Here is a 519998-nt window from a genome sequence, read left to right on the forward strand (position 1 = left end):
CTTCTGAAGCGGCAGCCAACTCCGTGCCGCCGGTCGCTGCCTGGGAAGGGAAACTAACGCGGGTGGTGTTTGCGAGGTCCGCGCTTAACGCGGTTTGTGCTCTCGTGTGCTTTTAGAAAGCTACGTGCAAGAGCTGTGAGTGTTATTTCTGGTGGGTTGCATCTAACAGTTTCCTCGAAATCCTTATATAAATACATCGTTGACACACCAGATTTAGAAATGGGTTTTTAAAAATATCTGCTGCCTTTACAGAAGTATACTTGGTAAAAGAAATGATTAGGGTAAATATCCGAGTCACAGAGGAAATATCTGTTACATGATTTAGAAGCATCCGCTCCCTGAGAAGTCCTCTCTTAACATTAACTATTAAAGACGAATACTATATCCCCAGTGTCTTGTAAAGCTTGTTTGGGTGAAGCCATTCCTCTCTTATGTGAAAGGTTTGTAATCCTTCAGCTGGATGTATACACATGTATTTTGCCATTTTCCCACAAAGCTTTGCCAATGACCATCAGTCATGACCTGAAACAGCTGCTGATCACTTCTGGAAACCATACTGAGTGCAGAGGTTTATGATCTGAGTTCAGAAATGAAAGCCTGTACTTACAGTGCTGAAGATACCTGATGAAGATCTCAGCATGTGAATTTAAAATTAATGACAAATGTTAACATGCTAATTCTTTCTGAGTTCTCAACAGACAAAAAGCCTGAACCTCATATGGAAAGAGAAGTTCATATTGCTGCAGTTTTCTTATATTCAGAAATTTATTTTCTTACTGTAATTTGAATTAACTAGTCAAGGAAACAATAGTTGAAATTTTTAGCTTATACAGCAGGATGTTTCAAGTGTACTGAATTCCTTGATTTTGGAAAAGGAGATGGTACATCCATTAACTCTTTGATCAACCCTTAACTTACATATAACCATAAAAGTTAGTGAATTTAATAAATCAGCCTTGAAATAGCTTGGCAACATAACTAGGTGGTGACTCGCAGACCAGGAAAACAATACAATATTCATTTGAGTGAAATCAAATACTTATTATATGGAGTATTGATGTATACCTTGCCTCTTAGGATTATTTTCCTTCCTCAGCATCTAGTATTTTCTTCTGTTAAGTTTTTTTTTTTTTTTTTTTTTTTTTTTTTTTTTTTAATAATGCTATTTTGGTAGGAAATCTTTTTAATCTGTTTATTGACTTTTAGCCAACTGAGTATAACTTTTTTTTTTTTTTTTTTTTTCCCTCCCCCAGTCTAAGCTTTCAGGCAAAGGTATGTAGGCCAAAATAATAACAAGTAATTCTCTCAACGTTGCTGTGTAAGAAAGGCAGGAGATGTTATACAAGACAGGTGTACCTTTTTAAGACTTCTAGATTAACATTGAGCTAAAAAATGCTTAAAGCCCATCGTGTTCTAGTCCTATCATTTCACAGAAAGAGTTATTAGAAACAGACAGGATCCAGGTTTATACAACAGAAGCAGGAAAGTATTCTGTGTGAGAGGAATTTAGGTGGGAAGAGAGAAAATAATATCTTAAAGAAAGAGATGAAGTGGTGAGAATGTGATAACCATGTATAAACAATCATGTAAAAAAATGGACGTCCTTATTTGCTTTGCAGAACAGGAGATGTAGAGGCTAACATCACTGCTCTATGTCTTCTGTCAAACAAATGAGTCCTCCCCACCATATGACTGTGTCCTGTGTGCTGTTCCTGTATCCGAGGATGCTAGGTGGGGATCTTTTATTTTTTATTTTTTGGTAGTTTTGGAAAAAGTGTTCCAGAGCAGTGGGAGAAAAGGCATTTTAGCTACTTCCCACTCCTCCAAATTGCAGTCTTTTCCAGGCAAGGTGGGCATACTCATTTTCCTTTTCCCTTTTGTATCCTGTAAAAATGATATTTACAGTGATTACTTAGTAGCAGTCACTTTATAAACACTTAAAGAAAAAAACAACAACTGTGGTAACTGTTAGTAAATGTAGGATTTCTAAACAAGCCACTATTATCTAAAAATAAGTAGTGGTGGTGAAGAGACCACTGACAGGTGGATGTACTTAATCAAAATAAAACCACCCAAGGAAAGCTGAGCAAAACTACCACAGCACCAATGTGAGGTGGACCTGAATCAGCTTCTCTGTGGAGAACAAAGCCAGCTGTTTTGCTACAGAATCTGAGAGGGACTCTGATAAATATTGTCCATCCCCCCTGCCCAAAGCAGAGGTAAGTACTATGGCAGGTTGCACAGGAATAGGTCCTGTCAGGCTTTCATTGTCTCCAAGGATGAAGACTTCACAGCTTCTCTGGGCAACCTGTTCCACTGTTAAACCACCATTAGTGGACTTTCTTGTTTTTTCAATCCCTTAACTAACTTTGTAACCCCTCACTAGACCCTCTGCTACATTCATGTCTTTCTTAGACAGGGAGCCTAGCTCTAGTACACAGTACTCCAGATGTGGTGTTGCCAGTGATGATGTGATAATGGTGTTTCTTTTCTTCTCTGACACCAGTCCAGAATACTGCTGTCGCTCTTATTTACCCAGATGTTTATTTTACTGTGAAACCCTTCAGTAGACAAGGTACACCATTGCATCTATCAAATGTTGCTTTCCTCTGTTGCTGATGTCCTTCATAGCAGCACCCTACCAAATATCTCCCATGAAGTACTTGGAGTCACTTCCCAGCTCCAACCAGTATATCAATTTCCACTTGTTAGCCAGACTCTCAGACTAGTATTTTTCTGCTCTTGTCTTTTTGGAAGGAAATTCTTATATAAGATCTCCATTAGCCTCCTTCAGATCCTGCCCATGGACTTATAGTTGCTTCAAAATGTGGCAATGCTTTGCTGCTATGGTCAGTGGTAAACTTGCCTTAATTTAAGGTGTTAATGGTGTGAGTTGTTTTAGCTTCTTTGTATAGTCAATGAAAAGAGAGAAACAAGAATTTCAGGTGTGCAATTTGTGTTCTACTTTGGTTAACCACACTAAGTAGAGAGAAATAACCTTAAACGTGCATGTTTCTCCCTTTTGACTGCTAACAGGGACCAAGATCTCTGGCAGAAAGCGAGAGCATGGACAAGAGAAGTTTGCTCTATATTTTTGTGTTTCTATGGATTACTTCTTAATGTGAACGATATGAAGAAAGTACGCATCTTCTGCTTATCTGGAAATATTTTACATTAGTGAAACTTGTATTCAGTATTCGAAGGTAAATACAAATGCTGTTACCTCTATAGATTTTTCTTTTATCTGTAAAAGCAAACAACGTTAGGTTATTATGAATAATTTTGACTCCACAGTGCATTTTCTAAAGTGGTGTGTAAGCACATAGTCTCCTGGTGGTCTGTGATAATGTGTATAAGATGTGAAAGACTCCAAAAAGTTAACAAAAGCAGAGGTTCCCAATTAGTTCTGATGACCACACCTGCAAACAACAAGTTGCAGCAGGGCAGAGGCAGATGCTTTGCACCTGGAGCCCCTTTCCAGTATTGGTGAGAACTGTAATGTGACCAACTCTGAACAGCTGGCTCAGCAGTAGGTCATCTGTGTTGAGGAAAAACTTGGGATCCATAAGGTCAGCCTCTGTGAAAGTCTCTCCACTATATGTAGTCTGTTTTGGTGAACTGTCAGGGGGTTTTATGTTTTTATTTTCTATCCCCTCTCCAATTTTGTCCCTCCTCACCAAAATACTTTCCACCTAGTTGTTTGTGAAGACCTCCTCCAATGCCTTGCTGTCAAATGTTTATGATCTCACAGAACAGTCTTTGTTACAAAGTGGGAACAAGAATATTTTATGGAAATAAGAAGCAGAAAGATCTTCAGAGGCTGAGCTCTGCTTGTCACAGGGAAAGTCTATATGGCATGAAGGGGGAAAAAAAATCACCCATACATCATTCATGTCTCTCTCTAAGACAAATTCTGAGATACCAGAATAAACATTCCCAGTGCAGATATGTGAATGGGGAAAGTTTGGTTTAAGCTCGTGCTCCTGACTCTTGGGGCAGACCATCTGGAGAACCTATGACAGTCTACTTTTGTTCTTGCGATGTTATCCATGACAACAAGTTGGCGAAGAAAGCATTCATCACAGGCTGTCCCTGAAGCAACCTTCTCAAGGAGCAGACTGGAGCTCATGACGCAAGAAACACTTCTGGCCAACTCCTCCCGTGAAATGCACACCAATAACTCAATGGAAGCAGGAAGAAGAGCAGATGGAAGGGCTACCGTTGCCCCACACGAGCAAATGCAATTTATATCTGTTTCCTTTCCTCATTTTAACACCCTCCCCGGTAGGCTGTTGCTTGGCAACCCTGCCTCCTTGCTCCACAGCTGCTCTGCATTTCTTCTCCCCCCCTCAGCCCTCACGGCTGCACTGGGGTTGGGAAGAGGCATGACCGCATGTGCTCCCAGCAGTCTGCAGGCAGAGATATTGCCTCTTCGTCAGCACTCTAAAACAGGTAGGAGCTGCACAAGGAGGAAGATGAGAGGCCAGAGGACACTGCATTTTCTGAGGCATGGCGAGCTCTGCTCTTCCTGTTTCCTTCTGCATACTGACTGTGGCCAGGGGGGGTATTGGCTCCCAATAATTCAATTCTTCTTTTGTTTATGTGGTTGCCATTCTGTGCAAGCCACTGGCATCCTGGGCAGGTAACAGAGAGAAAGCAGTATTTGGCTCAGGACCAGGTGCAACCTTCTTCTCATATAATTACAGTGCTTAATGAATTGCACTGTAAGAATTATTAAAAAAAAATAAATCTGCAGAGCTCTGAAACAAACTAATTTATTCTTTAAAAAAAAAAAAGCCTTGTAGAAGCTGCAATACTTCTTTGTATTTCCTTCCCCCCCATTCTTTTTTAATAAGAGGCAGCTCTGTATACATACATGCCCATATTCAAACCCAGAGTAGTCCTATGACACTTTAAAAAAAAAAAAAAAAAAAAGAAAGAAAAAAAAAAGACTCAGACTCTTATCCAAATAATCAAAAACCAGATTTGAAGGTGAAATAGCACTCTTGACTCTGCCATTTCATGCTACAATATTATGATATATACTGTATGGCATAGCTATGCCTATGATTTCGGTATATGTAGTTCACTCCATCGTATCTTGGTATTAAAATCATTTTGTGCTGTGGTCTTTAATGTCTTGTCTTTATACATACATCAAACACACAAAGGGTTTAGTTCATCTGTATTTGGAGACTTTTAAATGGATAGCTGCAGTGCCACAATGCTTGTATGTCGTGTTATACTACTTTCCCTTATGAGAACCAATTAGTACCAAGAGAAACCTTTATGCCCTTCTGCAAGCCCAGTTTTTCACCCAATTGTCTTCTGTTATCTTATATGCTGTGTCCCAGCTTTTATCTGGGAGGGATTATGTGCCCATAATCCCTCCTCCTCCTCTCCCTCCCCCCCCCACCTTTTCTATCCTAGGAACAAACTTGTCTGTATGAAGATATGAAAATAATATACTATTTTTCCTGGCCTTTTCCTTCTGAAAGAGAATATTTTTCTTGTAGTTGACTGCTAATCCTGTAAGTAGGCAAGAATCTTACCTTTTTGTTTGTTTGCAAGGTGTAATGCAAAAGAAGTCTTCAGGCACACGTGCAAATGATAATAATAGCCCTATATTTTGATGATCTTGTTTTAAAGAGGAAAATCTGGTATTTTCCTCAAGAAAACATCAGTCACATAATTCTAAAATTCTACCCACAGACTGGATTGGATTTTTCCATGCCTTACTCTACCATGTTTTTCTAAGAAAAGCCTCTATCATAGGGAAGGAGAAGTTGACAATGTTTGGACATACTGGCCAGTTTCAGTTTGGTTGATGAGTGTAAGAAAAACATAGTTAATTCATTGCGTTTATGTGTGTATAAGTAACATTCACCTGGGCAGAGAAGAGAAAGGAATCACACTCTAAGTTCTTGAACACATTGGAAAATAATAGTTATTTGAGAATCTACTTAGGTATTCAGTCATCTGACCAAACACCAAGATGAAATTCTTGGTGTTGAAAATTCTTGAATTCTTGAAATTCTCTTCTCACTGATTCTGTGCTCACAGAACCACCTCAGAAAATAGGCTGTCTTGTTTTTGTCTTCCAGATGTTTATGGAACGAGAGCTGCAGCAGTAAAGAGGGAAGGGAAAAAATATTAATTTTCTGTTTTAAGCTTGGTAGGCAGAAACAGTCTAATAAGTCATCTACGCTGTTTTGCAAGCTGCTGCATATCAAGACTGGTTGATTGTATGCATATTGTAAAGACAGATCAGGTGAGAAAGTGCTTTTTTTTTTTTTTTGCCAGATAACAATATTTTTGCACATTATCAATTTAGAATAGTTAATGGCTTCTCACAAAGCTTAGGAAGCAAATTGTACTTATTGCCTTATTCTGGGAGGTGAACAAGATAGATGTCAGTAGTATAGATGCTCTTAAAAATAATTATATGCAACTGTTTAGATTTCTTTGTCCATCTTGAGTATTCCCAGTATTCAGACTAATGAACAGCATTTCAACTAGTATCTTCATAATAGGACCAACAGAACTTGAAATTGCTTTTAAATTCTTAAGTCTCATGGAAAATATTTAATTTTTGCAGCTTGTTCTGATAAAAATGGCTGACTGTGAGCTTATAGATACAAGCATTAAGCTTAGTAGCCAGTGAATATCAGAAGGTTTAGCGATTGGTTTTGACAAGCATTCAACATTTATCTGAATCTTCCCAGTATCAAATCGGGCATGAAGTCTTGTGAGGAAAACCTGTTTTCATGAGGCTTTTGATTCTTCCATTTCTAGACCAATAGAAACTACTGAAAAGCTTTCCCACTTCTGCTTCTCTTCTATTCTTAACCATTGGCCCCTTCATGCATCTTGCTTCATTATGGCTACAGTGATAAAGTTCTGGACTTCCACAAAATTTGGTGAAGACTTGTTCAAATGTGTTATATTCAGCTTTAAAATAGATTTTATTTAGAAAGAAGTCTCGGATCTGAAAACTTTGGATTAGTATTTACTTTATCCAGATATTCACAAGTTCTTTACATGACTCCTCTTTACGTGTTTTTATTAGAAGGGGAAAAATATAATTACTGAAATGATCCGGGCTTTGTTTCTTTACTGGTGCTCTCTTGGGGTGATATGCTTCTGCTTTTTTTTTTTTTTTTTGGTTTATTTGTTTGTTTGTCTTGTTTTTAAGCTAACTGGGACTACAACTCCCTCAGTAGAAGTAAAACCAGATCTTACTAAAATGAAAATTGTAACTAAATTTATAGCTATAGTTGGTTTACTTGGATGATAACCCCCATCAATTATCTTCATCTAGTCTACAAACTAGGTGACTGACATTTTTGTTTCTATTAACTGTGCTGAAAGAACATACTCAAGAAGACTACAGTCAGGGAAAGGGCTCTTTATTAAAGAGACCCAGAATGACTTAGAAACTGAGGGAGGAGTGAGCCTAGGTATCTTTTCTTCCAGAAACTGGACTGATCAGTCATCTAGATTCTTGTTTCACCTATGCTCAATTTTATCCACTAGCCCCTCCCCCCAGGTCTTCTGGCTGTTGAGAACTATCTCTGACACCATGCTTTCTCTTCACTTTTTGGACCACAGGGGTCATTTCTTGTGTCTTCTCACAAAATGGGAGCATGATGTACACACGTTGCATTTACATATCTTGCCATTTAGCCCTTTCCAGGTTTACTGAACTGAAAGGTAGAAGGCTGGGCTGATCATTGTCAGTCTGATTGTGCTAGTGGTATTTCTCTTTGTACTTTATGTTGGTGGCTCAGGACACAGCATATCTTGAATGTGTACATCCAGGACTGTCAGAAAGTATGCTGATGTTCTCAATGCTCCATTGAATTGGATGGCTCAAATGTTTTGGGGTTTTGTTGAGGTCCTAATACAGGATTTTTTTGCTTGTGTTTTCTGCAGTATATTGTAATCTGGACTGTTCATTTTTTGAGCTACACTTAGGATGATTGTCAACTGGTGTATGCTGTTGCCATTTCAAGAGGTCTTACTCAGAGTCTGCGTGGTAGCTGCAGAAAGCTACAGAGTAAGGATGATCAGCTTGTTACAGTCAACCAGTACAAGATCTAAACCCTGTTTAAGAACTTAATTTAAGACCAGTGTAAGCTTTCAGATCATTAATCACAGCTACAGGAATAGTTGTACGGGATTTATTATTATTATTTTCCAGAAAAGATGCGTAATTATCACATAATCACTTTATCACATAATTTGAAATTATGTGCAATTTCAAATTGAGCTCTCTTGCTGGAAAATGCTTGAGTTTGTTTTAGGGAGAATTCTATAGTTTCTATCCACCTGATCTAGAACACTTTTGTTGGCTTTAATCAAATGGAAAACCACAAAACAGGATTCTCCTTGGTTGATGACCTTAAGTAGCCTTGTTTGCTATTGAAGCCTGGTCATGCTTGATTTTTCAGACTTGAAAGATAGCATTCTGACCAATTTCTTGTACTCTGAAATGTACAAGTTATCATATAGTCTTGTTTCTCCACTTTGACAGATTGTTTAATTTTGGTTTCAGTCAAGTTATTCCCTGAGCAGCAGAGCCAGTGAACCCTGCTTTCATGCCAGTGTGTCCTGTCTTCTCCTCTCTCCCTTAAACCCAGCTCGGAGCTATGTCTGAATATACCGAGTAGCTGGCTGGCTGATGGTTAAAAAGAAGTTATATATCCATTGAAAGTTGGTCCCTTGCCTTTAACAGTCACAGAAGAACAAATTAGACTCTTCTAGTTTGATGCTGTTGTTGCTTGAAATGCACTGAAACTTACAGAGAATCGCTTGAGATTTCTTTACATGAAACTGAAATTTGTCAAGGGCTTCCAGAGTTATGTAGATGAGTAAAGGAGGTAGAAAGCTAAAAAGATGGTATGTTTGTTCTGTGTGGTACAGCATTGTTTCTCTTAAGCCCAAAGTATATTGGGCTTCAAAATGGAAAATAAAGCAGTTCTGAAAGAGCTGCATGAACTTCTCCAAAATACTCTCAGATGAACAATTATGCATTTCTGCTAGTCACTATCTCTCCTCTAAACAAAAAGATAAAATAATAGTCATTTTTAACAGAACTTCCCTCCCAGTAAAAACAAACTTCCTCTTTCTTCCCTGCAGATATTTATATTTCTTTTATTCATTTTAATAGCATCAGATATTTCTTTGCACCAAGTGACTTGTCTGGATACATTGTAGCCTTAAGGGCAACCATGAGCAACTTGTCCTTGCCCAGTGTTAGTTTCATCTCTCCTACTTTCACTTCAGGACTTTGGTGTCTTCTGGCTGATATCCCAGCCGAAATGTGATGCAGGGCATGTCCGTGATGGAATTCACTGTGTTTCAGTTATGACTTTGGTTTTCTCAAGAATTAGAGTGCAAGGCTTTATACAAGGCTTTGCAAGTGCATTTTGGTCAGTTCTTTATGTCTCTAGAAACATCTCCAGACAGATTCTCCTTCCTGTCTGGCTGTCTTGCTGAGTTTTTTGTTTATGTTCATCCCACTGTTTTTAGAGAGGGGTCATCCTTTCTTGCGTTTCATTGTGGTGAAACAAGGCTGAGGCCATCTCTGCCTTTATACAACTCTTTTTTTTTTTTTTTAAATTAATGATGTCGTATGAAGACCCCCAAATGTGAAGTGATCCTGCTTGGTACCACATGGGGATTTTGCAGGTTGAGAGTCTGTATAGCTTTATTGTGTTTGCTTTTCATTTTATAGCTTAAACTCAGAGCATCCCTAATGCTGTTATGTATTTCACAGTATTGATTTTTTTTTTTAGCTGTCTTCCTTTAATATTTTTTCACTTCTTTTTTTTCCTTTTTAGACCAACCTTCACATTATGAAAGAAAGAAAAGATGCAGAAATCGCTTTTAGTTACAGAGACTGTAATTTATTCTTTCTTTATTGGGGGGGGGGGGGGGAGTGAATTTGTTACCACAGGAAAAAAAAGAACCACATGAAAGGCCAAGCTATATCTGGGGCTGTGGAAGTACTGGGAAAGGCAGAAGTTTCTTCCCCCTCTTTCAGCTGTGCAAAGACTCCTAGTCAGTTCTTGGACGTGCTCGCCTGCCTGGGCTGTGACCTTCCAGCAGGGCCCCCTCCTCCGGTCCCCCCCCACGACTTGTCAACACATTAGTCATATACAACTCAGCTGATGCCAAACGGCCGCAGTTCAGCCAACTATTGAAAGGCAGGCTATTCCTCTGCGTCCTTCTATTGGTCTTGGGTTTTTTTTTTTCCACCGCGGAGACTCGGTGCTGCTTTAAGACTGCGGGAGGCAGGGGGCCGAGCAGCGGGACCGGCGCGATCCGACAGGCGAGGGGAGAGGAGAGGAGAGAAGGGGAGTGGAGGAGAGAGGAGGGGAGAAAAGAGGAGAGGAGGGGAGAGGCGAGGAGAGGAGATGTGCCCGCCTGCCGCCGGGCCGCCGGGCGCTGCGTGAGGAGCCGGCTGGCCGGGGCTGGGGTCTCGGCGCTGGGGGCTGCGGGCTGCGGGCCGGCCGCCTGGGCCGGGGATGCTCGGGTGCCGGCGCCGGAGGCCCCGCTCCTCACCTGTGGCCCTGCCGGCGCGGCCCCGCGGGCGTCTCCCCGCGCCGAGGACGCACCTGGGCGCCGCGCCCCCGCCGCCCGCCCCCGCCGCCGGCCGCCTCTTCCCCCGCCCGAGAGCCGGCAGGCGAGCGTCGGCGGAGCCGCGGGGCTGCAGGCGGGGCTGAGCGCTCGCTGCGCGGACCGGCGGCCCCGCAGGCTGCCAGCAGCCCCCGGCCCAGGCGGCCGGACCCGGTGCGCGCTGCCTGGCGGCTCCGGCCCGGCCGTGGGCGCGGCGGGCGAGGGGCAGCGGCGGGGGCATGTGGATGTTGGCCGTCGCCTTGCTCCACAGCATCTCGCACGGTGAGCGCGGCGCGGGGGGGTCCCCTCGGCTTGCCGGGAGAGGGGCGAGGGTCGCCGCGGCGCCCTTTGTGCCGGACGCGGCCGCCGGGAGAAGGGCGAAGGCGCCCCGGGAGCCGCCGGTCCCCGCCGGGCGGGGGAAGACGGGGCTGGCAGGGCTGGGGATGGAGGCGCTTTCCCTCGCCTCCCGAACCGCCCGAGTGCGGAATTTTTGCTAAGTGCCGGCTGAGTGCGCGGAGGCTGTCTGAAGGGCTTTCATCCCCAGCTTTCGCGCTGAGACCTTTCCTGCTTTTACCTTTGCTTCTTAATCGCCCCGCGCTTTCACCTAACAATTTCATTTTTTCTTCTTTTCTTATTTTTTTTCCTTTCCTTAGTATTTTTTTTCAAATACTTTCAGATTATTTCCTCTCCGTTATTTCACTAAAAATCTACCTGCTCCCCGGTAGTTTGCTTTTTTATCCCCCCCTCAGTCACTTATGTAAAAATATGCACGGATAAGCATTACATCATCTGAAAATGTTCGAGACAGTCGATTATAAAGTTAGGAAGGAGAAATTAGAGTGGAGATGTAATGAGGATAAACCTATTCTGTTTTATTTTCTCTTCATTCTGCAAACTCTCTGACCTTTTTTTTTTTTTTTGTAGCTTCTCGAATATTATTATTTTAAGTAGTGGATGGGGGTATTTAGGAGCACTTGGTATATGTGATTGAAAAGAGTCACATAAAACATGTTTAAACTGCATAACTTTTATTAAGATGTGTGTTATCAGTGCGGTTTTAAGGATGGAAAACAAATTCTGCTGTAGTGTGTGATTCTAGCTATTCCACTACATCACCTGCTTCTCGGATTTGAGAACATAGCATTGCCTGTAATACATTACACCCTGACAGTTAAAACAGAAAGATTAAACACACAATTTCCAATATAGGCAAAGCAGGTAGAGTGGGAAAATGATTCTTGCATTGAATGAATGGGAGAGAAGCAGAGGGCAGAGCGTAAGGCTTTCCTGGAAGATACAAATAATTGAACCTCTACCAGAGGGTGAGGGATGAATGCTGGATGAGGGTGTCTTCACATCTGCTTAAGTATACACTGGATGAGAAAATGCATTGACAGGCATGGCCAGTCCAGTGCAACTAGCTGGATAGGTCATAAATCAGGAGGTGAATCTTAAGCATGTGTTTAGGGCTATCTTGAGATTTTTTCATGTTCCAAGTACTGCAGAATGCAAAATGACTGAAAATCTTCAAACCTTAAACTTTACATTTTTTCATTTTGTCTAGCAGTAAGACAACTGCAACAAGTTTTAACATTAAGAGGTTGCTTGCTTATTTATTTATTTATTTGTGTCAGGCAGCACTGTGCCTTTCTCTGTTCTATTCAGGCAGATCTCTTGGAAGGAGATACTCGCTATCAATGAGACAGAATCAGTCTGAAAGTATATCTATTTTTTTTACCAGTGCCGTTCAGTTAATCCTAGATTTGCACAGAAAGGAACACTCTTTCTATACAGAAATCTTATGTTTTTTAAAAAGAACATATATACTTTCGTCTGCTGTACTGATTATATATATATATATATCATATGCTCCAAGTTAGGTAGTTCCCTTCTCCCCCAAAGGATTTTGAAGGAACCGAATAATTTTACTTTACGAGGTTGAAATAATATAGAAATTGCTTTAATTTACTCCTTTATCTATGAAGTAAGTAGTAATTTCACTTTCAGTATCCATGTGTTTTTGGACCACAGTCAAACAGGAAATTGGATTCCAAATGTTTTTGTTTTTAATAGTGTAAAATGTAAGTGGTACATGCATCTGCATAGATTCTATACTGTCATGCAGTGATGTTTATGCACTTGTGCCTCCAGGTTACTAAAATAAAATATTTTATGTATGCTGGTATTGTAAGATAAAAGCATTGTAGAAACACTTAATGGATGGTTCAATGATTCTTTGCAAACTTAAGTGTTTTTATTTCTGACATCATACCTGATGTCTATATAGGTATGCATTTTGAACCTTTTTAAAGGAAAATTTTGGAACTGACACCTATCTTCATATTCAGTAGTACTAATAATAAAACCCAAGTTGTTCAGTTTTATTTCTGACTATTGTATCAGAGCCAAGAGTCAGAGAATAATATTTTTAAAGGACTTCAGGTTTTAATGCACTGTCATATCAGATATGTATCTCTTTGAAGGAAATGACTGCATATATAAATAGAAATGTCACATATACATTTGTTTTCATTATTCTATCTATAACTATATCTAATTCCATTGTGTGAGAGGTAGTGTTCTTCTATGACTATATCTTTGAGGAGGGGGGAGATGCTGAAGCTACCGAAGCTTATTTAGCTTCTTATTTAACTCCTTATGGAACCATACTGAATTAACTTCAAAAACAAGTACATGTATGAGTGGTTTTCAACTGTGTTACATCTCATTCTAATTTTAACCTTAAAATGTGTAAGATTGTTCATGTTTATAATCTGTGACATTGTGTGTTTTTTTTTTCTTTTTTGGGGGGAAGGGAGGAATAGGTAGCTTGAACCCATAAAGTGTTAATTCATTTTTTAACCCTGTAGTTGTTGTCTCGGGCTAAATTTCTACTGAAGATAATGGAAATTATCAGAATAACAATAGCAAGATTGGCCCCCATATTTCCCTGCAGTCACTCAACACAAATACATTTTGTCAAATTAGATATGAGTGGTGCCACTGGGTAGGCTTTGTGTTTGTAAAACAGCTTCCTTCTGGGGACAATAAAATACTGACATGCTGTTACATCCAATTAGTATTTCTGAAACCTGAAACAAAACCTTCCCAAATACCCTGTTAAAGTTCTTTGATTTATAAAGGCTTTAAACTCTCCATGCTGAGAGTTTCTTAAAAATACAGGTAACAGGTACTGTTAACCACAAACGTACTGCAGCCCTAGTAAATGCATTTCAACCTTAATAAGTGCACGGGACTGTACAGACATCAGTGGGAGCTATGCAGCTGCATTCACCACTGTGAAAACCTGAGTCATGCTCAGTTACAATCCTGAGCAATACTTGAAATTATCTTCAAGATTACTGTACCTGTACTGCCTTCTATGTTACTATACTGAAGTATTCCATAAGCAAACATGTACATTCAACGGTGCTGATGAAGAAAGTCCGTTATAGCCTGGTCATAACCAGTAAGGGGGTATTTTGCTGATAGCAGGGAGGGGAGACCATGAAAAGAGAACACCCTCCTTCAAAATCCTGGTTATAATTTTGTGTGATAAAGTTAGTTCAGAATTAAGGGTGCTCTTTTCAGAAATTAATATCATCCAATAGCATTTAATCTGTGGTATAGGTATGCTGAACCAATTTGCAGTCTGCTTTCTGGCTGCATTTCTTATGTGCCTGGTGTCCAGAGTTCTGCTGAAATGAACGGAGCATCAGGAGACACACGATGCAGTACAGTTGACACTAAAAATAAATTCCCATTAAAATGACTTCCCATTTGAACCTGCAAGTCTAGAGTACACACACATCTCTTTCCCTCTCCCTGTGTCTACAACTATGGGTTTTAGTAGTGCACTAGAATACTGAGAAGAGCAGCACACTGAGCTGAGAGCAGGGGTTAGGCTGGAGGAGGAGCAGCATCGATAGTGCTGGTGGTGCCAGTGATGCACTCCAAAGAAAATGGTGACTGTGCTAGGCACGAAACATTTAAGGAAGAGAAATCATCTCTAAAATCTTTGTAGAAACATTGTAGTATGTGTATAGCTTATGTGGAACTGCATAACCAAATCTTTTCCTTAGAAGTGTCACTGCATGTGCAGGAAGCATTGAGGTGACTGTATGTTTGTGGAAAGCACAACACAGCTGATGGTGTTTCTGATCTTGTGTTACCCATCAGCTACAAATAGCTATTAATTCATTACCCGATGTCTAATAGAGAAATCTGTAATAGCTAAGAAGTCCAAGCACACTGGAGATCTCTAATCCCATTTCAAAAGAAAGCCTTCACCCTGGGCTGTGCTCAGGAGGGATGACCCCAGGCCCTAGCGTGGCTTGATGCAGGATGCTGCCGGCACGGCTGAGCTGGTGCCACACGACACTAGTGGGCAGCAAACCACACGAGTCTGGCGGCATTTCTGACACGCAGTGAAAATGCACGGTACCCAAAGGAGGCGTTTTGTCTTTTTTTTTTTTTTCTTTTTTTTTTTTCTTTAAATAAGTGGTCACTAAACTTTTTGACTAGTGGACACTGCATTTTCTTTCCACAAGGGCTGAATAACAGATGTGTGTGACAATGAAGGTCGTTTTGGGAACAGTTTAAAGTTAGGTTGATTTCTGCAAATGATAAAAACAAAACCATAAACCCTGCGAAGTAGCTTGCAGCTATGTGCTGGTTTTCTTGCTGATTTCAGGGGCGTCTCCTCAATGATGCTGCATCCAGAGAAGCTTTGAGTTGGTTTCAATTTTGTTTGTTTTTGAGTAAATTTTGTCATGTAATATACCATTAAATTAGATTATTTGGGAAAATCTTGTGGGTTTTAATGAGCAGCTCATCTGTAAAGTTCCTGTAGCACATGAGCTGTGCAAGGCTCTGATTACAGCACCAGCTGTGCTCAGGATGGACCTCAACTTTTTGTCTCTCTGCCTGGATAAGTGTCCTCATGAATATGTCATTTTCTCAGGGGCAGTGGTGATTGGAGAGTGAAAATAATCTCCTTTACCTATTCAATAAACATTGAAAAGATAACAAGAAAAAGATATGAAACTGAACGTCTTGGGGGGGGTAGGGGGGGTGGAGGGAGATTGCGGGTAATGAACTGAGGAGTAAAACATATGGATAGCACTCTTTTCCCTTAAAGTTTACTCTAGTTAACGTGTCAAATGAAGGCCTCTTCAAATGTACTACTCATTTAGACTTTGATTTTAATTGAAACATGCTATGTCTTGGTCTGTCAGTCTAGAGATCTTTCAGATTTCCATTGGGGAATGCACTAATTCCAGCTTTCACTTTAAGAACTGGAGAAGGAAGAAAAAACATGTTACATTCAACTTAATTATGCTAAGGTACAATTATTTGATTTTTTTTTTTTTTTTTTTGGAAATTATTTCTTTTGAGTTGCTGAAACTAAAAGTAGTAAAAAAAAAAATCAGTTTAAGCAATACAGGTCTGTAGATCAGAATACTCAATTATTTCAAGGTGAATGTGTAGGTGTATGCCATTAAAACACTTGTTTCACAATATAGCTTGAGATATTTCACAATCCATTTTAAACAGCACTTCCTTTCTTTTAACCTGTTTTGAAATCAATGAAATTAAAATTTCAAACAACTTTATTATACAAAAGAAACTCCATCTTCTCAATCTTTGTCTTTCTTTTAAATGCACTTCATCAAACAACTGATATTTTCAAAAATGAAATCTCATAAAATGAGAGAGATTTTATAAGAGCCTATCACAGCACAATGTTTTGGAGCACTGAAGAGAACCTCTTTAAGAACAAGCCACAGATTCCTCATGTACTGTGGGCTTCAATTATCATTGCTTTTCTTTTTATATCACCATTCACATTTTTATTATCTCAAGTATTTTTTTTGTTAGAGTATTGGATTACTCATCAGAAAGAGGTTCATCAATGGGCATTTATCATAGTGAAGTGGGCAACAGATATTATGATGCACCCAGATGAAAGAAAGAAAGGCAAATGGATGGACAGAGAGGGTGACAGAGATTAACAAGTCTTCCCAGCATCCCTGTTTAAGCTATTTTTACTTAGAAAGCAGGGAGTAAGGTTTAAGAGTGAACCGGCAATCCTATTTATAGAAAGACATTTTTAAATGCAAAGACTCGAAGAAAGAGAGTCACCTCCAGCCTCCCTGGAGCTCCCTGGTAACTGAGGGAGGGAGCAGCCCGGCGACCCAAGCTGCATTGCTGATGTGCCTCTGCTGAAGCTTCCAGAAGGACAGAGCCTACACAAGCACAGGGGCATGGGCCACAGCATGGCCTGAGAACTGATCTGAAAATAGCCCACGGGTGCATGTCAGTGTGGCAGATGCACAAGGACACATGCAAGGAAATGGATTTGCACCACCTGAGAAACCGTTGGACTGATTAATATTCAAAGCCTTAACATGCAGGCCGCTGTAGAGCTGAAGACAACTGTTCTGCTTGTGTATCTCTAAATCTCGTGTGCTGGGAATATAGTTCCTTCTGATATCAATATCTATATTTATACATAGTTTGTAATTGCTTAAAAGCTACTGTGTATGGAATATCTGGCACTTGTTCTGCTGTCCAAGTGTACTGATGCTATTTTCTTCTAATTAATCACATGGTAATCCCATGCAGAAGATTTATGGCTTTAGATTTCTGTTTGTATTAGGCTAAAATGTATCCTTGGTAACCTCCTGTCATCTAAAGTAATTTTTGAAGAAAGTTTTGAGGAGCCCTCCAATATCTTAAGAATATCAGAAGCATGATTCCTGAAAGGACCAAGAATCTTTCAATGCAACTGGAATATAATTACGTTGCACTGTGGCTTCAAATAGTCATTTATCTATGTAATCTACTCGCAGTGATTCTGTAGATAAGATCATAGTGCTGCTCTGTCCATATAAATATCTGTTGGCATGAAATCTTTACATGTTGTTTTGCCAAGAAGTGGCTTATGCTAAACCTGCACATTAAGGGTGTTTGTCTCCATCATTTTTGAATGGCAGCCCTTCGCTGTCCCACTTTATTGGTGCTACAGAATTAAAGAATTTGCTGAAAGTTGTCATGAAAGAAAGGGTTTAAAACTGCTTGTGTATTTTCAGCTCTGTTCTTTAGAGGCATCTCCATTATAACATGTAGTTCAGTCTCCTGGAGGTTTAATAATATGAAGTTAAAATACCAAATGTAAGTCTTTTGACACACAGATTTTGTTTAACCTGACAGAGAAGACTAGGTGGGGTATTGAAATGTACAGCCTTGGAGGAACCCAGGTGCTGTTGCTGCCATGTGTGCTGGACTGGATGAATTGCATGGTAGGATTTGAATGCACTGAAATGCTGGTTGATCATTTGATTTTTTTCCAGACCACAGGAATGAGATGCATAAAATTAAAGCTCTGTTTTTTGCTTGCATGATTGCTTTGTCCATCAGAAATCCTTATTTATTATTTTTATAAGCTGTATTATATTCTAAAACTGAAAGCATAAAGGAATTCCCTGGGATTTTCTCTGAGGCTGTTACTTGGGATTTTGGCCCTGACCTGGGAATCACACCTTGAATGCATAAAGTCAGTCTCTTGAAAATGAAGAGGTGAGTGCATGACATGCTGTTAGACCACTTCTGCCTTGATCTAAGGATAGGGGCAGTCCTTGACAAAATCCTTTTTGTTAAGAAAAGCTGATTCTGATGTCCCTTGAGGAGGAGCTTAGTGAAAAAAGTGTCATTCAAGCAGACCAGACTGAGGTGGCACTCAATTTAAACAGGAAAGCCTAGTGTGGTTCACTCTCCAGAACGTCCTACATCTCCAGCTGGCTCTACACTTCTCTTCCCATTAAGTAGTTTGCTGTGGGTAGTATCAAAATATACTGGTGTTCATGTATTCCAGGGAAGAGAGGTGGACCGTAGTTTGTGTTGCAACTGCAGTTGAAAGACATGAAGCTAGGCCTCACTATGTCATGATAGGTAGTTAATTTAGGAGATTCTCACTGAAGTCTCTGTTGCCTCAGTATGTCTGTAGAGCTTATTGGCATAATAAAGCGAATCCTGGTAGTCTAGAGTAATGATCTGCTTCATACTAGTTCATGCTTTCAGCTGTACATATTTGGGAAGCTTCCTTTTGTACCTTTCCTTTCTTCCTAGGTCTGTTGTACGACTCAAAGGTTTCTCTTTCATCTTGGCAATGTGTGTGTGTGTGGTGTTTTTTTTTTTTCTTTTTTTTTTTCAACCTTATTGCATAGGGGGTTCTAGAAAGCAGCTTTTTATCATTACAAGGGTGAATGGAAAGCACAGAGAGTAAGGCTCAACAAGTGATGGGAGATGCTTGCCCTGTTTGGTTGTGATATCAGATGAGGATGGCGCTTTTTGTTCTTGGCTTTTTGTGTGTGTTAAAAAGTACATAAATTGATGCTTGGGGGGAGAAGGGAAGGGAGGGGATATGAACAGTTGGATAAGGTGGATAAGGTGAGGGAGGGAGAAGGGAGAGCTTCAAACTGTGTAGAGATCTAGACAGCATTGCAAGTTGTATGATGAGAAGAGGCAAGGCAAAGAGCCTGAAGCCCTGTGGGGCAGCAGGAGGATGGTGTCCAGAGGCCAAGTCTGAGCGCATATACATTATGGCAGGAGGCTCTGAAGTCTTTGTGCTTCACAGTTTGCAGTGGGGAAGGCAAGGCTGAACCAGCTCCTTTGCTAACAGGAACTAACAGGAACCATGAGTAGGGAACCCAACAAGCTGTGGCTTTGGGACTCCCCATTGCTGTTTCCTATATCCACATTGCTGCTGGTCTGTACCAGGGAGCAAGCTGATATTCCACGTGGGTCCTCTGCGCTTTGTGAAGGGAGAGGTCAAACTCCTGTTTTTATCCTTTACCTACCTGTATTCAGCCTTTTCTGTCATTTATGTCTGCTCATGTTGTTTCAACTGTGATACAGGCTTAATTTGAGGCCTTAAGCACTTTTATCTCCGCCTTATTCTTACAGTTGTTTGTATTTATTTGGGTAGCAAAAGTATTTCTTGTCCCTAGAAGTTTGTCCACTGAAACAACAAATGTATTTGTGCGAGTGAAGGGGGATCAAGGACAGAAAGCAGACCTGTGAATGTCAGTGCGGCTGTAAGGTAGGATGTGTGAGTCCCCTGTCTGAGCAAAGGACAAAGAAACTGAACTCCTTTATTGGGCAGAAGGGAGATAATTAATCCTCAGAAAAAGAGGCTGAGCTGTCAGGCTTTCACAGAAACACACTGGCAGCTGTGATTTGTTGTTCTGCTTTTGGGAGCCACAACTGGCAGGTTTGGTGCAAGGGGGGCTGCTTGGAGCATGCGCCCGAACACCCGGCCCTGCTCCTCAGGCCCTCCCTGGGTGTTGGGTCCTGCAAGCTCTGTGTGATGACAGAGGTAAAGGCTTTTGTCTGAAGGTCTAAAGGCGAGTGTAAAGGTGATGCAGAGGAAAAGAAATACCCATCTGAAGAAACTGTAGCTATAGCAGTTCAGTGCATATTTATTATGTTCAAAAGTTAGTCCCTAGTGGATAAAAACAATTATAATATTCCTACCACATCTCAGAATATGTTTCTATAGAAGAGAAGAATGCTGATTTTTTTTTTTTTGGTGATTACAAAAGGGAGTTAATGAGTTTAAAAATATATATTTTCCTCAGCTCCATAATAGCGGTCTGACTGCTCCTTAATTTTGAGAAGTTTTGAGATTATTTTTGATCAGTAAAATGTGTTTTTGTCTCAGCTGTGTTCAAAGGAAAAAAAAAAAAAAGCTTGACCACTATATAATGCAAATGCAGTTACTCTTGTACCTTACATCATCTCTACCAATCTTGGTCCCTAGTGTGGACATTCATTAGAGGAGGGGATTATGGCTGGCTGAGTACCTTAGCTCTGGCATTTCCAAAGACCAGTGAATTGGGCCTTGTGCTCAGAAAGTTCTGTTTAAAATAAGGAGTATGTATTAAATAGCTAGCTCATAAAAAATGAAAGAATTAGGACATGGCACAATGTTGGTGGTCTCATGACATCAGAAAGTGGATGAAACAGGGAGCTATACTACTGATACCATCAGGGGATGCTATCGTTTGGCTCAGGCCTGTTGCACTCTTAGAGGGCAGTAAGAAAAGAGAGATTTAGGGAGATCATAGAATTGTTTAGGTTGGAAAAGACCTTTAAGATCAAGTTCAGCCATCCACCAAACACTGCAAATCCACCTCTAAACCATGTCCCCAAAATGAATGGTGGTGGTTTTCTTGTGTTCCATATTATTTCTGACCATGGTGCAGTCTTAAGTAGCATTACCAGCTCTATGTCGCTCCCCCATCACTTCACTGTACTGCTTTTTTTGTGTGTGTGAAGTGATGTGGAATCTCCTGTCTTTGAAGACAGGGCTTAGAATGAAACAAGCTAGATAGTAAAAACAACTTAAAGTTATGTGATTTTAAAATATCTTACTTCTTAATAAACTTACTTTTGCTTTTTAATTAAATGGACTCCATATGTGCTGGTATATGACCTCCCTCTTTGATCAGGGAAAGTTTGCAGGATGGTGGTTCTACCTTAATGCTAGTGAGAAACTAATTTATATCCTTTTATTAATTCATCTATCAGTCACGTTTCTTATTAAAAGTGTGACAGTGCCTTAAAGTGATATACTGTTGACACAGCTCTTTGCTGCTGGGCTGCTTTTTGGAAATGTCAGCTGCAGTGGAAAGCTGCACATTATGCTCTTGAGAGTCTCCAGGCTGCTTGCACCAATTGCATATAGTGCCCAGTATGCAGAAAACCTAGGGCATACTGGCCTTATGTGGTAATTGGTTACCTTATTTTATTAATGTGCAGTCATTCTTAGAAGGCTAAAGGATTATTAGTATAGCTCTGTAAGAGGGATATAATCAATTTAAATTAGCTCACCGTTGAGCCTATATGATCTGGCATCTTTAAAATGTAGGTAAGCAGCTCATCATTTTGATTTCTTATATAATATTGTAGGAAACTTTTTTCCAAGTCCAATCTTATCTATGAATGGTGCAGTTCATCACTTAAATATTTTTAGTGTCCAGAATAATAATCAATTTGAAAAGATAGTTATTTTTAAGAATAAATTACTTTTTTTTTTTTTTTTTACATAAACAAAAGATGATTCCTATGATCCTCTCCACCCAGCATTCTGCTTCTCCCCTTCCACCTTCCCACACAATCTTCCAGGCTTCCTTCTGTCCATACATATCTTTTCCTGCCCACTCTCCAGACACAAGTGTTGTTTGATTGTTTGGGTATGCATTGGGATGATTTTCTCATCTACCCAGGTTTCTGTTTTAGAAAAGTGATGTGATTTTACCAGGAAATCTAGACAATGTTAGGCAGAATAACTCTCTTAATATGTCTTCCTTTCAATTCTCACCTTCAGCTCTAAGCCGAAAAACCCAGTAGTGCTGATTTAGACTAATTACTTTAAATGCAGTTTGTAAAAGGATGCTAATACTTTGCTATATCCCTGAAGGTCGTCTAAGTGATCTATAGTTAAACATTCATGTGGGAGACTCTTGGGGGAGACAGCAAGGAATGATTATAATGGAAACACTGTGGGCTAAAGTGTGTGCTCATGCTCAAGTCTTCATCTGGCAAAGTAGGGTAGTGGATTGTTTCTGGGGTTTTAGAGCTATTCCTTGTATCTGAATAAGATATAATTTGTAGACTCAGCTTCAACATCTCCCATGCTGGAGAACTGTGTGTGGTACAGGACCAGAGTATTTAAACTGCTTTTTCAGCACTGTGAACCTCCATCTCTGTTGTGTTTCATTATGGAAAAAAATAAAAATCTGTGCATGATCTTGCGTCATTAAAATGTGCTGGGTGCCCAAGGTGTTTCTTCATCTGTTCCTCTAGCAGCTTTTCCCCTCAAGTGATTATGCTAATTAGTGTTTGATCAGATGATTAAATTATAATTCGATTAATCCTGTGCGCTAAACGCTCTGAATGCATTTCCATCGCCTGAATGCCTTGTGCTTAAGCATTCCTGTTTGCAGCTTGATATGAAGCTCTTGCCTTTTCCTGTACCTAATGGCTTTTTCTATTTTAAAAACACTATAGTTCCCTTTGACGTTAGGAAGCAGAGGAATGGGCTTTTGTTTCCTACTGTACTGAACAGAACCAGAAATATGTATGTTCCCTTTATATGAACCAATTATTTCTAGGGATTATATATATATAAAAAAAAAAAAAAAAAGATCAAATATGTTTTTCTTTTAATACATACCCCTCATGTTCCATTCATAATATACTGAGGCAAAGCAGTGATATAGCTAAGTCTTCTATCCATTCCCATTATGAGTTGTGCTTTCCCCTAATAATTCTCCCCTTTTCAAAGCTAATTTTTTTTTTTTTTTGGTCAAGAAGGCTCTTCTCTGCAGAACGTATTGGTATGTGTGTGACTTGGTGGGGAGGGGGGGGGAAGCAGAAGGATGCTTTTCCTCCTTTAACTTACTTTCCTATCCCTTTTCATCCAGGCTTATTTCTGCATGTCACCTGTATGAGATAATCTCCGGCCGGAGTGTAGAAAACAGGACACAGAATTTATAACCTTGGTGCCACTGTGAGATGAATGTTTAGCTGCAGCATTGCTTTCTTTGTCTTTGGGGTCCTGCATTTTTAGGTTATTTAATGTGACTAAGATACACGGATTGGAGAGTAAAAAAAAAAAAAATCATAAAAAGGAGGTACTTAGGGTTTAAATATTAGATGTAAATAGTTATTACATAATTGGATGTGTTAAGTCATTTCTCCATTTTTGCAGACGTAGGGTACTCTCTCTGAACATCCATTGCTTCCTCTGTCAGAGACTGCTGGATAGTAATGAGTGGCCTGAGTTCAGAAAAGAATGCTAAATTTAAATCATTTGGTTTGTTTCCATTCTACAGTGCAAAAAATAAATAACCCCAGCATATAGCAACCTTCCGCCCTCTCTTTCTCCCTCCATTTCTCTCCTCAATTTTCCTCAGGAGACATGTGAGACAGATTGAAAATAAGGTTGCCAAGACCTTGTCTAGGGGGATTTGGCTTTGCTGTACCCCAGGTGTGGGAAGGTAGAGCAAGGAAATAGGAATATAAAGGATGTTTTCTCTTCTCTCTCCCTCTCTTTGTTTACCTTAAAAGCTGTCAGAGACTCATAGAACTCCCGTAACATCTTATTTCCCTTCTTTCAGACTGTCTAGGAAGCAATTTTACCTGTGAGGTGACTGGCATGTTACAATCTATTACCAGCCATAAAACAACATGGGGTAAATAAGTCTCCATAATTAAGGTCACAGAGGCCAAAAGCACCTTCATACTTTAAAGCACAGCCATGTAGCAGTAATTGAATATTGAGATCTCATCAAGCTTATAGTCTATGTCTTGTCGATGAATTCAGCCTCATCTTTCGCCGGGGCCCTAGCCTGTGAGTCTCTCACCCTTGGCTCACTGATGTATGGTTTTACCTTGGGTGGTCAGGTGTGCATCCTGGGCAATTGTCTCACTTACTTACACTCTCCAACAAGGTTGTAGGCAGATGTTCATTGTGTAAACATCTGTGCAGATTTAAGGAGCTGCAACCTTTGGATGCCTACTTCTGCCTGGCAAGGAGGGGTTATAGTTCCTGCAGGTTACCCTTTGAATAGTGGTGCTTTTTTTTTTTTTTTTTTTTTTTTTTTTTTGAGTGCTCTCTGATCTCTTTTAATAACAGGCTAAGATTAATGCAAACCTCCTGTTTTAAATTGCAGCTGATATAGTTGTCTGTAAGCAGGACCACTCACATGAATCACTCTGCTGTCATAGCTGTGTGGGGTAGAAACCTCCATCTGGAAAGCAGTGATGAGTAGCTGGAGGCAGTAATGCCTTCAACTGATTCAGATAAATAGGTCTGGAAGCAGGCTTGTGTCAATGTCCCCATTTTTAGAACTGAAAGAATTAGGCTAAGCTGAATTAAGGCTCTAATTCTAAATGAAAGTGCTAGCTTAGGGTGGTGCTTAGCTCGTTCTTTTTTAAAGTTTAATTTCAGATTCATTTCCTGAGTCTCCCTATGTGGACAGGTCCTCAGACTCTGCCTAGCCTTGGGTAAGCTACTTAAGCTTGTGACCTGAGGATGTTACTGCAAAATAAGCTAAGCTGTGTGGGAAGTGCTCTAGATATTCCATGTAAACTAACCGTATGCCTGCTCTTTTTTCTTAATGGAAATCATCTTTTGTGTGGTCTTCCACAGCAGGCAGATGGTGATCTTCATCATGGTGATCTTAGAGTAGGGTAAGTAGGAGTATCCAAGTAGGAAACTAGCAATATGTCTGTGGAGGATGAGGTTCCCAACGATTTCTTCTTAACTGTGGATCTCACTTCCTTATCTGTGTGGTGGGAACAACTTTTATACCCACCTGGTAAGCAGTCTTTTGGCTGAATATAAATATCGTTAGCTCTTCTGACTTCTAGATGTTGAGAAAATCGTGTCGTGCAGTATGCATGTGCTTTTGAAAATGCCATCTCTGTGTTATTTAGCAGTCCTTTCCCTGGTAAATACACATGCTGATAATCTAGCAGTAGAGGTCAGTACTGATTTGCATTGGAGAAGCAAACCTAAAATAAGGAGGAAGAGGCAACTTCTCTAACCTACAGTATACAAAAATACGACCCATTTTTTTGTTAATGTTATCCACTGCTTAAGTTGTGTTGTTCTGTGATACCTTCATATAAAAAACTAACAGTGGATAGGATGACACCACCAAGGTCCTTAGGTTTAGCTGTTGCTATTTTAAGCATACAATCTCTTCCTAAGTGTGTTAAACTCTGCTTCAAAAGTATCTGGACTGTAGTTAGTCTGGCTTCCTACCTTCAAATAGTTACAAATAAAGAGGGATTGTGAAGATGGTCTGTCCTGGGGGACAAGTAGTTCTGAGCTCAGTGGTCCTCAGTCTTGCACAGAAACTTGATAAATTTTCTTTTCATTTTAAAACATGGCACTGAATGCATCTGTTCTTTGTGGCAGGGATAGATCCTCTGAAACAACCCATAGTATTAGCAGATTTGTAAGAAAGTTGCTGTTGACTGACACACATGTTGTCCTTTATGGGAAATAGTCGCACTTCCTCAACCACTTTTAATGGATGTAAACCTTCCTCTTTCACTCTCCCAGATACTCTCCCTTACCTTCTCACTTTCTCAATGTATTTGTGGTCAGCTGGTTTGATTAAAGTTGAGTGTGGTGATTTAAAGCTTATATCAGCTTGGTGTCTTCAGATTAGGTTGCTCTTCATAGTTGCCAGTGTTGTGGTCTGGTGATCAGGGCTGTGCACAGTTTCACCTGGAAGGGTAAAGGAGAAAAAGAGCAAGCCTGCAAGAGGGAGCAGCTCCCTCCCTGTCACGGTACTTGAAGCCTGTGCTAGTGCTGGGGAGAGAGACCATCACCCTTGGTACCCTTGTCCCAGTTTCTAGCCCACCTGTGTATATTGTTTGCACTATTGACTACTCAGAACTTATAATGTCTTTTCAGAAATTGCTGCTCCTGTGTTGCACGCTGAAGTACGTAGTATGCTTAAGGAAAATGTAATCAATTCTCCTTTTCTTGTTTTTATTTGCAAGTATGTGCAAGGTGCAACTTCAGGCTGGCTTAGTGATTGTTGGCATGTCCAGTGTTTAAATGGGCCATTTGTAGGCCTGAGAACAGCATGATGTGGGCTGCTGCCTTTTGGATTCCACCCCACAGCAAGCTGTTTTGAGGACCCAATGTAGAAGAAAAAGTAACTTTCACTCTCTTCATCCCTAAAACAGTTTACAATTAGGATTTCTCACATTACAGGCATCACTGGTCCACACTGGAATTGTATGGCTGACCACCTCTCTTGCAGAGGGAAAGAAGTGGGTCAGAAACTTATCAGAACCTAGCAAAGCCTACAGCTACTTTCTCATACAGTTTTGGCCCTAACTTTTAAAACTTAGTCCTGGGGTGTTTACTTTTTTAAAAGCTCCATTGATTTATTCCAAGTATTTTTTATTTATTTTTTCTGCCAGAGAAAATATCTTCTGTGTACTGCTTAAGACTTCACAGGCTTTTTGCTTTTCCATTTTCCTCTAGCCTTCAACTCCTGCAGATATCTAGTCTGCAAGAAGCATGTGCATTTAGAGTCCTGTCCTGTCCAACTGTCTTGAAAATTCACTTGCCATGTATGTGGCTCTGTTTTCTTGTTTGCAACAACTATTCTGTGCATATTGAGAAAAAGAGAGGGACAGGAAGGTACTAAAATGAGAAAATGGTTCCATGGCACAAAACTGATTTTTTTTTTCCTTTAAGAAAAAAAAAAGTCTACTGAAAATTCTGAGTTGGGTCCATGAGTCCCTAATAAGACTGTCTGGGGAGTGGGGTGTGTGTCAGGGAACATACAGCACGTGGGTTATCCAGTGTGTTGTATTTTCAAGGAGGAATTAGTTCTACTTAACTACTTTATAAACTTAATTTCTGTGTACTGTACATACTTAAACACTATACAGTTCATATGGGGAAGATTTTCTTTGCTGTAGGGCGCAGAAATTTTAATTTTAATTTTCTTGCTTTTTGTCTTTACCTCTGACATTAGCAATAAATAGTACTGTAATGGCTTGCACCTCAGTCTACTTCCTCCTGGTGGCTTCACCTCTCCTGCCCTGGATTTTCTCTGGCACCATCTCATAGCACTTGTTAGTTGCCACATATTGATTTGAAAGTAAGGAGAGCAATTCACTTACGTTTTATTTTCCTTAAGTCATTCCCTTTTCTGTCCTCCACCAGTCACACCAGAAAAGTAAATATTCAAAGATAATCCAACCTCAGAGCTGATTAAAATTGAATAAGAACTTTTACTTTAGCCTGCCAGACAGAAGCTTGGATTCAAACACCTGGAGTGACTTACTTTTATTCCCTCTTGGAAAAACTAACTTAATCAAAATAAATGTGATTCCACAAAGTCAATATTTCTTTCATGTTGTGCCTGTGCTTTCATCAGGTTGGTGTGTGTATATGTGGGGAGAATGGTTAGAAAGAATATTCAGAAAAATGCTTTCTGGCAAAGAAAGAGATCACAGTTCAGATCAATGAAATTTCCACAGAAAAGAGAATTGGAGTGATTTAACTTTATCAGCCAGAAATCTTACATCTGGGACCAGTTATATCTTACTGGCAACTCTAGTGAATAAACTTATTTGAAAAAAATATCATAGGAAAAAATAATTTTGTTAAACCTCAAAAACAAAACCTGGCATGCAATTTCAAAATGAACACATGTATTTTTACAAATCCATTTTGACTTTTGATCATGATAGGTCATAAAAAATGTGAAGGTCCTAGCGAAGTGGTGTTTAATTTGTTGTGCTGTGGTACTTGATTGCAACGTGCAAATGTATGAGAAAATGTGTCCTTTCGCAATTGAAGCTCTCAAGGGACACGTGTCAGCAGTGATGCATTAGCAAAATACTGAAAATATGCATCTACCTGAGTTCTGTTTCCTCACCAGTGTACCCAAACCATTTTAATCCTCTTATTTGTGAGACCCTAGCCAATTTATTAGGTCTGACTAAAAGTCACAGTATTAGCCCTTAAGCCCTACCCAGTTTGATCTGAACTATGAGGAATCTGTTCCTAGACGGGTCTCTTTGGCCTGTTCTCCTCCATGCTATCCATTCAGGAATGACACAGTTGCTTTGTATGTGCTGGATATGAGGAGTTGGTCATGATACTTATGTGTCTATTTGATCTTTTGGGGTTTATTCCAGGATAAGATTGTTATAGCCACAATTAATGATCTCGAAGTACTGGGGCAAAATCAAGACTCATTTCTGGATGATGCTATAGCTAATATTAACATCTGAAGGACATGCATTAGTGCTTGCGTGAGGAAACCTCTGTGTGCTTTATTATTATTATTAAGCAATCAGGGCAGCAAGAAATGCTTTCTAGATCCTCTTTGTGTGTGTATTTTCACTGCTTAGCTCTCCTAAACCAAAGTTCCTCTGTCTAGACTGGGAAAGACATTGTTTATTTCATATCATAAAGAGGTATGGTGCTCCAGGACATAGGAAACAAGATTGAGCAACATTATATAGCTTTGTGATATGTGCTGAAGTACTAAACATTATTAGAGGTATTTGATATTACAAAACATCCTGTATTTTCTAGTACATGTAGCAAGTAATTGCTTGTTCTTGACTGTATTCCATTGTTTTTGGATCTAGTTAACAGTTGCATTTGTTAGGACACAGTTGCCCAATTAATTAAGATATTGATTGGAATATGAAACACTGCATGAGGTATTACTGACAAAGAGCTTCTATTGCCAGCCTGCCCTTCTCTTCATTCAGAAAGAAAAAGAAAAGTGAGCTTTGAGTTACCCTATGTAGTCATTTTTTTTTTTTTTTTTTTAAGGCATGGTATGAACATTTTATAAAAATTATTAAAAAGAAATTAAAGAAAAATTCCAATTTTATGTTCATGGTCTGTGGTCTAACTTATGTGACTGAAGAAATATACATAGTCCGTGTATACGTGTATATGTAGTCTATAAACTTCATAGACTACTGATATACTTTTAGACATACTGATTGACAAGTCATAAGTAGTGCTCCCAGCAACATTTTAGTTCTGTGGATTTACAGCTCATTATCACTTATGCTATCTAGTAAAGATTTAAAAGTGGTACATTTTTGAACCTGAAATAGGAAAAAATGTGACTAAAATAATTACCTCCGAAATGTGTATTACTAGTGTTATCGAATCCTTATTTTAGCAGAGGTGCGCATTAGTGTTTTAAAACTGAGTAGCAATTGACATAGTTTCAGTGGAAATATTTCTGCATTGAATTTGAAAGTGTATTTGATCTTAATGGCTCCATAGTAGGCAGATGAACAGTGTTATGGTGTCTAGGCATTAGACCTTAGAAGACCTAAGCTCAAATCCCCTGCTTTGCTGCGTATTTTCAGATATGATGTCAAAGAATTTGCTTGGTTTCTGTAGGTGCTGCTACCTCACTAGTTAATAAAGGTGTTCTGTGTCTAAAGATTTTAGCTTGAACGTGGTCAGGAATGGCCACGATATGGGTACACCATGCTGGTGGTTAGTAAATAGAAATTTGAAAGAAAAAAGAGTTTTTATTGGGGGGTGAATCATTACTGAAGAGAACAACCCACAGAAAGTCTTATTCTAAGCAATATAGCATTGTTCTGCAGGCACTGCAAACCTTGGAGATGAAGGAAGTACATGTCATAAGGATGAAAGTAAATAAATTACCCCTGTGTACCTTAGTCTGAAAAACCTAGAATGCTCCAGCTATATGCACATCCGATTGCACTATAGTTCATGGTTAAGAAGGAAATGTGTTATTCAGGTGAGAAATAAGTTCCCAGGTATCAATTTTATTTTTTCTTCTCTGGATCAAGGGAGCTCTTTCAAGATAATCTGATTTCAGCATTAACTGTGAATTCCTCTGGCTGCCTCTGGAAAGCTGTGCTCTCTGCGCCAGGCAGTAATTGCGTTAATCATCCATTTTTAAATAACCGCATTTGAAGTTAAGTTGAGAATTGCTTTTCAGATCTTTAATTTGCTTTGGAAAAGTGAAATAATTCCCACAAGGGTTGTGCTAATCAATATTCCAAAGGCAAGTAACCTTTGCTAATACTTGAACATGGGATACTTGATATTGTTCTGCTTAAAGAATTCTAAAGAAAAAAAATACTCCAATTCCATCTGTGATTTGGCAGGTTAATAACTTTTCTGTCTGCCAGGCATAAGGATTTTTAGTAAACAGGAGATTCATCAAGTGCAGAATTGCATTGTATTATCATCTTTTCATTGTTGTTGTTTTTATTTTAAGCCTTCTTTCTAATATAAATGATGACAAATTGCGTAGTTGTAAATTTGAAAGTCCCTAAATGGTGTTTTTGTCAAAGCCTTTATGCTGAAATGCTTACTTGGAAAGATTTTAAACCTCAAGAGCCGGGGGAGGGGTTTTAATTATTATGCATCATGACACAATGCATTATGCATCATGGTTGTTTTTCTGCTTTTTAAACACTTGTTATGGATGATGAGACTAATATAAATGGACATACAGTGAGAGCTGCTGCAAAACCTTCTTATGATGTCATATTCTGTTTCCAAGGAATTTCAGCACTGCTGTACTATGAAACCAAAGGATAAGTAAACTTAAAAAGGCACTCAAAGCGTGCTAGTAATTAGCTGCCAGGTAGTCATCAAGGCAAGGTTTTTCCAATGGTCCTTTCCTGGTAAACTGGATAACAAACCCATTAGTTGAAAACTAAAAATGATGGAGTGTGGGTGCTGTTGTCTTGAAATTTGACCATACTTCCATTGAAACCACCTGAAAATTACTACTGAGGCTCAGAATTTGCTTTCTTTAACTTGCTTTTCCCCCCACCCAGGCATGCACACTACTGAAAATATAGTGGTGGTGAGACTGATTAAAGAGCTGATTGGATACAATAGATTCAGTGTTAGAGCTGCTCTTTCTTCTTTCCTGCTCCCCATTCACACCCTGCCCCAAATAAATGGTGACTTTTCCCTTGAAAACAATCTGATATTTAGGTGTTGCAGAGATAGAGGAGGAAAAAAAGGGAGAACTGTGTATTCTTTTCTTTAATAAAACCTATTTTTTAATAGTCACAGAGATTGCCTGGGCTGCATCCTGTAGAGATTGAGGGAGAGAGAGGAAGGCTGGTTTGTCTGAATAGATATTTAAGGAGTCACAGCAGGCAGTGGATTTGTGAGAGGAAAAAAAAAAAAAAAAAGACTCTACTTCCCCAGAAGGCAAATAGAATACAATATTTCATATTTGAGGGTTGGGGAAATGAAATTTCAGTGTCATCATGGACATTACAGAAGATATCGCTCAGTGACCCACAGACAGTTGGCAACTGCATTTGTCTCTGAGATGCTTATCAGGAAAATCTCAAATCCACCCTCCTCTGGCCCCCTGTATAAGAAGAATTAATTGGCTGGCAGTTGTTGATTTTTTTTCTCCAAAAAGGGAATAAAAAAGTCCTCTTCTCCCTCTATGTATGTATGCTATGTATGCTGTTTCATAAAGGCTGCTTTGGTGCTGCATAGACTGCTGCTGAGGAATACATTACATTTGCAGGAGGATGGTGTCACCTTCACTGCCCAAGCCTGAACTGTGAAGTCACATACTGGTATGTGAGGAAGGGCTGCAGCTCTGCCTGTGGCAGTGGTGCCACACACTCCACAGCTGGGAATAGATATCTGCCTCCGGGCTGAAGCTGGGGGTGCAATCTGGGGCTCTGCCATGAGACATGAAAGCAAATTTGGGTTATTCCTTTTTTACTTTATTTTTATTATTATATTCAGTATTCCTAGAATTTTTTATATTTGTTGTTACAGAAAGATAACTACTGCCTCCCCCCAAATTTAATAAGACAGTAAAAATATCTTTGCTGTGTTTCAGTGTTGTTACTCTGCAGTAGATGTTGGAGATAAAATCTTACCTCTTGCTTTCTCCCGGTAGCTCTGGCTAACCTTCTGTAATGATGTAGAAAGAAATGTTAATCATGTAGTCCCTCCTTTTCATTGCCAGGGAGGGCACTGAGTGGAAGCCCATGTTCAAGAGCAGGACCTGCATGTCTTTGTATCTTGTTTTACCTATGCTGGGATAGCAAGAAAAAGCCAACTCTAAGATCCTATTATCTTATATATCTTATAATGCATCTTATAGATGTATTTTCAACCAGTGAGAGTTCTGTTCAGTGTCTGGGATGTTTAGAAGAGCCTCTGTCATGTCAGCTTATGTGTTGAGTTCTTGGAAACTTCCACTTTACTCTTGGGCCATGAGGTGCTTTCTTTCCATCTCCATTTATTTTGCCCAATGCAAGCCTTTGAACAATTCATCCACATAACTTCTCTATGCTCTTCACACAGGATTTCTTCTTTGTTGTCCTATTGAAGTTCCCTACAGTGTCTTCCATGTGCAGCTACTTGTTCAGTCCTAACTTTTCTTTGTCTTGAAATGTCCTGGGACTTGCAAAAGATCCTTGTTTAAACTGTGATTATAGTCTTCTCTTTGCAACTCCTACATACTCAGAGAGGTGAAAAGAAAATAGGAATGAAGATTATACAGTAAGCAACAAGATGAATAAATCTGTTTTTGTTTTGTTTTCTTTGACTCTTTTGCTCTGCTTCCCTTTCTGTCTGCATCTTCCCATCCCTTAATGTTATGCCATAGTTTATCAGAGAGATTTTCAAAGAGGATATAGGAACATAGCTGAAGAAAAAAGAAAACAGCAACAAAATTTGAATGGCTATGTTTCTTCTAGACCCTCTTGCGCCATTTCCTTGATGTTAAAAACCAGTGTCCTGCCAAAAGACACATTGTAGTTCAGGTTATTCTAAAAATCCACATTTCTTAGGATGGGCTGTTACTGCTGCCATGGTAACCTGTCTCCTGGTCAAGTTGGATGGGCATGCTGTGTTTAGCTAAGATGGATGTGACTTGACCAAGCCTGGTGGCTGTACCCACACAGGTAACCTTCCTTTACTGTGGAAGAGCACAAACAGAGAAGGAGGAAAGAAAACTTTTTTTTTTTTTTTTTTTTACAAAGGATGTTTTCTGATATCCAAAAAGAGAGCACAAAGCCTGAATTACTTGTAAGATGCCAAGCAGAACCTGCTCTGCTAAAGTGGGAGTTCATCCTTCATTCCTGCAGGTGAGAAAATGGATCCTGTGACCGATGATCTTCACAATAGTGAAGTATGTGGGAAAAAAAAAATGGAATGAAGAGAAAAGTACGGAGCTAGGAAGGCTAGACCAATAATACAGCTGTGAAATCTAGCCAACTACATTTTCTCTTTAATTCTGAAAGGCATCAGTTCTCCTGGACAAGTCTTGCAGTCCCTCAGCTCTTGAGGGAGAAGCGATTGAATGGTACTAGCTTGACCCAAGAAAAGAGAAAACTGGGCTGCCCATGTTTTCCTTTTCTTTGTAGAAGTTTCTGAAGAGAATTATTCTTATTTCTCCTCCTTTTCCCTTTCGAGTCTCCCCATCTGCAATATGTCCTGTTGTTTTTTCTTCTCCCCGACACACCCTTCCCTTCAACCCCCTATAACAAAAGAACACATTTAAATGCATTCACACTTCGTCTTGAGGTTTATTAGTAGACAGCATGGTCAAGCATATCTGTTCTTTCTTCTCAAAACCTTCATTTGAATGCAAATACAGCAATATGGATGTGAAGTTTCTGGCTAATAATATAACCTACATTGCGTGCAGTCACGGAAAGGGGTTCCTTGCCACCTTTCTTTCTAACAGTGGTGGTGGTTGTTACCTTTGAACATCTTCTGATGTACTTTCCTTAGCCTGAGGTTTTTGAATGTGTCCTGTGCAAAACTGAAATCCCTATTGTTGTTAGGTACTACTGGGTGAACCAAAGGAAATGCCAAGACTGTGAAAAAGTTGTGCCAATTTACAGGAGGATTGTTCCCACTTCACTGTGCCCCTGCTGTTTCAATGTGTTTTATTAGGCTGTAAGGAGATCTGAGAAGAAAGGACAACTAGGATGTGTTGCTGTGCTGCTTACTCAAATTTGAGCATGTTCAGCACACGTGCATTGTTGGTTTGCTTTCGGTCCCATTAAATTTAGTCTTCTTTCAGTCAGCTTCTGTGGGTGTATTGAAGTTGTAGTAAATTGCTTTACAGAGAGCTATACTGTCTTTACAGAGAGCTAGACTTTTTGTCTTTTAGAAATAGTTTATGGTATCATGGCTGTGTAAAAATGCCATAGTTTTGTATAATGAACCTAAATAAGAGTAAGCCTACACAAGATATTTTTCTTCTATGTGTATATAAAAAAAAAAAGTTAAAATTCATAATGAGGCACAAGACATTTCTAGAGTACTGGTTGATCTCTTTTTTGTTGCTATAAGGCTTAGTAGAAATGTATGCTAGAATAAAATCCATACTGTTTAGACTGAATACTGGCAGGGAACATTGCAGCTGAAGCTATTGCTTATGTGTGATGCTCAGCTTAGCAAAGGAGAGGGCTGCACCTAGTAGCCAAAGATTAAATGACCTATCAAAACTCATTCCCCCCTGCCCCCCCCCCCCCCCTTTTTTTTAAAGCATTATGGTGAAATGATTTTTTTCATATTTTTCTGTATTTTTTATTTGTTTTATTTTTCATCCAGTTAAGTTCTTGTTCCAGTGAGTCCTTTTACCTTGTTTCATTTATGATAAATGCCTCTGTTTCAGAATCTTCCTGTGCTGAACGCAACGTAGAAGCATGTGACTAGACATGAGGATGAAAGAAAAGCTATCCATTTTCTATTCATTTTGTGAACAAAAATGTTCACAGAACTTGCCCTAAGATATAGAAAGAGAGAAAGGAAACTCATTTGGAGAATTTTTGGCACTTTTTTTGATTTTAATTAGAAAATTTGACATCTGCAAAATAAAGTTTCCAGTTGTTATTAGCTCTCAAATTAGTATTCTCCATTTTAAGAATGCTTCCTAAAAATTTTCATCAGATGAAAATGGTATACTGAGCATAAGCATTAAATAGGTTTTTACATAATTAAGAAATGAGCAGCAGGCTGTGACTTTGAATATTTGCAGCACAGAATGATGATTCTCTCATTGCTGAGATTCTATTAAATTTGACAATGAGAGAATTCATGGTTGACTTGTGCTTGGTGGTCTGTCAAGTCTGAAGCCAGTGCCATTTATTGAGGTTTATAAACTCTTTACAGAAGCTAGATTTTCCTTTGTACGCTTTTTTAGTACTAAGGTTAACCCCCTTTGTGACTTAACACCTATGCAGTTAATGTGTGTGTAGGGAGAAATGTCATTAATCAAGTAGCAACAGCTTCCGAGCCCAGTGAATTCTGATGAATAAACTGTGGAGCTATGTTAAGATATAAATTTAAAAAAAACAGAAGACTTTGGGGGATGGAAAACAAGTACCTTTGCCAAACATATCTGATCGCGTCCAGTTTGCCAAGTTAAGCAAAGAATTTTAACATGAGGAAATAAAGGGGAGAAAGCTGTTTTTTGGAGTATAAAATGTCTGGATGCACCACTTATGCAGATGAATGTGACAAAGTAGAGGAGAAATCAATATTTAGAGATTTCTGGATCTTTCTTGCTGGAATGCTTTCTCCACAAACAGAGAACAAAAGGCTAATATTCATTTGTTATTTGCTTGCATGGAAATCTTGAGGTGTTCTGAATTGTATGCAGTGTCTGGGAAATTTTTATCTATTGCTGATGAATTTTACTAGTTTGTCAGCTGTTGCAAATGTAATTATATTTGAGTTGACAGTTGTTATTTAAAGCTTTAGTTTCAGGTGCATACATGCTTCCCATAAATCTAGCTTTTTATTCGTTAAAATATGGTTCCTATTGTCCTTCCAAGAGCAAATTTTAATCTGTCTGGGATTAAAACGGATGCATCAAAATAATTTTGTGCATTTTGGAAATGTTTAAGTTTAGACCAGTAAAAATACTTTGCATCTTCTTAATCTCAAAATGTGACAATGTTTTATGTAGGTGGCTGCAGAAAGAAGAGGAAGAAAGGGTAAAACTAAACTGTACCATTGAAACAGAAGTTTTCTTAAGAAGTTTTCTTCTGTTGGCTAAAGCAAATTATGTATGTTCTATAATTATGTTTTCTGGAGCTCCTGTTAGTGTTGATGAGCTAAATACATTTATCAGTGAAAGAATAGGCCTTGTTTTATATGTCTATGTAGTTTAACATATTAAATGTACATTATATGGTTTGTAAAGGCACTATCATGTCAAAATGGCAGGATGGATGAGGGATGGAAGGTTCTTCTGGAGCCTATAGTATGTTATTTAGTTACTTTCAAAGACCGACTCTTATTAAACTGAAGTTATTTTTATACAATGGAATCTTGTTATTCTACCCCCTTAGTTGTGATCTTCACCCAGCCTTTGTTTGTTGTATATTTCTGTGGCAGCATATTAAATAGTGGGACAAATGCAACATTGCCTCTAGTGCTTTAAACAACAACAACAAAAAAAAACAAAAGCAGCAAAAACCTCTTTTTACCAGGTAACTTTTTCTATTTTTTTTTTTTTTTTTTTTTTTAAGGCAATTTAGGAAGCCTAAGTGGTTGCATTATATGTACTTGCAAAGATACCTTCTCTCCAAAGGAAACTTCATCAATATCATTTAATGCAAACCAGTGGTCTTTAAGGCAATGAAGATATGAGCTTTGAAGAAGACAAAATACTGATTGTAGTGTTTGTGATATTTTGCATGTGAATTTCTTGGGGTAGGATTTTAAGAGAAACTGAATTATGGTGGGACATTCCCTTCCTGTGTTCCCCCCAACACTTTCCTTTTCCGTGTAACAGCAGTAGCTGAGCTAGTATGAATGATATCTTTTTTGCAGCACTTAAAAATCAGTGAAAAGACTTAAAAACTGACAATTGTGGGCCTATCTGTGTGTACTTGGACTGCTTGTCAAGTGTACAATGTAATTATTAAAAAAAAAATAAATTCCTCTAAACTTCTTTACTGAAAGTATCTGGATGAAGGGGGAGCTGTGCCTTCCTTTCTGCAGGTGCTTTCATAGCTTAATAGTTCTGGATTGTGTTCTGCAGATTTTCTTCCATAAACAAAATTTTTCATCACGATGTCTTTCTCTTCTGACAAAATGAACATTGACTTCCATCCCTGCCTCTGTTCTCCTTACTGAAGGGAAGATCTCTCTCTCTTAATTTCTGAATGAGAGATCTGTCTCTGTAAGAGTCTGAGGTGGTATTTCAGACACAGTGACTGAATTCCAGAACGTCATATTCAAGCCTTTTTTTTTTTTTTTTTTAAAAAAAAAAAAGACAAATCTACAGATGAAATAATTTTTTAGCTCTGTTATGAAAGATTTAAATTCCTCTTTCTGATATGATTTACACTGTTCTATTAATTATTGCTATTATCTATTTCATCATTCTTCATAAAATTCACCAGGAGTGCAACAGCAATTTGGCTAGCGTTAGTGTTGGGCACTTCGTTATCTTGTTTCAGCTGTTAGTACATGTTTTGCTTGGGTGTTTTCTGGGTGTGGTGGTTTCAAAAATACCTCTGCTTATTTGGACACTGAAGGGTGGGTGTTGTACAAGAGATAATCAAGTATTTTATAGCTGTTCAGCTGTGTGGTATTAGTTTTGTCCATTTCTGTTTGAAAATGTCTTTTAAAAGATGAGAAGTGTAATGTGGTATAAAGTAAAGTTAGGTACCAATATCACAAGATTATATCTGCTTTTCATTTCTCTAAATCCTGCCCTCCATTTCTTTTTAAATTATTTTTTTATGCAGTCCAGCCACGAGTGGCTGATCACATTGAGTTGTTCTCTGTAACTGACAAGATTAAAAGTATCGTGTACAAGTCAATATGAAACCTTAACCTCCTCTATAGGGCTACTTGCCAGGGAGCTACTGAAAGAGTGAAGCATAATTATAACACCTCCCCCCAAATGGGGTGCTTTTTAACATTTTGGGAGGGCTTCTGCAGGTGGTGAATGAAAGTTGGTTCAGAACCAAACCTCTAAATCTGTAACAATAAAAAAAACCTGCAAATGATAGGAGAGCACATGAAATCTCTCCAGCACTGTACACCCTCACCAGGCATGCTGCCAAAACCACAGCTTTTTAACTAAACAAACAAGCGAAAGAAACCCTTAGGCTATGGAACAAGAAAGTTTTTGCTTCTAACAAAGAAAAACAAAATTTGTTTTTGAAAACGTAGGATTTGTGTAACCAACTGAATTAAAACATTATAGTACCTGGGGTCATGGGAATCCCTATGGGCTGTTTGCTTCACGCCTTATTTAAAGGAGAATCTGTAAAACTATTTTTGACCTAAATAAAGCAACAACCATAACAAGCTTTTTTTTTTTTTTTTTTTTTTTTTTTTTTTTTAAGATGATGATTCAATAGGAGATTGTCTGCTTTGAAAACATTTCTAATATGGTGAGGGAAACATCAAATGAGATTACATCAAAAGGTGAAATAGAGCCCCCCTAAGGGGAATAGCTGCACATAATTCTGTACAACTTCCACATTAGAAATAAACAGTGTATTATAACAGCTTTGCATAGAAAGGCTGAAAAATCGTATTTATTTTCTAAAAAGAATTGAGTCATTCCTGCAATTCAGATATGACAGTATGGTAAATCATTCATCTTGAATTCAGATTTGCTCCTGTCCCATGGAGAGCTCATGTTTTTGTGGTTACCAAAAATTATGAGCTAGTGGACCATAAAACACCCTACAGAGAAAAGAGAAGGCCCCAAATCAGAAGTGACCTATTGTCATTGTCTATCGTATTTTACTTGGCTTGGCTGTTATCCTTTAGCATCTCAATACTTGATTGATTCACTCTGCTCATAGGATTTGTTTGGGAGCTACTCTGGTGGTAGCTGGTGGTAATAGGTATATGATTAGACTTTTTCTCTGTGTTTTGTGGAGGGGTGAGGTTTGTGTTTTCTCTGTGTATGAGATAACAGTGCAGCAAATCTTTGTGGGTAGTGACAGTAAGGGCTTCAAACCCCATGGGGACCCAGTGACTCCTGGTGCTTGGGAGCCATGAAGCCCCACGGAGAACACTTGTACAAGCTCCAGTATGTTGGTGAGCTGCAACCATGGTGGGGAGATGGCAGACAGTGAGAGAGGAAGCTGCAGGAGGTTTGCTGTGAAATACTCCCTATTAGCTCAGCTCCTGGAGCCACAGAGGTCTTGCAAGATGGGTGTGTGGTCTCATGGAGTAAATGCAGAAGCAGTATGTGTGTGTGGCTAGAGCTAGAATCCAGCAGGTGAAAAAAGAATGACTTGCTCACATGAGAGAGTAATATGAGGGAATTGCAGGGATGGTGTAGAGAGTGTTCAGGTTAGTGCAAATCCAGCAAACAGGTGCAGTGCCAGAGTCCTCTGAGGCTGACTGCCAGCAGGGTGAATGTGGAGCTGAGCCCACTGGGCTGAACCCTGCGTTTCATGCTTCCTAGGCAAAGCACTGTCCTCCAGAGCTAAGTGTGCTGTTGGGAGCCACGGGACAGATCTCCCTGCAGCTCTGGGGTATGGGAAGTGCACAGGTGTGCTGCATTTTCCTCTCTGCTGGGCTGATGAAGGAGCTCAATCCCTCTCCCTCCTTCCTCTTAGTGGCACAACCATCCTTCTGTGCGCCAGTCGTGTTTCCTGCTGGGGCCATACAGACAGTACACCCTCAACTATGTACTTGCAGCAGAGGGCATTGCACTTTCCATCGCACCTCATGCATTAATTTTGCATTAGTTCTCCATGGCAGGTGGGTTTATTTCCTCAGAGCAGTAGCGTGTGTAGTTTGCTTCCTGGTGTAGAGGGGAAATAGCAGGAGCCAGTGTGGTAAGCTCTTTGGGACCTGTGGTTTCCCTACCCTATACCACTTCACCCCTGTTCACTCACCATGAGAAGGGGACTTTTAAGACCTCAAAGCAAATGAGTATCACAAATCATTTGGAAAAGTTGGCATTTCCTAAGATTTACAGTTCTCTAGCTTCTGTAAAATATAGATTTGTGTCTTTTTAACTCTTATTATAAAACTCTGAATTTTTCTCCCCTGTTCATTCATTTCTGAATGAATTTTTAGAAATTCATTGAATTTCTGAAATTCAGTAGTGCAGATTTTAACACTCATTTGTATTATTATTCACATTAAAATCTTTCTGGTTCAAGCATGGTATAAATGTTGGGAAATCTTAAAATATTTCTATATGAAAACTAGGGTTCTGCTGCCTGCCAAGATCTTACCTTGTTTGCACTGTTTGCCATTTTTCTGAAGCTTCACATCCTGAGCTTAGTGATTTGTACAGAACTGTAGCCTTTGTTGTACTGTTACTAGATGCGTTGGGATAAATTGAAGCTTAATAATTTCTGAGCTGTTCTTTAAAGCTTTTTTTTTTTTTTTTTTTTTTTTAAATATATATATGTTTGTGAAAATTATCTAGTCCAAAGATTTTGTTTGCTTGTTTTTCAGTTTGTTGAAGTGTTTGTCTTGTTCCACAAATGCAAGACCTTTTATTTGTTGCTTACAAAAAAACTTTTTAACCTGTCTTGGATGTTATTGCACATCTTTATACTTTTCCCTTTTCTTGAAAAAGTCAATGTGTTACAATCTTCAATTTTTTGACGATACCCCCCACAAGGGGGCTGATTCTGACCCCTGAGACCAGGTCACAAAGCTTAAGTCTCATGTTTTTAAATGTAAAAATATTCAGTATTTTTGAACTTAGGATTTTAAAGCTAATATTCATAACTGGGGAAAAAAGTAAAACCAGAATCCTTTTGAAAAGGTTTTTTAGAAATGGCCTTGTTGAGATAAAGATCTTATTTTATTCATTTCTACTACTTATACTCTGAATCCTACCATGTTAAAAAATAAATAAATAAATAAATAAAATCTTCTCCCTATTTCCTTGCAGTTTGGACAAATGCTAGGACAGTACAAGACACATGGTGCTCAGGCTGTGCTGAGACATTGGTGCAGCCTTGTCCAAGCACCTGTGAGGGGTGTCCACACCCCTGCCTGAGGCCCTTTTGTGCCATGCAGGGAGGTTTTGCTGCTTCTCAGAGTGTCTGGAGCCACCCTTGAGCACTGTCTGGAGAGGAGAGCAGTCTAGAAGTTATTTTTCCAATTTTCTTCAAAAGTTCCTGTTTTCCAAACTACTTTAGGCAGTTCCTCCTCTTTTCTTTATTCTTGTTCTTCATGTGAAGAAATTGCTCACCTTGGTCAAATCCAGAAGTGACTGTGGGACTGTACATTGGGCATAATTTTCTTCTCTTGTCCTGCTGCAGCAGAGATGAGGGGGAAAGACTTGTGCTCAACCAGGGTTGATCCCAATTTTGCTCTCCTCACCTCTACATGTAGATCAGCATGTGCATTCATAGCCATGCCAAATGTCTCTCTCCCTCTCTTTCACACACAATTCTAGCTGTTGTTTGTGCCTTGAGTGGGTTAATACATTAAAATCGACCGAGTTGTGAATGGGAATTGTCTGAATCTCTAGAGCAAACTAAAACAAGAGTGACATGAGAAAAGCAGTCATCAATTGTTGTTGATGATAGAGAAGGTTTTAAAAATCAAACATTCCACTATAGCCTGACTGTGCACAGAGAAAAACCTAATTAATTATAAATAAGATGAATAAATAATTTAAATGTATCACTTATTTCTCTTTTATAGTTTAACTCAAGAAAAATCATTTCAATTAGAAATTTCAACTCAATCTGAAATGCAGAGAGGCATGATGGTTCAAGATGGATGTGAAGTCCTTTACAATTCTCCTTCAAAAATCTGTGACTTCTTTTTACAACTAGGGTGATAAAGGGGGGGAAAAAAAAAAAGATTCCTGAGAGACAAAAACAAGCAAAATTTCCTTTGATAGGGTAACAGAATGTATGTTTAATTTATGAATTAATAAGCATGTTATGTGTGATGTCCAATTTGTCAAAAATGTCTTATTTCCCTTAGCATTCATGTTATATGTATGAAATAGATGCAGTTTTTTTCTATTAATTATAGTATCCCATTTCCTCAAGAGTAATGAAAGATAATTCATTCCTGTGCTCTGACCCTAACTGGCTCCTTGGTATTACTGATGAGTTTTTTCCCCATTCATTTCTGACCTTGTGAAAGTATTTATGTTGGACTCAGTGATGATGAATGCAGAATGAACAAGGCAGATTAAGGATGAGAGAGTAGATCTAGAGGGTTCGTGTCCCATCTCCTTGGTGACATCAGCTTGTGTACACTCCTTAATACTCAAACCTGAGGTCACTTGGCTCTTCTGGAAGATCTTTGGGCCTTGAAAAACATCTGTTGGCTATAGCTGTAAAAAACGTTTATGATACTGATATCTCCAATGCTGACTTTCCCCCCCTCTACTTTTATGGCTTTTAATAATTTTAAGGATTATAGCTAGGACTATGTTTATTTCCGTGTAGATCTTTGTTTTTGTCTTACTGTTTATTTTTCTCAAGTTTAAACAGGTATGTCTGTATCTGTTTGGTGATGACTCTATTCTAAAGCACAAAATATGGTCTAATTGCTTCAAATTACTGCTTTTCCTTTCAGTAGTTTCTTGTTTTGTATTTTTTTTTTTTTTGAGCTACTGCTATGTAATTTCCCTGTTTGCTTGGATCTATCACTACACATTCTCCTCAAGAAACAGGCTGCTCACAAGTTATACTGGTGTGTGCTTTGTTAGGTTAAAAACTGTCTGGATAGCTGGGCCCAAAGCGTTCTTGTGAATGGAGTCAAATCCAGGTGGAGGCCAACTGGTGTCCCCCGGTGACTAGTGGTGTCCACCAGGGCTCAGTACTGGGGCCAGTCCTCTTTAGTATCTTCATCAATGATCTGGATGAGGGCATTGAGTGCACCCTCAGTAAGTTTGCAGATGACGCTAAGCTAGGTGTGTGTGTCGATCTGCTCGAGGGTGGGAAGGCTCTGCAGGAGGATCTGGATAGGCTGCACCGATGGGCTGAGGTCAACTGCATGAAGTTCAACAAGGCCAAGTGCTGGGTCCTGCACCTGGGGCGCAACAACCCCAAGCAGAGCTACAGGCTGGGAGATCAGTGGTTGGAGAGCAGCCTGGCAGAGAAGGACCTGGGAGTATTGGTTGATAGTCAGCTGAATATGAGGCAGCAGTGTGCTCAGGTGGCCAAGAAGGTCAACAGGATCCTGGCTTGTATAAGAAGCAGCGTGGCCAGCAGGGCTAGGGGTTGTCCCCCTGTACTCAGCTCTGGTGAGGCCACACCTCGAGTACTGTGTTCAGTTTTGGGCCCCTCGCTACAAGAAGGACATCGAGGTGCTTGAGCGGGTCCAGAGAAGGGCGACGAAGCTGGTGAGGGGCCTGGAGAACAAGTCCTACGAGGAGCGGCTGAGGGAGCTGGGCTTGTTCAGCCTGGAGAAAAGGAGGCTCAGGGGCGACCATATTGCTCTCTACAGATACCTTAAAGGAGGCTGTAGCGAGGTGGGGGTTGGTCTGTTCTCCCACGTGCCTGGTGACAGGACGAGGGGGAATGGGCTTAAGTTGCGCCAGGGGAGTTTTAGGTTGGATGTTAGGAAGAACTTCTTTACTGAAAGGGTTGTGAGGCATTGGAACAGGCTGCCCAGGGAAGTGGTGGAGTCACCATCCCTGGAGATCTTTAAAAGATGTTTAGATGTAGAGCTTAGGGATATGGTTTAGTAGTGGTTATATAGTTTAGTTAGGTTAGTGTTAGGTCAGAGGTTGGACTAGGTCATCTTGGAGGTCTCTTCCAACCCAGATGATTCTGTGACTATACAAAAAATACATATGCTTCATCTGTGGACAGTTGCAGGTGAGAAATATTGAATGTGGTGAGAAGAAAAAGTTTTATTAGAACTTGTTTGGAAAAATGCCAAACCTAAGTTCAGTGTGGATGTTTTATTTAGGCTAACATCAACCTGCTGAGAAGTACTCACAGAAGTTTGATACCCTGCCATATCCCACTTCTGATGCATTTAAAATTCTAGGGATATTGGGCTAATGTACAAAGTGTTCAGCAGATCTCCCCCCTTTCACATGTACTCTAAACCACCATTAGCACTTTTTTTTTTTTTTTTTTTTTTTTGAAGGTATTGGCACAGCCTAGACAATTTCTAGAAGAAAGAAAATGTTTATAGATTATACTAAAAATAGATGACTGGCAAATTAGATTGAGAGATTTGCAGATTTTAAAGGTTACACAGAAGAAAGATTTAATGTGCAGCACAAATACTGTTCTGTGGCTGGGCAGAAGCTGAAAAACAAAAATAGGACTAGGAAATTATATGAATCAGGACGGAATCAGATCATCAGAAATCTTAAGAAGGTGCTGTGTGAGGTAGCATATACTAATTACGGGAATAATTATCAGGAAAAAGAAGGGAACAGGAAGGGTGAAATCAAAGAGGAGAGAGCAAAGCTGGCAGAAATCGAAACAGAGCAGCAGCATCTTATGACCGTGACTGAAAAGGAAGGCATGTATACTTATGATATCTAGCAAAGCAAGATGGCGTTATTTATACAACTGTCTTAAAGGGAGTGAGTAATTAACATAAGTCCATATTCTTCAGGTGAATTTTGTAGCACCAATGAAATAGCCATAATTTTTTGTTTCTTTCTACAGGGTTTGAGCATTTCTTTCTATGGAGTTTTCTATCGAGTGGCTGACAGATGTTTTTCTGTCCTCACCCATAACTTTAAGATCATATATTTTAAAAGTTAGGTAAAATGTTCTGCGTGCCATTTGGTGATACAGTGGCTTGATTAAACAAAGCCTGCAGTAAGGAAGGGGTGAGAGTTAATTTGAGATCAAGGTAAGACATTTAGGTGACTATATATAAATGACTATCTGCTTGCTAATTAGGTAGGTGGCAAGCTCTGATTTAATCGGTTGAATGCTAGCTATTATAACCAATGGGGAGCAGGGAGCTACTCAGCACATCCTGAAGTTGACCTCAAGTTGGAGACTTAGTTGCCCAAGTCTAGTTGGTTAGTATCCCTTTTGAGTTCTGTGTCATATTCCACAATCAGCTGTCTTGGGAGGGTTGGGTCCTCCTGCAGGTCCAGCTCTGCGTTGGTGTTTTGTAGAACAGAACACTAGATGTTGATCTTTAGTCAACTAGCTCTTTCCCCGTTTCTATTTCTTCTCCACCTTGAAGTGGTCGTGGTCAGCTACATCTCTTCCTACATGCTTTGGAGAGATAATTTGGATAGTTGATAGGCTATGATGGGATATGGACTCTTGGATTTTGGTGTCTTAACATTAATTTAACTGAAACCTACAAAGAACAATATAGCTATTCATGTAATAAGTCTTTTTGGTACTATCTCACCCAAATCATGTTAGAAAGATCTGGGTTGTTTCCATCCTGCTCTCAGGTGTGGAAATCAATCAGAGGTTGCAAAATTTTCCTTATTTCTAGAGATCTTTAACTACAGTCATTGATGTTGCAAGTAAACCTTTTAACTTCACATCCAATGCTTCTGCAGATGTTTCACCAGACCAGTTACTCATTGTTTTCTGGGCATGGTTGCTTAGCAAGGAAAAATGAAAACCTCAACAATTGTTTCAGTCCTGTATGACCTTACAAAATGCTGAGATTGTATTATGTGTATTAAAGAATTCCAGTATTCTTTAAAATTATTTTGTGATCAAATTCTTATAACCCTTAGATACAAAAGCTTCATATTTTTTAAATATTCCAGTTTCCATTTGAATTAAGTGTAGTGCTGTCTCTTGGTACATGGAAGTCCTGATGTTCAACAGGCCAGATGTGCCCATCTATGTTTAATGATTTGGTAAGGCTCTTCTACCTTTCTCTGTTCTGAATTTCCTGAGAAGAGCTCATGAGTATGCATTTCTGATGAAGCATTTGATGGAAAAACATTGTAAAATTTGTTCCCCTTCCTTATTCAAAGAACATTTTTGTGCGGATGTGGAAAGCCTATATTTCAGCTTAAAGAAGAATCAGACAGCTAATGGGGGTGGGGAGTAAGGTTTTAGAATTAAATTGAGGCTAAAGGTGTACTGGAGGAGAAGTCTTAAAGAATAAATGCTCTTTGCTCTTAGGCTTTCTTCAGCTCTTTTCTGATCTACTGAGGCTTTTAATTCCAAGGGCTTATTTTGTTACTTGGAGGTCTGAGATTTCAGCATTTTCTCAAGGCTATATTATAGACTCATATGATAAACATATTAATGCTACAAATATTTTGTTTTATGGGTAATAAAACAAATGTCACTTGTGGTAAGTTATCCTGTATGTTTATCTAGTTCAACAGATGTTTTAATGCCCTTTAGCAATCATATTAGCCCCTATTAGTAGCTAGTGCATGAGAAGTTGCAAAAGCATCTCTGGAGAGGCAGTGCCACTTCAGGTTGACTTATCAAGGGCCTGTGTATCAACAGGCTGCACCATGTTGCTGTTTTTATTATGTGATAAACTGGCTGGGGAATAGTTTCCTCCTCATACGATAATTCTTTTGATTGCATGATGGAAAGGGGTTTTATTTTATTTTAGTGAGTAAAAATAAAAGAGAAAAGTCTTTATTGAAGAATAACCAATATAGGATACAAAATCATTTTTTTTATCGAAGGAAAAAAGTTGCTCTGAGTAGAGTGTACGAGCTGAGTAGTATAAGTCAAAATCCTTTTCTGTAGGAAACATTCTATTTAGTGTATGAAATAAGAATGGATGAAGATTTGACCAAACTAAAACAATTAGGAGAGCTGGGAATAGGTATAAGAATATGTTGAATGATGTAAAGTATTCAGATGTCTAGGAAAAAAAAAAAAATTACCTTATTTTCTCACCTTACCTGTTTAGTGTGGGTCAAGCATTATGTAAAGAAAACCCTGAATGCCTGAGGGTATTGGAGACATTTGTTAAAGTTTATAACAGAGCTCTTACTTCGTGCTGTAGCTTCCATCTCCATGACGTGTTGGTTTAAAACAGTGATTTGTTTATGGAGAGATAAGATGACCTCAGAGTACTATGGTAAAGTTGTACCACAGTGGACTTTTTCCCAAAAGAGTGACAGGTGTATGTTCTCTGTGGTGGTTGTGTCCACAAGGGCTGCTGGAACAAATGGAGAATTTGACTGCTACTAGGAAGGCAAACAGTATTATTGCATGGGGAAGGGGGGGTATGGACGGATGGACACATTTCTAATTGTGGCCAAGACTCTTGCTCCATGCTCCACTGAAAAATAGATGCTTATCTGTTAATATTACCTAAGGTCGGTAAGTTAGTCCTTCTGTACTTGATCCCAGGCTCTACAGCCCCATAAATGCTTTGAGAGGCCATTTTTGCTCTCCTGGCTTGTGGCTCTTCCATAGGTGGTGAACTGAGTGCCTAATGTCTCTTGAGTAGTTTTGTTCACAGCTTTGATGTGAAGTTGTTTTATGTCAGGTGCATTTACAGAAAGTAGTTGTGTAGGTTCTAGCTGCAGCCTAGGAGATCATAGCATATAGCTTGCGTGCTAATGCATATTGAGAAAAAAAGGTCACCATAGGCCAGACCCTAAGTACCTTTTGGGATCTTGTAGCTGAGATATATTCATTGTCTGTTTCCTTTTGCTTTTTAATTTGTTTTCCTTCAGAGAAGTATGTTGGCATACTTATGTTTTCGTGTTTCTTGTAGTGAAATATTTGTCTGAATCCAGCTTATTTAGTACACAGTTATATAGACTATGTTCCTACCTCCAAATGTTTCCTCCTTGGGCTCAGTGAATTTTAATAAGGTCCCATTAGTTTGAATTAAGTATAGAAGTAAATTGGCTATTATCTATGTGGTTGTTTTGCTTGTAACTTGTATATTTTTGTGTCATATTCTTGTGTAATATTACTGAGGACATGAAACTGGAGAACATTTCTGTTTTTTCAGCTCCAGCCCCCTGTGACAGCAGGCAATCATAACATCATTGTGTAATCTACCTATAAAATGTATTTGTTGGGTTGTTTGTCCCTCTTAGTTGTATTGGGATAATTTGCTTTATTTTGGCTTTAAAACATTTTAATTTTCTTACCAAATACCTTCACAGTTAACTTTGTTTCTTTACTTATATTGTACTTGAGCTTAAGCATCCCTCCTACTTTTTCAGTGTGCATCTCTCTGATGTAAATACACTTGGAGGAGGACAGTATTTAAAACTCCCTAATGCATTATGAATTCTGTGCATTATGAATCAAATACCAGCATAGCTGATCAAAATTAGATTTATTTTCTTCCAAAAAATATAATAAAGAGTGAACCATTGAGCATTTTATTTTAATTCTGTAGGATTTACCCAGCACCTTTCGATAATTAATGTTTTTGTTTTTACATGTGATATTGAAATATACATGAAAATTCATTGATTAAAGAAAGCAGAGAAAATTGTTTTAATCCCACCTTTTAAAATAAATCTTTTGCTTCTGTTTATAACAATATCTCGTTTAAAATCATTGTTTCAAAATGCAAGGTAAAGGGCTTATTTCATTTAGTGGTATGTAAATATGCAACTTGTGTTTACAAAGGTATCTGTCAGTGCCCTTACAATGATTTCAACCCTTAACCTGGATTTTGGCTCACCTTTTTAGTGCAGGAATGAAAATATAACCTCAGGAAATAGGGTGGAAAATCTGTCTATATTACTGTGTCATCTGACATTCTAATCACATACAGAGTTCATCAGTGTGCATTAAGGTAGTAGTTGACTTTTAGCCTAAAATATTCCCAGTTTTACAGCTGCTTTATTTCCCTTATCAGCCCTCTACCATTTTGTAGTTGTACAATCTCTGATATGACCGTTTGTTGTGCACTGGGAGAACCTATGACAACCTCTGTCTGCCTGCATCCTGTAAAGGGCACAGATGCTGTAGAAGTCTGTGGAAATGTTCATGAAGACATAAAACTATGTCTTAAAACTATGTCATAAAATTATCACTCAAAGCTGTCCTGTTAAGATCATTTTACATCTTGGAAACATGCCCCCATCTTTTGCCATTCTCCTGTGTCTCAACTTTGGTTTTAAAATAGCATTAAATGTTATGTTAATGTCTCCCTTAAAATCTATCCTTAATACATGTATTAATCAGGGTAAAATACAGTATCCCAAAACATCGCTAGCACTAAGCATTAACATCAAGAAAATATGTGTAGGTTCTGCTTAAATGAATATCTAAACCTTTTGTATTCTTAAGACAAGTCACCTGTGTATATTTTTTTCAGGTGTTTTGTAGCTTAGGCAATTTATATGCACTTCCTGCATTAAAATAAAGGTAATTTTGATAAATTTTGCTGTTAATTCTATTATTCAAAGATTAGTGAAACTGTGCCATTCAAAGCAATGGGCATGCTTAAGATTCTCTACTAGGTTGTTAAGCATAACATATACTCATTTCTTAACATGGATCTCACTTTCATAATGCAACATTACAGTAATATTTTTATAAATAATAGTAATGTATCTATCACTTCTAACTGCATATAATCTGAATAATGACTAGACACCTCTTCTGTCTCTGTGAATATTTCTGATGGTATCTGAGATTGTATGTGACCTATATATGTGTCCTTCTCCATTGTAATCAACGTTTCTTTCACTGTACATCTGTCCTGTTCATCCATTGGCCTTTACTTTGCTAGGATTGCCTGTGGAGTTTGAAGGCACAAATCAAGCGTATAGTATTAAGGCTGCCCATTTTTCTCTTTTAGATAGGCACATAGCATTCCAGTCCTGAGTCCCTCCCAGTGGCAGGAATTCATGTGGAATAAAAGATTTGGAATGAAAGCTTTGAAAATGAACATCTTTTAGTAGTTTTATACTCCTAAATCTTTGTCTCTGCACTTGGAGTAACCTAAAAGCATTTATTAATATTTGATGGGATTGTGAAAGCCCTAGCTATGTAGATTTATGGAAGGTACAAATGGCTCATCTGAGCTTAAACATTCTTGGTCCCTATCTTTTTGCGAAAGGCATGTATGCCCCTTAGAAGGGGAGTGCCCGTAAGAGGACTCAGCTTGATGAAAATATACGCCATTGCATACTTATTCCAATAATTTGTAGGTGATGCTAGTATGAGATGAAAGCTTTCACATTTTACTTAGTGAACTGGATAAAAAAAAATCTTTTGTCTCGTTTTTTAAAATAGCTTGGCCAAACTTTGCAGTAATCTACAGATGTTAGATCATTGCCTGAATCTCCATTCTGAAAAGGGGTTTGCTAGATTTTTAACAGCTAACAGCAAGATCTGTTAGTATTTTTGATGGGAATGAACTTTGATTTGTTAAGCTAATGATTTGTAAGAAATTAGATTTGGGATCTGGAAAATTTGGGTTAAGGAAAGGTCAAGGAATTAAAAGATTATTATAGGCAATAAAAACCAGATGGAACACAACATTATGCAGTGAGGATGAGTTCCTGTCAGGGCAGGGCACATGAAAGGCAAAACACCCAGGGGAAGAATGAATGTGAATTTGCCAGGACCAGCAAAGCAACTGATGTCACACAACGTGAGAATGAGGTACCTTCATTTTGTTTCTGCCGTGTAGGTGCAATAACAGAGCTCGGGCTGACATTTCTAGTATGTTACTGTTATTCTCTAGCCCCAGATGTGCTGCTGTCCTCCACTAATATCTTTCCATCTGGGTGAACAGTTCAATTTATATATGTAAAAATAACTCTACTAATCCATGTGACACTGTCCCACAGCATCCTGCTCTCACTTGTCTAGTGCATTGGCTGACAGCTATCTGGGCTATCTGAAGGGTGCCTTTCAACCCTTCTTTTCTCTCATAATCTCTGCTTTGTGAGGCTATGAGTTCAGGTGATATAGTTCTGCTGCACAGGGCATGTGTGTTCAAGAAAAGTTAGCGGCTGGCTAGTAAGTGGTAGAGCTGAGCTGCGAGTTTTTTGTGCACAGCACCAAATGTCCCTGGTTCAAGCCTTGCACCAATGTCAGCCACACAGCAATGTCATACACCACCATGGGAGAGGTGAGCAAAGCAGGCAACACCAGTGATCAGGCCACCCACAGATGGACCCATTAATCTGTTCAGTCTTGCTGCCCATCAAAAGTGAAAGTCAAACTTGCTGTGGGAGCCTTGCCAGATTTGAGTCGTCATTGTGCCTGTGGGACTTGCACTGGAGAAGATTGCTGCTTGTCCTGGGAAAATTAGGCAAGAGTGACACAATAATATTTTTGTTCTGTGTGTAACACACAAAATATTGCCATTACACATTTGTCCTGTTATTTAATTTGTGCTGGTAATGTGTATTGCTCATTCTTAATGGCTGTGTTTCCTTGGTGCTTCTGCAGGAAATTATTAGGCCAGTATTATGTAATGAAGGTTACTTAAGCCTACGCATGTGGTGTTGTCTATAATAAAACCAGGGATTAGAAGGAGCATGTGTTCCAAGATAAATAGAAAGCTTTGGAATGACCCAGAAATAGTTTATCGTGACCTTATTTAGTGATGGGACAACTGAGGTAAAGGTGATCTATGGCTGGTGCTAACTTGTCTCTACTGACTTCTAACTTGCAAAAAGATCCTCCTTCCATGAAGAGGATAAGTTCTCTAAAGCAAAATCTCTTTTAAAAACAGAAAGTCGGTAGGCTGAAAAATGTATGTTACCAATTTGTATCCCTGTTCAGTTTAGAGGTGGCAATGCAAGCTATAACAATGAGTGTAGCATGTATTCTTGGACATAGTTGCAATTAAATAACGTATTCATTAAAGTTGCATTGTAGTATTTATATAATTTATTTTAGAAGTGCAACAAAAATGAGTGCGTATGAACTCATGACTACAGAATTTAGTTAGAAGGTTCCATTGTGCCATCTTTAACAGAAAAACAAACAAAAACAGGAATCAAAATGTTCTGTATGACTTTTTACTCACAAGCAATAACTAAAAAAGTAAATAAAAATATGTATTTTTCTTTATACCCTCATTTGAGGAGAGGAAAGGATTGTCTTTAAATTATTTCACTTTCCATTATTTAATAACACTGAAGATTTCTTTCCTGAGCTGTTCCATGTCTCCTAAATTTTTTAAAATATTATTTTCCTCAATACTCTTTTTCCTCCTCCATACTGCTAAGACTTATTTGTTTAGTGGCTGAACTCACATAAACAACCAGCCTTGATTTAAGGAATCCAGATGATTAGCAGTTTAGTAACCTGTTTGGTGCACTATCCCAATGGTAATGATTCTGTTTTGTTTGTTTGTTTTGTGTGTGTGTGTGTGTGTTTGCTTTGCAAATGCATGTTTATTACTTGAATTTTGCTGACCTCTGCTTTCAGTATAAAGGCTGAAAAAAAATAGTGCCTCTTTTTCTTGAAATTCTACAGCTAGAAAATGCACAGTGAAGCAGCTTTGTCTCCATCACAACTTAGTGCTGAATGTCTGCATGTTAACTGTTTGAACAGTCTCTTCTTTGGTAAAATCTTAAAGCACAAAAGTGAGATTAGAATATATTTGTCCTTCATTTTCACAGCAAAGCTGCAAGGTTGTACTTGGCAGAGGTCTTGTTTTTCAGAAGGTGTCTTTCTGAGGACTCTAAGGTCCGTGCTTGAGAAAGTATAACATGAAGTTTTTGGATTAAGTTCAACTGGCCTAAGTCTGGAATTCTGACATCTTTTATAATTACAGTCTGGTAGAAATGTTTTACAGACTTTTGTGATGGTTATTCCCTAGTCCTTTTTTTGTTGTCATTTATTTTCCCTCTACACACACTAATTTTTCATCCTCTTCTTTTCCTGCCTCCCTTCCTCCTTCCAATTTCTTACACCTTTTTTGTATCTTCTCTTGCTAGCACCCCTCCTGCTTGTGTCCATTTCTGATGAAGAAATAATAGAATAAAACTGGGTGAATTATGAGTTCTTTATATCAGTCAATTAAATTTTTGAAATGGGGAAGAAAAGTTTGTTTTTGTAGTTGAACTGAAATAAGAAAGATGAAGTGAAACTAATTTAGAGATGAAACAAAAATGTCATTTAATTTGAATGCCGTCTTGAACTTGGGGTCTAACAGCCTAAACATATGAGGGACAGGGAGAGGAGTGAAAAGTTGTATTTAATTTCTCAGGTTAAAATAATAATATTATCTTAAATAGCGAATAATATTGCTATGAAATGGCCACTGTTTTGTTTAGGAAATATTGAAATAAGTCTTTCAGCAATTTAGATAAAGCACTGAAATAATGTTATGTTTTAAAATATTTTCCTATCTTCATCCCTTTTTTCCCAGTCAAAACTCTTTGCAATACTTGACCTGAAATAGTGAATCCTTTCACCACTCTCTGCTTCCCCCAAAATGGTTTTGGCACTTTGTAAAGGCTATTAATAGCTTAGACAGCAATATCCATTGCTTGATCTATCATCTACGAAGCTAGCCACTCCTTTGTAGAAGGCTATCAAGTTGGTCAGCCATGACTTCCCCTTGGTCAATCCATGCAGACTATCTATGATGATTTCCATGCTCTTCATGTAGAAATGGTCTCTGAGATTAGCTACTTCATTATCTTCCCAGTAATGGAGGCGAGGCTGACCAGTCTGTAGTTTGCTGGATCACTGTTCTTGGCCTTTTTGAAGATAAGAATGACATTCGCTTTCCTCTAGTCCTTAGTCACCTCTCCCAGTTACAATGACCCTTCAGAGATTATCAAGTATGGCCTTACAGCATGAGGTCAGCCACCTCGAACAGCACTCATATAAGCATCCCATCAGGGTCCATGGATTTATGTATGCTTTGCTTAGGTATTCCCTGACCCAGTCCTCTTCCAGCAAGTGTACGCCTTTCTTTCTCTAGACTTTCCCCTGATCTCTGGGACCTGAGATTCCTCAAGGCTGGTTTTGCTAGAAAAGATGGATGTAAAGATGACATTCAGTACCTCAGACTTTTCCAGTGAAGCTGCCTAGAGATTTGACATCATACCTTTTCCTGTAGGCATTAAACTTTCTTTTAAAACTAAGTATTTTCAGACAAATTACTTTCTCTGGAGAGACATCTGTATTTAGAGATTCTGATGAGAAGAGGACACAGCAAGTGGTGCTACTGATAGCAAATGATTGCAGTTCTTCCTCTTCCAAAATATAAACATCTGCTCTGCTATATGTTCATTTTGGGGTTTGGGCTGTTTTCTTTTTTTCTTCTTTTCCTTCAGTTCCCTCCTGCAGGGTTTTGTACTTTACTGGGATACTACTCCGTGTAGTACAGCTCAGACTTGATACCTTTATGCCTCTTTTGTTCTTTTTTCTCTTCCAAGTTGAAAGCGGTGCCATCCTCACACTGGAAAAATAAATATAATGAAAACAAATCAGTCTGCTCACAGATACTGGCTTTTTCTTTCCACCAATAGTAATACGAGGATGCATATACTAAGGGTCAGTTTTGTCCAAATGAGAAGTATAGATCTAATAATGTAGCAGTATCATTTTACTTTTTTTTGTAGAAATTTCTTTTTGTCTCTTTACCATAAACCTATTTTCCATGTAAAATCTTTTACAGCTTTTCTCTATTATCAAATGCACAAAAATTTGATTTTCTGCAGCATTTGGCCTCTAAATCAGTTCCTCTGTACTTTATATTCATAATGAAAGGAGTTGCTAGCTTACACCTGTGAGGTAGAGGGCTGTAAATATGATCAATAGCTATTTGTATTCTATTACTTTTATCCTAGTTATATTCTTATGGGCAGGATGTCAAATTCATTGTAATATTATTGATTAGTCAACATACTATAATAATGACAATTCAGCTTTTTGTCTTGATGGCAGGTTCATGGAGAAATTTGGAAACCATTTGTTATGTGAACAGTGATATAAAACCTTGACATTAACACCAACCATGCTGCATGTTCCCTTCAAGTTTTTAGCGCATTGAACATCACCTTCCATTAAGTTTAAGCATGTCATGCAGCTGTACTTTAAAGAGCTTTACTTGTTCGTACATTAAAAAAGATGAGGCAGATGAATATGTTTTGGATTTCCCATGCTGCCAATGGATTGCAGGAAGAATTCAGCTTTCCTTGGAGTTGTGGTCTAATTGATACTTATTAAAAATAATGAACTATCTTACTAGTTGTACTTTTCTGCTGCAGATTTAATTAGTGTTCACCTCCCCTCCTTCCCCCTCCCCAAGTCCTTTGCTAGGCTGACAGAGCTAAGAGGAGGGAAACTGAAGCAATTTGAAACCTTGTTAGAAATTTATGAAGTGCTAAAATGTTTTATTCCCAGAGGCTGGTTTGCCAGCTGTCACTGGTGAGCCATTTGCTGCCTGCCTTAGAGTGAGGATGCCTGTGATAGCAGGGGGAGGCAGCAGGCCACAGCCAACATGAGTGTGTACATCGTTTGGCAGATTATACACTCCGTAATTAGCAGGAAGTAGAGTGAAACTAATTATTTTTCTCCTCAATTGGGCCAATGACATTTGAGAGTAGGACGGATGTTGTGCTAGATGGGGAAAGAATGGAGGTGGTCCTCTATCTCCACATCCACTGCATTGGCACCCTCTGTGCTGGTGGGGATCCCACTCCTGGATGTTCTACTGAGCAAGGAAAAGTACCTGTACCTCTCCCATGTGCAAAGTCTGTGGCCAGCAGTAGGAAAGCTGTGTATTTGCTCTGCAAACTTCCCCCCCCCCCCTCTATTATTAGTGGTATGTGAACATGATCCCTTTTGGCCACAGAAAAGTTAGGGAAAGACACTGTTCCAGGTCACTTCTTGAGCAATGCTGTATAGGATGGTGTGCAGGCCTTAGGAAAGAAGGTGCATTTGTCACTTAGTAAGTCCCCAGCAGCTCTGCATGTGAGTTTAGAATGACTGATTTGGCTGAGAAGTAAACTTCCAGTAGGCTGTCTAGGCAAGTCAGTTTTGGCAAAGGGATAAAGAGTCTATTAGTGTTTTAGCTTTAGTGTTGAATTTTAATTTGTTTCATTAACGAGAATGAAAATCACCCTGCTTCCATGTTATAGTTCTCTATTACAAGGAACAGTCACCCCTTGCCTGCACATATAAGCTGCAGTTTGGAGAACAGATATCTTTTCTCCCCTATAAGCTTGACCTTTAAAGTTCATTTCTGTCTGTGCATTTCTAAAGGAAGACTTTTACAAGGTCAGTTTGAAGACCTTATTATTTAAGTGGAGTTACTTGAAGCACAGTGCACGAAAAGCATACTTCTAGAAGATGAACAACTAGAAAATATATTAAGGGGGTTAAAAAAAAAAAAGTAGCTGCTGATTTCTGCCTTCAACACTGGGTGAGCTTTAGTGTTTTAAAAAGCAGTCACTGTTTTTTGGCTTTGCATTTTTTTGACTAGCTAAAATCATTGCTTTATATTTTCAGATTTTAGGCCTAGGTTCTGTTCTCCATCACCTGGGTCATTTGGTCTGTCCTTTAATTAGAGTAAGAAGTGCGCTTTTTGTGTGTCTGTATGGGGGTTTCTTTTTTTCTTTTGTTTTCCCCCACCCCATCTTATATTGTTCCCTCAAGTATTGTATTGATCATATTCTTAACACCTCTAATGACATTCCCTCAACTCCCTCCCTAGGCAGATCATTTCTTTAGTTAATTGCTGTTAAAGTTAGTAAAAACATAATGTGTGTAGCCTTATTATTTTCTTCCCCTCATTTGGTTTCAAGGCATTTTCTCCTCATTATGCCAAATAGGCCTGAGGAATTCACATCCATGAAATACAAAGACCAGGAAAAAATGTGTTTGTGTATACTTAGAAAGAGAAGCCAACAATAACAAGGCATTTAAGTATTGGCTATGTACAAACTGAGCTGCATGCTCCATGTAGACAGTACACATCCTTAAAGAATGACCCATTTGTAAAAAAGCTTTAAAAAATAAAAACAAAACACCACCTGCAAAATGAAAACAAAACTCTTTTTCTGAAGAAATACCTGAAGAGTTTTTCTGAAGAATTTAAAAGTAACTATTCTTTTGTATGTTTTAGTTTGTGTTGACTCTTGATCTTAAAAACATAAAAGAATCTGAGCTTCTGAGGCTTGAGTCTTGAATGCATCAAGCAGACAATACTGCATTTACATTATATTGATGTTTAAAGTGTATTTAAAGACACTTGACTTTCACTTCTTTACCTACTTCCTCTTATATGTGCAGACAATGCACTTTTATGGAGTGCTCTTGCCTAGTTTTCAGCTACCAGTGTTTGTGTCGCAGCATCTCACATGGTCCATAGAGGAACCTTGAGAATCTTTGGAAGTGTAGGTGAAACTCAAATGTTTAAAGTCCTTCATCTTCAGGCATTCGAATTCACTTTTACATCACTGTCTCTCTGACATCCCGAAGTGGCTTATATTGCACTGCCTGGGTGACCTCCCTGCCCTCTGATGGGTAGCTGTGATGTACTTCTTGTCAGAGCTCACCGCAATCTACCTTGCTAATGTAAGGTAAAGTCCAAATGAGAGTAGAGCTAACCTCAGTTCTTCTTTTACACTTTCTCCTCTTTCCCTGTTAGCACATCCCACTACCAGTGTTCTCTCTCTTGCCAGCCATAGGTGGGTTGGAGCTGTGACAGCCAAGTACAGGTGGGTGAGTGATGTATGGGGGCTCACCTGGCCCTATTGTGAGCTCAATAAGGGCAGTGCAAGAGCAGGCTAGCTGGTAAGGCTGGGTAAATTGGTGGGCAAGGGAGCCCTGCCACAAAACAGAGCATGTGTCTCTGTCTCCCACTTAGTGCTATATGTTTGCTCTCCCTGTCATTTTGGGAAACTGGCAGATGTGCTTATGCCTGAAGCTTGCCTGGAGTATATAGGGTGTTGGAACACACAGGGATTCATTGTTTTCCTAATACTGGGAAGTTAGTGCAGCTTAGGGGATAATGGAACAATGAAAGATGAGTCAAACTGTTCTTCTGGGGATTGTGTCCTCCTGGTAGCTCTTGGAGAAGGCAGTGCTCTCTACAAGAACTAGGTGGGATTGCTGGCCATATTTATTGTGTTTCGTACAAGAGTGCTTGCCTATTCTCCTTTGCCTGGGGACCCTTCAAGCAGTTTACAGGTGTTGTGAGGACAGAAATGGAGAAAAAATAAGGAGTTGTGTGGGGGGAGGAAATAATTTCCACTTTAGGATCATGAACTAGCATCCAAGTAGAGAAATGTGAGGTGTGGACAAGGAAGGAATAGTGCTGCAAGCAAAAGGGACCAAATGGAGGTTGACAGCAGAAGGAAGGCTTGCTGTTGGATGCTGTCAGAAGAGCAAATAGCATGCTAACGTGTATTCAGAAAGGTGTGGAAACTAAATGGCAAGAAGAAGTGAGACTGTAAATACTGAATGATATCCTAGCACTAGTGAAATAAATTGCCGAACTCTCACTTGACTTCACTGAGCCCTGGATTTATCTAACAATGAGTTTTTTTTTTCACCCCATCTCTAAAAGAAGTCCAGAGACGCTACACAAATGATTGAAAATGAAAGGGGACTTCCAAGTGGTGGGGAGAGACAATAATATGATTACAGTTCTTAGTTGAAGAGGTGTCATGGCTGAGATGAAAGATGTAAGAAACATATAGCACAAAGAAGATGAAGTGGATTGTCTTAGGAGTTAAGAACAATAGAACATTGAAAGAAATGAAAAAGAAACAAAACAAAACTATTTTTCCACAGTATATAGCCTGCTTATTTCATAACCATAAAATATTAAAATATTGGGGATCGAGAATTTGGCAGGTACAGGACAAAAAGATTGATTTTCATAAGATGAAAGGCTGGCTGAAAAAAATGTCCTAAATAAAAAATAGGGTGAAAATACAAAATTTATCTTTGTTTCTGACGGGATGAAGGACAAACCTCCTAATAATCCTTGTTTTTAATTCGTGACATTTTGGGTGGACACCAATCCAGGCTCTTTCAAAATTAAGGAAATTTGTTTTGGAAGGTATCTAATTGCATGTCTGTTTGTTACAGGCCTTACTTGTTAGATTTACTAGTTGTTGTCTGAGATGGCCTAACTGACGAGGAAGATCCCCTAAACAGAAAAGAACATTGAGAAAAGAAACTAAGCCTAGATATGAATCTTTGTTTTTACTTTTCTTCACCTGTTTTTGAGCTTTCTCTGTACTTAGTACTGCACTGTTACCTGCATTTGCATAATAAATTTGTTAAAAATACCTAATTATTTTACAGTGAAAATCTTAGTCTAGCTTTTAAGATTAAATACTGTTTAAAAAAAAAAAAATCTTAGTGATCAGAATTTGTGAGAAGTTTCTGTATTACTTAACCTTCAGCACCTCAGCTGTGCATATAGGCAAAATGTTTTTCTTTGTGTGGAATAAGAATCAGTGTTTCCTTTCACCTAAGCAAGACAGATCTTTTGTGAGTTGCTGCCAGAAGAGTGGCCACCAGTGGCTGAGCTCTTTGAAGCAATGGTACCTCCAAAGTAAGCTGTTGCAAAGTAATCTTTATAATTGCTTACTTGGGAGCAGGGTGGCTCAGTGGTAGCAGAGCAGCCACATCAGTGTGGAGCTCCAAGTAGCCAAGCCTACTTAAGCATCAAAGTGTGCTGCAGGTATGGTTGCACTGCAGCAAAACTTCATCTGTTGCTGTTTTCTTAAAGCAAGTTTTGTGGGGGCTTGTGTAGAGCTGTGGTTGAAGCAGTGTGACTACAGCTAGGTAAAAACAGCTACTCCTGTGCTTTGCAAAGACTGGTGTAGCCTTGATCTAGGGAGAGGCGGGGTTACACTTCTTTAACCTTCTGCATGACTAGTGCTGCATGTTTGTCAGACTCGGCAGTGCCCATAGTGAGGTTGGCAGGTACCTCAGCTTTTTCTGTGAATCTTCAAGCAATTATTATATTTCTTGCACATCTGCCTTCATTCCCCTCCTTTACACCAATTATAGAATCTTAACGTAGACCTGAAAAGAAGGTTGCTTGTCAGTTTATTTTTCCCACTTAGATGGTTGCTGTCAGACTGCTTCTTGCCTAGGAACTTCCTCATGTCTGTTGTAGAAAGACACAATATCTGAGCCACGTCTTATATGATTAAAACATGAAGCTGCAATTTTAATAAATATAATGCTGTAATAAATTGTTCCGTAAAGATATGTTTTCTTTAATAATGAGGTCTATAGCAAACCACCTGAGTCTCCAGATGAAACTTTCATATATTCCTCTTCTTTTGCACTCAGTTTAACATCAAATATATTCTTGTCCATTACATGGTTAATGAGTCATCCTACCATTCTGTTGAAAGTTAACATATACAGGCTTTGCAGAAAGCCTGTGTAAAATTTTAGTATTGGCAGAGTGAATTTGCACAATCTGCTGATTTATTAATATTCTGAAATCCATGTGAGCCACTTATGTATACCCTTCATTTCTTTCATGAATGTTACCTGTGCTTGTTATCAGGATAAACCCAAGTTTCATCCATATCAACCATACGATTGATAATTTCTACATAGTGCAAAACTGTGCTTCAGATCATCAAAATATGGATCAGTTAGAGGGCTTTTCCTGTTTACTCAGGTCTCCCAGGATAAGCCAGGTTATTGTTTTTCTGACCACATTTAGTTTCTTACACCTGGGATCCATTCTGCAGGATAATGTTTTGGATGAAGACACTCATGACAACATCTGAGGAGAGGTTGCTGGAAACTGCAAAGTGGGGCTCGCATATTGTCCCCAAAGTAGCTCACCTGATATTTTGTGCGTGTGTGTATTTAAGAGAAAGCAATTATATTCTTAACATCATTTACTTAAGATGCTCAGTTTGATGTAGCACTTGTGATCAGTGTAGCATGATATGCTTGCCTTTTTCCCACTAGATCAATCACATTTGTTTATTAGTGAGATATATACGTAGAGAATAAAGATCCCAAGGGCTGGAATCTGGAAGAAACAAATTAAAACAAATTATTTCCAATCTTTCTAAGGATAAGAAATACAGAATTTAAGATCCTGTTGAAATCCCTGTGGAAACTGTCATATTATCCTCTGAATCATGAAAGCATCAGGTTTCTACGTACATCTGTGGTATGATACATTTTATTGTTTTGTTGTTGCTTTACACAATCTGAAAAACTGTTCCTGTATTTGTGCATGTGTTTGGTCTTGTCAAGGATGGGGCTGTTGCTGTGTGGATAAATCACTGATTAGAGACACAAGAAATGCCTGCTTGCTGCCATTGTTCTGCCCTTCCATAGTTGCCTATATTCTCAAATATTTGTTCAATTTTATATTAGGTAAGAGAATTCTAAAGAAAATCACATGCGAAAGTAAGACTGTTCCCAAGGGTGACATTTTATTTGATCCAAATGTAGAGTTGCTTTATTTCCCCACTCTCAGGGCTAATGTTCTGGGAGGCTAAAAAGGACACCTAAGCTCATGAAAACTGATACAAAGGTCAATGTCTTCCCTTCCTTGCAGCCGAGTCCTTCATGTAATTAAACGTGCAGTACTTGAAGCTTACCTAGTGCTTTTTTTGTGTGTCATCTTGACTAAAGATGACAACAGATCAATGGGAGAACAAAAACAAGCCATTAAATATAGGTACAAGCTTAAGCCAAGTATTCATTTCACTATGGAACAATAAAACAAACCAGCACATTCAGAATTTTGCTGAAAAGGTTGTTAAAATACCTGATTATACACGATAGTGTTTGGCAGATATCTAGGAATGTTTAGTTGAGTGTTTTTAATTGGAAAAAAATTGACGTGAAGTATATTGGGAGTGGGATAGGTGTTGTGATTGGGTGGTTTTTATTTATTATTTTCAGTTATTTTTTACAAGTCTGGGAACCAGAGAACCAACAACTAAAGACAGTGCAATTCTCTATAGGCAGCCACAGTATTCCAAGTTGTGGCTAATGCAAGCAAATGAAGGGAATAGAAAGTTTTAGTTGTGCTGTAGCCTAACTACAGTGTAGAAAATAGGGTGGTAGCCTTTGCAGGGGAGTAATTATAATGTACCGGTGTGTCTGTGGGTTCTTGCACTGTCATTTCCAGCCATGAAGCACTGCAGGTGGGCCATTAGTTTGATCTAGCAAAATAATGATTATAGTACCAAGCACGGTACATTTGGCCATTAATTTGCCTGTTTTAGTGTACCAGCTGTTTGGTGTGTACACCTTTAAAGGTGATATAGCAAAGTGGAAAAATTCCAGAGAAAGTTTAAAATTCCAGAGCAAGTTTAACTATTTGTGTGTGTATATCAATATATGTGTGTGTGTGTGTATACTCTTTCCTTAACAACTCTTTCACTAAGGGAGAATATTATTATTTCTTCCTTTTGTAATTTACCAGTCAGGTGATCTGATTAACGTTTTCAATTTATAGAAAGGAATGGTTTAAGATGATCATAACCATCCATGCCAGATACTACATTCCCACATTTCACGTTACCATTCCCAAAGTGGTGGAATAAAGATACTGTCTTCCCATTCTGGGAGGCATATTTTTTAGTGGAAGAAAAGGAAATTCCCATCTCTCCTTCCCCTCCACCTACAGACACTTGAGAAAAGAAATTTTTGAAAATCCTGGATGAAAAAAGAAGAGAAGGAGAAAGATGAAATAAGATTCTCTGATTTGACCCTCAAAGTTGAAGTAACTGACCTGTGTGCTCTTTGAACATTATTTGCTCTGTATTTGTGCATGCAAACAGTCTCTAGGGATAACTGTGGTATTTTCCTCTATGCGAACTTTGATATGACAAAACAGTGATAAAGTTTCAAATAATAGTTGGTGGATTAAAAAAAAAAAAAAAAAAAAAAAAGAAAAAAGAGCTTTCTATCTGAATGTTCTACCCTTGGTGTTTCTCTGTCTCCATATGAGAAGCAATATAGGAGTGATGAATTTAAACTCCATTAACACCGCTGTACATAGTTACAGTGTTTTTTGTTGTTGTTGTTGTTGATATTTCTTTTGTGTTCTATCTGTATGAAAAGCTTCCCCTTCACACAGTATTTTGGGTGAAATGATGGCTAGGAAGCCAGTATTTTTAGTCATTGGGGTTCCTGGTCTTCTCTTTTACTTACCTTTTTCCTCTCATGCTGGTTTCTCAATGCTGTACTGATTAGTTATGTGCTGGTATTAGTAATGCCACTTCCAGGACTTGATCCCATGGGAAATGCTAGTCATGGCTGATTATCCAGAAGCCCGTTCTACTCAATGAATTTACTGACCGCTGCAAACCTACTGCCAGCTTAAACCATTATGCTGCACAAAACTATTTCCTTTTGTAATAATGCTTTGAACTGGGCATAAAATAAAAGTATTTACAAATACACAGGAAGTTCAAAAGCAGCTAAAATTTCTTTCTTCTGTTCTGCTATGATTTGCTTTTCCTCTGTGTGTAACATAACCTTCATACACCTACAGCTGAACACACTTTCAGAAGTTGCTGTTTTCTGGCAAGCATGTCCACTTATCAAGTCTATGGGAGCAAAGAACTCTTGTTATTCCATAAAATAATTCCCATTATCTCCAAATAGTGTTTGTGTGTACTCTGTTACATCTACCTGTGGTTACACATATATATTAGATGTGGATTCATTTGTGTGATGGGAAAGCAGACTACTATCTTTCTATCTTAATCTTGTTATTTACAGATACAGCAACTTTAAAGAGATAAATATAAGTTGGGATGAATATAAGTTTAAATAAATAAATAAAGTAAATTAGACGATTTAATTCCTGTTCATATTCCTGTTCCAGCACAAAGTGTCATTAAATTGTGATAGTGATTACACATAATGACTACTTGATGCTTTGATTTTGCTCAAAAGATCCTTTTTATCTCATCATTATTTACACTTTAAGCTCTGCTTCAGATTCTACGTTGCTGTCAATTTATAAGATGCAGATACTTAATTAGCACTGATTAGAAACAGGAGTGTGTGTGGGAGAAGCTATTTTGCCAAATACAGTCATTTTATTAAGCCTTAAATATTATGATTTAATGTGGTTGATGAATGAAAAGGTGTATTTGCAGCTTGTTAAGGTTAGTGTGGTCACACTGATTTGAATGCAGACAATGAAGCTGATGGGAGAAAAGTACATTGTTATGGTTGGGAGCTTCCAGAGAAAGTGCTTTTGCCCTGGCCTGGCATAAAATGTAGGAACTGGAGCTATAATGATTTAACAACTACCAGCAACACAGGAAACAATAAGAAAAGACTTGCTTAGAAGTAGACTTTTAATAAAGAGCTAGATAGTAGGACATCTCTACTAGCCTTTTCTTGAAAGATGTTGTATCGTTTACCCAGACTCAGTATAATGCTGAAAAATAATACTGGAAGGAAGGAGCAAGATTTATGAGAGGAAAGGGAAATCCATCAAGGTAAGTTGGGAAGGTGACAAACCAGAACAAGATAAGGAAACTGAGATGATTTGAAAATTAAGGATGGAGGAAGTCAATGAGTGTGGAAGAACATATCATTAGTGAAGACGTATCTTGCAGGGCTGAAATTCCGAAGGATGTCCATGTTCTGTCCTTCAGTCTTCAGCAAATAGTGGTAAAGTCAAGGTGAAAAACATTGAAGAACAACCTAGAAAATTACCAAATAAAGCAAATATTTAAAAATGTTCAACTGTGCCAAAGCAATTCAATCCTTAAGAAATCAGTATTAGGAACTTGATTTTAAATTATTTTAAAACTTCTGCAAGGGCTCTCATTAAGTGTATTCTTTCATGCATACTGCACTGGACTGAATGTGGTTAAGCAGAAGAGTACATTAAAAGCAATCTTCAAAATGTGTGTTGTGTCCCAAGATGGAAACAAACAACAAAAAATATTAAACCTTACCTCATGAAATGCCTGTTCATGATAAAACCAGATTTTGAGAAGCAGCTTGCTTAAGACATGAAAGATCTGGTGAGAATGATGAAGAAGCAAATGAAACATCAGGGAGATAATGTTTTTGCAGAAAAGCCACATGAATTCTCTGTGGTGACCTCTTTGACTTTTCCATTTGTGACGCTCCCGGCAGCAGAGATTTTTTAAAGTTGGGTCATTGGTCTCTGGTCCCATATAAAGTGTGCAGAAGGTACAAAACTGGACATGAATTCCACGATTTGTCTGCACTGGCAATTCTCAAGACCTAAACTGCCTGCACAGAGAGGTTTCACAAGAGCAGCTTTTCAGTCCATTGTCAGGACAATTGTACTTGATATTGCTGCACAGCTGAACTAGAAAATCCCTAATAATTCTGTGCACTTTACTTCACTCCCCCGCTTTGAGGCATAAAGTCTTTGCCATCCTCATTTTCTTTGAAAGGTAATTCTCAGGAATGATCCAAAACTGCAGTGCAAGTGGAAGAAATTTTAGAAGAAACTCAGCCATGGATGGGAATCCTTCAAGAGTTGTAAATAAAAATAGATATGCAATTACATATAGAAAGTGATTTCTGTTAACCTTTTGCTTATATTGACTTAGATTTTCTATTTTTATTTGGGTATTTAATGTCAGGGATTTTTGTTGATTTAAAGGACTATGGTGGAGAATTATAGGCTGGCAGGTCTTTGTCTACTTGAGAAAGAACAAAGTTATTAGAGCACATAGGTAAATGCAATATACTGGGGAAAGAAGTTTGATAGAGTTTTTAGGGAATCAAAGTGGATAGACAAGGAGAATGCAAGAAAAAAGGATGCAAAAATGCGGTCAGTATAACATAATTAGATCTTTAAGAAGGGTTCATCAAAGTGTCATGTGAAATAGTATGGAAGAAAGATGCCACAGGATAAGAGAGATCCTTATGAAGATAAATGATAGCCTAGAAAACAAACAGGAAACAAACATGATTTTCATGCTGTAGAGAAATCACTGTCAGGAAACATCTGGATTATGGATTTTTCAACATACGCATAAATGAACTGAAGAAGGTCATAAATCATAAAGTGAAAAGGTCTTCTGATAAAATAGTATTTAGGATAGCACAACACTATACAAGTGTAATTCCCCATGAGAGACATCACTGGGGAGTATAATGGAGAGTAAAGTGAGTGTTGAACACTGCAAACAGAAAAAGTAGTAGTGTTATAATGGACTTCAAATTAGCTGTTACCACTAGGAAAGTATGAGAGACTGTTCCCTAAGTATTCTGTATTAGCCACTGTTGGAGGTTGGATGATGGGTAGACAGAAGGTTGGGATGTAACCAAGAGACAGACAAGCCTTGCACAGCCCAAGGACTATTATCTGTTTATCTGCTGCTGCTGTTTTACGTTGACACCAATGACACAGCCAGGAGCAGTCTGAGGAGTATCAAGAGATTACAGAACCCTGGGAGTGGCAGTAAACAACTCGGGCACTTTTTTTTTTTTTTTTTTTTTTTTTTTAATGAGTCTTGCCAGTCACAGGAAAGGGGATTGAAAGGGCCAGTCAAATCTGGCAAATCAACAGATGGTTTTAGAACTGGTGCCATAACCAGGGGTTTAGCTGATTAGACTATGGGATTTGCTTTGAGAACACTGGTCTGCTGGGAGCTGATGGATCCACTTGTCAGAGAAAGGGAAGAAGATCTTTGGTCATAGGCATCAACAAGGGCTTTCAACTAGAATTTCCAAGGGAGGGGAACCTCTACTCCGCTTCTTCCAGTTCAACACTGATGTCAGTGATAAATGCCCCGAGCCTGTAGAAAGGGCCATGGATTGGCAGCAGAGCACCTGAAGAGCAACAAAGGAATTTCAGCCACTCGAGACAGTAAGCCACGTTCACCACAGGCCCAAATTCCATCTCTCTATGTCAATACATGGAGAATAAATATGTGTGCCTATAAGGTTATGATGTCATTGGCATTATGGAGTTGAGCTGGGATGGCTACCATGACTGGAGTGTTGGAATGAAAGGATACAGGCTCTTTAGTAAGGACAGGCATGGGAGACAAAGAGGGAGCATCAATTGACCTCTATGCCAGTGAGCAGCTGGAGTGCATGGAGCTCTGCCTGGGGTTGGGTGAGGAGTAGACAGAGAGCTTGAGGGTCAGGATTAAAGGAAGGGCAGGGACAAGAGACATTATAGTAGGGGGTCTACTACAGGACACTTTACCAGGAAGACCAAACAGATGAAGTCTTCTACAGACAGAAGCAACTTTGTGTTCACAAGCCCTGGTCTTTGTGGGGAACTTCAACCATCCTGGTATCAATTGGAGAGAAAAGACAGCAAAGCATAAGCAATTCAGCGTGTTCCTGATGATAACTTCTTTCTCCAAGTGATAGAGGAGCCAATCAGGAGAGGTGCTGTGCTGGACCTTGTTCTCACCAGCAAGGAGGGTCTGGTGGTGATTGTGAAGCTTAAAGACAGCCCTGGCTGCACTGACCATGAAATGGTGCAGTTTAGGATCCTGAGGGCAGGGAGGAGGGACTAGTCCAGTCTGCCCTGGACTTTGGGAGAGAAGACTTTAGCCTCTTCAGGGATCTGCTTGGTAGAGTACCATAGGACATGGTCTTGGAGGGAAGAGGGGCCCAACAAAGCTGGTTAATATTTGAGATACTGGGAGAATGATGAACCGACCATCTGTAGGAAACCATATCTGAGACCAGCTACGGAACTTGAAGCTGTGCAGGACCTGATGAGGTACATTAATAGGTCCTGAAGGTACTGGCAGATGTAGTTGCTAAGCCAATATCCATCATATTTGAGAAGTTGTGTCAGTCTGGTGGAGTTCCAACTCGAATGGAAGAGCAGAAAGATAATCCCCCCCCCCCCCCAAAAAAAAAAAAAAAAAAAGGAAAAAGGTAGACCTGGGGAACTACTGGCCATTTGGTCTCACTTGCATAGCAAGATCGTGGAGCAGATCCTTCTGGAAAGAGTAAGATGTGGAAATTAAGAGATTGGTTATAGTGAACATGGTTTCACTAAGGGCAAATCATGGCTGACAAATCTATTGGCCTTCTGCAATGGGGTTACAGCATTGATGGATAGAGGAAGAGCAACTGATGTCATCTACCTGTACCCATGCAAAGTATTTGACACTGTTCCACATGGGATCCTTGTCTATAAATTGGAGAATCATAGATTTGAAAGATGGACCACTCAGTGGGTAAGGAATTGGTTGGATGGTCACACAAAGAGTTGCAGTCAATGACTCAATGTCCAGGTGGAGATCAGTAATGAGTGGTGTTCCTCAGGGGTCAGTACTGGGACCAGTGCTGTTTAACATCTTTGTTGGTGAAATGGACACTGGGATTGAGTGCACCCTTAGCAGGTTTGCCAATGACACCAAGATATGTGGTGTGGTCAATGTGCTGGAGAGAAGGGATGCTCTCCAGAGGGACCTGGACAGGCTCAAGAGTGGGCCTGTGCTAACTTCATGAGGTTCTACAAGGCCAAGTGCAAGATCCTGTATCTGGGCTGTGGCAATCCCAAGCACAAACACAGGCTGGGTGGAGAATGGATTGAGAGCAGCCCTGAGGAGAAAGATCTGGGGATGATGGTTGATGAGAAGCCGAACACGAGCCAGCAATGTGCACTTGCATCCCAGAAAGCCCACTGTATCCTGGACTGCATCAAAAGAAGCATGCCCGGTGGGTTGAAGGAGGTGATTCTTCTTCTCTAGTCTCCTCTTGTGAGACTCTAGCTAGAGTACTGAATTCAGCTCTGAGGCCCCAGCATATGGATGTATTAGAATGAGTCCAGAGGAAGGCCACTAAGATGATCAAGGGGCTGGAGCACCTCTCCTACAAAGACAGGGAGTTGTTCAGCCTGGAGAAGAGAAGGCCACAGGGAGAAGGCCATAGTGAACTTCCAGTATCTATTGGGGGCCTACAAGAAAGCAGGAGAGAGACTCTGTCAGGGAGTGTAGTGATAGGATGAGGAGTAGTGGTTTAAAATGAAGAAAGGGTAGATTTAGATTAAATATTCATTAAAAAATGTTTACTATGAGAGCAGTGAGGCACTGGACCAGGTTGCCTAGAGAAGCTGAGGATGCCCCATCCCTGGAAGTGTTCAAGGCCAGGATGGATGGGGCTTTGGACAACCTGGTCCAAACCTTCCAACCTGGTGGAAAGTGTCCCTGCCTATGGCAGGGGGTGGAACTGGATGGTCTTTAAGGTCCCTTCTAACCCAAATTATTTTGTGATTCTATGATAACGTTTTGTTTTACAGTTATACATTTTTATTTTTTTTTATAAAGATTTAAGGATTAAAGAAAGATTTAAGGATCTAATAATTTGTTTCCCTCTCCTTTATGTAGGACATTGTCATCCTATTGCCAAAACTAATTTAATACAATTATTTTTTGCAGGTATTCTTAAGGCATGATCTTTATAAATAATTTTTCTAGGGACGCTGGAAAGGAACAGATTTGTTTGGACTCAAGTTACAACAGCGTAAGAAAAGTACATAGTGCTGTTAATTGAATTGTGTAAGTCTTAAAAAAAAAAAAAAATCATGTAGGCCAGTCCCACTGAAGGCCACTGATGCTATTTACTATCCTTTTGGATACATTTATCAAAACGCTTCTTTAGACTAACTCTTTTAAAGTGTACAGTTGGAGAAGAGAATGCCACAATTCAAAGATGATACCATTGCATAGTGGACTGAATATATATGTATATTCAGCTATGGTGCATATTACTTTGTCTAATGCCAAAAAAAACCAACCAACCAACCAAACAAACAAAAACAAACAAACAACAAACAAAGCATACACACACACACACACAAAAAAAAAAAAAAAAAAAAAACAAACACTAAGAGATTTGCTGCCATGAGGATGTAGGACCTTTTTTCCCTCATTGCCCTTGCGTCAGAAAGTGATACTTTGTTATTTGTATAAATAACATTAAATAAATGATGTAATAAATAATTAACATTTGAATGGCTAGAAAGCACAGACACAAATTGTCACTGGTATTTAAATGCTCAAACCACTGGAATTCAGTAAAGCTAGGTTTTGCAGTTGCTGAGACTTTGAAGCTTGTGACTACCTTGTAGTGACACTGAAAATCTGATGGGGGACTGAAATAGAGATTGCTGAGTTGCAGCCCAGTGTTTCGTGTATTCTGTTTTTGTTTTCCAGGTAAGCAAAGAAGCTTTTAAGGCAAAATATTCTTGAATTTTGTCAAGAGTATCTAAAATGTCCATATACTGCCTGTTCAGTGTTTTCATATACATTTCTTCTTTTTCTCAACTAATTAGCACGCTAAACTTGCCACCTCCAAACTCTGAATGTTATCTTGGGATCATTCATAATGCTAAACTACTCTTCGAGAAGTTATTTTTATTTTGGTAGTATCTCTCCTCAGTTTTAGGTTTTATGGAAAAAATGTGAGGTGTTGTCATTTTATTTTAGATATGTTTATTTTTTTCATCTTAAAACCTTTCCTTTTGCAGCAAAACCAGACCTCTGAAACTTTTAACTGTCATCAAGAAAAATAAATGTACTGATGTCCTTGGAAATAGATTGTGTGTATTTTGAAATACTAATATTTTCTGTATGTTTTTTTTTGGTATGAATTATATATTAAGCCCATGGAAAAGAAAGCAATAGCCTGCAGCTGTTCAGATAGAGAACATTGCAGAAGTTATAGTTTGTTTGTTTTTGTTAAGAAGCCAAATTAAATGCTGAATATTTGTTTCAGATCTGCCTTTTTTTTTTCCTCTCAAGTGATAGGTACAGTGAATGTCTAATTTCGTTTTTGATGTTTTTGTTATTAAGATTTGAGTAATTTGTCACAACCCTAATCTTCCATAGCAGTAGTCATGAAAACCAGTACATTATGCTTTCTTTTTATTTAGTGAGATCTAAACAAAAATTAGTACATCGTGATGATCTCAGAAGCAGTATAGGAAAAATGTGAGCAATAACTAAATGCTAATGAGACTTCTTTTCTTCATTATGCCTAGTTGTGTTGTAGTGTTTGAGCTACTTAATGCCTACATAATTACTGGTTTTGTTTTGATGCTTACTAGAGCCAAATCACTTCAGGCACCTTTCAGCAGTTTGATTATTAAAATATTCAGTATTGTATACAACTTGAGTTCTCTTTGCAGAAGTGGGGCTGTCTGCTTACACTTATTGTTACTGGCTGCTTATGGTGACCAGAAGTAATTGTTATGTGGTGGAATCATTTTGTTTTGTTTTACTATTTTTCCCCTCCCCTTTATTTGAACTCTGCATTACTTGAGAGCCATCCCTCAAGCAAGACAGGCAGCTGTGCCCCCTTTGCTCCAAGTTCCTCTGCCAGTGCTGCACATGGTGTGTGGGAAAGGCTGCTCTTGTTCTTCAGATGGGATGTTGCTGTGACTCAGCCCAAGCCAGCACTGTCTGATATGACGGGCAAACTGTCAGAAAAAATACAGTCAAATTGAGCTCTTGTCCCCGTGGGTGAAAAAATCTAGCACAGTTGTGAAGTAGCATTAGTGTAGCAAATCGTTTAAGATGTGCTGCATGTTCTACAGTGGTTTGAAAATGCACAGCAGCCCAGAAAATCCAAATGGCAAGTGGCTGTGCTCTTAGAGGAGTTTCTAGACCAAGCAAAGGTTTGCTTAAGACAGCCTTTTCTAGAACCAGGGTTTTGATCCCTCCAGAGTCATCCATAATGATATTGACTGTCTTGCCTCTGACCCAGGAACTTCTTCCATTGCTGCATTTTCAGGAATGAAGCTTGACGTGTTCTGCTTCTGCAGACTTTTGGAATAAGAACTAGTGGAAAGGGGAAGAATCACAGAGAAGGGGTGGGAAGCAGTAAACTCATGCTTCCTGAATAGAAATTCCCTTAAGCCACAATACTATATGATGTGTGATGCAAAGAATTCACCACACTGATATTATATTTTGTCTGATATGCTAGTAGGTGATGATGGTGACTTGGGACCATCAAGACTACAGGTTTTGTTCAATATTTCCTGACTAGGAAATAGAGAAAAACACAGTACTACTGTTTAAAGGTGTCTGGAACAACTCTGTTTGTCAGGCAGTACAGCAGGGGTAGCTCTAGCTATCCTCACGCTTTGCTTATCCCCATGACCTGGTGGGTAGATTTTGTGTTTTCTTATAGGGAACAAACTGTTGTTCTGAGCAGAACAGTGTTTATGTTGGAAATGGTGTGCTACCAAAGCTTTGACCTGATTCTTTCTGCATTTTATTTTAATGCTGAAGGATTTAACAATGTTTCTGTGTGACTTCTTGTGGTAAAATCTTGTACTTCATATGCTGATACCTGTCAGCATGTGTTTCAGATGCCTGTGCTTGTAGTTACTATATGAGCTCGCTGAAGGTGTCTGAGTGAAGAGCTGTGCAGACCCAACATAACTCTAGACCTCCATTCTTATCTTTCATTTGGGACAATATTTTTTTCCCAAATGTTCAGTTCCTCCAAGGAGAACATACTTTCCCTTCAAGTGTCTGAATAAGGAGGAATAATGTGCATCAGGATCTTTCCCTCAGCTTTCATCCTCTACTTTGTGTCCTCTGATAGTTGAATAATACTTTTGCTGATCAAAACTTTAAGCTTATTATCCTATTGTAACAACGGGGTAGACCTTTGAGTGGTACATGCTCAACCCTGCTATAAATGTACGGAAAATTTTACTAGAGTCGGTGTCCTGGAGTGATGACAAAGATCAGTTTTAATCTGTAGATGGCAGGGCTCTGCTGAACTTGTGGTAATCATTGCTGGTGAGGGCTTCTGAAGACTTCTTGAGGGCAGGGGAGGATGGAAAGCTTTCAGGGTCTGGTGGGAGACTAAGGCCCACCCTTGTTGTGGACCTTACCCACATGAAGTGAAGGTCACATACATGAAAAATCAGAGAAGAGACCATCCCAGAAAAGCATTCCAACTGTTTTCTGAATCCAGATGTTAAACCTTGCAGGCTCTTGCATAGTGTTAGAACATTCATATGAGATGTGATGGAAATGACAGAAAAATTAATAGGCTGTGGGACTCATACTGTAGTTGACTGCTCTGGTCTAAAATACACTCATATCTATCTGTGGGAGATCTTCTACATCATTTGCTTCCCCTGCAAATTTTTTATTTTACTTCCATCTTTGTGTGGAAGATGGAAGTAAAATTATATATATATATATATATATATATATATATATATATATATATATATATATATAAAAATTGATTATTTCTTACACAGATCCAGTGAGAAATATGCTAGTCTTTGCTGTTTTTTAGTTGTAAAACCCTCTTATCCTATTAGGATGTGATGCAGGTGGCTAGCAGTGTACTATAAAAGAAGTATTAGGTCTGCTGCAGTGTTTTCAGACAAGCCCCAGACTGAAAACTGATAGATCTCAGCCAAAGGATCCTTGTAAGAAATGACTCTGTTTATGGAAAATATGGTAATTTTGTAAGTCAGTCAAAATAAAAGCTATACAAATATTGATTAAATATTTTTTTCAGAACTCCATGACAAAGCTAAGTAACTGTATTCCTACTGCTCAAATACATATATATGTATATAATATATATATATATATTTATTTTTTTGACAGAGGGAGAAAAGGTAAATATGAGGCTCTTATTTCTGTATTGTTGCTTTTGATGATCTCACAATGTGTCCTTTATGAGAAAATAAGTGGACTTAAGGTTATGAATGGACTTTTCAAGAGCATGTTTTTTGTCCCTAAACTGACAACTATTTATTTGTCTTTTCCTTAATTTCTCTCTCTCTCTTTTTTTTCCTCTCTCTCTTAGATAAAGGAAAATAATCTTACCTACACATCTTATTCTAGTAAGCACTGGAACACCTATCCCAGATAGGCTGAATAGGTAGATATTCATTATTGAACACACAATTAAAAGTAAGCATTTAACGACAAGTAGGTTATTCGTTTTTAGCTGGTTAAAGGCTCTCATGACTTGTTTCCATTGCATTTGAGCATTAGCCTGTATGCTCAGGTCTCTACAGTACACTCTGCTAAAACCCACACTTCTCCCCCTTCCAGAGATATATCTCGTTTATGAGTTCTACTTCTTTTTATGGTTTGACCTGAAGACCTTTTCTTTTAATTGTGGAAGATTGCTTTGATTTAATGGAGGCTGCTGTCCTGTGAGAATGATAATGTAACGCTTTGTGATTTTTCCTGTAGTGATTTTTTTTTTTGGTACGCAAAAACAATTGCATACTTAATTATCCTCATTAGTGGTTCTGATTTTGAAACTGATTCAAATGAATACCCTTTTGGAATAAAAGGTTGAGTGCTAGCATATTGAATCAGAGTAGCAATTTGAAAAAGCATAGTCAATTTTTTGTTCCTTTTGGACATGTAATTTTGTAGTGTTTAGCCCTAAAAAATACTGGCTGCAATTACACAACACACTACATAGGAAGCAGTTCTTCATTTAGAGATTACATACTGTGGAAAGAATTTTGGCTTTCTGAATGATACCAATTACATAATCATATACATTTAAGCAGCAGAAAAACCAACCAGCTCATCTGTACTTGCTTCAGACTATATCCTTTTCATTTTATTTCCATTGCATCATACTGCAGTAACAATTGTAACAATTTACATGATCAGATGAACAGCAAAAAGTCAAACACCCATGATATGCTTTCATATGCTTTTTTTTTTCTTTTTTTTTTTTTTTTTTTTTTTTTTAAACCATGGTAAGCTAAGTCTTTGTAATAACTACTGAAACTGACTGAGTGAAGTTAGTGAATAACTCAAAGTTTGTTTACAAACATAGCCCATCTTCTGGGACACCCTCTGCCACTATGCTCTGAATATCAAGTCTGGGATAAAAGTCCAGAAGGAGTGATCAGGATTGATTTTGTCATCTTGCTTCATCAGTCTTTGATAGGCACCACAAAGAGAAAGCAAGGAATATTTTAGTCAAATTCAGAGGTTTCAGGTTTCAAAGCACTGGTCTGAGGTGCACTGTCTCTCTCCCTTTGCCTTGTTCTGATCAAGGCTCCTGCAGGTGCTAGGGCTCATTTCAAGCCTAGCAGGGTGGTCTGTTGTGGACTGCTAGCAGGTCACCCATGCACAGCTCTCGTTTTGGACAAATTAGCATTTTCTAATTGAAAAGTTGGTGAACAAGGTTCTTCTTGGTTCTGCTTGTTCACAGTTTAGAAGACCTCAATAAGAAGTATTGGAAAAATTTGTTTTGCTCAAGCAATGGATTCTTAAGCAGTTGTTAGCAGAAGATTATTATTTTTTTTTTGGGGGGGGGGGGGGGGGAGGAGGTGGAGGAAAGGAAGCGGGGAAGAAAAGTTTTTTTCCTGCCAATTTTTCTCATGAACACCTGTGATCTGACCAGTGCGAAGCACAAAAGTTATATTCCTTTCTGTAGGAGATGACAACTACAGACAATAAATATATAAATAAATTCAGGCTTTCTCAGCAGTTTGCAAGAAAGTGGCATTGATCAAAGAAGTCAAACTGGCTGATAGCAGATAAATAGACTTTTCATTTGATTCCATTGTTGACTTGATTTACAACTGTTGTATGTGGTGTTTAACTGGTGCTTTTGTATCCACTTATAATAGTGTAGTAATGTAATAGTCATCTCTGTTAATTATACTTGTAATCTCAAATCTCAAAGTTTGTACATTTGACTTGATTTTGTTTTCCATATTCAGGCCATTTTGTGTTGATCTAATCTTTTTTCTCATCTTTTCATCATTCTTTAATCATTCTTTCTCATCTTTATTATTGTTGTCTTCTTTGTTCTTTTAGTTTATTTTAGTAACACATATTTCATAGCCTGGTCAGAGTTTTATCTAGTGCTGTTTTGCTATTCCCTGGTCTGGAAGGTAGCTATCTTGCCTTCACCTGTATCTCATTCCCTGCATGAGCTCTGTTTTACCTCTCTGTCCTCAAATTGTCAGGAATATCCAATCCTTCCTGATTTAGAGAGGTATATGAAATTCCTGCTAGGAGTAAAAATCTAAGCCAAAATTGGAAAAAGGTCACTCATTTTACTCTTGCTGTAATAAAAATTATAATATTTAGCAACCTTATACTTTAGTCATTAGATAAAACCCCTAGAGGGAGACATGATCACAGATGGATTGTTGCAATTCCCCATCACTCTGATCTTTTCACAATAGCTGAAGTAATTTCTCTAGGTTACTTTGCATAGCCTGTTACTTGATAATTGTGCACTCTAAGCAATGCTATTGTTTGTAGATGTCCATTTTTTTTAATTTTAATTTTTTATTTTATATTAGTCTTTCTCTCTCTCTCTCTCTGTCTCTCTCTCTCTCTCAAAAAGTGTCAGCAATGGTGACATAGTAAGGCACCTTGAAAAAAATTCATCCTGAATAAAGATGTAGTCTACCTAGACTTCAGCATGGCCTTTGACATGGTCTCCCATAGTATTCTCCTGAAGAAACTGGCAGCCCATGGCTTGTATAGGTACACTCTTTGCTGGGTTAAAAGCTGGCTGGATGGCCGAGTCCAGAGAGTAGTGATGGACAGACTGAAATCCAGCTGGCAACTGGTCACCAATGGTGACCGGTTAGTATCTTTAATATCTTTATTGACAATTTGGATGGGGGAATTGAGTGCACCCTCAGTAAGTTTGCAGATGACACCAAATTGTGGGGAAGTGTTGATCTGCCGGAGCGTAGGAAGGTCCTGCAGCGGGACCTGGTCAGGATGGGTCAATGGGCAGAGGCCAAGGGGATAAGGTTCAACACGGCTAAGTGCCACATCCTGCACTTTGGCCACAACAACCCCATGCGGTACTACAGGCTTGGGGCAGAGTGGCTCGAAAGCTGTACAAAAGAAAAGGACCTGGGGGTGCTGATTGATGTCCACCTGAATGTGAGCCAGCAGTATGCCCAGGTGGCCAAGAAGGCCAACAGCATCCTGGCTTGTATCAGGAGTAGTGTAGCCAGCAGGACCAGGGAGGTGATCATCTCCCCGTGCTCTGCTCTGGTGAGGCTGCACCTTGAGTACTGTGTCCAGCTTTGGACCCCATCACTACAAGAAGGACATTGAGGCCCTGGAGTGTGTCCAGAGAACAGCTACAAAGCTGTTGAAGGACCTGGAGCACAAGTCCTGTGAGGAACGGCTGACAGAACTGGTGTTGATTACTCTGGAGAGGAGGAGGCTCAGGGGAGACCTCATTGCTCTCTACAACTACCTGAAAGAATGCTGTGGGGAGCTGGGTGTTGGCCTCTTCTGACAGGTAACTAGTGATAGGACTAGAAGGAATGGCCTCAAGTTGTGCCAGGGGAGATTTAGATTTGGAAATTAGGAGACATTTATTCTCAGAAAGAGTAGTCAGGCATAGGAATGGGTTGCCCAGGCAAGTGGTGGAGTCACCATCCCTGGGGATGTTCAAGGAAAGGTTGGACATGGTGCTTAGGCACATAGTTTAGTGGGTGACATTGGTTATGGTTGGTCCAGATGATCTTAGAGGTCTTTTCTAACCCTTATGATTCTGTGATTTTAATGACATAGCTCACCAACACGGCACCCTGCCACTCATCCAGACTGTCTGTGGCTCTTCTCTGCATGAAATAATTTTCATATTTGTGATTGTATTTGTAATACTTCTTCTACTAGTTTGAAAGGCACACCAATGCACTCTGCAATGTTTCATTTATTATTTGTGTGTGTGTTTATGTGAAAAAGATTATTTAGTACACTGTATTGTTTGGATGTTGAGAGGGTAATTAACCTACATGTATGATATGATCCTATAATTCAGTATCTTCATACATAATTTATTGTTTAGAGGTATCCAGACATTTTATTACAAATGTTTTGTGCTTTTCTGGTTGCTTTTTCTTACATTAATTTATTTAAACTGTCTTAAAGAATATTTGCCTTTAACAGTGAAGTATCAAATTTTTATTTTCCTCTGATGAGGAGGATTTTAATATGGTGCTTAAGTTCTGTTCTTTAAATTTCTCAATTTTTTTGTTGTATTTGGGTCCCAAAATTTCCCAGATAAGTTTAAATACTAAAAGTCAAATGCATATTTTACTAATAACAGTGGCACTTTTTTTTTTTGTTGTTTAAACTAATGACACTAATGACAGGTAGAATATTGTTCTTCAGATATGTACACTTTTTCCTTAGCTTTAAAGAAAACTAGATGTGAAGGTATTCAGAACTAAGTTAAACTCTGCCTAATAGCCATATGTTTTTGAAAGATTATGCTCTTAATCTCTCTTTAAATGGTGGAGATGAAGGACCAGATCAAGTGCATGATTTGCCCCACCAAAGTGGGGTCTGGAGTGTTCTTAGACTGTGTTTGTCATTCTATGTTAGCTGTGAAGGAGGCTCAGGATGGCTACTCTCCTAACCTAGGCATGATGCCTGAGGTATCTCAGGAAATAGCATATTCCAGAAGGCACACTGGCTCCTGTTCAATTTTACTTTTTATTTATTTCCTTAAATTTTGATTGAAGATTGATGTGTTGTTGAGACTACCTGTGTTCCTGGTCACCTATTAAGTCTGTATCTCATCCTGTTTTGTACCTGCCATACGTGTGTGACAGTATGCCAGCAGCAGAACTCCAAACTGTCAATTTTTACTGGAGTATGTTGTCCCATGATGGTACTAAATAGTTCCAGGCACCTACTGTTCCATCTGCAGACTACAAGTGTCAGTGCTGGGAAGAAGCTTACTGAAAAAGGGATGTTCTAATTTGCAACAGAGGTGAAGTTTAGACTTTATTCTATACTGTCCATTTTTATGTTTATACTTTTATTATATTTTGGGGGGGTTGCCTCCAAATTTCCCGCATTTACTTTGCTGGTATTTAGCAGTGAGATTTTTTTAAATTCTAAGGTGAGACTTTCTATGACCTACTAGATCTAAAGAAAATAATTAATTGTTTCCCAATCCATCAGTCCCATCACTGTGGAGAAAAGGAAAGGAAATAAGGGAAGTGATTGTCCTGCTCCACTCTGCACTGGTGCGGCCTCACCTCGAGTACTGTGTGCAGTTCTGGGCACCACAGTACAAAAAGGACATTAAACTGTTGGAGAGGGTCCAGAGGAGCGCGACAAAGATGGTGAAGGGCCTAGAGGGGAAGCCGTATGAGGAGTGGCTGAGGTCACTGGGCCTATTCAGCCTGGAGAAGAGGAGGCTGTGGGGGAACCTCATCGCGGTCTACAACTTCCTCACAAGGGGTAGTGGAGAGGCAGGTGACCTTTCTCTGTAATCACCAGTGATAGGACCCACGGGAATGGTGTTAAGCTGAGGCAGGGGAAGTTTAGGCTTGACATCAGGAAGAGGTTCTTCACCAAGAGACACTGGAACAGGCTCCCCAGGGACATAGTCACTGCACCAAGCCTGTCTGAATTTAAAAAGTGGACTGTGCACTTAGTCACATGGTCTAAGCTTTTGGGTAGGCCTTTGTGGTGCCAGGTGTTGGACTTGATGATCCTTATGGGTCCCTTTCAACTTGGGATATTCTATGATTCTATGAAATATTAATGTCCAGGGCTGTGGCAAACTTGATACTGTGCTGTAAGACTGGTAAGGCTGTTGCTATAAACCTGCTGTAGTGCAGAAGAGGAGTCATCTGCTTAATTATATAATTTATATTTTCTACTTTTATTTTTATTTTTTTTAAATAATCTCAGTGCTCTCTTTGCTTCAGACTTTCACTTTGATTCAAATCTTTTATCTATATTTCATGCTGAATTTGATTAATCAAAAGGATAAGGAGAGATTTTTTCCTTTGTTTTTCAGTTGCTATTCGTTCAGAACCAAACTTTCCCCTTGAATAAGCATTGTGGGAATAGTACTCAGTTTATGAGTAGGACAGGAAAAATAATATAAGTATCAAATAATTGTTAAGATTTGTTTTCCAAATATTTTTAAGACTATGTTGAGTTGTCTGTCACCCAGAGGTACCTCAGTTCTTTCATGTAAAGATAACTGTGGCTTTAAGAGGTTAATATAGCATATAGAAAGAAGGGTGTGGAAGAATTTGAAAAACAAAGAGCTAGCTGTAAAAATCAAAAATATTATCTGAACTTACTAAAACTGGAGAAAGAAAACTAGAGAAAAATAATATGATGAAAAGGAAATATGCAACACTAAGCTGCTCTAGTACGTTCTGGTCATCTTTCATCTGTGTTGTAGCTGGTGCTGATCCCTCCAGGATGTGAGGTCCTACACAGACCAAGCCCAAGCCTGACTCAGTGTGGTAGTTTATGCAGCGTCTTCTCTCTGGTGTCTTGGTGACATTTCTTTCAATCCACTAAAAAGGATTATGAAGAAACATTTTCAGCCTATTTTGTCTTGTGCAACATATAATGAAGCCCAGGCAAATGACACCCTTGTAGGCAGAAATACCAGAGGTGTTATTTGCTAGGCTCTTATGTAAGACTTTTGCATCGACAGCATATGTATATGTAGGATCATAGTGTCCTGGAGACCTAAGCAAGGAGTGACATTACCAGATAAGAGTAAAGTTAACCTCCGTACAAACTAAAAAAGCTAGTCCAGTCTCTATGTCTGTCCAGTCTGTTTATGTCTACCCAGACTAACTGGCTGCACAATACTCAGTCTTATTTTCTGTTGCTGAGTGTGATCGACTTACAGCCCCACCGACCAGCTTGTCTTGAAATAAGCCAGCTTACTTGACAGGAGACTTCTCAAGTGCTAAAAGAGAATTTGTATCCGGTTGACATGTTCAGCACTTTGCTAAGCAGAACACGGCAGCGCTGTCTCTCCTGAAAAGGAAGAGAAATTTCCTTGGCTATTATACTTTGTCAGTTCTCTTTATCACTTCAAGTAGTTGAGTCTAAGAAATTTTGACTGAACTTGCAAAAAATACATCTTTCCTTCCTATTCTTGTTGTATGAATAAGATTATGGTATCTATTTAGCCTAAGATTCAAGAAATGTCTCTTGTCCTGTGTCTATCGATCTGATAAAATCTTTATGTGCTCCTCTAACCATATGGATAAGGAAAAAGACCTTCACTTCGTTGCCCTGAAAAAAAATGCATACAGGTGTAGATTGTGTTTGTCATTTCGGGGTTGGGGTACCCAATGAGTTCTGAGATGCAGGCTTCCTCCTGTTTCCCTCAAGTATTATTGGTTTCAGTAATAAATAAATAAATAAATAAATATTTTTTCCAGAAGAATCTTTGACTTTCTTTCCCTTGGACTGCTAACTGATACTGATGTCATCTATTCCAAAGTGCTGATATTTTTTTTTTGTCCAGGCCAAGTGTAATCAGACGCCACTGCTGCTCATTTGAAGTCCAGCTTAGAGGTTTCATGGGGCCTATTGTTGCAGAACTAGCTTTTGGGGAAGGCCTATGCCTGTTGCTTGGGCAACATTTTAGCCATTAGTCATTTAGTCATTTTAGCCATTGTTCTGGAGATAAAACATTTTAAAAACCTTGTTTTCAGAGCAGTATTTAGGTAGTATGAGTCTAATATTTTTTTCCTCCTTCTGTTCTTACCTTTGTTTTGGTTCATCACTATTTCTATTCACTGTTTTATAGCTCTAACTTTTATCAGATTTCCCTACGTCTCTCCCTTGTAACTTTTAGTCTGAGTTTGCTGCTGTTTACTGTAAAATACAGTGTTTAATTGGATTGCATTTTACCATTAAGTAACATATAATTCATATAATTACATATCGTCTTTTACTTGCCTCAGTTTCAATTAGGTTTTGATGTATCACTTGTTCTGTTACTTAGCTAATCTCTTTCTTTCTATGGAAAATTGCAGAGAAATATCTTTTTAATAAAAGACCCTGAAATCTCATTTTTGTTGTTGATTGTATCCAAGTAGCTTATGCATTGTTTTCCACTACAAAATGCATCTGGATTGTCAGCATTGTGTATATGTGTGTATATTACAGCACCATAGTTATTTTCCTTGTATCTTTGTGTGTTTGTCTGCCATTAAGATGAATGTGTACCAGATGCTTCTTTAAAACGAAGCACTATTGTGCTGGCTGATGGATGGAAAGTTTGTCAAAAGTAGTGAAAGCTTCTACAGGGGATACAAAGCAGCTGGAAAAATTCATTGTTATGTGCTGCTAGTATGAATCCCTAGTTTGGCTGTGCTGCATTTCGATTAGAAAGTTAGATTCTGTAGAAGTGTCAAACATAGTTCCCGATATTATCTATTTTTATGGCATTTGCAATTTGGTATTCACCTTTCTTTGCCAGCAAGTCTGCCATTTTATATGAATGTTGAGAAGCAGTTTAACATAAAATTTGGCCAGTGTGAACTGTATTTATTACCTCTATGTGAACACCTTCTTGGCCAATGAAAATTAAAATGCCCTATTGATTATTTCCCTTGTATTTGTAGAGAATAGCTTGTAGAGCAGATGAACAATGCCAAATCTTATTTTTTTTAGTTCTCTATTATGTTACCAACAATACCGTTCTCTGCTTCAAAGTACAACTATAATTAGAAACGTATTATGTAAAAGTGGCACCATCTTATTCAGCTGTGCTTCTTCTTGTGTTTAGTCCTATTATGTGTCTTTTTGCTTTTCTGAAACACAAGTTTCTGCTAGAGCTGAGCCAACTTCTTGCAAAAGACTTATTCTGAACTAGCACCTATCTCATCTGTATGCACGGAATTGTTGGCTCCAGTGCTTGAAATGTGTTCTTTCTAAATCTCCAAGTGCCTTTCATCTTGTTATGCGATGTCGTTTTATTTGGCTGTCTTCTGCATGTGAGATATCTTTCCCTATTGCTTTAGGAGAGTCTTTCCTACTTCTCTCTCTCTAGGGACTTCCAGAGCCAATCCCAACATCTTTTAAAGTGGACTCTGCTGACAGTCAACACCAAGATGACATTTAGAAAAGAATCTCTTCCCACCTTATGCCTCCTTCCCTCAAATTGCCTGGAGAGAGAAAGAGAAAATAGTCCATTTTTTGTTCCAAGCTATTACAAAACTAAGTAACAGAGGTAGACAAAGTGCTTCATGGCTTCATCTTGGGATTGCTAGTTATTTCTGGAGGACAATAGCACCCATCTTGTGTAAATAAAGGTTAGACCTGAAATCAGTCTTGTTGATGCTTACTTGGGCCTGATGAATTATAATCACATTTTCAAAAACATACTTCTTACTTGACCTGCACAGGAAAATCACGTCAGAATCTTCTGTACTCAACACATTTTGAAATATGCATCTTTTTTAGTAAAATTGGTAGATTTTTGTGGTGAGCTGTATACACAAATGTACTATAGGGTGGTATTATTGATAACATCTCTTTTTACTGAAAAATAAAAATCTTGTCTTATGCTGATTTTCTCTCAAGCAGAAGAGCAGTAGAAAAGTATTTCAGATGAAATGTCAGGCCATCTTCAAGCTGTCTGAAGCTTTCAAACCATCTGGGTAATAGCTGAATATCCTATGGAGGAAATGTGCAAAAGAAAGAGGGTTAATCCTGTATTCTGACCAATACTGACATGTTTCAGTGTGACAGAAACTGTTGTTCATGGTTGGGCAGGGGACTACAGTCACACAGATGGCAGAACCACCATTACAATAAATGTGCTTTGTACTTAAGTTTTTAAGTCTTTGTTAGAAAGACCTGGGCAATTATGTAATGTATCTATTAAGTTGTATCTGTATTAAAAATAGGCATGTATTGCTATTTAGGATTTACAGGGATTTTTCATTGTTTGCTTAGTCCTCCTTATTACTTTATAAATCATTCTGCCATGGAAGGACTGTAAAAATAAATTTGTAAGTGCTAACAGAAACAGCCCATGCTTCAGGCAGGAATTTGATATTAGAAATTTCATGGAATCAGATAACTACTAGATTTTTACTGGTGTTACAAAAAATGCTACATCAGCAAATGCAAAAATGATCAGATTTATTTCAGTTCACAGTACAAAGTAGGAGTTTCTCCATTTCATCGTTGTATCCAAACCGTTTATTGGGTTTAATTCAGTGTTATTTTCTCCTAAAATGAGAAAGGTTTTATTACAGTTTGCATTAGGATCCAAATATTTTGTTTAACCTCCCTAACATCATAAAAGTTTACATTTGATGTTGTGACAAATAACAGTCAAGTTGTTTTGTGTAGCTGAAATTTACTAGATTTTCAAAGTCTTTTTTTTTTTTTTTTTCCCCTTTCTTTTGTCTTGCAGTTTTCAGTGAAGATCTACACGCCAGTCTATATTTTGTCAATGCATCTCTGCAAGAGGTAGTGTTTGCTAGCACCACAGGGACATTGGTACCCTGTCCAGCAGCAGGGATCCCCCCTGTGACGCTCAGATGGTATCTAGCAACGGGCGAGGAGATCTACGATGTCCCAGGGATCCGCCACGTCCACCCCAATGGCACTCTCCAAATTTTCCCCTTCCCTCCTTCAAGCTTTAATAACTTAATCCATGATAACACTTACTATTGCACAGCTGAAAATCCTTCAGGGAAAATCAGAAGTCAGGATGTTCACATTAAGGCCGGTAAGTACAGTCTTTTATGTGGCTCAAATGGGATCAAGGTGGGAGGAAATTTGGGTGTTTCAGGCAGTGAGTAGCCAGTAGTCTTGCATCAAAGGAGATGGGCCAAAATGGTAACCTTTGAAACTCTCAGAATATTAAGTGAGATAGTGTATTCTTCTATCTTCAAGATTTGATTTTATTTTGATGGTGAAAAGTTAGTTTTCCAAAGATAATAATCAGTTGAGCTTCTGGACAAGTATATGGAAAAATGAACCAATAATGAAGTAATTAATCAGACCATGCTTACTCATTAAAAAGCTGTGAGAGAGAAGGAATTGGTATTGGTAGGATTTTGTATAATATTTGGAAAAAAAGTGAAATGCTTGCCTAATCACATCCCTTCTTGGTGTGTGCAGACTGGGTCAAACAGTAGAGAATTAAAGAGGGATCAAAATCAGACTTTTTGTTACAATGCATAAATAGATGCATACTTTTTGAAGGTTTTGTGTACCCACTTCAGCTAATTAAAATATTCAAAGAAACAAAAAAAAAAAGCTAGTCTGGAAGCTGACCTTTGCCTAATGCAAATTTTCATAGAATTTTTGTTGGTGGTGGTGGTGGAGCTGTGATAGTCTTTTCTTAGAAAAGAAGTATCTTTTATTTGGAAATATGCCTTCACAGGATTTATGTAGGGAAAACCGCGAACAGTTACCAAGTAGACTTTGACTTCTTGTTTGTAAGTAAGAGATTTTTTTCTGCTCTTCTTAAAAATAAACTACTATTCAGAGATTAGTAGTTTATAGTCAATTAGAAGGCGAGCTTGGTTCTGGTTTTTTGTTTGTTTGTTTTTGTTTGTTTGTTTGTTTTTGAATTTCTGTATTTTGTTTAATGAATTTTTGGACATGATATCTGTCAGACTTATATTTAGGAAGAACATAATGTTGGTTGTCCTTTGTGGATTTGTTAATACATCCCAGTTTTGTACTTTTGGGGCATTGTTTCCAATTTTTCTATTTTTTCAGATAAACTAATGAGATGTTATAAAGAATGCTAAAACTCACAACTTTGTTAGGTAAGGCTCCGAACTAATACTTATTTAGTTATGAAAGCATAGGATTTAGATGACAGAATGTGGCTGTGTCCATTGCTCAGCATTGACCCATTTATCCATGGAATTCCAAAAGAAGTCTCCCTGTCCTGCTTTAGAGGAAAAACCTCCCAAATGGAAGCAGGGTATGAAAAAAGACTTTGCAATAGGTACAATAAACTAACAACTGTTTTTAGGCCAAGTCAGAAATGCCTTTTTTTTTTTTTTTTTAACACCCTTTCCTCTCCTTTTTAGCCTCTTACCTCTTGGTCCATTATTTATATAGATAATCTGAAGCTTGGATAGTAAGTTATACAAGTCTCCTTTCTTCCTATGGACCACTGTTGTGTGCCAGAGCTGTTGTTGCGCCTGACAGGAGACAGTATCTATTGTCTTGGAGACTTTAATAATCTCCAGAGAAAGGAATATACAGTTTTGAGAAAGTCTCCTATGTGTAACAGTAAATGTATTTTATGTTCAGATGGTAAACCCTGTGGAGCTCAAAGATGAAATGATAAACTTCATTTGTTTTTGTATTACTTTCAGTCACATTTCTGTTCAAATGGTAGTAGAGATAAACATTCTTACTTCCTGATGATTATGGTGTTTTTGCATATGATGCACCCCACTCCTTCCCCTCTCCCCAAACCAAATGAAACAGAAAATCAAAAAAAAACACTCTAAAGAGATAAACCCATAGCTAAAAAAAGACAGACTTAGCTCTCTTCCAGACCAGTCTGACAACGGAATAAAGGCGTTTACCTCCCTTTCACCTTCAAGCTTTTCCGTGCAATAATGGCAGGGACCTATTTATTTATTTATTTATTTTAGAAAAGACTGAAGTTTTCGTATATATTCATGTCTCTGGGAATTGGGATTTTCAAAACAATCAGCAAAACATCCATGGGAACTGGCAAACTATTATCTGGAAATAACTGAGGAGCCTCTGAAATCCCAGTAATGTAAATTTCTCAAACAAAGAAGTGAATAATAAACCTCTTTCCAGTTTTTGTGCCCTACAGGTGGTTTCTGTGTTTGCTTATGGAAATATCAACTGGTCAGTCAGCTTTAAAATAATACGGGAGATTTTCAAAATGGCCAGAAGTTTTGGGAAACAAACAAACAAAAAAAAAACAAAAACAAAACAAAACACATCTTTAGCAGTGTGTTAGGATATTGCTGTTAAAAATAATAATAATAAAAAAATAAAAATAAATAAAAAAGCAACACTTGCCTGTAAATGATGGAGTGTGAGCATTAGTCAAAAGTCAGCCTCATATATATGACCTATGTTCTCTGGAACACTCCCTCCAGTGTAGAAAAAGACTGGGGGGACTGCTTCATTACAGGGCAACCACCGTTGTAAATTCATTGCATTAAAGGTACTTATAATATTATCAGTTCAGCAACTGTGTCTTTATCAAAGGTGTGTTTATAATAGGGTTAATAAAAATATCTTTTTGATTAAAAAGAAATTGTTGACTTTTTTTTGAGTAGTCTATCTTATCACAGAAGATGGATTTATCTTGATTTTTTTTTTAAAAAAAAAAACAAACAATATTTAATTTATCATTAAATTTATTCACTTTTGGCTACAGTTCCTAACTGCTATATTGCTACAGTCTTGTTTAGGGTTGAGGTAGGGATGGAGAATTCTGGTCTTCCTTCTCACAGTGGTGGCACTAAACCTAAAAACTTGCTACTGTTTGCATTTGTGAAAAATACAGTTACACTTCAGTACACTGTTTGTTTGTTTTCTTTAAAGACACTGAGTAGAAGTGACCTTTAAAAATTCCTATGCTCCTGATGTATTGAAATACATGCACAAAAGCACTTACTGGCTCTTAAGTCTAGATTGTAATTGGTAGAGCTCAGTGTATGTTTGCAGGCAGGGTATATGGGCAAGAAGGGCCACTGGTCAGCATTGCTGACTTAGTTACATTGCTGCACTGGGATTGTTCTTGGCAATAACTTTTACCTTCAGACACGTACATGCCTCAGACACATCGTTTTACAATGCATTCACCCCTATTTTCATTGAAACTCTCACTTCACCACTACCTCAAGATACATAATTACATGTATGTTGGCTGCAGTGATTTATTTTCTTGCACCTTCACCTTATGATACTGTGGAGGTGCTACAGTACTGCTTGTCCTTCTTGTCTTACCCACTCACTACTACTTGCAGTATATAACATGTTTCTTCTCTGCTCTATCTTCTCCTCTGTTAACTGTTACTTGAAGGCTTTTTACCCCTCCTTCTTCATTGCATTGTTTCAGTGTCAGTTTTCCTTCTTTCCATTCTTTTACTCAGTGAAACTTCATCTCATCCCAGCAATACTAGTTTGGTGTTAAGAATTTGTCATGTTCTTTTTTTTCTCTTTGGCTAATTATTTAATTCTTCCATTTTCCAGTCAAATCACATCCTGGATCTCAGTGCTCTCAACTTTGCTATTTGAAACAACTCCCTAACACAGTTTCTGTTTTCTTATCACTGGCTTATTTCTTTCACTGCTGGTCAACTGAATGCATTTCTTACCTTACCCGCTATCATTTCTCCGTGTCTCAGAAACACTTTGCTTTTTCTCTGGCTGTCATTTTGTGGTAGTTTTACTCAAGGGGGAAGCTGAGCTCCACCACAACCACACTCTCACTCCCCTTCCTTGAAGGGAAAGGGGGAGAAAATATGATGCAAAGAGCTCAACATTTGAGATAAGGACAGGGAGATCACTCAACAATTATTGTGACAGGCAAAACAGACTCAGCATAGGGAGATACAGTAAGATTTATTGCCTATTAATAACGACCAACAGAAGTGAGAAACAAAGGGAAGAAACCAAAAACACCTTCCCCCCATCCACTCTCTTCCACCTCCTCCCTCTGAGTGACACAGGAGAATAGGGGCTGCAATCAGTTTTACAGCACTTTATCTCCACTGCTCCTTCTCAGCCACTCTTTTCCCCTGCTACAATGATGGGGTCCCTCCCACGGGATGCTGTCCTTCCCCAACTGAGCCTGTGGGGACTGCCCACGGGCAGCAGCTCTTCAAGCACTGTTTCCACACGGCTCCATCCCACGGGGTCCATCCATCCCCCAGGAGCAAACTGCCCCAGCACGGGTCCCCCATGGGCAGCAGCTCCCCCCAGGCCCCCTGCTCCTGCGTGGGCTCCTCTCCATGGGCTGCAGCTCCAGCCCAGGGCCTGCTCCTGTGGGGGCTCTCCATGGGCCGCAGCCTCCTCCAGGCCACATCCACCTGCTCCACGGGGGGCTCCTCCACAGGCTGCAGCGTGGAGATCTGTTCATGTGGGACCCATGGGCTGCAGGGGGACAGCCTGCTCCACCAGGGGCCTCTCCGCAGGCTGCAGGGGAAATGCTGCTCTAGCATCTGAAGTGCTTCCTGTCACTGACCTTGGGGTCTGCAGGGCTGCTTCTCACTCCTCACTCTCCCAGCTGCTGTTGTGCCAATTTTTTTTTTTTTTTTTAATCTCCCCCTTCCAATCCCCCCCCCGCACACGCACACTTAAATATGCTCTCACAGAGGCGCAAACAACAATGCTTATATGCTTGGCTCTGGCCAGTGGCAGGCCCATTACCTGACATGGGGCAGCTTCTGGGTTGTTCTCACAGAAAGCACCCCTGCCGCCCCCTGCTACCAAAACCTTGTCACATAAACCCACTACATGCTTGCATCGATTTTCTCTTTCAGTTTTTCAAAATCCTCGATGACACTGTCCTTCTCTTCTACACATTGGATGCCTTATTCACCCACAGTAGTTGTATGTAATTTATACCTTTTGATAGAGCAGAAAAAAATTTGTGATGGAAAAGGTGGCATGAGAAACAAGACAAGCAGCTGAAGACTTAACTGCCTATATAAATATGCAGTTCTTGCAAAATTCTTTCTCTTTGCTCCCAGGATGACATAGGGAAGGAACACAAAAACATGGTGAAGTGCAAATTTGGAGTAAATGCAAAGATCTGGCCTCTTTTTTTTTTTTTTTTTTTTTTAATTATTTTGCAGTCAGCCTCGCAATGTAATTTAATCAGATTAAAAAAAAAAAAAGTCACACCTGAATAACATTCCTGGGGGAACTTTGTGATTCTAACCTAAGAATTAGGAGGTATGTGTGATTATGATTTCTTTAACGAAACATGTACTTCTGTTTTCAGTTTTACGGGAACCCTATACAGTCCGTGTGGAGGACCAGAAAGCCATGAGAGGCAATGTAGCAGTGTTCAAGTGCATTATCCCCTCCTCTGTGGAGGCATACATCACTGTTGTCTCATGGGAGAAAGACACAGTCTCGCTTGTCTCAGGTAGGCTTTTATGGCTTTCTTTGCCACTTGGCAATGGCAGCTGTGGTTGCTGTTTTTTTTTTTTGTTTTGTTTTGTTTTGTTTTGTTTGTTTGTTTGTTTTTCCAAAAATGCCTAATGTTTGCTTTGAATCAATTATAGCTGAATGGTGTGTCATCTTTGCAGTAACATATTTCACATTAGCGCTGCTGCATCCTTATGACTGTGTGTGACATGAAGGTTTTAGACAGCCCTACTTGTTCTAGCATGCTTGAGGGGGAAATAACATGTTTTTTGTTTTATGCCAGACATAAAATTAGCTTCCTGGTACTGTAGCAATAGGTTTATGTTTTAACTTTGATAAGGAACCCCCACTACATGCCAAATAAATTTGAGTGTCATAAAATGTGTTTAGTTGTAATTGTTTTTCAGTAGTAATGTTGATTAAAGAAATTCTGAGTTTAAGTTTATGTTTAAATGTGGTATGTAATTGGTAGTCATACTTTCATAATATTTTTATCTAAAGTATTTTCATAGGTAACACTGGAGTCTTAGGCACATTGCAAACTGGGCTGTAAGCCAAACACATTGAAGTGAAAAAAACTATTCTAAAAGTTATATGTATTAATCTATTTACTGCCAATTTGTGGTATTGCTTAGGAAGTACAGGGACTTCAAGCAGGGAATATCCAGCATTTTAAAGCATAAACATTTTAAGAAATTCATAAGAGACTATATATATACATTAAACATATTTTTAGTATGGTACGTATCTAAATTATATATTACACACAGTGCTTCTGTAGGTATACATACAAATGATTTACATGTACAGGCATTTGAAATATATTGTTCCAGGGTAGTGCAGAACAGGAAAAATAGTTTAAGTTAAATGTTGCTACAGAGGATGTTTAAGAGTGTGTTTGTGTTTATGATCGTATAATGTGGGGAAATGTTTTTTCACTTCTCAGCAAATTAATAATCTTTCATTTCTGACAAATGTGACATTGATGGAAATATTTATGTTTTTATATGACTCATGTTGTAGATTTTATTTCTCTCGGTAGTTTATTGATTTCTTACATAAGCATTTTTTGGTTGTTTTTTAATATTCTAAATAGCTCTCTAAAGATTTGATAGCTATTTAAGTGCAAGATAATTCATGATCAGTTATCCTATATTACTGCCATGTTGTTTAAGCTTGGTAAATCTACATTGTTACGTTCCTGGATTTTGGTCTGGCATATTATTTTTGTCACTGGGCAGCAGACACAAACGTGTCTCCACAGACAGGTTTTTAAAATCTGAACTGTAGAACTCACTAGTGGAACAACTCAACCAATGTAGTAAGGTTGTAGTGAACGTAATAATGAGCTTTCTATTATTCTGCTTATAAAAATACAGAACTATGGTTAAGGTTATCTAATCCAACAGTGGGTGGATGCGTCTCCTTGGCTTCATCTTAAAATAGGCTAATAGATGGTTCATATACATCTGTCCATAAGAGAATTGGTTGACAGAAAGAATATGTATACCTACATAGTTAACTACTTTAAGATTTTTTAAAATTCATTCATTTTATATTACAAAAAAACATTAATATTTTTTCTTCAGGAATAAGGACTAGGACATACAGGTCTCTGTAACCCCTTCTTTAGGGAAGAAAGTGTGACATTTCTGCAGACCATCATGACTGCTTTGTTAAGATAATTTCATCCTAGTTAGTCTATCTTGATTTTATCCTTCAGACTTCTGGGGGATAAAAGTGCATAACAACGTTTAACCACAGAGACTGCCATGGTTCTTGTTGACTAGGGTACAATCACTAAGAAACTATTACGGTTTTCAATACTTAAAAACAGTTTCTAATTATCTCACTATCCCTTACTTTGACAGTTAGAAACCTAAAATATCTGTTTAATATATTGGATCATATCACATAAAAGATTTAGCTTCAGAGATGAAATCCCAGGTTAGATTACAGGTTGATGCTATCTGTTGTGCAAGGGCAAAAGTGAGACAGGAAAATGTTGCTCCAGTTTAACCAAAATGATTGTAAGATTTGTTTGTTTACCACTTACAGTCTTTAAATGCAACTTAATAGTGACAGCATTTAAAAACCAGAGCCCATGTGTTTTATATATAAAATATATATATATATATATATATATATATATATATATATATATATATTTAAATTGCATTGAGTTTTGCTCGTAATCAATTTTGCAATAATCTGGCCATGAACTCAAATGGTGGATATTGATCAAGCATGTCTTCTTGGAATGTCAGTGCTGATGAATAAGATGCAAGATGTAACACAGCTATTGAGCCATTTTCCACTAATGATCAGTATTCTGAGGAAATTTATATGCTTACTTATACAATTATTATCAACATGTTTTTTGTTTGTTTTTGATTGTTGGTTTTTTGTTTCCCAAGACAACAACAACAAAAAAAAGTGGTGAGGCTTCTTATGTGAGTGGTTTAACAGACAAACTTTTCTTCTGGAAGGTCTTAGTCCCAGTACAATTCTTCCCAGTATAATTTAGAATAAAATTATATTTTATTTTTATAGAATTATATATAATGATAAAATTATATTTTATTATTATATCATATTTGTATAAAATATTTCATATACCTGAATATCTGTAGCACCATTCTGACTGCTAGGGTAGAAAAATTTGTGGGAAAGATACTTTTGAACCAGAATTTTTTCTTTCAGCTGTTATTTACTGTTTTAGATATCATTCCTCTTCCTATGCAAATTGAGTATTTTAAAGGAAAAAAATGAAAGTGATCTTTACTGTTAAAAAGATCTAACTTTTGCAAAGAACATTTTTAGATGAATATTCTTTGATTAAGACTTTTTTTTTCTTTCTTCCCGTCCTGTTGCAGAACTGGACATATGGGTATATCTGCTTTTGTTCTGTAATTCTTAGTTATCAGAAGAGAGCACAGTGAAGTCCACAGTAGTCAAAATATGTAATAAATATCTGGGTAAAAGCATCTTCTGTTTCCTGGTAGTCATGCCTCCAGGTTACTGTAAAGTAATTGGGCGTTGAAACTTACTAAGACGTATTGCTACAGCATTTCCAAGGAGTGATCGGATAGGTCAGGCTCCTTGTTCAATAAAAGGTGCCTACTTCTGAAGCTAGTAATAGTGAATTCCATGAATTTTCTGTGCAAAAGAACAGCTGTGGACTAAAAAGTTTTGCATCTGCCAGAGAAATGGCTAGATAGTTGAGGTTTTGATCCTACCTTTTGTCTTTCAATATGACAGTAAATCTGAGGCTAAAAAGCTTTTTCAGATGAATCTATTCTGGGAAAAAAAAATGCTAAACCTCAACTCCCAACAATACACAGAAATATTTTCATACAAGAAAGATACATTTTGAATAATATTTGTTAGATGAAATATTTAGCCATTTCTGCTAAACACAGCTGTATTGCATGCTCTCACGATAGACACAGATAAGAACAGCAACAGGCCTTTGCAGTTATAAGTCCACTACAAATGCATGAAATATATCTAATTTTCCCATCTGTGTCTCCTAGAAAAAGGAATCAAACATTCCAGTGGTGTGTGTAGTGCCCAGCAATCTCTAAAATGCTGGCAAAATAGAAGGACCAACAGCAATTTTGAGAAGTCTTTGTGAACGTGCAAAGTGCATGTTGTCACTGTACAAAGCTCTGCAGCTGTATCTTCAGGATCTTTTTTCAGGAAGATGCTTCTTGTCTGAAGAGTTGTATATTGTCAGTTGAGTTGAAACTGAGTCTGAAATTCACATGAATTATAAATAGTGTAATGATGTGCAGTTTTCTGCCTTGTGTTTGCATCAGTCACCAGCTCTTATGCATTTTCATTAGATGACACTAAACATAAAAGCTTAAATAATCCTCTAATGTTGTATGACTGATAACTGCATACAGCTTGCTTAAAGGTCATGTTTCCTTTCCTTCTCATTGCTCTCCTTCACAAACCATTCCCACAGAAAGAGACTTTTGGAACCTGTTTTGTGTTGACCTTGTAACCATTGAAAACAGCATAGGCCCTGCAGGACCAAAGAATGCAATGAAGTACATTTTTGCAGGCTACAGCTGTAAAAAAGAGGAATGATAGCGTAGAAATGTGTCATGGGTGCAGACTGTGCTCCTGCTGCTGTTGAGCAACTGCGAGGCAGTTGGGAGACTATGGCTTGGCTTGTATTTGTTCTTCACACACAAAATAGTGAAGCTGGACTAGAGAGGAAGGCAAAGACATAGTAACTGCTGATTCTGCTCTGTCTGGGTGAAAACAAAGAGCAGAGTCCGTTCATGTGTTAATTAGCCCTGGAGAGAGCAAAGGATGGGTGTGGTTGTAGGGGAAAGAAGGCAGAAAAGGATTATTAAAAATAAAGGTCAGTAGAAAGGATCAACAAAGAGACAGAAAAGAGAAGAATGAAGAACAGATGGAAACGAAGAGAAAGGCTGAAGATTAAATTTTGGTCAGTGACTACATACTGTATTTTCTTTATGAATGCTATCCTGGTGCTGATAACTATGAGGCATTTTCCAAGTATCTGAATACCTTAGTGCCATGAGCAGGATCATGAATAGGTTCATGCCCTGACCTTTCTGAATTCCTATTTTCCTGTCTAATGACATACCTTGCAAGAATCTGTCCAATATACATAGAATGCAACTGCTTTAAAAAGGCAGAAGAGAGACAGATAATAACAACTGTGCACAATGACATATTTAAATTTGTCCAGAAAGAATAGCAGCTCGAACGAAAGGTGTGTAAGCATGAATGGAACACAGCTCCCCGAAGGACTTTGACTGACATGCAGATGACAGCCGATGAGCCTTTCAGACAGCACACTTTACTTGGGCCAGAAATTAGACACAGTGGACCACAGTTTGAGAAGTGTCACTGATGTACAATGACCTACATTTGATGTAATGAATTGCATTATTTATTTACATGCCATTCCTCAAGTCTTGTCTTTAAAAGGCTCAGAGGCTGTTGGATCTCTTTCTGCACAGAGGGCTTTTCTGAACTGCTGCGGTTGACAGCAAGCAGTCAATGTTTGCCAGTAGTTATCACGTGGCGGCATCTGAAATGCAGCACTGCAGTTTTTGTTTGTGCTGGGGTTTGGAGATTACAACACTGATTCTGTTTACATAGAGTGATCACTTTTTTTTTTTTTTTTTTTTTTTTTTCCCCAGACATGAGGTTTGTACGTAGAGGGGAAAAAGAAATCTCTTTTTATAAAGAGTGGTCCTGTGTGCAGAGACCCGTGCTCAGAATTAGATTATTGCTGATGATCACACTGGTTAAGTCCAGCCATTTGATTGAGGCTGTGTCTAGTAGAGATGAGATGTGATCTTTCTTGTTTTGGTTTGATGTCAGGGCTTAAACATGGTTGCCAAACAACAAGCACTCAGCAGACACTCAGTGTATGCCACAGACTGCTCTTAGATGCAAGCTTTTTTCTCGGTCCAGGTGCAGTTGGCTGAAGTGTGATATTTTACACTTTGGCAATGTATATAAAACAAAAAAAGTTATGAGTGTAAACTACCTTCTATCAGAAAGATGGGATTTAAACCTGCTATTCAAAATTGTGATAGGGCAGAAAATAAAGCAGTCAGACTCCTATATCTACTGAACTTCCTTGACTCCCTGGAAAGATAATGTGTGTAGTTTTCAGCAATGCTCAGGTCAGACTGTAGTTTTGCTTTTGCAGTACTGTGTTTTTTAAGCTTCTTGAAGAGGTGTAAAGTGCACATGCCCATCCCTAAAGACAGTATGCAGCTTCCTCACTTTCTCTTTCAACAAAGCTGTTTTCCTATGGGACTTTGGAAAAAGTCATTTGCTACATTATTTAAGAAATGTCTCGTTACCTTCATTTTTTCCTAAGAGCACCATTCTTTTAAGATTAGACTATTTCAGAATCCTAGAAAGTGGAGACAGTAAAAACTTAGCACTTCCTGGTTGTACAAACATTTTAATGCTTTGCTTTGACTCACTGTAAACCAGGATTGTAACAGAACAAGGCAATGTACCTCAGCTCTTCATTGGAGGACCTTTCTTCTGGCTACTCTGCAGCATACGGTCCATTGTTTCCTGAGACATTACACTGGAGTATTTTGATTAGATTAGTCATTCTAAAATTAGAGCAGAGGGATAAATAAGATTGGATGCAAGGGGTTTCATGGCTTTGTAGATGTTCAGAGTGGCTTGGAGGGTTGAAGACGGACAGCATCTGGCTCGCATGTCATAGGCTTGTATTTTGATAGCACAGAAGATAGGTGATAAGACTGTAGGCAAAGGAGTTTGCATTTAACTGGCACAGGAAGCATACATGTGAAATTGAATTGTTAATATCACAGACACTATTGTTGTCCTCAGAGAAGGAACTTGCGGATCTTCTTTGGCATGACTGGATATTGTGGCTGCTCTGAGGGTGGGTATTTGTGAGAGACAGGGGAGAAAACAGTACCTCAGTGTGGTATCTTATTGCCTAAAGTGCTGAAAGCTGAAATTTGTTTTGTCTCACTCCAGCCAGCATATTTAATACTAGTAGGCTTTGCAATTAGTAATAATACTACTGGCGTTTCAGTAACAAAATGTGTCTAGGGGACAAGTATGTTGTAATCTTTTTTTTCCTCTGTTTTGGATGGCCCTCTACTTCCATCAGTTGGAGGTATCCTTTCCTTCTATTCACTTTAAAAACAAATAAAAAAATAAAATACATCCAACACCCCCTCAATCCTCTTTCTTTATTTTTTCTCAACCATCTATTTTTTTTTCTGTGCTTACTCAATTAAGAAGCATGAAATCTTGATTGGATTCAGGCCCCCTTCAGAATTACATCTTGTGCTCTTGTGAATTAATTGAAAAGAGAGGGAGAGAGGGAGGTTGTAACTCTGCTTTCTTTGTTAGGGCTTCAAATATTTGATATGGTTTATTGATACATATTTCTCTCTCTCTTTCCATCTCCATGAGTGTGTGTAAGTGTATACACCCACATATATAGATACCTATCATGGATCTCTACAGGCCTAAGAGTCTGTTGGACCACACAAAACATTATTTCATGTGATGCCTCAACTGTTCTGTTTTACCACCTTGTTATTGATGTTGCAGGTCATGAAGAGGTTTCTTTCAGCATGGTTGAATTCAGTGGCACAGTTAGTTTCTCACTGGAAATATCTGTCTTATGATCTTCCCTCCAAATGTTCTTGAAGTTTCATTCATTTTCATGGGGTGAATCCCATTTTATCATCTGGCCAGACCTTTCTGGCCTCAGTTCCTGAAATATTAATTCTCTTTGGGGTTTTTCTAAAACCTCTAAATAAATATGGGCTGCACTTTAATTAATGTGGTGTTTACCAAATCTTTATTAAAGGTGAAATCAGAGCAGACCGACTGCTAATCTTCATAGGGGTTCACTCAATTTTCCATTTTGCCTTTGTTCTTTGTTCACAACTCTTAAAGCAGGTTTTGGTTTATACAATTTTCCTGAATATTTGAACCAATATATGTATCGACTTGTTATGATATACAGGATATTTTTTTTTTGGTGATATTTAGACAACAAGACCTAGTACTATCAAACTGCACACCAATGGGCAAGGAACAGTAATATATGTGGATGATATATATGCTTATATATATGCTTTTTATTTTATTTAGTAGTGGTCATAGCATTGTTTTCTTCTTTATAATCTGCTTTGCTAGTAGCTTGTGATCTTGTCACCTTGAATGGTAACAGATGAATAGACGACCAAATTAAGTGCTGTACGCTGGGGTTTCCCAACAAAATCCTATCTAACCTGAGCAAACAGCCAATGAGCTCTGACAGTTTTGCTGTGAGGGGACAAAATCGATGCATGAGATTCATTTTAATGAGTGCATGCCTTACTGCCCAGGACGCATTGTACCATACAGCTTTCACCTACGTATGTGGTTTAGTTGCACTCTGAGAGGGGTAAAATGTCAAAACCACCACCAGCCATGATATTGATCTGTATTATTGTTGTTTTTAATGCATCAAGGAGACTCCTAACAAGTGACATCTGTAAGAAACAAAAAGACACGCTTGTACTAGCTAACTGATTTCCAGCAAAATATCGTTGTACAGCACAATGTTTTCACTGTGGATAAGCCTGCGAATTTTTAGAACTATAGATAGTCATACAGATGCTCATTTGGTTTGTCTTCCCCAATGAGAGCAAATTTATATCTGAAAGGTTCATTAGAAGAATGAATCATTAGAAAAAAATGAAGTGCCTGTGGGGTAGATCTTTGACATCAGCATCCCATCTCTGCTGTTTCACCTGGGTTGCTAAATTGTAGAGGCATATTTTAATACCAGTATGTATGTTTTCTCTTCAGACAAAGTTTATGATGAGGACCAGGAAATACTTTAGTTAGAATCCAAGTGAATTTTTACTGTCTGTGATCTGATGGGTGAGCTCAGGCTGTGTGACTGCACTGTGGTGGAGCATGCTGTGCTCTGATGCAGCAAGGTTGTGGATCCAAAGGCTAAATACTTTTTGATGTAAACAGTGGCTGTACCAAATTTCTTTGGTTTTGTAGAAAACTTAAAGCTAGTGAATTTCTCACAAAAGTCAGAATGCAGAAGAAGAGAGATTGAAGTACTTAGATGTTTTTTTTTTTCCTCAATAAAATTGCACTGAAATTGATATTAGATATTGTTTTTCATGGAAAAAAAAAAAAAAGTCTCTCAGTTTGCTAGTTCATGTTTTTTTTTTTGTTTGAAATAAACTCTCCATGTTTTTACCATGCACTCAGATACTGTTTATGTTGAATGAGTCAAAATGTTTACTGCAGGCCACGGAGCCCAACGTGATGCCATGCTTTCAGCTGGTGAAGGAGTGTGATCTGCACAGACCTGTCGACAAAAGCAGGTCAGCAGGATTGAGCAAGAAAAAAAAAATCAATAAATCTTTGAATTAATCATGTAGCTGCCAGAGAGAATTATGGGTGCATGGAATGAAGGAAGTAGGTATATATCTACGGCAACTATTCTCTCCTGCCTTATCGTATCCTTTTCTTTTTTTTTACACCTGCAAGTTTTCTCCTCTCTACCTCCATCTGAGTGGTCCTGTCTTTATTCTGATACCATCATGGAATACTCACCACTCATTTTAAAGTGACTAATTCAATATGGATTACAAAAAGCCCTTACTGTTCTCTCTCTTCACTGCTACTTTTCTCTCTGACTTTTGTGTGCACTCAATATGAATTAATACAGGAATTTCACCTCCACGTAAAACTAAGATTGCACATCTTGTGCAGTGAAGTAGAGCAAAAGCAACTGCTGCTTCAGTGAACAGAGGAGTTAAAAATTCATGCCCATGCTTCTGATGTCTCAGGTGAGTGGCCATCCTCCTTGAGCCCTTCTGCAGCAGCATGGTGGGGGATGAGCCCTAACCAAGATGGGGCTAAACCCATGGGCCAGGTTCCTCATCCTAGGGCTAGGCACCTCTGTCTCACAGGGAGCCATGGCCAATAGACATCATTACCAAAACAGAACATTTCAAACCCTGATCTCTGAAGTTGGGCCACAGTTGGATGCAGTCATGAAGAATTAAAAGCAGCTCAGGAGGGAGCAACCCGACACCAGGGATGTGCTGGAGAGGACTGTAAGGTATTATGAATTAGGAGATGCATCCTCTTGGTATATCTTTGTGGCTTCAGCTCTAAGCTTGGGTTTCATTCTCTCTTTCTGTGAAGGATTTATTCTTCACTGTGGTGCCCTGGAGGGACTCTTCTAATATAGCTTCCCCATGCAAAACTTTGTTTTAGCCTGGAGAAAAGAAGGCTGAAGGGCAACCTTATCACACTCTACAGGTACCTCAAAGGAGGCTGTAGCGAGGTGGGGGTTGGTCTGTTCTCCCACGTGCCTGGTGACAGGACGAGGGGGAATGGGCTTAAGTTGCGCCAGGGGAGTTTTAGGTTGGATCTTAGAAAGAACTTCTTTACCGAAAGGGTTGTTAGACATTGGAACAGGCTGCCCAGGGAAGTGGTGGAGTCACCATCCCTGGAAGTCTTTAAAAGACGTTTAGATGTAGAGCTTAGGGATATGGTTTAGTGGGGACTCTTAGTGTTAGGTCAGAGGTTGGACTCGATGATCTTGAGGTCTCTTCCAACCTAGAAATTCTGTGATTCTGTGATTTACTGCTGCCCTGCTTCTGAGTCTGGTAGTGAGGAAGGCTGGTGAAATTAATGCTCCAGTGTCTTTAAATCCTCACCTGCTCTGAAGACAATGCTCTCCTGTCCCTCCTCTGTGCCCAACAAAACTCTCCAGCTGCAGAACTTGGTCGTGCTCCACCACAAGGATATCTTCTTGGCTCTCTGCCCAGGGATCAAGTCTGTCTCTCTTTCATCTGGGGAATAACCTAGTACTGGATGCTCACTTTCACTGCAAATTCAAATTCATTTTCCTCTTTTTTTCCATACCTTTCTTTTCAAATAGATTGTGATATTCATAAAATCCTCAAGAACAATTACCCTGCTACTTGTGGAAGGTCAGGGCAGCTCTGTGCAGGGATTATATATTCCTGCAGGGAAAACAGAGCTGACATACAGCGTTCTTTTTTTTTTTTTTCCCTTCCAATTTCATGCCTAGTTTTTTTTTTTTTTTTTTTTTTTTTCTAAATGTTTTTCCAATTTCTCCATTAAAAGAGAGAACTGAATTCCTGACACACTCAGAAAATGCATTTGAGTACAGCTGTGGATCTGATTTTTTAATGTTTGAACTAAGAAAGAGACAGATTATAATTTTTTAGGGGCAGAGAATATTTTTAATGCCCTTCCTTTGTAAAATGTCCTCCCCAACTGCATCTAGTTAAATATTGTCTAATAAACACACATTTTACTTTACAGAGGCATAACCCATAGAAAAGTAATGTATTTTTTGCTGATATATATATATATACACACATATATATATTTTTCTGCAAGTGATCAAGTGCTAACTCGAGTGCTAATGATGGAAAAAATATTTCTCTCTGCTTTTTGGAGTTGCATTTGTTTTGAGCATGTAAGCATGTCTGTACTGAGGACTGAGAGTACTCCATTTTCTCTTCTGATCTATTGCAGTTTTTTACACAACATGGATGAGAAAAACATTTATTTAAAATTAGAGAATGTTTGTAACATGTAAAAGAAGAAAAAAGGCATGAACTGAAATGCTGAAATTAACTTCTGGAAAAAATATAGCTATATTGTCAGTAAAACAGATCCCTTTAATGTATTAAATAAGATGCAGGTTTTTTTTGTTTGTTTGTTTTTGTTTTTAAGGATACAACTAAACAGAAATATTCCATATGAAGAAATACTGATTATAGTTACTGTGTTCTGAAAGCAAATCACTTCTGTAGGTTATTTGTTTCAGTGAAATTTCAGTGCAGTTGTCCAGCGAATATAACAATCTTTGTATTTATGCACAATATAATTTAAAATATTTTGAGATCTTATTGTATTTTTCTGAAATATTTTGCAATTTTTTCTAAATTATAACAAAATAACTGAGCAACTGCTGACGTGAGTGGAAAGGTCAGGAAAAAAAAAAAAAGAAAGAATTGGGAAAAAACAACCCCTCTCATAAATTCTATTGTATTTAAATGCATATACCTTGTGGAAGAATCCAGTGAAATAAGGGGATTAATGTAATTCTTTTTACTCACATAGGTGTTTTTTGAATGTATAAATATACTGAATATCTTGAAATCTTTTTTTTTTTTTTTTTCTGAAAACAAAACATGGATTTTCTTGGAAAAACAGCAAGAGAATCAAAGCTGTTCTTTTCAAAGTGGATGTTTGTTACTTGCAAAAAAAAAAAAGCAAAAAGCAAAAAAAAAAAAAAAAAAAAAAGCAATTGTAGGGATGGAAAGCAAAAGTGTACCTATAAATAGGAAGTGTTTGGATATTGTATGCTGTGCCACAGCACTTTTATAGAATGAGTGAGAAAAAGAGAATCTCTCTAAGCCCCTCTAAATGTCAATTCCCAAAAAAAGACTTTGTGAGTTGCTGTATGCATTTTCAGAAGGGATTTAAGAAGTTATTTACTAGATTTTGGTTTCTTTCTCTTTCACATGTAGTCTTTGTTTCTTTGTTGCATGAGCTTTGTTTGTTGATAGTACTTTGCGTCTATTTTATTTTTCTTTTTTAAAGTGCTAAAAAAAAATTAGATATCACAAGGCCTGTAGAAAATCAGAAAAGCTTGTATTTCTGCCTGCTTTGGAGTCTGTTCCCTTATGAGAAATTCAAAATCCCTCTAAGTTAATTCAATTTCTAAGCCTCATTTTACATAGATGGAAACAAACAAACAAAAAAAAATCCACCAAGCTTCAAGATTTCCATCTACAAGAAGGGCCGGCGGGCAGACCCGGGAAACTACAGGCCTGTCAGTTTGACCTCAGTGCCAGGAAAGCTCATGGAGCAGATCCTCCTGAGAGTCATCATGCAGCACTTGCAGGGGAAGCAGGCGATCAGGCCCAGTCAGCATGGCTTTATGAAAGGCAGGTCATGCCTGATGAACCTGATTTCCTTCTATGACAAAGTGACGCGCTGGGTGGATGAGGGAAAGGCTGTGGATGTGGTCTACCTTGACTTCAGCAAGGCTTTTGACACCGTCTCCCACAGCATTCTCCTCAAGAAACTGGCTGCTCTTGGCTTGGACTGGCGCACGCTTCGTTGGGTTAGAAACTGGCTGGATAGCCGGGCCCAAAGAGTCGTGGTGAATGGAGCCAAGTCCAGTTGGAGGCCGGTCACTAGTGGCGTTCCCCAGGGCTCGGTGCTGGGGCCGGTCCTCTTTAATATCTTCATCGATGATCTGGACGAGGGCATCGAGTGCACCCTCAGTAAGTTCGCAGATGACACCAAGCTAGGTGCGTGTGTCGATCTGCTTGAGGGTAGGAAAGCTCTGCAGGAGGATCTGGATAGGCTGCACCAATGGGCTGAGGTCAACTGCATGAAGTTCAACAAGGCCAAGTGCCGGGTCCTGCACCTGGGGCGCAATAACCCCAAGCAGAGCTACAGGCTGGGAGATGAGTGGTTGGAGAGCTGTCAGGCAGAGAAGGACCTGGGAGTGATGGTGGATAGTCAGCTGAATATGAGCCAGCAGTGTGCTCAGGTGGCCAAGAAGGCCAACGGCATCCTGGCTTGTATCAGGAACAGCGTGACCAGCAGGGCTAGGGAGGTGATCGTCCCCCTGTACTCAGCTCTGGTGAGGCCGCACCTCGAGTACTGTGTTCAGTTTTGGGCCCCTCGCTACAAGAAGGACATCGAGGTGCTTGAGCGGGTGCAGAGAAGGGCGACGAAGCTGGTGAGGGGCCTGGAGAACAAGTGCTACGAGGAGCGGCTGAGGGAGCTGGGCTTGTTCAGCCTGGAGAAGAGGAGGCTCAGGGGCGACCTTATCACTCTCTATGGGTACCTCAAGGGAGGCTGTAGCGAGGTGGGGGTTGGCCTGTTCTCCCACGTGCCTGGTGACAGGACGAGGGGGAATGGGCTTAAGTTGAGCCAGGGGAGTTTTAGGTTAGATGTTAGGAAAAACTTCTTCACTGAAAGGGTTGTGAGGCACTGGAACAGGCTGCCCAGGGAAGTGGTGGAGTCACCATCCCTGGAAGTCTTCAAAAGACGTTTAGATGTAGAGCTTAGGGAAATGGTTTAGTGGGGACTGTTAACGTTAGGTCAGAGGTTGGACTCGATGATCTTGAGGTCTCTTCCAACCTAGAAAATTCTGTGATTCTGTGATTTCCTGTTACTCATGGAGGCTGTTGTGAAAGCTTGGGCAGGCTCTCCTAAACAAAGTTCTTTACTTGGGCCCATGCTTTCTGCCTCTTCCCAAGTGCTAACAGCAAAAGGTGCAGATTAAGTGTGAGGGAGTTTTTTAGGAACATGTGGTACTTTGGTGGCAATATTTTATATTCCCATGAATAAACCCAGTACCACATGTCCTCAGTGCTTCAGATTTATGGAGCACTTATTACCTTGGACTGGAGCAGCCTGTGTGAGGACCTGGAAGATGAAGCTCAGTGGGAGAGGTGGGTTTGGAAAGCATTGCTTAGAAAAGTAGTCAGTTGAAAGAAGATGAATTTCCTTTTGCTGTGGCATTTTCATTTAGATTTATGTTCTTATTACATTCGATACCTAAGGGTAAATTGTTGTAAGGAAACCACAGGAACATTGGACCATAAATGTAAATGTCCTAAATTTGTCAAATGTATATATATTTAAAATCAGTGCAGTTTTAATCAATGATAATTATTTGCTTTTAGAATCAGAAACATCTTCCTCTTTCCTGTCTTAAGGAAGATTTATTTTTTTTCTTTCTTTCTTGTGATTGATATCCGTTGCAGGAGACTTGTGGGATTTCAGGTCTTTCTGAGTTAGCTGTACATTTTTTCTGTCAATTACTATGTTAGGAAAAATATGTACTTGTATGGCTGAAAACACTGCCTTCCTGTAGGAAAAGTCATGTTGAACCAAAACAAAGAAATAAAAGACTGCAAGGGTTGCAGGAAAAATGCTACAGTATTTTATTTAAAATATTTTCAAAATGAAGTATTTTCCTTTTCCTATTGAAAAGTTAAAACTGTCTCATAACTCCTCACATAATTTTTATAGAGGAAAAAAAATTGTAGGACAAAATTTCCATGATTTTTGGTTGATTGCTTCGTTTTGTTATCAATTATAGCAGTGTTACTTTTTTTTTTTTTATCATTTTGTTTGTTTGTTTTTGATGTGCTGCTTATTTTTCACTCTTTTATGAATTTCTGCTTTGGAAAAGGAGTACTGAACATTTTGGGTTAATTTAAGTAAAATGTGGATGCTAACATTCACGTAGGTTACTTTCTTTGACATAAAATTGCCAGAACTCAGAAAAATTTTGTGTGTAACCACTAAACTGCACCATTTATCTGAGCTGCTTTTCTTAAATAAAATCAATGCTATTTTTGCATTTCCCTAATGGGAACCTATTAAGCTAAGTACACAGGCATTTTTAACCTCAGACACATTGCAGGGGCAAGTCAGTATGGGATTCAATCCAGCATATTAATGAGGAGCATCGCAATACATGATCCTGTGTTTGGGCAGCTTGGCTACTGGATTTAGAAGCAGTTTGTTGATGTGCTGTGTCATGTCAAGATGCCAGTCTAGAGGATAGTTTAAATGTCAAGATGCCAGGCTAGAGCATAGTTTAAACCCATCCATCTCTAATACTCCAACAGGTATTTCTTTGCCTGCTTGACTGTTATTCGGAATACTTTTAATGCTTCTGTTCAGAATTCTCATCTTTTGGAGTTCACAGATGGCCATAAAAAATAAATTCTGGTTTGAAGCTTGGCTCCATATGATTTCAGTTTGAACTATGAATGATCTATTAGGCCACTGTATATTTATGGCCTTTAAAGTCAATAGGGATGGGAACTGCAAAACAGTTTAGGAAAGACTGGCTGTATGAGTGTATACTATGTGAATTGAAATGAGGGGGAAACTAGAAGAGCAGGGAAAGGAAAAGTGGTTTATATTTATTCTGATTTGGGAAGTGTATTTTTGCTTGCTCGTTTTTAAGAACAAGGAATAGACAGAGTTTCGAATAGAACAGCAGTAAAATGTATACGAGAGATCAAAGCCAACAGACTGCAAGCAAAAATAAGGCTCCTTTCCTTCTTATACTGCAACAGGTATCTTCTTAGCTTTATATAATGTTGACCTAGAAAGACTAGGAAGAGAGAGAGGAGAAAGCAATTAGGCCAGGTCTCAGCATAACCAGCTGCCTCTCACACTTAGTCCAAATGTATCCATCTGTTCCCAGGAGAGAATGTTTCTTTCTATTTCTAAAACAACAGGGAGAGGTCAAAACGTGACTTCTGGGGGTTTGGAGAATCTTAGAATTGAGGTAAACTAGGGTTATTTTTTTATTTTTTTTTTTTGGTTAAAAAACTTTCTTTGAGAAACTTTTATGATTAACATATCATGTTTTCCTATATATGTGAATATATACATATATATACATATATATATAAAAATGCCCACTTCCTTTTTCTCTCCTCTTCCACAAGGCCTTACACTTTCTTTGCTAGCATAAAAGTGTGAATTTAAACAAAGACATTTTTGTGGCATCCCCCCTCTTCCTTACCACTCCAGACTAAGGACATTTTAAGAAATTGCATGATGTCTGCAAATAGGAAGTGAGGATGTTTAAAGGAAGAAGGATGAGGAGAAAAAACATTACACATATTCTGTTGCATTCAGTAACTGAAAGTTGCAGGGAGAAGTTGGGACAAAATAAATAGTTCTCTCTCTATCTGGTGGTGTTGTGACTGGGAGATAGACAACTACATTGGGGAACAACACTGGATAGGGGCTGAGCAGAGCTTTATGTGAGTTATTTCCTTTACTGATCTCTGGCAGCCTTACTCTTATGTGTCACTTTGTGCTTTTGAGGTTTAATTATTTGGGAAATCTTTGACTTCTACATCTATTTTACAAATCTTAGGCAAAGTGATTAGGGTGTAATCTCCAACCAAGTATGTGAAGGAAAAGAAGGAACTAAACATGAGTTTCTGTTCTATTTCTTTTGTGCAACTTTTCATCCAAAGTGACCAGCATGCTTCTATTTAAACACTTCTAAAATAATAAAATTCATTAAAAAAAAAAAATGCTGAAACTAGTACATCCTCTAAAATACTTAAACAGAATAGACTCAAGCAGTCGAATAATGAACTGTACTATGCACTTAAAAAAAAAAAAAAAAAAGCTGATTCAAAGCTTTATTTCTTGTTGTTCTGTTGAATCATCAAGTTTCATCAATAGGGCTTAAATTGATAAAGTATTTTGATTTGAACTTCCTTTAGTCATTATGACCCCTATCACTTGGAGATAGCTGATAACACAATTACTGCTATTCATTGGCAGGCATTGAAAATCATCATTTGCACTTATGGGGAAAGGGGTTCAATGTAATTAAGAAATATGCCAGACACTCATGTGAAGCCCTATCTGTTGATCACTGTAAACCAATAACCATCACGGTGGCCTATAAAGCAGTTTCCAATTATTGCTCCTCTGTGCACTTCTTCAAGCATAGCACTCCCAAATCCATCAGAGAAGACACAGGAGGTTTTTCCATTTCCATTTTTTCTCCAAAAGGTGTCTTCAATTGCCTCCTGGCAGCTGGAGGATTGGCCCTTGGAAATGTCAGGCTCCAAAGAAGAAACTGAATAGTCTTACATAGACACAAGGAGTACCTAGGAATTGGGCCTTGTGGTAGATTATTTTCTGGTTTATGATCATTTAGTTAGGCAAATTTTGGTTCTTGGGGGTAGGGAGCTGAGGTGACAGCAAAGAGCATGCCTTCAAGATGTTTAGGCTCTGCTGTCTTTGTAGGCTTAGAACATGACAAATTATAGGATTTGTATTCAAATTTGTCACCTTGGATGGTGGTTATCTGAGGGATGTTAAACTTGAATATGGGGATAATTTGTGGATGGTAACATAGCATTTATACTGTGGCCTTCAGAAGGGTGAACCAACCTTGGAGGAGCGTTCAGCTGTGTCACAACCTTTCCAGAGCTCCTACAACAACCGCAGGCAGGGGTGGAAAAGGGGAGCAGAGTTGTACATGGTTCAGCGTCTGTTGCAGTTGGCTGCTTCCTTCCCACTATCCTGTCTTATAACTTTTTCTTATTCCAGTGTTAGATGGAGTCATATCTGTAGATATCAAGTAAATCATTTTGAAGAATCCTTTTCATTGCTTCCTTGATGATGAGTTCAGCTGAAATTTGCATTTCTGAACATTTGGCTAAACTTCAGGAAATGCCTTTATAATATGGAGAGCAAAGCAGTGGAGTAAATTTCAGTTATTTGACGATATATTAAGATAGTTGACGATAGAAGGGCCCATTGTCTGAAGAGTCCTGAAATTCAGCAGCTGTAGCTCAAAATAAGCAGCAGCTATCATGTCCCTCAAGTGGCCTGTGTTAGCCAAAATGTAGATGTTCTTGTACCTGGTGGTAGGGTAGATCAGCCTTGTTAGATATATTCACCAAGTGAGTTTCCATGTCTGTTTTTCTTGAGCCATTGTCAAGATCCAGTATAACTATGGGTCCACAAACTCTCATGCTGCTTTCATGTTGCATGAGCAGTCTCAGATGTCTTTGAATTGGAGCCCTTATGTAATAGCAGTGGGCATGACTCAGTTTTTTCTAATAATAAGCAAACCTTTTTGCTTTATTTTCTGTAATTAAAAGGGTGACTGTAAAGTTACTTTAGAACACTTAAAAAAGACAAAAAGCAGTTAGCCCCTTTCCCCCTCTCTCTTGGAAAACAGTGCAGAATAGTCCTTGGATGTATAAACTGTTGAATTGGCAGAAACATGGAAATGCTGTTATGATAAATCACAAGCACCCTTCAGTGGCTCAGAGGATATTAAAATGTCACAGTGAAGCAAATCAGCATTCTCATTCTTTACTCCTGTCTTTGAGGATACACTTTGCAAACTATGGGAAAAACAGATAATTACATCTAGGAATTAGGGGGACCTAAATATTGCTGTACAGCAGTGAACGATTAACAATATTTCTCACATAAGGCTTTACACTTTTCATATATAAATCTCTTCCTATGCAGTAAGTAGTAATTCAGTAAGTGCTATCTCTATTCTGCATATACAAAAACAGACATTACATGAGCATGGGATAAATATCTAATCTGTCTCAAAGTTTTGGCTAGATTTAAGGTTCTGTGTTTCAACATCTTCTTGGCCCTACATTGGGCAAACTTCAGGCCACATTTTCATAATGTTTCTCATGGTAAGTTGGTGTTTTCTGTTTGACTCCTTTGATTTTGACTATTTGAGACTTTGCTCTGAATAGAATCATTGAATCATTAAGGTTGGAAAAGACTTTCAAGATCACCTAGTCCAAACATCACCCTACTACAAATGTCACACACTAAACCATATTCCTAAGCACCAAATCCAACCTTTCCTTAAACACCCCCAGAGACGGTGACTCCACCACCTCCCTGTGCAACCCGTCCCAATGTGTGCCTGCTCTTTCTGAGAAGAAATGCCTTCTAATTTCCAACCTGAAACTAAACCTAAAAGGCAGGCAAATTAAGGAAGACCTGTGAAAGACCACAGTTACAGATGATTTAAAGGATCTAAATGATTTGGATTTATAAAAGTAAATACTTTACAATACCAGTTGAGAGAACTTGTATAATTTCAGCAGTTATAATTTCAGCTTGTTGCAGTATGGTAAACAGTCAAGGCTGATGTCTTTTCTTTGTACATTCTGTTACTTTTTATTTTATTTTATTTTATTTTATTTTATTTTATTTTATTTTATTTTATTTTATTTTATTTTATTTTATTTTATTTTTATTTTTATTTTTATTTTTTATTTTGACATTGTAGAAGGCATGAAAAATGGCACTAAATTTAGATGAAATTATCAGACTATGGCTGTTCATGCTCCTGGGAGAACCTTAACCTATAAACAGAGGCAATGAATCAGACTTTTTGATTAGCCTTCACTTATTAAACATCCTGTTTAAGGGCTGTTCTGACTACAGGTTGGAGATCTATCAATCTAGACCAATAAATGGCAATTTTGACAGCTTTAGTTGTTTGGCTTTGGCCCTCCTATTCTAAGTGGATAACACAACTTCTTGCTTTAGGTTGTGTAGCTCCCTTTTCTATCTGAGGAAAACCATCATGTTTTTTCAGCCTGTGGTGATTTTACCTAGCTGGGCACCTGAACACCACAACAACCTCTCTCTCGCTCTCCCTCCTTAGAAGAAGAGGGGCACAAGAAAGTATGCTGGAAAGAAAAAACAAAACCCAAAAATCTCATGGGTCGAGGTAAGGATAATTTAATTAAAGGGAAAAGGAAGTTTAAAAACAAACAAAAACCCAACAAGCAAGCAAAGGCTGTGTGGAAGCACAGAAAGAGAGAAAAGAAATTACTCTCTACTTCCCATCAACAAGGTATGTTCAGCTGCATCCCAGGAATCAGGGCCTCTTTACATGAGGAGTTTCTTTGGGAGGACAGACATCTTCATAATGAGAGTCCCCTCCTCCCCCCTCACCCTCCTTCCGCTTTCCCACCTTTTATTGCAGAGTGTGACACCACATGGTATGGAATATCCCTTTAGTTGGTTTAGATCAGCTGTCCTGGTGATGTCCCCTCCTCACCTCTTGCCCACCCCGGTCTGCTGTCTCTTGGTGGGGGTTGGAGGGAGTCTGATGCTATGCCAGTATTGCTCAGCAATTAACAAAACACTGGTGTGGTAACAGTGCTGCAAGTGCAGAGCACAGCACTGTATAGGCCACTGCAGGGAAAGTTAACTCCACCCCAGCCAGACCCAGTACAAAGCCCTTGGGAGATATTTGTGTAACTGAGGTCAAAACACATCCCTGTAGACAAACATAAGTCTCTCTCTTCCTCAAAAATTCCTGGATGATGGATGAACCTAACTTCTATGAAGTGAAATTCTGAAACCTATCTTATGTCTTTCAAACAGAAAGCACCTACGTAAGAAAGCTATCACCAAGAAAATCGCCTGGTTGAGTTGGTTTTTCCTCTTTATGTGTCTTGTTCTAAGTTCCCTGTTCGTCTGACATTCCAAAACAATGTTGCTGCTCTCTGAGGAAAGAATATTATTGCCTTACAAATACAAAAATGGAATGGAATGGAATGGAATGGAATGGAATGGAATGGAATGGAATGGAATGGAATGGAATGGAATGGAATGGAATAGAATAGAATAGAATAGAATAGAATAGAATAGAATAGAATAGAATAGAATAGAATAGAATAGAATAGAATGGTTCAGTTGGAAGGGACTTACTAAGATTATCTAGTTCAACTGCCTTGACCACTTCAGGTCTAACTAAAAGGTAAAACATTATTGAGGGCACTTTCCCAATGTCTTTTGGACACTGCCAGGCACAGGAAATGAACCACTTTGCTAGGAAGCCTCTTTCAGTGTTCAACCACCCTCACAGGAAAAAAATTTTTCCTGACATCTAACCTGAACCTCCCCTGGCACAGCTTTGTGCTGTTCCCGTGTGTTCTGTCATTGGTGACCAGGGAGGAGAGGCTAATACCTCCCTCTCCACTTTCCCTCCTCAAAAAGTTGCAGAGAGCAATGAGGTCACTTCTTGATCTCTTCTTCTCCAGACTGGACAGCTCAAGTGTTGCCAAGTGTCAGCCTTTCCTCACGTGACATGCCTTCCAGCCCTTTTACCAGATGAGTTGCCCTTCTCTGGACACATTCAAGGACCTTAACGACCTTGAAGTCACACCAATGCTAAACACAGTGGGAGAAAGGGGCCTCTTTTTGCTGGCTGGCTAGCTATGCTGTCTTAAATACATCAAAATGTGGTTTGTCCTCTTGTTGACAGGCCACAGTACTGGCTCACATTGATCCTGCTTTCAAGCAGCACCCCCAGATCCCTTTCTGCTGAGCTGCTCTCTAAGATGTGGAGTAGGAAAAAGAGAAAGACAAGTTCAGCAATGTGGGCCTGAACTGAATGGTAGGCAGGCTATTCCTCAAGTAATGATGCCAGTGCTTGCACACGGAAAGTCACAAATGACACTGTAGTTGCTTTAACTGTAGGTTTCATATTACCATTGTTTGGTAAAGCTTTTAAAGAAACTTTGCTGATGTCAATTAGGGAACTTGACATTTTTATTTAAGTGTTTCTAATCTAAAAGATTTAGTTGCCTTGACTTCACACCTATTTTCCAAAAATGTAGTGACTAGACAAGATCATAAAAAGCACTATAACACCTGTTGACAGAGCTGATTATGACTGAAAACAATAGAAAGTAAATACCTTAGTATGTGTCAGAGGTCACTGAAAAAGCATATTCAAGGCTCCTGATGTAAAGCAGATAGATATTCTGTTATCTGTGGATGTTTTGAAGAGCAAGTTGCTCTTTAATGGGATCCTCTTTTCATTGGACTGTCACCACTGACTGCTCTATTATCTGTTCAATTATTATACATTTCAAAAAATATGACTTGTTCTGAAAAATTATAGTTAAAAAAAATGAAATTAAAGTTTGGAAAAATGTTGTAGCTGTTACACAATATGCTAGCTGATGTTCCTATTAAGAACCAAAGCAGCTTTTGTAGAGGGCCTATTTTATGCAAAGGCATACATAGTTCTTTTCTTTTGCCTCAAAGGATGGATGATTTGTATTTTAAAAGGAAAGGATACACTTGACCTCCATAATAGTTTTGTGTTGGAAAGGCTGAGTCACCCAGGTTTAGAACTGCTACTACCACTTCCTCTTCCACAAATGTGTGCGTGCCTTTTTACAGAATATGCTGTATTGTAGTTTGTGCACAACCAGACTTCATGGTGACAGGAAAATTTGCATTAGTTTCATACAAGGGGGAAAAAGAGGGCAGACAAGAACAATAGATTATGTATACTGAACATTGCAGTGACACATGGACAGTACCTGAAGTGGTACTGAACAATTATTAGTTCAATTATTAGTGGACAATTATTAGTGAACAAAAATACTGAACAATAATCATAAAAATGATTAGCAATGTCATGCTAATATAACCTTGATGAACCCTGTGTAGTCTCCTTCTTCATGAAAATATCATGTATTTCTTCCTGAATAAAAGAATAAAAGTCAGGATAGCTTTTTTTTTTTTTAATTATTATTATTTAATTTCATCAAAAAAATGCATTATAAAACTTCTATTTGTTTTAAAACTGTGGCTATTGATCAGTGTGGAAATGAATAGTGACCTCATTTTGCAAAGTTTCTCAATCTTGTTGTGTAATGAAAATATTTCCAGCAGTATTTTTTTTCCTGTAGCTAAGCACAGGGTCTTGTATTATTGTTCACCACAGAATACTGATGTAGACAAGTCAGTCTCTAAGCTTCAGCAAATGAGACAGTTGCCTAGGGCAGAGACTGCCAAAAGGGGCTAAATGTCCTTGGCCACTCTCTCCATTTTCCCACTGCATGGGAGAGTCTTGGGGGGTGTTCACAACAGCCTGCAGTTCACCAGTATGTCTAGCACCAGGTATCTGCAATGCAAATTTTTGCATTTTGTAATGTAACATAAAAGTGACCACTCCAGGTGCTGTTGTATGACAGGATGGTCTGGATCATGACCACAAAAGAAAATGCTATGGACATTTTATTCTCTCCGAAGTCTCATAAGTATAATCTTCTGCAGTTCCTCTGGCAATCCAGTATTTCTTTGTCCTGCCTTTAAGGAGCAAACGCAGCATGCTGCTGCATCTCTGAGCTAAGCAACGGTCTGTCCTTCGGGAAGGGAGCTGTTGTTTTGCTCTATGCTGATCAGGCCTTGAGAAAAATTACCTAGCGTTCCTTACTAAAAATTGAGTGCCATGGGACTGTGACCTATGCTTGTGTGTGTGTGTATACATATATAGGTAAAGGGAAGGCAGAGGAGAGAAAGATGAATAGCGTTCCTATTAATTGCTCCTGCTCCTACTTGCTGAAAAATGTCTTCTTGGAGAGATGGTTCAGCAGTAGGTGACTGCAGCAGAATATGAATGGGGACTATATGGTCTTTATGCTACCCTTTGTAAATGGATTATTGCCTTCTGGCTGTGGTTTACAGTCACTAGCATGATCAGCTTGTAAGCAGAAGGTTGTGCCTTCCAAGCAGTTTCCTAAAAATGGAAAATCTCTCTTGTGTATGCATATTTAAAAGAGAGATACTGCCTTTATTATGCAGACAGAACACATATAAAGGTAGACGAGGGCTTCATATAGCATGGTTATCTTTGACTTTTCTTTCAAATAAAGCAAGCAAGATTGGGAGCATATTTCTGTGTGGAGGTTAGAGAAATGTGTGTCTCATCTAATGATAAGCAAAGGACATCTGGTTATACCATCCATCAGTCTATTGCCTAGAGCAACAGATATTCATGTTTGACATCTCTGTCTTTTGGGAGGGGGAGGAAGGAAAGGAAAGACTGTTTTATCAAAATGCAGGAGCTGAAGTTGTTGGCTTCTTGTGCTGTTTTCCCCAAAATTCTTTCTAGTTGCAGTTGCTTTGTTCACTGCTTGTGGACAACACTACTTAAATAGATGATCATGTAATACATCCCAAAAGATTATATTAAAATAATTTGAACATTAAGAAGGTTAGAACATTAGCTTTAAATATTTTTCTTGCTTTAAGTTACAGAGGATTCTTTACTTGAGAAAATCTTTTTTTTTTTTTTTTTTTTTTTTTGGTTAATGTTCCAAAAACATCCTAAAAGATAAAAACATTTTATTTAGTCTTAAATATATTGGCAGTGCTCCTCTAAATTTTGACATGGGTCAGTGGATACTGATTGACAGTACTAAAATCAAGAAGAAACTCTTTTCCTACATGGTGATGTACAGCTGGAGCTAGTATCAAGTATGTGGTATTTGTAAGTCACTGCCTTGAACGTAGCTCCTCTCTGGGCCGTTAGTAATGAGAAAAGGGTATGGCAATGTATAAAATTGGTTGTATTCAGTTTTATGGAAGGTTGAATTAGAAATGGATATCATTAGTTTTAAGAGATTTTCTTATGAATTTTTAGTGTAAAAGCATGTCTGCACACATTGAAGAAAATTTTCAGTTGAATCTAAAACCTTCAATGTGAAGCCAGTTATGTTCATGACAGAAGATTTCTGCAAGTCTCCTTGTTGAGAGATAACTCATTTATTTCAGGTAAAATTTGTTTTCTGTCTGTCTATATCTTGGTGGAAATGGCAAATACAAGTTTGTACTTGTGCATTTAATAGAACTGAATATGGCAATGACTGATATGATACTTTAGTAATAGATAAAAAGAATCTGTAACTAGGGTTTTTTTTGCAACTGCATGAATAATTGAATTTCTGTTCTGTTTGGCTATAAAACTAAATAACATACTTTTTTTGAAAACAAATCCAAAACAAGATATGAATCAAAAATACATTTTTCCCCATTTTTTCCTCTGTGTATGGGACAGAAAAGATAGAATGCTTCCTGTGAATAACACAAAATATTTCATTCACGTTGAAGCAAAGCCTTTGTTTGTGTATTTTTAGCTAAAGCAATAAACTACAAAGGAAAAAATTTGAAAAAATTGTTTGATTTTGTTATTTAAGACAGAGAACACCTAACTGTATATTACATTCTCCAGAATTCAACTTTTTTCTTCTGTTCTTCCCAAAACTGCTATCAGCAAATGTCTTCCACAAACAGACCAATTTCAAACCTAATTCTATTTTGAACCATGCATCTCAGGTTTCCGTGCACTAGAGGGCAAGTTCTTCAGATAGACATCTGCCTGCCTCTATTTTTATTTTTATTTTTTTTTCCTATTTGTATAGCACTGATGGAATCATTCATAATTTTCATTTGTACTGTATTGAGCACCTAGCACTTTCTGCTATGGGAACAGTTTTATAATCATATTGTGCTGTCCTATTTTGCAGATGCAAAAATTATAATAAGCAAATATGAGAGCAAGTCAGTTTTGTTTTTATTCAGTACTTATTTGCTGTGGTGGCAGGGATTTATAAAATCCCCGAAGAAGATAAGTAACTTAATTTCTGGCCCTTCAGAGCTTAATTGCTGCAGTTTAAATGCAAATGTTATTATTTCTTTTATATTTAAATAAAGATTAACATTTCAATAATAGGTGTTGCTTGAGAAGCTGGGCTTTCTTTTTTCCAGTGTCTAAAGTTACAGAAATAAGATCTTGAAGGTGAGAAAATAGGTATTTGAAGCATGCAAAATCATTACTGTTCCATGCAAATTATGAAGTCATGGTTTTTCTGACTCATATTTTGTGAAAGAAACATGGTTTTCATTTATTTTATTTTCAGTTTGATGTGTTTTGAAATATATGTAGTTCACATTTTTTGTTTCACTTACGTGTTTAAGCTGCTGAAAGTACTTTTTTTGTATTGCCTGAGATCCTATTGAACTATAAAAAGCTGGTGCAGAATTAAATAGAGGAATACAGTGGAATACAGTGGAATATAAGTTGTTAGTATGTGGTGTTGGAGGACTTTTTAAAACCTTGATGTGTTTATAAAAAAAAAAAAAAAAGAAAGAAAGAAAAGAAAAAAAAGGTAAAACCTCCTCCAGCTAGAAAAAAAAAAGGAAAACACAAAGATAAAGGTATGCCTTTAGAAGGGTCACACAAAGTATATAAAGCTTAGGCCTAAGTAATAGATCAAGAATTAAATTAAATGACTTACAAACAAAATTCCACTTATAGCTTAGAAACTTGCAAGCTCCAGGTCAGTTTAGGAAAGTCACTGTGTTGGATGTTAGAAATTGGAGAGCTTCTGAATAAACTAAAAATATCTAATTTCTAAGGGCAAATATTTTTTTTCAGGCTTGTGTTTTCTTATTTAATCAAAATCTAGCTGCTCTTCTATGAACTTGAAGATAGCAGTATCAAATGTGCTTAAAGTAAATATAAGTAATATAAGCTTAGAGGTACTTCATATTTACGTAGTACTGTTATATTGTTGCAAATGCACAGCTATAATGGAAGTAAAAAGCTGGAACCTCCAGGACCCCAAAAGATCCCTAACCCTTAGAAGTCTCCTGTCTGTGCAGGCTTATGCTTAGTATGCCAATGCCTATTCCTGCTGAGGGCAGTACTCTGTGACAATGGCACGCATGGACAGATATTGGGTAGGAAGGATGGCCTCAAAGCAAGGATTAGCTTTTTTGTGTAAACCCATGATGAACCAATCAACATGATCATGAGAGAGGGCAACAAATCACTTCCCAGCCAAAACAGGTTAGCTCTCAGTGTGCTCCAGCACAGGATGATCATAAAATCATAAAGGTTGGAAAAGACCTCCAAGATCATCTGGTCCAGCCATCCCCCTACCACCAAGTCGGGACATGTAAACCATGTCCCTAAGTGCCACATCCAACCTTTCCATAAACGTGATGTTAACTTTTGAAGTTGAGCATGGCTTTTTTATCATTTATTTTACTTTTAAACACAGTTCAGCATCTGATGGGCAGGTTGTCTGTTGGCACACTGCCAGTAGCACAACTTTAGGCTCACTCTGTGGAGATAAAGCACATTAGGAAACTCATAGCATGCATGTACGAAAAGAAAGTAAGCGATGAAGAACTGAGACTATTTATATGTTTTCTTGTTTATTTGTTGTATAGAAAGTAGATTAAGACAATAAATGGTATAAACCATTCAAGTTTTTTAAACCATCATATTGTGCAGCCTCTTGCTCTGCATTACAAAGTAACTCTGTCTTATGAAGAATGATAACCTGCTTCTAAGGCCCATTCTAATTATACACCAACCTTGAACTCTTAAATAATCTTTGTTGCATGATTAGAAATTAGATTCTTGTTTGACATACCCTTATACTTTACAATATATTTTTTCTATAGCTTTGCAGAAATATCAGGAACAGGAATGAAAGAAAGGTACATTTTAAAATGGACTAAGAAGGGGAAAGGAGGAATTAAAAGAAGGAAGTAACAGAAATACAGACGAAGGTGTATTAGTAGCAGTGTTTCTTCTGTGGTATCTTCTGTCCCAGAGGATCTTAAAAAGCTTTACAAAAATGTTCAAAGGAAAAATGCAAACGTCTCTGCTAACCTCTGTGTGGGTAGGTGCAAAGAACTTCTACTTAAAAGCCCTACAAACCATTCTAATTCCACACTGAGTGATAGATGTCCACAAAGATTTGACCTTATCTTTTTCATCCGCAAAAATAGCCTGTATTATCCAGATTTGTTTTTCCAAAGGCATGGTACTATCACTTGGTTAGTTTGGATACACAGACCATAGTTGTATCATCCTGGTGTTTCTTGGTGTAATTTTCTGAGTTCTGTGCAAAATATTCACATAGAGATGAAATCAAAATGAGTGACCTTATAAGTAATATCTTAGAAAACTTTGCTAATTTTGAAACTTCAGGAGAGTCTCTTCCAAAAAGATCCCACTTGTTAGTGAAATTTATAGGGTGTCTTTCACTACTGATTAGTGTGGTGCTCTGGTCAAAAAAACAGTATCTATTTGGCTTGGGTACCATGCAAACAGCAAACAAAGTACTATAATCCCTGTCTCTATGGTGTGGTCTCTATGAGTGTATTAGCTATGTCTGATTGCAGATTGCAGCGTGTTGCATCTGATGCCTCTTGCATTAAATGAGCAGTTCAAACATCGTTTACAGTTTAAGTTTCACGAAGAAGAGCGAACGATCACCAACTTTTGGGTGAACCTCTGTGTTCTTCGGTCTGAGGAGAAATCTCTGAAGGATGCATGGAAGCAGGGCAAAAAGGAATTGCAGAGCCCAAAGGAGGACAATGCTCCTGCAAGACGATCATGGTGTTTGACTTGAAGGTATCTAGTAAGGAGAAAAAGCAGGAGTACTAGCCCTCAGCTTTGCATGAGGGGTGTTGCAGGATGCTGATCAGAGCAGGATGAGTTTAATGCAACGGGAGAAGGCAGTAGAGAAAGTATCTGCTGTGAGACAGTAAGACGTAAATTCTCATTACTGCAAACAACGCATTTGATCAGCTTTGGAATGAAAAGGTCTCCAGATGGAGAGAGCACTGACTTTGTAGTTTGTTAAAATGGCAGGTGACATGTAGTCACAAGTAATTAGCTGTAATTTTAAAGGCTGTGCTCCCACACAGAGTGGATGGACAGAGGGTGGGTATTTTAGTGCATTCAACGTTTAAAAAAATAATTGTCTTCACAAAATTCAATATTTTCTTTGCTTTATAAAATCTCCTGCTTCACTGCTGTAATTCTAGCCAGTTAGTTGATCTCTCATTTTTGACTTAAGAAATTCTTATCTTTATGCTTAAAATTATATCAATGTGACTTAAGTAGACTACTGTGGTATGATCACCACTGTGTAATAGATATGCAAATGTTAATAATACAGATGGCCTTAAGACATCTTGAAAATCTCTTTTTAAAATGAAATGTGGATGCCAGATGAAGTGAGGATGTCAAATTTTATCAATTTTGTTTGCTTTGATACAGTGACAACGGTATACAGGTACAGACACTAAGGAATGTGCTTACAGACTTAAATTTGACAGGCTTCTCTGAGCATTTTTCCTGCACTGAAATGCGTATCTTCAGAAATATTCATGAAAAGATGAAAGATCGTGAATTCATTCAAACAACTATCACTCCAGCCTTATGTTTACTACTAAGTGCAAATATAAACTAAGAAATACAGGAACACGTTTGAGTTTCTAAATCTCTGAAATTTTAATGAAGGCAGTTCTTAGGTAGTTGTGCAACAAAATCTGTCTTCATCTAGGAGGTTATTTTGTTTGTTTGTTTGTTTGGTATGTGTGTAGGAAGGCTAAAAGGAGTTATGTTTCATTAGGAAAAAAGTCATTGCTCACAGTAGAAAGCAAGGTTTACTAAACAGGTCAATGCTGAGATCAAGTTCCCTCTTTTTGACTGTAGAACAATTCTTCTGCTAGAACTCTAAGATGACACATATTATTTTCTCCCATGTATCACTTTTGTAATATTTAAAGAATTACTGGTAACATGGTATATGTTTTTTATTTTAAACTAGAGAAGAAAATTATCCTCAGGGAAAGATCTGCTTTCTTCTGCCCCCCCCCCCCCTTTTTTTTTTTCCCAGCACTAACCTTCCACTTTCTTGTTCCTATTGATGTTGAAATGGGAGACCATAAAGACCAACAGCAAAATCTTACTGGACAGAATGCCAGTCGCTTCTGAAATTATAGGATTTATAGCTAATTCTTGCAAGTTGTTCCTCTGATGTGTTGGCCTTGTTTTTTTTTTTTTTTTTTCTTTTTCTTTTTTTTTCTCATTGAAAGATACGATCTAATATGTAATTCTTTTCTGAAATTGGCTAATCTATAATAATGTAAAGAATAGAGTATTAGATACATTCTAAATAAGAAGGCTTGAGTGGTATTCATAGGAATAGAAAACTACCTCTAAATATATCTTAGTTTTGGGGCAGACGATTACTTTTATGTTAATCTGCCTGAAGGATTTGCATGGGAAGATGGGTGAAGAGCTGCAAAGTTCAAAACAAGTAAGGTGGAAGTAGTTCCATAGGGGAACACCGAATTCAATTTGTTAACAACAGTCTAATGCAGTGCAGATTCAAATCTTGCAGTCCCTGTCCCTTTCTAGGATCAGAAGAACCTTGAAAAGATTATTTAGAAATTTACTACTGAAAAACATTTACTGTCAGGTAAGGTATGATTCATGCAGTTAGAATTAGATAAGACTTTTTTTTTTTTTTTTTTTTTTTTCTGGTTACTGTGGAGAAATTCAGCCTGAACCTTTTGGATCAGTAGCCAACCCTTGCACATAACTTTACATCCTCACCAAGTGACATTTGTGACATTCCCTTGAAATCACTTGTATAGTGATAATGTTCTGGTCCACCTGAAAGAGAGAGGGTGCTACAGGGTAATATTATTTGTTATCATCCTCCAAGGATGTTGTCCAGCTTTGGGTCAAAGGAAGAGGTATCATGTCTGTCTTCCCACAATTCTTCCTGCAACTGCTCTTCAGGATATTTTGTTATCATCTGTCTTTATCCATTGAAGTTTTCATGGGTTAAATGTACTCTATATTCAAGTACTCTTCAATACCATGAGTATTTGGCCACCTTTAGTTGAAAGGTTTGGCTCATGTTGACATTTATCTCTCAACTTTCTGTTTCACTATGTTATTTACATAGATCCAGTGCCTAGATCTTGGACTAAACTTCCTGCCCTTCCCAATCACAGTGCAAACTGAATATGGCTTTGTGTTACTCCTTCCCCAGGCAAGTCTCCAACCTACACCTTGTCACCTCTATTTCCAAGGTCTTCAGAGGCAAATGAGAGGAATACTCTTTCTGCTCCCACCCTTCTGTACTCTATATACTGGCAAAGAGCTACGCACCTGGTTTAATCATTCTGTCCTCAGGCTGAGATGATGCAGCCAACCCAGGACTTTCATACAATTCCCTTTCACATTAATTCCTGTCTCATGTCTTAACATTGGCAGCCTCTGAAGCAATAGCAGAAAGTGATGAATCTCCAGGAATGACATAATGTGCCCTGCTTGACCACCATTTTAGTAAATTTCACTTGTGAGAACCTTGGGCACATTTACTATTATTCTTGGCAAAGAAACACGTGTTCTTTGACCCCTAATGCTTTTGCAATCCTTCTGTTTTGTGCTTGACATTGTTTTTGGCTGGGACAGTATTACTTTTCTTCATAAAGGCTCATGTAGTCCTATGTTGTAGATTTTTGATGGAAATAGCAGTGATAATACACCAATGTTTTTAGCTGTTGCAAAGCAGTGCTTACACTGAGCCAAAGACTTTTCTGCTTCTTATGCTGCTCTGCCAACAAGGAGGCCGGGGGTGCACCAGAAGCTGGAGGGGACACAGCCAGAGCAGCTGACCCAGACTGACAAGATGTCACATAACATGTGGCATCATCCTCAGCAATAAAAGCTGGGGTAAAGAAGAAGGAAAGGGGTGTGTTTTTGTGTGTGCGTTCAAAGTGATGGTGTTTGTCTTACCACGGAGCCGTTACATGTGATGAGCCTACCTACCGATGCAAAATAGTGAATTAATTCCTTGTTTTGCTTTGCTTGTATGCACAGCTTTTGCTTTACCTAGTAAACCATCTTTATATCAATCCATGAGTTTTCATACTTTTAACTCTCTCGTACCCTTATCCCACCTGGGCAGAGTAATCAAGCAGCTGTCTGGTGCTGAGCTGCCTGCTGGGTCTAAAGCACAACAGTGCTTTACCTTTTTTATTTGTTTGTTTTGATAGCCAGATAACATACCTTACAGTTTTTGTAGACCTCTGCTACCATATTTTTTCTTTAAAAACTCTCTTAATTCCCAAAGGTATGTTAATTTTTTCCTTGGCTTCTGCTCTATTTATTCCATATATAGTATCTGTTGATGTCTTTTTTTTTTTTTTTTTTTTGATTTTTTTTGACTTTTTGCTTACATTCATGCCTCTGCACATCTCTTAGTGGCATCTCTTGGGAAACATTTTCTCTTTCTTCATGTTTTAGTCTTGAAATCAGTACTTGAATATAGCTGTATTTTACAGATTGGCTATTTTGCTATAATTAAGCTTCATGAATATGAAGATTCATGTAGTATTCCCATGGTGTCCTACAGTTAGGTTTAGCAGTAAGATTTTATCTCATCTCACTGTAACCCATTATCATGTCACTTTCACTAAATTGCAACACTATAAAGATTCTCAAGAAATGCAGAGTACGTACTTGCTAATTTTTGTTTTTTATTTTTTAAGCCTATATAGACTGCAATGGTTGTTTAGCAGACAGCGGAGTCGGAAAAGGGATGAAAGGGTTGACCAATATCTGAAAATCATTTTACTTACAACTCTAGAAAGAGTTTGGAATTTAATAAAGCCTATAAAAATAGATAGTGTCATCTACTGAACAAAGCCATGGACTGGACGTTTTGAGCCCTGATTGAATTTATAGGGCTATTTCTGACTTTCTATGTGATTGACTTGGACTGTGGCCCTTTATATCTTTTTGCTTTTGAGCAAGTTTCACCTCATGTTCTTTCTCTATTTACTTATTTATTTACTTATTTATTTATGTATTTGTAAAAGAGTGTCAGATTTTCACAGCAGGTACTGTCTTTAATTACATCACACAGTGCAAGCAACTCCAATCTCAGCTATCTTTTAGGCAGCGGTATCATGCAAATTGGGATTATATTGGAATACTCAAAATATACTTCCCAGGACATTTCTGAATATGTGGAGCACAAATTTATCCTTTGCACAGGAGTGAATTAAACCTCAAGTAAAAACATGCATGGTATCAAGTTGTCATAGGAAAAACAAAACAAAGCAACAACAACAAAATACAAACAGATATTTTCTTTCTACAAAAATTTAAAAACTTTACAGGAAAATATAACAATAAAGAAGAAAAGGGTTGAGAAATAAGCTGAAAATACTGTATAACATTAAAAAAAGTAACAGTTACATTTTTAATCAGTGTATGTACTTACACACAACTTTTTTAAAGGATATTGTATATATTAGAATAGAATTGTAGATTTTTTTTATTCTGTTTTTCAATATAGAATTAGTGACTTCAAAACATGACCTTCAGAATTTGTCTTTAACCTTCTAGAGTTAACTAGCATAGGAAATAAGGAATCTTTCCCACCCTCTTGCCTCCTTTTTATTTTTTTTTCTCCAATAATATTTCTGACTCAAAGTATTGATATAACTTGCTAAGAGATAATTATATATGTTTCAGAATAACTTGCTGATCAGTTTTATAACTTTCATCTGGTTTATATTCCACATAGTTTTAGCTTTCAGCAATATGCAATTTTGGTGTATGATAGGGAGGTCTCATGCTAATCAGATTTACTTATTCCCTCAAAATATAGTACAGAACATTAATTTCATGCTATTTCAAAATGTATTATCCAAGCACCAATTCCATTCAGAGTCACAGAAAGGCTGATTTAGGATTTGGAGGAAAAAAAAAATCCCTGAAAGATGGCGACATAATTTTCAGTTCTATGAAACTAGGTTTTGTCAGAATATCTGATCTCACTCTTTCTTTTAAAATTGTTTTAAGATTCAAAAATATGCTAGACGAGAAGTACTGTGATAATGGACTGTAACATTAAGTAATTAACTTACTGTCACAAAAGTAATTAAAACATTTATCAGCAGACAGAAACTACATAGAACTTTCTAAAATAGTTTGCAAAAACCACCCCAGGCCACATAATATGCTTCAAAAGTAACAAGTACTGTGAGTCTCTTCTTGGCTCAGTGTCTGTCAATATATTTATCACCTGGAAGGAAACATGAAATAATTCTTGCTAAAAAGTATCTCAGCCTGAGAGCCTACATGCTAGGCAGTGAAGATGGGAAATCTTGTTCAGACAGGGTGGCACTTGATAACATAGGACATGTTGTGCACAAGAGTGACGTAGAAGAAAGTCAACACTGGCTCCAAACTAGGGTTGGAGCATAGCAATGTTTCTCCATCATTTGGTTGTTTTAAGATAACTGAACACGAGGTTATGAAAACAACTGTAAGAGTCAAGAAGGGAGTGGAAGAGTTTAGATGTCTGTTTCCTACTCTGTGTCTTAGGATAGCTCAATGAATGGAAGCTGGTGAAGACTTGCCAGTGCTACTAGCCACCTAACTAACATTTATAGGCAGAATTGAGTGCAGTGATCCAAATTATGCTTAACAACTACGTTTGTCTCAATAAAATAGGCTTCTTTGAACACTTTGGCTCTTTTAACATAACAGAACACAAGTCATGTTGTTGAAGCAAAAGAATGTGTGTCAAACATATAGGCTGGAATGGGGTCTTACTTGAGGAAGGTGCTTTGGGATGGTGTGTGTTGTGTAATTTGGCTTGCACTAGTGTGGTGAAACAATTAAGCTGCCATGAGAGCAAGTAAATACTAAGTAGAGAGAAGATTATAATACATGTATTTTGTATTTAGATTCAGTGACAAATGCAGCTGAATTTCATATTCTGGATGGTGAACTCTTTGAGAGAGTTTAGTAAATGATTAATAAACTGTCCCAAAAGGAGAAACTGAAGGAGTTTGCTCTTCAGCTTCTTATTGACTATCTAGATAGAAATTATTTATTCAGAGATGTTGAGTAAGACCAATAGCTAGAAGGTCTGTGAGGATAAAATGCAAAGGCTGAAGCTAGTTAACAGTGGGAGTGAGAATAAACTCTCACTTTTTTCATTGTTTTAACAATGAAAACAGTCCTTTAAAATTTGGCATTTATATCAAGGTGTAATGACTTGCAGAAAGATGTGCTCTAGCACGACAAGAAATTATGAGCTTGGATCACCAGGATAAAGATATGATCTATGCTGAGATTTGTGATTATTTCAGATCAATTAAAAAAGAAGTCTCTCTTAAAAAAGAATAAATAAATAATAGTGTGTTTTCCAGGGTACTGAACATGAAAACCATTTTGTCATACAATAGGAAAGATCTTGTTAAGAAACTTAAAATGCAGTGTCAGTTTAATATAGAAGTGTACACTGAAGAAAAAAACATAGTTGAGTCACTCTCCCATCAATTAGTATATTCACTTCTGCGCATATAGTTTTCTGTAAGACGTTGCTTTTTCCCCTCCCCCTCTTTCTCTCCAGTCTTCCCACCTTCCTCCATGAGTGAGAATATTTGCTTCATTTGTCTGTTCATTGGCCAAGCATGGCAAGAAGCATAAATTGTGCGAAGACGTATTTTCAAAATAATAGCCTTATTTCTGTCCTAGAATGAACAACTTCTCAAGGACTGATTTTGATATATTATCCATTTCAGCTGTAAAAAAAAAAAAAAAAAAAAAAAAAAAAATCTCTGTAGAGAAGAGATTGTCCAATATGTCACACTAAATTAAAAACAGTATTTTTTGTGATATGAACTGGTGTTCTGGAGGGGTGGAGCTGTGACTGTTCAGCTTAAGCTCCTCTCAAGGTAAATTCCAAACTAGATTTCAGAAGTGCTGCTTATTTCTGAAAATACCCTTTTCAGACAATAATTTCTACATGTAAGTCAGAACACAGAATGAACTGTGCAGAATGTTACAGAATACAATGTTCTACAGACCTGCATTTAATTTACTATGTCTTCTCGGGAAAGTAGTAATTTTGTTCTCTTCAGAAAACACAGAAACAAAAGTAAGAAAATGTTCCTTTTCTCACTTGGGGCCATATATCAAGCATGCCTCTTAAATGTTTATATTTGCCTCTTAACTTTGCCCTCTCTCCTTGTTTTGGGAAGCCGCAATATCAGAGAGCTCAGAGAAGGTCATGCTTTGTACATGTGTCAGGCTTGATTGTAATGCCATGCTTCATCCCTAACTTTTATTTTCCCCTGAGGACAGACAGGCAAAAAGATTACGTTTAATATCACAATTAGCTTTCCTGAAGCCATTGTGCCAGATGAAAGGTACAGCCAATTGATGGTAGAGATATAAAAATAAACTGTCCTATTCCCTGAAAAAATGTGTATAGGAAACTGTAGGAATTGTTCAGGCCATCTTTTTGCACTGAAATACATAATAATGCAATTTAGTTCAATCTTGCCAGCTTCAGGAGGTATTTAAAATAAAATAAAATAAAATGCAACTCCAGCTTGTTTGACAGCCCTATGACTGATAGGGTAAGTGACAATAGCTTTTTGCTCAATGCACACCAGGGAGTGTCTAGAAATCTTGTGAAAAAAGATGGAAATGCAGTGGTGTCAAGTTGGTTGGGGAGCTGAAAAGACTGGTGGTGTTGCTAAGAGATAAATGGGATGCATGGACTTCAGCCTGTGAAACAGTGAAAACAAAAGTAATTAAAATAAAATGAGGAAACATTAAGACTTCCAGTCTCTTGTTTGGGTATGATCAAGTGATTTTCTGGGGTTTATAAGGTGGCAAGGTTTCCAGTTAGAATTATTCAGCCATATGGAATGAGTGATACATACTCTGTTCATACGTAAATACATAAAGTGTTGGTTTTTTTGCAGTTGACCAATAGCATGAGAATATGATGTAGTGGCATGTGTTTGATCTAAGTAGCTTAGGCGGTTAATAGTTGTGTATAAAGTTCAGAATAGCAGTAAAAATAAAAATAAAAAATATTGGTCTGACAGTCTGACCTCATGCCTGCTGAATTAGTTTATCAATCTGCAGTTTAGTGAAGATATTTTCCATATGTTGCTGGTACTGCTTTTTTTTTTTGCGTGTGTGAAAGCCTAAAGAAAGCAGACATTTCACCCCAAAAAGAATAGGCAAGTGAGCTTGCCCAAAAGAATAGGCAAGTGATTGCTACAAATTTTACAGTATGCAAATTCTGATATATATTGCAAAGGATTTTGTTGTTCATGCTAAAATTCTAGGCCACCCAGGTAGCTTAGGTCTAGAATGTTTCTGATTTCCTGATACTTATTAAATTCAGCATGTAAATGTGCAGAGTTCTATTACGAGACTTGATATGTGAATGAGACACCTTGGGTTCATGAATGATGTTGGTTTCCTTCTTCCTTGGACGGAAGGGGTCAAGGTTTAATATCACATAGACTTAAGTATATTGATCAGAATGGAAGAGTTTGAATGAGCAGGTTTGAAATAGCTTAGAGACAGCTTAGCTTTTCAAAACTAAGGCTTAGACTGGTAAAGAGTAACTCCCAGGCTAAAAGGAGAAGTTCTGGTGGAGTTTTCCAAATGTATTTGAAATCTATGTGGACAGGACTATGTAGCTTTCATAGATGGTTTGCAGTAACTCTGATCAGGCAACAAGTAGTTTTACTTTCAGTTTATTCATGACAGTACTTCCTCTCTGCCATGTTCTCAATACATTCCAATGGAATTTGATATTGAGTAACTCCTATAGTCTGGTTACAACCCTAAAAAATCTCTGAAGTGCTTTAAACTTTTTTTTTTTTTCCCTGAATTGCTTGCAGATATAATATAATAACTTAAATATAACAGCTTAAATATAAATATAAAGTCTAAGCTGTAAGTTCACATATGCCAGTGGGGGTTCAGTAACATTTAATTGATGGGCTTAAATGACAACGTCTTCTGCTCTTCAGATGGCCACCACTAGAACCACAACTGCATCTGATGTTTTATGATGTTCTTGATAAGATATATTAATAGAAAAGGTCTGACAAAGGTCTTGAAAAAACGTGTCTAAAAGCAACTGCCTGAACAAAATGCAGTTTCCTGAAGATGTACCATTGGCCAGAGATACATTTTTTTTTTTTTTTTTTTATTTATAGTTGCTTTGATTACACCACTGTTTTCTTGGACTTTATGATGAAAAAAATGGCTACCACCTTCTAGAGAAAACTGATGTTTGCCAAGTTGTTAATACAAACAGCTTCATAAGGCTGCCTATTTTTCATTCAAGACAGTGAAGAAGATTGTCATTGGTGTCAGAAAGAATGGTATTATGCCAAACACAAAGGGCGGGGGGCAATTGCTCACAGGCCACTTAATTGTGGACTAATGATCAACATTAGTCCAAATGTGCCTTCCCTCCTCTTCTGCCATTGTGGTACTGGTGTTGAAACAATTTGATGATGGCAAGGGATGATACCAAGGAAACTGGGTGGGAGGGAGTCTTTTCTCTGAGAAATGTAAGGAGGATGTGGGAAGGATGGTCCTGGAGCTGGGGGCCTTCTTTGGAGTGATGCAGTGTCAGCGTGCAGTAAGAAGAGAATAAAGTGCAATGGCTGAAGGACTCTTGGGAAGATATATCATGAGAGTGCATAAGGGGTTGCTTTTGTCACATAAAATTTTGGAACATGCCTTGTTGGGGGAAGGGGCTTGGCTCTCCCTGTATGTGGTACTTGGTCCTTTCTGTTTTTCCTTTTGCAGTGCCTAGGATAATGGTATCACAAATAATCATCCCTGATGAGATATTAATGTTAGCAGAATAGTTTAACAGATCATCTATTTGTACTTTGGTATTTCTGGGAAGTCAACCAGATTCACTCTCACTGACAAATATTCATATAAATTCACCCATAAATCCACAACACTCTTATTTTCTACCATCAATTCAGTCAGTATACATTATTTACCTGATAGTTGGCCCTTTTTTTCCCACAGTTAACCTTGTCTGTCTTACTCAACTCTTTCAACACGAAGTATATTTGAAAGCTGATTTATTCTGTACTGAATAGGGAGTACATGGAGGCTCCAATTCTATGCATCATCCAGATACTTTTTATTAAATCAGCCATGTACATCAATAATCAAAAGAAAGACAATTTTTCCAAATCTATGGACTACTCAGCTGAGTCCCCAGCTATGTAATCTAGTCTCTGTTCAATTTACCAGCAACCCATTGCCTTTGAAGCAAAGAATACTTTCTCAGTTCAACATCTTTAATACTACCCTTTCTACTTATCCACAGTACTGTGTAAAATATAAAATACACTTTGCCCTTTAAAATGGATTTTCTTTAGCTTGGCTATCATTATGTTTCTTCGTGAACCTATTTGTATTTATTTGTACTAATTAATGTGGCAGTAGCTTTTGCCCAGACATACCATGCTTACCAGGTAAGACGTTAATGTACCCATGTAAGACAGAGAACAATGTAAGTAATTCAGTGATATCAAATAAACAACTTCTGTGTAGCTTTGCTGTTTTAAGAATACCACCTTGCTTTCATTTTTTTCCTGTTATGGCCTATAAAAGGTATGATACCTCACTTCCTTAATCTGCTTTAAATCTCATCTGAGATTTAAACCAAATTTTATTGTCATTTATATATGTTTTCATTACAGCCTTCCAATATTAATTGCAAGCAACATAACCATGTAGAAGAATTTTCCTCCTTCTCCTTCCCCCACAAACAAGCTCTTCTGTGGCAATTAGTCAATGGTTAGGTGCTTGTATGGATGACTTTTGGTAACAAGCCTTTGGAACCCTATGGCTGTGAACATTTCTAATACACTCTAACTTAGAAGAGGGTGCTGTAAAGTGAAAGATTAAATCTTAATTTGAGCATAACTCAGACTTTGTCTTCCAAACCTTTTGCACAGAAAGTGTAACTGAAATTCTGTTTGTACTTGCCAGAGAAGTTATATCTTTACCCACAATTATTCTGTTTTAACCTTGAAGAGCAAACGAGCCAAATATATAAATATATATCTTCATGAAAAATCTCCATGAAAGAACATCTGATGATAATAATTATTGTTTTTCTGAGACAAGGCTCATAATTGAGTCTTGATAGGCAGCAAGTGAGTCAGCAGAAACCTTATTCATCTTTTCCTGGAATAGGTGCCTCTCCTTTTACAGAGGACAACCTTAATTTATTTTATCCTGCTGGAAAGCTCTCTGCACAGGTTGCTTTTTGTTCTCCAGGGCAAAAGTAAGTAGTTGTTTTTCTTTATCTAAGCACACTTCTGCTTATAATCCCTCCCTCCCTCCCCCCTCAAAAAAAAAAAAACAACAAAACAAACAAACAAACAAAAAAAAAAACACTAAAAGCAACAACAATGGCAACAATAACAACAAAAAAGCAACCTTTAATATGCAATATTTTATAGCAGTGAATAGTGTGAAATGCTGATCATGGGGGAAGTGTTATCATCTGGTTCAGAGCAACTAAGAAGATCTGAGCTCAGTTCCCATATTTCCCACTAGTCTTCTCTATGACCTTTAGCTAGGTAGTTAAATAAATTGGACACAAGTAGCTAACACCCCTTCAGCTATTTTGGATATCTTGCTGGGTGCCAGCTTGTATCACTAGGTGCAAAATAAGATAATGTTCCTGGAAGTGTTGTCCACCATTATGTCTGATCTCTCTGGTGGTTCCTGTCATGCAAATGGTAGCCACTAACAAGTGGAATGAAAAACGACTCTGTTCTACATTTCCTATATCTAATTATTTCATTTTCTTTTCTAAAAAACAGACAGGGGGATGAAAAGCTTCTTGGTGTGACAGTGGACTAGTTTATAATGAAGCAAGTTTTTCAAAATACCTTTGATTTTGACATTTTTTTTTTCCAGAGAATGGCATGTTAAAATGCTACTAGATGGCTGGGAAATGTAAGTACTGTATTTTTCAGAAATTTCTTCAGGAACCTGACAGAACAATGGTACTATATATGACAAAGTACAATTGGTAACATCAATAACTTTATATTAGCTGTTATACTGGTGTCTGTTTTAGAACAGTTATTACAAGAGTGAGTTGGCAAGGCAGCAGCTCTTCAATTTAACTTTCACCTTTATCCAGTCATCTTGCTGGTCTCTCTGTTTCAAGTAATGTTTTCTCCTCCCTGTTCCTCTTGTGTGATGCATATTAGTACTACCTGTACCTGTTGCAAAATTTACCTATGTGCTAATTTTTGCAAGCCATAAAAGAAAACATACTAATTTCTTTGGACATATTTAGAACCTCTGTGTTATTCATCATTACCAAAGCTCTAGGTGGAAGATAAAAATGGGAGAAAATATTAAAAGACAAGGGAAGCAAGCAGACTAATTCTTTATAAAAGAGAGGCAATTAAATGGTTATACTTGAAGAACATGTTTTACATTTGTCAACTCTACCACTCTCTTTTGATATTCAAAAAATATTGTAGTTAGAAAGACAGCTTTCCTTTGCTACCCATCCCCCTTGATAGTCACTGTAAAACTTGTTCTTTTGGTCCATTTTTCTTCTCCCTTCACTTTTTTTCTCTGTGCATTTCTAAATATGCATCTTCTAAAGAAGCTGTATTACAGGCTGGCAAGGAACATTTGATTCCTCTTAATAATGTTTGAAGCCAGCTGATGGGGCTGTGCTAATTACCTTGGACTCAGTGTGAGGACTCAGACAGCAAGGAGGTGTAAGGAGTTAGAATCATCCCCTCCTGCTCTTCCTTCAACTGGAATAAAGGTCTGCAGTAGTCAGTGCTGAAGGGAAAGGTCCAAGGGAACAGCAAACCCTGAGGTTTCTCTGTGTAGTGTAAGAGAAAAAATACATGGGGAGGTATGAGGTGGAAAAAAATAAAATAAAATAAAGATGCATCAGCTCACTAGGGCTGGTGAGTGCCTTTTATTTCTGAAGGTGGGGTTGGTGGCTAGTTGTAAATGTCCTTTGACTTCCGGGGAGATGTAATACCATCCTATTTTTCTTGTTTAAACACTAGTTGGTTTGCAAGGAGGGCACTTACTCTTGAGTGCTGGAAACTCTCTGCTAAAAGTGACCCTCATTCCCATACACACTTTGGCTGAAATAAGTTGGTTTCTTTAAAAAAAAAAAAAATAATAATAAAAAAAAATGATATATCCATCTATAGTGCCAAGCAAGATTGGGATCAACTGTCTTTCCACTTCAGCTTCCGGAAAAAACCCACTCCTTTTACATACGATAGTCCAGTGCAGAGATGTGCAACACAGTCTGAGCTCAAAACTATTGAAATCCTTTACAAACCATCTTCTTACCACATATTGAAATATATCAGTTACAGCTTTTATTTGGAATGATCATCAGAGTTAGAAAGTTAAGACTAGCAGTAGCTAACACTTAGTCATAAGGCAAAACCAAATAGCTCATTGTAGCACTCCTTGCAACCATGTACATATTCCAAGAGGGAAGATCTTTGTTTCCTGCAATCCCTTAGTATAAAACAATATAACAGAATGACAATCTCTTCAACCAGTAAGTCATACCAGGGCGTCAGTCAGAGCTTTGAGAAGAAGAACTTATTTAAGAAGGATTTCTACTTGTTTTGGTTGTTAGTAATTTAAAAACAAAGAACAACAACAAAAACTGTTTCTCATTCCTTTGCCTTAATTTGCTGGGGGTGTTAAAAATGGTGTAGCTAAGAAAAAAACAAACAAAAAACTGGTCTCTGACTGCTCTGCATATTCCCCCCTGCTGCCTCCTGCACATGTCAGCAATGCATCTTGGTAAGGTAGCTCATTTTATCTGACTGGTGTCCCCCAAATACCTGAATATGTAACAAACCAACCAACCTCTATGTCTTTTTCTCAGACTACTCATATGCTTAAATGGGGTCAGCACACAGCAGCAGAAGCATTTATGCAGGTTATAATGCGGAGCAGGGACAGTAGTGGTGGGTAGAGCCAAGAGACCAGTGCAGGTCTGAGACCAAGGAATTGGGTCTAAGGGTAGGAAACCCCGCTGTGAAAAGTGGAGAAAACAATAGCTTGGCTGCATGCATGGGAATCCCAGCAGCCAGAGGTATCTTGGCACACAGGAAAGCCATGAGGGAGTGTTGAATTTGAACTTTCTGGATTTCCCACAATTTTTAATAACTGCCTTCATATAGTGTATGTGTAAGTAACTAAGGAATGTTTTTCCTCTCATTCACTTCATTTTAATTTTAAGAGGAAAACAAATACCCTTTATCTTGAATACCCTCAGGACAGTCTTCACGGATAGTGTTTAATAAGGAAAGTTGACACAGAACATTAATAAAATAAAGCTTTAATAGCGTTACCTTGAATCAGTCTTTGAAAAAAGAGAAGTTGGCAGTGAAATTACATTGGTCATCTATCTTTTCAGTCACTGGAAAAAATATTTCCCTCACAGCTGAGTCAGAACCAGGGAAGGGGAATATATGCTTTAATATTGGAGGAACAATATGTTTAGTTTGCTCAGCAAAGAAGTTAGTGTTCTGGCTTAGTCAGCAAAAAAACAGTTCATAAATACTTGCGGTGAGTCCATGTGAGTTTTGCTTAGAAGAGTAAAAGAAGATTTAAGTGTGCTCTGCATCCCTGGAAATAACAATTATTTGTACGTATTACTTGGTTGGTGATCTGTTTTCTCTGGTCCTGTTATTTTGTTCCATAACAAACTGAAATTCATTCATATTTTCATGTCATTTAAACATTTTTTACATATTTGGAATTGAGATGGCCAGTCACATTTTACCATTTGCATTAGGTTGGCTCAATTTAGGCTTTATAGATGCTGTATCTTTATAAATGGTCCAATCAGAAAAGGTAAAGAAAATTAATCTAAAGTGGTCTCTAAACAAGTTTTCATTAGATATCTAGCAAAGAATTTTATTGTACTGTAAACAAAGTTTATAATTGTATATTTCCATTCATACTTTATCAATGCATTAGCTTTGGTTTTAGCATTCAAGCACTTAAAACAAACAAACAAACAAAAAACCCTTTGCATAACAATCTGAAAGTTCAATTTGTGCACCATAACTTTCAGTCCATTTGCCACAGAATCATTTTGTTTTCTCAACAGTTGTTTGACTTGTAGCACAGCTTGTAGTGGTGAGACTGTAAAATGTGTGTGTATAACTTCTGTAGTAAAAGTGAGTTTTATTCATTTTTGTAAGCTGAGACACATTGTTGAAATTCTTGTAAAGGAACCAGACGGTGGCTGCTTATTTCCCAGATGGTTTATTCATCAAACAGATTATGCTGCCTTTTTCTTTTTTCTTTCTTTTTTTTTTTTTTTTTTTTTCCCTAGCCAGTGGGATTCCCTGTCTTCTGCTGCATGCATTACATGGGATAGATTAAAAAAAAAAAAAAAAAGTTTTAGCTACCCTTTTACTTCAAAACATACATAAAGTTATCTTTATAAAAACATAGCATGTTATTTGGTGAACCAAATATAGAATATAAATTACATTTTATCTCATGCAACTCAGATGCAGGATTTGAGCAGAACAAGTCTCATGCAACTTGAATGAGATTCATACTCTAAAAGCAAACTTTAACTTCCTTTTACATGGCATATTGCTGTTACTGTATAAGCTTTTTCTAAGATGGTCTTATGCCTTTGCATGATATACTGCCAGTTCTACCTTTAAAACACCACCATCACCACCACCACCAAATCTCTGTTTTTGCCTTACTTAAAATTTATCCTCTTGGACAGAAGTGGAATATTCTTAAAGTTGTTCTGAAAGCCATTCAAGAATACTATTCAGGTGTTGTTTAGCATGTAATTAATAATGCAGACTTCTGTGGAAGCAATGATGGAACAATTCTGATCCTCTGAGCATCGTCCTTTGAAAAACTAAAACATACAAGAGCAGAATAGAAAGAGAGTGTTATTATCAATAATGCACACAGGAGAGATGCTTTTGGGTTATCCCATCTAACAAGTTTGTCGTACTTACTTGAGGTTTATTGAGTGTTATTCTGATTAGAACAGAACAGAACAATTCATTTGGAAGTGACCTTCATAAATTATCTAGTCCAACTGCCTGACCACTTCATGGATAACCAAAGGTTAAAGTATATTACTGAGGGCATTATCCAAACATCTCTAGAACACTAACAGGCATGAGACATCAAACACCTGCATAGATAACCTCTCCCACTATTATACCACTGTCACAGTAAAGAAATTTTTCTTAATGTCCAGTCTGAAATTCCCCTGAACCTCCCCTGGCACTGTTTTGTGACATTTCCATGTATCTTGTTTCCTCGTCTCCTTAGGGAGTTACAGAAAGCAATGAGGTCACACCTCAGCTTCCTTTTCTGCAGACTAAACAACCCAAGTGTCCCCCTCTACCCTCGTAAGACATGCCTTCCAGCTCTTACAGCAGTTTTGTTGCCCTCTTCTGGATGCTTTCAAATACCGTAACATCTTTTCTATATTGTGGAGCCGAGATATTAAGCTATTCCTGTGTAGATCTAATGATCAGCATCTCAAATCTGTGCTTCAACTTGAAGACCTTGTCTAAAACCTTAATTAGTGAAACAAAATAAACAAACAACAACAAAACAAAGCAAATGTCAAAGGACACAAAAGTAATCAGAGATCTTTTTACCACTTTGTTAGTATATATTGAGTTATCAGCAAGCAGTTGTACTAATACAGTGATACAGTATAAAAAAAAAATGAAGTCCGGGTATAGATGTACAGATGCTTCAAATTGCTATACATTAGTACCAAGGTTAAGTAATTCTCAAAACCCTAGCTTTGAAATTTTCCATCCTTTTATGCACATTATTCATTTGACTAGGAAAATCCTTAGGAGCCAAAGATGGAGAGTGCCAGGTGTAGTTAAGAGTGTGTAATTAAATATCATTAAGAGTATGATTTTACAACTAGACAGAAATTCATTTTCTTCTGTGACAATAAGGAAAACGCTTTTTTTTCCCCCCCCCGCAGTTTTTTGTTGAAAATGAGAAAAGGGAAACTACTAGCATATTTATTTCATTCCATCTAAAGCATGGCTGAAGTGAAATACATCTTGCAGTTATTATGTATATAGTATAAAAAATACAGCTCTGACCTTGGTGCTATCCCTTGTGGCTGGCTGAAGGGTGCTCCCAAATGTTCAGGTAGTGAATAATATTGCAAGGACAAATTCCTGTTGCCCTTTGCTGGGCAGAAACTTGATTTGATTTAGTGTCTCAGCTCCACAGGTACAGATGTTCCAACTTAAGAAACAGGGGACAGTTAGATTTCAGTTCACCACCTGATTAAAATAGCTTTCTTTTCTATTAATAAATATAACCTTGATTCTACACCCATCTTCTGTTTGTTTAGAAATTTCCTTAATAGCCATATACACAGACCTAAATATGCGAAGGTGCCAGCACCTTGCAGTTATGAACTTGCTAAACTCTTGCAGTCCTATATTACTGCACAGGCTTTGCATCTTCAGCCACTTTTAATGCTTTCTGTTTGTTTGTTTGTTTATTTATTTATTTATTTATTATTATTACTTTTGTTATTTTCTCTAGCTGCAGCAAACTATAGCTCTGCCTGCCTGCGATAGTAGCAGCTCTGCTTGCCCGTTGCCGCATGGCTGCACAGGGTGCACTTCTAGAGTTGTTCTCCTTCCCTGTCAGGAGAAGCTGGAAGATATACCCGACAACCTGACACATTCCATTTACCCACAGCTCCTCTAAAATAAATGCATTCATAACCTTGGTTTTCAAGCCTAGTTTGAAAGTAGCTGTAAGGATCCTTGTCTGTGACTTTCACAGCTACTGTTCTTTTCCTTATGTCTACTTCATACATATTAACTTGTGATACTGCAGCCTACCAGAAACTTTTGGAACTCTTCCATCAAGACCATTCATGGCTGTTTCAAGCCTCCTAATATGCATAGCCTCATAATTTCATCCAAATCTTGTGATGTTGATTTTTTTTTCCCTCTACCATCTCTTGTAGGGTTTTTAGAGGCTCCGATCTTTCAGAGGTCAGTATGGAAGAAGGAAATACTAAGAAGTACCTAGTACATATTGCTCTGGGAAAAGACTAGAGGATGTAACTAATAGATACTTGGAAGAGAAAAGATTAAAATATCACATACAGTCAAAGCTAATATCACTTTTTCAGGGGAAGCCTGTCTCATGGTTACCATATATTTCAGGCCTTGTAAAAGCTGCTTCATGCAATGCAAGTGATGTTACGTGCTCTTGAGTTTATTCATGTTCTCTTTACTTCTATGGCATGATAGAAAAACCTTCCCCTTTTCAGGTGCTGTGAAAACCACTGTCTATGAACCATGAAAGGGAGCAATAGAAACAGTGCCTAACAGCTTTGTATCAGACAAAATGGCTGGCAGTAGGAGAACCTTCCAACTACAATGCTGTCCATGGCACCTGGTTAATACTCAATTTACTAGTAATACTGAGAATTTGTTACTTTAAAGATGCTGCCATAAAGAGAGGAAGTTTTTTCTGAGACATTATACTTCTAAAAGAAATGGGAGATTATCCGCTGCTGCTTCTTTTAAGGTTAGCAGCCATGTTTTATGATGGGACTAGTTCAGATTCTCTTAGGGCTTTGATAGTGTCATAAGTTCTTTCAGCTGCTGTAGGGTTATATGTGTCATTACCTGTAAACTTAAATCGGTTACTGATACATCTTAACCCCAACATTCAAATCTTATATTAACTGCTGGGAAATTCATCAGTCTGTTTTTCAGGTTTGTTGCTTTGACTCATTATTTGGGAAAAAATAGTTAAAAAAAAGAAGTTGGAAGATGGGAGGGATGGCTAGGGGGTTGATGAAAGAAATTGTGCTGGAAAGAGTTGAAGGAAAACAGAGGATATCTTCACATAAATAGTTGTTTGGACCTTGGCCTTCGGACACATTAAATCACTGATTGCATTCCTCGGGCAAAGCAGGCTTGATCTATCTCATGCTGCCTAGCACCTTGTTACAAGATGTGTTAATTCTGTAATGTCAGAAGGATATATTGATATAAACACTTATATTTATTTATTTTTCTCTATCCACAACTTTATTGAATATATATATATTAGAAATATCTGGGAGACTGGTACAGGTCAGTCTCAGTGATGCAATGTAGCCCTGCTCTGCAGCTGAGACTTTGGAAAAATGAGCAAACTGTGACTTGAATACTTCAGTCTGTTTTTCTATTTTTGTTAAGGTCCTAGAAAATTTTTTTTTTTTTTTGGTGTGTGTGTGAATGCAATTAAAATAGGAGGTTAATAATTGGCAACAGAGGGATAACTATACGTATAAATCTCTCAAACTGCCTAGTTTTCATTCTGGATACTTTGCTCTACAACTCAGTCCACCCACAGTGGACCCTTACCCATCCCACTTCCTAATGGTATCCCCAAAGATTGGGAGTAAAGGAAGATTTGTGCAACATAAAGACTAAAATATCCAGGTTTAGGTGGGAGGGGATTGGGAAGAAAACTCCAGCATCTTTGCATAAAGAAGGTCTTGCCTCCAGCCTGTTCTGTTTTCCATGCCTGCTTAACTGGGCTAACAGCACTGATGGTTCTCTGTAGCTCCCACCCTGTAGGCTCTGATCCGGCTCAGATGCTGCTTTTGACTAAAGCCTAGTAGCTGCAATAAATATAAACCAATTTGTGCAATAGCTTAGCAATATGGAGCAGTGCCCACAAGGGAAGCTGCCTGTGAACCGAACAGCATTTGAGACAGACTTTCTAGAGAAGGGTGGCCTTTCTTGTGGCATCTCACCCCTCTTTCTCACCAAGCTCTGTAAGATGCAGCCTGATTTTAAAAGAAGGGATGTTCATCTTGGAGAAGCTGGGGGAAGAAATTGCTGTATTCCTTTAAAAGCATAAAAATAAAAAAGGCTGTTCATTTCTTTCATATTTTTCCTAGCCTGTAATTATTCCTAATCAAACTACAACAAACAGTAAACACTAAAAATGAAATAAACGCACTGACAGTTTGCCAATAACGAGCAGAAAATGTTCCATCTGTCTAGCAGTGAGTAAAATGTGTGTAATTACTGCTCATTTTTCTTCTAATTGCTGAGTTATTAGTTTAAAGCTTACGCACAACTGGTGAACAGTGCCGACTACCCATTCTCTAATTACAGCCCCTGCTTTGCTATGCTTGAAATCAAGAAAAGCAAAAAGCAGAAAATTTGCATTTTAAAAGAGTTGTCTGATTTAACCCCTGTGGTAGAAGCATCTTTTCAATATTGGCCTTGCAGGTCAGATCCTTGGCTGACAGAAATCAGCATCTAGGTATATCAGCTGACAATTTGTCTCTCAGTGGAATTATCACCACGCCTTTCTTTCCTATTTTTTCAAGTCTACATCTTAATTTCTAGTTTAAAGAAGATTAAATGCTCTGAAATTTATGGTAGGTCAAGGGAAGTAATTTCAATGAGCAAGCAAAATCGTGATAGCCACAAGTTAGTAGTACTTACATTACTTTGTACTTCTTTTTCTTTATCTGATTATCTCAAAGTGGGTCAGATGACGGTATGTCTATGCTTCAGTCTGCTCTTTAGCCCTAAGATAGCTGAGCTGTCTTTATTTGCCCTGGGAAGGCTAACTCATTTAGAGCCAGGGTGTGCCTGAGGTGGCAGATCTGTGGTCACACAGTCTTGGCCACCTTTTGTCCATCAGGTTTTCAGATGGCATCTCGCCACAGGGGCTCTGAAGTCTATGAGGGTTAACTTACTTCAAGTTAACTTTGAGTGTGGTTCAGTATAGCAGTATAGCTTCATGACTTGTATCTGAAGCAGGATGAAGCCACAGATGCAAGTCATGAAATGAGATGCTAGAAAAATCAAAAAAAAAACAACAGGACAGAATTCATTTTTCTGGGTGAGCACTGTGTTGGTATGGTTTAGATGGTAAAATCTCCCTCTCCAAAATCACAGCACCTAGTCCTATCAGCAGTACCTCTGTGTGGATTACCCATATCTACAGAGTAGTTGAGATGCCCCTAGGATATAATGGTGGTTATATCCTAGTAGCAAAAACCCTCCCAGAAACTTAGTAGGCATGAAGGCTTCCTGTTGTCTTGGCCTGATTTTTGGCTGCATGTGAACCACTCAGTTTAAAACCTTCTGTTTTAATTTGCCCATAAAATAAAATAAAAACTCACTTTTCTCTAGCTAGTGTTATTTCTGGTGAACAAGATGTGAGGAAATTCTGTGGGAATCCAAACGATATAAACTATGAAGAAAATCCATACAAGGTTTGTTTCATAGTTTTTAGTCCTGATCTTCCAATACAGGCCATCTGTTTCTAAAGAGAATAAGGGATGTACCACCCACGTTCACATTCATGGAAGAATAAGGTCAATTAAAAAAATATTGAAGAGAAACTATGCATCAAAAAAGTTAGAATTTAGGCACTATATTTAAGGGGTTATCTTAGCTTTAAAAATAGTGATGAACTGTGTGAAGTACTAATTGCCTGGGATAAGCAGTCAACAAAAAAATAAATACATTGTTTTTGCTTTAGCTGTAGCTTCAGACTTCAGAAAGCGTTTGCACATTTGCTTGCCCAGGAAGATGTCTGAGGAGAAAAACAGTTGTCTTTGATAATGGCAGATGTGAATGCACAGCAGCCTTGCCTTGATGTGCCTGTGTAACTCTTGCAAATGTCAGTGACAAATGCTTAACTAAAGAGGAGGAGAGGAAAGATTCTGTACATTCATCTGGTTTTAAGAAACAAAAGCATACAGGAATCACACCAAGACAAAACAAAACAAAAACAAAAACACCCCAAACCAACCAACCAACAACAACAAAAAAACAAACCCAACCCTTTTTAGGATGCGCTGCTTTGGCAGAGAGCAGGGTGGTTCTGGTGATGGTTTAACCTTGTCGTGGGACCAGAACTGCACATAGTGAGAGGTTGGGATTTGAGGAAAATGATGGAAGAACAATAAAAAATTATTTAAGCATTTTTGCTCTGTGGCTAGAGAACTGAAGCTTTCCTCCTGCTTTTCAGTTCTGAATAAATGTATTTGCTTCATGGTCTCACATGCATATTATGCATAATCCTTTAGATATGCTTGCCAGCTGTGTAGTAGAGATAGGGGCTGCTGGGACTTTGCTACTTTAAAAATGGTGGAGATACTTCACCAAAAAAGAGCAGAAATAAAATAATTATTTGCATAATCTTTCTAGAGTCACCTAGATTTCTTGAAAGCAGCTTAACATGTTTGGAATAATCTATTAGGGAAATATTTAGGGAAAAATACTTTTCCTTCTGACCATATGCATTTGATTTTTCTCTCTTGGTCTAACAGATTTAAACTGCTTTATATTCATTTTAAGCATTTTATTTCAGAATAATAAATCCTATTTTAAACACTGTAAGTTCATTCTCCTCATGCAGAACAACAGGGAAAGATTTTTTTTTTTTTTCCCTGCAAGATTAGCTCACTGCAATTTATTTTAGCATAGGTACTGTACTTCTGAATGTTCTTTTCAACTCAATATATATGAGCTTTTTCTGTTTGTTGCACTGTTTGTTATGTTTTGCAAAGAAGAGAATACCCCTTTCTCTGCAGAATTTCAGGGAAGAGGGGACAATGTGAGCATTATACAGATAGGTAATCTTCACTATAGTTAAACTGCTTTCATACAATAAGGACTGCATGTGTAAAGGTCTTTATTTTTGTCAACTATCTCAAAAATATTTTTTTCTTTATTTTTCCCCTCCCTCCTCCTAGAAATTAAGATGAAAATTAAGTCCAGAGGAAAGGTAGATATTTTTCTCTGAAATAATAAGATCCTTGTGTAGTTTTGGGTCAGAGCTACCAGTGAACGAAAACTGGCACTCAAAAGACTGTTGTTCTACCAGAAAAAGAAAAAAAATCCAATTTTAGATTGCATTTTTGTGCTTGCAATGTAAACATCTGATATTTACAGTATAATTGCTCAGTATAGCAGTGTAAATATCCAATAAAAAATCAAAACTTATGTAACATAGTTGTTTTTTTAATAGAAAGGAGTTCAAACATATTTTCTGGTGCGCTAAGAAGACTGCATAATGGATAAGTGGAGAAAATATTCTGAACAGCTTTGTGCAGAACACTTCTGCGTTAAAACAGTGCATTTGTATATTATGTTGTGGCATTGTACATGTATATTTCCTTGAATATAAGGATAAAGGTTTCTATTAGAGATTTCTAATCATCTCTGTTGCAAATACAGCAGCTCTTTATTCATTGCTTTAAGGACTGCTACAAGTGGTTAAAGCTGATTTAGCTATTCATAAAATATCATTTGCCATCAGAATAGAGCTACTTTTGAACCACCCTACTTTCACAAATTAAATGAATTTCATATCTCATGACTCTGCAGCATCTATGCTGAGGCTTTGGACAGCTAAAGGGAGAGCTAGAGCTGAATGCACAGACCTGGCATAAATGGCACTGTGTGTTTATGCACAAAGGAACAGGTCAGGCAGTGCAAAGAAAGTACTTGGAAGCATGAAATAATTATCTGATTCATCTCCATTGGAGGAGTATGCCTTGCTTTCAGGATCTACGATGTAGGCTTTCTTTCACCAACTTGATATGCCAAGGTTAATCTGTTCATAGGCTCTAGTTTTGTCTGCCTAAGTTGCATTTATGAAGCATTTTTGCGACAGTTGGCTTGTCTGGTGCTTAAGACCATTTTAAATGTGTTTATTTTTGTTTTAACTTGAAGTGATTCACTGGTATGAAAAAAAAAATATTAGATGATATCATCACCTGTGAGGGAAACCTTGAACATATCTAGAAAAGTGTTTTCAGCAGTATTGAACATTGAGGAAGAGTGAGAAATTTAAAGAAAATGGATATTTCTTGGCCAACATTTTTTTAAAAGAAAAACAAATTTACAAATAAAAAGTTAACTTCAGGTTTTTGAAAAGGTGTCACAAACCATACAGCATTGAAAATGGTAGTAAAAGCTATAAAAATAGCCTTGCATCTACATGAAATTTTAAGAAAAATAATTTTGAGGGATTGTTAACACCCTTTATAATAGAAGATAACTATCAGTTTTATTGTAACTGTAACATATGTGAGGATATTTGTTTAATTCTCCAGTTGTCAGGCATGAGGTTGAAAGTTTTTAATAGCCTCTGGCTATCAAATCTACAGCCTAAGGCTCCTGTTTATAATTTAATATGAGTAATTTATTATGAATAGAGGAAAAACAAGAATTGCCCAGTAGCTATGAAAGCACATTTACATTATAATTATTAGGCACATAACAGCTAGAAAATAGATAAAAGGAATTTTAGAGTAGCATTGGCAGGAGAATAGTATCATCTGCTAAGATAAAGCAGAAAAATATGGCTCTGGAGAAATTATGTGTGAGGGAAGCTGTGGTTATAGTCAAAAGGTCATCCTCATCTCAGCTGCTGACTTGGTTGTAATGTAAACCACTTTCAGAGAGTTTTGTGTGACTTAGGAACATCATTTTTCTCTGCTGTCTGAGCTTGTGCACAATAGTTACAGAGGCATCAGTACGAGTGGTTTTCAGGGCATATGACTTTGGCATCAGTAGATGTGTAGGTGACTTTTAATTTTGCTTTTCTTTTGAATGTTTCCGCTTTCAGAAAACTCAGTTCCACAAAGCAGCTAAAATATGTAGTACTCCTCCCTAGAAAACAAAACCCTCTAGACTAGATTTCCCAGAGATCTTGGCACTGAAGAACACCTACATGGACCTCAAGCAACTGGTCATATTTTCTCCAAAGTGTCAGTGTTCACTGCTCTCAAGTGGGAGAACAGCTGAAAATCTTGTCCATGTTATAGAGCAACTGAATCTCTGTTCTGACTGTTTAATTGCAGAGAGTTATGTTGGAATTTCCATATATCTTCAACATATTTTAATGTCTCATTTACTTAAATAAGATCACACACTAACCATTTAGATATTCAAGTAGATGCCAAGGGTTTGCTTTCTGAAGGTTATGCAGACCTACCTCTACCTCTGATGCAGACTCACTGTTCATCTGTGGCAATTTAAATACCCACAGACATATAATTGCAGCCTGAGAGATTCTGGGATTGTTCCCCATGACAATTTCTCTTCCCACCCACCCTCTTTTTCTTTCCACCTCTCTCCTTTACCCCCTCTTTCTTGTTGTTTCTTCTGCTAAGGACTGCCATTCATGCCTCAGATTCCTGGGCATGGCCACTAGTATGTGTCCTCATGACCCTGAACACTTGCTTGAGGTCCTCATGTATGACACCTTGTTGGATGAATTATTTGCCATTGTCCAGAAGTCTCACAGTGTGTTTTGACCAGATGATGTGAGTTGACATGTGTCCTCCTTCTTCCCCACCCAAGTCACTACAGCAGGTCACGGGTGTGAATCATTGCCATGGGTCCTGCCTTCTGCAGCTAATGTTTATATGTGAGATGCCAACAAAATTCAAAGATAGGAATAAGGATTTATTTTGTAATTGTGAAGTAGGATTCAGGAGTGGGGATATTTTGCCAATAATTTGGAAATAAATCTCTGTTCACCCTCCCCCCCCCGCCTTTTCTTAAGGTGAGAAAAATTCCATGAAAAGGGGTAGTTGTGATAACATATGATCCTGTCCAAATGTGAGACAGTTATCCTATTCCTGGTGCACTTTGTGGGAAAAGCTTCACTGTGATTTAACTCATCAAGCAGCGAAGCACCACACAGCCACGTCCCTTTCCAGGACACAAGGTTCCTACAGAGGCTCCACTGACAACGTTACTAAAATAAACTTTGTGCCAAAAACTCTGTGTTTTCAGTCACTATGAGCATTACAATCTGCATATGTCTACTCTTGTCAGGATGTTTCAAAGGCAAGCTCATAAGCTCTCAAGGTCTTGTGTGATTTCACAATTCCTCAGGAGCGTGGTACACAATGATATGTGGCTATGCATTACCTCATTCCAACAGCAGCAGAGACTACTCCCTAGCAAGGGGGTTTAAGAAAGCAGGATCAAACCTATCCTTAGAGACTATGAATAGAAATATACCTCTTAATTTAATGTTATTTTTGCATTTGGCTGTAGACAACAGACCACTTTTTTTTATTATTATTTTTTTTTCCTTTTTAACAAATTCTGGAAGAGTTAGAATGTGCCCATTTTATTCCTGCAGTGAATCTGTCCTTATGCAACAATGACCTAGGAAAAAGCATATCCAACAAGGCAGTGAAATCAGAAAGTACACATCTGGGGATAGCAAGGGGACAATAACATTCAAAATTACTTGAATAAAGTAGAAGGCTCTGGCAGAAAGATGATGCATGCAATTGAATTCAGAATAAGTGAGAGCAATGAAGCTACAAAGGAAAAACCAGAAGGAAATAAGATTTTTAAAAGATGCTTATCACAGAACCCTAATCAAGATAATGGAAGTACTAAGCAAACCCTGAAAATCTTACATTCTTACAGATATTACACACCACTTGTCACATCATTAAATGCAATTTGTAAATGGCAAAGAAAGCTGTCAGATATGCAGTGTTCTCTCTGTCTGCAAAGAATACTCACAGGTTTTCAGTAGAAAAAAAAAAAGCACTGTCTATTGAAGTCATGGAATTTGATTAAGGTATTCAGTCCTAGCCACTGCAGACCACTATGTACATGTTTAAATGTCTTTCTGCATTGGAGCCTTCATTTTTTAATTCAACTTCACTTTTATGAATGGTAGTAAATATTTTCATTTTTCCTGCATCTTTAACAATAAATTATATTTTAAAAAAGCATCAGTTTTTAGTCAAGAATTAAAACATGTTTGATTCAGCTTCTGCTGGTTTAATATTGCCCATGTGGTGAAAATGAACATGGAAACATCTTCCTTCAAGTCTCTTGTTTTCTCCAAGTCTCCAAGACATGCCATTTTAAGAATTGTGTCATTATAGCGTAATGTTAAACAACTGTTCTCTGCTTTTGCTAATAGTGACATGAACATACCTTGATTAAGACTTGGAAGCAAATCATCTCTGTGTTGACTAGGTGCTTCAATTTCTTAATTCACAAAGCAGAAAAAAGATATAATTCATACCATGATGCAATGATTTGCTGAACATCAAACACACCATATACCTTTCTAAGCAAGACAAAAATGATAGAAGAGAATAACCATTGCTGCCTTTCAAGGATTCCTGTGGTGGTAGAACTGATTTACATTTTTAGTGGGCTGATTAGCAGAGATTTTGATGTTTAGATGCACCCTTGAAGTGATTTTCATGTATGTTGCACTTATCTGAAACTCATCTGGAGTGAATTTGAGTTGTCTGCAGATGTGTGACAGCTTCATCCCTCCATTTTATAATGGAAAGAACATCAAGAACAAGGTGGCCAGACTTTACATTTACTTTAAGGTATTAGGTTGTGTTCTGAAAAGTTAGCCTAATGATTTACTTGTACTGGGCTCACCGTGGTTGCTCACCTTTGCTTTACTCAAGCCTGACAAAGTTGATGGCCTCTGAACATCAAAGGGGCTGCATGGTGCCCATGTTGTCTTGTGGGGGACCATAATTCCCCATAATTCCTCCAATTCCTCATACCCTGCAGATACTTACTGTCCTTACACAGTGAGTTTGCTGTGCTTATTCCCTGTATTCAAGGAATACTAATTGCTACGGGCTTACCTCACAGGAAAAGTTTAAGAGAGTGGGTATATTTTGAACAACACCTGTCAGGTGCAGCACTGTGTGGTGGAAAAAGCCTCTTACTTTGTTTTATTGTCACTGATTTTTGAGGGTTGGTGCACTGGAAAGCCTCCTACCCTCAGTGCAGTGCTGGTGCTGTTTTTTGAGCATGGAGGTGGCTCCTTGTACAAGCTGAGATCTGGTGATGGGAAAATCATTGACTGCCATGGGGATCTGAAACCTCTCCTATGAATGGTGATGCTACAGTACCCTCTAGCACCCCAGCAGTCCCAGGCACCCCTGCCTTGGGGCTGAGTTGATCATTTGCGAAGTGTGGAGTTTCAAAAACAGAATAAAATATATATTTTAGAGTTTCAGTAGGAAATCCCAGGGGAGGTAGAACCCTGTGCCTGTATCATATGTGGAGAAAGCTCTTGTGTCAGTGGGTTTCATTAGTATTTGTTTGAATTAAGTTGCAGGTCCAGGAGCATTTACTTACTATATAGAGGAGATCACTCTATAGTTCTAATTAGACCCTGCCATGCAATTTGCTACAAATTATTAGAAATACTGATGTAAAATCTCCTATTTATCTTGTCTGTAATGTGAAACTTGTGAATGTTAAATTAATTGTGTCCAGAAGAAGCTTTACAATGGTAACCTCCATAACACTAGTCTGAGAGTGCTTGAGACTATTCTGGGAAAAGCAAATATACTTAATTACGAAAAGATTTAAAAAGGACTAATATTCATAAGAGCAACTTCAGACAGAAGTTGACTGAGGTAATGCCACAGAATTGCCATTATAGGACGATTGCTATTAAGTTTTTGATTATCCAATAACAGAACAAGCAGTACTGTGATTAACTGCTCATAGAAAAATAGGGAGCAGTTAAACTGAAGGAGTGCTGTCATAAAATCCAGAAAAACTCTGAGCTGGATTGCTGCAGATAAGTAGCTGCTGCATATGCTATGTAAAGCACATAAACTAAGTAGTAGCTTCCAGCAGAATTAATGTAGGCCCAGCAGGGACTCAGAGCAAAAGAATAAAACAAATAGCACTGGGCCATTATGCTGTACTGTTGTGTCAGAGGTTTTAAAACAGTTGTGTAATAAGCATCTTTTTACTGTCTTCTGTGCCTACTGTTTTACTTTTTTTTTTTTTTTTTTTTTTTATTGCAGAACAGAATCCTTCTGAAAGTCTGCCTCTTGGGCTTGCTTTCTTTCTTTCTTTCTTTCTTTCTTTCTTTCTTTCTTTTTTTCTTTCTTTCTTTCTTTCTTTTTTGGATAATGATCAATAGCACTATGATAAAATCAGTAATTTCTATCTGACTGTATATTGATAAGCAAGTTGGAGAGAGGAAAGGGAATGAGTGCTTAGGCTTACTTTTGCTTTATTTTAATCAAAGGACATAATTTGTATTAGGTAAATGTTTTGAATATAAGGTAAATATTTGGCCTTCTTCCACCATAGTACATTGCTGCTTGTGTTTGAAATCAACATCCATAGGTAGGCCATTTGAACATAGTTGAGAAAATAATAGATCTCTCATATGGTAGATGTGAACCATTCTTCTGATAATAAAATATTATTTGTGTCTGTTGGTCCAGCCCAACTGGTGGTGAGAATCACCTGAAAATATAACCCCGCCTGATCTGTGTACCTGATGCAATTATTCTGTCGTAGGCACAGGATGTTGCCACATTTCTCCTCCTCCTCGTAGGAAGAGCTCTGACAAATGTTCTTCCCCTTGCTATGTGATGAGGTGGTAAATTATTCTTCTCAAAAGTTCTACAAATAATGGATCCTCATTTAAAACCATCTAATACTTTCATCTAAAGAAGCAGAGCTATGGGGATATAGCAGGAATACGGGCTGGTAGTTGCATGATCGCTATGAAATTATGGAAGGTAATTGTCAGCGTCTGAATTCCAACCAGCTAACTGCAATAAACCTGTAGTACCTAAAAGGTACCAGAGGCTTCCAATGTTTGGCAAAAACCAGCAAAGATATAGCTGACACTTCAGGTGCCTTACTTACTCTACTCCATTGCAGAGGTCTTGCTCTAACAGTTGCACATCTGAGGGGAAAGGATACTGTTAGATGAACCTCATATTGCAAAAGAGCAATGATGACTGCAGCTTTAAGCATCATCAGCTTCAGAGGTGTGTTACATTGGTTGTTTAAGTAAATAATTAATATTAATGAAAGAAGTGAAAAAATGGTCTCTTTGTATACACAAGATTGAACTTTCTCATGCTTGTGCATCCATTTAAGAAGTGCCAATATATCTATGCTGAGGAGATGGAGTTTACTTGTACAAACTCACTTAGAAATTGTGTGGGCCATGTATTCACCTTCTGTAACTCATGTGCCTTGATATTTACATGCATATGTGAGAAGGGGATGAGCAGGTGTCGGTGGAAACAACCCCACTGAAGCACAAATGAAAGCTTAGTTTGGAACAGCTTGGAAACATTTTAACATTCATATTTTTGATGATATTCACTTTTCACAGTGTTATATGAGAATGAGACTAAGTAGCTTTGATTCTGGGAACATTATTTTTATAGTTGGCTTCTGAAGGTATCCTTCTAAATTTTAACATTTCATGAAAAAAAAAAAAAAAAGATTCGTTTGCTGTAGATGAAGCCTCTATTAATATTTTCTCTGTTCAAATCATACTTGCACAAAATTGGATCATTCATTTTATTTCAGAGCAATGCAAAGAATTATGAAATATATACAGTACGTAAGCATTAACCTTTATTAACTGCTTTAACTAGTAAGTAAAGGGAGAAGAAAATGTTATCTTCTAGCAAACTCTTTACAATATCTGTAACTTGCAATATTTCTTGCTTATAATCTTTCTCTAAATCTCTAGACATTTATTGTTGAAAATACAGTCATTCATTATTTATTCTGATCAACTGTGGGTTGTAGCTAGAAACACCTTTAGTACCTCTTTTTTAAAAAAAAATAAAATAAAAATTTGCTAGGTAAAATAGCAAATTATTATAGTGAAAGGCAAATTATGTATGTTAAGACAAAAAAGCTATTTTGAGGTACCATTTCCCATCCTAGCATTACATATTACATCCTTTAAAAAATAAAATAAAATATTATTTTAATGGAAAACACCTAAAATAGGAAGGGATTATATGAAGACAGAAGTGCCTTATCTTTCTGAGTTGCAAACTTGGAACTGAGAATACATGAAAGAGAGTGTTCTTATACTTCAGAATCTGTATTCATTTTAATGTTGGTCTGAGGTTCTGCCAACACTGCAAAATAAAGAAACTATCTCAGTGTACATTTCCATATATTAGGGTTTTTTTGTTGTTGTTTTATGTTTTTTTTTTTTAATTTTTTATTTTATTTACCCCAAGTACAAATAGCAGTGGAAGAAGCTTTCCTTTGGTTTGCCATACCTGAGAAACATGCTTAGAGTGGTGCAATTTCCCTGGGGTAGTTTCACTGATACCCCTCAAGAAAGAAAGAAAACCATCATATGCAATATTCTGTTCATAGAATCATAATATCATAGAATTGCCTGGCTTGGAAGAGACCTCATAGATCATCTAGTTCCAACACCCCTGCCATAGGCAGGGTGGCCGTCCACTAGATCGGGTTGCTCAGGGCCTCATCTAACCTGAACACCACCAGAGATGGGGCATCCACAACCTCTCTGGGTAACCTGTTCCAGTGCCTCACCACCCTCTGTTATATAAATCTTTTTAGGCCAAGAGGCCTGCGTTCCCAGCAGGTCACCCATAGTTTCCTCTAGTATCACCAGGTGAACCTTGCTTGAGGGGACTAGACATCTTTCCGTTCTGAGCTGAGAGCCACCCAGGAAAGAACTCGACATCCTTGGAGGAGCTGCTGACTGACACTCACTGAGCTCCCCAGGGTTCAGGCTTCTTTCTGAATTTCTCTGTGAAGGAATCAAAGTCAAGATATGCCCCAAAACTGGGCTGTATTTGTTTCCTTCTGGTGTTCACCTTTGATAAGGGCTTGTGCCAGAGCTCTGCTGTGAGTCCCTTAATGTATCAGAAAGGCTGAAACATACTTGTGAGCATATCCTGAAAACAGAGAATTTGACCATTTCCCTCTTCTCCTCTGCACCCTCTAACTGAAGTGATTTTGATCATATATTGATCAGTATGTTGTACCATTAAGCAGTAGATGTAATGAATTTGTCCCCCCAGCTGCCAGTGCCAACCACATATGGGATAATAAAATACAGATCACAAAGAGGGTATATGCAAGCCGTATGTGAATAAACACTTTTAAAGTGCATTTTAAATAGCATTATTTATATTTATATAAATTTAGAATTTTATTACAATAATAAATGGAAAAGAATTATAGGGTGAAAATGCCAGATAGCACAGAAAACTTGATAGCCTGGCAAGTTTATATTGACTTGACACAAAGAGGTTACAGAAAGTGTTCAACGTGCAGTTCATATTGAACAAATTTGAGGGTCTTTATTTTACAGCTGGTGGAGAAGGTGTACTTTCCACTGTGCTGATAAAATGTCACCTGTTGAGCTCTGTGTAAACTGACCTTTTCTGGATGGTCACATAGCAGCTGGGATGCCATCTGCATAAAGTGAGATGGCAGGTGATAGTGAGGGAAGAGCAAATACTCTTAGCAGCAGTGGCAGCAGCAACAGCAGCTAGGACCTTTCAGTTGTGTTTGTTTTACTTGCCCCAGTGTTTGTCAACAGCAGATGTGCTCAGGAAGTTTTGGTCTTGAAACTGGACTGAAAGGGAAGAAGCCAGACTCACTGTGTGTATACTGATTTATACCATCAAATAAATAATAACAAAATAAGTCCAAGTTGCAAAAAACATTATAACAGGAGAAAAGCCAGGCTGAGAACACAGTGTTCTTTATTAATGATTCATTTCTTTCATACTTCTCTTATATTTTTATTTAGAAGCAAGTCAGTGTTTATCACTGGCTTGTCTTACCCTTCAAATCATGCAGCTTAATCTGTATATTGAGAATTTCTTTACTATCATAAGAGTTATTACTGTACATTGAAATTTTAACACATTCATAAATTTTAGGTTTCTAAAAGCACAGAAAGCACTATTGGAATCTAAACAAAATATATTAAAGTAGACTTCTTATGGTTTCAATCCTTGCTAAAATTGTATTAGCAATATTTTCACCTCAGAGAATCTTTCAGGGAAACTTGATATTTTCCCATCTCCTTTTAATTATCATATAAATTAGTTATACTTTTGGGAAGAGTGGATTTAGGGAGTCAAATAAAGATTTTGGTCATTTCACTCTGTTATTAAAATTTTATTATTAGCTACAATCTACAGCAGAAAATGAAAGAGCAAATATTCCAGTTGAAGTGTATTCAAATGCACTAATGACAGGTTAAGAATAAAAATCCAACAGATATTTAGCTGTTTCAAGACCATGCTATAAATTATAAAACATTAAAAGGTACAGTGCTATTTGTAGAGTAATATGAATGCAACAATTAAGAGTATGAAATGTGACAATGAAAAAAAAAAACAAAAACCTTCAACTTCATATTGCAAGCAAGAAGAATAGTTTAAATGCCATCAGCTTTATGGAAAGTTTACAAGCTATGCAGGCTATAGCAGTTAAATCCCAATTTTCAGTAGTGATACATAACTGCATTTAGAATAATCTGAACTGGGGTTTGGGAAAGAGGATGTATTACTCTATCAACAACTTCAAAAAAGAAATGAAGCCTGGGAAGAATATGCAGAAATAAAATAGGGAAGGAAACTGCACCACTTTAATGATAGCTGCTTTGCCTGTGAATATTAAAAGTAAAAGCTTTTTGCCTTGTGACGATATAAGGAATGCTTCTATTTTACAAACAAACAAACCACACACAAAACAAACAATCAAAGAAACAAACACCATCCAGTGGCCAATGAATCTTCCTCTATTCATTGTCATGCACAACAAATTTAACGCACAATTTATGTCCCCCAAATCAGTTTTCTGTTATGAATGGGAGAAAACTTCCAACTATTCACTTGGTCCCTTTGTTTTACTTTTAGAGTATTCAGGTGGTTAAAACAGCAGAAATGCTCCAGACATCTAGGAGAAATACCTTCTTGTTCTTTAGGGACAGCAACAGCATAAAATTGTCACTTTGTTCTCCTTCCTATGTCTTTCTCTATGTTTTTACACTGGGTTACTGCTTTCTTCCTCTAGTATACTCTGAAAACCCTTTAAGGCAACTGAAGGCTGATAGAATAGGTAACAATATTAAAAAGGAAAAGGAGTGTGTAAGAAGGATTTAATAGGACTGATGAGAAAAAGAAATAAGCCCATATTTTTGCCATGTCAACAGAAACACGAAAGTCATAGAATCATTAAGGTTGGAAAAATACCTTCAAGATCATCTGGTCCAACCATCACCCTACTGCATATGTCACCCACTAAGCCATGTCCCTAAGCAACAGGACCAACCTTTCCTTGAACACCTCCAGGGACTGTGATGCCACCACTTCCCTGGGCAACCCGTTCCAATGCCTGACTGCTCTTTTCTGAGAAGAATGGTATCCAATTCCTGCTAGAGGTTGATAGGAAGTTTGGTAGAGATGTGTCCATCTGTGCAAACCCACACACATGCCACATGAAGCAAAATCAATTTGCAGAGAGGCAAGGGAGATAAAATTTATTAATTCCATAAGAAGGGTGCTATTTTCTTTCTTCTTCTTGAAGTTGTTGGGTTGCATAGAGAATTGCAGGAGCTAGTTTGCAGATGTTGTCACCAGAAAAACAACAATCTGCAAAGAAGAACTTCTTTGAACTGTCAGGGTGAATTTAGCTCATCACATATAAACATCTATGATGTAAATGCTACCTTGGAGTAAGTCATCTTATATTATTATTAAGAGACAAGAGTAACAGATGTTTCTAGGGAGTGATTCATCTTTTCTTGAGGAACACATTTATGTCTGGTCAGAGAAATTGTGTCCTAAAAGCATCTGTTTTTATCCATTTGCTAAAAAGAAAGCCTGGACTTAAGAGTTTCAGACATAGACATTAACAGTGAAGCTGTAACATTAGAGGAGATGAATCCTACATTAGTGTTTAGTTCTGAAGGGTTGAGATTACTGCATGAAGAAGAGATTGCCTGATTCTCCTTGAAACACTGTGAGAGCAGATAATGGGACAAGAATTTCTGATTCTCTTTCTGGTCCCTGTGGGAACCCTCTTGTGTGCTAGTGCCAACAAGATTTATATGGCAAACCACATTACTCCAGACAAGCCAGGCACTGAGGAAAACAGAGGAGTCTCAGCTTCAGCCTGCCTGGCCTTACATCAATAACTTGCTTTATCAGTTTTCCCTTAATGAAAGCTGTGGAAGAAATATTTTTTCTCCCATACTGCACTCTTGCTTCAAGATGCACACGGTCATCCTTATTACATAGATTTAGGAAGCGCCTATAGGTGATTTTAACTGATGGGGATAGAGACAGTGATAATTTTTGAGCCAGCACTTTCCTTCTATTTGTTTGTGTAATCCAAAGACATTTTGAGGATATTGAATTTCCTTGCTACTTCAGAATGATCTATGATAAGATAGTGGCACCCTAAGCCACTATCTTTTACTTAAAATAAAAAAAAAAATAAAATCAAATTCATAGAAAATATGTAGTGCATTTTGGTTATTCGTAGCAACTGCTTGTTTCCTTGGCAGTAATTTTTAGAACACAGTTTTATTTGTAAGAGAATTATTTGATAAGGTAAGGGAGAAAAAAGATGGTGTGTGTCCTGTGTCCTAATCTATCATTGCTGTCGGTTATTTCTGGGTCAAGCAACTAAATTCCTGCTACAGAAATAACCACTTCTGCTTCTCACTTTCCTACCAGTTATTCTAGATGAAGCAGCACACAAACAAAAAAAGACCCACTTGTACAGTTAGGGCCAATACATCAGTTTCTGTAATCTGTGGCTTGGCAGACCTTTGGCAATTTATGCTGTTTGAGGATGTGATCTGCATCTTTTATTTGTTTCTGAAAATCTAAAAAACGTCTTTTATTTTTTATTTAACTTCTTCATTTGCAAAATGCATTCAGCTTTGCTATCATTAGTGAGGGATTCATTCCTCCAATGGTGAGACCTGTGAAAAACGTCAGAGAACTTTTCCAGGGCCAGCTCAGATCCTATTCTGCCTTCAGCATATATTTGAATCTACTAATGCCAGACAGAATACGTTCAACCCCCAGCCTCTTACCTGTCCCTCGGAGGCAACCACTGAAGAGCTACATTTTTCCTATCTTAATGAAAAAGTCCTACATTAGAGGCCCCCTTCTCTTTATGTTTCCTTGCTTTTAACTGGATTCCAATTCAAAGCAAGAGCCCTTACATGCAGAAGAACATTTGTTTGCAGAGAATAATTCCTCCCTGGTGTTTGTCACATATTTATTTTGTCTCAGCATTATAAAAAAGGGTCTTGTTGCTGACTCAGAAGGAGCTCATTATGGAAAGACTTCACCTTTCAGTTGCAAAAGATGTTTCCTTGAAATGATAATGTAATGAGTGTTAGATCAGCCGTATGTAGCCGTTAGGCTATTCTTTTGATCGGTTGGAAATGCATTTGTTAAAAAGCTGCTTTATTGATTTCCTGGCTGGTTTTTATACTGTTTGGATCATCTATACACACACACACACACATCACATTTTTACCACTTCAAAGTGGTTAATAAATTCACACTGCTCAGGAGATTGAACACGAAATGGAGTGAACCCTTTCTATAGAGAACTCTGTTGTTCAACCTTTGATAGAAAGAGTCTTAACTGCATGCTGTCTCCTTTACAATATTTTTAAAACAATCTGCCACAAAGGGAACAGCATACACTAAAGCAAAATAATGTCACTCCCAGGCATATAAACTGAATAAGGGGCTGTAATTAAAATTTCAGTAAGTACGTGTAACAAAATATTACTGAGTTTATAGCAGGCTCAATGCAGATATTGTTTCCTGCCAACCTATCCACGTTTACCATTTTCACTTTGTTGTTTTTATGATATATTAGCACTATAAGTTCAATACATGGTGAATGTCAAAGATGAAACCTTTGCCTCTTCATATAAATTGCTAGAACTATGCAAAATATCTCTAGTTGGATTTCATGAACTTTATTGGCTATGGATGATATCTCTTGGATCACAGAGCTTAACACCACTGTCTGAACTCCTCCTTGTTTATAGGTCCCTAGTTTAGACAGTAAGCAAGCAGGTTATTGCACTGAACCATAGAGTGAAGTGTGGACCAAAATTTGTACTTGATGACGTTTTACAATATAGTCTCTGGTTGTTGTTTTTTTGATGTTTCTTTTTCTTCTTCCTTTATTTTATTTTTTATTTCCTTTTGTTTTTTTATTGGTTTGGTTTACTAAACAACCTACTAATATTCTTTTGGATCACAAAGATGAAGAGCCATCCTTGAATTACATGTATATAGGTGAGCCTTGTGAATGTAAATCTTAAGGAATTGTGTTAATTACTCTGTTGCAATTCACCTTTGAATCCCCAGATGACACTCGTTACAGAGCTTGTCTCTTCCTCTTCTCTACTTGAGTAGAGCTGCAAACCTGTGTCTCATAACAATGTGTTGATAACGTTAGCACCCAGCTCTTTTACCATGTGAGTTCTATTAAATATTATCTAAACATTGACTGGGTATTTAACACAGGCCAAATGGCCATGCTACTTATTTGAGTGGCTGGCTTTTGCAGTGTTGAGGGTAGGATATCAAGTCAGAATCTGTTGTCTTAGTATGAGTTTGAAGAGTGTTCAAGTGGTTAAATTAAAATGTGAACATTGGATCTTTCTGTTGTGAAATTATTGAAGTTATCAGATCTGAAAGTACATAAATGACATTATCTAGAAGGACTTAAGGCTGTTTTTATTATTTAATGTATAATATTAATAATATAATATCCACACATATGCAGTATTAAAGGAACCTTGAGCAAGCAGAATAGAATAAAAATATTTAACTGAAACCATTTACATTAGAGTCCTTTATCCATAAAACAGATAATAGACTTTCCTACCTCTCAAAAATATTGTGAGAATAAATACTTTAAATACTGTATAGAACTGGAGTATTATGGTAATTGATGCCATATGTCCAGCTATGATAGCTAGGGACAATTTCTGAAGAGACAGGAATTTTATTTGGAGAATCACAGAATTGTTAAGGTTGTAAGGGACCTTAGGAGGTCTTATCCAACTTTCCACTGGAAGCATAGCCAGCAAATCTTTCCACTATCCAGTTGTATTCTATGAATTATAGGTATCTGACCGTGGAAGAGATGAATAGTCATCCTAAAAAAGCACCATTTAATGAGCTTTCATTTAAGTTCATTGGCAAAATTGAAATGAAGCCAATTGGAAAATAAAATATTTTTTTCAATTCTTGAAAAGATACACCAGGCAATACAGGATTGGGTTGTTTTGTTTCTTTAATTTTTTAAATCTTAATTATTATTTTTTTTTAGATTAATAACTATATATATTTTTTCCAATGGTAAAACTGGGTATTTGCTTTTTGGCCTTTCATTTCAGGAAGATACAGCCTAATAAATGCAATCCCGGCGCATTTTGGTGTTATCAAGTTAGTATTGTTCACTAAAGCAGAAAAATATTTCTAGTTTCTGTCCCCTTTTTTATTCCTTTTCTTCTAAAATAATTAAGATTTATTTTCTTCTAGGCTGCTTCTTTTCTTAACTAGATTCAGATGTATAGACAGAATGAAGAAAATCACTATAGTTTTTAAGGGAGGATTTTTTATTTCTAGACTTGTGGCAGCTTTTTAAGTGGTAGTGTTTTTCTTCATCTGATAGGATATAACTTACTGATCTCAGGAATTGTATTTCAAAACATTTACAAATACTTAAGATTTATCTTTTGGGCTAGTGAATATATATATATATTTTTTTTCACCTAGCCCAAGTGAGAAATCAATCCCTCTCTTATAACATGCATCTACAGAAAGATGTTCTGATGTGCCTGCTTAGCAAAGTGACAGGAATACATGCCATAATTTACCGCATTTTGGTCAGTGATTAACAGGAAATGATCTTGACATACGTGGAGAAGGCAACTATTCAACAAATGGACTAATCTATCCTAGTATATTAGTAGTCATCTTTGATGAAGATAGTTTCTAGGTTAGTACTCACACACACACACACACACACACACAAAAGACAAAATAATAAACCAAATGCAAAAAGACAAAATACAAAAATAATAAACCAATAACAACAGCAAAAATTCAATATTCAGTTTTAAGAACTATTTGCATGGCTGTTTATATTAAACTGGGATAGTATATTAAAAATCTACATGTATATATCTGATAAATGTACTTTTAAAAAGTGCACAATATACCTATCAATTTTTGAGCAGTAGATCTTTTTGTAATTTTTCACCTTTCAAGCACTGAAACATCACTTTTATAAATTACGTTTTTACCCTTTGATCATCTCTCAGTCTCATTTACTTGCATTTTCTTTTAGATCATTGAGTCCTTTGAAAGCTTAGTGGTCTGTACAGCACTTTGGACCCACGTTGCAAGCTCTGCTCTAGATGCTATGCCTCATTAAGCATATGAAAATATATTAATATATTTCTAAATAAGTGTAATATTCCCAGCGTTACTTTTCCATATAAACAGTTGCTCTTCTTGCTAGAGGTGTGCCAGGAGTGTAAGGGGAAATTTCTGACCCTGAGGTCAAAGTAATGACCCAAGAGACAAGCTGTCTCTCTCTGTTGCATGCACTGTGTGATATCCACACAGGGAAGAAGTTTTTGAACTAGTACTTCAAAGCAGAGGGATCCATTAGCTTTAGAAACCAACTCAACCAATGTATAATGAATGGCCAAACAGTGCTCATGATCTAGTTCTTTATTATTATTTATTTTTAGATTTTACATTACTGCTACTTCATCATCTTGTTTATTCTCCTTGCTGTTTGAACTATGCAGGAAATACTGTTCATTTCCCATTGGAATTTGAGATGGGATAAGGTCACGTTATCTTGTTCTTGATAAAGCTACTGTAATTTTTATTCTGACAACTGAACATTGTAATATGTCTGAGCAGTTAACAAACACCAAGGAATGATTATGAATGTGTGCTGTGGCTTGGAAATACAATGGGAATGCTAAACAGAGTTTCAAGTGTATATGCTAACCAACAAATAGAAGGAGGGAGGGAGGAAAAAGTTTAGCTCTTCTGACTGATGTGTGATGACTATCAGGAAGCAGGAATCAGCAGTATGCCGGAGCCCTAAAAGTCAAGCAGCAGTATGCCAGAGCCCTAAAAGGGCCTGGACCATAAAGGTTACAAAGCTCTGAGTGCTCAGGAGGAGATGGGGAATCAACTGACACCAAATGCACAGTGGTAGTTTAACTGGAGACTTTGCTGTCATTCTCAGAATTTGTAAGTCTCTCTACTGATTTCTTCTGAAAGTAGAATGTTTTTTGGATCTCTATTGAGAGTGCTTTCCTACTTCAAACCTGTGACAGAAGGAATTGTTGTTCTTGAATTGTTCCTAGGGTATGTCAAACAGCAGTAGTCTGCAGGCAGCACTGGTGAGATCATGGCTGAATTGAACCTCACTCAATCTCTATGCTAAAAAGGATATAGAAAATTAGAGCCCAGAAAAAAGCTCAGAAATAATCTGACATGCTGAAAATGCACCTTGCTGTGAGTAAGTTAAAGAGCAAGATCTATTTTCCTTTTCAAATGTAATGTTTACTTTTCAAGAATGGTTTTACTGTGATATAAGTATATACTCAGGGAAAAAACTTTTCTAATTTAATGAAACTACCATCAAATCTGTAAACTACAGGCTTGTTACAACATTCTCATTTGTTATTTTTTTTTAGGGTAGTTCTTTTGTAGATTTAGCCGATATAACCATGGGAACATGCTGCAAAGTGTTGTGGTCATTTATTCATCCTTTCATCTTTCAGTCCACTCCTTGGGTAGCCTTCTAAAATATGTTTAGGACAGCTGCAGGGTGCTGAAGAGAAAGCAGAAATCACTGAGGCAAAATGTCTGTCATGTGTGATAGGAAGAATGAGGTGTTGATAATGTTGCTGCAAAATGCTCTTACATGGATTAATCTCTTTCTTAAAACAAGGGTGACAATATTCCTTACTCCACCTGGCCTTTTTCCAGTTTGTTAAAGTAAAGTGAACAGAATGATTTGCAACTAACATAAATGGTTGTTAGATAAGGCTTACTGGCCACATCTGTACTGCTAAATAAAGCAGGACTAGGGAGTGAGCTGGAGTACCAGACTGTCCAGTGCTGATTGTACAAAGCCTGCCAACTTGTTAGTGCACTCTTGGGCATAATTTTCACCAGCTAGCCAGATACTGTGGCCCATAGTCCTGAGGAGACCATGTACTAGATCCCCTTGCCAACTGAGCAGTAGGGGTAAGACAGCAGCAGTCATAATCCTGCCATTTTACACTGTTCTACTTTTCTATTGTAGAAAGCTTTGCAATCTCGGACTCCGGAAAGTTGAATACTGCGAGGCTCTTCCCCAAAGTTTTAAAAATACTGCTGTGATGAGCAGCAGACAGGCTTCACATTATGTCATGTTCATTTGAAATGGGAAAAGAGGATGGTGGAAAATGAAAGTTCGGCCATACAAAAGTCCTGCTACAAGGACTGGAGGACAGCAAGTTTTATGTAGAATGGATTCAATAATGAATTTGACTGAGAGGCTACAAGCATGAGTCCTTGCCCTGTCGTATTTATGAGTATAGATGTAATAAACTCTTTGTGTCCAAATGGTAGTTGATTTTCCTAATGAAAGTGGTGAGATTGTATTGTTGAAGGGAATGTGTGACTTGCTTTTCTAAAGACAACTTTGCCACATGCAACTGGACTCTCCTTTCCTCTAGTATATAATATTGGATGCAAACCTTACATTTGAATCTTGCAGGAGCATAGTGTGCTCAGCTGCTCATGCTACCTGAAAGAGGGCTATTTGTTCCCCTTGTCTGAAGCACCTCAGTGATGAAGATCTGTAGGTATATCAGTCTGGTGCTGTAAAATTTACAGTGGTATTTTGACAGAGATGCCTATACTAGTTCACAGACAGGCAAATAAAATATTTGTGTTTGTTCAGTATTGGTCTAGGTTTATTTCTTCATGGAGCCTTTCCTTGCCAAATAAGAACATGAGAAACAATGGAAGTCTTAACAAATATGTCTTAGGGTCAGGAGAACAACCTGATGACTCAGAGGAATTACTTACAGACAGTTTAGAATGTTCTTTCATTGCAAAGTACAGTTAATATCTGTCTTATACCAGCTCAAATAGTTTTTCTCTCTGCGATTTTTTTCCATCTGAAGCAGGTCTTCTTGAAATCAACACTAAAGCAAAAAGGTAAAATGTACCTTTTCTGTAAAGTGCAGAATTGAATAGCTAATAGAGCAGTGAGGTCATTCTTTTTTAATTGTAAAAAGGAACTTAATAAAAGGCTTCAATTATACTTCTGATTACTGTTTTAAGGCATATGAGGTCTTGTCTAAATTCCTGGCTTTTGGCAAATGGTGAAGCTGAAATACCTCACTTCACATGTTAAAAAAGTCCCCAAAGACATACTAAAAGAACCAAACAAAAATCTAACTCAGAGAGTCTGATAAAATTTCATTATCCCATAGAGACTTTTACTGTTGGGGAGGACATTGAATTGATGAATACGTAAAATTCTAGAACAATAGTATTTTAAAATCAATTTTTACATTTTTTTTCATCCATAAATGCACTGCATAATTAGTACTCTTCTGCCTTTAAACTCATAGGAAACATTTGCTGAAAATGAGCAACAGAGCTCAAGGTCAGAAACCTGTTGGTATTATATCGAGATGTTCTGTACTTCCTAAACATTTACATCTTTAAAGGAATTTTTTCTCAATCAAGGTGATATTTTGGAAGTTGAGCACATGTTCATGTGTACGCACACATGGGAATGATAAAGCCTTTGTACTGAATTCTGCTTTATTATTATTATTATTATTTTCCAAGCTGAAGTGCACTGGTTTAATAGCCAATGCTTTGCTACAGTTAACACTTGTCTGGAAAATAGCCACACATAAGAATTCACTGACTCAGAAATGAGAGAAATAAACTCAATCAGCAAGCCAGTGAAAACAAATCTGATGAACCTCTGAGCACTGCTAGCATGGATGATATTCTCAGCTTGCAGGTTCAGCTTTAATGAAAGCACCAGCAGGGAGACAAAATTGGAAAGGACACGTTGTATTGTTGCCAGTTTTCTTCCCATATTCTGCAATCAGTGGAAACATATCTGGGTAAACAAAATTCTCAGTGTTGGTTTATCTGTCAGAACAGTCTCAGAAGTTTTGTAGAAGGAGGACAGTAGTCCCTGTGCTTAGTACCTTGAAGGATCAGTGAAGATGGAACAGTAGCATCCTCAACATATTATTCTTCTCCAATTTAATTGGGCTTCCCTTCCCTTCCCTTCCCTTCCCTTCCCTTCCCTTCCCTTCCCTTCCCTTCCCTTCCCTTCCCTTCCCTTCCCTTCCCTTCCCTTCCCTTCCCTTCCCTTCCCTTCCCTTCCCTTCCCTTCCCTTCCCTTCCCTTCCCTTCCCTTCCCTTCCCTCCCCTCCCCTCCCCTCCCCTCCCCTCCCCTCCCCTCCCCTCCCCTCCCCTCCCCTCCCCTCCCCTCCCCTCCCCTCCCCTCCCCTCCCCTCCCCTCCCCTCCCCTCCCCTTCCCCTTCCCCTTCCCCTTCCCCTTCCCCTTCCCCTTCCCCTTCCCCTTCCCCTTCCCCTTCCCCTTCCCCTTCCCCTTCCCCTTCCCCTTCCCCTTCCCCTTCCCCTTCCCCTTCCCCTTCCCCTTCCCCTTCCCCTTCCCCTTCCCCTTCCCCTTCCCCTTCCCCTTCCCCTTCCCCTTCCCCTTCCCCTTCCCCTTCCCCTTCCCCTTCCCCTTCCCCTTCCCCTTCCCCTTCCCTTCCCTCTTTTTTCTTTCTCTCTCTTTCTTTTCTTTTCCCCCACACAAATTGACATGGGAGAGCATATAGTACATGCATATATATGCATAGTAATGGTTATATTACATTGCCCAGAGAAGCTGTGGATGCCCCATCCCTGGAAGTGTTCAAGGCTAGGCAGGACGGTCTGCTGGGATGTGTCCCTGCCCATGGCAGGGGGTTTGGAACCAGATGATCTTTAAGGGCCCTTCTGATCCAAACCATTCTATGGTTCTATGATTATATGATAAAACACATATACTTACTTAGAATTGCAAAGTGCAAAAACTCCTACATCATATCCATAGGCATCTTTTTGAAAAGGTATCCATTGCAAGTAGCCTTTAAATGAAAAGTAATGTAATTTATTGCACCTTTATATTAAAGCATGGCTAGTGCCAAGAGATCATCAGATAGTAGTGAGGAGATTGAAGAACTGCAAATAGTTAAATGAGAAACTTTGACAGTACTGTAAAAACAGCATGTAAATAATAACCAGCAAACACATAAAGTACTTTAAGAGAGAGAGAAGAAAATGGTGTTTGCAAATTAACCTGTTAAATGTTACTAATATGAAAACATAACTCTGTAAAAAGTCAAATCATTTTATGTATGTAATTTTCCTTTTTTCTTTCATAAGGAAAGTAATGGCAGTGGCTTGTTGGCTATGAGACTGGACTATATGGCATATAAACATCATGCACTTACACATAATTCCTTCTGGCTCTGTTTTCTGATTGTTATCTATGAAGAGAGAATACAGGTTTCCTGCCTTGCTATATGACCTATGTACTCCTCAAATCTTTTCATATCTTTCTCTTGGTCAGAGTCTATGGTAAATTTTGAGGAGCTATGTGCTTTTCCTTATATTGAGTAGATGTTAACACAAGATAAATAAAGAAATGACCAGTTAACTTTGCAACTTCAGTGTAAAATTAGCTGACTTAAGTATCAAAGAAATGGAATAATTCTTCGATTCCCTTTTCCATAACTTGAAGTTCTTGAATTCTTGTTTTCTGCAACTTGAAAATGTTGATTCTTTTGAAGAGGTGAATACATCTCCATTTATTTATTTTGTTTTTTAACTTTGAGGAAAAAATTAATTGAATTGATGTTAGCATAAATATTTTCATATGAAGCAGTCATTGTGTATGCTGGAAAATGCATTAAGGACAGTAGGTGGCTGAATGCATCAAACAAAATCAGGTTTGATGTATGATGAATTTTAGCAATCTGTTGAGTTCTTATATTATGACTGGAAGGGGAAGAGATCTATCAGTATGCAAATTAACTTCATGCTAAAGCAAGTATCTTCTAGTAGGCAAAATTAAGGTGTGTGTGAGGGCTGTACTCGTATTCAGGTTCAAAGGGTTCATTCGAAGCACTGTGTATTCTATGAACAGACATTGAAATGGCTGACTAAATGACAAACATCAGCTGATGCTGAGTTGCAGGGAACGTAGGCTTTGTTGGTGTATTTTTTTAAGAAATAAATAAAAGTAACTTCTGATTAGATGACCAGATGCTGATAAAAATGTTCTGCTATGTCTGTGGAGTAACTACATCAAGAATGTTGATAGTTAGGGAGAAGTAGCAAAAGGAGTAGAATTGGGATGAGCAGTATCTTCCCATGCACTTATTTTGCATGGGAAGAGGAGCTGTCTATAAAGAAAGTGTTGCATAAGCTTGCCTTGATCATTCAGGTACATGGGGCATCCTAAACATTCTGGAGCTCCGTGAGCAGGGAACAAGGAGATGAAGTTAGCAATGGTATGGAACAAATTGTATGTCAAAGGAAACTGCAGCAGAAATGAATAAAGGCAACTTGTGCAGTTCTCTGCCCACCTCTTACAAAGAAGACACAAAAGTCAGAAAGCTCTTTGGAGCTTTTCTGGACTCACTGATGCAGAAAGACAGAGGTGGTATAGCCTGCTAGAGTCTGAATGTTTCTGTTTTAAGGGAGTAAGGGAAGTATTTCCTGTCAGTTTAACCTTCAGGAAAGCTGGGAAATCTTATCAGACTGGCAGTTAGCTGGCCACATGAAATGCAGTCCACAGTCAGAGACCATAACTCTGTTTAACTTAGTGAGCTTATTTTTGGATCTGTCATGGTATCTAACTCTTCTTATGCTTTAATCTGCCTAATGACAGAAGAATGACTACATAGTGCCCTGTATTCATTTCAGTATGTCAGTAAAACCTTCTCTGTGCCACGCCTGACTCTGTGCCTGTGCAGGAGTTCTATACTCTGGTGTTTTATTTTGAAACGGTAGGTGAGGGAGAAGCACAATGTGGGTGGCATCAATTTAATACTGTGTTTTGCTTCTTCAGCTGACCTAAAATACTCTTAAGAGATCATTTTGCTTGAAGAAAGTAGGACAGACTTGTCCAGCTGTGATTTTTAGAAGCTGCTTTTTACAATGCACAGGATGCTGTGGGGAGCAAACTTTCTGCAGTATTAGGTCTAACACAGAACAGAGAGTCACTGTCCCATTTAACTACCTGTTCTAACAGGCAGGCCCACCTGTCTCTTCTGGTAGTAACAATTTGTTTTCATGGCACATGCTTTGGGGGTTTGCCAGGCTACTTTCCCATTGCAAACTGTAACCTCTACATTAGTGTATGTCACATCCAGGTATGAGATTTTATTTTTGGAAAAAGCATTCTGAGATAATAATTGATTTGCAAGCAACAAAGTTTTTAGTGCCTAGTGAAGCGCACCATCTTCTAGTTATTTGTGATGTGTATCTAGATTTATTAAAAGCTGTTGCAACTCTGCTAAGAGTGATAAGCCCCTTCCCTGCTTTTCTTTCTTTATTTTTAGAAATAGCTGTATGCCTGTATGTTATGAAGATCTGAGTACCTGGATTTGTGCCTCTAATAATTCCACTGACCAAGCACTCAGAGTTAGTGAATTTAGTGGTGGCATAGCAAGTTAAATACAGCTGCTACTGGATGGGTTAATCATTTTTCATATTGCTTTTTCATGCATTTTAAACAGCACTGGCAATGCAGAATTGAATTGCATCAAATATTTCATGTTTGATGGATAGTATGGCCTGAATTATATTTCATGATCCAAGTCATAGTGACAAGAACATAAACAAGTACAAACAGAAAATAAACCTTCAGTGACCATGAAGTGAATGTGTGTTGTATACAACGTTATGATGGAAGTCTTCTCTTCCAAGGCATCGAGGCTGCTAGAGTTCAAGAAACATTTGGACAACGCTCTCAGACACATGATCTGTTTTTTTTGTGTGTCTGTGTGTGTGGGGGGAGGGAGGGGGGAGGTCCTTTGGAGTCTCAGGATATGGACTTGATGACCCTTGTGGGTCTCTTCTAACTCATATATTCCATGATATTTTCTGTTGTTATAAATGTTTTGCACATTTCAAATTTTTTCTTTTGCCAATGAAAAAAATGCCTTCTCACACATGCTTTAGGTCTAAGATCAGTGTTCATTTAAGTGATAATTAACTTAACGGGGTTTGGAAGTGAACATAATGCACACTGGAATTTTCTTTCTGGCACAATTTAATATAGTTGGCCTAAATATTATGCAATTGGCAAGTACCAGGAAGGTGCTTTGCTCTTTTCATGCTGTAAATGAATCTTAAGTATGCTGAGGGCCTTTGCTGACTTAATCGACCTTTTTTTTTTCTAGACATCCCTAGAACTTGGATATGTCCAAAATTAGAAAGGATCCAGCTGTGAAATGAGTCTAAGTAAGAAGAAAATAGGTTACTCAGTTAAAAGCCAAGTTTGGGGAAACAAGAGAGGGATGAAATGCTGTATCTGTGTGATAATTGTTGAGGAATCAGTAGAAAATCAAGAGCACATAGTCTAAGCATTCAAACTATATCTCTTTGCTAAGGGTCAAATGGTGCATTATGATTTACTCTTGCAATAGATGCTTTTTTATTGTCTTTGAACCCTTCAATAGACACGGTGCTGAAAAAAAATGAACAACGGATGCCTGAAATTTCAGACAATTCTCTTTCCAGTATTTGCCATGTTCTACTATTTTTTCCCACGTTTTTCTAGTTCTGTGCAAAGACCAAACAGGAACATGACAGAAAAATAACAGGGGCACAGCATTTGATATTCGCTGTGCTTCTGGGAGATCTGAGGAAGGCTCTGAAGACCTGTGCTATCTAAGGAAGCAGTGCACATGTGCAGCTGGGCCCCCAAGATGGGACCAACCCTGGGTGTTGGCAAAACATGGTCCAAGTCACCTTCTGTATGTGATTTGCATCAGGGATGCCCAGCTCAACAGAGCAAGTGGCCAAAGAGAATTCGTGTTGTCGGGATGGGGCCATATTTCCACGTCCTACCAAAGTCTGCCTCCTTGTTTCCCTCCTGCACTGATGACCTTACAGCAAGGTCCTGCCCCATGACCCACTATGGAATCTGTCTTCTCTTATCCATAGCATTATTGACTCAATTTTCTTCTGGAGCTTTCTGCTTTAGAACTGACTTTTGTCTACAAGGTACGTGTGTATGCATGTTCCATTGGACTGTGCATGTAAATATGCTTAAGCTTTTGGCTGGCTGAGAGCAATTTAAAGCTGCTTTCCTAGAATATAGGGATGTAAAGTTTAAAAGTGAACAAACAGCTACTTGTGCAGAAATGTTATTTGTGTGCATGATATCCTCTGTATTTTGCTGTTTATTGCTTTGTGTTCCTCCTTATTCTCTTTATTTCTGTTTTCTTTGTGTTTACAGTCTCCCTGGCTTATTAACTCTGCAGTGCCATCTTACTTTGCTGGTGGTGACAGGCTGTCATACCGCTGTAGATTTCCCCATTACAGAACCCTGATAGTGACAAACACTGACTCATCACACGGCACAGGTCCAAAATCACAATTGGAAAAATTAGAAATGCAACCTCTGAAGCTTCCCTCTAAGGACTACCCTAAACTCCCGCAGTTTTTGCCCTCCCTTCCTCCTGTCTCTTCTGCTCACTGCCACCACCATGACTACAGTTCCCAACGTGACTGGTTCAGAGTCTCTAGGCTGCAGCAAGTGTCTGTGTGTGCTCCACTGCTGTGTTAAGCCAGAGAAACATGACAAGCTGCTGTGGGCAGGCAGAGCAGTCACGAACAGGTGTTCACTTTACCTGTCTTTTGCTTTTTCCTAGTTCTTAGTGCTTCTCTCCATGAAGATGGGGCTCCATAATACCTTCATTCCCAACATGTTAATTGTAAGCCTGGAGGGTTTGCCTTGGAGAAGGCAAGAAGAGAGATGTAGCTTTGTATTGGAGCACTCCTAGGAAGGATTGGCTTGGTAGGGTGTGAAACTGGCATTGATACAGAGAGCAATGCAGTTTACAGCAGACAAAAAAAAAAAAAGAAAATTTTACTGCATTCTGTGTCTGAAAAAGAAAAAAAAAAAGCAAACACAAAACAAAATAACAACAATGACAACAAAAACCAGTTGTGTTATTATTTCTTTCTATCATGAAAGTCATGGATGATGGTCATACCATTGCAGAAAACAGTATATCAAGTTGATGGCAAGAACCTAGAGGAGGTGAACAATGTCAATTGCCAGGGGAACCAATTTTATTTTCCAAAGAGGGAGGTGAAAGGGAAGGTCATCCAATACAAAGGTGGGAAGAGACAGAAATTACATTTTGCCAATTAATTAACAACCAGCCAATCTATAGCCTGTAGCTTTACTGCAGACCCATAATTGGGAGCAAAACCCATGCATTCAACCTTCACACCTTCCAACACGTGATGTAAGGTATCAGTGTGTGACAAATCATCAACAGAGGACACCTGTGCTGTCATGCATGATACACCTAACTGATCAATTTAATTCCTTAATTAATTATTGATGGATTTTGATGCCTCCACTGCTTTTATTTTTAAGATTTAATTTTAATTTATTATCAGTGGAATGCAGTAGTTTATTTGAAAAAAGAGGGGTAAAATGAGAGCTTTTCTTAATTAAGGCTGCTGTTCAGAATCTTTACTGAGAAACATTTGAATGAATATTTCACAGAACTTCATAAAAAAAAAAAAAAAACACAACACATTAGACTTATTTTAAAAATAGAGGAAATCATGATGAAGAGCACTAAGAAAGAGAGAGAGATGAACATGAGGCGAAAAGCATTTTACCAAAAGGATCTCTGTTCTCCACAGAAGGCCTGCTTCCTAACCTGCATCTGCAGGCAGTACTGACTGGAGAAATTAGTTGACATTTTTTCCCTTTCCCCACTGTCTCTATCCCTGAGGACTCAAAGATGTTTAATTTGATATGCTTTTGAGTTCTTCCTCTCGCTCTCTGACATCTCCAGAGATATTTTATCATGCGAGACTTAAAATTTAGATGTTGTTAACCTATTACCTTAGCCGAGCTGGTATTTCACTGCTTTCTTCATCAAAAGATAAAACAAGTAAGAGATTCAAAATGTATGCAAACATAGTTTTTTAGAGGCAAGCTATAAGCAAATACAGGTTTCAGTAAGCAAACACTACTGCAAGCTCCTGATTCTGCTTTTCCATGGATCAGTGGGTTAACTATGCCTATGAGAAGGCTTTCAGTTGTGTGATGGTTGTGATAGGTATTAGATTGGAAGGAAAAAGAGACAAAAAGGACTATCACTCAAAATGGCACAAGGCTGGTGCTTAATGAAATACAAGAAAAGAATTGAGCATAGGCAGAAAAGTTTACCAACATTTTACCAACTCTTTACCAACATTTTAGAGCATTAGTGGGCCCTAATAAATGAGTTGGATGCTCAGCCTTGTCTCCTCAAACTTATTCATTAATGCCTTTTTTTAAACCTTTTTAAATTTATTTATTTTACCTTTTTTTTTTTTTTTTTTTTTTAACCTTACCCGCCTGAAGAAAAAGAAAGAACTAAAAACTAAAGTGAACAAGAAAGCCTCTTTGAAGGATCACAAAGACCTCCTGATGTTTAGAACTTTTCAGAACAATCTGCAATACTGTGAGATTCAGCATACAGATACCCTTAATGTTCTGTGATGAGCCAATATTCTGGTGGATATTTCATTACAGGAGAAGATGATGGTAAGCAGGGGAATGGTGCACTGTAAAAAAGAAGCCTAATGAAGTTGGCAGAAAAAGCCCTGGTTTTGAAGAGCTGGCAGAAACTGCCCTTGCCGCAATGAAGACCTGCTTGGATGGCAGTGGAGTATCAGCCCCATTAGCCATTGTTTTTAATGCCTTTGCATCCTGACAGGAGACAAAGCAATTTCTCTGGCACATGGTAATCTTGGGAGTGAGCTGGACCTAAGGCTTGCATAAAAATGTCAGTATTGTGTGGTTTCTAGCTGTGGAATTTTGTCAGCAGTTTATTTTACCTTGAATTAAATGGATGGTGCATGGGAATAGTGCAGGAAAGTGAACAGCAGCATCTTGCACGTAGTCCCATGAGGTGCTCTGTATGTTCGGTTCCAATCTTTGCATTATGATTTCATGATTTCAAGTCTCAACACTCTAATGATTTTTGTCTGTTGAGGATGCAGAGCTGACTCCTATTAAACCATGAAAGAAATCTGGAGATAGGGAATTTAGGGCTTTGGATAATGGAGAAGACCTGCTTTTATGAAAACAGGCTATCATGCTTTTAACAAAGCTTGCACTTCACCATCATCTTTGCGGCTTAAATCCAGCACCTCACTGAAATGAATGAATACTCATATGGCTACTCATATTAATGAGAGACAAACCTGTGATACAAAGAATAAGATACATGTTAACACATGGATTTTGTAATTTCATTATTATTTATTTGTATTATCTGTAATGTTGCAGCTTTTCTTTTTAAATACTGCTGCAGGCTTAGAAATGGTGCTGCCTGAGTTTATATTCAGGTTTCATTTTTAAAGCTGTGTTCATAGGCTAGAAAAGTATTAAATAATGAAGCCATAGAAGCAGGACTGCTGTAGAGGAACGATTCGGCTGCAAATTCTGCAAGTGGGGAGTCAGAATATACATTTTTTCGTTTATGCCTGATTTTTAGAAAGCATAGTGGAGGAGGCACAGATGCCTAGTTCAGAGACTTAAAAGAACTCCTTTATTTATCTTCCTTACTTCTATTAGGGGTTGAACTTAAGTGGATTGTGTTTTGTGTGTGTGTGTGTTTATTATTACTATTATTATTTTTTTTCAATGCTCAGATGTTTGGAGTGTTTGATTGAATCAGAAGATGGTTTTGGAAATGAATGGTGTGCACATGGCAAGCAGTGATTGATCCATAAGGGATACAGAGAAAGAAAAAACTCTGCATTTGAATTATTCTGTCTATAGAGACCATTCAACATGAGGTTTTAGGCTTTTATTTTTTTATTTTTTTCTCCCCTGGAACATTTCAATAAAGAACTTTTGTTTTGTTTTGTTTTTGTTTTTGTTTTTTTTTTTTTTTTTTTTTTTTTTTTTTTTGCGGGTGTTGATTGACTTGCAAATGGATTAGTTTGAAGAACTAGAAATAAATGAAAATTGCAAAGGTTTCTCTTTCCTCTTAGGGTTAATTCTCTTCCCTTCTTTCATTTTCATGCTGTAATATGAACAAAAACTCTATTACACTAAAATCAAAATAGCTGGGGGGAGGGGGACGAATAGAGAAGGACAAATAGAAGGTCAGTAGACGTATTTATTCCTGCACACATTTGCTTTCCCTCTCCTTATACTTCATATGTTTTTTAGCAGTTTCCATCAGGTAGTATATTATCTGATGCAGTGTCATTACATTGTAGGAATTGCAGCAGTTCTCCAGTTTTCTAGATGTCATCCTGCCAGATATGTGAGCCTACAGCAGTTTGCATTTGTTACCCTTTCTGGTGTGCTCAAAATATCTTCTAGTATTCATGTACAGCTATAAAAGATTGCTTCACAGACAGATGAATTGAACCAGCTTGTCATACCTATAAAAATCAATGTATTTTTGGAAAGGGTAGATATATGAGGAATAAACCAGAATCTGGGGATTCTCAGCTTCTTATAGTTCTGTCAGAAGTCTGAATTATTATAACAAAAGTCATAGGTCTTAAAACAAGCATATACCATATATTTTCCATTTTGGTAGAAGGGGGATCTCCAATTAGGAAAGGTGGGAATTGTGATCCCACTGACAATGTCTACCTTTCACATACCCATTGTTCTGTGTGCCTCATTCTGTGACACCTGGCTATGATTAATAACTACCTTTCTTATGGCTTGGAGAAAAAAACAACACACACACACAAAAAACACACACAACCGACAAATAAAATGCCTGAAAAATAAAACAAGTTTTCCTCTACTCTCCCAGTTTCTTTTTAAATCGTGGCAGAACATACAAGTCTGCATATTTTTGTCAGTACTGTGCTTTCTGATACTTCATACAGGTGCTATTTTATAGTGATATTGAGTGCAACAACTCTGCAGAGCACCTAGGGAAAAAAAAAATAAAAAAAATATCACCTGTACTATGCTCTGTTAGTGCTCCTTGCCTAGCATAAAACTAGAGGCAAGCTGAGAAACGGAAAATAAAGAAAATAATGTATTTTATGGAAGAAAACATTTAGTTCCAACAGATATATCCCATTAGTGTTGTGATGACATTAGATGCCAGGATATTCCATTTTAACTAGACCATAAATTTGACTTTGCCTAAAGGATTTATCATCAGTGATATCTGTGACCCAGTACCTCCTTTATGGTTTGCAATCTCAACTTTGGCCTCTCTTCTAAGACATCTTTTATCAAGAAATTGGAACTTGGTACTCTTGTAAATTAGGATTGCAGTGCAAAGCTGGATTTTTGCTGCCTCCCTCCTGTTGACGAATGTTCTTTCTTTTAATCTAGCTAGAAGTCATGAAAATGAATTAAACATTAGCTGAATTGGTGAGCTAAATGTCAAAATCCTTTCTGTATGAAGGGATAAAGCATTTTACCTCGCAGGTGTCTAAACAGCCACTTGGTTAGTTAAGATTAAAGATGAACAGCATTATTTTGTTTTATCAGAAATGAAATAAACCTGTTTTTTTTTTTCTTTGTTTGTTTGTTTTTGTTTTCCTTAGCAAACGTTTCATCTATAAAAACCTTATTCTTCATCTGCAGCAATTACTAATGTCTTTTTATACCTTTGGGGAAAAAAGCAGATAGACAGAGAGACAAGAATAACTACTCCAAACTTAGTAATTAATCAATTTAAAGAGAAGTGATATGGCAAAATGATGGATACTTACAGATATAAGTACAGACCTACAGATAAAGGACTCGAGTATTTATCAGAATTTCAATTTATTTTAATCCCTGGCTAACACCACTGGTTTAAATGCACTCTTGCTTTTAGAGATGCCTACCGGGGTGGAAATGTCATTTATGATGGGGGCATTCCTCTCAATTAGGACTTCAGTGTTTCTATAAGTCAGATGTTGCAAACAAGAATAACTTCTGTTGACTGATATTACATGGTGACCAGTTCTTAAGTTAGATAATCAGAGACCTGGACAGAGGTAGAAAAATATCTAAATCAATATCTAAATATGGCTTCTTTTCCCCTTACACCTGGCTAATTTTCAGTTAACATTTCCTATACAGATGAGCTCAGCTAGTGCTGTAAAAAATCTGTTAGTAAATTTATTAGTGTCTTCATAGAATAGAGTGCAAAAAAAGCAAAGTTGAAATGCTGGGGTAAAAGAATAAGTTGAAGAAACCAAGTTTAGAGTTAGGCCAAATTTTGCCATAAAGAGGGTTGGATCATTTTATGAACATAAATAGAACATAAATAAACAAACAAGGAAGCTGCAGTTACCACTTTCACAGTAGATGAGTACAGGACTCTGTCTTTTTTGCACGGGAAGCTTTACTAGGGAGTTATTAGAAGTGCTTACCTGCTCACAGTTCAGTGAGATTCTTTTTGGTTTGATTTATTCTCTCAGTGCTTTGTCAGGTTTGACTCCTTCAGCTTTTGCAAGTCCTTCTGCTCTGGGAAATCCTCAGGGATGGAAATTGCACTGTACTTCCCTTGGAGCAGGGGCTAATTTTCACACCATAACAATCCAGGACTGCATAAAGGGAATTGTTTGAAGCACAGCCCACCAGTGCATGAGGCTGTGTACATTACTGCTGTGGCACCCCCTTCCAGACAATATCAGCTCTCCTAGGGCCTATGGCAGTGTTTCTTCTTGCAAGAAAGTGAATCAGTGCCTCACTTCTCCATGGGCATATGTGAAAGGTAGCCTCCAATTAAGATATCAGACAATATCTCAGAGAAAACAGTGATGTCTATACATAAGGGAGAGAGCTCTTGGCAGCTGAATAACAATAGCTCCTCACTCCATTGCCTTTTGAAAGAGAAGCACAACTTTCCTTCTTATCCTTATCTGAACTGTGCTTATGAGACAAGAAACATCCTTTCTGCTTTTATTTTTCTCATGTACTCAGCATAATCTGATAAAAGTGAAAGAATCAAAATCCATCACCTGATGTGGAGAAGTATCATTTACTGCCTTATTGAGCTCTCAGTTTTGCAGCTGCCTAGACAGTCTTTTCCATAGGATTTTGCTGCTTGAGTCCAGCTGGTCTTTCCCCTCTGGGCAAGAAATGTCCCATGCTGTTTGATGAGGTGACAGTGATCCTCTACGTATTGTTACCCTTACATACATGTGCTGTTGTAAAAACATAAACAAGAACTGTGTATTACCTTTCTAGCATTTTTCCTGGAATGGGATTCATTTTAAAAACCTATTTGGCTGTGATCTCATTCACCCTTGTTAGTGCATATATCACACTTAGTCTTTATAGCTGTTGGCTCCCAAACTCTCTGGTGGGGTAAGGACAGTGAAGACAGGTAAGGACAGTGAGGACCAGGCAAGTGCTATATCTGTGTCCCTGAACATGTGGCTTGAAACGACAAGTTTATCCTTTTGGATGTCAAAGGCTGACATACGGTCATCCATAGGGAACAGGCCTGCTAGGAATGTGACTGGCCTGCGGTCAGTTAGTCATGTGTGATCAGTGCACTCATGATCTTTACACATACAGTTATTTCACTGAATGTTTTCCCATTTTATTGATAGATTTGTTTTGATTATCCAGGCAACAAACTCAGTGCAGTATTCTTTTGCCTACTCTAAGTGCTTCATCATCCAGGGGTCCCAGTAGGTAGGATGTACACTATGGATGTCATCTATGGATGTCTATGCTGCATGCCATCTGTTATTGCTCAAGGTTTGTGTAATCCTACAATCAACATAGTTTGGAACGGATCTTGACAGATCACCTGGCCCATCTCCGTGCCTGAGGGTAGGAGACACCTTAAAGTCTATGCCATTTCTGAGAGATGCTGAGCCAATTTTTTGCTAAACTGAAGGTCAGACCTTCATGTCACCTGTTCTTTCCCACATGCACCCTGCTCTTGCTCAAAATGTTCTCCTGAACAGAACCTAAGTCAACTTTGTCAAGCTTATGGTGGATGAAACAAAATATTTCTTCTTTCTACCTGCCCTTTACACATTTACTGTGTTTGAAGACTGCCTTTTACTCTTTCAAAGTATTTTCTTATTTAGACTGAACAACATCCTTTCCTTCAGTCTTTCATCCTGCATTTTGTTTTCTAGACCTTCCAATGTTTTCATTAGTCTCATCCAGAATATCCTGCTTAATGTATTAGATACTTGTTGTTCCAGATCAGTACTCGTAGCATTTCATTAATAAATTTTTCAGGAGATGTGCCCAAATTTAGGTATGTCTTCAGGATGAGGTGAAGGAGACCAATGTGTTTGTTGATGTCTGCATCTCTGGTGGGGTTTCCAAACGCTGGTATGAAAATTTGGCATGCTGATGCCTGTGCTTAATGTGTACCTCAGCACAGAAATGATGCTGTTATGCTGCTATAAAACCATTTTCTTTCCAGGACATTGAAAAGCAAGCAAAACTTCATATGATACTTACTGCTTTAATCAACCTTTGAATAGTGGCATTTCAGTCTCTTGACATGTGCTGTAGACTACATCTTCAGTACAAAATGATGACCTTCATGTAACTTTCCCAGTACTCTGTGAAGTATGTCAAAATGTTGCCTGTCCTCTTTCCCTTATTGCTGTTGGTCCAGCACCACATACAAAAAATTTTTTACTGTGCCTCTATGAAATCACCAATATTTTCATATGAGAACTTTCAAAATAATGGGCAGAAATATATTTTGTTCTAAACTTTCACAGTTGATCATATTATTGAAGATTTTCATTATATAAGATACCCCTGGTAGGTTTGCACTCTCTCTTCACCAGTCTTTCCTGGTGAATGACTCAGATTCACATCGGGGTCCAAGAGGTTAATGCACAACTGCACTGTGAATAACTGTGTCTGCCAGTTAAGCAGAGGAAGCTAAAAAGGAAACAATGAAAAAGCATTTACTGGAGCCTGCTGGGTGATTAGGTGGACCGTAGACACAAATTAGATTTAAACTCATATTTTTAGAGCCTTGGATGTTTGAATCAAGCCTGCCACAGAGATAAAACACTCTGTATCTCCAGCAAGACAGATGCTTGCTGTCGAGAAGGGGATCATGGCAGTTCAGCAGGGAGTTCTTTGCCAGCCTCTTAGGAGCAGTCAACATTAAATTCAATGACCTGTGATCTAGCTGATAATCAGAAATAAGCAGGACAGGAAAAAGGAAAAAAAAAGCTTTTTAGTGAGACTGAGTTTTTAGCTGATATGCACTTAAATTTGATGGGGTTTTGTTTAGTTTCCAGAGTATCTCCACTGAAAAGAACAAAAATGCTTCAGTTTGGCTGCTGCATTGGCTGAAGAATTTCTTTCCCCATATATTTTTACACTAACATTTTATTTAATCATCTGCAGAACATAATACAGCTCTGGAAAATAAATGACAGATGACATTTTGGCTTTTCTCAGCTACAGTGCTTGCATCTAAAAAAGATGGTAATACTGGAACAAAAAGTGTTTGTTTTTGCTATTGCTGTGCTATTGATAAATGTTCTGTCTTTTCATCTTGCTTCAGGAAGAAAGCATGAATTAAACATTAATTGAACTGTATTGACTGCCAACATGTAGAAATCTTATTGTAGATGTTAGAGAGTGCAGAAGGCTGCAGGGCAGATTGCTGTTTCTTCATTGATTATTTCAGTGGTAAAAAAGACTTGTTGACAGAGTGCTGTTCTTATGTGAGTAATATTTACTTCCCATAATATTGCAACAGAGGTGAAAAGTATACAAAAGACACAATGTGCAATATATGTTCTATATGACACTGTGGGGTAGGAAATGCTGCTGATCTCTGTTTCAGTTTTTCTTTACTTCTAACTGCATAAAGATTTTCAGCTTCTCTCAAGAGAAAGATATCATACAAAATTATATCCTACTAGTGGCTGTGAATTTTCTTCCCCTTTGCTATGTTTTTTTTTGTTGTTGATGGTGGTGCTACAAATCTATGTGCCTTTTCTTTCTTGTGGCTCTTCTCTGTGTACAGTAATAGGCTTTCCAGTACCCATAGTAACGCATATTGAAGGTGACGGGCAAAGAATCCCAAAGCTGAGATTCTTGGCCTAGATGACTGCACTAGAATTTAAACGAAACATACAGTAGTGTCTGCATGAGAGACCCCTTAAGCACTGAATCATTGGATGAACGGAGGATTTTAAAATATGCTGTGACTTGAAGACTTCTATAATGTATACGTAGAAGGGAATCTGACTGAAGTGATGCTTTTGCTTTTGGGGTTGGACAGCCAACATTTGCAAATAGCCTAAAAATAAACACAGCTCTGAAAAACTGCTAGTGCTCAGAGCAGGTGGTCATATACTGCATATAAAAATACAATGTGACTCTCACAAAAACTGCACAAAAAGGGCTTTCTGGATGAGAGTTTTGCTTATCTGTGAGGGCTGTTATTATTAACCCTGTATGATACAGTAGCATTTTCACACTGTAAAACATAATTTTCAGTGTTTCCCTATGGAATGCAAACCACTAAATATTTTTTTAAATCTTCTTAAGTCTTCCTTCCTTCCTTCCTTCCTTCCTTCCTTCCTTCCTTCCTTCCTTCCTTCCTTCCTTCCTTCCTTCCTTCCTTCCTTCCTTCCTTCCTTCCTTCCTTCCTTCCTTCCTTCCAATATAAAACTGAAAGTTTGAAAGTCTTAAGGAATTTTGATTCTGGTGGTACTAAATATTTAACAACTTTTTATGTTGACAGATTCTTTGGAATCACAATAAGAACAAATGTTATTTTCTTTTTCCATTCCAGTCATGCCTATCAATATCTTGCTTGAGTTATAGCAATAACTAATAAGTGAATAATGCACCTTGTATATCTGTATTCATTTTTCATATTACTGAGTCTGGATTTTGGGGTTTTTGTTTTCTCTCTGTCCTCCCCTCCATTTTATGATAAAATTAATTTCTTGCTGGGTTGCTGGAACACTAACTGCAGGCACTTGCAGTCTAAGGCTAAGGACAATGCAAAAAGCAGAGGACTTAAATCTCCCTGCATGTCTCATGAAATCAACCCTAAGTATAAGCAAACACCTGCAGGCATGAAAAAGAAAGATCACTTTCTACTCTCCACATCTACATTTAAAGAAGTCCATCTTCCAAGGCTGTCAGTAAGGACGATCATTGGTGAATTGATAATGTAGAAATTCAATAGTTTAATTCATCTAAACTGCACTTGGTATATCTCTAATATACCTATATTTTATCCAAACTACATGTGCAATAACATTTACTGATACGAATGTATTTCCACTGAGTTGCCATTGCCAGCACATACCCATCTCAAATTTGCTGTGGTACACGATGGAAATAAGTTTTCAGATATTGTATATGAAGATGAACTTTTCTTCAAATATGGTTTCCTTTCCTTCTTTTGTTCCTGATCTCCTCTCCCCTCAGAGATTTGAGGATTGAGGCTTTGATAAGAAACAGCAAGAAGAACCTGATACAGACAACAGATTAACATGTCTATATCCAGTTCTGCCTAAATCTTTGCAGTCTCCTGCCTCAAAACATAAAGCTTTTATTAAGGTTAGGTGATATAAAAGATTAAAATTGAATGCATTCCAATATCAGAAGTTTGAGGGATCTAGAGCAAATCTGATCATTTACTTACTCCATCTGTCTTAGAAAAATGGAAACATTAGTGAATGTAACATCTGTTATTTATGAGTTGTTCCCTAATTCCTTTCATTCTGTAAGAGATCAGGCACAGCTGAGCCAGACTCGGAGCAACTCAAAGGTCTGCAGGTGTTCAGTGATACTTACTGCGAGGATCCTAGAGAAACGGTTAGAGTGGGGGAAGCTTAACTCAAAGGGCGCGTGGTCCAACTTCTTACTCTCACTACAGTGAAGCACATCCTGGTCTCGTGTGTTGTGTGTACCACATTCTCTTGGTCACATCATCCAAGTAACTGGGTACAATTACCTCTATCTGGGGTTTGAACATGGACCTTCAAGGACCATGTAAAATCTTCATGTGGACCTAGTAATTCCATCACCCACTCCCTACCTGAGAGATGCAGGTCAAGCCAGAAGAGAAGTTATTTTTCTGTTTTAATTAGCATGCCCCAAAAAGTCTGTGACAAAAGTTTTTTTCTTCTTGAGGTAGTTTGATACAAAGTAGGCTTTTGCCATCGCAGCTACATGTTTGTGATGTTTAGCTCCTGCAGGTCTAACTGCATTCAGAAATGACATCTGCAAGTTTCCCTTTGAAGAGCACAAACTTGTTATGCTTCAGTCACTACATTAAATGTTCAGCTTTTATTTTTAAGTTTCATCTTTTAGCATCTTGTTTTCAATGTGTCTAGTTGAAAGATTTCAGTTCTCAGAAGTGGCACTTCAGAGTCGTGATCTAGACCTTGAGGTCCCTGTTCTAAATCGTTGCCAGCTTGTCAGATTTTATATTTGAGGCGTGCTTGTGAAATACAAGTTGAAACCTTACATGCCAGTATCCTAGATTATGCCACACACTACTTTGAGCTAAAGAATTTTGAGGCCAGGTAATAATTTAGGCATCCTGCTAACTGGCAGTACCAAGAGTTTGGTATTGTAGCAGATCAGTTTCAGCAATGCTATGTTACTTTTTGGACTACTTTGTCTGAAGAAGTAGAATGAATTGTTTTCAGCTCATGTTATCTCTCAGTTTTTGTTGTTGTTTTTGTTTGTTTGTTTTTATTATTATTATTACTATATCTTGTACCTGATTTTCTATTCACTTCCATGAATTCTGTGGTGTGGTAAACACAAAGATATGAACCTAGGATTAGCAGCTGGAGCCTACAGCCTAGTAGATCTGTGAGCCCAGCTTTGCTTTAGTCTTTAAGCTTATCTCAGGTTTGCCGGAGGGAGCATGGGCCATGTCTCTACAGCTGCAAAGCCTTCACCTGCCTGTTGGACCAGAGCTGTGCCTGCTGGGGACCAGGCTGCACATTGCTCTGTACCATTGTCTCTTCTGTCTGCTACCATCTACTATGTGTGGCACAGAAAAATTCTCTGTGAACACGTCATCCTCTGCTTCAAATTGCATACCTTTTGTACTCATGTCCTTGTCATTATTTTAATTAATATTTGTCTGATAACTCTAAGTACTTTGCTTGCTCTAACTTGTAAAATGTGTGAGTTCATTCAATCAAACATTAATTCAGTCCTTGAAAGATATTTGCATTACAGATTGATCATATAGTTTGCACTAAACCATCATATCAGTGTAACCGTAACTGCCAGAAGCAGCTGCTTTTAATTGTCTCCAATGGTGACCTGTCAAAAATTGATCCTCTTTGTATTCTGAAACCACGGTGAGTACTTTCTAAGGTAATTACCTAGGTGACTCTCAGAAAGGAAGATAAATGCATGATAATAACTTCTAACATAAAGAATCTGGTAATTATCAGTGCGAAACTTAACTACCTGAACTGTGACTTTTGTGTGTGTGTGTGTGTGTGTGTGTCTGTACATGTTTATGGTACAATAGTGAATTGGATTTCAAGTTCTACATTAAAGATTTTGTTTTTCTATGTGAATGAACGAGCAGTAACATGTTGTATAAGTTGAAATCTGCAATGTTATATAAATAATGTTGTTGAAATGAAAGTATTTCAGATTTTGAAAACTGATTTTGTAACATTAGAACTGTTACTAAGGAGAGAAGTTGGATGTAGTTTTCCTTGTCCAGGGATAAATTCACCTCTATGCAAGTGTTTTGTTTTGTTTTGTTTTTTTTTTACTAATTAATTTAATAAGCCTCGAATAGCAGTTTGTCAGCATAATATATCATTATGTCATTATACAATTTATATTCATTATCATTATTTATATCATTATATATATATTATATGATATATATATCATTATATTCATATTGTATATATTATAGCATAATATATCATTAAATATGAAAGAACAGGGACAGATGTGCCTTTGAAACTCCTGCTGGGTAGAAATTAAATTAGTGCTCTTACCTTATGTTTTCTGTATAGTCTGCACTCTGTATGTGTATAATTGCCATTAATGTTTTTCATGTGTTGTTACAAAAGTATAAACAGGTCCCTTCCTGCAAACCCAACATGAACAGACTATATAACACACTGGAAAACATTCACTTTTGGTGTTGAGATTTTGTTTTCTTAGTCTTACTAATCCTTAACCTAGCTACAAGTTAGAACATAGCACATTTCAGAAAGCCATACTATATTAGGAAAATGTCCTTGTACAAAGTAAAGTACTGCTTCTTATCACTACTTTTTTTTTCTTTTTTCTTTTTTCTTTAAAAATATAGAACTGCATCTCTATTTCTTCCTTTCTTTGTGATTCAGGTTTTCTCTTACTTTTTCATTTACTACATATTCATTGCAGTACTTCTGTTTCACTGAAATGTTTCTACAGTTTCTTATCTTATCTCTCCACTTATTTGAAAATAAAATACGTGATCTAAAACTGTAGCATTCTTAATTGGTTAAATACATTCAGTTCTTCTGTCCTGAAATGCTATTCTTTGCTCTCTAGATCAGATTCATTGCAGTTATCTGCTTCTGCCAGTGACAGTTGAAGATTCTTGATGGTTTTGTGTTTTTTTTTTTTTTTTTTTTTTTTTTTCTCCTTCTTCTCAGCTAGCTAGTGGTATTAAACCTGTGTATTTTTTCAGGGAGCTTCAATTTGCAAAGGCTGAGCAGGTCAATCTATTGTCCTTGCTGGCGGCCCAAGATGATGCTGGCCTGATGCACAATAGGCAGCCTTTGAGGGTCAGAGCCTGCATGTGGCTGATAACAGTGCTATTCTTGGCTGGAAAACACCATGATTAGTGAGCTTCAGTTTGTCTCAGCATGGGACTGGAGCTCAATGGCAAATCCTAAAGATGCCACATTTAGGGATCTCGTCTGTCCTGGCTTTTTCTTTAAGAATGGAAGCTTCAAACTCAAAAATCAACACACTGCTTCTTTGCTTTTTGATAATTTGTTTGTGCATTATTTTTTGTTTGTTTGTTTTTGATTGAAACCTATAGTAAATAAGGGTGGGAGAGTGTGGAGAGTGCAAACGTCAGATTTGCTGCTTCATCTGTATGCACAAGGTATGTACAATTCTACTAACCTCTGACAAACAGGAGTTGTGCTTTCTGATTTCCATCCTCATGAGACCACTTTCCTTCCCCTGCCCCTGGGATGGAGCAATCCCCTGGCAGGGCGTAGGCTGGGGCCTGCCTGGCTGGGGAGCAACTTTGTGGGAAAGGCCTTGGGAGAGAATTGGTTGGCAAGCTGGACAGGAGACCACAATAGTAGGAGAGACCTAGGAGCCACTCTTAGGTGCATGGCAGGAGGATGAGGGAGAACAAGAAATAAAATCTTCAGGATGATTGTGAGGAAGACCTATGAGGACAGCTGGGCAGGTTGCCATCTCTGTCCTTGGAAGTTTTCAAGACCTGACTGGAGCAACATGGTATTTGTTTCAGAGCTGACCCTGCTTTGAGTATGGAGATGGATTACAGACTTTGTGAGGTCCCCTCCTGTCTGAGGTATCCTGTGCTACTGTCATCTTTTTTCTTTAAATGCCTTTTGGAAAAAAAAAAAAAATCACCTCAAGCCTAACTAGTGAAAGGAAAAAAAAAAAAAAAAAAAGGAAAGAGATATGAGTCAAAATGTTGGGAAAGGTTAAATATTTGGATTTTTTTTTTTTTTTTTTACAGAAAAGGTTATATAACATTAGAATAGGCTGCCCAGGGAAATGGTTGAGTCACCATCCCTGGAGGTCTTCAAGAAGTGTGTAGATTCAAAACTTAGTAGCATGGTTTAGTGGTAGATTTTATTATCAGGGTAAAGGTTTGACTAGATGATCTTTGAGGTCTTTTCCAGCCTGAAAGATTCTTTTATACGTTAATATTAAAAAGTCATTATTTCTACAGATTTAAAAGTAAAGTCAATTTTAAAGTGCTCAGATTAGGTATACATAGGTGGGAACCATAGGGAACCTTATAAATGGGATTTACAGTGTATGGATCCATGCAGGACGCGTTAAATGTAGGAAACCAGACACTTCTTTCTTTAGGCTTAGAAAAGAGTTACAATCATAAACCAAACATCAGAGACAGTAACCATCTTGGATATGCAATTTATTAATGCAAGATCTATTTAGGAATGTAAAATTTTAATTACAATAGTCCTAAATTTACAAAATGCAGTGTTCTAAGATAGACTGCATACAGTATCAGAGAAGCATAGTACAAGATTTCAAGAACTTGAATAGGAAGAAATGAATGAGTATAGGGAGCATTATGTGATTTAGTGGAAAGAAAGAAAATGTTACAGCTACCTTGGGCATTCTACAGTTTAATCATTGGAATTACTACAAAAGAAAAATTTACAGAATGGGGAGCAATAAACTAACTTTAAAAAGTGTTGTGAAATCAAAGGATAATGCAGACAAGAAAGAAATAAATGTGGTAAAAACAAAACAGAAATGGATGGCTTTAAAGTCCTATGTGGGAAAAAGCAGGGTGAAGAGGAACAATTTATCATGGTAGGAAAAAGCTCAAAAGGAAAAAAAAAAAAAAGAAAAATAGAGACTAAACTGTAAATAGTTTCACTAATAAATGAAGAGGTAAAATGGTAATGCTTTAGACACTTAAGCTATTAAGACTCTTCAGGAAGTATCTTCACCTGTAATATGGAAAACATACAAGAATGAATGAAGCATAGCAAACATTTTGGTCTAAGGTTATGAAAAACTAAAGAAGACAATATCTCTGCTTAATGGTATTGACACATTGTTATTCTCTTCTCCACTTGCTAGCAAAGGTTAGATAATCAAATGTCTTTCAGGAATGCATTCCTAAATCCTTGCTTTGACATAATCTACAGCATTACCAGTACACCATAAAGTGAGAGAATCAAAACTGTGCCCCAGTAGTCAAATAAGTAGGAGGAAAAAATCATGTTTGCAGCATTGTTATTACCAGCTGCATAGTAACTTTATGGTTTTCTTTGTGTTATATATTCTATAAAGCTTCCCATTATAAATTAGACAAATAACGTAGGGTTATTGCATACTACTCAAGTTGAGTAGAGGTAGATTGAGCAATGCTTATAAAATGTTAGAAATGCTGGGAGCTATTTAACGATAAATACAACTATAAATATAGAATTAAAGCATGTATGCTTCACAGAACTCCTGTTTTATTAATACTTTTGATACACTCATTGAACAAATTAATATTAAGGGATTTAAATAAGAATTTGGCATCTCATATTCTCACAGGAGTAATGTACATATTCATACCTGGACCTCTTAGATTTTTTTTTTTTTTTTTGGTGATTCTTTTCTATTTTGACTTTGTATGATGTTTTGTTTTCAGAAATACTGATGAGATGCAGTTTGGCATGATCTGAAGTTAATAAAAAAAATGAGTAAATTAGTTTAGTTACTTTCATGCTTTTGTTGGTTTTGTTTGTTTTTGGTTTTGTTTTTATATTTTTAATGTGGGAAAGCAGGTAGGTACTTCAGCACGTGGTTACTATTCTTGAAAAGTAAATCCTGAATATTATTCTTGTTAAGACTTGTGTTTCTATGTATGTGTCAACTGGAAATAAGCTGCATAAATTATTTTTGCTAGCAAACTTTCAAGATTTTCCAGGTAACAAGAGCCCTAATGTGAGGTATAAACAGCATGAACAATAAACAGGAAAGATGCAAAGGCAACAAACAGAAAACTATGTTTTCTGTTTGTTTCATACAAACAGAAAACTATGGGAGAAGTTATAGGATTAGTAACTGAATAGTTTTTAGGGAATTGTGCAACTTTAGTTTAAAAAAAAAAAAAATCTTAATGGAATTTTTTGAAAAGTCATTGAATTGTCATGGATTTAAATAAATTTATTACAAAAAAAAAATAAAAAATCCAGTAATTAGAGAGAAAGGTTAATAATCCTTTTTTATCATCTGAATGGACTTAAGTGAAGTTGTTGACCTTTTTTTTCTAATGCATAGTTCTGTTCTTACTGATTTAGTGTAATGCCTTTAACACTTGGTAGTGACCAAAACTGAACTTGTGCTTAAATGGCCTCTCAACATACCTTATGCTAATGTACCAGCTTGAACTTGATCTAAATCAGTAGATTTAGATCACAGTGAGTGAGTGGGTTATTTTCTGTCTTGAATAGCAAATCCATTAGTTTAACTGAAATTTTGCACCTCTGATGAGTTCTAGTACAGTGTTAGCTTCCTGGTCAGATTTGATCAGTTTCCTTTGTGCTGCCTGCCAAGAATCAATGCTGCATATAAATCCAGTGTTATACATATTCTCACCATATGCCATTTTACTGTGCTCTCCTGTGTGTTTCCAAAGTAAAATATCTGCTGTACGGAGGAAAATGAAGATGTGCAGGAGCGTCAGAAATCCTATCAAATGGTTTCTTCAGAACTTTCAAGAAAAGTTTTACTGTAAGTCTACAGAAAGTTGCTTGTCTAAACCATTTAGTGTGAGGTAATATTGATTGGGGGAAGGATGAAAATGTATAATAATTCCTCTAAAGCCTCATTTAATCAGACAGAAATAACAGTACTGGGTTAAGGGACAAGCAGTTAAACAATATCTAAATTTCTGGGAAATAAAGACTAGGAGGAAAACAGCAGTAGCAAGGAAACAAAAACACTCCTACTCTAGAACAGAGGTACCAAATTATCTATGATGAGGAATCTTACTATACTAAAATAAATTTATGGCAAAAAATGGAGGAAAATAAATTGTGGTCTTTTTTTTTTTTTTTTCTTCTTCTTTTTTTTTTTTCATTAGAGCTGGAAAAAAGGCAATCAAATGTTCTTGACTATGTCTAAATAGAATCAGCAGAAAATCTGTTCAAAGAGTACTGCTAAATAATTATCATATGAATTTTTGGTTTTGGGAAATAACTACTACTTAGTAATAAACATCACTACTGTAGGTCTAATAGGAGAATAACATAAGGCAAAGACCAGCTGGCATAATTTTCTTCTCACTTGCACATTTCTTTTTACACTGGACTAATTCTATCTCTTTCATTGGATCTATTCACGATTTAAAGAGCTACAGTGAGAAGACAAGGAAGTCCTCCATATGCTTAAAAAATGCCATCAGATACTTCTTGGTCATATCATGACCTTTGGGTTTACCCTAAAACACAAAGTATATACTCTTGTAACAGGAGGATTGTGCAATTCATATAGACAGTGTTCTCAAGTGTAGCCTTAGCACCACTGAGACTGTCAGAGTGATTTGTGGAGGTGAGTAGGTGCCTTGAGCATAGTGATATTTTCATAAATACCTAACTTTGTCTTACTTTGCTGTATATTTGATATCTTAATACCTCTAGAAATATGGCATTTTGTTTTTCTTCCTGATGCTCCTAGTTCTTTCTTAAGCACAGAATGTTATTTTTCAGATGGATAATTTGAGCAAAAAATAGTGATTTTTCTTGTGCAGAAAATTTCCTTTTATATGGTTCTTCAGCTGTTTAGATAAGGGTGAAAAAAAATATGTGGAAAGAAAGCGCTCATGTTAGGATTATGAAACAATTGCAGCCAATCTAAATTTCGCATAATACATCTCTGCTTTATTATTCTTGTCCTCAGTAAATATTTAGTTTTAAGCTCCACTTCAAGTTTGCCCTGAGTCAGATTCCACCTGACACAAATTATTTCTTCTGAATAGGGAGGTACTTTATGAAAAGGAGATTATGAGCTACATGGTGAAAGGCTGCTCAGACAAAGCTGGTAATAAAGCAGGACCAGAGAAGCTCCAGACGACTTTAGCTAATCAAATGCTAATCTTGCCATCATGTCTGCTAAACAAAACACAGCAGGTAAAGTTGAAGTTGAGGGCCCTGGCTCTAGATGTTCTAGCTAGAAGTTCTAGCTCTAGATGTCTACTTTGGTCTCTGTGTTTCCTGCCCCACTGCAGCATTGTCTCAGCTGGTTTATTTCAGTGCACAAGGCTGTACATTGTAGCAGACTGCAGTAGAACCACTCTGCAGTGAGATGTAGGGGTTGAGTGCTGATGGTCCTAACTTCTGAAGTAAACCATCTCTGCTCAACACAGTCCTTATTCTCCATTTACATGTAGTTACTAATTCTTTAAATCCGGTATAGGAATTTCCAAGTCATCCTTCTCCCCACTCTTCCCAAGTGATCTGTTGCTTGTCCCCTCCACAGGAGATCACACAGTGCTTTCTTGTGATCTTGTTTCTTGTGTGATTGTTAAGATCTGAGTAGTAAATTGACCTGTTGAAATATCTACAGCTGCACTTCTAGGTTAGTATACTTCACTCAGCTGATCACTCCTCTCACTTTGCAGGAGGACATTGACAGCTCTGTTGTGTGATATGCTTTGTATGATGAGACTGACTATGAAAAGTTTTAATTTTAAACAATAATAAAGACTTGTTAGGATTTTACTTTACTTTAGGACATGATGGTCAGTAGAACTCATCATGGATATGGTAGGGAGAATATAAATCCTTCTGATAAGAAAGATCTCCTAAATTTGATCTATCAACAGAGGAACTGTAATGAGGAAGTGGAGTTTGATGTGTGTGGGAGGGAGGCAATGTCAACATTTACTGCTTCCAAGTCATCTTCTGTTTCTACTGTACTTCTGGGCAAGTTTTTTGTTTTCTTGAAAATCTCCCCGGATTCCTTCTCTTTGCAAAAGATATTTTGTGACATGAACTTTAAGAAAATATTTTCCTCTCTATTCTTCACTATATTATTATAAAATACTTACAGGAAAAACTCTGAAACTAAAGTTGTTCATAAAGAAATATAAAAATTTAAAGAGTTAAAAATAGCAGGATATTTTTGGATTGATACATCAGGTTCTGATGTCTCAAGCAATACTCTTAAGGCACAACAAGGTCCATTAATTGCTAGAGGCAGCATAAGCTTCAGTAGAAAAAATCAGCTACCTTTATTAAAGTCTGTAATAACAAGACCTTTGAGACCACATTGATTAGTCTCAGAAATGTGATTGAAGAAAGTTGTCAAGAAAACTTCCCTGGCTCATGTCTCTTTAGAGTAGTTTTAAAGTCTTTTCTTCGGTATCTTAGTAGGTTTCAGAGTTTATTTTAGAGAAAATATTTTCTGTCAAATTTGCCCTTTTATGAAACATAAAAACTAAACACCCATTGTGTATCTGTTAGTCCTTACATTCTTGGGAAAATAAAAGAGAAAATCTCCATAAAAGCCACTAAAAGCAAACACCAAACTGCAGGCATTATTCTCTTGTCTAAGGTGTTGGATTCGTTGTCATCTTGAGAAATGTAGTTGTCCTTTAATCCAAACACCATTTTATGCACATAATAAAAATGATTTCTAACCAGTAGTCACATCTAGCCATTGGCTCATAAATTCTTACCAACCCCATCTTGTTGTCCCTGATGAAGGACGTTTCTTTACCTGAAGCCAAGAACACTTCCAGCAGGCACTCACGTGTTGAGTTATGAAACAAACAACTGTAGGCATCAGAACTAACAGAGAAGAACTGCCTAGAACAGTTAAACTAAAGCAGAATTAGCTTACATGAGTCTTGTCCTCTTCTCTGAAGTCTTCTGAAATAAAACATAAAATTGTGTTAGCATATGTACATAAATAAATGCATGTATGCATGAAAATGCAATGCTTCTGGAGTTGTAAAAAATATTTAAAAGAAAAGAAAGAAAGAAAAATAAAAGTCTTCTGCCAATTTTGTTCATTTGTCAACTATTACATAATGGAGAGTAAAGTCAGGTGATAGCAAATAATAATAAACATACTGCAAACTGATTACTAGACAACTACTCAATAAACCTGGTTTATTGCAACAGAGAAACTACTTTCCTGGAGCAGTTATGACCACCTCTAAATCAGTTTTCTAAGTAATGTGTCAGTTCAGATTCCATAAAGCTGCATTGCTCTGACTGAGAACACGATGTTTTTTGAGGATGCAGTTAAAACACAGACAGATAAGATTGAGTCTCCCTATAAGTTCATTGTCTTACAGGATTCTCTACAGCTTAAGTTGAGCCTAGGAATGTCCTCATTGTCCTTGTCTGAAGTTTTATTGCATCTAAACAGCATATTAGTGTTTTTAATGCATTTTGCCATATATTTTTCTACCCTAGTTAACTACTTTTTGCTTCACTTGGAAATTCTGGAAGGTAGGGCTGCTTGATATACAGGAGTTGTGTTACAAAGAAGGAACTTATTCCAAGCAGGAAGAACTTGTCATGGCAAGGGTCCATCTTCTCCATTGATCCAAGCCAAACAAGCCATCTTGGTCTCCTCTTTCTAAGGAACTATAGAAGTTGGTAGAAGTTGGTGAGTTATTTCACCTCAGTCTAAGGCACCTGTCTTGGAACAAATCCCTTTGGAATGAATGCTCTTGCTGTCTCTATTGATTAGAGGGTGCCTACCTAATCATCTCAGACTGCCTGGTTGGATAAGGTGAATCTCACTCTAGATTTGTATGTTTATCAGGTGGTTCTCTCATGTGATTTCATACAGGAAGAATGTGGTTGGGAAACTTTGGTCTGTCTTTAAAAAACTTGCCTGGTGTTTTTCAAGTCTGTGCTGCGATCCTAGACTGGTCATGATAGAGCAATCTTTCCCAGGAATTTCAGCCAGCTGGTCTTCTCTCTTCCTATTCAGTTAGCCTAGGTCCTGTAATCATCATTTTGCTGCCCTTGAATTGTTGTCACAGTAAGCAAATTGAACTTTCCATCATTCTGTGTGTGCCCTGCCACACCACGGTGCTGATTAGGCCAGTTAAGCAGGTTGTCTCTTCTTTCATTTTGGCCAGAAAAATTAACTATCCCTTTGTTCACATGCTTTCTGCAGTGGATCGATAGCAAGAAATGCGAAAGAACAAATATCCCTCTGTATCACCTCAGTAGCAAGCACCCACTGAGAATAGTTCAGCACTGGTACTCTGCTCACAGAATAGGTATATTCAGAGAATATGATATAATTTGATTGACAGCTATGACAGGGTCAGGGAGAACAATCTACAGAGAAAGAGTTACTGGGAGCAGAACTGTGAGTGTGTTTGTATGGGGGGAAGGAATTTAGTGTTGTCAAAGAAAATGCAGGAATATGGGGGAAAATGAGTGGTGGTAGATTAGTTATGTTTGGGGAAAAACAGAAAAGAGAGAGAAGAAGATCTGAAGTAAGACCAGAACGGGCAGCCAAGGAAAGCAACAGAGTTTTAAGGAAGACTAACACTTTGGGCAAATAAGTATTGATGGACAGTGGTATCAGTCACTAAATTAAGGAGAAAGTAACCTAAGCATAAAATATTCCTTAAAAATGGAGGGAGGAGTCATCAAAATAGGTACTAATGGAGAAAATGAATGAAATTAAAAATTGCCTTTCTCATTTGATAGAGCGGTTAATGCCAACATTTTACAATAACTTGAAATCTTTATTAACATTGTGTGCACCACAGCTTTTGAGTGTCTGACAAAATGCTAGTAAAACTTCACTTGACAAGAGTATGCATGCCTCTGATTCTCCTTAGTGCCAGGATTTCAGAGTAGTCAAAGGCAGTCCTCAAGTTTTTGGCAGTCTTTTAGGTATCCCAGCTGCCAATCATTAAGCAGCTTGAAATTCAGACTGAACTCTTCTACCTGACATGATATCCAGTAGGGAGCCAATTTTGAGAGCAGAGGACAGGTGTGTTATGTCCAGGCTCTAGCTTCCTCCAGGCTGATGGTTTTATGCCTAAATTGATTGTGCTGTTTTAAGCCAGTCAGGCAATAATTATGACTTGTATAAATCTGAAACCTTTTATTTTTTTTTCCTGTGGGGGCAGAAGTGGTAATAGAAAATGAGTCAGGACTAATCAAATAATCCCAGCTAGTATTTAGGGACTGTTATCTCCGATTAGGAGCTAATCTCGTCTGCTGGATGGTGGGTGGTGTTTATATTGAAATAGTGATACAACCAAGTAATCAGAATTGTTATTAATACTTGTTAAAAAGACGGGCTGTGTTTCTGATGTGCATGTGTTTTTGTTTTTGTTGTTGTTTTGCTTTTTGTTTTTCTTTCTTTTTGGGGTGCTATTCCAGGATAGCTTCTGATAGCTTCTGATTTCTAGCCATTGAAAGACATTACTCGTCCTTTATTTTTTTTAAAGATCAATTTAATTGCTTCATTGCATTGATTTCCAGAACCTTAGCAGTAGGGTTAGAAAGAATGTAATATAAGAATACTAATTATTAAATAAATATCCTTGTTATTACACCATTCTTAAGCAATATCTGCAAAACCTTCATTGTTAGTTAATATTTTTAACTATCATAAAAAATTCTGCGCTGTTTGTCTCATTCTTTACAGTCTTATGAGATTTTGCTGTTTCTGTTCTGTTGGCTTTCCATGCTTAAATAGTGTTTTTATCTACTTAGATCTGCAAGATCAGTCATTTTGTGACCTTGAATGTCTGTGTGTCTTTGTATAGCAGTAAACAGAACAGAATCCCACTGGCATACTGAGTAATTATGAAGATTATAAGATTATGACAATATTTAGTTATTATAAGATTTAACTGTAATAGGTTAACCCTTTCAAAGTTCCCCGTTAGCAGCCTCGTGCCATCTTTGTGGATCAGCTTTCCTTTCTGGACAGTGTCTTTTATAGGACAGGAGAAAAATCTATAGACATGAGTTAGTGTGGCTCATCCTGTGAGATGCATCCTGACCGTAGGTGCTGCTTGGAAGGGAAACAAGAGTCATGGAAAGCCCAGAACTGTTTCTCTCACAGAGACTTCTAGCCATGCAGCTCAAATGCACAGTGAGCAAAGAAGACTTTGCTCACTGTGCATTTGACAAGTCATGCTTTGACAAGTCTTAATATTTCAGTTAGGTTAGTTGTTTTTTCTTCTGATGGAAAATTTGAGCTTGGATTCAAACTCTTTCATTTTGAGTACCTTCAATGAATATAAAATATTTTGGTCTTTTTTTTTTTTTTTTTTGGAAAGATTTCTATTTTCCAGTCTGTTTTATTCCTTGGTGTTTAATGATAAGCAAATAGTTATCTTAATTTTTAAAGATCTATAGAAGACCTGCAGTAATTGCCATAGAAAATATTCACATAAATAAAAACAGTCACTAGTAGCTAGTATTTACACTGAATCCTAGAGAAATTTTAGAAGCTGTAAGTTATCAGTTATTCTTGGAGTTCATGACTAGACAAGATCCCTCTTTAGGTAATCAAGAAAAACTGAAACTTACTTGATATTCACAGAAAATCATATTTTTCATTTTGAGTAAAATGAGTACAGGAATTCATGCAGGATCCACATTTACTCATATTTACTGATATTTTAATTGCTCTTCCTCAGGGGCTGAGAAACAAGGCCAAGTGAATCTCAGCAGTAAGGAGCTGGAAGCCAAGCTTTCTATGGCATTATGGCTGTCACCTTTTTTTCTTTTCTTTCTGCATTTTTTTCCCTTAAGTGTTGCAACAGTTTCATTGATGGAAGTGTGGTATGCATGTACATGTATGGTAACTATAACATTGGCTGGTATGATTGATGTAGAACATGTCTTAACCTATGGACAAGAGTGAAGTTGCTGAAATTATTTGGGTTTATATCAGCTATAAATATGTTTGTTAGTTGTGTTTTATTAAACAGACATATAACTTTTTAAAAACTTAAATCATATAAGCAGTCTTTCTCATAATTCCAAGTGAAAATGAAATGAAAGAAAGTAATTAAATAATTATACTAAAAAATAGGTGAAACTGTCATTCATTTTGACAAGACCTTCCTTGTCTAACTAAAATACATCACTGAAGGTCAGTTCGTTAGAGGTATACAGTGGAACTAGAAATTAGCACTGAAGAAATACTGAATAAAAATTACTTTTTAGTACTCGCTGTTTCCTTCTGTAATAATGTATAACAGGCATGAAATGAACTACTGTGAGAAATGTCCTACAGAGCATTAGAAGGTGGTTTCTTTTCTTTTTTTTTTTTTCTTTCTTTCTGATGTTTCTTGAAAATACTTATAAGCATGTAATTTTCATCTTCTATATTTATTGCAGAACAACATCTCGTTGAAAGTATGGAATTAGAAATTCAGGATTGCAGTCATTTTAAAAACTGCTGTGATTCTACTGAACTGTCCCATTCACAAAACTCTGTCTTTCCTAGAATGTATGGACATAGTGCACTTTTTAAATAGATTTATTAAAAAATTGCCTTAAAAATGTGACTTCTCAGAACAGTTTGGCATGTGTATATATATAAATGAGCACAAAATGTTTAAACTAAACAACCTCCTTGGAGACAAAGAGGTTAAGAGGCCAAAGACATTCTACCTGGATAATGTGCTGCTTTGTATATTTTCACAATGATTCTTTCGCTTTTAAAATGTGGTCTAAAATTTTAGTTTGGTCTATATGTTGAGTAAGCTGATAAGGCAATATGCTTAAGCAGAGTGCTGAATCAGGTCCCTCATTCAGATATGATCTTCATTTCAGTATGCAGAAAAGTTTTGCTACTATAAATGAAACTGGATCACTTTAAATCTTTTTTTTGTGACCTTTTCAAACTAGAAGTATTTTTATACAAGTTTAATGAATATCAGTTTGTTGAGTTTTTTTAAAGCATTTGCTTTAAAAACAGCTCTTTTTGCTTTTTTTTTCCTATATTTTTGAAACTGTTTCTAGTTTATTGAAAGGCACATACCTAAAGTAATACAAATGTTAACAGCAGCTGGCAATGAAAATCCTTGAAGATGGAGGGGGGGGGAGGGGGGAAGCCTTTTGTTTGCAGGCTTCCTGCAAAAAAAAAACCAAAAACATTGTCTACCATTTGTGTGAATCTCAAACCAAGGAGTCTTAAACATAGATCTTAACTGATGAGAAAATTTAGAGATGTTGTTGTTCACTTTCCCTCTTATATGATATTTGACATTTTGGGGTTAAAAGTAACAACGCACAAAATAAAGTATTTTGAAAACAAACTTGTAATTTGAACTCAGACAAAAGTATACAGGCTTGGTAAGATTTGAAAAGTGTTTAGAGTAGTCTGTATGCCAAGCAAACAATTATTTACCATTATACTTTTTTAAAGTGCATCTTTATTTTAAGTAGTACAGTATTTAGATGTAATATCTTATTTATCTTTAAATATTTTACGAGTTATATTTAAAGAAAATTCATTTCATTTACTGTGTAAGAGATCCCAGGAGGCATGTCACTCATGTCACTTAAAGCTTTATCTGAGTTTTTGGTGTGTTTTATAGAATGCTTGAATTTTCTTTATATATATATATATATACACACACACACATATATATATGTATATATATATATATTTTTTTTTTTCCAAAATAATGTTCTGTTTGAAACAACTCTGGAAGATTCTGTAAAGGTCATGATTGCTGCAATGCATTTCCTGCACTCTTTTTCATTTTTTTTTCAGCATTTACAGAATGCTTTTACAGCATTTCCATTTTGTGAAAAACTTTACACAAAATATTCAAGAATGGATGGAGAGAAAATAAGCAGCAACAGGGATGATATATACTGTGGGCAGTTGGATAGCTGAATCTGAAACAGAAAAGGGCAGAGCTTGCAGAGAGAAAAACAGAGAGAATAAAAGAATTAAAAGAGGGAGGAGCTTAAAGATATGAGGAAAGAGCCCCCAAAGGAATTTATTGTTGGCAGTAGTGCAAATTTTTCTCCTCTGCAGAAATAGATTTACTTGGAAGATATACCAAGTGATGTTTTAATGATGAGTACTGTAGTTAGCAAGTAGGCAAACTGCTGACTTTGACTGGTAGTTATTAGTTATTCATCTCATGTGAATTGTTATTTAATTGCATAATATTACTTCCTATCCAGTGGTTGAAACAAAGCATGCCTAGCAAATAGAATAAATTAAAAAGAATGCAAGTATAGCTGAATAGGCATGACACGTGAAAAATCTTTGGAGCTGCTCAGTATATTGCAGGTATTCATCAGGAGGAAATCAACATAACACATGCCAAAGAATCTGTACTCGGGTAGTGCATTTGGTGACAAATGTCTGCTTTTCTCCCCTTCCATCCAGCTATAACCAAATCTCCGTACCTCATAAATGAAATTATTGTTTTTGCTGAACATGAAGCATAGTATGCAGAATGCCTCCCATCCTCCATTACTGTCCCGGTTTCTTCAGTTCTGTGAGTCAGTGGAGCACTGGAGGTCAGCAGTCGGTCTTGCCCAGCATGAACTTTAGGAGTAAATGTCAGCAAGCTCCTAAGCTAGCAGTGGATTTCTCATCAAAGTTTAAGACCCTGGTAAAGCTCTTACTGATGCTGTGGTGATGATCAACATGTTGTATGTATTTCCATTTCAAAAGAAGATAAACCTAGGGACTTGACTGAAATAAAACAACTGTGCAAGAAATACTGTGATCTTACCAGTCTTTAAGTTTCTCTAATATAAACCATCCATAAGAAGCTTTGTCCTCTTAATCCTCGCTGGTTTTTAGACAATTTGTTGTCTAACAATTAAGTACAGATGGTTTGGAGCTGTAATGCTGATAAACAAAGATGCTTAGGATTGCTTCAATTTCCGGGTTGGATTTTAACAGTAATCTACGTCTGAAACATATGAAATCTGTTTTTACCTGAACTCTAATGCCCGTTTACAGATAGTTGACATATTTCAGTGATTACAGTATGTATATAAAATACCATGATTATGTTTAGAATCCTAGAATGACTTGGGTTGGAAGGGACCTTAAAGATCATCTAGTTTAGTGGATGAATAAATCTGTAAACAGTCTGTGTAACAGTGTCCAGCTCTTCAGCCTGTGGCACATTGTGACACGACTTTCTGCTTCTTGTAGCTGTGCAAGAAGGGTCTTCTACCGTCAAGGGAGGTTTGATTTTGCAGATGCAATACCACAGTGAAGAAACTGAGATGCATGAGAAACTCTTCAGAACAATTATTTAATGTGGAGGAAATAGATGAAGACTCCCAGAATGATTCACTTCATAACATCTTTTTAGGAAATTCTGCCTTTCTCTTCTTAAAACATAGACATGGGCAAAAGTAAAAGTTTTAAGACTGTGCAAGATTTTCATTGATTCAGAATTTTATGGGGACACCTGATCAGTTTCGAGGTTTCAAATAACACCATTGCCACGATTCTATAAGATAGACATTTTAAGTTGATAAAAGATCATGTCATATAATTTTAAATTCTATATAAGCAATCGCCTCTGTGTGATTTCTGACTGATGGGTCTCTATTTTACAGCAGCTGTACAGCGTCAGTCGCAACTTCAGTGTTGACCCCTAAGTTTTCTGCAGCTTTTGACAAGATGAGAGCTTTTATGTCAGCAGGAAGCGTGTCAATAAGACATCACACACATTACACACATGTTCAATACAACTTTCTTCAAGTGGTATTTTGCTTGGGCCTTTTAGGTAACATGTGAGGAGGGATAAAATATCTGATAAAATATCTGATAGCTGATACTGAATTTGTTCTCATGCTTCAAACATAGTTTTGTTGAACGCATATGCTTGCCTTTTGCTGGAGAAGTTAAGGGCCATCTTCTGTAATAGTGAAAATTAATGTGGGTGTTCGAGCTAAAGAAAGCAATGTTGGTTCATATTAATTGAAGATCTGTCTCCTTAATGTTTGGATATCAAAATTTAAGGTACTATTTAGTGTGAATTGACTCCTTTTAATTAACTTCTAGCATTAGAATACAAGGAATTTTGTTGAGGCCATTCTAAATGCTTTAAAATTAGTGATTTAATAACATATGAGACCAAATTAGCTCTTTGACTGCTTCTGGATGAGGGAACAGGGAGCTGCTTAAGGAAGGAGTCAGCACGGGATAGTCTACAGGGAGACAACAACCCAGCCAGGACCATTTTGGACAAGCTGTGCTGGAAAACTGCTCCCTGGCCTCTTCTGGAAGCTTTCCATAGTGGCAGGTGCTTCAAGTCCAGAAAATATGGAAGTTTTCACTGCTGTTCCACAGTAGCAATCATGTGTTGTGGCAGACTCTTTCTTCTTCATTTTCCTTCCAGGTTGGCTGGCTCAAAGTCTCTTGCTGGCTTCCACTCTGTTTTGGGTGTTGCTGCTAGCTGCAGGGTTCCTGCCCTTACCTTCAGGGACAAGTACATGCACAGCGAAGAAAGTCACCTTTCCCTTCATAATCGTTGCAGCAGTCCTCTCTCTCACTTCTGTCCCTGTAAGCAGATCCTGAGCATTTATTTACTCCTCACTTCCAGCGTTGTTTCAGCCTTTCACTCTCACCTTGCTCCCTTGCAGTAGTGGCACTGCAGGCATTTTTTTTTTTTTTTCTTTTGGGATTCAGTATCTAAAGGCTGCATGCTATGGAGGACAGAAGCAGTGGCTGACCTGTATACCTAGCTATTTTTGTCAGTATTAACTATCCTGTTCAAAAAAAGTGTACTGGCAGCAGAATACCCATCATTATACAATTCTCCAAAAGTGTTTGAGCCAGTGAAGTATCTTCTCAAATAAATGGGCAGAATGTGTGTATGGACCTTATTCCTGTATATTTCTATTTTTTGTTTGTTTGTTTGTTTTGAGAATAGTGAATCAGAGTTAAACCTGCATGTAGGTAGCCATGTTCTTGCAGTGAAATTGTCATCACTGGTTTTGTCTCAAGAAAAAAAAATAAAATCCTGTCTGGCTTCATTTTGCCACCATGACTAAACAAACCCTGCAATGTGCACAGGAGTTGGTAGGTGAAGATATGTGTGCTTAGTTTTCATAGGAGTTAATGTTTTAAAAGAATGGAATGGTCATGTTTGTAAAGCATTCAGGTGCTCTGATGAAGAGCACAATATAAAAATAAAAGCTTAAAGATGAAGAAGAACCCATTTCATTCAGCTGCAGTTTACATCTTCAGAGAGCCAGTAACTATTTTAAGGATATTCCTGTGTTTTGATTCTCAGTAGCTTTCCTTATAAATATAAATAATAGAAAATCAAAAAGAGGAAAATTAGCTTTATAGCAAAATGTTGCCAGAGGCCTGCTACTATAATAACCACACATCCATAATTTATAGGGAGCTTGCAAGAAACTGCAGCTTTCTAGTTTCTTCTGAAAAAGGTGAATCTTTTGTGAACTCCTTTTGCTTGGAAGTTTGGCTGCTTTTCCAACCTGAAGCACAAACAAAACAGTATTTCCCCTTCTCTATGTTAAATGGAAGATGTTTAGTTTCATCTAGAATATTACGATTAGAGATTTTATATCCTGTAACACAGCAAAAGAAAATGCATTCTTGCAACTGTTATAAAAAGGCTCATTTTGTTTTTATATAATTATGTGCTGAAAAGTTTCATTTTAAGTTCAGAGTGATTCTTCTTTAAATCCGCTCTGAACTTTGAGCCTGAGTTTTCTTTCTGAAGCCAAGCACAAATACTATAGAGGCATTCACAGTATCTTCTGCAAAATTTGCTGAACAGTACAGTAGATACCACAGCCAATGGCTAGGCCTTATGAAATAATGAAGTGCTGCAATTGCTATTCACTTAGGATGTGCCAAAAGTCTGTTATGTTCCTATTAGAACAGAAGAAAGGTGAAACAGATCCCATGGCGTGTTCCTTTCCTGCTTAGCTACATCTGTGTATGCTGCTTTGAAGTATAGATGGTGAAAGGAGTGCATTCCTTATGACTCCTTCACAGCTCTTTGCTGTTTTACAGTGTTATATATCCTTCCTGGTTCTTTGCTGAGTGACTAGCACTTGCAAGGCTAACTGTTGGGTCCTAAGTTATGGTTCATTAATCTTTTTTTTTATTTTTATTTCTTTATTTTTTTATTATTTATTTATTTATTTATTTATTTATTGGTAAAGCAGTCCAAGAACTAGCAAAGCTGATCATCTTTTCTGTCTATAGCTGCTTCACCATACAGGAATAACTGATTGTGCCAATTTTTATTTCTTTCCTCAAAAGAAAAGCCAGTTTAACTTTCTGTTTCTATGGTCACAACTGAGTCTGTTAGCCTTTGTGTCTTGCCCAGTAGCTAGACTTTTTACAAAATTAAGGGTCTCTAGCCTGACTTCTGTTTTCAGTCTTGAGTATTTATTTCAAGGGAATGATTTTTTCTGTAATACTATGCTATTACAGATGGATGTGGTGGAAAAAATATGCGAAGGTATTTTGGAGGAGCATTGCCACCAATGCAGGCTGACTAGAGTGCTGTAGCTGTACAAGACATAAACAGCATAAATGGGTACAAGAAGCTCTTGTTTCAGTAGTTTGTGTTTGCCTATAGGTAATGGTGTAGGATAATTGAACACAAGAAACAACAAAGGAAAAAAAGTTTTTCTTCTTTTAAATCCCCTTTCTAGTTCACATCAGAGATGAGATCTATAACAGAGATCTCTACATTCAACATGGCTTGCTGCCAGTGAAATGCAAATTAGAGCCTGGCTTCTGCAAGCTTCAAAGCCAGGCAGAAAACAAGACACTGCATCTTTAAGAAGTGCTTATTTGGCATTTACTTATTTAGTTAAAGATCATTGCCAAGCAGAACTCCCGTGGGAGGAGTGGATGGCTCATTGGGCCTCATGGGGAGGGCGGTAATTAAACTCTGAAGGCAAGCAATGATGTTAAGCTAAAAGCTCATCTTTAAATAGTAATACACTTGCAATGTAAAGTGGAAGGCCCTCGGGTGCCTGTTGACATAGCGTTAGGAGCTGGCACTTTTTTATATAAAAGCTAAATTGAAGAAACTGTTATGAGCTCATCTGCATAAAGCAATATGATTCTGCCTGAGGGTGTGGGCAACAGGGAGTGATTAGCAAAACGTCTTTTTCCCTGCTACTCTGTTGCTCTGCTAACACGCCACTTGTCACTGAGAAATTTGAGATACCATATGCCAACCTGTGTCTACGGAGACCCCCTTGCTGATTGCACATTGAAAAATTCCTCTTCAACACATGAGGTGCTGTCAAAAGACATTTCTGAGACTGCACAAAACATGCTGGAAAGAAAAATCTCGTGTTGCCTTCCTATTCCTTCCTCTAGTGTTGTATCTGACCCTTCCGATTCCAAACTTTAGACCTGAAGCAAAACACAGCTAGAGAAGAAGAACTGGACATTCTATGCTGACCTTTATGTCCTCCTCATCCCATGTGGGTTGGACTTTTTTATGCAGAATAACCTTCAGCATGATGATGCTCCAGTTCCTATAGAGGAATCACTGCCAGCTTGATTTCTGTGGAGATCTGGATGGGGGCATTCACTTTGCTTAGCAGCAGTTTCAATTCCTCATAGCTTTGTCTCCTGGGGCAGAGAGGGGGCACCAGATAGAATGATATTAATAATGAAAAGAAAATGAATAACAAGCAATAATACAATTTCCTGTCATACCAGTTGCAGAACTCAATTACTTAAAATAAATGAAATAAAGAATCCTGTAAAACGTAGTTCAAGTGGCAATTTGTGTGTGTGTGTGTGTTTTGAGACAGAAATTGCTTTTTCTGTCTTAACAAAATATCCCTAATTTTCCGTCTTAGCATTTTGATTTTCATATCTGATGTTGAGTGGAAGATGTAATTAGTATGTATAATATGTGCATACAAGTACACACTGAGCTCTTCAGAAACATATTTTAATGTGACATTTCAATATCCTGGATAAGTGTTCTACCTACATTTCAGAACTGAAAAATATGCAGGGATGTCTTCACTTTTAGGTTGTTTTATTTTTCTGTGAAACTGGATGTACTGCTGTAGTAAAATGAAAGGCTGTCTTCACAGAATCATTGAATGGTTTGGGTTGGAAGGGACCTCAAAGATCATCTAGTTACAACACCCTTGCTATAGGCAGGGATGCCACACACTAGATCAGGTTGCTCAGGACCTCATCTAACCTGGCCTGGAACACCTCCAGGGATGGGGCTTCCACAACCTCTCTGGGAAACCTGTTCCAGTGTCCTACCCTATGAGTGAAGAATTTCCTTCTAACCTCTAATCTAAATCTCCCCTCTTTTAGTTTAAAACCACTCCTCCTTGTCCCCTCTTAAGTCTTCATTTTGCAGAAGATATGCTGGTGGATATTCTAAAAAATAACTTTTGAAGGCATAGAGATATTTATAGATGATTGTCAGATATTCTGAATTGTGCCCTTTGAAATGACATCAAAAACATCTGATGTTTTACATAATATAGACATAATCTATCCAAATGGTGGCCTGCTAGATGACTCAGCCTAGACCCTAAATGATCTTGGATTCATTCTAGCAAACTTGTGCCTGTTGACATGCTGTGCATCAAGAGCAATCACTGAGGTTCTCTGCTGTGGAAATGCTGAAGTTGGTTGCTTCTAGTTTTTGTTGCATGGAAAGAGATTGGCTTTATTGCATCACGTGAACTGAAGGTCATTCCTTAAAAACAGTCCCTTGGACATTTTGGAGATTATATTTCAGAATCCAAGCAAAAGTATGTTTCTTTGTGTGAACATCCATGCACTTAAAATACCAAACAAAGTATATTCAGTAGTTTAACAGTGGTATATGGGACATTCACCATTAACTCACTGATTCTCCTACAAGACTGATAGTGAATAAAATAATTTCTGTCATCTTTCATCAATGTAAATCTGTTCAGTGTTAGGTGAGCTGTCTAAATGATCACTTATCTAGAGGTCCCGTTGATTAGGACAGCATGTCTGAACCTCAGATACACTGCATGGGTCATACTATCGATGACTGTTCACGTAACAAATCCAAATACTGCCAAGAAGCTGAGGACAAACTAAGCATTCATCTTTGGGAAGTCTGATTCAAGCATTTAGCAACAATTCGGAGAACTTGGGACACAGTCAGTCTGAAAGGAATATGAAAGAGGATCCTCTCGTAAATGGGACTGAAATATAACGACAGTTTAAATTTGGAAAGCTGGTGTAACTATTATGCCAGTGCTGTTTCTAGCCTATGTGTAGAGGGTTTCAATGCCCCAGGCTGCCTGTTTGCTGAGCGTGAGTGGGGAAGCTTGTTTATTCTTCCTTCCCTGTCATGCCACTTATGACAAGAAGAGACATGAAAAGCTCAAGGGGCTAATCAGTTTTTAGGCTCTGACCCACATTTTGAGTTAGCAGTAATTATGAAATATAGGAATTCTCATGTCTTATTATATCCTGAGAAAGGCAATGATTCCACAATTGCTCCAGAATTAACTCTGTGTGAATGAGAAGTTAATCAGGCTCCATATCTGTTTGAAAGAAACTAAACAGTGGAAGGGAATGAAAACAAAATGCAGGTGATGATGATGTGAGTGAAAATGTTTCTTTCTTTCTTTCTTTTTTTTTTTTTTTTTTTCTTTTCTCTGTTTTGTTTTGTTTAAGCTGTGCCAGGTACATTAGAGGAAGCACAGAAAGGAAGACAAGTGCATAATCTGGTCACCAGGTCACCAGCTCTTCCAAAAGATAAATTAGAATCACAGAGTCATAAAATCATAGAATATCCTGAGTTAAAAGGGACCAATGAGCATCATTGAGTCCAACTCCTGAATCTGCACAGGACCACCCAGAAATCAGACCAATATCTGAAGGCATTGTCCAAATGCTGCTTGAACTCTGGCAGGCACGGTGTCATGATCCCTGCCCTGGGGAGCCTGTTCCAGTGCCCAAATACCCACTTAATATATCCCATAATATCAAGTTTATTTTAGCAACATTGTAGAACAGACCTGACAGACAGCTTTCCACAACAAAACATCAGAAACACACACATCTCTCAACCTATGATGCTTTATTTTATTAACATGGGTCTGTTTTGCACAGTCTAATGTGGAGTAAGCAAAGAAACAAAAGTACATCCACTATAATTCCCAATAAATGGGATTGCTGCAAGAGTAAGATTCCCTGCTTAGTGAATCTCTAAAATTCATGTGAATGTCAAAAAGGTGAAGAAGAAAGCCACACCGTAGTATGCAGTTTTATTTGAAGGATCTCTAATTGTACTTTAATCTTTTCCCTATTATCTGGGGCATTTGCTGAATATTCTTGAATTAAGAACCAAAGGTGTTTTCAAATGTGCCAAGGAGGTTTCTGCTTCATTTTACCATATAAAATTACTAATTTCTTGTCTGGGAAAACTCTAGGAAGAGGTAGTTTCTGCATGTGTTTTTTCTTTGCATACTATTAGACTTGATTTTAGAACAGATTGAGAAGGGCATATGCTCATAGTACTTGTAAGTTTAGGATTTCATATTAAAAGAAAAATATTCTTTAATGTATCATGAGACAAATCTTAAAAAATCCTGTTAGTGTCAGTGATGGTACTTATTTCTCTTGTCCTCCCTCTCTCTGTTCTTTTTTTGCTCTAGCGGCTTTGACCATTGATGCTAATTAGTACTGAAAAGGACATTTTTGGCAAGGCTTTTAAATACAGCTTTTATCTACTCTAGCAACAGACAAAGTTGTACTTAATGGTATTTGACATCTAAGAGTGACTGCAAGGTTTTTTTTTTTTTTTTTTTGTTTTTTTTTTGTTTTTGTTGTTCTCCTGAAGGTTCTCGTTATTCTTCTAATTTGTTAGGAAATCAGATGTACTTTTATTTTATTTTCAACATGCTTCTATGCTTGACTGAGAACATGCTGTGTTTACATGACTATATGATATTAGAAAGCAAATATGAATGGTATCAGTGTGGTGCTGAGTGTTTAGCATCAGATTTCCTTTTATCAGGCTTACACTGAGCATTCTGTTATGCTACTGCTTTTGTTATACACATTTTTTAAAATCTTGAAATAATGTATTATCTTTTTTTTTTTTTTTGAGTGTTTTAAGACAATTCCTCTTAACATCTTCTGGTTATTGGCCTGAATAGTAGAGTTGGTATACATTTGCAAAGGGACTCATGAGAAATAATTGATCCAAATATTGCTGTAGGTATTTCCTACCTTCTAATCTGCAGTGGTGTTTTTGAATCACTGTAACTATTTTCTTTAGAGGGATATTTGGGTTTTCTTTGTGGATGTTGATTTTGGCCAGTTAGCATCGCCAGATGTGACTGTGCTGGTGTTAGATTACAAGTGTAGCCATTGAATTTAAATGCCTGGAAACTGAAGCACTAAAATTACTACAGCCTTCAGAATTGATTGACTAGGCATTTAACATGAATCCTACTCACAGAGACCTTTCTGGTGACTGTTTCTGTTTCACTACAGATATGTTCCAAATCTAGTTAGTCTACTTCTGCTACCTCAAACCATTATTTTTTTCTGTTTTTAATTTGTATTGAAAACTGCTAGAATTAAGCTGAACAGGATGTAGAACACATACACACTTCAAAAACAAAACAAAGCAAAACAACAACAACAAAAACTCTTAGTAAAACTCTTAGTAAGATATCAGACAGACTTATTTTAGGTTCAGTTGTAGGTCTGGACTTGGCTACAGGATGGCAATTATTAATCTATAGAAATACATGAATTCATGCATCCTCCTTTGGCCTTCTTCCTCTTTCATTGTTTTCTGTAATTATTCTAAACTAGTAGAGCTCATTTCAAGACCAGATTCTGAGAGACAGAGAGAATTTGCATTTCTATTAGAGAGGGCAGCTCTACAACCTGGAATTGTTCCAAGCTACTTTCCAATTCTTTCACCCTTCATCCCTCTCCAGAATTTAACTGCCCAAACCAAAAAACTGATAGAACATTATCAGTGCAAACCCTCATGTGGACTTTCATGAACTTTTGGTTAGGGTTCTTGGCCCCCCAGGGGTTATAGCCATCTGTCATCAGAGAACAATCTAACTTACACTGGCAAGCTGGCCCAAGGAAAGGAAATATAAAGATGAGCTTTCTCTCATTTTTGCATTTCTCAGTTGCATGGCATGCTCTGCCACAGCCTAGAGCTATGGTTATGGCCCTAACTGTTGGACTGAATCATGGATAGTTTGTCAGTAAATCTCAGGGTTTTTCCCCCCTCAGTTTTCTCTATGCAGATTTCCTTCTGAGGCTGGTTCCACTGACATAATTTCCAGTTAAATTGTATTATTTTCCCAGAAATATTCTTTTTCAAACCAGGTAAGCAAAACCCAGAAGCACGTTCCCTTGCTCTGTACTGCCATATTGAAGTTGCAGTTTGGATGCCTCCCCATAGGCCAGACTTGTTGAAAAAAAACATGTTTCTCAGAAGACAGCAGAGATTTATTTTGGTCAGCTGTTTGGTGTAGTGAATTGACTGATACTGTACGGTTTACAGCAGATACAGCTGTATGAGAAAGCTCTGTACAGGAAATAACAATGCCATTCAGCTCTCAAATTTCAGTTCTCACAAGGCAACCTGTGGGTCCTGCTAGAAGAAAAGCTACATTACCCCCGGGAAGTGTAAATCTTCAAGGAGCTGACCTGTAGGTGAGAACGGTGATACAAATCTCAAGTGCCATATAACCTATAGTTCTTTTTTTTTTTTTTTTTCTGATTGAAAACAAGAGTTTAGTGACATTCCAAAAAACAAACAAACAAACAAACAAACAAAACCAACAGTTTGGGAAATGGGGATTTTTTTTTCATTTTGATTGTGATTCTAAAGATACATATTTCAGAATCTGAATCCCTTTTCAATGAACACCTTGAACACCTGTTCAATGAATAGCATTGGTGTACCATCTTTTAGCCGCTATACAACATTTACAAATGCAATTTCTGACAAGCTGGAAATGCTGTATTTTGCTCACTGTCAAAACTATATTAATTTTTGATAGATTTCACCTTTTTCATATTAAATATGTATACGTCAGCTGTGTGATACGCTGGGAGGTGGGTGTCTAATTCTAATTGAAATTGATACCCTAAAGGGCTGTGCTGCGATTCATGACTTCAACAGGCTGGAGGGCTGGGCCAAGAGAAAGCTCATGATGTTCAACAAGGGCAAGTGCAGGGTCCTGCACCTAGGGAGGAATAACCCCAAGCACCAGTACAGGCTGGGGTCCTGCTGGAGAACAGCTCTTCAGAGAGGGACCTGGGAGTCCTGGTGGACAGCAGGCTAGCCATGAGTCAGTAGTGTGCCTTTGTGGCCAAGAAGGCCAATGGTATCCTGGGGTGAATTTGGAAGAGTGTTGCCAGCAGGTCAAGGGAGGTGATCCTCCCCCTCTACTCAGCCCTGGTGAGGCCACACCTGGAGTACTGTGTCCAGTTCTGGGCTCCCCAGCACCAGAGGGACATGGAGCTACTGGAGCGAGTCCAAAGGTGGATTACAAAGATTATTAGGGGCCTGGAGCACCTGTTATACAAGGACAAGCTGAGAGTGCTGGGCCTGCTTAGCCTGGAAAAGAGAAGACTGACTGGAGACCTCATTCATTTGTATAAGTATCTGAGGGGAGAGTGTCGAGAGGATGAAACCAGTCTTCTTTCAGTTGTGCCCAGCGACAGGACGAGAGGCAATGGTCACAAACTGAAGCACAGGAGGTTCTGGCTGAATATGAGAGGACACTTCTTCACTGTGAGGGTGACAGTGCACTGGCACAGGTTGCCCAGAGATGCTGTGAAGTCTCCTTCTCTGGAGATATTCAAAACCCACCTGGATGCCATCCTGCACAATGTGGTCTAGGTTATCCTGCTTGGCAAGGAGGGTAGGATTAGATGATCTTCGGAGATCTCTTCCGTCATCCTGTGATTCTGTGATTGTGTGCATAACTGTTCACATATTGAATTATATATAAAATATTTCCCACATGAAACGTACTCACTGTGACTCAATAATCTGTGTAAAAGAACTTTTTTGCCTTTCTATATATAGACCTTTTAGTTGTGGATGAGGACAACATAATAATCAGTATTTGTCAGGTGGGACAATATATTCTGGAGTTGAAATTTGTAGCAGTTAACTGAGATGCTTAAATGAAGATTGGTTTGTGGCTTTAGGGAGCAGCAAAATTTGGGATAGTGCTGTCACTGGAGTGAAATTCTGTCATGAAAGCCCTTTAAATCAGGCCTTTTGAGCCCAATCCAAAAATCTAATGAAGTCATTCAAAAGTCTCCCATTGAGCTGAATAGGCTTTGGACCATTACCTTTCAGAGCAGCAGCTTTGCATCAGAGCATATTAGGGATGTAGTAACTAAAAAACAATCCCTACTGTCAGATTGCAGTGCCAGCTTTTCACCTAGCTCTTAGTTGAGATCTTATTTTCAAATAGGTGTCTGAAGTTTTCCTGTCAAATCAAAGTGTGAAAACATTTTATATACCCAGTGTAGGCACATGCATTTGAAAATATGGTTCTCAGGGGCATTATATGATTTGTAATACCTTATATATACCAAGCAATTCATTTTTTTCATTTTTTTCTATTTTTTTTAATTTTTTTTTTCTTTTGGGGGGGGAAGAGGGCTGGGGATTCTGTGCAATCAGAACTATGATATCCAGCAATGAAAAGTCAAAGAAACAAAAAGGACAACTATCTGAATGTCTTTTAACTTCCTAGTTCTGTTCACACTTGATGAAAAGGTAGTAAATAATGAGAACCTTGAAACTTTAGGAAGTAAAGAGACTTCTTCATCTTCTAAGTATCAGACATCAGCAACATCAGCATTTTTTTTTGTAGATTTTACTTGGTTTCTTTTTTTTTTTTTTTTTTTTTTTTTGCATACAGCAAATACAACTTCCTTCCAACATTTCTGACTTCCCAACTTGTTTAAAACCCTGCTATACTAAACACACAAGCCTGTTTAGTCCTGGGAGGGTATTTTTTCAGCTATCTTTTTGCGTTGATGGATTTTTTTTGTTTGTTTCATTTTGTTTTGTTTTCTTCTGATTGTATTCCTCACATTTGCAGCTCTTCCAAGATTTACAGATCTTACGTCAAGCCCTGATCTGGAAAAAAAAAAAGATCACATATGAACAACCCCAATATTGTTATACTCTAATTATAGTAGCCTCGTGGACCACCTAAGCTTGAGAGAGATGAAGTTTTGACCTTGTCCCTAAATAGTGTCAATTTTATATACAGTTTGCTTCTTGACATTTCTACAGATTACATGGTAATGGAGTTTCAGTATCTGCAGCAGTAATGTAGAATAAATGTTCACTGGCAAAATGGTCTTCAGTATTCAAAAGGCCTGTTGAAGTATTGCATTAATCGGATTAGTTTTCAGCTACATTTTTGAGTGGGATAAAGAATATTCCCGTCAAGTTTTCATAGCTTCTTTTTCAGAATCACTGCTCTGCCTCATTCAGAATCAAGTGTTTGACATTCAGAGCATTTGCCTATACGGTCAGCTGGAATGCACAGATATCTTTTGGTCTTCAAAAAGATTGAATAAATTGTAAATATTGATTATTTAAAAGGATGGAAATAAGTATTTCAGAATCCTCTTCGAATCACCTCAAGATAAAATGAAATGCCAACAAATATAGAGCACTTAAGCAGCAGACTTAACTAATAAAGGGTATGAGTGGATAGGAATAAAAAAATATACATGTCTTTTGACCTAGCTAAAGGTTATGAGAGGAGAGGAATAAAAAAAAAATAAAATAATTAAGGACATTAAAGATTCTGTTGCAATAACAAAATGTTATATATAATCTCAGATAAGTATATTTATCAATTCCTGATTTTCTAGAACTTTGCCAGGAATCACCTGAGTTTTCACTGAAATCAAATAAAAGTTCTAGATAGTTACAGTATGCATATACCTAAATTCTTATATAAAATAAAAGAAAATGAGATATGTTTCTGGAAAAAAAATCAAATTTGTTTATTTCTTATAATTGAAAATACCTATTATTATTCTTAATAATAACAAAGTTATTGGCTTTATCTAATATTCAGGACTTCTTCATAAAGATATGAGTTAACCTATTCTATGTTTCACATTAACAAGAAGCAGAATATATAAGAATAGCTATTACTATCAACAATGACTGTAATAGATTGAAAAACAGTTGCACTGAAATAAAAAACAAACAAACAAACAAACAAAAAAAACCAACAAAAAATAAAAACCTCCCACCAACCTTTTCCTCAAGCTAGGATATTACTTACAGATTTTTCATTTTTTTACAATGGTACTGTGTGCTTATCTCAGGGCTTTTTAAAATGGATTTCCACTACTTACAATGGAATCAAGCACAAAGTGTGGAGACCACTATCATGTCAATCAGTACAATTAATATTAAAGAAAGAAAACATAGATTTTTATTTTTTTTTTAACATGGAAATGAGGCATACATTCCCTAGATCCACAAGCCAGCTTCTTCCAAGTGCACAATAACATGTTACATAAAATACGGGGTGATGGAAGGAAACGTATAATACTGAGTAGTGCAGAGCATTTATTTCTCTGTGAAATCTGATACCCAGTGATTTCCTGGAAGTGCAACCACGTATGCAGTTCATTTACTTGCTTGTTTAGTAGTATTGCTGGAATTTGTGATCTGAACTGATAACGGTCTGTTGGAGTGGGTAGCAAGGTGACCTAACTTCTGTCATGTACACAAAGATCTAAGTGTGTTTAGAATATTTGGAATTTCTTCATGTTTGTAGCACAGACAGAGAGATAATCCTGAAATCAGAGAGGATCCTTCTGATGTCTTAATGAAAGTCTGTTGAGAATTGGCTCAGCTGTAATCTGCAAAGCTCGCCCTTTGCAGTAGATGTTATGCTCCACAAAGCTTGTTAGATTCTTGCTGTTAAGAAAAGAATTGAGAACCTTCTATTTACACTGAATAAGATTCAACCACACTAAGCCTCTGCAATGACACACCCTACAGACAGCACTCTCTGGTGTTTCCCTACAGCTTGTTAGACATGTCAGATAAAACCACTGATAAGGTCATAAGGCATTACTCCAAATTTGTTACAGATTTCCCCAGGCTTTTGTTTTTTTGGTTGTGTTTGGCCTGCCTACAACTTTGGCAGTCATCCTTCCAAGAGATACATGCCCTGTTCTTTTTCATCTATTGCATCCTAGAACCAGTCATATCTGTCTGCACTCTTGCCTAGAGCTGCAGGTGCCATTTCTGCTGTGCAATGAGAAAGGAGATTGCTTAAGGCAAAGACAGCATATAAGTGCAGCAGCATTCAATGGTGATGGAGAACCTAGGGACATGAGAAAAAGGGAAAGCACCAGACCATGCCAGCTACTTAATCTCTGGCATTGCCCAACTTCTGGTAGCCTGCTTCCTTTTATAACACAAATAAAATATCAAAATACATTTTTACATGCATCTTCCTACAGGAGAATAAATAAATAAAAATTAAGTGACATCTTTATCATATTCACCGCTTTCAGTCTCATGAGTTATCAGCTGGGTTTTGGACACCATCTAGCTGCACAACAACGTTCTGCTTCAAGAACTCGTGGGAATTGGTGGCAGCAAAAATGTTTTGTTTTGTTTTGTTTTGTTTTGTTTTCTTTATAAGGGTTCAGCAAACATGAATATTAAAAAAAAAAATCTTTGTGCCAACGATTTCAGGGAGGAAACCCAAGATACCTTCAAGTTCCAAGAAAGACCTTTCTGGAGTAGTTATAGACTTTTTCCACCCGTTTCCTTTCTGATTTTGCTGCATTTTGACCTTTTTCTTTTTGCCCATGCCCTTTACATGATCCACCTGCTAGGCATAGTTCTCTTTTTCATGTATCCATGTCAGCTGTTTTTGCTTTCACTTCCCTATTGTCAGGATGGAAGCAGGGAGGAAAATCAAGAAGATGCAGTCTCTCTACCTGACCTACTGACACTGTGCTCCCAAGGAGGAGCAGTCATAGGAACAGCTCTGTTTGCCCTCAGATTACAGAACACTCACTACAGGTTGAATACTGGAGGCCTTTGCCATTGAGTTCTATTGACTGCAGATATCTATATTTTGGTTCAACTATAGAATATCAAATGTTTATTCTATGTGACAAAAATGACAGGTAATTGTAAGTGGCAATCCAGAAATGAGTAACTTTATAGTGAAATATGTTTGTTTGTTTGTTTTTCTCCCTACAATGAATTTTTCATATCTATAGAGAACTTATTGCTGTGTTTCAACATCCTAAAACTATCTTTTTCTTTATTTTTGGTACTGCTAGCATTTTATTATTATTATTATTATTATTTTTATTTTTATTTTTTTTTTGTATATTAGTAAGGACATGTAGAAAGCACAGAAAAGAAAAGAAAAAAAAAAAAGACTTTTCTTGCTTTCCTGATTAAGATACACAAACGTTTTTCTTGGGATTACCTACTACTTCGGAGTTTATGAAAAGAATATGTGAAAAACATGTATTATGGTGAAGAAAAAAGGGAGGCGTTGTTGATGTCACAATGTTCTCATTTTCTTTAGTTGTCAGAGTAACCATTTTGGGCCATTCAGTCGTATTATATAAATAAGGATTTCAAGCTAAGAACAGCCAAAGAAACAAGACAGGAGGGAACATTAAAAATGCAAATGATTGGTATCAGTAAATATATTGTGTGAACTTTGATAATTAATTTGCACCAAAATTAAGTTCTGTGCCTAGATCTTTAAGATGCTTTTTACTAGAGGATTCTAAATGGAGTCCTCATGCACCCAGTTTATCTCTGATTTCTGTTTTACGTGTTATCTTTTAATGGGAGCCCAAAACAATGGTTTTTGCCATAGATCCTTATATAAAACCTTCAGTTTATTGAGAGTCATATTAAATCTCTTGGGTGAAACCCTGACAGAATCAAAGAAAATTGAGAACAGTTAAATATAAGAAACAAAACATATTCTCCTTCTAGTGGTTTCATCCTGATGGACAGCTGAACTCCACCACAACCTCTCTCTCACTCCCCCTCCTCAAAGGGAGACTGTCAGGGAGAAACTATGATGGGAAAGAAAAAGGCTTATGGCTTGAGATAAGGATAATTTAATTAAAGGGAAAAAAAAAAAAAGTTGTACAGAAGCAAAGAAAGGGAGAAAACAATTATTCTTTACTTTGCATCAACAAGTAATGTTTGGCCACATCTTGGGAACCAGAGCCTTAATATGCATAGTGATTTTTCAGGAGGACAGGCACTTTCATAACGAAAGCCTCCCTTTCTCCTTCCCTTTTCCCAGCTTTTATTGCTGAGTGTGACATTGTACAGTGTTAAATATCACTTTGGCTTAGGTCAGTTGCCCTGGTGATGTCCTCTCCACACCTTTTGGCCACTCTTAGCCTTGAGATGAGGAGAGAATGGGGGTGGGCAGGGTTTGGAGAGAGGCTTGATGCCATGCTAGCATTGCTCAACAATAAACAAAACATTGGTGAAATATCACTGTTGCTCAATCTACAAGTGCAGAGCACAGCACTGTAAGGGTTGCTGTGAGGAAAGTTATCTCCATCCCAGGCAGACCCAGCACATCCTTCTGCCTAGTATGAACATAGATCACAATCTCCAAAGGTGATAATAATTATTCACAGTTTGGTTGTCAACATTTATTTCTTTCACTCACGAATGCATATGGTTTCAGAATGTCAAGCTTGCTCCTAAGTGACTTCCAGATGTGATATCATTTTAGGAAAAAAATTAGTTTATTCCAAAGAAGGGGAACATTTCTCTTAGATCTGGTATGAGTAGACATGACTGAGGAGAGGGGAAAAATCCAGCTTAGTAAATTATTTATCTATTCCCTGTCTTCCTATTCAGATTTTATTTAAATTTGTGTTCATATATTTTAAGCCCTCAAACTAGATTTTTTTTTTTTCAATCCCTACTGGGAAAGCTCGTGTTCACAACAGCTTTAAAGCTTTAAACTTTAAACCAGAGGTCTTGTTGTATGATTGTTTTATTTTATTTTATTTTATTTTATTTTATTTTATTTTATTTTATTTTATTTTATTTTATTTTATTTTATTTTATTTTATTTTATTTTATTTTATTTTATTTTATTTATTATTTTGTTTTCCCCAGTGCATATATTTTGAATGGGCAATATTTTATATTGGTTTGGAAATTAGGTTAGAGATGTGAAGTATTCTCCTCCGTATCATGTCTTATACCACCATAATTTTTATATTGAAAGAGTCCTCCAGAAGTTAATCCAACCCAATGACCTGCTCAAAATGGGTTTAATCAGATCATATTTCTCAGGATCATGACTAGTCAAATCTTGGATAGCTCCGAGAACTGAGGTCCCATAAACGCTAAACAAATAAACAAACAAACAAAGAAAATAATCCCTGATTTCTAATAAGAATTTCTAGTGTTCCAACTCACATTCTTTGCCCCTTGTCCTATCTCTGTATACCTCCAAAGAAGTCTAGTTTGAGCTTCTGTGTATTCTGTGATCAGGGAGGTCCATACAGCAGTAAGATATCCCCTTCACCCTCTCTTCTCTGAACTGCATGTGCCTATTTCTCTTAGCTTCTCCTTATGTGTGATGTTTTCTAGCACCATTACCTCCACAGGGATCCTTCCAGTATGTCAGTATCATTCATGTACTGTACACATCTCTAAGAACTATATGTAGCTTTTTTATCCCTAAGTTCCTAGTTTGGAATCTTTCTGTCTTATTCCCTAACATTTTGGACACCTTTGTTGACCTTTATTTGTCTGCCAAGCTACAAGGTCAGCAGAGAAGAAGAAACTTAAGATAAATTTCATCACAGCCCATGGCTGGGATTAATAGCAGTTGCCACAGAGCAATATGCTGTGTGGGGGTGGAGTAAGATTTCTACCTGCTGTGAAAATTTCCATTAAAAGCTGCCAAGCATATGAAATTTTGCTGCTTTATTGCCATAAACAAATAACATCTCCTCAGCAATACTAATATCAGAAGTTTGCTCATTAAGTGTAAAGAGTTAGGTAAAAACTTTACTGCAGTTCAATTTTGAAGAAGCTGATGGCAAACCATGCTTTTCAGCTTTCAAGAGAACTGCCTTTGCCTCCCACTTCTCTTTGTTTTTCTACTCAGCCAGAACTGTAGGTGAGTGGCTCAGAGTTTTGCTGACACACCAATACCTATAAAATAGTATGTTGTACTGATGCGTGAAAAGCACTCAGCATTAAGTTTGTGAAATAATCAATTATTTAGTACTTCATCACATTTACTGTCCACTGAAGGATCTTTATGGCAATAATGAGGTCACTGCAATCAGCTTCTCTGCTTTTGGCATTTCATCTACAAAACCTACACACAGACACACACACACACACAAAAAAAATAAAAAATTACGAACACCTTAAAAGAGTATGGTTGAGAGTCTGGTCTAGTATCAGCAGCATGATTGCTCTTTAATTTTCTATATTGGGATTCCTTCTTGGACAGTAAAATGCACTGATATGCAAAAGAGAGGAGACTGTTTATTACAGCAGTGGCTTTTTATTGACTTTTCTGGCTTTGAATCATGTCTGCGGAATGGTATTAGATGTTTGGTTTGAGATTTTTTTAAGCAGCTTTCCTAAATTAAAATAGGATAACCATTTCAGTGCTGCATGGTACATCCCCTCTAAAGGAAGAGATGCTATGGGGAGAACAGCAGTCAAGAAATCAATCTGCAGCATTGACATTTCCAAATTTTCTGAAAATTTCAGGAATTTAACTTATTTATTTATTTATTTATTAAGCAAAAGGGACTGATTTGCAAGATGTTATAATTCAACATTGTTTATTTTGCTAGACTGCATTTACTTAACAGTGAAACAATAGTGGAAATACTATATGGTACTGAAGAGTCATCCCCATGAGAGTAGGCAAGGGATTAGTTGGTATTAATTATTAGATGAAGGATATGAAAACGAGTTACATTTGTGGAGGGTCCTTGAAATGACGAGGTTGTTTGCTGTACTGCTGTGTCTTTGGGCTTCTCAAGGGAGGTTTGTGCATGCTGCAGTTGCATTTGCAGAACATGCAGGTGCTTGCATGTGCCCAGAGCTGTAGGAGCAACTGTTCTTCATTATAGTTACAGCGTGCTTCTGTAGACCTACCTTCATATGTAACTGGTCAAAACACGACAGTAATTTTTAAAGGTATTTTAAGGAGATAAAAAATGGAGTCTTGTGTTCTTTTTATTTCCCTTCTCCCCATTTTCTCCATGATGTATGAGGAAGATCTGAAACTTGGTTTGCTGTAATCTGAGATAATTCTTGTTCTTTTCACAAGACTTCAAGCATTTGATGTAACCTGATTGCTGACTGCAGGACAATTGAGAGTGCTGTGGGAGAAGGAGAAGGGAAGTTGTTAACCTGAGAACAAACCTTAAAAGGCTTAAATGGAGCCTGTTTAATTTGTATTTATTAAATATCAGTGGTTAATGGATACTTTAGAGACAAAAAGAAAAAAAAAAGAAAATAAAAATTAAGAAAATTTTCAGGAAGATCCAGAGATTTCCATCAGAATAAGCGAAGTCCAAACTAGACTTTTCTAAGTTTAAAAATGCAAGCAGAAGCAGATGTATTAGCTTGTAGTCAGACAGACTGATAGGCTGACAAAAAATGTGTTGACGTATGGATGTAGCAAGAATTCTGCATTGCATGTCAACAGAGAAATATTTATTGGCACTACATTATATTTATAGATGCAAGACCACAGCCTAAATATAGTACTATTTTAAAATACAGTGCTAGAACTCATTAAATATGAGTAGGAAATTTGAAATACAGTTTTCTTTTAGAGATATCTTGCTATTTGCTACTCTTTCATGTTAAAGTCATATTAAATCCAGTAGGTTGTATTCAAGTCCATCACCATGGAAATCCACTGACAGTGATTAATTTACTATGAGAATATTTTAGCCTTGAATCAGTTGAAAGCAATATGGAGTATTGGTGAATGTCAGCTCAAATTTACAAGTCACAATTCAGAGCAAAAACAAAAACATTATATGAGGAATCTTGTCAACAAATAAACCTGAGATCCTATGGCTGCTGTGAAGACCTGAAAGAATCTGAATATTACATAGCTCTGATAAATGCAATATTTTGTTATACATAGCGTGCTGAAATGGCCCAGGATTCTGGGGAGTCTGACCAGCAGCGAGTTACAAATATATCCCCTGGCCTCTTCAGAAAGCAAAACCTCTTATTTATGTTATTAAATAAAAAATAATAAAGTAAAATAATAATAATAACAATAACAATAACAATAATAATAATAATAATAATAATAATAAAACACTGGTGGCTTTAGAATCATTGCTTTCAACTAGTAAGATATTCAGAGAACTTGAATAGATTTGAAAATAAAACTGAGGTTGATAATAGCTCTTTCATGTACCTGTGTATATCTTCCAGGCAGACATATCTTCAGCTCAATAAATAAACCAAATTTCTTTTAAATTAGAGATATAAATCAGAGATAATACTAGAACTGATTTCAGTCTGTCTTACTCAAGTAACAGGTGACTAAGTTTAGAGCTTCATTCATAAGGATAGCAGATCTCAGGTAGGGTCAAAATGTTCTCCCAGATATTCATGGATACCAGAACCCAAGCTAGAGAGGTTAAAGACACATCAGCTATGCCTAGGCACACTGCAGTCATGCATTTGTGTCTAGAGTCCATGTGGGTATAGCACTTTCTTTGTACTTGATGTGTCTGATAGAGAATTTAAGCCTCATATTTGACTATGATTTCATCCTTTGCAACAAAGATATAAAAGAAAATTATGGAAGTCAGAAAGAATGTTCATTTATGGGTTAAATAAATAAGAAATAGATAAAACAAAACTAAAACAGGAATGAAACTCGGATCCTGCTGGAGATGGCAGTACTTTTGCTGTTGATGCCAATGGTGACAATCAAAATCATAAATGACACAATAAAAAGTTTTCACAAAGAAATATTCTTTCCATATATTCCATGTGTTTCTTTTAATATTTTTAATATAGCTCTTAGGCTAATACACAGTTGTGAAATCTTCTTCTATTAAGTGAATCAGGTAAACATTGTTGTGTCTGAATGCACATATGAACAAAATTATTTTTCCTTGTTTTTAAGCTTTTTCTTCAGATATCTACATTAATCGTTAAGCTAAGGAGAGAGTAAATGGGAAGTGCTGGTGCACATAGTTAAATATTTATTAAAGTAGATGTAGAACTAAATGAGGAAAAGTGAAAAAAATGTGAAGACCTGGAGGGGCAACAGTGTATGAATTTATCTTTCTAAACCCTGAAAGAATATTTCAGCAACACAAAAAAGCTTCATTTTCCTTCCTTGATCAGCTTGTAGCTGTTAAAGTGCTGACAGCCAGCATATCGAAAGATCTTGCCTCCCCTCTGAGATTGGAGTGGGAGATAAAATATCCACAATAGGAGAAACAGTGGGATCTCAACTGCATTCAGAAAAACAAACAACTGCATTCAGAACAACAAATAAATAAATAATAATTATTTACTTTGCCACAAAATGCTTATCAGTTTTTCAGTTTTATATGAAGGGTACAAGACCTACTGGCTTCTGGTGAGATGTGCATCTAATCTGTTTAGATGAAAATTCCAACCTGTTGTGGATTTGTCTCCTACCACTACTTCCTGTCTCCACACAACTGTGCATGGACCATTTTCCTTTTATTGCATAAGTCACTTGTACTTAATCCATGCATTTTTTTATCTTCTCATTGTAATCTATAGTATCCTGAAGACATGGTGGGCTCTTGACTTTTTGTCAAACTGAGGTAAAATCTTAGGTTTATAGCACCTTTGCTTTTTGCTGAACTCTTTAGACTGTTACAGAAAATAAAAAATAGTGACAATGTCAATAATACATCCTCTTTCTGAAATCCTCCCCCAGCAGAAACATGATTTGCAACACTTTAAGTGACTTCATATTTAGATGATTTGAAGAGTCCAAGGTTAGCATGTTGTCTGATGAAATGATGATAATTTTATGACTGTAAGGAAAAGTCTCTTAGACTTTTTTTAAAGATGGAGCCAGTCTGGGGTGGGGAGGTCTCCCATAGAACTGCGTAATCTTGAGGCACATAAATTTTCCTTCTCAGGCTACTGTTCTCATGCAGCTGGATGTTCTGTCTTTTGCATGGTCTTGTGGATTGCAAAAGTGTAAATTCCTTTAATTTGTAAAACTTATGTCCGTTTATTATATTTCTTAAAACACAGTTTGCACTAAAGGAAACAGAGTTGTCCCTGGTGTCTTTTGAAAGAGGCACATTTTTATGCAAAATTTGGTCTGTATGTAATGGAAAATATATAGAAAATATGTTTTTGTCAACAACGGGAAAACAAAAAAAAAAAAAAAAAGAAGAAGAAGGATAAAATGTGGATTTTTATTTTTCATCTTCTTCCAATTTAAGTAGAGAAGCTCAGGTGGTTTGCTCACAAGTGACCATTATCTGAGACTGACTGCTAATGCATATAATTTTGGATTTCTCTCAGAAAGGGCTTCTTCTCTTTCATTTAGTTCATGAAGATTCTTCCTTATCTGACTTCTGTAGTAGAGCAAATCCAAATATGCAAAGACAGAACAGAGAAAGTTACTTTATTTCCATGGCAACATCAATTCACATTCTGCAGGTACAACAGCTGCCAGTTAGTCCAGTCAGTGAATGAAAGCTCCTGAAGGCTCTTTATACTGCAACATTTGGCCAAAAATAACTTGGCATGCCACAATTTTTCCACAAACCCACAGAGAGAGTGAGATTAAACTGACTGGCAAGCAGAATGTCAACTCGTTTAGTGTCTTCTTGCTAAGAGGAAGAAAACAGCCTCTCAAAATATTTGAGAGGAAAAAGGAATGTTTATGGTTGGCACATTATTTTCATGGCCTGAAAAGTAAAATATTTATGCTGTTGAAAGGAATATGAAATATCTTCTGTCTAGTTCACCCCAAGGGCACCAGGTAATTTGTTTTCCAGCAGAAAACTATTATAATTACATACATTCTGATGCAGAATTAATTAGCATTTTTGAAGTTACAGTGATGAAACTAGGCAGTTATTTAAAATGAATTCTGATGGAAGTAAATCAGTTTTTCTTAGTCAGACTTAGGCTTTCTAGTGGCATTTTCTGAGAGACAGAATTATTACTTTCATAACCATTTCATGATAAAGTACTATCAGTAATTAGATATTACCATAAAATACTAAAATTGGTATCACTGTTACCTATCTTGAGCAGATTTTAATGGGAAACAGGTGTTGCATGAGTGCTTCATAAGAGTATTCAGTATGAGGCAGTAAGAAAAAAAAGGCTTTACAATCCTGAGCTGATTTGTTGAAAACTGTGCAAATAGGCCATCCTCAAGAAGGACATGGGGTGATGTTCTTGTAATGGTAGTTTTGGGAAAGTGAATGCACTTAGCTCTTGCAAAAGAAAAAATGGTCATTTCACCACTTAAACTTAGGCAGAGATAAAAGGATTCCTTAAGGTTGGTTGTTAAAATCTTTCTAATTTAAACTTGTGTAGAAAAAAAAATAAATAAATAATAAATAATTATAGTATTTTCTTGAAAGATTTTGCCTTCATTTAGCTCCAAGGTTCTGCAGACCTGCCTATATATTGAGTTTACTGGAGGGTTACTGCTTTGGGAGGTAAATGGTCAGCCAGTCAAATGAGTTAGATTTGGATATAAGTTAGTTTTAGGTCCACATAGGAAGTTATTTGGGATATTAGCATTTTAAAACCTCTCTGTACGTGATAGCAGATTTATACATCACTCCAAAATGCCATTGTAAAGCATGTAAAGCACGTAAAAAGCATGCCAAATATGAACAAGTTCAAGTAGTTAAAAGGCTAATTCAAGCTCTGTTTTTGTTTTGTTTTGTTTTGTTTTTTGTTTTTTTCCAGCTATAGAAGAAAGATTGCTTACACAGATGCATAATAATTATATCCTGTTATTGTTATGTATTCACCATTGCTGATATGGTGTATATACAACATTGTACAGTGTATTTAAATCACTACAAGTAGCTTTTAGTATAGTAATGTATTCACTATTGTGCTTTTCACCTTATCTGTTGAAGTGCTTAGTAATTTTTGATAATGTTTGATGCTTATATGATGTCATATTTCATAAGTAATTGTTTCTTTCACTTATGGCCTATTTGTTTATTTTAAAACTTTTTTTTTTTTTTTCTATAACAATCAATAGTAAGAATCCTACTTTGATATTTTTAAGATGCAATGTGGTAATATTGCTATCTAAACATTCTCTGGGAAGATCTTTAAGTTAATGTATTCCTTTGGGAATACTGCTTCTGAAACCTTTCTCACATATCGGTTGGTAATGCATCCAGGAATGTTACTGTGCTTATTTTATTTTAAAAGCTGATGTATACAAGGACCTTTTATTATTATTATGTTATATTTTTGTATTTATGACCTGTCCTATGGAGGGTGTATGATATACATGTTTTATCTTTTACGTGTTTTACCTGAACACAAGCTGACTCACAAGGGTGCATTAAGCACAGGCCTTCTAGTATGACACCTAGTGGGCAATCCACACAGATATTCCTGGAGACTTCACATTAGGCAAGGATGATTAGCTTTTATCAAATCTACAAACATGGCATGTGAGAATAATATGTGAAGAAGGCATAAACATTTCCAGGGCATTCTTATTGATGGCGGTGTGCGTTATCTATGACCTGTAATGCACTGCTTTCCTGTCATTTAAAGGAATATCAGGTATTTTCCATCTTGTTCACACCATTAGAAGTTACCACAGGCCATTAGAAGGCACATCAGTGCAAGATTGCTGCTTTTAATGGTACCTGTAAATACAGAAGAAAGTCGGACAAAGCAGTTCACATTTTGGTAATACACCACTAAAACACAAAAGAAAAAATTAATAGCAAAAACAGTAGGGCTATTCACTCATCCCATTTTCATTAGGAAAGAAAATTTGCTACATCTCTTGTCATTCAGACTGAAAACATCCTTGTCAAGTAAAGTGTTGGTATCTCATTCATTAAGCAAATATAACTTGAATTCTTCAGGAGGTTCCAACCTCCATTTATAGTTTCTGCAAAATCAGAATCTTCGTATTTTCTAGCCTGTGTCTTTGCTGTTCGACATAGGTACCTTTAAGATTCTACTTATTCAATAGCATTTGAAAAACCTTACTTTTTTTTTTTTTTTTCTTTTCTTTTTTTTTTTTCTATTGAGTATTTAGCCATCCATTGCTCTGAGAACTAGAAGGAGAGTTGTCATACTCTCTGACAGATGTGGAACTGAGGCATAGAGAGAGGAAAGGTAAAAGAGTGACCTTAGAGAGTCAGAAACTGAGCTCTTGATTCTCACTTCAACGTACTAATGCCTGGAAATTCCCCTGTATGTCTTCTTAGCTGACACTCCTGTGTTTTATCCACCTCTTCTATTGCATCTAGCAAATGAGAGATGTTGTTAGTACTTCATCACACAGAGTCACTTATCAATGTTACAATCCTCAATGCAGCGTAAAGGTACCACCTTTGGAAGCTGTCTTTTAAACTATTTTTGATAGAGCTAGGAGCAATCTAGCAGAGTGAAGCTCCATGTTGACTCATTTGAAACTACCTCAGATATACTCTCCAGCTGTCTTTAGCAGTGATAGGTCAATAACCAGCAAATCCTGCTTGTAGTGAGGTCTAACTAATTAAGCAGAATTATTAATTAATTTAATCTGCGACAACTTAATTGTGATAGCATTCTGTCAGAATATGTATCTCAAAAGAAAAACATTGATGCTATGTTGTGCACTGTTCAGATAAGTATATTTTGAAAAGTCCAGGTGTCCTCTAGAGAGAAGGCTGTGCCAAAAGGTGAGGTTGAGCAAAGCAGACCCAACACCATGGAGCTGTGGGGTAAGGACTGACGGCTATGGAATTACGAAAGAAGTCATGTAACAAGTTATCCTATCTCACCAAGAGAGATCAGGATGCCAACTTCTTAAATCTTTTATAGGACTTACATGTATTTTGGTACAGATGAAGGCTGGCTTTTTGTGCTAAGGCCAGTGTTCCCAGATTCCCTTTACTGATTTTGAGAGGTAGAATTCATTGTCTCAAAGACATCTGGCAGAGAAACATATTTCTCACCATGGACTGAACCTTTACAGTTCTCCTGTTTCCTCTCATTCTTGAGAGTTTACATGGAGATTTGAAGACTGGTGCAACTGGAGATGACTGGCGGTATAATAGGAGGAGAGAAGCTTGATAAATTAATGGCATTGAGTGAAACTGTATGGTAAATAAAGGTATTAAAAGCAAAGAGCAGAAATCTGTTGATGATGCAGTGAAAAGGCAAAGACACAGATGGGTGCAAATAGAAAACAGGCCACATTTTATACACTCTGGAAAAGAAAGAGATCCTTGCTGCACACAAAAACAGGGGACGTCTATGGATCATTCTGGAAATGATTAATTTTCTCTATAAATATTTAAGCGATTCAAAATAGTAGACAACTGCAGACATTAAAATGCATAAAAATTATATTTACCAGTAATGGGAAATAAATGAAACCAATTGGAGGGAGTTCACATCTCGATTGCCTGGAATTGGGGACCCTAACAGAGATTTAGCCCCTACAGCTACCCTGACACCTATCCTGTTTTCTCCCAACACCGACTCTTATCTGGTGCTGTCCTTGGGGTCAAGTGAGGATCTTCTCCTGTCTCTCTCTCACATAAGTACCAAATATAGATTGCCACTACTACTGAACATTTTGCAGTCTTTAGTGAGAGACTGACCTAGATTTTCTTGTGGATCTTCCTACACACCATGGCTTAAAGGCTATAACCTCATCCACCCTCCCCAGGCTACAGATTCCATCTTCTTTGAGGCAGAATATCTATCTGATTTTCTCTAACCCTTAAAACTCAAATTTACAAAACCATTTTTTCTCTCCTTGTTTCCCTGCCATTATGCTGTTCCATCTCCTCCAAATAAAGACAAGCAAATAAATATCTCAAATCATGGTAATTTTAAACATATAAAAATATTCATGGAATACAAATGAGACTTAATGGCTAGGTAATGAGGTATATTTAGCAATACATGAAAATATAATTTTATGCCAGGTAATGAGAAACTAAACACAGAATAGATAGATGGACGAATACAAACATAGGATCCTGTTCCACGAAGAAGAATTGCCTATAGATTGCTTATGCTACTCCTAAATAAATGGAGCTTCTGCTCCATTAGCAAAGGTGCTATTAACTTAGGAAATAAACTGAAACTGCAAATTTAAGTATGTTAGCCTTAAAAAACCCTAATGGCAAAAAACCCTAATAGCAAAAATGGTCTTAGGATCACCAAATACCTGTTGTTTGTTCTTTTAGCCATTCTCTACCAACCCTCTCATTTCCTCTCAGAAAACATTTAATTTTGACTATTACTTATCCAAAATTGAATATTTTTTCCAGGGATAGCCTAATTTTTGTCAAATTTATATGCCGCATTTATCATGTGAAGTCTTATAAATAATTGTAGCAAACTCATGATAATGACACACATTCCCCCCTAAAAAATAAGGGCATAATTTAAGTTAAACATAGAAAACTGGTCATATGAAAGATGAGGCAGAACACATTGGACTAGAGCATTCACCATTACCAGAAAGCAGACATTTTTGTAAGTGTTGAAAAAGTAATTGCAGAGATATTTTGTCTTTATAGGAATAATTTTTACTTTTTACTTTTTCATTATTGATTAAATGTTGTTTGTATTTAATGCATTTCTGAATATAGTCAATATTTTCACAACAGAATGAAATCATAATTCTTTGGAAATTATATTTTTCTGTTCTTTTTGTTTTGTTTTGTTTGTTTGTTTTTTACCACAGCGAAAGTGAAAAAGTCACTTTCTATTATAAAATACATATCTCATTAATCCATGATTTGCTAAAAGAAAATAGTCTGCCTTTCTTGGACCTAGTTCCACAAATCTCCTGAGTTCTTAGGTATCAAGATGGGTCACCAAGTTCATGTGATGTGGTCACATATGTCACATTAAAATTGGTGCTATTAGATAACAATCTACAAGAGTATGCTGACTTTGCACAGTGAAAAGCAATGTTGGAGTTGGAAACTTTCTGTTTACTGAAGCTTTCAGTTCCCTGAAGCCCCAATGTGCTAGAAGAAAGAGCTTGGGGATCTAAGTGAGTGTGCTTTCCAAGTAGCTCATTTTGGTGTTTGCCCGTTCCATCCTGAACTATGACATAGACACTAAACCAGACAAGTGCAAGTAGGTATCAAGAAGGTTTCAAAAATTCAAGCAGAGTCTGCAAGACTTTCCTTTTTTCTTTTTTGCTGTTTTGCAAAGCCATCACTTTAGGTGCATATTAACCTGATCTGACTAGGCATCAAGCTGAAGAAAAAAAAAAGTCCAAGAATATGAGCATGACCATTAAGCTAAGTTCTCTACAGAACAATTTAAAAATTAATTACAGCTGAATCTTTCTTAACCTTTGACCTTTTAATCTCTTGCCTTAAAGAAAATGATAAAAAGCCCCCAGTCGCATAGTATCATTAATCTGTTTTTCTGCAGGTTGAGAACTTACAGGTTAGTGCTGGTGTTTGGTACTTACATTGACTCATTAGTGAAACCTACATTACCATCTCCTGGAAAATGAGATCAGCTGCCTAAATTGAGCATCTTTAATTACTTGTAATATTCATATATTTTTTTAACCTTTACTCAAAACCAAATACAGCATTGCTATTATTGTCTCAGTACACAAGTGCTGGGCATAGAGATAAGTCTGGAACAAAGCTCTGACAGTAGTCATTAGTCTTTAAGATTAACAGAGCAATTCTATACATTGGTTACATATTAATGAACCATGAGTTTAGTACACCGTAATGAATGTTTCTCCAGTAGTCTGTAAAGATGCTTTGCAGCAGCACAAGTCTGTTGAATGTATTTGTTTCCATGTGCTGTGAGAGACCACTCATCACTACTCACGTGATCTTATGTCACTGTGCACATGAATGAAATTGAGGCCAAAAGATTTTTATTTGTCCATGCTCATTAATTGCAAAAATATATTTATTTCATAATCATCAGTAAAGTGTGAGAAAATGTGTTTCTTGTTGGCCACTGAGAAACAGCAAACTGCACTTACAGTGATTTTTTTTTATTATTATTATTCTTTTTTAAATTAGAAACATTTTTTGTCACTGTTCCGGGGCAGACTTCAAATGATATTGTTTTGCAAGTGGAAGTCCCATGGAATAGAATAGTTTAATTGGAGTATTAAAAACTGAATGTTACTCTCTGACCACCATGTCTAGTCTGTTTGCTTATCAGCATAGGCTACTGTGATTAATATAAGTGGGTATGAAATGGAGGAAATTCAACCAGGAGAATGCCATTATAGTTAGATTTTTTAGTTGTGAATTAAAGTGCCATTAAAAAAAATAAATAAATAAAAGTAGATTTCACAATCAGAAAGACTACCACATTTTCAAAATGATGGGAAAACAATTAAGGTTAAGTCTCTTGTTTCTAAAGATTGCAAAGAATTTAGTGTGAAATTCCTTAAAAGACCTTGGAAACAGATACCACTTCTTTCAGCCCAAAGGGTTTATATAAAGTGCTGTAACATTAATCAACTTTCAAAAATCTAACTTTTGTCCCTATATTGCTTTATGCCAGAAATGAAATCTCCACAATGCAATGCGAGAATGTTAATTGAAATTTAACATTTTCAAAGATTCCTAGGGTATTTGAATCACTGATTCTACCCAAAGCCTAGTTTTAAATATAAGAAATATAGTGCCAGGGAAGTAATAATTCTTTATTCAAAGATTATATATTTCTTCTTTTGAGAAGAAGATCATGTCAAAGAGAATACCAAGTGATTCAATCACTGGTGGTATGTACTCAAATCTGCATTTATTGATTATCACTCTAAAAGTGTGTTTTTGCAATAATGAGAACAGGAAAACTGTGGCTTCTTTCCAAATGTTTTCCTGGAGCAGGCAGATGATATAAAAATATTCAGCCAGGGTTATCACCATATCAGCTCTACCACTAGTAACAATATTTGGAGGGCTCCTGTGCATACAGATAGATCTCGTTGCATGTTCCATTCATTGTAGTCATGACAGAGAAAAGGTTCTCCTGTAATATAAAAATCCATTTAGTTTGTAGCTCGATGAAAGAGACACCTTTTGGAAATTAAAATACAGGAGGTTTGAAAGTCAATAAAAGGCAGACAGACTATCCCTAGGTAGACACTAGGTACACTAGACACTATTTACTATTCCTTTTATACTCTGCTATACTATTAGTACCTTCTCTTCTCTAGGTTGTTCAGCAGTCCTTATAGCAGACTTCCAGTAACTTAATGGGGGACTGTAGGAAAGCTGGAGAGGGACTCTGTCAGGGACTGTAGTGATAAGACAAGGAGTAATGGTCTTAAACTAAAAGAGGGTAGATTTAGATTAGATATATGGAAGAAGTTCTTTACTCTGAGGGTGGTGAGGCACTAGAACAGGTTGCCCAGAGAAGCTGTGGATGCCCCATCCCTGGAAGTGTTCAAGGCCAGGTTCGATGGGGCTCTGAGCAACCTGGTCTAGTGGGAGGTGTCCCTGCCCATGGCAGGGGGGTTGGAACTAGATGATCTTTAATGTCCTGTCCAACCCAAACCATTCTGTGATTCTGTGATATGTAAACATAGGCAGATATGGAGGTACTGTGCTCTATCTGGACAAAAGTCACTAGGGAACATTGCTGATATTGTTTTTATTTGAATTCCGATGTGTCAAGTTTTGAATTGTTTCAGACATTACAGTGGTAAGTAAAGGAGAAGAGATTCAACTAGATTTGGTTCTTCATCCTACAGCTTTCACATATTAGCCTCCAAATGCCATTTGTGAAAGAACAGAACATCACAGGGTTATAAATTGAATTGGTACTTGATTTTGAAAAGTTTTCTAATTTTAATGACATAGTTCCTGTAGGTATGTGACACGCTAGGTATCAAGACCTGGGTGGGTAAGACTGAAGACGTGGCAACTCAGTGAGAAAATACACACTTGCTTATTTGCTTATTCTCATTATCGAATAGTGGTGACGAGACTGTATTTTCATATCATGAATTTGTTAATAGCTTTACTTTGGTAATTTAGAATGTTTGATGACTAAAGTAATTGGAATTTACCTGTCAAAGTTATAGTCCCAGCCAAGGCTGGTGTGCTTGCAGTAAAGCAGAGGTAGATTGAGTCAAAATAACTTGCTGTAGTGTTTCACTTACTGATGTTCTGATGTAAGACGTCAGGGAAAAAAATGAAAGAAAAATAAAAACAAATCAGATATTATGATATGTCAGGTGACTATATTTTCAGAAATACTAAAGGCAGAAGAAATAAGTGATAATCTTGTTTGCCCTTATGGATAGCATACGCCAAATAATCTAATGCAGATCTTGATAACAACACACTTTAACTCAAGTATTGAAATATGTTGCCTTGAAACTATTAATATTGAGATAATTATATTTCTTATCATAATATAATAATATTTATTCTCATATTTCAGTGTAATTAACTTTTAATTTATATTTTCTAAACTGTTAAATGCAGATATGCAAATATATTGAAATTTAACTTACATCGATAAATAGTGGTCAACTGGAAAAATACTGAAACAAGGAAAATTTTTAGCATTTCTTCTGTGAAAACTGTTGAAATTAGGTCTGGGTAATAATTGTCTTTTTGCTTGTCTGCAAACTTGAAAACAGAACAGTAAAAAAAATCAATGATGTAGCTCTAATATATATTTTTTTAAATCTCCATCCACTCCCCATTGAAATGAAACTCAGAAAATGATCTGTTGGGCCAATACCAATGTACCAGACAGATGAAAGCTAGACATTTCCTTTCCTCTTCCCTTTGAAGCATGGTATTACAAAATAAATCATGTTAGTATGTATGTTAAAAAGCTTAGAGTTAATTCATGTCACAAAAGCAAGTGAAACAACAGGTGCCACATATTGAAATCTCAGGCCTGGACACAAACAGCAAGGCTTCCTTGCTGACTACGTTCCCACAAACAACTAACTAATTCATGTAAGGAAACACAGAAGGTATGCCAGCCTTACTTTGGGCCTGAAGAGTACACAAACACTGTTCAAAATTCTGTCAACACTTAATCACTTCTCTCTCAAGATGAACTGTGTGGCCCTTTGTTATGCCCATAGTATCATTCTTGCAGGAGTGATAGATGCCAATGTTCACTTTCTATGTGTAAGCAAAAAAGAAACCCTAAGAAAAATGAGGAAGAGCCTTAAAAAAAGTAAACTAAAAAGGACAGCTTAAATCTTTACAGGTGTCATGACAGCTGCTGAAAGATAAATTATTGGAGACAATATCATCTATTAAAAAGGTTTTAGAAGGACTATCAGAAGATTCCATTTTTAAACAAGGGAGTAGAGGAGGATTAAATAAGTCAACCTTTAGAATTCTACTCTTATGTACAAAACAGAAGAATAGGAAATTACCAGCTGAACTTATTGTGTAGAAACATAACATGTCAGGCTAAAAAGTTTTAAGAGCAACTTGAAAATCTACTTTCAGACACAAGAGAAACAGGAATTCTGCCAGAGTATGCAGAGGTCCAATAGATTCCGAATGTGTGAAAGAGAAGATAAGACTAACAAAAGGGAAAAAATAAATAAATAAATAAATAAAAAATCAGTTGCCAAAGAGGTCTATGGAATGAATAGAGAAAATGAATGGTAGTGAATTACTAGCACCAGATATTCACAGGCACCTAGAAAACCAGATCAAACCACCACCACACTGTCAGTATAAAAACCTGCTTAAAAGACAGAACACTTCTTCAGAAAGTCACCAGGAAGTTTGAAGGTGTGTGAAGAATGAGCTGAAGTTTTTCTGGCTAAGAGATGGTGAGGACCGATTCTTAAAAGTTAAGTTATTGTGTGACAAAGCAAAAGGCAAAGCTCAGTAATATAAATATGTGTATGTATGTGTAGCCGTGTAGCCATTAATATTCAGTCATAAGACCTTGAGGTAGCTGAGTTGTCAGAACCTTAGTAGTTCTCAGCTCAGCATTCTTTCAGGTCAAAGACAGACTGTATTTTAGAAATTGAGAAAAGACAAGACTTCAAAACAACCATTACTATATTATTGTGTAAATTCACGGTGTATGTGCACATCAACCCATGCTGTATCTAAATGCAAGGAGCAACTTGATTCTCTTCCACCTCAAGAAGTACAATCAGAACAGATTCAGATGAAGGTAGCAGAGTAGGTTTGTATGAATCCACTTGTGCACATAGAGTGATCTTATAGAGGAAGACTTCAGTCTGGGAAAAGATTGCTGGAGAGCGTATGACAGAAGACCGTAAAATCCCAGATGTCATGAAAGATGAAGTAGTAAATCTTGTCCTATTTCTGTGTACTCCTTCCTGCTCCAAAAACAAGGCTTCAGATTACATTATCTGGTGGTAGATTTGAATGAGCAGTGGGATGTACTTCCTCACACCTCACATAATTAAGCCAAGAAACTTATTGCACCCGAAGTCAAAGATACTACAAATTCACATGGATTTGAAAAGTGGTTGGATAATTTCATGGCAGGAAACATTTCATCAGGGACTATTAAATATAAAGATGACATCAGAAGCACAGAAGTTCCCCATATTACAGGCTGCTAGAAAATGGGAAAATATTCTGCTGAAAGATTGGTATGATTACCCTGTTCTTAGTCTTTATTAGGCTATCTACTGTTACTTGCTATCTAAGACTGGATGATCTGACCTTTTTTTTTTTTTTTTTTTTTTTTTTTTTTTAATAAAAATGATCTCTTTTTTAATGAAAAGTAAAAATTTTTGCAAAACTGCTGAAAATGGTGCCCCTTAAGCAGTTGGATAAAAAGATGTAGGAGACATAGGTCCATATGCTTTCCAGTCAGAAGGTAATCCAACCCTTATTGTATACCCATTCATGAGGAACAACACAGTCAGATAGCTGTAGGATATTTATGTTCAGATCAAGCTAAAGCACAGTCTCACTCACTTTCACTTTGGGCAAATAAGTTAATACTTAGTAGTGCAAATTCTGGAATCCTGAAATCCTCCTAAATTGCTTTTGAAACTATCAGACCAGGGAATCTTTCCCTCTCTTTCTTCCTCTCTGCCTCAGTGACTACCTTAATATTTCAAGATTAGTCTGAAGAAAGATCAACCTTAAGGAAAAAAAAGTAATGATGCTTTTGCAGATATGAAAGAATTTAATCAGTTAACCTTCATATAATCCGTTATGCAAACTAAAAAGCAAACAAACAAACAAAAAAGTGCTTACAGGCTGCTAGTCAGTATAGTCTCCAAGGAGGGGATATGTATTTCAAGCTTCTTCAGTCAGAGAACAAATTGATCATCTGTGTATTGAAGTGCTTAAACGACTAAACAGTTTTGTGAAAATCACTCAGATCTTTTTTTTTTTACTTAGTTGAAAATATTTGGCGAATTTCAACCAAATTCACAAAGAACTTCAGTCTGAATAAATTGCAATTTTTGGTAATTATATCAAGTTCAGAAAATGTTCTTATTGTTCTTCCTTGAACCACTTTTCAAGGAAGAAAGAGTCTTGTTTATGTTATTAAGATTGGAGAACATCTAAGTTAGAAAAACTTTGGATTGGAAAAATCTAAGTTTTCCCCATTTCTGTGAGAAATTCTAATTAAAAGTGTCAAGTCTAGTATAGCTGTAATAACAACATAGAAAATTTCCCTAACATCTAAAATTTTCAAACCTTAAATAAAGGGAGTGAGTAATCCTCAGAATTATATGTTACCTACTGTAATACTGATTCTATGGTTTGAATTTTGTCATCAGGTTTTTAAGGGTTTCTTGTTTGCTTGGTCATGATCAATGCAAGGTTTCAGAACTTCATTTTTGTCAGATTGTGCCTTAGCTTATGAAAATATAAATGAAAGCAGAATTTGTCTTCATTTGAAAGATAAAATAAATGTAATTTTTGAAGAACAAACCTCAACATAATCCAGGACATTTGCTGTAGCTTTGTTGACTCTCCAAGGTTAACCAGAACAAAATCCATCACAACTACAGTTTTTTCCTGCCAAATTAAGTTTGATATGACTGGAATCATACGCAAGGATATGCTGAGGAAAAAAAAAAATATATATATATATATTTTTATATATATATATATATCACTTATCTATTATTTTCTATGTAGCAAGCCATAATATTTGAATTTATTTGAATTTTAACATATTTTGTATGCTCCTTAGTAACCATTGGACTAAGTGAACACTTATATATAGACCTGCATGCTGAAGGGCAAATGTGAGACCATCATGTCACAGAAATTTCCGAGGGTGGCTCTCAAGCCTTCTTAGAAGGTGATTGCTAGTGACAACCCATTTCTACAATATAGCAGTTGTGATCTTTCTGCACCATTTAAGGACTTGCACCATTACTTCCATACAGACCTCAGAAGTCAACTAAATCCTTATTTAGAACTGAGACTAACCTCTTTGCCAGTTTCTAAAACTATGAGTTTCTAGTACATAGGCTGAGCATTCTCAGATTTTTCTTAGATCCTGTTTGTCCCTACATAGTAGAACAAGGTATTTTGTGCCTCTCTGTTCTGAAGACTCTGGGAGAAAGGATGTTTCATGACTCTATGTGTTAATGCTCCCTAGTAAGACAGGGTCCTGGTGTTGATGGAACCTTAATAATAATGTAATATTTCCCCAATGTAACTGACAATTTGTGAGTCAAGTCACTTGTAGCTACTGTGTAATTTATGGTTGCATCTTTTATATCAGTCCACCTTGACAGAGAAGTAAGAGCATGACCTTTTTCATGCTAAGAGATATGTAGGTGAGGAAAGTGCAGGTTGGGAAGACTATTAGCATGGAGGGAGTGGAGAAAGTGAAGACATAAAGGCTCTACCAAGGGGGAAGAAAATTTTTACTCTCTGCTTCCAAAATGTAAACACACTGCTTTTGAAATATGAAGAAAGTTCCATGAAAGATTCACAAGCATTAATTTGTTAAATAATCTCACATTACCACAATGCTTGAAGCCTTTTTAGTAAAGGAAGTCAATAAAAGGGAAAAGCAGAGCTTTATTTGCACACATGAACAGGCACAAAGCAGGATTTTCAACTGGCACTGAAGTGATGAGAGCAATCCCCAAAGAACGCTTCCTCTGGACCAGTCCTTGAATATTTAATAATGGTGAATTACCAGAACCCTTCAACCATAATGAAGGAATAAGCAGGCAATTAGAGCAAACTCCAAATCCCTCACCCTAAAAACCCTCCAGCCTTTTAACTCCCTCACTGCAAGTACCATTCCCTTCTGATTTCTCCCACTTACTTAGAACTCACAATGACAAAACACTTTTTTTTGTCTCATAGAAACCCTCATCCATCCCAATTCTTCTCAGAAAGAAACTATATTAGTATGTTCTGTAGCAAAATTCAAAGCCACTACTGCTTACTGAAGTTTTACTGTAGCATACTGAAGTGCTATCACAGCCATTCTTATATGAAATGTATAATATACTTTAGAAACAAGTGTAGGAAATGAAATGTTTAAGACTTGCAGTATATGAGTGAAGCAACTCGTGCTGTCAGGAGTGCCTTAGGACATAAGCAGTCACTTGCATGTTGGCCTTCTTTCTAATAGTTAGTTAGTCTTAGACAAACCTGGTAAAACTGAGAAGCAAAGGGTTTATGGTTGCAATGATAGCTTCAAACTCCTTCAAAATCACTGAAATCCTTAGAAGTGAGGAATACAATACGCTGGAGATATAAATGAATATTTGGACCTGAATTGAAAACAAGCTAGATGATTCATATATATTGGCTGGTATCAGCTTTCACGTAATTTGAAGAAATAATTGTCCAATGCATCTAATTCAGAATTTTCTTCTGTGGATCTTACCTCTAGATTGGTTGTGGGATTTTCAGTCTTAAGATCTACTAATAAATGGATGTAGAATAGAAAATAAGCCCTCATGGCTTATGGCTTTTACTGAAACGGAACTTAAAGCAAATAATGAGAAACTGCAACCAGACTGAAGAGGATTTGGATCATTTAGGTAGTTGGGTCAACATATGGCAAATGCAGTGTGTTATAGGAATATGTAAAATAATTAATCTAGGCAAAAGAAAAAAAATTATCCACTACACTGGAAAGGAAAGAAGTTTTGGTTATTATTAAAAAGTAACTGAAATAATCAAGACAGTACACAGCAGAAGGGAGCTGTGCAAACCAGTCATTAGGCTGATTGAGCAAGAGGCTAAAGAGAAAACGGGTGATCTTATTCCTGTTTGGAAGATCTACTTTTTACATATGATCATAGAATTAAGAAAAATCAATATTTCCTTATAAGTGATGCTTAAGACCTTAAAAAATATACTGCAGTAAGTATTCAGTACTGTGAAAATGACACATAATTGTGTAAGAAATTTTTGGCCACCATCTAGTATTTTGTACGTGGCATTGCTCTGTAGGAGCAATGAAGTAGGAATGATATTATGGCATTGGAATGACCACTTAATGAAACAGGGTAGCACAAATGATCCCATACACAAAAGTTACTGTGGTTAACCTTATTCTGTGTGGCTCTAAATAAAGTTTGTGATATTCAGAATCATGGTTGTTGTTGTTGAAAGCACCTATTTTTCAAATTAACAAGTGACAAACCTCTCCACATTCAAAGAAATAGAAATTAGGAGTAACAGTTACTGCATACCCAACAGTAACTGCATACCCAACATGGTGTATCTTAATAATTATGGAATAAGGTCTGCTGTGAGGGAGGGCAATTTTTTTGAGCATGATTCTCCACTTTATGTGCATAAACATTCTCCAAACTATACCTGTTTTTCGTATGGCCTGATGAAAACATGATGCGCAGATGGGCTTGGACCTACTCACACCCATCTGAAGTCATGTCCTCTGAGAGACAGGAAGATGGCAAATGTTGGTGACAAAGGGAAAATGAAGGAGAGTAAACGAAGACATGCAGTTTTCTCATGCAGTGGACTTAAACAATAGGAGCTATGGGATGTATGGTTCCTTTGTCAGGCATGTTTTAGGGGTGTCAGCAAGAAAGTAATGACCAGCCATATAAAGTATAAGGGCCAATGAATGAAGAGTGTCCTAGTCCATGGTTCCTAAGGGGAGAATAACCACCTAAACTCAACACACGATATTTCCTGTGTTATGGTGAAAGAGTAAGTGTCAAAATATACATTATTTTTGTCAGGAGGCACATAAGACTGTCAGCTCTGTCTTATTAATTGCTGGCCTTGATTTTTATTCACATATGCTCTGCATAATGTCTTTAGAACTGCTTTTCATTAGTAATATTACAACACTTTACTCAATATGTTATTGAAATGGTTAGCTCTACATCTGCATTGCACTCTCAGGGTACTCAGATTTCTTCATTTAGGACTGCTGTTCTCCCAGTGAAAAAGAACATATCTTTAGAAAATAACTACTATAGCTTCTGGGTAAGCTATGATTTACAACTGTAACTTTTAATATGAAAGCATACTTTTGAGTTCTAATTCCTTCTGAAAATCATGTACAACAGTTGGCCTAAACTGAACTTTCAGAAGCCTAAAGAAATGCAAGTAATTATGAACATAGATTCTTTCATTCCTCTTCTAAAGTGATTTATGCAGAAAAGATGTGGTAGACTTTAAGTCAGATAGAGAGATGGGAGAGTTGTAGCTGAAACATCAGAAACTGAAATTTCATAATATTCATGATTTGGTTATTCCAAAGCTTATACAACATTTATTGGAAATGAATTGTATCAGACAGGCTACTCCTTTTATTAAGAGCTTGGATTCATCGTCTTAAATCAGCACATGCACATGAGTCTTTTCTACTACCTTGCACAAAATGAAAGGTTTTCCCTCCCTGCTCATTCTTTTGATCTGCAACAGAGAAGTCTATACTTAAAGCTATTGTTGCTGTTATAAACATAAATTTTTATGCTTGCAGTATTTTTTTCTGGACAGCAGATAAAATTATCTTCCAGTTTCTCAATCTGTTAGTTCTTCTCATGTGTGTATTGCATGGTGTTATCTAAAATCACCAAGCTGACAATGGAGTTTCCTGTTACTTATATAGATTTTAAGGAACAAATTATGTTTTATAAGCCACACTTCCATCTTCCTCCTTAGATAAATAGTAGAATATGTTACAAGTAATTATTCTGAAGTGACTTTTTTATCGCTGTAGCAAAGGATTTCTTGCTCTTCTCTTCTGTTTAATTGTCCTTAATTTTGTATCATATTATTGTGGTTATTTCAACCTGGTTTTGCAATAGTATTTTGCCAGAAATTATATTCCCTCTGCAACTGGTTTGTTCGGGGCTCTGAATTGCTCCTTTGATGATTACAATGATAGAACAATAAAACCATTTTACACTTTGCTGCAGCTTGCTTTCATGTTGCAATTGCTATCAGCTTCCTTGCAGTATAGTGAAATGTTTTGTGTTTTGTTTTTCTGACCATTAACTATTTGAGGTAGATGTACTCCTAATATTTCTCCTTTATTTTTGCCCTTTTCATTTTTTTTCACCATTCTTCAGAGCTGTTGTGAATGGAGGTGTAATGAGAAAAGAGAAGACCATTAATGAGACTTTATTAATGTTGGCAACAACTCCAAGAGACTCTTCTTTCTGTGTGAAAGAAATTCACTTGTAAATATGAATACTGAGAAGGTTAATACTGTTGTTCAATATTTTAATATTGAGCTGCTCACTGTTTTTCCTGTTTGTTTGGTAACTTGCCAGACTGGAGTAATAATACTTAAAGTGCAGGTACCTTCCTGACTACCTTATTTCAATGATTAACCCTATGTTGCTAATTTCAATGAATTTCATGGTCCCATGAATAGAGATGTATGCCAAGCTTTAGAAAATACGGAAACTTTTGGTAGTGTTGCCAGTAATGGCTTTGTTGTGTCAACAAAGTGATTAGACAGCTGTACTATGACCTTGGACAAGTTGTCTTCCTTGTAACTCAGTTTTGTCTTTTCCCTCTCTGTCTTTCCCCTTTAAATTGTAAATTCTCTGAAGAAGATTCTGTAACAGGCTATGTATATAGTTTTACAACATGAATGATAATGGTTATTGTAGATGATAATGGGTATCTGCTAGGAATATTTCCTATGGGGTATGTTGCTCTTTTCTTATATTTTTAAAATTTACAAATGTAAATGTGAGCTTTTTTTTTTTTTTTTTGCTTTTTTTTTTTTTTTTTGTTTGTCTTTTGTGCTGGGCATAGTCAAAAAAGAAATGTTACTGGTGTCTAAAGGCAGTGGGTAAGAAAGAATGACACATGGAGACTTAAAGGGCATAGCTCTTTTGTTACTTGGTGCATCTGCAGGTATATGAAAACCTAGGGGCATAAAGTCTCCTGGCACCCTGTGTGGCTTGAAGTTCTGCAGCCTTTTGTATTCTTTTAATTTTTCTTCAGGTTATAATTTAACTGTATTTTTAAATGATGAAATCCTGGTTCACTTGGCACAGGTAGCAATGCTCCCTTGTTTAAGTTTCGCTCAAATTAAAATTGTCCAACAGTTTTGTCCTTAAAGGGTATTTGGAAGAGATAGGTAAGTCAAATGGTTTAATCAGTGACAAAAATGTGTTATGTGTATATAGAAGGGGTTCTTTCTTTCCTTTTACAACTAGGAAAAAAAACATTGTTTTAGGTAGTGTGGTAGTTTTACTCGGGTGGGCAGCTGAGCTCCACCACAACTGCTCTCTCACTCCCCCTCGTCAAAGGGAAAGGGAAAGCAAACACGATGCAAAGGGCTCAAGGGTTGAAATAAGGATGGGGAGATCACTCAACAATTATCGTGACAGGCAAGACAGACAGGCAGATAGTAAGATTTATTTTCTATTACTAACAAACTAGAGAAGTGAGAAACAAAGAAACCAAAAATGCCTTCCCCCCATCCACCCTTCTGCCCTCTTCCACCTCCTTCCTTCAAGCAGTGCAGGGGAATGGGGGAACGGGGGTTATGGTCATTCTATAGTACTTCTTTTCTGCCATGTAGTACTTCTTCTCCGCCACTCCTTCTTGGTCACTCTCATCCCCTGTGCTGTGGGGTCCCTCCCATGGGATGCAGTCCTTGCTGAACTGATCCAGCATGGGCTTCCCATAGACAGCAGCCCTTCAAGAACTGCTCCCATACAGGTCTGTTCCACAGGGTCCATCCCTCAGGAGCAAACTGCTCCAACCTAGGTCCCCCACGGGTAGCAGCTCCCCCCAGGCCCCCTGCTCCTGTGTGGGCTCCTCTCCACGGGCTACAGGTCTGACCTGGAATCTGCTGCAGCGGGAGTTCTCCACAGGTTGCAGCCTCTGTTGGTGCAGGTCCACCTGCTCCACCGTGGTACTCCATGGACTGCAGGGGGACAGGCTGCTTCACCACCCTGTGGTCCTCACCACAGAGGACTGCCACAGGAGACTTCTGCTCTGGCGCCTGGAGCACCTCTTCCCCTCTTTCTTCACTGACCTTGGTGCCTGTGAGGCCGTTCCTCACTCCTCTCCTTCTCCCAGCTGCTGTGTGGCACAGTGTTTTTTTTTCCCGTCTTAAATATGCTCTCAGAGAGGCGCAAAACAACGTCACTTATTGGTCAGCAGTGGGTCCCTTACCTAACATGAGGCAGCTTCTATATCCATCTCACAGAAGCCACCTCTATGGCCCCCTGCTAGCAAAACCTTCACACTACACTGCTGGAAAACAAAGCCTCTTGTTTGAATGGAAGGGCTCATGGTAGGGGTGCTCAGAGCACGTGAGCACCGAGCACCATCCCATCAGCTTCTCCTGATCATGGATCCTACCTTCAAAGGGATCACCTGGAGTCACAAAGACACCTGCCTGCTCCTAGGAAATAAAACAGGAGGTGTTCTGGATGAGGTCTCAGACCCAGGTAGCTCAGTCAGTGCTGCAGGTAATGGCATGTGCTGCTGCACTGTGGGGCAGAGGGCGTCTGCTCCTGGCAGCAGAACAGCCAGTGCTTTACCCAAAGAAGGTGCAAAATTTCCTGTGCTAAAAAACACTTTCTCTGGTATTCAGAGTAGCTTGGACTGCAGAAGTGGTTCTTAAATATGCTCTCACAGAGGTGCAAACAACATCACGTATTGGCTCAGCTTTGGTCAGCAGCAGAGCCCTTACCTAACATGGGGCAGCTTCTAGATTTTTCTCACAGAAACCACCCCTATGGCCACCTGCTACCAAAACCTTGCCATGTAAACCCACATGTATAACCCCAAAGGTAGGATATTTAAGTCTCTCTAACATCTGTTAGAAACAGATGTAAATAATAACACCTGTAAATATGATCATTTATATGATAATTTTTTTGAAATCTGTTTTAGAAACCATTTGTAGTGTTTGTCCAAACGAAAGTTCTTGTTAAATTGTTGTACATGAACGTGAGAGAGTCTTCCTTTAAAGGATTATTGCCAGAATATCCTTTTTCTTTATCTTTAAAGAATATCTTTTTTCTTTATCTTTTTCTTTATCCTTTTTTCTTTATTTTTTTTATCCTTTATCTAAGGAAGGGGATAGGAGTTGTTCAGCTTCTGTTGTCACTTAAGGAAGGGATAAAACAACATTTCAGGATTCCTACTTCAGGAATAACTGTGAGATAAGCTGCTATACTAATGATTAACTTTATAACACTGAATAAACAAAGTGTTGTAGAGTTGGTCTAGTGCTCTATTTCAATCTAAATAATTAAGTGATGTTTATTCACATTAATGATGAGAACACTCCTGCTCAGTGATTGATCAACAAAGCAGCCACTGAAAAGTCTTACCTTGATATGTAAACCTGCAAACTTCAAAACCAAGAGTAAGTTCAAATACCATTTCTTGTGAGTTCTGCAGTGTTGTACTCTGTGTTGTCCTATTCCACACGAACACTACTGTAAATCAGTAATGACTTCCCTGCAGTCAATGTAGTAGTAGCAGTACAAATTACTAGAGAACTGGTACTGTAAATGTTGGTTTGATTATCTAAAAGCAAACATTTATGCTAAAGCTGATAGTACAGAGTCTAAGTGCATAAATTACAGAAAAGAATGCTTATTTTCTTTTTAGGTGAACAGAACTTTCAAAATGGTGAGATGAAGTTAGGAATGGAACACTAATAATAATACAATACAAAATAAATTTAAAATCCAGCAGTACAAAATGTTACATTAACTTTATCATGCTGCAGGCTGCAATATTTATAAAATAACACTGCTTCATATTTTTGACAAGTTTGTTGAACCAAAAAAGAAAAATCCTAATGGAGCAACAAAATATTTTGAGGAAAAAAATGAACAAGACATGAACAGAGTAATTGTTAGCAACAGGTCATACGTAACAACTACCTCAATATAAAATTTTATGCTATAATTACTTTTTGCCTTGATTCTAGAGGCTACAATTATTTTTTGTGAATGTAAGTGTTCATGTGATATATTTGATTTCTCTTCATTTGGGAAAGGAAAAAGTTGAAGACAGACAGAAACAACTGTGAAATATACTTCTCTTCATGTGGCTTACTTCTCATACATTGAGGAATCAAGATTATCAGAATACTTCTCAAGATTATCAGAATACTTATGTTAGAAATCTTCTTTTACCATCCTGGCCATTTTCCCTCTTGCAGCAGGAATTCTGTGTTCACAAAGAATTTTTCAGTTGGCTTTTTATTAAACCAAGCTTACTTAAATTGACTAGTGAAAGACCATATTTTACATACGAGGGATAATGTCTTTTCTGAATCCTGATCATTCATAACAAGGAAGGAAATTTATAGCTTATTCTGTTCTATTTGTCTTCCCAAGCGCAATCTTGTACGGCAATATGGGGATGAATTGTAGTTGCAAATTACTTTTCTGAAAAGTGATTCTTAAATGTTGACTCTCTATGCCATAAATGGGAATCTTACAGACTTACAGAAAACTGAAATTATTTTTATTGTCCTTCACATAAATAAACCTAAGGATTTATTTTTTTTTTTTCCCCAAATGAATAAATCTGTAAAGTGCTTACAATTGAATTTTGGGTTTTCATAACCTTCTTGGGCACCCTTGTCCACTGCTGCACTACTCTGTTATTGGAAACTTTCATAAAAAGTAACCTCACTGAAATCAGTGGAGTCTTAGTGGTATGAATGACCAGTGAATTGGTATTATGAACTTTGCATCTAAGAGGAAAGAATATCTAAGAGGAAAGAGCTTATGTTAAAGATAATGTTATACGGTATAATTTAATTAAATGATTAAAAATCAGAGAATCCTCTTAGAATGTGTACCTGGGCACAAGGAGAAGTTGATTGAGAATGGCCAGCATAGATTGACCAGGTGTGTATATTTCCTGGACAGCTTTATTGCCTTCTGTGATAAAACGGCTGGCTTTGCGAGTAAGGGTAGTGGTGGATGTCATTTACCTTCAACTTTAGGAAAGTTTTCAACAATGTCTGAAAAAAAAAAATCTTGTATCCAAGTCAGGATTTTGTAGTATGGATGCATGCACAACTGCATGGATTGCAACAAGTTGGATGACTGAGCTCAGAGGATCTTAATTAATTGTTTGTATTTAACTGAATTCTGATAAAAAGTGGAGTATCAGAGGAGTCTGTGTTGGGACCTGTACTGATTAAAATCTTTATTAATGACCTAGAAGAAGCAATGAAATGCACTCTCATCCTGTCTGCAAATGACACCGAACTGGGGTCAATATATGCAAGAGCTGGGTTGCCAGACTTCAGGGCAGGCTTCAGGGATGGGACATCAGGAACCTTGTTAAAGTCAACAAGGAGAAATGCAAAGTCATGTCCCTAGGATGGACCAAAGTCCTGGCAGCACACAGTCTATGGACTGCCAAGCCAAGTACCAGCTCTGTTGGAAAGGTCCTGAGGGTGGTAGTTGGCATCGATCTGGACATGAGGCCACAGCATGCCCTGGCAACAAAGAGGGCCAACTGTACCCTGGGAAGTATGGACAGGGGCAGCCAACAGATTGTGGGAAGTGGCTATTCCCCTCTATTCAGTTCATTAAATCTCATCTGGATAAATGTCAGAACTTAAGGGGTGAGCTAACCTATTGTTTGAAAGGCAGGCACAAAGATAACAGAGAAAAACTCCCCCCTCAGAGAAAAGGGTCACAAGTTGCACACTGGGACATTCATGTAGGACATTATGAAAAAGAAAGAAAAAGTTAATAGCATGGAAGTGCAACACAACTGTTTTATATATAGCAACAAATACCAAATGACTAGGTTGCTAAGTTAATTTTCCAGATGTAGAAATTACTGCAGTTTTTTATGGTTTCACATTTGCTGTACCATTTCCAAAATCATTTAGAATGAAAGATTAATACTATGGAGCAGAATCCTGAAGTTTGAGCAAATTCTTTTCTGGAGACTCTTTTTTGATAAATGTTTGGACAGGGTCTGTTGTAGCACCATGGTACACAATGGTGGCTCTGTGGCAGAGTGGCACTACTATTATCAATGATTATGTATCTAAATCATCTCCAATAACAAATGATAATAATAATAATAAAACTTACAAATATGAATAGGACATTAGAAAAGGTTTTCTACTACATAACTTTTTAACCGTGGAATACTTTCTAAAATGGACATCATGATACACATTCTTTCCTAACAGAAACACCTTGAACCCCAATCTCATCTTCCACTGTAAATAAAGAAAACCAAATACTGTGATATATTGTGAAAATCATGGACAACAGAATGAGCAAAGTTATACTCTGGTAGTGAGGACACAGCTGGAATACAGCTGTGGAGAATCTGGAAGGCCTTCAGTGGAAGCAACGAGGATAGTCATGAGTCTAGGACATAGGACTCTTTAAAAATGAGTCTTTAAAAATGAGTCATGAGTCTAGGACATAGGACAATTTAAAAAATAATTTCACCTCTTAAAGATAGACTTTAAATTTCTTGAATTCTAAGAGCAGGTGTTACTTGGCAATAAATTATTTTTCTTGCATTAATCAGATTTAATTCACTAGAGTATAATGTTGTTATAAATATATACATATAAATGTTGGAAGAATATTAGACCTTGGATAAACCCTTTAATGTCTCTGATATCTCTAGAAATACTTATTTTTAAATTTGGATTCTCTGTCATGACCATAGACCTTATATTACATAGGTGATCTTTCTCTTTAGGTATTGTATGGAAATGATTACTTCCTTTCTTTTCCTTGATAAGTTAAAACACAACTAATTATATTTGGAACAGGGAGATAAAGTGGTAGGAACTGAACTTTTTTTTTTCCCCCCTGTGTTCTGGAACAGAAAGTTATGTTTTCATTCTGATTTCTTCCTGAAATATTAAATTGCATTGTTATTTTACCTGGAACGAGAGTGCAAGAGAAGTACACCCAGAGGTTTTCTAATAGTTCCCTCTTTTCCTTTCTCTTAATTGAGTTATGACTGACTGTCCTCCTCAACTCTTAAGGGATTAAAAAGCATATACCTCTCATTTTGTTAAAACTGCAGAGTATATTTTTTCATCAGCACACCTATAGACCAGGCAAGGCAAACGGTTACTTTTATTTTTTTTGGCCTCTAATACTTCACCTGTGTCAAATATCCTAGGGCAGTTGATAGAGCAAGTATTTGGTACCCCACTTCATACCATTGGCAGAACAGCCAGGAACTGTCCTCAGCCCAAGTCATTTAGCCTTTCAGAATTTCAAAACATGGAAATTCTGGCTGGCACTCAACAGTTTTCAGTCCTGTTTGAATTAGGACATAACAAGCTAATTTCTTACAGGAAGTCCTTTGCCACTCTCAGCTTATAATCTTTTGCTCATTTCACAAACTAGAAAACATGATCAATTGCGGTGGCATTTAACATGGCACAGTAGGAGTAGAACAAGTATGGACATCACTAGAGATTAAAGGCTGTAACAAAAAATGTTTTTTGTTTGTTTGTTTGTTTATTTCATGACTTGTTAGGAACGAACAAGTGCAGGAACAAGTTAGGAATAACTGAAAGGAGTTTTGAAATAAGTGGATGTACTGAGAGTAAAGCCTCTCAGTTCTGTTTTTAGAAGTAAGAACAAGTGAGCAAGAAAGGAGGAAAGCAAAGGTTAAGAAAGATTTGGGGGAAGAATAGATTGATACTTCATTCAACTTTAGAATGTACATGTTCAAAATGTGATGAGCAGTGCAAAAGCAAAGTTCTTGTAAAATGAGCATTTATGGACATCTTTTTGTGATTTTTATTTAATTCATCTGCTGAAGACTAATTCTGTAAATAATAAAGTGTCGTGGTTTAACCCGGCCGGCAGCTAAATACCACGCAGCCGTTTGCTCACCCTCCCCCCTCCCTCTCTGGGACGGGGGAGAGAAATGGAAAGTGAAGCCCGTGAGTTGAGATAAAGACAGTTTAATAAGACAGGAAAACAATAATAACAAAATAATAATAACAATAATAATAATAATAATACAGTGGTGATAATAGGAAAGTAATAATAATATGTACAAACAACTGATGTACAATGCAATTGCTCACCACCCGCTGACCGATGCCCCGCCTAACCCCGAGCAGTCCGGCCCCCTTCCCCCAGCTAGCCACCCCTATATATTGTTTAGCATGACGTCAGATGGTATGGAATACCCCTTTGGCTAGTTTGGGTCACCTGTCCTGGGTCTGTCCCCTCCCAGCTCTTACTGCACCCCCAGCCTGCCTGTTGGCGGGACAGAGCAAAAGGCTGAGATGTCCTTGGCTTGGTATAAGCACTGCTCTGCAACAATTAAAACATCGGGGTGTTATCAGCACTCTTCTTATCCTAAGCCAAAACACAGCATTCCACCAGCTACTAGGAAGAAAATTAATTCTGTTCTAACTGAAACCAGGACATAAAGAAAAATACATTATTTGTATGAAACTCATGAGCTTAATTTGTGCAACATTTTTATGCTAAAGATCAGCCTTTAAATCGTGATCTACTTGAAACTGTCATTACTGATGTTGATGCTGAAAACAAGATGTCTTAGCATAACACAGTGCTAAAATAAATTTGGGTGTACAGACCCCTTGTAAAGTGTTGAAGGGGTGAGGAGAGTATGTCTGCAAAACAGTGTGTGAAGGCAGAACAATGTTTGACAAGCTGAAAATAGAGGAAACCTTAGACGGATGTTCTTTCTAATTTGTTAGATCAATTAATATAAACCAGAGCAAACAGAATTCATCAAAGTAGCTTGATGGGGTGGCAAGTCTGGCGGTTAGGAGGTATGAATCCCATTGCCTGCAGACTGCCACCTCAAGCCTATAACCACTTCTAGCTGATTTCTTTGTCCATGTAAAATGTCATTTTTGTCCATTTCCCTCCTTGGATACATATATGATGGTATTCACAGGGTTAAATTTGAACCAAACCTTCTTTAAGGACTACAGTTGTATGTTCATTTCTGTCTTTTAGCTGAAATAGCTAGGAAAGATATTTTTTTCCCAGTAGATATATCTGTGACTGGAAGGAAAAGGAATGAAAATCACATATGCAAAGATTAAAAAATTTTGAATGACTATCCAAATGCCTTATAGATAACGCACCATCTGCTGTTAATTTTTCTTATTGCTCTGTACAGAGACAAGGGAAAAGAAGCTTTCTCTCCACTGGGAAATTCTGCTTAATTTAAATTAAACAATAATAGAATTTATATTACCTCTTAAGTAGTTGCAGTTGGGATATTTTAAATCAGTCTATCTGAGATGCTTTTATAAAGCCACACTTTGTCCTTAAGGATTTTGGGCCACTACTAGGCAATATGACAAAGCAGATGGAGCAGATACTCCTGTGATATAAGTGAGTGGTAGACTGGAGTGTGGGTCTTAATTCTGCTTTCTGCCCAAATTGTTGGATGCCAGTCCAACTGTAGAGCAACCATAAGGTGGACTAATTTTTAAGATTAGTATACAGAGAAAACTATGTGTTCAGCTGAGCTGTAGTATTCTTGCTTTTCTACCACTAATCTGTTGAGATGCCAAGAGATTTTTGGACCTCTAGGTCTGTAACAGGTAGACTTGGGCTCTCCTACTGCAGAGGCATGCAGAACTCACACTGTCTGCATCATTGCTGTATAACTGGTGAGTCTGTTTTTAAGAAAAATCTTGAACCTACATATAATTGGCAGTCAAAATCCCCCACAGTATTAGGTATTGATATGGTTAGACAGGATGCAAAAATTTCCTCCATATGAATAAGGAATCAGTGGAAGGAAAGGAAGGGGTCATTGAAGAACTTGGATCATGTTACTGCAAGTAGATCTTGTACATTTTAACACTTTCTAAAGACAGATGCTGACTGAGTTGCTTGACCATCACAGTTATTAAAGTGGAGACCAAGGCAATAAATGGATATTGAAATGAGAATCATAAAATAATAGAATCACAAAATCACAGAATGGCTTGGGTTGGAAGCGACCTTAAAGATTGTCTAGTTCCAACCCCTCTGCCATGGGCAGGGACGCCACCCACTAGATCAGGTTGCCCAGGGCCCTATCCAGCCTGGCCTTGAACACCTCCAGGAATGGGGCATCCACAACTTCTCTGGGCAACCTGTTCCAGGGCCTCACCACCTTCTGAGTGAAGAACTTCCTCGTAACATCTAATCCAAATCTGCCTTCTTTTAGTTCCCATTCCCCCTTGTCCTATCACTATCTGCCTGTGTGAAAAGTCACTCTCCATCTTTTTTATAAGTCCCCTCTAAGTGCTGAAAGATCACAATAAGGTCTTCCTGAAGCCTTCTCTTATCCAGGCTGAACATCCCTAGCTCTGTCAGCCTGTGTTCATAGGAGAGGTGCTCTTATCATCTTTGTGGCCCTCCTCTGGACCTAGCATCCTGACTTGTATCAAAAACAGTGTGGCCAGCAGGACTAGGTTGTCCCTCTGTACTCAGCTGTGGTGAGGCGGCACCTTGAGTACTGTGTTCAGTTTGGTGCCTCTCACTACAAGAACGAAATCAAGGTGCTCAAGCATGTCCTAAGAAGGGCAATGAAGCTGGTGGAGGGTTTAGAGAACAATTCTTGTGAGGAGCTGCTGAGGGAATGCTTCTTCCAAGCACCAAGACAAGAGAAAATGGCCTTAAGTTGTGACAGTGGAGGTTTAGCTTGGATATTAAGAAACATTTACTCACTGAAATTGTTGTGAGGCATTGGAACAGGCTGCTCAGGGAAGTGGAGTCACCTTCCCTGGAAGTCTTCAAAAATGTGTAGATGTAGAGCTTAGTGACATGGTTAAATGGTGGACTTGGCATTACTAGGTTAACAGTTGGACTAGATGCTCTTAGAGGTCTTCTCCAACATAAATGGTTCTGTGAATTCTTACCAGCTCCTTCAGTATCTAGATCAGACAAGCTGGACACCTGCTCTGAATTACTAACCTAAGGTAGTATGCAGCTTTTCTGTGATGGTGCAAATGCTTAATACATATTTGCTAATGCCAAATATCATCTGGTGCTATTTGCAAATGGTGCTGTTGCAAATATGATTCAGTATGAAAGAGCTCAGAGCACTTTTAGAGCTGTCTGTCACAAGCCACCCAAGCTTATACTAAGATGTTGTATGTTTTGCAGTTTATCCTTCATCCAGCATTTTTATCATTTATACATTTTTTATATAATTTACTATACTATATAATGTACTTCTGATGCATCTCAGAAATCAATTTTTTGACCTACTCTGTTGATATACTTTCAAATCAAAATAATTAAATAGATTAAAATACTTTTATGATTTGTTCGGATCTAGACATTTTTAAAGATCTAGATTACATGATATTGAAATAGCTGCTTGATCTGACACAAAGCAAGATATTCTTTTAATAATTACATCAGCATCACAGCAGCTCTGCTTTAATTAAATCTTCACAATTAGACAGGCTTGTTATTGTATGTCATTAGTCTTCTTAATACCATTTTACCTATTATCACCTCATTTTCAAGAACACATCTGTCAGAGGGAAGCTACTTTTCCACCTCACTTCATTGCTTACTGATTTACACCTAAAAGGCTTTAGGCAGTTATGTTAACAATTATGATTTGACTTGGTGAAAGTCTAAGGAATTAAAAAAAATGCACCAGTACATTGAGCTGAATATAAACATGAAGAAGAGATTTTGGAATTCAGCAAGCTTTTTCCTTTTGGGGTTTGCATAGCCATTTGCCTTAATTCTTTCAGCCCCATACTAGGAGATACCTCAATACAATTTTTTTGCTAAGCTTGCTTTCTGAACACAAAGATGCAATGAAATCACTATATAAAGTTGTTAAAATGGTAGCTGAGCATCACTATTTTTCTTAGTTTTAAATCTCTGGAAAAAAATATTAAAAAAAAAAAAACACAAACATAATTAAAAAAAAATGTACTTTGATTTTGAGCATGTCAAATATTATACTACTTTCACTCACCCTTATATCTGATATTCAGCTTTTGCACAGCTTTACGATTTGTTTGTGGCATGAAAGCTGGACAGAATTATTGCTCAGCCTGACCCTGCATCCTTTGGGGTTTTATGAGCTTCTAGTAAAGTTCATGGCCAAATTAAAATGCCAGTTATGCAAGTGTGATGTTATTTTATTGCCAGTGCCTGTCTTCAAAGAATGGAATAAAATAGCAATTCAGAACCTACTATGCAAAGTGTTAGAAACAGCTTTCCTGCTTGATAATCTGTGCTTTTATTTCCCCTTGTGTAGGAAGAACTTTTGGTTTCTCTCTCCTCTTGCATGCCATCTGTGGGTATACTTAAGAAGCACTTTTTTTTTCCAGTGGGGGAAAAATGACAATAGTAATATAAAGTAACAAAGTGTTAATTTATGGTTCTGAAACGACACATCTTGTAGGTAGTAAATAAGGAAGACTGGCATAGGCTCCATTGGGATACTGAGAAATGGTTGGCATTATGAGAAAAATTAAAAATATAAAAGGTATTTTTCATTTTGTATAGTAACTGTCTAGCAATTGCATATTCTGACTGACTTCCAAGGAGCAAGTAGCGAGCCATGACTACAATATTAATTCCGGTTATCTACTGATGTCTTCTAAGCTCTTTGATCCCCTTATCTCCATTTGATAACTCACACATCTCCTAAAATAGTACATTTAGCATGTCACTGTGAACTGATCCTTGGATGTAAAAATATTTTGCTGGCAACTCCTTGACTTTGAAGGAAATTCCACTGCAGTCACTAGTCCTGTCCCATGCTCAAATCTTTACTTGGATCAGCAGTAATGTGAAGCCTAAGATGTGAACACCAAAACTGCTGAAAGTACCCTGACCCCCTTTGTGGATAAACTATTACCATAGTGTCCTATTGCAGGGTTCAAGTTTAACCTATCTAATAATATTAATTTTATTCAGAAACTGAAGGTAGTGTGTGACTGACATCATGGGTGATATGGGGCGTAGGCTGGCTGGCCGCAGGTGACCCCTCCAACAGACCTTTGTCCACATCACTGTTTGCTTGTTCATCAGGTTCCAAAGCCTTATACCTATTGTAATGGGCACCTGGAAATGTGAGGTAGGCGGGGGGGAATTCGCCTCCTACCCTCAGTGGAAATCTGCTTCCACTCTCTTCTGTATGACACTGAACTGGGGGAAGCTATTGAATGCTTTGAGGGATTCGAGAGATCTTGCTAAGAGATCTTGACAAGTTAGAGGGCTGGGCAATCACCCACCACATGAAATTTAACAAGAGAATGTTCTGGATTCTGCACCTGAGATGGGGCAATGCTGTTTATACATATGGACTGGGAGATGAGAGCAGTCCCACAGAAAGTGGGGCTGATGGCAAATTGAACATGAGCCAGCAGAGTGCCCTGGCAGCCAGGAGGGCCAGACAGGCCTGCAGTGCATCAGGCACAGCACTGCCAGCTGGTTGAAGGAAGGGACTGTCCTGCTGTGCTCTGCATTGGTGCAGCCTCACCTTGAGTACTATGTGCAATTCGGGGCACCACGGTATAAGAAGGACATAAAACTAGCAGGGAGCATCTAAAAGAGGACTATGAAGATGGCAAAGGGTCTAGAAGGCAAGATGTATGATAAGTGGTCTGATATTTGGGTGGTCCTATGTGGGTCCAGGAGTTGGATTCAATTGTCCTTCAGGGTTCCTTCCAACCCAGGATATTCTATGATTTGATAAATAGAATCTATAGATAACAACGTATAAAAATAGCCATTAATTTATTAAACTCTTACCTCCAAGCTACTTTTTCCTCAGAAGCAAGTTCACTATTTTTTCCAGACATGAACACTTATTTTTGTTGGCTGTGTGGAATTTGCAACCTAAAGGAATATTCATTCGCTCTATACTCCTATACAGTTATGATGGTGGTGTTTCATCTGTCTGTCTTTAAGGGTATAAGAGAGGTAATATTTGTAAAGAGAAATATTGGTAGTGTTCTTTAGATCAAAAAAAAAGACAGAAAAAAAAAGACTCAAAGAAGTACCAAAATGTTTGTGTGTTTCTTCCATTTGTTTCAGTTGATCTAATGAAAGGTATTACCTCTCCTTAAAATCTTACTTCTCTGAAACTCAGTACAAACAAAAAGAAGATGGTTTCAGATAAATGGGGGAAACAATGAAGCAGTGAGATTGTCAACATGGTAGGTGCAGTGAGCAGCAGAAGCTGTTAAGTTTCCATGGGCAACTTCTTCCAGAGAAGAAGAGTCTTAGGAGAATGTCAGAAGGAAGTCGGTGTTTGGAGATGGTTGAGGACTGCTTTCCAGGTGCAGGGAGGTGCAGGGAGTTGACATCTCATGGCAAGTGGATTCCAAAATCACCCGTCCATGGTGATGAAGAGCATATGGTAAGAAATCAAGCACCTTGTTGGAAATGACAAATATCTTTTGATTGATATGACTGAGAAAGGGGAAGACAGTGGTGAGAAAAGAGAAAGGTGATATGGACAAAGCAGCAGACAAGGAAAAGATTTCTCCCAGCAGCACTCTTGTTAGTTATAAGAAAGATAAATTATGTTTGTCAAGACCGAAGAAATATAAATTCCAAAAATGAATGTATGAAATGATGTAATGAAAATGATTCAAATCCCGGTTGCATGACATACAAACAACATCAAAGCAACCCTCATCCATTCTCTTTTACTACAAAAGATTTACTGTTCCATATCATTTTTTGAAAATTCCTCCCCCTGAAGTTTTAAATCATGTGAGGTTAGAAAATATAGTATTATGCCTCTGCTAAAAGTTAGATTTTTTTTTTTCTCTGTGTGTAAAAAACATTTACCTAAAGCTTTAGAGGCATAAGTTTTAACTATTGTAAAGTGTGGTATCTTCCAAGAAATCTATACAATTTAAGCAGACAAATTGGAGCAAGATCAACCAAGCTCTTGTGAAAAGTTCCAATAGGTCAACACCTGGAATCCCACATCATTAATGAACTCAGTAAACCGACACAATCTATATATCAGTACTTCAGATTGGTAAACTCTGCCTAGTTTAGTGATCCATCATGTTTACACAACGCTTGTGATATTTTCCACAGATTAGCTAAAAAAAAGAAAAAAGAAAGAAAAAAAAAAAACACACAGGGAAAAAGGAGGAAATTAAGTTGATTATTCATTTTTCATTTTCATTTTTGAAGTATTGATGGAAATGAGTCCCTCATTAAATTACAAACTCTCATTTCACCAAATTCAGTCTTGTTTTGTGTTCCCCCCCCGTTATCTTTTAAATATGCACTTGGAAGACTGTAACCATTTCAAAACCCCAGCAACCCAACAGGGTGAATTGTAATAGAACAGACGAGTAATATACCCATGAGAACAATGCTTAAATTTAAAAAAGCTGACAGAACATACTGCAGTGAGCCAAATAGCTGTCATGATAAGTATGAGGAAAATCAAGAGAAATAGAGTTTATTTTTGGTCCCCAGCTAAGCTTCATCAGGTTTATTCCCTGCCCCACCTATGCCATGGGTTTTAGATGTAGGTTAGGAACAGTCACATCAGCCTTTAAGAATGATGTTCTTTTTTAACAACTAAAACTTTAATACAGGGGGAGTTGTCTGCTGTGTTATCAATTAGAGCTTCTGTTATTTCAGATTCAGTGATGCTGGAGGTTCCCAGCTGATCTATAAAAATGCTGATCAATCTTCAAAGGAAAGATTTGGGGCTGTTTGACATCTCTCATGGACTCCTTCCTATTTTGAATTTGAAACAGTACTAAAAATGCCATTCTGCTCCTTTTTCTATCTGATGTAGTAAGAAGGAATAATGTAATCATTCACACATTAAATAAAACCTTTAAAAATAAACAAAACAAACCTCATTGCAACTAAGAAAATTCTACAAGAAAGAAATGACAAAAGTGGAGAGAATGGAGAAGCTCCATAATGTTATAAAGCTCTATAAAGTCATAAATCTCCATAAAGTAGAAAAAGAAGAAAATATTTTTATTGTTAGTTGTAGACATCATATAATTTGCCATTCATTTGCCAGCAGTAGTGAGAAAATATGCTGGCATTCTAGTAGTCAGGTTGTCAAAGTGACCTTTTTTAATGTCACACGTCACAGAATTTCATGTCACACTAAGACAATATGACAGGACAGAGCCAAGCTTTTCTAATATTTCCCCTTCACCTGCTCAAAAGTGCTTTCATCCTAAAGAAGAAGAAGGTATAGTATATTCATTGTTTGATGATTCAGTAGCCACTATAACAAGAAAGGTCATATAGCAGAGCAACTTGTGTTATATATATATAAATATATATATATAAAGAAAAAAAAATAAAATGGAAATAAAATGGGAAAGCAGTATGGTGCTTTAATATTAGGTGACAAGAAAAAACTTGAAATGTCAGAGCTGGTTTGGAATGTCAGGCAGATTCTTTATGCAGACATTGTTGTAAAACTAACAAATGCAACCTAAATGACAATGTCCAATTCTAGCTCCAGTTTACAGCTGGTGACTGAGAACACAGAAAGACAAGGACTGTGCAAATAACAGATCCATTTACGGAGGTAGACATACAGGTAGTATGTCTAATTTTATCATAAATTTTAGAAATCATCTTCGAATAGATTACAGGCACACAGATTAGTAGAATTTCATTTTTTTCCAGGTTTTTCTGATCTTTTTGTTGTTTAATTTAAAACAGTGGGAGCAAAATTATGGCATGAAGAAGATTCTTAATTGGGTACTTGAGTATTTCATATTATTCAACTCATTGCAAATATGCAGTGGAACACAGTTAAAATGAATAAAGTTATCACATAGTTTTCCAGTTCTAATTGTAACAGGCAGATGGTCATTTTTATCAATGATTATTATAGCACATTTATGACCAATTCTTTAATTAGTGTAAGTGTAAATAATTCATGCACAGGTGCATATTTTACTCATGTTGTCACATGCCTGGGTATAAACAGGTACAACAGAGGCTGCATATTTAATACAATTTGTTACTGTTTTCTAAACTTGGACTGTGAAGTTAATTTCTCTTATCAAGGTGAAAACTCAGCACAGCTCATGTCCAAAACTAAAGAGTACTTTTAAAGATAGGTTTCTGAAAAAAAGATGACTTACCCGATATTGTTTCTATTTCCGCTTGTGCCCATATCCTCCTAGCTCTCCCTTCCAGCCCCAGAAGCTTTTGAACCTGCTGACCAATAGGTTCTGTTTGAATGAACACATATGACTACAGAGATGGTATACAGCCCTGCAAGTTCTGTTGAAGTACAAACAGAGGCAGAAGACATGACCTGTGTTCTTACTGAGTGGGACTCAGGGTTCAACTTTTATAAGGTTCACAAGGATCTGAATAGCTTCTGATAGCTTCTGTGAATACTCTAATGGTGGGAAGAGCTTTAGTCTTCATACTCTATCACACAACAGAGAATCCAGCTCTGCCATATGAGTAAGAAACTTGGTTTTGTTGCCTTTGCTGCTCATGTAAGAAATTGTCAACTATAACATACTTTTCTTCTTTTACTCCCTTAAAATGAAATGCCAGATTCTCAGGTTACCTAGATTAGCTGCAGGAACTCCATATTGAAAATCTGGATCTTGACCCTTTTTTTTTTTTTTTTTTTTCTGGAAGAGTTCAAATTAGTGTTTCTTAAATGCCTTAAATGATTATGTAGTTGTAGAAACCCTTCCTTGAGTCTGTGTATTATGTTCTCTTAAGGTGGAGACAGAGCAAACTCATTCCTCTGTGACTGAGTAAAGCAGTAAAATGAATCTCATCCCAACTGTTATTACATAATCAGGCAGGACAAGCTGATTTTCCCTTTCTGTAGGCATGGATCACCCAGAGGAAACAGAGGAGAAACACAGAAAGCAGGAAATACCTGGGTGGTGACTACTGCTTAACCAGGCTGTCAGAGGAGGTAGACATGGTATTTGTATCTGTGTGGTCATTGGTGATCCAGTCGTGAGGAAAATAAATAAATAAATAAAAGCTAGCATGCCATTTATTTTTCCCCTTACTCTACTTGTTTTGTGTTCTTTTTGTTTGGAAAACTTTCTGGTGATTTATACATTAATTAAATCCCTTGGAAGTCAGGCTCATATCATCTTGATGCTAGAGAACAATAATCGGAGCCTAGCAGTTGTTAATATGAATAGGGTGTACAATTAGGAAAAAAAAAATAGAATTATGAAGTTAAATATTAGCTTAATATATTAATAGTACACAGTATTCGTTTATGTTCAAAATAGTATTGGGAAATTTATTTTATTATTACTTTTATCTTTTTTTTTCTTTTGAGAAGGGAGGAAAAGGGTATATGTTTTTTCATTTGCCAAGTTATAATGACTAAGCAATAGCCATAGCTGAGAGTGGATAACATAAAAAATTTCCAAGGATCTCTCCTAAGTTTGCAGTCATGCCATTTTCTTTTCACTAGTTCTTTGATTGAAATTGTCACTCTCTGTTCCTTGTATCTGCTATCACTTCCCTTACCACATAACATTTTAGGATGATTACAAATGCTTAAACATTGCCAGAGCAGAAGCATGGAAATTTTTTTTTTTTTTTTTTTAATCATAACAACTGGCTTCCAGCTGATTTGCAAGGAGGGGTGCCTTCCTACATGTTTATCCTTATTCATCCTGTAATTATAGCAAACTGACTGTAGGAGCTTTAAAAAACACCAAAAAGAACCCTTCACATGTGTGGCAAATAATTTCCAGGCTTTAAAAGGAAAAACTGTAATGATCTTGATTGGAATTTGAACTTTGATATGGTAACTTACAATGAAAATTCAAAAATATGTTGAATTTGAGTAGTTTTATGAGTTTATCATTTGGTCTTATTTGAATTAAATTCTGCTAGATACAGTTTTTAAAACATACACCTTATTTTGTGTGTGTGTGTGTTTTTCCTTTAATATCTGTGTTTTGGAATAGATTCTGTCTTGTTTTGAAATCAGTGGTACACTCTGGGGAGACAGAAAAGCCATCATGTTTTTGAAACTTTACACCAAATTGGAATTATTTGACAGTACATGGTTCAGCAAGAAGTCCCACAAGATGGTTAGACCTACTTTTAAAAAATTAATTTCAAGAATAGATGTGCTGAAATCGAGAAGACCGATCTCCATGGGCTGACTTAACTCAGTCCATTAGACACAGAAGTCTTAGCTGCAGATGAGAAAAGGCTGGTAATAGTGACTGCCAGGAACATCTAGATCTTATTTCATTTTTTTTTTTTCTTTCTTTGCTGGCAACAGTGAAGAGAAAAACTAATAGAATTTAATAGTTTGAGTGTGCACAGGTATGTTTTCAATGGTTTATTATGGAATTTCATGCCTGTCAGGACCATCAAGAAACCGTTCCAGGAATTTTTTATCACACCCTTTGCAGATGGTCATGCTCTGAAAATGGATATCTGTAGGACAGATTACAGAAATAATATATTTTTAGGCATATTTACATTAGTGCCTGTAATAAGTTCACATGTTCAAAAAATGCCTCTCCTGATTTATTGTCATTAGGTCCTCACAGCAGGTACTAAATAAATCTTACGTTTCTATCAATGTTAATTAAGTAAAAATTTGCCACGCTTGGGAATCAACAACATGTTATTGTTGTGATATCTAAGGGAGGGTGATGCTGAAGATGACCAAACAAAGTAGTACATCAGACAACCTTGTCATCTTAAGCTGAAGAAAACAAGGAAACCATGAAGAAGGGAGACTCTTAGCCTTGAACTAGCAGAAGCAAGGGATGAAAACTAGAAAACAAGGAGGAAAACAGCTGAAGGAAGATTCCAGACTGATCAATGGCAACCTTTTCCTTATTAAGGGTGGTTAACATATTAAAAAACACACCCATCAAAATGCAAAAGTGTGGAAATTTGGTGTCCTCCATCCTCTGTAATGCATATGCATTACAGATAAGTTAGAAGAGCTAAGAGATAAGTTAGAAGAGCTAAAACAACCAATCGGTTAGTAGCTAGAGGGAGAGTTTTATAAGTTAGCTGTGTGTAAACAACGATTCAAATCAGATGGGTGCTTCTTTTGTGAAAGATTGCCAAGTACCTGATATTGCAGAATTATGTAACTGAATTATTTTATTAAAAGACATTTGTGTGGGTTCCTACTCTGTGTGCTTGCTGGCTGGATGTACTGGGCACAAACCTACAGATGACAACCGCAACAGCCATGGCAACCAGAAGCAATATATGAAAAGGTATTTACACCCTTTCATGCAGAAGCAAGATAGCACTGTAAGTTACGTTTGTAACCTCAGGGTTCAATTGTAGCCTGGGCTGCTCTTAGGACCAGTTGCAGATGTAGCCTTAATGGTGTCCTCACATCAGTGCCTGGTGCGAAGTGTCTTAGTTTGCTTTCCAGTTCAGTTTTAATGTGGTCATCTAAGCTTCAGCTGCTTCAGGACGCTGTACTTTACAACTCCAGATGTGGTTATGGGCAATCTGCTCTAGGTGGCCCTGCTTGAGTAGAGGCTGCACCAGAAAACCTCCAGAGGTCTCTGGCAAGCCAAAACATTCTGTGGTTTACTTGTGTGGGGCTGCTGAATGTACAGCGTGTATTCTCATGTGGCTGCTGGAGGTGTCGAGCATCTTTCTTGTAGGTGATCTGGGTGGGAAAAATGTGATGCCAGCTCTCCGAATTTTGATAGCTGTAATCTTTTTCTGGATTGTGCTGTATCTCATGTCAAATCTAAACTGCTCATTTCTTGGTGATTTGAGGGGTTGTTGCACTCTCCCAGTGGGGATACCACCTTAGCTGCAATTCACAGAAATGTGAAAGGCTTCTAAATACAAAGAGGTGTAAACTGCTGCTAGGATGTTATCAGTGACTACTCCCCAGCTTCCCTCATAGTCTGAAAATTACACTGTTGTATTAGCATTGCAATCTGTAAAGCTCAGATTTTTCCCTGGCAGATTTCTGAGTTTGGGCAAGGAGAACCTAGAAAATGAAGGTCGTCTCAGATAGTGTCTTATAGTATATCTGAGACTCTTACTAGGACAGTATGTGCACTTGTAAAACCTGTGATAGATATCAAAATAAAGCAATATAGTATGTCTTTGCTTTATGAGTCCTGTAAAATCTTGTTTGGGTCAAAAATAACTTTACCATGTTCTGGGGATGTCTCCATAGAACTATTTTCCTTTAGCCACAAGTGATAGGATATTTTGACTACTACCTGACAACACTTTCTTTCAAGTGTTAAAACTTCAGACATGAAAGCAACCTTTTCAGTACTGTATGAGCAAAGTTTCATGAGATACATGTGTTCTCTTCCATTTCTCTGTAAGAAAAACATTTTCCAAATAACAGTGATGTGCAAAGAAGCAGTGCACTGCTTTCTGCCCTGTTGTTTTGAGTAATGATATCCAGCAATTCCTTGGTGGGTGAGGCTTTGCTGCAGTCTTTTGTAAGGGAGTTTTATGCTTCACATTTGAGAATGACAACAAGGTTGCTAGACTCCCAGGAAAAAAAGAGCTCAAAGCAGTACCTCCTTTGTGTATTGGCTTAGCTTGGAGGAAGCTTTAGGCATCTCGGTAAAGCAGACACAACTGAATTATGCTGCCCTAAAGATGAGGGACCTGAATCATAAGAAGTGACTAGTGGTAGAAGGAAGGGGAAGACGACCTTAGAGAGGCCTTGCTGCAGCAGGGGAGGAAGCAGCAGGAGTAGGTGCAGTTCCTCTGCAAGAGGTCTCCCTGCCTGACTTATCATGATGCTTGGCAACACTCAGTAGTTACTCTTCACTATAGATTAAGAATGGCCACTCTTTTGCACTGAGACTAAATGAGACCCAAAATATATGAATATTATGATCCTGGTCCCAAAGACCTGAAAATCTAAACAGGGCTCGCTACATAGTTGCTGCCTTACGCAACTGTGGAACATAGTTGCGTATAAGAATTATAATTTTTTATGAAACAAACTCAGATTGCTGGGAACAAACTTATGCTTTTTCACTTCAGTATTTTAATTCAGCAAGTGGCATGAAAAAAGTTCTCATTATAACATAATGTGCTGTAAACAAATAGGCTTTTTTTTTTAATGTAATGTTGCAAAAAACATGGTGATGAAATTGCACTGCAGATTTTGAGCATTATTGTGATCTTGATTTCCTTCCAAAGGTATTTGGATCCATCTTCTTGTTCTGGCTTATTGCTACTTTACTGAAGTAAATAGAATTAAAAACCACTCATTTCTGCCAGTCCCAAATCTTACAAGTGTTTTGGCTAATGGAAAGGGAAGTAACTCAGGTTTAAAAAAAAAAAAAAAAAGTTTTACCCGTCATTTCTGGAATATACATATGTATAAATTAGGTGTTTTTTTTTTTTCGTTTGGTTGGTTGGTTGGTTTTGTTTTGTTTTGTTTTGTTTTTTACAACTGAAATGCTGTACAGTATTGTGCCCTTCCTCTTTCTTAAGCTCTTAGACTTGCTGCGGTCCATGAAAGGCAGCATGATGTCATTATAATCACAGAACAATTTTCTCCCTACTGGAAAGAAATTCATTGTTCCCCCTCAATGAAAGAAAATTGAAGCTTTCAATGTTGCAAATAAAACAAAATACATTTAAGTTGCCGTTTTCTTTAACTACTGTATGCTTCTGAGGAGCAAGCAAGAAGTGTTGCATTTTGATAGCAAATATCTTTCCTCAATCCTTGTTATGTTAAAAGCTGTGGTCTTGGTTTTGTTCCTCCCCACCACCTGCACAAGGGTTGTGTTTGTGTGCACGTGTGTAGTTTTTTTTATGATCCAGGCAGCACCAACAAAGCAGCTGCACTGCTTCAGGTAACAGGATTGACTGGTCCCTGAATGTTTATGGATTAGTCCCTAAGAGAATCTGAAGTACTTGAGTTAACTACTTAGGGTGACACACATTGTCTCATCAGCATTCAGAGCTAGTGCTGAAGTGGGAAAGGGAAGGGAGCATGTACCTGGTAAGCTGTCAGCCTTGTGATCAGAACAGTCATAGGTGTCTTGTTGCAAAGGAGGATGGTAGTAATTTTTTAACCACCTGCAACATTTGCTATGCAAGTGCCTGTGCTCAGTAAGAGATTTACACATAAGCTATGAACTCTGTCTGAGAAGCTTAGTTCCTTCATCAAACTGGGCCAGTTTTTGCATAACGTGTATAGTCAGTATATTAGATGTGAGGGCTTTGATCTCTCCTCCTCATGGAGGACTTAGCTGTTGACACGGTGATGTTATTTTGACTGTAATTTCCATACTCTGAGGCTAATCCTGTGGTTGCCTTATGGCTGCTTGAACTAGAGGCCCAAATGGGGGTGAACGAGATACGAGTGAAGCACAGTGGTCCCCTTGGTCCCTGCTAGAGCAAGTACTTTTCCATCTAGTGTAGGTGCATGGGAGGCTGACACTTTTCCTTGCTGAAGCACAGCTTTATCACTTCGAATTTATGATATTGTAACTGTATTGTATTTTTATGATATGCTCTCCTTGGGTATAAATTTCTTGTCAATCACTGAAGAGGCTTTCTGCTGATCTGGCATGCCTCCTGCATGAGGCAAGCTGTTATGGCTACAAGCTGCATCTCCAAGAAAAGGTTTGATTTCACTTGTTTTTATGTGGCACTAAAGGAGTTAACCAAGATGGCTAGATGGATGAATGACCCAGAACCTACTTATTTAGCTTGCTGCTCTCCCTTCATTTTAAGAAGAGATTAGAGAGCTGTGCGTAACCTCTTCATTACTGAACTAGTAACTATTCTTTCTCTGTGAACCTCTTGTTTTCTGGCTGTAAAGAGAGATCACCAAACTGAGAATACTTTTCTTCATTTCTGAAATTCATTTCAGTTCCATGTATAGTAGCAGCATCCTTATTCCTACGTTATCTCAGTTCTGGCTTTTCTAGGCTGCAGAGGGTCTGGAGCAGATGAAGATTAAGAACTTGCTGCTTGTCCAGCATAATCACAGAATGGTTAGAGTTGGAAGGAAGCTAACGGCCATCTGTTTCCAGCCCTGGAACACCTTCCACCAGACCAGGTTGCCCAAAGCCCCATCCAACCTGGCCTTAAACACTTCCAGGGACTGGGCACACATAGACTCTCTGGGCAACCTGTTCTAGTGCCTCTACACCCTTATAGAGAGTTTTTTCCTTATATCTAACAAAAATATACTCTCTTTCAGCTGAAAGCCATTAGCCCTTACCTTATAACTATACTCCCTGATGAAGTCTGTCTCACCATTTTACTTGTAGGCCCCTTTAAGTACTGGAAGGCTGCTATAAGGTTTCCCTGGAGCCTTCTCTTGTCTGGACTAAAAATCCCCAATAAAAAGAGAGGGCTTTAAACCTGAAAGATAGTGGGCATAAAAGCAGACTGACTAAAAAGTTATTTCAAAGGAGGAAATTAGTCATATTGTCTGCAGAAACAAAAACCTACTTGTAGTAAAGCCCCAGCAGTGCTGAACTTACTCAGAAATGCAAAACCTACAGGAAATACTGAGTAGGGTGTGGAATCAAGACCATAGTGGAAACAGCTTTCAATCTCTATTTTGAGAGAGGCTATGTTAATTAAATCCATAATATGTGTTTTTTTTTGTTTGTTTGTTTGTTTGTTTTTTGTTGTTTTTTTTTTTTTCTTTTTTTTCTTTCTTTTTTTTTAATATAAAAAAAAAAAAAAAGAGAGAGAGAAACATGTTGTATCTTAGCCAGGACAACAGAGTGACTAGTTTTACGTTGCTGACATAAGTGTCAAATTAGCTTTAGTGTGTCTGAATTTTACCTCTGGGGAAAATATGCTGCATTTACAAAGTAGCAGGGCACAGGTCACATTGTGTGTATTCATAACTATGCAGGGCTGTTATTCTGACAATCTTATGCAATGTGTTCATATTTTTAACCTGTTGGTGAGATACTAAGCTTACCTAATGTACTAGGACCTCACTTCTAGTAAAACAGATGTCTTAGCTTGTCAAAAAAAATTGTGTTGTATAGGTGTATAGGATGTGGTAGTTGAGATAACAGAATTGAGACTTATAATGAAGAGCGAGAAGCATCGAATGCTAGAACATGTAATCTCTTGGACCATTCAAATAAAAAGCATATGTGATACTGTTCTGTTTCAAAGCAGAAAACGAAGTATGACTTGATGATTGTGTAGCACTGATATATTTTCACTGCATTGTATTCAAACTCTACAAGATTTCTGTGGAATTTAAGGGTCATTCTTTTATTTTTATAAGAGATTTTGTGTAGTTAAATGTTTTTCAAAAGAATCGATGAAGAGGTTTGTATTAGTTCATCACGGTATGTTTAATATTTCTGTGTGAGGGGAAATAATAGTGTCTACGAGACAACATTATAGAATTAGCTGTTTAAATCAGACTCATGTTGTAATACTTTAGAACAGGTAAGAATATAAGACACAATCAGCCAAGCCACAGAAACAACATGACTGAATTTTCAATTTAAAAAGATGTGAACAGCTTTGGGTTGTACTTTAATGGGTCTTTGGAAAAGCACTATGATGTAGTTACAAGCTCAAAATAGTCATGGCATTTTCTTTTTTTCCTTCCTTTAATTTTTTTGTTCTCCTTTCTTCTATCTTCATCTTTTCTCCTCGACTTATAGCTACAGACCTTTTCCTGAACTTAGCTCTTGAAACATGGATAAAACATAGGAGCTCCACAGTCACCCTCACCACACAGAAGCTACCACTTTTAACTCCTGCTTTCAGCCTGGTGTAGCTGCAGCTGCAGCATCACCCTTGGGTCTGGGGGTGATGGTGGTGGTGGAGTGTTGTTTTATATTATTTTTTGGTGGGAGTGAGAAGAAGAAAGAATAAACACTGTTTTATTGTTGTCTCTAAAGCAATTGCAGACCAGGCTTCATTAGGAAGCAAGGAGGTTGAAAAGAGCTGGCTGCAGCAGGTTACTTGTTGCCTAGTGACACCATCAGACCTATAAACTCAGGCTTAACTCCAGTTCTCTTAACCCTCTACAGTCCAGAGACTGCAATTATACTAGGAAATTCCTGTTCTGACCAGTAAAGAACCTGTATTTCCAACAACAACAACAACAAAAATCTGTACCACCAGATGCCAGTAAGAATCAGAGAGAGATGGACAGCTTGCAAATGAAACTTAGAAAAGGTTATTTTTTTTTTTTTTAATGTAAGGCAGAGATAATTGGTTATGTCATCTTCCAGCACAACTGAACCTGGTAATGTCATACAAATATAACATGTCAATACAAGTGTGAGGCTTTGTTTTGCAAACAACATCCTGTCAGTGAAAGACGAAGGGAACATCCTCTCCTCTTGTGCGGCTTAACTCCTTATAACCATTTCCCTCTTAGTTGTATATGTAACAAATTGATTTCTGTGGTATTGTTGTTTTGTCTTACTGTATCCGTTGCTGGTAAGGGTTAAATTCCTATTTCTTCTGTAGAAGATAGAAAACTTGCACGCAAACCCCACCTAATTAGTGAGATGTCCATTTGCTGACAATTGTCAGGGAAAGGTTACAAGGCAAAGGTGCTCTATCTGTGCTTCTTAAAGCCATTATTTAAGAATAACTAACTACAGTTGCTAGTTAGCCTGTAGGAGCTGATGGTTTTAGACAACAGTATGTTATAGAACGTGCTTTTATATCAAGATAACTTAAATTTTAGAATTTTTCCTTTTGACTTATTTTCAGTTTTTCTATGATGCTGTATTGCAAAACACCGAAACAAAGCAAAAAGTTCATAGCTCAACTGCTGTCTTTCCACAGTCTAATATAGATGAAAGTGATTTTTAGCACTATTAAGCACTGCACCAGTTAGAACTGAGAATTGTTTAACTTTGAAATCATAGTGTTAGTGGGAATGAGGTCTTTCAATCAATATTGACAAAAGCTGTGGGCCTTAGAAAATGTCTCTCCTGTTGTAAGAAACCATATTAGAAGCATACAAAATATATATATATATGCAAAATTAGGGATTTAAAAGGAGACCCATCAACCCATCAACACTAAGGTAGAGAAATGTGTTGATTGGGATTCCCTCTTACCAAGCCGTTCCTGTTTGGATTACTGGGTTGGCTTTTGTTTTGCTTTGTTTTCCTGAGAACTTCTTAGGAATCTGTAGGATTACCTGGGCAGGTTTGTCAGGTTTTCCAAAACACAGAGTACTGAGTTTCTGGTCCCTATCTTACCACCTGGTAATTACATGGCTGCATTACCCTCGTACTTTGCCATGGTTTAAAAGCCTCTGCTTCACCATGCTGACAGATCTGGAAGGTAAGTATGGGCATTAAGTTCGCAGGATAATTGAAATATCAAGCACAGGTTGGACACAGACGACTTTGGGTGGCTTAAGCTGAGAGCAGTAGGGGTAACAAGTTTTTGAACACACCCCAAACCTGATTGATGGCATGAAAATCTACAGTTTCATTCTAGACTCACTGGAAAGTGAAATATTTCTCAGACTGATTTTTGTGGAATTACCTGACCCAAGGGCTCTGAGCCCTCAAGCATAATGTTTTATTTCACACAGATGCTGGTCAGATAGTAACTAACAGAAATTAAATGTGAAAGAAGTGATAAACTGAAACTTCTGCCCCATCAATTTTATTTTCTGCTTTTGTAGCCTGTTCTTTTTTGGTAGCAACTGGTTGGCAATTAAAATGTGATTAGCATGTAATGGTAACTGTTAATGTGGAAGCACTGAAATTTCTTGTCCTGGTGATTGCTTTCTCATTAGCAGCAAGAATTATTGTGAGTGTTTAACTGCTAGTCAAATCTATGGAGACAGTGAATGCTGAAGTTTCCTTTGAAATCATGGACAGTGGTGATTTCTGTAACAGGCTTTGGCCCTACAGAAGGTATAAGACATGCTCTTCAGTGAATACCAAGCAGTTATTAGAGTGGAGGAGTGAAGACAATTTCTAGGCTTCTGATGAAACAAGGCCATAAGGGATAATCTTCAAGTAACAATATATTTTTCTTAACTCCAGAAATCTTTGTTCTAGCCTTTTATTCCTGCTCTCTTAATTCAGCTATTGTATATTTCGGTGTATAATTTTTTTCTCCTGTAATTTGGCTCTGGTATGTTCCTTACAAAATTAGTTTTGCTTATACAGACAACTATTGCCTGAAAAAAAAATTTAGTTACTTGCTCATAATATAAAGTTAGGAGGCATTATTCATACTGATATGGATACAGGAAAAATAGGATGAAGATGAGGCAGTAGCTTACAGAGAAAAGAGATGGATGAAATGTGGTAGGAAAAAAAAAAAAAAAAAAAAAAAAAAAAAAGAGAGAGAAAAATCATTTACATGAGAATTTTATCCTATCTTTATTTTCTTATTGGCTGAAAATATGAGGAACTTACTAATACAGTGTCAATGTACAAGCAGATTGCAAAGTAACTATAAGCAACCAGTTTTGGTGAGACTATGAAAAAGGCAGATATTATCCTTGTTGAACAAAAAGAGGTAATGTCCAGTTCATTGTGCCTAGTTTTCATATCTTGGGCAGCTGATTTGCTTCTGCCTTCTGCAACTGTTGTGCTGATGTGCCTCAAGGGTACCCCAGATTTATCATGAACCTCCAGATTAGCTTTGTATCATAGAGCCATTTGCTTGCATAAGAAACAGTGTGACCAGCAGGGCTAGGGAGGTGATCGTCCCCCTGTACTCGGCTCTGGTGAGGCCACACCTCGAGTACTGTGTTCAGTTTTGGGCCCCTCGCTACAAGAAGGACATCAAGGTGCTTGAGCGGGTGCAGAGAAGGGCGACGAAGCTGGTGAGGGGCCTGGAGAACAAGTCCTACGAGGAGCGGCTGAGGGAGCTGGGCTTGTTCAGCCTGGAGAAGAGGAGGCTCAGGGGTGACCTTATTGCTCTCTACAGATACCTTAAAGGAGGCTGTAGAGAGGGGGGGGTTGGTCTGTTCTCCCACGTGCCTGGTGACAGGACGAGGGGGAATGGGCTTAAGTTGTGCCAGGGGAGTTTTAGGTTGGATGTTAGGAAGAACTTATTTACTGAAAGGGTTGTGAGGCATTGGAACGGGCTGCCCAGGGAAATGGTGGAGTCTTCATCCCTGGAGGTCTTTAAAAGACGTTTAGATGTAGACATTAGGGATATGGTTTAGTGGGGACTGTTAGTGTTAGGTCAGAGGTTGGACTCAATGATCTTGAGGTCTCTTCCAACCTAGAAATTCTGTGATTCTGTGATTCTGTGACAATTTATTAGGATGTGTCCTGTTGACTATAGAGATAGGCTGGGTTGTCCTGCTTGTGTACAGGGTTTGTTTATCTGTGACAGATAGCCTAGTCTGCTAGACATTCAGAAAGTCAGTAGATCACCATCCAAAGCACAGAGAGTACTTGGTAGAGATTGTATTTCCAAAAGAGAGATGGAAGCTTTAGTATTATGTGAATCAATGTACAATTTAGTTTGGAAGTTTTGCTCAATCAGTAGAGGTCAATTCAAATTGGAATAAGTGTAGAGAAGGCCCACTGACATGACATAGGGACAAAAACCATTTATTAGGACATAAGGTTAAGAGAGGGGATGGTTTAATTTATTACTATAAATATGGCAGGGAAGAGGGAAATGTTATTGCCTTCTCTAAACAGAGCAATGTGATAGTGTCAGGGAGGTGTTAAGCTAAAGGAAAACATTAATATTAATTGATACCAAATACATCTAGCCTGGGAATGGGAAGAAAGCTACCAGGCATCAGCAGATGCAAAGTTCTGAAAAAGCTTTTCAAGAAAAATCAGTGTGGATAAAAAAAGATGTCTGTGTGGTACTTCCTTGGCCTATGAAAGAGATTGATGGGTTTGCTAGAGTAGAAGCCAGAGTGGGTTACAAGACAAAGTTCCTTCAACTTCCGTCTTCTTCTGAATAATCTCTAAAGAACTGTTGCATGAACTGAATGAAAATAAACTATAATAAACAAAAGACATTTTAGGTTAAACGAGACTTTTTCTTCATTTAACTGCAAGAAAATATGATAAATATACAAAAGAAATTACTAATGAAGTTAATAGAAATAGTTGGAAATAGGGTAAATTGAGAAACAGAGATTATATAATTATTAAATATGTAAACTCTACAGCTATCTTGAATTAAGCTGTTATTTAAATGTTTCAATCTCAAGGAGATCTACTAAATGATTTATGGGCATGGACTATAGTTCTGTATGCCAAAAAAAAATAAAATATCGCCTACAATTATTGATCAGATAACTTGAATATTTAGCTATGGTTTTCCAAATAGATCTGTGTTGTTCTTCATGATTGTTTTTCCCTTTCCACTAAATATCATTTGGAATAGATCTTGGTAAGAAACATTCTTATGTCCTAGAAAAACTACAAGTTAAAGTTTTTTCTCTCATCCTGTAATAAGATATATTGAATATGTATCTGGGTCTACATTTGGTACATTAATCCATATCAAGCTTTCAACATTTATTTTACAAAATGGTCTATTCCAGTAAAATACTATTTTTCACTGCACAGTTCCTAACTGTCTCTATCTGCATCAGTGAGCAATTCACGTTCCTCAAATAATTCTGTCTTTTTTATTGTCTGGACCATCTGCTGTGCTGTGAGCAGCTACTATTTTGAGCTTTTTCCCTTTAAGTACAAGTTTCAGATTAAATTAAGCCTTTGTAAAAGCTGAAATTATCACCAAAGCATGCTCATAATTGTTGATGTCCTTTTGTGGTTCTTTTTTTTTTTTTTTAAGTCTTTTTCAGAAATTTTGGGCTCTAATGGTAGCAGCATGAAGGAAGGGATGATGTAATCATTCCTGAACTGTCTCAAAGTGCATTTTTAATAGATTGCTTACAAATAATTGGTTAAAGAATGTTACCTGAAGATTACTTTAAAAAAAAATAAGTGTTGAAAAAGTGTTGTGGTGAAAATTCATCCAGGAGTACAGTAATTCATTGACATCATTGCCATAACAAATAGGAAGGAGAAAAATTGAGGTTGAGGTAGCAACTGTCATACTATATCTGATGGTACCCAGGTATCAGGAGGCCTGTTTGCCTTCCTACATAGCTAGTAAATCATCTTCTTTTAAAAATTTTTACAGATGTTGTGATTGACACGTGAAGAATACAGGCACTCCAGCACCAGTTCCGTAGGTGATCTGCCACTAGTAATGTTGCTAATAGCATAGCTTGTAAAGCTACGTCTACATTATCTAATTCAGTAATATAAGGGGTTGAGTGAGCTAGTTCATGTACTGGAAATGGTATAGCCTTCTGAGCTTGGCACTTGGACTGGCATAATTTTTCATACTTCTTTTTGCTTCATTCCAACGACTGCATGAGTTCACTTACAGGGTAGAATACAGAGCAGTGTAGACACATTCATAGTAACCAGAAGGTCATTTTACCAGGTGTAGAGACCAGATAAAGATGTGTTTTGTAGGCACAGTATCAGCTTGACCACAGAAGGTCTATATAAGCAGAAGATGGAATAAGATAAAGTCCCTTGTACCCTCATTTTAGTCTGCAAGTTAGCGTGGCATAAAACATGAACTTTAAATTACAGATTTTTTCCCCAGAATTTAAGTTTTGATTCCCCTTCTGCTAGTTTTGTAGTCTCTGTGAGGTGCTTCAGATGGAGAATAACAACTCTTCCCCCTCCTTTTGCACTCTCAGATTGCACCTAGAGGCAAAATGGGAAAATCTGTACATCTGTTCCAATAAATGACTGATACGGATCTGATAGAGTATATGAAATAGTGTGGAGATTTTGCTGTAACTGTTGTAAATTATTATTATCTCACAGGATATACTTGAATATGAATTTGAAAGTCAGATTAATATTTGTTTTTCATTTTTTAAATATTCCCTGTTAAAGGTGCTGTAGGATGAGCAGTTGTTCCTAGCTTGAAAGAGAGGAAAATGTACTACTTGGCTTGCTTACCCATAGAAATGTGTACTAGCGTAGCTATGAAGTGCTTGTAACCAGAAGAAATGCTCATTGTAAATCACACTTATGGTTAATGCCCATACCAGGGGAGAAATGGTACCAGCAGAATTGTTTTAATAAAAAGGACTTTTTTTTTTTTTTTTTCCTGCAAGGGTTTTATTTTACTGCAGGTTCCCTTCAGATTTCTTCAGTACATATATATGTTGATTGTCTTCTATTTGATGTATTAATCTAAAGCTCAGAGACATACTGTGTGTATGTGACTATATCCAGCAAATTTTTTCTTACTTGAAAACTCAAGATTAAAACTGTGAATTATCTAAACAATATCAACTACTGTTTCTTTTAGCTCTCTGTCAGTAGTGAAACATGGTGTTAATTTATCCCTCACTACTTGAAAACTTAATACATCATGTCTTGGTTTATTTGCCCCAGTTGTGAAGTTGTCGTTGAATATTTTGTAAATGAAATGCTCTGTCATTATGATTTCAATGACAGTGATGCACAAAAATACAATGTAAAGGCATTTTTTCAATTTTCTTGATAACTAAGCAAGAAACAAACAAAATCCCAGGTGGGCAAAGTATGCTACCTAATATGCTACTCAGTAAGCCTATTTTTAGTATAAATATGTGCTACACTACTTCAGCATTTGTCAGCAATGCAGGAGAGATTAGTGTATTAAATCCAGAAGCACCAGCATACTTTTTTCTAGGAGCTCAGCTCCACCGATGTTGTCTTTCTACTCATACCTAGTACTACTGTTGACACTGTTGTTCCACCTATATCTAGCAATACACACTTGTTGCTTACAGAAGCCTGTATCTCTTAGCACTTCATATGCGTCAAAACTTAAGCAGCCTTGGTGCATATCAGTACTTGAGCAGGTACATGTAGAAGCAAATCAACATTTCTGCTGGAAATGGAACAGTTGGTTTTATAGACAACACTTAAATACTTACAGTTTTAGACCTATGCTTCTCCTGAATGATGAAACGTCTAAGCAAACAGTGCCTTCTAAGAGCACAGCTACTACCTTCCTCCATTTGACTGATGCTATGGGGTTCGAATTTGAGGGATTAACCAGTCATCCAGTAAATTTGGATTTTGTGATAGTCACTTATTTTTCAATTTTTGCATTAGTTCCAGCTACTACAATTTATTCAGATGCTTCAATATTTAATTGTAAAAGTATCCTGACAGAAGAAGTAGTTCTTCCAAATGACAGCTTGAAAATCATGATAGAATTCATTGGCATCGTTAATATTATATATAGTGCAAGACACCCATAATTATTACTTGGTTCTGGCAAGTTATGTTTGATCTTATCTTAATGCATCAAACCGTAGCAAGCATTTAACTTATTCAAAGCCAGGTTATTAGGTATTTTCTGTGCATAATTTTGACTGTGAGACAAATAGGATGGATACAAATTTGGAATGAGCAGAATGAGGGAGCTCTTCATATTCTTCATTCCTCAGATGACCTGTTAGTCTCCACATTTTCCTTCTGCTTGCTTGTTGTTTTTGAGAAATAATAAGCAGATGATATCTAAGTAAATTGTTAAGAGTGGCCCTTGACAGTTTTATTATTGCTATTATGTTATGGCACATTAAGTTTTTAATGAAATAAAAATATGGCAGATTGCCAAATTAGGTGATGATAATTTCAGGAAGCTGTAAACAGGTTACTCAGTAGTTTGTAATTGCTGCAGGTAATTTCACATCCAAGAAACTTCCACCTACTGATAGCAATTAAGATCGCGTTTTGTCTACTTGCATTGATAATGAGTATCTGATCAAGGGAATTTCTTTTTCTGTCATGCAGTATTTTACACTGAATATTTTACTCTGTTAGGAGCAGCTCTTTCCTTTTTATTTCATGTCCTGGAAGGTGCCAGTGGAAGTTGTTGTAACAATATGTAACTTAAATATGAATAATCTCACTACATGGAACCAGAATTTCTCTGTTGGAGAGATATGTGCCTGTGTTGAAGATGAAAGTTCCCTTTGCAGGGCTGCCTGTTGGAAAGTGGTCTTCTAGAAAGAACCAGTACTGGTTCCAGTCACATGAAAGGCGCTTATGCCAACAAATGCCAGAGATATCATTGTCCCGAGGGTGAATCCCTGAGGATGCAGCCTTGAGATGGCTGATAGCCAGGAATACCAGCACTGGTAGCATTAGATGATCCTGAGTGACCCATCCTGGGAAAGAGCACAACTTTGGTGGTAAGGCACTGGAATGTGTTGCCTGGAGAGGCTGTGGATGCCCCAACCCTGGGAGTGTTCAAGACCACTTGAGGCCCTGGGCAACCTGATTTAGTGGGTGACATCTCTACCTATATCAGGGGAGCTGGAACTAGATGGTTTTTGAGGTCCCTTCGACCCAAGCCATTCTACGACTCCATTCTATGATTCTGTGAATTGGGCGACTGCAGTGACTCCTTGAGTTCAGCAACTTCCTGGAGTTTCAACCCAGATCAGGAGATACAGCGCTGCAGCGTTACCGTGACAACGGCAGGGGCCTGTCAACACCTCTCTGGCTAATAGTGACAAATGGCACTTATTACATCAGCACTAATTTCATCCGATCCCTTTCAGATGAAGATACTTAGTCCTCACTGATCAAATTCTGTCGCTGTAATTACTGAGAACAGACCTTATTAAATGACAGCACTCCTTACTCACGGTTTTGTCTCATGCTGAAGCTCAGAGCTTCCTCAGGTTTCCTACTTTGGGTAGTAGTGGTGGGACACACTCCCTGTCCAGAAGTAGTGGCAGGTGGCAGTGCACTTAGGCCATGGAAAGTACAGGTAACTGGTTACAGCCTGCATCTGACTTTCATATTTTAATACGTATGAAAAAAAAGAAGTCAGACCTTCAGAACAGATGAAGCAGAACTGTTAAATGCATATGAAACTGCTCAGTCCTTGCTATGAAAAGAAAAAGTACTTGTTTACAAGTTCGTGGAAAATAGACTAATTTTATGTTAACTGCATTTAGTGGAGAGCACATGCTGTGGTTAAACTCTCACTGCACTACTTCATTTTCCAGGTTTAACAAGAGACTTAATACAAGAGGAGTGAAATAAGTACAGAAAATAAACTTTGGGGGGGGGGGGGGGGGGATTTAGACTGGTAATCCAGTGGATGCATGCTAGTCTCTGCCACAGTGGAAAGTCTTAAGCAGTGAAGACAAAATCTGTAGGACATCAAGAAGCTCCACTCACAGATAGGACCCTCTTGTCACACACACACGTTTTTCTCCACGTACTTTTCAATTTAAATTACCAGTTTAAAGGAGCATCCATGTTAGCACTCAAATTCAGGTGCATTTTGAAAAAGATGAACGTGAACAAAGTGCACTGAGTTACATGGATACTCACAAAGCAAAGAATTATAAAAAAGACTGTCCTTCATTTCTGTTATTGTTTCTGCAAGGAGTAGTACTTCTCTTTTATAGATCTCCTATGAAAATGTATGTGCGGCTATTATTTTTCACAACGTTATGATAATATATGTGATATTTTAATTAAATGTCAAGGTTACTATTACTATTATTGTTTAGTCTTCTCATTAAATGACAAAATCATGCAAGATTTCTTTTTCTGTGCTCTTCAAGGTTATATACTTCTAAATATGTTTAAGTGATAACAGTAATTCTATTGTTATATAATAGTAACATAAGAAAAACAGGAAATCATAAATATAATGAAGGTAAATATAAAATCGTGATTAGTAGGTCAGGTTACAGCTAGTAAGAAAAGTGAGATGATGAAACAACTCCTCGATATAGGTAAATACATTGTTACACATTTCAGCATTTTTCAGATTCTTTTAGTAAAGTTACAGTTTGGAACAATTGCAAAGTTGGTCTAAGGATGATAAATTTCTGCATCTGTTTGCCATTTAGAGGCTAAAGTGAAACTAAAATCAACTTATCATTTACAAATTTATATTGGGCTTTAATCAATAGCTTTCTTCAAGTCTTCTTAGCTAGACTGAATTCTAATTAGTTATATAGTATATATTTTTGAAAACTTAAATTGTAAAAAGATTTTGGAATTAGATTTACAAACTTACATTCAGTCTTTGAATGTGTGAATAATTCAGAGATTGCTTCAAAACTAAAAAGAAAAAAAAAAACTCAAAACAAACACAATTAATATGCTAAGTTCCTTAAATATGAATAATAAAAAAGAATAAATAATGCAAAAAATGTAATCCTACCAATGTCATCTCTCTGCTTTCCTACCAAATAAGTCCAAATATGAGGTACATTTTAAAAGTTCAGATATTGGGAGAAAATATGGATTGTTTTTAATCGAGTAAAATAAAAAATTTCTGGAAAAACACAGAAAATGTCTCCTAGTATGGTGTAGTTAATTATAACTGAATGAAATTTTAAAGGTTTACACTTGCTATTATAATGTGATTTGTGTTTAATTTTGAAAATCTTCTATGTGTATAGAACCATAATCTGTCCTTATTAAAGGAGATCTATTCACAGTTCTTATTAATTTTAATGTTGTGATTTTTTTATTTATTTTTTTTAATCTAGGTAATTAGATCAGTGTTGAAATGTGAAATTATTTAAAATATTGGCTTTATTGTCTAAGTTCTTTTTGGACTACTAACAGAATTACCTGAGTTATATGAAGCTGCAGTGTAACCAGCTGATGGGATTCTGTGGAGCTCCATTTAGTGCAGTATGAAGCGCATGTATACATACACTATGCAAATTTCACAAGGGAAGCAAGAAAATTTCTCCTTTCAACTCAACTTCTATTTGTGTTAGCCAGTGAGCTCCAGAAATGAAATACAAAAGTATTGTAGAAGCTGAACCTTGTCTTCTATATATCAGTTGTATATTTTTAGTTACTCTTTTATTTTGTTGTAGCTCTTTAGCAAGATTCATATAGATTTTCTAGCAATATATTATAATCAATTCACAAGTAAGAGACTATTGTGTATGCTCTTGCATTAGAATTTTCTCATTTCCTCTAAAAACTTCATCCTCCAGTGTCAGTTCTTTTTCATCTGCCTTTGAGCTTTATCATTTCCAAAAAATAAACACTTTTAAAATTTCGTCATTTCTCTTATTACTTTTCTCTATCACTTTAATACTCACAAAACAAGTAGCTTAAGATATGCCATGAGTTAAGTTTTGAATTCAAGACTTTTTTTTTAATTACAAATTAGTTGTGTGATGTCATAGGATTATCTATTTGCCATATTTAAAGCTCATTGAAGTCAGGAACCAGAATCCCTGTGGTTTCAGTGCATTCAGTATTAGGCTGATGTAAATGCAGTAAAGGAGTGAACTTAAGATATTGTCAAATGTCTGGAAAACTGGAGCAGCTGTATTTTGTATTAGGGTAGCAGTTGCAGAATTTTTGTCACTCACTTTCTTTCATGTTAAGGAAATTCTCTTGTAAGTGTACAATGATTTCAGATTCCTGACTATCATGCACATATTCCATGCCTGACATGCATTTTTTTAATCTTCATTTAATTACTGGAACATAACAGTGGTATTTCAAGGCAATGACATTTGGTTGGTCCTCTGGGAAAATACAGCCACAAATCATCTCAACACAAGAGTAGGTCAAATGGTAATAATCAAGTCATATTCATAACTCATTGGAAGTAGACTATTCTGAAATTGCTACCTGATACAGAACAAATGCCTCATTAATCAGAAATGCATCAACTTAAGAACACTAGTTATGTCAGATAGAGTTATGAAAGATTACAGGGAATGCAGTGTGTACAATGTTACATTGAAGTGGATGCAATTTTGTGTAGGCTTGTCCTCCAAGCATGTACATGTTTTCATCATGGGAATATGGTCTGAACCTATGCAAAAACATTGTGTGAAAAAGGAAGCTCTGCAGCTTTAGACACTGAAATAATATAAATAGTTTAATAAAGGAACCCTCTTTAGAGGTTAGAGGTTACTCACAATGTATTGAGTAACTTAATTTTAAATGCACAAATCCCAAAGTCCTCCCTATGATAGAATTCAGACTGAAGAAAAGAAGGAGCTTAGCTAGGGCAGAAAAGATGTCAGGGCTGGAGAATGAGCTTATGTATACTCTATATATGGAGAGCGTAGGCTTGTAATTTACCTGTATATATATACACACACACACCAGATTAGGCAAATATGCTGTTTATATACATATATATATCTGCCTTAGCTTTAGGAGATATACATACATATATACCTAAACTTTAAAATGACGTGGATGTAGCCCAGAGTTCACTTTTTCTGTGCTTTGAGCTGCATGCAATAGAGCTCGTATGTATATAAGCTAACTACCTGCTGTGTTCACATAGTGTTAAGTCTGATCTAAAATCCTTAGTCATTCAGCAAAACTTCATACCCAGATTTAGCAAAATTACAGAACTACTGGTTCAAAGGGAGTGGAAGTTCAGCTATCTTAGAGTATAGATAATACTTTTTTTAATAAGCAATTTACCATGGACTGTGGGAATGGTAGCCTGAGATTTAGTTGGTTGATGTTTCAGAACCAGCTCTGAAATACAACTCTGATGTCCCTGAAATACAGTATATGCAATTTATACGCATATATTTGAAGTCACAAAATTGCATTTTTGTCAAGGCCTTAAACAAATAAAAACAAAATCCAACAAAACTGTGGTACAACTTTCCACAGGCATTTTGATGACTAAAATAAAAATAGAAAAATGTTCTCAAATGATTCTGTATTTACATTATGTGTGCACAATCCCTATCTTTTCACCCATGTAGCTCCACAAACATTCACATTACTTTATGTACATGTCCCGAAATGCCTTCCTTTTAACAGTACTGACCAGCTGGTCCCTTGTATTGCATTTGAGCCTTTCAGGATCTTCAGTTGAAATCTGAGATCTTATGCTTACTTTGGTTGTTTAAGACCTTTCCCAAAACATAACAGCCAGAGCCGCTTTTAACAGAGCTGTAGAAAGAGGTCTTACTCTTGTCCTGAGGTAATTCCTAGGCTCCTTGCGTTTTCACTTTAGAGGACCATACACATACACAGTAAAATGCTTTCCCATTTCTGCATCTGTGCTGCTGGAAGGTTCATGAAACTTGTTTCCTAGTCATTTCACTTTTTAGGTAACTATGTGCTGAATAGTACTGTCTCCATGCATTGGTGGACCCCACTATAGGACTTTTTCACTTAGATTTTATGTACCTTAAACATCTCAAATTCTTCTGTCTTTCAGTGGTAGTGTTGAAGTTGGGCTTAGACATTTTTTAAGATGTCAAAAATTTTTGAAAGGTAAATGATTGATTAAGATTATGTAGAATTGAAATGTTTAAGTAGTGTTTTGATACAGACATCTCAACTGAATGGCACAAAGACCTCGCAGGTGTGCACAGGCATACATGTAAGGTTGCTTTTCCTGTTTGTGACTCACACAGGGGCTATTTTATTGTAGCTTATTTCTGGAATTCAGCTATCTGTATTGTGTTGGCTTTTGAAAAATAAAAAGTTAATTTGTCTCTGATTACGTTTACACTGTGATGAGAGTGTTTCTGAGCTCAGATACATGACCTGGTTGTATTGACTCCAAATCAAGGTGATAGTCAAGTGCCTGTGCTCTTCCCCTCACCCCCAGTGGTCTTTGAAAAGAAGTTTGTTTAGGACCTTGAAGTGTAAAGTAGCATCACATACTGCATATTCTCAGCATAGTTTAAGGTGCCTGTGTTAAAAATCCATCTGCATAAAAGAAAATTTAGTTCTAATGACATTTCAGAACTATACTAGTAGTTTGAAGACTCACCATTGAGGAAAAATATCAGCCAACATCAGATGGCAGAAAGGATGTAAAGTTTAGAACTATTGTAAGCTAAGTGCTATAGCTTTTGGTTTTAAAAACCACAGGAAGATCATTCTGGTTGTTAAGTACTGAAATAGCAAATTCTTTCATTTCCTTATACATTCTTACATGGATGGAAATATAGCACTACTGTTAAAACAGTATAAATACTACCTTGAGCCTTTTGCAAAATGTAGTAATTAACTCATTTGTTTTCCTATTGATAGTGAAATTGAGTGTCTAGTTGTGCCATGTTCAATACTTCTGTCTTCCTACCAGTAAAATTACTCCAAGAATATTTGCAAACAAACAACAAAAAACAAACAAACAAACAAACAAACAAAAAACAACATAACTTTCTCTAATTAAAATACTAAGCATCTGAAATTCTCATAGTTCCACGTTTCTAATATTTTTCTACTTAACTATTTGCAGTACTAAGACTCAGTATTTCTTCTTAAATGTTTAGTCTCTGGAAATAATTTATTACTTGGCATACAAAAGTATTTTTGGTAAAAGTAGGTAAAACCAAGAAGGCTGAGTCATTCTATACTTCTTTGATTCTGGTTTTCAGGATCTTTAAATCAATTGTTACCTGACTGTCTTCTGATAACAGAAATAAGTGGTTTTGGGCACCAGCTCCAAAAATGTGGACCTTGTGTACTTTGAACACTGTAGCAATGGTTAGTTTATTTATAAACCTGTATAATTTTGTTACCTGATAACCAACAAAGCTATGGAGAACTGCAAAAATTCAGAAGACCTGTGGTTTTCCCTATTCAGTTTCCCTTTGGTCACGTGTTGATTTTAGTATCTGCTTTGTGCCCATTCTCATTATGAGCAGCATTTCTGAGGAAAATACATTATGTTTGGTAAATATGTGTTTTGTAAAATATTGAGGAACTGCATAAGAAAACGTTTTGAATATGCTGTTGTTTGTATTTACAAGGTGACTGATATGTATGGTTTTATGTCCTTTATATATACTGCGATACGTTATGAGTTCTACATGTTTTTTAATATATATTTTAATACTGAAAGAAAGTCAAAATGTTAAGTATATTATTTTGTGTTACAGGCATAATGAATAATATTACATTGTTTGGGAACTAGAATTATTAATATTGCAACTACTTTTAACACTGCTTCAGAACTATTTGTTAATTGCTTACAAAAGTTCCTCATCCCTTGTCATTTTTTTGTTGTGTAGCCCTCAGAATAGTCTTTGAGAGTTCTATTCATTTGTTTCAGGCTCTGCATTGCTTATTTTGTGCTCGGTGCCACTGTCTAGCTGTGATAACTGCTCACACAAAGGGATGTGCTTAAATAAGTGAGCTCTTAAATACTTTAAGTCTGGATTTGATATTCGTATTGCCTTATGCTAGTGCTTAATTCAGGTGTTGTAGCTACTAACATGTATGTTAGGTAGTAACGCTAAGCAGCTGAAGAAAGTTGCCAATGCATGGCTGGTGAAACATGACTCTCTGCAGCCAGCAGCAGTGAAATAGGTCTTCTGCTTGATTCAGACACATGGGATGCACAGCTCAAACATAACACTACGCCCCAAAGTCAGAATAGCAAAGCTGAAGTGCATTCTCCATGGTTAATGCCCACTGTCCTTTCAAATAATACCCAAAAGTATTCATGCTTGTTATTCATGCTTTGCATTTTAGGAAAATATTTGTGCTATAGACCTGAATGCAAGGTACCTTACTACTGGATTTATTGGAGGCATTCCTTTGTGCAAGGAACAGTTTACATGTGGAAGCAGTTGCTATTCTCAGTTGAATAGAAATTTGGTAAAGAAGATAAATTTCTGGTCAAAATGGATTCAAAAGGCCTCAGTAACGAGGAAAATTGTATCTCTGACTTTCAGTTTTGCATTTGAGTGAGATTACTTCCGTCTGTGTTGTTAAAAGCTGTGGGTGCATCTCGCATCTCTGTCCATGCTGGAAGAATGTTCTGCTTGTGGCCCCCAAGCTAGAGCTCAGGAAGCCCAAGGGAAGCCTTGACAGGACAAGGGAGAGTGGTTTTGAATTAAAAGAGGGAAGAATTGGATTATAGGTTAGGAGGAAATTCCTCACTCAGAGGATGATGAGGTACTGGAACAAGTTGCCCAGAGAGGTTGTGGATGCCCAATTCCTGGAGATGTTTAAGACCACCAGGTTAGATGAGGCCCTGAGCAACCTGATTTAGCAGGTGGTGTCCTTGCTTATGGCAGGGGTGTTGGAAGCAGATGATCTTTGAGGTCCCTTCCAACCCAAGCCACTCTGTGATTCTATGCCTTGACATGAATGCAAAGAGTTTGCTCATTGTTTCTCTGTAAGTGACCTATTGTTTCATTGTTTCTCTGTAGTTGACCCATTCTGCACACAAGTACATAGGATGTGGTCTGTGACAAAGTTCAGACTACTGAAATGAGAGAAGGACAATGAAGAAAAAAATCTAAATTGAAAGACAAATATAGAAGATACCCACGGATCAGTATTTTTAGCATGCCTTAAAGATATGTTATTTAGATGTTTGACTTGCTTAAACTCACAGTGAAATAAATGTTAAATACTTATTTAAGACTACTGAAGTATATTGCTTGGAGAAGCATCCTTTAAAGAAAATTGCAGTTAAGAATAATTACACCGTAAAATTAAGATCTAGATAAGTTTTCAGCACTCTAAAGTTGTCTAGACAAATGAAGTTTTCCAGGTTAAATCTAACTCTACATCATTTTCAAACCTGATAATTTTTTTTTTTTTTTTAAAGGAAAGGAGGAGAGAAACCTTTTTATCTTTAAAGGGAAAAATCATGAATAATTTCAAGTGAAAAGTAAATTCTAGGACTGTGGCATCTTGCTAACACATTGTGAGCAGGGAAAAAAACAAAAACAAAAAACAAACAAACAAACAAAAAAAAACAACAGTGAAATTGGATAAATAAATGATTTGTTATAAATTATTTGTGGGGAATGGTACATCTTCTAGTTACCCATCTATCTTGCTGTCTTGCATTTATAATGATTTTTACTGCTGTCGTTGCTACAAGACCTCTTCATTTTTTGAGGATTTGTTCTGGTTTCTCAATCAGGTGAACATAAACAAACTTGGCATATTATGTTCCAATTATAGAATGGAAAACTACATGAAAGACATTTCCCACACAAATGATAAGTTGGTCATTTGTTCAATTGTACAATAGGAGGAGACGGTAACTGGACTGAGAGATGAATTTATATAAGAATATTCATTTCCTGTTCCTAGTTCTGTTTTCTACATTTTCAGTCAAGACAAAAGTAAGCAGCTGGGGGTTGTTTGTCTTGTTCCTCTTCCCTCCAACATCTTCCACTTTGTAAATGGGTCTCAATGCATACAGGAGAGTCCTCCAGTGGCATTTGCATGTCTGGGTAGCCAAGTAAGGCACCTAAATCCATGCTTTAGAAGTAAAGGGCTTAATCATTTTCCATGATAATTATAACACTCTGCTATTCAAATTCATGTATTCAGACATTGGTATCTAGACAACATATCAAAGTATCCCAAGGATCATCTTTTTGAGTCTGGACCATGAGTATATTATCTTCATCAGTCATATTTACTACATGGTGATGAAGAAATATGAACTCTATAAAGGTGACAAATGTGTGTACATGTGAAAAAGTATGATTTTTATGATTAGATCGATTAGGTGTGATTAGATGCAATATATATTTTTGAAGAATAGAGTTCACTGATCTGCCCTGCAAAGGAACCGTGAGAAGGGAGGAGCATAGATATAGTAATTCACTACTTGTCTTGAAGCAGGAGAACCATGTAAAACCAACGTTTTATTTATTTATTTTTTACCTAGCAAAGACTCGGAATTGCTTGAGCAGAGATATCTGTCAGCACATAAACCAGAAAACATGTTTTAGGTTTGGTGGCTAGTCCTGACTGCCTCAGTTCAGTTCCTCGCAGTGTTCCTGTGTGAACTGTTTATGTTTGTAATTTTGTGTGTGCTTGAAGTGAAGACTACAATGGAAGGAGATTCAACTTTCAGGTTCAGTTTTAACTCTGTGCAGAAAATTATGCACATGCAGAGTTTGATTTCCCAGAATAAATATATGATAAATAAAAAGCATTTACTGCTTCTCTACAAAATATTTCATCTTGCTCTAGGTGAATGTTGTTTGAGATCTCATCCATGCCTGGTCAGACAAAAGTGTAAAAGCAGTCACAATATACTATACAACAACAGGTTATTTGATAGATACTGGTAGCAGTTTGGTTCCTATCTAACTGAACTTTTCTAAGCAACTGCCAGATAATCTCTTTTGGACATGCTAGCAGAAAATGGACATTTGAAATACATATTTAATAGATGTGCATAGAAGAGAAATGTACATGTGAGCATATCTTTAAAAATGTTTCCTTAAGGGTGATTTTTGAAAAGTTAACATATTCTGTCTTGTCTTGGAGATTTAACACCATAAATGCTATTCAGCAGTGTAATGACTCACCACATAAACACAAAAGCACTGGTATGGTGGATTTACATGCACTTGGGAAAAAAAGACACAGCTTCTCGATCAGACTAATGGCTTGGAAGTGGCTTCAGGATGAGTGCTGGTAATCGCATTTGACGGTCTGAATTGATGGCTGATGGCTTGTAAAGGGCAATGCACTGGAGTGATTTCAGGGAGCTTTTAATAATGCTTAGCAAATGATCAGGCTGCACAGTCAATCATTTTGTAGATGCCAATATCTTTCCCCACCTCTCAGTAACTTAGAACCAAAGAGAAAAACAAAACTAAAGGAAGTACAGAACTGTAGACTTAGTCAAGATAATCAGTGTCTATAAGGAATAATAATAATAATAATAATAATAATAATAATAATAATAATAAAGGACAGAAAGGAGATGAAAGGAATAAGCTTTATACAGACAAGTAATAAATGTAATTTTCCCTTGAGATTTGTATGCTACTTATGAATTCTTTGAGGATTCATTTTCTGTTTATTAGTGTAATATTAAGAAAGACACAATTAAAGCAATGTTACACTACAAGAGGATGCTGAGAAGCATCCTGTCTTAATATAGATGTTCTTTCCAAAATTTTTCATGTCCTCTTCTGTTGGCACGTAGTAGACCTAATGGATGGCCATAGTCCCTTAGAAGTGGGATCCACACCCTCTCTATTCCATAATGGGACCTGGGAAGAGCTTTTTCTCTCTTCTCATTCACTTAGATTCTGAGCAAAATTTATTGGAATATCTGAAAACCTAATACTAACTAGGTCAGTGACTTCTCTATTAGAATTCAAGTATATTTAAAATAGTAATGATTTTTGAATTCCTCCATTTCATGATTACTTATAATACTCAAAAGAAGATTTTTAGAAGGCATAATGATTAACAGGAGATCAACTTAATTGTATGTATTATGACTATTTCCTAACATTCTCTTACAGTCTTATTTTTAGCTTTCTGAATTCCCTGTTGCCTAGAGCATCATTAGAGATACTTGTGGATATTACCTGTAGGAAATGGTATGGGAAATAGTACTGTAATGCTATCACCACAAAGAAACTACGGTACTACATACGGTGTGTAATAATTTCATTTCTGATATAGAGTAGGTAAAGAATTTTCCAAGTAGCAGTGGTAAGCAAGTTGGAGCGTTGCCATTTAACAAGGTAGATGACTCACTCCACTGTGAACTGTTGAGTCCATTTCCTTTAAGAATCCATAGGAGACAGTCTAGATTTGTCAGTTTTATGTCCCCAGCTTATTTAGATTATTGACTGCTGAGACATTAATTAATAATTTTGACTAACACCTCATAGGATTTAAATCTTTCTATGATCATTCATTTTGCATGGTGTTTTGTCATTAGTGAGACCGGAAGAATCATAGAATATCCCAGGTTGGAAGGGATCCACAAGAATCATCGAGTCCAACTCCTGGCACCACACAGATCTACCCAAAAATTCAGACCATATGACTCAGAGCACAGTCGAAACACTTCTTAAACTCCAACAGGCTTGGTGCCATGACTACATCCCTGGGGAGCCTATTCCAGTGCATGATAACCCTCTCAGTGTAGAACCTCTTCCTGATATCCAGCCTGAACCCCGCCCTGTCGCAAATTGACGCTATTCCCTCAGGTCCTATTGCTGGTCACTAAAGAGAACAGATCGGCGCCTGCCCCTTCAATCCCCCTCTCAAGGAAGCTGTAGACCATGATGAGGCCTCCCCTCAGCCTCCACTTTTCCAGGCTGAACAGGCCAAGTAATCTCAGCCACTCCTCATACATCTTCCCCTCTAGGCCCTTCACAATCTTTAGTAGCCCTTCTCTGGATGCTTTTCAATAGTTTCACATCCTTTTTGTGTTGTGATGCCCAGAACTGCACACAGTATTTGAGGTGAGGCTGCATCAGTGTGGAGTAGACTGGGACAATCCCTTCCCTCAACTGACTAGTTTGATGTGCTTGATGACTAGCTTGGTGATTGTACTTGATGCACCCAAGGATACATTTGGCCCTCCTGGCTACCAGGGCACACTGCTGGCTCATATTCAGCTTGCTACCAACCAAAACCCCCAGATCCCTCTCTGCAGGGTGCTCTCCAGCATCTTGTCTCCCAGTCTGTATGTATAGCCAGGGTTGCCTCTTCCCAGGTGTGGGAATGTAAAATCTCACAATTGATTGCCTGTTTCTCAAAAGCTGAACTGTAAAGCTCAGTTCCACCATAGATTTCGGTTTTAGGGGAACTGATTGCGAATATTTTTGGGTGAAAGACAAAAACTACCGGTGTTGTCCAAGAACCCCTTAGGAAACTTCAAATTTACCCACGACAACACTTTGTGTTATTGGTTTAATTGAATATATATGACATTTTACTTTATTTTTCTACACATGCTCTATGTCTCTGCAGCTCTGCAAGAAGACTGGAATAAGACTATTTTTTTTTTCTGTTTATACTCGTATTTTCCTTAGGCTCATGTTTATGTGTTGTTGATAGGATGTATACACTGTGACTTTTTTTCATTAGTGATCTCAAATTGCACAAAGGGATGTTTAGACTGGATATTAGGAAGAGTCTCTCCATGGAGAGGGCTGTCAAGCAATTGAACAAGTTGCCAAGGTAGAGTCCCCAACCCTGGAAGTATTTAAGAGAAACGTGGATCTTAAAGAGATAGTATGGGTCATGGTTTATTGATGGGATTCAGTAGGTCAAGTTGATGGTTTGACTTAATGATCTTGTCTAGTTCATAACAGAATGGTGGTGAATAGTCTGGAAATGTGTGATAACTTTCTCTGGTGGCAAAAACGGTTGTTTTAAATAATGTTGGGTTTGTTTTTTATTATTATTTTGTTTCTTAATAACCTGAAGCCCGAGTTTTACGGTCATAAGCATGTGACCATTGATATCAGTCAGTAGTTTGGGTACTGTTTCCTGGCAAGATACTTTACAGAGAGAGTGCATTAATGAAAATCAGAGAAGGAAGAACACTCAGAGTGTTCTTGTGGATCAAACTTGCACAAATAACTGTTCACCACATTACTCCTTGTTACCCTACAGGCAGATGTTCAACTACTATAAGTAGCTCTTCCACCATTCTACCACAAAATACTTTAACTGGCTTACACCTTATTATTAACATCTCCTGCGAATCTATCTGCTTCCCTACTTGTCCGCTCTACTATTATTTCCCATCCACCCCGCAATACAAAATAAATAGTAAATTATTTTCTTTAATTTTCTATGCTTCTTCGTAGTCCCTTACAACAGCAGACCCATCAAATTGGTGTATATTCATTTTATGTGACTTAGATTTTCAAAGTCCAAAATCTAATGTTAGCTTTTTTTTTTTTTTTAAATGCAGTTATTGGTAGATATACAAGTAGCAATATTATACTCCAGAATTCAATCTTTAGAAGAGTTTGGAGGCCAAACTGTTATATTTATCTATTTGTTACAACTTTTCAAGGACAGACCTGCCTCTTAGTCTCCTTTACACACGTGTAAGTTAGTAATTCTTTATTCAAACTGTTCCTTAAAGCTGTCTCTAAATCAAGACAACTGCGGTAAGAACAGTAAGCAGAATACTTGTCCATCTGAAACCTTCTAGTGGCTACAGTGACACTCTGGCAAACCTATCCATGTAATCCGAATAGTAAATTTGAAGAGAAAACAAAGGTTTTCACTGTACATTCGGTGGCTTTAATAAATGCTGTAGTTTTGTGAAGTATGATGTAGTGCATGGATAACGATACTCATTGTAATCTTCTGTCTCCTTGTACATACATTTCAAAACATAACAATCATTTAAAGGTCTTTTACATATTTACAGGCAATACTAGATGGATTGATTTTCTGTTTTCTGTCTTCTTCACTGTTAACTTACTGCAAATAAATGCAAGAATTGTGTCAAGTTAGACATTGAGACATTTTCTATTAGAAAGTGAAGATTCTCAAAGTTCCATCAGTCCAAAATGGTTTTGTCCTTGTAACCCCTTGTGCAGAACTGGAAAGAAACAAAAAGGGGAAAAAAAGAAAATGAAAATTGATCTTTTCCTTTATTCCCAGCTGTGAAACCATCCATGGTCAGAAATTCAATTGAAGTGGGGACATAAAAGAAAACAATAACTGTCTCTGCCATTAGAATTTAGGAAAAGAATGACTTGGGTCATCAAGTTCAGTTCCACAAGCATAAATACATCATACTGAAGAGTTCACAGAATATCTATTCTTAATCTCTCCTCCCTCTACTCCCCTCCCCCCCCCCCCCAAAAAAAAAAGACAAAAAAGCACTCCCTAAAATGGTCTTAACAGTTGGCACACAGAATCTAAAATTATATATATGTTAAAAAAAAAAAAGTATGAAAGTATGATACAAGAGAAAGGATGAAAGAATGATGTCCTATAACCCTCCCATGGCAGAATAGTTCTCTTATATAAAAAACAAGCAAACAAACAAACAAACAAACAAAAAAACCTTTTAAGTGATGTAGAGAAAACAACAAAAACACAACAGTAGACCTTGACAGTCTAGTTGGTATCATAAGTCTTTATTGATCCCAAATTAGGAGACTATCTGTAATCCTGAGCATTCAGACAACAGATGCCAACTAAGCACTTTGTATTTTTCTAAGCCTTTGCACTTCAAATATTATTTTCTGCCAAGTATCCCTTCATTGTGCTGCAAGGGACCCACTTTGTGTTCAGAAAACAATAGATACATCACAGAACAGTCTAGAGGAACAAATCTTCCTGAATCCTAATGCTGATAATGAACAGCAGATCTGAATTACAGGATTAAAAAAAAAAAAAACAACAACAAAACAAACAAAAAAAAAAACATGCTGAGAAATATTTAAAAGTGCCAATTTTCTTGAATTGAAAGCCCAAAACTTTTCTTCACGAGCATTCATTTCTGAACTTTCAGATCATGTTAGATAATCACTTCCATCTCCTCCTCAGGCTCCATCATGAAACAAGTAAGTTTTCCCTACTTTGTTTGGAAGACTTTCTTTTCATCTCTAGATCTTTATCTAATCTGCAAATGTCTAGACTTAAGTTTTATTCATGGCTAGTTCAAAGCCATTAAATCTCATTCCAGTAATGCTCTTTAAATTCAATAATTCTTTTGTCTCTTTCCCTGGTGTGTATACCCTCAGTGATATTTATTTTATTATTTTACTGTAACACTATTGACACATTTATTACTGACTTTTATTTAGTGGTGTATATAAACCAGATTATTAAAATTCCTTCTAAAATAATAGGTTCTCTTTTTGCTTAAGCACTATGTAATTGTTTTTGTTATTCTTGTTTGAGATGTTCTTTGTGAAGGTAATCCACCTGAATTACAGATGATATTGTACATGAGCTCTTACCTACACCTACCACAACGGTATTACTGCTTCTCATTGTCTGCAAAGCCTCCTTACCTGTTTAATCTTAAAATTAGGAACCAATGTGAATCATATCAGTTTGGCTTCTGAGCAAGATATGGCTTTTATTTTAACATGAAAATCATTTTTAAATTGGAAAAAAAAAAAAAAAAAAAAAAAAAAAGAAAAGAAAATTCATGCTTTCGTAATTCTGAAAGGATGATTAGTGGGAAACCCCAAGTATCTCTGCTAATTTCATAGCAGAGATACTGTCCTAATCCAGTCTGTAACCAGGAACTACAGAAGTTAGAAGGAAGATTATGAAGAAGATCCGGATCTAAAATTAACAAAACTTTCTCACCTCTGACCCTCTGAGTCTCAGAAGATATATCTTTTATAGTTGGCCCACATTATGCTTGGATAAATCTATCAGTAACCAGTGAGACCAATTCTTGTTCTGTGTGAGTGAAGTTCCCACTGTATACATTTTTAATATTTTCTCTGTTCATTTCTGGAAAGGTATTGCTTCTTTCAAGCCCCTGCCTCATTATTTTAGTATAGGATATTCTGATTTTCTTCTGTGAATACAATACATTTGCTCTGGTCAGAAACTCAGAAGTAATGATAAAGTTAGAGAAGTGGTTGCTCGTGTCCTGGGAGTTTCTTTACTCAGAAGCTTTTTAGTGCAGAAGGGGACAGACATGTATGGCAATGTGCAGAGGTAATTTCATTATGAAATTTTGATTAAGTCCCATGAAAAACCAAAAGCATGTGTCCTTGAATTATTAGCTGGAACCACTTGCAGAAGTGTTCTACTGAAGGAAATCCCTGCAAAGCTGTGGGCCCCGCTTGCCTTTTAGGAACACAAATGAAAGGATGTGGCTGCTCAGAGGAAGGTAATGGGAGCAGTTTCAATGGTAGTGGACTTCAGTTCTGCCACAGTGAAATGCCTAATTCCTACACATCTGCAAATTCTCATGGGAAAGACAGACATTCTGCTTTCTTCTCGACAACCTTTCAAACTATTTTCACCTTCCACATTTATGCCTGGAATTTATCCTAGAATTCCTTTATCACCTATCACTTTGTAATTAATTGTGGAATTTGTTATGACTGTCCCGATACTTTAATTTTACATTTTCTATCTATTCTGAATTAGTTTCCACTCTTTGACAGTGTATGCGGTTACATCTTGACCCATTAAAATAAAAGAACTTTTTACAATATCAAGTCTCTTAAGTCTCCTAACTTACCATCTTAAAGATACCACTTTAAAGTTGGGGTTCCAGTTTTGATTCACTGTTTTAGCTCTTCTCTGAATCCTGCCAAATTTTCAGTGTTATTTCAGTGAAGTGAGATTTAATTTTTCACATTTTTCAAGTTGTTTTCGTAGTAAATGCTTCCATAAGTGGAGCAAAGGTGCACAATTATGAAATCTTCAGATATATTTTTTTGAACTTAACATTTTATTTGAATGCCATCTCTCTCCAGCAGACACTGGGACTTCACTGAGTTTTTCCCCACAGATTCGTGTGTGCCAATGACTTTTCACGTTGTTAACTCTAGGTCATGTATTATACATCTCATCTATAATTTACCATAAAGAGGGACCTTCTATTATTTATCACCTGTGTGAAGACATTCATGTGCACACATGCATATATGTGATACTTTCTTAAATACATACTCTTTTTAATGTATAAATATTTAACAGAGGTTATAGTCTACAGAAATATTATTCTTTAAAATTTCGGATTTTTTTTTCCCCAAATATATTTAATATGTACCATAGGGCACACTATTGAAAGAAATAGGTAATGTATGTCAATAGGATATTATTTTAAATGTGAGGAAGAATTAAGATCATTTAAAATTTTATCATCCTAACAAAGGTACGTCCTATTTCACGGTATTCCAATTTCTTGTTCAGAACTCACTGTCTTTTTAAGATTTAGTATTGACCATAAGTATAAGTTATATATTAAAAAGAGACAAGGGTTTTTTTTTTTTGTTTTTAAAGTATTAAACACTGGACACTACTTCAATTCTGTTCTGTATGCACAATACAACATTAAGTTGGGACTACAGTGCAGTTAGATGATCAGGATGGTCCTGAAAAAAAAAATCACACTGTATTTCATGTAAGCACTGTCTGTTGTTCAGAAGACAAGCTATAAAACAAGCTTTATAATATGCAATCTTCTATCAGTCAGCCTTCTTGTACACAATAAAATTCAGTGCAATTTTTGTCTGAATGAGAGAGAGAAGCCTGGGTTTTAAGAAAGCATCATCTGAGTTAAAGACTTTACTATGTTGAAGGCTTCTACTTTAATATATTATGTCCCTAAAAAAAAATAAGTGCAGATGATGTTTGAAATTGTGTTAATCACACAACTTGCCTATGAACGTTCAGGTATTTGCATTTTCTATTTAAATTGAAAGAGACTCTTGGAAATCTTAGCTAAAAAGTATCTCAGAAATTAAATGAGAAAGAGTAGCCTTTTATTGAGTGGTTTTTCAAAGCAGGAAGATATTTATTAGTGAATAGCTGTTACTTCTGGTAAAGGTCTCTCCCTGACCTTGTTTTTAGATATCTGCATTTGCATACTAGAATTTAAAAGTCGTTTTTATAGAGACTAGGTAGGCCTGCAGAACAGAATCCAAGTCACCCAAGTAAAATTGTGTCTCCTTCAGTACTTATTATTTCATGGGGATAGTCTGCAGGTATGCCTCAGAAGAAGAGCTAGACAGGTAATAGGAAGAGTGTAGAACAGTTTCAGCTTTAATACCTCATTTTGAAAGATTAGGTCAAAGGAAGTCAATGTAACAGGTAGGTCACAATCAGATCCCATCAAACTGCTTACAATTAATTATTCAAGCCTTTCTTTGTGCTCTTGTCAATTTGAACAGAAAAGCTGACAGCTGTTGAGTCTCTATTGAAGACCAGCCTTAAATCATTATTATTGAACTGCTACTTACTAGGCTCTCGGGCCAGCGCTCCTGTCAGAAAGAAAGAAGAAATGAAGCACAGAATATTGACTTTTGGATCTTTCGGATATTTTATTTATTTAATTTTTCTCCTATCGTCTGTTGCATTCTTTATTCTTCAAGGTGCTGTACTTTTTGCAGTGGCCCCTTTGCTCCAGAAAGAATGTAAGTCAATAAGGCTCAATTTACAGGGATTGCATATATGTTACACCTTCTTAATGATAATGCTCTAGGGAGGGGATACTATGCCTCGGCTGTGGATGTGGTGTAGAATGCAAATTCTAGGGTCAGTGATACAAACTCTTGGGGTTCTGCCTAGGAGAATTTGAGTGAAGAAAAATTGACTTTCTCCTGGGAGATAAAGACTGTGAACTATGAAAGTAATAATGCTGACCCAAATAGCGGTTGCTCGTAAGATTGAACCAATGCAGAATTTGCTTAGAATAAATGCCATGCAGCTGTCAGATTTTGCTACATTAATTTTCTTTTTATAAGATTCATTTATGGCTGCTCACATCCCTAAGCCACTGGCTGCATGAAAGACTATACCCAGATTACAGTTGAATATCAAGAAAAAAGAAGAAAAATAATTTTAGTTCAGAGCTTTTTCATCATTACGATTTTGCTGTCTGGGTTTGAAAAACAGGGATAATTATTTTAAAATGTTCTTATCTCAGGGACACTAACATTTTTCAAATGATCATTTAAAATGTCAAGTCCCCAAAACTGCAGTGTGTTTTCTCAATAAAAAGAAGTGCATTGACGCAAATCAAACATCCCTACATTATATGCCTTTGTCCAAAAGAATACTTTTAGACCTTATGTGTTTAAATCACTGTGCACAAGTAAGAACAAATCACAGATGCAACACTTTAAATCCTTTTTAAGCTCTGTTCTGATGTCTTAAATGACACATATGTACTTCACAGGTTTCATAATGTACCTATGTGAATGCACCTATGTAAAGATGCATTTTATCCACATGAACTAATCTTTTAAAAACAGATTACATGGGTGCGTTTGGCCTTTGTTGTTATAGACAGAGTCTTCTGCAGCTGGTCATTGATGCATATGCCTTATTATGTGTGTGCTCCCCCAGTTGTGCTACACTGACCATGAGTACAAAAGATGCAATTTAGATATAGCACATCTTGGACTCACTGAACATGTACTTTTTCAGGCATTTCTGTCAAGTCAGTCTTGTTTAGGCAACTTTTCTGATGCTCACAGGTTCTGGGAATGTGAGAAATGTCAATCATATAAATCTTCATGGATAAATGTTATTAACATGGTCAAGGCCATCTGTACTAATATAAGATGCTGATAAGCAAGGCCAGTCTGACTCAACATGTTCTTTAAAGGCATATGAAGTTAAAGAAAGAGAATGACTGCTCAAGAAGACTGCTTAGGATCCAGACAATACTTGTTTATCTGCTTTGATATTTATTTATTAATTTATTTATAATGCAATGCTCTTCTTCAAAAATCAGTTTCATAAAAACAAATGTTTTGGAAGCTCAGGAAAATCAGAAGGTTTAAGAGAGGCTTGCCTGAAACAGTAGTCTGGCAAAAGGCTGTATTTTCAAATTAATGTATTTTCAGGTCTTTATGCAGAATGAAAAACAATGCAAACAAAAAATGGTACAGTGGGCTTGTAAATTCTCTTACAATTAAAATAGTAGAATAGTAGTAATATTTAGCTCAAGCATAGAGTTTTACATATTCAAGCTGTGTCCTTATTATGTACGTACACAAAGGGTTGAATAGTATCTGGCAAGTCTTCAGGCACTGCATGTAAAATGAGAAGTAAGAAAGGATGCTTTTATGCTCAAAGCCCAGGACCAGGATACAGGATTTCCAAATCTGCCTCAAACACACAAGATAGCATTGGGCATACCAAGTAGTTTTACTGTGCTTCAATTTCCCAATCAATTAAAAAATATGCAAATGATGAAAATTACCTGAGAAATGTGTATGAGCATATTTGCATAATGTTTCTGATACCCGGAAAGGCTTCCAAGTCCTGATTTCCTGAACAGTTCATAAATAAATATAAAGGTTAAAAAAAAAAAAAAAAAGTATTTACATTAATTCTAAAGGAATGATGCTTATAATCGTTTTCTTTATGCTGCCAATCTAAGGAAAATATAAGTACAGAATCAAAGTAATCTATTTAGGGTCTGGATCTACACATCTTTTGTACTTTTATCTTAAGTATATCTTTGAAATTAAGTTGAACTGAAATAGCACATAAGTCTTGAGTTGATGCTCAGCGTAAATCACGCTATGAATTTAATCCTGGCTGAAAAGTTATGCTTATTGAACACTGTTTATCATTAAAAAGTTAGTTTGCCAAAGATGTCTGTAAAGAGCCTAACTTGACAAAGCACAGAAAATAAACAGCATGATAACCTCATTTACTTGCATTATAATATAATTCACATTTAAAATATTTCTGTTTATAAAAATATTCTAAGAATTCATAAAAATTTGTAATCCACAAGAATGAGGTCTGCAAGCAAGCTAAATCCCCATATGTTGATTCAATGCAACCTGGAATCAAATTCTGCAGGAATTATTTGCATTTATTTTGATATAAAATTGGTGGTGTTGTTTTGTTTGTTTGTTTGTTTGTTTTTGTTTTTTCTTTTTCAAAGTTGATTATATGTGTGGCTTATCTTGTATAATACTTAGTTGTTAATTTTCTAATATTTATTTACATGGTAATTTTGTTGGATTACAGTCAGCATAAGTCCTTTTGTTTCAGAATACAATATGGAATAGATTTTACATGTTGCTGCTCCTATTACTGTGATCCTGATGCTGTATCGCTTCTGTTTAAAACACTGTTTCAACAGGGACCCAATGACTATTCTCATTCATTCTATACGGAGGAAAATGTATGGCAAGTCCTAAAAGATGGGACTAGCCTGACAGGAGGCTATTTTAAAAATGCAAGCATGTTAAGTGTACTATGAGTTGAAAGAAGTTAAAAATATATATGAAATGGATATCTGTACCTTGCCTATGTTGTTTGAAAGGGTAAGCCTGTAACAGAATCAGGTTCCTATCATATGCCGTTGCTCAGTATGTTTAGAGTCCAAAACAGTGGGCATGAGAGAGGACAAGTTCCAAGAGGAAAAGTAGCATGCAGCTATTGGTAGGGGATTTAAAAATGATAATAATTAATTTTTCATAGAGCTGTTGAAAAGCAGCTCTATAGACAACATTATCATCACGTTTAGAAAGACAGAAATGTATATCATTGTTTTTTTTCTACCCTTTAAAAATTATTCACTGACTACTGGACTGCTGTCCCCAAGGAACTGGCCAGGAGTCTCCAGAGGGAATTCCACTGAGGGTCTCCTATAGTGTATATTTTGATTATTTTTTATCTGAAAGACACCATAAGTTTCCTTTATCAAATTGAGCAAGAAAGAAAATAACTCCTTCACAAGTCATGACCCTAAAACCAAATTAACCTGTATAAGTTTCCCTAATTTAACACTTTCAAAATAAGACATTAGATGAAAAAAATATTCTAGAATGTACCATATAAGGCTTTGTCTGTTAGTGATTGTATTCACCTTAAATAAATATTCTCAGTGCTCATATGTCTTGTGAATTTCTGAACAGATTTTTTCATGAATGGAAGTTGGTACTGTTTCTCATTAAACTGTTTCTTATGAAAGTGTTCCTTCAGGTTGAGATCCTTCATTACCTTCATAGTTACTTGCAGAATAAATGTGGTTAAACATGTGGGGCCACAGAGCTGCAGCAGCTCTAATTAATGTAGCGTAATATTGATTATTAGCAGTTTGTTAAAATAATTCTGCTGCTGGTGGCACTTTTAATTCTGTGTATGCAAGGCTGTGATTTATTCTGATCATATTGCCTATAACAGTACATATTCTGCATATGCAATGATTTTGAAGCTGTAAACTATTAAGGTGCACACTTGGTGATGGTGACATAAACCAACTGCTGTTCATGCTGAAGGAGGTGGAGCATGTTACTTAACAAGCAGGGTCTTGCTTGTGTTTAAATATACATGCGGCTAGAAGGAGAGATGGGTTATGTTTCTGGATGTTGCAGAGAGTAAAGTGCAAGTTTATCTGTGCTAAGCTACTGGTCAACTGTAGGCCATTTATTTATCAAGGATGCACCAGCAAAAGCCTGAAGAGAGAGAAGAAGAGAAGAAATTTTAATCCTCCAGACAACTCTATATATCATGGACAAAGATGAATCCTCTTTAATCAGAGCCCTTAAAGCTAGCTAGTGATTTAAAATTATCTGCTTTCTTTCTAGCTGAAATAAGGAAAGCAGCTTCTACAGCAATATGTGCAAGGACCCAAATCACCTAAACTGTGTTGTTAAAAATTATGGCAGTTTTATTTAAAGTCCTGGAGGACTGACAGTTAACAACAGTGGGTAGAGAACTGTAGCTGCTCATGCCTAATATATTCATAAAAGATTAAGATGGTGAACAATTAAACACAAACATTATGTGATCAGTCACGTTTATGCCATTTAATCATAAAGTAGCAACAATTAACATAACATTGTGTACACAAATATACAGCTCCTGCAACCGTTTATGCTTAAAAGAAAAGATTATGTTTATTTCTCCTTTACAAAACTTGAATACTGTATACATAATATAAGTGGAAATGATACTGTCAATTGGCATGAAATATATTTTTGCAGTCTCAGAAACATGGAGAGAGCAATAAAATGATCCTCTTTATGGTCTGAAGTGTGTAATCTGTCCAACAATCTGGTTTTTAGAATAGCCATTATCATAGTATCAAAACGTATTCAGAAAATAATAGAGCTGTGCATTATAATAGCACTAATGCTCGTATTTCTTTCCTTTTTCTGTGGTTACAGAAACACAAATGTACTCATATTACTGTTAAATTTTAAGGGGCTAAAACAGGAATAGAGATACCAATGGCTTTCAGAACCTGTTTAATTTTTGAGCATTGTGTTCAGGCCTCATCTTGTCTGAATTTGAATCCAGCATGGTACCACAACGCTTGTTCTTATGGCAATACTGTAACTGAATCAGCAGATTATCTATATCAGCTGTTTATAAATTCAAAACTGGAGCTTTATTTCCCTGTTTTCCTCTCCTCCCTCCCTCCCTCTTTTTGTTTCTTGCTTACTTGATTTCTTTGCTTTCTTTTTACTTTCTCTGTCTCTCTCTCATTTTAATTTTATGCACCTTATGGTTCTGTATGCAAGAACTAGGCAGGTTTGTTGTCTTAGTGTAGTAATGTTGTATGCAAAATTTTAAGGGAAATGTGGAAACTATAGCTATTGTACAAACTAAAGTACAAGAGACAGTAAACCATCTTGGAACAGAGAAGTAAACACCACAGTATCTAGATTTGACTAAATCTATTTTCTTTGTAGAGATACAGAGAGAATGTTGGTCCCTAATATTATTGAGAATTATAGGTGCCAAAATAATAATAATTCTTGTATGTTAAATATATACCTTTTAGTTTTTATGCCTTCGATGATTCGATAGAAAATATTTCATGACCTTGCTCCTTTTGTCTCAGGCTGATTTAGAAGGATGGTGATGATGGTGGACAGCCTAGACTTTGAGCAGCTCTGACCTCTGCTGGCTGAGGGGCAAGGTGACTGATCAGTAACTGATTTATTTGCATCCCCAATGTAGACTGAGCTGCCAACACAACAGAAGTTTCCCGAGGGGAGACCTGACTCTGGTAGAGGAGGTGAGGAGGGTAAAAGGAGTTAAAGAGTGATGGTGTGAGAAAAAAAAATATCGATATTATTTTTTAAGTTATGAGTTCTATACAAATTTTGGAAAGTTAAGAATCTGTCTACGTTACAATTAGAACCATGTCAGCAATAGTGTTGAAAACATTCATGAACGTCCTCAACTTTTTGTGGAGAGATAACCTCAGTTACTTTTTATTGAACTCAGGACAGATTATGTGTCCAGATAAAAGAGAAAAAGCACCTCATGTGAGGCTGCTGGCTTCTCTTATAAATTCTCAGGTTTTATTCTGGGGAAAAAAAAAAAAAAAAAAAAAGGTTGCTTATAGCTGTGGAACTGAAGAACTCTTCAGACCTACAAGCTCAGTCTAGCAGTACAGATGTATTTCAGAGAACTCTGAGGAGTTTGGAACAACAGCTCACATGTACCATCAGCCTCTTTTGCCACTTCTCATGGCTTTTATGCCTATTTCTTTCCTTGTCTTGGGGAAAAAAAAATGGGAAGATCAAAGACCTTAATTCCTCAGGAGTGACATCTCCCTCTGGTAGTACTTGAGAAACTTTGTCACTGAATTTTTCACCCAGAAAGTGAGTCATGCCTCTCCATTTACTTAAATTAAAATCTGTGAGAGTCAAGAACCAGGCCATGTAGTGCAAATAGGTATTCAATTCAGCAGGTATACCTGAAGGGTGGAGGTGGTAACACAAGGGAGGGCTAATTTCAGTGTAATTGATTAAGGAAGATATTTGTCCCTGGGCTGCAGGGCAATACTATAATTTCCCTTTCCTGTTCTCCTGGAAGTAAGCTGTGGGTTGTGTCCCTGACAGGGAGAGAAGCAGTGGTCAGTGCACTCCAAAGGGGCAATATATAGACCCCAGTGCTGAAGGAAAACAAGGAACCAGAAAAAATCACTTTATCCTCTGTAAGATCTGCTAGTGGGACCTGTAAGCTTGGCTACATCCACAGAGGGGAAGGCTGTGCTGAGCAGAGTGTAGCTATGTTTTGACCATCTGCACCACCTACTGTGAGCAACATCCCAGGCATCTCTTGCAGGTTGAGAACGGTGCTTGGAAAAGTGAAATCCATACCTCTCTCCTTCCCTACATTCCTCTCTTTCCTCATCTAATCATTGGTTTGTGTATCAAATGCACTGGCAGGACTGTGACTTCAGGGTACAGTTTCAGCATGGCTGCTTCTAGCACATTTTCCGTGCCCAAAGCAGCAGATTGTTTTGCTTTGAGAATGATGTTGTAGCAGTACTATAAAACTGAGTTATAGGTTACACTCTGCTTTGGCTCTGCAGGGAGGTTTCTCCCCTTGCGTGCACAGGTCATGCTAGAAACTTGCTAGCAGAAGCAGTTCTATCCAGCAGAGGTGACAAGTACAGCTGATAAAAGTTTATTTGTTCTATATTATCATTTGGCACACGATTAGAACAGCCATCTGTTCCCTTAATTTCTATCAACCCAATTTAGACTGCAATAACATAATGCCATAAGATGTGTTTCCAACAAAGTGAAAATCAAATATGATTTTTAAAAACATCTTGAGGATAACATGGCTCCTATTTAAAGACTAACAGCATGCATATGGGGAAAGAAGGTATTATAAAAGAATAATTAATGTTACAGTTTTAAAATATTCTCATTTTAATACAAGCATATTTTACAGTAATTCTACAGGAAAGTGTTCACATTTTCTTATGAATTATACATGAGAACAATTTCACATAGGAAACCTAAACAGAATTATTTTAACTTATTACTAAGACCTGTAAAATTTTATTTTAATCTCTGATATCATACAGTTTAATGGAAGGCATTAAAACCTTACATAAGAGCAATTTCATAATTGTTAATGTGACCTCTTCTCACTTAAAGAAATGAATACATGATTTACCAATGCAGCTAAACTTTAATGAAGTCACTAGGTTATACAGAATACTAGTCAGCAGATAGTAAATTTAGGGGTATGCTTCTAAAATGTCGTGGGATTTGGCCCCTTGGTTGAGGTTGGTCAAGGCTAGATATGACCCAGTTTCCTTCTGTTTTTCCCTTTTTCTTCACTTCAGGGTCTTACTAGTTCAAAATATGTACTTTCAAAACAGATTTTGATAAGAGCTCAAATAAAAACATAAAGTTTCAGTTAAGGAATGAAGTTTAGTTAAGGAAACACATGTTGATAAAGTATACAAATGGACCACGTGTTTGTATGATGGCAAATAATCTTATGGTTCAGTGAGTTATGTAGGGAGATTGGATTGTGTGATAAAGATGTCATGTATGAATATGTAGCTTTTCATACAGACAGTGCTCATGTGAAGAAAGACGATAGGTTTAATCTATAGAATGGGGGAAATCTGTCCTATAAGTCTGAAAAGGATACCAGAATTTTTTATCAATAACCAAAGCAAGTCATCATTGTGCAATTTCTGGATGCATAAACATATGGAATATTTCTATAAAAGAGAGTGGTGACATTTTGCATTCACTATTACCAGAACTGTTAATCTGCATGATCCAAACTTTAAAAAGAATTTCAAAAACTTGTTAAGGTGTTGGGCAAAAACTGCAGGAATATTTCAAGATATGAATTATTCACAGTAAATGAGTTAGGAAGTTCAATCTATATAACTAATTAAGGAGATACATGGTTTAAGAGGTAATTTCTTCACATTCTGTAAGTACTTAAATAGAAGATTTCTGACTGCAGAGGAAATCTTTAATGAAGGCACAGTAAGATTTGATATCTGGGGTCAAAGCCAGGTAGACCACAAACAATACTCTAACTTTCAAAAGTGAGAATAATTAACCACTGGAATAATTTACCCAGGGGTACCAAATGCTCTCTACTACAAGAAGTCTTTAATCATGACTAATGTCTTTTTAAAAAGCTGTAGCTTAACTTCCAGATATAGACTTGATGCAGGAATTAATGGGTGAAGCATGAAAGGTGAGAATAAATGACTCTAATAGTTTTTTCTAGTCCTTGGATCTATATATTTTTTCAGTCTCTGCAAGACAAAGTTATGTATCAGTGACAGATGAGGCCCTGAAGAAAGAATGATGGGTTCCGTTTACATGTTTTTCCACTGACTTGTTTACATCAATCTACATATCTCAACAAGCTTATTTGTAAAACATTTAAATTTTAAATAATATGTTACTATGCTTGCCTACTTCACCAGGGTAGTAAGGGTTGTTAATGTCCTTTGAATTCTTTAAATGAAAGACATACTGAAGATATTGGGCCAGGTCTTCAAAGCCTCCAAGCATTGAAAATGAAAAAAGACGTAAGCTTTCAACATCTCTGAAAATCAGATTATGAAATTATTATAATCAAGTTTTCAAGGCATTAATACAAACATTTCAGAATAATAAATGGGAATTATGAGATATATTTTGACACTCTTCTTTTTAATTGTTGTGAAGGAGGCTTCTCTGTCTTCCTCCCTTGAAGACTGCTAACAGCCAAACAAACAGAAAGCTTCAGCTTATCTGAAAGGATGTTCCTCCCCCCCCCCCCAAAAAAAAAAAAAAAGGCTTATTTGCTATATTAAGTAGATGAGTCAAAAAAATTAGACTTTGTTACAGGAAAGTGAGAGCAATTAAATTAAATGTGCCACAAGAACAGAACACTCCCCTAGATCAACAGGGTAATAAAAGCTTGTCGATCCCTATCCCATTGCATTTCTAAACACTTTTTGAAGTACAGAACACAGAGAGCTCAACACTTCAGGTTTGTCACCATTGACAGCCTGTCGGTTTTAATGAAAATGCTCTCCGTTTAGAAGATGACAGAAATTACATGCATTTTCACTCTTATTTTTCTGTCATCTTTTCTGTCTTGCATTTTTACAGTAGAAGGTGGAATTGGTTATTAAAGCATTACATAAGTATGCAAAATATATTAAGAAGAAGAAAGAAAAGAAAAAGCTTTAGCCCTGCAATTATATATAATGTGTTGGTGAGAAATGTGTATTGTGGGATAACATCTAATGTGTGGCAATAACTATTTATTTTTAGTTATTTTTGAAGAGGAAGAGGCAAATTCTCTAGATAATACATTAAATGAAGGTTTTATTATACGATTGCCTGAGTAATTTCGAACAGGAAGATGATCTAAGCAGTGTTAGATAGCTCAAGTACATTCATAACTTCTCTAGAAAACATAGCAAGATAACACTGAACAATTTCTTGGCTCTGCATAGCTTTCACAAGCCCATTTTAATAAGTGGCTGGCTTTTAATAAGTGTACCAGCTCTGCTTGACAGAGATGTAAAACTGCACCTGAGGAAACTTGCTGCCAGGACTGAAGAAGGAAGGCTTCACCTGAAAGTATGAGGCAGTACTACGGGATCTGGAAACAGCCCACAAATCTGTGCAGAGTCTTCAGCCTGGCAGTAGCCACTCCTTATGTTTCCCCAGTTTTGATTCCAGTGTAAGTATTAGTGAGAATAATGGGCACAGTGTTGAGACAGTGAGGAGGTGGGCTTTTGGTAGGTTTAAGGAAAGCTATGAATTTCATCCTCTGTGACAGTTACTTCAAGCTTATCCTAAGCAGAGAAACAAATTTAATTATTAGTGGTGGCCTGTATAGAACATATCTCATATTTTTGCAAGCTTTAGGAAAACAGAGAATGCAATTAATTTCTAAGCTTTGCACACACATTTGTACAGTCTTGTACTTGTGCCTACTAATGGTATTCGACAGTGCAAAGTTTTGTAGAACTAGAATTACGTATATTTAGCAAAGCTAAAATTGGAGCCCAGGAAAAAAAAACCTACATGAAGCCATTGTACAATGAGCACATTTCTGCCCATCAACTGTTTAGTTTCCAGTTGCTTGACTTTTGAAGGTTTACTGGAGGGGGCAGATGGGTCACAGCCATCCTGTTAGCCCCTTCTTATCTCACTTGTGGTCCTTGTCCTCTGATGTTACAGCAGCTGAGCAGCTTCTCCACTGACATGCACCCCTGTACTGTTTGATAATCGAGTTGCATCCTAGCTTGGAAAACCTGATCTGATTCTTGATCGGGCTCCAGAGGATAGGTCTGCATGGTGTGTACAGCCCCTAGTCAGCAGCCCATCATCCCTGCCAGCCAAGTTGCATTGCTGTGGGCAAACACACGTCTGAAGTGGCTGTGCTACCTGAAATACAGAGCTGCATAATGCTCACACAGCTGGAAACAGAAGCAAGAGATTGCTTTTGCCACATACCCATCATTAACCCCAAGTAAAGTCCTTAAATTGGATTCCTTTCTCCTGAAGCTATCATTTCATGCTCCCTAAAGACTAAGGGAGACAACCATGCCTTAATTACCTTTAGCCCTTGTAACATATTTATTAGTAAAGGTAGATTTGCTTTATGAATATTTCAGTTGTGCAAAATCTGCATGACGCGGGAGTCAAACAGCCCAGGGTTTTCACACCAAAATTCTAAACATCCTTTCTCACCTAGAATTATGGATGAATGTAAACCTGGTTTAAGGGTACAGATGTTGAGCACCTATGTTATGAGGAGATAGGATGGAATGGGCTGAGTGATTGTATCTGCATAATTGGGGACTGTGAAGAGGAAAGGAGGAAATACAGGACACTGTATCTAGGAGTTGTAGTGTGAGAATCAAGCAAAAAAAATTGAAATTATCCTCTGGCCATCAGAAAGTACAAGCTCTTTGTGAATTGACATGAATCTGCCTCCCTAAAAGGAGGAAGAATTCTCAGCTGTGGCTTTCAAAAAGCTGTGGCTTTTCCTGTATGTCTGACAGGAGGTAAAGAACAGCTCTGTGATTGTTAAGAGATGCACTAGCACGTTGCCAGAATGCTTGCAGATTGAATGTTTTCTGGTTGCTCATAGCTGTTAGTTGCCAGATATTTGTAGAAAATGCACTCAGGTTGTTTGCTCAAGCCAAGCTATTTTGCAGACTAGCAAATAAATAACTTGTAATAACTAGTAATTGAGAAGCTAGGTAAAACATATTTTATGAATTTAACGTATTTTTATTAACTGTGTATATTGTTTCATCCAAACATTACAACTAAACATATTGAAATATAAGATGCACAATACCTTTGCTTTTCTCATGTAGCCTTTACAATGCCATACATCAGATACCTGGCTGTGAAACTGTGAAATATTACCTACTCAGGTGCTCTTCCTACTCTGCTCAACTGTACTTAAAGCAGAAGTTTTCCATATGTAAGCACTTAGGTTTTCAGGGGCATATGACATCAATATGGCCTTTGTATCAGGGGGAACCCCCTACTAGGTTGGAATATAGTGTTGTGTAGTGTCACTGATAGCTCGTGGCTGAGGAAAGCACACTTGCCTCCCAGTCATTCCTCTTCCCCTTGGGTCTTCCCTTGCCCAGCTCTCCCTCTTGACAGCTGGGAGTAGCCCAGCATCTTCTGTGTCTCCATGCTGTGGATTCATTTTGTTAATATATTTTTAATTAATGGCACATACTGTTAGAATAAAGCAGGTAATTTAGAAGATTATGAACAATATGGCTCATAAGCTTTTCCGAAAGTGCTACCTGACTGCTTCCATCTTTATGCCTTGACTTTCAGGAGAACAGGGCTGCCAAGACAAGTAGCATGGTTATTTTATGGAATGGTTGGAGAATGGTTAAGGAATGGTTGGAGAGCTGCCAGGCAGAGAAGGACCTGGGAGTGATGGTGGATAGTCGGCTGAATATGAGCCAGCAGTGTGCTCAGGTGGCCAAGAAGGCCAACGGCATCCTGGCTTGTATCAGGAACAGCGTGACCAGCAGGGCGAGGGAGGTGATCGTCCCCCTGTACTCAGCTCTGGTGAGGCCGCACCTCGAGTACTGTGTTCAGTTTTGGGCCCCTCGCTACAAGAAGGACATCGAGGTGCTTGAGCGGGTGCAGAGAAGGGCGACGAAGCTGGTGAGGGGCCTGGAGAACAAGTCCTACGAGGAGCGGCTGAGGGAGCTGGGCTTGTTCAGCCTGGAGAAGAGGAGGCTCAGGGGTGACCTTATCGCTCTCTATAGGTACCTCAAGGGAGGCTGTAGCGAGGTGGGGGTTGGCCTGTTCTCCCACGTGCCTGGTGACAGGACGAGGGGGAATGGGCTTAAGTTGAGCCAGGGGAGTTTTAGGTTAGATGTTAGGAAGAATTTCTTCACTGAAAGGGTTGTTAGACATTGGAACAGGCTGCCCAGGGAAGTGGTGGAGTCACCATCCCTGGAAGTCTTCAAAAGACGTTTAGATGTAGAGCTTAGGGATATGGTTTAGTGGAGGGCTGTTAGCGTTAGGTTGGAGGTTGGACTCGATGACCTTGAGGTCTCTTCCAACCTAGAAATTCTGTGATTCTGTGATTCTGTGATTTATAATTCAGTATACATACAAGGATGAGAGAGGTGAGCTGAGGTTGTGTTATTCAATATTATCTGTCCTAAGGGTCAGTCATGGTTGTATTTTTTTTTTTCACTTCTTTTAGATTGTGATTTAAAGGAGATTGCCCTCTGTAATAATACCATTTCCTTTCTGTCTTTTCTCTGCTGGATTTCTTTCCCACTGATTCATTTTTGAGCAAGCACCTTGACTACACTTAATTATTAAAAAGTCATTGCTCAAATAGAGTTCTGAAGAAAAGGAAATATTTCTTACTGCACATTACTGAATATTAGATCATAATGTGTTTCATCTTTGTGTATTCTCTCCCTTAATTTGGGAGACACATTTTTTATAATACATGGATAGAGGTATGCATGTTTTAAAAGCTTCCAAATGCCTAGCAGAAAATAGCAAAGACAATGAGACAATGTTTCTATCTTCCCCCCCCCCCTTTTTCTCCATTGTGAAATCTTTAGAAAGGCATACATAGCTCAGACTGCAGTATTTTTTAAAAGAAAAAAGTGGTCAGTCTTATGAGACCTAAGTGTGCAATGCATTCTAACCACAATACTTTCCATTTATTCCAATATGGGGAAATCCTTAGAGTAAACATGTACAGTGTAGGTGTTAGCTTTTTAGTGTCCTTGACCTTAGAACATGCATTTTTAACAGAACAGACGTACCTGTGCAGCTGTCAAATTATCAAAACTGCAAGAGTGTATATATGTGCCATGACATGTTCTGCACATTCTGTAGTTAATAATAATAAATATATTTTTGAAGAGAATTTCAGATTTTTTTTTCTCAGTTTTCTAGTGTACCTGGCCAACAAATGTCATTTCAGCTAATATTGTTCAATTATTTTCAATACGAATGAAATCTGGGACAAATGATGAACCTATACATATCAGTCTTGTTCAGTTTTAAGGAGACGTTGTTTTTTTAAGGGGACTTTGCTGGGCTTTTTCTTCCTGAAATAAACTTTTCTGTTTAGATTTTAAAAAATAAATAAATAAATAAAATTGAATACTTAGATATGAGTTATAACACATCCCGTGCTTTTATGGTTTATTAAACTTCTTTTAGACACAGAATCTGTGTACCTGCTTACATTTTGGTTTTCTAATCACAGATTGCAATGCTATTATAAAAAAATAATAATAAAAAAAGGCCTGCAGCAGATCAGATACTATATTAACTCATCTCATGCTGCCTAGCTTGCAACTGGCACTGGTATAAGCAGTGTGGACATATAACTGGGTATATGTGGGTATAACTGCACTGGGACAAGCAGTGTGGACATATCTGCAAGGCTGGTGTTGCTGTCCTTGTGTTCTCTTTTCCCACCACACCTGAAGAAGGCTGTGAAGCAGGGCTGTGCAGTACGTGGTTCTTTTGGCTGGACAAATATTTGACCTTTAGCAAATACATGTATGTCCTGTATTCTTGGGGTAAAGACTTCCTCTTTTGTGAGTTTCTCTTGTCTTCCTTGACTCCTTTATTTTTACTTTTTGATCCTTTTTTTTATTTTTTTCCCCCCTCAGTTTTCTGGTGTATCTGGCCAACAAATGTCATTTCAGCTAATATGGTTTAATTTTTCATGTCATCTCATAAAGTCCTTCTAATGTGCACAACTCTGCTAGTGAATTACCGTATCACTCTATGATGTTAAGTTATACCAGATTAAATTCTTTACCTTATATTTTATTTCAGATACCTCTTGGATATTTTTTTGTGATTGTGATATAGACCTTTCTTTCTTTCATTCCTCACATTTGCCTTACAGATCCTTACAGTTTCAATAAGAAATACATGTGTTAATATCTTTATATGCATTTGCAGAGAGCACTTAGTAGACTTATAATTTGCAGCCTCTAGACTCTGGCAACAAAACCTTCAGGACCCTTCAGCCTGCAACCTCCATTCCCCAGTGTGAGCAAGCAGAACACACTAACAACCTGCAGATATTTTAAACACTGCAAATGCTTGTGTCTTTCAGGACCTAGATTTCTCATCACATCCACGGGAGCCTTGTATATTTTAGATGTACAGAATGAAGATGGACTGTACAACTACCGATGTATCACAAGGCACAGATACACTGGAGAAACACGACAAAGCAACAGTGCAAGACTTTTTGTATCAGGTGCTCCCTTATATATATATGTTACATATATATATATATATATATATATATATATATAGCATTGAAATAAATACTGTATGTGCCTCTCTCTAGTATGCTGAACTGATATGGCAGGATCTTGATCTTGTATTAATATGCACCAACAACCAAGTTGTCTATTAAATAGAAGGTAGAAGTGAGCTTATTGCAGCTCCCTACTTTAAAATCCACTTTTTTTTTTTTTATATGGTTATTTAATTTTACTACTACTAGTAGATATTTCCAGAGATTCAGTAGGGTACACAGCGTGTCATTGACATTTAGTACAGTGATTTTTAGTAGGTTTAGCATGCTTTGTAAGAGGACTGTGGATGGGAAAGTAGACATTCACAGTGGAAGTATCTATCTACCCTAGCTTCCCCTTTGAAATCAAAGGGGAGCCATAGACACTTTACAGAGTAGTGTATCTAGCCTATTTCAGCTGCTTCTGTTGGGATGGGATGAATTGCCATATGGTGCCTATTTTTCTTTAATCACAGCAGGAGCTCATGGTATTTAGCTCAGCTGTAGGTATTTCCACTGCAGGAGCTTCAGGTCAGCTGAGGTGCATTTCAACTTTCCCCTTTCATTTCAAATGCTCCTTTCCCAGGGTAAGTGGTGTTTTCCCCTAATTCCAGAAGGGATCTCTAGCCAGTAAGGGTATGTGATCTGGCTGAGGCCACTAAGGGTGCTGCAGGTAGACTGGGGGGTTAAAAGGTGGCTGTCCATCAACAAAGCTTAGATCCTGGGCAAATGATCTTGTGCAGAAGGTAGAAAAATTAGAAGGTAGGTAGGGTATTGTCATTTTTCCTTCAAATTGCCAATCATCTAATGATTGTTGTGTGTGTGAAGGATTGCCAGTGTTCCCTCACCTGACCAAACACATGGGGTGGTCAATATGTTATTGCTCCAATTCCCCCATTTTATCTCAGTGAGAGATGCCAGTTGTGGGTAAGGTGAGGTGAGAAGGAGGAGTGAACCCTAGGCCTGTGTCTGAAGCTCTCTCCCAAGTACATCTGTATAAGAATAGCCATTGCCCATCTCCCCTTACTCTCCCTGCTGGGTGTCTGTAACTGCACTGTATGTTTGCATGTGTGCAAATCTACAGTTGTATTCCTGAATCCATAGTTAGCTGACAATAGGCTTTCTCCTATCTCTCCCTGTGTCCTTGCCTTACAGAAGACGTACACCATCCCACTGAATGCCCACACAGCTTTTTCATTTTCACTGTTATTAAGTTGCCAAATAACCTTACAGATCCATCAGGGTATGGTGACCTTCATAATCTGAGAGTGTGGACGTTCTCCTTTTAACCTTGTCGTCTTGTGTTTTGCTCTTTTTATCGGGAAAACAAAAACAAACAAACAAACACAGCACCTAGTGATTAAGTCTCAACTCTCTATCCTCTATTTGAGAGCAATAAAGGAGACAGAAGTGGACACAAGGTCTTGCATTAGTAGTACTTGTCCTACTCTCCTCCAATATGATAATTGCTGAAAGATTTGGAAGCCCTTTGAACACACAAATCAATACTTAAATAAGCTAATGCTAAAAATAGTGTCATTGTTCAAGTTAGAATAACTTACCAGTCAGATCCAGGAGTTTCTTCCTTTGATGCGTTTCTCCTGTGGGTAAAACTCCTGCCTCTGATTTTTCCAGCCAGATGAAGAAATATTTTTCCTGCACAATAATCTATCTGCTTTGGTCTTATGAGGATAGACATGATCCTATCCTTCTATCTGGCTCCATAATATGGTCTGCTTCCGTATGAAATCATGCTAAGGCTGAGCCAGTGGTAACATAAATAAAATCAAGCTTGTATCTTGGTTACCACAGGAAAATTTGTAGTTATTTCACTGAACAAAGGGGTAAAACTGGAAGCTCTGTCTTGTTCATCTTTCATAACATGCACTCTAAAAAATGTGCCCTGTCCAGACTTCTATTCTTCTCTTCTCTTCTTCTTCCACAGACCAAATCAAAATAGGAAATTTACCTGTGTATTATAGTTGGCTTTTTTGAATTCTGTGGGATTAATTTTTCTCTTTTAGATCTATACAGGGCTCTGATTTCCAGTCCTGTTAATCTACTGAACAAGTGCAGCAATTATGTGCAGTTTGTCTCTTAATACTTCTCTAGCTACCTTTCTTCTTTCATTATTTTTTAGAGAAATATACTATGTTTTAAAATAGTTAGTCCTTCCAGAGCTGAGATCAGAGAATCCATGAACATAGTCATGAAAGGTCTACTTGCATGAGACCTACATTTTTGCCTGACTTTTACAGCCATAAATATTTTTAGCTTAATTGAAGATGAAAAAAATTGTTATGGATATTGATTATGTTCTCTTGGTCATCTTTTAAATAAGAATTAAATTTTTGTTTGTTTGAAAGAGTGAGGAAGGCAATGTGTATATGAGAGAAAATACAAAGGTGAATAATTAGTATGCCTGTAATTGAAGCAGAGTTCTAAATTTCATTTGCAGTAGAAACATTTCTTTGAAATCATGTGACTTTTCAAAATAAAACAATTCCCAAGACCAATAATGTGGTAAAGAATATTTCTATGATGCCCATTATAGTGTACATTTCAACAAATAATTCTGTCAAGCCATGAGTTCCAGCTCCTAAAATCTTAAACTCTTTTCACCCCCTGACCATCAAGAAAAATAAATAAATAAATAAAAAGACCATATGATATTGAAAGCGTAATGAATTTCTTGCTCTGACCTTCCAAGAAAATCCAAAGGTGAATGTTTTAGTATGTACAACAGTATTTTGCCTCATTTTTTCCCTGTTGTCCTTGCCAGAAGTCATTTGCTGATGACTGCTAAAGCACAGTAAGATAATAACTCAAAATACTCCATATTACATATTCTAATTGGGGTGTTTTACTTTATTGTTTGCCTCATTGGAGGTGATTGCATATGAACCCTGGGATTTCTTTTGTGTTTTTTTTCTTTTTATTTAGTTGGTTAGATGTACTGTATGTTCAGACTAGAAGGATGCCCAGGGACATTCCAAAGAGATGCTTTTACCATCCATTTCAATATATAAGAACAGAAAACAATAAATTTGAAATATCTCCTTTATAAGAACCAGTTCAAGGTTTCTCAAGTACATAAGCAAATCTCAGTTCAGCTGTTCTGTAGATGGGGATTCAGGTAGGGTTATTCCTGCTCAGGTTCAGTCCAAGAAGAGAAAAGGGGAAGTGGCTTTGACCTGGGACAGATGACCTGGAAACAGGTGGGCTTTTCTTGAAGGGTGAGAAACAGCAGTTACAGAGAGGGGTCATGCTTCCCATCATGGCTCAGTAGCCACCTCCTGGGGGCATCATACCTACCTCCTGGGGGCAGCCTGCCTGCCTTCCCACTCCCTGACTTCTGCTGAGGCAATGGCTGCTTTGTTTTCACCATCAATTTGTTATCTGAGGTGGTTTCACAGTATCCCTGAGCCTAGCATTGAAGCATGTGTGGTTCTCTACAGCAAAATAGGGGTCTGTCAACACATGGTATTTTTAAGTCACATCTTTTCCTTACCTTAGTTCTTTCCCTGGTATCCCCCGTCTTGTTTGAACTCCACATAGTACTTTGTATTTTTGTACTTAAAGGATTGTAAATGGGACCACATATATTCTCCACAAAGCCTTTTGAAGTTAAAAGCATATGGAGACAATACGATATTACCGGGAGCTTTTGAGTAGGATGTCACAGGCAATAATTCTAAAAGTCACTTCTACTTTTTCATTATTTAATTGCTATTTTCAACTGAAGAAACTGTTTTCATGTGGACGTAATATTTCTAACAGCCAGAGCTGTAATCCCTCGCATGCTTACATTTTTATGGAGTTAATTCCTCAGGCTAAACAGAGGAATCTGTGCACAGAAAACATAGATGTCTGATGACCCCAAAGGGGAGAAAAGGAAAAGAATAATCAATTAGTCAAATTGACATTGGCATTTCCAATAACATCCTGGCAGAGTGTGCCCTCACTAAGCCAGACATAAACAGCATGGCAAGCTAAAAATAAACTCCTTGATGCCAAATATGGACCCAGTGGCTACCAATGCATGCAAAATCATCTGTTTAACTACTGGCTGACTTGTTTCTGATGAGACTGACAAGTAAATTGCTGTAAAGTGAATGCGTTGTTACCTTTAGTGGTTCAAATTTCTGCTGGTACCCACAGAGAAGGAGAAAAAATGTGGTTATCTTTAATTGAATTTGGCATTTGGAGTTTCATTTAGATATTCATACAAAATTTAATTAGCCCATTTGTTTACCATCACAATTTTAGTTTCTGGACTGATAGTTTAACATGCATAGTGATTATATCTAATAGAGTACATGTATTTTGCCAGGTGTGGCTACAGCTCATGAAAATATAGCTAAATTATTTATAAACTTAACTAACTCAGGTAGGGATTTCAATATAACTTGGATTCAGCATAGAATGCTCATTTAATCTCTCCAGCTTCTGACAGGAATCTGCTGCAGCTGCTGTGAGCAGCACCTGAACTAGCTAAGTCAAAGACCACTAGAAAATGCCAATGTTGTAATCACATCTACACCTAGAGAACTACTATGTAGATATACCCAAAGGAGATCAACATGTCAGACAGGAGCCAGAAGAGTTGATCAGCATGTGGAGTTTCTCTGTGAGAGGAAAATCCTAGCAAAATATATTCATGCAATAAGCAAATTGTTAAATGAATAATTGTTGATGTATTGTTTGGTATTTCTATCACACTAGATCCAGGACAAGCTTCCATCATGCTGCTCAGAGCTGTAAACCATGTCAGCCTCTTTCTCCAAGAGTTTTCAAATTAAAAGAGCTGGCGTCACAAATAGGGTACTATTTTTGATGGCGGACATACACATCTTGTGAAAGTACTCTACCAGACTTCTGTGAGATGCATAAATACTACCAGTGTTAAATAAGCATGTTTATATGAGAGCTGCTTTTCTCAGTAAGCTGTGCACAGAAAGTTGGAGTATTAAGTTGTAAATTGTTCTTGTCACCTTAAGTTCTTTTTACAGAGAAAAAAAGGGGCTGGTCTGTCAGTTAGGCTATAGATAGAATTTCCCATGTCTTTGCCCATTTCTTTCCTGACAAAGGAATATATTGCTCCTTTAGTTCAAAGCCTTTGGACCACTGAGAAGCATGGAGAGTGTTTTGGCTTTGCTCTAATAGAGTAGTGGAGGGATAACTGTCATAATTGGTCAGGCAACATATTTTTGGCTCTCTATTCCTCTGAAAGGGGACATGAACGATGACCAGGGAAGTGGCTGCCATCTGGAAAAAGTCCAATGGGAGAGTTTCCAAGTAGACATGAGATGTTTCAGTAGCACATGCTGTTGGAACTCAGCCACCACCACTGAGATATTCCAGGCTGATGGCTGGGGCACCGTAGCTAACTGAAGTACGTAAAACACTGGGCTAGTGAGTCAGAGAGGCAGGAGAATTAATATTGATATATTGCTTAGTGAATGTAATAATTGTAATACTCCCATTGAAAACCACTATTTATTCTTTCAGATCCAGCGAATTCAGCTCCATCTATTCTAGATGGGTTTGACCACCGTAAAGCCATGGCAGGACAGCGAGTGGAGCTGCCTTGCAAAGCATCAGGGCACCCCGCACCAAAGTATCGTTGGCTGAAGGACAACGTTCCCTGGGAGCCTGACAGCAGGTTTCGGCAGACAGTTACAGGTCTGCTGATAGAGAACACGCGTCCCTCAGACTCAGGCAACTACGTCTGCGAGGTGTGGAACAACTATGGTACTGCTGAGATGATAGGGCGACTATATGTAAAACGTAAGTCCTTGCCTGAGTGAAGTTCTTGGACTGCTTCCAGCTTGGGCATTTGCATGTGGGAAGATGTTGCTATGCCTTACTGAACCTTCTGTTGTGTTACTTTACCTTAGCAATGCTTAAACTTCTCAAAGTTGTGCAACATCAGAAAGTAGGCTCTGTGGAGATGAGTTAGTTGGACAATTGAGCGATCATAAGTGCAAACAGATGCAATTTATAATGTAGCTATATAATTTATCACACAGAGGATATGTAATTTAGAAGCTTCAATTGGATGCTTAAAAAGAAATTGCAAACGTTCTCATGAATAAAGCTGCCAAACTCTTGTTGCCATGACTCATGCTGTTCAGTAATATTGAATACTCATACCTCCTCTCAGTTGAGTATTCATGTGTGAATATTCTGAATGTTTCACAAATTCTAGCAAAGATAATTATTACTCAGAAGCACTGCACTGGAAAAGTGTTATTCTTCTACTGTTAAAAAGAAATTATTTCCTGAAATAGAAATAATGCTTTGTGAACTAACGTTTCCACCTGTACAGCACAACTAGCAAACTGAAAAGGGAGAAGTTTGTGAATAGTTCAGGCCATTAACATGTCTTCACCACTAATTACACATAGTGGATTTGGGCAAAATAAATCAGATCAGTAATTTATGTATTATAATAAAGGATCTTTGCTGTTACATATATGCATAAAAATTAGTTAAATTCAGTTTGCCATGTGTGACACAAAGTCAAAATGTCCAGAAACATGATGTAACAGTGTTGTTAGTGATACTGAATGCATCCTCACACCCCAGTGATGTATTTTACTTATGGACTCAATGGTCAGCCAGACCATTAGCGGTTATCAATGGGTAGATATCTAATGGATAGTGTTGACATGAAGAAAAAGTTGGGGAAAAAGTTACTCTTCTCTGTAATGGAGGATATGATTCACTTTCTTGACTCATCTTGTCTTTAAGATGTTGGTGGTACTTTTCAGCATACCTACTTTGTTTAATTGATTGTTGACAGTTTCAAGGCTTTGTGGCCTTTTCTTTAAAAAACATAGGGATATGCAGTGACTTGTAACATGCATGTGATCATAGATTAACTACTGATCTGGATCATTTTGGAGGAAAAGTCTGTTACATAAGTGTATGTGATCTGGAATGATGGGGACCACGGACCCACATGTGTTTTCTTTCCAGGCCTCTGTTCCCAATTGGCCTGTAATTTTTGGCAATACATATTGGAGAAGCACTAAAGATTTATTCTAACTTGCATGTTACAAAATTTTCTACAAAGTGAATGAGTTAGTTGAGGAATTTTTTATGTATAAGTGTGAGTATATATATGTGTATGTATGTACGTAAGCTGGCTAAAAAAATAATATAAATAGTATGTGTTTAGTATCAGAGATGATATCAGCATTGATTATCCACAAGTGAAGAAGGAAACGTGTTATAAATTTCATTCTTATTTTTAAAGTCAGTATTGAACATATAATACACCTGAATCTATTATAAATGTACACTTCAAACAAGTCCCTCATCTTTATAAGGAAGTCAAACCTAAATATACAAAACATGAGATCAGATCTGCATTCATTAATGCCAGTAACTAATGGCAGGATAAAGATTGTTTTCCTTGCATTTACATTTATGATTTTTCTTCAACACCATTCATTCTTTTTTTTTGCTGCCACATAAAATGTGCATTACTTATGTCCTACAGCTTCTTAAGGATCACTTGAAAATACTGTACTCCTCCCACATCAAAATGGAAAATTTAGTTAGCCCACACAAAGAAGCACTTGGGTGTGGACAGATTCCACAGATCTTTATAGTTACACTTCTGGTAACATTTTATTGTGGATCTTCCAGTCTTACAAACAACTCTCCTGGTCCTTGGCATTTACTATAATTCAGTTCACATCAGATAATATGAACTACATGCCTTTTGGAGGAAATGAAAATGGAAGATAAGCTTCAGGATTACACCTATTGCACCAATTTGAAAGTCCACACTGAACTAATCTGAAATAGTGTCCTACTCTCCAAAAACATGTGTAGGGCTATTGATAAGCCCCCAGTAAAAATGGTATTACTAGTAGATTTGTTCCTTTCATTCATTTAGTCATAGTCTAGGGAATTCTATCATATGTTAAGTAGGTTTTCACTTAAGTTTTGTGTCATGGATGAAAATGCTTTTTTTTTTCAAGCAAAAATGATAATCTGTTGTTTTTTGTTGTTGCTGTAGTGTTCTGTTTTGTTTTTCTCAGAAAGGCATGGATGTGGTTTTTGTTCTTACTTGAGAGTTAATGTTATTCACACATAAGTGTACACGTATACTTAATGTTCTTTATTTCTCTTTCCCTCCCCTTATTTTGATTTAAATCTTCAGAACCACTAAAAGCCACAATCAGCCCACGGAAAGTAAAAAGCAGTGTTGGTAGCCAAGTGTCCTTGTCCTGCAGTGTGACAGGAACTGAGGACCAAGAGCTCTCCTGGTACCGCAATGGTGAAATCATCAACCCCGGTAACAATGTCCGGATCACTGGGGTCAACCGGGAGAACCTTATTATGGATGGCATGGCTAAGAGTGACGGTGGAGCATACCAGTGCTTTGTGCGTAAGGACAAGATGTCTGCTCAAGATTATGTTCAGGTGGTACTAGAAGGTGAGTCGCAACCTGTTTAGTGATTCTGGTCTTCATATTGTATATGATTGTCTTTGATATCACTATTGTAAAGTGAGGGACAGGAGACCCTAAACAAGAGAAAAAGCTACCTATGAGCTGTCAGCAGAGTTTATTGTGCCTCCTCATCCTGAAAAAAAAACTAACAGAAAGTGTCAATTTGATAAAAATACTTCTTTTAAACAGTTTTTCCCGTCTTTCTCTTTGGGGGACAGTGCTTATTTTGTACACTACCTTTTCAGCAGGACATGAGATAAGAGTTCTCTATTCAGCTCCAAACATCTTCTTCTAGGCATGAAGAGAGAGATGAACATCTCCTTTTCTGGTTGGACATATTGGCTAAAGACCTGAAGATCATATTAAGTTACTGACACAATATGCCACATGATAAACAAGTGAGGAAAGTAATCAATTTGTACAAAGCCAGTTTGCTAATAAGGCTGTAGTGCAGTTGTGGCATGGACACTATTTTTAGAGTCTTTATAGAAAAAGAAGAGATTACCTGCCTGAGCTGAGTTACCTCGGCAACCATCTCCTGTGACAAGAAAGCCTAAAGAGCATATTGATAATCTATCATGATGTCGAGAGAGTGCAGGTTATCAGAGAGCAACAGCAGGAAAGATTTCAAAGACACTTGGGTCTCGCTGGGAAAATAATGTCTGCTTTTATCTCAAAAAAAAAAAAAAAAAAAAAAAAAGCCTGTCACTTGAATTGAAAAAAGGGTGGAGGGTGGGGGGAGGGAGAGGGAGGAGTCGCAGAGGTGTGCACACTCAAAGATTTATTGGTCCAGTGTCAGTTTCCTTTCAAGGTAAAAAGCTTTTTTTTCCCCATATTGCTGCTGCTTTGTTTTCTGAGGAATGACAGTATCTAATATACAGTAAAGGAAAGGAAGAGAGTCAGAGATGAAAATAAATAAATAAATTAGAACTTTGTCACACAATTGATGGGACAGAAATAAAAGGGAGAGGAGGAAAGAAGAGAAAATTATGAAATCAAACAAAATGAAATGTACCTTTTTGCATGCTGAGTTCTTTCAGCAGTCTGAGAGTGTCTGTGCTTTATGATTTTCACTATGTGGCAAGCAAAGGAATATTTCTGTGCTATTTTTAATTTCACTGTGATTCAGCATGTTTTGAAGGGAGGGCCTTGTATACGTCTTGCCAGTTCCCTCAGTTTCCTGGGTGATGTTGCACTGAAATTCATATATTAGAATTGCGATTTCCAGGGGTATCATTATGGTTCAAGCCCCCCAAATGTATGGGTAGCATGTAGCAAAGTAAAGCATATGTGAGGAGACAACACACAGTGCGCACAAATAGCACATCACACAGAGAGTGAGGCTTCAGTCCTGTCTTGACATCCTTTGTCCTGTGTGAAACTAAAATAGTGTTTAAAAAGCTTCATGAACAAGGTGAGTTTTCAAGTGACTTTGTCCCTTCTCTAGGTAATGAGTACCCTTTTCCTGTTGTTTCTTGCAGGTGCTAACACTGTAGGAACACTGAAGTTAGTTTACTTGCCACTTGGTTCTTTAAAACCAGACAGTAGCCTACAGCATTGTTGTCCAAACTTCTGACTGGCTTGTTTCCAGTGTTCTGCCTACTGATCTTGATACATGGCCTTTTGCACTTTTGCTCCCAATTATAATGAAATCCCTTCTAGACACAGCTTTGAAAGTATAATTTTCAAAGGAGAACAACCATGCATTACATGATCTCAGAAAGAACTTCCTAACTAATAGCAGAGTGTCAGCATTCCTAAATGTTACACCTCCAAGCTCTCTGGTTAGGTGATTATATAATCCTGCTTCCTACTTCAAATCTCAAAGTCTGTGTATCCGTCCATTCTCTTTATTCATTTACCTGGCAGAGGCTGAGTGAGTTGTGACATGGACCACACAAGAAAACGTTTGAATGCTCTCATCACAGAGGGATATTTATCTGTAGCACAATATGACCAGAGAAAGAAAACATCACTACTATTACTGGCAATCTGTATTCAGGAGAAGCTTAACATAATACTTCTCTAAATGGGGTATTGTGGGTCAGGACTAAACTGAATTGACACAGCTGTGTGAAATTAGCCTATACAAGTTATGCCTGGCTCTTGTCAGCAGGGTTCATCCTTAATTTTTAAAGGACCTGAAATGTACCAGAAGAGGTAAAATTCCAATCGTGTTAAGGCTTTGCTGCTTGTTGTTAGTGATGAATTGTCTATGACTGACACCTCTCTGCAAGAACCTGGCAGTTCATATAGCTGTGCAGAGCCCTGGTCCATCTATTCAAGTGCTTTTCCTTCAGTGGGGTCCATACAAGTGTTCTTAGAAGATGACAAAGACACCTTCAGTAAGAAAAGTATTACTTAAGTAATCTGCTACTAGAATTTGTTTCTGTCCTTCAGTGATTAGAGTTACATCCTGGAATACAATTATTTACATCTTTTCTAAAAAGATCTTGGTTTATGTGATTAGGCTTCAGGATAGAGGGAACAGATTTACGGCATGTAAGTACTCATCTCTTGCTTTTCTTTCCCTTTGGCAGATGGAACTCCCAAAATCATTTCAGCCTTCAGTGAGAAAGTGGTGAGTCCAGGAGAGCCTGTCTCTCTTATGTGCAATGTGAAGGGGACCCCTCTGCCTACCATCACTTGGACACTGGACGAAGATCCCATTGTGAAGGATGGAAGTCATCGTATCAGCCAGATTATCACCTCTGAAGGGAACGTGGTCAGTTACCTGAATATCTCTAACACTCAGGTCCGAGATGGTGGAGTTTATCGCTGTATTGCCAACAACTCTGCTGGAGTCGTCTTGTACCAGGCTCGAATAAACGTAAGAGGTGCTTGTCAAATCAGCTCCTCAAAAAAACACACATAACTCATTGTAGTGGAGAAGAAGATTGTTGCATGTGTTGAAATGAGTCTTGGAATGCCAAAACCAACTTACTGTTTTCCCTCTCCTATTCCTCCCCCTCCCCCCCCCCCCCCTTTTTTTTTCCAACCCCACCTTCCTAGCCCCACCTAGAAAGTGTATGATATGGTTAAATGTTGGAAGATCTCTTTTGACTTGTGTTCTATAGTCTGTTTTTCCTATATCCATTTTTATTAATTCACAGTTTCTTTACTTTAGTCCTACTGTGCATGATTTTCTTCTTTTCCTTTCCTCTTTTACTTGTCCAACATTCGTTGTAATTATTCATGTGCACAGTACTTTAGCTTGCATTTTCAGCTTTACATGGCATAATACCCATCCTCATGGTATTATACTTTATATACGTCAAAATAAATGCTAACTTTGTCAGCATTCTCATGTGTAACAGGGTTTTTGCTTTGTATCAGTGTTAGTATTTCACATTAATTAAATCATCCTCTGCCTTTTAATTTGTAACGCAGTGAAGATTTTATCAGACAAGTGTTGGATAATGCAAATATGTATCTCCACGTAATTGGTATGTAAGCTGCAGGGTGAGTTAAAACTAGAGCATATAAAGATTAGGGAAACTGCTTGTGTCTCTTAGAAGCAAAAACTGTCAAATACTAAGAAGCGTTGTGTAAGCTGCATCTGTAAATGTTAATAACATTAGTATATTCAGAAATATATACAACTGTTTCCACAAGCAAATGCACATTTAAATTGTTTTCAAGAGTTCCTTTTTACCATTCCAGGGCCAGCAAGTATTCGACCAATGAAAAACATCACAGCAATAGCAGGACGGGACACCTACATCCACTGCCGCGTAATTGGCTACCCATATTACTCCATTAAGTGGTATAAGAACTCTAACCTGTTACCCTTTAACCATCGCCAAGTGGCATTTGAGAATAATGGGACACTGAAGCTTTCAGACGTGCAGAAGGAAGTAGATGAGGGTGAATACACATGCAATGTCCTTGTTCAGCCCCAGCTGTCCACCAGCCAGAGTGTTCACGTGACAGTAAAAGGTAAGATTGACTTGGAAAACTACAGTGGAGCTAATGGCTTTTGTGGTTTATAGAGACAGAACTGCACACATACGGTTCTCCTGTCAGTTAGATAATGAACTCTTAAACAAAAATCTGAAATTATTCTTTATATTTTTAATGATGACAGATAATAAGCAGACACTGTCTTGTTCTGTCTCAATTTTTACCTTCCTTTATTCTTTCTGTGGGGTATATTCCCTTTGCTTTCCAACAGGAAGCCTTACAGAAATACATTTTCTATAAGCAGTTTTCACTACAGTAGACAAATGTTTTGTCACCTAAATTTCACTGGTGACTCTTTCTCTGCTGGATGGCCAAGTCCACATTTTCATTAGCTGGGGGCTTTCTAGCTTTTAACAAATAAGATGAGAATTTTAAAGCATGTCTTTCTACTAATAAGCAGAGACAGGAACTACAAGCATTCACCTTTCTTCACTGTTATTAAGCAAGCCTTTTATTGTCTGCTGTAGAAAGTTAACAAACATTATAAACAAATGTGACTTGAAATTCTAACAGGATGGTTAAACTCTATTCAAATAGTTCCAAACAAGGATGTTCAGATGGACCTGAAAGATTTCAGCAATAGACAAGAGCAAATTTTTTATTTTTATTTTTTAGCATTTTGTTCAGGCGATTCTGATCTTGGTGATGTTTAGACCTATTCACAAGGACATAGAAGACATGGATCCGTGTTTTGAGCAATGGGACCACTAAACAGTGAGCTTCACATGAGCCTGTAGGAAGAACTGAAATATAATTTTACTATTCTTGAAGTCCTTGGGAACAGAAATAGAGGACATATCTAAAATGACTTTGTTACAGACATTTATCTTTTATTTTCTTTCTGTTTGGTTTATTTAGCCCTTTCTTGTTTTCAGTTTTGAGTGAAGTAATTGCTATTTATTTCAAGAGATTAGGGGATGAGCCTTAAAACACTAGCAATTTTTTTTGTGAAAGGTGTGGTAACTCATGTACCTGAAACCAACAGGATCACTGGTCACATCCTGTGTCATAAAAAACTAATGTCACTATTTCTTTTCACATTTGTGATACTTTCCTTGACATCAAAATAATATTGCAGATCTATTGAAGTAGTTGAAGAAATGAATACCAAATTAATAACTGTGTAGCTATTGCATTGACAGCTTACTAGGGTAAATACGGTGATGAATGCCACTTCTTAAATGATACATTCCTTCAAGTGATGATCAGAATGAATGTAGCCAGACAGAACAATCCATCAGTCTATTCATTCAGCTTGGGTAGTTGGGCAGCCAAAGTTGGCTACAGAAAAGGTGTTTTAGGCATTTCAACATGCCATGGACTTTTTCAAGATATATGATATCGTTATCTTTAGTTCAGCTTCTCATATTATCACTCTACTGATTTCTTCTTGAGAGAAACAGAAAGAGAATTATTGCCCATGCACAACACCATGGGTCCTTTGGGTTGTTCTCATTACTGCTGCAAGCTTCCTGAGTGACCCCAAACCAGTCATCTGAGGGTTTATTCAAAATAGGTGATACTTAATGGGCTGCTGTTTGGTATTTGGTTTCCTCCATGTTCCATTCTGAAGATATAATTACCAAGTTACTCATGAATTTTTCTGAGATGATAATCTCTGTGATATCAGAATGTTTCAGAAACAATTTTTTTCAAAACCCCCAAAGAAGGTGATAAGGACCTCTTTGGCAAATGGCAGCTGAGGCATAGACAAAACTTAAAACTATCCAAATTTTTTTGTATATTCAATTTCAGATGCCCACAGCTTGATTTCCTCCTCCCCCCCACCCCCCAGTTTACCTGATGTTTAATATAGAGTTTATACGTTCAATGCACTGCTTTCATCAAAATAGGAGTCCTTTATCTTTAATATGTTCCATTATACATACAGCTTGGTAACCTGATGGGAAAGATAGATTTAAGTCATTTAATTAGCACCATCTGAGAGATCTGTTGCAAAGGTGGATTCAGATTTTGGCTCTACAGGGTAGCACTTATCTCTATTACACATACAACTGGCCATTCTTGTCAGCAATCCTCTGCCTCATTTACTGCCTACTTACCAAATTCTCCTGTACATGAGGCATCCTTATTCTGTCTTGAATGAGGATTTGTCAAAAGCACCATCCAAACAAAGATATACAACAGCATGAGCATGTAATTAAATGCAAGAGGGCTGCCCATTCTGTACAGTATTTTGAGGTTTTTAAATATCTAAATGAAAGCAAAATCTTTAAGACATTCTTTGCAAACCACTGTAAGATCTCAGAACAGAAAGTTTTTTGGCACTAACTTCAGAATGAAATCCTGACTGCCAGAGAACCTAAGAGTGGGATTGGAAGAGCCTAGCTCTGCACCTGGGAGGCTGTCAGGAAGCCAAAATCTTTGAGCTGGGCATCTATGTGTTATTCAGCCCCGAGCCAGCTACTTCTTTGAGTCACTCATTAGAAGAATCAATTAGGCACTACATTAAATCATTTGCCACGTTTTTAGGAAGAGTTGGTACCCATGTCCACAGAACCACTTTCCCAAGTGGTCTGCGGACTCCAAATGGCTGGCCCAGAGAGATGTGGTATGCCACCCCTCCCAGCCCCTTGCCTGTCCATTGTCTAAGCCCCAGAATCTGGATCTTGGAAGTTAGCGGCCTTGTAAGCTGGCTGCTGGAAGCTGAGTGGATAAGCTGGCAGGAAAATAAGCAGGTTTCTGTTTGGCAGACACAGAACTGTTGGAACTGTTCCAGAGTCCTAACGGAGCTTTTTGCAAATCAAGCCATCTTGGCAAATTCTTTTTTTCATTTAGACAAATGAATTGGCCAGTTCTGAGTTCTGACAACAGCCATGAAATCTACCCACGCTGTAATGCGTACATAATGGGGAGGCTATGGCTATACTTGCATACTTAATTTCTGATATTTAATACCTGTTGAGTGCTTTCATTTTCAACTGTAATAATCTTTCAACATGTTTTGTTCTGGCCTGCGTGAAATGCAATTTCCTTCTAGCTTTTGTTGTAGAGTAAACTAAGTGTCCTCTTCTTCCCCTCCTGCAAAATGGAAACAGCATTTATGACATCCTCAGAAGTAATCATCAAGATTAACCTCGTTAAGGACACTGTGCACGTCCTTGTCAAGAACAGAATTTTTCCTAGCAGCACTAGTCTCTTAGTCCTTATTTCACCCAGCTCTAGTGGTTTGCCTGTAAGATTCTTATGCTTCTGCTGGCAGAAGAGGACTATTACATGATGATATCTTAGGTACAGGAGAAGAATATTTTGTTGAAGAGGTAGACTTCTGTGTTCATTCCTCCTAAGTATGACCTGTTCTCCTCCATTTTCTCCTGCTCTTTCTTGTCCTAGTCCTGTCTACACTCCATGTCTTTCCCATCTCTGTCTTTATTTTCCTGGGGCCTTGTTCTCATGACTCAGAGCTAGTCTTCCCCTCAGAATTCTCAGCCATCCTCCCAGTCTCTATTTACACTCCAAACTTTCTGTCAGTCTTCATTTTCTCCATTTCCACAGTTTTTCAATCTGTCTCTCCTTCATGTGGGTCTTCACCCTCTGTCAGTGCCGTATCCCACCCCACTATTTTTTTTGTTTCAGTCTCACATTCCCAGCTTTTATCCCAACTACTCTTTACCAGCCTCCATCACCTGCAATCCCACTGTAAGCCTGATCCTGACTTCTGACTTTCTCCCACTGCTCTTAAATCCAGTTTTGCAATTCCCTTTTTTTTTTTTTTGTCCTGGACACTATTTTGAATTTCTGCTCCATCTCTCATTGCTGCTGTCTGCATGCCCAGCAACAGAGACTGGTATCCAACACTTGTCTGGGCCCCCAGGTTTCCTCCCTTTCTCTGTGCATTCAGATCACTTTCTTGTCCATGCTTCCTGGGCCTGGTATGGGCAGCTGTACAAGCACTGGAGAGGGAATTCTGTTTGCCTTGATTTGTGAGGTCTCAGCAGACTATACCTGTGTGTGTGGCTGTAACTAACTTAGCCACTGAGGGTAGTTCTAGGATGTGTTCAGAGTCAATGATGGAAGCTCTTAGTTGTTCATTATTGGAAAATCACTTCTGAGGATGTAGTAACTGCCATTTGTTTGTCTATTTACACAACTGTTTGTGCTCAGACTACAAACTTTGGGCACCCTTTTAATAGGAACACCAAGAACATCTGTGATAGTGCTGTCACCTGCTGAGGTTGAAAGCCATGGGGCAGGTTGGACTGCTCAAATTCTCATAATGTTTTTTTATTTTTTGCTTTTATGGTAGGATCAAAATATCATTCCTCTTTTTCCACCCTCTTCCCTTATTCTTGGAAGTGGCCAAACAGTTGTAGCTGCAACTTTCCAGCTGAAATGAGTGAGCCTGAGGCAGACACCTGGCCTGGAAAAATACTATCCAAACAAAAGTCAAACTGCAAGCAATTGAAAGTAGTCTTATAATGGGAAGTGTTGGCAAACAAAATAAAAGCTTATATTACTCACTCCATCTGTAACTTTCATATTTGCACTGAAAAACAACCCTTCAATTGGCAAGGTGGTAAAATAATATTAGCAATATCACTTCTGCAGCATTTTAGTGGATCTAGAAGCATTTTAAAAGCAGGAGTGTCATTATCTCCATTTTTTTTTTTATTATGAAATTTATAGTAATAGTTTTCTCAGCTACAGTAGAAGCTATCAGTATTAAGTGATGATTTTCTTTTCATCAGTCTCATGGGATACACTTCTCATGTAAACAGCCTGCTGCTATTCACACAGAAATTAATTGAAAAAGAAGCCCCTGAGAGGAAGGGTGCAGCAAAAAAAAAAAAAAAAAAAAAAAAAAAGTGGTGTCCAAAAGTGCTGTTTCTGATCTTGATCTTGTGGCTTCTCATTACCTGGTGCTGAAGCGATAGCACTTCACCTGTTGTGAACTGCATAAAATAATTGTACCAGCCTGTTTCTTTTTAGTAAACATGCAAACTGAACAGGGGCTGTTCCTGAAAAACTACATGTTGCAACTGTTTGAATAGATCCTCCTCATCTCTCCTGGAAAGGATTCAGCCTTTTCTAATATACAAAATTATATACTTGTGGTGGTTCAACCCAGCAGGCAGCTAAGCACCACACAGCCCTTTGCTCCAGCCACCTCTCTCCTCTCCCTCCCCCCCCAGTGGGATGGGGAAAAGATTGCAGGTTGAAATAAAAATAGTTTAATAGGACAGAAAAGGAAGAGAAATAATAATAATAATGATAATAGTAATAATATATATGAAGCAAGTGATGTACAATCTTCAGCTGTAAAAGAAGTTGAAAAGTGCTTGAATTAGTGTAAGCACTGCTTACTCGGCAACAAGTAAAAAATCAGGATGTTATCTACATCTTTCTCATCCTAAACCCCATACACAGCACCATACCAGCTACTATGAGAAAAATCAACTCTATTCTAGCTGAAACCAGGAAAACATTTATATAATACATAGTATAATATCAGATATGTGATATATATTATAATTTATATAGAATTATATAGAGATAGATTATTGATGGATTTGCATTGCAGATTAGTTCAGGGAGGGCTATTCTGGACAGTGAGATGGACAGGCATAGTCCGGCAGACAAAGAAGGGGAAAAACCTTTGAGGGGAGGATCTTTCAAGGGTCCTTTGGACCATGGTGCACACTGTCATCAAACAGTTTGCTAATTTATTTATGCTCCTTTTAATGTACAGTGTGGATTACAGCATGTGTGAATTCAGTTTCCTGCATGTATGCAGGACATAACTTCTCATATGTCCTTTTGACTGAATGTTTCCAATAGTTTGAATGAGAATAAACTTTTGGCTTTGATGTTCTTCAGAAACATCTTTCACTATAACAGATCCTGCATTTCTTTCTCTCACTCTCCCATGCAATATTTTTTTTTTGATCCCTCCAAGCATGTTCCAACTCTTTCAGGAAGAAATATTCAGATCTCCTGAAGTGACTGGAATTGTCATATGCAGGAATCACAAAAGGTCCATGTGATGAGAATGGATGTCCAGTTGTGCAAATGATCCTGCAGAAATCCACTTGATAGTCATTCTTAGGTAAAAGATATAAAATGAGTCTTAATACTTGAATAGCAATTCAAGAGGATCTGTATATTTACACTTGGGTCTTTCAAAAGCTAACACTTTTCTCTCTTACAATGCAGCTTTGTTTAGTTTGGGTTTGGAAGAAAGCATGTTCTTGCATTTTTGCATTCAATTATATTTGAAATATATATATATATATATATATTCTAGAATTGTTCTTAAAACGTTAATGACTGTTTTGTCAACTTAGTTTGTGCTATCAGCAGTATATGTAAATCCATATAGTAAGTAACTAGAAAGCATGAGTGTGCATGCACATGATAGAGCAGGTATGGAATATGCTACCTTAACTTCAAGTCAGTGTATAGTACATAGAAGGAGATGATGGGGAAGGGTGTGTGTGGCGGGGGGGAGGGGAATGGAGGACATCGACGCTGACACAAAAGAACGGCAGAAAGGTACAAAATCAGCTGCTTATGTACAGTCATGGAATAGCAATGAAGAGGAAGAGATCCTTCTGTTGAACTCCTTTCTCATCTAAATCTGAAACTTTTGGACCTAGTGATTTAGTTGGGTTCAACTTTTCACAGTATTACCTGAGGACAGAGATCATTTTAGATCACGTAGGGGCTAAACAAGGGCAATAGCTCAGGACCAGGTTCCAAAAGCATATGAGAAATAATGTACTGGGTAAGTGCTTCTGGATGTACAACCTACAAGAGAGGCCTTTTATCACATGGCACTTTAACAATGAACATAACAGCTTTTCTGTTAATATGCTCTTGCAGCTCTTAACTTATCTTTACATTAGGAAAGTTTTCTCTTTAAAAAAACATAAGCAAATGCACCCCCTTGGGCAGGGAACTGAGCTTCTCCCTATCCTAGATATTCAGGGTGGTTTCTATGATAAGGGCATGCTTCCTTGCCCTCACAATGGAGGCTGAAAGGAGGTGGTTTGATAGATGGATGAAAACTGACATAGAAGCACTCTTTGCTTCTATGCAACATTTTAACTCCTCTCTTATTTTGGAGGAGCAGGGAGGGAAGCCTGTCACTACCAGTGTTTTATTGCAGGAAGCCGGAGTGGGGGCTGAGGCTGGGAAAGGTGCACCACAGCATTTCCTAAACCACACTCTGTTGTGGTAAGAGTTTGAAAACCTTTGAATAATGGCTTAATTCTGGTAACTAATGAACCTACAAGTGTATGGAAATGTTGCACAACAGCAGAGGCATTATGGAGATTAGTTTGGTTCTTTTCTTTTCAATGCATACAGTTAAAAAGGCCTAAGAATATAACGGTATTCCCCCTTTTCAAGACAGGATCCACTAGCACTCAACAAGAGAGCAGCATATTTAGCTCAGATTGGTAAATACTATTAACAGACAGTTTGGTGAATGATGTGCCCTACTGATAGGCTCAATACATAAAAGAGGGAAGCAGAAAAATGCAGTGCTTCAGCAGCTGTGTGCAATTGCTCAGCTGTCACCCACAAGGGATGGCAGTGCTTAGGAGAAACAAGTGATGGCTGATAAAACTTAAATATAACTAGACTGTGGCTAGAGTCTGTGCAAAGACAAAACAGTTTTGATTCTTGCAATCTCAGTGCATGAAATCTGCATTCACGTATTTGCTTTAGAAGCTTATATAGTTTGGTGGCCATTACTTTGCATCAGCCAATGGGCCTGTGTTCTGTGCATTCGTTGCGAAGGATACTTCACTGTGTGAGCACAGCTCCTTTAACAGCGTTGTTACAGGAAAATCCATTAGGGAGCAGTTTTTAATGATAAACAAGAGAATGACTTTTATCTTACTATTTTATTGCTGCAGGAGAGCAACACTCTTTTCACAAAGCTGCTACAGGAGACAGGGTATCTGCAGGATACTCTGTTTTAGTGAATCAACTCAGCAGATCCTTCCAACATAACTCCTATGGAACAGAGGGCAAGAAATTAAGGATGTTCCTCTGCTAATGGAGAGCAGCATGGAAGCTCTCCTTTAAAGTAATCTCCCAGAGGTAAAGAAGACCTTGCTAGGTCACAAAAACATAATTTAAATTTTCCTGCATTAGCACTAATGAGTCTGGCCCATGATCCTCTTCTTAAATAGACACTTAATTCAAGCACTCGTCAATAAAGTATTCCCAAGTCATTGCATGGAGAAGAGATTTTCACTCTTTTGCTTGTTGTGAGTAAAGGACGAAGTATCTCTTCCATATACACATGCACACACAACATTTTTATATGTAGTTAATATGTAACATGTTATATATAATAGCACAATTTACTGAACAAACAAAAATACAAGCTCAGAAATATGGTCAAACAGAATCTATACATAAAATAAGAAAAATACTTCAATATACTTTAAAGTATTTAAAACACATTTTAAATACATCTGCCATATGGGAACTTTCCTCTCAGATTCAAAGCTGTATACCTCCCTCATTTTTTTTTTTTTTTCTTTTCTTTTTTTTTTTTTAAGTGCTGTTTGTCAATGATAATGCTTTATTTCCAAAAAAAAAATAATAATCTCAAAATGTGATTGTTAATCAAGCAGTATATTTTCTTCTGTTAGGAGTATATGTTAGCATTTTACTTCAGAAATATATACAAGGCAAACCTTGTATTTCAGAAGTGATTTGCCTGACTTTGTCTGTGTTTTATTCGCTTTCTAAGCTTTTAATAAGTGATTTTTGGTGATTTTTGCCTTCTGCAAACTAACAGGAAGATAATTTATCTGCTGTGTTAGGACATCAGAATCTCCTTTTACGAGCCTCAACTGATAAATATTGTAGCTGAAAAACATTATTGCAAATGTTGAAGTTATCCCTAGACTATCTACTTTTTTAAAGTACTGATTTTACATTACACACTGATTTTCAAAACACGATCCTTGTCAAGACTGCAAGATGCTGCAGGTTGAATATACATTATATGTTATGAAGCAGAAATAAATGTTGGTTTCCTCTATATCTTAAAACCCTAAGCAGAGGTAAAAAGTACTATCTGTAAATATTTTACCCAATTTCTGAAATGCTCTGCAGGCTTCTGCTTAAATTTTAGAGTTGGTAAATGCAGCCTTACAAATTATTATTTTGTGAGGAATACTTTATTTTAATGTGACCTAATGATCTTGCTCCTAGTTTTTTTTTCCATCAGGGAGATGAAGGGTGAGGATGCACTGAATAATCCTTGAGCAATATGTTGTTTGACTCCTGATATATTTTGTCCATGAAAGGTTGGTTCAAATCTATTACAAGCTCAGCAGAAGATACAGAAGCAATTTACTACTTTGTCCTGAATTTTAGTGTATCTTTTGGTAACAATACATATGAGAAGGATTTGAGCAGAAATGTGGTGGCCAACACAGTCAGGGTGGGGGGCCTGTTTGGCATTTAGCAGATAGCAGCACTCATCAAGGGGAAAGGCTTTATCAAAACCTCCTGACAGTCTCATACTTAAAATTTCTCATTCCCACTTACAATGTAAAATGTGTGTCAATAATACTGAGAGAAATTTGGTCATCTTCTGTTGATGCACAAGGAATCCAAAATCTCAATTATTGTGTAAGGGATACCAAGGCAATTAGAAGAGGCAGGCAGACATTTTGTCTCACTGTGTAACACTAGGTCCCAAGAGAAAAAGAAAAAGGAAAAAAACCTGTAAGAAGATGTTACACTCTGCATTTGTGTACCTGAGGCCTGATGTCACCTCTCTGTGACAGATGAGCGTGGCTGTAACTTCTCCTCATTAAACGGTAACATGTCTAAGCCAAAAGCATCTTAGCACCATTTAGCATCTTATTTATCTCCCTCTTGCACTGTGATGCTCATGTACACTTGTATAAGCCATTGAATAATGTTTTTGTCCTTCAGGGAGTTTGGTAGCACTTCCTTAATAGTGATCTTTCTTACTCCTAATGGAAGAGCAGCCGCAGTGTAATGGTCAGAAATATCTGTCTCTGTATCCCAGAAGAAGAAGACTGGCAGAGCAGTGAAATTGCTGCTAAGAAATTCAATGGGCTGGCATACCTCGCAAAAGTTTTGAAGAGCATTTCTGCTTCTTTTCTACTTCATTTTCAGTGAAAACACAGCTTTAGTTTTGCTAAAGGGAGAAAGGACAAAAGAAACACAAATAGATAAATCCAGCAGCTCCATTTTCTTCTGAAGCTAACTGATACAGAGCAGTATAAATGTTCTGCTGTGGGTGTCCTTTGATCATTCCTGTTAAAGGTGTTCAAATGCAGTACAGACTATGTATAAGTAATCTCTCAGGCAAGAACAGGCAAATGCACTCCTATGTCTAAGGTACATAACCTCAAAGAGTCTTCTCTTTTGATAAGAGAGTATTTGAGTATTGACTGCAAAGTTGGTTTTATAGTCTTCTTAGGAGTGACTGACAGAAACCTATTTTAGACCAATGCTCTGGTTGCTAGAGTGCTCCCCGGAGACTGGGAGAAGGTTCAAATTTATTCATCTGGGTCGGTATTTGATTCCCAGTCTGCCTGATTTGGGGCAAATGTTTCAACCCAAGTTGGGAGAAAGTAAGACTCCCCCATTACTTCCTGTTTTGTTTACTGAATCCAAATCATTACTTCCTTTGTTTTTATTTACAGTACCTGAGAACAAAATATTTCCTTAAAAGTGAAATTCTTCCCTATAATTCAAAAAATGCTTTTGTTTGTGGTTTTTGCTTGTGTTTTTGTTGTTGTTGTTGTTGTTGTTGTTGCATTTGTTTGTTTTCTTTCCATCCACAGAATAATAAAGGAAAAATAAATTCAAGCAAACTATGCTTAGCAGGAATTAAATGCCAGCTTGAGAGTTTGTCTTGTACTGGTCCTCTGTTTAGAAATCATTTTTTACTGAAGTTCTGACCTACAAATACTGTATGTACCTTTCACTGCACAAGTCCACACAAGTGAAAATTGTGCTTTGAAACAGATTGAAAAAAAAAATCCAAGAAGAGTTATAGAAGCTTACACTCCCTTTCATTATGTCTCAGAGACAAAGCTGGAGCCTCTTCCAGGTTTGTTGTATGATCCTAAACAAGGTCCTCACACCAAATCCTGAAAGCTGATGAGATGATTCTGGACTATCCAGGCAATAACACTGATGAAAGATCTTAAGAGTCATGAGCTGGAAATGGGATTTTTTTGGAGAGGGGCTGATTACTCTTGCAGGAATCTGCCAGCAGTTTCTAGTGTCTGTAGAAGCCAGGGATTTCAGTGCTTGTCGTCTCTGCTTAATGCATCTGGCCAAGAAAAAGAAAGCCAATTTTAGAAAGGCGTTTGCAAAAGTTGTATTTTTTTTTTTATGACTATCAAGTATATTGTTATTACATATTCTATTACATATACTATTTTCGGGCACGGGACCGTACCTGCAATAGCTCCTCTTTTCTATTTTGTTTCAGTTCCACCCTTTATTCAGCCTTTTGAGTTCCCAAGGTTTTCCATTGGGCAGCGGGTCTTCATTCCCTGTGTGGTGGTCTCTGGAGATCTGCCCATCACCATCACCTGGCAGAAGGACGGCAGGCCCATCCCAGCCAGCCTTGGGGTGACCATTGACAACATTGACTTCACCAGCTCCTTAAGGATTTCTAATCTTTCACTGATGCACAATGGGAATTACACCTGTATAGCTAGAAATGATGCAGCAGCTGTGGAGCACCAAAGCCAACTAATTGTGAGAGGTAAGTAGATGTAAATACTTTGAAGGGCACCAATTAAGTGGATTTCATCAGTATTTTGTAATGTCATCTGTTTGATAGGAGTTATAAAACAGAGGAAAATATGGTAATCCCTCTCCTCATAATAGAGAGCACACAGAGCAGTGAAGCATAGAAACTAATAAGACTTTTCTATCTAAAAGAAGTGAGTCTTGAAACTAATCAACAACTCTAAAGTGTACAGGGCTGATAGGGGAGCCACAGGAATGACATTCAGAAAAATTTTGACGTGCAGACCAACTCACTGGGATCAAGAGTTTGAAATGGTACCAAATTCCTCTCTGTTATTTTTCTGGACTGATTATCACCATTTTTGATTTATAACAACCTCTTCTGTAACATTATATCTGAAAAAAAAAAAAAGAAAAAAAAATAAAAGAAAAACACAAAACATTACATCCCCTTAAAAAAGCAAAACATTGATGTTGACTTCATGGAACTCCTTTGTTGGTGTGTTGCTGTTCTTTCTCTTATTTGTTTGTAACTCAGCTAGCATGGTCCCTTTGATCATGCTGACTTCACATCATTTTGCCTTGAAATAAATGTTAATATAGAATTTCAGTAAAGAAATATTTTATGTGGAAAAGATATTTTAGAAAGATACCTCACCTCCATTATCTTATGCCTTTCAAGTCACACCTTAGCTAAGCTCCCTAGAGACTACACCTTGTGATACACTTTCAGACTTACTGTGCAAAGCTTCAGAATAAACAAATTGCTTCTTTTTCTTTCTGAAAGTTTTTCAAAGCATTTTTTTTTTTTTTAAATAAGGCTATTACACTCTTCTGCACCATCTCTTTCTTGCTACCAGGCTATTGATAGCAAAAGGGCATATAAAGTAATACTGCAAGTAACCCTGGTTATTGTGATGAAGATCACTACATCTTATGAGTTTTACCAAGGTAATTCTTAAAATCACTTAAGGACTTTTTTTTTTTTTTTTTTGCCATCTTTTCCAGGCCTTTTTTCCCCACCATAAATTCATTTGAAGCTTAAACTGTTAAGCAGCTTTTTTTTTTTTTTTTTTTTTTAAAGTCAAATCTTCCCATTGCCTGAGTTCCTAATGGACTTAGTTTATACTTACAGAATTTTTATGCTTACTTTTTCTTACGTTATGTTCCCAAAACTCAGCTGCAAATGGGTACACTGCTTTTTCACTAGATTTGGTATGAATAATACTTGAACAGGTATTTTGTTGTTGTTGTTTTTTTTGGGGGGGGGGTTGGTGTTTTGTTTTTTTTAGTTTCACTGCTTTTAACCTTTTAAAAGTATTATTCAGTACAGTTGTCTATTGCTCTTTCCATCTATCTAGTAATTCTTAAATGAAGTAGTTTAATTAACTATATGTATTTCATTATTCTTTTCCTGTGCTGTTCTGTTGGTTTTTAACCCTAGTTATCATTCAAACAGCACAAGAATTTCCTCACCTCTTTTCCTGAAGAAGGGAAAATTCACAACCTATCATAACAGACAGTGCACTGGCTATGTCTGCTCTACATAGAAATGCCCATCTAATAACAGCTGGGATAGTATGTGATATGCAGTAACCATACTCACTGTTGTGAGAAAGTTGTGGGAAAGAATCGTCCTAGCAACTCAGTATGGGTTCCTATTCTAAACCCAGGTGTTAGGATAACCTTTGTGATAAAAGTTAATATAGGTTGTAGCACTGAAAGACGGTTCTCTGGAAACACTGTCTGTTCTATTTTCTTTACCAAGAACCACAGGGCTATAACAGCTCAAGAGATCCCACGTTAGGATTTCTGCTCTGCACCCCAATGATTGGGGGAAGTCCTGCTTTCTCATAAGAGGAACCCTGTTCTCCCTGCCTTGCCTGAAGTGCAACTGTGCAACTTTCCCGTCTCCTGTTGTCTTCTTCTGGCGAGCCATTGCTTGGCCTGGCCTCTGCTCCCTGGACATAACTGCCTCTTACTGTCTTGGTCTCTCCCTGCATATATCTGGTGTTAACTCAGCTTTCCCTCCTTGTCCAAGTAGTGGGAAGTTTTGCTCTCAAACTCCTTTCACATCACTGACACTGATACCTCTGTCCTCCCCACGTGTCACTACCCTAATTGCACCTCTCTTTGTAAGATGGCATGGGTTCGGTGCTTTTACCTAAAAGACATCCTATGCGATAGAAGGTAGCTTTTCACTCTGTTTTGCCTGGAGGCTTGGAGGAGCTTTCTGGAGTCCTGGTACTGCCATTTTCTTAGGAGGTTATGAGGGCTACTTCATTTTTCCCCTCTTGCATATCTTTCTGCCCCAGCTAGTGCTCTGTGGCAGCCTTCCTTAAGACCTTCTCTCTCTCTCTCTCTCTCTCAATTTAAATGGTAGTGGCTTAATCACTTTTAGTTATGCATCTGGGATAATAATTCTCACTCAGAGGAGAAGGGGGAAATATAATATGATATCTGACCTGAATTTTCTGCCAAAAGTCTGGGCTGACCTCTTTCCCTCATATTGGACTTCTGCTGTCTCTTTCCACATAGGTCAGAAGACAGTCATTAGAGGGTTGTTTGTGGTCACTACTAGTCTCCGTCCAACCCAACCTATACACATTTTAATAAATATTTGATTTTCTGCTGTTTTTTTCTCCAAGCTTTCCAATCTGTCCTCATCTGTTTGTTCATGAGTGCTGTATAACTGAAATACAATATTTTTCTAAATCTACTGTGCAGTTTTTTTCTAAATAAAGGGAGAAGAATTGGTGCTTACATTCTTCTTGTTTCTAATCCATGCTGTGTGATAGTTTTTCAGCAGTACGATTTAAACTCCATTGTAGTTTTTTGTTTGTTTGTTTGTTTTTGTCAGGGGATGTGTTCAGGGAGTATCTTATTTATGTGTTTTTTGATATGCAAGTAGACAATGAATGAGAGAAGAAAGTAGAAAGAAATATGACTGTTCACCACAAAGTTCCAGTCATTGTTTTCTTTTTAGAAGTAGACATAAAAATGATGAAGACTAAACATATTTCAAATATATGTGGGAGCCTATATCATTTTACTGTACGTGGAGAAACTTGGAAGTATCATCCAAATCCAATCAATTTCTAAGATGAATGGAGAAGCCCAGGCCAACTGCTTGTTGTTACATTTTAAACACTATTGAATACCTAAACTTTTGCAGAATCCATACAGCCACATAAATTCTTCAGGTTTGTAACCTGAGATTTTTTTCCCCTGATATTTATCTGTTAGATCATATATGTGCCCTGTTGTTTAGCATTCATATTTTTCTGTTATTTTTAAGTCAACTAAATAGATTTTTATATAGAGATTATATATATAGATTATATATAGATTTTCTATATAATTCCTACACATATTTTTCATGTGTAACATGAACTACTATTTTGTTAGAAGTATAAAATATAAAAATATAAAAAGATAAACAAGAATCAGTCTCTTAAAATATGTGGACACTGTATGGTGTATCTTCACTTCCATTCCTGTGCTGAGTAAAAGCAAGCAAACAGTGATGAAAAGTCCTAAAAATACCTGGCAAGCAAGACTGGATTTTCCCTGCCTTAAATATCAGAGGAAAATGACCAGCTTCTACAGGGCTTCCTCATAGAGTATAGGTAGGCAGAAGATGCCTGTTGAGAGATATACAGTGAGGGTAGAAAGTTGCTGAGCAGTTGTGAAACTCTGGACAAGAAGCCCTCAGGGCAATCTTGGGTCTCTGTCTTGGATCTCTGTCACAGGTTTCTTGGAGAGGAGGTGCAAATGAAACTTAGCCACATTCTCTGGGCATAGATCTGCCAGTACTTCTCCCCTCCACAACTTATCATCTGATTTCAGACAAATCCAAAGAGGAGAAAACACCTCCAGTTGATCTGAAAGCCTAAAAACTTAATAAAACTATTAGAAACACCTTTATTAAGTGTAATACTAAATACCAGATAACGGTGAGCTCCAGAGAATGGCAAGCTCAGGTGAGCTCCTCTGCAAACACAAGAAATATTCCAGCTACAGTCTATACTCAGTCATGAGATAAAAATCCACTTAAAAACAGGCTTTATTAGTTCTTATATTTAGGGAATGTCTTGTAAAAGTTCATGAATTATCTTTTGGGAGAAGCCTACTGTCTTTATTACATCCAGAGAGTGCAGGTAGGCAGTCCAGGTGAGTGAAAATAGAGCTTTCATTCTCATCATCTTGCACGGCACAAGATCCCAGCCCATTCTTCTGGAAGTTCATTTTTTAAAGTTTGCAAGTTATAAGGTTTTCTCAAAAACTCATAAATCATTATTAATTTGATTATTTTATTTATTGTTGCATTCCTGATTTGCTAGACATGCTATTAACAAAAAAGGAAAGAATAGGATTCTGTCATGAAAGCCACTCATGGAAATTAGGAAAATATCTTCTCTGTTAAACTTACACATCATGCAGAATTAATTAAGGCTTTACTCATTATGCTTGTCTTCTAAAGAGTGATTAAAAATATGTATACAGTTTATCATGTTACTCATTTCTAAAGGGTTTCCTAAAATGAGAATGAAATAATTATAGAAAGAGGTGAAAAATATTTTAATTGATTGCCAAGTAGAAAAAGTTCATAAATGTATTATGATGTATCAGATGCTGCAAGAACAGAGAATTCAATGATAGCAGTGGTTGCATAAATCACTATTTTAAAATCCTTGTTAGTGAACACATCATAAGTTAAAATTGAGATAAGGTCTTTAAATACCTAATAACCCCTCTTAATGCAGTTAGTACATTAAGTGTAAATGTGTTTTCATTTTGCGCTTCCCAGGAATATCGAATTTTGTTACATAGTTAAGTACCCAATGAACAGTCCCTGAGAATCCTATGTCCTAGTCCCTAAATCCTAAGTCCCTATGAATCTTCCATATAGGAAGTATCAGCCTGCTTTCTGGTGTTTGGAGGTGGTATAATGCAGCAAATGCAGTCTGTGATGGAAAAGCAAGGGGGAAAGATTTATGGCTGGAGCTAGTGTCATTTACTTTCTTTGCTGGTGTTTACACTGCAACTCTGAAAATTATTGTTGAATTATTCACTTCCTATCTAATGTTCTCATTAGATAAACCTGATCAACACAAAACCACTAGGCACTGTCTCATTTTGCGAAAGTACATCTTTTTCCTTGAACTGCATAGCAAATGGTTTTACTAAACCAGCTAAATCGACCCCTTAGGTCCAATGACCAAATTTAATAACTGTTCATCTTTGCTAAAGTACAGTGTTTAATGATCTCATTCATTAATACATCAATGGGCGCTTTGGCTGATTAAATTTCGTCCATCATTTTGACAGTATGATCTAAATGTAAAGTACAAATATTCCATGTAAAAATGAAACATTGTATTCTAGCCAAATGTCATAGATTATTTCTTAACTTACTCCAGCAGCCCACTGCAGAAGCTCATATTAAGGGCTTTCAGGATTGCACTTGAGTGTAACGTACTCATCACTGTACTTGGAAGCCAGAAGTGCCTCCAGAGATTGGAAGACCAGGAAGATGTGTGTGAGTTTGTCACCTGGTCTCTGGCATGAATCACAGTCAGAAAGAATTCTTGGATTTATATAAAGCAAAATTAAATTAGGGAATGTCAACAGGTACTCCTAAATTAATATAAATTACTAGATTTTAAAGTCCAAGTGAGCAGCAAGGACATTGGTAAGCAACATCTTCTTAAGATACCAACTCATATTTTCTCATCTTATCAGGATTGTTTCAAGGAGACAATTTACACATTTTCCTTCCTTTAAAATGACAATATAGCATTCCTGTTATCTTCAACATCCTATTCCGATTTATCTCATTCTTTGTTTTCCCTGTGTAAGATCTTGAGTCTGTTAGTCATAATATTGATAGAAAATACCTTTTTAGGTCCTTTGAGTTCAGCCATTAAATAGTTTGCGTCTGTCAACTTACTGCTCTTACACTAAACAATTCAACAGCTCATTTCTCGTCACAGATCCGTGGGCTGCATTAAATGAGAGAAACTCACAGTTAAAGCAATTTTAAATGCCCTCTTTATGGACTCAGGGGACTGTGCTGCTGAAACAAAGGTGATAATAAAAGCAGAACTCTTCAGTCATATTTGTGAGCTATTTCAGAATATTTCATTTATAAATGGGAAGAAGAGGCTCACACATTTATGACTGGAGAGAGGAAGAAAACTAATTGCTTTCTTTTCTGTGTTAACTCTACTTAAACACATCAGACAAATGAACTTGGATAAGTTCTTACTAAGTCTTCTTTAAGGGCTAATGAATTCCTCAGAGGTAATGAAATACTGAATGTACCTCTACAATATAAATCTAAGTATCAAAATCTATTTCAAGTAATTAACTCTTTCATCTTCCAAAATATGCTGGAACATAGCACTGAAGTTATTCATTTGAAATAAAATTAAGAAAAAGAGACTACCAATAGGGAAGAAAAATAGGAAGAAAAATACTCCTCTGTTTATTTCTTAATCATTTATATATGAAGAAAAATCCTGTGGTTTTACCTAGAAAGCAATACAGAAATAATCAAAAAGTCATTGAATAAGTAATTTTGTTTTGCTGTTGCATCATTTCTGATTTCTACTTGCAATCACAAAACTAACCATTAAGGGTTCATGTCCTCAAAATCAAAACAGCAGTTGGCACTTTTCTAAGTAGTCCTAAAGGAAGGCTGTTTGAATTATCAAGGAACTTTCACTGAATGCAAATATTGGTGCTGTTACCAGATGAGGGCACATTTTTTGCCAAGGTTGAAACCTACTCTGTAGATTGAGCGCTACAAGGAAACAGTCTGATTGCTGATTGTGTGCCCGGTTCTGGAACTTATAAGGCAAAATTCAATTTCCACAGTTACCATTCTGATTATCAAATTCTGCATTGAAAGTAACTATTAGAATTGATAATACCAAGAATATCAGAACAAAATCTTATGCTTTTTAAATGAATATAAATATACTGGGAATACACCAAAATATAATGAAATTAATATGATTAAAAGCCTAGTTCAAAGCTTGTCAGTATTCAAGGTGCAACACATCAAGAATGCCTACACTCCATGAATTTATTAAAGATGTGGAAAGATGGATTTCCATAGAAATGATAGAAATGCTCAAAAAAAAGCACATTTATCCTTGACATCTATCCATTTTTTTCTGTATATTGCAAAAGGGATTAGACATACATTACTGAAAGAGATAACTTTCATGCAAATAGTATTTTAAAGACTGCTTGCCTTTATTCCATACTATGCAATCTTGCTTAACTTCTTCGGAAGTTTCTTCATGTGTCTACCCATTTAATACAATAATCAAATTGTTTCCTGAAAAAAAAATAAAATAAAATAAAATAGTAATTCTTCCCAGTGTCATCCAGAGGAAATAACACAGTACAAAGAAAATGTTTTTAAAATAAGGAAAATAAACCAAAGTTAAAAAAAAAAAAGGAAGGGAGAATTTTAAAAATATGATACTCTTCACACTTTTCATCAGTAGAGGAGTCCAGTAGTTATCAGTCACCCCACAAAATCAGTTGTGATCAATTGTAAACAGTTGTAATGAGTTGTAAATTCACTGTTAGGACTGATACAACTGAAGCAAATATTTAGGGATATAGGAGATGGGTAAAAAGTAGTATCTTTCAATTTCAGAAGAGGCACAGCTTTAAAAGTCATCTTGTGAAGTCAAACCCTAATAGTTACATTAACAATATATAGATGATACCAGTCTTTCTTTTGAATAATCTCATGTGAGTAAACTTGTATTTTAATTTCTGAATACACTTAAACCCTTGAATTGACTCATTATCCACTGGCTAAAATTCCATTTCAGTTACTTTCTGCCTATTGGAATACTGTACACTTCCATTCACTCCTAGGTGATGCAATGATGGGTAGCTAGGTCTGCCAAATCAAGAAGGTTATGGATAAGAAGGCCACGGAACTGTCCTTCATCAGGTCCCCTGGTACAGGATATGAGAATCACACCGGGAAGTGTGTGACTTCTCCTTTTGTGTGAATATTTTCACCTGTAACATTTCTGTAAAATTGTGTATGGGGAGGTCCTGAAAGTAGTCTTTATCAGCAGATTTAAAAGATGATAGGGCAAAACAAAGGTCTTTAAATATATAGTGGACCAGTATGGGCCTTCTGGTGTTCCTTAGACAGAAGCTGTGAATGCTGAGGGACTGCAAAAAGGAATGGGCTACAGAATATTCCTCACATCCCCTCCCTAAATAGCATGTCCTTTGCTAGAGCCAGCATATAGGCATGGATGTGCCGTGTTTATCATAAGGTTGGACTTCTATAAACATATGAGTGGACTTCTGTGAACATAAGTAGTTTCTCCATACACCTTAAACTCCAATATCTTTATTTACATAACATCTTTTAGTCAGTATTGTGTTGTGGTTTTTTTTTTTTCCTACTTTAATATTTATTTTATTCTCTTTATGGATAAGCAGCTTGTAATTGACTTTTCATGAGCTGCGAATAGAAATTTATTTACAGTTCTCCAGGTAAAAGTAGCTGATGCCACTGTGCTGAGTAGTATAAAATCAAACATATTTGTACAACTAATTATACTTTTAGCCTGTTTTGGAAAATAAGTACTTGGAACTCCTTTGTGTTTGGTGATAAAATGAACAGAACAGTGAGAACTGAGCTACTGAAGTGAATGTTTTCTATGAGTAGGTAATTAGAACAGGGTAGGTGATTGCCCACGGCAGCTGTTGATGGGGTTTCATGTTTGGTGCTTACCAATCATGAATTAACACAATATATGATTTCTACTTGTCATGGTGGCAGCTGTTCGGAAAGCTGAAATGTTTGACAGCAATAAATAAAGCAAAGGTTTCCACTACAGAAGGAGATCTCTCCTAGTACAAAGGTGGCTCTTGCCTCTGTTGTTGTTGATTCCTTCTGCCAAGTTCAAAGCAAGTGGACCTTCTTTGTGCATGTTTAGGCAATAAGCAGTATTTACTATAGCTCTACGATTCAATGAGTAAAAAGTCCGGTTAAAGGGATTGTTTCCTCTCTGGAAGAAAGCTTTCATCTTTTAAAAATCATTTGTAGCTGTGAAGATGGAAGGAGAAAATTGGAGAGGAACACTGCATTATGGAGATAAAGGGAGGAAGGCTCAAGCCTTTGTGAGAAAGGTTCTCCGCACCTGAAGAATGTCTTTAGATACCTTCAAATTTCAGCACTCCTCTCCCACACCCAACATTGACAGATCAAGTTTCTCATTAAGGAAAACTTGGGACTGTCTGGTGTAATGGGATGTGCTATTTGCTTCAATTATGAGAGTGTTTATAATAATAATAACAAAAGAAAAGTAATTTATTGGTGATTCTACTATGTTTCTGCCATACATTTTTTTCCTGATGTATAAGCAGTACTGTACCCATGGCCTTTACAGTTTCAGCGTCCTGAACAAATAGTCACTGTACTGCTGATCCCCTTCTACATGGCTTTACACTTCCTCACATTATAGCCCACTCACTTACTTCCTTTATTATATCTGGCACTTCTGGTGAGGCAGATGATAGAGTCTGATAGGGATTTGGGAAGATGCGTCATGCCAAAGCAAGGAGGGATGTCTTGGCTTTCTGTCCTCCTGCACCCAGCTTTCAGACAAACTCAGCCCTGGCTGGACCTGGGAAGCTGTGAAACCATGACCATATGTGTGTCTCCAAGTGCACATGCTGCAGTGGCCCTAACGGTTAGTTCAAGGAATGATTGATTAGAATTTTTCCTTATTGTATTAGATTTCTGTCAGGCTCAGTCACTTGACTACGTTTTCCATGTATTACTCTAAGAAGCCCTAAAAAGAAGAATTTATGGAATAATACAAATAATTGACTGTTTTGGCGGTATTTACATGTTCATCTCTGAACCAAAGAACAGCAGGTCAATGAAAATCTCTGACTTTAGCTGACTTTCCGATACAACCATGAAGCACCCTTTTTTTTTTTAAATAACTTCTGTGGTTCTTTGAACATTCTTCAGTTTTCAGCTCTTCATTCAAACTTTTGACAAATATGGAGGTTTTATTGACAAACAACATTTTGTATCTATCCTCCATGGTAAACTGTAGGTAGGTCTGGCATTGTCACTAGTTGTTTTCTTGCAGAGTGACTGTATTCAGAAAATGTACAGCTTTTCCTTGAGATGAGCAGCTCATTTTTTTATGTATGTATAAATATATATGTACTTGACTATGGCTGGAAAACTTGCACTGGTTTTATGCTCCCCTAGAATAAGTCTAGTAATGCATGTATGTATACTTTGACACACATACACCTATTTCTAGTAAAACTTTTTCTCTTCAACTTCACACAAACAAAATGTGTTGAACCTTCCTGTGGTTACTCTTGGAAAGACAAGTCCTATCAGAATTTATAGTGCAAACACCCTCATTTTAATATGAAATGATCTGATTGCTGTTACATGTTTAAGGTTATTTAGGATATATATTTTATTTCTTCTTTTTCTAAAGCCTGCCAGTTCATTGTTATGAAGACAAACAAACAAAAAAACACCTTCAGTTGTTTGACATCTGTCAGACCTCTCCCTTTGTAAACAACCATTTCTTTTCTGACCATGATAGTTTGGTTTATCTGTTAGTTCATTTTGTAATCTCTCCTACAGAGATTTTCATTAACTTATTTTTGTACCCTAACAAGAACAATACTTTTGTGTTCCTTGGCCAGAAATGCATACTTTTTTTGCACGGTAAGTAAATAATTGCATAAAACTTACTTTACTATGTCACCAGATCATCAAAATGCTGTTTTTAAATTTTGCATTAATTCTCACTTCCTCCCACAGTGCCCCCTAGGTTTGTGGTTCAACCAAGTGACCAGGATGGGATATATGGAAAAGCTGTGATTCTCAACTGCTCTGCAGAGGGTTATCCTGTTCCTACCATTGTCTGGAAGTACTCAAAAGGTAGGATTCCTCCTGTGATCACTAGGGACAAATTAATTCTGATTTAGCAAGAGCTTACTTACCACTCAGCTAGGGGTTTATAGTTCATGTAGTCAAAAGCTAGCAGGGTGCAATAAGGGAAATATCAGTTATGTTTATACTGGTCTATCATTTCCTAAAGCACATCATACTGGCAACTGTCACAGATGCACAACTGACCTAGATGGACTTCTTGGTCTCCCTTAGAGACTTCCTTGAGCTGTGAATGTGCACGTGTTAGCTACGGCCTCAGTGGGAGAGGAAGGGAGTGGACAGCTGAAAGAAAAGAGATACTGTTTTAATTGAAACAACCTTAGAACAAGGTTCACTGGCAGCATTTGGCTGACTTTTTTTTTTCACTTTAAAATCCATGATAACATGGCCAATCATATCTTTTTAGCAAAGAAGAAAGGTCAGGTAGCATTAGCATAAGCAGTAATTCAGTATGCGCTTTACATAATGATTTAACATTTTCTTCTCATGTAACAGAGCATTAGAACTGGCCTCACTTGACCCTAAGTAACCATAGGAAATTGACTGCCTTTTAATTAAAATTTGCTGCCTGTTAGATATCCTCCTTTTGCCCATTGCCTTCTAGTTGGTTTTAACAAGAAAACAAACTCTCCAAACTCCATATCCAGTGTACACAAGTTAATTCTCTAATTATCTTTATATGTACATCAGATGATATACATACAAGCACAAAATTAGGTGTTGTTGAGAAGAAATACTTATTTCATGCTCCATGCAAATTTTTGTTTCCATATGATGTAAGTATAAATTATATTTGAAGAAATATTTTGGGGAAGAGAAATGTTCACATTAAAACCCATTCTTGCTTTTATTCATACTTTCCGTGTCATGGAAAGAAGAGTGCAGCTTTCCAAATCCCATTGATTATGGGTTTTTAATTAAGAATATAGGTCACAAAGAAGTAATTCTGTTTTGTTTGTATGTTGAAGAAGGAAGCCACATCAAGCTAACAGAGTTGTAATTAACTGTGAAGAGATAAGCAGCCCATTTTAATAAAAGAGAACAGGACAGTGGTTTGATTTTAGGGATACTCTACCATCAAGGAACTATTTTTCATGTTTTTGATTAACAGCTCTGAAGTATTTAAGTCACAGAAAGTTTTAGAAGATACTTGATGTAGTAGTAGACATCAAATTGCAGTTTCAGTTTTTGGCTAAAATAACTCTGGCTGAAAAGGTCAGTATTTTTACAGAAGCCTTTATTTTCCTAAAGCATGATTGCATTTTCAATACCAGGTTTAATTCAAGTGCTGTACAGATCTGCAGGCTATGTGGCACTTTTTGTCTTAAAGAGACCCTTTATATGATTACTTTATGAGCTGTGTTTATATGAAATTCTGAAGTAATTGCCCAGGTGAGGCCAGCAGGAGTAAAACAATCAGTTCATAATTCATTTGTATGTACCACAATAAAGCACAAAGGACATCTGGACACTTGCAGGCAAGTTAGTGTCATTGGCCTTTTGTGTTGGTGAAGAATGGAAAAAGAGTTCATTTTTTTTTGTACATTGGGATATATAAATACCAGACTTGCAGTTTCTAAAGAATAATAACAGAGATCAATACAGACACACCATAATCATCAATAACGTTTTAAGTCCATCAGACTTAAAAAGGTGATGGTTACTAACTGAAACACCAGAGGCTCTGTCTGAACATCAGAAAATACTTTTTTTTACTGTGCAGTTGACAGAGCACTGGCAGAGTTTGCCCAGATACTTTGTGGAATCTCTTCCTTGGAGATCTTCAAAAGCCCCCTGGGCATGGTCCCGGGTAACCTGCTCTGGGTGGCCCGGCTTAAGCAGGGGGTTGGAGCAGGTGGCCTCCAGAGCTTCCTACCAACCTCAACCATTCTGCAATTCTGTGATTCATGATTCATGAGCTTTTGCAGGTACATGCATGCAGTTGCTGTCATTATTCAGGACATATTTCAGCTGTAATAGCAGAAAAAGTGTGTGTGAAGAATTAAAAGCCTGTGCAGATTCTTATGCAAAATGTTGCCCAGGTTTGTGTGTCCTTAGGGCTAACAGCCCTTTCCCTTCTATGAGCACCAAATTTTTCTCAGAACTTTTAATGTGGAGAAACATAAAAAGTGAGTGGATGCATCTATCCACTTGAGCAATACATTGCAGACAGGTAGAATTAGTGAAGCATAAATGTGCCTTCCAGCTAAGTGACAGGAAAAAATGGCTTATATAAAAAAAAAAAATAAATAAAATAAAAAATAAAAAAGGAGAGGGATAAGTATATGACTAAAACAGTTGAAAAATCAACAATGGCTACTGATTTTTGTGAAAGTATTATCCATTTTACATTTCTAAGTTCACAGTATCGGCCTTGGGAACCTTCAGTGTAACTGTATGTCCCCAAAGCAAACTTGTCTAGGAATAGAAGAATTTTACGTATGCACGTCCAGTCTTTTTTAATATTCTTAATGTTGTATTCATGGGTTGTTATAGCTTGCTATTTTGTATTAAATCATTCACAAAAATATTTACTCATTGTATTTCCTACTGGTCTGACTCAGGCTATTATATATAGTACTTAATGCTGACAGAAAACAACTTAGTGTGCAGAAGATTGAATAAAAGAATTACATTGAAGAAGGCTACTTTATGATTTTTCCCCAAAATTCTCTCTTCTGCTGATAAAGTAGGTTGCAAAGCCCTTGTTACAAGAATTGTATCTTAATATACCTTGAGACAGTTCCTGATGCTGTAAGAACCTGAATTTGTGGCAGACCTCTGGATTGCACAGCAATGCTGGCAGTATGGCAGTATCCAGTTCCCTTCCTTAAATCACCAGTGTCTTGTTTCCAAGACAAAGTAGGTCCAATAAAACCAGCTAGGTTTGGGATTTGGACCTTTCCTCTTTGATTTTGACTAACTCTCCAACAGAAATTCAAGCGTCATCAGACAGTATATCCAATAACTCTGCTAAATGTGTAGCTTGTTCTCCGTGGTGGAAGGGAACAGTGCACTCATCTACAATATTAAAAGATGAAGTAGCCATTCTCTATATTTCTCTTTCCTGGCTTTTTATTTAAGCAGAAACATGCAGAGGTGGGAGGAAACTTCCTCTAGGAAAGGACAAAGACATTGTGCTCTATAAACTTGTTAAGTAGTCATTGGTGAAGACATAAGAGAAAACATATGTGGGCCCATTCCTCGTGGCTGTGTCCAACCAGCTGCCCCTTCTTGCACAGTTCCATATCTTGAAGAGAAGAGTTTTAGTGTGTGTCTAAAAGTGTACACATCTGATGGGTTTTGAAAGGTTGTTTCAGTCTTAAGATTTTATTTCTTAATACCAAAGTTAATACAGAAATCTTCGGCTTCCTGTGTTTTTATGGACTTTCCATTATTATTTTATTACCAAATATGGAAATTCATGTCTGATTAATTTCTTTATTACTTTGTCTTTTTTTTTTTTTTTTTTTTAATCTGTCTGAATGAATATTGGCTCCAGACATGGTGGAACAGGGATTTTATGTCATCAGTCAGTCAGCAGTAGGAGGAAAAGAGCAACACAGTCACTGATGTGTTTTTATATGTTACCCAGAGTTTAGTAAACAAGGTCCTAGAGGTCTCTTGAGTATTGCATGTTTACTACAACAGACATCCCTCTTAGTCATAAGAAATTCATCTGGTGTATGCATAAGGGATGCATACTTGTATGACTGTTCAGCTGTAATTGTCAATAATTTATCAGCCACTAAATGTACAACAAATGTGCCTTTTTATCCATGAGCTGTCTGAAAATCTTCATTTTCTCTCTTTCCCTTCTGCTCCTGCTTTCTGCCTTTTTTGTCCCCTTACCTTTAACATGGGAAATTATTCCTACCACTATATTCCGAAAGCCTTTCTTCTTTCCATTTAATGAATTTGATTTTGGCAAAGAAGTACTCCATTTGTTCCAGTGGTGCCAGAACCATTTGTATTTTAATTGAACTGAGCCTCTAAGAACAGGAAGCTATAGTTCCTGCCTTATTAAAAAAAAAAAAAAAAAAAAAAAAAAAAAAAAAGAGAGAGAGACTTTTCTTCTTAACTAACCTACTTTTATGTTGGTCCTGATTTAGGTGCCGGCGTTCCTCAGTTCCAGCCAATTGCACTGAACGGTCGTATCCAGCTTCTCACAAATGGTTCCTTGCTGATTAAACACGTTTTGGAAGAAGACAGTGGATACTACCTCTGCAAGGTCAGCAATGATGTGGGAGCAGACGTCAGCAAGTCCATGTACCTCACTGTTAAAAGTAAGAACTAAAACACTTCTCTGTGATCCAGATATTACCACTCAGTGAAAATGGCTTGACTACTGCACTACTGCATCCTTAGTTTAGACTTTTTTTGTTATTTTTAATGTAATGTTGTACTCAGCTGCACATGGTAGCATCTGAAAAGTCTATGTGGTTGATAAAAAACATTGCTTAGTAGAGAGAGAAAAGGAGATTTAAAGATGTAAAGGGTTAACACCTCATTTCAAAAATGTGTTTAACTTTTTTTGAGGTACAGTTGAATAGTAAATGGGAAAATGAAAAGATATATTATTTTTATCAAAGGAAGCAAAATCCAACTTGTTCTCCAATGGACAGCTATATTTTAGACCACTAATGTTTGTTTTTAGGGGTGTTCATATGCAGAGAATGCATAACTAAGTTCTTTGAAAGCAAGAGTGTCAACCTTATTAGATTTGCAAGCCCAGTACTTCAAATGTCTTCTCCATTCTCATTTACCATACTGGCTCTGTTTTCCTAAAAATAACATGATATCCCAAATCTCTCAAGTAAGTACATTAATTGCATATTTCTTCTGGGGATCAGTAGAAGTGCCAGCTTATGTGGCTTTCATAACAGAACATTTCTGGTCCAATCTTTAACTGTAGTAGCAATGCACTGCTGTAATATGCTAAAGAAAAACAGCTTTCCTCTGGTTGGCAACTATGCACACTGCCTGTCTGATCACTGCATGCAGTTTCATGTATGATAAAAGAGCATCCCTTATCAAGTAAGAGCAGGAGCTTCCCTGGAGAGTCAGTTGCTGTTTGAATCTAATGAAAACCCCTCTGGCTCTAAGATAGCAGGAAAGCACGTCTGTACATCCTTATACATCCACACTAACACATGCACTGCTCCCAGCATGGCTATTAAAGCAAATGCTGTTAGTGTGTCGGTGGTTGCTTAGAAAAGGAATGGCTTTAGCTTTAATCAAGTACACATTAAGAACAAGCTGCTTTCAGGAGTGACTTGATGGGAGTGTGTCATGATGGACTCATGTATAGCTGGATCCCCAGGTCTAGTAGCATGATTGTGGCACAAAATACTTGCACCTAATCAGATGAAGTAACTCCAAAGTGAGGGTCTGTACCTGCCTTTACTCTCCCGTGTACTGTATCTTATTTATTGTTTTATTTTTCTCCATGGTTATTCTGTCTCCTTTTCCCCCTCCTCCAAAAAAAAAGTTTCTGGACCCTAATCCTTGGTAATAGCCCTATTACTAGTCCAAAGCCTCAGGCTTCGTTCATTAAATTCACAGTATTCTTAATTAATTGTTCCTGCATACTGCGCTACCCTGCTTCACAAGGTCACCCGAAGTACCTCCTTTATTCAGTTGCAGAAGGTGATCAGGCCTGGTGAAAACCTGTGAAAAAAAATAAGAAACAGCCTTCCAAAATGTAAATAAAGATTAGCATCAATATATCTTGCTTTGGCTTCCTTGTGATAAATTGTCTTCTTACTTTCCTTCAGTCTGTATATAGGTTGTTCATGAGAAGCAGCTCAGATCACCTGAGAAAGAAGTTTATGGTCCCTTGGTAATGTCCTGCTCTTCTTCTTAATTCTCCCTTGTACCAGTGACACATCGTTTATACAGATGCTAATTATTGATAACATCACTGTGAACTTAAAAACACTTATGTGCAGGTGATTCTTCTCCTCCGCATTTAATGAAAGTTTCCAGCTACTCTGTCAGTAACATTGCTGGATAAATTTCTGCCTTCCATAGTTCTTATGACTGGTCTTCTCTTAAATGAGAGTGGATGTTTTAGTCTTACAGCATTTCCTGTGTCACCTCTTTGTAAACAGAAACGATTTTTTTCTCGGTGTAAAGACAGCTTAAGCTTCTTTAAACCAACTTAGCTTGCATAACAGTGTTCTTCAAGGTATGAAGGAAATGTTAGTAGCTCCAGATACACGTTTATTTAGTGCCTCAGAGTTTGCCATGTGATGCCCTTACCTTAGGAAAGAAGATACAACTTTTTGGTTGAAGGGATATTGTATGAGGAGGAAGTGGAAAGAAAAAAAAAAAAAAAGTTGAGAGGAAAAGAAAGAGGCTTCAGGAATAGTAAAAGAAATGTGTAAAGAAGGAGCTGCCAGAGTCAATGCTGAATCAGGAACCACAGGGCTAGAATGGCAACTGTGCAAGCAGAGAATCTTCATTCAGTGGTTATTATTCTTCCCCCTTCCTTTATAACAAATGCACATAAAAAATGTGATCAGTGAGTTTTTATTTTCTTTGGAACCAAGGATAAGTGATTCTGAATAGTTATTCACTAATACAATATTACAAAATTATGGTAGAGATCTGGAATAAGGAATCTAGTGCTATCTTGAGAAATGACTCCTGGTGCTTAGGATGAGAAGACTTCTAACGAATTTCTATGAGAGATAATGAGCCTTTAACATGAAGGGAAGAACTAAAATTATTTAAAGGTTGCTTGAGAGTCACAAGGGAAGAGATTTCTGCTTCAAATGGGCTGCCTTCTTCCCTTCATCTCAATAAACCTCACACTTCCCAATTCTACTTTAGGAGCTATATATAACATGATAGAACAGTATTGCACAATAAATAAATAAATCCCTATTGGAAAGCAAGCTTTCTGTAAGGTATGTATGATCCTATAAAAATAATATGTTTGGGGCACTCATGTTAGCCCTGCCCCTTCCTAAATCGATCATTTATTTCAGTGTTCATATGAAGACTGAAAAATTTTAATCTGATCACCAAAACATCTCCAAGAAACCCTGTCTGACAACAAAACAGAATTGTTTCATTAACTTTCCTCTCAAATATACTCTTTAACTATTTGCATTATGTGTTTAACACATCAGCCTAAAGCCGTAAGCTCCAATCAGACCCACACTTCCCTCCAGCAGGAGCATATTAATCCCAGCTAATACTTTTAATGTTAAGTTTCACAATTTAAACATTAAAAAAAAAAAAAAAGTTATCTTTTGTATTTTGTTCTCTTCTCTCTTTGTTTCGGAAAGGGAGCCTGGTCAGAGTGTAAAAAGAAGTTTAGTACCCTGTTCCTGCAGCTGCCTTGAGTCTTGTCTGTGGCAATTTAACACTTCTGTTGCTTCTGCCTCCTTTGATGCCTCTTGTCTAGTCAAGAGCTGTTTCTCTCCATCCTCGGACAACTCATGGAACAAAGGAACCCTGATTGCAAAACTAGCTTTAACTGCAAAAGAAATAAAATAATAGTTATAAACACAAACAATCCCAAAATACACTTCTGAAGGGAGATTCTAAATCTAGTGAAGATGTTTCTTCAACTGCTATCTAACAATTGTTCCACCATATTGCTGCAGCACTGCAGCATTTGTTTATTAAAATGTCTAGGAGTCTATGCCTGGCTTCCTCCATGAACTTGATCTGGGCAAGATAAAGGTGCACTTCCCATGTGGCCATTCAAATGAGTTGCTTTGCTGTAACACCTGCAGTAATGCCAGTGATGGAGAATTTGCTGTGTTCTGCTCGCCAGGGGGCCTCTAAATACTCATCATAATTGTTGGGAATATAATTCCTTATCAAGAATACAGGAATGTTGAGATCTGTCTGATTGCTATTTTTATTTCTGTGAGAAAATAATAGCATCTATATAGAGATCAAAAATTGCTAATCAAAAATGCATATATTCCGCAGGTAAGGGTGGCATTACCTGTTGCGCATTTGCAAAGACAGATTATTTGCAATACATTATACACAGTAATAAAAATCACCCTCCCTAATACCTTCAAAAAATGTTTGTAGGGAGAACAGCAACCATACTGCCTCAAATTCCCTTGAGCCCAGCTATTCCAATATTTTGTAATCTATCTCTGCTCCATTTTTCATAGTTCCATGGTCTATAAATAGTATTTTCTGAGGCAAAACAAAACAAAGTCCCCTAGTCTGATTGTGTGCTCTGTTTCACTATTTTTCTACTGACATTCTCCTATCTTTGATCAAAGAGCTTTTTATTTATTATCTTCTTCAAACCTATTTTGCATTTACCTCAAGTAAAGTGAATTTTTGTTCAGTGCACAAATTTGGCCAAAAGTGCTTCTATATCACAAAGTGTCTTTTCTTATGAGCTGGCCAGCTGGCTACCCTTAAATATCTTTGTCTTTAACCTCATTGCAGGCAGCTGTATCTTTCACCACCTAGTTTTGGCAGACAAAGGTAAAATCTGTGTTCAATGGTGATGATGTGAGCTAACTAGAGTATAGCTCAGTTCTAATTTCCAAGCCAGGGCTGATGGATTTCAATACTCTCTCCCTGTTTTAATTACTTATTTATTTTCATTAAATGCACGGGTTAAAAGAAGCTGTAAGAAAGCTACAGTAAATCTTGGAAACATGTAAATTCTCCCTAGACACGAGTACTTTCTCTTGTTAGTAAAAGAGCCCATTTTTTTCCTAATGAGGTCCTTCCACTAGGAGAAATGAACAAGGTCTGAATGCTGTTTTCTGCCTCTTCAGACCATTGGCACAGCTTTGATTTAAGGACTTGCACTTTAATCACCCATCATGTGTCATTACCCCGACAGGCGGCAGCAGCCGCAAGATACAAGCTCCAATAAATTGCACTGAAAATCGCTGAAGCGATCCTTTGTTGATTTTCCTTTACAGCTATTCAATGGCAGATCAGCTGTCATAACAACACAGTGCCTGTGGCAACAGGGTGAAATTAAACGTGAAGTATGTTCAAGGTAGCTGGTAGAAAGCTGGAATATCCCTTTTTTTCTGTAAATTCAAATGCTTTCTACTTCTCTCAGTAATGCCAAGCCTGTGGCAATTGGCTAAAACGAATGCTTTCTCTTGTAAGATAATTGTCAGATGCACTGCAGTACAAATACTCAAGTGCTTTTGTATGCAAATCTTTGCAATACTCTCATTTAAGAAAAGGAGAGGTGGTAAGGACTTCTGTCTCTCTCTCTCTTAAAAAAAAAAAAAAAAAAAAAAAAGGAGAAAAAGATTATAGCAGCCTTTTTTCTTTTCTGGGAGGGTGGCTGCACAGCAATGTTTCTGGCAGGAAGGTGAAATATGAATTTATCTTTAGCTAGCTAGCTAGCTAGAAAGTGCACATAGGACCCACTATATCATTTTGTATTTGTATCAAGAATATCATATTCATTGATTTTTTTTTTCCAGAGTTTTTTTTTCCATCTCTCGGTGTCATGTTGTCTAAATATCAACATTCAAAATGACACATGGATGGGGGTTATTTTCAGAAATTCTCTTTCTATTGAAGTAGATACATAGTGGATACAGAGTATTAAGATTTTCTTGAAAAAATGATGAGTTTAAAGCTGTGGTGATCTTATCTTTTGAAAACCTTCATATCTTCACTGTTCTTAGAAAGCCTCATAGGCAGTAGGATTCACAGTGTGTGTACTCCAGCTGCTTTTTTTTTTTTTTTTTTTTTTTTTTTTGGAGTTACTTAGAATACTAAGAACATCACCAATACTTACACTTTTTTACAGCGTGTCCTGTTTTCTCAATCTCAATATCTCTTTTCTCTTATTAAATTACTAGTTTATTCAGAGAAGAATTTACATGTCTCTTGTAATGAATTTGGTGTTCAGGTTTGGCCAGCTGTTGTCAGTAGGTTTCTGAGCAGCAGAATTTATTCCAGATCAAGGATTATGGCTTTTATGTACTTGAACACTGCTGAAACAACACCTCAGAATATTGTCTGCTCTACTGTTCTTCTCCACTTGAGATGCTGGTCTTACAGTGATTGATACGAGCTAGAAAGATAATCCATTCACAATAATGACTTCATCGAGGAAGTAAGCCCAAATGTTTCCGTGTACTGAAACTACACTGTGCTAGAATATAATATTCTGGTAATCTTGGAGATCTCTTGTCTGTGAAGAAATACTCTGGATAATTCTAAGGGTTGTTTTCTTGAGAGATAATTTAAAAAATAATTATTCAGATTTAGGTTTGCCTTCATATGAAATGTAAATAAACACTTCTGGAATGCAACATCCCAGTAAATTTTTAAGGAAAATACATGCCACTGAATTTAAGAGTATTTGACAGACAGAATTTCAGGATTACTCATTTCTGAGTTGCTCATTATAGAACAGATAGAACATCCTCAGAAAAAGATCATTTTTTTTTCTTTTTTTTCTCTCTTGTTTTCTTAGAATAGTAAGCTATGTAAATTTTGGAGTGGTTCTAAATCTCAAAGTCAGCTATATAAATGTGTGTCTTAATACAAATAGTGTTAGGACACCGTTGTAAGAGCTTATTTCTTTTTTTTTTTTCTTTCTTTCTTTTTTTTTTTTTTTTTTTTTTTCTCCCTATAATCCACGTGGTAATGACTAAAAACTAACCATGTCTGTAATTCAGTAGTGGTGTCCACTGGTTTATATAGAGTCAAATGGATTTCAAATTCAGCACATATAAAGGTGTGCAGTCATTTTTTCTTGAATGTTTACCTTAAGAGGCATTTAATGCTTATGGTGTATATGGCTCCCCAGATTTTCATGCTTGTGTTTGTATTCAACCAAACAATTTTCCTGAGTAATGTCTTAAAATACAGATGATCCTGTGAATACATTACTTTAAATTACAGGGGGGAGGTGGAGTGGTATGCAGTGTTTGCTGGGTTTAATGTTGGCTTCTTGTAGAGGAAGTGCAGGCATGATGTATTGTTGCTTATTTTTATATTTGCAATGTCATCAGGACTTGGGCCTATTTTACTAACAAAGATTAAATAAACTTCAATCGAGAGTGCATTGTAAAGCAATAGTGGGATGTAAATTAATTTAGCGTGTATGTGCTCTACACATGACTATTTCCACTTCAGAAGAGTTAGCTGATATAGTACTGTGTTTCTTATCCCTTTCCCTTCCCCTTCATCCCCTCCATCCCTACCTTTTTCCCCTCATCTCTTTTTTCTGTGTCTACCATACTAACTTTAAGGTACATCTCACTTATAAAGTTGTAGCCATGTTCCAGTAGGATAAAACCTCAGGTTCAAAGAGGACAGGATCCTCATTTTTCCTTTTCTTTTCTTTCTTCTGTCCATCCTCATCTACCCATTTATTTATTTATTTATTTATTTATTTATTTATTTATTTATTTGCAACAGCATGAGTCTCTTTTCACTCAGACTAACTTCAGTATGATTTTGATCACATTCTCTCTCAAAGTTTATCTGAAAAAAGGGAAGACAAAATTCTACACATAATGAGAAATGAATGAAAATGGAATGGTATCTGCCACAATATGTTTGTGCATCACTTCCTTATAGACTTTGAACAGGCAACCTGTAAAAGATAATGTAATTCTTTTTTTCTTCCCTTGGCCTGTTCCAGCCTGACTGTCTTTTTGCCATGCTTTGCCAAGGAAAGGCTTCTTCCCATACATTCCCCCCCAACTAACCCACACCTTAACAATGTGCAGAGTTCATCAAGGCACAGAATGAGTGTAACAGCCGGTTGCATGCCAGACTTTGCTGATTTTTTTTTTTTTTTTCATAAAAAAAGAAGACTATTCTTGTTTCTTAATCCGTTTGAATGAGTGACCTCATGGTCACCACCATTCCATATTCACCCTTCCAACTATCCATGTCAGAGTTTTGCATTAATCATTTTATGTGAGTCTTGGATTCACAAAATGCTATTTGAGCAGCAAAAAGTGTGGATGGTATTTAAATCATAATATTTCTTCTTATATACCAAGGGTTATTCTGCACTTTGAATGAGCTTTGAATGAACCACAGTCTTTTTCAGCACAAGACCTGTTTCAAAAGGTTATTGACTAGTTTTGTTTACTGAATGCCATCATAGAAACTGCATCATAACTCTTCTTAAATTAATTTATTTGGGATTTAGGGTCATTAAAATGTTTCTGTTCTGTTTTCCAGCAATGACTGGGAGTTTGTTCCTTTATTAGTATGTGTACTAAAGTGTCTTTCTTCCATAGCTGATTATTAATTCATAGCTTTAATTTAATGTAAAAAATAACATTTACATAAAACAAGGAAAGAAAGAAACATTGAGTTATAACAACAATAACAAAATAAATTGCTGTAGCTTAAAAATAAGTAGGTATAAACTGTACTTGAATATCAAGTGACAGAGACCCCAAATCAGTTACATACATTTTGCTGTATAATTCGCTTGCAGCAACAGGAAAAAAAAAAAAGAGAGAGAGGAAAAAAAGAAAAAAAAAAAAAAGTGGTTTATATGCAAATATTTAATGCTTTGTATAAGAAGAGTTTATTTCTTTTTAAATATTATATCAAATGTCGCTATTACCTGAAGACAATCTTATGCAACTGCTTCTACGGGTGCAATTTTAAGCTTTTCTTAAAAGAAGCAATTTTGTCTTCAAATATAAAGAAAGTGTCATTTTCTGTAGTACTTTTTGCTTGAAAAATAGGGGGTTTTTTCTTCCTTTTTTTTTTTTTTTTTTTTTTTTCAAAAAGGCTTGCGTGGTAGCTTTGTTCATAGTCTTCTGTGAAAATCCAGCTGTGGTACACAGTATAAATATTGTGTACAGATTCTGTGATAATCAACGTAAAAATAAAATTTACATCTGGGAGGCATGCAAAAGGAACAGAAAATTCAAGGTAAGAAAAAAAGCCGTCTACAAGCTGAAAATGCTGTGTACAAAAGAATTTAAGGCATTGTTTTTTATACTCATTCCTGCTGTGCATGTCAGGTACAATCAGAATGAAGGATTTGTAAATGTAGATTTTCTTTCAGCAGTCTCAATGTATTTGCCTTGTGCAAAACAGGTTTCCTTCCCCCTGAACTGTGTTTCTAGCCATTAAGATTCAACCTCTGCATAAGCACATGAGCTCCTCTCCACGTTGTTCTTTCAGTTATTTTTTTGATATGTGATGCTTGAACATTTCTTAATCCATTGCTGTTATGCTCTTTGTGGAGGAAAAAAAAAAAAAAAAAAAGTGTCCACTTATGACCATATCAATTGATTGTTTTCTGAGTATCTCCACAGTATGGGTACCTGAAGAAGCATGGCTCCATTTTCAGATAAATCTTATTAGGATCCTGCAGGGTTAAGAAATGAATCGATTGGGTCTAACAAACCAGGAGCTAATGAATGAATGAGCTCTTACTGTTGTTGTAATTACTTATGGTTAATCTAACCAAATCCATATATTTTTTTAACTGTTTCCATCAGGCTACAGAATAATTAATCTTACATTCATTTTTCTTTTTCCTTTCCATATTGAGTTATAATATTTGATCATGTAGGAATTGTGTTGTCCAGGCACTATGTACATCTTTATGAAATTCATTTTACCTTCTCTAGCATCATTTATTCAATGCTTAACTTACATCTGGTAAATTCATAGTAGACCCCAGGAAAGCTGTGTCACATAATGTATGGATGTAGGTGAATACACAATCAAATTAAGAAAAGGCAAATGCTTTTTCAATGGGAGAATAAATGTTATACTTCCAACTATAGTTCTTGACTGTTGAATTAGTATTTTCCATTAAAGTTGTTGTTTTGTTTTGAAATATGCAAAGCCTCCTTCTGACTTTGCAAAAGAGTAAGTAATGGTATCCGTTAAGCATTTAGATGTTTGTGAAAGTTGACCACTGTCCACCTTTATCAGAACATTAAAACAGCAGTCTGTGCAGTCACAAGTAGGTTCATGGGATTGCCATGATGAAATTGTTTTAGCTGTGGTTGCTGCAAAGCTTCACCATGGCATACTGCATTGTGCAAGCAGATGTGTTCTCAGGTGATCTAGGAATATGCATGAATATGTGGACACCTGCACAAATATGTTATTTATGTTATATGTTATTCTCACCAAATTAAAGAATGTAAAAAGGAACAACAACAAAATCTAGACAAGATCAGGTATTATAGTGAATTTCTGAATGTACTTCTTATTCTACTTACTTAACTGTAGGAGTTTTCAGAGAGACTCATAAAATGATTGGTCTGTGGTTGATCTGATGAAAGTGACTGTCTGATTTCAAATCATTACAACAAAATAAAATCACATATCTAGGTCTTAGCAGCAAAAAAGTTTTAGAGCTATGATGGAAATCTTACCTTTATTAAAAAGAATATTTTTTTCAGATGTGGCACTCTTATTAATTTTTTTTACATTAAATTTATTCCCTTTTATTATGTATTTCCTATACGTTCACCCAAAGATATATCCTTAATATTATATTGTTAAAGCCGTGTCTTCATTCTGAAAGTAGAGCCCTGATTTATAAAAATGATGTGCATACAATCTTTTTTCATTTCATCAGAGATGCTGAAGGATGAGCAAAGCAGAAGACTAGGAATTTAAGCCTATGTTGCTAGGAGTTAGTCTGAGGTTTGGGTTTTGTTGGTGGTGTTTTAAAATTTAACTTAAGCTTTTAAGGAAAAGCCTGTGTATATATATCGTATGCCATACTCTGTAGGTATGTGTAATCAATCTTCAGCAAATATTGTTAGTCTTTGGCAATAAATACACCAACTAACATCAGTAGGCATGCTTTCAGTCAGCACCACAAGCTGTCTTAGTTCCAGCTTCCCATTCTGACATTTTCTTGTATCAGCTAAAATACATTCCTAAATCATATCACCAGTGACCTAAGCAGAATTTGTTTCTACCAACTGATGCATTACATTGAGCTGTAAGTACCTTTGAAACAATCCCATTCTCCTCTTACTTCCATCTCTCTCCTCAAAAAAAAAAAAAAAAGATTTTCATACCAAATGTATTTTCTGAAGATTAGCTGATATAAAGTTGTGATCATGAAATGGGAGACTGCTTTCTCAAAAATAATTCTTTTCCCCCTTCCTTCAAGAAAGGATACCTCAACAGAGGTCTTACATAAGTACATTCTGTTGTATGCCTTCACATTCTGTTGCATGCCTTCAGAGAGTAAAAAGAGCATCTATTAGATGACTATTTTTTCCTGACTTTTAATTACTAATCATTGGTTTTGGTAATTGCATACATGTACATACACAGTAATGCAGCAGGATTTCACTTCTGTGGTCTTATCTCGAAACTGGCTTTTTAAATGAGTGCCTATTACTGTAAGTGCTCCATAAGAAAGCAGTGCTCTGTTATTTTTGTCTAACTTTGCAATGCAGCATATCTGTAGCATTTTCTTCTGGTACAAGCTGGCTCTTTGCCATGCACTTAGAGGCATAAACCCATACTTTTAGCAAGGAAAATCTGCTATCAGATTTTAAGTGGTGACTTGCCAAGCCGAAATAAGGAAGAACAGACTTTTCATAAGTGGTTGCATATTGTTGTTGAAAATCCAATTACCGTTTGCTAAATGCTCATCTCTAAGATTTAAATAATAGTTAAATGAAGTTCCTAGCTTTTAAGGAAAATGGGCATGTGCTTAAATGTTAAGGAAGATCATTGCAGGAGTGCAAAGCAGTCTAGGCTGCCCTCGGGATTTTACTGACTCTGTGTAACATTTTTATGTGTTCTCAGACATATTTCAATGAAGGTGGATAGACCAATGTGAACAAAAAGTTCTGGAGTTCAATTACCTATAGCATCTCTTGCCTTTCAGGATTGACTTTGTTTAGGCATTCCCAGCTGCATAACTCATTGTGCAGAGTTAGTTAGCTCCCTTTCCAGTTTGAAAGCCTTTAGTGTGGATGTAGAGACCTGCCAGAGCAAAGAGGTATTCAGATAACTGAGAAAGGAGGGAACAACCTGGTGAGGAGTGAAAGTTTGGCAGTTTCCACTATCTAGCTTGACTAGGAATGACAAGGGCTCCTTTTTCTCTTGCAATCTGCTTTTAACCATTGCTAGCTAGTTATTTATTTGATGAAGTAGATTTATTTGATGTAGCAGAGTGAACAGCTCTTCTAGAAAGGGGAACTCAGATATACATGTACAATCAAGTGAGCACCAATAAGCTGATGGCTTGGCCTCCACTGAGCTGTGGTAGCTATCCATGCCTGCCTAACATGGGTGTGATGCAAGGTAATTACTCAACAATTAAAGAGAAAGAGGCTGAATTTCCTCCCATTTGCTGTAGGATAGTCATGTGGACCTGGCCAGTTACCACAGCTTTGCTGATAGATGGTTCTTCAGACGTTAAAAATAAACTGTGTCTTTAGGTGTTTATACACATATACCAATATATGCTGTCTTCTCCAAATCTCTTTAAGTTCCTTAGATCTTGTCCATATTCAAGATTGTTTCTGCTTTTACTGGTTATTGTAGTACACTCTAATAGCAATATGACATAGCTGTATTAATACAAATCTCTCACATGGGTACTTTTTTCTGGAGACTTTTTGCAGCTTAGTTGAAATTACTTCCAAAGGCATGGGACACATGAATGGATAGATGAAACCCAAGGCATTAACCTGAAAAAAATTATGCCCCATTTTCTGCATATGAATGAGCAAGCTGTATCTGTGAATTATAGAGGATTGGGGTTTAACATGGAGCCATCCAGGGACACCTTTGCCTGGAAAACACAGGAGTCAGAGTGCTTTTAGGGGATACATCATGTACTTCCAGCCTACCGAGGGCAAGACAGCCTGACTCACCAGTACATTAACCTGTTTCTCACACAGCATGATGTAAGGTTACCCAGTGAATTCCACATCAATGCTGAAATAAGGGGAGTTATACCAGAATAATTATGCATTTCTACTTCCCTCCTTTTACCTTACAACAGAATAACTTATTCTCATGCTTTCATGCCCAGAAGAGGGAGTGTCATACTGTATGAAATGTTATGTACTACCTATTTAGATCAGGTTGTGGGGGATCTGTACATGAGGAGTATTCAGACCTTTATGCAAACCATGTAGTGACTGTTAAGTCTATCATACTCTATGTCTATCATGTAATATTTTCTCAGCAGAAATTGTCCATTTGCTGTAAATCTGATTTATTTGGCATTTCATACACCTCATTTAAATGTTTTTGTTTGTTTCTTTCTTTTTCAATAAATACATTGGAAATCTACTTTTATGCCCCTCCCTAACAGAAGGAGCTTTCTTTTGGAGGAACAATCATATTTTGGTTATTTTTAACAGAATCACAGTAATATTTTTGAAATGCAACAGTTCTATTAATGGTAAATATGTGTACAAATATAGATATAACATATTTGTGAGGTAGACAGAATGAGTTCCCAATGTTAACTCCTTAATTATATCTCATGTCAATTGGTGTTAATACTCCTCTATTAGTTACTGTTTCAGGGATTCAAAGGTTGTATTTCTTGACTTTTTATATATTTTTGTAGTTTACATCATAAAAATGTATTTGTAATTTTATTCCCTGTCACTTAAAAATGAATAATACTCATTGAGATAGATACAGTGATTCCGGAGTTACAGAAGGAGAGCTAATATGTACATGTTCAGTATTTCAAGCCTCAAAGTGAAGTTAACGATGCATATAAATCATTATTTATGCAATACAATCTGTATGCTCACTCTATAAAAATAATATACTAGAGGCAACAGAAAAGTTAAAGAGATCAACTGTGTATATAAAGCAGTAGGACAGGAGAGGTGTACTCAGGTCTCCCAAAGAGAAACTGAACCAACTGAAAGTAGTGGTGTCTCTTGAAAAAAAGGTTCGTTGGTTTGGTTTTGCATGAACATAAGCAACTACCTTTGTTCTGGAAAAACCTGTCTAATGCCAGATGCATTATTGACTCCAGTTCAAAATGTGTGCTTTGGGGGCTACCAGGATAGGCAGGAAGTGGCTCTGTTTGTGGATCCCTATCTTCCTCCTCTCCTCTCCCAGCCCTGTGGCTGGCGTGATTTAAAAGTCACTGTTCATTCACTCGAGGATGTTTTGGAGGTTCATCTTTTAAACAGAAATGGAAAGGTTGGCCAGCAAGACACACATGGAGCCAGCTTTTCCTTCTGTATCTGTGCTTCTCTAACTAAGTGGAGATGCTGTAGGTTTTCATCTGCTTGGAGAATTCAGCTTCATTGGCTGTAGCTTCTGCAAACAGCATATTTTCAGATGGCTTAACAGGGATCTGGTTTCATTCCAGTCTTTTTAGACACAACATAGGCAGTTTTCTTGAGGCCTAGGACTGTGGCAAGTTGGCAGTTTTGTTCGCTACCAAATATTCTTGTGTGGCTGCTTCTGAATGCAAATATCCCTGTGAAAATTCACTTTATGCCCAAACACAGCCTTCTAAAAAATCAAATAAAAAAGTGTCTGAGAAATTTTGCTAGCCTTATGGGAGTGGAGTGAAACATTGGGCTTGAAAACAAATTTTGGGAATATGAACATATTTGTTTTTATAAACTCTAAGTGGTGAAAAGCAGGATTAAGTTTATAGTGAAAGCACAACAGGCATTATTCTAAGCCCATGGTATGACTAACATGAGGACATTAAACAGTCATATATATATAAGTCAAAAATACGATGGCAAAAAAAATTTACCTGGTCAAGAGGATGTCCAGCACAACAGTGAGAGACAGAAAAGATTAAGCTTATATAAGAAAGCCTTATGTGTCTGAGACTGCCTTTAAGATAGTCTATTTTTTATGCAGCAGACAAGGATATAAGTGTATTTTTCTGTCTTGCGGACTATGGGAGAAAGACCCACTCCAGTGTATCTGCTATCTACACGTCTTCAGCTTCATTGAGTTAGCTAGGTTGATGAAATGTAATTGTTTTCTGGCTACCACTGGTAGGAGATAAGTTGGAAAAGGGTTTTGGAGCACTGCTAGGTTTCTGTTCCTCTCATTGATCTCTACAAGATTAGTCTATTCTAATAAATCTTGGATTTTAATCCAAGCTTCTATAATGTAACTGAGAAATAAATGCTTCTTAGTTAATGTGCCTCAATTAATGGGTCACCCGGTGTAGCTGTAGCAGGTTGCAAGTTAGTAGCTTTCAGGATCTGAGCCCTAATAATTACAGGTTTTCTTTCCTTTTTTAGATGAAATTGATTCATAAGCCTTACTCAAATGAATCGCTCTTGTAGTCATTAATTATAGTATACACATGTTAATGACATCATTATCAGAAGATAACATAATATCCCAAGGACCACGTGTCACAGTTGTTTCCTGTGCAAACAATTGTGCTTGATAACACAGCCTGTCACAAAATGTCAAAAGAAACCACATGGTGTCTTGAAATGGTTGTGAAATTATCATGTGTCACAGCTATGTATGTCATAAACAATGCCATCATGACTAAATTTTTCATTAGTATCTTCAGTGTGGGATACTGAAGGGAACAAACAAAATCCTGAACATATTAAGTGAAGCACATAATGCAGCAGTGAATTGTTTAAAGCATACCCTGTGACTGAATTAAAGTACATTAGTCATGAATCAAGGATATGCATAATAATGGGCAATATTAAGGAGTTTCAGATTTTTTTTCTTGATTTTATAAACATAGAAAGGAATTTTTTTTTTTTTTTTAATATTCTACAGATTAGGTCTCATTTAGCACATCTCTTTTAGCTTGTATAAGTACTGAATAATAAGATAGTAGAAGTTTTCAGTATAACTCATATTCCAGCAAATTAAATCCTGGCGAAGGAAAAGTCAGTTAAAGAACTCCTCTGGACTTCTGCAGGATCAGAGTTTCACCCAAGCAGCCTACCATTGTCTAAAAATATCAGCAATCTCACACTCCTGCAAAGATGTCCTGGTGCAGCAACCTTTTCAAACCTGTGGTTGGCACATGGTTTTTCCTTTTGATTGTCACAGACACAGAGCTGCTCATATTATCAGAGTCAGTGGGCCCAGCATGGGTCCCACAGCATTTATCTACATTCTCCTGAAAGCGTAAGGTTTTTGAGATACATTAGTGTTTCTGCAGTGCATGGGATTATCTCCAGCTGGCTGATCAGCTTCAGCACAACTTCAGTCCTACTGGACACAAAGCATTTTTCCAAAGCTAGTAAGATGTCTGCCTCTCTCTTAGCAGTCTCTGCACTCTGGATTTGAGAGGAAGTGCTGGAGTGGGCATTCACTTCACTCTTGGCCAGGAAGCTCCCAGAAACACTGATGTGGCACGAGTGAGGAAACTGGCTCCTCCAGAGATTAGTCTGTGGACAGTATATCCAGAGTTAGTAAAATCAGCTGTGCTTCAGTCTAAACTCAGCTAGCCATTAGACTCTTCCTATATGTAGTTGAGTTTCATCATATTTGAAAGTTGTCTCACTCAGGATGAATTGCACAATGGTGGTGCTTACTTCCCTCTCTATACTGTGACCCCACGATCTTGCAGAGATCTGAAGGCAGGTGCAAGAAATTCCTGGAGGACAGCCTGGTGATCGTACACACATACTGGTTTTGACTCTGCTCAGCCCAGTGCATTAAGAAAGACTGAAATCCTCTTTTATTTATTTATTTTTTTTCTTGTTACCTGTACATTTTGGCAGTGTTGCAATCTTCTGAAGTTTTCCTTCTGAACTATAAAAGTAAAAATTGATTAATCTGTATGAATTTTTGTTTTCCTGTTTTTCTTTTACAGAACTGAGAAAAATAATTATTCTCCATCTGTGCATAATTGCCAAGACTTATGGGTTTGCCAGGCACAGAAAAGTAGAGGGATTTCCCCTATGCTGCGCAGGATTCTTGTTACAGGGCTGCCAGGAGCAGTCTTTCTCTAACACTGCCTTCTCTGTAGGGTTATATATGGGACCCATTGACAAACAGCTTGGTAGAAAAGCTGTTCATATCATCATCTTCCAGAGCTGTGCTTTTTTTTAATCCACAAGACTGTATCTTTAGATGCACTGCTGATAGCAGTAACACTGTAGTAGTCAGGCAGTAATTAGCTGTCAGTAACAGTGTAGAAGGATTTGTCTCTCCATTTGCTTTCTCTCTTTTGTTTCACAAAGCATGTGCTCCCGATACTGGTGCTATTCTGTATGAAATATGAATATGAGTGAACCAGTCTCCCTGAATCAAGTCCAAGATGGCTGACACACAAATAATTCAGAAAATTTGAAGTTGAAAGACTGGTCTCTAAAGAAATGGTTTAGTTTACATCTTTGTGCTCTGTGGTACTAGTTGATCCCAAAACAGAGAGAGAAAACTGTCTCACAGGCTGCTCTTGAATTATGTATTTTTCTTTACCAGGAGTAATGACATGGTAATTCTTGACAGATGATGTTTTTGTGCATTTCCTGAAAGGTTTCAATAAGATTAAGATAAGGGTTCATATTCCTCTCTGTTTTTACCTGAATTGGAGTACCAAATCTTCCAATGTTTCTACAAAACTAATTTTTCAGTTTTACAGTCTTGCAGTTACCAGCTAGCTCAGCTCTAGTACATGCAATAAATTACCAGTGACCCTTTTTTTTCAGCTTTTTATCTCAAAGTCCCTTTCTCTACAAAGGATGCTATCTAATTAAAAACACAACAACAGCCTGTTCAGAAAGGAGGTTAGACTTTTGGGGAAAGAAACTGTGTGATATTATAGGGATTTATTCTGGCAAAATCTGAGGCAGGTAACTAGAGCTCTGGATAGAGAGGTGTAAGAGACTGGTGAGATTTATGAGACTGCCAGAGCTGACAATAGAAACTAAAAGAGTTACTGGAGCTGCCAGCAACTTTGCAAGCTTTTGGGAAGAAAATCAAAGGATTATTATTTGTTAGCAGCTGCATTAAAAATGTATTTAACTGACACATGGCTGAGAAGGCTTCTACTTTCTTTGGCACTGCAGATATGACTGCATGTTTTCTTTTCTATTTTTCGACCCCCCTCCACAGTTCACTAGAGTTCAGCTCCCTAATGAGCTCTTCATTGTAAGACTAGTTCTGGGCTTTCTGTCTCTTGGTTGATATCACTCATACAGAACAACTGAGTCAAGTACACAATGTAAATACAAAAACATTTCAGGAACCACACAACTCAAAAAAGTTTCTGAGTTGTCCTTGGAAAATTTTGTTAAATATGTTTGGATCTTTTCTTTTCTACTTGTGTAACTACCTCAAAGACAGCAAACATATGCCACATGTTAAAAGAAATGTTATTAGAAATGATTTGCTTTCTAGATAATCAGGGCATATTGCTAGGAAGACTTCAGTTGCATTCAGGAATGTTAAGCAATTTTTCAAAACTTGAGCATCTAGAAATAAAAGAATGAATGCAGCAACATCTGTCAAAGCATGTGGGAGATCACCTTCTAGGAAATTGGAATTTTGATGCAGAAAATGGAGTAAAATGAAAATATCCTACATGGTATTCATCAAGCCTAACAGAAAGATGAGTCTTCTTTCTTGCAGTTTTCCATGCATTCACTATTTTCTAGCCAAGTACATAACTAAAAATAATACAGGAATAGGAGAAGTAGCATCATTTACTATCTGCATAACGCTGAGCATTGTGTAATCCCCTGTATTGAAGGTGATTGTATCTTGTGGGAAAACAATATTTGTGTGATTAAAGTATGTATCACCAAACACAACTGCAACACAGGAGACTGGAAGTTTCAGTTCTTCTGTTTATTGAAATTGTAAGTGCTTGAACTTGGCAGGGAAAATAAGTTTCTTTTCTACTCCATATAAGATGAGTCCGGATTTCTCTTTCTACTTTAACTCTTACATATTTTTAAAGTCTGCCACCACTAGAGCCTGAATCTTCAAAATAGACTACTGTTATTCAAATTGCAGGACTAAATACTAGCGGAAGATGAGGCAAACTCTTTGAGCCAATTGTTTGATTTGGAGAAGTAGTCAAAGAAGCCAGGTTGTATACTCCTCCTTTCTCTTCCCTGGGAATTGAGGGAAACTGTTGTCCACAAGATGTTCTGAAGGCATCTCGTGATCATCAATCCACTTACAAGAAGGAGAAAGAGAGAGAGAAGGGAGGGAGAGAGAGAGAGAAAGAAAGAAAGAAGGAAAGAAAGAGAAGGAAAGAGAAAGAGAGAGAGAAAGCAAGAAAGTGAGAAAAAGGAAGAAAGGGGTGGGGGGGAGCACTCTGCTTTCAGTAACCTTTTCCTTGTGTAGGTAAAGGAAAGATGATACAGGAATCTGCTTTTGTCTCAGTTGAAAGTTGTAGTTGCAGCTGCTTTGACAGTGACAGCACTTGCATTTTTAGAACATTCATATTCAGTTAATAGTTTGGCATCATTCTGATATTGTTATTATTTTAAATTCTCTTACTAGTAAAGCAAGTGAAAAAGAGATGTTATTTTCTGACATCTTTCAATTCTGAAATCTTGGTGAAATACTATGGGACAACGGTAAAACTCTTTAATAAGGGATTTTTCTGTCAAATTTCAAAGAACAGCCAGATTGTCTATCAACTAACAGAGAGCAGAAAAGTGCAAGTGCTTCTCAAGATAAAATCTCAGAACGTTCTTGACAGGATTTTAGGTAATCTGATAAATCTTTTTCTTTCTTTCTTTCTTTTATAAGTAGTTTAAAAAAAAAAAAAAATGCTGGGTTTGAAAAGTTATTTGCAGAGGAGTAGCAATATGGCTATACAATGTGAGATTGTGTCCTACCCATCATTCTGGCAGTCTGTTCTTAGCAAGAAGTCTAGAAGCATTCATCCATAGGGAAAGCAGAAGCTGACTAGAAATTAGTGAAAACTTTACTTCATGGTAGACAAGAGAAATTTTATTTATATTTTACTTGACAAAACTATTTTTTTATTTTCTTACGGAATGAATGGATGGAAAAGGTTCTTCACCAAGAGTGTGGTAAAGCACTGAAACAGGTTCCCCAGGGAAGCAGCCATGGCACCACTCCTGCCAGATTTCAAAAAGCCTTTGGACAGTGCTCTCAGACACATTGTCTGATTTTTTGGGTGATCCTTTGGGGACCCAGGGGTTGGACTTGATGATCCTTGTGAGTCTCTTCCAATTTCAATATTCCGTGATTCTATGAATGAGTCAAGGATGTATTCCTAGCTGACCACCAGGGAATCCATGTGCCTTAGACTGATTTTAGGTATTTGAGCTATTGTACTAGTATTGTTTGGCTGGGGAAAAAAAAAAAAAGCAATTTTGAGAATTTTCACAAATTTTCAAAAAAAATGCATTTTGAAGATTTTTGTAAGCATATTCATCTGATTTTTGGAACAGTTTGGAACTGGAATATACATTTTTATTCCTCCTGATTTCATGATTTCATATCACCACTAACTAGGAGGTCTCATGTGATGAAAGATCCTGGAGTAGGTGAAGAAGCAGTACAGAGTTATAAAACAAATTTTACCATTTCTGTGCTTATGTCACAGTCTTTATAAGATAAATGACTCTATCTGTTGCTTACTATAGGGTTTGCACAAATAAAAAAGAATAAAAGGTTTATCTAAGTGGTTAAGCCATTGATCATGTGTCTGATCAGTCAGGTCATGCAAGGAGTTGAATAGCCTTGAAGCTATTCAACAGCTGAAGCTGCAAATGGAAAGCAGTGCCTTTTGCCTCTTAGTATTTGAAAGCTGTCTCTATTCATGCTCAATGAAGTGGCATTACTATTGAACAAGTACTTGGTACTCTTGGTACTCTGAATCCAGTTTCATAACAGAGACAGTTTAACAAGAAGGGAAGCTTGCACAGCAGCTGATAACTGTTGCATTTGTTTATGAATAAAATAAACAGAATATTTCCATGTCATAGAGAAATTGTAGTTATGACTTGCTAAAACTTATTACTCAATTTCTGTTTATACGTTCTGACATGTTTGTGAACAGAAAAATAAAATGTTATATATTTCTAAAGAAAAATTAAATAAAAGACTCAAAAATATTTAGAAAAGTCCATCCATTAGCTCCCCTATGATAGATTTCGTGTGTAAATCAATGCCTGGGAACCAGAATCTGAGGAACCAGAGTAGCCATAGCTGACTATGAATCCCCCTCAGGAAGGTGATAGTAAAAGGTGAATGAGGAGCCGGTTAAAAAAAAAAAAAAAAGAGAGAGAGAGATTGAGAGTGAGAGAGAGAATATTTTCATGTTGACCCTGTAACTAGCTGCTTCATTGATTATATTCAATGTCTGTTGCATTCAAAATGTGAAACTGCGTTTGACAGCATGATTTCTTTCTTCCTTTGCCAGTAGTTGAAATATTACCATTGTCATTTTGGCAAGTGAGTGTTCATTTTGCCAAACACCCTTGTTTGGCAGAAGTGTTCATTCTGTATGTGCAAGAGGGGGTGTGAATTCCTATTCACTTGAAAGACAATGTAAAGGAAAAAAATAACCAAGTCTCTTGAACTCCTTGCAAAATTTGTGCTGCGGGAAGGTATTATACAGGAAAATGACCTGCAGCCCCCATGCAACATGCTTTGCTCATGAGATAGATGGGTATAATTTACTCCTGCATGAAACACTGGTATTTATGATGTCTTTCCTTGGCAAAGGGTAAACACCATCTCCAGATAAATAGAGGTTTTTTTTTTTTTATATATATATATTTTAATGAGAGTATTGAAAAGAGAATTGTTCAGGACAGCTGAAGGTCAAGTGAAAGACATAAACAGGGTTGCTTTATTTTCTTTTCCAGGTAATCAGAATAACTCTCCTTATGTGACTGCATGAAAAACATTTTTTCCTGTCTCAGTCACACATGCATGCACATACATGCATGCAAGCAGAAACACACACACACACCTTGACCCCAGTTATATAGGAGTACCCTTGTCATATTGCTGGACACTGTGAATACTGGGAACAGCGGTGTAAAATTTGGCTTTAAAACTCATTTGCACCTGTTTTCTGGTTCACAGCTGGATGAGCATATTGGTTCCTCTAAATAAGCACAAATAACTATAACCCTGCTTCAAATTAAGGCCTATTTCCTCTGGCCTTAAGCATTTGGGTACTGAAGCCAAATTGTCAGCTGCTGCTTTTGTCTGGGAGCTTTAATAATTGTTCAGTGTAATAGTCTCAAAATCCTCAGTGGAAAGACCTATCCTTTAAAGTAGACAAAACACTGCAAAGACATATTAGTAATAAATGTAAAAAGCACAAAAATTTCCCAAATCAGGTCCTAATTTTAGAGTTAATCGTAACAAATGAGATTTTTCATTTCTGATTTTCTGCTGTTAAGAACTGCTGCTTATTTATGGGCACATGTAACTCACAGAAGTATACTGAATATCTTTACTTTATAAATATTGTGTTTCTCTAAACTATCTTAGTTTTTCAATACCAGCAATTCTCTTCTTCCATAACACGTATTTTAAAAAATGTTGTTAAACACACAAGTAGTCTATCAGCTTTTCTTACACTGTGTGGCTTTTAAGATGGTTCCTTCTCTTCTAAAAATTGTCTCCTTTTGCTGACCAGTTGAAGAGATCTGCTTTTCCCTGTAAAAAATTTTGGCATGCTGAGCAACCAAAGTAGAAAACAGACCTAGTATTGGAAAACAAAAGATAGATTAGATTAAGAATCAAGTTTGTTGTTTTTCAGCAACAAGTAGAGCTAATAATCCATAGACAGTCAGACCATTCCCAGACAGTCTCAGTGACAAGACCTAATGTTAGAATTTTGATTGGAGAAACCAGATTGATGTCCATTAAAATAAATGTATTCAGAGCTTTTTATCAGTTCTATATTCTCCCCAGTTGAACCTCCTTTCCTATCTTTCCTGAGGTAGCAGCATTTGTTGACATCCTAAATAGCCACCTGAAATCAGGTTGACATGAATTCCTGATTCTATGAACATACTCCCATGTATGTTCATACATCCATGAACATACTTCCACATGTATGTGACTACTTTTATATATATATACAATGTCATAACACCCTTGTTAGCATTAATATGCAGAATACAAATGTATATTTTTTTATATTCTTTATGTTAATTTATTTATATAGCAAATGCCTACATTAATAGAGAGTTGTACCTTGCTGATTTTAGTATCTTTGAGGTTTGTCCCCATCATCAGAGTATCAGATGCTACTGAGCTACTTGCAGCTATCCAGACAATAAAAATAGAATTCATCTGAAAGGTTAGGAAAGACTAGTTCTACCAGAACTCTTTCTTATACCTCAGCAGATAGTATTTCATGGTTTTTTAGCTCATAACTGTGCTGTTATAGACCTAAGTCACTGTGCTTAAAAGTATACTTACTTGCATGAATGAACAGTGAATGAAAACTATTAATGTCCCAGAATGCACTACTCACCAATACTCATTTTTGTTAGCCAGAGTTTCTTAGTGTGTTTCTGCTTCATCTAAACCTGTCAATACCTCAATTAGCGCTTGCTTCCCTTCCTCTGTGATGTCCCTCTGTGAGGGACATTTCCACATGTCACTTTACAGCCTCCGAAATCTAAAAAACCCATGGGAATAGTAGGGTCATAAAATACAGCCTGATCAGAGTTCATGTTTTCCAGTGATTTTCTGCTTTAAAAAATAAAACAAAACAACGACAACAACAAAAAATCAACACCACCACCAGAACTGTAAACTGTTTGGTTGTTTTTAATGAAAAAAACAATAACAAAAACAAAAGACACAAGTGTATCTTTTTTTTTTTTTTTTTTTTTTTAATTAAAAAGCATATATAGAAAGTTTAAAGAATAACAAGTTCTAAGAAAATGAGTGCCCTACCATGTGATTCTGCAGTCTGTGCTTTAACTGATTTGTGTTCAGTAAGTCTCAAAAAATTAGAGCACTGTACTTTACAATTATGATAGTATTAAACCTCTAATATAACATTAAAACTTGATGCTGTCTTGATGGCAGATTAAATTCAATTTAAGATCAAAGCATAGGACAAGATATGTAAAATTATATACTGCTGGTTTTAACTATTTTAACAGTCTTGTTCATTGCAAACTGACTTATATACAGGGAGAAGAAAGATGGCAATTGATCTGGAATAGAAAGTGACCCAAAAGAAATTTATACTTAATGTATACATGTTTCTAATACAAATTTTTAAGCATCCATACTTTTCAACAATAGTGATAATAAGAATAACACCATCCATTAATTTCTTGTGAAAGAAGATGGTCTAAATTTTCATAAATCACAATTATTATTAACATATGTTAATGTATTTATATTTTAATAGATCTTTGATCACTTATTTTTCTTGACAATTAGACAAGCTCTGAGAATACTGATTTTCCAGTGTCTCATGTGGGTTACCATAATTTGTCATAAATTTCCACAGGCTTTTACTATAACTGACTGCAGGGAACAAAGCTGTCAGCTTATCAGTTCCCATTTTCTTTCTCTTGGTTATTGGGAAGTGCAGTTAGACAAAATGGGAATTGAAGCTGCATGACAATGCAAAAGAAAGTCATTCATTTCAGTACCATGTCAAAGTCAAAGGAAAGAGCAAGAAATATAAGAAGCTGCTGGTCTCATGTGTATTATCTGAAGACAGCAGTTTGCACTATACAAACATAAAGCTAATGCAAGAAAAGACCTCAGGAAGAGCGAAAAATTACCTCTGCGATTTGAGAGAAAAGACCTTTTTTATTTTATTAATGTGTCTTTTGGTTAAAATTCATAGTTGTCATGCAAAATAAATCAACTTCTTTTCTTATAATGTGACCTGAAACTGCTTCTGAGTGAATAAGATATGAACCCTAAATGTTCACAGCCTTTTCCATGACATATTCAATCAGATCATGAGGTGCTGGTGAAGCTGCCAAGTTCTCAAGACATCATTGTCATTCTTATTAAAGCTTAGCACCAAACAAGGCCTGGTCTAGCTTGGAAACACATCTGAATAGCTCGGAAACACATGTTTGAATAATATTTATAATCAAAGTAACTATACCATTGGAATACCTAGCTGAAATCATATCTTAGAGTGAACAGATTCCTTATTCATTATAAGTCTTTAGATATTTTTTTCAAAGATTACCTTGCAGAGATGTTCTAATGAATAGAATAGAATAATGAAGTTTTTACATATTGCTGAGTTTCATGTTTTGATACAGGATATGTAATGCAAACTTAGGTTGCTGGGACATGGGCTGATCATGCCTGTGTTTACTTTCCTTCTATTATTATGTGACATCATCATTCTCATGGATGTCACTCTGCTAAATATAAAGATGCAATTTCTGCTGTGCACAGTACCTTTTTCCATGGCGGTACTGTGTTTCCATGACGGTGCTGTGCACAGTACCTTTTTCCATGACGGTACTGGGTACATACCGTTCTTTCAGAAAATTGTTATGCTAATAAAACTGCTAATGAAGCTCTTGCTTATTCTCCAGAAATCTGCTTATGTAACAATTATTACTGGAAAGTCAGTAGCCCTACTTTTAGGGCAGGTTGAGAGTCATATGATTCGTTTTGCTTTATTAACAAAAATATCAGGAATACATTCATCTGCATTTATTTTGTATATGCTGTAGATTACTGAAACTAACACTGAATAGATAATTTAGCATGTCACATTAATTCATCAAGTTTTTGCTTCTCTCCTCAATATTCTCAGGTTTATTCATTTGAAATAGTTTCCCCTAGTCTGAAACCTCAGCAGTAATTAATTTCAAAGGATTTTCTTTTTCAATTTGGAGTTTATACCATATTGATTAGTTAGTGACTAGGTGACTTATCTAATGTTTCTATTTGAGAGTTGCATAGCTCGCACCAACACAAAAAAAAATCATTACCAATTCAAAGCAATATAATAAAATATGCATTCAGAATTCACTTTCATGAAATATTTAAATATTTGAGATTGAATTTTTAAAATATTTATCCTAAAAGAATATGTCTATGAGAAGGTTCACAATAAAGAGCACAACTGGATCACAAACATGAAGTTCATTTTCAAATTTACTGAATATTTATAGAAAATAATTTTAATTATTCACTGCTCATTTTCATTATTCTACTAAGGAAAACAGGAGTTAAAAACAGAAGGAAATAATTATACAACCATTATTTTTGTGAAAATAATTTCTATTCATAAAAACAGGATGCTTACTTTTGTGTTAACATACTTTTTTCACCTTTTGAGGCATGCAGTATTCTTTGATTTCTAGTCTTACATATCTCTTGAGGATGAGGGTTAAGAGCAATATTCTCACCTTCTACAGAGGTCATAGTTTTGCCAAGTCCCATTGAGGAGTCCCATCGATTTAAAATTCACTGCTAGGCTCATTGCACCATTTGAATTCTGGAGAAATGCTGCTTAAGTAAGCAAGAATGTCACAACAGAAAGGGAAAGCTGAAGTTAAGAGAAGAATTTCAGTAACTCACTAATTGAGTTGTAGAAGTCTACTAAATTTGAAAATATGGTAAGTCATTTATTTGTGTGAGCTTTCTTTGCCTGAGCAAAAGTGGATTGAGAAAGACAGTTTATTGTGTGTGATGGAAAATATCATCTGTCATGGAGAGAAAAATATTCTCAATGTGGTCAACCAACATGAGAGGATATGCTAAATTTGGCTTAAATGTTAAATTAGAATTAAAATTATTATTATTTTTTTCAACGTAATTCAACTTTAGTGCAGCTTTCTCTTACCCATGTCCCTATTCTCATTTTTGATGTTATTTTTACGTAGGGTTGTTAAAGCACATCACAGGGCCATGATCCTTTGTTCTAGAAGTTGTACAAGAAAACCAGAAGTGGTTCATCACCATGCTCATTAGAGTATTTCTGTGCATTTCTCTGCAACTGAGCAAGGCATTACAGGTTCTTGAAGGATCAGTGTAAAGAAAAGGCTTTTGAGGGCACAGTTTGTCTGGTTAGATAAACACCATTGTGAAAATCTTTCCATTGAGGAAGTCTATGATGACTACCAAAGTGCTTGCAGGATGAATCCCACTGTGATGGCAGATATTTCACTTTGTGGAGCTGTGGCCACAGCTGCTGCCTGGATGGGTGCAGGCAGACTCCAAACTGGCCTGTTCATGCATGTTCCAGTAAAGAAATCAAGTTACTTGGTATTTACAGTCAGGGAAGAGATCTTAAGACCACAAGTGGAGACATGGTGACATGCCAGGAGCTGCACCATTGACAGCAGCCAGCATATGTCTGTTATCAAGCACACTCAAATTCTCACTGCATTCAGTTATGTACATGTCACTAAGTCATGAGATTTGTTTATCTGCCACATCTTTTCTATTCTCTTTCTCAAGAGCAATTTTAATCTTCATTAATGTTTGGATATAAGCAGCACTTCAACTTTTAAAACAGCTCAACACACATTGTACAGTGTCATATGGCATCTCCCATTAATTTTGTTGTTGACTGTATTGTATTCCTCTCCTCACTACCACCAACTTGCTAGAAAAATTGCCATTTGGAGTCTATAGATAGTTTAGTTTAGTTTAGTTTAGTTTAGTTTAGTTTAGTTTAGTTCTTAAATGTATTGAGAACTTCAGTCAGTCTTAGAGTCATTTAGGGTACCGCCATGATATTTAGTGTTTAATTACAAATTAAAAGTCTTATCAAGATAATTAAATGTTTTCATTTTTATTTTTGGCATTCAGTTTCTGATGGACATTAAGCAGTAGCAGAGAATAGAAAGTCAAATGAAGTAATTTTTACTGAATATCAGGAAAGGTCCAAATTAGATTTTTTTTTTTTAATTGAACATTTTTTAAGAACAAAAAATTTCATCTTGACCTGTTCCATGATTATTAAGAGTAATTTATACTGCTGATTTATGCAATTCAATTTTTAATGATGAAGTTGTTAATAGTATAAAGTAATGAGGTTATTGCCTACAGGACTGGTATGAAGAAGGGTAAGATAATGAATTGACCTGGAAAAAGGAGTAAACAAATCAGCTTTCCAAATGGAAGCCCAACATTAAACAGAGAAATCTCCTAGATTAATGCCACTGGCATTTAAATTGAAATCACCATAATCTATAAACTATAGCTTCTATTTGGTCCAATAGACCAGCTTTAACATTGTCCAGCTTCAGAGAATGATGGGGAGAACCCCAGAGGAAATAGACTTGGATTAATTTGTCCTGCAGGAAAACTTACTCCAAAATCCTGGAATATGACACTATGCATTCCTTACATATGCCCAGTAATGTTACCTTCAAAAAGATCTGCACACATTATGGCATCTGAATCACCTTGATATACTTCCAAATGCATCTGCTTAGATGCATAGAATCATAGAATCACAGAATCATTAAGGTTGGAAAAGACCTCCAAGATCATCTGGCCCAGCCATCCCCTTACCACCAATGTCACCCACTAAACCATGTCTCTAACCATGTTCAACCTTTACTTAAACATCCCCAGGGACGGTGACTCCACCATGTCCCTGGGCAACCCATTCCAACACTTAACTAAGGCATCCTAGGACAATATCACATTTATATATAAAATACATACTCAGTTTGCTTTTTAAATTTTTTTTAGATTTTTTTTTTCCAGAAAAGAAGGAGCATATTCAACTCAGTTATTTGCATCAATAATCTGATTAAAGATAGTTTGAGGACGAAGATATACATTGCCTAAAATATCTTTGGGAACATGGCTTTGTTACCAGAAATCTTTTGACAACAAGGAAGATAAAAAGAGCTTATGGTTTAGGATCATTGGAGATAAATGTGAAAAGTAAAAAATCAGCTTTGGAGGAAGGGGAAATATTTAGCTGTGAGGCATTGCCATGGCAATAAAGAATCAGTGTGGAAGATTATGTGAGAGGAAGGAAAGGATAAGTATGGATAAAGCAGTATCAGAAGAATAAAGTTATCTTTTTTTACATGTTTTTATGCTGTTCTTATTAAGAAAGTTTGTTGGGAAAAAAAAAAAAAAAAGCTTCATAAGACAGCCTCTGTTTTTAAAAAAGGAAGTGAGATGGTCACGGTGTTTGCAGTACTGTGGGACATCACAGGACTTCACATAGACACTTGTTCAGGAGAGCTGAATGTGGAACAGCAGACTCTGAGACAGATTCATCAAGGTCCATGGGATTTAAATTCAGATCCAATCTTCTCATTTTCTGTGGGGGCATAGTGCCTGAGAAGCAGGAAGAAGTGAGCCCTGCCAAGGACAAGGCTCACCTGCTCCAAATGTTGAGCCCTCTTGCCCAGATGCATGGACACTCTGAATGCTCAGTTACCTTGTGGGGAGGCACATGCCACCCCTCAGCTCCAGGGTGGGCTAAACACATGCTCCCTCCATCACAGGAGAGCAACAGGATATTTGGAATAGGAGATAAGTAGGAGATACTGATGGGAAAGAAGATTACAGTTGTAAAGAAAATAATTAGGGCATTTGAGGCATTGGAAGGATTTCATTAGAGAAGTAAAATGAGACTGGATAAAGAAAATGTTGCTGGAGGGGTCAGGAAGCATGTGAGGAGGCTGCAGTAGGAAGAAGACAGAAAGAGGTGAAGGGGAGTGGAGTGCGTTTCATTGAGGCAAATGAGGAAGATGTGCAGAAATGCTTCAGATGAAGAAGGAAGGGATGTGTGGGAGTCTTGGAAAATTATGGAAGAAAGAAAGGGTGTGACACAAACTAATGATGGCAACGTGAACTCTTTAATAACCTGCCACTCATCTGAATTGGTTCTCTGACTGCATGAAGGGATATATTGGTCTATTTTAAGTGCTGTGGAAAAGGGCAGATATGTTCGAGTGCACATACTTGTGCATATGGGGCCCACAAGCCTACAACTCCGTAGGCCTCGTAGTTTCTTTGTTCAGACACAAAACTTTGATGGACTGAAAAAGTGACCTTTTGAAAATAACCTCCTTGTGGGTATCAGTGCCTGGAAAGACTCCAGGTAAACCTGAAGATTTTTCCGTTCTCTAGAAGATGATATCAGTCATTTCAATTTTGATTATTCATCATATCTTTGAGTGCTTCTCTTTGACAAAACTGATTGCAATCTAATAACAAAATAGTCAAACAAGACATACATTGTCACTAAAGGACTTTAAGACCTTAAAGAGACTTATGTCTCACACAAGACCTTTCTAAGGATTCTTCCTGTAATTAGATCCCATTCGTAATTCTCACCCACGCTCCATGGCCTTGATAATTTTTGAATCAATTTATTATGGTTCAGGAGTCCTTTGTACAGAAAGGGCTGCATCCTGACATATTGTCATATCCAAGCATCAATAGTTCTGACATGTGAAAAGGTCATGCCATCAAACATTAGCATTTCAAAACAGCAATTATAGTAATTCATTTCAATACAAATTAAAATTTTTATTTTATTTTATTTTATTTTATTTTATTTTATTTTATTTTATTTTATTTTATTTTATTTTATTTTATTTTATTTTATTTTATTTTATTTTCTGTCTGGTAGTAATAGATGTAATCTATACAGGAGAAAGAATTAGGAAGGCCTCAAACCAGGTTCACTGCCAATGTCATCTTAAAATTGAGACCCAGGGAAGTTAGGATGGAATGAGTAAATCGTACTGATAAGAAGGGGCAAGTGTTCATGCATAAAAATGAGAATAGGACTACTGCAGGAGTCAGCACTGGAGTATAAGAGCTTAGTGAAGGGATTATTTATTGTCACTTTATGTAAGTTGAAAGGAGTGGACTGCTACTTTCAGGAGAGAACAGTTCTGTGTGGTAGCCAGGGCTTTCCAATTTCTCCCAAGCAGGTAAGTTGTCATAACTATAAGACAGACTTACAGACTTATTTCTTGTACTCACAAATGCCCAGATGCTATTCATCAGTGGACAAATCATATGGTAAGAAAAAGACTGACTAGTGAGGACATAAAAGTGACCATCCTGTTTCAGAAAAAGAATTATCCTTCCAAATTGTAAAAAATACTTAGATTTTATGTCAATTCTTATGAGAAAGTATTTTTTCAACTTTAAGAAGTTTAAGAATCCTGAATAGTTAATGAAGTTGGTGATTGTATCCCAACTGTTCTGCAAATTCTGAAAATAACTTGCAAATATATTAAACGCAAATCAAGACAGGTTTGTTTTCAATATATGTTTATTTAATTATTTAATTATACCTGAAATTGAGTACAGTTTAACTATGTCTTCAGCACATACATGTACATGTAGTGTAAGGTGCAGAGCTGCTCTTTTCATTTTGCACATCTTCTGGCTTAATGGAGCTCTCATTTTGATAGGCCATTACTGTCATGTACAAGGATAGAGCATATATCTGTCAGCAAATAAAACAGGTAAATGTACTTTCAGTTAGCTTTGTGCATATTTGTGATAAATGTATAGTAAAATGTTCACCAGAAGGTATAAGAAATTTCTATCAGTTCTTTATTGGTCCAATTTCTGCGTGTTTGTTACTTACAGTACTTTTATGTGCTGTGCATATTGTAGTTATGGTACAAATTGTCCTATGGGCAGAAAAATAAATGGAGCCAAGTTTCATTTGGATGTGCATCTTCTGTCTCTATAGACACACTGTCCAGTCTTTGCTCTTCTCTGGTAAGTTCCCTTTGAGGCTCATCTTCTCTTTTAAGATTTTCTTACATAAAATTGAAAGTAAAATCCTTTCATGCATTTTTGGCCATCTGTTCAAATATGGACAAACTGAGTGAGAGACAGACTGGACGGTCAACCTTTCTGGTCAGAGTAGTCACATCACTGAAGAACCGTCTTTGTTGCTCTGTCTGTTTTTAGTTCCAGCTATGATAACTTCCTATCCAAACACCACACTGGCAACACAAGGTCAAAAGAAGGAGATGAGCTGCACAGCACATGGAGAGAAACCCATCATAGTCCGCTGGGAGAAAGAGGACCGAATCATTAACCCTGAAATGTCCCGTTATCTTGTTTCCACCAAGGAAGTTGGAGATGAAGTAATCTCTACTCTGCAGGTAAGAAAATAAAGTGACCCGTGACTCATTTACATGTGTGAGATTGTTGCTTGGTTTGATTTTGATTTTGATAGGGATGCACAGCTATTTCTTTCTAGAAGGCCAAAACCCCACCACTTGCTCTATCTGTGGCACAGACTTGGAGAGCTAGGCTGACTACTGTTGCTACCAAGAGGAAGTACAGGAAACGTTGGCGTCCCATCTCCCAGAAAAATCAGTCACCATCTCCATCACCTTATGCTACAGAGGCAACAAGACAGCAAGGCTGATTCACAGCCCCTCCATCTTTTCTGTCTCAGGAGCAACATGGTTCATGCCTTGTCCTGTCCTTCCTGGGGCAACATGGCTCAATTTTCAGTACACTGCTGATAAGCGTTGAGTGAATATCTGACCATTAGATGTGATGTGTGTCAGGTTTAACTTCACCAAAGTCATTAAGCTATTTTGATATAAAAATAGAGTCTTTTAAAAATATTTTTTCTCCCTTTTACTCTGTGGGGCTAGTGAGCCATACATGGACAATTTTACAAAGTAAGGTTAGTCATCAGATTCAAAATGAAATAGAAGGAAAAAAGCACATGTAGATAAGTAGTATATCTACTGCTGCCAGTAGTATTTGGCATTTATGTACAGTAGCAGAAGTCACCAAGCCATGTAGCAACAGGGTGTAATCATCATCTTCACTTCTGCTTCTCTGACAGGCAGCAGTGCCATCTTGACTGATAAATGTGGGGTTCCACTAACTTCTAAGTAGCATATGGGTTAGATTGAGAGGCTACATGAGTAGCACTGTTGTTTTGGGGACTTAAGACCATCCCAAGGTCATGGAAGCAAAGGAAACTCATGGTGTTCTGGTGTCACCTATAATGGATAGGGTTATGATACTAGTCTCAGTATACAACTTTGTCCACTCAAGTTTGAACTTTTCCAGCACAAGCAAGTTTCCAGTCCATTCCTTTATATTTTTACACATACTTTAGGAAATATAAAATATTTTTAAATACATATTTTAATTCAAAAATATCCATTTTCCATTTTTCAGTCACATTCCTAAAAACATTTTTACTGAGCGAAATAACTCTCCAGCTCTCTGCTGATTCTACCTATATTCTGTTGTAACTCTTAAGGTATGTCTCTTTCTTCACTAGCCAAAAATTATGTTGGATGACATCCAGCGAAAGTTTGGTTTTGCTTTCATTGAGGGAACTTCGTCATTGATTTCTATGAGGAAGGATGTGTGAATTTGTGTAAATTAGTACATTTGTGTTTTGAATAATATTAAAGAACATAACAGACATTTAGACTTTTTTGCCCTCATTCATCTTATTGGCTTTAAAAAGGTAGTGCCTGGATGCACAACAATGTTTATTTTTTTTTAAGGCTGGAGACCTGCTTGGAGAATTCCCTTCTGAAGCTGTTGTATACAGTAGTGGCATTCTACATCCATATGTTACATACAAAACCTTTGACTTTTGAGAGATAAAATACCCTCAAACTAGAAAACGTTGGGATTAAGGTTGTCTCTGAAGCCTTTAATTGAGTGCTTTTGTGTGTGTGCATGATGATGTGATCCTTAGTTGTATACTCAGCTTTTATTTTTTCTGCAGGACCCCTGCCTCACTCAGGCATGACTTGGATTTTCTCTGGAGTTGAATTAGGGTTAAGTAATGAAAGACACTGTGTGATGCAAGGCTGATCATTGAAACCAAACTTTTCACAGGTGGCCAATAATTTTGTGTTCTTTGTTTTCTAGGTACTTGCCTTGAGCCCTTGGGGTCTGATTTGCAGAAGTACTAAGCCCTCATAGCTGCAGCTTAACACAAAGGAAGCTGTTATGAACACATGAAATGCTATTTATTGCTAAGGACTCCGAGGGGGGAAAAGAAGGCCCTAGATGTATCAAATTGGGCTCTGAAAACTTTCGTTCTTCTATCTTAAATCTCAGCCACATGTGCAACTTAACACAGATTGACAAGTTACCACATCTCAGATGGTAACTCTCCAGTATCCTTGTAGTGCATGGGAAATAAATCCATTTATCTTAATCAATGGTGAATAAGAGTTGCACTCATATTACCTTGGCTTCACCAAGGAGTAAAGAGCACATGGAGTTACCATGGATGAGCTACTATGTGGCAACTTGTCAAACACCCACAAACATTATCATATGTCTGTTTCCTTAATTCCTCATACAAAATGGTGGTAATACTCTCCATGATGTCAGGGTTTATGAAAATAACTTCACTCATGTTTCTGCAATGGGAATTGCATAGGTGAATGTCACAGAAAATGCTGTGCGAGAATGAATACGCCTGTCTTCAGGGCACAGTTTGAACTGTGTGCAGTAAATAAAGTGTGAAGAGCACACTGAACAATGATAAGAAAATGTCATTTGGAATATGTGCTCATTTATAAAATCCTCTCCCTCTCGTGCTTTGAATGAAGCAGTGGTCCTGTAGAAAAATATCATTATGATCATGTATGTAAAGAAAATATGTAATTGTCTACATTATAAAATAACAAATTGAAAGGAAAGACCACCCAAATTTTATTATGAGACATCATGCAGAATACTACATGGTTCACCAGCAGTATTTGAACCTTTATTTCCTCCACACAGACTTCAGTGACTTGAGTTATTTTCAGAATTATCCGGAAAATTTTGGAGGCAGCAGAAGGCACCATTTTGTATGGCAAATTTTAGCCAACTATTAAATACTTGGCAAACTTGTGAGTGACTGGGAACAAGGCTCCTGATGAGAAGCTACAGGAATAGGTGGTTCTCCAACTCCTGACTACACATGTAGAGCTGATAGCCTACTTCCTCAACCCAGGTGTTCCTAGTTTTGATAAGTTACAGTATTTTGGATGCTTTACTATGCATATGTATGTATGTGTATAACGTGTAATATCTGTTTACTGCTGTCAAGTAAAACAGTTTGTACAATTTTTCTTGCACCATACAGAAAAGCTGTTGGTTTATTTTCTCTGCGTGCTGTTCAATCAATCACTTCTTTTCAAACCACCTGTAGATTTTGCCAACTGTACGTGAAGATTCTGGCTTCTTTTCCTGCCATGCCATCAATTCTTATGGGGAGGATCGTGGAATAATTCAGCTCACTGTGCAAGGTAGGAAGAGGACAACATAAGGAAAAAAACACAGCTATTGTAGTACAGTAAGTGTATGCCATGCTCAGAAATCTGTTGGGGGAGGGAGGCTCTGGTTCCTAATTAAATGTATTCCTCATTGTCAAAGAAATGAGGAGCTGCATTAAGATGCTCAGTCTCTCATTTTCCAGCATTACAAATTAAATCGAAACAAAGGATAAGCTCCAGAGTCTTTCTAGATCTGTACAAATTAATAAGGAGAGGTGTTTTTTTTGTTGTTGTTGTTGGTTGTTTTTTTTTTTTTTTCTTAAATACACTAGCTGACAATCTACTGAAGATACTTAAAACTAATATCTTCAGTAGGAACAGTGGATATAAGGGGTTTACTTTGGGGAGAAGGGAGAGAGGGTTACATTTGTTTTTAAAGAATAAATGTGCTTAAAACACAAATAAAGCAAAAACAATCTGATTTTATTTCTTTAAAAAAAATGTTAAACCCAATGGGCGTCTACAAACAAAATATTTCAAGTTTAATCAGTCAAAACAAATTGTAATCAGGTTGTAAAATGAAAGCTCTAGGAATCTACGTTGCCTACGGCTGGGGTTCCCCTCCTACAGGCACTCAGCAGCAAATTCTGGAATGGTTGAGGTGACAGTGTTGGGGATGCAGAGCTGAAGCATGACTTGGCCACTGGCCACTCATTTTTCTGTGATGCTTGTTCCTGTGCCTGTATGCCTTTGAGCATGCACACAGCAAATTTCCAGGACTTTCAGATTTCTTTCTCCCCATTCTTTAGTTCACATACCTGCAGATTTCACTGGATGAATCACAGAATCATAGAACACCCCAAGTTGGAAGGGACTCACAAGGGTCATCAAGTCCAACTCCTAAAGCAGCCTGTCAAGAAATTCAGGTGGAGGTTGGGAAAAAGTTCACAGCAACACCAGAGCTCAATTAAACTGCCTTTACAATTTAAAAAGACATGAGTTTGGATACAAATGCAAAATACAATACAAATACATACAATACAAAAATACAATACAAAAAAATATTTAGTTTCTTAATTCTGTGGAGGTAGAAGGAGGCTTTAGTGTAGTTAAGACTTCTAAACATACTTTGATTCTTACTCCCTTTCCTCACCAAATTTAGCACTTCCAAGTTTAGCATTCGTATTTCTACCATCACCTTCAATGTAAAAACTGTAGAAGTATAATTGAAATGTCATGTTCAAGGCAAACATCTTTCCCAGAATTAATAGTCCAATCTGGAGTGCTTTTAAGGAAAGTGTAACTGTACGTAGCATATTAGATGGTTAAACAGAAGTTAGAATTCAATGTTATATCTGTGACTCTTAGCTGAAAAGTGAATTTTGCTTCCTCCGTTGAGTATTCTTCTGTGGGTGATTAACTGGCTCAAGGTACTAATGAGTGAGTGGAGAAAATGACATGAAAGCTTACCACCAGTAAGCCGTGTGAGTGCCACACTCATTAGTGTTATCTTGTTATGGGTATGGGCTTTCTTCTGACTAAAACTAAGCATTCGTGTTTACTCAGAGCCCCCTGACCCTCCTGAGATAGAAATCCGAGAGGTGAGAGCACGCAGTATTGCCCTCAGATGGACCATGGGATTTGATGGAAACAGCCCTATCACTGGCTATGATATTGAATGCAAGAATAAGTCAGGTAAGAAGTAATCTTCCCTTGAAGAAATCCCTGTCACTTAACTTTCTTCAAGGCATTCATCATTGAATTTGTATTGTAAAAGATAATTCATAAATTGAAAGTTCCTGATGGAAAATTTTACCAAGATTTATTTAATCTTTCACAGTATGATTTATCTTCATTTGTTGTCTTTTTCTAAGGTAAGGACATTATGTTTAACAATTGCTGCATTTTCCATTTACCTGAGAAAGCTACATAAAAGTAAGGGGGAAAAATTCTGTGTAAGTAGTAGTTGGTAATGGTGTTTTTTCTAGACGATTTTTGGTCCCTGATACAGTCCCCAATCTTTTTTCCATCTGGATTTTTTTTTTTCATTTCATTTTCTGTTTTTCCCTATAGAAAAATACCTGCCTTTACAATTAGCTTCTCTTGTAGTGCTGATTTTCAGTTTTCTATCTATATGTATATGAGTACATGGCACCTTACCTGGAAATTTAGCAGTGAAATTGTGTAGTTATTATAATTTATGGGTGAAGAAAGCTGTGTGGTAGTTTTGAAAACTCACCATGATGAGTTTTCAATAATGTACTGGAAATACTTTGAGGGATAAACCTCTATTACTATCAGGACAATGAATGAATGGTGCAGCATAGTCCTCTGCACTGAACAGCTAGGACTACTTTTCTTTCTTTGAGAAAACAAAGGGAAAATGTTCCTGCCACAAAGGCAAGGGTGGCTTACAGATATGCCTCAGTGGCTACAAAGTCACTAGGAGGACGGTGAAACTTTTGTTCCGCCACCTATGCTGTTCCTTGCTCAGACAGCCAAGAAAGCTCTCCAGAACAATGTTCTTGGAGATGGCTTCTGCCTGGCTGTGACAACAGCTGTGTCTTAAACTCACTGTAAATGCTCGAAAATATTTCTCGCTTAGTTGCATGGTGTTTCTTTTTCCCAATCTTCCTTCACAACCAAGATGTCCAGGTATTTTTCTTTTACTGTTTCTCCCTTCATCAGAAGGTTTAATTCTGGTATAATTAGTTGACTCCAGCAGGTGGTTTGAATACATAAAGTGATATACTAAAACTAAAAGCAGATTTCAAAGCTGAGTCTAATGCTAAATTTTCCATCTATTTTACTTACCCTGGGGACTCAAAAATGGGTCTGCAGTGGGATGCATAATGTAGACTTCTGAAGGAAAACTGCAAAACCTCTCAGTTTCAGAGACTCAGTTCAGATGACCACTTATCAACCATGTCAACCCTCACCATGCCATCAGACAAAAAAAGACACATTGGGTACCCTCTAATAGCGTGAAGCTGCATATTGCATATGTATGTATGTATGTTTGCTTTTTTTTTTTTTTTTTTTTTTTTTTGGGGGGGTCTACTTACAGTGCAAGAGCAGTATGAATAGTGGAATAGTGGGAGCTCAGAATTTCAGGCCATTTCAATATTTAGATACACTGCCTGTCTGTACAGAAATGTACCTGTGGCACTCAGATCTGGTCCTTCATAGAAACTACTGATGTGTAGCAATCAGACCTTTCTATCTGAAGTGTACAAAATGTTTTGAAGATAGAAACAGGTAGGTGGGTGCTTCTCTTTCTGCCTCTCTTCTCACCTTTTTTTTTTTTTTTTTTTTTTTAACTTTTTAATTTCAGCTTCAGGGAAAGCTGAAGAGCAGAATGACCAGTTCTGTTTAGGTCCTAATCTGAAAACAGATGATTTTTTTTTTTTTTCTGCTTTCTTGTGCTAAGGTAAACCCCTGCTTCTTCAGGATGCAGATGCTTTTGCAGAACTGAGGCTTTTTTCCCCCAAACCTGCCAGGGATGCAGGGTGTTGAGCAGGCAGTCTCAGCTGGCTGCGGTGTTGGACCGTGTCACTAGATGGCACCGCAGGCAAAGACAGATAGCTCCTCACCCGGGCGTGGGAAGAGGTAGTCATTTCACTGAAATTAGAACTGAAGCGCAAATAGGCCTAATTGTCTTCTGTAGAGCAATCCCAAAGCTTCAGCCTTTATTTTAGGAATGAGTGAGAAGCTATTGGTTTTCATAAAATCATAAATGTTTCATAAATCATTGTGTCAGTGTGCATTTTATATAACACCAAGAAGTGCCTGGGTGTCACATTTCATGAGTGGAATAAAAATCACATTAAAATTTCCACGCTTAACTTTAACTTTTTGCTGTTGTTGTTGTTAGCCTATTGCTACTTGTTTTCTGTGCTTTTTCAGCCTTCTAGGTGAGTAGATTTTAAACCACTCTGGAATGGCAATATAAGGAGCCAACAGTCAGTCTTAATACCTCACTGAACAAATACTTAACACCTGTAAGCAAGAAAATATTTTTAGGATTTGTCAGGAAAAAAAAAAAAAAGTCTTATTAACACTTTTTAAAGTGTTTTATTTATTACTTTTTTTTCAACTGAAAGCAATTTTGGAGACAATTTGATTAACTTTTTTCTGCACTTACTCGGTTGGGGTGATTGCTTTTGTTCATTTGCTTTCCTCTTCAAAAAGGGGATACACATATCAAAACGTAGTTCTGAAGTTCAAACCTTAGTTATAAACAAACATTGGAAGCCTACATTTATAAGTACAGAAGACTGAGTTTTCATCTCTTTCTTCATGGTATGCCATTATTTAATCTACTAAGAATCACAGGAATTTTCAAATCCATTTATTTGATTTCTGCAGTTAATATATACTACAGGTTTTCACCATTTAGAGGTCAGTATTTGAAACAACTGCTTGAAAACTTAAGCAATGTATTAATGTGTGGACAGTGTTAAAAGAAAATATCCACATCAAGGGAAATTTAGCACATTCTCCAATTCAAATGTGTCTTCTTTTCAATTCTTTTCCTTTTGGCATGGTATACTTGAACAGAGCCTCCTTCTGTGCTTGTAGAATGTCTGACACAACAGAATGTAACTGCTGGTCAAAATTTCCCAGGGATACAGAAATAACTAATGTTATTACTACTGCTGTAGTTTAGTACAGATCCTGGTATTGCAATTTTGCACACTGTATTCAAAGGTCCCCAGATCTTTTCATGGCCTCTAATGCAGACCCCTTGTTACCATGCCACACACCAGCCAGGTTGAGGACTCTCTTCAAAGCTGAGGAGAGCACGTGGGCTTCACCACACCCTAGATCAATCTCATCTCCCCGTACATGTTCTACAGTTTTCTAGCTTATACAGAGATGTAAAGTTCATACCTGTAGAGAGCCTCTCATTTTTGGGTAATTCTTAACCTACAGTGTCTGAAATCTTCTTGTTTTGGTACATTGTGGGTGTTTCATACTATCTTTTGAAGCATTTGGCTTTGAAGAGCTTCAGATGTGAGCAAATGGTTACTGTGGCACTTGGTAAGTGACGTATTTTAAAGCAGAGTGTCAGGTATTATGAGCCATAATGTAGGACACTGACAATACTTATCTATTAGCATGTTGAGGAAATTCTGTAGAGTTTAAGAAAACCAACTGAAAGCAGTTGGTGCTGCCTGCAGGTAACTCTTCTCGAGCTTCTGAAGGTATCCTACAGAGGAAGTTTTGGCAATCTCAGTTACCAAGGAAAATAAATCCAAGTGCATTTGGTTAGCACATAAAAGGCTGATTCCTAAATGTTTTCTGGGTAAATTAAGCCACACAGACAAGCAAAAAAGGCTCTGTAACCAGTGAAGTTGCAGATGTCATTGTGACAACTTGCATACCTTCTAGCAAGCTACACATAAAGAATTTACAGTGTGTGCAAATGTTCTGTATCTGAGTAAACTTTCTATTTTTAAACTAGTCTTTCTCATCTGCTGAGCTTTCTGTGATTCTCCCTACAGTGACCTATACTGTAAAACACTACAGTAGAGCCCCCAGCGACATCCCCCTTAGGATGCTGCAGAGGTTAAAAGAGAAACATTGGCTGCTGTAAGAAAAGAAATGATGGATGGCAGCTCAAAAGAGATATCAAGATGCTTTAAACAGATAGATTCTGCTATTCTGTTTGCAGAAACGAACTGCATAGATGAAACTGAGGGGTCACTGGATTTAGCCAATTTCAATCCATTTTTCTATTATGTGTGTGTGGAGAATTTATTAAAAGCATAACAGACAGATGAATAGTAACTATGAATAAAAATAATGTGCTCCTTCTTTTTTTTTTTTTTTTTTTTTTTTCAGATTTATGCAAACATCTAAGAAGGTTTTTAATTCCCCTTGTTTTAAACTGTTCTTATATCCTAACATGAGTCAGGGCAATAACATCAGTGCTGGCGGGTGCTGAGTCCCATGTCTAAGCCAGCAAGGTACTCCAAGCTTGTGCTAACTGTGGTCTGAACTCCTGGAGTTTGGGACCAAACTTTTTACTTGATCTCTGCTAATCCAAGAACTCTTCATTCCTATTTATGAATTCTCTTTCCCCACCTTTTGTGAGCATAACCAACTTCCACACTGAATCGGACTCCTCTGGGGCAGTAGCTCCCATCTTTTTCACAGTTGTTCCACTGTAACAGTACTAAAAAACAAAACAAAACAAAACAAAACAAAACAAAATAAAAAACCTTTGTACACACAGACACAAAGCTGGAGAATCTTTGCTGCTCTCACTAACCCTCAAAAAGGCAGAGGATCAGCTATTCTCACAGACTTGTTGGTGTCCCTTGGGCTGAGATCTTATTCTTTACAGCACTACATTTGGAGCATTTGGGAGAGCCATGAAAGAATGGGATCACTTGTTTTTTGTATATAGCACCAGGTATTAGCTGAGTTAATTCTACAAGGGCAGAATCCTGCTGCACTAGATGGTTTAACTGCAGACTTGTGTTGGTAATATTAACATCATATGTTACATGTCTGTTTTGTTTTAATCTCTGATTAAATAGACTCTTGGGATTCTGTTCAGAGAACCAAAGACGTTTCCCCTCAGCTAAACCAAGCCACTATCATTGACCTCCACCCTTCCTCAACTTACAACATTCGCATGTATGCCAAGAACCGCATCGGCAAGAGTGAGGCCAGCAATGAGCTCACCATCACAACTGATGAAGCAGGTACACTCTGGTTCTGTAGCGTCTAAATTGTGCTGGGAATTATTGTTCTCTGACATGAGGAGTCTTTACTTGATATTCTACCTCTGTTGCTGCAGCTACATCAAAAGAAATACTGATTTTTTCTCATGAAACACTGTGACTTTTGTAACTTCATCATGCAGGCCTGTAATTAAAGTAGTTCAGTGGCATCTAGTGGTCAAAGAAGACAATATGCTCCAAATTTTCATCTTTGGTTATTGGAAAATGCATACATGTATCTGCAGTTAGGCATCACAACCAGCATTATATTTCTATGTATGGTTCAGCCCCTCTGGATCTTGTGGCTTTCTTTAGATGCTCAGGTATTAGTATAGGTAACTAATTTAAGTTACTCCCATTTGAGAACATTTAATCTTCAGGAATGCAAAATTCCTTTGTCTATTTGATCCCCCATCCCACTCACTATCTAGTTTTCTAATTACTGTATAAGTCAGTTGGTTGTCATTAATTAGGGTCATCCTCCTGTTCTTTGTTTCCATTTATTCTTGTATATCATTACAGGTTTCTGTAGCAAGAGAGCTGTTCCTGCATTTTCACTTTAATGTCTGGAGCCTCTCCTTTTTGTACTCTAATTGCTGTCTTCCAGTGCTGTCTTATGTTTATTTCTTAGGACTATGCCTCATACATGCTCTCACATCACAAGTTCTGCATGTTACATGTGACACTGGAGAAGACTTATGAGAGAAAAGTGCTACAGTTCTCTTGAAGCAGTTAGGAATGAAAAAGTTGAATGGCTATAAATACTTCTGCCAGATACATATTGCAATTATACATAACATGCAAAGGCGCACTTTTAAAAGTAGCAAAGTAGGTTCAACTCCCTTAGTTCACTGAAACTGGATAAAGTTACCCTGAAAAAATGTGATCAGACAGGAAGCTGATTATTTGCTTTTGAAAACACGCTTTTATCTTGCTAATTTTAGTTTTTCTGCTATTTTATCTGAAGTCAGAAATGCTTTCCTCTTTGGGGATTTTGAAAGGAAAACCATAATGCAGATAGCTGGGTGACTCTCCTGGCAGTGAAAACCCTATTTCTTTTTCAAGATTCGTGTTTGTCTAGACTTTAAACACTTGGTGATGGATGCCCAGTTCAGTTCATATGAGTACAATTCTATAATTCCCACTCATTTTCACCATGGGTGAAACTACCACAGTGAAAATATACCCCTTGTGAGGAGAACATGTTTTTTGGTTCCAAGGGACCTTTTGAATAAGAATAGGATGCAAGGGCTCACAGTGCAAAGCTGAGTAAACAGGAGACAACATGAGATGCATTTCTTTTTTCACCAGGTGTTGTTTTTCATCCTAGTAGAAGGAAAGTTGTGAAGAACATTCACATCTTTATGAGCTTTCAGCGAACAGCTTTATTTGTGGTGGATAGTCTGCAAAATATTTCTCATTTGGTCATGTTTTTTCTCTTATTTTATTCAATGAAAATGTGAAATCCCTGTAGAAAACAGATTATCCATTCTTCTACCTGGCATCCTCTATTCCCCAAAATGCCCATATTTCCTTGTCAATAAACATCCAAGTAGACTGTTGGTTCTTGGATCTACCCTTCTCAGTTGTTCACTCATGCTTAGAATATTTCTTACTTGCTGAGTTTTTTCTGTGACTGGTAATTAAGTTGTCACAATCAGCAGTTGACCTGAAATAAATCAATAAATAAATAAAATAAAATAATTTTAAAAAGCTTCCCCATGAATAGAATGGAACCTTATTATAACATTTTATTCAGTTCTTTGTAAACAAGTTTCTAAATGATTGATCCTTTTGTTGCTGTTTTTATAAGCACCATCTATTTGGAGAGACCAGTGGTGTGGAACTGTATTCAGAAGTCACTGATCTACTTAGGGAACAATTGGTAGAGGGGAGGTCAGGCCTAGGCAAAGTATGTGATGTTTGCCTCCTGGGTTTTGATTTCAGGTGGTGTGCAATGCACAGGACTATCATTTTTTGATCACTGTTTACTTCAGTCCTCTGTTTTTATGATAGCAAATGGAAAATAGTATGGGTGAAGGAAATAAGTGAGAAACGAATAAGAAGGGAGCAAAATAGAGGTACAAGAAAGGCAATATAAAAACTGAACAACTCGAGCCAGGCCATTGGCAAGTGTGTGGATGACATATCACATATTACTGTAAACTAAGTGACCCAGCACTAGCTATTAGAAAGAAAGCCATAAAGGGTCTCTGTGGCACATGGACAGTCAAGCTCTTAGTTTCATACTTTCATGCAGCTAGCCATGATTTCAAAGCTTACAGAACATATCTTTCTCTCTGTACAACCCCAATTTGTTCCTGTGTTGGAAAATGCACTGCAAGTACACTCTTTCACTAATGCTTGTCAGGAGGAAAAAAAAAAAAAAAAAAAAAAAAGGACTTTTATAGCAGTTGTTTAATACTGAAATCAATAAAGCAAACTGAGATTTCTGGGTTATGCCTTTGTCACAAAATCTCTATGTCATTAAAGGCATACAATAAATGACCTTTTATTTAACAACATTAACATTTCACCATGGATGCTGGGAACAATTAACTATTCAGGCCTGTAAAAACTTTTAGGGTCTTTCAAGGAAAAGGCAAGACTTTAAGGATCACATTTTAAAACCCATTTATTGGATCAAATGCTTTGCTCAGATTCCACTACATTATAATGTTCCCAGAGAAATGGCATTCATGTTAGTAAGCAGGGGGGACAGAATCAAGGACAGGATTCAAAAAAAAATCATAGAGACCTCATTTTTGCCAGTGGACTTTTTCTCCTCTCCTTCCTGTACATGAATTCAAGGAGAATGGAAATAAAGTTCTTTCAAACTTTGAAAATTTTCTCTATGAAGGACAGTCAAGAACAGATAACAATAGGGCATATTTAATAACTTAAACATATTATAGGCTGCATTCTGGGTCTTCCTGCTTTCATCAGTTAAATGTTCTGGTTCCTTTCACTACAACTGTCATTTACTGCTGCTCAACCTCTAACTGCCCCATCTCATCTTTTTTATTGCCTTACTTCCCTTGTCATGCTATTAAGCTTAATTTAGCTTTTAACTGAGGCCACATTCTGCATCTAGGGAACTCTCATGGAACAGCTTGAGATTACTTCATTTCTTTCTTCAGATCTTCCTTTTGCAATGATTTACCTTGCTGAGCAAGCAATTTACTTCACACCTCTCTGTTCAGTCCGTCGATTCCTGATCTGCTTTGTAGCTGTCCAGCTGACAAGCAGGTGCCTTTTGACTCTGGGCCTTCTCATTTGTATTTAAGACATCATGCACACCCTTGGCAGCATATCGATAGTAGATGAAACCCCTCCTTACTTAACATGGTCTGTAGCAGACTTCTTCCACCTGATAGTTATTTTTTGTCTGATTCCCAGGCTGGGATACCTACATTGGTCAAGGGGAGGGGTGCAAAGAAGGATTATAAAGTGTTCAGGTTTTCATGTATAAACCATTTGATATCTGGCTGTATGTGCTCGGTCTCCAGCAAACAAAGGGGGACCCTCTGAAAAGTGCAGCATGATGAAGGCTGGCTGAGGAGATCCACTCTTACCTACTTTTAAATGAGTTCTGCTACTTCGCTATCACTGGGCTCTAACTCTCAAAAATACATCTTCCCTATTTACAAAACACAAACAGCATTGTGAGCATATCACTAAGAGAGAAAAGTCATTATAATTCACTCTTATTTCATTTGCCAAGTTGCTACATTTAGTGTTGTATTTCACTGTTGATTACAGATGATACCTGAATAAGTAAGATGCTAGGCTCTGGTTTTCTTTGATCAAAGTAGTGTCTTCAGTTTATCATATGGTACTGTCACTGTCCAAGTCTTTGTGATGCTGGTGTGTTAATATGGTAGCATAGCTTATGAAGTGCAGAATTCCAAGTTCTGTTAAGACAGATTTGATGTATCTCCTTTCTTTCTTTCCAGCTCCCGATGGTCCACCTCAGGATGTTCAGCTTGAGCCCATATCTTCACAAAGCATTAGAGTCACCTGGAAGGTAAATACACACAGCCAAGAATAAAAGCTCTGACAATATTTTTGTGTATTCAGAGAGTATCCATTGAGATAAGTATTATAACTGTGGATCAGAGTTATTTTATTTGGGGGAGACCTTGCAGATCTTACCAGAAAATCTTACAATATTCATCATTAAGACTGGTGCATTATTTAAAGAAAGAATATTTCAGTGGAGAGTAAGAGCAGCAGACTCTTGCCTCTACCAATGAGAATTACATCTCCTACTTCTGGTTTCAGAGTTAAGGCTATATGCATGAAAAATGAGCACTTGCAGAATTCCAGTGTGGTTTTGGGCAAATTTTCCTCAAACCATTGGAGCTAATGGGATTCTTTTTTTTTTTTCCATTGCAATGGACTTTGGAAGAGAGCCGTACTGACATCGTATTTGCACAGAACGAGCAATATAGTGTCTCAATATAGTCCATGAAAACCGATGAATCAGATAAACTGATTTAAAAATATCAGCAACTGTTATTATTAAAAAGTTCTCACGTGTCTTGTGATTCAGTTCATCTTCTCTAAATTTTGATCAGTGTTCTGACAACCACATAATGTTTTAAATGCTTTCAGGATGATATCAGAGGTATTTCAGCTATGTTTGAAATGGTTTTGTGTATGATCTCTGCACAGTGCAGGTGGACTTGTAACTGCTGAGATGTTCAGCTTGTACAGAGAAACCTCATCTGACAGAATTTTTCAAATAGTTTAATAATGTTTTTAAAACAGTGTATTAAAAATTCTATCTCCATGAGACATTTCAATATTAAGCTCAAAGAAAAAAAAAAGTAGTCTTCATCAGACATCTTATGCAGAGGACACAAATATGATGCTGATTCTTGGATTTTGAAATTACATCAGAACTGGTTTTCATTAGATGGATTGCAGAAAACTGAAGGCTTGTGTTCTCTAGCCACAGGGTTACTTGGTGGGTGAAGTAAAACACAATAATGTACTTATAAAAAGCATACATGAAGCAGTGATTTAAGTTCAACATAGTAAGTAGAGAAAAAGAAATAAATATTAAAGTAATGCATAGTGTTCAGTGATTCTCAACAACCAAAATAAATGCTTAATGGGTTGTTGCTTTTTAAAGCACTTGAGAAATGTAACTGCAATCAGATCTAGCCAACTATAACATCCAAGACTCTATGCATGAACTTGTTTTAATGTTTTCCCTTTCTCTTATGGACGTGTGGGTAGTCAGATTGAAAGGCTTTGCTTGTTTTTTTAAAGCTCACTTTGGGGAAAATTTTCAAAAGCAACAACAGAAGATAGGCACCATTGCTTTACTGCTGGAGTTTATAGCTGCCCTTTGTGATTCTGAAGATGCAAAATTACATTTTATAGATGCAGATATGTGTGGACAGCCACAGGACAATTAAAATTTCCATATATGTTTTTACAACACTGCCTAAAATATGATTAAATTTTGTACTTCCAGGCTACACCAGCTACAACCGAGTACCCTGATTTCTAGGTGTTGTCTGTAGAGCAGAAGCATATGAAAAGAAGAACTGGAGTTGTATATTTGTGTAAACAATTCTCAGGATCATGTTAGGAAGTTTTGTGAATGCTTGTCAAGTAATGATCAGTATCTGCTATAGCACAATAATCACAGAAATGAGCTATGTATTGAATATATATTCCATTGTTCCAGCGTGTCTCATGAGCTGAGTATAGAGAGGGATTTTCACAGCTGGAGTTAGCTCAGGTTGTGAGATACTTGTGACCTTGGAAATGCCATCTGGTAACCCTGCAGCACATATTAAGACCAGAAAAGGTAGGTCTATGCTCCCAGAACACACCCCCGGTGAACCTGGTACCATGTACTATGCAGACTCTGGCCAGACATTTGGTGTTTGCTGCAGGCAGCACTTCCAGGCTGCACACCCAGTCTACAGGGTCTTATTCCCAGAGACCCAACCCAAGTTAAATGTTAAATTTGTGTTTGCACAAAACTGCTGTCTGCCTCTTTTTCTTTCACAGCCAAGACTGTCCATTCACAGCACCATGGTGTCTCTACATCTGCCAAATGAACAAGATGGCAGATCTTTAAATTTATTAACCAGCAGTGTCTGACACGGTCAAGCAACACAAAAGGAGCTTTAGCAGTGGGCTTATCTTGCTAGTATGTCCTCTAGCCAGCGATAGCTTATGGTCCCATTGTGCTATATGACCCTGTGATGTGCTGTTTTGCAAGCAGCAGAAACTTGAGAGGTCTTCTTGTGAAATGATCAACAGCAGAGGGCAACATTGACACTTCACTGAAATTCTGCTCATTGTGATCTTTGTACTTTCAACACCCTGAATGCTCAACTTGAAACTATTTGCCTTGATTTACAATCATTGCCTTATCTGATGGCAGGTGTGGTGCTGGATGCAGTCAAAACCTAATTCTTTTCCTTGACCTGGAAGTTCCATTGCAGATAAAGTTGAAGTCAGAGCTACCTTCCTGAGGGGTTAGTGCTCACTTAGTCCCACCTTTACTGGACAAGTTATTTCATGAATGACAATTTGTAGCAGCTGTCCCCTAATTAAGAAACCCCAAGACAGGAGTGAGCCATTCACTTTCCTTGAAATTTTACAGTTCTAGCCCAGGCAGATCACTTTTAGTCCTTTACTCAACAAGGTACCACAAGACATCCTGTAGCTGTGTCCCATGCTGAATCCTGGCTTTTGGGATGCAGTACAGAGACTGCATCCCAATGATGCAGTACAGAGAAGAGTAGGACTGCTGAAGGCATTTGTTGTATTGTGCAACATGAAGTACTTGAGAGTAAAGAAATATTCCCATGAAATATTTTGTCATGGAGGGAAAAAACATCAAGTAATAGCCTGGTCTTTTTTTTTTTTTTTTTTTCAGAAGCATGTGGAGCCATGGAAACATATGATGACATTATAGAAAAGAGATTGTGTTGAGAACCATAGTTTTGTTTAAAGTTGAAAAAACTAATTTAAATACAGTGTAACAGCAAAATGAGCAGAGAGCAACATATCAGTTATATTTTATTTTACTAAGTACTATTTCTTCAGCTTGCTGCCATCATTAATCTTCATTTAAAGTTTATTTTAGCCCTCTTTTTAGAAAATCCTAGTTAAGCAAAGTTTCATAGGTCTATTCTATTTAATCTCTTCTCCATGGTAACCAATGATAGAACACAAGGGAACAGTGCAAAGCTGTGCCAGGAGAGGTTCAGACAGGACGTTAGGAAAGGTTTGTTACCCTGAAGGTGGTTAAACACTTGGAACAGGCTTCCTAGTGAGGTTGTTGATGCCCTGTGCAAATGGTCAAGCAGTTAGATTAGATGATCTTTGTAGGTCCCTTCGAACTGAACTATTCTACCTTATTCCATGTCTATGTGTCCACATAAGATGTTGGGTAACAGACTGAATTTTTAACACTCAGCACTTTTGGTAGCTTATAATAATGCAATGAGAATGGAAATTAAACAGGAATTCTCATTTAGGAAATAACATGAAAATATTTGTTATTTTTTCTTGTAGCACTTTATAAAGTAAAAGAAACTATTATATATAGACATATGAAATATTCATTCTCTTCTTTATGCATGCACACAATTACTTTGTCATGCTTTGCAGAAGTCCTCTGTGCCTTACTTTAGAAATATTGCATTTTATGAGATAAGTAAGATCAGAGACTGAAATGTTTTCATAACGTTCTACAACCACTGACAAGCTTAACTATATTTTTTCCCATGAACACCTTTTAATGGACAAATGAATTTTCTACTCAAAATAGACCTTTAAACAAGGTGTATACATCAAATGTGATTTATTTTGTGCAAAAAAAAAGTCAATCCAAAATAAAGCATTTAGATAGTGCTAACAGGGAACATTTGAAGTTTTGTGGAGCAGAATGTTTCAGTGCTTTGTTCCGAAGTGACTCTGAGCTTGTTTTTCATTGTATGTCTTAAAGTGGGAAAAAAAATATAGCAAATTTTTTAAATGTTACTTAAAGAACAAAAAATCCCCTGACCTAAAAAATGTTTCATAAAGAATATGAAATTCACCATTTTATTCCAATTAAAAAATGAGAAAGTACATAATTACAGAATTTTCAGTGGAAAGGCTATTTTGATTTCAATTCACTGAATTCAGAACATTTTAATGCATGGTAAATTTATGATTTATCATTATGTTCCATCTGCTTTACAGTATGATATGTGTATATATGCTATAATTCTGTATTCCAGTATGTAAAAGGTGTACACTCACTTCTCTTTGCACGCAGTCCATGCCTTATGGTATATAGTGTTGTACATACAGTATCTTAATGTGTGCTGTATGTATCAGCAGGTAGCATATACCACTCACTAAACAATAAGAAAACTTCATTATCTGCTGTAAGTATGTGTTTTGCGTTTCCTTTGCGAGCTCAATATGCAGTGTGTGTTTGTAGCAAAGGCTTTTGATCAAAAGTCTCCTGTGGTAGTACCTGGGAAAGTTCTGTTTGCAGCCTTTAACTCTGAGATGCTTTAGACCTTGAGACTTGCACCTGCAACAGTGCTCAAGTTACCATTTCAGTCAAGAAATTCCATGCAGACTGTAGAGGATTTGCCAAATTATGGCGGAATCTAACACTGATGGAGAGAAGCGATGTCCTGTAATAATTAAACTGGTGCCTCCAGACTTTTATGCATTTAAAAAAGAGACCTGCAACATTGTCTGAAAGCTCTAATTCCTCTAATAATAATGTTTGAGTTGTCTGCTACCTTGTCCAAGCTCTTTTTCTTTTAGTCAGTGTGAAATGTTTATAGATTAGGTTAATTTGGCCTTTTTGCCTCTCTTCATCAGTACTGACAATACACTGACATATTTATAAAGTTTTTCACAAAACATAGAAGTATTCCAACAAGAAAAATATATTTTCTTAGATTACAAAAATAATTCTAATCCTTGCAATGTGCCTTACAAGGAGTTCAAGCCCTGAATCTGCAGACTTTTGCATGCTAAATCCTAATTTGGTCACCTACACCTGAGCAGAACGCACCATGTTTGTAGAGAGCTTATCAGAAAAACTGAAATAACAGTGGAGGTATTATTCTTGCTTCAAGTTTTGCTTCTGTTTCTGAAGGCAGCAGGAAGAAAGAAAATAAATCATCTTAAAGGATAATACAGTGAGTCAGATCCATCCAGTGATACCTTTTGTATATGGAGAGGGTGATTTTTGCAAAGCAATGATTTGTTGGTAGAGGATGAAAGGCAAATTCTATGCTGGTTTTATTAGCTCCAGTGAGACTTTATTCCAACACAGAGTAAATGTGCTGAAATAGACAGGTCCTGTGGCAGAAAAGGATATTCTTCTTGAGAAAGTGTTCCTCAGCAGATTTAGCTGGATATAGTAACAAGAGAAAATTCTGTCTGTGCCAGTTGAACTCATCTAATGCTTCTCTTTGATAAGATGCGTCACAAAGACCTTTTTTATGGGTCAGTGGAACAGATAAGCTCATGGGCATCTGGCGAGAATTTGAAGGCTGAAGGATTTGGAAGAGCTTTTTGTCCATGGATTATAAACTGTGCCTTAAATTTTTTATACTAATTGCACGTAATATCCATTAGAATATCAGACAAGAACATAATCAAATATTGAAATCACTCCACTACTGTTTAAATGCAATCAAAACATGTATTTCTGTCAATAATGGTCTTTTTTCCTGAGTTTCCAGTCCTTATTTTACTGTAGACTACATTTTTTACTGCAGAAATTATTTCCACTACTGGAGATACAGGGAATCTTGTCCTTCAACTGAGAACTACAGTACATAATTACGGCCAAAAAATGTGTACTGCCCATATTCTTGAAAGCCAGATATTGTACACCTTGTTTTCATAACTATTCATTATGCAAATCCCAGCTTTCCAATTCATTATTGCCTTCAGCACTCATTATCTAATCATCTTTCCACACTACGCACTGAGTGAACAGAAGCATATTTCAAAGCACAGCATAAAAATCTCCTCATACTTCTAGCTGAATAAACTTATATGACTGCCTTCAACAAATCTATAAATGACTTACTAAAGACTTAGCAAGTGAGTGGTAGTGGCTTCTGACAAAAACAGAATTAGTTGTGAATTGTATGCTTGTAATGCAAATATACCCTTATCAACTCAACTTTGATTGATTCATCTAGTAGAAGAACAAAATATTTTAAATTTAAATTATAGCTAAAAAATATTTTCTTATCAGATTTTTCTGTGTATGAACCATTTAATAGTCTTTCTTTTAACATAGGAATGCACTATGAAAACATCCTACATTTATATTTATATATCATTTAAAAATGTTTCTATGTCATATTCAGAGAGGATTTTTGAATTGTTACCTAGAAATAGACTTGCATTCAGTGAAAAAATAAAAGTTAACTTTGTGTGTATTTCAAAATTTTTAAGGGGGACAACTTGACTTTGGCAATATATATTTAACATGTAATTTTTCATATCCTTTTTAGGCTCCAAAGAAACACTTACAAAATGGAATTATCCGTGGATACCAGATAGGTTATCGGGAGTACAGTGCAGGAGGCAATTTCCAGTTCAACATCATCAGTATTGATACCACAGGGGACAGTGAAGTTTATACACTGAATAACCTGAAAAAATTCACCCAATATGGCATGGTAGTCCAGGCTTGTAACCGGGCTGGAATAGGACCTTCTTCTCAGGAAATCATCACCACAACTCTTGAGGATGGTAGGTCCTTGACAAACTGCTATTTTGAGTCACATTATTTATTTATTTATTTATGCCTTATTACATTTGCTGTTGTGATTATTGTAGAGTGGATAGTAGAAAACCAGTCTTCATAAATGTTAGATATAGTAGACAGCTGGATGGTAAGAGGTTAGCCAATGAGCACGTACAATTCACATTGTAAGGGATGCAGAATATATTGAGGGAATATATTCCAGCGTGGATAATATTGACTAGCTTTCATTAAGAAGCTCATTGCTCTGATGTTGTCACATTTGCAATTTTGTGACCTCATTGTAGCTTCAAAGTGCACTTTGAGATACTAAGAAGTATAGCTCAGAAAGGTAAAGTGATACTGTTAATTTTGTAGACTTATTTTGTTTTCAAATTAGTCTGCTGTGAAAACAGGAGCTCTTGTATTACATCTTGTCAACCTAAAAAGGGAGAGGTGTTTTTCAAGGATATCCAAACTAATGAGAGAAAAATCATCATTTCAGACAAAATGTGAACTGTCTAATCTAAGGAACAATTTAGATTTATTTTTTTTTTTAACTATGTAAAATGCACTCCTCAAACAATGAGAGGGAGTCCTCTAGTGGAAAAAGAGAATGATGCTATATGCAAAGAGAGACACAATATTTTAGAGAAGTATAACAGAAAACTCTACATATTCCTAAAAGATAGTGTAGGTCAGGTTTTCAGCTACTGTATATTAGTGTCAGTGTAATGAAGGCAGTGCCAGCTAGGAATCTGTCTTTTTATGTGTGGGAAATGGAGCAGCACATATCTACTGCTCTTGAGAGCTATAGATTTTGAGGCATATACTTCATGGAAAGCTGGAGTTTTCCATTTACTCTGAACATGTCCAGGACTGGACAGATCACCACAAGGTATCAGAAGACAGTATACACATATACATATATTTTGTATTATGATGTGTAATATTTTTTGCTAGAATCTGAATTTTCTTCAGAATCTGGCATGCATATTTACTTTTTTTTTTTTTTTTTTTTTTTTTTTTCTTTAATGTCCTCATTCAGTTTCAGGTCACTCTCAAAATTAAAGATGAGCTTTAAGCACCAAAACCTAAGACTGGAGTTATTGCTCTGATGTTAAGTGACCAAAAGGAAATGCCTTATATTTCACTGACTTTTTCCACTTTTTCTAAATGTCAGTGAAAATATTTTATGAACATTTTTCACAGTATTTTTTCTAGAAGTGGCCACTTTTCCCCTGCAATGGTTTTAGGAGATTAGAATTGTTCAGAAAGATGTCAATATGGACACAAAATTCCAAAAGTAAGTTTAAATAGTTTACAGAATATATTCTGCATATTTCAGCTTTAGGATCCATTTCAACAGACATGACAAAGAAACTATTAAAAGACTAGTCAGCTAGTGGGAAAGAGTATATCAAAAGTAATTCCAGGGAAATCAGCTGCACTTGCAGAAACCTGGAGATTGTAGCAAGAATAAAGGCCTTGCATTTTTAACAGTGTGTAACTGCTAATTAAATACTGGGTGGAGGGATAGTAATCCAAACTGAAAGTGCAGCTGAAGGGGATTCTGCTGAGAACAGTGAAGAGTGCTCTTTTATATAGATTTCTACGAAAAGGCATACATGAATGTGGTAAACATTGAGTTGTATTCATCAAATTAAAAATGATGAATATCTTCTTCCAGTACCCAGTTGCCCTCCTGGGAATGTGCAAGCCACTGCAACATCACCAGAAACAATTTCTATTTCTTGGTCAACACTGGCAAAAGAAACCCTAAATGGGATTCTGCAAGGATTCAGGGTTATCTACTGGGCCAATCTCTTGGATGGAGGTAAGAGAATTCAAACTGTCACTGAGTAACAAGTCATATATAGCATTTGTATCACTTATTCTCTGTTGTGAAGGCATTGTACTTACTTTTTTCTTTGGTTTAGAGAAAGCTTCATATACCCATGAAGGAAGCCACCTTCTGTAGAGCTTTAACATGGTAGGGGACATTGCAAAGTTGACAAGAGGGGTCTTTGAGGAAGGCTTTTACCATGAGGTTGCAACAGTCCAAAGTACCCAAAATGACTCAAGCAAATTTCATCACAGTTGCATAGCGCAGAAAGTGTCGCGTTAAGGGGTGTAGCTGATTAACCGTTACGGGCCCGGTCAGATTCAGGGTACTGAACCAGTCGGACATTCACCAAAAACACATTAACCGTCTGGGGGTCCGTTCAGACATTCACCATCAACGCATTAACGGCCTGGGGGTCCGTTCAGACATTCACCAAAAACGCATTAACCGTCTGGGGGTCTGTTCAGACATTCACCAAAAACGCATTAACCATCTGGGGGTCCGTTTGGACATTCACCAAAAATGCATTAACCGCCTGGGGGTCTGGTTAGATTCAGAACACTGAACTATCACGGATAACCACCCTCACCCTCGTTGCACTTAATGAGAGTTATCACAATGCAATCAAGTATGGTTTATTACAGCAACAGATAATCAGGTTCTTTTGGATTGCCGGCGATATTGACTGTCTGCAAAAGCAAGCTAGTATGCATGAAATACACAGGTGTTATAGGTGTTACAGGTGTTATAGGTGTTGTAGGTGTTACAGATGTTACCAGTGTTATAGATGTTATAGATGTTATAGATATTACAGGTGTTTATAGATGTTATAGATGTTACAGATGTTACAGGTGTTTACAGGTGTCACAGGTGTGCAGCCTAGAAATAAACGCGTTAAAAGGATCAAAGACTCTGTAGAGATTTATAAGCAAGTATTCAGATCTCACCCAAAGGCGTCCCAATGGGGGGGGAAGAGAGGCTCAGCCCGTCGACTGATCCCAGGAGTCAGGAGGTCCTAAGGATGTTGTCCTCGGGATGGTATCTCCCCTGACGGTGGTATCTTCCCTAACATCCCCTCTCTCTTGGGCCAATTTATATTATTTTCTATCTTTTAGGTGGAGCTTGAGTGGCTCTAGTCAAGCATATCTTAGTTATGATTGGTGTAAAGTTTTCCCGTCTCCGTTTAAAGTAATAGGCTCCGAGAAATTCAGAGCGCATGCTCAGTGAGGGGTGGTCACACCTTGGAGGCGGGTAGCTTTTGGGATGGAGGTGTGTTTTGGTATTATAATGATATTATAATGAGCAAAAAGTACACTAGGGTACAGCATTTGTCAAAACATGACAGGTCTTTGGCTTAGGGTGGCAAAAAGTGCAGCTTTGTGCACAAGAACAATCGAGGCCCCACCTGATTACAGAGCCTAGCCGTGGTGTCTCCACTCCACTCTACGCTCCGTGCTGTTCCTTAGAGCTAGCACACCAAGTTTCCCCAGCGCGATAGCATCTAAGGTTGGGAGCCTAGGAAACACTCAGGTAATGCAGTTATGCCCTACCCTGAAAGCCTCTTCAATGCTGTACCTTTTCCTTAAAATGTGAATGTTAGTTTTATTTTCCTAGTTACTTCAGGCATTTACACCACAGAAAGTCTTTCCTAAAGAATGATAGAAAGCTAGAACACACTTGCCTAATCCCACATTGTATTTTAGCTTGCCTAGTTATCTGGCCTCTGTTGGTATGGCAAAGGTAACTTGGACCGGAAAAAATAACCCCAAGGCCTTTTGCTACTGCTGGTAATGCCAGTCAAAAATATTTGGGAATAAGCCACCAGATTCCTTTGTATATTTAAACATAAAGATAAAAAATATATTAGAAGCATACAAACAATGCAGACATGACTGACATAAAACTAAATTTTTTCAGTGATGCCTGCAGTATTTGGAACAGATCTTAAGTGAATATTATGAGTACACATCTAAGCTCCTACGTGATGTCTTAGAACATGATGAAAAAATATGATGTTCATGTAATGTCTTTTTGAGTTTTATTTTCTGTCCTAAATATGTTCCAAGCTTTTTTGCCGTATGGGTTGTAGTTCTTAGCCTGTTGCAAAAACAAATAATATGAAGTGCATAATCTTTCTGTGAATAAATCTGATTTTACTGTGCTTAAATCTATTGTTAGCCGGTATTACTGCCATCAAGTGCTTTGCAGAAGTACTTGATACATATTTTAAAACAGAAGCTTTTTTTTTTTGTTGTTTCTTACAAGAAAAGTTATTTCTTAAAACTGGAAACACTATGAAAATAGCTGACTTTCTCATTTTTTTGCATTTGATAATATATAATATTTTAATATGTAATAATTTAGCATATGCAATTCAATATATAATAATTCTGTAACAATTTATAATAATCTCTTCTTGTTATCTGTTTTTTATAAAAATTCTTATAATTTGTAGAAATTTTCGGTTTTTTAAAAATATGAAAAATTTTGATACTGAAAACTGGATCTTCTTTGAACTGTAAGAAGTCAGAACACAAAGGAATTTATTTTAATTGAATATAATTCATTGCTATTTTGCAAAAATGAAACATTATGTCTCTGATATGATTTTCAGTCCCCAAGATTTTTACAGTAGGTACTGATAGCTGGGAAAAGGCTGACCTACCAAATAATTCAAATTCCTTTTTATTCTATAGAGCTAGGAGAAATAAAGAATGTCACCACCACACAGCCATCGCTGGAGCTTGATGGTCTGGAAAAATATACCAACTACAGCATACAGGTGTTGGCTTTCACACGAGCCGGAGATGGAGTGAGAAGCGAACAAATTTTCACCCGCACTAAAGAAGATGGTAAGGAGTAAAACACTTTCTATTCCCACTTCCACAAGATGCTTGCATGCCTCAGGCTTTCAAAATAATGCAAATATTGTATAGAAACAGCCAGAGTGATATTTCTGTCTGAAGGTTTTGAATTGGGAGTGTGTGGAGAGCAGTCTGCACCCACAACTTTTAAAACAATCTCAGTGTTTCCAAGACTCCAGTTCAAGTTAGCCAGAAGTTTGTAGATAATTCTAATGATGTGAACAGGTTTGTCTCTATTTTTGTCCTGAAATACTTTAGGATTTTATATGAGAGTTTTGAGAGTTTTTGAGTTGATTTATTCAAAATGATTGAAAATGGAGAAAGGTTGAAAGACTATTCTGGGACTTTCATGCATAACTTATATGCATCTAAGAAGACCTTCTTCAGTATAACAAAAATTTCCTCCAAACACCTCTTCTTTCAAAAGTAAAATGGAGGACAAAAATCTTCTGCCATTTTTCATAGACCAGATCATGGAAACTGTAAGTCCTAATGTTGAAAATTTATGAAATTCTTTACTGAAAAAAAAAAAAAAAAAAGTTTCATAAGGTCTTTTCTATAACTTTAGGTATGGAAATACAGAAATCAGTTCAGATTGTCTCAGTGGGATGCCACATACTAGGCTATTTCTCAAGGACCACAATTTCAAATTCAGGTTGTGAATTTGAAAGGCCCAATTTCAAATTGGGGTGGGGGAAGAGTGCCCAAATACTTCAGCAAAAACTTTAGAAAATCTGTGTGCTATTAGATAAGAAGTTCTTGGCAGAACTAAACATTCACGCAGTCCTAGCAATGAAGTTACCTAACTAATATTGGATTGGAAAATTCTCCTGTGAATTATGAAATGTTTTTTTTAAGGAAATTAGTCAATAGATTTTTCATTGTTACTCATCCAGTTTACCGGTCATTCATGAACATATGAATATATTTTAGGTTTTTTTTTAATTACTTTTAATAAGATCTACAGAAGCGCATAAGGGAGTAAATTCAGTGATTAACTGGTTGGTGAATGTTATGATTTTTTTCCAATAAAGTATTAAGGGATTCATTCTAAAATTTACTTTCATTGGAAAGCTGTAGATGTAGTTGTATCCAAGGGGTATAATACAAATCAGAATTGGACTTCTAAACGTTTTTCTCACATTATCACAATTTCCAATTGGAAGTGTTTCTGTGTCTATTGTTCCCTCTCCCTGTCACATACACCATTCCATCTCCACTGATCTGTCTCCAGTTCAAAACAGTTCTGAAGCACTTTTTCTGAAGTCCTCCCCATTCCCCCCCCTTTTTTTTTTCCACTTTTCTTAATCCTCTTCTGCCTAGTTTGCTTCTCCCTAATTCCAGGTGGCTCTTTTGCTCTCTCTCTTTCCAAGATCAGACAGATCCTGAGATCTGGGAGGCACATAGTCTCTGCCTGTGTTTGGCTGCTGTGCAACAGCTCATCTCTCATTTTTAATCCCTCTGGCAGTGAAGCCAGTAGTTCAGCAGTAATTCACCCTGAGGCAGTGTGACTAACCTTTTCAGATGTTTTGTGATGTCTCACAGTAGTTCCACTCATCAAATCTTTTGTCCAGAAAAACTAAACTGAAAGGTGTTGCCAGAAAATGCAATGATTTCATGTTTTGCTTCAGCTTCACAATTTTTTAAGAGCAATAAAGGTCTAGTATGGAAAATGCATAAAGGGCTGCCATTAAAAATATGGTCAAGCCCAAATCCCACAACTAAACATCCTTTAGGCTATGGAAGCTAAATGGGAAAAGAGCACTCATATTGCCAAAGTATACATGTATGCATCTAACAGGTGCCTCAGTCCTCAGGAAGAGCAGGCATTTCTTCTGTAATCTTCAGTGAAAAAAAGAGGCTCCTGTGGAGGATTATTCAATAGGCCTAATTTCAGTCCATCTAAAAGATCCTGCTCTAAAGTTAGTTTTGAGTAGCCTCTCATAATGAGGAATATAAGTAACTGAAATCTTAACACAGCTTAGATATGGAAACCTTGTAGTTCTGCTCCCAGACCTTTTCTAGTTAAAAGTATGACACAAAATATTCTACCCTCCTCTAATAAAAGTTTGTTAATCTGAGTCATTTTTGAGTAGTTTCCAAGCCCTCTGCATCATTATTACTATGAGGCCATCTCACACCATTGATTTCTTTTCTTTTTTTCATTTCCTTTAGATTAGGGGAAACTTTTCATTGTAAAATCAATGGTGCAGCATGTTCCCTCACCACTGTTGAAAGGCAGATCATAAACTCCTGTTACTTTCCTGCTGGTGTTCAGCTTAGAATCATCAGCCCAAAATTTCTTTAGCAGGCCCAAAATCTCCAATGTGGCAAAATAAGCATGTCCCAGGGAATAAAGCAGTCGGTCTGGGTAAAATGAATTTAATGCTTCAATTTTGTATAACATTTGATTCTGATTTTAGACACCAGAGGTCAGAGACCACTGCTGATCAGCTTACAAAAAGGGAATAGTTGTAGCAAATAGCAGGAAAGGAGTTTTCTTCTAAATGTGATCATGTTTGGACTTTTTTTTTTTTTTTTTTTTAATCCCCATTAACCTTCTGAAAAAGAAACTGCTTTTCTAGAAGTCCCTTTTGGCAGAAAAATAAGTGAAACATAAATGTCCAACTTTTAGGAACTGATTGTGGTTTTGTCACTTTGCACAGAGTTTCTAATAAGCTGGTTCTCTTCTTCATCTGAGAACTTATTTTACTAAATCATTGAAAATTTACATAGTTCATCAAATTTTCTTCCTCTCAGTGTTCAAAGTATGGTCTCAAAAGCTACCCCACTTGGTAGCGATGAGGATGACAAATTCCTTCTGGTTCTGCACTGCGAATGAAATATTGTGAAGTTGTAATTGAGCTTCACATACAAGCCGGACACATCAGCCAACAGCTTGGCTGGCAGAAGCACATATGAATTTGTACAGAAGGGAGCATTGGAGGACATGGCCTCCAGAACCCCATCCCAAGGAAAGCTTCCTGCAATTGGCAATTTTTCCTGGCACAGTTGCTTCTGATTTAGTGCCTGGTAGAGGTTTGTGTGATGCAGGAGGATGCATGTTTCTTTTTTACATTGGTTTCTTTTCAGAGGTTGCATATCATATCTATATGTTTTATTTTCAGAGGTCTCTGACTTTATTTTATTGACTAACAAAAGAAAGTACAAAACAATAAGTGATCCCCTTGTCAACTGGCAGAATTTGATAGGAATGGTCTAATTGATAGAGGCCAGTTAAAAGGGAATGAGGGATGGACAGCATCTGTGAATGTATTTTAGCTAACATACATCTAAATTGCAGATGGAATATTTATATGAACATAGACACCACTGGAAAATGTTGGGATTTTATTTTGTTTTGTTTTTCATAAATGTAACATTGCATAGGATGGTCTTGTGTAGTTTGGTTTTCTGATATATTGGTGATATCACTCTTAGAAGCACAGCACTTAGTGCAGTTGCCTCCCTGCTGTGCAGTACTGTGAAGAAAAATGGTGATAATCTCACTGCTTATGGAAAGGGGAATGAGAAAGTTCCTGGAGCTCCTCCCCATTATCCCACACATCTAAATACACTGTTCCCTGGACTAGTCGTATCAGTATAATTGCTTTTCTCTGCGTTTGCATTTCAGTTGCAGTGTTAAGAATACAAAGTGTTCTCCTCCACATGAAAGCTGTATGCTATTTCTGTGTCTCTCAAAACCTTGTTAGCTGGAGAATGAGAATTTAAAATCCTTGATCTTAAATTTGCCAAATCTGCTATGGAAGAAGGAAAAGTCAGCTAAAAGAAGTTCTCAGTGCTCAGCCCAGTTTTTTCTCCATCTTCTTATCACTGTTTTACCCCTGGTGACCAAAGAAAAAAGAATCTCGTATAGAATACATTTAGCTTGTCTTTTTCAGGATCTGTGGGAATTAGTATTCTAAATAAAGACTCTGTAGAGCTCAGTGAGACAGCCCAGGTGTCTTACTGCTGGGGTCTCAGTATGGCTGAGCAAAGCTACAGGGTGCAATGAGAGAAAATGTTTTGTTAGCATAGAAAGATGTTTCTTTTCTCACCAAGGAAAGGTAGGCACCACATTCCCCCAGCACAACTTCTTCAGATTTGAAAGGAAACCATGTTTAGTAACAAATGTTTCAGCTAGTGCTGCGTTAGCTCATAATAATCTTGTTTAGGTCAAGGGAATGACGATGAACAATGACTTTACCCTCCGGACTGAGGACAGAGGTGGTCTGTAAGACATCAAATGAAAGCCTGCAGAATTCTTGCCAATGAAATATAAATGCTTCCTCACATGCTTTCATTTCCACGTGTGCAACATAGCAAACATAAGTACTGCAACAAAAAGAGTAATAAAGGAATATTTGGAATAATTTTGGCAGCTGCCAAAACTGTTACCCAATTCCATTCCCTGCACCGGAAAGGGTCCTCAGATTAGAAAGGGTTCAGAAATTTGACTATATGGCTACTTGAGTTCTTTCTAGCCTCCCTTTCTGCTAGTCTCTATACCAAACAGAAATACTGTCCAATGACAAGTAATACCTTCCACATGTGTCCATTGACTGGAAAATGCTAGATGAATACTGAGTTAATCCCTCAACAGCTGACAGCCACAACCAATTACCATCAGAACCTGTCCCTATAGATCACACCCTAATTTAACAATAAATTACTTTAACCTCATACATCTATTTGCAGTGATTTCCAGAAAACATTACCAACCGTAAAGAAATCCTCCAGTGGGTAAAGTAATTACCCTGGAGAGCTAGCTTTCACTCTTCAGCAGCAGGAGCAAATAGCATTTCTAATGAACTGGGTATAAATAACAAGTTGAATGCTGTCAAGCATCAATATTTACTCTGCATTGGATAGAACTGCTAACTGAATTAGCCCCTTTGCAGCAAGGGGCTGGGTTTGCATGCAATTATAATCATGACATTCTCAGTTGATGCTTTATTAGCTGTCTCAACACATTATAAATAGAAAATGCATATTCAGAAATGTTGCACTGAGTAGTGCTTATCCATCAGTTTTCTTGCATCTTCCACTAGTACCTGTGCAGACATAAATTTGAAGGTTTCTTTATATGATTTTTACAATCTGAAATAGTTAGCTACATAGCTAAGCAAAGTTAGGTCCCAGACAGTCTGACTTCTTTTTATAAGCAAATTTTTGTACCAGCATAATATCTATTTATTTAAATGAGGTAGAACAAAGATTAAGGACCACCTATAAAGATGAGCTTGCTGGAGAAGGTTTTGTCTATCTGTAGTACACAGACAATGTTCTTAGTTAATGTAGAGAAAGTTGATCGAGCTCTGGAATTGTTATTTTACCAGAAAATCTAATGTTCTGCTTGTTTTATTTGAAATTTAACAAAAATATGAAATTCCTCATGACCCAAAATGTCTGCAAGAAGAGAATCCATCAAAATGTTTAATTTTGTCTTTAATACCACATGTAATAATTTTCATACAGCATATCTATTTTAATAATTTACCATAAATATTCTGCACATGCAACATTAAAATATCTTCCAAATTGTTATGATTGTAAATCTATTTTAAAGTATTCTCCTCTCAGTCTTTATTTATTTTTTCCAGGAAACTTTATTTTACCCTTCCCACTTGGTTTAAGTACAAGCTTATATGTACATGTAACTTCATGGGTATTCTAGCATGCAGTTTTGTTCACATACAGGAGCAACTGCAAAGTTAGATAAGACTATACAGCATAACATAAGCTTGAAAAATAAACAATGCTCATGAATTTAAAGTCCTTCTCAAAGTGCAAGTGTGCAAAGAGTTAGGATTATGTACCAAGAATTTAACATTTCCTAGGTTAAGTATTTTCCAGTTTCAGAGAGAGTCGTTTTTCTTTTTGTCAGTTTTCAATAGCTTATAAAGATAGCTAGTACTAATAGCAAAATAAATATATGCTCACATACTGCAGTGTTAGATACATGTCTGAGCTGTTGAGGGCAAGGCTAGAGGAAGGAGACTGTGAGGCCATATGGCTGCTCGCACATTATGCTACTGGGTGTACCTGGGTCACATCAGGCAGTGCTAATTGCACAGGAATACAGCTCATTTGCTCTCCACTTCATTAAATTCACAGCTCTACTGTGTATAGCCATTAAGCTGTTCACATGCCTATTATTTATACGGCATATAATCATTTGGCATGAGTCATGCCTTCCAAATTGAGCTAACATTTACAGTATTATGTTGTTTGGCAATTTTCACTGGCCAGAGCTGATGCAGTTTCATGTATTCAAGATGGGGGTGATGCTACACAGAAGTTTATCTGTCAGTGGCAACTTCTTCTTTGGGGCTCTCTAAAGCAGAGGCTTTCCGCTCCCTCTAAAGGAGAGGCTTTCTCCTCCTACAGAAAGGGGAATAACCCTTCAAACCCTCTCCTCCAGCATGGGCAGTGTGGAGGCTGCTTCTTAGTGCAGGGTATCCCCCTCAATCCAGAGGGGCAGGGTTACCAAAGCAGCATGCTTCTCTGGCCCTCTCTAACACAGCTTTTTTCTCCAGTTCCAGGTCCTCCTGCTGGCGTTAAAGCAGCTGCATCTTCAGCTTCCACCGTCTTTGTGTCCTGGCTCCCTCCCCTCAAGCTCAATGGCATCATCCGGAAATACACCGTATTCTGCTCACATCCCTATCCCACAGTAAGTCCCACAGCACAGCAACTGAAAGGAAGCACAGATTTGCAGAGCTAAAACTGTATTTGCAGATGTTCAGTGCTTGATATTTTCCTTGTCACTTACTTTCTTGCCATTTGTTTTTGTTGATTTTGGTGGTGCTTTTTTGTTTTGTGTTGTTTGTTGTTGTTGTTTTCTCTAAGAGTAAAGGGGGATTCTGGGGCTAAGAAGTTAGTTTATTTTTTCCCACCTATCAAACTTTTACAGTACTTAAAATATATTGCAGAGTTCTGACTTACAAAATGTTTCCTAAACAGGATCAGCTGCAAGATTTGTAGAGCTCTGTTATATCTGGCAACATGTATTTATGTTCCTAATTGCTGAATTGGATTTGTGTTTTCATCTTACTTTCATACCTTTTTGGCCTGGGTATTCATGCGTGAAAGAGCGTAATGACTTATGAACAAACATATTTGCTTGTGAATAAGCTTATTTGTGGCAGCAGTATTTGCTCATTCTAGGTTTACACACTTACTTCCTGAGAATGCGATGAGAAAAATTGAATCGATTATCAGGCATCTTTTTCTCTGAATCACAAAAGAATCTAGCTATCATCAAACACAAGGGTCAACCATTCTTTTTAAATAGCAATGCATATTTATTTTAATACGCTTTGACAAATAATGTATTTAAGCTTTATCCGAGGTTTTGATTCAGCTTTTAAGTAGGGGTTCCCATCAAATGTGGTTTGATGCAAGTTGGAAAATGTAATCTTAGTTTAATAGACAATAAAGGTATTGTTCCACTGCTAGTAAGAGTTTGACAGGAAACTTCCAGTTGTGCCTCAGGATTGTTTTCAAAGCTTGCTGAAACAGTAGAAGGCCTGACATATGTCTGCATGGCACCTTGCAAGCAGACACAGCCTCACACAGCCCACTCTTCTACCAAGTGAACTAATTCTGCAAGTACTCAAGGAGGGATGGAACGAAAACAACATGTGAACTGATGGCTAAGCTCAAACTCATACATTCTGCTGTAAACAACATTTATTGGTCATTTATTAGGCTCAGGACTTGAGATCATTGCTTTACGTATGATTTGGGAGTGCTGATTCCTAACTCTATTAATTTAATAATTGTAACTGTGCAAAACAAAATGTCTTGACTGTATGGTTAAAGTGCAAACTGACCAGAGATTTTTCTATCGTGGCTCATACATTTCTATGGTGTGCAGTCAGTTAAAGAGGTCACATTTTACAGAACTGGACCTTGCTTTTATGGCTTTCATCAGAGTGGAAAGTAAATGCTTCACCAGTGGTTGGAAGGAACGCCAGATGGTGCTGCTGGCTTTTGTTAGCTACTTAACCACACAGAAAGCTGCAGTGTTTCTTTTTTTTTTTTTTTTTTTTGCTCTCCAATTTGCTGCTTTTTCATCTACAGAACTACCTTTTCATGACTACTTATTGTATGGGTATATTTTGGAGTACCTCAGAACAAAATGTGATAGATGATGACAGGAACACTTACATTTTTTGCTTGACCTGTACTGAATTCTACTTGTATATTTTTGTGATGTATATTATAGGGTGATGAGAGGTTGTCATTGTATTCCATAGCCCACAGTAGAAGCACTTGGAGATGTTTGCAGTTTTTATTAATTACTGGTATACACTTACATAGTTATCCTACTGCTACCTGTGTGCTTGAAGGGGTGTGTGTGCATTTATATCTGTGAAGACAGTCCCTGTACTATTTCTTAGTAGTGTTTCACAGATCAGCATAAAGGGAGGCTTTACAGAGCTGGTCTGTATCAGTCCTGTGTCATGAGCAATGCAGTGATCATACTCAGTTATCTGTTTCCAGAAGCCAGGTTGCACTTATCTTTAAGTGCAAGACTGCAGGACACATTTAACATAGGACCCCTCACCCACAATTTTATTTCTAACAAAATGCTTTGTTATCTTTAATCCATAAAAGGATTGTTAAATAAAAAATATATTTATTTTAGTAGAGTTACTTTATGAGCTAGTTTTACAGTCGAACAAGTGTGCTGCAGAGGTGCTTGCGTGCCAGCACTCCTGTGCAAGTGTGGTCTATGTATCCCAAGGAAGTTCTTGTATTCACTGTTCATAGAGACAAGCAGCTGACAGAGAAAATGGTCTTAAATTAAGTTGGGGAGGGGAATAAACAGAAGACCTATTTCCTCATCAATTCTCCTGCCACCATAGATTTTAAATGTTGTAGTTGGAGACATGGAGCTATATAAAATTCCTGAACAGACTTCTTCCCTCAGTCAAAGCCTTAGTAGCAAGATAACTTTGCTAAATATCTGCCATTTAAATAGCAGCACTGGTGAAGTGAAAGAGAAAAGAGCAATGGTAAATGAAAACTTATGGGGAAGTTATCATCTTTGCAGATTAAATTTTACAAACAGTATGTGGCTGCTGAGAACAAGTCAGTACAGTACACTTCAGACAATGTTCTTTGGCTAACAAAATTGTCAAATTTCTTTATTATAAAAATGTTCCTGTGGCACTTATGTCACCATAAGGAAAACAAATTAATTCTGTTGGTGATATTGTGCACATTTTTACTACAAAGTACAACCCTTATGAACTTGAGATACTCTAAGATGAAGATTTGCTGTCTCCTGCACAATTCAGTTTGCTTTGCAAGGGTAGAAGTTAATAAGACTTTTGCTGCCCCTGTTTAACTATCTTGAATCTCAAGGACAATATCTGCCTAGGATGGTTCAAGCAAGTAAGACTGTGTGGAAAAATAAAAATTATTCTCCACTACAGTCTATTCTGTAGGAAAGATAAAGGGCAAACAAGGATCCAATGTTACCCTGTTTATATGTGTTGTCTATATTATTATATAGACATTATTACATGTATGTAATAATGTATTACATGTATTTACACAACAGGTTTGAGGCCCTAGAGATTGAGAGGCCGGTGCGTGAGGAAGAAGTAGCAAGTGTTCCCAGGAGGATGCCTAGGGCGAGGAGGTCGACTCCACGCCTCAGGACTGACTCCACCAGGAAAGACAGGAGGGTTATTGTTGTTGGAGACTCGATTCTTAGGGGAACAGAGGGCCCTATTTGTCGGCCTGACCCTACCCGTAGGGAAGTCTGCTGTCTCCCTGGGGCCAGGGTCAGGGACGTTGCCAGGAAGCTTCCCAACCTGGTACGCCCCTCTGACTATTACCCTCTTTTGATAGTCCAGGCGGGCAGTGACAACATCGAAGAGAGAAGCCTGAAGGCTATCAAAAGAGACTTTAGGGGACTGGGTCGGTTAGTGGATGGAGCGGGAGTGCAGGTGGTGTTTTCATCCATCCCTACGGTGGCAGGGAGGGGTTCAGAGAGGACACGGAAAGCCCACCTGTTAAACACGTGGCTCAGGGGCTGGTGCCAATGCAGAAATCTTGGGTTTTTTGATCATGGGGCACTTTACTCAGCACCTGGCCTGATGGCCGCAGACGGGTCCCTATCTTTTAGGGGAAAAAGGATCCTGGGCCAGGAGCTGACAGGGCCCATTGAGAGGGCTTTAAACTAGGTAGGAAGGGGGATGGGGCTGAAGCTAGGATTGTTGGGGCTGTGCCAGGGGGAACGATGGCAAGGCCGAAGGATAAGGCAATGGCCCAGCTGAAGTGCATCTACACCAATGCACGCAGCATGGGTAACAAACAGGAGGAGCTGGAAGCCATCGTGCGGCAGGCAGGCTACGACTTGGTTGCCATCACGGAGACGTGGTGGGACCAGTCTCATGACTGGAGTGCTGCAATGCCTGGCTATAAGCTCTATAGAAGGGACAGGCAGCACAGAAGGGATGGTGGTGTGGCTCTCCATATTAGAAAGTCTTTCGAGGTTGTAGAACTCGAGGCTGGGAACGACAAGGTCGAGTCCCTTTGGGTTAGGATCGGCAGGGACAACAAGGCTAGTGTCCTGGTCGGGGTCTGCTATAGACCGCCGAACCAGGATGAGGAGATGGATGAGGAGTTCTACAGGCAGCTGACAGAAGTTGCAAAATCGTCAGCTCTTGTACTCGTGGGGGACTTCAACTTCCCTGACATATCCTGGAAGCACAACACAGCCCTGAGAAAGCAGTCTAGGAGGTTTCTGGAGAGCGTGGAAGATAGCTTCCTGACGCAGCTGGTTAGTGAACCTACCAGGGGTGGTGCCCCGCTAGACCTTCTCTTCACAAACAGAGAAGGACTGGTGGAGGATGTGATTGTCGGGAGCTGTCTTGGGCAGAGTGACCACGCAATGGTGGAGTTCACTATTCTTGGCGAGGCCAGGAAGGGGACCAGTAAAATCGCTGTATTGGACTTTCGGAGGGCTGACTTTGAGCTGCTCAGGACACTGGTTGGTGGAGTCCCTTGGGAGGCGGTTCTGAAGGGCAGAGGGGTCCAGGAAGGCTGGGCACTCTTCAAGAGGGAAATCTTAATGGCACAGGAACGGTCTGTCCCCAAGTGCCCAAAGATGAGCTGGCGGGGAAGAAGACCGGCCTGGCTCAACAGAGAATTGTGGCTTGATCTTAGGAGAAAAAAGAGGGTTTATAAGCTTTGGAAAAGTGGGCAGGCCACTAGGGAGGACTTTAAGGATGTAGCGAGGCTGTGCAGGGACAAAATTAGGAAGGCTAAAGCTCATCTGGAGCTCAATCTGGCTACTGCCGTTAAAGATAACAAAAAACATTTCTATAAATACATCAACACAAAAAGGAGGACTAAGGAGAATCTCCATCCTTTACTGGATGAGGGGGGAAACTTAGTTACAAGAGATGAGGAAAAGGCGGAGGTGCTCAATGCCTTCTTTGCCTCAGTCTTTAGCGGCAATACCGGTTGTTCTCCGGATACTCAGTACCCTGAGCTGGTGGAAGGGGATGGGGAGCAGGATGTGGCCCTCCCTATCCATGAAGAACTGGTTGGTGACCTGCTACGGCACTTAGATGTGCACAAGTCGATGGGGCCGGATGGGATCCACCCAAGGGTACTGAGAGAACTGGCAGAGGAGCTGGCCAAGCCACTATCCATCATTTATCAGCAGTCCTGGCTATCGGGGGAGGTCCCAGTTGACTGGCGGCTAGCAAATGTGACGCCCATCTACAAGAAGGGCCGGAGGGCAGAACCAGGAAATTACAGGCCTGTCAGTTTGACCTCAGTGCCAGGGAAGTTCATGGAGCAGATCCTCCTGAGAGTCATCATGCAGCACTTGCAGGGCAAGCAGGCGATCAGGCCCAGTCAGCATGGCTTTATGAAAGGCAGGTCCTGCTTGACGAACCTGATCTCCTTCTATGACAAAGTGACGCACTGGGTGGATGAGGGAAAGGCTGTGGATGTGGTCTACCTTGACTTCAGCAAGGCTTTTGACACCGTCGCCCACAGCATTCTCCTCAAGAAACTGGCTGCCCTAGGCTTGGACTGGCGCACACTTCGTTGGGTTAGAAACTGGCTGGATAGCCGGGCCCAAAGAGTCGTGGTGAATGGAGTCAAGTCCAGTTGGAGGCCAGTCACTAGTGGCGTCCCCCAGGGCTCGGTGCTGGGGCCGGTCCTCTTTAATATCTTCATCGATGATCTGGACGAGGGCATTGAGTGCACCCTCAGTAAGTTTGCAGATGACACCAAGCTATGCGCATGTGTCGATCTGCTTGAGGGTAGGAAAGCTCTGCAGGAGGATCTGGATAGGCTGCACCGATGGGCTGAGGTCAACTGCATGAAGTTTAACAAGGCCAAGTGCTGGGTCCTGCACCTGGGGCGCAATAACCCCAAGCAGAGCTATAGGCTGGGAGAGGAATGGTTGGAGAGCTGCCAGGCAGAGAAGGACCTGGGAGTGATGGTGGATAGTCAGCTGAATATGAGCCAGCAGTGTGCTCAGGTGGCCAAGAAGGCCAACGGCATCCTGGCTTGTATCAGGAACAGTGTGACCAGCAGGGCTAGGGAGGTGATCGTCCCCCTGTACTCAGCTCTGGTGAGGCCGCACCTCGAGTACTGTGTTCAGTTTTGGGCCCCTCGCTACAAGAAGGACATCGAGGTGCTTGAGCGGGTGCAGAGAAGGGCAATGAAGCTGGTGAGGGGCCTGGAGAACAAGTCCTACGAGGAGCGGCTGAGGGAGCTGGGCTTGTTCAGCCTGGAGAAGAGGAGGCTCAGGGGCGACCTTATCGCTCTCTATAGGTACCTTAAAGGAGGCTGTAGCGAGGTGGGGGTTGGTCTATTCTCCCACGTGCCTGGTGACAGGATGAGGGGGAATGGGCTTAAGTTGAGCCAGGGGAGTTTTAGGTTAGATGTTAGGAAGAACTTCTTCACTGAAAGGGTTGTGAGGCATTGGAACAGGCTGCCCAGGGAAGTGGTGGAGTCACCATCCCTGGAAGTCTTCAAAAGACGTTTAGATGTAGAGCTTAGGGATATGGTTTAGTGGGGACTGCTAGCGTTAGGTCAGAGGTTGGACTCGATGATCTTGAGGTCTCTTCCAACCTAGAAATTCTGTGATTCTGTGATTCTATGTACAACTTTCTCTTTTTTATTCTGCAAATACAGAAAAAATACAGAGCTATGAGTACTGATGTATTTACATACAAGCTGTCAGCTGGCCCTAAGTGCTAATTGAGTTAGATTGCTCTTTCTCAGCCTGGAAAATTGCAGTCTAAGGTCAGTTAAAAAGCAACATGGAAAGAAACGTGGCATGTGCTGAAGGTAGAAGAACAAAGGCTCACTGCTGCAGGAAGAGCTGGGAAAGCATTGCGACAGATACAGAAAGCAGGGAAAGGTTAAGACATGAGTAAATATAGATCAGCTATATAATTATATAATTAGAGTGTCAACAACCACTATGGCATCACTCAGTAAGAAATACACCTTAAAATCTATTTTACTGCCTTGATTAGAAAAATGCTGTTGTTTTTGTGGTTGGGATTTTGCTTTTTTTTTGTTTCTTTTTGTTTGGGGAGTGGGGTCATTAGACAAGCAGTTATTCGTTCATCAGCTGTTCAGTCATAGGATCAGACGTGTTAAATGGGCTTATCCTGGTGGTTCTGATGAAGCAGGTCATTAAACTGTGCATTGGTCTTCTGCTCCCTCTATGTGATGCCTAGAGATTAATGGAAAGGAGTCATGTAAGTAGAACTGTGCTATAAAAAGACAATAAAGGGAGACTGCTTTCCTTCTCAGTGATTTTCCTTTTCAGGATACTGTCAGTTGGTTCTTGTCTTCATTCCACTCATATTAAGATATGGAATAAGATGACCTTGCTATCACTCTCTGATTTCCTGGTAGTGAAAGCTAAAAGCAGAACTTGTTTAGACAACTGTGCATATAAAGTGTCCTGATGTGAAAGACATACAATTCTGCCAATGGCCTAAAATGCCATACTTCTTTTACTGGAATCTTTCCCACTGTATAACTGAGGAGACATCTTGGTGGCATTCTTATGTGCAAGTCTGAAAAAAAGAAATACATTATCTCTCTTGGTGTTTGGTTTCAGTTATTATATATGTATGTTGCATGGATCTGGACTGCCATTTTTAATCTTTTATAGAATAATAGGAAAATTTAGATTGGAAGGTACTTCTGGATTTCACCTCGTCACCCTTCTGAAAGCGAGTTTAATCACATCAGATTGCTCAGACCATTTCCCATGTCAAAAATGGTTTCCAACCCTGCAGCTTCATGAAGAGCATGGCTCCGTCTTCTGTGTGTCATCTGATCAAGTATCTGTAGGCAGCAATAAAGTCTCTCCTGAGCCTTGCCTTCTTAAGGCTGACAGACCCAGATAGCTCAGCCTGTCCTGGTATCTATGTCCTGCACTCCAGCCTCCTGAATATTGCCTGGCAACCCTGTTCTGTACTTGCTCCAGTATGTACATGTCATTTTTTTCCTGGAGAGCCCAAGATTGGACACAGTACGTAGATGCAGTCTCACAAGTGCAGAGTGGAGGGGAAGAATCACCTCCCTGGATCAGCTGGCCTATACCATTAGGAATGAAGAGCTGCTAACACCAGGCCTGTTTGTCTGCAGAGCTGCCTCTTGGACATTTGGCCACCAGGTAGTATTGGTTCATGGAGTTATTCCATCCATGATTCAGGTCTTTGTATTTGATTTCTGAACTTCATGAGTCTCTGGTCAGCCTGTCTAGGTTGCTCTGAACAACAGCCCTGTTCTCCAGCATATAAAATATTCCCCCCAGTTTTGAGTCATTCACTTACTTGCTGAGAGTGTACTCTATTCTGTCACTAATGAAAACATTAAACAGTATTGGTCCCAAAAAACGATCCCTGAGGGATGCAACTAATTACTGTCCTGTACCTGAACTTCATACCTCTGATCCCAGGAATGTGGACAATTTTCAGCTTTATTGTCTGCTACTCTATCTGGTATTTCACCATTCTGGTGACAAGGAGGCTGCAGGAGACTGGGTCAAAGACCTTGCTAAAGCCAGGGTACACAACATCCAATGCCCCTTGTTCACAGTGCAATTCACCTTATCATAGAACACAATCGGGTTTGTTAGGTGTGATTTGCCCTTGGTAAATCCAGATCAGTTGTTCCTTCCTCTCCTTCATGTGTTTAAAAATGGGTTCTAGTGGGATTTTCTCAATAACTTTATCAGGTTATTGAGACTAGGCTGACCAGCCTGTAGTTATCTGGATACTTTTTCTTGCACTTCTTGAAGATGAACATGGCATTTACCTTTTCCTAGTCTTCAGAAACTTCCTCTGATTGCCATGGCCTTTCAAATACAACCAATGTTAGCTTCACAATGGCATCTGCCACCTCCTTTATCACCTTCAGATACATCCCATTTGGTGCTATGGGTTTCTCTATGTCTAATTAAGTGATTCTTAAATGCTTTCTAACTCAATCTCCCTCTACTGTGAGTGCAGCTTCACTCCCACATACTGTCTGAGGAGATTCAGTGATCTGGAGACCTGAGTGTAAACTTTACCATTTAAAACTGGCAAACCTCACTGAGCAGTGAGTGTGTCTAAACTCTTCCTAGACTTCATCATGCTGGTTAATTACTTAAAGAATCCTTTTTTTGTTGTTGTTGCACTTCATCTGCCTTGGTTATTTCATCTCCATCTGAGCTTTTGCTTTTCTAACCTTATCCCTACGAATATGGTGTGCTTGTCTTCCTCCCAAGCAGCCTGCCCCTGCTTTCACCGTCTGTGTAACTCATGTTACTCATGTTTGAGCTCAGTTGAGATCTATGGCCTTCTGCCAAACTTTCTCAATTTCTCATATGTTACAGAAGACCGTTCTTGCATTCTGAGGATTGTCCTTGAAGACCAGCCAGCTGTCCTGAGCCCCTTTACCCTCCAGGACAGTTTCCCATGAGATCACTTCTCTGAGGATCTTAAACTCTATCCTCCTCATCACCTCAGCCAACGCTGTCGTAAACCTTCACATTTTCAGCCAGTTCTTCCTTGTTTGTAGGCAACAGATCCAACAGAGCATATCCACTAGTCAGTTTACAGATCACGTGCAAAAAGAAATGGTCTTATAACACTAGCAATCTCCTGGTTTGCTTGTTTCCAATCATATTACCCATCCAGCAGTTTCCACTATGGTTAAAGTCACTTACAACTGCCAAGGCATGTGCTTGTGGGGCTTTGTTGAGCTGCTTAAAGAAGGCCTGATCTGCCTTATCTGTAGCAGACACCTACTATAATATCACTAGTACTGGTCTGTCCTCTGATCCTGCCCCAAGACAACATTCCATGTATTCATGACACTCTTTTACACAGTGAGCAAGCTGTCCTTCACACACTCCCAGACATCTTTCCTGAAGAGTCTGCATCCCTCCATTGCAGCACACCAATTATAAGTGCTATCCACCATGCTACCACAATCTCGGTGAGGTTGTAGCTCTGCAACTATACACGGATTTCTAATTGTGTATTCTCTAGAGCTACACGGAGTAGAATACAGACATATTAAATGGGTCCTAAACCATGCAGCTCTTACAGGAGAAAGGTCAGATGCTGTCGTGTCATGTTGTCTCCTGGATACATCTGCTTTGTGCCTTGTGCTCTTCTTTGTCTGTTATAGTCACTGTCCTCAAGCACACCTACTTTGAAGTCCCCTCCACTAAGTTAGCAAGCTTGTTTGCAAAGATGTACTTTCCACACTTTGCCATATATACTTCATCCCTGCTCAATACCTCTCACTCTTTGAGGAGAGTCCTGTAGTTGTACGAGATGTTATACATTTTTATTTTTTTTTGACACAAGATTTTTCTTGCTTTTGTCTGGCAACTGCACAAATTCTTACTCCATGTGTAGTGATGTTGTATCATACTCTCTGACCCACAGCTTCTCTCTGGTCTTAAAGACAAATAAAACTCATGGAGAGCAGTACAAAAGCAATTATAAGCAGGAAGTGATTGTTGTTGTTCCGTGGAGACTTTGTGGATAAAGGTATGCTGAAAGTCTCTTAAAAGAGAGGGAAAAGTAACTGTCAGGAGAGGACTAAGCAGATAAAGTTACTGGTGAATGGAAGCTTATTTAGAGTCAGCAGAGTCTGTGAGGTTGAATTTTAAATACCTTCTCATTGATTTATGTGCTACCAGCAGTATTTATCACTGTGCATGCAAAGTACATTTCACGGCATGAAGATATTTATGTTTACTAATTCTTGTTCTTTATATAGTATAGAACTAGTCTATAATTTGGGGGGTTATTATAAAAAAAAAAACATATTTAGAATGGTATCTAGAAGATGTCCTTTTTAATACACCACACGTAGTGTTTACAGCTTTTTCATAGTTATGTCACAGCTTTGTTACCAGCTCCCAAATATAACACATTTATTCTTTTAATTGCTTTGCCAACTTTAAATTTTTGCCTATCTTATTTTTGTCATGGAGCAGATCTCAGGAGAGATGTGACAGAGTATAAATTAATTCTGCCGCTGTGCTGTTTGATGCAATTTTTAAAAGGTCTCCTTGCAAAGTCCTACTAAAACAAATTTGATATTGATTTTTTCATAAAACTCTGGTTTTGTCGCACTACCTAATCTCACATACACATATATCAGTATAGTCTAACAATAAGTCCTTGGCATCAGTTGCAGCTTATTTCAGCAGGTATGGATTTGTCCCATTCCGTATTGTACAGACAGTAGAGGACTTGGGACCAGAGGGGGTCGCACAATTTGTGGTTTGACTGAAATGCTCTGAACAAACCTGGTGACTTCTTGGGGCTACCAGAGCAGGCAGTAGAGCTACTGTCAGCCCAGAGGAGGTCTCATGACCTTCCTGTGGTTACTTGCGTGTGACACCACGTAACTGCTTCCCTGATCATGAGCCCAGGGATATAGATGAGCACTCTGGCCCCTGTGGGTTCTGCAAAAGGACAAGCAGATGGTATATATCTGTGGCTTCCAAGCAACAGAGTTCTTGGCTACATGAGCTACCTGGAGATCTAGACAGTGGACTGTCTCCTGGGCCTAGTTTCTGGAAATGGATTCACAAGTCTTTCCTGCAGGTGGGAAGGCAGGGAGCCACCTCAGCTCTTTACAAAATCTCTGTCCTTCACTTTCCAACATTTCAGTTCAGAATTAAAGAAAAAGGAAAAAAAATGTACACAGAAGATTCATTCTGTTTTGTGCACAGCTTATAACAGTTAGCTTCAATAGCACTGAGTGAGAAACATGTCATATTTCAAAACATGAGCCAAAATACCAAGACCTGATTAGAAAATGTTATATAACCAAAGTGATGTCCGTTTTCACTGAAAGTGTGAACTGGTTGTTGTTGGCAGCTCTGACAGCCTGCCTAACTGTGGAAGGAAGCAAGGCAAAAACCAGCAGATTTGAAGAAAAATAGTTGTCCATAACCCCAAGAAAAAGTCTGTAGGCAGAGTTTTACTTCTTTAGGGAATTCACTGAGAGAGCACACTCACAGGTCTGTCTCAGAGACATAGTAACTCAATCTTTGTAAAACATAGTAAAGTACTGATTTCATGTTAACCCAATTCCCCTTAGGTAAAAATTACCTATTGTAGCCCCCATTACTGATAACTTGTCGGTCAAATAAATCCTAAAGTATTGTTTCCAGGTGCAACAAAGGTCTGAGGTAGAGCAAGGTAAACAATTCTCTGATGGTGTTGTGCAAAAACTGTAGGTCTCTGTATTTCAGCCTTATAGAACTAAAAGCTTACTTTTATTACAGATGTTTTTCTATGCTCATTGTAGGCCACTTCTATACTGTTGAATGAATAAGGGTTGTGGAGCAGCTCCTGGCCCCAGGAATAGGTGACATTGACTGACAGCAGTCAACAAGGCTTAGGCCCCTTTAAAGCAGATTTGTTTTGAAGAGAGCTGTTTAAAGTAGTCCAAAAATGAGCCAGATTTCAAATTCAAAAGCAGTGTGGACCATTGTGTTCGAGGTCCTCAACATACTTCCTGGTTCTCCCCCATTTAGCAATGAAGATATAAAACTGATCATTATAGGAGGCAATGAAACCAGGGGTTCCTTATTGTGCACAGGAAAGAGCAGCATACATGTATTTATCTTTCTTGAGTCAACTTCTGTTCAGTGGTTTTGGTAGTGACCCAGATAATGAAATAGTGTGCCTATTAAATTTGCAGGAGATACAAGACTGAGGGGGATTGCAAGTACACTGGAGACAAAACTAGAATTCAGAATGATCTTGATAAATGGGGAAATTGGTCTGGGAAGAAAAATAGATAAAATTTAGTAGAGGTAAAAGTGCATGAAAATGGGTACTATGAACAACCAATTATAGAGGTAGTAGGCAGAGAGCCAGTGGCTAGATTCTTCACAGGAGGATTTTTAGGTTATTTTGTATCACAAGATGAACTTCACCTAGCATTATAATACTGTTGTGAAAAGCCAAATGCCATGCTCAGAGATTGTCAAATAGAGATTTAGAAACTGTATTTGAGAAGCCTGTGGAGCAATGGTAGATGGTACAAATGACAACAGCATATATTATTAGCAAAGATGTGATTTCTTGGAAAAGTTGAAAGCACTGGAGTTATTAAGTCATACAAAGATAACGGTACTGATGAGGAAAGGAATGACAAATCTTCATGCAGATTAAAGACTGGTGGAAATATGAAGGTTAGAATTCTCTGTGTTCCTAGTAAACTGGAAAAATAAGATATGGGCTTAAACTGCAGCAGGAAACTCAAGGTAGACTTTAAGAAAGCTTTCTAATAATAAGATTAGTTAAGCAGTGGAATAGTTCATGCAGCTTAGGGAGTTGCAGAATCTTCACTTATTGTAAATCCTCAAAATCATGTTGGACAAATATTTTTCCGAAATTGTGCAGCTATAGTTGAATCTGGCATAGAGAAGGAGGATAGACTTGGGTGAACTCTAAAGGTCCTTCAGCCATGATTCTATAGTCATATTTTATACTTAAATTTGTAGTGAAAGCACACGTGCTACTCTATGTAGTACAAATATATATATTTAATTTTAACAATCAGGCACCCAGCATTAAGGTAAATAACTCATATGTTCTCGTACTTCACAGAACACACTGCAAATCTGCCTTTCCTGCTTTGCACTCTTGTCGTAAAAGTCTCCATATGGCTTTCTTAGTTCACCTCCGTGTTTCCTCACAATTTGCAGAGAACAAGAACATATAGATCTTCAATGTGCCTACCTTACATCAGAAATTGTGTATATGAAGTTGTAGACAAGGTACAGACAGGCTTTGACTCATGTAATCTTCCAGTACAGAGTAAATGATACCTGTTACTTTAATTCCCTACTTGGGAAATTCCATGTTTGCTTGAGTACTGTTAAAAACATAATTTTTGAATTCACCCTTTTGAATTTTTTTTTCCTGTTTGTGTTAGAAAATACAACAATCAACCAAACAAGCAAAAAACAGTCTAAGGGTTCTGAGTTTATGCACATCTCCTATTTATTTGCCAGGAGATGGCATACTATTTCAAAGCATACAAAGCAATGCATACCAGTTCAGCTGAAGTTGCATCAGAAGAAAACAATACTACCTGCAGTGGCTGTTCCTCAGGATCTCTTGCTGTTGCCTTGTTTGAGAAGTAGATTGACTGCATTCTTGTAAAGGGCTTTGATTTGATTTTATTATGCACAGCTCTCACTGGCTTTTTAGAATTTTGTCCCTGTCTGTGCTCCTTAGACAGTGAGATGAAGATGGGAGAAAAATTAGCTTATCATCTATAAACTAAATTTAAAAAAATAAAAATAAGCAGTTGAAAAAAATCCATTGAGCAAGCATGTTACTGCTTTTGGGATAACATAACAGTAAATGTTTCATACTGGCACATGGAAAGACCAGTATGTGACAAGGTGACGTTCCTTTAATTCTTTTTCTTATTTCAATTGTTTAATCTTCTCTTTGCTGACAAAGCTCCATTTTTTTCTTCTTGTGTAATGAAAATCTCTAGCATGTTAGTCTAATTGAAATGACAAGTAAAAGTTACAAGTAAAATTGATTCTTTGTCACTGGAGCATCCCCAAGTGTTTAACAGAGAATGTTAGCTGAGGAAACAGAAGGGATATGTTAACCAGTTAGAAACCAAAATCTTTTGCTATAGCAGTTTCTTTTAAGAAAACAAGAACCACAAATTTAGTGAAGATATATTTTCCAGAATCATTTTTAAATTAATTTAATGAATAATTGAATTTATATTTGAAAGGACTACAATTGGAAATGTATTAATAAAGCCGATCCTCTGTAGGAGGAGGAATGGAATTAAAGACAAGGCATTTAAAAAGACAGTAGAGAAACTAATTCTGTGATTCTTCTGCCTTTGGAGCCCCAGGGAGAGAGAGATTCTCTACTTTGAGATTCTCTCACAGCTGACCACGCTGCAAATGGGAATTTTGGATGGTTGGTTGTTTTTCTCTTACATCAGCCCTGAGAGCAGGAGAGCTTTGTAACAGTGCTGTATCTCCAAGGCTGAGATTTTCCTTTTCTACTTAGATTCTCTCTTTGTCCCAAACATAAAATCTCTACTCCCCAAGTTGTGTTTAGCAATTTTATACAAGGTTCTTGTCTGTCTGACTATCCTAGCTTCTGCCATGGTAGAGGGAAGCTGAACAGTAACGCATTTCAAGCAGGAGATCTGCAGAATTATGGCTGCCTTTGGAAGAGTCTAGGGAAAACAAACAAACAAACAAACAAAAAAAAAAAAAAAAAAACAGTATACCTTTAACTGGAATGATGCTTGCTGGAATGAAATTTTAGCAATGCAGAGGTCTGTAATGGTTTACCATATTCACGTTCTGTCCATGTGTTTTAGAAGGTTTTTTTAGCTTGTGCAAGATGGCTGCATTAATGAGTGGAACCTAAGTACCAGAGACAGCCTAGCCTGTTTGACTTTCAAATTAACCCTAGGAAACACTGCTTCATGAATATTAAAATTCAACTTCCTGTGCTATGATCAATACATTAATTTTTATGTATAACCTCACAAAGATCCAGCCTGTCAAGCCACGGGCATTTGTCCAATATTCTCATGTAAATGTCAAGACAGATGGCTCTCAAAACCTGTTGTAATATTTCATATAATAATAGGAGTGTCTGCCTGCACTGACCTCTTCATATCAGAAGTGGAAACCCAGGCAAATGCTTGCTAAATGGGACAAACTGACTTGGCATTTTGACAGGAGCAATGAGATTGTCTAGAAAGTATAGTGAGATTGTGAGCTGGAGCAAACCAGTCTCCCCCCAGAAAAGTTTATAGAGGAAACAGGTTGTGGTCTCACAGAAGCAAATAGAAGCACACATTTGTATAAAAGCCAGGGAGGTAAATACTTTAGTTAATAAGCACATTAACTTGATGGAATGTTTTCCATCTTACTCAAATTAAGATGTCTTCAGGACAACTATTATTGAGCTAGTTATGAGCTCACTCTAGAGTTGAATGTTGAGCAACACTTATAGAGCTGATGGGGAAAAATAGGTATGTCTAAGGCATGATTCATCCCACTGCAGTGTATGTGTCCCAAATAGACCAGAAGAACCTTGCCTTAGATGTGCATGTTTCTTTGCAGTGTCTCTAACGGGAGTCAAGGTTTAGAATGGCATAGATCTATCTACATGTCTTCACTGTAGATTTCAGAAGGAGATGAGATGAATCCACCCTCCCCTAGCCACAGGATATGCCAGATCAAGAAGAGAGAAACACAGTGACACATTAAGTAGCTGAAACTGGCTGCCAGTTTACACTGAAGAGTTATTTAAAGACACCTCAGAAAAATAAAATCATTTATTTGGAATTCACTTTGAAGAGTCAACTATATATCCCAATGCTTTCAGCTCAAACTACCTTTTGAAATGCTAATCAGCTGAAATTGGCCTTTACCAGCAGCAGGTATTTGTATATCAAAGAGTTTCCTTGCACACCTTCTGTCAGTCTGAATCAAGTTTAGATTGCATTAAAAATAACGTGTCAATGTAGATTCGCAGTGAAAGTTTCTTTTCTACGTCATTAATATTCTAATTATTTTTAGCCTGACATTAGTTAGCTATTGCTATGCTTAATATGTCATAGGAAAGTGAGCCTTTATTATTCCTTCTAATGGTTAGTGACCTACCTGTTTTTACATGCAAGAATTACAAAGCTCATGTCAGAAATGAAAATGGCTACACTGAATACTGTAATACTGCTGAGGCATGATGAAGTTTCCCTTCTCCTCCACGAAGGAGTAGAGCTTCTTGTGGACTATATGCCACAGTGCACAAAAATATAAATCTATATTCTCCAGACTCAACTAGCATTTCCTCCAGTGCATGTACTTCTTCACTGCTAATGCAGCTAAGTAGTGGAGATGACCTTCAGCTGGGAATCTTTGAATGAAAGTAATTTTATGATAAAACAAAACTAGACTCGTGGGAAGTTTGAATAGTCTATTACAGAACAGTTTTATTTCTTGATTCACTCCATTACTAAGGGAATAAATCACCAAACCCAGGGATAAGGTACACTAGCACAAAGGTTCTAGGTGACCTATGGAGTAGTAAACTCCAGTTTTCATAGCAGATGCAGTGCTGAATCCTCTTCTGTTTAGTCTAAACCAAAACTGGTTTGTCAGAACAATTCACGGTACAAATTTGCCAAATACTTTAACTTAAATTGCTTATCCAACCCTGTAAAAATAAACAGACACATAAAAATCCTAAGCTAAATAAATAAATAATTTGTAAACAAAATATAGGCCCAAATTCACTGAATATAAATTGATTGCAATGAGTTACTGTGTCTGCTCTGTTTATTGCCATTCACCATCTGTGTGGAGCAATTGATACTCATTCCAATTACCCTGAAGTAACAGGCTTTGTAGCACTCAGCTTAGCAGACTTTTCCAAATACCATTTATTTGAGTTTGGAAATATTTGTCTCTCCTGTCACAGGTGATCAGCGAGTTTGAAGCCTCTCCCGACTCATTTTCCTACAGAATCCCCAACCTGAGTCGGAATCGCCAGTACAGCGTCTGGGTGGTAGCAGTGACTGCTGCAGGAAGAGGCAACAGCAGCGAGATCATCACTGTAGAACCACTAGCAAAAGGTATGATGACAGCACTTTTTAAGCAATTCAGAATTTTACAATGCTAATTACTGTTATAATTGGCATGTGGTTTATTTAGGTCTCATTGCTTACTAAGTATGGGATTTGTCAGTAGCAACTTCAGTTCTCTCCAAAAGTTAGGTGACAACTCTCAGCTAATTACCCAAGCTTTTGCAGTAGTCAGCAGAGAGAGAAAGAATGATGTGCTCCTCTAGAGGGTAATTCATCCCACCTACCACAGAAGGAAATAAATAGTTTTTTTGAGCATTTTTTATCTTCTTTTGTTGGGTACAGAAAGTTTTCAGATGATCTCCCTCCCTTTCTGAACATGCCTCCTTTTTTTTTTTTTTTTTTTGGTCACACAAGATAACTTCTTTATAATTCCTCTCTTTGTGTACTCCACAGGTACTTTGCTACCTTCTGTGCTAAGCAGTCTGATTAGTATATCTAAACTCTGAACAATAGTTCTCAACTTGCATTTTTATTTTTTTTTTATATTAAGTTTGCTGCTTCTATTTCAAATCTGAATATGATGTGCCTCAAATCTTCCATATTTTCTTCCAGCTGTATTTGTTGTTCTAAAAAACATATATTACTTGGGCCCATGTATTCTTAATTACCTGTTCTGTGAGACATGATGCTCACAACACTGTTGGTCCTTAGTTTGGAAATAGAAACCTAACATTTTATATAAGAAGGTGAGAAGAATTCAGTCAGACCCAGTCTTTAAATGGGGTATTCGGCCTGATTTTCTATCTTTTCCATTCAAATTGGTAATATGAGATCATTTGACAATATGAACCATGTAGTGCACAGGTCCCTAAAGTTGCAAAAGTAGATATATTTGATTGACTTTAGAGTTTTAAAAGCCTGCTATGCTTCAGTCATATTGCTAATGATGTAATAATGTAAAGTGTCTAGTGCTTTACAAAGACAGATACTTCTTTAAAAAGCATTACAGAACTTCAGCAAAATGCCACCAACATGAAAGCATTTTCTGCATGGAAGAGCATATGCTGTCACCATAGGGAGGCTTTCTGTTCCTACCTACTCAGATGGTAGCTAACCAATTTGATGACGGAAAGTTAACTATCAGAACTATTGTCATGAATACCAGTGATGGTGTTTGGAGGGTACTATTTTAACACAAAAAAAAGTAGTTACCAATACATAGAAGTTGAAAACAGAGCTCCTCAGGCTTCTGATGGGAACTCACATGTCTTCTTTGCCACTTTTTTTAGGCCAAAGTTTTTACCATATGAGATGGATATTTTTCAACATGACTGTAAGAAAGTTGTATGAACTGTGTTTTCCTACTGTAGAACACCATGGCAGATTTATTGGTGGTAATGTTGGCAGGGTCTAGCAAGGTAAAATGGCATAATTTGGAAGAAACAGGCAAATGCTTGCTCCCTATTACAGGTTGGTTTTGCCAACTGGCAAGTCACTTTTACCTTCAGCTTCTTTTGATATCAGGCAATTTCTGTACATTCTTTCAGAAAATCTTTTCTCTTATTAGCTATACAGTGTTAACCTGAAAGGTTATGAAAAGTCTAAAGGATCTGAAAAGTCTGAAGCTTTTCCATTGTTGAATTCCTTGTAGGACGATTGCATACAACATTTTGAACATTGGTGACACCAAAGCTGAGATCTTAAAAGGTGGATGAGGAACACTGGAAAAACACCTCAAGGAAGCAGGGCTAAGGTTTCGATGTGTGCTTGTATGAGAAGACAGGGGTACTTTAAGGAAAAGCAATTATTTACTTCAATATAGGCAAGTCAGTATGGAACGGACGTTATTTTGAAGGACAATAGAATGCATCCAGTCAAGGTTAGAAATAATAGTTATACTCTGATATAAAATTTTAATTAGATGATGCTAGAGGAAAAACCTCTCTTACAAATACACGCTTTGGACTGAAAAAAAAAAAGTGATGAATAATTTGTATGAATTTTAACAAGGCCAAGTGCTGGGTCCTGAACTTGGGACACAACAACCCCAAGCAGTGCTACAGACTGGGAAATGAGTGGTTGGAAAGCTGCCTGGCGGAGAAGGACCTGGGAGTATTGGTTGATAGTTGGCTGAATATGAGCCAGTAGTGTGCTCAGGTGGCCAAAAAGGCCAACGGCATCCTGGCTTGTATAAGAAGTAGAGTGGCCGCACCTTGAGTACTGTGTTCAGTTTTGGGCCCCTTGCTACAAGAAGGACATCGAGGTGCTTGAGCGGGTGCAGAGAAGGGCGACGAAGCTGGTGAGGCGCCTGGAGAACAAGTCCTACAAGGAGCGGCTGAGGGAGCTGGGCTTGTTCAGCCTGGAGAAGCGGAGGCTCAGGGGCAACCTTATCGCTCTCTACAGGTACCTTAAAGGAGGCTGTAGCGAGGTAGGGGTTGGTCTGTTCTCCCACGTGCCTGGTGACAGGACGAGGGGGAATGGGCTAAAGTTGCACCAGGGGAGTTTTAGGTTGGGTGTTAGGAAGAACTTCTTTACTGAAAGGGTTGTTAGGCATTGGAACAGGCTGCCCATGGTAGTGGTTGAGCACCATCCCTGGAGGTCTTTAAAAGCCGTTTAGATGTAGAGCTTAGGGATATGGTTTAGTGAAGGACTTGTTAGTGTTAGGTCAGAGGTTGGACTCGATGATCTTGAGGTCTCTTCCAACCTAGAAATTCTGTGATTCTGTGATTCTTTTGAAAATGTAAGGAAAGTGGCTTTTCTTTGGTGGTTTGCGTGTTTGCTCTCCAAGAACTATTGGCCCCAAGTAGGACTTGGAAACTTCTCACTTCCACTTTCATTGGCTCTACACAGGTCAGAGTACTCAGGGAGGTAAAAGAGAAGTACAAGATTACGGTTTCATGCAATTAATATTTAGCTCTTCTATCTGTCTATGGCACAAGATATTGTTGAAGCCAGAATTATCCTCTATATGAAAATATCTTTTAGACAGACTTTAGGCATTGGAATAGGCTGCCCAGGGAAGTGGTTGAGTCACCATCCCTGGAGGTCTTTAAAAGATGTTTAGATGTATAACTTAGTGATATGGTTTAATGGAGGACTTGTTAGTGTTAGGTCAGAGGTTGGACTAGGTGATCCTGGAGGTCTCGTCCAACCTAGATGATTCTGTGACTGTGTTTCTGTAATGTGTTGTGGAAATTTTGATGGGCACTAGGAATACTGATACATTGTGATTTTATGAACTTTGGATATAGCCAGGTTAGAAATTATCATACCGTGTACAAGATTTCCTGTATGAATGCATCACTGGGCCTTTTAGAGAGTTGGGAGAAATGGTGATCAGTGATGAGGACAGTGGACACACACATAAAGAAGGATGGGCAGAGTTAATAGCTTTAAAGATCTTTCTCCCCCCAACACATCTGAAACAAGTAACACATCACAGTTGTAGAAGCAGTTGTAAACTAATTTTGCCAAAAGAAGTGCAAATGGGATGCAATATGGGGAGGGGAAAGTCTCCAGTTCATGAACATTTGACTGACCATTATTCTGAACTTGTTTGCTTCCTTCTTTCTCCACTTATTTCACAGTAACTGTCCAAACAATGGTAACATCATGACAGCTAATGAGAGTTAACTTGGAATTGAATTATGCCAACTTAATTATAAGCTCCTTAAGAACCCCTCTGAGAACAATGAGAATGACTAGATAGGGGGTTGATGTGAAATGGCTAGTCCAATTTAAATGAAAGCTTAATTCAAGTTAACATTTCTTCCTTTAGTGTCTCAGAACAGATTGTTATTCTCTGTAATTAACTGTCAAAAATAAGCAAATACAACCCCAACAAATGAAAAGTAACTACAGAGATAAAAGTTCAGTCTCCATGTAAGCAGATTATGTCCCCCCAAATTATGCTTCATTGTTGTCTTGGAAGTTGTGTTTTTAGCCTATCAAATATATATAAAAAAGAGAAAACCTTGCACGCACCTTGTTCTTCTTGTTTTCTGATCATGGTTGATTAAGAATGGCATTTCCCAGCAACATGACGATGACAGAACTAGATGAATAGTAATCTAATCCTTTTGGAAGAAATCTCTGACTTTAATGTTAAGTTTCTCCTGTTCTTGTAGACTACCTGAGCATTAATGTTTAACAGATTTGTCTCCTAGTCTATGTTGCTTTGTGTATTTAATGTTTTTAAACTGCATACAGGACTGACATGATACTATACACACCTTATCAGTCTGTTTCTTTAAGAATTCGGCGTACAGGAATACACACTATATTCTTTGAGAAAGTAAATGAAAGAGACTCCTAACCCATGGTATTAACCAATTGCTCTTTTGTTTGGATTAAGCTGCAGTGAACTGCCATGGCTCTTGTTCCCCTGTGCCTTTAAAATCTGGTTGTGTTCTCTAGAGAAAAAAAATATGTTATGGCATCTTGCAAAGAAGTTATGGACACTTCTTCCACGACAGTTAGAGTAGGTAATAGAATTCATAATTTAAACAACTAAACACACAGAAAACCTCATTATCATGAGAAAGCTCACTCTTCAGTGAAGGTACCTCTCTATCTTCAATTAATGACTGTATAATTTGAAATAAATACATGTATGTGGTGGTTTTACCGTGCTGGGCAGCTAAACCCCACAACTGCTCTCTCATTCCCCCTCTTTTAGATGAGGAGGGGGAGAAGTAAAGCAAAGAACAACTCACAGGTTGAGATAAGGATAATTTAATTAAAGGGAAATAATAATAATGATTAAATAAAGATTATTATGAACTAAACAATTTAACTAAAGGGAAATAAAAAGGGAAAGGGGAAAGGGAAAAATAAAAAGAAGGGAGGAAAACAAACAAATAAAATAAATGAAGGCTATATGGAAGTGCAGAGGAAAGAAATGACTCTCTACTTCCCACAAATGAGTGATGATTGACCACGTCCTTGAAGCAGGGCCTCAACGCACGTAGCCGGTGTTCGAGAGGAGGACCGACGTTTTCCCAACGAGAGCCCACCCCTCCCCTCTTCTTCCTGTTTCCACCTTTTATTGCTGAGTGTGACATCACATGGTCTGGAATATCCCTTTGGTTGGTTTAGGTCAGCTGCCCTAGTGATGTTTCTCTCCTCACTTTTTGCCCACCCCCTAGGAGGGTTAGAGAAAGGCCCGATGCTGTGCCACTGCTGCTCAGCAGTAGACACAACACTGGTGTGACAACACTGCTGTTCCAGCTACAAGTGCAGAGTACGGCACTGTATGGGCTGCTGCTGGGAAGGTTAACATTCCAGCCAGACCCAGTACAATGTATGAACAGACATGGTCCTAATCCAATGTCATGCCATCCAAGGTCAGGCTGGTGGGTAGGTATTTGCGTAGCTTTGATAGCAACAAGGCAAGGCCTACAGCTGAATTGCCTACATGCTACACAAAGTTCTCTTGGCTCAAAAGGGAGAGTTCTATGAGACTCAAGGTATTTCAACCTTATGAATACATCTTAATATTCCAAACCTATTACTGTCAGATGAACTTCACTAGGCATTTATTTTGTTACTAGTTTTCTATTGTTTGTGTACCTGTTAGCAGTCTCAGAACATTACTAGAAGTTAAGCTATAAATAAAATTGAAGTTAAGAATTTTCATGTTGTTTTACCACCTCGTTAAAAGCACTCAGTGCATGAAAGAAATAGATAATGCATAAGAAGCTGTGGCTATTTTCACAAAAATAGTCCTCTATGCTTTGTAATGTGCGCTTCTGAGTTATGATCTGCAATCCTACCACTGTCCTACGCTGCTGTGAAGTTTGTATTACTTCTGCACATCACAATGCAGTGAAACACACAGGATATTGAAAATCAGAACTACAACAGAAATGTGCTCTAGAGATATAGCACCAAACCTATGACTTAATGAAGTATTCACTGTTAACATAACTACTAAAAATAAATGAATATAAAAAAAAAAAGTTTGGTAATAATGGTGCCAAGTCATGCTGAAGGCTTCAGCAGGATTCCTGCATTATACATGCTTTGTTCTAAAGTGGCAGCAGTTAGAAATAGCTGAATATTTTGAGAAACACTGCTGGAGAGGTGGAGAAGATAGGGAGAAAAGGATTAATATCTCATTTTAAATGAGATTTCAGACTTCATGGTGCAGAGGGAATGCCTGCATGGAACAGGAATTCGAGTTTCTGACCACCAGTGTTCAGAATGCCCTAGAGTTACTAGGAGCGGGCCAGATGCGTTTTGTAGGCAGTCATTGCTGGCAGCATCTCCTGCTGCTTTTTAAGATTGCTCGAGTGCCATTAGACATCTCCTGCAACAAAAACCTAACGTCACTGAAGACAAATGAGCCTTGTAACACTAATTTCAGTGGCATCAACATTTCATATCACATATGCAGTCTTTGGGTAGAATGAGCATTTTTCAGTTTCAGTAGCTAATTAGCCCATGGCTTGTGGTAGTATAGGCCTTTGTAAATCTTTTCTAGAAGATATATCCTTAGGAGTGCCACAGTGCAAAGCAAGTCTATTTCATTATACTTAATGACCATTCATTGTCTTAGCATTATTCAGGTGTATCACCTCCTTGAGGTAGCACAAGCAGAAACACCCTTCTCTGAGGCTAACCATCAGAGCAGCCAGGAGGGAGCCAGGTCTGTCTGTTCAGCTCCTGTAATGCCAGGAGTGGACATACCAGTATTTGGCAGCTTGGAAAGTAGCATTGTGGCAACACCTAACCTGGACTTTTTCTGTTACACTAAATCTTTAAAAAGCTATTATGTTTTCAGTTAAAATTGTGACCAAAGAAATATCTCTTGGGAAACTTAATCTTCCACAAGGCTTGAAGAGAACATAGGCTATACTGTCCAAACTGGTTGTATAATCTGTGAAATCATTTCTTTTTACGAATATCTCAAATCCCACTGCAGCCCACTGAAGTAATTTCCCTTCATTCTAAAAGGTTTGCTCCATTATGCAAGATTTTTTTTTTTTTTAATATTATTAGTAGAGGATAAAAACCCATTGAGATGAAAAATCACAGTTATATTTGATGCTAGCTAGCATTTTTCCAGTTGGTGCAGAAAGGATTATTAAATGCAAGGTCTGATCAATGTGGATGATTGAAGTAGATCAGGATTAAAAATACAGTATTTTAAGTATCTGTATTCAGTATGTGTCTTTGAAATGTATGTTTAAAGTCCAAAAAGAATTCAGTTTCTATCAAGTGTGATTTTTGAGTAATAAATCTCACTGAAACTTAACACAACTTTAGCGTTTATGTATGTTATAGACTGAAACTACACAGGTGATACTTTGTTTATATGTTTAGCTGACCTGAAAGGTGACATGAGCAGAACTGATTTAAGTGTCTGTACATGTTTGTGGACTTCACATACACTCTTTGAGGTGTATTAACAAGTTAACATATGAAGGTTTATTTTGCTTAATTCAGTAGCTGTTGTAACAAGCCTGTCCATCTTAAAGTTCATGGGAAAATGTCATGTTTAAAGAAAAAAAAAAACAAACGTTTGTATTCTGGAGCCAATAGGGCAATTGGGAAATATATTTAAAATATAAATTCTCACTAGAACTTGGCATTAAAATAAATTGAGCTTTCTCAGTGAATAAAAAAGAAAGTAATATTTCCAGGCACTGTATTAGAATCTGTGCTTTCTCAGAAAACAGGGAAGAGAAACTTCTGTTGACATGTCTTGAGCTCCTTTAGTCTCAAGGTCATAAGCTAAAAATATATAATTATCTCTACATTTTTCATAGGTTCTTTCATAGAACATTTTCCAAAAAGAAGCCACTCTTATTTCCACATTTGAAGTCAGTGTTGTTGTATAGTTTAGCCTCTACAGAAATACCTGACAGATAATAATACAGAAATATTAATTTGTGGTTGTCTTTTGAGTTCTAATACAAACTTAGTAAACCCAAATTTTTGTTAGTTTGTTTGTTTATTTAAACACATAGTATGTTTGTTTATATTACTTTGAGGATATATCTACACACTTGAATGAACTTTTCTAAGGCACCTAAAAGCTTCTCTGTGTATTCAATCCAGTATTTCGGAGCTCTGTATAAGCTGTTCTAAAATCAGCCATGTTCATTTCTGGTAATTCTCAGCTGCCAGAATGGCTTCAACTTGTCATTGCAAAAAGTGCTGAATACTCCTTTCTGGCTCCACTCCCTGACCAAAGCGGTGGCAATAAGCCATCTTGCCTTTAACTGACCTGGAAAAAAACTACCAACCCAGTTTGAATTTCTTCTGTGGAATCACGCTTATGCCACCCCATTAAACAGTATGATTACTGTTGGAAAAAGAAGTTATCTGTAGTTTTAGTCTCAAATGTTGACTAACACCACCCTGTTGCTAGGGATAAAAAATATACTGGACTACATAATTGCATAAATCATCTCATCCATGGTGAAAAATCTATTTTTCAAGAATAAAGACCAGTTTGGACAGCAGACAGCAAAGTATATTTCTGAAGAGCTTGATATGGTCCATTTCTATAAAGAGTTGAGAGAAGTATGTTTATTGTAGGTAACCAAAATCACCAGTTTAAAAACAAAAAAAAAAAAAGAAAAGAAAAAAAGAGAGAGAGAGAGAGTTAACAAGAAAAATTATGATCACAGAATTATAACTGAGACATGGAAAGAGCTTTTCAGAAATTACCTCTTTCATAGGAGAGGCAAGTTAAAACAAAGATAGCTCCTGAGCCAATGAAAGCGTAGTTTAGTAATTAAGAACTAATCCCAGTAACCTAAACCTGACAGAGAAATTGAGAGTACGTACAACTTTCTCCTCAGGAGTATAAGCATTGGTTTTCTCATAGTTTAAATGAAGCCAAGACTTATTATAACAAATGTCATGGATCAGTAATTTAGCTTTGGTAAGATACCTGTCAATTGCAGACCCTTCCTGCTGGAATTTTGGAGAGAAGCAGCCATTTCACATAATTTTCATCCATAATATTTACTACAAAGCAGACAAAGATCAGCAAAGATGATCAATAACCAGTTTTACTCTTTTGTTCTACAAGCACTCTTCCAGTCTTCCTTTTCGTTTCTCTGCTAGTTATTTGTCTTCCAGATACTAAAACTGCAGCATTTGTTCTTAAGTAAGTAGCTGTTATTATGAATTAAGTGGAGTAAGTTACCTAAAAGCATGGCTTTGAAAGAGATGGGTTCGTGTTTCAAGGTTTAGTTCTTTGTGTGTGTGTTTCCCTTCAAATGACTGTATGAATGAATAAGCACCTCATTTCAGTCTTCTCACTCTCTCTTGCTCAGCTCCTGCCAGAATTTTGACGTTCAGTGGCACGGTGACAACTCCCTGGATGAAGGACATTGTCCTCCCTTGCAAAGCTGTTGGAGACCCAGCTCCAACAGTCAAATGGATGAAGGATAGGTAACCAGCAACTAAATGTATTACTCAAGTAAAGTCCATGTGCCTAAAATCCTGAAGATGTCAATGCTTCATGACAGAGAAGGATCAGAAGATAAGAAAAGGGTCATTTGTGGGGACTGCATACAGTCACAGTAGAGCAGAAGTTCAAAAATTCCTTGAACTAAAAGTGATTGGATGTGGTGATTAGAAGGTATCAAAAAGAGAAGAAAAGTTATGAAGAAGGGGCAAAAGTTAAATGAAAATGTTAAATCTAGGTGACCTTTCTCTTTTAACTTTAGGGCCACAGTAGCATTTCAATCTCAGAAAAAAAATGTCTGATGCATTTCAATCACACTGTGGAGTGTATAAACAGTGTATAAACATGTGCCTTGCACATTTCTTGTTTTCCCTTATTTTGTTTTGATCTGTAGTTTCACAGTTTGACAGAGTCACACATGGAAACACACATGGACAATAATTTTCATCCAAGCACTGTGTAAGCAGTGATACTGCAGTGCTCTGATGCCATCTTTTGGATTGATACACATAACCTTTTTTTTTATATACATATATATATAATGATGTACTTTGTAGCCAGGAACAGCCTTTTATTGTTACACTTTATGAAAGAGCAGATAGAAGAAATGAGTTCTTTAAGTGAACGGCAGGTGTTTCCCAGCAGAAAGTACTCCTTTGTTATCTTTATAAAGGAGGACCTCCCACCACCCCATACCCATCCAAATTTTCTTTTCATTCTTAGTTGCTTCAAAAACATCCAATTCTGAGTAATTTTGTAACTTCTTTAATGTATGCATTTTGTTTCCTGTGAGGTAGTAACGGGACACCCAGTCTAGTGATGATTGATGGGCGAAGAAGCATCTTTAGCAATGGCAGCTTTGTCATCCGTACTGTGAAAGCAGAAGACTCTGGATACTACAGCTGTGTGGCCAGTAACAACTGGGGATCAGATGAAATAATTTTGAATTTGCAGGTACAAGGTAAGAATCTATCTTGTAATTGTTATCACAGCTATTAACTGCTATGTGATCGTAATACATAGGTATGTGTTAGCGGGTATACATAAAATATTAGTACTAATCTATGTTAATAAAAATTTCATTCTTCCAAATTAATGAAGAAAGTATTATGCATGTCATTTTGACTCAGATATCAGTATTTTCTTATATGGTAGATGTTTTGCTTTTGATGGAATGATTAACAAACTTGCAGTTAAGTCTGCATGCAAGATTTGGACGTTGGATTGACAACTGTTTGCATTCAGTTATTTTCATGTTATTTACCAAAAAAGGTATGACCTTATGTCTTCTTCCAATAAAAAGTAGATGTATTTATTTAAAAATTACAAAATTCGGAAAGAGAGGAAAATCTTGTCTTTAGCTTTTAAGAAGCTGTCAACAGAAGTTTACCTCTGTACTTACACTGGGAGCAAAAACTTCATTATCCAAGAGCAGAATTTTGCTGATGGAAAATATGAGGAAACATTTAAAATGAAATGTCAGGATAAGGTCAACTGGTACATATTGCCAACTTCTTTTCATATCCATGTTGAAATTTATATAATGTATTTATTGGAATAGAATAGAATAGTTCGGTTGGAATAGACCTTTAAAGACCCTCTAGTCCAACTGCCTGACCATTTCAGGGCTAACCATATTAATGAGGGCATCATTATTGAGGTGTTTGAGCGGATCCAGAGAAGGGCGACGAACCTGGAGAACAAGTCCTGCGAGGAGCGGCTGAGGGAGCTGGGCTTGTTCAGCCTGGAGAAGAGGAGGCTCAGGGGAGACCTTACTGCTCTCTACAGCCTAGAAGAGCAGCCTAGAAGAGAGGGATCTGGGGGTCGTGGTAGACAGCAAGTTGAATATGAGCCAGCAGTGTGCCCTGGCAGCCAGGAGGGCCAATCGTGTCCTGGGGTGCATCAAGCACGGCATCGCTAGTAGGTCAAGGGAGGTGATTGTCCCGCTCTACTCTGCGCTGGTGCGGCCTCACCTCGAGTACTGTGTGCAGTTCTGGGCACCACAGTATAAAAAGGACATGAAACTGTTGGAGAGTGTCCAGAGGAGGGCTACGAAGATGGTGAAAGGCCTGGAGGGGAAGACGTACGAGGAACGGCTGAGGTCACTGGGCCTGTTCAGCCTGGAGAAGAGGAGGCTGAGGGGAGACCTCATCACAGTCTACAACTTCCTCGTAAGGGGGTGTCGAGAGGCAGGAGACCTTTTCTCCATTAACACTAGTGACAGGACCCGCGGGAATGAGGTTAAGCTGAGGCAGGGGAAATTTAGGCTGGACGTCAGGAGGGGGTTCTTCACAGAGAGGGTGGTTGCACACTGGAACAGGCTCCCCAGGGAAGTGGTCACTGCACCGAGCCTGTCTGAATTTAAGAAGAGATTGGACTGTGCACTTAGTCACATGGTCTGAACTTTTGGTTAGACCTGTGCGGTGTCAAGAGTTGGACTTGATGATCCTTAAGGGTCCCTTCCAACTCAGGATATTCTATGATTCTATGATTCTATGATTCTACAGATACCTTAAAGGAGGCTGTAGCGAGGTGGGGGTTGGTCTGTTCTCCCACGTGCCTGGTGACAGGACGAGGGGGAATGGGCTAAAGTTGCACCAGGGGAGTTTTAGGTTGGATGTTAGGAAGAACTTCTTTACTGAAAGGGTTGTTAGGCATTGGAACAGGCTGCCCATAGTAGTGGTTGAGCACCATCCCTGGAGGTCTTTAAAAGCCGTTTAGATGTAGAGCTTAGGGATATGGTTTAGTGGAGGACTTGTTAGTGTTAGGTCAGAGGTTGGACACGATGATCTTGAGGTCTCTTCCAACCTAGAAATTCTGTGATTCTGTGAAATTATCCAATTGCCTCTTGAACACTGGCAGACATGCGACATCAACCACTTCTCTAGGAAACCTGTTCCAGTGTTTTACCACCATCATTGTATATATTTTTTTCCTGAAGTAAATAAATTTTTCCTAACATTGTTGATATGTGAAAAGTAATGACAATACAGGAGTACACATTAACAGTAATGTCAGAAAAGAGCATATGAATTTGCATACCAAGAATTTACTACTCAGGAGATGATCTTATTCACACTAAGGCAAAATTTGAACAAATGCTCAGATGTTATTTGTGTTTTAATTAGCTGCAAATTTTCATATCAGAAAATCAAGGGTTAAGAACTGAAAGACAAAACTGTGTAAAAAATTTAAACATAAATGAGAGCCTGTCTGCTCTTGTCTTAACCAAGGATGTCAGCCAAATAGACACTTTGACAGAAATAATTTGCATTTTTTTGCAACTCAAAACAGTTATTTGATAAATGACTGTTAGGTGGGATTAAGATCACATCTAATAATTTGAATCTATTTTCTATTTTTAACTATTTCCCATCCAGTTCCACCAGACCAGCCAAGACTGACTGTGTCCAAAACTACATCTTCCTCCATCACTCTTTCCTGGATACCTGGAGACAATGGTGGCAGTTCTATCCGAGGTAATACAATTCAGGTTAATTGCAACTTCTTCATAAATTGTCATATGTTGACAGGATTAGTATATAACTATGATTGGCTCAAAAAATAAAAAAAAATAAAGAAAAACAAAGCAATCTGTATTGCTGTCAGTTTTTAATGTGCACCATCATAGTGATAACAGCTTTCAGCAAATTGCAGTTTCTCTTGTGGTGTTTTAATCACAGATTTAATCACTTCCTTCCAGTGTATCCTCATCTGTTATGACAGTTACACTCTCTGATTTTCTAGACATGTAATCTCTAACCATTCATTTTTTGAGGGTCCAGGTTCATCATCTGGTCTTTATTGCTGATTTAAGGGTATTTAGAAATGCCTATCCCTTTCTTTTCCCTTTGAATCTATCATTAAAATGATATTCAAGCTCTTTTAATGGAAGGCAATGTATGTATTGCTTGATGTCTTTTAGTCAGGGGAGAGCTGTATGTCTCCCTGTGCGCAGGACTTTTTTAGCTTCATGACGTCTTTGAAATTATTTGTTGTATTATCTTCAGAATTTGTGATTCATGTCAGGTTTATCATTACCATTTGTGCCTTGCCTGCAGGTTATATTTTGCAGTATTCAGAAGATAACAGTGAGCAGTGGGGCAGTTTTCCCATTAGCCCTAGTGAGAGGTCCTACCGTTTAGAAACATTGAAATGTGGCACTTGGTACAAGTTTACTCTAACTGCGCAGAATGGAGTGGGGCCAGGACGCATCAGTGAGATCATAGAGGCCAAAACGCTTGGAAAAGGTATGTTAATTTGCATCCCCCTTTGCCCACCTAAAGCTTTTGCATTGTACTTTAGATCTTGGTTCGATTAGATGATGGGTTTGGATATTTTAATATTGGGTTTGGAAACATTTCCAATTGTGTCCATTTTGTCAGTGTTATGACAGAAATGGCTGTCTCTGTGAGACTCAACATGTGTATCAGCTCATATTTTTTCTTTATATCAGTTACAATTTTGTTCAAAAATGGGTTGATAGATACTTGGGAAGTCAGTATCGCTGCTATCACAGGCTATAGCAATTTCCAAGAGGAAATTGTTTCCTGTACTGATGTAAAAATTCAGGATGTTATTTGTCTGGGTGCTGAAGTAAGAGGAGAGTATGTTTATATGCAGTGCAAGTGGAACCAATGTCTTATTTCTGCTCTGAGCTAATATTGCAAGAACTATGCAAGTAGCAAACATCCTTTGAACAGAATAGGTGCCAAAAATAAAGGAGAAGTTTGCATAAAGTTCTGCAAGGCAAAACAACTAAAATTTATGGAGTTTTCAAGTAACTGAGCAGTGGGTCCCATGGTCCAAGTTGCTGAGGATATTTCTACATGAATATGTCTCACAATTATGAACAAATTTGGCACACACACAGTTAAAGATGAAGTCCAAGGAGTGGAGTAGTTTTGCATAATGCCCTGAATATAACCCCATCTTGCACCTCTTCACACTGGTTATGACTCTCTGATTTGAGAGTTGTTTCATAATAAAGTCAGTTTACAGTGATAGGTATGTCTCTCCTACATACTATTCATCACACCTGTGCTGTTGCAGATCTCTAGAGTGTCACAGCAAGGTGGAAAATTTTATTTGACACTCAATGGCATAAGGAAGACCTGGTATGCAGTAGATGTAACTGGTATCGCTTGCTGAAGCTCAGGAGAGGCAGCAGATCACCTCTGTACATGCTGAGATTATTGGTGGCCAGGGAAAATGATCCACTGACTTTAAAGAAAGTGACATGTAGAGAACAAGACGATGGATGTTCTAGATTTCTTTGGCTGAAATGAGGAGAGATTTATGCATGGTACAGGTAACATGCAAGTAGTTCATGAGAAAGCAGATTTCTCAGCCTTTTGAATTTCTCTGGGATTTGATATTAGTACCTGTGTTACATTTACAGACTGAACAAAGTATTGTGTGATTTAGAATATTAAAATCATTCTTGTTCATGTGAATGATGAAGAAGCATCTCTATCTAAAGCCATTAACAAAGCCAACCAAAATAAATCAAAATCCACAGCAGGAATCACCAATTTCTTTTAGATTCCTGTAGACGTGAGTATATATTTTGGAACATCATCAAGAAAGGCAAAAATAAAAAAGGCCTCATAGGATAAGATGCTGCTATGACATGGGATAAAACATCATATTATAGATGATTTTTATTAGCTTTGTTGTAGTTTCCAAAAGTAAAAATGTTTTTTCTGCTAAGCAGTTAGCAGAATAATACTTTTAAGTACTCTACAATAATCTTAATGTAAATAACATTTGCTTATGACCTGTTTTGTCCACCTACTGTTATTATTTCAGTTCTAAAGTGCCACTTTAACTGTCAGTATACCCCTACTACATGGAATTGTCAAAAAACTTTATATATCATCTGAAACCAACATTAGATCCCAAAGCAAGACCAGTATGTAGAAATGCCAACCTGCCAACCCCTTTCTGAATGGAAATATCTTTTCCTTTTCTTTTTTTTTGCAAGACAGTAAACAGAAGCATTTAATGATATGAAGTTTCTGCCCTAGATTCACAAGCTGACTTTTGCCAATAAGTGCAAACAGAGAAGTCAGGTCCATACAGAGACATATGGATATTTTTCACATATGGATTTGAAAATCTAGGTTTTTGAGTCTGGTGCATAGTGTGAGAAGAAGGCAAGGGGTGGGGGGGGACGGAGGTAGCAGGGAAGGAGTAGAATATATAGATATTGAGTCTGGTACAGCTAGGACTGTACCAGAAATAATATATTTTAATATTATTTTTTTTGAGAGCCCTCTATCTGTAATACTCAAGCGTTTCACTTGAAATATATCATTACGTCCAGAGCCACAATTTTCGAAGGAACAAGAACTCTTTGCTAGTATCAATACCACAAGAGTGAGGCTGAACCTGATAGGCTGGAATGATGGTGGCTGCCCCATCACCTCCTTCACCCTGGAGTACCGTCCGTTTGGAACAACAGTATGGACAACTGCTCAGCGGACATCCTTGTCAAAGTCCTACATACTGTATGACCTCCAGGAGGCAACCTGGTATGAACTGCAAATGAGAGTATGCAACAGTGCTGGCTGTGCAGAGAAACAAGCCAAATTTGCAACACTTAATTATGATGGCAGTAAGTATATCTCTTTAGTTACATGTCCAAGGTACTGTTTTTATTCTGACTTCTTGTATGATGCTTTTGCTTATGTCTCTCTGTCTGTCTGCTTTTTTTTTGTTTTGTTTTGTTTTGTTTATTTGTTTTTGTTTTTTTTTTTTACACAAAATCCTTTTTAAATCTGGTTAGCTGTGCTCTAAGAGGGGTAACTGTCTCAAAGATGTAAAATGCCTATAGATTTCATGACACTAGGCTGCCAGGCAGAAAAGAGGAATTGTTTATTTGTCCTCACTGAGAAAGATCTCCAGCACCAAAATCAATCGACCATCAGACACATAACCATAAGACACCAGGTGTCATTACTTCCAGTGCTCACAGGAGCACTTGCTAGTATTTCATGCATCTCTTCCACAAGATTTTTGTCGTCTATACAATTGGTTCCTGCAGCAATTTATTACGGTGACTTGCCTCATTGCCATTCCATGCAATGTCCTTGTGACACAGCTCAAAACCTGTTATGTGACACAATGGAGCAGCTAACTAGCTTGTCTTCTGGGAAAGCCTCCGGACAATATCCTCTGAGGGCAAAGCGATGGCAGTGCTATTATCCCTATTTACAGACAGGGAAGAGTGAAACTAATGGGTGTGACAGATGGCTCTGTCATGCTCAGCAGCAGGGCACAGGGGATGGAGGAATTGTTGCATCCTGCCTTTTTGCCAAGGGTTACTGCCCACTCTTGCATAATCCAGAACAAGAGGGTGAAAGCAAACACGCCAATTTGTCATTCACTTCAGCTCATATCCTGCTGTATTTATTGAAAGTGATGGTGGCACATGTGTGCTTCTGCTGACTGTAGTGGGGAATGGTGGTATTTCTGGCAAAACAGCAGCACAGATGGCTCCAGATGGCGATCTCTTGAATTGTTCTAGTGTGAATTGCCAGAGCTTTTCTGGAGATGTTCAGTGTAATACGTTGTCATGTTGCCAGAGATATTGTGCTGCATTGTGCAATCACTTTGCTACATCTGTACTGTTAAATTAAACAACTGGGCTAGTGAGCAAGTTCAAACAAGAACAGATAATTGCCCAGCTACAGCACCAAATTGCTAACAATTCATAACTCTGTATTGTTAACACATTTCCCGGCCACAGAGCTGGGAAAACCAGCATTCTCCAGGAGAATCCCCTGCTATGGTTCATGGAAGAGCAGGCGACAAGGCCCGTTCCCAGCCAGAAGTGTAGGCTATGTATCTGTCAGGGCTTAAACCTCTGCACCTTACCCATCTTCTAATGCTACCACAGTCTTTGCACTTGCTAACCATCAGTTCTTGCAGATAACGAACACATGCTCTTGTAGCTGTCCTTTCATGAATAACACTCACCACACTGAAAACATGAGGGGATGTATCATTTTGATAAGCTGCCACAGGGCCCTCACATTATTTCAGAAACTCCAAAAAAAATTGAGATTTTTTTTTTCTCAACTCCTGAGGCCTATAGGAAAAGAAGATCCAAGTACTTCCAATACAAATGCTAACAGATCTTGCCGGGAACCTGTTTTATTAAGCAGTAAATGTCAATAACTTCTTCAAATATTATGGGCTAACTTATTTCCATTTTACTTAGCTTATCTTCTTTCCTTTCCAATTTCTTTCTACTGGAGACATAACTTTCAGTTATCCTTTTTTTTTTTTTTTTTTTTTAATATTCACAGCTATTGTTACATTTATATGGCTGGGATAGTCTTAAGACATATCTTAAACTGCGATGATCTGCAAATGCAATTCTGGAACCTCAAACTCCCACTGATAACACTGCAATCAAACATATTCTTACAATGACCTGATCTGAAATGTTGTCAGACTCTGATTTTTGTCTACATAGCTTGTTTTCGTATGTTGTGACCTGCATGCCATTTTGATTTTGTGTTACTCTATGGCATCTTTAAAAGTGAGAAAATGAAACAATAAAAATGGTTGCAGCATTAAATTTCCTGGGCCACTGCTTTTGGTCAGCTTGAAAATTTTTCATTTATGGCATTGATGGTTTTATTTGTCAAGCATGCCTTGCCAGGACTTTATTGTGCCTCAGAGAGGCAATATGATCTCAAATAATAGCCACAGCATTGAGAGGGGAAGACATGACTAGAAAAGCAAATTTCAGTTTTCAAGTTTTCTGAATTTGTTATATTTGATGCAGAACTAAAATGATAAGATCATCCTTATTATCATTAAGTAAACTGAAACTGGTGTATTCCCACATAAAGGGTTTTATGGAAGAGCTTTTTCAGTGCTTCTAAAACAAAATATGTCCCTACAGAGTCCCAGCTTCCCATTCATTCTTTGATAAACTGTAGCCTTAAAGGTGCTTCAGAGCTGGAAAATGGTGTCTGCCAAGAAAGCAGTACGTTCAAACAATAATTCCTACAGAATCTTTTTGCTTTCATAGACAGTGATTTTTATTTTTTTTCTTTCACAAAAACCATGCCATTGGAAACTTTCTGGCCAGCATTTGCTTTAGAGTACTAATCCTTCCTCTACCATTGATTCCTTCTGTGATATGAGATTAGCTCCTTCCAGCTTCTAAAGGTCACAACTGCCCTTAGGGTAAAGCAGATACAAGGATGGTTCTTTTAAGATCTAAGAATACTCCTATGAATGTTCTAGGATACAAAATGCTACAAATGAGTTAGAAGCATTAGTTGTCTTAAGCTAAAGCCTTTGCAAACTTTGTAGAAGTCTTTGAGTTACATCTTCTTTCAGTCAAGAAAATTTTCAGTTTGTTTGAACTTCAATAGCTGATCTGCACTAGAGCTCCTGAGAAATATCATGGCTAAGTATTCTTCACCTGAAATCTCTTCACGATGAATTGTGTCAAAAGGTTAATGACAGGCCTATGTGCAGGTCTTTGCTTTCTGTTCATAGATATTTCAGCTAACCACTTTCAGCTTGCAGGATGTTGTGACCTCCCTGCCCCTTGTTTTTCAGAACATTTGCACTCAACACTTAAGAAGATATTTTTAGCAATGTGGAGTTGTAGTGTGTAGCACTGCAAAGGAGCTTCCTGACTCAGAGATCAGCTGCTCAGTAGCCCTGACATTAAATCAGATCAGCTTGGTAGCAGCTCTAAACTCTGTTAATTGATTTTAGCCCACCAGGAGACTTTCTACCATGAAGAACACTTAGGACACAGGAAAACACTTCACAGTCCTAAAGTCACAAGGTTCAATGGGAGATGCTGAAAGGACATAGGGGAAAATTGGGTCAGAGACATTTAGATTTCAGTTCCTATGAAGCACCAGTAAAGCAGGCTAGCAAAAGACAACGATGAATTGACCTGAAATTTAAAATAAATACATAAATAATCCCAGTTTGTCTGGGACTTTACTCTGGGAAAACCTTTCACTTTTTTACTCCTAGCCACAAGCTAGGATTACAACAAATATTGAAATGGTATTTTCTCAACAGATAGCAGGTTTAGGTTATGGCAATTTTTAATTCCATTGGTGAATATCCACGCATGGATACTGTGGAGGATATGTAAACTTGCAGTTTAACTGAAATTGAAGCCACTTGAATCAAAGTGTTAGGGAGATCAAGACATAATTTCAGGCGATATTGAACACAAAAGCCTTTAGACAATCATCTGTGTCACACTAACTCAGTGTAGTTTGTCCCTTTAGTATTCAGCAGGATCTAGAGGCAGTTATTAGTATTTCCTTCAGGAATTCACAGTCCTTTCCATTTCTCTGTCTAATCACTTTCTTTGCCTTTAGTTGGTTAAGACAAGAAGAAAAAACCTTGCTGTGTATTTAGTCCAAGCAATGGAAAATTAGAAAATGATGGAAAATTATGGGAAAGAAATGCAATAGAAAATTAGAAAAATATTCAAAATGCAACTGTAAGATTTATCTTTTTTTTTCCTGAAGTACTTGATATAGGTTTGGATTGTTGCAGCTTTTTTGTTTATCTCCATCCCTTAAGAGAATTGTTCTTATTATATACAACTCAAACAGCTCTTATAAACAAACAAACAAACAAACAAAACAAAACATACCTACAAATCCACATTTCCACACATTTCCAAAACATACCTACAAATTCACAATTTATCACCCTTGCATTGTACTGCATCATATCTTTTTTCACTTTTTTTTTCTTTTGTTTCTGTGATACTATGTGGTACATAATGACTTATAACTATATCACACAATTCAGCAATTAAAATGTAAAAAATATACCTGTTTTTCTTTCTCATCTTCCTTACTTTTTGCAAGTAAGTAGGCAATTTTATGTTTCAGTAGCTGGTTAAAATTGAATAGCTTTCATTGACAGTCATCACAGTTCACAATACTTACGTATTTGTACCCATTTCAAACAAATCTGCATTTTATAGCCTCATTTGTAGTTGCATGTATCAGTTTAATAGTAATCAGGAAATGAGTGAGAAACTTTCCATACCTACATAGTCTTCCAAAGAAAATGCTTTATTCTTCTCACATCCCCTAGAAGTAAAGAAAAAAAGAATAGAGAAGTTCAGGTATTACATATCACCAGGAAGCCAGGTATATTCAAAATGCAAATATGTCCCAGAATGAAAAAGAGAGCTGCCTGCCAATGTGAGTGCTTTGCAGATTCATTTCCTTCATTTCACTCTCAAAATTTGCTCATTTTTATCCAGCATTACTCTCCTGTTTTAGTGATAAGTATGTCAGACTCTCTTTAGAGAATTAGCATCAGGTTGGCTATCTGAATCTAAGATCAATAGCACTGCTGAATCCTTAAGACATTATAAAAGAAAGTAGAAGATTCATGTGAAGCGTGTAGCACAGAATGTGTGTTGTCATATATGTCCCTTACAAAGAAAAGCCAAGCAGCGAACATAAATCTGTAGTAGCCATGCTACTTTTCCATAGTAAAGATTAGCATAGGTAGCAATTCTGAGATGTCTTAGAAATTAGGAATGATTTAAAGTACTTAAAATTAATTGTAGTACATAACTGTGTAATGAACATGGACTTTTCCAGATTTTTTTCCAGATTTTTTTGTGAAAAAAAAAAAAAAAGTCATGACATTGTTGACGTATACACCTGTTTATGCCTCTCCTCAATTTCTAATAATTTGAGTCCCTGATGTTAGTGGCTTGCTACCAGTGTGACTGATTATGCATGCATAGCCATTATACATACAAACATAGCATCCATCCCAAACATGAGAAATCCTTCTTTATGTTTTGCATGTGGTTGAAGCATATAATATGCCATATTTCCTGAGAACTCAATCTTTTGTCTTCATTAATAGGCATCTAATATCATGACACTGTTTCCAGGTACAATCCCTCCACTCATTAAGTCAGTTGTGCAAAGTGAGGAAGGGCTGGCAACCAACGAAGGGCTAAAGATGCTGGTGACCATTTCCTGTATCTTGGTTGGTGTCTTGCTGCTTTTTGTGATGCTGCTGATTGTGCGAAGGAGGAGGAGGGAGCAGAGACTGAAGAGGTTGAGAGGTAAGATGAGAGCTGTGGCACTTATTCCTACATATGCATACTGTCCAAACACAGAAGGACAAGTAGGGCTGCATGTGACCAAATGGTTCAATCCCCAGTTGGTATAATTTTCCTGTAACATGTAGCAGGTAAAACATATGTGCTTTTTTACAGAAATTCCTTCTTTTATCATTTTATAGTCTAGCTGAAAACAAAAATGAACCATATAATCATTGTTAACCGTTATTTTGCATGATGAGGGAAAGGAAAATAATTCTCAAGTATGGTGTTTGGGAATTTTGTTGTTTTTCTTTTTTGTTTTTCTTTTTTTTTTCTTTATCTTGTGAATAGTCTCAATAACCTAAAATCTTTTTTTTATTATTATTATTTTTTTAAAAACTAAAATCAGATGTTCTGGAGATTTAAGGGTTTCAGTTTTCTAGCACATTTTTAATTAATTCCAGAATTATGAAATTAATGTAGCCAGATGTTAGGCTAGAAAACACACCCAGATATTCTCAGATTTGTTACCATATTGTTTTCCTTATGATATATTATAACAAAACTCTTAAAACAACTTTTCACTTTTCACTCACCATTCATTGTAGCTGAAAGTCCTTTTCTCTAATCTTTATTCAAATTCATGTTTCCTATGTGAGTAAGTCTTAGATTTTTGAATTCATTTAGCTGTATTGGATTTCTAGTAAACACCTCCAGCTGAGTCCCAATGAGGTTTTTGACCCTTGCACTCTGCAACTTCTGCACTTGGCCTTGTGGGCTTTGTAGTTGCACATGATAGTAAACATTATATTCAAAGTATTTGAAAAATGCCATAAATAAAAATAAATAAAAAGCAACATGATTTATCATCCACAAACACGAATCTAAGGATTTCTAAGAATGACAAAAATGCTTAGTTATTTGTATTTTAACCTAAATATGCTTATGATATTAAAATCAGGGCCAGCCTTGTGTGTTCCATCTCACCTTTGCATTTGTTCTTGTCTCTTTTGGGTCTCATTTTTCTCTTGTAATGATATTTTGGATATTTTTTGCAATGAAGACAGAAATAAAGGGCCCTTAGGCATGGGCAAATTTCTAGATCAAAGAGGACAACTAGCCTTATAATTCAGACACAGCTCTGGAAATTAGGGCATTTGGATTCTTTAAGTTGTTGTATAATAACTTTCTCATTTGAAATTTTTTAAGTCATTTACCTCTGAGCAATATTTTCTTCATCAAAAAAAGTGGTGGAGTAAGGATAAAGAAAATATTATTATCTTATCTTCTGAGAAATATTGTGTAATTCCGTCCAGTAATGAGCAGGATATTTTGAGCAGTTTGGCTCCAGGAAATCATGGCTGTGAACATCTAGTTTTTCTTAGATTCTTGAGTTACAATCCCTTAAGGACGGCTGATGATCACCAGCCAATGTGGCTTTACTATAATGTAAGATTTATTTGAATTATTTTCTCTCAGAATATAGGAATTTAGAAAAATATTTTCACTTAAATGTAGCCAGTGACAAAGAAATCATCACTCCTTTTGATGGTCATCAGTATTTAACTACAATTTCTGCAAAAGTTACATCTCACTTCTCACCTGAATTTGTCAAGCTACAACTCAGCCTCAGAACCATTTAGTCCCATTATACTTCTGTCTGTCATGCAGTGACTGAAATTCTCTTTTGTATCACATTTTTGGTCTTTGAGGATATTCTTTTTATATGGTAGTGATCAAGTAATTTAATATTTTAGTTGGTAAACTAAACAGATGGATCTTCTTGATTTTTTTCTCTAATTATTCCATCATTCATTCCTTTCAAGGCTTTTCTCTAGTCTCCTTGTTATCTTCCAGTATCTTTCCTCATCTGCGTAGGTTAGGAATGAATTTAATATTCCAGTAACAGACACATCAGCACCAGATATAGAGACAAAAAATCTTTCTTCTTGTTCTTTATATTATTTTCTCCATACCTGTGAGAATCTCGTTTTTGGCTGCAACATTATACTAAGAGTTTGCCTTAAATTTTTTATCCACTGAGATGACAATTCTCTAATTACAGTGAATAGGATAACATTCTCCATTGTACAGCTAAGACTTGTATTCTTGATATGTATAACCATGTGGTCATATGATGTAAATAAATATAGATAAATTACTAGCTTGTGATCAGCCTACCTGATCATCCAGATTGCTTACCTATTACTTTTATTATATTTTAGCTATCTAATTGTTATGTCATTCTCAAACTTTTATTAGGTGTTATCTTATTTAATTCCAGACCACTGAGAAAAACTACCAACAGTGTAATGTTCCATGGTACATGAAGACAATAAATACTCTGTTTAAAATTGTATTTTGATACATATCAATTTATATGTTGGAAATCATATACAATGGTTGCCAAGTTAATTTTTTGCATTATTGCTACTTGCTTAGTAAAATGTTTTTAAATAAAAAAACTTTGTTCTAAAGAAATATAAATATAATATTTAGAACTTGCCTAATTCTATCTCAGTGAGAGTTTTTTCAACATCAACATTCTTAGTGAATTTTATTCTCACCAGAATTCTTAGCTTGACATGGCTGATTGAATAATTAAGGTCAATGAATATAGACTTGTAGTCAATCTCCTTTCATTCATTTCATCAAGACTCATACCATTTTTTCCATCCCCTTTGCTCATTGCCAAGATCAGATCGACAGTAATTCAGTTTTTTCTGTTGTTCATTCTTTTTGAAGACTGACCTAATGTTAGCCATTTCTGCTCTTCTGGAGAATACTTCATGTTCTAAAAGCCTTAGTGTCAATCAGCATTGCTGTTAAATCCTGAGTAATTTCACCAAGAAAACTCCTGCTTGCAAGTTTTCCTGATCTCCTAAGTAAAAAATGTTCCTCTGTAGTAGTTACGGTGTTCAACTTTCTTCTGAATTCTTTTTGAAGGGAAAATGGAAAATATCCTGTCATTATCACTTGATATATATTATCTGGTGGGGTTTCTTGAGACTCAGGACACCTTTTTCCTAAATCATGATTCTAAACCCACTAGCTATTTTCAGTCTACATCAGAAATAATATTTTCCACTGTGGGACCTTCTAAGCAATTTTTTGCAAGTAACAACTTGCATAATTCTTGCTTTTGTTGCTCCAGGGGATGTTTTCTTCAAACCTGCTTGACAAAGAGGAGTGGGAATTGCAGATTTATTTGCAGTGTATTCTTCATGCAAACATTTAGATTTATGCTTACAGACAGATAGGGTCCTGGTTCCAGTTTGTGGGGTAAATATGGCATTAAAGTCTCTCTGTTCTTAATCATTTTACTGCCTGTTTTAGCATATAGGAATGCTTGTCTTCCTATAGGAATCCTTGTCTTCCTCCTGTGCCATACACAGTATGATTTTATTTTTCCAGGAGTACTCTGTTTAGAAGAAAAATGTAGTTTCCAGCAAAACCCTGAGTTTTTGTCCAATTTAGTATTTCCACAGGTCAAGGCACAAGAAGGTCAATTGAGTGCTGGAGTTCATGCCGTGATTCAGTAGGTCAGCACACATTAGAACAGAGAAACCTGATGACTTATCACTTTCTCTCCACTATTAACCTAGCTCCACTACCACTGAAATAGTTTTCCCTTTGTTTCCAAACTCAACTCACCTTAACCCAAGCAGAAAGTGTCAGTGCAGCATGGCTGTTCAATAGCAGCTGCGTGCTATTTAAAACTTTATCATGGACCCTGATTTCCCAAGTGGCAAGCCAAATGTGCTAAGTATTTTAAAGAAGCAAATGAAAGTGAGGGCTGCTGCTGAGTCTATGCCTGTTGGTGCAGTCATGTGACAAAACCACTGAGAGAGGTTCGACTTTTTCACTAAGGGTGATGCTTGGCTGGGACAGGAGATTGTCACCTTCAGTCAGTCATCCATAGTTTCTCTGAGCCCTGTTTTCCCTACCCAAAAGCTAGGAAACAGGTCCCTGGCTGGGATATTGATTCCTTTTATGAAGCTTTCTCAATTTACTAATGAAATGTGTCATGTAGGACATATACAGTACAGTAGTCTGCAGCCTATACCCATTATTTTGTGAAACTAATATATCTTCTGTAGCTGATGTTTTGGACACATTGTTATCATATTCAGTTACTTTAGGGTTTGTGGTTTTCCTTTGACAAATACATAAGATCCCTCATCTTCTTGGCACGTTTGTTTTGGTCCAGTCCTACACCAGACCGTGTGTCCAGTAAAGCCGCCATTATCTTTACTAATACTGCTGTCCATTGCAACAACTTTCATCTGTTAAACCCTGCTGACTTTAGTATTTTATTTTCTGCAGTACTATTTCATTCAGTTTTTGATATATGTAACATGATCTTGCATGAAGTCTCATGCTATTTTTGATTGAAGATGCACAGACAATTTGATCCTTTGCATCTCCTTGACCAAGAGCATATGTAAATGTGCATTTGAATATGAGCCACATGTTTAATAGTGAAAACATAACATCTTTCCCAGATGCAGCGTGGAACACAGCTGTGCAGCATCTGAGAATATATGAGGGAATTTGTTTCAATGCAAGGGAAAAGGCACGAGAGTGAACATAACTGTGTGCAGTTCCTCCAGTGTGTTTCACCAAACCGAGCATACTCATCTGAGCTGGTCACACAAGGCGCCCTGACAATCTAGTCAATACAGTCAATGGACTGAATTACACACTTCAGAACTCTGGGTTCCTAGCATTTTTAAAACATTTATGGTTGAAACAACAACAACAACAAAAATTCCATGAATATTGTTATTTAATCCTGGGAAACAAATCTAGAAAGGAACTGAAGAGATCAGTCAATCTTTCAGTCTATTCCTTTCATTTTCCTTGAGTTGTGCACTACTTGCACAAATATCCACAGTCTTCAGTCAAAGATGTAGTCATTGCTTTACAAATCCACTCTCTGGGTGAAAGAAACATTTGTATATTAAATCACCATTACTGGGTGTGCCAGAGGGAGAATGTGTGCATCAAGGCTCTACGTGATCCCAGTGCTGCTACAACAACAGGAAACATCATAAAGCTTGTTTAAAATAAAATAGAATAAAATAAAATAGACTTAGAATCAGATTTTTTAATTTTTTCTTCTTTTTTTTTTTCCCCTTCAAAAGATTTAAATCCCTTTCTAGGTCCTTAGAAGTCAGTAGAAAAACTATCTCTGGTGTCATTTGGAGCAGCAACTTTGCCTTATGACTGATGATAAAGATGTTTTCCTCATGGTATTGTGCTATGTAGAAGCACTTACAGGAGTGTTCACAGCAAAAGTCAATCCCATAGCAAAAAAAAAAAAAAAAAAAAAAAAAGTCTGTATGCCTAAATGTAGCGCTGTTTGAATAAGATCAGACATCTCAGACAGAGTCCTTCCCTTCAGCAGGAATCTTCCATTCTTTGTGCTGAAAAGGAATAAGGGGAAGATTAAAAATAAAGGAGTGGAACAAGCAGACCTAGAAGAAGCACAGAATTTCAGCTGCCATTGTGAGAAATGAAGTCTAAGACAGGCAAGCTGGCACAGAGTCAGAGAAACTGAATGCAGAAAGTTGGTGGAAGATGTTTTGTTAAAAATAAAAAGAGCACTTTGTTTATCCCTTTTAAAAACAGACATTAATGTAACCAGAGTGATGCATTAAGTTGGTGGTTTGTTTCTGCCTGCATCCTCTGGATTTTAAAGGCAGGAAATTTAATAGGATCACAGACAAAGAAATTGCAATAGGTGTAGGAGACCCAAGAGGTGATTAAGGAATAAAAAGGGTTTCAGAAGTGAGAGGGAGACAAAAGACAAAGACAAATCCAGTAAATGTCTTAGAAGATGCAGATAGATTTACAAGCAGGAGATGAGAGAAGAAATTTAAAGTTTCACCTAACAGGAGAGTTCCTTGAACTGGAAATGTTTTCTTCTCCTATTTGCTTTACTTGGTTGCACAAAAGGCTGCTTTGTTGCTCTGTGATATTGTTATTTAGGGACTCTGGACTCAGCATTTTCAAGTGAGTTTGTTTAGTGGAGAACAAAATGTAGCTGTCTTTTTGCCAAATAATACCACAGAAATCATTATTGTATGTTTATAAAGTTTTACAGGAAGCTACCTGAAGAACACTGGGTGAACCAACCTTCAGCTGTGTACTTTGATCCAGTATTTACCATAATAATGATATCCCCAAAGGGTTTTATGTTAATAATAGCAGCAGTGACAATGGGAATATTTCTCCATCAGCAGCACCTCATTTTGCAGGGCTGATCCAAGTGGGAATCAGCTACCTCCTGTTTTGTATACCAACAGCCCTCTGAAGACCCAGAAGTTTTGAATTATTGCTAGTTGCAAAGCATTCATACCTGAGAGCAACCAGTCTCTCCTTGGAGACCTCCCTTGCACCTCCTCCATGCAGTCAGGTTGAGTTTGAAAATGGCAGGCTGGTAATTGCTCATCCAGATCACCTTCAGCTCCTGCCCAGAGATGGATGTCAGCATTTCTGTCCTCTTGCCCTTTCTTCCTTCCTCACCCTCTCGCTTGCTAACCATGGCATGAAGGAACAGAGAGCCCTGCTGGTTGTTAAAATATCTGCATTTGTAAAGAGTGTCTGTAGTTGTTTCCAGTTAAAGTCTATTTTATTCCATGCTCCCTTTTCTTCAAAACCAACAGTTGCTAGTATATCTCTAAGCATTTTCAGTGCTACTGAGGAACTAAACAGGGCTCTTTGGGGCAGAAAGATCTAATGTAGTGAAATGCAGTTCCAACAAAAGTAGGAACTTTTAGGCACTATTTTATCTTCATTACTGATCTGAGAATTGACAGTAGTCTTATATATAGCTGATTCAAATCACTTCCTAATAATCCATCTATCACATAAATTTTCATTTGTGATACAAACAGATAGCAACTCCTGACATCTTTTCTGTTTTCTTCTAGATGCAAAGAGTTTGGCTGAAATGCTTATGAGGTAAGAATAAATTCAATCTTCTTAAATTGAAAAATAATTGTCAGTTATGGCATCATATTTAAAAATTACTGTAGGGACAAAAGGAGTCTTTTATTCCTAAAGCCTTTCTCAAAACACACCATTTGACTCTCTTTTAAAAACTAGGATACGCTGATGGCTAGAAATATGAGAAAACAGTTTGTGATCAGTCCTGTAACAGAACACAATAGTAAAATTTGCCACCTCTTGTATTAGTGCATTAAATTATAGAATACATGTGGGTTAATTTGGACATTTTTCCTGTTCAGAAAAACATTTGCATAATATGTACCAAAGAAATTGCTCTTTTGAGATCATGGCTTTGAAAACAGTAAGTGCCTGGATGTGAATATCTCTAAACTTTATAGTTTTATTTATATAATACTACAGTTATATTTATGTAGCTGCTATACCCTAAGGTGTATAAGAGCAGGAAAATCCATTTATTATTTTTCAGTTCTGTTCCATCAGTTCAGCACCCAGAAATCTAATTCAGTTGTGGAATTGCAACAGAATGACTATTGTGGCATCTCAATTTCTTCAGAGATGGAAATTTCATATCTACAGTGTTTATTGTTTTATCTGGGGAAAATGTTGAACTTTAAATCTGCTGCATATATTTGAAAATAGGATCAACAAGGGAATATTTCTAAGTTCAAGTGAGCTTTGGTTTGCTAGAAAATCTTTTTTATTTTTAAGCAACAAATTTGAGAATGTCATGGATATTTTATCAAATGAAACATACGCTAAACTTCCTCACTCATGATAAGCTTCACCTGCTATTATAAGAACACACTAACCCAAGACATGGTGACAGATGGTTTTAATGTGAACTCAGCTCTATGACATCAGTCTCCAAATACATCTGAATAGTCCCATTGATTTTAACAAAACTGGTCATGCAGTTCAGGTCACATTGTTCTTTTTTGCAACTTAGAAACCCCTGCTAGCAGCAGATTGCAGGTTTAAGCGACTTCAAGGAGATATGCTGTGACACATTTTTCATGATACAAAAAAAAAAAGGCACAGATTAGCATATACAGTATACCCGTTCCCTAAAGAAACCCATCATGGACCTCAGTATGCAACTTCTGGATGAAGATATTCGGTCCCATTGACAACCACACATAACACCTCTGCTTAACTCTACTGGTCTTATCACCACCTCTGTATGGCAATTTCAGAGCCTCACTCCTCTGACACTTAGAAAATTATCAAACTTCCAACATAAATGGTCCATTCTTCCCTCTGACAATGCTAACCTTAAGTTTAAAGATTTTTTGCTCTCTGTGCTTGATACATTCAGACAGCAGTCTGATCCCTTCCTAGCCTTTAGTTGAGAGCTGCTTTTCTACGTAATTGTCTTCCACTGTTTCTTTTTGCTTCTCCTTTCATTTTCTCCCATTCATTTATTTGAAAATAATATTATTTTTATTAAATAGTCATATTTTATACTTCTCTTAAAGTGTGAACAAAGGCAAATGACTAACAAGGCAGGACTTTAAGGTCCTACATATGGAGAAGCCTCTTAACTTAGAACTCTCAAAGTGATGCTATTTTGATGAGCTTTCCACATGGTACATGTTCAGTTACTTCTGAAACAGCTATGAAATACTTCCAACCAAAAACCTGAGCCACCCACCAACACTATATACTCCTGAAGATTTAGCATGTTAATAATGAAAGGATAAAAAGCCCTTTCCAAAGTAACAGTAACATATTATAAAGCTTCTGATATTTTATATACATGTATTTTAGATTTCACCAAAATCTGCTGTGTTACAAATATCAAGAAAGAGGGTGGTCATTGGTTGTGCCTTGCCATTTGAGTATGGGATATAAAGAACAGAAGATTCCCTGCTTGCTAAGAAGGTGTGAGGGATAGAGAGAGCTTTGTGTACCTTCCCATTTGAGGAGATTTTTATAAGTGTGTGTAAAGCGGATTAAGAATGGAGCTTGAGTCTTGGCTTTGAAAGTTGCCAGCTTTGGCTGTTTAAGTCAAATATCTGAGGAGCAGGGTAAGCCCCAGCAGTTAGCAGTTTAATAGGAGCTTGTTGCTGATACTTTAAACTAGCAAATAAAAATCTCTGCTGACATACAATCACAACTTTTTGACCTTTTTTGGGGTTGAAGCGTAGATCCAGCCAACTTCTTTGTAGTTGTTCACTGTGAATTGGTATAGCAATTGGCTGAGCTTTCTAATTTTGAACACAGGGTAAAGAATATTTTATCTCTGAAAATACCCTTGACTGGCAGATTATTTACAAAATTTAGTTTCTGGTATGTTTTTACAATGACCAGCTTAGACATCAGGAAACACTGAGGTGGCTTGACTCTTGATTTGGCAGCAAGCACCCAGAATGACTTTACAGAGTGATATATTTTGTCTCTTTACAAAGCTAGCTTGATCTAACACTCTGCTGTGCATACAGACATTTTCAGTCACTCAGATAAGTATTTTTTTATTACGTATTTAGGAAGACTAATTTAAGAGGAGATATTCTTATAACTATGTGCACTTGCACTCTTTCAAAATGCATCATGCACTGTACTGGCTCTGGAGAAGGGCTTGTTTATCCACAGACTGTACATAAAAGCTCTGCTCAGTCAGGTCCAAAGGCACAGGTGTAGCCAAGTATTTGTCTATAATAGTGGCCCAAAGCAGACACTTGGGTAGAGGAAAGCAATACAGCAAATACATACTGACTCGTTCCCCAGACAGGCTCCTAGTCTCTAACAGTTTGGAGCTCAGAGGTTCAATGAACTGGAGAGAATGAGCTATATTACACACAGATCATTACAAAGTCTGACAGGTAAAGAATAGACACAGCACATGTTTAAATTTTAAGTTGTATCTGTAGATGAACGAAAATACACGTAGATGTGTTTCCTCCCTTTAAAGAATTAATTGTTGGGCTCCTCATCCACCAGGCTGTTAAAATACTTGGATGCATGAATTTTGCTAGGTTAGAAAATCCTTGGGCACCAAATTTCAAAATTGCAGTACTAAAAATCTTTGCCTCACTGCCAAGTCCTAGAGCCACATAATTGCTGTTGGCATTTCAGTTTTTTTAAGCTGACAGTTGAGTTATTGTGGTCTGCAGAAAATAATTTAAAATTCATTGAGCCAGAAAGAGGTTACATGCTAATTAGCGGCAACCTTCTTGGCACTGCCAATTGCCTGTTCTGTGTTTGGACACTCCATGCCACAGTGCTGCCACATGGAGAAGTAATTAGACCAGTAAGAAAGAGGAGAGAGATCACACAAGATGAGGCATAACTCAAGATTAGTAATAGGGAATCTTCCTGAACATAAAAAGGCCTAGGTTTCAGTTCTGACTTGAACGACTTTCCACACATTTTGCACTAACCTCTCCCTGGAGCCAAGAATAAATTCAGAATTCCCTCTGGGCGGGTGAACAGTACAACTACAAAGCTGGGGAACTGTCCTCCTGCCCTTTGTGGTGCAAACAATTCTTTCTGCATGGTTGAATACTTTGCAATAGCAGGAATACAGAGTGTTTGTACTGCAGAAGAGCTTCTAGCTCTAACCATGATGCTGGGGTTAAAGCATTCTGTATTCTGCATTCTGTGAGAAAGATGTGTGATTTGATCGCTTTGCCTCCTAAAGCTCTGTTGAGCAAGTGAAGGGTGCAAGGATGCATTTATTGGACTTTATTTTGTGCTACATGAGTTGTATATGTATCTGATTGAACATATCCAATAATTATTGAATTATTTATTTTTATTTGAAATTGGATTTCACAAATTCAGTTTTCTGTTTGATCACAGGTTTGTTGTGTGATCTTGGACAAGCCCAGTGTGACCTGACTTTTCAAGGGCATCTATTCATGCATATTTGGCACGCAGATAATATGTTAGTCTCCAGTTCTCATAAAATTTCAGCAGCTTAAGTGGAAACCAATAGGATAGTGGCATCTAACCCATGCAGAGACTTTGAAGAGACTTTGAGAACGTCATTGTGGAATTTATCTGCATTTGAGAATCCTAAATGTCTTTGAAAATTTATGTGGTTAATAAGACACTGTGACTACTATTCTCCACTGATTACATATTGAGACAAGTCTGGCAGCCCTGGGTAGCTGTCCTGATATTTTGTTTTCAGAATGATTAAATGATGCACCAGTTGTAGGCTGTCTGAATGCATTTCAGCTATCCATCCGTACTATCAAAGCAATAGTACTGCCTGACCTCTGAAAGGCAGAGACATTAAAGTTTGTGAGATGGATAGATAGTGATCATGCTGGGGACCACAAGACGAGGGTAAAACAGAAGGTGAGAATCAGAGGTGTGTACCTGTGTGCCTGGAAGATCTTAGTCCTGGATTTGTGTCAGAATTTCTGACAACTGAGTGACAAGGAAATTCTTCATAAAAAGGACATAAAGGAACCCCCAAACCTAGAATAGTTAGGTCATGCTGGCATGGAAACAGCAGGAAGTTAAGGCAAATTTCTAGAAATGTGGTCTCATCCAGCATGCATCAAAGTGGCATTAAACTCCTACGTAGAGGTCCTCACTTAGGAAAGGAGTGAGTTTATCATCATGCAGCTTAATAGTCCTCTGAAGATTCCATTAATAACAATAATTCATTGCCCAAGGAGAATTAAAGTGAGTGATTCACAATTACTTTGCACCAGAAAATGACCCTCTACTAAATTTTAAAGTCCTTTTATATGTGAGTACTTGAATCACACCAATAGGTCATTTGTCTTAATTTTTCTCAGCCATCTTACCTAAACAAGTATTTGCAAATCTTTCTTCTTCTCAACAGAGTAATTACACCTGAAAGGGTAAAAAGTTCCTGTGTTTTTAGTGCAGTCTAAAGATTTCTTGCTGCAAGTTCTGTACTGGAAATGGTTGTAGCACTCAATTTTACTATCCATTTTCATTTGCTTTTGGTAGACAGTTCATTTAAGAAGTCATTTTCTGGTACACAAACTTCAAAATGAAATTGTTTCAATTTGCATGATGATAGAATAATTGTTTTAGATTTTTTTTTTTAGAATATCGCATCAATCAAATAGAAATAATCCATGAATGCAAACAAGATTTGCAATTTTACTCTTGCAGCATCAATGGACCTAAAACCTTTATTTATTTTGTACAATTTGTTAGTATTAATTAAATCTCTAGTCATTTGTTTGCTTTTTCATTTATCAATTCTAGTGACATTTGGAATTTATCTGAGGAAAAATAATGGAAAGTTTAGAAGTAATTAGAAATTACTACAAGACATCTTCCTAGCAACCTGTTTGATCAGCTACATATTTCTTTACTTACATTCATAAGGAATGAAAGAAAAGGTCAATCTTACAAGCTTTTTATTAATTTCCTTATATGACAACACTTATAGAAAACTATATAAAATTTTCAAACAGATCCCTGCTGAAAAATAATAAAACAAACCCTCAACACTGTGCATTCATCTAAATGCCTTGCCGTGTGCAATAAAATAATACTGTGTACTTGTTCTGAAGAGGGGAATATAAAATGTATGAGTATTTTGCTGATTTGTTCTATTATTTTTAGTTTGAGCTGGGCAGACTTATAGTTAGCAAGTTTGCAAGTATCTCTTCAGTTAGGCTGAATCTTACTGTTTGCCTCTCTTTTGTTTCCAGCAAGAATACCCGGACATCAGATACACTTAATAAGCAGCAGCAAACGCTGAGGATGCACATAGACATTCCCAGAGCACAGCTTCTGATTGAGGAGAGGGACACGATGGAGACCATTGGTAAATTATTGTTGGGTTTGTCCTCACCAGTTAATAAAACAAGCACAACAGTGGACATCCTTTATCTCACACCTTTCCTCTGATTGCATGCATCAAGAAGGAAGAGGTGCAGAGTAATTTGTCACATCTGTGAAATTAACTGTTTTTTTTTCATATAATAGAATGGCTCAGGTTGGAAGGGACCTTAAAGATCATCTAGTTCCAATTCCCTACCATAGGCAGGGATGCCACCCACTAGATCAGGTTGCTCAAAGCCCCATCCAACATGGCCTTGAACACCTCCAGGGATGGGGAATCCACAGCTTCCCTTTGAATCAGTTTCTGCTTTCAGTAGTCTCAGTATAATATTTAAAATAATTCAGAACATTAGGAAAGTGAAACTAGTGGAAAGAGCAGCTTGGAGAAAATGAAGACTGGCAGTTTAATGATTTTCGTTTTGATTCCTCTATTGACTTTGACTAAACAGTTGGATCATTGGCATTACATATAAGGAAAATGAAAATGAAATTCTGAAACTACAAAATTGGTATTCAAGAATTTCAAACAGACATCTTCTAAAACTTACATGTTGCGTATTGTATCCACTTGTTATTATCAAGTTACATGATCAACATATTGATCTGTTTCAACATTTTGTTTATCTATGCAAAATTCAAATCTAAAATATTTCACACATCAGAAAACAATATTTCTTGTGTGGCTGGCACATAGCTGAAGTGTCATGTAAACAGATTTGTTTGCCTTTTTCAAATAGTCAAAACACAAGATGTCAGAAGTCTCAACAGAATAGAAATATAACCTGATTTCATGACTCTGTGGGTACAGACTGGAAAAACACTCCAGGATGACTGATCTTGTTGGACTTCTAACTTTTTGGGGTCAAAATCCATGTAGGGAAAGTCTTTGATGGATGAGAACGTAGCAGCACCTCAGGGACTGCATAGCTGGAGAGAGTTCCACAACCAGGAGCAGCATCTCTCCATCTCCTGTCCATGCCCACACTGGGGAGGGACGAGCTGTTTAATCCCACACCCTGTCACACCTGATAGACACATTATGGGGTGCCACTTCACAGTGCAGTGGATTTGAAGAGGAGACCTACACTTCACCTGAAAAACATACTTTTTATTTTTTTAAATTTGAGCTTCCCAAAGTTCACCATTTTGATGCAGTCTTTTGTGCCAAGTTTCATCCTAAAGACAGCTTTTACTTTTGAGTTACAATTGCTGAGAAATAGGGGGTTATAGTGGAAATACCATTAGTACCTTAACTATAACAGTGTGATCAGTGCCTTGGAAATAGACAGCTCTACACAAAGCATTCAGAATAAGTAGTCACTTTGGCAGGCTTTGACATAGTTTACTGCCAAGAGGCTTTATTCCCAACCTGAATAAGAGCTCATCTTTTGCCAGAGACAGAATAATTTGGTTTCATAATGCTCATTCTATTTATGGCCTTCTTTGGGTAAAAAATGCTAGTTATGTTTTTGTGCACTGTTCACATTAACAGTGTCTTGTCAAGATTAAAAATAAATTAAAAAAAAATGAATGTTTAGAAGTGGATCACCCTCTGCTCATCAGTAAATGGATAGAAGCCCTGTTGCTGCCAGTACCCTCAGAAATGCATTATAAAGCTGTATAGCATAGCAAGAATAGATAAAAAGACTGAAAAGAATGTAAAAGAAAATCTGATAGCATGCACATAATTGTTCTGCGAATACAAATTCAGTGGAAGATTTATCACTGTTAATTCTTCCACAATCAAGTAGACCAGATTCCTCTTTAAAGTGAAAGAAATACAATAAGGTGTTCACAACTGGAAAAAAAAAAATTCTGTAGAGCACTAGCTTTCTGTGGGCTGCAAGGTCTGCACAGAAATTTGGTGAACGTACCTTAGCTCTTGGGAAGCAATAGGCAGCAGAACTGTACAGCAGCAAAGGTCAGTGCTCGACCTTTTTTCCAGTCCTTCCAAAGGTCCAGCTTCATGTTACAACGTTCTTTGCAACACATAGGAAAGCCCACAACCAGTAGGACTGACTATACTGTGAGAAACATATATGACTTGTATAAAGCTCTCCAGAGCTCCTCTTTCAGATCTACAGTAGTGAGGTTTGTTGTAGGAGGGACTCTTTGGTGCAGAGAGAGCTAGTCGGGCTTAGTCCTTAGCTTGCAAAACAGCTTTTACTGGACTTAAGAGTGTTTAATTGTTTCCGTTGTCTTTAACAGGGTACTGAGGTGCTTAAATTTAAGCAGAACCCTAAGATAAGTCTCGGGTCATGTCCATCATTCTGTCTGTGGGAAAAAAAAAAGATCACTAGTAGAGGGGTAGTTAGTGAAATTACCTAGCGATATTACCTATTGCCTAGCTAATAAAAATATTAATAATAATATGTTGTTGAAGGGATCAGCTGAGTCCTCTGAAAATGAAGAGGAAATAGGGCAGCATAGAAAAGATGGAGAAGAAAGAATTATGGCCAAACATGTTTACACACAACAGAGTTTTTGGAAGGATGCTTAACGGCCTGTCTCAGTTGTACAACTCCAAGGTGAAATCCCAAATAAAAACAGGAAAATTACACTTATTCCTTATTTTTTTTTGTGGAATTTGCAATTAAACACAGTCTCCCAGGCTGTTGTGCACACTTAAAAACCATCTCCAGCCCTGCACAGAAATGGAAACTGCATTGTCTTTGGTGAAGCCCAGATGAAAAAAAAATCTTGGAACTTATTTTAAAACTGTTATGGAGACAAAAATGAATTTCATTATTCAATATTTGATGAGTATTTTTGCTTGCAGATGACAGATCAACAGTTCTACTAACTGATGCTGACTTTGGAGAGACGTCTAAGCAGAAGTCACTGACTGTCACCCACACAGTACATTACCAGTCTGTGTCACAGGCTACAGGACCACTGGTGGATGTTTCTGATGCCCGGCCAGGAACAAGTAAGATTATAGGAGGATTTGTTATGTGGAGAGGAGAAAAGTGTAAGAAAATGAATGTGGTACTCCTGCATTTGTATCCTTATGTGTTGGGTTTTTTTGTTTGTTTGTTTTTTGTTTGTTTTTTCTTTAATCTGAAAGTTGAGAGAAATCTATTTAGGTCAGCAGAGAACATTTCTTGTACAATTACATTTAGTAATTCAATATGGTAAAAATTGCATATGTATCTGAAATGTAGGTGTAATTTGAAATAATTCATACTTGGCTTTCATTAAACCAAATTCATGCCAGTTTTTAATTTCTAGAATTTATTGAGTAAATTAGCTTAATGGCTTTTAATGTCTAATGCATTTTTTTCTCAGTGATCAATCTGTATTGTATTTCAAAATGTCTTCCGTCCTTACGTCTCCATCAGGGAAGAAACACATTTCTCATTATTGCTTTTCTGAAAAAGTTGTATTTCCAGTTTTAGTTATTATGGTAAATTACTTTTCCCAGACATCTTCATGTTGAGTTACAGTGATTAAAAACTAAAATAAATAAATATGCTTCTGCAATCCATCCTTCTTAATTTCTCTCAAGAATGTATTCCATATCTATGTAAATGGAATTTATTAGATTGAAGGAATACATTTACTAGCTGTATGCAATCTCTAAAATCTCTTGGATTATTTTCATCCCCTGACAGTTTTAGAATTTGTTTACTTGGTGAGTTTGGTGAAGATAAATGCTGAAAATTCAGATGTGAATCACCTATAATGCAGATTACTTGAAAAAATCTCCATTTAATTTTCATTACCACCCCAGTCTTTATTAATTATAGCTGTTGTAGTCCTGACCTTGCTGATTTTCTAGCTCAGAGATCTATAAGTTATGGTTCATTATTTCTTGAGGACTAGATTAGTACAGTCATTTGGAATCCCCTTTTCATCTATGGAGAGTCATGTCATTTGAATGAGAAGACTCAAGGTAAAACATTTGTTTTCCTTCTGGTAGCACTTTTCTCCACCCTTTGGTTCATGTACATGCTGGCACATGAAAGAGCGGAAAAAAAATCATCCATTTTTTAACACATTAGTAGGTCAAGTTTATCTGAGCGACCAATGTACTCTCAATTGTTTTGAAACTCTACATGTTCTAATAAAGAAAGAGCTACCACTCTAAAATTGCCTGCCTGTCCCATACCACAGCAGTCTCTAGCACCAGACTCTTCCACTCCTATTCCCTTTTTTATGTGTGCAGTTATGTGCTTCAGGCCACTGGAGTCATTGAGACTTCCCTCAGATTGAGCTGGGATTTAACTCATGTGTAAGGGTACGATCTGGGTCCAGCCTGGCTTTGGAAACAGAAATCCACCAACACGTTTGTTACTTAGTAAAGATCTGATTGCAGCAGTGCACAGAGCTGGGCCGAGTGCTTTTAGGTAACATTCTCTGGTTTTAAGACATTAACGTAGCTTTGAGAGAAGCTGGGCTATGAGATTTTGTAAAGCTGCTTGTGCAGGATGCTTGGCTCAGAGTTTGTGGCAGTGCTGGTCTGAGCATACACAGTAAATGCCAAATTTCCCATTAGAGCCCTTTCTAAGTTGCCATCTAATTCTTTTGTATTTATGAAACTTTTCCTTTCATGAACCTTTTTGCTGCCCACGTCAGCACTCTGCCTCTGTGTTTCAGCATATGATAGCAGGGCTGTCTTAACAGCTGGGGCACCAGGTGTGTGCTGTTTTCCATCACGTAGGCAGTGGACCTTGCAGAGTCCCTGCTACAAAGTCCCTTATGCAGGCACAGCACAGCTGGTGCAGTGCTCCTGCTCAGCACATGTTCAGCAGGACTAGCGCTGACCTCCTGCATGCTGGCAGCAGGATCTCCTACCCTTATCCAAATTGTGAGTGAAGGCCTAGTGAGTCAGAGCATCCCTGCCCACCAAGCCTTCTCTGCTCCAGACCAAACAGTCCCAGTACTGTGCCCTGTGTTTTCTCCCATGAGCACTCTCCCTCTGACAGTCCCTTCATGGCTTTCCCTGGAGCAGGTACAAGGTTCACTTCTGGCCATGCAGTAGCCCCATGACAACTTTCCACAGCCACCACAATTGGTGGTTTATACTGACAGTCTGCACTGGGAGTTTTGTGCCAAGTGTGCTTTTGGGTGTTATCCATGTGAGGCTGTTATGTGTTGCATGACCAGCAGGATCAATCATCAATGGCACTGAGCTCATATATTTCCAATGCTGGGGTGGGAGGAGGGGTGTAATATGTGAAATATGAGAAGGGACAGACCATAGCTGGTGTTTGCAAATAAATTACTTGCTTAGAAGCAACAGGATACCTATTCTTACTGGGAATGCTTACGAGAAGTAATGCTCAGAGTCATTATCTGAGTATTATTTTTTTTCTTTAAATTGCTTCTGCTGAAGTCTGTTACCTCAAAGACTGATGACTTCACCATTTGAATGCCAAAGAACATTTGAATATATTTGAATTTTTCATTTCTAATACCTTTTCTCTCTATTGTTAGTAATAGCCTTCAAAAAGATTCAGTCACTTTCTGTTTGCCAAGAAGTGCTTTTTTTCTATTCCACTTACTTTGTTAGAGTGTATCAGCCTCACTTTTACAGAAGAACTATTCTTAATAAAACCATAGAAGTCAGTTTTTGTCAATAATTCATTTTCGCTCAGCTGGTCACCAGATTATCTCTAGGACAATAAAAAGTAAAATGTTGCAAGCCTTACAAAAGTAACAGATTATCTTTAAAGTTTAAGAAATTTTATTTACTGTTTTTTAAAACAGTCAGATCTTTCAAAGCCTGTCACTAATGAAATTCTGAAGGATCTAATATAGGCTATGTCATGCATCCTGGCTGTTTGCTAAAAAAATCTGGGAATTGTAGCTGATTAATAACATAGTATGATAAAAGTATTAGTGAAATGGCTGGAATAGAAAATTATGCCACCACATTCCTGACCACATATTTTTACAAACTGAGGGCAGGTGCCTGTTTTGGGGGTTTTCCGAGGGCACATCTACACTGATAATTTACCTGAGAATTCACTTGAGATGTGGTGTGAAATTCCTGACCAGGTCTATTTGCCACATGCTGTTTCACATCTCAGAGAGGTTTTGCTGCTGGAGAACTGTTTGTATTGGATTAATGAACATGTCAATGGGAGGCTGGCTCAGTTCTTCAGCTGCTCCCTTTTTATTAGAAAGAGGGTATTTCAAGAAAGAGCTTTTACTTTTTTTTTTTTTCTACAAAGAATGTTTTGTGTTCTTTTTTAACCAAAATGAGTGGCCAGTCCCTTCTGACAGGGCTTGTTTCCTTGTCTATTCAAGAGCCTAGTGGAAAAGACATTTTCTGTTATCCGTCACAGATCCTACCACAAGGAGGAGTGCCAAAACCGGACCCACAGCTCGCAACCGCTATGCTAGTCAGTGGACCCTCAACAGACCTCACCCCACCATATCAGCTCATACCCTCACCACAGACTGGAGGCTTCCCACCCCCAGGCCAGCAGGATCCGTGGACAAGGAAAGCGACAGCTACAGTGTCAGCCCCTCACAGGACACAGGTACAGGTCTCTCTGCAGGGCTGCTCGCCAAAACTGGGTCGGCAGTAGCTGCATTAACCATCTTGGTCCTCAGTATACTTTGTTTGGTGCTTGGGTGCTGCTATTTATTCCTTGCCAGTAGTCTCTTTATACTAGTTGCCACAAATGCATATAATTCCAATGATAACAAATACTGTGCCCTTACTTTCTCATGCCACATGCATAATGGAGCCCTTTGAAAGATATGGTATTTTTCTGGTAGCCGAAGCTCTATATATCCTGTGTCTGAAGGAAGAAGTAGGAGAATTTGCTGCATGAAATGTCATTGACCAGGAAGGGGCAATATTAGCAACCAACAGTATGTCTTGGTCAAAGGCAGAAATGTTTTAAGGTTTGAGCTACACTGAGGTAAGTCTTTTTTTGTTTTGTTTTGTTTTGTTTTGTTTTGTTGTTTTTTTCCTTTTTGCAGTCATGTATTGTGTTCATAGGGATATTCTAAGCAGAAAAAAAAAAAAAAATAAAGAAAAAAAGAAAAAAAGAGAGAGAGAGAAAGAGAGGAATGTCTGTAATTTGAGTCCAAACTAAAATCCATTCATAGCACTGAATATTGTAGCAGTTAGCTCTGATTTTCCTGAGAAACAACATAGGCTTTTTTCCTCTAGATGGTAAGAGGGGAGACACTGAATACATATTCTGCCTGCAGTCTTCATCTCTCCGTGATGTCTTCAGATTATAGACCCAATTGTAACAGAACGATAAAGTTTTCTCCTCCTGCCCTCCACTGAACAAGTGACAAAAAAATATGGTGAATAAATGAGTAAATGACTAAGCAGAAGAGTAGTCACGAAGCAAATCTAGTAAAGGTTACACTTGAAGAAAGATAAAATAGCTTTCAAGGTATGCCTGACAGAAATGAATCTGGGCATACAATGGCCTCCTCAGAAGGAATTGCCTATCTTCTGTTCTGATTTGTAAGGAAAAGCATGGGTTGTGTGAGAACGCTGTGTTCTTTAGAGAAAGAGCAGTAGGTGCCGCTCACCTTTCACCATGAAAACTAATATGACTGCTTTTATTCTCTCTGTAAGAACAGGCATCTGACTTCCCTTGCAATCTGTAATTTATAGGTTGAAATTCTCATCATTTCATAATTCATTCTCTCAAACTTGCAGACCTGTATGTTGTCTTCACAGGGTAATGCCATTCAACAGATACCTCTAGCCAGTTAATGAACTTCTTCCTGATTTCTGAAGGTAGAAGGATCATGAGGCTTTAAGGATTTGCTCTAACACCTATACAGATAAAAATATGAATATCAGATGTTATCTCTGAAACTCTTATCATAGACATTCCTGATTTCAGGTGTGGTTGCACATGTTCTATATTTCATCTCCTAAGGTTATTTCCCAGTGAGTATGGCAAAAGGTAGGGAATTTAATTTGCTGTCTGGTTTAATTGACAAACTACATGCAATTTTGTAAACATACTTCATAATGTATAGTTTAGCATGGCTACTTTTCTACTCTGTGCCAGCCCTTGAACACCTAGAGATTTATGTAATTGATAGAAATGTATAGACCATGCTCAGGAAAGGTTTTATTGTGGCAAAATGTAGCTGTATTATGCATTTTCATTTCTGGGGAAAGTATAGAATCAGTGTAATCTAAGTGCTTCAGATGTTTAAAATTTCCAAATAAACATCACAGTAGATGTAGCCAAATAAAGTGTTCAAGAATCAGTTGAACTAATAATAGAATCATAAAATCTTTAAAGTTGGGAAAGACTTCCAAGATCATCTGGTCCAACCATCCCTATACTACCAATGTCACCCACTAAACCATGTCCCTAAGCACCATGTCCAACCTTTGCTTAAACACTCCAAGGGACGGTGACTCCACCACTTCCCTGGGCAATCTGTCCCAATGCCTGACTGCTCTTTCTGAGAAGAAATGTCTCCTCATTTCCATCCTCCCCTGGTGAAACTTGAGGCCATTTCCTCTAGTCCTATCAGTAATTATCTGTGAGAAGAGGTCGACCCCCAGATCCCCACACCTTCCTTTCAGTTAGCTGAAGAGAGCAATAAGGTCTTCCCTGAGCCTCCTCCTCTCCAGACTAAACAACCCCAGTTCCTGCAGCTGCTCCTCGTAGGACTTGTGTTCCAGGCCCTTCACCAGCTTTGTAGCCTTTCTCTGGACATGCTCCAGGGCCTTGATATCCTTCTTGTACTGAGGGGCCCAAAGCTGAACACAGTACTTGCGGTGCGGCCTCACCAGCGCAGAGTACAGGGGGACAATCACCTCCCTGGTCCTGCTGGCTACACTATTCATGATACAAGCCAGGATGCCATTGGCCTTCTTGGCTACCTGGGCACACTGCTGGCTCATGTTCAGGTGAGCATCAATCAGCACCGTTAGAGCCTTTGATCCCTTTTCCAATAAGGTGTTGAGATTTCTGAATCTTGTTGACACAGTTGACATATGGCAGAATTTAGCATTTCATATAGAAATGATTCTGGGTTTACAAGGTAGTACTTTTTAAGCTCAGTAGAAATGCATTGCAGCCATTCATAGCTCTAAATAATTTGAAATGTTCTAACTAGATGTCACGAGAAAAATTATGATGAAACTAAATTTCACATTCACCCTGAACTTTCAGCGAATCTAAAGTAGGTGTTCAAGCAGATCCTTCCTGGAATAGTCACCCTGGGACATGGGATATGAGAAAATGCAAGTTCTGATCTTCATGGACCAAACTGGGAGCTCTACATGACCATCAGTGTTTACAGACACTGCTTCATTCCACTGGCAAACAGCAGCCTTCCCGGAGCTTCCGGTTGATGAAAAAAACATGGAAAGATATGGTTTTGGTCTGATTTACAAATCAAATGGAAAAAGAGAATGATGTTTCTGTGAGAGTGAGAGGAGTGGGGAGGGAAGAAAAAACTAAAAGCCTTAAGTTCTGTCCAGCTCAAAATCTTAAGCAAGTTACAGCATATTGTTGAATCACTTGTCATTTTAAATAAGGCATGGTCCCATTTACCAAGTGTTCTTTTCATTCTGTGAAAACTGGTGCAAGGACCCTAGCATACAATAAAAAAGATAAAGGTTTGCAATAACAACATAGTTGCTTCTGGCTGCCATAGAAGACCCATTTTTATGAATTAGCTATTACATTAAGCCTGCTTATGTAATGTCTGGAATTGTACAGATCTTATAAGGAAACATGACTCCTCCCTAACGAACTTCTGAAAGTCCTATGCTCTTCCAGCCTATTGAAATAGAAATGCAATGGGTGCAACTGACTGGTGATTTGACCCCTTAACTATGCAGAAACCAGTGTTGTATTTCCAGAATATTTTTAGTGTATCAGTTGCCATTTACATCTTCAGTAACAGTGCTTATTTAATAGTATTGAAATTCTTAGAAAATCATTAGCAGAAACAACAGCTTCTGGGTCACAATAGCCCATGAGTCAAATATGAAGCCCCCATTAACTTCTGCAGCATTTAAAAGAATTCTTGAATCACTGCAGACTGGTAGCTACTAAACAATATTGCTTTCTTAGGACCATTTGTTCTATATAAAATGAGTTAATATTTCAATTGGCATCTAGACCAGACATAGGTGTATCAGTCACTCCCTTTATATTTGACCTTTGTTCTCAGGAATTTGTCAAAAAAAAAAAAAAAAAAAAAAAAAAGATGAAAAAAAGGATGAAACAGATACAAAAAAAATATCTTTTCCACTCAGACGTCACCTCTCAGAAATATCTGTGAGATTCATTAAAAGGATAATGTTAAACTATTCCTGTTTTTGCTAAATCTGTTCTGTGGGCTTCTAACATTTTTAAAGCATTTAACTTTCAGATAATTTATTTTTTTTTTTTTAATGAAAGAAAAGAAACCTTTTCCATGCATTAAAGGTTATTTTTTCTAAACTATGAAGTTAATGTTAAGCCACATAATGCTGCTAGCAGAATAAGACTTCACTTTAGATTATCTCTAATTATCAAGCAACTGACTAAACTTAAAATTGTAGAGACATTTAAAGCAAAGCAGACTTATTCAAATCACCATAATAATTTCAAGGGTTCTGCATTTTATTAAGAAACACTGTCATGCTTTTTTGTCTTCTTCCAGAAAGTATTTTACAGGCTTTTTCTTTCTCCCACTGTTTATCTTTTGGGTGTTTAGATCGAGCAAGAAGCAGCATGGTCTCCACAGAAAGTGCCTCCTCAACATATGAAGAGCTAGCAAGAGCGTATGAGCATGCAAAAATGGAAGAGCAGCTGAGACATGCCAAGTTCACCATTACAGAATGCTTCATATCAGACACGTCGTCAGAGCAGCTCACGGCAGGGACTAATGACTACACAGACAGTCTGACCTCAAGCACGCCGTCAGAGTCGGGGATTTGCAGGTTTACCGCATCCCCCCCCAAACCTCAGGATGGAGGGCGAGTGATGAACATGGCAGTTCCAAAGGCACATCGGCCAGGTGAGACATTAAAGAGCACATTTTGTGGTCCTTGGGGGTAAGCATTTCACCCCATGCCTGTACTGGTTAACAGGACAGGTTATATCACAAGGAAGAAAGAAGGTGTGTAATATATCATGTAATTACTTACAGAGATAATTGTTTTTTATCCAAAATAATATAACATTTAAGTGAGCATATTCTCCCACATACAGATAAAGAAGGAATCTGGAAATTTAGGAGCAGAAAGGCACAATCTAGGCCAATAAATCAATTCCTCTACAGCTGCAGACATCAGGCAATAAACCCTTCTGGGCTAAAAAAGACCATATGGGGGTTCATATGCCCATCTCCAACTCAAACCACCCACTAATAAAACATGTCTTACAGCAATAATTTCTGCATGAGAGCAAAGTTTGCTATCAGAACACTTCATAAAGACAGATTGTAGAAGATGTACTATCCCTTCTGCCTTGTAGCTTGGAGAAAATGTAATATCCTTTTGGTGATGTTGTTCAGCTGTTATACTCTCTCTTTGACATCTCCAAATATCAAGTCAGGATTATCTAAAGGAGGGAAAATAAAAGCAAAGAAAATGAAGACAATGCAATAGCTCAAGGGATATAGAACTTTATACCTTCAGACAAATTTAAACCCTACTCCAACTTCAAACTGTCTGAAGGTATCTTAGGGACATCCATCTACTGATCACAATCAAATTTCTAGTTCAAGAAGAATGCTATTTTTAGTGATACCCTAATGTACAATAGCACAGGTAGATTATTTGTGATATTCTGATTCTATATCGTCAGTCTTTGTTAGAGAACACATGACGTGACATAGTGGAGAAAGATTCAAATGGGAAAAAGACAATTATATTTGTGTGCTTACTGAAAACATGGTTTATTGTATTGTATTGTATTTTTTCTTATTTTATTTTTATTTTGTATATATATTTGCCATTGTGGATGGAGCTACTTATACACAAAGAAAGTAATCAGTAGTGCTGACACATGTAACAAAGAGTAGTGAATAGACTTTTGCTTAATATACACTATAAAATGAAGCAGTTGTTCTGGGGACAGAGGAATGGAAGATAGCCAATGGTATCAGGAAGGTCATTCGAAAGTAGGACCTGACACTGGAAAGAAAAAAAATTAAAAAAAAAAAAAAAAGGCATAAAAGATTTCCAAAGAGAAAGCTAAAAGTAGAAAACGTCAAGAACAAAACCAAGCAGAAGATAGGAAGTTATAATAGACAAGGCAGGAAATTACTGTATCATACAAATAGATAAGAGGGAAAATAAGTAGAAAATAATATAGTGAGAGAAATGACTGATTTCTCTGTAGTCACAGAGTAGAACCACATACCCAGAAGCTGTAAAAATAGATAAAGACAGAAATAATTTTCACTTCTAGGTAAAATTTGTACTTGTAAATATTTGTACTTGTTCTGCTGAAGGGAAACATTCACAGCTAGGTCAAAATTGCAGTCCTCTCCTTCCTATCAGTTAAAAAATATTTTCATAATTTCTTTAACAAATAGTTTACTCTCTTCCTTTCATGTTCCATATACATTATTTATGTATATTTAGTATTTGGAAATATTCTAATATATTCACATAAAGATGATTTTCTTAGGGGCATACAGCACTAAAATTTAGTCCCTGGGCTTAAGTTAAAAGCTTCTGTTGTTGGAATATCATCAAAGATCCTCTAGCAATCTACACACTTGTAGCCATCTTTACTCTGTCTGTTAAATGGTTTGAATTTGAATTTGTACCTGCTATTCATGATTGGCATTAAGCTTTATTTTGCAGTAAGAAAATTAAATATTCCATGAACTGAACAATTAGTTTCAATATCTTGACAATAAATTTAATGTTCCAGTGGAACTACTTAAATATTGATCCATAATTATTGAATGATCAATTATTAAAGGATACTTTATGACGGGCTTTAATCAAAACATATTGGTAAAGAGAATTGTCGGTAGTAACAGACAGACCAGTATGTTTAGTGTTCAAAATCAGTAAGAAAATACTTACAGGGCATCTTTACTCTTTCACCCACTGCTTCAGAAATTCTGCAGAAGTTCTTGATAATTCAAACATAACTGATCAAAGTAACCTGTACATCTGGGAACAGGTATAAGAAATGTTCATAATAATAATAATAGTAAAAAAAACAAAGAGACATAAAACAGATAAAGTAGATGATAACATCTGAAATTAAACACTGACTATACTCCTTTAGCCTATCTTTATTTTTCCTTGAACTCAGTGTTTTATTTCAAGATAACTTTTACCTATTTTGGTGGTGATTGCTTTTCTTCTCCTCCAACTCTATCTCTGTCTTCTACGATGTCACTTTAAATAAATTATGCTTTCCATTTCCTAATGTCTTACCTCACTTTTAAAACTTCTCGTAAAGCTACCTGCAGCAACTTCCATGATTGCAACAGAGGTTTAGTGTTCTGCAACATAGAGTATTTGTTTTGCAAAATAATCTCCAACTATTCTAAGTCTCGGAAAGATGGTAACAAAAATTTAGTTTGGTAAACAGGTCATTTTAAAACAACTTAATAGTAAAGATACAACTTTACTCAAGAAAGGCAATGATGGAGTTGATTTCAAAAGACTTTTTTCAGCTGTAACAGCACCTATTTCTTACCTTGTTGCTACCATAAGTGTTTGGGGTAAGCAAACAAAAAGTTACAATTTGAGGTTTGGTTTCAGAAGACCTTCATGTGAGGTTCTGAAGGCATTCCAGCTCATGTCAGTTTTCTTTCTTGCTTTTGCTCAGCATTTCACAGGACTGTTTTGTACCTGTTTGGTCAAGCCTGATTATCCAACAATCTGCTTTATCTAGCAGTATTAGAAATCTCATGTCACTCCACGTTGAGATTGTTAATAATAAGGAGAAAGGAGCTTGAATGTTCTTTGTTTGCAGGGGGAAAAATAAAGGGGGTAGGCTATCAAGATTCAATAGCTTGTATTCCAGGGGTTGACATCAGCCTGATTTGATGTTCCCAACTTCCCCACCATTTTCATTCAGAAATTGAATCATAACTTCTGTGCCTTCACTCACTCTATCACCTTGAATTAAATTTGATGGCTCATCAAATGTCTAGGAAAGCTTAGTAATTGATCATTTCCAGCACTATAACTATGAATTACAACTCTCTTTTCAGAACTTCTTCACACTATGCACTACTCTATTTCTGCAATTATTAGCAACTATTAATGTGTAATAGTTGACTGCCTCATATTCTAACTCAATGTAAGTCTTCTAATAGACCTTTTCCCTTCTAGTCAGGTGGTACTGCAGATAGGCAGCTGGGTTAGCAATCAGAACTGCTTCTGTCTTCTCCTGGATTTCTGTTCCTTTTTCCTGATGTGTGGTTTATGGAATCAAGAATCAGTTTCATGAAGTCAGCTCAGACATGAGAGGCAAAAAAGCATGGATTATGCCATGAAAAAGTAATACTATACTTATAAAGAAAAATAGAGTAATGATGCCTAACGCTGCAGTAACTAGCAAATACGGGAATGAAGCAATTTTGTCATACTGAAGCTGAGATATGCACCGTGACTTCAGAATGATCTAAATATTTGGCATGGTTATACTTTTTTAACTCAGACTGCCAAACATATTGTGCTGTAGTACATGTCTCTACATATCAGCTGAAGTTAATGCATTACAAAATCACAGAACGATTCAGCCTGGAAGAGAGCTCTGAAAGTCACCTGCTCCAATCCGATGCTCAGACAGGGCCAGCTTGTCCAGGACCATGCCCAAACAGCTTTTGCAGATCTACAATGAAGGAGACTCCACAGCTTCTGTGGACAACCTGTGCCAGTGCTCTATCACCTGCACAGTAAGGACATGTTTTCTAGTGTTCAGTCAGTGCCTCCTGTGTTCCAGTTTTTGCCTATTGCCTCTTGTCCTGGCACTGGACACCACTGAAAAGAGCCTGCCTTTGTCTCCATTGCACCCTCCCTTGAGGTGTTTTTATACGAAGAAAGTTCCTCCCTGATCATTCTCTTGTCTACACTAAACAGTCCCAGCTGTCTAAGCTTTTCCTCATAGGAGAGATACCACTGTCCCTTATTCATCTTCAGTGGTCCTTAAATGGACTCTGTCCAGAATGTGCGTGTCTTTCTTGTAGCAGGGAGCCCAGAACTCCAGCAGTGCTGCAAAGGAATGATCATTTTGTTTGACCTTCTGGCCACACTCCTCATGCAGCCCAGGATGCTGTTGGCCTTCTTGCTGTAATGGTACGTTTCTGCTTCAAGTCCAATTTGGTGTCCACGAGGGCATTTTCTGCAAAACTATTTTTGTTTTTAGCTAACATGTTCTGGCACATAGGGTTGTTCCACCCCAGACAAAGGACTTTGCACTTCCCTGTGTTATACTTCTCGAAATTCATCCCATTTCTCCAGCCTGTCCAGGTCCCTCCGGGTGGCAGCATCAACCTCTCATTTATCATCCACTCCTAACAATTTTGTGTCATCTGCAAATTTGTGGGTGTACCCCATTAAAGCTCATCTGTTTATGTATGTCCAGTTTGATTAAGCATTCTCTGACCCAGTCGTCTTCCACCAAGAGTACATATTCTTTACTTCAGCATTTCCCCCTGATCTCTGGGGTCTGAGACTCTTGAAGGTCGATTTTGCTAATAAAGACTGAGGTGAGGAAGGCATTCAGTACCTCAGCCTTTTCCATGTCCTTTGTCACAAGGTCTCTGGCTCCATTCAGTAGTGGGCTCACATTTTCCCTGGTCTTCCTTTTATTACCTATGTACTTATAGAAGCCCTTCTTGATGCCCTTGAAATCCCTCACCAGACTCAGCTCTAAATGGGCTTTCACTTTCCTAACCTCATTTCTGGATGCTTGGTCAGTGTCTCTGTGTTTCCTCCAGGTTACCTGTCCTTGTTTCCACCCTCTGTATACTCCTTTTTTTCTTCTGACTTTTGCCAGGAGCTCTTTTTCATCCATTCAGGCCTCCCAGCATTTTTGCCTGACTTCCTGCTCTTTGGGACAGACCTATCTTGAGCTTGGAGGAAGTGATCCTTGAACATCATTCAACTTACTTAGATGTGGTAGAGGTTACTTCTGTCTGTCTGTAGAAGCAGCTGTAGATGTTTTCTGCATCATTGTCTTGAGACCAGACCAAAACTTTCAAGTATACATTCTCCAATCTAAACAAACAAACAAACAAATAATTGGGAGTTACACTTTTCTTAAACTTCTGAAAAGTTATAACTACCAGAAATGGAGCATGGAAGTAAAATTTTTATGAATTCTCACATTCAGTGTTTTGAAAGCATGTCTTAGGCATCCTTTTCTTCTGATCTTTACAACTTCGTAGACAGATCTTTGAAAAGAGATGAGATTATTTGTAGGTTTTTACTTCACCATCAACAGTGTTATTTTTCCTTTATAATAACTGTGAATCTCACATGTTAAACCACCAGTCAAACTAGCCTTGCTGCCTAACGACAGATTTGGCATAGTTTCTAAAAACTGAAAAGATAGATGCAGATTTGCACACAAACTTTTCTGGGCTTCTCAGAACTGGCAAACCTGATCTGCTCAGGTCATGGAGCTGACACAATGGAGATGGTGACATTGCTCAGTAAGCCATTAGAGTGGTGATGTGTCCCAGGAGGCACATTATGAGAGAAAATTGGAGCAGTAGAGATAGCACAGCAGTACTTTAAACACAAGGGATAAATCAGACCCTTTAGAAAGGTGTTTTTTGAAATCCTAACATATGTTCACTGTTAATATTCTTCATGATATAAAATGATATCAGCATAGTTTACATTGCATTTTTCACCACAGTTATCACTAGTTAGAATTATCATTATCAAGATCAGGTTCTCAAGGAATTGGCACACTGGGCAATTATCTCAACAATATACTAGGGCCTTTCAGATCAAGACAGAGGCATGCTGTCTTACTGATATTCAGAGGTTTCAACAATTGCTACCCAAAGTTTACCTGAGAGGTTGACAAATGAGTCAGTCCTTCATTTTCCAAAGCTGTCATTCAAATATTCAGAAACTAGGTTGGACAGAAATTAGGAAGAAATATACACTTTTCCTACCTCCCAGTGTGCCGTCAAAAAGTGTGTAATGTAAAAAGGTGGAAGATAATTGCAGAGGTTGAAAAAGATTTCCAATATTGTTTTTCTTTTCTGTTTCAAAAATATTAACCACAAATTGAGTTACCAGAACAGTTATTTTTAACTGCAGTAAACATTGCAGTAGCAGAGTTTATTAAAAATAGATTTCTGTTATTATAATTTTAAATCTTGGTAATAGTCTCAACCAAGAAGCTTTTTTTTTTTTCCCTTCCTTCTCTACTAAATTATTGGGCTTATTAACTGGGCAGTCTTTTGATATTTCCATGCTTTCCAAGCGCTATCTATATCCTTTTTTTTGTGGACAGATCACTTGTTTGCATCCTCCGGCAAGGGAATTCATACTTAGAATTAATAATAGATGACCGGTGCTTGAATAGGAAATATCTAGAAAATTTCATCAGGTCTCTTGCAATTTGCAGAAGGTTTCCTTTAGCAATGCTGCTGCAAAACTCAGACCCACAGATTTTTATAATTTTTTTTTCTGATGTTAATTGTCACTGGAAATACTCTTTGATTTTATGATATTATCATTAAGGATTAGCTTGACTTGATGGGCCAGACAGAAATTTGTCTACATCATTTTATTAAATAAATAAATAAATAAATAACAAGCTCATTTTGACAATCCCTCTTCCCTTCCTCTTTGGACATCCTATTAATTTATATTAATATTAATTTATAAACTCTGAATGAGAAACTCTGAATTAGAAAACAGATATCTGGATATATCAGACTAAGAGATTTTTAAATCAATTTAAAGGACCAAAAAAATTTATATCCCAGAACTTCCTCTACAGGCTTTCAGCTGCTGAAAGGAATCAGTTTATAAAGAAACCTGCATGTGGGTGGAGAAAAAAATACAGGTGCACACAGGCAAACTCTGAAAAAAAGATTTTCCTGAAACTGATTTTGCAGCCATGAAGATGGCAAGAAAACCACATTGCTTGATAGGAAAGCTGAGTGCTTTCCTGGGTCCCTACAAAGCAGAAGCACCAGTTTGCTAAGCTGATACTCAAATAGAAGCATTTTCCTCTTGCCATTGTTGGGTTGTTGGCTAATGCCTGAGGGTAGAGCTCCATCCTCTGTCTGCCAGCGCTCCTGCTCAGCCTCTCCTTCCCAGAGGAGATCTGGCAGGCAGCCACTGCCTTCTCGCAGCAGCCAGAGGACAGGCATATTCCTAGACAAGTTCTCAGTTAGCAAATGCGGGCATTAGCACCTTCAGTGATGCCTGCAGGTGAAACTATTGAGCAGTGCAACCCAGTTGTTACCCAGAGAGGCCCAATGCTTGGAGGGGTACCACCGTGTGAGCACTCCCCTTATGCAGCCAGTGGGAAGGGAGAGGTGCACACTTTGGTCTGGGTTTCTTCAGCTGGGCATCTAAGTCAGGCAGAGCGAGTTTAGCCCTAAGGCTGCTGCACATTTTCTAGAAAAGACACAAACACTAAAATTCTTTCAGTGTTTGAGATACCTCAATTAGCACTGTTGACCCAATTTACAAATTTGTAACTGCTTCAACTCATTCTGCCAACTTGAATGGCTAAACCTTAGCTTACAGACAATTCTTAAGATACAGAATGAAAACACTTTACTAAATAATTGTTTACAAGTGGCCCTTAAAATAGAGGCTGGACCTCACCTGCAGTGCATAAATGTAGTTATAAACAACCAAGAGGAAGGTAAAATTTATGTTCAAGACACATCTTCTTTTCCAGTATTCAGTCACTACAGCTAAATATAAGCTGCTTAACACAATAAGGAAAATATGAAGTACACGTTAATAGAAAGCACTGTATATTTCCAATGTCAACCCTGTAACCTGAGATAAAAAGATGTGAACTCTTTTCCACTGATCTATGAATTGAAGGGTGAAGGAGTTATTTCCCTCTTCCACTCCATGAAAACAAGTGCAACATAGTGATGGAGTCTATTTAGAGACATGCTTTCTATGGAGAAGTTGCTGACAGCACTCTATAAGCTGCAGCAGTAACTGAATCCAATACAAATTCTACCACAAATAGCTGGGACTCACTAATAGCTGGGACTCTTGACTTAAGGCCTCCAGCTTACCTTTTGCCTCCTTTTCCCATGTATATTATTCTGCATTGAATGAAAGTGGAGTTGTACAGTTCAGCAGTTCATAGATCCAAAACCGAATTTCTTGAAGATATGGGGGGATCTACATTTGACATTTTTTGTTCAGGAATCCTGCAGCAAAGTAGGAAATGATAACATATGGGTTGTTTTCTTTTTTAGTTCTATGCTTGTGTTGTCTGGTTTCAAATGCAATGGAATATATATATATAGAGAGAGAGAAATGTATATGCACATACCATATATAGTGTATACATAGAACGAAAAATCATCATCATGGCTCCACAACTGGAAACCAATGTCCAGCTCTGAGAAAACTACATAAGGAGACAAATCAAAACAGGCAGGTGGCAAAACAGTAAGATAGGCAGAACTGTTGTTAAGGGGGGAAAATAAAATTCCATGCCTATGTTTCTAACTGTAGCAAATATTTTTAATGTGTATGTTAACTTGTATGTATAATTACTTACACATATGTGATATAAGCTGAAATTACACCCCTAGGTGAGCATTTCTAATGTTTTCATATAATGTTATCACATTAGATTCTCTTGTACCTGGAACACTTTCTTTTCATTTCCTCTTGTGCTGTTAGAAAACTAGGAATATGTCACAAAAAAAAGACTGTGCTATTTGTTTTTTATCATAGAAATGGCACTCTGGTGATGAGAGTAAATTGCCTTTATCCTCTCTTAACTTTTATTTCTGCAGAAGCTATCAGGGGCTTTTTCTTCTGCTGTTGTGTAAAGCTGAATGTTCTGCAGAGATGAAACCCATTTAATTCTGCATTTAATTTGACATGAACACATACTTGTGATCGTTGCCTTGCTTCTGGTGGACTTGTAGAGGAAGGTTCACATTGCAAGTTTTTTAACCTTGGCAGCACAGTAAAATAAAAAGGAACCTAAACAGGATCAGATCAGAAGCTAAAACGCTATGAGATCAAAAAGGGAAACTATCAGTGTGAATCATGAGTTTAAATAGGGCAGCTGTTCAGTTAAAAACTCTCTGTATGGCTGATATGAAAATTCCATTTTAGGTAGCACACAAAAAGTCTGAAAGCTAAACTCAATTCACTGACAACAAAAGTAATTTGAATTATTTTTACAAATGTCATCTATGAATCGGTGATACTGGTGTTTGGAAGATGTTTTATTTATTTATTTATTTATTTATTTATGTATTTATTTATTTATTTATTTATTTATTTATTTATTTATTTATGTATTTATTTATTTATTTATTTATTTATTTATTTATGTATGTATTGAAGGAGGTAAACAATTGGTACCTGTTCCTCAGGAACTGTACTGGGAGTGTCTGGTAACACAATCATATTTTCTTGCTGACATCTAATGTATTTATTATTTTGATTTGAAGATTAACCATGCCTATGAAAAAAAAAAAAATCTTGCTTTAAAAAAGAAAATAGATTTGTCCTGCTCATACCATTTTAATTTTGAAAATGTCAAAGCATTTCATCTTTATATCGTTGAGGCAGTGTGTATGATTTCTGAGAGGCCTCTCAGCTCAAGGTAACCAGAAGCAATTGCTCCCATACAAACAAGAGCTGTTCCAGCCTTGCTTTAAGGTCCTTGTGGTTATTTATGGGTGCTTTTGCTTTAAATGACTTCACCCAGTGGGCTCTCCTAGTTTCTCCTGTGCCACAAGACATTACTGTAATTTTAGATTTAGAGGAGATCTGATAGATTATTGAAAGTAATTTGAGAACTGATGTAACTAGAGAAAAAAAATACATTCCTAATTTGACTTGACTGTGGTGATAGTCTTTGCTATCCATGTAAAAGCTTCTTTTATGCTTATTTTTAAAGCATAGCCGTATGTACACATGGGCATATTTCAGTATTGTTTACCTCTTCATGCCAGCATCCTTAATTTAAATGTGAAAGGTGGAGCTCTTGCCCCAGTGGATTAATTAAAAAATATGCAATGCTGCACTTTGTCAGCAGCACTCAGATGATTCGAACTGATGGATCTGAGGAGGCCAAGCTACAGCAATCCATCCGTGAAGACATCTTCATCAGAGCAGCAGGGCAGGGCTGATATTGGTTTCCTTGTTGCAGCCTGACCTCTCCACAACCATTAGTGGAGCCTTATGCCCCTCATCGCAGGTGAGGTAAGGTTTAGCCATGAATTCATGTGCATGGCACAAAGCCTGTTGAGGTTAACAGAGTGGTTCCCATTGACTTCAATGAACCATAAGTAGGGTTCGAATTCCTCACCTCTCTAGCCTGAGTTCCCAAGATATCCCAGGAATAAACCTGTGATGGAAGCCCCTTTCCATAGAGCCACAATCAATTTAACCCTAGGTGAAGTGATGCATAATTAAACAGTGTGTTCACTGCACAAGGATCAGCAAACCCATCTTGAAACTCCAGTGTTGCTAACTACAGGCACCTGGGCGAGGGCTGCAGCACCACTCCCCTAGCTCAGCCAGCAGACAGGAGAGGGCTGTCTCAGAGCATCCTTAAAAAATGCATGAAGCAGCTTGCGTGAGAAGACAAAGGTGGGAACGGAGAGCTCCTGTACTTTGCTTTTCTATCACCATTTCATTATTTATTGCCAATTTTTTCTAACTTTCTGTTTCAGGGAATATATTGATTTACATAGTGAGGTCCATTTCACAACTTTTTTTTTTTTTTTTTTTAACTTAGACATTGCATTAAATCAAAACAGAAAGGCTCCAGTTCTGCAGGTGCACTTTCCCTGTGAGACTGAACATGCACAAGGCATCTCCATAGGTCTTCTGGCCCCTAAATCACTTCTTACTGCCTTACATCCCCAGCTCAGCAGTGGAGAGTCCCTTAAAAATAAGGCAGTTTGCCTTAAACAGTAAAGTTACTTCTGCAAGGAACTGAGCATCCTGACAGGTTTTTAAAAGTGTAGCCCCATACGTGAGACCAAAGTTCTGCAAAGTTCTTGCCCAAAGCAAAATGCAGTGCTTCAGTTCCCATTTCAATAGGCATTTCAAGACCAGGCAACAATCTCATAATCAGGTCTCCTGGCATCCAGTTAGACAGATGAACAGTATGTTATGCTGATATATTACAGATGTATGAGCTCAGTTAAACTGTAGCAGCTATGCTTTTGCTTTAAGACATGTTGATTTAGGACTTTTTCTTGGAATTAGAAGGCTTAAATCTAAATAACAAAATGAATCATCGTATTTAAAAAAAAAAAAAAAAATCCACATTAGGTTGAATTATCATTTTCAGTCACTTAAACCTAATCTCCAGTAAGTATAAATCAATTTATAGTCTTGCTGAAATCAATACAGCTACTCTGAATTATAACGGCAGAAAATTTGGCTCCTGAATTACAGTTTTCCTGATATTCTGTTGTTTCATATGAGATAACTCCAATGACTAATCAACAGCAACTGTTGATTTTATTTTTATGTGTGAAACTTAACTGATATTGTTAGTGTTTTTATGGCAATGACAGTTTTAGTAGATTGCAACATGCAGCATTTAATTAAGTGCTACAGGTCTTCAAATGAGCGTGAAGCATTCATAGAGAAAGAAAAAAGAAACTTGCCAGATATAAAGGACAACCTCAAAAGTGTGTTAAGGGATTCCAATTTCTCAGTCTAGAAATGGGAAGCTCAGCATGTTTTCCTAAAGCATGGTGGCTGTTTCCTAAATGTGATCACCTGAACAGGATAAAATCATGTAAAGACATGATTTTATTTCATCTGCTAAAGAAATGTCACCTCCTTTTCCAGTACAGATCAACACTGACTTCAGGGAGTGGAGATGGGTTGTTTAAAGCATCCTTCTGAACTTTTTGATTGTTCAGTTGTTTCATTGTGCTGCATTGTTTCTGAGAAAGTAATAATTATTAAATAAAGAGCATTGAGAAAGTGGCTCCACACTGAACAGACCTTGGGGGAATAATAAAAAAAAAAAATTATCCTCCAAGCTTCCAGCAAGCATCCACCTCATCCTTCAAGTGGATGCTAAGCCAAGGCGGGCACCACAAAGCTCAGCAGGTGCTGGGAGTGGACACACTGACTGGAGATGGAGGGAGAGGGTGCATGAGCCTCCTCCACACTCTGACAGAAGCAGTTGTGAGAAGTGTTGTTGCTGATATAAGCCCAGCTCAAGCTACAGCTCTCTAAGAAAGCTCTGCCTGCTAGCTTTTAACGGTGTGCCAGGTTTTGAAGTGGCAAAGACTCCGAGCACTGCTTGTGCTCTTTTTTTTTTTTTTTTAATTCAATCAAGCCTCTCACCTTGGCCTTGCAAACTTTCCATCCTTTCTTCATTTCCAATATTCACTTTTCCTATGGCAAACTTCTGAAAAACAGCCTGTGAGTATCAGCAACCAGACTGTGAGTATTAGCAAAGGCTTCACTGATTTATTTACTGTGCTAGAGAGCTGGAAAGCCCCACTTAACTTTTTAATCAGCATGAAACTGAACTTAAAGCTAGCTGTCAGCAGCTCTGTCTCCTTCGCTTCCTTTCGCATGAGAACACAATATCCCACCAGCGCTTCCCCTTCAAACACAGGGCAAGGCAGGCGATGCTGAGCACAGTGGCACTTTGCAAAGTGCCACCCCCATAGCACTCCAAATGGCAGAAAGCCTCTGAAATCAAAATAACTGCATTAGCAAGGCACTTTACCCATGCTGATGGAGCTGTATAGATTCAGTTCTGGCATGATCACTGATCCTGCAAGATCATGCCAGGGACATCTTCAAGGGCTTTTTGTACACACTCCCTTATTCAAGTAAGTCATGTGAGTGCCCTATTCACCTCATCTTTTTCTTACCTTTGTTAGCGAAAATACCCTGTCAGAGTCACCGATCCTACATTATAAACTTTTCTGAAATAATACTGCAAGCAATGTGGAATTTCTTTCACATGGCAATCAGACCTTGAAACTCATCAGGCAGTTGTCAGCACTGAGGGGATCTTTTCTGGAGCTTTGTGAAGGAAAATTGCTTTTGCTTTAGTAGAAGTTATGATTCATGAGCAAATGCATATAGCTATCACATAACTACTTGGTAAGAGTATCTTTTTTACAGTCTGTGATGATCTCCATATTGAATATAGCACAGATTGTTAGATTTTCTGGAGCAGATGAAAGCAAAAACGCATGCAAACTTTCTAGCATTTGAAAGAGTGAATCTTCAGGAAGAAAAGAGTGCATTCGGGTTTGGTTTAGTTCTGCAAACAAGACAGCTTCCTTGAATAAAATCCCAGAAAAGATAGGCAGTGGTATGTTTTCCTCCATGTAGCCTGTGAAATTCATCCCAAACCCTCCCGTACCTGGTGCTAACATCCAGAAGAAAAATAGACACTGTTTTTCAAAACTTTTTGTATCACCTCAGCTGCACTGAAATAAAAGTATATATTTTTTTTCAGTGATGCATTAACTCAGAAAATAGTCCCTTTTTTTGTAAATTCCATTGTTTCTGGTAGGTAAGGTAAGTGATTTTTAGCATTTGTTTGCAAATATTTATTGAAGGTATCATTTTTTTAAAGGTACTATACTAAGTAATTCATTAGAGAGTTGGCCACTTTAAAAAAAAAAAAAAAAAAGAAAGAAAGAAAATAAAAAGTCTGAGATTGTCCTGGCTTAAATTACCACATTCAGACCACATTCAGATTTGACTGGATGCTTATTATTATTTGTATACAAACTCCATTTTTCTAAATACAGAAAATTTTCCTAAAAAAAAAAAATCATAAAACTATGTTTTTGAGTAATTTTTGTACTAATTAACCAAAATGCATGAATTATTAAACACGCTCATTTGTAGTGCTCATGCACTTGAAAGGTTTGCTTTCATTACTAATAAGGCACACACACCACTGAGAAGAGGTAATTAGAGCATCAAAGGCAGTGAGCCATCCTGAAACTTCATAATGCTTTGCCTAAAAAAAAAATAATCATTGTTCAGCTGAATAGTAAGAAATCAAAAAAATGTCTATACAGTTGTGTCCAGAAGAATGAGAACCAAAATCTTTCCAAGTAACTCCATAGATATGGTAAGAGGCTTTTAATCTTCTTTAAAACACCTTCAGAATTGATGAAAGAATGCCAGAAGTGAAGCTTTGTGGTTATATTTCAAGGGCTATGTTTTTAAGTCAGAAACATTAGTCCTTATAAATCAAAGACTTTCTTTCATACTATGATACCGTTTCAGTCCTAGCAAAGAAAAAGTTACCTTCTCTCTTTTTTTTTTTTTTTTTTCTTTTCCAGTAATTTTAAACATTTGTTTTATTTTGGAAGTAGTTGCAGGGAAAGATACTTCTTGATGATTATAAGTAGGACTGGCACTTTTTACATAAATGCCCATAAATGTGTACATCCTAATCAAATTATTAGTGCACTGTTAAGTGATGCCAGAGATTGTGCACTGTGTATCTAGCTCTGGAGAAGGAGTTGCATCCTCTAGTTTCTCATTACTATAATCCTGTTGAAACTTTGCCCCCAGTCATTTAGAAAATCGCAGTAAAGTGACTGCATATTTTTTTACACAGATTATTGACTACGCCTTCCTGTGTAAATTTATGGAGGGGGAAATTTATTTTTTTTTACATAGCCCGAAGCTCTTAACTACATGTGAGAAATGTCTAGACAGCAGCTTGAAAACCAACCTTCATCTCTGTAAGGTTCAACACATCCTTTTTATAGTCCGTGTGTACCCATTGCTCTCAAGAGACGAGGATGTGTTAAGATATGGGAACGGCTGACTGAGAGGACAGCTAGAGATTGCCAATAAGCCATGCTCCTGATGCTGCTTTGCACTGACTCCTTCATAAAAAGTTGACTGCAAGGCATAAAAGTAAGGGGTAATGTGCATGAGGTGGCCTGGCTGGTCTTAGTGGAGCCGTGTGCATTGTGCCATTGGACATGCTGGGTGAGAGAAGTGCAGCCTGCCTCAGGACAGCAGAGATCTTCAGGAAAATGCCCGTCACTGTGAGAAGCAGGGATGGAGGTGCAGCACAGAAAGTTGGGCCTCACCTGCTAGGCAAAAGGAACTGCTGTGTTTCGATGGGGGGTTATCTACAGGATCGCAAGAGAAACCCCACTTTCTGGCTCCAGCAGTCTCTCCTTGTTTCCCCTGATAAGACAGAAGATCATAATTTGGTATTATAGTTAGTTGTAAGATTTTCCTGCCTAACAAAATCACTGCCATCTCAGGAGCAATGTCTCTTTGAGATAAACCATGCCTGAGGCAGCCAAATAAAGACCCTCATTGCCTTCATTGTCGAGCAGAGATGGGGACACAACCACCCTCTCCTACACTCTGGAGGTACTTGTCTCTGCCCACCACTGTGGCTGCAGTAAGGCTTCTTATTTAGGATGCTACAGAAGATACAGCCTGAGGGTCTTCTCCCTGCAGCCTGCAGGGAGTGGGCATTGCAGCAAGCTCCACAGCTGCTCAATTCGATGCCTGTAGTTAAGCAGAGCAAGTGGGCACCTCCCTGTGCTTGCCAATTTGTGTGTCCGTGTCCTGATGTACTTCACCCCAGCAGCAGGCACCTTGCTGTCTCAGCTGAACTGGCCCTCGTGCACCTAATGTGTCTGGCGTGGAAGGTACTATAGGAAAATAAGGTAAATGAGTAAAACCAATTAACGTTACCACAATCCATTTTTAAGCAGTAATCGGTGTGATTATTTCAAGCCTCCCCCTCTCTCTCAATCTTATGTAAATGTTGCTGTTGTCAGCCTAACCTTGAGATGTGCACTGTGGGGGTTAAATACCCTGCGCTGTGCATCCGTGTTGGAGGTGCAACTAGAATAAAGCATATGGTGTCAGACGGTGCCTGGGGAATTTCTATAGGAATAAACAGTGATTCTGCCCAAATGTATCTCCTCAGCAATTCCTGGTCTATGACCTGAAATCATGGGTAGAGCAGATGCTATTAGTCTTTCAGGTAAGAATTGCAGTAAAGGACCTGCTTTATTTTAGAGCACTGGAGAGCTTTTAGCTTGGTTAGGAAAAATGAAATTTTTATAGGCTGTTTTATTACGAAGAAGTGCTTTCCTGGTCTACTGTTTATGCCACTGGCACAGGTCAGCCTTAGTTTCTCAAGCTGTAAATAGCTCATGTAGACACAGGAATGATAGGTACAAGAGTCCTCTACTTTATACATTCAGGACGCATCCCATCTGTGGTTAAGGCTATGTTTTTTATATCAGCCATAAGAAGGAATCTATATACCTGCAGCAGAAGCCTGTAAAGAAGTGAAAATGCTGTTCCTGACTGTGCCTGTAACAGTGCTTTTTTTTTTTTTTCTTTTTTTGTAAATATGTGAGGTTACACCATCAAATATTTTTAGAAATGCATTTCATTATGTGCTTGATTGCCCCTCATTTCCTTGAAGCAATTTTATGAATACCTAACAGGCAGGGCTAGAATAAATAAGTCAAACTGATTTCTGTAGCAGTTCTAATAGATGTGCAGATACAGGGATGGTAATGCTAACCACTGACTTATTCCTGACAGCAGGTCCAAGGCATCTATTGAAACTCAACAGTTTAGCAAAGGCAAATCATTTGGTATGAGCCATCATCAAACCCAAATAGAAATGCTCACAAATCAGGGGAAATAATAAATAAGGGGTCCTGAGAAGGCTACTTCTTGCATGTATTACCTGTTTCTCATTCTCACACCAGAATATGTACTGACAATACAGAACAGAAAGGAAGAAGGGTGAAACGAGCCAGAGTGTCAGCTTCAGTGCATTCTACTGAAAAAAAATAATAATAATAATAAAAAGCATAAGCATATTGCTGGCCATAGGACTGTTAGTGGTAGAAAATCATTAGTGGCTTAAACACAATGATGATGGATGGCAGGAGAATGTTGTTATGTTATGTTCTTTTCAGTTTACCTCCTTCATGCTATGAGTGCATGTAAAAGACATTGCGCTTCTTACTATAATCATCCTATTATGATAGCAAATATGAACAACAAACTCCTAGGGATCTGCCCACAGGGGTTCCTTGGCCCACTACCCTTGACTCTGCAAGGTCACCGCATAGTAAACAGATGAGAGATGATACATGAATGGTAAATGCTGCAGCTCGGTTGATTACAGATCCTTCACTGGAGTAGCCAAATGCCTGGTGGCATTTGCCAAATGGGCAAATGGCTGGTCTGAATCCCCCAGCCAGTGCATGAACTATACGTAAGGTGGTGTTTTTCTCTTTTGCCTCCCCAGGTGATCTCGTGCATTTGCCACCGTACCTCCGGATGGACTTTTTGTTGAACCGTGGCGTGCAGGGCACGAGCAGAGACCTGGGTTTGGGGCAAGCCTGCTTGGAGCCACAGAAAAGCCGAACCTTGAAGCGCCCCACTGTCCTGGAGCCAATCCCCATGGAGGCATCCTCCACGAGAGACGTCCAGTCATGGCAACCTGGTGCTGTGGCAACGTTACCTCAGCGAGAAGGAGCTGAGCTAGGACAGGCAGCAAAAATGAGCAGCTCCCAAGAATCCCTGCTGGACTCCCGGGGCCACTTGAAAGGCAACAACCCCTACGCAAAATCTTACACCCTGGTATAACAAAAAGAGCATGGCTGGACAGTGGCTGTAAATATTTACACTGAAAAAAAAAAATCCAATGAAAGCTACCTTTTTTTTATTGAATTCCAATATTTATAATTAAAGAAGAAGATTGCCAAAATATTTGACAAAAAAAAAAAGATAATATGAGCGACAGACAGTGCAAAGACTCTCTTGCTTTTTTTCTGTCTGAGTGTGAGCTTCATCTGACTGGACATCTGAATTTTTGGGTAAAAGAGTCCAGTTTTCTGATCTTCACAAGCGTTTGTGTTTTTACTGATTTTCTACGAAGTGCATGGAGACTTAACTAAAACATTTTAACTGGAAGTTCCATCAGACAAGATTAAAAAGGGGAAAAGAAAAATCACTTAAAAATCACCCTATTTGTGAATTCAACAGGAACATGGGAAAACAAAAAGTCTTTTGTCATGTTTTGCACTTTTTTTTTTTTATTAGAAAATGGGTCCTTGATTGTTCTTTTTTTGTTGTTAATTAGGATGAGTGATGTCAGTGGAGTGAGGGGACTGATTTGTTTTTGGTTTTGTTTTTTAATATTAATTTAATGAGACACTCTTTGCATTTTGTCTATGCGAAATAAAAGGGTCTTCTGCCTTTATTTGTGATGTCTGCTTCCATTGACTTCTGCTGTACTTTGCTTTCCCTAAATATAATAACCATTTTAGTACTGTCCTCTGAACACCGTAGTCTTGTACCTTGGTCAGAAAAGGCAAGTGGTGTCATGCCTTCCAAAAAAAAATAAAAATTAAAAATGGGGTTCACTCTCCCACAGCATTTTTGCTACCCGAGACAGAGAGCCAGAACAGCACAAATGCAGCCTGTTCCCCATCAAACTTACCTAGACCCTTCACTCCCTTCATCTGAAACGAGGAGGCTTTCATTTTGCTTCAGTATATTTTGGATCAGAAGAAATGTGTTGACGTTACTTTACTTACTCCCTGGGGATGGATCTCTGGGAGGCTCCATTTGGGAGCTGTGCTCACACAAATGAGTTGCTTATGTAAGGACTGGGGAAAAAAATGCAGTTTTTCCCATAATAGGAGAAAAGGGAGGAAAAAGTTATTCTAGTTTGAAGATCAACATGGCTTTCTTTGGAGGGAAAAAAATCTTTTTACAGGGGAGCTGCCAGCTCATATTACTTTATTGCATCTTTTGATTATATGAGAAGTAATTCTGCTTGTTTTATAAGAAGTATAAATGATTGAATACTCATTTTAACACAACAATGTTTGACCTGTCTTGCTAAGTGCCTCTTTGTGTGTGTTCTGGCTACCTTTTTGTGCCCTGATCAAGAGAATATGGTGTGGAGCATCCCAAATTAGTGCCCATATGAACACACTGTTCAGTGCTAGCTGGAGATATTAAACGGGGTCTGAAAGCAATAAAACCCAGTTAGCTTCAGCACACTGGGAAAATCATGCTGTTTCCCTGGTTGCTGACAGTGTGGGCACTGCTAATTCAAACATTTCTGCACTATGCTCAGTTCAGGTTGTTTTAAAATAGAAAAATGCATTTATGTATAATTGTTTCATTACTATTATTAATGCAATTATGGTGTTATAATGACACTAACTTAGCAAAGTACTTAAGTGTCTTGAAATGAATCAAGTTGCATTTGCGTCCTTAGTTCTGTTAAGCATAAGTGCTAAATTTCTGGCAAGTCCTACAGAAGAAGCCAAATGAAGATGTCCTTAAGGTATGTATGTCTTATGGATCTACCAAGAAGTGCTGAGATCTCACTCAAATAAGGAAGTATTTCCCATCTAGTCCAGTTATTTGACTGATACGGTGATAAAGCAAATTTTAAAACAAATAAAACAAAACAAAACAAAAACACCTTTTGCCTATGTATAATAAGAATAATATATAATTAAGGTTTTCCCATGAACTATTTCCACACAGAATGAAAAAAATGTGTTCAAAAAAGGTTACTTACTAGCTTTGATTGTTTATTTTATTTCATAGACAAATGTTTTGTTGATAAGAACCTAATTTAAGCATACAGAGAGAAATTTATTTTACTGTTTCCCATTGAAAAACTACATGGAAAGCTAAATTTTTATTGTAGGTCTGACTTTCAGGCAATCCAATTATTTCCAACTCCCACAAGAGTCTTTCCAGTATGCTCAGTTTGAGCTGGCTGGGGCATCACCACTGCACTTACACATAAAAATGTGTTTTATCAGTAGTGTTCAGGACTTTGTGCTCAGGCCACTTTCATCTTCCATTCCAGCTTCCTTCTCATGTCCTCTGAAGGAAGGTGAGAAGCTATTGGGCAAATACGAGGCTGAATCCTTTTGTTCTGGTGGCTCTTTGCTGCCCTCAAGCCCAGGGATGCCAGGATGCCAGCTGAGTGGCGCAGGGCTGCAGCAGCACTCACTGCCAAAAATGCCTTCAGTGACAGATGAGAAAGAGCGTGAGTTGTGGGGAGGAAACACACACCTTTTAAACTCCTGGTGACTGTTGATCATGGAAATGTTCCAATATCCCCCACATTACATTTGGTTGTCAACCTGGAGCGTGCCAACTTAACAAGGCTTTCTCCTCATTTGTGTACAAGATGCTTGGTATTATTTATCCTCCTTAGGCAGTGAAGGCTCCTTTGGGCCCCCATTTTCAATGAATTTGATGGCAGACCCCTAGCTGGTTAAAATGGGTTGAACAATCTTCTCGGCTTCGGGGCTTTATTGGCTTTTAATTTTAAAAACAGCACTAGAACTGCAGAGCTAGTTAAACATATAACAGAAGCTGTAAATAAATGCCTGCCCTGCTCTCATCTAGTCAAGGTTTGGAGGTAGGAGTAATCTCTTTGCTCAGATTAATACACCTGGGAGCAGCCCACTCTGCAGAATGCATTGGTTGATAGGAACAAGGTAAGAGAAAATGTGCTGATGCGTCTCTGCCAGCACTCTTAAACACTTGGATCCCATGGGATCCATGGATCCCATACATCTGCATGACAGCATGTGGATTTCATTATACCAAATATTCCCATCATACCAAATGCCCTCTTGGAAAATATTCATGGAAGTGTAAAAAAATAAAAAAGGGGGGGGGGGGGGGAGAGGGGGAGGATGGCATGATGGCATCAGCATAAGATCTAAAAAGACAAGCCCTAAAGTACCAGAACATCTCGTTATCAAGACAAGCACATCTTGCATGAAACTGTGACCCCCCTCCTAGTCTCCTCAGGGAGACAGGAGACTTGCAAACTACTTTAAAAGATGAATTTAAGAGCTAAAATTCTTCCATGTCTTCTGATTACTAAAAATCACACCTCCTTAGAGAGACTGATTCTTTTTCACATTACACTTTTCCCCATGCCCCAACCTCAGCTAACCCTTTAATGATTCACAGATAGTAATTAACTCTCCCTTTTTGTCTTAAATGAGTTAGCAACTCCCTCACTCCTGTCTTTTCTAAGAACCCTTTTATCCTTCTTTATTCCATTACTGTTTCACTTAAATTGTCTTATTAACACAATTACATTAAACCCCATACAGTTTTTCCCTCTCCTTGTTTTTAGGTAGGAGCTTGCATTTCTGTTCCCAACCAAAGACAGTTTTGTACATTTAGAAGTACAAAAGTGTCCTTTGGTTGCTTATTTTTTAACCAGGTGAGATTCATAGCTGGGTTACTGTAGCTAAGAGTAGCTAGGAGTTATGAGCAAAGTGATGTATCATTGGTACCCAGTGGTGTCAAATACCATAAAAAAACAGATCCAACTGTGGGTACCACCTGGGACAACTGGAGAGTACAGAGGAGCTTTGTGCAAGCAGGTTTCACCCTTTCCCAGGCAGCTGTGGGATAATGTCCAGCCCTGGTTCAGAGCTGGGTGAATGGAAATAAGCTTGTTCTGGGTTCCTTGGTTTAAATAATTTGGGGTAAATATCTTTAAACTTGGACTCCCAAAAAAGACTTTTTCCTGGACAGACAGATATGTATGAAGTGAATTTTTGGTTGTTTTGTGTCTGTTTGTTTGTTTTTCCTTGCTTTATTTTATTTTATTTCTGAAGGCATGAACAGCAAGCAGGTGGGGTAAAGGGGGCAGCTGGAAAGGCAAACTCCTGCACATTATTTTCCTGGCTGGGATGAAAAGCCAGGGTACATGGCTTCCTTCAGGCGAGAGCCATAGCAGTGTGTGAAGACACTGTGCTTCTTCCCAGGGGTGGTGCAGGGCTGCAGGGCAAACAGCAGGCACAGCTCCCTGCTGGCACCAGCAGAGTTGCTGCTTCTGGTGAGAATCAGTGGTGCTCAGCTGGCTGGAGCAAAGCTGCTCATAGATGCTCACCTGGATGCTCGGCTGCCTAAAATGCTAACCCAAATACTCAAGCTTTAAAATAAATGGAGCCAAGAATATTAGTGAGGGAAGCAATGGAGGGGAGCTCTGTTTCAGAAGAAAGAAAAAGTAAAATAAGCATACAGTTCAAACACCCTTCTTTGTTTTAGTGTTATTCAGGTTATTTCGGGTCATAGTAGCTGCTTAATGGGCTCTCGTGGCCAGCCATGAGGCCACAGAAGGGAAAAGAGAGTGCTTTCCACCATGACATTTTTCTGGGCTTGCCTGAGCCTCCCAAGAGTGAGGGGTGTTTCATCCCCTACATCAATCAATGGGGGTCTGTAAACTTTCCAGATAGCCTTCAGGTCTGGAGAAGGTCAGACACAGTTACAAGACCTGGGAACTTTCTGTCCAGTGGGCACAGCTGAGCTTAAAATGCATGCTTGTCTCTGTAGGATTTGTTTTTCATGTTTTTCAGGAGGAAGGATGCACCAGGTGTTTGTTCTGGCATTGCTGGATTAGAAACAAACATTTGTAGCCTATATATATATATAAACGGGAAGTACCTACATGTATAAGATTTTGAAATCTCTGGGACTGAGCTTGAAAGAAAATGATCACTACCCTCACCTATGTAAGACTAATGCCAGAACTCATTTTTGGATTATGAAAACATACTCCATGTGGAATTTTACTTTGAGATAAATTGTTGAATTCACAGGCTTTAGTTTGAAATTGCCAAGTTTTCATTATCTGAGTCTCAGTCAGAAGGTATAAAGAAAAGAAACATAGTTCAAACCTTTGGACAACTTTTACTTAAGTGAAAACAGGTAAGATGGGTGTTTCATGAAGGGACATAATAGTGAAAGAATAGATAAATCCACAATACAACAGGAAAACAAGGTGAAAAACCCAGAGAAATGCAGGCATTAAGGAAAACTGTCATCAAAGCTGTAACATACAGTAACATCATTTGGGAATGCTGCCCAAGCTACTACTTTTGGGGAGTAAGGCAGCATTGCATCTGGGGGCTTGGAAATACAAAGCACATATTGAAATGTGTGTTGTGACAGATCATCCTACAACTAGAGCCTTGTTAGGCTGATGGATTCAGGGTTTGGAAATCCTCTTTCTTCCTACCTCCTGCAGCCACCCCCTCCCTCCTGCCTTGCCCTTGATTTTCAGAGGCTTCCAAGGTTGCAGAAGCGTGATGCATCTGCCTCTGCATCCTACTGAAAGTCTTCTCCTTCCTTTCATCTCCACTGTCTGGCAGCAACTCCAGGATCTCCAAGCCCCTCTCATGTCACAGCTCCCACCCCTGGGTGCTGGAGCCCACCCATGCCTTTGCACACCACCATGCTGGTGACTGATGTCCGACTGTCACCTCCTGTTTGGACAGCCGGAGACCCACAGCAAACTGGCAACTCTCTGAGACTGTGTTGGAGGCCAGTAATGCTATTGCACAAGTGTCAGGCAGGGACACTTCTTCTTGTGAAGGAAAGTATTCAAGGGCTGCAAGGCTCTGCTCTGTGCTAGCTTCTTCACCTCTGTGTAATTGCTCCAGCATTAGTAACAGTAAAATTATATGCTTCTGTGAGGAAATTTAAATTAAATGTAACCTAAATCAATTTGAACTTTAAAACACTGAGCTCATACCACTGTCTTACCTATAGAACAAATTACATTTAAGCCCTCAAGGTCAGGAGCAAAGGGAAAGCTTAATTAAAATTGGTGGCAGAGTACATAATCACACCTGAACCTACATACAAACAGATGAAGCACCAAAAGCCATTTATTTTATTCTGGTATCCTTTCCCGGACTCTAATAAGATTTTTTTTTTTTCATTTTAAATGGCAACAGTTTCAGTTGTGTTTCATCTTACACCTGAAGAAATGAGTGGCTGCATTGGCAGGCTACTCTCCACTGAGCAGAAAAGCTCATCCATTAGTCTCTGATGTGTTTGTCCATAGCTCTTTGCACTTGCAATTAAATCGTCATCCTTGAAGGTGAACCCTTTCAGGTATTCATAAGCAGCATCACCTCAGGTGGAGCAGCCATGAACCACAGCACCAGGCAGCAGGGAGCTGACGAGGCACTGTTAAAAATAACCCTGCAACCTCCCCATCACTGCAAAGAGAGCCCAGACAAAACGAGAAGGAGGGGGCAAAGCTCATTCCAGAGCAGTGCTTACTAGAGGAAAAATAGGGATTTAGTAACTGTAGCAAAGCTAGTAGGAGTGGGCATTGCTTGTGTGGGTGGCTGGTGGCATGCAGGGCAGCTCTGGGTTTAGGCCGCTCCTGGCTCTGCCCAGGCCACAGCACAGCAATGCAGAAAGGGAATGGCCCAAACAGGGGTAGTGGGGACAGCGGGAACGGGATGTCTTGCAGTCATTTCTGGTTGATCTGGCATCACAGAGCCAGCTGTCACACAGGGTGACATGAGGGGACAGGGTGTGACTTACTCTGACTGTGACTAGAAGAGATGAATAAGGAGTGGATAAGGAGTAATAAGGTCTGGGTGCTAGAAAGAGCATCAACCTTGAAAGTGCAGCTGTGAACCACTGCTACTAATTAGGATTACTCTCAATAGTCTTGTTGCATACCTTGATGATTTGGACTCTCACTGGAAAAGACCACTTAGTGGATCCCAAGTTTCCATGACAGTCCCTCATTTTCAGTAACATCCATCATAAAAGCAGCCTGGTCTCCTGCCAGTTGGATCATTTGGCTCCAGATACAAGAATGACCTGAGTCTGAGGCTCTGAGGCCAACAAACCACTGTCTGAATCGGGGCTGGCATTCTAGGGCGTTCCCCTTTTGTTAACAATTTTTGTCATGGATTTGGTGTCTAGCGAGGTTTGTAGGGATTCAACTTTTAGGTAGGAGCTTCAAGAGGCTCTTCCCAACACCAGGGCAGATTCCACCACTTTGGGTGATCTTGGCAGTTTCCCTCAGATGACAAGAAGCAGCCCACACCACCCTCTACAGCCACAAGAGGCTGGAAATAGAAAGGAAACATTTGTGGTTTTCTTCTTATAAAATAACAGAAGGCAAATTTCAGAATTTCATTTCTGGCAAGCTGCACATTTCCCTTCCCTGCCCCGAGAGGGAAAAGACAGTGTTTCAAACATTCTGCTGTTATCTAAAGAACATTTTTGGCCACATCCAATGATTATCCGCTCTATCCGTGCTGCACTTTCTGAAGAAGGGAACAGAGAAGGGCTGGGGCTCAGCAGCCTTGATGAAATTAGCTGATACTTAGCTCAGGTTTAAAACACCTTTGCCACTCTTCAGTTTGGGTCCCTATATAGCACTTCTGTAGCTGTGTGTGCTGGGCCTGAAAGAGGCTGGAAGTTTTGTCCTGTAGGTGACCAATTGCTCAGCTGGCCAGGAAGATGAAGAGCAGAGCAACCAGATGGTGTGATGGGTTTGAACTTATTAAGGAGCTCAGGGTCCATGGAAAGCAAGGTGTACCCCTGGGGCAACTTCCAAACACTAACAAAAAGCACTTTTTGAACATCCCCTTGCATGTAAATGAAACAATTTCCAGCTCATGAGCTCTGAAGCAGTCTTTAGAGCTCACTAAGGAAGCAAAAAAACATTAGTCTAGGCCACATTAGAAAAGAGCAAGCTTTGCCCATTTACCTAGAAATGTATTGGTTTGTTTCTTGCAAGGTTCAGTAATAGAAATTCATCTCCAATGTCTGCATAGGCACAGTAAAATACACGTTCAGGTCTGACAGGCCAAAATCTTCCCTATTTTTACAGTCAGTGAAGTCCTTGGGACTTGGGGGATTAGGATAAGAGAAGCAGGCAGAGAAGCTTGTAGAGATAAAAAATGACAGAGGCTGAGCGCTAACACCTTGGCAAAAAATTGCCACAATTTTAAATTCATCAGGAATTGCCATGTAGACATGTTATGTGCAGCTGATGTCTGTGTCAAGATGATGCTTGACAGCACAGTTTTTCCTTTTGCAGCTTTAATCAAAATTGAAATCTTCAGCATTTAGTAATGGTGGCAGTGTCAAATACTATTGTGGCTCTGATGGGGACATGGCATAGCCTCAAAGATGGCAAAACATTAAGGTCAGATGTCTCTGAGCTTTTCATTTAATCTTATTCCCACCGAGAAATTGGGACTCTCCACTCAGAATAGGACACAGCAACATTTCTAGTAATAAGACATCAGGAGCTGTATATCTTACAGAGGGAATGCTGCTGGTATAGCATTTCATTGGCATGTCTACAGCACATGTCAGGAGTGTAACTAAATGCCTCTGAAGCCTGAATGCTTTATCTGCCCCCTGCCATACCTATGAGGAAGGGAAGGCTGCAGGGATCAGATGCTTTCTTCAAGGTCACTCAAGGTTTTCATGCAGGGCTTGGTTCTGCTCCACCAAGCTTGGTGGCAGATTGCCCAGGGAGGTTGTGGGGTTTCCATCCTTGGAGGTACTCCAAATTCAAGTGGACAAACCCCAGATTACCTTTATTGGCCCTGCTCTGAGTAAGGGAGGGATAATCCCCAAGGTCAAAACTATTCTGTGATTTCCTGGTGAGCAGAACTGCACAGAGAGCACTGGGGCTGCGAGGACCAGCATTCGTCTTTATAATTAATAACAAAACACTGGTGGTTTTCTTTCCTGAACATTGGGAAAGAAACAAATACTTCCACATCTGGAAAAAAAATCCATTCTCTCTGGTTCTTCAGTGGCACACCTTGCAGGGGGGCAGTGGGAAACCTCCAGCTTTACGTTCTCCAAACCTGGTCATATGTGGGCTCAAAAAAACAGTTGAAAGTTTGTCCTCCATCTCCCTACATAGTAACTTCCTGTGATAAAGGATGTAGGCGATTGCTACTTCATCTCACCATACAGAGAAATTCCAAAATGTTTGGGAGTGCTTGGACACTGGTGACAGCAGCTGTGAAAGGAAACGAAAATCATGAAACCTCCAGGGAAGCAATGAATAGTCATATGTTCAGCTCAGCTGCTGAGTGGTGAATTCTACATAAAATATCGGTATTATAAATGAAAATAAGGAGCAATTTCCCAGTAATTTTCCCAGGAGTGGGCTGGGGAAGGGGGGAATATAGTCTCATGAAGTTGAAACCTGTGTCATAATGTATTTAGTCACATAAGAGTAAGTGCCATCAGTACCGTGGGGTTATCTAATTCTGGCATTTCCCAGCTTCATATGGTTGGCTTTGCAATGTAGTTCTTACTGATGTGCAGAAACATGTTTTGCTAGATGTTTTGCTAACCAATGACCTTGTCTGAAAAGAGCATCTATGGTATTCTAATGACTTTCAGATAACTTTTATATCCAATGCTTACAAGCAGCAGGATACACTTGAGCCCAAACCTAAATACGCTCCGCCTGAAGAAGTGTCAATTTTAATTTCAAAAAAATAAAAAATGAAATCCTTTGCAGGTTTACAATGAAGGATGTCAGTTACAATCCAGAACACTCCAGAGTGTTTGAAAATATCTACTGAATCAAAATATACATACATGCACATATATATTTAAAATAAATAAATAAATAAATAAATAATAAATTATATTTCTATAGAGAAAAGATCGACTGATTTGTAAGCAATTCAAGTCTTTCCTATATTTCTAGAAAATGCTCTTATTAATCTTACTTTTTCTACTACAGTATTTACCACGTGGTTTCTACAGGCTTTATATCTCATATGTGGTTAATGTCACATGTTTGCAGAATATGTCCAAAAGGTCAGTGAGTTTTTACTCCGAGACACCTTTATTCCAACACTGTTCACAGAAGAGCATTTCCATGCATACAGGAAACACGCCAGGATTACCATAAACTAAGAGTATTGGCCACATCTGATCACTTTGGGCAGAGCATTAATCCTTTTAAGCAGTTTAGCAATCCCCTTAAAAGAAGATTCAAAAGGACAAACACAGATACTTCTTTTAGACACAAAACACTTTCGATTTGCAAAGACAAAACTGTCCTTATGGATCCTGCGTACCATGCTCCAGAGATGGTGGTGAGGGCAGTGGTGCAAACCTGCTGCTGGTGGCACCCCTTGGTACCTCTGGGGACAAGCACTGGGAGCACTGACTGATGGTTGCTGTGCATGTCCTGGCTCCAAGGTCAGGTACCACTGCAGGGCAGTCAGGCTGTGATAGTGAAATAATTTCACTGAAGGCTAAGAACACTGCTGCAGGGTGGTACGTAGTAAGTTTTTTTTCAGTGCTTTTTTTTTTTTTTCCCATGTTTTTTTTTTTTCTTTTTTTTTTTTCTTTTTATAAAAGCACATACATATTAAAGGTCACAACCTTTTCTGACATTTCCATTTCTCTTTTTCTGCTGGTGCAGCTTACAAATTGAAGCCAAAGTGTAATCCAAATAAGTGTTTACAGAAGTCCTGTGTTTTCTCTTCTTGGCTACCTCTGAGCTCTGGCTAGTGTTCTGGCATGTGGCTGGTCATAAGTGCTTCCAAATGCTGAATTTGACCCCAGTCAACCCAAACAGCATCCTTCAGACAGCAAGAAAACAGCTCCTATCTGACAAACAGAAGAGCAGTATGACTATAAAAATAAGGATGTTACATAAAGCTTTTAAAACCATTTGAATGTATATCATAAGAGAATAATGAGACTAATCCGAATTGACTCCATAAAGACTCCATGCTTTATGATATTTTTTTTTTAATTGCCATTACACATTTCCCATCCTGGATTTAACCTGCAGAGAAGCAATGACTTCTGCTAGCCAGCCCTTTACCAAACAGCTCCTGCAGAGAGACATCCCTGCCTCCCTTCCCTGGTACCCAAGAAAGCTGCCACACAACATGAACCCATGTTACCTCCATACCCCCAGCTGGATAAAATAAAGACCACTCCTTTTCCAACAGATGACATTATATTGATTTATATTGCTAATTAAACCGCTCACCCTCTTCTTGGCATTGTGCCCATTGAACAGCACTCATTGTGTGTCTGTGGAAAAGCACTGTTATTTTCTGGCTTGTGTTTGGGTTGATTTTTCGTGTTTTACTTGCTGAAATCAGCAAAACTAAATGTTTTCCATTCACTCCTTGCAAAATCTGTTTGTCCTGGTGTGATCCCAAACACCACAAAGCATAACACAGCTCCTTTGTTCAGTCACCACACTGTGCCCTGAGATGTGCTGGTACCTGTGGTGACTGAGCAGAGAAGGCTTCGTTAAACCTATCAATCAGCAGATGAAAAGCCTTCCTTGTCTTTACAATGCGAAGATGCATAGGCAATTATCTTTTTGATTTATCACTGCCTGTATCAGGGCTGCTGACACAAGGCACAGAGATATTGTACTTTGGATGTCAGAAAGAAGATGTGGGGCATTTTTCCTGGCAGTCCAGTTTGGAGGAGCATCTGGACAGCAGCCTGGAAGCAATTTATCAGCTCTGCAAGATGAAGCCCAGAAGCCAAAAGCCTTTTTTCTTCTGTAAGAACTAGCTAAAAGAGTTATCTAAACCAGATTCTGCAGGAATGAATTATTAAAAGGAGCTCATTTAACATCACTGCGATCTGGCTAAAGTAGACAGGTCAAAGTGCTTTCCCAAATCTTATTGACTTCCCTAAATGTCCTACTAGACATTTAGAGGACAAAAAAATGGGAGTTTGTAAGCACAAATATTTGTTAGAGGAAACCTAATACAAAGAAAAATGACCCCTGGAGAAGGAAAATAGTTAAATGAGAGCTCCTGGTGAAAAACAAATAAACTGGTTTAGTTTCATTTTAAGCAGTTTAATAAAGAAAAAAAGTTCTCTGACAGCTCTGTGATACACCAATGTCTGTGGTGCATAGGGGCTTGCATCTGGAATCATGTATGTGTTCTCTACATATGTTAAAATAGACACACATGACAATATAGGGTTGTGCATATAGGCAGCCATTGTAGATCATCTCTGGACTCGGGAGCCAGGAGAGGTGGTTCACCTTCTCCTTTGCCCCTCTCCTGAGCTGGGATAATGCCTCAATGGGTCAATGCTGCACCGTCTGCCTTGGAAGAAGCTGTTGTGGACTGCCCTGGGGCTCGGAGACAGCAGCTGGAAAACATCACACACATAGACTGGCCACTATTCAGAGGTTTCAGAATAAATAGATTCAGTGATGCAGGGGTTTTATTGTTGCTTTTTAGAATAAGCAAGCTAAAAAGGCAGTAGATGAAAGTATGAGAAGGTATCAAAGAAAGACAGCAAATGACAACACACCCTTCCTGCAAACCTTGCGTCCATTCTCCCAGTTCTTCTAGCAGGATTTTAATTTTCTCCAATTGTTCCTCTGTGCAATGCTGCTCAGTTCAATTTCTCACAGCCCTATTAGTTTTGTCAGCAGGGCTTTTAACCTCTGTTTTTTTGTAACCACGAGTCCCAGATCATCAGGCAAAATGCGGATGCGCATAAAGACCAGCCTGCGAAGCTCTGTCTCCATGGCAAAGCACTCGTTAATTCAGTGTGGCCAGTACTTTTTGGAATGTGTCTCAGATATCAATGTATGGGTTACTACCACAGTTAGTTGCACACTCCTAAGTGCTTTAATAAATGGATAACAATATAGAAACATTTTAGGTTTCCTTGTTTGTTTCCCTCTCTTCTTGTGTTCTTTAACTTATATGATAGCAAATAATAGATACATCTAAAATTCTTACCATAAACATTTTTTTGTATTTCCAGTGGGACAGTCCAAAAACTGTCTGTGTCAAACTGTCCCATTCAGTGGTGACATTGGGTTGACCTCTGTAGCTCCAGAACTCAGAAACATTGCATTACTGGTTAGTTTGTTTTAGAAGTATCTCAGGAGAGAGTAAAGGAGGGTGTTTGGTGGGCACATCCACGTGCACACCTCTGTAACCAACCATCTGTGACTTGCTGAATCCTTGTTTAATATGGGTTGTGTCTTCAATACGTCTAATCATGAAAAAGGATTTTCATGAAGCATGACAGCTCAGACCAGCTGTGTGAGAAGACCAAGTACCTGCTTAAATTCTTCATTTTTCTTTTTCTTCCTCATTTTTCCTCATGTCTTAATAGTATTTTGTATAACATTAAGTATTGGGATCTGCAGTGACTACTTTGCTTTTATGTTCATTTCTAGAGAAGGATGACCAGTCAGATTTTTTAATATTTATAAACAGGATGATCCTTGGAAAGCACTGCAGCTATAAATTGTATGCTTTACATAGTAATGCCAAGACAGATAGATGAAAACATATGGTGTTTTTAATTGCCCTAACGGACATAACAATTTCCTCAACTTGGTCCAGAATCAGTGTAAATTATTTTTCTAAAAGAACTGCATTTTGCAGCTAATCAAAGTGGTTGATTACCACACAATTATTTCCTAAATGAAAAAATGCACATTATCATGAATATTCACATAAGACTGAGAGACTTATTAAAGACCCCTTTGTTCTACAATAGAACGACACTGACTTGTTGAATAAGTTCTTCCTGAAAAAGTAGGTTTTGGTTGTTGTTTTTTTTTTACAGACGTGAGAGGCCAGAAATGATACACATACTTTAAGAAAAGGGGCAGTCCCTTATGCCTTGAAGGAAAGCAATGAAACAGAACCATGAGATCAAACTAATTTTCTGCCTGGATTTTCAGGATTGCTGTTCTTTATCATTTTCAAAAGAAGAATCAAATCCCCAAATGAACTTGCATAAAATTGCTTGTTCTTTTCAGCTTGATGGACTAGTTATTTTTAGTCAGGTTTAGTCACTGGAAACAAGCTTTTTTTTTTTTTTTTTTTTTTTTTTTTTTTTTTTTTTTTTAAGAGATTGAGTTTGCACAGATCTTAAGGCTTTTTATACCACTTTGGAAGTGCAGGAAAAACACAGCACTTCTGATTCTTTCAAAATATCTTTAATGCTTTTATGAAAAACTCCAGAAAACCTCTTCAAGAGACAATGTTCTATCTGTAAGAATATTAACACTTCTATTTTAGCAGTTACTGATTTTTTTGGCTATTTTATCCAAAACCCAGTACTTTAATACACTGCAAGACAGACTAGTTCATTTTTGTTGTATGTCAGTACCTATCAGTTTTAGCTTACGTCAGAAAAACTCGTCTAAGTGTTTTTGAGTTTTTTTGTTTGTTTGTTTGTTTTGTTTTCCAATGGTTAATGATGTTCCTAACAGCTATTTTCATCTTTTGTAGAAAGTTTATTCCCTTCAGTAATGCATTGCAGAAAGACAATTAAGAAGTATATTATGCACTAAGTAACTTTTTATACAGGAGAGACTCTCCCTCATACTGCTAACACGCCCATGCCTAAAAAAAATCCTAATTCACACATAATTTGCACCAAGTGTAGAAGGTCAGACCACAGGAAAGCTGATCACATATCACATGGAAGGAAGGAAGGAAGGAAGGAAGGAAGGAAGGAAGGAAGGAAGGAAGGAAGGAAGGAAGGAAGGAAGGAAGGAAGGAAGGAAGGAAGGAAGGAAGGAAGGAAGGAAGGAAGGAAGGAAGGAAGGAAGGAAGGAAGGAAGGAAGGGAGAATCTGATTAATTTTCAGCCTTGTTTTTGCTCTCTGTAGAAACTGAGACCCAAGCCTTTGATTTCTGTATACAGTTCAGGAAGAAGAACTTTTGGGGGGTATGTGTACACACATAGGTGTGTTTATGTATATATTCATATATGTGTATATATACACATGTATATTTGTACTTTAATATGTTAACACACATTTCAAGAAAAGACATAGAGACACAGGTCATAATGCTTAGAGTAGTTCTATGTTGGGGGCTGCAAAAATGAGCTGTTTGGGCTGATAAGTTGCATATCTAACAGAGTGTGTATGCCACCTAATGCTATAGGGGTGAGCTTGTCTGAACCATGACTCAACAAATAAGCATTGCACAGATATCTATTATATCCTGCCCCACAAATTTTCCTTCTTATTTTGTATTTTATTTCACTGAGAAAATTTACTCACAGGGGCTTAAGCACCAGCACCTGAGGTTTATTCTTTCTTTCACACAGGCAGGCTGAAAGAACAGCTTTTGTCTCATTATATGGCTTTTATGACTTGGAAAATGGATATTGCAATCTCAATGTGCAATTGATGCATGGTGCACAGATGCAGTGCCTTGGAAAACATTTGCATTGACTATCATGATGTTTTCCTAATTAGATGCCTCTGAATGCAGCTCTATTTCCAGTATGGTTTTTACGTCGAACTGCACAACAAATCCAGTTCAACTGGCAGTTTAGCTTACCCAAATGCCATCAACAGAAGTTAGCTGAAATAAATTGAAGAGGCAGTAATGTGCCTGTAGCATTAACATTAGCATTTCATGGCCTTTAGCTAGCTCAGGCAATAAACAGACTTGAATCGTGAAAAGTTTCCTGCTTATGCGGACAGAAGGGTCTGATCACTGAAGGCTGATTGCTGCGTCTCATCAGGCACCAGCACTCGGCTTTTTTGATGGGTTTCAGAGTATCTTGACAATGACCATAAAGTATCTTGCTCTCCAAGAGAGGGTTAAAGGTGAGAAGGAAAGCAAGGAAAGGTGAAATGAAGGATGGACGCCAAAGAAACTGTGCTTCCCACTGAGCTAATGGAGCAAGCAGTTCAATAGCGGTGGCCATAGCAGCACTCCCTCCTAGTTACTGATTGGAGTGACGAAGGATTGCTGATTGAAAACTAGCCAGCACGGGAGGTGATTAAAGGTTTTTCCCTCCAGTCACCCTTCAACAGACAGATGACGTGAAACACAGGCTGTAAAGAGAATGAGAGGATGTCTGTTCAGATTTCTGGGGAAACTCTAAAGAGGTACCTACATTTTCTCATGTCATTCTACTCTTTTCACCACTGCTGGATGCAAAAATGCTTTTAAGTACCTGAAGCTGCAAATAAAAAATACAGCATGATTTTAACTGCTGCCTCCAGCTATTTTCCTAGAGCCACAGACAGGCAGGGAGATAAATGGTCATACTGTCAGAAGAGCTGAGCACTCAGCAGCCCTGCCTGCTGAAGACTATTTGGAACTGATTGAAAGTGGCTCTTCTAGAAATGATCCATCATGGCAAGAAGTGTGATTTTGCCCAGCAATTAACACCATGGCTTTATCAAGTAGCCGAACAGAAAGGTACAGTGAGCCAGGCAGCAGGCACAGAACTGATGGAGGAACACAATGGTAGAACAAAATGGTGCCAGAAGCTGAGCTGAAATGGGCTCTGCTGAGGGAGCACGAGAGGGAGCAAAAGAAAAAATACTCACCTTTGTGGAGGTCCAAACTGTATTGAGTTATTGAGTTATTTTTTATTTTTCTTTTCAGGAACATGAATTCTTTCAAGTATTGGGACTGAACTATTGGGATAAAGTCTCAAAATGGAGTTGTTTAAAGAGGTGAACTGTATGGTCCCTCAGCAATTGTTTATTGGAGCCACTCACTAGAGTTAAGGAAGGAAGGGAGTGGCTTTCTGCCCAGGCCGAGACAGACTTCCTTCCATAAATTTGATTTCCAGTGAATAGGGACTAAGTTTGCCTCTGACAAGAAATCCTTTAGCAGAGGGGAGAATGTGACAGTGAATGTGAGTTTTATGGCACCCTATTGCCTGTGGGCTGCACGTTTGACCAACAAAAAAAAAAAAATCCAAGGTGAGAAACTACTAGTCAAAAGAAACTCCTAAAAAAAAAAAAAAAAAAAAAAAAAAGACTCTTTTAAAACCTGAATTCCTCCCAGGAGCACTGTATTCAGTGACTGCACTGTATGCCAAACACTGGGTCTCCTTGGCAAAGATGGAGCCGTTAGCTTTACAGGCTGCTGTCCATGCTCCACCACCTTGAAGAGCAGAGCCCAAGCTGGTGGGGGCTTTGCGAGGCTGTGCTGCTGAGGCCATAGCTGGAGCGGATGATCACAACTAGATAGCAATATTGAGAGGGAAGCAGGGTCCTTTGGGACCAAGCACGGCAGGAAGCAGGTGACAAGTGCCATCCAAACCCCCCTGAATGGGGATTCCCTTGGACTATGCAGGTAGAAAACCCTGCCAGAGAGGGTCTGGAACAAACCAGAGAGCAAGGTGAGAGCTAACACCACCTCCTGATCATTTGAGCTGGGTGCCACACACAGCTTCTCTTCCCCCAGACCATGTCTTTGAGAGCAAATCCTAACGTAGTATCATAGAAAAGCTTCCATGTGTGCACCCTTACCAGCAAAGGGTCTTCAGTTTTTGTCATTTATGTAATTTGTCTTCAGTCACAACAAGAACCACAACTCTAAATATATAAATATAACAACTCTAAATATATAAATAAATAAAATAAATAAATAATAATAATTCTGTTCCAAAATGTTGCAGATTACCTAAACACATGCTAGCTTTACCCTGACAGGCTGGGCTAGGTTTGCTCTGCTATTTTACCATAGGTTAGAGTATGATGATCAGTTTATCCCATTATTTTTTTTTGCAGGCAATAAATACTGGCTATATACGGCAAAGCTTCTGGAGCCATTTGTTAGCCCAACACACAAATGAAGCAGAGTAGTCAGCATGACCATTGAGGCTAGGTTTGAGGCTAGGCTTGATTTATGCCAGCTGTTCAAATTACAACCTTTTGTGTACTGTGTGTGTAAAATAACGCAGTAGTAATAATCCATCAGTGAGGCAAACTGCACCTTCAAAAAGAAGAAAAGGCATTGCGCTTTTTGCACTGAGTACACAAATGATGTTGCATGGCTGAGGAGAGAATGGCCACGTGGCTGAGGACAGCTTCAGTAGAGGCCATTTCCAGTTCCTTGACATGGTACCCAACTACAGTGGCAGATCACAAGGCAGCCTGCAGAGAACTTTATCTGTACTAGGAGTTTATATGTGTAGCCTATGAGAAGTATACTGTGTGAGAACAACAGTTTAAAAACTCTTTTTCTCGCTTGGAAATGTGGAAATACAGAAGATAATATGACTGCTTAGAGCATAAAAACATAGCATGGAATAGTCTTTGCTCATTTTTATCAATAATATGACAAGGACAGAAGGTTGTTTTCCAGGATTTTTCACCCTGTACAAAGACAGGTCTTGATAACAAGCACATTTCATGCATTATCAGCAATGTATCAGTGCCTTTTTCAGCTGAAGAAGTAAGCCAAGATTTATTGAATAGAGTGGTATTTGTTTTTCTGTGGCCACTCAAGCTAAAGCAATATCAAAACGTTTCTGAACTTTATCTCTTGGTATGCAATTAGCTGAAAGGGAACAGGTCTGCATAATTATTTCTAAGACTGAGGTGAATCATTAGCAATGTTTGTAAATATAAACAGTATGCTACCATAAAACTGCCCTTAAAACTGTTTGACAGTGTATTATGATGTGCAGCTGGTAACACTGAAGTTAGCTTTGGAAGAAACCAATCTACCTTCAAACTAATAGGGCAATTAATGAAAACTTGCTTAGCACATACACTGCAGCAATAGCAAACCACGTTCCCACTTAGACATCACTTTATCTTTAAAGCCTTTCAGACAGGAGGGTTCAGTCACATTTCCATATCTGGCAGCAGACTTCATGTCAGCCTTGACCATGGGGAATTTTTGAGAATACGCAGCTCTGCAGAGGAAAGCATAAAGGAACCTGGAGACATTACAATTTACTTTCCTATATTAATTTATATTTGTTAAATTGTAATTCTCAAGCCTCCTGAAGATGGTGAGATGGAGACAGATGAACACTGCTTTTTAATACAAAATCTCTAAGAAACTATGACAAAATTAGAGCAATCTCATCCTGCATGTGCTGAGGTTTGACAAAATGTATTAACTTAAGGGTAAATTACAACAAAGAACAGGTGACAGATTAGTTGCTCATAAAAGTAGCTCCTCTTAAATAAAATGCAAAATTATTGAATTCACAGCTGCACATTTGTTCTTAAGTAGTTGAATTCACATTCTGATTTCTGAGAGGAAAAAATTTATTCACTGAATGAACCACATTTTCTGGAGGAAGAGAAAATGTGACTTTGGAAACTAGACGTGCAGAAGAGGGAAACTTCTAATTGACTTGTGTTTGTACAATGTAGGATATGAACCAAAATGTTAAGTAAAATGTGCATGTGTGTGGGGAGGTCATCAGGAGCCCAGTATTAGAGACAGTCCTGTTCTATTTTCAAACACTTTTATTTTTCAAAATTCTAGCTTTCCCTCATGCTTAATAGTCATGGCATTTATCGTGTAAATTCCTAACTCAAATATATTAGCAGAAAGGCGACCTTGCCAGATTGCAGAAATATGCTAAATATTAAATCCTGTAAGGCTTATGCCTCACTCACACATGCAAAGAAGTTTCAAATGATTATGAAATACAACATTACTATGATTTTATTGAACTTGCATAATATTTTTAACAAGACATTGAAGTTTATAATAGCTGAATTTTACATATCACAGTCATAGAAAAAATCAGGAGAAAAATATCCCGGGATGCTAAGGGAAACATACTTCTCTAAACAATCCCTTTTTTTTTCATGTTGTCCCTTACTTTCACCCAAGAAAGGCAGGAGTTGTCTTACCAAAGACCTCTGTCACTCATTTCTCTTTAGCCAGATACCAAGGCAAACAGATCAGCCACCGGTTCCTCTCACTATTCCTCTCCAGGAATTCAATTAGAGAAAATGACTGCCTGGTGAATATGCTTCCCATTAGCTTTCCCTGGACCTTGAGCTCAGATTCATTTGTAAAGCAGAAATAACCCACTCAGGAGGGTTCTTAAAAGAGTAATTTCTTTTAAAGGTCACACGTGCACTTTTAAAAGAACTGAACACCTGTGCAGGAGGAATTATTAGAGCTATTACATGAAATGCAGGTTTTGTAGCCATCAAAACATCAAATCTAAATGCATTTGTGTTTCAGAGTTTTTAAAACGTACATGTTTGCACCTATAAGGGCAATACATACAGCTAAATACAGCAGCTGCATATGATAGCCAGAAACACCTCATACCTAAATATCTCATATCCAGCGTGTTTTCAAATTGGCTGCTTGTCCACGAAAGAGAGCTAAACATAACCTGTTCTCTAGCTGACAATTTAGTTAATGACCTTAACTAGACAGCCCTGGAAGGCCTGAAGTTAAATGCCACAGCTAAAGAAAGGTTTTATCCCTATTTTTCTCCTCACTCTCACTTCACTAAATGTGACAGTTTCAAGACAAAAGACAATGGCTAGAGCCCAGTACCCAGAAGAAATCCAAGCTGGTTCAATTGTTCCATTACTGAAGTACAAAGACAATCATCCATCACCTCGTTGACAAAATTTGAAAAGGTGATTCCTCTAAGTAATACACATTTTTTTTCCAGGATAAATAGTGCCTTTATGTGACATCATAAACTGCAGGGTAAAAGAAAAAAAAGAAAAGAGAATTTTTAACCCCAGAGACCAAGATTAGCATCTTATTTTAGCAATACAGCTGTTACCAAGGCAAGAAGCAGTACACTTTTCTGAAACTTCAGCTGAATGACGTAAAGCAGCTAGTGTTGCACTGAGTGGGAAAATAATACAGTTATTTTGCTGAACAGAGTGTTTAAAAAGAAATCTCTCTTAGATCAATTAATTTGGTTGATTGTATGTAGGTGTGGAACAGATGTTTCTCAAGTATTTGGTCACAGAAGCACAGTGTTGGGCTGTGGCAATGAGCTCCTTTTCTTTCCTTCTTTTCAAGCTAGAGGAAATAAGAATCTGTGAGAATTATCCATTTCCCACTGAAGATTTCCAACTGATATTTGACTTTAGAACAAAAGTCCCTAAAATGCTATGAAATGAGGTCATAAAACTCCTGGGTTATATAACAGCCTCTTCTCCTCACTAAAAGTGATGCCTTTAGTACCATTCTCTTATTTCTCATTTTTTTCCAATTTACGTGAAAACTGGTTTGGAAGCAGTCTATCTCAGCACCTGGCCTCTGTTGCTGAGGGATTTATTAGATGGATTTCTAAGTCTCCATTAACTGTGACTTTCTAGTTTATTAACTATTTACATTTGGTATCACATAAGCATGTCTAACATAAGCACTGCTGGAGTAAATGTAGGTGCTATATAAATAATGAAGGAGTAAGGAATTGGATCAGCTCTATCTAGAAATGGGATAAACTCTTCACTACCTCAGGCAGGAGCTCTTTCTAAAGGACCAAACCGAGGTGAGCTTCTTGCTGGAGAAAGAGGCTGGACATTTTCAAGGCTGTGTTGGAAGATGGGTTACTGCAGCCACAGAAATGTGTGTCAGGACCTTCATAGGCAATGGATCAGGTTGGTTTGCCCCCCAGGAACAGAAATTTCAGTGACAGGAAAAGGTTGTATCCCCCCAGTCTACCACCTTGAAGCTGGACTGAACAGATGGGTCCCATTCAACTGCAGAAGTCCAGAAGGACATGTTTCTTTGTCAAGCTCAGCTCAGCCTGGTGTGGACATGGTCAATCAAATTACATGTATATATGTTAGCAAGCTCTCTCTCTATATATACATGAACATATATATATGTTCATATATATGTGGTATATATATGTGGTATATATATATGTTCATATATAGAGAGAGAGAGCTTGCTAACATATATATATATAATTTTTGGAAGTCCCATTCCATTACTACCATATTATGTGAAATGACATGAAAAAAGATGAATCTGAAGCAGGCTAATTTCCAGGTAGGCAATGAAAATTTAAAACAAACAAATAAATAAATAATGGACAGAATGAATTGGGGGTATCTACATGGAAGGTGATGGCCAATGCATGGCTTACCAAGGCAGGCTTAGAGCTCTTTACTCATCAGTACTGTCAGAGCCTTTTCTAATACAGCGGAGACAGCAGCAAGGAGGTCAGAGGAGCACATTTACAGGAATGAGGATTACCAGGCTGTTGTACTCTTCCCCTGATGAATGCACATGCCTCTCATTCATCTTGCCCTTTGCAATCCCAGAAAGATGTGCTTGGTAGCTGTACCTCAGCAGTGCTATTTGCACCTGTCAGGAACTACAGGCAGTACTGCTCTGGTTGTGCTCAGTTCACATTTTCAAGCTTTCTTTGAATCTGCACAAACTGCAGAATCAGTCTGTCTGTGACTGTAAGATTTCTGGAGCTGGGCATTTTGTCCTGGATAGGATCCACTGACCTGTGCTACAAATACTTTGATCAAGCCCTGCCCAGCTGTGAGGAGCTGGGAGCTTTCATGGCAAGGAGCAGACATGGGATTAATACTAACAGTAGTGAGGAAAATACCTGTTCTACAATAGCAGTTTTTTCTCAGATGTCTCCTTGCAGGTAAATCTTACACAACTGCTAGCAGGAACAGATACATAACAAGAGAAAAATTGTCTGTTTTCATTTTCAATGCAACAGACGTATCAAGAAAACAATCAGATGGCACTGCAGCTTTGTTTATAAATGGATGGCTAACAACTGGAAGCTGGCGCAAATTAAGTCAGATTGATTTTGTTCTAGGTGAGAGCTTGCTGATAACACTGAAAGGCACTATGAAGAGAGGTGCTGTTCACCCTGGTTGGCAGAATCCTCATCCAACATGAAATTGTTGCAGTTGAATATAGCACATTTACCCAGTCTGTGAAAGGTTTTCAAAAGCACACAGGAGATTAAAGTGTGTAAGTGCCAATGCCTTCAAGTGGTACTTGCTTTTTGTGAATTTAATCCCAAGACTACAGTAAATATAATGAGACATACACACACACAAACAGTCTGAATTGCTATCTAGCTTTACATAAGTTTGACAAGTCTTGCTTTTGTTTTAATCTGACTGATGCTGTAAGAAGAAAACAGACAAAAACCCCTGCTTTTTCAGATATTATCAAACGGGAAAATAACCTTCAGAATAATATTTAGCTTGATAGGGTCACTGATGCAAGTATTCTTAACTACTAAAAGAAAACAACAGGTAGAAATCAACAGGTTAGTTTCTGTCTGAGAAGAGGCAAGTGAAGGGAGCTAACTGATCTAGACTAATCATCTCACCTAATGAATACCACTGCTGACAGCCCATGAAAATGGATTCATAAAAGGGAATAGCATAGCCTAAAGCATGCAAACAAAAGTAAACTTCTAACATTGATTTACATCAGAGTCCTCGGCCTATTTTCTAAAAATAATAATGTTGACTCCAGCAACCTAATCAAGTGTTATCAGTAGTTTATCAACAGAAAAGCTATTCATCTGAGAATGTTTTAGCAAGAAACAGCAGGAAAATCTAGAGGGAGTGAAATCTGGTTGCTAGTACAGAGAAAAAGCTACACAAATGCATGACTGTTCATGCCACAATAGTTCAGGCACTCCCTGGAAGTTTTGCAATAGCTGAGAAATCAAATTTCTGTGTAAATGCCTCTCTGTTGGCCATGTGGTTTTGTATTCCTGAGGTAAAAAACATTTTTCAGTGGCATTTTGCAGGCATTAAATCTGTCACCTGCACATTGTCAGCTATTTTCAAGGCAGAGAGTCAGAAGGACTCTCCAGAACTGGCAAGCAGGCTGCTGTTCAGCAGTGACAGGAATTGCAAAGGGCATTGGGTTATGTCTTCAAGGTTTTCTCATGAATATGCATTTGAATGAAGCAATCTGTTCCCTACACACGCACACTTTGTGACCTGTTTTGTTATCATTCAGGAGCATGACACACCTCACCAAAGCTGCCACCCTAGGGAGGCTGAGGAACCCTGTTTGGTGGGACACATTTGCATATGAGCTGCCCACCCATGCCTGTGGGCACGAGTGCAAGAAGGAGCTGTGGGTACTCTGAGTTTTAGGGGTCATTCAGTACATGCAGTGATGAATTTTGAGGTGATAACTCTCAGTACCAGCTTTGTGGAAGCAGATCCAGACCCAAAATTATACCTCACCTTTATGTGCCTGAATATCCTCCCTCGTGCCGCAGTCCTCAGCCCAGTCCCCTGTTCCACACCACTGGGCTGCTTGTGCAGCGTGGTGGCACACAATGCATGATGTCAAGGGCAGACATAGTCTAAGTGTAAGTCACGCTGGTGCACACAGGGCTGTTCTCCTGTTTTCCTGTGTACCAGCTGCACATTTATGCTGCATGTTTGAGCTAGAGCTCTGACTGTGCATTGGCACTGAAGGAATGCTGTGCAGATGAAAAAAGGGATGTTCAGCACTTTGTGTTTGTTTCATCAAAATCTGCTTCTGTGCAGGAAAAAGAGAATTTGCCTTCTCACTGGATGCTTTCAGGATTTCCCTTACTCTTTTATTCTCTTTCTTTTTTCTTTGTTGCCAGTCCTAACCTTGAAGCCTTGGCAGCTATAAACTATAAATAGTATTGAAAATTACTCATTTAAATTAGTCTTATTGAATACAAAGCTTGCAGGATTTCAATTGCAATGCATAGCACAAAATTAGGATAAGGGACTTTCAATTCAGAAGAGGGGCACTAACTCATGTACAATTGTAAGAATGGAGCAAATGTAGGTACCTCTGCATCTCTTTAACTATGAAAAGACAATTTACTTCTTTTGTGTAGAAGTATATAGAATATGATACTTAATGCATGTTTTTTCCTTGTAAGCATCCAGACAGTGACAGTGGAAAAGCAGAAACAGAGGAGTTAATCATCCATCTTTTTGCTATGCAGTAGATGTCAATAAACTGGACTTTGTGTTCCATTCTATTAAAATCCCGGTGTCCCAGGCAATAACCTATCTTTCAATAAACACAGGTCTAATGTCCATTGAGATGTGAGCTAATGCAGAGTGGAAAATGACTTCTCTGTTTACCTACTTCCAAATTGTATTTTATCCCTTTTCATTTACTAGATAAAAACAATTGATTGCCTTAACTTATCCATTATAAAGAAAAAGCCTCTGTGGTCAGGGGAATACTGACAGCAGAAGAATTCTAGTGGGAAAAAAAAATGCTTTTCCCTCTTATACAATGATTTTAATTTCTCTAAATACAATGCCTTCCAATTCACTTTTTAAATCCCAGATCCAAGAGATGTTTCACAGATTCTCCAGAGACTGTAGGTACCATATGTCAGAGGAAAGTTTAGAGGGCAAACTGCAAGATGTCTGATCAAACACTGAGATTTTTATTTTTAACTCTAAGACAAAATTCACACAGCACAGCTGTGATCCCTAAAGCCTGCCAATTGTCTTGCATAACTTGAACACATTGCAATGCCTCAGCACTTGCAATGTTGCCCAGGTATCCCCTAAAGACAACATTGCATTGTTTAGTTTTACATAACTGAATGGGAAATATCTAAGTAATTCATCATACAAGAAAAAGAGTGAGTGAGGAATGAAATACTCCAGCTCTTTGTCAGGCAACCACCTCCTTTCCCTGTCATTGTTCCCCCTCCACCCACCTTTTCTGCTGTAATTCTCTACCCACACCTTCCACCTCCTCCTTAATGCACTGTCATTATATATGCCCCTTCCACCTCTCCCACAGGAGCTCACTTTCCACTATAGCAAATCCCTTTGCTCACCATGCTTTGCTAGTGTCTCCCACCAGTGTCCACTTCTTCCTCTTCCCCAGCTGCCGTAGCCCAAGAAGCTATGATTGCTGTTGGGTCTGCTCTGTACTTAAAGGAAATGTGTTGACTCCACAGCCTTGTGGCTGCCCAACCAAAAGGTCTAGTGGTGGTGCTTATTTTTGAGCTGCCTGGTGTTTTGCCAATGAGGTTTGCCTGTTTGGGTTAGCCTAATTCTAGCCAGGGAGAGAGATGCGTGCTCCCATCAGCTACCAAATTACCCTCCAAGCTAGCACTGCCTCAAGGCTGTGCAGGACTGGGATGAGTTTTGTGATGAATTTTTGCGATGAAAATTTTTGTGATGACATTTTTGGGATGAATTATCTGATTATCCAAGATAAAACCCAATGCCATATTCCTACAAAGGTGACACATGTACTCCATATGATATTTAAGTGAGGACCAAGCATGTTTCCCATGTCCGGCTTGTTGGCAGCAAGTGCTCTTGAGGACCACCAAGGCCCTCGGTGCCAAAAGCAAATAGTTTTATGCCATCAAGACAACTGAGTTTGGCCACACCAGGAGGAGGATTAAAGGTACAGCCATGCCACACAAATAAATATTTCATCATGGCTTGTGTGCATGGTTTGAGCTATTTTAATGCATTTTGGAGAAATGCCACAGTGTTCTGCTGGTCTGTCCTGTGTTGTAACTATTATAATTATTATCATGATGTTACATTATTGCCATTATACTGTGAAGGTTTGTTGTTGTTTTTTTTTTTTACATTTTTCATTACTTTAAATGCGGACTTGGCTCTCAAGTAAAAATGGCAATGGTTGAAAAGAAAAGAAAAAAAAAAGAAAAAAAAAAAAGAAAAAAAGAAGAAAAAAAAAAACACTACAACAATAAACATTGACATCATTTTGCCAAAAGCTGCAAAGTAAGTTCAGAAAGTCACTATACTTTGTGCTCTTGATGAGGCCAATGTGTCATCCCCTCAAGCACCCTCTCTCTGTGTCACATTAGTCCTGAAGGCTTCACTGGGAATATTTATGGTGGAAACTACTACTGAATGTGAGTAATAGTATCAGTTTGGCCTTTGTGAAAGAGCATTAAATCACAACGCACTGAGAAGGGGCAAGAGTTCTCAGGCTTATTTCAAGGGCTATATTTAGATATGCTTATTCAGACTTTTCTTATCAAATAATTAGACAATATAAGTAAAGGCAAACTAGCCTGTAAGAATAAAATAGGAATTCATTAAAACCTTTCCTGAGCTTCCAAAAAATAAAGGTTGATTTGGAGATCACTGAAGCCTGCACCTGATTGTAATGATTTAGTAATGGGGGAGGGGAAAGCATAAAAAAGTCTGAACCAGTTACAATTCCTGCCCAATCTGTGGGCCAAAGAATTGAAGATAAAGACATTTACATGGATTTCTGTATCATCCCAGTATTGCATAGGTGCAGTGGGACTGTAAAGTTAAGAAAGGTGTTTTACCATCACTACAGTCTCTTTTAAAAAATATATTTTTTATAAAGAAAGGAAAAATCCTGACTAGACAGAGAGCTCAGAGAGACTCCAAATTCCTGGGAAATTATGTTTAGACTATAAGCCAACAAAATAATGCTGTCATGGAAAATGCCAAAAGATGTAAATTTGTGGTAAGGGGACTGTCACTTGTAAAATAGTCGAAATGATTATTCTGCTGTGCTTGATACTAGTTACATTTAATTTGGGTGGCTACATTTCATTTTAGACACAAGGATAAATTGGCAGTTCAGAGGAGAATAACAAAAATGATGAAAAGGTTTGGAAAGAAGACCTACAAGATAAGGTTAGGGAAACACAGTATAGGTGGTCTGGAACAAATGAAATGGCAGGAGGGAAGGTTTAGGTTAAATACAAACAAACTTTATAGCTTTTAGAAAAGTTCAGCCATAGAACAGGCTGCCAAAGAAGGTTTTAGACTCACCATCACTAGAGATACTAAAAGGCAGGAGACCATCTGTCAGGGAGAGTTCAGTGATAATTAAAAAGAAAAAAAAAGAAAAGCGCTGTCACAATTTAGAAGTTGGGCTAAATAACCCATTCATGACTAGACTATAATGGACTAGAAGTGGCATGGGTACTCTTTTTAGGATAATTTCCTAGATATTTTCACTGTGAAGATTGCCTTGATCATATAAACCAGCACAAGTCAATTATGTTGATTTCAGATGGGGAAGGATATTTGCATTTGAGTATTTACAGGGGATAGATATCTAAATATTAATGTAACCATAGCAAGAATGAACTCCTTTTTTTTCCCCATCAACCTTTGCTTATGTGTATAGTGTGTACCTTAAAGATGATATTGAAAAAAAAAAAATATTCAGGTTAAGCCCGTAGTTTGTCATCTCTCTTACTATTGCAAGCAAATAATGATTTTCATGTTTAAAAAGATTTTAGATCAGGTTGAAACTGGTCAGTAGTAAATGGTCAATAATGGATATAAAGCCATGACTGCTTTGCCATACTGTTATGGCACTGAGATGACACTAGAGTCTGAGCATCTCTTTTAGCCTCACAACAAACCATTGACTTTCAGGAGACACCTTAGCAAACTTCTCCATGCTGCAAGGCATCTGCTAGCTTGTGGGTTTTACTGACATATTAAGCAACCTAGCCCAAGTGGCCTTCAGAGGTGATTCAGCTGAACCGCTGTGACTTTGTTTTGGAAGTTTCCACAGTCAGCTGCCAGGTCTGAAATGGGAGCTGGCAGGTAATAACTGAGGGTAGCAGAAGGCACCTAAGATACCTCTCAGATGCAGAGGCCTCCAGTTCTGTCTAAATGAGAACACCACCACCTAGGGTGAGATGTGCACCACAACCATGTCCCAGAAGTGGGTCATTACATAGCCTGCATGAGTAACACTTCCTCCCTCCTCCACACATACTCCTCAAACTTTGTTTTTTTTTGTGACCGAGGAACACACTCCAGCTGGTCTTTTGAGGTGGATGAGCAGGGACCATGGCTGTAGGGATGGCTTCCATTCTTGCTTGGGAATGCCTCCACTCTTCTGCATTTTTCCTCTGGATCCAATGGGACTAGTATTTGGGAAACACTACATGACAGGTAGGATTCACTGGGGTACATACATGTACATACCTTCTGGCAGCAGCCAGCTTTGCTTCAAAGAGCCCTTGTTTCTTTGTAGTCCTGAAACAAGCCAAATGCAAAGGCTCATTGTGAGAGACTGTGCACTGTTCTGTTCTGGTGCTTTGTTTTGGGAGCAGGGGATGTGTAACATGGACATGGAAACAACATCTATTCATTGAACCCCCCCAAATTCCTGATTTTGAGGGTTCCCAGACTCTGTTGCTCAGACACTTCAGGTCTGCGGTCAGTGCTGAGCCCAATGGCATGGCTGCAACAGAGCATGTGGCACACCGGGGAGAAGCTGGCAGAGAGCAGCTTGCAGCCTCAAATGAAACAATCAAACAAGCAAAAAAAAAAAAAATTACCTGAGCTGAATAAAAATCACCTTCAGATGATTCAGGGAGTTTCAGCAGAGCTCTCTTTTCAATCCTTTCCCAAATGCACTCCTCTTTTTCTCTAACAATTCCCTGCCTCCCTTCCCTCTCCATTTCATACTCCTGTAAATGGTTTCTCTGACATATTTGCACGGCTGCATGTGACCATTGGTCTTTGGAACAATTTCAAGCAGGCTGTTGTACGAGCTGAAGTATTGCTCCTTGGCTGAAGCAGATTACTCAGCTGCTCCTGACATCCACTTCAATAAACAGGCCTGGTGGAAACACTGCCCATCAGGGAACTCATCACACACTCCCCAGACCTGGTGGGGGTGATCTTTGCAGTCACTGAGGCACAAGACACAGCACCCATGACTCAGCTGGGTTGCCCTGTCCCCAGAGTGTCTCTGCCCCACCATGCAGACACAGAAGCTGGCCAAGGCTTGCTTTGATCTGCATGGCATGCAGCTTGGGTAACTAAGGGTGCATCAGGAAGGGGAGGTGAAGGACACATATTTATATAGGTCCTGTGACCTTCTGGTAGGCCAAAGGCCCACAGCCAGGCAGGGCAGGGCTGTGGGGAGCTGGAGCCCAACCCTGCTCCAGCCTCACTTGGGCAGGAGCAGACAGCCCTGGGGCCTTGTGTGGTCCTGGGTGCTGGGCAGGTGGGAGAACCCTGGGGTGGGCAGGGACAGGCTGGGCTAATGCTCTGACATGACCTTTCTCTCCTCATGGGTCTCAGCAAGCCTTCTGTAAACCTAGGAAGTGAGGAATGAGATTTTTCATGTACAAAGGATTGATATCATGATTTGTCAGCTCACTTTTCATCTTTTTTTTTTTTTTTAGGGGATTTGTAAGGATGTTGCACAACCTGTGTTGTTGGAGTTCCAGTGGCAAAAACCCACTCCTGAAAGAGCTGGACATACCATCCCACCCTTTGGCCTCCTGTTCCTTAACCAGTTATTTCGCTGCAAGGGGACCTTATCATTTATTCCAAGGCTCCTTAATTTAAGAGACATTTCTAAACTTTTTGAAAATCCAGATGCACCTGGGTTGCCATCAGCAACCACCAAAAGATTCGTGAATTACAACTGCTCTCAGGCCAGTGTTGCTCTACTATGGTTGTATGCCTAAGGCATACCATAGCTTCTGCAGAACCACCTAATAAAGACAGTTTTTATAAATCCACAAATACTCCTAGAACTCTTCCTAAAATCTGCTATTAATTTGCCACTGCTTATTCCCCTAGAATTGAGGTCACTGTGAAGGAAGGGTTAAACAAGACAGCTGCTGTGTATCTGAGTTCCTGTAGAAGATGTGGGTGAATCTCACCCCATCCCAGCAATCGGTTATTATTCAATTTGTCAGTTTATTCCAAACTCTCTCCTACTGACTTTTCAGTTTGACAATGAATTCCTCAGATTGATGCATTATAAAAAAGACCCCTGTTGTGGGAACATCTGCTGTGAGCGTTAATGCAAGATTAATTTCTACTTTCTGCATGACCTCAGCTTGCCTGCATCCCCACAGTCCTTCAGTAGGCTACCAGTTTGAGGAGGGCTTGTAGAAAGTTTCATTTATAACTCTACATTCAGCAAGCTGCAGGCTTGCCTTTCTGTATTTAACTTGTTAGAAGTCACTTTTTCTTTTTTTTTTTTCTTGGGCATTCCTGTTCTTTCTGATAGCATTTCTTTCCTTCTAATAGTCTCCTTTGCAGTTTAGCTCTATAGGCTATTTTCATGGTCCAGGCAACAATGTGAACAGAGGATTTCTAATGTTCAGGCAATTGTTCTGATCATTCAACCATAGGTTATTCTCTTTTGGGACAATCTGATAGGTAATTTGGAGCAGAAGCAGATGTGTCTGGGGAGGATGTAGGTGTACGTGGTGGGAGTGATAACCCTGTTTTCTGTAACATATACTGCTCTGAATAATCCTTCATATTACGTAGAGGAACTCATGGGATTTCAGCACAGATATCCACCTTATTTAAATCTTGCTTTTCATGACATGGTTACTGCCAGCTATGTAGTGCCAGTTAAATAGAGAGCTCAGTGAGTGTTTGGTAGTTAAAGACCCAAGTTAATGCCTGGAATGTGTAAATGTCCTCTTTTTCCCATCTTAGTGGAGCTCGTGGTTGAATCAAACTCCTTTCCTCACCTCAGTAACATGCAGAGAGGTCTTTGAAAAGCATGATTTAGTGACAAGAAAGGAAATTAAAAACCGCCACCTTGAATATGCATAAAGGATGAAAAGCAAGACTTGGGAGCAAGAAAGCTCTCCTCTTGGAAAGATGAGCTGAATCTGCGATGCAAACATTTTATAAAAAGGGAATTGTCTGGCAAGGGCAGCCACAATTAATATGAATATCATGCCAGTTCACTATTTTCTCATTACGTTTCACAGTATATTAAGACTGTATTTGTAAGATGTGCTCTGAACTTCACATTATAGAATAGCCCTGCTGCTGAAAGAGCTATAATTCATTTACTAACAGCCCTTGTTGCTGTGCTTCAATAATGTAATCGTTTTCGTTGTGTCCCAGCCATATGATTATTCCTGTTGTGTAGGAAATTTAAGCCCAAGGAATGTCAGATCAAATATAAAAGCCTAGTGCTTACCCATACTTTTTATTCAATTAAGTAGCCATTACAGAGCTCATGCTATTTCACATGACATAATGCAGAACGCAAATGTAGTCCTTTATTACAGACATATGTTCATTTAAACAAAATGGCACCAACACAATCCAAACCCATTACAATTTTTAAATTATTACGCTAAGGTGATTGTTAGATGGTGAGCAGTCTCTGTGAAAGGTAATTGGGGAATCTGTAGCCTCCAGAAACTACACTTTGAGAACAGCAGCAGTGTTGTTAGAGATTCATTTGTGAAATTCATAAATGCAGAGCAACAGTGATGCTAAAATGTGCTCGTGGAGTGGCAGCACTCAGTTGCAGTTTGGAGAATGCTGACTTCGCACGTGTTGTGCAGTGAGTCAGGCATATGGCCAGGGTCTGACAGACAAAGGTGCCTAAGGCAGGGTCTGGGCAGCACTTTGTGTCTTATTCCTAAATGAGGATTTTAAGCCCTGTCCATCCCTGCCCCATTTTGCTGTGTTTATTAAACACCTCACATGCTCTCTCTACACATTGCTTCTGCATTGCCCACAAAATCCGTCAGGCTTCCTATACCCAGTATTTGAGGGTGCCTCTTTACCAAGAGGGTACCAGAGCTCCTAACACCGACCATCACATTTTGGCTTCTCACTAAATTGTTGCTCAGTACCCTAAGTGTCTTAACCTGTGTAAATCTGAGGGCTTTCCCTCTGCAGTCCAGCTTTCACTCACAGCTCTACACCTTGTCAGTATCACTGCTATGGGGGCGGGTTCTCATGGGAAGTGATCACCACCAGCATTTTTTTTTTCCCTCTATGTTCACCCCTTACTGGTAGCTTCCAATTTATATGAGAGGCCTGATGATCTGTCCTGGTGATCAGAATATGCCTGCAGGAGGTGAGAGAGGAGGAAACGAATGCCTCCAGACAGCTGGGAATTATACCTAAACCTCTCACACCTGAAGCAATCTCAACTCCAGGCTGCTCAGTTAAGGGTAGGCAGGCTGCTACTGTTCAGCCAGCATGCCTGCCTCCACCAGCTTAGAGGTGAGGATCATGCTGCTTTCTTGAAGAACTGCTATAAACACCAATCCTGCGGAAAACATGCCTGTCTCTGATTTCCCCAGGGACGAAGATGCCTATTGGAACCCCTAAACCTGCTGATGAAGCCAAGGATGGGATTTTTGACACGTATCTGTGCAGTGCATGCCCAAGTTGCTCCACCTAAATAGCTCCATTTGCTGAGTACAAGCTACTTTTAAAATCATTTCTGAACCTTCCCTGTGCACTATATAGGCAGCTAATTCCTGATCACGTCTGAAGCCAGGCAAGAAACTTACATAGGTTCAGTCTGGAATTGGTCTGTTGCTCTTTTGCAGCAGGGAGAAAATTGAAATTGTTGTGGCTGTTTTCTATTAATCAGAAACTGGGCTAACACAGTGATAGAATAAGGGGCTCACACAAAATCACTTTAAATTACAAATAGCATAGGTAGAGACAGGGAGTCTTATGATTTACTCATCAAATACTGAAAATAATATGAAAAGACAGAGATGGCATAGAAATAGTTAGTGATTATGTAGAGAGTGAACAGCTGCATCAAAAACAGTTTGGAGGATCAGTTTGTTATTTTACAAATAGAAAAAAAAAAAAGCTTTCTGGAATT

The 519998-nt window shown here is 37.7% G+C and overlaps 1 protein-coding gene across 1 annotated transcript; it reads left to right on the plus strand.

Annotated features, from left to right (window-relative positions):
* Window positions 1-10862: 10862 nt before the first annotated feature.
* On the plus strand, window positions 10863-486454 carry DSCAM (DS cell adhesion molecule; the record flags this gene model as incomplete). The annotated part of the gene is made up of 33 exons (XM_084306215.1): window positions 10863-10905; window positions 84148-84465; window positions 89704-89850; window positions 302746-302892; window positions 308446-308724; window positions 311114-311389; window positions 313945-314241; window positions 315068-315343; window positions 326835-327113; window positions 337956-338075; window positions 342200-342373; window positions 373845-374041; window positions 377074-377170; window positions 378704-378832; window positions 383686-383853; window positions 387828-387898; window positions 394392-394632; window positions 396315-396461; window positions 399167-399322; window positions 405874-406007; window positions 423352-423505; window positions 432751-432868; window positions 433682-433845; window positions 436265-436363; window positions 436946-437134; window positions 439213-439503; window positions 444814-444990; window positions 451908-451938; window positions 457596-457711; window positions 460508-460657; window positions 464022-464219; window positions 468388-468690; window positions 486114-486454. The coding sequence occupies 33 exons, from the start codon at window positions 10863-10865 to the stop codon at window positions 486452-486454; spliced, it is 6027 nt and encodes a 2008-aa protein (XP_084162341.1).
* Window positions 486455-519998: the final 33544 nt, after the last annotated feature.

The sequence above is a fragment of the Netta rufina genome (assembly GCF_964035555.1).
Source record: "Netta rufina genome assembly, chromosome: 1".
NCBI lineage: Eukaryota > Metazoa > Chordata > Aves > Anseriformes > Anatidae > Netta > Netta rufina.